Genomic DNA, 528,042 nt, shown 5'->3' on the forward strand with positions numbered 1-528,042 from the left:
GCAGGACCACCAAAGAAATCCACCATTCCCCACTAGACCCACTAAGCAGGAGCTCTGTGACTCTGGGGAAAGATATTGGGGAAAAGGCAAAAAAGAGTTTCAAAAATTAAGAGTTGAGCTCAGGAGGAAGTCTACCCATGAGCCTCTGGGAGTACCACACCCAGGGATCTCTCTATGGAGCTCTCAGGCATCCCCAAGGTCTAAGTGTTAAAGCCTTCCCTACCTGCAGTCTGCTGCCGGCTTCTAGTGTAGTGAAGGAAGGTGGTACCCAGTGAGACCAGGAACCACAGCTTGTGATTAAGGGAGAAACCACAAGAGCTATAGCGCCGCCTGCTGGGAAATAGAAGATTTACAGTAGCCGGCCTGGTTAATTTTAAGATTTAAAAGCTTAAAATTTGGCCACAAGAGGGAAGCCTGCATACCTTCACAAAGACAATGGAAAAACTCAGATAGTAACACCATAGAACATAATAACCCATCTGAAGGTAACAAGAAAAGTTAAGGAGATATCTCCTACTTCAAATGCAAAGGCAGCAACACATAACTACAAGGATAATGAAAAATCAAGGGAATATAGCTTTACAAAGAAAAATGGTAATTCTCCAGCAGCCAAGCTCAAAACCATGAATATTGCAATCTAATTGATTAAAGAATTCAAAAGAGTTATTTTTAAGAAATTCATACCAAAAAACTCAAAAAGAAAATTCAATGACATCATCAATCAAATATATGAACAAAATAAGCTCTTTACCAAGAAGAAATTATAAAAAAGAACCAAACAAATTCTGGAGCTGAAGAATTCTGTGAATGAGTTGAAGAAAGCAGTAGAGAGCATCGGTTGCATGGCAGACCAGATGGAGAAAAGGAAAAAAGTGATTTGGAGGACAGGAATTTTGAAATAACACAGAAAAGACAGAACAAAGACTTTAAAAGAGCAAAGAAAGCCTATGTGAGCATGGAATTCCATCAAAAGACAAATATTAGAATAATCAGGATTCCAGAAGGAGAAAAAAAAAGATTTCTTTTTTTAAAGAAATTTCTTTTTTAAAGAAATTAAAAATTTATTTAAAGAAATAATAGCTGAGAACCTTCCTAAACCTGGAGAAAGACTTGGACATACAGGTCCACAAAGCTAATAGATCACCCTATCATCTCACTGCAGAGAGACTTTCTCCAAGCCACATATTGAAACTATCAGAAATAATGATATTAACTAGACTTATTGTGATGATCTTTTCACAATAGAGTTTACTCTTGAACAATATGAGGGTTATGGGCACCAACTCTCCATGCAGTTGAAAATCTGTGTATAATTTATAATCAGCCCCCCATATATGCAGAGGATTCAATCAACCATGGATCATGTAGTTCTGTAATATTTACTATTGAAAAAAATCCACATGCAGTATCTATTGATATTGATTTCTAACAATTCCACAGTGATAAGAGAACAGACTCTGAATAATTTCAATACCTTTAGACCATGAAATTTTTGCATGTTGTTTTATGTCCCTGGATACGTTCCAGTGTATCCTGGTTTTATAGCCTGTGGGAACTTGAATAGAATTCATATCCTGCTATTGTGTGAAAATTGTGTAAATCTTAATTATGTTGAACTGGCTTATAGTGTTTTTTATGTCTACTGTATCCCATTTTTCTGTCTATTCATTCTATTAATTTTTGAGAGTTTGATGTTGAAACTCCAACTAAAAATCCTAATTTATCTACTTAAAAAATAATTGTAATATATAGTGGGACTATATGTAGCTTTGTTCTATATTTTTCAAATCTCCTATAAATGTGTTATCATACTTTCACAATTTAAAAAATAAAGAAGAAATAAATCCACATTTAAGTGCATCTGTGCAGTTCAGGTGCTTCTCAGACAGCTCAGTGGTAAAGAATCCACCTGCCTATGCAGAAGACGTAAGAGACGTGGGTTTAGTCCTTGAGTGGGGAAGATCCCCTGGAGAAGGAAATGGCAACCCACTCTGGTATTCTTGCCTGGAAAATTCCATGGACAGAGGATCCTGACAGGCTACAGTCCATGGGATTGCAAAGAGTCAGACACGACAGAGCAGCTGAGCTTGCACACACGTACAATTCAAACCCATGTTGTTCAATGGTCAGCTGTATATACAAATATCAAATTACGTTGTACACATAAAACTAATATAAATTTCTGTCAATTATATCTCAGTTTTTTTAATGTTAAAGAAAAAATCTTAAAGGCAGCAGGAAAAAAATGAAAAGGAACCCCCCAGCCGCTGCCATTAGGCTATCAGTGGATTTCACAGCAGAAACTACAGCCAAGAGAGGGTAGAATAACGTTTGCAAAGTGTTGAAGAGAAAAATTTTCAGCCAAAGATACTTTATCTGGTAAATTTATCCTTCACATACAAAGGAGGAATAAAGGCTTTCCCAGACAAACTAAAGCTGAGGGAGTCCATCATCACTAAACCTGCCTTGCAAGGAATACTAACAGGAGTTCTTCAAGCTGAAATGAAAACATACTACTCAGTGACATGAACACACAAATGTACACAACACACTAAGGTGAAAAGTATACAGTCAGACTTAGAAAACCAGTTCTTCAAAATAGCATGGTGTGTTAAGCACTGAACTATAGTTAAAAAGTTAAAAGAAAGCATAGTAAACAATAACTATGCTGTGCTTGTGCTTAGTTGTGTCTAATTCTTTGCAACCCCGTGGACTGTAGCTCACCAGGCTCCTCTGTCCATGGGAATTCTCCAGGCAAGAATACTGGAGTGGGTTGCCATACCCTCCCCCAGGGGATCCTCCCAACCCAGGGATGGAAACCAGGTCTTCCACATTGCAGGCAGATTCTTTACCATCTGAGCCATCAGGGAAGCCCCCCCAAAATAACTATAGCTACTATAAATTGTTAACAAATATACATATTTTAAAGGAGGTAGATTATGACATTAATAATGTAAAAGAGAGAATGCAATGTAAAAGACTGCAGTCTTTGCAGGCAATCAGAGGTAAGTTGCTGAGAGTCAAAAATGAACTGTTATCTATAAGATGTTTTATGGAAGTCTCATGGTAACCACAAAGCAAAACCTAGAGTAGACCCATGAAAGACAGTCAAAAGAGAAACAGAGCATATCACTACAGAAAATAACCTATTTTAAAAGGTAGGCAGAAACAGAGGGGGGGGGAATGGACTGCAAAATACCCAGGAAACAAATGAATAAGATGGCATTAGTAAATCCTTACATATCAGTAATTACTCTAAATGTAAATGGACTGAATTCACCATTAAGAGGCAAAGTGTAGCTGAATGGATTAAAAACAAGATCCAGCTATTTGCAGCCTACAAGAGACTCACTTCAGCTTTAAGGACACACATAGACTCAAAGTAAAGAAATGTAAAAAGATATTCCATGGAAATAGAACCGAAAAGAAAATGGAAGTAGTCATACTTGTATCAAACAAAATAAACTTTAAGCCAAAACTGATAACAAGAGACGAAGGAAGTCATGATGCATAATTGAGGTAAATTCATTAAGAAGCTATAACAATCAGAAATATGTATACATCCAGCATCAGAGCACTGAAATATATTAACCAAATACCAAGAGACCTGAAAAGAGAAACAGACAATAATACTACTAATATATTATGGGACTTGAATGCCTTGCTTTAAACAATGGGTAGATATCCAGAGTGATGATCATCAAGAGTGAAAACCAAAAAGGAAACAATGGATTTGAACCATACTTTAGACCAAGTGCAGAGAAGGAAATGGCAACCCACTCCAGTGTTCTTGCCTGGAGAATCCCAGGGACGGCGGAGCCTGGTGGGCTTCCGTCTGTGGGGTCGCACAGAGTTGGACATGACTTAAGTGACTTAGCAGCAGTTAGACCAAGTGGGCCTAACAGACTTCTATGGAACATTCTATCAAACAACAGCAGAATACACATTCTTCTTAAGTGCATATGGAACATTCTCAAGGTTAAATCATATGATTGAACACAAAACAATTCTTAAAATTTAAGATGATTTTGATTATAGCAAATGCTCTGTATAAACACTGTGATAGGAAACTAAAAAGCAACAACATGAGGAGGTGGAAAATCTACAAATATGTAGAAACTAAACAGCATATTCTTGGGTCAAAGAAGAAATCAAAAGGGAAATCAAAGAATATATTGAAATAAGTGAAAATGGAAACACTACATACTAAAACCTTTTCTTAGGGAATTTTAGAGTGATAGACACATGTAATAAGAAATTATAAAGATCACAAATAAGCAACCTAGATTTACGCCTCAAGAAACTAGGGAAAAAATAACAAAATTAAACCCAAAGTTAACAAAAGGAAGAAAATAAGAGAGATCACAGTGAAAAACTGAAACGGAGATCATAAAAACAATAAAAAGAGATTAATGAAACTGACTTGGATTTTAAAAGATAAACAAAAATCAGTAAAACTTCAGCAAATCTAAAGAAAAATTGAAAGACATCTCATAAAAAGGAAATGAAAAAGGAGAAAATACAACTGACACTACAGAAATACATAGGATCATGAGAAACTACCAGAAGCAAATTATATGCAACAAATTAGATACCCTAGAAGAAATGGATAACTTCTTAGACTCATACAACTTACCAAGTCTGAATCAAGAAGAAATATTGAATAGAAAATCCAAACAGACTAATAACAAGTAAACCTATTGAATCAGTAGTGAGAAAACTTCAAAAAAGAAAACCACAAGACCAGATGGCTTCACTAGCAAATTCTGAAAAATGTTTAAAGAAGAATTAGCACCAATCCTTCTCAAATGCTGCCTGAAAAATTGAAGAGGAAGGAAGAAAAAAAGTCATCCTACAAGGTTTTTCCCGTGGTCATGTATGGATGTGCGAGTTGGACTGTGAAGAAAGCTGATCGCCAAAGAATTGATGCTTTTGAACTGTGGTGCTGGAGAAGACTCTTGAGAGTCCTTTGGACTGCAAGGAGATCCAACCAGTCCATTCTAGAGGAGATCAATCCTGGGTGTTCATTGGAAGGACTGATGCTAAAGCTGAAACTCCAATACTTTGCCCACCTCATGCGACGAGTTGACTCACTGGAAAAGACTCTGATGCTAGGAGGGATTGGGGGTGGGAGGAGACAGGGACGACAGAGAATGAGATGGCTGGATGGCATCACCGACTTGATGGACATGAGTTTGAGTGAACTCCGGGAGTTGGTGATGGACAGGGAGGCCTGGCATGCTGTGATTCATGGGGTCGCAAAGAGTTGGACACGACTGAGCGACTGAACTGAACTGAACTGAACAAGGCCAGCATTATCATAGCAAAGCCATATAAAGACTTACAGTAAAATAAAACTATAGGCCAATATCCCTAATGAATATGTTAGAGCAATCAGGTGAGACAAGGAAATAAAAGAAATAAAATTGTTGTTTATAGATAATATGATCTTATATATATATATATACTCAGTTGACCCTTGAGCAACATGGCAGTTAGGAACACCAACCCTCCCTGCAGTTGAAAAATCTAATTTTACAGGTGGTCATCTAAATCCACAGTTCCAATCCTCAGTTTTAACCAACTATGGATCATGTAGTATTGTAGTAGATGTGTGTTGTTGTTTTATTGTTGTTCAGTCACTAAGTCATGTCTGAATCTTTGTGACCCCCATAGACTGTAGCCTACCAGGCTCCTCTGTCCATGGGATTTCCCAGGCAAGAATACTGGAGAAGAATACATGGAGAAGATCCTTCTCCATGGGATCTTCCTGACCCAGGGACTGAACCCATGTCTCCTGCATTGACAAGCAGATTCTTTACACTGAGCCAGTAGGGAATCACTAGTTTAAAAGAGGAAAAATCTACATGTAAGTGGACCCATGCAATTCAAACTTGTATTTTCCAAGGATCTAGTATCGAAAATCCCAACTAAATCTCAACTAAAGACTGTTGAATTTAATCAATGAATTCAGTGAAGTTGCAGGATATAAAATCAATGCACAGAAACCAATTCCACTTCTAAACACTAATGGCAAAACATCTGGAAAAGAAGTAAAGAGAACTATCCCACTCATGATAGCATCAAAAACAATAAAATACTTAAGAATAAATTTATCCAAGAACATGAAAATTTTGTACAATACTGCAAGACTTCATTGAAAGAAATCAAAGAAGACGTAAACAAATGGAAAGACATCCTGTGTTCATGGATTGGAAATTAATATTGTTAAAAATTCCATGCTACTCAAAGCCATCTATAGATTAAATGTAATTCCTATCAAAATTCCATTTAAATTGAAATTTCTATTCCACGGAAATAGAAAAAAAGTTCTAAATATTATATGGAACTACAGAAGACCCCAAATAGCCAAAGCAATCATAATAGAGAAAAACATAATTGGAGACATCACACTTCCTGACCACTAGCTATACCACAAAGCTAAGGTAATTAAAGCAGTATGATATTGGCATAAAAATAGACATATATACAAAACAGAATAGAGAGCCTAATACTAAACTTTTCCATATATAGTCAACTAATATTTAATTAGAGAGCCAAGAACATCAAATGGGGAAATGATTATCTCGTCAACAAATGATGTTGGGAAAACTGGATAACCACATACAGAAGAGTTAAATTGGACCTTGACCGTACACACGTCACAAAATTAAATTGAGATGGGTCAAATAATGAAATATTAAAACTTAATACCATAAAATTCATAGAAGAAAACCTAGGGAGGAAGTTCCTCAACGTTGCTCCTGGCAAGGATTTTTTTGGATATGACACCAAAAGCACAAACAACAAAAGAAAAACTCAGCAAATGGGGCTACGTCAGATTTCTCTTCCAGTTTCTGCACTGGAAGAGAAGCAATCAACAAAATGAAAAGGCAGCCTGTGAAATGGGAGAAAATGTTTGTAAACCATGTATCAGCTATGGGTTAATATCCAAAACACATAAACAGTTCATACGACTCTATAACAAAAAAGAAATCCAACTTAAAAGTGGGCAGAGAATCTGATTAGACATTTTTCCAAAGAGGACATACAGATGGTCAACAGATACATGAACAAGTGGCAATTGTCACTAATCGCAAAGTGCAAATCAAATCCACAATGAGATATCATCTCCCACCTATGAGAATGGCTTATATCAGGAAGACAAGAGACAACAAGTGTGTTCAAGGATGTAGAGAAAGGGAACCCTGTACACTATTGGTGGGATTATAAACTGGTTCAGCCACTATGGATACCAATATGTAGTTCCTCAACAAAGTAAAAATAGAACTATCATATGATTCAGCAACCCCACTTCTAGGCATATATCCAAAGGAAATGAAAACAGGTTATCAAAGAGATATATATGCTCTGCCTTGCTTCAGTTCAGTTCAGTTCAGTTCAGTCGCTCAGTCGTGTCCGACTCTCCGCGACCCCGTGAATCACAGCACGCCAGGCCTCCCTGTCCATCACCAACTCCTGGAGTTCACTCAAACTCATGTCCACAGAGTCGGTGATGCCATCCAGCCATCTCATTCTCTGTCGTCCCCTTCTCCTCCCTCCCCCAACCTTTCCCAGCATCAGAGTCTTTTCCAGTGAGTCAACTTGTCGCATGAGGTGGCCAAAGTATTGCAGTTTCAGCTTTAGCATCAGTCCCTCCAATGAACACCCAGGATTGATCTCCTTTAGAATGGACTGGTTGGATCTCCTTGCAGTCCAAGGGACTCTCAAGAGTCTTCTCCAACACCACAGTTCAAAAGCATCAATTCTTCGGCGATCAGCTTTCTTCACAGTCCAACTCTCACATCCATACATGACCACGGGAAAAACCATAGCCTTGACTAGACGGACCTATCAAGGTTGGTCATAACTTTCCTTCCAAGCTTACTGCAGCATTGTTTTCAGTATCTAAGATATGGAAACAACGTAAGTGGTCGTCAGTGAATAAATGTATAAAGGAAATATAGTATGTTATATACAATGGAGTACTAGTCAGTCATGAGTAAAGAGGAAATCTTGCCATTTACAGCAACACAGACTCTGAAGATATTATGCTGAGTGAGATTAAGTCTGAGGAATGCAAATACTGGATGATAATCTCTTCTATGTGAAATCTTTAGAAAAACTAACTCAAAAAAAGAGCAAGTAGAATGGTGGTTACCAGAGGCTGGCTGGTGGGGGAAGGATGAGAGAGATATTATTTAAGGATACATACTTAAAACCAGTAGATAAATAAGTCCTGGAGATCTAATACACAGTATAGTGATTATAGACAACAAAACTTTAATATAAAAAAGATCTTAATTATTCCCACCACAAGAAGAAATGATAACTATGTGAAATAACAGAGGTGTTAGCTAATGATACAATGGCCCTCATATTTCAGTATGAATGTATCAGATCAATATGTTTCATGCCTTAAACTTACACAATGTCCTGTTTCACTTATATCTCATTTTTTCATTAAGGAAAAATTAATGTCAAAAGTACCAATTCTGATAAATAATATTCAGTTCTTACCATTTAAATCCTTATTTGGAATGTAATACTCTTTTGTGGGGTACTGCTGTTACGGAAAAATAGCTTTAAATGTTGGAACCAACATCTATAACAACTCTAAAACTAAAAGTAGGGAAAGGTGGTAATTAGAATAGTTGAGGAAAGGAAGGAAGGTACACTGTAGAAAAAAAATAAAAGAAAAAAAATCTGTTTTACATGTTAGAGTTTCACTAAAAGTACATCAGATGCCAGAGAATGTATGGTTAACCTTGAGAATCGTATTCATTTCTTTGTTTCCTTCTTGGGATTTTAACTAATTAAAAATTTATAAAAATTTACAAACAAATAGTATTTTCTGAGTTGCTACTTATTTATGAACTAAATTGACTCTTATTTTACAGAAAATAAAATGGTGTATTGTAAGAATGGGTTAGCATAAGAACGGCCATCTTAGAGGCCGGAAAAACCATTTTTACTGAGTATGTGACTTGAGGGAAGAAGAACTAGATAAAACCTGGGAGACAAGTTAATCTTAAATACCAAGAATGTGGGCCACTTCAACACTGAAAATTAGGTAAACAGGTCTGATAAACTTATCTCCTTAAGACCCCAGGAGAGAGATATGCACAGCTGTGTGTGTGTGTAAAGAAAATTCCTGTGAGTTAGGTAATTCAGAAATATCATGATTTGAAAATGCTATATAACCCGTTGGCTCTGAATGCTCGGGGTCCTTGTTGAAACCCGCTGCGTCGGGCGGACACTTGGACCCCAGCTAGCTGGAAATAAACCTCGCTGTGTGTCTTGCATTATGGTGAGTGTCCTCTGTTCCTTTGAGGGAAGGGCGACTCCGGATTCTAACAGTATAAAAACAGGTTAACGGATGGAGTGAAAAGGTAAGTGAAAAGACTGCCAAGAAAGAAAAAATAGATCTTCAAGCTTTTGCATTTACTTTTCTACAATCTCTTTTATTTCTCACTGATTGGTTTGCTAATTGTATTAGTCTAGTTTTTTAATGAGCTGATATTCTTAGTTGTACACAATCTAAAGAAATAGGTACATTATTTTGTCAGTGTGGCAAATTTCAAATTTTACTAAATGGTAATAATATGTGCATTGTCTCTGCTATAATGTGTTAGTCTTAATACTCACCTCTTTCTTCTAGGTAAATTCACCTTGTAAATTACTGTACCAGTGTTTCCTGGAACACTGAAAAGAATTTTTCTATTTCTAATTCCTCAACTAATTCTTTTTAATCACTTCGAGTTTTATGGTGTCACTTCTTTTTTTTTTCTGTTTATGTTGATTGATTGATATGACCAGGCATTTTTTTCCCTTTAGCATAATCACAAATTTCTTTAATTCTTATCCCTTTTTTTCATAAGGAGGAAAGGTTAATATCAATAAAATAGATGATGCTCTTAAGAACATGGGATTTCCACTTGATAAGGAAGACATTGAGGAACTATGCAGTCACCTGCCAATTGATGATAAGCACTTCAAGTACCCAGTGCCCTGTAAAAATTTTTTTTATTTCTCTGTAGAAATATCTGAAGTATACTTATTAATTTCTTAGAAAAAGCCAGAAGCCTATAGAGAGCAAATCCTAAAAAACAAAGATATATTGTTTAAAAAAAAAAGTTTATTTATTTGGCTGTGCTGGGTCTTAGTTGTAGCAGGCAGGATCTTTAGTTGTGGCATGCAGGATCTAGTCCTGACCAGGGATGGAACCTTGGACCCCCTGCATTGGGAGCTCAGAGTCTCAGTCACTAGACCACCAGGGAAGTCCCAGCAGTGCTGTTTTTAAAACAAGAGGCTAATCATGTTGTTTCTCCTGCCTAAATTTCTCCAGGAAATGTCTTTGAACTGTAAGAGAAATAAGATCAGCGGATCTAATGTAAAACATGGTAACTGTAGTTGATAACAGAGTGTTGCTTAATTGAAATTTGTTAAGAGAATAGAATTAAAAGTTCTCACCAAAAACATATAGATAGATAGATAGTTAATAGGTGGATAGATTATATAGTGAGAGAGATTAATTAACTAGATGGGGGCAACTTTTCACAATGTATATATATATAAAATAATCACAGTGTACAGTTTTAATATCTTACAATTTGGTCAGCTATAAAGCTGAAACAGAAAACAAGACAAAACTAGGAAAGAATTTTTTTTCTCTCCCAGTCTAATGAGTGAGGAATACAAAAAGTAAAAGGTGAATAAATGGAATAAATGTGTTCATCATACTTAGAGTCTTTTTTTCCCCAAGCTTATGCTTATATAGGGCTTCCCAGGTGGCACTAGTGGTAAAGAACTCGTCTGCCAATGTAGGAGACGTAAGAGACATGGGTTCAGTCCCTGGGTTGGAAAGATCCCCTGGAGGAGGTCATGGCAACTCACTCCGGTATTCTTACTGGGAAAACGCCACAGACAAAGGAGCCTTGCGGGCTACAGTCCATAGGAATGTGAAGAGTCAAATAAAATGTCTAACTAGAAGGAAAAAAAACTCTCGGCAACTGCAAAATTCTTACATTTTACTCCACAGTTTAAGAATTTTATATAATTGGGACCTGTATTAGTCTGCTCAGGCTGCCATAACAAAATACCATAGTCTGTGTGACTTAAGAGAAATTTATTTTCTCTAAGTTCTGGATGCAGGGAAATCCAAGATCACTGCGTTATTTGATTTGGTTTCTGGTGAAGGTTTTCTTCCTAGCTTGCAGACAGCTGCCTTCTCACTGTGTCTTCACACGTCAGGGTGGAGAGAAAAAAAAAATCTTCCTCTTATAAGGCCACAGTCCTGTTGGATTAGGGCTTCACCCTTACAACCTTATTTAACCTTAATTACCTCCTAAAGACTTTATTTCCAAATACAGTCACATTGGGGAATAGGGCTTCAACATATGAAATTAAGGGGACATGATTTAGGTCATAGCAGGATTATATCTAAATTTTGTTTTATTTTATAGTTGAAAGAAAAGTTAAACTGGATAGACTTCTAGATGAAGTACAAGAATTTCTAGGTGAGTAAGAAGAAATAATAAGGAATAATTTTTAAAATCTCAATACTTAACAAAAGAAGTTATTTTTAAAGTATTTTCTGTTAGCCTGTCCATGACATATTAATCCTGCTACTGTGTCTATTTTAATTGGTAATGTGTACATAACTGAAAAGACAGCTTTATAAGCTAAACGTTATTCATTATTATAATTAATTGTTACCTACTTCTTATTTTAAAGGCTACAGTATAATACCTCAGTAATAAACCCTTTATGCTTTGGTATTTCTCAATAATATTATTATTTTCCTGCTGTTCTAAAAGCAAAATGGCAAGGCAAATTGTACATGTAGGCAATATGACCACTGAGAAGAAGCTCATAATTCAGGCAAAAATAAAACAATAGAGCAAATATTACATGCTGGCAAAATTATTTGCACCAGAAAATTTAATGAGCTGTTACATAAATACTGATTTTCTGTGTGCTGTGTTTGTTACTTGTTCCCAACATTGAAGAACTCCATTTTACCATATTTCTGAATCCCCCTTCTAATTCTAAGTAATTAAATAATACTTAATATTTCTATTGCTTTTTATCCTATATTTGTGGATGATGCTACACAGTTGATATTAGTAGTAATAGTGTTAGTAGTATTGGTATTATTTGTATTTTTATTACCATTATTAGTATTTAAAGTTTGACCTTTTATCATTGTTTTATTTTTTAAGGGGAGGTACTTGACCATAACGATATGGGAAATCTTCTGAAAAACATAGGGTTAAGAGACCAACTGAAGGAGAATTCTGTGTTGAGGAAAAGTTTGCCACTCGATGGTGAGCATTTAATTTACCAATGAAGTATTCATCCATTCAGTGAAAGTGAATTGGTTGCCATTAGGTACTAGACATTATAATAGGCTCTGAGTCACAGAGATAAATAAAGCAAAGTCCAGCTCCTAAAAGCACTCAAGGTAGAGACAGCACATACTCCCCCCCTCCAAAAAAAAAGAAAAGAAACAAATAGTATACACAATGGTAAGTGCTCTATCTATGTTCATAAGTATGCTCTATCTATGTTCATAAGTATGTACTGCTGTGGAAGTACAAAGGAAATTTTGAGCAAATTGGAGACTCTTCACAGTGTGTATATCAATTCAAACAGCGCTGAAAGGTTTGACAGTAGAAGGTAACAAAATCTAAAAGTGTTGAAAAGAACAAAGAGGCACAATCAACCATGTAAAATCCCATGTTGATATAGTATAGAAAAAACAGTGTATTCACATTATGTGGAGAAATACTTTGTTAATTTGGCTAACTCAAATCAATAATTCAAATATAATCCATCTGTACAATGATGATGGGAAAGATAAAATGATGGATGTGAAAATATGAAAATGCTTTAAAATATTTAAAATATACAATGAAGATGTTAGTTATTAGATTTTTAATTAATGAGATGCAAATCAAAACTACAGAGAGGTACCACCTGACACGGGTCAGAATGACCATCATTAAAAGTCTACAAATAACAAATGCTGGAGGTGATATAAAGAAAAGGGAACCTTCCTACACTGTTGGTGGGAATGTCAGTTGGTGCAGCTACTGTAGAAAACACTATGGAGGTTCCTTAAAAAACTAAAAATAGAATTTTGCTATATGATCCTGCAATCCTGCTCCTGGGCATATATCCAGAAAAGATGAAGACTTTAATTTGAAAAGATACAGGCACCACAATGTTCATAGCAGCACTATTTATTACAATAGCCAGGACATGGAAGCAGGCTAAATGTCCATTGACAGATGAATGGATAAAGACGATGTAGTGTATATATATATATATATATATATACACACACACACACATATATATATACAATAGAATATTATTCAACCATAAAAAAGAATGAAATAATGCCATTTGCAGCAACGTGAATGGAACTAGAGATTATCATACTGAGTAAAGTAAGTCAGAGGACCAATCATATCACTTATATAGAGAATATTTTAAAATTATGCAAATGAACACATTTACAAAGCAGAAATAGACTCACAGACATAGAGAGCAAACTTGTGGTTACCAAGGGGAAAGGGAGAGGAAAGGATAAATTGGAAATTTTGGATTAAGAGATACACACTACTATATATAAAATATATAAACAGCAAGGACCTACTGTATAGCACAGGGAACTATATTTAATATATTGTAATAACAATGGCAAGCCACTCCAGTACTATTGCCTAGAAAACCCCATGGATGGAGGAGCCTGGTAGGCTGCAGTCCATGGGGTTGCTAAGGGTCAGACACGACTGAGCAACTTCACTTTCAGTTTTCACTTTCACACATTGGAGAAGGAAATGGCAACCCACTCCAGTGTTCTTGCCTGGAGAATCCCAGGGACGGGGGAGCCTGGTGGGCTTCCGTCTATGGGGTCACACAGTCGGACACGACTGAAGTGACTTAGCAGCAGCAGCAGCAATAACCTATAAAGGAAAAAAATCTGGAAAGAATATATAAGTATATATGTATGCAAACTGAATCACTTTGCTGTACACCTGAAACATTATAAAGCAATTATACATAAATTTGAAAAATAATAAAATAAAATATTTTGCTGAAATAAGTATAAAAAAGAGTGAAATTAAGAGAATTTTCAGGAAAATAATAAAGGAAAATCTCAACATAACAGCTGTGGATCGAGACTAGAGAGAGTATAAAATAGATAACTAAAGAGAACCTACAGAATAGTTCAGGGATCTCTACTCAGTGCTTTGTGATGACCTAAATTGGAAGGAGGAAATCCAAAAAAGAGAAGATACATGTATATGTATAGTTGATTCACTTTGCTGCACAATGGAAACTAACACAACATGGTAAAGCAGGTATACTCCAGTAAAAATTAATTTTTAAAAAAGATGAGAGAAATGATGTTTGATTTAGAGCAGAAGAATATTGTCTCCAAAAAAAGTGATAGTCTAGGGACTGGTAGAATATCTAACATTATTTTAACATATTGAGAGGAGAGTTTTCAGTTCTGTTTGAGAGTTAGAATTAATTAACCTCATAGACACATTGGAAACTAAGCAAAATAAGACATTGTTACTAATGAACTTATTTGAAGGGTATATCTCTAATTTTCTTGAAGAGATCTCTAGTCTTTCCCATTCTATTGTTTTCCTCTATTTCTTTGCATTGATCGCTGAGGAAGGCTTTCTTATCTCTCCTTGCTATTCTTTGGAACTCTGCATTCAAATGGATATATCTGTCCTTTTCCCCTTGCTTTTCGCTTCCCTTCTTTTCACAGCTATTTGTAAGCCCTCCTCAGACAGTCATTTTGCTTTTTTGCATTTCTTTTTCTTGGGGATGGTCTTGATTCCTGTCTCCTGTACAATGTCACGAACCTCCATCCATAGTTCATCAGGCACTCTGCCTGTCAGATCTAATCCCTTAAATCTATTTCTCACTTCCACTGTATAGTCATAAGGGATTTGATTTAGGTCATAACTGAATGGTCTAGTGGTTTTCTCCACTTTCTTCAACTTCAGTCTGAATTTGGCAATAAGGAGTTCATGATCTGAGCCACAGTCAGCTCCTGGACCAACCTAGACAGCATATTAAAAAGCAGAGTCATTATTTTGCCAACAAAAGTCTGTCTAGTCAAGGCTATGGTTTTTCCAGTGGTCATGTATGGATGTGAGAGTTGGACTATAAAGAAAGTTGAGTGCCAAAGAATTGATGGTTTTGAACTGTGGTGTTGGAGAAGACTCTTGAGAGTCCCTTGGACTGCAAGGAGATCCAACCAGTCCATCCTAAAGGTGATCAGTCCTGGGTGTTCATTGGAAGAACTGATGTTGAAGCTGAAACCCCAATGCTTTGGCCACCTGATGCGAAGAGCTGACTCACTGGATAAGACCCTGATGCTGGGGAAGATTGAGGGCAGGAGGAAAAGGGGATGACAGAGGGTGAGATGGTTGGATGGCATCCCCGACTCAATGGACATGGGTTTGGGTGAACTCCGGGAGTTGGTGATGGACAGGGAGGTTGGCATGCTGCAGTTCATGTGGTCGCAGAGTCGGACACGAATGAATGACTGAACTGAACTGATTATGTGTTCAGGTTGGGACTTCCTTTATCTCCTCTATTCTAACCTGTATGAGCCCTTCTAATATAAGGTCTTTAATCTCTCTCTGATCCTGGAAATTTTAATTCATTACTTCTTCAAATAATTTCTCTTTGCTATTATTTTCTCTTCTTTCGGAATGCCCATTACCCAAAGATTAGCAATCTTACTTCTATACTCATATCTTGTAACTTTCATTTTCTACCTTTTTATCCTTCCTTCCTACCTTCTGAGGGTTCCTCAATCTGGTTGGTCAGCCCACTAATTAATTTTTCAGCTCTTTTCATTGTACTCTATCTCATCTACTATAGTTCTGTATTTAAATGTTTTATACCTAATCTTTTATAACTAGTATTTCCATTTTTATACTTTCTTATTCTTATTATGTTATCTAATATCTTCTTTCCTTAAGTATATTTGCCACACTTACTTTAAATTCCTGGTCCTTTTATTCCAATAATTCTGATTCAAATGGTATATGTTATCCAATTTGTTTTCTTTTGAAGTAGTTGTACATCTCAGATGGCTACTTACTTTGGTCGCTTAAGTTCTTTCTCTCTTGCAGTGTCATTACGTGTTTGGAAATGCACCTTCAGTAAGGGTCTAAGGTTAGGCTCCAGTCTGTATCAGCCTCTGTTGGTTTTAAAGAGAAGGGAATGGATGAACCCCAGGGCAGAGAGACCCAGACATTGTTGATCATATTCCCAAGTTGACACTTTCAAGCAGCACCTCTGGTCAGAGTTGCACCTTTAAACTCAGAAAGAAACAAAATTAAAGGAAAGTCTATCTAGATTGCAATCCATCAGCCCTCAGGGTTGAGAAGAGGTTGATTAAATATCTGAAGGCAGATTGTCCATCTTCACCTGTTTACATTAGATCCTCTCTCCTCAAATCTATAAGTCTATGTACTGCCCTAATAGTACCGTCTAGATCCCTCACCTGCAGTCAAGGCTTTTCCTGCTGCTTTCTGTGGTGAAAGGGATAGACAGTGATAACTTAAGAATCATAATAAAGGCAAGGACAGACATTTTTAATGTTTCACCCATTGATCTTTTAACTGTCACCTCTAGTAGGCCTTCCAATGTAGGTTGTAAAACCACACACACATACCAGTACAGTTTTCCATTTTCCAAGAGATTTTGCTGTGACTTTTCATTTAGTTCCTAAAATCCAGTTTTCACTCTTATTTCAGTTTTTTCCAGAGCTGGTTTCTAGAGAGGGAGTCAAATAAATATCCATGCTAGTTTCCCATCTAAAACAGAAATCAATCTTTGAATTTCTGTAAAATATGAAGCCTGTGATGATAACAGATGACATTTCACTAAGGGATTTCTTTGCAGAAGAGTTTATTCTCATTGGCTTGTCATTGAAAATATCTAAAACAATATCCATTTGATGTCACATGAAAATATGGAGAAATGTTCAATACTACCATTCAAAGACAACCTGTCATCATCAGTTGTTTTAGCTCAGGAATCAGCTACTATTCATTCATTCATGAGTCTCACAATATCTGATGCTATCCTTGGGAACATTAATATGCTTGAGCTTAAGCAGAGGAGTAGAAAAGGAAAAATTAGATGAAAAAAGAAAGCAAGATATGAGAAAGTTGTGGCAAGGTACCACTAATAATTGTTTCATTTGTCAAAAAAAAAGTGAGTCTATTTACTGTCTTAAGAGTTTTCCCCCATTTGTTTCTTTGTTGGCACATAAATAGAAAAAAATGAGTAAAATTATAAGAATGTTCTTTTTTAAATTGCTGGGATTTTGAATTATTTCACCTGATTTCATCAATTACTGTATTGTTCCTTACGTTCCAGCTGCTGGAAAGCTGTACAAACATAAGCTGCTAGATGGCATAAAGTCTATCAAAGGTGAGCGAAAACGCAGATAAAATTGAGACTCCTCACATTTTGCACTTGCTTTTTAAAAAAATCACATTTATTTTTTGGTGGCGACAAATTTGTCAGTCTAACATGTTCATTTATTAAGTGTTTTTGTCTCATTGTTTACTGCTTTGAACATAACTAGCTTTGAAGAAATTATTTTTGTTTCTATCATTGCATTTCAAGTTCTATTTTCTGAATATAACTATAAAGGGTGTTTCTTACCAGAATTCACCAGCCTTGCCTAATTTTTTAGTTTCTTCCTTATAAATGTTGCATAAGAACTATAATCAAATCCTCTGGACAAAAATAAGGAATAAGTTCTGTTCTTGATTCTTAATTAACTTTATTGTTTCTTTGATTTTTCAATCTCTAATGCATGGATATGTCAAGCACTTTTCACTTTGTCATTATTGTTTGTTTTTCTCATTCCCATTTTGTTTTTACCTAAGGAGTGGATCTTAATGTTAATAAGCTGGACTCCTTCATGGAAAATATGGGCTTTAAGATTGAAGAAGAAGAACATAAAGACCTGCTAAACAACTTGCCTGTGGATGGTGAGCTGCTTCTGGTGAAATTTTTGATTCATATGTGAGAATTGCTGAGAGTATATTTAAAGTTGTGCAGATATACTAAAAAACATGAAATAAGGGCCAAGTCCTCAAGAATGCATTGATTTGTGCAGTGGACCTTATTGAGTACCTAATATACATAAGTTATTCAGTTCAGTTCAGTTCAGTCGCTCAGTCGTGTCCAACTCTTTGCGACCCCATGAATCACAGCACGCCAGGCCTCCCTGTCCATCACCAACCCCCGGAGTTCACTCAAACTCATGTCCATCGAGTCGGTGATGCCATCCAGCCATCTCATTCTCTGTCGTCCCCGTCTCCTCCCACCCTCAATCCCTCCCAGCATCAGACTCTTTTCCAGTGAGTCAACTTGTCGCATGAGGTGGCCAAAAATACAAAAATGAAGGATGATATACATAAGCTATTAGAAACATAAAAGTGACAGTGTCCTCTAAAAGTTCACAGTCCAGTAAAAAGGCTTGCATGTTAACAAGTCCTCATAATGGCTATGTGGTTGTGTTATAATCATAAAAGTGTTTTCATTAAGATTCTAAAGGAGGGAAAAGCTAAGTTTGCCAAGAAAAGGATCAAAGAAAACTTTATCAGGTGTGTAGGAATTCTTCATTTAAAAAAATCCTGGATGAGGAAAGCAGTGCATGAAAAAGCATAAAATCATGCAAAATCACATGGTTAGGGAACTAGCAAGAATTTCTCTATGGCTAGGATATGGGGTCGCACAGAGTCGGACACGACTGAAGCGATTTAGCAGCAGCAGCAGCAGCAGCAGGATATACACTTCATGTCATAAAGTTGGAGAAAACAAGCTGAAAAAGAAGGCTGCCAAGACTAGAACTTTAAACCAGGCATTAGAGTTTTAGCCTTCTTTCTGTTGTTATTTTGTAGTTTGTGCCTTTTCTAGGCATTTGCCCATTTCATCTAAATTGTCTAATTTGTTGACAGGAAGTTATTCATAGTATTGCTTTATAATCCTGTTAGTTTCTGTAAAGTTAGTGTTGGTCTCCTGATTTTGATCTGTCTTATCTCTTTTTATTTGGTTAGTCTAGCTAAGAGTTTGACAATTTTATTGATCTTTCCAAAGAGCCAACATCAATTTTCCCTACTGATTTTCTGCTTTCCATGTTATTGATTTCACTTCTAATCTCTATTATTTCCTTCTTTCAGTTTATATTGGATTTAGTTTGCTCTTTGTTTTCTAGATTCTTAAAATGAAAATTTAGGTTATTGATTTCAGATTTTTCTTTTTTTCTAACATAATTGTTTTCAACTGTAATCCAAAAATTTTGATACAGTTTCATTTTCATTCAACTAGAAATACTTTCTAATTTCCTATTGTGATTTCTTTTCTGATCCATGGGTTATCTTAAAATGTGTTTTTAATTTCCAAATATTTGTGTATTTCTTAAATTTCCTTCTCCTATTGATTTTGAATTAATTCCACTGTAGTCAGAGAACATACTTCCTGTGATCTCAGAACTTAATGAGATTTTTTTTATGACCTAGCATAATGGTGTATCCTGGAGGATGTTTTATGGTTGATAATATTGTTTGTCTTCTTTATACTACTGTTTTTCTATTTAGCCATTTCTGTTCTAGCCATTATCAAAAATTTGGGTTTTTTTTTTAACTTTATTTTTATTTATTTATTTTTTTAATTTATTTTATTGGAGGCAAATTACCTTACATTAATATATTGGTTGGTTTTGCCATACATTGACATGAATCTGCCCCGGGTGTACATGTGTTCCCTTTCTTGAACCCCCCTCCCACATCCCTCTTCCCCATATCCTCCCTCCAGGTCATCCCCATGCACCAGCCCCAAGCATCCTGTATCATGCGTTGAACCTGGACTGGTCACTTATGATAATATACATGCTACAATACCGTTCTCCCCAATCATCCCACCTTCACCCAAAAATTTGATATTGAACTCTCGAAGTATTATACTTTACTTATCTGTTTCTCCCTTCAATTTTAGCCTTCATCCTATAGGCAGTAGTGTATCTAGAATATTTCACTTTGGGAAATTGGTGATGATGGCAACATAAAGGGCACTATTGGAAAGAAAGACTCAAATTTAAAACATATTGCTTTGTTCCAACAAGAGATGATAAGGGCCTGGGCGAGTGAAGTGAACTTAGTGATAGATTAGTCATCAAGGACTGATTTGGGAAACATTTTAGAATTAAAATGAATAGGGCTTAAGTGACTGATTACATGTGAGTTATGAAAAAGAAGAAAAATTTTAGAGTCTTCCCTGGAGGTCCAGTGGTCAAGACTCTACACTTCTAATGCAAGGGCCATGGGTTCTATCCCTGGGCAGGAACAAAGATCCCACATACCATGTGGCCAAAACTAATAATAAAGTTTAGCTTTAAAACATTTTTTTAGGAAGCAGACATCTCCTTGTGACTAAATCATAAGTTGTATCATAGCCAATTTGAGAATTCAGGAAAGATTCAGGTTATAATATCAAAAGAATAGTTTCAGTTTTACACATTTTGAATTTGAGATATCTATAGGACTTTGAACTAGAAATATGTATAAAGATGTTTGGAAATGAATACTCTAATAATTTATCTTACTTGACTTTCCCTAGGAAGTTAGCTGTCCACAGATTTAGCAAAGTTTAGCATTGTGCCATAGCACTGTAAAGATTATTAGCAGACCAAAAGGAGAAGCAAAATAAATAAATAAATGGAGGGAATATTTGATAAGGAAAGTTTGAAAGTAAGCAAATAGACTAAGGAGGAAAGTAGTCTTAAGAAAAAGACAGGGGGAAATTTAGCTAGGATGAATTCTGAACTACCAGAAACAAGTTCAAAATGAAGAAATAATTCCAAAATAATTTTCCTTTATAACTGTCACACCTAGCATATGTTAGACATTTAAACTATAACCCCTAATAGTGAGGCCCACAAGTATCCACTAGGAAAAGTTTGCAAGATAACAAACCCCTTCAAGAAAAACAGTAAAAACCTGGGCTTTATCCCACTGGCCCTACTGATTATATGGCATTATGGAAAGAATTTTAAATTTGGAATAAGACACAGACTTAAATCTCAGCTCTGTCTGTGCAAGATTGTTCAAATTAATCCCTCTGAGTCTTAGTTTCTTAAAAAAAGAAGAATGTAATAGTTACCTTTCCTAAATGTTGTAAGTTTCTAAGATAGGGCCTAACACATAGTAAGCATTTAATAGTAGAGTTTGTTACTAGTAATTTTAGTGACCCATATATATTCATGTCGACACAATGCCACTTAACTATGCCTTTGCTCTGGCCAGAGAAATGTAAATTTTCCACAGGATAATTTTTTCTCTATTACTGGAAATATATAGTTTCCCAGTATTTTTGACCTGCCTATAAAAGGATGTAGATATATTTTATTATCATATTTTCCAGGTATTTTAAACGTTACTAGAATGCCACAACAGTGATTTTGGTCATGGACGTATCAGCCAACTCCTGGAGTACCAATTCTGAGGTCAATGAGCCCATGGGAAATAACATTAGAGACCTGTTTCAAGCTATTCATGAGTCTTCTGTAGGAGTAATTGAAATACATGAGAACAGACAGATTCCTGTGAGATACTGATCATCCATCAGGCTGTTCCTTCTAAATACCCCATTTAAAAGGAAAATGCAAATAAAGATTTTTAAACTGCTTATTAAAGTTTAGTCAGGTTGATCAAAGCTCTTTTTTTAAAAAAATACTGAGTATGGATAGTGCCTGAATACAGCTAAGTGTTACCTGTGGATTGATCAAAAAAATAAGTTGTTTCGGTTTGTTTTATTTTGGCCATGTTGCATCACATGCAGGATCTTAGTTCCCCAACCAGGTATCAAACCCATGCAGTGGAAGCGTGGAGTCTTAACCACTGGGCTGCCAGGGAAGTCCCCAAAAATAGATATTTTCAATGCTCGAAGTCAGATCTTTCCTACTTGAGCATTTGCCCCTTTTAAGATGCTTATCAACCATATCATCAATTAAAAAGAATTTTTCCAGATCTGAAAGTAGAGAGGGTTTCTTTTTAAATGTCAGTCCACCATTCTACCATGTAGAGTTTGTCTTAATAGAATAAAAGAGAAGTTGGAAGTGTGAGTTAAGTATCCTCTTTATAATTAAGAGGTTTGTCTTTCCACACTTTCCATTTGGAATGAAAATAGGATAAAACTCTAAAGTAAACTATAACATTTGCTGAATTTCATGTTTTTCTTCAGCATATAACTTATATCTGTCTTCCATTTCGCTCTTTTATTCTCTTTATGCAAAAATTCTGTCTTCTCTTACAGATGAGGGGAAAGTAGATGTGAGTGTGGTAATGGATGAAGGAAACTTTTTTACAGGTAGGTTAGATTTTTATTAACTCATTGTTAAGCATCTACTATATTCCAAGTATGGATACATAAAAACCAACCTTCCAGGAGCTTATGTAGTTGGGGCAAGGAAAAAACTATAAATCAATGCAATAAAATGTTATAGGTGATTTTTTTTTTAATCTGTACAAAGCAAAGGAAGAGCAGAATGGTCACTTGAACCTGAGGAGGAGAAACTGGTGAATGCTTTAATAGTATGGGCAATAGTCAGCTGATCCTTGAAAGGTGAGTCAGTTTTGCCAGACAGAGTGGGATGGGCAAAACTTGTGGCTGTTACCTTATGTGGCAAAACACCATATATGTGGAAATGTGATTAAGGATGATCTGGAGATGGAGAAAATATCCTTGATTATCCAGCTTACCCTAAATGTAATCATAAATACCCTTAGAAGAAGGAAGCAAAGTGAAATTTGATGAAGGCAAAAAAGTAGAAAGCAATGCAGCAATGGAAGCCAGATGCGATACTGCTGACTTTAAAGATGGAAGAGGGGTCATGAACCAAGGAAAGTAAGTGGCCTCTAGACATGGAAAATGCAAGGGAATGGATTCTCTCTGTAGGGCCTCCTGAAGGAGCCAGCCTTGCTGATACCTTGATGTTACCCCAGTGGGACTGACTCAGACCTCTGACCCCCAGAACTGCACAAGAAACAAATCCATGTTGTTTTAGATCACCAAGATTTTGATAATTTGTAACAAATAGCAACATCGGGAAACTAATATAGGAGACAAATTATGGAGGACCTTGGATACCAAATAAAGGAGTGTGAATTTCATTCTGTGCTGAGTGGGAAGTCATTCTAGGGTTTTAAACAGGGGACTATGTGATTAGGTTTGCAAATTAGAAAGATTACTCAAGCTGCAGTATAAATGATGGATGGAGAGTTGTGTGCTTGAATAGAGTCAGGGAGACTAGTTATGAAGCAGGTTGTAACTGTTCAGGCAAAAGACAATAAAGGGCAGAACTAAACCATTATTTATGAGCTTTGAAAGAAAGGGCATATGTAAGAGATGTTACAGATGTAGAATCTATAGGATTTGGCTATTCATGAGCTATGGAAATAGAGCAGAAGGATGGAGTGAATGATGACTCCTTAGTTTCTGAGTTGGGTAGTTGGATAGGTGATAACGACATTTACCAAAATAAAGACTTCAGCAAAACAGACTTAGGAACAAAGATATAGTCTTCATTTTGTTCATATTGAATTTGGGGTTCCTGTGAGACATCTATGGGAAATTGAATGCTAAGCGGTTGAATATGTGGGTAAGAATCTGAAACCACCTCTTTTCTCTGAGTCAGTCAGACCTCAAGTCAGGAAGAGAATCTGTGTAAATGTGCAGTTAAATTCAGAGGAATTTACCTCAAAGCTTCAGTTTTCTCCATAAAGTGGAAAACGAAATCATCTACTGAAAAAAAAAAGGCACAGTAATGGGGTAGGGAACTTCAAAAAAAGTATTGCTGATTTTGGGCTTTCCAGGTGGCACTAGAACCCACCTGCCAGTGAAGGAGACATAAGAAATGCGGGTTTGATCCCTGGGTTGGGAAGATCCCCTGGAGAAGGAAATGGCAACCCACTCCAGTATTCTTGCCTGGAGAATCCCATGGACAGAGGAACCTGGCAGGCTACATTCCATAGAGTTGCAGAGTCAGACTCAACTGAAATGACTTAGCATGCATGGACGTTGCTGGTTTCAGATTACTTTGGTAGAAAATAGGAACTAGAGAAATATATGAAAGCACTGCAGAGAAGTGCCAAGAGTCAAACAAGGTCAGTTATCATAAATAAGTAACTTTTCCCATGATTATGGTATTCTTCAGGTATACCAAGTTAGGAGTTTCTCAAGGCTGATGTGCCAAAAGAATGAAAGCATAAGATGTGAAAGGCGTAGTCAAGAGAGTGGTTAAGTGGTCGAGTATGGGCAGATAGGAAGGAAGTGAAAATGGAAATTATGAACTTAGAGAAAAGTGATTATAACGTGTGGTAGGAGTAAGGAAGCAAATGAAGTGGGCAAATATGAAGTTCTGAATTTAAGATTTTAAAAAGCACTTCCAGGTGATAACAAAGTCAAGGGTATGTCCATGTCAGTTAACTGGTATAGAATTTATGAGATAAGTTTGAGGATAAGGAGGTCAGAGATCTGGAGAATAAGTTGTTGAATGAGCCCTCCAAATAAAGACTGGAATTCACTGTAATGATACCAGGAGTTTGAGTGCAGAGAAAGACCATGAGTAATAGGTTATAAGCTCCTGACATGACCAAGAAATCAATTAAGTGACAATAAAAAAAAGTGTTTCATAAATCTCAAAAGAGGAAAGGTTTGAGCATAGTTGGAAAGCAGCAACTGGAATCCAGGAGAATGCCAAGCCCTAAGGCAATGGGATATAGAATAATGAGCAGTTTTCTCTAAATAAAAAATTAAATAATAATAATAATATAAAAGTCTATTAGGAAAAGGTGAAATTAACTTAAGAAAGAAGGTAAGAGTCTGCAAAGAGTTTGATGATATAGAGAAATTGAAATTTAATGACATATGAGTCCAAAAGGGCACTATAGGAAGGATTGAAAAGAAAACTAGCAATGGGAAGAAAAATTAGAATGGTAAAACAGAATATAGAGAGGGTAGCCACTCCATCTTGCCTGGAAAATCCCATGGATGGAGGAGCCTGGTAGGCTGCAGTCCATGGGGTCGCTACGAGTCGGACATGACTGGGCGACTTCACTTTCCCTTTTCACTTTCACACATTGGAGAAGGAAATGGCAACCCACTCCAGTGTTCTTGCCTGGAGAATCCCAGGGACGGGGGAGCCTGATGGGCTGTGGTCTATGGGGTCACACAGAGTCGGACACGACTGAAGTGACTTAGCAGCAGCAGCAGCAGACATTTTTGAGATACTTACCTTTTGAGAAAGGAAATGATACAAATAAAAGATATGGTTAGAATAATAACCTTGAGGGAGAAGGTGGTTCATATCTATCAAAAGCTTGATGAAGTTAGCAGACTGAGGAAACCAAAATTGAAAAAGACACATGTATCCCATTGTTCATTGCACTACTTACAATAGCTAGAACATGAAAGCAACCTAAATGTCCATCAACAGATGAATGGATAAAGAAGTTGTGGTACATATACACAATGCAATATTACTCAGCCATAAAAAAGGAATACATTTGAGTCAGTTCTAATGAGGTGGATGAACCTAGAGCTTATTATACAGAGTGAAGTAAATCAGAAAGAGAAAGATAAGTATCATATACTAACGCATATATATGGAATCTAGAAAGATGATACTGAAGAATTTATTTGCAGGGCAGCAATGGAGAAACAGACATAGAGAACAGACTTATGGACCTGGGAGAAGGGAGAAGACGGTGAGATGTATGGAGAGAGTAAACTTTTATTACCATATGTAAAATAGATAGCCATCAGGAATTTTCTGTATATCTCAGGAAACTCAAACAGGGGCTCTGTATCAACCTAGAGGGGTGGTATGGAGAGGGAGAAGGGAGGGAGGTTTAGGAGGGAGGGGATATGTATACACCTACGACTGATTCATGTTCAGGTTTGACAGAAAACAACAAAATTCTGTAAAGCAATTATCCTTCAATTAAAAAATAAATAATTTTTTTAAAAATGAAAGAAGGCCCTGGAGAAAAGCCCAGTATAGTTCCATGACACATGATCAAAAAGATTGCAAAACCATGATTTTAATGCATGCACAAAATTTTATTTTAATAGCAGTTATTTCCTTATTGATATATTCTCTCACTCTACCTATTTACTAATGAATGTTTCCATCTACTGACTCACAGCCTAACTTTGATCACCTTTGTTTAGCCAAAACGCTCTAAGATCATGTCTTAGCAGTAGTTTGCATTCTTGCCAGGTTTGCGTCATTGCTAAATTGACAAAGACAATATAGGGATTTTTTTTTAAATAAAGAATCATCATTCTTCAAATTGTCAATCATTACCATGTTTTACTTTTTAAAGGTGAGAAAGTTGATCCTAGTAACCTGGAAAATTTTCTGGAAAATATGGGGATAGAGCTCACAGAAGATAAAGGCATGGAACTACTGAACAATCTTCCAGTTGATGGTGAGCATTAAAAATATCACAGTGGGGAAAAAAAACACAGTGACCTTCAAGGAAACTTGAGACTATGGACTTACATGATTCAGTTCAGTTCAGTTCAGTCGCTCAGTCGTGTCCGACTCTCCGCGACCCCATGAATCACAGCACGCCAGGCCTCCCTGTCCATCACCAACTCCCGGAGTTCACTCAAACTCATGTCCAAAGAGTCGGTGATGCCATCCAGCCATCTCATTCTCCGTCGTCCCCTTCTCCTCCCGCCCCCAACCTTTCCCAGCATCAGAGTCTTTTCCAGTGAGTCAACTCGTCGCATGAGGTGGCCAAAGTATTGCAGTTTCAGCTTTAGCATCAGTCCCTCCAATGAACATCCAGGATTGATCTCCTCTAGAATGGACTGGTTGGATCTCCTTGCAGTATAAGGGACTCTCAAGAGTCTTCTCCAACACCACAGTTCAAAAGCATCGATTCTTCGGCGGTCAGCCTTCTTCACAGTCCAACTCTCACATCCATACATGACCACGGGAAAAACCATTGCCTTGACTAGACGGACCTTGGTTGGCAAAGTAATGTCTCTGCTTTTTAATATACTATCAAGGTTGGTCATAACTTTCCTTCCAAGGAGCAAGCGTCTTTTAATTTCATGGCTGCAGTCAGCATCTGCAGTGATTTTGGAGCCCAAAAAAACAAAGTCTGACACTGTTTCCACTGTTTTTCCATCTATTTCCCATGAAGTGATGGGACCAGATGCCATGATCTTTGTTTTCTGAATGTTGAGCTTCAAGCCAACCTTTTCACTCTCCTCTTTCACTTTCATCAAGAGGCTTTTGAGTTCCTCTTCACTTTCTGCCATAAGAGTAGTGTCATCTGCATATCTGAGGTTATTGATATTTCTCCCAGCAATCTTGATTCCAGCTTGTGCTTCTTCCAGCCCAGCGTTCCTCATGATGTACTCTGCATATAAGTTAAATAAGCAAGGTGACAATATACAACCTTGACGTACACCTTTTCCTATTTGGAACCAGTCTGTTGTTCCATGTCCAGTTCTAACTGTTGCTTCCTGACCTGCATACAGGTTTCTCAAGAGGCAGGTCAGGTGGTCTGGGATTCCCATCTCTTTCAGAATGTTCCACAGTTTATTGTGATCGACACAGTCAAAGGCTTTGGCATAGTCAATAAAGCAGAAATAGATGTTTTTCTGAAACTCTCTTGCTTACATGATTAATACGTGCTATTTACAGAATGTCTCATGCCCTCCCCACCAAAATGATTTTACCAAATTGAGAGCTGTTTCCATTCCTGAGTTTTATTCTCTTAAGTGAAATAATAAAAATGTCTAGAATAAAACATGCAAGTCTTTGTATTCCTAAAATTATGCATGTTTTATTCTATTTTAAAATATCTACACTGCTATCTGAGCCTTGGATTTTTCCCTTTCTTGCAGCCAAAAGAAGGGTGTGTATGAACAGGTTGATGAAAGAATTGCTGTTTATTGAAGGTGAGTGAGAAGTATGATGAAAAGGCAATTAAAACTGAGGATGTTGAGCTTTGTTCTTATTTTCAAAAACTCTATTTTACATATTTCAGATTATTAATCCTGCTGTCCCAGTTATTAATTCAGTATTTATTCTTTATATGTCTTAGGTACTGTACATTCACCAAAATTGTTTACCTACAGTAAACCCAAAAGCTTTGGTTCCCAAATAAAATTGTATATCAGAGTAATTGGGGAAGAGGGAAGGATTTAGCATTCAGATTACTGGGCCTCTTTCAGTCATATTGATATTGCCTTTCCAGAGATAGTACCTAGAAATGTGTGTTATTAAATGTATAGGATTATGATAGAGTAAATCCATGGACAGGATGGATGGATGGATAGTTCTCCATTAATTTAGCAAGTTTCAAATCCTACTGTACAGACATGTTTATAAAGGTTAATTTTAGTCTTTGTCATGACTTATCATATACCTTATGACTTATCATATTGAAGGAAATGGCAACCCACTCCAGTACTCTTGCCTGGAAAATTCCATGGCTGGAGGAGCCTGGTAGGCTACAGTCCATGGAGTTGCAAAGAGTCGGACACAACTGAGTGACTTGACTTTCTTTCTTTCTATAGTTCCTTTTGGAGAAGGAAATGGCAACCCACTCCAGTGTTCTTGCCTGGAGAATCCCATGGATGGAGGGGCCTGGTGGGCTGCAGTCTATGGAGTTGCAAAGAGTCAGACACGACTAATCAACTAACACACACACACACACACATCAGATACCTCGAACCCCTCAGTTTCTTCTCTTAAAAGTTTTCCAAAAAAAAAAAGTTTTCCAAATCCCAGAGATCAAGGTTTAGGAATTTCTGACTTAGATACCAAGACCATGTTTACTTCAGCCATCTTGTTCTTTTCTCTTTATTCTCTAAGTATTGATGCCTCAGTATGAGCTAAAATAATCTACTCTTTACATTACTAGAAATATTTCTCATATCCATCCCTTTCTTTCCTAAGGGACAAAGGTATCTTCAGATAAAGTGGACAATGCCTTAAAAACGTGGGAACTGATCTCACAGAGGAAGAAATCAAGGAACTAAAGGACCACCTGCCAGCTGATGGTGAGAGTTTTGATATCAATATACCCCTTAGCAAAACTTTGGATATGAGGCCAGTGTCAGGGCTGGAATGATTGAAGAGAGACGAAGAGTGAGGTCTTCAGCAGAGCTGAAGCCAAGTAACTATCACTCGGGGAAGATCACCAAGAAGGCTGCCCAATATAGATGACAAGTATCACTCTCCATAGGGAATGCCAAGGTCTAACAAAAATACTCAAGTCTTTAATCTTTGGGTTGTTGTGGGTTTTTTTAAAAATGTGGAGGATTTATTGAACTAGAGATTTTGTAGATTTCAGAGAACTAGTGTCAAAATTTCAATCCTTGAGTCCCTACTGTTAATCCAGCATCAAATAGCAGTGTGCAACACTTACATAGTCCTGACATGTGCAAGGCACTGTTCTAAGCAGTTTACTATATCATTTAATCTTCCAAACTACTCTATAAGTTTCATTTTAATGCTTAATTTATATATCAGGAAACTAAGGCACAGAGAAAATAAGTAGCTTGCCTAGAGTCAGAGAGCTAGTGGTAGACAGGCAATCTGGCTCCAGAAACTGTCTTTCAACCACTCTGCTAATATTGCCACGAACTACAGAATTAATGATCTTAAGAAGATTTATAGTGAAGTTACCATTTGGCATTAAATTTGGCACGTATTAGACTGTGGTGGCCCTTCCCTGGTGGCTCAAATGGTAAAGCGTCTGTCTACAACGCGGGAGACCCGGGTTTGATCCCTGGCTTGGGAAGATCCCCTGGAGAAGGAAATGGCAATCCACTCCAGTACTATTGCCTGGAAAATCCCATGGACAGAGGAGCCTGGTAGGCTACAGTCCATGGGGTCGCAAAGAGTCGGACACAACTGAGCGACTTCACTTCACTTCACTTCAGACTGTGCTGTTGGAGAAGACTCTTGAGAGTCCCTTGGACTGCAAGGAGATCCAAGTAGTCCATCCTAAAGGAGATCAGTCCTGGGTGTTCATTGGAAGGCCTGATGTTGAAGCTGAAACTCCAATACTTTGGCCACCTGATGCAAAGAGCTGACTCAATTGAAAAGACCCTGATGCTGGGAAAGATTGAGGGCAGGAGGAGAAGGGGACAACAGAGGATGAGATGGTTGGATGGCATCACCGACTCAATGGACGTGGGTTTGGGTGGACTCCGCGAGTTGGTGATGGACAGGGACGCCTGGCGTGCTGTGGTTCATGGGGTCGCAAAGAGTCGGACACGACTGAGTGACTGAACTGAACTGAACTGAGAGTTTTCTTGTACTAGTAGAGCTGAGAAAAATTAATCAGGAAATTTTGAGGGGCACTTGCCCCATTGAGGAAGTAGTAAAAATGGAAGATTGACCCAAGTCAATGAATATGGGTTTTTCCAAATAAGTGGTACCTTCATTCTTTTTTCTTTTTTAAAATTGAATGGAATTAAAAAATAATTCTTTAATGCTTTACAATTTTCAAAAGTTTTGCATAAATGATTTTATATAATCTCACAATAACCCTTTTCCTCCCATCCTTACTTCCCTTTCCCCAGTACCTTTCATTATTTCAGTCCATAAACTTTAATAGAATGCCTAAGATGTGTCAGGCACTGTTCTAGGCTCTTGGGGCCTTTGACTTAATAAGAAGCAGGCAGTTTTTCCAAAAATGATTTTATCTCTGCTTTTTTAAACCCTTTCAGTTCAGTTCAGTCACTCAGTTGTGTCTGACTCTTTGCGACCCCATGGACTGCAGCATGCCAGGTTTCCCAGTCCATCACCAACTCCCAGAGCTTGCTAAAACTCATGTCCATTAAGTTGATGATGCCATCTAACCATCTTATCCTCTATTGTCCCCTTCTCTTCCGGCCTTCAGTCTTTCCCAGCATCAGAGGATCTCTAAACACTTTCAGAACTCTTTTAATCTACCAGTGCAGTAAATGTAGATGTTTTTGGTTACCCTGTTTTCTTAATATCCTGAAACATGATAAAAGATACCACCACAGTGATTTAAAGTGTAGACTTATTAATCTCAGTCTGGTGGACTGCCTTGTAGATCTGTGGAATCACCTGAGATAGAATGGTAAACAGTCTGAGGGGCCCAGCAAGTCTCAATGGAGTGAATTAGAGGCACACAAAGTAAAGGAAATGATGGCATCTGTCTTCTATAGGAAGAAAGTTTAATCCCAAAAGATTCTTCTTTATTTTATTTAAAATAATTATAATAGTGCTCATATTAATAACAAGAAAATACTATAAAGGATAGCAATAAAAGATTATCATAATTTAAAATACATTTTAAAAAAGAACAAGCAAGGATAAATTTCACATCTAAGAACCTGGAATATATACTATTTTTAAGATAATTCATTTTATGTAACATGCTTGCATTTTGCTAGAACTTTATTATTCAGGAAACATTTGTGGGGGCTTCCCTGGTGGCTCAGATGTTAAAACATCTGTCTTCAATGTGGGAGACCTGGGTTTGATCCCTGGGTTGGGAAAATTCCCTGGAGAAGGCACTGGCAACCCACTCCAGTACTCTTGCCTGGAAAATCCCATGGACGGAGGAGCCTGGTAGGCTATAGCCCATGGGGTCGTAAAGAGTCGGACATGATTGAGGGACTTCACTTTCACTTTCACCCACTCCAGTATTTTGCCTGGAGAATTCCATGGACAGAGGATTCTGGGAAAGATCGAGGGCAAGAGGGGAAGTGGGCAACAGAGGGTGAGATGGCTGGATGGCATCACCGACTCAATGGACATAAATTTCAGCAAACTCTGGGAGATAGTGAAGGACAGAGCAGCCTGGTGTGCTACAGTCCAAGGGGTCGCAAAGAGTTGGACATGACTGAGTGAACAACAACAAAGCATTTATGGAACATCACTCTTGAACAAACCATTAAACTGGTATCTCACCCTTGGGGGAACTTAAAATCTGAGGAATATTAAAAATAATACAAGAATGCAAACACATTTGAGCAGTGATGAATTGGCACCCATACATGACCACTGGAAAAACCATAGCCTTGACTACACAGATCTTTGTTGGCAAAATAATGTCTCTACTTTTTAACATGCTCTCTAGGTTGGTCATAATTTTCCTTCCAAGGAGTAAGCATCTTTTAATTTCATGGCTGCAGTCACCATCTGCAGTGATTTTGGAGCCCAGAAATCCTTGCAAATGGCTTCCCCCGTCATGTAGTCCCCAACTCTACTGAAATAGCTCTCAGAATCAGAAATAATCAATGACTTCCTTTGCCAGTTCCACTTATTCTAACTTCCTAATGTAGAAACCGTCCAGGGCTTATTTTTCAGTCTTCTCAGTTTTAATTCCTTTCCTCCCTCAACCATACTTGACCATTACTTGAGCTATCAACTCTCTAGGCTGCTACTGCTAAGTTGTTTCAGTCGTGTCCAACTCTGTGTGACCCCGTAGATGGCAGCCCACCAGGCTCCCCCGTCCCTGGGATACTCCAGGCAAGAACACTGGAGTGGGTTGCCATTTCCTTCTCCAATGCATGAAAGTGAAAAGTGAAAGTGAAGTCACTCAGTCGTGTCCGACTCTCAGCAACCCCATGGACTGCAGCCTACCAGGCTCCTCTGTCCATGGGATTTTCCAGGCAAGAGTACTGGAGTGGGGTGCCATTGCCTTCTCCACTCTCCAGGCTAGCAGTTCTCAAATCATAATCCAGGAACACTTCTGTCTTTCAGGGGGTCCATGAGATCACAACTATTTTTAAAGTAACAATAAAACACTATTTGCCTTTATCAAAGAGTCTGACACAATTGAGCAACTAACACTTTCACTTTCTTTTCACTTTTCCCACTAAATTTTTTAGGAAACTGATTTCTATTTTTCATTTTCAATTGATATATTTTTTTCACTAAAAAGTACGTTACCGTATTCAGAATTTTTTAAGAATATAAAGAGGTTCTGAGACCAAAATATCTGAGAACCTTTGCTGTCTGGGTTATTTGTTGTCAATACTGTTGTAGTGTTTCCAGCTGACTGCTACATCTTTCTTCCTTTGTATCTTATCAAGACCTTAGACTTCTTTTTCAGGAGAAGAGTAAACTTTTTCTTAAATATCCGATGCGCACAGTTGAGTTAATCAAATTCGTCAGTATAGCACAGTATCACCGTTGTTCCATGAAAGGAACTTTGTGTTCTATTACAGTAAGTTCCCTATGTATGAACGAGTTCCATTCTGAAAGCATGTTTATAAGCCCAATTTGTTTGTAAGTCCTACAAAGTTAGCCTAGGTGCCCAGCTAACACAATTGGCTATATGGTATTGTACTGTAATAGGTTTATAATACTTTTCACATAAAAAATATATAGAAAACAAGCAAACACAAAAAATAAAGAAAACATTTTTAATCTTATATACACTATCTGGAAAAGTACAGTACAGTACCAGCTATATCATAATTGTTTTATGCTTGCTTCCAGACATGCTGGATTTGAAATAAAGATACTCTACTACTGTACTCTATACAGTAAAGTACACAAAAACACAACCACTTGTAGAGGATATATGCATGTGACAATATACGCCAGACCCGTGAACTAACTTACATAATTGGACATTTGTACGCATATTCAAATCTTTGAAGGTTTGTATGTAAGGGACTTACTGTATTTTTCCTGTTACCTCCTATTTCCATTTCTATTTCTTTTCCCCCATCATAAGTCCATTCTCTATTATTTCTAATATTTATCCTTCCAACCCAAAACCTTTCCTCAGGTTTATTTAGACATATGCATATCCCTTTAAAAATTCAATATGTGTGTGGTATTTATTTAGGTGGTATTGTGTTATAAAACTATTTCTTTTTATCACTCAACATTTTTAATATCTTTATTGAGATATGGTTCACATAATATACACCTCATTCACTAAAAGTGCACAATTCAGTGGTTTTTAATATTCACAGATATGTGCAGCTATCACCACAATTATTCTCAAACTTCTTCATCACCTCAAAAAGAATCACTGTACCCTTTAGCTTTCATCCCCTATCCTTCCATCCCTAAGCAATCATTAATCTACATTCTCTGTCTATAGATTTGCTTTTCTGGACATTTCATGTAAATGAAATCATATAATATGTGGTCTTTTGTGACTGACTTCTTTTGCTTAGCATATTTTCAAAATTCATGCATGTTGTAGCATTTATCAGTACTTTATTCATTTTAATGGCCGAATAATATTCTACTGTATGGATGTGTCTCATTTCATTTATCCACTCATCTGTTGATAGACATTTGGATTATTTCCACCTTTTAGGTATTATGAACAATGTTGCTATAAACATTTGTGTGCAACTTTTGGTGTGGATGTGTTTCATTTCTCTTGGGTATATACCTAGGAGTGAAACTGCTGGGTCATAAGATAACTGTACATTTAACCATTTGAGGGACAGACTGTTTTCCAAAGTGGCTGCATCATTTTGCATTCCGACCAGAAATGTAAAAAGGTTCTGATTCCTCCACTCCCAAATCAATACTTGTTACTATCTGACTTTTTTATTCTAGCCATCGTAGTGGATGTGAATCAGCACTATGTTTTTGAGGGACTTCCCTGTTGGTCCAGTGGTAAAGAATCCACCTTGCAATGAATGGGACATGGGTTCAATCCCTGGTTGGGGAACTAAGATCCCACATGTGGCAGAGCAACTAAGCCTGTGCGCCACAACTACTGAGCCCGTGAGCCACAACTAGAGAGTCTGTGGGCTGAAATGCAAAATCCCTCATGACGCAATGAAGAACCAATGCAGACAAATAATTTTTATAAAAATTTTTAATAACTTTTTGAGACTTACCCATGTTTCTATAAATCAGTCTAGATTTCTGGCTGTTGCAAAATATCCCTTCAATACAATTTCTGTAATTTACCTACTCACTTCCTCAGTAATGAACACCAAATTTGGCAACACTTAATTTTTTTTGTTTTTCACTACTTCTGCTAACTATACGGTTTTACCTTTCACATTTAGATCTTTAATTCACCTATATACCACCTCTGCATATGGTAAGACACGGATTCAACTTGGGGTTTTTCCCCACATAGCACACAATTTTTCCAATGCTGAACCAATTTGTATTGCTATCGTGTATAGAGGAAACCCAGAAATTCTCCTATATCTAGGGACTCTTGGGTAGGTTAGGGGAAGGACACTTATTTCTCCTACTAATCAATAGTTCTGACTTGCTACTTTGAATTCTCCGCTTTGCATTCCTTCTACTATGCTCTTGTCTTTTTTTCATTCCGTTATTCCAGTTCAGTTCAGTTCAGTCGCTCAGTCGTGTCCGACTCTCCGCGACCCCATGAATCACAGCACGCCAGGCCTCCCTGTCCATCACCAACTCCCGGAGTTCACTCAAACTCATGTCCACAGAGTCGGTGATGCCATCCAGCCATCTCATTCTCTGTCGTCCCCTTCTCCTCCTGCCCCCAACCTTTCCCAGCATCAGAGTCTTTCCAGTGAGTCAACTCGTCGCATGAGGTGGCCAAAGTATTGCAGTTTCAGCTTTTGCATCAGTCCTTCCAATGAACATCCAGGATTGATCTCCTTTAGAATGGTCTGGTTGGATCTCCTTGCAGTATAAGGGACTCTCAAGAGTCTTCTCCAACACCACAGTTCAAAAGCATCGATTCTTCGACGATCAGCTTTCTTTACAGTCCAACTCTGACATCCATACATGACCACGGGAAAAACCATTGCCTTGACTAGACGGACCTTGGTTGGCAAAGTAATGTCTCTGCTTTTTAATATACTATCAAGGTTGGTCATAACTTTCCTTCCAAGGAGCAAGCGTCTTTTAATTTCATGGCTGCAATCAGTATCTGCAGTGATTTTGGAGCCCAAAAAAATAAAGTCTGACACTGTTTCCACTATTTTTCCATCTATTTCCCATGAAGTGATGGGACCAGATGCCATGATCTTTGTTTTCTGAATGTTGAGCTTCAAGCCAACCTTTTCACTCTCCTCTTTCACTTTCATCAAGAGGCTTTTGAGTTCCTCTTCACTTTCTGCCATAAGGGTAGTGTCATCTGCATATCTGAGGTTATTGATATTTCTCCCACCAATCTTGATTCCATCTTGTGCTTCTTCCAGCCCAGCATTCCTCATGATGTACTCTGCATATAAGTTAAATAAGCAAGGTGACAATATACAACCTTGACGTACACCTTTTCCTATTTGGAACCAGTCTGTTGTTCCATGTCCAGTTCTAACTGTTGCTTCCTGACCTTCATACAGATTTCTCAAGAGGCAGGTCAGGTGGTCTGGGATTCCCATCTCTTTCAGAATGTTCCACAGTTTATTGTGATCGACACAGTCAAAGGCTTTGGCATAGTCAATGAAGCAAAAATAGATGTTTTTCTGAAACTCTCTTGCTTTCTCCATGATCCAGCGGATGTTGGCAATTTGATCTCTGGTGCCTCTGCCTTTTCTAAAACCTGCTTGAACATCTGGGAGTTCACGGTTTACATACTGCTGAAGCCTGGCTTGGAGAATTTTGAGCATGACTTTACTAGCGTGTGAGATGAGTGCAATTGTGCGGTAGTTTATTCCACTGGATGCTAATTCTATCATTTCTCAACTCAAGGCTGGGTTGGTAGCTTATTTTACTGAAACTGCTTAAAATTAAATAATAGGTCCTTATTCTCATAGATTCTGCTACCATTCCTGCTTTAGGGGAATTTTCACTTTTGTTTCTGTTCCTTAAGTTCTCACCTCCCATTTTGTTGCTGAGGAGGGAAGACTGAAAATATATTCAGAATTTTGGAGAGAGGAAGAGAGAAAGAGATATATGCTGTTAGTCTTGAAACAAGAGTGTGTAATATTTTATGGACACAAAAATTCCTTGTCAGAATTCTTGACAGTGCCATTAAGGGTTTCTTTTTACCCCTTCTTATACGGGATGACATCATGAAAGAAACATTCAGTCCTACTTGTCTCACAGCTGCTCTTCTTCTAGCTTATTTTTAGTCTTTTCTCATGCAAGTGCTATTCTGTCCTAGATACAATATTTAAATCTCCAGATTTTTCATGCATTTGCATTAACTTCTCAGGTATCAATCACTGTTTCCTGTTTTTCTGGTCCTGTTCCCCTCCACATTTCCATCAGTGTCCTCCACTAGTCAGACTGATTCCCCCTTAGTGCTCTTTCTTAGGTCAAACTTATACTATCTCCCAACGAATTGTTAAGTTGTTAAAGGAAGGTATCTTATGTGCTAGGCTCTATGCCAAGTACTAAAGACACAAAGATGAATGAATCAAAGCCTTTGTCCTCAAAGAGCTTATGGTCCAATGTAACAGACAGGCACATAAAATGATTTTGATTTAATGTAATAAATGTATGCAGAAGTTTCTAAAGGGGCATTTAGTCAGGACTGGGGTTTCCTGGAGAAGACCTTAAATAAGGTTGAACAAGTGTGAGAAGATCATTCAAGTCAGAGAAGCATACGCTGTATCCTTGGGAGTAACAAACACACTATCATCTCAAATGGGTTGATTCTCAAGAAATACCTGTGAGAAAAAAAACAGAACAAGTCCTTCTCTCCCTATTCCAACTCTTAGCATTTGCCAACATAGTCTCTTCATACCTTTTTTTTTTTTTGTCATCGATCTGAGTCTGAAAAACATGCTGCCAGACTCAAGCCCTGGTTCTTTCTGTAATACCCCTTTTCCCATGTATCACCTTTGAAGTTTAATACCTTGAAACACAGAAAAGAAGAACTGCATTAAGGAAGTCGAGATAGTTCTCTCATTGATCTATACTTTTTCCCATCATACTCACTTGAGAGATTATCCAATTCCAAGGCAAAGCAGTATCTCTAGTTCTTCTAACTCATGGAAGAAGTTCCAACCTGCCATGTTGTTTTAATCATTTTATAACTTTTATCTGCTTTAATAAATTTTACATGGCTTCTTCTATATCTGATTCAAAATCTTTTACAGAACATGGGAAGGTTAAAGTGCATTCAGTGATGGGGGGCCTGAAGAAGATTAAACGTGAGTAGAAATTTTTTATTAATAATTGATAATCTGATGCTGTGCATTTATTTTCATGTGCTTTCTTGGTTATAAAACTAATACATAATATGTATGCCTATGGCTGATTCATGCTGAGGTTTGACAGAAAACAACAAAATTCTGTTAACCAATTATTCTTCAATTAAAAGTAAATAAATTACAAAAACTAATACATATAATAGAAAATTTCTATGTTCACAAAATGAAAGAATGAAAAATATTTGAATAATCCTTAATTCTATCACCAGTGATAATCTATAATCTCACCACCCCAAATTTTTTCCTTATACATACACAACTTTCGTGCATTTAGCTTTAAAGTCTCACTTTCAATATACTTTACCATTTTCTTATTAATATTAAAATCTTACCTATTGATGGGTATGTTTAATGGCCTAAAATTTCTTCTTGGATGCCTCTGGAATGTAATACATAATCTCAGTACTTTTAATTTGCAGGCCTTTTATCACATTTATGTCTAAAATAATTTTCCGAGTGCCACAATACTATGTTCTATATTTACATAAAAAAAAATAAATGGAAAGTTTGAAAATTATACTGTGAAACTGATCAGTAGAGGCAAGTAAAACTTGTCTTCTGCCCTCTTTTCCTCAACACACACACAACCTCAATCTGAACTTCATTATTAAGTAATTTTAGTTTGCTCTATGCACCAGCATTTTTCAATGAGTATGATTTTAAAAAATTGAATTGTCTCTGAAAAACTTATTGTGTTTCAAAAAGAAGGATTGAAAAGTAACTTAAGGTACTTTATGTAAGTGTCTATAAAATGGATCTTAGAGAAAATAATTTTAAATTCTGGGTACCCACATTTAAACTTTCCAAGTGAGGGCTGTTGTATTTTACTATTTGTAAAAGAAAAAAAAAAGCATCTCTTTGAATAAGTCCACTTTATCTCATCTATTGCTGCTTCTGTAGCTGGTGCCAAAAACTTTCAGAAATGTCTACTTGGTAGCCTTTAACCATGCATTGAAAATCATGCTGCAGAATTTAGGGATACTGCAAGCACCCCTCCATGGCCATGTATAAGATCAGAATTCATTAATAAGCATTTACTGAGTACCCAAGCAACTGTAAAAATGAAAGTTCAAAAATTAAAAAGAGACAAGCAAAGTTACTGCTTTCAGCAAGGCTCAGTTTTTGAGTACACAATATATGCTCAATAAGTGCTTACTGACTAACTAATAGAGGTTCTAGTCTCCTTCTTTCAAATAATTAAACACTCACTAATCCAAGCAGTTGTATCACAATTATTCTAGAGCTAACCCTCCCAATCCAGGCCACTCAGAAGAAACAGTTATGTGAGTCATAAGTGAGCCACCCAAATCAGAATCAATTGTTTAAAAAGACATTTACAAAGCTGAGACAGCACAGTTTTACGGTGGTGTCTGCTTACCTTTCCATCGCTCTTCTTCTTCCTCTTTCACTTCTTCTTTTTTTCTTTTTGAATTATAAATGTATGATAATGCATTTACAGGAGACTTGGAAAATACAGAACAGTTACATATAGTTCCACCATTTATTACAGTTATTTTTTTAAGTAGATATTAAGATTTTTAGTTGGAGTTTCAATATCAAACTCTCAAAAATTAATAGAAAAAGTAGAAGGATATAGTAGACCTGAAAAACACTATCAACCAATTCAGCATAATTAAGATTTATACAATTTTCACAAAACATCAGGATACAAATTCTTCTCAAGTTCCCATAGACTATAAACCAGGAGACACTGGAACATATCAATGGACATAAAACAAGGTGCAAAAATTTTCCATTTCTTTTTCCCTATTTTTTTAACTTTTCCATATTTCTATTAATAAATTATTTTTCTTTCACTCATACTTCCCTGATTTTCTTAGTGGTGTTGCATTTTTGTTTTTTTTTTCCTTTCCAGACTCTATCAAACATACACATTTCACATGCTCACCCTGCTCACACACTTGCTTTTGTCATTACAAAAGCCCCATTCCACTTGCTGTCACCAAAGTATGTTTTATTCTGTGAAGTCTATAGTGCATTCAAGAAAATCTAGACATTTAAAAGTGTATTTCAATATTTTTAGAAATTTCAAACAGTAGTGTCTGTTCCACAAGCTCACCAAATAATATTCAATATCCCCTTATTAAGTTTTCTGTATGAAAGTGAAAGTGTTATTCAGTCATATGAAACTTTGTGACCCCATGGAAGACTGTAGCCTTCCAGGCTCGTCTCTCCATGGAATTACCTAGGCAAGAATACTGGAGTAGGTAGCCATTTCCTTTTCCAGGGGATCTTCCCGAGCCAGGGATCAAACCCCGGTCTCCTGCACTGCAGGAGGATTCTTTACCATCTGAGCCACCAAAGAAGCTCAAGATTTCTGTATAGGTATAGGTGTTGAGGAAATACATCTTATTTCTGAATACTGTATTGACGTTTTTGAGCATTCGAACATGTACTACTATGATTTAAGTTTTCACCCTAAAATTTCAGATGACTAGACAGTTACTTTAATTTAGACAATAACATTTTTCACATTAAAAATCTTCCCTGCTAATTCCTACTTCACCATTGCTATTTTTCTAAGTCATAAAGGTAGATTTCAGTTACGTAGGCACAAACATCAGAGAAGGCAATGGCAAGCCACTCCAGTACTCTTGCCTAGAAAATCCCATGGATGGAGGAGCCTGGTAGGCTGCAGTCCGTGGGGTCACTAAGGGTCGGACACGACTGAGCAACTTCACTTTCCCTTTTCATTTTCACACATTGGAGAAGGAAATGGCAACCCACTCCAGTGTTCTTGCCTGGAGAATCCCAGGGACGGGGGAGCCTGGTGGGCTTCCGTCTATGGGGTCACACAGAGTCGGACACGACTGAAGTGACTTAGCAGCAGCAGCAGCAGCAGCAGCAGCAGCAGGCACAAACATGAAAATGACATGTCTACATGAACAACTTCAAGACCTGCTAATATTTATGTCATCTGATAATGAACATTCAAAATTCCATTCTGACCTTCAGTGGTGCTTGGGTTGTGGGGTTCTACGTGAGAATTTTTTTAATCACACTTATTAGGAAGATAGAGAAATTTTACTATATATTTAGAAAAAAATAGTGTAGAAAAATAAAGTCTGCTTCTTGTCATGAACAGATACCTTCCAAGTCACATTCCCAGTCAGAGTTGTGGTGCTCCATGCAGTACCCAAGAATGGTGTAAGATATCTCTAAGCAAACTAATGTCTAGGCAGGGAGAAGAGCCTGAGAAGAATGAGAGAATGGGGTAGGGGAGAGGGGAGGGGGAAGAAATGATAAGCTTTTCTTAATTCTACAAATTATGTTTTTTGTGGCAACCTACTCCAGTATTCTTGCCTAGGAAATCCCATGGACAGAGAAGCCTCATGGTCTACAGTCCATGGGATCACAGAGTCGGACATGACTGAGCGACCAACACACACACACACACACACACATATTTGTATTACTATCTTCCCTCCCATAAAGAAAATATATCTATTTTATTTGTACTCCATTCTGCATGATACATTACCCTGTACAACCTTCACAGCTTAAAGTTACCACAGAATTTTCCATGTTTCCATAACCTGCCCCTGTCTTTTCTTGGTATTATTACAGTACATTATTGACATTATCTAGCCAAATTAGACCAAACCTAAGTAACTGAGCTCTTTTTTTCCTGAGAGTTAATCTCCTCACATTAAGAAAACCAAACTGCCCCACATTTTGAGAGGAAAAAGACTTGAATCAGTACTTTTAAGGTATTTGATGGTTATTTTTCTGGGCATGGGATGGAATACACTGAGGGAAGGAAATTCTATGGTTAATATTGTGACATATATTGTACCCACACATTCCACAGAAGTATTCACTAAAAAGAAATATCTATATAAGTAAAAGGTATATAGATTAGTCAAGGGTTCATAACCAAAGCACTAATGAAAATGAAATGCATAGCAGATCATTTCTCTTGAGTAAAAAACAGGTTTCCAAAGTTACTTCACTTCTTTACATCCTAAGAGATGATAAATGAATAGTCTTGACCTCAATGCTGACTCTATGATGCTTTTCAGAAAAATTTGGTTTTGGAGTTTGATACATTAAAGCAGGAAAGAAAGCAATTTTAATTAAGATGTATATCAGATACAACTGACAGTTTCTTCAGCTTCTCTCTCATCTAAGGAAAAATTAATATAAAATTACATCTTCCTATTCTACTTTTTGTTCACTTCAGAAATTTGTATAATTTTGTCTCTGAATCTTGTCTTTAATCAAAAGGAATGGGGTCTCTACAGAAACTGATGAAAATCACAGATGATACCAAAGGTGAGTGAAACATAATGGCATCAGACAAAGGGATTATAAAGATGGAGTTTAATATTTTGGCTTATATTTCTTACTCCGTGGTTATTTTCCTTAATTATTTTGTCAATTACTACCCTCTGTCTACTTGTTGACAGGTAACTGAACACCTTTGTTTCCCCAGTTGTTTTTCTGAGTTCCTTTTGCCTTTTTATTGGGTTGGTCAAAAATTTCATTTGGGTTTTTCCATTTTCTTAAGGAAATGGGCAACCCAATGGTACATGCTGCAATGCATCTCATATGATAGTAGGTATTTCATATTGTTTTCTAACAGTTTCAACTCTGATGAATTGTTATCATCTCTAATTACATTGTAACCTCTTTGATGCAATTTACAGTACAGTTATACAAAGCAGATATTCCTAACTCTGCCACTAAAGAAATTAATTCAACTCATTGGGCTCTAGTGTCCTTGTCTATAAATTGAAAAAAGTAAATTAGATGAATGATCTATCAGTTCTCTTTCAGCTTTAAAATTCTAGGACTAACTTTTGTGGTTGACAGGTCTTCACTGTCAAGAGAGTGACAACCCACAGAATAGGAGAAAATATTTGTAAATGATATATCTGTTAAAGGCCTAATATTTAAAACATACAAAGAAACCTTGTTAGCTCAACCAGAAAAAGACCAATAACCCAATTTTAATAATGGGCAAAGTAAATTTCTATTTTGATAAATCAGTTCAGTTCAGTCGCTCAGTCGTGTCCGACTCTCCGCGACCCCATGAATCACAGCACGCCAGGCCTCCCTGTCCATCACCAACTCCCGGAGTACACTCAAACTCATGTCCACAGAGTCGGTGATGCCATCCAGCCATCTCATTCTCCGTCGTCCCCTTCTCCTCCCGCCCCCAACCTTTCCCAGCATCAGAGTCTTTTCCAGTGAGTCAACTCGTCGCATGAGGTGGCCAAAGTATTGGAGTTTCATAGAAATTTATTTAAAGAAGATATAAAAATGACTAATAAGCACATAAAAAGATGTTCAACATCATTAGTCTTTAGAGAAATGAAAATCAAAACCATGAAAGACTACTTTACACCCATTAGGATGATTATAATTTTTAAAAGACAGTAACAAGTGTTGATAAGAATGTGGAAAAATTGGAATCCTCATGCATTGCTGATGGGAATGTAAAATGATACAGCTACTGTGGAAAAGTTTTGCAGTCCCCAAGATGTGAAACCATATGACCAAGCAATTTCATTCTTAGCAATATGCCAAAGAGAAATGAAAACATATGTCCAAATATCCATCAAATCATGAATGGATAAACAAAATGTGGCATACACATAAATGGAATATTAATCAGCCATAAAAAGGAATGAAGTACTGATACATGCCACAGTATATATTCACTTTGAAAGCGTTATGCTTATAGAAAGAAGATAGACTCCAAAGGCCACACATTTCATAATGCCACTTACATATAGGTAAATTTCCAGAATAGGTCAATCTATGCAGTCAAAAGACAGATTAGTGGTTGCCAGGAGACAATCACTGTGGGAGGAGAGAATAGGGAGTGGCTGTTAGTGGGTACAGGTTTTCTTTTTGGCTGATGGAACTGCTCTGGAATTAGATAGTGCTAGTGGTGATTCACGGAGAAGGTGATGGCACCCCACTCCAGTATTCTTGCCTGGAAAATCCCATGGACGGAGGAGCCTGGTAGGCTACAGTGCATGGGGTCACGAAGAGTCGGACACGACTGAGCGAATTCACTTTCACTTTTCACTTTCATGCATTGGAGAAGGAAATGGCACCCCACTCCAGTATTCTTGCCTGGAAAATCCCATGGACGGAGGAGCCTGGTAGGCTACAGTGCATGGGGTCACGAAGAGTCGGACACGACTGAGCGAATTCACTTTCACTTTTCACTTTCATGCATTGGAGAAGGAAATGGCAACCCACTCCAGTGTTCTTGCCTGGAGAATCCCAGGGATGGGGGAGCCTGGTGGGCTTCTGTCTGTGGGGTCGCACAGAGTCGGACACGACTGAAGCGACTTAGCAGCAGCAACAGCAGCAGCAGTGGTGATTCATGGGGTTGCAGAGTCGGCCACAACTGAGCGACTGAACTGAACTGAACTGAATGGTTGTACAACTTTGTAAATATACTAAAACCCACAAAATTGTACACTTTCAAAAGTGTGAATTTTATGGTATGTGAATTATAGTTTACTTTCTTTTGTAATTCCAGGACTGACCCAAAAACATACTTGCTAAAAAACAAAACAAAACAAAACCCACAAGTACTCAAAATCCATGCCTGTTTGCTTGTCAGGCTCTGTAAGTAGAAATAATAAACAATGGGCTGGCCCCAAACCTAAGTCCTAACCCCAAAGCACCTTCCTTCTATACAGTGCCTCGAGCTGTGGAACCCAGCTTATGTCCTGGGACCATCAACCCTACAGATAAATATCATACCAGTCCTCCAGTTGCAAACTATGGAAGATACACCCACCAGTAAATTAAGCAAAATCAGCCCTTCATCCCATTTGGTTCTAAATAGATGACTATTGATGTAACTAAATTATAATACATGTCTACTCCCCAGAATGGTTTAGTTCCTTATGTATTCCGCCTTATTAATTTCAATGATTACTGTCACCACAGTCACTCACAGTTACAGAAATCTGAATTTGAATGAAACTGTCCCACTTCCCTGTCAGCTACTTTAGGATAGGCATGCCATCTCTTTTATTGTTTTTTGAGGTATGGATGGTTTACAATATTATATTAGTTTCAAGTGCACAACACAGTGAACCAAAATTTCATAGATTATACTCCATTTATAGTTATTATAAAGTATTTGCTATATTCCCTGTGTTGTGCAATGTATCCTTATTTATTTTATACATAGCAGCTTGTACCTCTTAATCCCCTACCCAGACATCCCATTTTATAAGTCTTTTTATTCTCTGTACCTGCAGTTAGCAGGTGTCTGCTGAAGTGATGAAGGGATGTGGGTATCCATTCACGTAACATCAGTAAGAGTCTAGCATGTGCCAAGTATTAGTCCAGGTGCTTGGGACACTGCTCTTTCATTACTGTAACTTACTGCTTATGACTTATAGTCACTGCTCTTGTGGATCTCACTTTCTAGTGAAGAGATGTACACAATAAACAAATAATAGTATGACTGAGATTCCAGAGAAAATAAAGCAAAGAAAATGAGTATAGGAGATACTGTAAAAGGAGGAAGGTAATCAAGAAAGACCTCACTGATAAAGAGCATTTAAACAAAAAGCTAAGGAGATTGGGGAGCAGAAATCTGGAGCAAGAGCACTCCATGCAGAAGGAAGAGCAAGTGCAAAAGTGCTCATGCAACAGCATGCTCGGAATACTTGAGAAAGAGCAAAGAGGCCATTGTGGCTGGAACAGAGTGAGCAAGGGCAGTTAGGAGGAGATGAGGTCTTGAAGGGAACGGGACCACCACGTTCAGCCACACAGGCTATGCACTGAACAGTTTCAGGATTGTGCAGTGAGATGTCCCTTGTTGGGGGAAAGGGGTGATACAGGTGTGGGCAGTAGCCCTGAAGGCTATTCTAAAGGTTCCATTTTTGTTAATACCCTGAAACTGAGGACTTGAACAGAGACATCACATGATCTGACTTAGTTTTTAGAAGATTGTCCTGGTTCCTGTGTGTAGAACAAACTTGGCAGGGGTGGATGCAGCAAGAGCAGAAGCAGGTAGACCAGTTAGGAGGTCTTTGCAGTAATCCAGAGCAGGAAGTAGAGGTTGAGGTGGTAAGTGATGGTAAGTTATAGTAATGAAAGCAGGGTCCTGGAGAAAGATGTGAACACCACTGTGTCACAGCAGCATTATTCATGACAGCTGAAAGATGAAAGCAACCCAAATGTCCATCAACAGATAAATAAATAAAAGTGTGATATATATAATGGAATATTATACATGTGCGTGCACGCTAAGTCTCTTCAGTCATGTCCAACTCTTTGCAACCCTATGGACTGTAGCCCGCCAGGTTCCTCTGTCTATGGGATTCTCCAGGCAGGAATACTGCAGTGGGTTGCCATGTCCTCCTCCAGGGGATCTTCCCAACCAAAGGATCAAATCTGAGTCTCTTACATCTCCTGCACTGAAGGTGGGTTCTTTTTTCTTTTTTTTTAATTTTTGTTTCTATTGGAGGCTAATTATTTTACAATATTATATTGGTTGGTTTTGTCATACATTGACGTGAATCCGCCCTGGGTGTACATGAGTTCCCCCTCCCGAACCTCCCTCCCACCTCCCTCCTCCCCTTCTACTAGCACTGCCTGGGAAGCCCCATGGTTTAGTCACTAAGTTGTGTCCGACTCTTGCGGACCCATGGACTGTAGCCCACCAGGCTCTTCTGTCCATGGGATTTTCCAGGCAAGAATACTAGAGTGGATTGCCATTTCCTTCTCCAGAGGGAAGCCCCATAATGAAATATTATTCATCCTTAAAAGGAAGGAAGTTCCGATATACTGTACAACATAGATGTACCTTGAGGATATTATGCTAGGTGAAATAAGCCAGTCACAAATACTGTATGATTCCACTTATGAGATTTCTAGAGTAGTCAAATTCATAGAAACAGAAAGTACAATGGTGGTCATTATCTTCATTTTAAATCTTGGTAGCCCTTAACATAGTCGGCCCTAGTTAAATATTTGTTTAATTTATAAATTGAACCTTGTCTTTCTTTCCCTCTGTATGCCTAGCCAGAATGAAAGGCAATGTACCAAGTTTGGAAAGACTAGGGAAAAGTCAGATTATGCATATAATAAATGAATCCCCAAGAGCAGGAAAAGAAAATCTCTAGAATTGTAGCCAACAAGTGAAGCCTGAAACAACTTGAGGGGCTCAAGCTAAGCCTTTGGAAGAGGTATCTGTGCTTAGCCATTGTGAAAACTAGGGACACTCCCAACTTCTCTGCTTAGGTGATTTAAATGCCAAGACCTGTTAGATCTTGAATACTAAAGTTAAAACAATTATAATACTTTCTTTAATTGTTCTTTTAAAATCACTCTTTTCAATAATACCATAGACTACAAATCTATGAGAGTTTGATTTTGTCCTTCTTTCTGGATATAAACAATTAATGAAATGGTTCTTAATCAGAATTCAACCAAAACAATGGGTGAAAATTTTTTACTTGAACAACTTTCAATTCACCAGTGTTTAGTGTGAAAATATGTTAATACAGAATTAAAAACAACAACAACAACTCCTCCTTCCCTGAAATCCCACCAGTGTCAAAATATTCTGACTCTGTTACATACCCACACATACCATATGGGTGCTGAATGAACCACATTGAATTGAAATCACAGTTTCAATTCAATGAAACTGAATTGAATTGAGTTCTAAAGCTGGAAGGAGCTTTTGGGTCATTCTCACCTGGGCCTGAGCCTGAGAAGTGAATGAGGTCACAGTTGTGTGATGGAACAAACCCTTTATTGGATTCTTGATCTGATTGAAGCCCACAAGTTATAGGTAGCACCACTTAGAAGTAGGTAAATATCCAGATTTTATAGGAATCTATGAAGAGTCCTTTTTTTTTAAAGTCTATCATCTCAGTGAGAGATTGAAGGTAGTTTTTTAAAGTAATGGTTATTTTGAGCCATGAGGATGATTTCACAGCACCTTTCAACTGCCTAAATTGTCAAGCCTCTCCAGAGTTCCCAGCTCTGTGGTAGGTTTCCAGATTTTGAGCACATGTAGTTGAGTTATTTAGAAACAACAGTTTTCTAGAGAATGAGATAAAAACTTCGGAAAATTGAACTCTAATCAAACATTAGAGACTTTTTCTTCATGGTTTAATAGTATATGATAGTCTACTATTCCTAAGTCAGAACTCTATATTAAAAAGAGAAAAAGATCAACAATAAAAGGCAGAAACCCTGCCAACCCAGCTTCTGGTCCACAGGTCCTGATTTTTAAGCTATGGAGAAGTAGAAAGGAAGGACTAGGAAGGCCATAGTGCTTTGAAAGTCCATTCAGGAGGGTCTAGGGTAGCAAAACAGTATTATATCCCACACCTATTCTTACTTTTAACGAAGACCAATGGGTTTGTAAGAACTGACTGGGTAGCGCTGGACCAGAAGCAACCTCTGGGGAAAGCTACTTACAACCAGGTAGCTATCCAAGACACAAACAATTAACAAATTGCAAATGCTATAATGTCTTGAGATGAAAAATAAATGTTTTCTTTAAATATTTTTTTCTAAATATTTCCAGGATGCTTTTATAGGATCAGAATAATACTAATATATTCAGGGGTCTTCCCTAATAGTGCAGATGGTAAAGAATCCACCTGCAATGCAGGAGACCCCGGTTTGATTCCTGGGTCAGGAAGATCCGCTGGAGAAGGGCTAGGGTACCCACTCCAGTATTCTTGGGCTTCCCTTGTGTCAGCTGGTAAAGAATACACCTGCAATGTGGAAGACCTGGGTTCGATCCCTAGGTTGGGAAGATCCCCTGGAGAAGGGAATGGCTACCCACTCCAGTATTCTGGCCTGGAGAATTCCGTGGACTGTATAGTCCATGGGGTCACAAAGAGTCGGACACGACTGAACGACTTTCACTTCACTATGAAGGAGAAGCAATGGCAAGAAATTTTGCTTAGAGATTTTGGGATACTAAAGGGGCCCATCCACATGGCCTTCCAACTCCCTTCATGCACATATCTCTAACTTTCATCTGCACATATTATCATTCTTTGAGGCCCAGGACTTCAAACTCCAGGTCCTGAGCTGGGAAAGTTGTAAAAGTATATAAAGAAATTAATCTGTGATTTGATCCTTAATGTATCTTCTGAATTCCAGACAGAGATACTGGCTACATGGCAGTTTCTGAAATTAAAGCAAAATTTAAACTGAATCCTTTAACAAAAGTACCCAACTTCCACAGTAGGAGGTAAGTTATGAATTCATTAAGGTGATCCCACCTCATGCGCCGAGTTGACTCACTGGAAAAGACTCTGATGATGGGAGGGATTGGGTGTGGGAGGAGACAGGGACGACAGAGAATGAGATGGCTGGATGGCATCACCGACTCAATGGACATGAGTTTGAGTGAACTCCGGGAGTTGGTGTTGGACAGGGAGGCCTGGTGTGCTGTGATTCATGGGGTCGCAAAGAGTTGGACACGACTGAGCGACTGAACTGAACTGATATATTAAGATAAAGAATTATTAAGATGATGGATGTATTAAATATATAAAGGCTATAATGAAACAAGTGAGAAACCTCCTCAGGGATGCATTCTGTGATAGTTAATTATAAAACAAAACATCTGAATTGAAAATAAATATTTTTTATGAAAAGAAATATATATATATCCTTTTGACTAGAGAAACAATGAAGCAGAATTCCTTAGTGGTCCAGTGGTTAGGACTCGGTACTCTCACTGCTGAGGGCCCCGGTTTGATCTCTGGTCAGGGAACTGAGATCCCACAAGCTGTGTGGTTCAGCAAAAAAAAAGAGAAACAAAGAGTTCTCCCAAACAAGAGGCTATTTTTGTGTGCAGGGACAGAATACTCCAGAGGGCTAGAGGTTGCCAGTTACACATTAAGACATATTAAGTATCAATTTAAAGGAGAACAAATTTAGAGGATAATAAACTCCTAAGCGTCTGAATACAGAAAAAGAGTATGTAGCTCAAAAATGGCCAGTAAAATGAAATCTGGTAAATTAATTCTGACTAACCTTGGGCTAAAGTTGGGATGGGAACTTCCCTGATGGTCCACTGGTTAAGACTCTGAGGGGGTTCAATCTCTGATCAGGGAATTAAGATCCCAAATGCCAAGTGGCTCAAAATATAAAAAATAAAGTGAAATTAAAAAAAAAAAATTGGGAAGGGAGGTTTGCCTGTGACGTTAACAATAGCTTTTTCTCAATCTGATAACTACAAATTCCAATAAACAGTAACCACTAATGACTGAAAGTAAAAGCCTGGTGCAAATTTTATCAGATCGTAAGTCGAGAAGCCTCTCTCCTCTCTCACAATTACCCATTTACCTTGTCATTTTGAGAGTATTTCTTCTAATGTCCTTAACTGTGCCTTTGCTACAGGAATGTATTACTGACTTTCTTTATTGGGACACAGGTAAGACAACCTTGTGTCTGTGTATGCATGCACACACACACACACACACGCTTATTTGTGAACAACTCTTTGTGACCCCATGAACTGTAGTCTGGCTGTCCATGGAATTTTCCAGGCAAGAATACTGGAGTAGGTTGCCATTTCCTTCTCCAGGTTATCTTTCCAATTCAGGGATTGAACCCGAGTCTCTTGAATCTCCTGCATTGGCAGTCAGGTTCTTTACCACATGAACGACCAGGGAAGCCCCCAAGACCTTACAGCAGCCTGATCCCTTGATCTCATTGTTCCTTTACCCTTCATTGCAAACTGCCTTTTGAAGAGTGACTTCCTTGTCACTGAAAGTAGTCAAGCAAAGATTAGATAATATCACATGTAGAGGGAATTCCTACATGAGATGAGAAGCTATACTGGGTTCAACCCAAATCTGTTTTTTGAACCTTTGAAACACTGTAAAATAAAATAATTTTTTAATTAAAAAAAAAAACAATTTCTCATGTTTGAGCCAAGATAAGGTTTGGGATTCTGCCAAGAGTATGTTTTTTTTTAATGTAATTAATTAAGGGTTGGGGGCAGGAGGAGAAGGGGATGACAGAGAATGAGATGGCTGGATGGCATCACTGACTCGATGGACATGAGTTTGAGTGAACTCCGGGAGTTGGTGATGGACAGGGAGGTCTGGCGTGCTGTGATTCATGGGGTCACAGAGAGTCGGACAGGACTGAGTGACTGAACTGAACTGAACTGAACTGAACTGAATAAAGACTTCACAGAACCATTCAACTTCATCTTCTTCAGTGTTACTGGTAGGGATATAGACTTGGATTACCGTGATATTGAATGGTTTGCCTTGGAAATGAACAGAGATCATTCTGTGGTTTTTGAGACTGCATCCAAGTACTGCATTTCAGACTCTTTTGTTGACCATGATGACTACTCCATTTCTTCTAAGGAATTCCTGCCCACAGTAGTAGATATAATGATCTATACATCATTTGGCCTTGGAATACAGAATGAAGCAGGGCAAAGGCTAATAGAGTTGTGCCAAGAGAACACACCGGTCATAGCGAACACCCTCTTCCAACAGCACAAGAGAAGACTCTACACATGGACATCACCAGATGATCAACACCGAAATCAGATTGATTATATTCTTTGCAGCCAAAGATGGAGAAGCTCTTTACAGTCAGCAAAAACAAGACCAAGAGCTGACTGTGGCTCAGGTCATGAACTCCTTATTGCCAGATTCAGAGTTAAATTGAAGAAAGTGGGGAAAACCCCTAGACCATTCAGGTATGACTTAAATCAAATCCCTTATGATTATACAGTGGAAATAAGAAATAGATTTAAGGGACTAGATCTGATAGAGTGCCTGATGAACTATGGACAGAGGTTCGTGACATTATACAGGAGACAGGGATCAAGACCATCCCCAAGAAAAAGAAATGCAAAAAAGCAAAATGGCTCTTTGAAGAGGCCTTACAAATAGCAGTGAAAAGAAGAGAAATGAATAGCAAGGAAGAAAAGGAAAGATATACCCATTTGAAGGCAGAGTTCCAAAGAATAGCAAGGAGAGATAAGAAAGCCTTCCTCAGCGATCAGTGCAAAGAAATAGAGGAAAACAATAGAATAGGAAAGAGTAGAGATCGCTTCAAGAAAATTAGAAATACCAAGGGAACATTTCATGCAAAGATGGGCTCAATAAAGGAAAGAAATGGTATGAACCTAACAGAAGCAGAAGATATTAACAAGAGGTGGTACGCAGAAGAACTGTACAAAAAAGATCTTCACGACCCAGATAATCATGATGGTGTGATCACTCACCTAGAGTCAGACATCCTGGAATGTGAAGTCAAGTGGGCCTTAGAGAGCATCACTATGAACAAAGCTAGTGGAGGTGATGGAATTCCAGTTAAGCTAGTTCAAATCCTGAAAGACAATGCTGTGAAAGTGCTGCATTCAATATGTCAGCAAATTTAAAAAACTCGGCAGTGGCCACAGGACTGGAAAATGTCAGTTTTCATTCCAGTCCCAAAGAAAGGCAATGCCAAAGAATGCTCAAACTGCCACACAATTGCACTCATCTCACACACTAGTAAAGTCATGCTCAAAATTCTCCCAAGTCAGATTTCAGCAATACATGAACATGAACTTCCAGATGTTCAAACTGGTTTTAGAAAAGGCAGAGGAACCAGAGCTCAAATTGCCAACATCTGCTGGATCATCAAAAAAGCAAGAGAGTTCCAGAAAAAAACATTATTTCTGCTTTATTGACTAAGCCAAAGCCTTTGACTGTGTGGATCACAATAAACTTTGGAAAATTCTGAAAGAGCTGGGAATACCAGACCATCTGACCTGCCTCTTGAGAAATCTGTATGCAGGTCAGGAAGCAACAGTTAGAACTGGACATGGAACAACAGACTGGTTCCAAATAGGAAAAGGAGTACATCAAGGCTGTATATTGTCACCCTGCTTATTTAACTTATATGCAGAGTACATCATGAGAAACGCTGGGCTGAAGGAAGCACAAGCTGGAATCAAGATTGGTGGGAGAAATATCAATAACCTCAGATATGCAGATGACACTACCCTTATGGGAGAAAGTGAAGAAGAACTAAAGAGCCTCTTGATGAAAGTGAAAGAGGAGAGTGAAAAAGCTGGCTTAAACCTCAACAATCAGAATACTAAGATCATGGCATCTGGTCTCATTACGTCATGGCAGATAGATTGGGAAACAGTGGAAACAGTGGCTGACTTTGTCTTGGGGGGGCTCCAAAATCACTGCAGATGGTGACTGAAGCCATGAAATTAAAAGATACTTGCTCCTTGGAAGGAAAGTTATGACCAACCTAGACAGCATATTAAAAAGCAGAGACATTACTTTGTCAACAAAGGTCTGTCTAGTCAAGACTATGGTTTTTCCAGTGGTCATGTATGGATGTGAGAGTTGAACTATAAAGAAAGCTGAGCGCCGAAGAATTGATGCTTTTGAACTGTGGTGTTGGAAAAGGCTCTTAAGAGTCCCTTGGACTGCAAGGAGATCCAACCAGTCCATTCTAAAGGAGATCAGTCCTGGGTGTTCATTGGAAGGACTGATGCTGAAGCTGAAACTCCAATATTTTGGCCACCTGATGCGAAGAGCTGACTCATTTGAAAAGACCCTGATGTTGGGAAAAATTGAAGGCAGGAGGAGAAGGGGATGACAGAGGATGAGATGGTTAGATGGTATCACCGACTCAATGGACATGAGTTTGGGTAAACTCTGGGAGTTGGTGATGGACAGGGAGTCCTGGCGTGCTGCGGTTCATGGGATCACAAAGAGTCAGACATGACTGAGCAACTGAACTGAACTGAACTGAAAGAAGACATGAGATGATTCCCTTTAGGAGGGTCTGACAAGCCACTCCAGTGGTCTTGCCTGGAAAATTTCAAGGATAGAGGAGCCTGGTGGCCCTCTGGAGTCACAAAGAGTCAGACACCACTAAATGACGGAGCACAATAAGACTTGCATTGCCTGGCCTAATTTCCTCTTGCTTCTTGAGAACTTCATATTTCTCCATGTACTGCATCATTTATATCATGCAAAAGTAATCTGTTTATATTTAGAATTATAAACAATGAATATAAAATAACCTGAGTAAAGGTATCGAGTCAGTAATAAAAAGCAAACACCAGAAGAAATCAATGTTAGTAAAAGCTGAGAAAATAAGACTAATTAGATCAAATTCCATGTCAAAAATGTTGAGATTGGTGTATTTTGGACCTTATCACCTTCTTTTTCCCCAGGTCCCTCTTTAAAAATGAGCTGACGAATTAACTAGATACTGTAGAGGATACTAAATTCATAAACCATAATTTTTTAATCTAACTTCCATGTTGATATTTCTTCTAGTTTTAATTTTTAAATTTATTATTGTAAAGCACAAAAAGTAAGAGATTACATATTTCTTAAAACCTTTAATTCTACTAGTATCAAAACTAAATGTTGGGAGGGAATATATGTATACTTATGGTAGATTCACATAGTTGTTCAGCAGAAACTAACATAATGTTGTAAAGCAATTATCCTCCAATTAAAAATATATTTTTAAAAAATACAAAAATTTTTAAAACTAGATGTATTTTAAATAAAATATATCCATAAAATTGTGTTTATTATAAATTTATTATTAAATGACCATATTATTAAAAATGTAATTTTGCATGATACATTTTTATGTTTCTAAAATAATAATACATCACTGCAGACATATATAAAATATCCCCAAACTATTAATCTCCTTTTTTTCAGATCTTATTTTATGAGGAAACAAAAGGTCATCCAGGGTTCCAAACTTTCCAGAACTGTTCTCTCTTGATGAGAGATGTTAATAGATACAGTTGACATGAGACACTGAGCAGCTAGGGGAGGTGGGAGATCGGCAGAAATCAATATACTGCTATCTCCCCATATGCTGGTAAAAATACAGTTTGGCAAAGTTGTAGAATAAACATGAAAGCAAAAGTTTTGCTATAAGTATATTCATCATAATACGATTATTTAAACATTAAAAATTTGAAACAACTTATATTTCTAACAATAGGAATCATTTAAGGCTTATATTCTTCAGCACTGGAGTCAAATAAACCTGGATTTGAATCCCAGGGCTTCCATTTATTATCTTTCTGACTCAGGACAAGTTATTTAATCATTCTGAGCCTCGCTTTCCTCTTGTAAAATGGAAGAAATAAAAAATTATAAGGGGTTAGGGTGATGGGCAAGTCTAGGGCAGAAGAGGACCTCCATGACCAATATCACTACCCATCCTGTAGCTATTGGCAATTGACAGTAACAGGTCCCTTAGGTAGTGTGACTCGATATATTTTGATACTTACATCCACTCCAGTCAGCAAAAACTGATGAATGGAACTAATATTTGCTGGTTTCAATACACATCTCTTTCCTCAGGGATAAAGATTTACCAGGACTTCTGCCATGTCAATTACAGCACAAAGAAGGGAAGTTGAGCCCTTCACAAATGCGAGGTAATGAGAACCATGCTCTAATTTGTATGAAACAGCTAGTTAGTATAAACATCTAACCAGTATAAACAACTATGAAACAAGTTGTTTCATAGGGGTATGCTGCTGCTGCTGCTGCTCGGAGAAGGCAATGGCAAGCCACTCCAGTACTCTTGCCTAGAAAATCCCATGGATGGAGGAGCCTGGTAGGCTGCAGTCCGTGGGGTCGCTAAGGGTCGGACACGACTGAGAGACTTCATTTTCACTTTTCACTTTCATGCCTTGGAGAAGGAAATGGCAACCCACTCCAGTGTTCTTGCCTGGAGAATCCCAGGGACGGGGGAGCCTGGTGGGCTTCTGTCTGTGGGGTGGCACAGAGTCGGACACGACTCTGTGTGACCCATAGACGGCAGCCACCAGGCTCCACCGTCCATGGGATTTTCCAGCAAGAGTACTGGAGTGGAGTGCCATTGCCTTCTCCACATAGGGGTATAGATGAACAATTCTAAAACTATTGTACATGTATACATAGGTTGAATATGTAACTGAATAGCAGATGGTGGGATCCAGGTTTCTCTCTGTTGGAGTGAGAGGTTTCAGATAAACAAGGGGAGAAGGCTAAGGTGAAACAGTGGAACTGGATTAGAGTGAGATGTCAGTATAAACTCATGTTTAGCTTAATATGGATGCACATGGTTAGATCAAGAAATAATTAGAGATATGTGTATGTACATGGGTTAGTATAAGTGCATATACTTGCTAGCTCTGTTTGCTGAGAAGACAGAAGCACTGACACCTCCATAGCCACAAGCATACCTAGCACCCAGATCTTGATTTCCAGTGTCATCTCCTGTCAAAGAACCAAAGTTCCTTGGACAAATGGCTGGTTTGAGGGCTTGGACGGAGAATATACAAGATGAACATGGAATATCTTGCAGTGCCAGAAAGTTAGGAGATGCTCAAAATACAAAAGAACAGGAGCATGTCAAAGGGATACAGAAACCAACCTTGAAGAGCTCACAACAGCCAGAGCTGGAACAATTTGAGCAATAAAAATGAATAGTATTGGATTATAACTCAAAGCATAAAAAAAAATTGATGTCCCTAATATATGGGGAAACAGTGGAAACAGTTTCAGACTATTTTTCTGGGCTCCAAAATCACTGCAGATGGTGATTGCAGCCATGAAATTAAAAAACGCTTACTCCTTGGGAGGAAAGTTATGACCAACCTAGATAGCATATTAAAAAGGAGAGACATTACTTTGCCAACAAAGGTCTGCCTAGTCAAGGCTATGGTTTTTCCAGTGGTCATGTATGGACGTGAGGGTTGGATTGTGAAGAAAGCTGATCGCCGAAGAATTGATGCTTTTGAACTGTGGTGTTGGAAATGACTCTTGAGAGTCCCTTGGACTGCAAGGAGATCCAACCCGTCCATCCTAAAGGAAATCAGTCCTGAATATTCATTGAAAGGACTGATGCTAAAGCTGAAACTCCAATACTTTGGCCACCTCATGCAAAGAGTTGACTCATTGGTAAAGATCCTTATGCTGGGAGGGATTAGGGGCAGTAGGAGAAGGGGACGACAGAGGATGAGATGGCTGGATGGTATCACCGACTCAATGCACATGAGTTTGAGTGAACTCCGGGAGTTGGTGATGGACAGGGAGGCCTGGCATGGTGCAATTCATGGGGTCTCAAAGAGTCGGACACGACTGAGCTACTGAACTGAACTGAACTGAATGACAAAATAAATGATTGAGTTTTTTAAATGAAGAAGATACCAATCTCTCTTACAAAAGAAATCTAAATAATGTATTAATAGATACTACCTCTTCCAGGAGGTGGAGCTTAATTCCCCATTCCCCTGGGCCCTCTGTCCCTTTAACCTGGACTACCCTTAGCGACTTGCTTCCAAAGAGTAGAGTATGAAAAAGAAAGGAAAGAAATTTACACTGGAAGAACCTGACAAACATTACCTCATCAATGATAAGCCATGTTGATAGCCTTGACATAATGATGAGAACACCACTTCACTTCTATGGTTTTCCTTCCCCAAACCCATAATCTCAGGCTAACCATGAGAAAAACAGCAGAAAAACCCAAATTGAAGGACTTCCACAAAACACCTGAATAACACTCCTCAAAACTGGCAAGAGTGTCAGAAAAAAAAAAGGAAAGACTGATAAACTGTTACAGAGAAGAAGCCAAAAAAACATGACCACTAAATGTAATAATGTAATGTGGACAGGATCCTGGAACAGGAGAATAGTGGAGGGAAGAACCAGTAAAATCCAAATAATGTGCGCAGTTTAGTTACTAGTATTACACCAGTGTTGGCTTCATGATGTGACAAATTTACTACAGTAATGTTAGATGTTAATGATACAGGAATCGACAGGAACTCTCTGTGCTCACTTTACATCTAGAACCAATCTGAAATAAAATCGAAAATAAAATTTTAAACATAACCACACATAACATCACCTCTCTGACCTCTCCTACTCCTTTTCTCTTGCTCACTCTGCTCCAGCCACACTAGCATCCTTGCTGTTCCTGGAATGTGCTGGGCCCATTCCCCTAGGATCTTTGCTCCAGCTCTTCCCTCTGCCTAGTCTGCTCTTCCCTTCCTCTAGATACCCATTCTCTCACCTTTCAAGTCTTTGCTCAAATCTTACCTTTTAATAAAAGCAACCTATCCTTCAATCCCTAGAAATCCCAAACCCCCAACCCTGTGTTACTTTTTTTTCCCATAGCACTTCCCACCTTCTAACACGCTCTCTAACTTACCTATTTATTACATTTGTATAAGGGCAGAATCTTTGTTTAGTGCACTAATGTATCCTAGGCACTTAGAGCAGCACCTGGCACATAGAAGGCATGTAGTAAGTATTTATTGATTAAGCTTCATGAATGCCTACTACATGCCAGAAATACTGGGAGAAAAAAAAAGAAACATATCAGAGATAGTTCCAGCCCTTGAGAAGCCTACCTTATATCAAAGGAGGAAGATGTTAATTTTTCACATAACTATAGAGCAGTAATTTCCATAGAATTAATCACTCTTGTACATAGAGGCACTAAAACTTGAATGCAATATGAAATCTTTCATTCTGGTGCCACTTAGGAACTACCTTGTTCTGGATTGGCTTAGACAGTAAAACGTCTGTCTACAATGCTAGAGACCTGGGTTTGAGCCCTGGGTTGGGAAGATCCCCTAGAGAAGGAAATGGCAATCCACTCCAGTACTATTGCCTGGAAAATCCCATGGACAGAGGAACCTGGTAGGCTACAGTCTATGGGGTCGCAAAGAGTCGGACACGACTGAGCAACTTCACTTTACTAATTTTGGGCTTTCCTGGTGGGTCAGACGGTATAAAGTCCGCCAGCAAGGCTGGAGACCTGAGTTTGATCCCTGGGTTGGGAAGATTGCCTGAAGAGGGCAGTGGCAATCCCCTCCAGTACTCTTGCCTGGAGAATTCCATGGACAGAGGAGCCTGGCGAGCTACAGTCCATGGGGTCTCAAAGAGTCAAACAGGACAGAACAACTAACACTTTACTAATTTTAGAAAATATATACCTAATTTTGACTCCAGTTAATGCCTTGAGTATTTCTTTGAAAGCACTTTGAGTCTGTACAGAACATTCAGACCTCACAGTTCTATGTAAGTCAGAAGTCAGATGGGCTCTCCTGGTTCCTCTTTGCTGGGGTCTTACAAGGCCAAAATGAAGGTGTTGGCCAGCCTGGCTTTTTATATGGAGGCTCTGGAGGAGCATCCACTTAGCGGCTTGTTCAGGTTTTTGGCAGAATGCAGTTCCTTGCAGTCATGCAGCTCAGGTCCCAACTTCCTTGCTGGCTGATACCCAGGAGTCTCTCTCAGTCCCTTAAGTCTACCTGAATTCCACATCACCTGCCCTCTCCATCTTCAAACCAGCAACAACCTGTCAAATTCAGCTGCTTTGAATCTCTCACTTCTGCCACATCTGTCTTGCTTCATATCCTGGATAGATAATCCAGGATAATCTACAGTAATTACATCTGCAAAATCCCTTCTATCATGTAAAGTAATACATTCACAGGGTCCAGGAATTAGGTTGTGAACATTTTTCAAAAGCCATTTTTGCCTACGTTTTGCTTTTTCACCAAGTAGTTTAATCTAGTTCAAATCTCATGGAAGGACACTGTTTTTTATAAGAAATGCCTGTTAAGTACACAGATTTCTCTAAATGTGTTTTCAGAACATGACCTCCAATCAACACTGTTGTTTGTCCCAATTCCATTAGATTATGTGTTTATTCTTAAATAACTGTCCTGCTGCTGCTGCTGCTGCTGCTAAGTCACTTCAGTTGTGTCCGACTCTGTGTGACCCCATAGATGGAAGCCCACCAGGCTCCCCCATCCCTGGGATTCTGCAGGCAAGAACACTGGAGTGGGTTGCCATTTCCTTCTCCAATGTGTGAGAGTGAAAAGTGAAAGTGAAGTCACTCAGTCGTTTCCGACCCTTAGCGACCCCATGGACTGCAGCCTACCAGGCTCCTCCATCCATGGGATTTTCTAGGCAACAGTACTGGAGTGGGGTGCCATTGCCTTCTCCAATAACTGTCCTAACTTAATTCTATTTCCCCAGCTTTCCAGGATGCCTACAATTTCTTTAACAAGGATAAAACTGGCTGTATTGATTTACATGGAATAATGTGCACTTTAGCTAAGTTGGGAATGAATCTAATGAAGCACGATGTCTATAATGAATTAAGATGTGCTGATATTGATCGTGAGTACTTTGACTTGTCATTTTTATAGAAGATTTTTATAAATACATTTTTTCTCAAACTATATAAACATGAGAAGTAAGCCTCATTTATTTGCCAAAAGTACATATATGTGTTTCTCTTTAGAGTTATCAGTGAGGTATGTGTACAAGTTATGAAATTGAATTAAAGCTACAAAATGGGCTAGTTTTTGAAAAAGCCTGTGTGGAAACCAAAAGTGACTGTTGTATTTAATATCAAATTCAGATTACCTCTCATAGTATACATTTTGGAGAGTACCTTGAAATAACAGAAAGACATTGACAATTTCAAAAATAACCTGTTACTGTTACTCAAAAAGTGGACTCACCTCTTACTGAGTGTTGAGCCAAAAGACACAACCAAGCCTAAGAGCAGAAGAAGGGAGGATTCATTACTTGCAATAAGTAAAAAGAACACTGAGGATATTTCCCAAGCAATTTCTCCCCAACTGCAATACTGGAGAGGTTTTTAAGCTAAGGTTGCATACCTATTCATGGAGGGGCTTGAGCAAAGGAGAATGCAGCATAGAATTGGGGCAAAGGTCAAAGAGAGCCTAGGCTCTAGTTGATGGAGGTCATGATGGTCAGCAAAGATCAGCATCTACCATCCTGAGGTTCTAGGTAGTCTGTTGGTTTAGAGCTCGAGGGGGTTTGGATCCTGCAAAACAGCTCAAGAATGTGCTTCGGGCTAATCTTCACCTTAGAAACTGAACTGGGAGTCTTTACAACTGATACATTATCTCCTGGTAATACCTGTTTGTTCTTATATTCTTCATTCCTTTAAAAAAATTAACTATGTAACTCATCTGGTAAAGAATTGCTGCAATGCAGGAGACTTGGGTTCTATCCCTGGGTTGGGAATAACCCCTGGAGAATGGAAAGGCTACCCACTCCAGTATTCTGACCTGGAGAATTCCATGGACTGAATGGTCCATGGAGTCACAAAGAATCAGACATGACTGACTTTCACTCACTTCACTAGAGTATAGCATATTCTTCTACAAGGACAAGCACTGTGGCCAGATTTAGATGACAAAATGGCTTAGGCCTAAAGTGACTTCTCTTATATCAAGATACTTAGGTCTGGTTTCCTTCCCAGAATCCTCTACCATATCTGCCTGCATTACCAAGGATATCCAAGCCCTTTGTTTCTGTTTGAATCATAATGGTACAAATCTTCCTTCCATCACTAGAGCCACCTATATTGAATCTTAAATGCCACAGCACTTTTACTGATATTTTTTAAAGCATGTAAGTAGTGTTTTCTTTGAATACTAGTGATTAGTAGCCCAAGCTGGTATGTTGTGTGGAATAAGTATTCAGCACAGTACCTTTTCCCACCACACCCCACTCATCTGCCAGTGTCCCACTCAATCAGCAGCACCCTTCATGGGATTCAGTAACCATTTAATTAAAGTGTCACTTGTTTCCACTAACTCTGCCCAAATTTTTATCCTTTCATTGAAACACACTCTAATAGCACTTGTTATCCTTTAATTTTAGAGGAAAGGGGTACAATTCAGGAATAGCCTAATAATAAAATATAGAGATGGATGTGAAATGGGAAGGTGAATATAGCCTTGTTCTGATCCTTGGATCTCTGTTGCAGAGGATGGGAAGGTGAACTTCTCAGACTTTTTAAAGGTGCTAACAGATAAGAACCGCTTCCTTAAGGCTGTGGGTAAGTATGTTGCTGAATAGATGGCAGTGGGGTAGTTGCAATTCACTGCATAGTAAATATTGTTCCTTTAGACCTCCAGTCAGGCAGGTGTAGTCTGGGATGTGATTTCCTTTTGTACTGCTTCTCTTAAAACAAATTTTGCTAAGGAAATTGATACAGTTTTAGAATTTTAACTTAAATCCATCAAGTCCTTCTGCAGGAGACACTGCTTTTTGGACTTAAGTGAGAACAGTCAAGCAGTGGTGTAGAAAATTTTGGTCACCTTTTATATTTATATACCACTCCAGTATTCTTGCCTGGAGAATTCCACGGACAGAGGAGCCTGGCAGGCTATGGTCCATGGACTTGCAGAAATGGACACGACTGAGCAACCAACACTTTATATTACTTTAATTCTTTACCAAATGCATGTGCTATTTTGGGAAGTACTCTTACAAAAGAAAAATGTATACATCTAGCACTCTAAATGTTTGGGGCTTCCCCAGTGGCTCAGGCAGTAAAGAATCTGCCTGCAATGCAGGAGACCTGGGATCGACCCCTGAGTTGGGAAGACCCCCTGGAGGAGGAAATGGCAACCCACTCCAGTATTCTTGCCTGGAGAATTCCATGGACAAAGGAGCCTGATGGGCTACAGTCCATGCGCTAAGCGACCAACACTTTCACTTCATATATTTTTAGAAAAATGCTGTCTCTTTCATGCATATTTGGGTATAGATAGTTCACTGTTCCTGAAAAAATCTTCCTCACCCCAATAAACCTCTGCCCTCAGTGTGAGAGCAGGAGAGTCTGCTGGAGGTTCCAGAACATGTTCTCACACAAGGTTTAAACAACTTGGAAATACACTCAAATTATTGCTATTAGTTCTCTTATGGTTTGTTTACGAGTTTAACAAGCTGCCTTGGGAAATCTGACCTTATTCATATCATGTTTTCCAGATAAATACATTCCAAATTCCAGATACTGTCTACAGTTTTAAAAAAGACATCCTTTCATAAGCTATGAACTGTCTTAGTATAAACAGAAGTTACTGTTTCAAGTATCACTATGGTAACAAGGGTTTGCCTGCACACCAGAGTTATGTTTATCAACAGTTCCTTTTCATAGACAAACAGAACAATAGTCCTTAACACATAATTCATGTTTATGTTAAATGTATTCCTACATTTACTTAAAAGTCACTGAACTAAAAATATTTCATTTTAAATCCCATGATTATTTTGTCTGTTCAGTAATCAAAATGACCTTCCTGCGAAACAGAACAGACTTTGAATGTTTGTTTATAATTCTTTAGTTTTTGACTTGGTTTTAATGTTGTGTGTACAGTAAAATGACTGTCACTTTAACACTTTTTATGATAATTTTTTTTCAGAAGGCATTTTGAATCTTTTTTTTTTTCCCCTCCGTAGTTCCAGAAAAGGAGACCTGTTTAGATTTAGCTGGCAACCCAGGGATCCTGTTGTTTGAAATCCTATCAAAGCTCATAGAGACTTCAGCCTTACCCAAAAAGGCAATATCGGAAATAGTAAGGTAGGTGGCAAAGGAACAAAAATGACCTCAGCAACACTTAGGAGGATTTTTACAAGGCAACTGCCTCTCCCTGACATCCTAACATCTCCACAGACCTGCCCCAAAACAAGGATACGGTGTACAGGCAGCTAGCTACTCATGTGCCAAAACATGAGACCTCACAGCACTGCCTAGTTCTGAAACTGCAAGGCTGATTCAGACCATCTCAGGACCCCACTGAGAGCCTAAGATAGCCCAGAAAGTTCAGCTTTGGAAGTTCCCTGGTGGCCTGGTGATTAAGATTCTAGGCTTTCAGTGCGGTGACCCAGGTTAAATCCCTGATAAGGGAACTGAGTTCTTGCAAGCCCAGCAACATGACCAAAAAAAAAAAAAAGTTCAGCTTCTCCTACTCTGGGCTAGAAAATTGCAGAGGAATAAGACTGTTCTGGAATGATTTGGGGTGAGCTTGGAAACTGAGTTTGAATATAAGATACTCCCATTCACACTGGATCTCTCAGGAGCTCTGAAAAAGTCCTTTGGGACAAAGGACAGCAATGTCATACCTCCCAAAGTAGTATTTGGACTGGAGCAGAGCCAAAATTAGACTTTAGAATAGGGTAAGGAAACATTCTCATACCCAAATGTGTTTATTCCAGCAAATGTCACTGAAGATACATTTCCTCAATATGGTTCCATCATGGTATTGCAAAAATTAAATGTTGCCATTATCAGTCTTTTCAAAGCATTCTACTTTGAAAAACATTATTCTTTCAAAGCATTCTACTATCCCACTTAAAGAGATTTAAAAATACAGAATACCACCAACAATGTAAAATATCCTCTGCTCCTCAACAGGTAATCTCTTTATACTGTCCCACACCTCGATCAGATGTAGAACAGAGGGTACGCACCATTCTACACTTCATTCCAAGTCAAATACAGTTTTATTAAATCCCTGATATTGGTACACAAATGTATCACATTCTTAACCTCTCAGCCTCAGTTTCCTCATCTGTAGAATGAGAATAATAATACCTGTAACACAATTATAGGGCAATTGTAAGGACATCTGGTAATGCAGGTACAGTGCTTAGCAAATATAAGACCTCGATGAATGTTAACTATTATCATTATGTGTTATGTATATGGGCTTCCCTGGTGGCTCAGAAGGTAAAGAGTTTACCTGCAGTGCAGAAGACCTGGGTTGGATACCTGGGTTGGGAAAATCCCCTGGAGAAAGCAATGGCTACCCACTCCAGTATTCTTGCCTGAATTTCATGGACAGAAGAGCCTGGCAGGCTACATTTCGTGGAGTTGCAAGAGTCGGACATGACTATGCGACTAACACTTTCACTTTCAACTATGTATATAAGCATAGAATATACATATTATCTAGTTTAATCCTCACATACATGGCAACGAAGATCCCACATGCTGCAACTAAGACCCAGCACAGCCAAATTGAAAAAACAGAAGAGAATCAGGATAGTAAGGAATCGAGAAACCAAGGTCACAGAGAAATTCCAGGATAGGTTTTACACCAGTATTAAATACTAAAGTGAGGCCAGGTAAAATGAGAACTGAATGGATGGAATTAGCTTTGGTGGTTTAAGAAATCATAAGTGAACTTCAGTTCCAAAAGGATGATGGGAAGGAAGCCAAGTTTTAGAGGGTTAAAAAATAGCAGTCACATTAAATAAACTAGAATAAGTGCATGTTTTAACTTTTTCTCCCTTCTGAAATTGCACTAAAATTATAGTAAAAGCATTTTAGAAGGCATAAAAACAGGAAGAAGAGCTGAAAAATGATATCAACATAATTGGAAGCTGAACAGGAAATGAATGACTGTTTACAGGCTAGTGAGATCAGAAGAAGCTGACACTTGAATGGCTTCAGTAGAGAAGGTCAAGAAGCAAGCCAGTTCTCACTGCAGAACACTTGAAACACTCAGGAATTGAGACACTAGGAACCTCTAAAGGCAGCAGAGGTGTAGGGAGCCCAAAATAGAAACACTAGTTTAAAGTAGCATTGAGAAGCAGGTTGACCCTTAGATTCCTCTCTCTCATCCCACACAACCAGGTAACTGCTTGGCAGTTAACTCTCTGAAGAGGTTGGACCAAAAGATTGTTTGGGCTCAGGGAGATCAGACATAACTGAGGATGAGGGTATCAGTGAAAACAGGATTATATGAAAGTCCACTTACTGAATGGTGAGACTCTACCAACCACCTTCCCCTTCCCTAAATCCCATTAACAGCTAGACTTTTATACCAGATAAAATATTAGAGGACCACAGAGAGAAAAAACCCAGACAACCAAAATTAAAAGACCCTTAATGAAACAACGCTCCAACCAGTTCAGTTCAGTTCAGTCGCTCAGTCGTGTCCGACTCTCCGCGACCCCATGAATCACAGAACGCCAGGCCTCCCTGTCCATCACCAACTCCCGGAGTTCACTCAAACTCACGTCCACAGAGTCAGTGATGCCATCCAGCCATCTCATTCTCTGTCATCCCCTTCTCCTCCCGCCCCCAACCTTTCCCAGCATCAGAGTCTTTTCCAGTGAGTCAACCTGACAGTTAATTTCCTACTAAATAAGACCCACCACACCAAAGAGCCTCCAGTTGGCCTTAAAGAATATTTATTCTCACTCTTAAGTAGGAATAGACATACAAAGATCAAGAGATAGTTAAGGAAAACCTGTGTTAGTGAAGAAAGATTGAAATAGGAAAAAAGGAAGGAAAGCAAGAAGGGAAGAAGGGAAGAAAGGAAACAGTTGTAAACATAACCTGATATATAATTATCAGACAAAGATTAGAGTTTCAAGGAAGGGAAAGTGTAGACTAGAAGAGCAGTTTTCAAACTTGGGCATGCATCAAGATTATGTGGAGCACTTGTCAAACCACATCACTGGACTCCAGGGTTTCTGATTCAGGAGGTTTATGTGAGGCCCAATAATTTATATTTCTAGGAAGTTCCCAGTGCTGCTGCTGCTGGTTTGAGGACCACACAAGAGCCATCAAGTCTGTAGGGATTCCTTTGAAAGAAAAGAAAGATGAGTCTTAAAGAACCTGGTAGGAATTAAACTACACTGAAAGAAACAAACATTATTCTATATTCAGAGGCAAGTGAGAACATTGTGGATGGATGGATTCAAGACGAGGAGAGGAAGTACAAGTGGCTCAACATCTAAAAAACAAACAACCCTGCACTTCCCTGGTGGCTCAGTGGTAAAGAAACCACCTGTCAATGCAGGAGACACAGGTTTTATCCCTGATCCAGGAAGATCCCATATGCCACAGAGCAGCTAAGCCCAACAGAGCAGCTAAGCCCACGCACCACAGCTGTTGAGCCTGTGTTGTAGAGCCCGGAAGCAGCAACTACTGAGCCCATCTGCTGCAATTACTGAAGCCCACACATCCTAGAGCCTGTGCTCAGCAACAAGAGAAGCCACCACAAGAAGAAGCCTGTGTACCACAACAAGAGTAGCCCCTGTTTTCCTCAACTAGAGAAAAGCTTGTGCAGCAATGAAGACCCAGCACAACCAAAAATAAATAAATTTTTAAAAAATCAACCCAATCAAAAAATAAGCAGGAGACCTAAATAGAAATTTCTCCAAAGAAGGCATACAGATGGCCAAGAAGCACATGAGAAGATGCTCAACACTGTTAATCATTCAGTTCAGTTCAGTCACTCAGTTGTGTCTGACTCTTTGTGACCCCATGAACCACAGCACACCAGGCCTCCCTGTCCATCACCAACTCCCAGAGTCCACCCAAACCCATGTCCATTGAGTCGGTGATGCCATCCAACCATCTCATCCTCTGTCGTCCCCTTCTCCTCCTGCCCTCAATCTTTCCCAGCATAAGGGTCTTGTCAAATGAGACAGCTCTTCTCATCAGGTGGCCAAAGTATTGGAGTTTCAGCTTCAACATCAGTCCCTCCAATGAACACCCAGGACTGATCTTTAGGATGGACTGGTTGGATCTCCTTGCAGTCCAAGGGACTCTCAGGAGTCTTCTCCAACACCGCAGTTCAAAAGCATCAATTCTTTGGCACTCAGTCTTGTTTATAGTCCAACTCTCACATCCATACATGACCACTGGAAAAACCATAGCTTTGACTAGACAGACATTGTTGACAAAGTAATGTCTCTGCTTTTTATTATGCTATCTAGGTTGGTCAAAACTTTCCTTCCAAGGAGTAAGCATCTTTTAATTTCATGCCTGCAGTCACCATCTGCAGTGATTTTGGAGCCCAGAAAAATAAAGTCAGCCACTGTGTCCACTGTTTCCCCATCTATTTGCCATGAAGTGATGGGACCGGATGCCATGATCTTTGTTTTCTGAATATTGAGCTTTAAGCCAACTTTTTCACTCTCCTCCTTTACTTTCATAAAGAGGCTCTTTAATTCTTCCTCACTTTCTGCCATAAGGCTGGTGTCATCTGCATATCTGAGGTTATTGATATTTCTCCCGGCAATCTTGATTCCAGCTTGTGCTTCCTCCAGCCCAGCGTTTCTCATGATGTACTCTGCATATAAGTTAAATAAGCAGGGTGACAATATACAGCCTTGACGTACTCCTTTTCCTATTTGGAACCAGTCTGTTGTTCCATGTCCAGTTCTAACTGTTGCTTCCTGACCTGCATACAGGTTTCTCAAGAGACAGGTCAGATGGTCTGGTATTCCCATCTCTTTCAGAATTTTCCACAGTTTATTGAGAAATGCAAATCAAAACTACAATGAGATATCACCTCACATCAGTCAGAATGACCATCATCAAAAAGTCTACAAACAATAAATACTGGAGAGAGTGTGGAGAAAAGGGAACCCTACTAAACTGCTGGTGGTACTATAAATTGGTCACAGCCACTATGGAAAACAATATTCAGGTTCCTTAAGAAACTAAAACTAGAGCTACCATATGACCCAGCAATCCTACTCCTGGGCATATATCAGAGAAAAACCTGGTTTGAAAGGATATATCCAACATTCATTGCAGCACTGTATACATGGATGCAACCAAAATGTCCACTGATAGATGAATGGATAAAGAAGATGTGGTACATAAATACAATGGAATATTATTCAGCTGTTAAAAAGAATGAAATAATGACATTTGCAGCAACATGGATAAACTTGGAGATTATCATACTAAGTAAGCCAGACAGAGAAAGACAAATATGATATTGCTTATATGTTCAGTTCAGTTCAGTCGCTCAGTCGTGTCCGACTCTTTGCAACCCCATGAAGCACAGCACACCAGGCTTCCCTGTCCATCACCAACTCCCGGAGTTCACTCAAACTCATGTCCATTGAGTCAGTGATGCCATCCAGCCATCTCATTCTCTGTCGTCCCCTTCTCCTCCCACCCCCAATCCTTCCCAGCATCAGAGTCTTTTCCAGTGAGTCAACTCGTCGCATGAGGTGGCCAAAGTATTGGAGTTAAATGACACAAATGAACTTATTTACAAAACAGAAACAGACTTGCAAACTTAGAGAATGAGCTTATGGTTTCTGGAGGGAAGAACAGGGGAAAGGAATAGTTAGGTAATTTGGGATGGAGATGTACACACTGCTACATTTAAAATGGATAACCAACAAGGGCCTGCTGTATAGCTCATAGAACTCTGTTCAATGTTATATGGCAGCCTGGGAGGGGAGTTTGGAGGAGAATGAATATGTGTGTATGTATGGATGAGTGCCTTCGCTGTTCACATGAAATTATCACAACATTGTTAATCGGCTATACCCTACTACAAAATAAAAAGTTTAAAATAGTAACCAACAAGGACCTACAGGGAACTCTGCTCAATACTCTGTAATATCCTAAATGGGTAAATAATATGAAAAAGAATAAATACATGTATACGGATAACTGAACCACTCTGTGGTACACTTGTAACTAACACAACATTGTTAAGCAACTATACTCCAATATAAAATACATTTTTTTAAAAAAAAGTTAGGGAAGGAAGTATCTGATTACAAACCAGACTCCAATCAGAACACGATCAGCACATCTCCTACCCAACCACTGCTGCAGCTCCAATATTTAGAACAAGTTCTTTCCCTCTTCCTGAGAGGAAAAGAAAGGTTGCCCATCACCATCCCAGAGAGAAGTGAAGCCTCCTGATGCTGTGGTAGAAAGAAACCTGTGAAGTAGTGAGAAGCAAGGTCCTGTATCTTGTTCTCTGGGACATTCCTCCACTCAGCACACTGAGATCTTCCACTTTGGTACTGAAGCCCCCACTGCAGCAGAGTGGTGAGAAACACATTTTTCTACCTAAGCAGTGACCGACCAGATCCCTACCTCAGCTGCTAAGAGGAGTCTCTGTCTCAGCAGCAAGAAGGAATCTGACCTGTCACTGAGATTCCAAACACCTTTGGGAATGTTTGTGCTGTGAATTAGAGTCCTTTATCATATGTAGCCTGTGGTACATAAAGAATTTGTAACCTAAAATGCACATTAACATATCTCCTAAATACATTCATACACATGACTGCACGTACATGTACACACACACACACACAGATTATAAAGAATTACAGTAGTGATTTACTGTGGACATCTGTGGATAATAAGATTACTGGTAACATTTTCTTTATACTTTTCTAACTCCTCCAGATTCTCTGCAATGAGAATTTCTTTTAATTTAAAAAATGTTGCATTTTAAAACCCAACATAAAATTACTATATTATACACCTGTAGCATATGATATTGTACAGAAGCTGCACTTCAATTTTAAAAACAAACCACAAAATAATATAGTAGTAAGCATGCCTAATGTTTATAGTCAAGTTGATACTACTTAAGGGTTTGTCAGAGATCAAAATTGCTAGGTGTTTTTCTAGACAAGACTGGGAAGTCTTGGAGCAGAGGAAGGAAGCCAGAGCCCAGGGATTGCATATATAAAGTAACCAAGTGGTCTGTGGAAAATGTCAGTAGATATTCTATAAATGTCACATGCTGCTGCTAAGTCACATCAGTTGTGTCCAACTCTGTGCAACCCCATAGACGGCAGCCCACCAGGCTCCCCCGTCCCTGGGATTCTCCAGGCAAGAACACTGGAGTGGGTTGCCATTTCCTTCTCCAGTGCATGAAAGTGAAAAGTGAAAGTGAAGTCGCTCAGTCATGTCCAACTCTTCGCGACCCCATGGACTGCAGCCCACCAGGCTCCTCCACCCATGGGATTCTCCAGGCAAGAATACTGGAGTGGGTTGCCTTCTCCGAATAAATGTCATATAAATGATATTAAATGACTAGACAAATTAAACTTAAACATATTCGGCATATATAACTTGCAAATTGACTTCTTTTTCTTTCTGTCCAACAGTCAGGCACTTTTTAACCATCTCTGAATTACCTTTATTTCCTAGCTATTTCCGAAGAAAATTCCGGGAAACCACCTCAGGAATGGTGTGGAGCCCCGATACTATGGGTTATGGAAAAAGGAGATTTAAGCCAGACATATGCACACCTCCAAGCTCAAGCACAGCTGCCTTCGCTAATGCTGCTCGGATTGCAATAATGAAAGAAAAAGATTTATTTAAACTTCTTGACGAGCTCAAGAGTAAGAGTCATTTGTCTTCTCCCCACCGTTGTAAAGGATGTATGTGTATATTACTTGTCAGAAATAAACACTAGATGCCAAGTGCTTTAAGAGTAGGGCCACAGCCTATTCTGAATGACTGGGCTGTCACACAGATATCATTTGAAACAAATGTACATTTTACCTGAAACCCTAGACACCTGGATGAAGCTGAAAGTCTGTGGATGGGTGGAGTGGTGGGAGCAGGAGAATGAAGAAGGGGTGACAGGGCCACTGAGGAGATGAATAGGCAAAGAGCAAATTAGGCACAACATTTATGTCTTCTATGGGAATTTCTTACATTTTTTCGTGATACCAGTTTTTATCTTTTCAGAATGCAATCCTCCTTCAGATAGCCCGTATTCAAAAATACCCATCTTTCCACTGTTTCCTAATGTGGATGGAGTGGTAATGGGAAAGCCATTCAAAGACATACAGAAATTAGAAATGCTGAAGAGAAAGGAGCCTCTGAATTTCTTTGAGAACTATTTTTTCCATAAAAAAGACTGGAAAACACAGGTGAGATTTGGATTATGTCATATCCATTTAATGTCATATCCATTTAATATTCAGGTTTTTAAGTTCTAACTTAATAGAACTAGTAATGTGCTTACTAATGACAAATATTTTCAGTCACGATATTTCAAACCAGACTCCATAGCCATGTTCCTAAATTTAAAGTCCAGATATAAATATTTCAAGGCTTCCCTCATAACTCAGTGGTAAAGAATCTACCTGCCAGTACAGAAGACACATGTTTGATCCATGGGTCAGGAAGATTCCCTGTAAAAGGAAATGGCAACCCACTCCAGTATTCTTGCCTGGGAATAGTCTATGGGATCACAAGAGTTGGACATGACTTAGTGACTAAACAACAACAATAAATATTTCATTTAAACAAATCATTAAAATTGCTGAAAATGTATAATACTATAATTCTAATCTAGTCTATTATAACATCTAATCTAATGTACTATAATGTTGTTTAGAAACCAAGGAATGAAACTTTCAAGTTTCAGGGACTTCCCTAGCAGTCCAGTGAAGACAACATGCTTCTGCTGCAAAGGTCATGGGTTCAATCCCTGGTTGGGGAACTAAGATTCTGCATGTTGTGTGGCACAGTCAAAAAATAAATAATTTAAAAATTCTACATGGGAAAAAAGTCACATTTGCAACTCATAATACAAAGAGCTACCTTCTCTAATACATCAGAGAGCTTCAAAATGATTAGAAAAAACTAACCTATATAAAAATGAGCAAAAGATACGAGCAGACAGTTCTCAGAAACATAAAAAGGTACTCATCTCACTCTTCATAAAACATCCAAATTAAAACTACCCTGAGACATTATCTTTCCATATTAGATTGCCCAAGACCAAAAAGCTGAAAAACACATGGGACATAAGAGAGATAAAAGAGAGAAAAGCATACACATTTTATTAAATTTTACATATACCTGGGAAAATGAAAACCCAAAGAAGCAATTAGAATTAAACATTTATATACTGAAATAAAAAAAGAAGTACTGGTTTGGAGAGTATCAGACAATAAGGACTAAAATACTACACCATGCTAACATGGAAGATGAGGAGGGTGGTGCTCAGAATGAAAGCTAAGTTCTTTTTATTGTTTGGGGAGAGGCTTATGATATTGATTAAATCTATAATTTGTTGCATTAATTGTAAATGTTAAAAAATATGAAGATAATCAGTAAAAACTAAAATAAATATTGCTAAACCATAGAGGAATTAAAAAAAAATAAGAAAAAAGAGAGAACATGAGAAAATAGAAATTATGAAACAAAATAGGCAGAAAAATCCAAATATATCAGTAACACAAGAAACGATTAAAGACACCAGTTTAAAAAAAAATAATAAGGGGAAGGGAGGGAGGAAGGAAGAAAAAATTATTTTCAAGTTTAAAAGAAAGGGTGCTGATTTATCTTTTTCTAAAGTAGTTTTAAGATATATATCCTTATACCTAAATTATGACACAGAAACTTGAAAATAAAGGGACAGAAGAAGATATATCAGGCAAATACAAATCAAAATAAGCTGTTATCCATATATTAGAGGGGGGGAAATTTAAGGAAAATATAAAGATAAAGATGCTATTTAATGGTTTTTAATAATCAGGAGAATCTTAAAAATAAAACAGACACAAATTCACAGATACAGAAAACAAACTGTTTACCAGGAGGGAGAAGGATGAGGACAGGAGCAAAATAGGTAAAGGAGGTTAAGAGGTACAAACCACTAGATATAAAATGAGTTACAGGATGTAGTGTACAATACAGGGAGTATAGCTAATACTTTATGATAACTTTGTATGGGGTGTAATCTGTTAAATGTTGAATTACTGTTTGTACATTTAAAACTAATGTAGAAAGTCAACTATACTTCAATTTAAAAAAAATTTCGATCATCAGGAAGATAAAACCATTCTGAATCTGTATGTACCTAACAAATTGACAGATAAGGTGATATTTAACAGAATAATAAGGATTAGCTTTAGACTTTTTAAGGCATTACACATGGTAAAAATAAATATTAAATGAATAAGCAAATCCATAATCACAGTGGAAGATTTTTATCATGTCTTTTCAGAAACTGATAATGCAAAGGAGCAGTGGGGAGTGATGATCAAATCCTCTCATAAAAATTTAACTGTTTTTGTAACAGGAAGAGAAACATGAAACTTAGCTTGATGGAGAATTGGAGTCTATAAAAATCTGTTTCAGGATGTAAGAGATGAGCACTTTTGTAGCCAGGAGGAAGAACCCATAGAACTCTGGTTCTCAATCTTGGTTGCACAACAGAATCACCAGGGAGAGCCTTTACAGTCCTGCTGCCCTGGCCACAACTCTGTCTAGTTAAATCAGATCTCTGGGAATGGGGCCCTGGCCTCAGAATTTTTTAAAGTTCCACTATGCAGCCAAAACTGAAAACCACTGCTTAAAGAGAAACTGAAGATGTTTGAAGAGAGGCAAGACTGGCTACATGACTGGCTGGGCCCAGTGCAAAATGAAAATGTAGGGCCCCTTGTCCAAAAATAGTTAAAAATTTAAAAACAGCAATGTAAAACATTAAACCAAACTCGGGGCCCTTCTAAATACAAGGCCCTGTGTAATTACACAGGTCATACACCCATAAAACCAGAGCTGAAAAGAAGTAAATTGAAGGGAGGTGAATAAATAAAGATACACAAAGAGACCTTGAAAATTAGGAAAAACTTTCACATATAAGAGGGAAGGAGGAAAAAATGAGTTAAAGGATGGAGAAATGCAAAGGTGGAAAGAAAAGCAAAAAGAATTCATGTTAGATAGACTTGAAGAGACAAGATCATTAGCTAAGGGAGCTTAAAGGTTTGGCTTTCCCAGCAGCCTCTGTGAGAGCTGTAAGAGCTGCAAATGAAGAAAAGTAATGTCAAGCAGTACTGAGGACCTGGATGAGCCTGGGTCATACACATTTTTAAAGAAAGCAACCTGCATATTTATATGATTTCCATCAACACTGTTCAGCAGCCCAGGAACAGGGAAAAACAGATGGCTGGTTCCCTGTGAGAATTTTGGAAGTAGTACAGGTTGTGCTCTGTGGAGGACACAGTCATTTTCAATGCTTTGGAAGTTTGAGCAAGAATGGAGTTGGTGCCTCTCTACTCCCTACATCCACCCCTAACATAAACCATCCTCTGGTCTATACTTGTCTTATGACTGCTGCTGCTGCTAAGTCACCTCAGTCCTGTCCAACTCTGTGTGACCCCACAGACTAGGCTTCACTATTAAGAAAGAAAGTTTGCTTGATGCCCATTTACACATGGCATTATACCAGGTGCCCTGAAACAACTGACAAGTGGTGTAGAAATAATCTTATAAATCACATACATACCCTTTCATAATACAGTATATTTCTGTGTACTTTGTCTTTGTTATGCAATTCAACTAAAATATGTTACTAACCTTCTTTTTTAAACGTTTATAAAGGCAGCAAATATAAAACCCGTTGACCCTACCTCAGGCTGCCCAACTGATATCCTCGCCATTGATCAAATACTCAAGAGAAAGCAGAACTGGACAGTGGCTGATGCAGCTGCTATTAAACCACATGTGAGTATTCACTGTTGAATGCCTTCCCAGAAACCATTGACAAAAATGTTTTCCACTTCATTACTACAACCATAGAACTTCCCTGGTGGCTCAGTGGTAAAGAATCTGCCTGTTATACAGGAGACACAGGAGACACCAGTTTTATCCTTGGGTCAGGAAGATCCCCTGGAGGAGGAGATGGCAACCCACTCCAGTATTCTTGCCTAGAAAATCTCATGGACAGAGGAGCCTGGCAGTGGGCGTGGACCCATGGACATGGGGTTGCAGTGGGTTGGAAATGACTAAGCACATACACCCTACAACCATAAAACCAAGAGTTTTTCTTCTGTTCTCTGTCTTTAAGACCAGATCATTTCTCGTTTAGAGTTGTACCCAGCATCATTTCTGGGGCATTCATTTGTTTCATGCTGGAGACAGCAACTAGTTAAGGTAGTAAAGTATTCAGAGAGGGAATTGTTATGAGTGACTAAATCTTTATTATGGCAGCTAAAAGAATAATAGTAATAGTAGTTTAATGATGCTTCCTAGGTGCCAGGCAGTGTGCTCTATAAGTACTCTACAAGTACTTTATAGGTACTAATTCATTTACTTACCACAACAAAACTTTGAGTTAGGCACTGTTACTCCTTGTCATTTTACCGATATGCACAGAGAGGTTACATGGTTTGCCCAAAGGCAGGCAACTAGAAAGTAATAGAACCAGAATTATAAGCATGGGTAACTTGGATTCTGAAGAGTCCACACTTTAACCACAACTCTGTGCTGCATGTCTGCTTTTGTGCCCTCTCTTCTTAGCAACTTTTGTCTCCCAGAAACAAACTGTGGTGTATTTATTTTATGCCAGCTGCCTTCTGCATTTGACACTAATGATCAAGCTCTCCGAGACACATTCTACTTCCTTAGCCTTTACAGTGGGGCTTCTCTGGTGGCTCAGATGGTAAAGAATTCGGAGAAGGAAATGGCTACCCTTTCCTAGTATTCTTGCCTGGAGAGTTCCATGGACAGAGAAGCTTGGTGGGCTACAGTCCAAGAGGTTGCAAAGAGTCAGACACAACTCACCAACTAACACTTTCACTTTCTTAGCCTTTACGATACTACATCTTCAATTCTGTTTATTTCTGTGTCTTTCCTCTCTCTTCTTTTTCCTGAGGTTCACTCTTTTTTTCTATAGTTGAAGTACAGTTGATTTACAGTGTTTGAGGTATACATCAAAGTGATTCAGTTATACATACACATATAAATATAAATATATTCTTTTTCAGATTCTTTTTCATTATAGGTTATTATAAGATATTGATTATAGCTCCCTGTGCTATAAAATTCAGTTCAGTTCAGTCGCTCAGTCGTGTCCGACTCTTTGCGACCCCATGAATCACAGCACGCCAGGCCTTCCTGTCCATCACCAACTCCTGGAGTTCATTCAGATTCATGTCCATCGAGTCGGTGATGCCATCCAGCCATCTCATTCTCTGTTATCCCCTTGTCCTCCTGCCCCCAATCCCTCCCAGCATCAGAGTCTTTTCCAGTGTGTCAACTCTTCGCATGAGGTGGCCAAAGTATTGGAGTTTCAGCTTCAGCATCAGTCCTTCCAATGAACACCCAGGACTGATCTCCTTTAGAATGGACTAGTTGGATCTCCTTGCAGTATAAGGGACTCTCAAGAGTCTTCTCCAGCACCATAGTTCAAAAGCATCTATTCTTTGGCGATCAGCTTTCTTCACAGTCCAATTCTCACATCCATACATAACCACTGGGAAAACCATAGCTTTGACTAGATGGACCTTGGTTGGCAAAGTAATGTCTCTGCTTTTTAATATGCTATCTAGGCTGGTCATAACATTCCTTCCAAGGAGTAAGCGTCTTTTAATTTCATGGCTGCAGTCAGCATCCGCAGTGATTTTGGAGCCCCAAAAAATAAAGTCTGACACTGTTTCCCCATCTATTTCCCATGAAGTGATGGGACCAGATGCCATGATCTTAGTTTTCTGAATGTTGAGCTTCAAGCCAACTTTTTCACTCTCCTCTTTCACTTTCACAAAGAGGCTTTTTAGTTCCTCTTCACTTTCTGCCATAAGGGTGGTGTCATCTGCATATCTGAGGTTATTGATATTTCTCCCGGCAATCTTGATTCCAGCTTGTGCTTCTTCCAGCCCAGCATTCCTCCTGATGTATTCTGCATATAAGTTAAATAAGCAGGGTGACAATACACAACCTTGACGTACTCCTTTTCCTATTTGGAACCAGGCTGTTGTTCCATGTCCAGTTCTAACTGTTGCTTCCTGACCTGCATACAGGCTTCTCAAGAGGCAGGTGAAGTGGTGTGGTATTCCCATCTCTTACAGAATTTTCCACAGTTTATTGTAATCCACACAGTCAATCCATAGTTGATAAAGCAGAAATAGATGTTTTTCTGGAAGTCTCTTGCTTTTTCTGTGATCCAGTGGATGTTGGCAATTTGATCTCTGGTTCCTCTGCCTTTTCTAAAACCAGCTTGAACATCTGGAAGTTCACTGTTCACGTATTGCTGAAGCCTGGCTTGGGGAATTTTGAGCATTGCTGTGCTAGCGTGTGAGATGAGTACAATTGTGCAGTAGTTTGAGCATTCTTTGGCATTGCCTTTCTTTGGGATTGGAATGAAAACTGACATTTTCCAGTCCTGTGGCCACTGCCGAGTTTTCCAAATTTGCTGACACATTGAGTGCAGCACTTGCACAACATCGTCTTTCAGGATTTGAACTAGCTCCACTGGAATTCCATCACCTCCACTAGCTTTGTTCATAGTAATGCTTCCTAAGGCCCACTTGACTTCACATTCCAGGATGTGTGGCTCTAGGTGAGTGATCACACCATCATGATTATCTAGGTCGTGAAGATCTTTTTTGTACAGTTCTTCTGTGTACCACCTCTTCTTAATATCTTCTGCTTCTGTTAGGTCCATACCATTTCTATCCTTTATTGAGCTCATCTTTGCATGAAATGTTCCCTTGGTATCTCTAATTTTCTTGAAGAGATCTCTAGTCTTTCCCATTCTATTGTTTTCCTCTGTTTCTTTGCATTGATTGCTGAGGAAGGCTTTCTTATCTCTCCTTGCTATTCTTTGAAACTGCATTCAAATGGGTATATGTTTCCTTTTCTCCTTTGCTTTTCACTTCTCTTTTCACAGCTATTTTAAGGCCTCCTCAGACAGCCATTTTGCTTTTTGACATTTCTTTTTCTTGGGGATGGTCTTGATCCCTGTCTCCTGTACAATGTCACAAACCTCTGTCCATAGTTCATCAGGCAGTCTATCTATCAGATCTCATCCCTTAAATCTATTTCTCACTTCCACTATATAATCATAAGGGGTTTGATTTAGGTCATACCTGAATGGTGCAGTGGTTTTCCCCACTTTCTTCAATTTAAATCTGAATTTGGCAACCATCCTTAAGTTATGCTTTTTCCTCACTCCCCACATCTAATCACCAAATCTGGCTACTCCCATTTTCCCAAAGATTTTTCAAATCTGTCCCCTTCATTCCATAGTATTGCTATTGCCTAAAGTGAAGCCTTCGTTAGGCTTCACCTGGACAACAACTTCCAACCTGCTATCCCTTCCTCACAGCTCCACCCGTTCTCCACACAGCTGCTGTGGAGAATGGGTCCTAAGAGTATCTAACCTGTCACTGTCCTGCTTAAGAAATGAATGCTTCCCTCTCGGCAATGGCAGCGTATTTCAACTGTATTTTCTGCTCCACACAACTGAGGGTCTCATCACACTTCCCACAGAAAAGTGTCTCACTACAGCATGACTTTTCCTGACAAAAGGGCTCTCCCCAGCCTCACTGAGAACAAGTCTTAGGGCTTGATTATGGCAACAACACCTGACTTGCCTCTCCTCAAAGTTAACTCTTTAGTGATACCCTAGGGCCTGGACTCCCCTACCAGCTCTGGGATGAATTGCCTTGGAGCATTTGTTATGCTATCTCCTCTCCCTGGAATACTTTCCCATGGCCACTTACTCCCTAGATTTAACGAAATCCTTGTGGACCTCCGGGCTTCCCTGGTGGCTCAGACAGTAAAGAATCAGCCTGCAATGCTGGAGACCTGGGTTCGATCTCTGGATTGGGGAGATCTCCTAGAGAAGGGAACAGCTACCCACTCGAGTTCTGGCCTGGAGAATTCCATGGACAGAGGAGCCTGGAGGGCTACAGTCCATGGGGTCTCAAAGAGTCGAACACAACTGAGCTATTTTCATTTCATTTTTCTTGTGGACCTCCTTAGCTCAGCATCTTCTCCCTCCCTGCCCTAGGCTGGACAGAGTGCCATCCTTGGCACTTCTGTTGAACTAAGAGCCCATCTCCATCCCACATTTCCTCCTTGTTTTAGTCTACCGTGTTTTAAAATTCTTATAAAATTTCTTAATATCTCACTACTCCTAAGTAATACATTTCCATTGTCCATCAACTCCTAACTCATGTGTCCTCAAGAGGCACTACCTAATATATAAATTCAGTGACTTTCAAGTAACTTGAAAAAATAACCTTTGGGGTATCTAGAATTGCAGTCCAGAAACCAAAGATATTTTGAGGTAACTACTACAAACTACTGCTCTCTCATTATAGGTAAAGAGAGCTACAGACACCTATAACCTGGGAATTGCCCTTGAGCACAGGAAACAAATGCTAAACCTCTGGCGGAAGATTCGTGGAGATTTGATTGGAATAGAGAATAAAAATGAGTCCTTTTATGACACCTTTTCTACTTATACATGGTCCTGGAATGTCTGCCAAGAATTACTTTCCCCGAAGGACCTAAAGTTATACGATGCCCAGGTGAACAGAAATGCCTTCCACAACTCTGTATTCTCGTCCTCTTCAGATATCAGTGAATGTGACACAGACACAGGAAGAAAAAGAAAACGGAAAGGCTTCAAGGGCTTTCGACAATGAAATTTCTACGTTTTCTAAACAGCTCATCGCAAACTACTTTTTCACAGATATCAAAATTATTCTTGCTTTGGTCTAATACATCCTTAGCAGCTAGAAATGTTGACATCTTTTGAATTCTGACCAGTAAAAAAGTTTAAGTCATAGTATGGTTTCCCTTTCCTAATTCTTAACTGGTAAATAGATGCCTTGGGAGAAGGCAACGGCATGCCACTCCAGTACTCTTGCCTGGGAAATCCCATGGACGGAGAAGCCTGGTAGGCTGCAGTCCATGGGGTCTCGAAGAGTGGGACACGACTGAGCGACTTCACTTTCACTTTTCACTTTCATTCATTGGAGAAGGAAATGGCAACCCATTCCAGTGTTCTTGCCTGGAGAATCCCAGGGACGGGGGAGCCTGGTGGGCTGCCATCTATGGGGTCGCAGAGTTGGACGCTACTGAAGCGACTTAGCAGCAGCAGCAGGTGCCTTGGGGGTGATTTCTCTAGCAACCAGCTGCACTCTGCTGCCCCCACCTGGGGCACCTAAAAGCTGCCTGGGCCTCAGCAGGAGGGATAAAAGCAAAGATGGTATTTAACACAGGGCTGCCCTCTGACCTCCTATAAGCCCGCTCAGCAATAAGCATATGAGTTTATGTGACTTAAGTGGCATTCTTTTTATCTTTTATTGTTTGTGAAAGAGTCCAGAAGCAGCAGATGACAATGACCTTTCAGTTTCAGGGAATAATTTGGCAATCCCCCAGGGAACCTTGATTAGATCTGGGTTTTCCTAAGGATCCTAATCCTGATCCCCTGGATTACTCTGAAAAAACATCTGATATCACACCCTCTTTCTTGGTGAGAGGTTGCAATTTTTTTTTGTGGAAAAATATAAATATCATAACATGTATTATCTTAACATATTTAAGTGTATGTAATCCATTACTTTTTCTCTTTTAGAAAAAGGAAAATACATGTTCCACACTGATGGAGACAGTGGCTTATAATGTAAAACTATAACATGCCAGGAAAAAGTAATGAAGATAGTGAAGGCTCCCAAAACTGTTCAATGAAATAGATCTGAAGTAATTTTGTGTTACCTTGAATATTCAAAACTGTCTAAAAATATTTGCCATTCTTTATAATTTTTACAATTGGGGCAGAAATAAATAACATTTTCTATTCAAAAAACAAAATTTACAGTTTGACAAGAGTTGTTTGTTTGTTTGTTTTTGGTATGACTGTGTGAGTATAACAGGAAAACCTAAAAGAGATTTCATTTGGATGCCAAAATATTAGAATTCCTGGGATATTTCCTTGGGTCAATGGGCTAACAGGACAGAATATTTTTAAGTAGATCTGTCCTGGAAAATCTAGGATACATCCTATTAAAATTATTCTTAACAGAAATACATTCTATTAAATTATCACACACTGTTGCCAACAGCGTAAGTTGGCATCTCTCTGATGGAATGCAGTATAGCAACAGGTGCTCAGCCAGTTCACCGGTTATTTCCTTAGTTGCATGCTGTGTGCTGGATCCTGCTCTCAGACCTAGATATGTAACCGTGAACAGACAGATAAAATGCTCTGACCAGAGACTGAGGGCAGAGAAGGGGGCGACAGAGGATGAGATGGTTAGAGAGCATCACCAAATCAATGGATGTGAGTCTGAGCAACTCCAGGAGACAGCAAAGGACAGGAAAGCCTGGCATGCTGCAGTCCATGGGGTCACAAAGAGTCAGACATGACTTAGTAACTGAACAACACAGAGCTTCGTAACAGAGCTAATTATAACCATTGACTCAGCACTTCCACTTCTAGAAATTAATCCTAAAGAAATAATAATGAATGTACAATATGAGTTAGTTATAAGGATTTTTCTTTGGTGAATTTTTAGTAGTAAGAAACAAAGTAGCCTAATTGTCCAATACATCATGGTATAACTATACAAACCAATACCAGGGTCATTAAAATGATGTTGTAAAAGATACTTCAAATGAATAATATTCACAATTCAAAGCAGACTATAGCTCATAAAAGGAATGAAAGAACTTTATGCTGCTGCTGCTGCTAAGTCACTTCAGTCGTGTCCGACTCTGTGTGACCCCATAGATGGAAGCCCACCAGGCTCCCCCGTCCCTGGGATTCTCCAGGCAAGAACACTGGAGTGGGTTGCCATTTCCTTCTCCAATGTATGGAGTTGTTCTAAAACTTAATTATGATTGAACCCAGGTCTCCGGCATTGTAGGCAGACTCTACCGTGTTAGCCATCAGGGAAGCCCCTAACTATGATGGTGTTGCACAAATACATATTTTTATGAAAACTCATCAACCTGTACATTTTTAATGGATGAATTTAATTGTATGTCAGTTTTACCTAGGTGAAACTGATGGCATCACCAACTAAGCAGATGTGAGTTTGAGGAACTCCGGGAGCTGGTGATGGACAGGGAAGCCTAGCGTGCTGTGATTCATGGGGTCTCAAAGAGTCGGACACGACTGAGCAACTGAACGGAACTGAAACTGTAAAAAGGCAGGGAGGGGCACAAAGTAGTTTGTTCTAAAACTATTTAACTTAAAAATTATTTTTATAAACAAGAAACACTGGAAGGATATAAAATCAAAGTGTCTAATGGGCTAAACTAAGGGTGGGGTATGATATTTTCTTCTTTTGCCTTATCTATATCTTCTAAATGTTCTACAGTAATCATATATTTATTTGCAATAAGGAAAAAAATAACAAACGCTGTTTTAAATTTAACATTGTTAAACTAACTTATTCAATATATAGGACTGCTACAAAGGCTGTTCAGGGTCGATGAAACGTTAAGGGAACAAATTAGGACAGTAGGATCCCTTCACCAGTCTTCAGTTCCAGAGCACATGCTTACACAGCCCAGAACCTTCCACTGATTGGAACTGAAAAGCCTGAAACAATTAACTACCTCAGTCCAGGGTTAACACTCAAGGCCATAATCCAGAATGAAATTTTTCAATCTTTCCCTGCTTTGAACCCCTGCCACCCACTGAGCTGGGAGAATTCTCATTACTCACCAGCAGAGGGACCCTTAGCTCCTCTGAAAGGTAGTTCTTGCTGACTCGACAGTCTGATACCACGAAGGACGCACAGACATCTTCCAAATTCCTTCTGAAATATTATTGTAGGTGCTTCAAAAGATGGAGAAAAATGAGTTTTACAGGCCAACGAAAAATAATTGTATAAAAGTTAAGATTAGGATACTTTATCACATCTTATTTAAAAGCCCAACTTGCTTGACACTTTAAATGACTCTCAGTTCAGTCCAGTTCAGTCACTCAGTCGTGTCCGACTCTCTGCAATCCCATGAATCACAGCATGCCAGGCCTCCCTGTCCATCACCAACTCCCAGAGTTCACTCAAACTCATGTCCATTGAGTTGGTGATGCCATCCAGCCATCTCATTCTCTGTCGTCCCTGTCTCCTCCCACCCCCAATCCCTCCCAGCATCAGAGTCTTTTCCAGTGACTCAACTCGTCGCATGAGGTGGCCACAGTATTGGAGTTTCAGCTTTAGCATCAGTCCTTCCAATGAACACCCAGGACTGATCTCCTTTAGAATGGACTGGTTGGATCTCCTTGAAGTCCAAGGAACTCTCAAGAGTCTTCTCCAGCACCACAGTTCAAAAGCATCAATTCTTTGGCGATCAGCTTTCTTCACAGTCCAACTCTCACATCCATACATGACCACTGGAAAAACCATAGCCTTGACTAGACGGACCTTTGTTGGCAAAGTAATGTCTCTGCTTTTTAAGATGCTATCTAGGTTGGTCATAACTTTCCTTCCAAGGAGTAAGCGTCTTTTAATTTCATGGCTGCCATCAGCATCTGCAGTGATTTTGGAGCCCAGAAAAACAAAGTCTGACACTGTTTCCACTGTTTCCCCATCTATTTCCCATGAAGTGATAGGACCAGATGCCATGATCTTTGTTTTCTGAATGTTGAGCTTCCAGCCAACCTTTTCACTCTCCTCTTTCACTTTCACAAAGAGGCTTTTTAGTTCCTCTTCACTGTCATCTGCATATCTGAGGTTATTGATATTTCTCCTGGCAATCTTGATTCCAGCTTATGCTTCTTCCAGCCGAGCGTTCCTCATGATGTACTCTGCATATAAGTTAAATAAGCAGGGTGACAATATACAACCTTGACGTACTCCTTTTCCTATTTGGAACCAGGCTGTTGTTCCATGTCCAGTTCTAACTGTTGCTTCCTGGCCTGCATACAGGTTTCTCAAGAGGCAGGTCAGATGGTCTGGTATTCCCATCTCTTTCAGAATTTTCCAGTTTATTGTGATCCACGCAGTCAAAGGCTTTGGCATAGTCAATGAAGCAGAAATAGATGTTTTTCTGGAACTCTCTTGCTTTCTCCATGATCCAGCAGATGTTGGCAATTTGATCTCTGGTGCCTCTGCCTTTTCTAAAACCTACTTGAACATCTGGAAGTTCACGGTTCACATATTGTTGAAGCCTGTCTTGGAGAATTTTGAGCATGACTTTACTAGCGTGTGAGATGATTGCAATTGTGCGGTAGTTGGAGCATTCTTTGGCATTACCTTTCTTTGGGATTGGAATGAAGACTGACCTTTTCCAATCCTGTGGCCACTGCTGAATTTTCCAAATTTGCTGGCATATTGAGTGCAACACTTTCACAGCATCATCTTCCAGGATTTGAAATAGCTCAATTGGAATTCCATCACCTCCACTAGCTTTGTTCGTAGTGATGCTCTCTAAGGCCCACTTGACTTCACATTCCAAGATGTCTGGCTCCAGGTGAGTGATCACGCCATCATGATTATCTTGGAACTAATATAGCAAGTAACTTCAAGTGAAGACAGTGAGCTATCTGGAAGAAAATATGCAATAGGACTGTTGATTGGCACCACAAATCTTTCGGTGTGGGGAGAGAGAAAAAAAAGAAACCTGTAGAAGACAGAACAAGATATCAAGAATAAATATGAACCAACCACCTTATCTACAAACAACTGACCTTGAGAAAAGATAAAAATTCTTGTACTTGCTTTTTGGAAAGGAGCTTTTGTTCAAAATGTTTCAAAAGACCATGAGAATGGCAAAACAATATTGTTTTCAAATAAACTACAAGTTCTTTACTATCTTATCTTTTTTATTCACTCCTGTATGTTTCTTTGTGATTTAGGGTTTGTTTCCATTTTTTTGGTGGGAAAGTTATAGAATCATCACTCCCTTTAGTTTTGCCTATGGCAAGACTTGGGTTTCCCTGGTGGCTCAGTTGGTAAAGAATCCTCCTGCAATACAGACTCAGGTTCAATCGTGCGTGGGGAAGATCCCCTGGAAAAGGGAATGGCTACCCACTCCTGTGACTGTGAAGAAAGCTGATTGCCGAAGAATTGATGCTTTTGAACTGTGGTGCTGGAGAAGACTCTTGAGAGTCCCTTGGACTGCAGGGAGATCCAACCAGTCCATTCTAAAAGAGATCAATCCTGGGTGTTCATTGGAAGGATTTATGCTAAAGCTGAAACTCCAATACTTTGGCCACCTCATGCAACGAGTTGACTCACTGGAAAAGAGTTTGATGCTAGGAGGGATTGGGGGTAGGAGGAGACGGGAACGGCAGAGAATGAGATGGTTGGATGGCACCACCGACTCGATGGACATGAGTTTGAGTGAACTCCGGGAGTTGGTGATGGACAGGGAGGCCTGGCATGCTGTGGTTCATAGGGCCGCAAAGAGTTGGACACAACTAAGCAACTGAACTGAACCCACTCCAGTATTCTTGCCTGGAAAATCCCACTGACAGAGGAGCCTGGTGGGCTACAGCCCATGTGGTCGCAAAAGAGGAGACACAACTTAGCAACTAAACCACCACCACCACCATGGAAAGATTCAGCAATAAGCTTTCACTGGTTCAGTTCAGTACCAGTGTGTTAAACCTAGAACTATATTACTTAAATAACTAATCCCTTCTCTTCTTCCAAATGGTAGTCATCCCTCTTCTGGAAATCTTCCCAATTAACTTTATCTTATATTGACAGCATCCTTTCTTCCTTTGTAAGTTTGTAGCAATTATCGAAAGAAATGTAAGGCTGAAAATATTAATATAACTATATATGTATAGTATTACAATTCTGATTGCGCAAATAAGCTTTCATATGGATAATTCAAAACGTTAGGTGGTGGGGTTATACTTTTAAACTTGTCCTTGGATATTCGATTTGACGGTTAAACTTCGTGTTCTCGAAATTCATTTCATATCCTTCTCCAGAAAAACAGTGTGGGGATACACACAACACACACTTTTTTCTTTCCTTTTTCACACTGTGAAAAGCTCGAAAACTACTTTCACAGCATCATCTTCCAGGATTTGAAATAGCTCAATTGGAATTCCATCACCTCCACTAGCTTTGTTTGTAGTGATGCTCTCTAAGGCCCACTTGACTTCACATTCCAAGATGTCTGGCCTATTTCTTCACCTGCTTGCTATTTTTCTCAATTATTTTGGCCATTGCTCTACAGTAAAGCTAGGTAATTATTTAATTATTAAAGTGATTCAAAATTTGTCCTGTCTTAAAACTTAAGAGAAACTGGGAACCTGTTAGAGCATCCTAGAATTAAAAGGAGACTCAAGTGGAACGTCTACCACTTTCTCGCCCGCCTGTTGAAGGACTAAAGACTCTGGGGCGAAAACCCGAGGAGTCTCCTTCCCAAACAGCTCCGTCCCACCAGGCAGAGCCCGAGCGCCGCCGCGACGGGGAACTTCACTGCTGCCCCACCCGGCCTCCGCGTTTTCCCGCCCAGACCCCGCGATTTCCGAAAGGGGTGTGGCCTGCAGAGCGTTCGCGCGTGAGGGAAAAGTAGGTGTTTCCGGTTCCGGTGTCATGGACGGCTCTTTCCCCGAAGGCGATCCTGCTGTGGTCTGCGGGAAGAGGCAGCAGTTCGGGAGCCGGTTTCTGAGCGACCCGGCTCGCGTCTTTCACCACAATGCCTGGTAAGTGCCCTACCTTTCGCCCGGCCTGCGGTTAGCCCTCAGTCCCAGCGCCGCAGAGCACTCTGAGAAGGCCCTGACCGCCGACCAGAGTCCTGCGGGCCTACTCTTGGCACACTTCTCCCATGGAAGAGGCGCTGCGGGGCCAGCGACTCCCTACCCGCGGCGAAAACTTGAGGCGCCTAAGCTGCCCATTTAATTTTCCCAGGGACAACGTGGAGTGGTCGGAGGAGCAGGCCGCGGAAGCAGAGAGGAAAGTCCGGGAGAACAGCACTCAGCGGGTGTGCCAGGAGAAGCAAGGTGCGCCCGGGTGGACCCTCAGTGGTATTGACAGCCTGCGTACTGCTGGACGTGCTCTCCGGAGAGGCCAGAGAACCGAGGCCCCGAGAGTGTTTTTTACTGGTCTGAGACAGAACTCTGGGATAGAACGAGAAGGGGAGGGGTTGGGCAAGGCTGGGAAAGGGCTGTGCCTTGACATCTTGTTAGGGCATAAAAGGTGTTTTGGTTTTGCTTTTTTGTTTGGAAGAGGATAACTGTATCTCGATAGCATTTTCTAGTGACTTAAGTCTTTAATTATGTTGACTAGACCCGTATCAATATGACTGACCTGTGGCAACCTAATTGTCTTAGAGGATATACTTTCTACATAATTACATTTTGCCCGAGGAAATGTTGCCATTACAGCTGGATTCAAGTGGTCAGATTCTAAATAATGGGGGGTGGGGCGGGTGGGAGGCCGCTGGCTAATGAATCATGAGTTATGTGTCTTTTCCTTGTGTGGTGGCTATGATGTGGTAAGGCTTCTGCAAAGGAAAGATGGATGAATCAGTGGAAATAAGTCTGGCCAAAGAAAAAGAGGCCTCTTATGAAGAGGTGGATGATTTCACTGAAAAATACCCCTAGTTAGTAAAACTAGGACTGGTTGGGCCTCTGTTCTAAGTGACAGTTGAAGGTGGCACTAGAAATTGCAGAGTAGTACCCACAGAAATAGTTCTGAACAAGTAGAAGAGTCCAGTTATGAAATATTAACCTTACATAGTTTGACAAAGACTACATCAAAGCAAATTAAGGTTGAGAGGGATTTTGAAAATCATATAGTCCAATATCCTCTTTTTACAGTTAAAGAAACTTGGACTTCAAGACATTAAGTGCCTTGCCCAGAGGTAAGCAGTTTAGTTAGTAGTGGTGGAATTGAGATCCAATTTCTTAGGTTTTTATTCTTATACTACACTAGTATTGGCAAAGAGCAGAAAGCTAAAATCTAGTTATAAGCCAGGGTTATCTCAAAAATAAAAAATAAAACTGAAATCTAGGACTGCCTTGATTACCTTGAACAACACAGGTTTCTTTTAAATAGTCCATACTTTAGTCTATCCTGTCCTCTATCATCAGATCTCTTCTCATCGGAACACTTTTCCTCTTGTCATCATTTTCTGTTTCCATGCTTAGTAAAGAAGATACAGTTTTAGAAAGGGAAATAATTGCTCTTAAATACGAAAGAGCTGTTCTGTACGGCCCTGAGAGATAGTAGGACCTTTTGACCAGAAATGATTAGACAGGTTTTTTGCTTAATATTAGGATTTTCTAATAGTTAAAAGCCATCTAAAGATGTGGGAGGAGAATTGATAGGTAGTAAGTTTTCTGGCAGAAGTTGAACTCTCTGGAAGGACAAGATACAGAGCAAATTCAAGTGTGATAGGACCAAATGACCACCAGCTCTGAGACTGGGGCTCTACTTGAGTATAACTTTTCATATAAAATTTGGTGAAACAGAGTGATAATTTATATTGTATACAAATAAAATTGAGAGATGGTTCTTAAAATTCTTTCTTTAATATTTACAGTTGATTATGAGATCAATGCCAACAAATATTGGAACAACTTCTACAAAATCCATGAAAACGGGTTTTTCAAGGATAGACATTGGCTTTTTACTGAATTCCCAGAGCTGGCACCTAGCCAGAATCACTTGAAGAATTTGCTCTTAGAGAATGAGAGGAGTAAAGTATATGAATACTATAGAAGCGGTGAGGACGGATCTGATTTAATAATAGAACAGCAGCACAGTTGTTCTGTTAGCCTTGGAGATAAGACACAGCCACCTCTTATGGAAGAGAGTGTAACTCAGAAACTCCATCACCTGGAAATCTGTGCTAATGAGTTTCCTGGATCCTCAGCCACCTACCGAATACTCGAGGTAACTTCCCTTTATTGTCCTGGCAGTGGGGTTAGCGAGGCTGTCTTATGCACAGAGGGTGACCATAGGTTGAGCCCCAAAGTAACTTCTGATGATGAAGTTTTCTAAACTTACCTCTTTTATGTTGGCCTGGAATCACCTGCATTTTTGAGCTATTGAAATGTCCTAGATGCAGACTGGATGCCTTGGTCATGACAAAGATAGATCACCTGAGTTGCTACCTGGGAACATTATATTCTATGCAAACGTTGTAGTGGCCTGCTATACCTGCCATCTAGTAGAGAGTCCCAGGTTAAAAGACTAACTTCTGTTCTGATACAGTTATGAGACAGAGAGGTTAGTTAGGATGGTGCCTGCTTTTCAGGTGTGGGAGATTTCTTGTCTTCTCAGTCTGGATGTGTGGTAGAGGCTCGGCTAGACCTGAAAAAGAAAAATGTGCACTGTAAAGTCAATATTCACAAAAGTGACTACACACTCCACCAGAAGCTGATTAGTTTTGGGACTGAGTCCTCTGGTATGACTTTGTGTTGGTCCCTGATCCTCCCCAAGCAGATTGGGACTTCTGCCTCATAGTTATTACTGGGGTTAATTGAGATAATGTATATATAATGGCTGAGGATAGTGTCTGACACATAGTAAGCTCTTAGTAAATGATGCTGTTTCCATTACTACCACATCCAGCACTGAATTTAGGACAGTGTTGCTGTGGTTCCCCTCATGACTTTTTCAATCCAGTCTACTAGAAACGTTTTTCCAGTAATGGTATAGTGGAACTCAGTAAGAAAATACTCTGTTTACAGGACCATTTGCCCAAACTCAAAAAGTAAAAGCAGCCTGTGCTCTTTTTCCCAGACCAGGTCCCATCCTGCTAATAAAAGCGCGTATTCTCGTTTACTGTGGCTACCTCTTTAAGGGTTCCTGAGGTCACGGGCAGGGAATGTCATGATTACTCTAGCTCTGGTCACTACACCTTTCCTAATACAGTAAGACAAATTGTCTATTGCTGATTATTTACGTCAGGGAATTAATTTTTGGGGAATTCTGTGATTAATAGTTCATTTGTGATTTCTGTCTATAGGTTGGTTGTGGTGTGGGAAACACAGTCTTCCCAATTCTACAAACTAACAAGTAAGGTTTGTTGTAAAGTTTAACAGCGTGTCAGCAAAGAAAAAAGTGATGCATTGTTGTTTCTTGGAACTCTTACTATATTCGAATGGTAACAGCAATTATTGGGAACTTTGGGTTACAGGAGATTAGATGTCTACATTATCCATTTATGGATTGTTTTGACTTAATTGACTTATAAGTTATCTTTGTCATCAGGGAAAGTAGTGAGTGTTAAACCTGTTACTTTGTTAACATGGGGTGCCTTTGATATTTTAACTCTGCTGCATAGTATAGAGGATAGACATAATCCAGTTTGTAATCTAATTCCTCTGCTGTGGTTTTTTTCCTGCCCATTTCAGTGACCCAAGGCTCTTTGTTTACTGTTGTGATTTTTCTTCCACAGCTGTAGAACTGGTCCAGGTAAGTCCAATGCTCCTATCAGTAATTTTCACTGACTTAAGGGGAAAAGGGCCTCATAAAAATCAAGGTCTCTTAACTATTTGCTTATTGTGCTGTGGTCTGAAATAGCCTGGAGTAGAGGAATTGGCCAAACGTGATGATGGAACCTGCTGCTTTCCTGCTGTGGAACTTTGGGCAGGTCTCTTGACCTTCCTAAAGTCATGTTTTAAGGATTGAAGTGAAATGATTGTTTCATTTAGGATTGAGTAGCAAGTTACAGAAACTTATAGACAAATGCAGCTAGTTAAAGGGAATGTCATAGATCTCAAGGGCATATGGTGTAGCCAGGACTAAAACTCAGCCCTGACAAAGTGTTAGGTACCAAAGGCACACTGATGAGATGCTGCCACCCGCTTCTTCTGTCACAGCGCCTCCCTCAGAGTCATGGTGTTTTCCCTCTCATTGCCCATTTGCCTTTTGCTTGCTTTTTTCCTTTGCAGCCCCGTTTTCTCTGATAGCTTTTTCCTGGTTTTATACATGGCCCAACATACTTGCCCCTCTCAGTCCCTTACAAGTCTCCCCTTTTCGGGTATTCCCAGAACCTCACCTGAATGACAGTGTCTTGATTCCAGAGTCCCCAGAAAGTCTGATTGACTCAGCTCAACTGACCGTCTACTTGCCCTGTTAATTAGCTGTGACGAGTTAGGAACATGGAGAAGGCAATGGCAACCCACTCCAGTACTCTTGCCTGGAAAATCCCAAGGAGGGAGGAGCCTGGTGGGCTGCTGTCTGTGGGGTCGCACAGAGTCGGACTGAAGCGACTTAGCAGCAGCTGCTGGAACAAAATCACATTTTTGGAGAAGAGAGATGTAGATAGGGAAGTTACCCTAAAATGTGTGTTACAATCATGTCTGATGCTCCTAACATAGGAGCTCAGGGATTGGTAATATTTCTGGTTGGCTTTTTTTTATTGTCTTGCCACTCGACTTGGGGAGTCTAAGTTTCACGACCAGGGATCAAACCTGGGTCCCTGGTAGTAGAAGTGCTGAGTTCTAACCACCGGACCACCAGGAAATTTCTAATTCTGAAACTATTCCTAAGGGCCTATACCAGATGAATAGTGAGACTTTTTAAAATTAGTTTAATGATAGTAAATTGTAGGTTAAATCTTCCACATCTGGAGAGAGAGATTTTCCTGGAGAATTCTATGATCTGTATAATATGCTATAGTGGGAGTTGCTTTAAATCATGCTTTTTCAGTATGTTTTGTTTTCCTACTTATGAGATTTCTCTTTGCCCTTTTGGTCACTTACCTTCCTCATTTTTTTCCAGTCCTCAGATCTCCTCCCCTCCCTTCCTCCCCTCCCCTCCCATCCTCCCATCCTCCCCTCACTTCCCTCCTCCCAGAATAAAGACTAGAAGTAAAGGAGTCAGGAATGTACCATTTTAAACATATAAGTTAGATTCCACAGGCTCCTAGAGTTGTTCCTGGTTCTTACCTAAGAGTAACAATGTTTGCTGTAATGGCAGGAGCTATCTCCCTCAGTGGGAAGCAGCACGGATTATGTTTAAAGCAAGATGATTTTTTCTTGAGGCTATATGAACATTTTCTAACCTCTCTTCCATCTTTCTGCAGACAAATTCAGCATATGACCCTTCTCGGTGTTTTGCCTTTGTTCATGATCTGTGTGATGAAGATAAGAGTTACCCAATGCCTGAGAATAGTCTTGATGTCATCATCCTTATATTTGTTCTCTCAGCAATCATTCCAGACAAGTAAGTTTTAAGTCCCTTAACCAGTAACATAGCAAAAACAAAGCTTTGATTGGGGACCTTGATCTCAGAGTTGGAACCTTAATAAAAAGGATTTTATTAATGTTCTGATAGACAGGAAGAAGCTATTTCATTCTAAGCGACAGAGGCTTGTCAACCACTTTTCTAAGTTTGTCTTGGAGTCCACGTTGGACCCCAAGTGGACTCCAAGCATCTAAACCTCTGCCTGTTGACTGCAGTGGTCGGTTTTTATAATAATGGTTTAACATCTCCAAAGAGTGAGGGAGTCATCTTAGTGGGTATGTGGAGAAATTTCCTGTTGATGATCACATAGCATGATATCTTAGAACTGTGAATGCCACAGCTATTCAAGAGCATCCCATTATTGGCTTTTTAAATGCTTTAAATAAACCAGGCTTATTAACAGCACAAAATATATAGTGAAACTTAACTCAAGTGTTCTCTGATATTTAAGTTCTTTGGAAAACTTCTCTAGTAAGGAGAATTCCATAAAATCAAGATTAAAGGAAAGTGGATTGGTTTACCTTAAAAGATACCATTAAAGGCTCCTGGACATAGGCAGCCAGGCATCCCAATGAAGCTGAAATACTGTCTCAAGGAAGCGGCATCAGTCGGGATGCTATGGGGGTGGTGTGTGATTGACTTTCTCTAGCCCACATTTCCTCTAGGATAGCACTGTGTCACCTGACAGGAATATTGTGAGTGTGAAATAAGGGCGGTGGAAGACAGCCTAAACAGCCTGACATGGTTTTAAACATTAATTGCAGAAGCTTACATGCTGTAAACTTTATATTCATTTATTTATATATTGCCTATACTGGGTCTTTGTTGCTGCTCACACTTTTCTCTAGTTTCACAGAATAGGGACTACTCTGTAGTTGAAGTATAAGTGAAGTGAAGTCACTCAGTCCTGTCCGACTCTGCAACCCCATGGACTGTAACCTATCAGGCTTCTCTGTCCATGTGATTTTCCAGGCAAGAGTACTGGAGTGGGTTGCCATTTCCTTCTCCAGTATACGGGCTTCTGATTGCAGTGACTTCCCTTGTTGCAGAGCATGGGTTCCAGAGCACAGGCTTAATAGTTGAGGCGTGTGGGCTTGGATGCTTCGCAGCATGTGGGATCTTCCCGAACCAGGGATCAAACCCATGTCTTTTGCACTGGCAGGCGGATTCTTTACTGCTGAGCCACCAAGGAAGCCACTGAGTTTTAAACTGACATGGACGGAAACAAAACATTAAAATTAAAAACATTATTCAAAAAAAAATTCAGTATTTAGACTTTCATGTGGTTTTTGTAAGTTCAAAGCATTTATACTTCTTCAGTAGTTAAAGCTGAAACCTGCACTGAGACTCTATATATGGAAAATGCAGTCGGAAGTGTAGAGCACTCTGCCCAGAGTACTTATTTGCATACAGATTGTGTCACCTTGTAAAGTTCTTGTGATTCGGTTTTCATCTAACAGATGAAAAGAGACAGGCTGCATTCAGAGATCTTGGGCCTGGTGGGCAGGTAGGTGGGTCAACTAACAGTCCCCTCACTGGGTAGTCAGGGGTCCTCTCAGAGATCCATGGGAGCCCAGTGTGGGGATGGCTTCCCCCTGAGGAGTGGGAAGTGAGCCAGGCAGAGAGCATGTAACTTCCCCCATGGAGGATCCCTGCTGAAGGAGCAGGCTTCTTCATACTGAAGGCAGTGGATAGAAGCCATGGTTGTAAGCAAACAGCAGAAAGTACATCAGAGGTTTGGGCGTGAGCTCAGGTTATAACTGAAACAAGAGCATAGGAGCTAAGATTTCAGTGCTGATGTGTCAGTGTTAGGAAGTCCACTGGCTTTTCCAAATACACTACAGAAAAAAGGGACCTGTTCTTTTTTGTGGGGGGTTGTGGGGGTGTTAGGAGGGGACTCTGTTCTTAAAGAGATCTGATCTTCGTTCCTTGCTGCCCTTCAGGATGCAGAATGCTATCAACAGGCTGAGCATGCTTCTGAAGCCTGGGGGGATAATGCTTCTGCGAGATTATGGCCGCTACGACATGGCTCAGCTTCGGTTTAAAAAAGGTATTTTTTCCCACTATGATCAAAACAGTGGCTTTGCCATCAGAATAGTGTCACAAATTAGTGGAATAAAATAGAGACTCTCGAATTATATATAGCTCCATACAGAGAGCCATTTAATACATGATAAGAGTGGTATATTTTAAGTGTGATATGGCAAAAGGTGCCATTAAAAAGTTAAAAGACAAATAATGACAGATTGAGGACAAATATTTCAGTTAATAGAACAGTAAAGACTTAATATCTATGCTGTTCAAATAGGGCTGCTGGCAAATTGATAAGGGAAAAGATCAGTGACCCACCCGGAAAACAGATGAAAAGTATTTGAGAGTTGGTTTACTGAAGAGCGTATCCAAATGGCCAAAAACAAAACTTCAAGAAAATGGAAACAGCAATGAGATACCTATTGCTGGCTGACTCAAAGAGAGCGATGTTCCTCCATGAAAGGCAGAAATAGGAATAGTTGTGGCCTTTTTTTAAAAGCATCTTGGTGTTATCTATTCAATCTAACAATCCTTTGGGGATTTATTCAGGAAGGAGCACATAGTATGTGTGTAATAAGCAAAACCTTGGAAACAAAGTGACTGCCTCTGCATAGGGTAATGTGTGTTATCACATGGGGTGGACCCCATACCACTGGTCTCGTGGGGGGTGGACTTGGCTGTGTGACCAAGTGAGAAAAGCATTGTGCGGGTTGGTATTTTACACTTAATCCTGTGTTTAATAGTAGCTGCTGCTGCTGCTAAGTCACTTCAGTCATGTCTGACTATGCGACCCCATAGACGGCAGCCCACCAGGCTCCCCCATCCCTGGGATTCTCCAGGCAAGAATACTGGAGTGGGTTGCCATTTCCTTCTCCAAGGCATGAAAGTGGAAAGTGAAAGTGAAGTCATTCAGTCATGTCTGACTCTTAGCAACCCCATGGACTGCAGCCTACTTCTGCAGGCTGCAGAGCTGCTCTGCAGGCTCCTCTGTCTATGGGATTTTCCAGGCAAGAGTACTGGAGTGGGTTGCCATTGCCTTCTCCGTAACAGTAGCTGGGGAAAAATAAATAAGATTACTTTGACATTCAAAAGGTGTAGAAGGATTGATTACACATCAGGTTGTTAAACTGAGAAGGTCAGGGGGATTAGCAGCAGAAGGGGAAGTGTGTCCTTGATAAAAACAGTATATGGGATCCTATTTATGAGTGTGCATGTGGACACTGTGGAGAGACATGCAAAAGGACAGTCACTGAAATGGGAATAGTGGCTGTCTCAGATTTTCTTAACTATATTCCTTGAATTTTTCTACATGTTTTTATAGGGGCAGAAAGCCACTTAAAAGTTGCTTTTGTTTGTAAACAAAGTGTATGTGTTATTTATTTAATGGGGGAGGAAGGGAGAAAAAAGCTATTTTCATCCTGAAGCAGAACTGTAAAATAGGGGGCTGAGAATTACATGTGTTCACTGACAATGAAGTTTGATTATTCCCCTGGAGCTGCTCTTCTCCAAAGCATCATTCCTTTGTAGGAGAGAGACTGCAGATTCCTGCAAAGTACAAGAGTAGCCTAGAAAAGGATGTGTTCTCTGCCCAATAAATTGATATCTTGATGCACATTTAATTGGCCATGAACATCACAGAAGTGCTTTAAAGTTTCTCTGGTCTTTACCACATCACTCTGCAGGTCAGTGTCTGTCTGAAAATTTCTATGTGAGAGGCGATGGCACCAGAGTGTACTTCTTCACACAAGGTATGACACGAAAGCACTTGTCTTTGTGCTGACAGCCCCCCCAGGACTAACTTCCATATTCCTCCGTAGGACTAACTTCCATATTCCTCCGTGTGCTTTCAGAAGTGGTGTCATCTGGCCCCTTCTACCTTTTGCAGCCTCTTCCCTGCCCTTCCCCGCCTCTTAGCCTACCCCAGCCACCTGGAACTACTCAGTGTTCTCCCAGTAGGCTCAGCTTATATGAGCCTTTCGTCCCTGCCTTGTTCTTCTGCTGCCTGCTCTTCCTCTCCATCACTTTGTCCAAAACAGGACACATGCTCATTTTGCAAGACTGCACTGTAGCTGTTTGAGCTTCGAAGCTGAGTTGTACCTTAGGTACACCTGAGTTTAAGTGAACCCATTGCTCCCTGGGTTCCAGGTGTAACTCAGAGCTGCTTTCCTCTGCTGCTTGTCCTGCTGCCAGTTTCACCTCCACCAGTGCCATGTGAATACTTTGTCCCTGGGCCATCTGTCAGGTCACATACTTTTCTGAGCCTTTAGTGAGTGATGAAACCTCTCCCCTTAAACAAAAAGAAATGGCTTTAACATAACATGTCAATTTTTGCATATGATTGTAAGATGTACAGAGAACCCTAGAAAAGTCTTTCCCATTAGCTGACTCTTAGAAAGGCTTTCCCAGTGTGTTCCAGGCCACCTTTCACACTTGGTTTGCCTTCCTTTGCCTAAACGAGGACTCGCTTCTACCAAGCCACTACTGCGATTGTAGCTACGCCCTACTGCCCAAACCACTTAAAGTCCATGAGGAAGGACAGCAGTCTCACAGACTACCATTTAGCATGGGGAGTGGTAGACATGGTGGTTTTTCTTCAGAGGAAAATATATAAACATCTCTTTCCAAACTAGATGAGCTGGACACACTTTTCACTACTGCTGGACTGGAAAAGGTTCAGAACCTGGTGGATCGCCGGTTGCAAGTGAATCGAGGAAAACAACTGACAATGTACCGAGTTTGGATTCAGTGCAAGTATCGCAAGCCTCTCACCGGCTGAGAGGCAGGCACCACCTGCCCCTGACTCACAGGCTCATTGGGCTTTTTAAAAAAAAATTCACAAATGGTGTCTTGTTGTTATTGAACCATTCAAGAATTCAAAACAGATTTGAACCTGGGAAGAATTATTTTATAACAAGATTCTAACTGTTTGCTTCATATTTGTGAAGCCCTGTGATACACTTTTCTCAAGTGGAGAAAGATCTCAATCTTTCTTGCCATTTTGTAACTTAATAATAATTGAAATGTTATTCATGGGAATCAGGAATTTATATCCATGTGAAAGTATTATATGATAAAGTGAATGAGTTGCATTAAATTACCTGAGGATTCAGATATGTGGACTAAACAGTTGATGCATGGAAAGATGAATAAAAGTCTCACTTAGTGATCATCAAGGAAGCAAGCTGGGAAGAATTGCCTGTCTGTGGATGTTTTCCTGACTCAGAAAAACAGCATCAATATAGGGTGTCCCTGTTAAGTATTTGGTTGTGGTCTCTGCTTAACCTTAGTTCCTTGGAATTTTAACTACTGTTCTCCCCTACCCTCTGCCCCCATTTTAAATAACCTGTGTCTAAAAACATTAAAAAGATCTTCACTTTTAGCGAATTGTCTTTTGTGTGTGTGTGCACTCTTAAATTTTTGATGCAAAAGAAATTGGGAGAATTTTAGGCATTTCACTTCTGAATGTGATCCTTCCATCCCTGTTACTTTTATAATGTGATTGCTGCCCTCCCCCACCCCCTTGATTTATTTTTTTCTTCTTTTTTAAAGAAAGTATTTATTTATTTGGCTACTCTGGATCTTAGTTGTGGCACACAGGATCTTTCATCTTCATTGCGGCATGTAGAATCTTTTTTAGTTGCAACACATGGGATCTAGTTCCCTGACTAGGGATCAAACCCAGGCCCTCTTCAGTGGAAGCACAGTCTTAACCACCAGACCACCAGGGAATTCTGCCCTGAATCATTTTTAAAAGTTGCAGGATGATGTCCCAACACTACTGTGTATCTTATGTAATATTTTATAATGTGTAGTTCCTGTAACTGAAGATATTCTCTTATATCACCAAACATATCCATCAGAAGTAGAAATTAACATGGAAACATTGCCAGCCTCAGATAACCAAGTTTTCCCAATGGTCCCAATATATCCTTTATCATCAAAAAAGAAAAAAGCCGTTGTGTTGCATTATGTCTCAGTTTCCTTCAGCCTGGAACAATCCTTGAAGTTTGTTTTCATGACCTTGACATTTGAAGATTAAAGCCTTGCAGAGTGCCCTCAAATTAGGTTTGTTGACGCCTTCCTCTTGGTTTGGTTTTAGTTACATATTGTTGGCAGGAATATCAGAAGTGTTGCTGTTGCGGTATGTGATTTTTGAAGTATCTTAAATTGTTGATGTTAATTAACTTCAGTCAGTTAATTGAGGTGGTGTTTGCTGGGTTTCTCCTCTGAAAAGTTCCTAAAGAAGTATTTTGTAAGGTAGTGCTTTGAGACTAAATATCCCATTCCTCTTGAAACTTTTCCCCATTGTTCAAGCATCTGTTGCTGTTTCTTGGCTAAATTACTATCATGATGGTAGCCAGGTAGTGTGTTTGAATCCCACATCCTTCGTACACTTACTGATTGGCATTCTGCATAAGGAAGGCTTCCTTTTCTCTATGCATTTACTTATGGATTCATGGGTTTCTCTTTTACTCAGTGCTTATTATACATTGCTATCATTTTGATACTTTGTGATTTTTATGCTCATTATCCCAGATTTAGCCACTGGGAGCCCCTTCATGTGCTTCTGTGACCCTTTGTCATGTGCAGAAAGGAGGCAAAGACTCCATTTTTTAAGGTGCAGAGCACAAGACAAGAGCTGGGAAGATGGAATAAAAACTGTTTCTGTTGTAAATGCTTCAGAGATGCCGAAGGGAATCATTTAGTAAATCTATTCTTCATTTCAAAGGATGAATGAACTACCATTCCAGCACTTCAAGCACAAGTTGTTCCAGGCTCATTGTGTACCTTCTCTGTCTCAGTCTGAACCACCCATGTCCCCCAAGGAGTTTTAGTTTCATTTAGAAGAGCAGGGTGTTTAGAAACCAAGCTAAGGGTGCTCATTGCTATTGGGTGCCTGTTCCCTGGCCCCCTCAGTGGATGAAGCATAGGGATATATGTATATATACATACTTGAATCTGTATTTCTCTACTTAAACATGTATTGAAAACCATCAGTTCAGACGAATACCTTTGATTCCAGTCCAACACCACAGGATTTATTCTAGTTTTTATTTTGTCTCTGTACTTGTTCCTTTTTCAACAATTACCAATGCCCATAATCCTAAACATAATGGGCTAATCCCCTCACATATAACCATTTTTTATATGTCACCTACACCCAGCCAGCCAAGGGAGTGCCTCCAACAAGGTCGTCATCCACATGGCAGTGACAGGACTCTCCGTGGAGGAGATTTTCTGCCACAGTGCTGACTGGCATCAACATCACGATGACAAGCTGGTGTTGGCAGGTGCTGTGATTGAGAAATTTGCTCCAATGAAGAGTGAAACAAGATGAGCAAGGACCACTTAGGGAAGGTTTTTTAAGGTGTGTTGGAAATAGCGAAAGAATTAGCATATCTGTGTGCCAAGAAGTGAAACAATTTGGTGGAGTTTAAGAAGTTTCAACTAGTTATAAAAAGGCTTTTATTTATTGTGGTCTGCACACTTCAATAAAGGCAACTTTTCTCACAAGAGAAAAATTATAGTTTGGAGACACTTAATTTGGTACACCTGATCATTGGCTTTTTTAATTTTTCTGGCTCAGATGGTAAAGAATCCACCTGCAACACAGGAGACCCGGGTTTGATCCCTGGGTCAGGAAGATCCCCTGCAGAAGGGAATGGCTACTCACTCCAGTATTCTTGCCTGGAAAATTCCATGGACAGAAGGAACCTTGCAGGCTACAGTCCATGGGGTTGCAAAGAGTCAGACATGACTGAGTGACTATTTCCTTTCCTTTTAAAATAATTCTGTTATTTTATTTTTGGCTGTGCTGGGTCTTCATTCCTGTGTGGGCTCTTTCTCTAGTACCGGCAGGCAGGGGCTATTCTCTAGTTGTGGTGCGCAGGCTTATTGTGATGGCTTCTCTCGTGGAGCACGGGCTCTAGGGTGCAAGGGCTTCAGTAGTTGTGGCACCTGAGCTCTAAAGCATAGGCTCAGTAGTTGTGGTGCAAAGGCTTAGTTACTCCATGGCATGTGGAGTCTTCCCGGATCAGTGATCAAACGTGTGTCTTGCGTTGGTAGGCAGACTCGTTACCACCAAGCCACCAGGGAAGCCCAGAAACAGTTTTTATTATCTTATCCCAGTACCTGCCTGTGTTTTGGGTTTAGGTATATAAAAGTTGAGCCTTTATCTTTCCTTCCTACCACCCCACCTCCTGAATCTCTTTACCACTTAGCCATATGCCAGGCTCTCTTTTTATCTGTCAAGCTAACTTGAACTCTGTAAGGGACTTTGCATAATTTTTCAGCCTTGGAATCACTAATGAGGGGCAGCAGACAATTAAACATGGTCAGGGTAGATTAAAGTATGACCTTAGTGCCACTCAGAAAAACACAGGCTGCCTGGGCTTTCAGTCTGACTCTCTTGACCCTCTTCAGTCAAGAAAAGTGCTGTGTTGGCTGGGAAGGTAGCTTCACATGTGAAACTGCTCAGGAAGTTGTGTGGTTTAGATTCAAGTCTAGCAGAGTAGTGTTTCTGAAACTCACTGATCTTCCTAAGTGATGTTAATTTGGCTGAGGAGACAGATTCAACATTGTTTAAAAAATGAGGGACAGTTTGATTTGAGATGGGTGCGCCAGAGCTGTCAGAGAGGAGCTGTGTTCCTGACGGCATTGCCCAGGGTCAGGTTGTGACACTATTCCCTGGAGACCTTGGGTTCTTATGGCTCAGAACTGATTCATCTCCTGGTTGTGCATGCTTCATCTTGAACCTGGCCTCTGCTGATGCTGTCAAACCTATTGCTTTGCAATGGGTCCACTACCTGCCTTCATGTGAGTTCATGCTCTCCTGGGCTCTGGCTGGGAAATTAGGACCTTGGAAACTTAGCAGGAAAAGGAAAATCTGATGTGCTAGGATATACTACTTCCCTCTAATTGATTCCTGTCTTTGATTAAAGGTGTTACTTTTGTAGTGGGAGTGCTTATATCTGTGACTTAAAAGATGAACTCAGGACTAACAGCTTCTTTTCACTCTTTCACAAAGGCCTGTTCTTTGCTTTGTGGCTGCAGCTGCTATTTTCAGAGCCGAGCTGCATCGATGCGTTGCACCTTTTTTATGCTTCTTAATTCGGTGATTTGGGAACCTGGGTTGAGGGGTGGGAGGGGTGCTGGTGATAAATTTCGTCAGTGAAATAGTTGAAATGGTGCGTGACGGCTACCTCTCTTTATTCCAATGAATTTCTAGGTTCAAGATTGGGTATGGATTGTCTCTTGACTGTAGTCAGTGGGGTGTACTGCATGTCCAAGTTAGGGGACCAACAGCCACAGTCAGATTCCACCCTCTGGGGGCGCCCCCTGAGACACAGTAGCCAGTAACCTTGACCAAGGGCACAAACTTGGCCTCTTCACCTTGAGAGAAACCCCAGATTGCATACCTAGAGAATCCCCATGGACAAAGAAGCCTGATAGGCTACAGCCAATGGGGTTGTCAAGAGTCAGACACGACTGAGAAAGCACATAACATTCATTCCCCACCTTCCTTTCTCTGAGTTTGGATTTCTTCATTAAACCTTAAATATCACCTCCCTTCTCCACCAAAAATGAAAGAAAGAAAAAAAATATATATCCTTAGAAGGAACCATACTTGAAACCTTTAAGACAGCAATAGCTTGTTAGAGAAATGCCTCCACAGGGAGGAGCAGGACTGAAGAAAAGCCCTCTGATGCACTGTGCTGCCAGTGAACCCCCCACGCCCTCCTCAGCTTTGCTTCCCTTTACTCAACATTTATTGGGTGATTAAGACTGACACTCATTGGAGCCCACTAAATGATGAATTTCTTGGGGGAGCTTTGTATTCTCAACACTTAGCCAAGTGGCAGACACCTGACCCACAGTCGTGCAGAGATACGTGAAGACTGAATAAATAGCTTCTTCCTGCCATGCCCTCATTCCCCTCAACAGACATGCATCGACACCCAGTTTGTATTTAACTTCAGAAGACTAGTGTACAGGGCATTGATGGCAAGCACCAGCAGCTCAAGCTGGCTTAGGGAGAAAACAAGGTAGAAGGACATGGGGTGTTTCATGGACCCCCAGGCAGAAAGGTAGAGGAGCCTAGGGAGCCCTAGGAAGTGTGTACTCCCCAGAACCCTCCAGTCTGGCTAAGGACCTCCCCTGCTGTTTGGTCTACTTGTAGGAGGTGACTATAACCCAACTCCTAATGCTGATGTCTCTGTGTTCCAAGTGTATCTCCATGTGTGTGTGTGCATATAGTTGCCAGAATGGGATTACAGACCAAGCAGAGTCCCTAAAAGGCTTCCACAGAACACCATTTTTGTGACGTGGGCACCACCATTATTTACTTGATCTTTTAAAATTACTTACAGTTTTAAACTTATTTTTAAAGGACACTTTATATCACTATGATAAATGTAAAATAAGTATCATTCATCATGAGCAAAAGTCTTTTTAAAAAATAAATACAATGAAAACAAAAGAATAGTATAAGTTCTATCTGGATCTGATTGCTGGTGAAAGGCCCTGAGCCCCAGGCCTCGAAACCGCACAGTGAACACAGCAGAGTCACAGCTCTCTCCGAGCTCATGTTTGGATGGGGTGATCCCAACAATAGAAACCCATAAAACATGAATCAGGTGGGCATGTACCAGGAAGAGTCAAACAGAGTAGGAAAGATACAGAGGTGGCGGGGAGCGAGAGAAAGGGCCCTCTGAGGTGGGGTGGGCAGGAGGAGGTGACATCCTTCGTGGGATGTGTGAGGGCAGAGCCTTCAAGACCAAAGGGACAGCCACTGCATCTCCATCCCTCAATGTGAGCAACACTGCATCACAGAGAGAAGCTTCCGGGACCATTGCTCACTCTTGTAATAAATGTATCTGCCTTCAGCACATTTTAATAAGAGTATTACCCAAACTGACTAAGCAACAAGTAAGAATGATTACTTGTCTCCTTCAGAACCCTCAGGTCCAGGATCTGGATTCTTTCTTCTCGGTTCATTTAGGGACTATTAAAATTATGCAGGCAGCCCAACTCACAACAGTCTGGTACATAAATGAGGATTATTGATCTGTGATCTGAGGCATGACTGACAAGCCAAGGGGATCTCCCCAGGAAAGGAAGCTGCTGCTTGAAAAGTGAAGATCAGAAGTTGATTGTTAAAAATACACTAGAAAACGGGGCGAAAAAAAAGAATACACCAGAGTCTAGGAGTCAGTGCTACGAAGAGAAGCTCCCGTCCAGCCGTGGTGCTGTCCACACCGGTGAGGCAACAATGGAGCAGATCTGTAGTAACACTACCTAGCATCTGTTTAAACCTTAATACTCTTTAAAAAGGCTTTTCATATGTTTAATCCTCACAGCACCCCTGTGAAGTATCAGTATAATCATCGCCTTTTTACAGATGAGGAAATCTGAAGTTCAAGGAGAATAAACGGTTTACCAAGGTCAGACAGACAACTAGTGTTAATCATTAAGGTAATTAGCCTAAGATTAAGGAGGTGAGGTTTGATATAAATGATATTTGACATAATATAGGGGTTTAAACATTCTTGGCTCCAACCAACTGTGCCTACCTGGGAACATGCCACACCTGCTCAGGGGTTAATCCTGTCCCCTGCCATGTGGGGAGCATGAGGAAGAGAGAGGCACCGTCCAAACCGCTCCCCCCCATGCCCCATCCCCACCAAGCCTTCCAGGGGAAAGGAGAACACTACAACTGTCAGAAGTGTAATTATCAATACAGCTCTTAAAAGTCCATGAAATCAGCTACATTATGTTAGTTGTGCAGCACTGTACAATTTGCAACTTTTTCATCAAAATAGAAAAATTTTAATCTACCACATTTACTCTGTGTCCTGGGGCCCTGCCAGCAAGGCTTGGCCTGGGGTGAAGGGAATAGTGGAATTCCTGGCCTCATCTTCCTAAGGCTGTCTGCTGGGCTGGGGCCAGTGTCATAGGCTGTGTACTGTGGAGTGGCAACGTGCCAGCTGCTCAGAAGGGCCCACGCCAAGTTTGATGCTCTGCTGTTGCCATCTTGAAATTCTTAACAATTTTTTAACAAGGGCCCCAGTCCTGCTGCTGCTTCTGTCTTCCTGCTTCTTCCTCCCTGTTCCTCCTTCCTCAGTAAAAAGGGGTCTTCTCTTTTCTTTTTTGGCCACACTGAGAGGCACGCAGAACTATCCCAACCCAGGCCCCCTGCAGTGGAAGCATGGAGTCTTAACCACTGGACCACCAGGGAAGGGTCTTCTCTTGATTTATTTTTTCCCTTCCCATGTTGTTAGGTGTCCTTGGTAGCCCTGGGTTGGGTCTTCTCACCCAGGGAGGACCCCTGCCCACCGTGGCTTTTTCTGCCTTTCCGAGCCCCTCTCTTCCCTCCCATCAGTTGGGCCTTTCCAGACACGCCCAGCCTGGACACCTCAGACTCCCTTCTCCTGGAAGGACTCCACACACGCTCCATCTTCTCATGACTGCTGCCTTCTTCTCATTCAGGGCTCAGCTCCAGCGTTCCTCTCTGAGGTTCCTTTCCCACCAGCGACCTTGCCCTGTATCACTGCTACTCCCTAGAGCCCTCCACTGCCCTCACTTACACCACATTATGAGGCTTTATCATATTCATGACACCTGGAACCATTATTTATTTATTGTCTGCCTCCTGCCTCTAGACTGTAAGCTCCTTGGTTCAAGAGACTTTGTCTGCTTTGTTCACAGTGGTATCCTCAGTACCTGCAGCGGTGTCCTGCACATAGGTGGTGCTCAGTATTTACTGGTTGGATGAGTACTCAGAATGTCACCCAGGTGCCGGGTACCCATAGAGATCAGGCATCAAAGCAAAGAAAGTCAAGTTTCAGCATCTAATCTGGCAAGAAATAGTGGAGGGCTCCTCTGACAGTCCAGTGGTTGGGACCATGGGCTTCCACTGGGTTCGATCCCTGGTCAGGGAACTCCACAGGCTGTGCAGTGCACCCAGAAAAAGAAGTAGTGGGACTGGAGGTGGAAGTCCATGCTGGTAGCCCAGGGACTGTGGACGGTTCCCCATAAATGTTTCTCAGGAGCCAAGTACACCTGGAAGAGGGCAGGGGCAAGAACCCACAAAACAGCAAAGCAGCCAGTTCCCCGAGGAGGAGGCCCACTCAGGGTGGTTTCATGATAACAGAGGCTACAACTGAGTGAACGAGCTGCTCCACTCTGAATCTTTAAATGCCACCAGTGTCTAGGTTACAAGCTAAGGATCTCACTTGAGCCTTGAATGCCTCCTAACATCTCTTTCCCCTAGAAGACCCTCAGGCACCACAAACTCAGTTTGTCCAAAGCACAGACCAGGGTTGAAATCCTGGGTTCATGGTTTCATTTGTTCTCTGCATCATCTTGGCTCCGTTACTGGGTTCTCAGTTTCCCGTCCATCAGGCGAGGTCCCCCTGTCCATCACCAACTCCTGGAGTTTACCCAAACTCATGTCCATCAAGTCAGTGATGCCATCCAACCATCTCATCCAGTGTCGTCCCCTTTTCCTCCTCCTGCCTTCAATCTTTCCTAGCATCAGGGTCTTTTCCAATGAGTCAGTTCTTTGCATCAGGTGGCCAAAGTATTGGAGTTTCAGCTTTAGCATCAGTCCTTCCAGCGAATATTCAGGACTGATTTCCTTTCGGATGGACTAGTTGGATCTCCTTGCAGTCCAAGAGTCTTCTCCAACACCACAGTTCAAAAGCATCAATTCTTTGGCGCTCAGCTTTCTTTATAGTCCAACTCTCACATCCATACATGACCACTGGAAAAACCATAGCTTTGACTAGATGGACCTTTGTTGGCAAAGTAATGTCTCTGCTTTTTAATATGCTGTCTACGTTGGTCATAACTTTTCATAGGACTGACTGGTTTGACTTCCATGCTGTCCAAGGGACTCTCAAGGGTCTTCTCCAGCACCACAATTCAAAAGCATCAATTCTTCAGCTCTGCCATGGGCAATGTTGAGACCCAGGGTAAGGGTGTAGCAGCCAGAGGCAGGAACCTGGAGAAACAAAAGCCCTGAGGCGGGGAATCTTAGGTATTTAAAGAGCTAAAGGGAGGTGGGGATAGGGTCACCAAAAAGAATGGTGGAGGAAGTTGGAAAGAGGACTAGACCATCAAGGGCCTCATAAACCCTGCTGAGATAGGATGTTTTCTTATTACATGAGAAGGTGTGGGAGAGTTTTAGGAGAGGGAGTGGTCTCACCTGAATTACAATTTTAAAAAATTAGTGTTTACTTCTGCTGGAAAATATGCTGTGGGGTGGGACAATCAGAAGGAGCAGTTTGGAGGATCCAGGGTGATGCAGGCAGCTAGTTGAGTTCAGTTCAGTCGCTCAGTCATGTCCGACACTTTATGACCACATAAATTGCAGCATTCCAGGCCTCCTTGTCCATCACCAACTCCCGGAGTTCACTCAAACTCATGTCCATTGAGTCGGTGATGCCATCAAGCCATCTCATTCTCTGTCATCCCCTTCTCCTCCTGCCCCCAATCCCTCCCAGCATCAGAGTCTTTTCCAATGAGTCAACTCGTCGCATGAGGTGGCCAAAGTATTGGAGTTTCAGGTTCAGCATCAGTCCTTCCAGTGAACACCCAGGACTGATCTCCTTTAGGATGGACTGGTTGGATCTCCTTGCAGTCCAGGGGACTCTCAAGAGTCTTCTCCAACATCACAGTTCAAAAGCATCAATTCTTCAGCGATCAGCTTTCTTCACAGTCCAACTCACATCCATACATGACCACTGGAAAAACCATAGCCTTGACTAGACGGATCTTTGTTGGCAAAGTAATGTCTCTGCTTTTGAATATGCTATCTAGGTTGGTCATAACTTTCCTTCCAAGGAGTAAGCGTCTTTTAATTTCATGGCTGCAATTACCATCTGCAGTGATTTTGGAGCCCCCAAAAATAAAATCTGACACTATTTCCACTGTTTCCCCATCTATTTCCCATGAAGTGATGGGACCAGATGTCATGTTCTTAGTTTTCTGAATGTTGGGCTTCAAGCCAAGTTTTTCACTCTCCTCTTTCGCTTTCATCAAGAGGCTCTTTAGTTCCTCTTCACTTTCTGCCATAAGGGTGGTGTCATCTGCATATCTGAGGTTATTGATATTTCTCCTGGCAATCTTGATTCCAGCTTGTGCTTCTTCCAGCCGAGCGTTCCTCATGATGTACTCTGCATATAAGTTAAATAAGCAGGGTGACAATATACAGCCTTGACGTATTCCTTTTCCTATTTGGAACCAGTCTGTTGTTCCGTGTCCAGTTCTAACTGTTGCTTCCTGACCTTGTATATAGGTTTCTCAAGAGGCAGGTCAGGTGGTCTGGTATTCCCATCTCTGAGAATTTTCCACAGTTTATTGTGATCCACACAGTCAAAGACTTCGGCATAATCAATAAAGCAGAAATAGATGTTTTTCTGGAACTCTCTTGCTTTTTCTGTGATCCAGCAGATGTTGGCAATTTGATCTCTGGTTCTTCTGCCTTTTCTAAAACCAGCTTGAACATCTGGAAGTTCACGGTTCACATATTGCTGAAGCCTGGCTTGGAGAATTTTGAGCATGACTTTACTAGCGTGTGAGATGAGTGCAGTTGTGCGGTAGTTTGAGCATTCTTTGGCATTGCCTTTCTTTGGGATTGGAATGAAGACTGACCTTTTCCAGTCCTGTGGCCACTGCCGAGTTTTCCAAATTTGTTGGCATATTGAGTGCAGCACTTTCATAGCATCATCTTTCAGGATTTGAAATACAGATCTATTTGAAATGACAAATAGATGGGGAAACAGTGGACACAGTGGCTGACTTTATTTTTCTGGGCTCCAAAATCACTGCAGATGGTGATTGCAGCCATGGAATTAAAAGACACTTGCTCCTTGGAAGGAAAGTTATGACCAACCTAGACAGCATATTAAAAAGCCAGAGACATTACTTTGCCAACAAAGGTCCGTCTAGTCAAGGCTATGGTTTTTCCAGTAGTCATGTATGAATGTGAGAGTTGGACTATAAAGAAAGCTGAGTGCCAAAGAATTGATGCTTTTGAACTGTGGTTTTGGAGAAAACTCTTGAGAATCCCTTGGACTGCAAGGAGATCCAACCAGTCCATCCTAAAGGAGATCAGTCCTGGGTGTTCATTGGAAGGACTGATGTTGAAGCTGAAACTCCAGTACTTTGGCTACCTGATGCGAAGAGCTGACTCTTTGGAAAGACCCTGATGCTGGGAGGGATTGGGGGCAGGAGGAGAAGGAAATGACAGAGGATGAGATGGTTGGATGGCATTACCAACAATGGACATGGATTTGGGTGGACTCTGGGAGTTGGTGATGGACAGGGACGCCTGGCGTGCTGCAGTTCATGGGGTCACAAAGAGCTGGACATGACTGAGTGACTGAACTGAACTGAACTGAAGGTTTATCATTGCTTCTTCCAAGGAGCAATAAATGTCTTTTAATTTCATGGCTGCAGTCACCATCTGCAGTGATTTTTGGGGCTCAAGAAAATAAAATCTGTCATTGTTTCCATTGTTTCTCCATCTATTTGTCTTAAAGTGATGGGACTGGATGCGATGATCTTAGTTTTTTGAATGTCACATTTTAAACCAGCTTTTTCACTCTCCTCTTTCACTTTCACTAAGAGGTGCTTTAGTTCCTCTTTGCTTTTTACCATAAAGGTGGTGTCATCTGCATATCTGAGGTTATTGCTATTTCTCCTGGCAATCTTGATTCCAGCTTGTGCTTCATCCAGCCTGGCATTTCTCATGGTGTACTCTGCATATAAGTTAAATAAACACCTTGAGCAGAGGTTAGGAGGATGCTGTTATTGAATGAGAAAGAAGACCTCCTTAAGACCTCTGTTTGGATGTGTTAAGTTGGTATGTTGATGGCATGTCACAGGGGAGATGCTGAGAAGAAAGTAGAGGAGTACCTGGAATTGGGCTTTCCCTGGTGGCTCAGGTGGTAAAGAATCTTTGTGCAATACAGGGACCTGGTTTTGATCCCTGGGTTGGGACGATTCCCTAAAGAAGAAAATGGCAACCCACTCCAGTGTTCTTGCCTGGGAAATCCCATGGATAGAGAAACCTGGTGGGCTACAGTCCATGGGGTCACAAAGAGTCAGACCCAACTGAGCTACTAACATACATACATGGAGCTGGATTCGGGGAATGTCAGAGCTTCGATGCTGGAAGTATGGATGGCATCAGCATGCAGCTGGCATTAAAGCCACCAGCCTAGATTAGACAACCTGGAAACTGAAGAGGAAGGGCCCAGAACAAAGGCCTGGGTTCCTCCAACATTCATAGGACTGGTGGAAGGGAAGGATCAAGGAAGGAGGGGGCAAACTGAATGTGTGGTGAGGCAGAAGTCCAGCAGAGACTGCCGTGAGTGACCCCCGGCCAAGGCCAGAGAAGGTCTTTTAGGTTTGGTGAAGAAGTCACCCTGACTGTGGACAGTCTGAGTGGAGTGGTGGAAATGGAAGTTAAATTTGGGCGGGCCTCTGGATTAAAAATTAGCTATGGAGGACCTTCTGAAGAAGGCAATGGCAGCCCACTCCAGTACTCTTGCCTGGAAAATCCCATGGACGGAGAAGCCTGGTAGGCTGCAGTCCATGGGGTTGCTAAGAGTCAGACACGACTGAGTGACTTCACTTTCACTTTTCCTTTTCATGCACTGGAGAAGGAAATGGCAACCCACTCCAGTGTTCTTGCCTGGAGAATTCCAGGGATGGGGGAGCCTGGTGGGCTGCCATCTATGGGGTCGCACAGAGTCAGACACAACTGAAGCAACTTAACAGCAGCAGCAGCATGGAGGACCTTTGGGGGTCAAATGAGGAAATATGAAATGGACTTTATATTAGATTATTGTATCAGCATTCAATTTCTTAGATGTGATAATGGTCTGCAGTTATGATACAGGAGGGAAGAGGGCAGGGCACAACCTTTAAAAGAATGACCAACCATTGAGGATACAACAAAAACTTGTTAGACCTGTTTAGGTCCAAGATGGTGGAAAATTCGACTTCCAGTGGACCTTGAGCCTTATTATACTGTCACTGTGATATGTTGTTGTTCAGTCTCTCAGTCGTGTCCAACTCTTTGCGACTCCATGGACTGCAGCACACCAGGCTTCCCTGTCCTTCACCATCTCCCGGAGCTTGCTCAAACTCATGCCTATTGAGTCAGTGATGCCATCCAACCATCTCGTCCTCTGTTGTCCCCATATATTAGCATCCACATGGCACACTTAGACTTCCTGGGTGGTCCAGTGGTTAGGACTCTTCACTTTCAGTGCCATGGCCAGGGTTGAATCACTGGTCAGGGAACTAAGATCTCGCAAGCCAAGCAGCATGACAAAAAACAACCCTACCCCATATTTTGGGTCACTCTCGCCTTTTGAGGTAGATGGCATTCTGTCTGTGGAAGGTGTTATCTTGAAATATCCTCTTACCTGTGACTCTGCCTCTTGCTGAATTACTTTCACACTAAGACATTAAGAACCTAAGCTTCATTAAATCCTGAGACCAGATGTGCAATCTCAGTTAAAAGACAGTGGGTTCAAGTCCCAGTCTGAGTTTTGTCTGGGTTGGAGTCCCATCTGTGTTGTGCAGTTTCAGTTATGTAAGAGAGGTCTGATTCTTAGGAGATACACGTTTTAGTGTTTATTGTAATATTTAGGGTTGAAGGAGCAAAATGCTTGCAACTTTCAAGTGGTTCAACAATAACAACAAAATATACATGTATATTGGAGAAGGAGATGGAAACCCACTCCAGTGTTCTTGCCTAGAGAATTCCATGGACAGAGAAGCCTGGCAGTCTACAGTCCATGGGGTCACAAAGAGTCAGACATGACTGAGTGACTAACACATATATGTATATATATGTATTACGTTTTATATGTATTATATGTATTGTTTGTATGTTATATATGGGCTTCCCAGGTAGCTCTAGTGGTAAAGAACTCACCTGCCAATGCAGGACACATAAGAGACTCAGCTTCAATCCCTGGGTCGGGAAGATTCCCCTGGAGGAGGGCATGGCAACCCACTCATTATTCTTGCCTGGAGAATCCCATGCACAGAGGAGCCTGGCGGGCTACTGTCCACAGGGTCACAAAGTCAGACATGACTGAAGTGACTTAGCACACACACCCGCATGTTATATATAGGTATGTGTATAGGTATATTACTTATTAGAAAGAGATAGCATATGTGGCAGAATGATAATTGGAAAGTCTAGGTGAGGGGTAGTTCAATAGTTTTTCAACTTTTCTGTAGGTTTAAATTTTTACTTAAAAAAATTAATGAGCTGGCAGGGCTGTGTTCCAACCTTGTTTGTTGTTTGACCTGAGGCATACAGCACTGGTGCCTGCAGGCTGTGGGGTGGGGCCAGGTCTTGATGCCTCCAGGAGAGCTCATGCTCATGTACAGTGTTCCCAGTACATTTGCCATCAGTCTCCTTGTCCCCACAATGAGCCCCGGTTGCCCCCTACACACACCCACAACCCCTGCTCGCCCCCTCAGGAGACCCTCCATGACCCAAAGATTTTGAAGAGCTGGACGATCCAAGTAGCAGGTCATTTTCTCTCAAATAATCTCTTTGGTTTCGGATATGAAGTTCAGCCACAGTGGGAATCTCATGACCAGACACTATCTGACCATCAGAATTTGGGATCTCAACAAGGAAAACCGCCCCATTGAGACTTACCTGGTTCACAACAGTAAGCTGTGCTCCGCCTTGGAAAACTACTGCATTTTTTTGTTGCGTGTGTGTGCAGTGGGTCAGACAGTCTCATCATGACAGCTACTACAACAACAACTTGAGAATATTTGACAGAAACACCAACCGCGATGTTATGCTTAAGGCCTCAAGGGAAAACAGCAAACCCCAAGTATCCTAAAAATCAAGCCCAGGAGGCAAGCAGAGAAGAGGCATCAGTGTCAACTTTAGCAAAAAGTTCCCGAACTTTAGCACAAAAAGATCTTGCTTACAGCTCAGCATCTTTCAGAAAATATTGTAGCAGCGACAAATAACCTATATGTATTCCAGTTATTACTTAATAATCTCACATACTGAGTACTCGTTAAACATGTTCCTAAATGTTTCTTTGGATGTTCATTTGATGAATCAGCCTTATCTTACCTCTGCTGGAAACAATTGGGAAAGAATTCAGTGGAGTTCAGCTTTTCCGAATCCCCAGCTCTAAGAAACTGTCAAACCCAACAGGTTCTGGGACATTTCTGTTTAGAATTGAGAACTGCCAGCTAACAGTAATTATTCCATAGCTGACTTGAATTTCTGATGCTTTTATTGCCCCATTTTCTCTGGTGGATCCAGTGTTTTGTTTCTAGGTGTCTGCAGAGATAAAAATGAGATCATAGTGTTTAAAGAGAAAAAATATGTTTTTTTGAATTAAGCGATTCCATTTGATTGGAAAATTTCAATAAAAAATAAATATCATTTACTCTTAAAAAAAAAAAAGTGAGCAGCAGGTGAAGAGGAAGTGGAAACAGCCAAGTTGTCAAGGGGAGTTGTCCAGGTAATGGCACCTGTAGAGAATAGTGAGGTCAAGAGGGGGTTTTACACCAAAATGTGTAAAATGAGGGCCAGCAGAGTTGTCGACAGGAATGCTCCAGTGGAAAGGGAGAAATTGATGATATAAGATGGGGGTGGAGGTTTGGGGTACAGTCCTTGGGTGGGTAGCCCCAAGCTTGGAGGGGACACTGCTGAGGTGCTGTGCCAGGCCCTGGGGTCAGCGGCAGGGGGCATCCTTTTCTGCAGGAAATAGGGTCTGAGGCTCTCAGCTGACCAGAATTAGGAGGGGCAAGTAGTTGTTTCAAGAAGATTGGGGCACAGAGCCAAGAAAAAATGGACACATTTGTTGTTTTGTGTTTAAGATCTGAAGGGAGATTATTCATCAGCTTAGCGAAAGGGCCAACAGAGGAAAGAGGTTAAGTCCGTACACCTCTGCTGCTCAGCTTTTCTATCTATAACATGAGGGGAACTGAACCAGGGGCTCGCAAAGGATGCTGCAAACTCCTGTTCATACAAGGTCCCTTATGACCCCTGATTGGCTGCTTTTACTGAGTAGCACGTGTTTGGCTGGGTTAAGGATTCAAGATGGCTAGTAAAAATTGGACACTTGCCTAAGAGGTTTCTAATTGAGGGTAAAAGCCAAGAGGCAAGAGAGACACTTGAAGACTACTTAAGGCTTGAGGGCACCCCGGGGGAACAAGGGGGTGGCCCAGAGGTCACTGGGGCTCTGAGATGCCTTGACAACGTGTGGGTAGACGCAGTACGAGGTCCCTTGGAGAGTAAATTCTGCTGTCTCCGGGCTCTCATGGAAGCTGGCATTGCACAGCGTGAAATGAAACAGCACATTAATGTGATTAACACTGAATAAACCTCCGTGTGTGAGCAAATATAGCATGAAGTGGGTTTAGGAATTTTAAAATACCTATTATTAAAGACAGCCTGCAGGGCTGCAGTGGCATCCGATGACAAGCCAGAGGCTGCTACCAGCATCTAATGTTCCCATAGTCCTTTCCTTCGGCAAAGTGCATTTTCAAGCTTCTGTGCCAGGCTCTTCCCTGATCCTCCCAGGGGGTTATCACCACTACCCATTTTATGGATGAAGAAACAAATGCATTGTCAGCAGTAGGTCTCTCAGACCATGGAAAGCAGAGACCATGGAGATCATCAGCAGCTCCCCACGGCTGGCAGAGCGTTGGGAAGGGAAGGAGCCTCCAGCACCTGAGAGCCGGCCCAGCAAACCGTGAGCTCTGTGCTGGGACCTGCACGTCTGGCTGGCGGCTGAGCATCAGGCTCTGGGCTGCAAGCCTTGTGCAGATGGTCTCACTTAGCCCTGATGACAACCCTTGGCAGTGGGTATTATTAACCCCAAGAGGAAAGTGAGGGCACACAGGTTAAATAACTTGCCAAAGGTCACCCGGCAGAATTAGGGTTCAAGTTCTGATTTGTCTGAAGTGAGTGCTCTTAACTGCCAAACTGGATGCTGTCTTCCAGGGGGGCACAGTGTGGACTTCGGGAATTCTCAAGGCCCCTGTGCTGGAGAGTGGTTAGCACAGAGCTGAGCTCAGGTAATAGGACAGCACCAATGTCACTGACTATTGACTGAGGGGCTGACAGTCTGAACGGTTGTACGAGTAGAGATGTAAATTACTGTCTTGTGGGGTCTTCCTCTTCCAATTGACGATTTCCCCAAAGCTTATGAATGCTTAATCTAATCAAGGTAAAAAGGCATCAGAGAATCGCAAGGCCTTTCCTTTATTAACTGTCAAGTCCAATCTGTAGGCTGTTTACGTGCCAAGGTCAGAGATCAGACTTTAGCTGCTCACCTTTCATTCATCTGGCAAAGCCCGGAACATAAAGATGATGCGAAACTAAAACTGATTGGCAGGCAGATGTAACGAGGTGGCTGGGACAGGGAATATCTGAAGGAGTCCTAAGCCACTTGGGTCAGTCCTGCTCCCCAGGGGTGCTAACTCCACAGGCTCCAGGTGACTGGCCGTAGCTCAGAGCTTTCCACATCACAGTCTAGATGAGTGGCACATGTCTGGACTGTGGACACAGTTCACAGAGCCAGGCAAGATGGGGAGGGAAGGAGTCCTTTCTGCCTGTTAGTTTGGAAAGGAGATAGTGAAGCACAAAAGTTAGGTATGGAAGGTCTTGAAACCACACGCATCCAAGGAATTCCTGTGTCAGCTTCCACTGGAGAGGCCTGGGAATTGGGAAGCATTGTTACACCTGCAGCTTTTGGCCAGCCCTGGTCTAAGTGGCTCCCTGTCTCTGGTGAGTTCCTGCTGGGGCCTCCTCTGTGCCCATCAGCAAGGAGAGGTGCGGAAGCACACATTAGTCCATGCCTGACTCTCTACTTGCAGTGTCCTCAGGATAAAAACCGGGAGGAAGGCACCAAGTTCCAAAAGAGGGTACTGGACCCAGGAATTGTTGCTCATGCCACTCAAGATGGGGAGAGGTCTCAAATATTATTTGTTCTTTTGAAAATATATTTATTTGCTTATTTATTTAGCTGTGTGGGGTCTTAGCTGTGGCAAGTGGAATCTTTCGTTATGATGTGTCAACTTCTCATAGTTGATGGGCCCTGGCTCAGTAGTTGCAGTGGGGGCTTAATTACCCCAAGGCATGTTAGTTCACTGACCAGAGATCAAACCTTTATCCCCTGCATTCTTAACCACTGGATCATGGAGTGAAAGTAAAGTTGCTCAGTTGTGTCCAACCCTTTGCGACCCTGTGGACTGTAGCCCGCCAGACTCCAGTGGGATTTTCCAGGCAAGAATACTGGAGTGGGTTGCCATTTCCTTCTCCAAGGGATCTTCTCAACCCAGGGATCGAACCTGAGTCTCCCTCATTGCAGGCAGACTCTTTACTGTCTGAGCCACCAGGCAAGTTGGATCATGGAGGGAGTCCCTCAAATATTACTCATTTTTATCAGGACCAAACTGGGTTTTGCATCATCTGAGAAAAAGCCCTGACTACAGGTCATTTTAAAAGATTTATTAATCTCCGCAATTCAGTAATAGTGGTTTTCCATAGCAGTCAGCTGTCTGGGTTTAACCCCCCAACACTCACACATCACAAAGCAAAAAAATAACAAAATTAAACAAATCAAATCCCCAGGCCTCGTTTTATTTCCAGTCCAGGTTCAAGGTCTAGTCTGAGCAGCAAATGCCTCCTCTCCTGGTCTGTTTCTGGACAGGCAAGGGGGCAAAGTCCCTCTTCCTCTTCTCCATGACAGGGCCAGGCCTGGGTTCTACAAAGCTCCAGAGAGAAGTTCCCACCGATGGGCAGGGCTGGGCCAGGGCTCCAGTGTCCATGACCTCCCTCGAGTTCTGTCAGTGAATGATGAGCAATTGCTACCGTTGGGCACTGGGATAGGAAGATGATTAACACAGGATCCCAGAGACCCACACACAAACCACTAACCATAGTAAAAGCCAATAAACGCTCTCTTTGTAGTAGGAATAAAACGTTTCAGGTGCACAGAGAAAGAAGAGAGAAGGAAAAGCTTTGGTGGTTCTCAAAAGGGTTCCCAGATCAGCAACCTCAGTGTCACCCAGTAGTTGTTAGAAATGCAAATATAAGCCCCAGCCCAGACCCACAGAGTCAGAAATGCTAGGAGTAGGGTCCAGCAAGGTGTGTTGCAAGATACCCCCTAGGTGATCCTGGAGTGAGCTGCAATTGGAGAGTCATGCAGGGGCTGGCAAACTGTTTTTGCAAATAAAGTTTGACTGGATCATGGCCACTGTCGTTCATTCTGTGTCATCAGTGAGGATCTTCCTGCTGTGCTGGCAGGGTGAGACTCGCGACAGAGCCAACAAGGGCCGCGACGTCCAAGGGCCTCTGGCAACCACGCTTCAGTCAGCTCAGTGCTGGAACTCAGCTCTAGTTTGAAGACTTCCTGAAAACACTAAACAGTCTATTTTAAGTGTGAGGAATGTATATTACTCACCACAGTTAGAAAGGTAGGTTTTTAAAAAATCAAATGAGGAAGAGAAGAAATCATAATTCTAGGGGAGCCCCCAGTTAGACTCCCTGTCCCACTCAGTGCTGTGCTAGATGCTTTAGGAAGCCTAACTACCCCTCTAGGATGGGCATCATTTCCTCCTCCCTTTAAAAAAAAGTCTTTATTTATTTTTCACTATGCTGAGTCTTTATTGCAGTGTGGACTTTTCTCTACCTGCAGTGCATGGGCTTCTCATTGCAGTGGCTTCTCTTGTTGCAGAGCATGGGCTCTAGGGTGCCCAGGCTTCAATTGTTGCGGCACATGGGCTCAGGAGTTGTGGTGTCTGGGCTCTGGAGCAAAGGCTCAGGAGTTGTGGTACACAGGCTCAGGTGCTCCGCGGCAGGTGGGATCTTCCCCGATTGGAGATCAAATCCGTGTCAAAGGCACTGGCAGTGGATTCTTTACCACTGAGCCACCTGGGAGGTCCCATCATACCCCCTTTAATAGATGAGAAAGGGGAGCTGGGAAGGTGAAGTAAACAGCTCAAACTCACGGAGCCCAGGAGAGGAGAGCTTGGACTGGCCCCTGGGTCAGCTTAGCTCCCTGGTCAGGCTCTCTGCCTCACACTTGTTGTTGCTGTTAAGTCGCTTCAGTCGTGTCCGACTCTGTGCGACCCCACAGACGGCAGCCCACCAGGATCCACCGTCCCTGGGATTCTCCAGGCAAGAACACTGGAGTGGGTTGCCATTTCCTTCTCCAACGCATGAAAGTGAAAAGTGAAATTGAAGTCATTCAGTCGGGTCTGACCCTTAGCAACACCATGGACTACAGCCTACCAGGCTCCTCCATCCATGGGATTTTCCAGGCAAGAGTACTTGAGTGGGGTGCCATTGCCTTCTCCAGCCTCACACCTACCACCTCTCTTTTCCCAGTTATAAGATGGAAACTCCCTCAGTGGGCAATGGGGGCCCTTCACAGGAACATGTTAACGTAACAGGCACAACTTTCATACTTTTTCCAGGCTGGAGAACTAGACCCAGGGCTACTTCCTGGGGGTTCCAATCCTGTGGGGAGCACAGCAAGGGGAGGGCAGGAGCTGTAGAGTCCACAAGGGCCCAGGACCAGCTCTCACCTGTTCTAACTGAACAGGGCAGGTGAGACCATGCAAGTGCTGAATGAATGCCAGGTGGGATGCAGCCTCTGGGCAGGGTGACCCCCAAAGGTCTTCCAGCACTGCCCCTGCCGCACAGTCCTTAACAGTCCTTCTGTTAAGCTCCTGGATCATCAGGGTGGGGGTGTGTATAAAGGGCACCCCAAGGAAGGACTTGGTAATTAAGATGAGTCTTGTATCTGTGAGAGGATAAAAGAACCTATCAGGGTATTGCCTGCTCTGATACAGGAGTGGAGCGGATCAGCTGGTCAGTGAGATGTCAAGTTCCTAATCAGATTGGGGAACCTGTTACAATGTGATGTCTTCACTAGTGACTGAAAGAGCAAAAGTAAAATCTTGCCCTACTACCACTGAAGAAACGCAGGAGCTAAAACACCACCATCTGTGTGGCTCAAACAGTGACCAAGCAAGTCTGTCCCCTGCCCACACACACAGTATCTATTTTGGTTTCCAAATATTTTGTTAGAACAGGAAAGCAAAAAACATTCTTGACAAACAAAAGAGCTTGGTATGTCAGGCAAAGGTGATGAAGGCAAGAATTTTGGGAAGACTAGTGACTAACTGCTTTCTCTAATCAAATCAGTGTGGTTCAATTATTTTAAACGAGCATCATCAGAGTGTCTTCTGCATGCCAGGCACTACACTAATCTTTCTGTTTCTTTTAAAGTAGCATTTTTTCATATCTTTTCTCTATCATGCATTGCATTAAGATCAGAGCTATTTACTTATTTAGTTCTTTTTCTTTTTTGGGGGGCCTCAATGAGCCACTTGTGAGATCTTATTTACCTGATCAGGGATCAAACCTGGGCCCTCAGCAGTGAAAGTGTGGAGTTAGTCCTAACCACTGTACCACCAGGGAATTCCCCACACTAATCTTTCTGAACCTCGGTTACCTCATCCCATCCTCACCTCAACTCTGAGGGGCGGGTCATGTGAGCAACCCCATTTTATGGGGTGAGGGAGGGGCTCAGGCAGGACACTTGGCTGACCCTCACTAGCACGCATGGCAGAGCCGAGTTTTGAACCCAGGGCTTGTGACTCTGCATCTTGTATTCCTTTGACAGCATCACATTTACTCTGCAAGTAAAAACTAAATCTGGACAGAGCACAGGGAGACCGGGAAAAGACAGTACCCAGAGACTGTGGATGGCTTCACACTGAGATAGCATTTATTCAGGCACTGGTTCTTGGAGCTGATGGAACCACACTCCCACTAATCCATTGATAAGGGCTACTGGGCCGCTGTGTAAATAGGCATTGTCGCAACAGGCCGTGTGCCGGGCCAGCTGTACCAAAACCCTGTTTCTTTGTTGCCTAAACTATTGTTTCGGGGGAAAGTTGCCTCAAGAGAATAATTTCATTTTGCATTTACAAATGGCACTTTTTTTCCCTTCAAATTTAGAAGACTTTAGAGTGTTAACTGACTTAATCCTTAGAGCAACCCTGGGAGGAGAACAGGTGTTAGTTCCCAGTTTGATAGAGGAGAAAGTTGAAGTAATTTTCCAAAAGTCTTACGCTAATGAATACTAAAGTAGAGTTTTTAAATATGAGGCCTCACCAGGATACCTGCAAAACCAGAGAACACCACTTGGGAGACTCCAGATGATGGACGAAATCAACTACCAAGGTACCTATGAAGCTGCAGGGTTGGCTAAAAATGGGTGATCCAAATTTCTAAGGAAATGTAAGCCTAAATATAAATTGTAAGTCTATATATAAATTGTGGTTGCAGGAGAGGTGAGTCCAAGAGAAAGAAATTAAGAAAGCAGGGTTTTGATGTAATTTCATGAGAGGGGACAGACCGAGCATCCTGTCCTTTTAGAAGACACACTATTTCGAGGAATTGAGAACAGCAACTGTCTTCAGCTGGCATTCAGGGTTGTGTACTGGTCTCAGCATTTTGATGACTTTCTTTGGGAACTGGATTAACTCTGGGGCCAGGGGACCTGAAGACCTGAGAACCAGATTCTGGGTGATGATGAGTTTGATAAGAGTCTTGCCTAAGTGACTAAAACCCAAGTCTTCACTTCCAGACTCGGTGGAAACTAACAGCTAGGTAGGAAAGTTGTGGAATACAATATGGGTAAGAAGCAAGAAACCAGAACAAGGTGACAGGAATTTAAGTGTTAGCGGAAGCAAACTCAAGGAGCAGGTGGAACTTGGAGTTGGACAGGAAGGGCAGAATTGAGTGCCCTGACCCAGCCATACGCCGCAGAGCAGGGGGCATAGGGCAGAGGGCACAGGTCCTGGAGGCAAACCAGCTTTCAGAGAATTCTCTCACCTCCTCTCCATTTCCTCCTCCTCCTTTGTACGGTGGGGCTCCCTCAAGGTGGAAAGGGTTAAAAGTGATCATGAACATGCTTTCATTCCAGTGCCTGCCCCAGAAATGCTCAATAAATGCTTTGCTATAATCCCTGCCCTTTGGGATCAAGCATTAGACACAGGCTCAAGACACTGAATCTCACTACAGCATAAAAGCGCCTGTTTTACTGAAACTCTGGTGAGATTGTGGCCTGTGTGCGTGCCGGCTCAGCAGCAGGCATCTTCTCACCCTGTCGTAAAAGGCCCATAAGGCCCAGAGAGATGCTGCAGCTCTGCCTGACAAGTGGTCCTGTTGCCAACACGCCAGTTCTGGCCCGGCGCCACTTTCACTCACTGTTCTCTCTGCCTGGAAGGCTCTTCCCTCAGACGGTGACAAGGTTTGTACCTTCATTTCATTTAGGCCCCTGCTCAGACGTCAGGTGGTCAGAGAACAGCCGTCCCTGACCTGCCTCCCTCCGTGACGTAGCATCTCCGCCACCGCTGGGGTCCAGCCCTTGGTCCTCGTCCCTGCTCCCTATTTCTCCTGGCACTCCGTGCCTCTGACATACAATTTTGCCTTACTGTCCATTTCTCTCAGTGGCATGTGCCTAAGGGCGAGGATTTAGTTTTGGGCTTTTTAAAAATTTGTTTTTCTTTTCTTCCAGTTTTATGGAGATATAGTTGACATACAGCACTATAGGCTTAAGATATACAGCACGATGACTTAGGCACGTCACTGAAGTGACCACCACAGTAAGTTTAGTGAACAGCCACCATCTCATATAGACAGAAAATTAAAGAAATAGGAAAAAAAAAAAGTTGTTTTCCTTGTGATGAGATAGTCTTTCTTTTCAAACTGTCCTCACTTCTTTCTACTGACAAACCTAGCCTGGAGGCTTTTCTCACTCTATCATGGAAAGGCAGTTACTGGCCAGCTTCATATCACTATCACACAGACACAGAAGATAACGCACAGTCCATGCGATGTAACGTGGCCACACCTGCTAGGTGTCTGGTGGAAAGTGTTCCAGGTGGATGGAGGGAAAGGGCAAAGGCCTTGAGGTGGGAGCAGGCTGGTGAGGCTGGAGTGGAAGTGCTGGGGATAAGGGTGTAAGAGAGGATGATTCCAGGGTTTTTGAAGTAATGAAAGAATGGAATTAACATTTGCTAATATGAGTTAAATGGGCTTCCCTGGTAGCTCAGTGGTAAAGAACCCGCCTGCAGTGTAGGAGACACGGATCTAATCTCTGAGTCAGGAAGATCCCCTGGAGAAGGAAATGGCAACCCACTCCAGCATTCTTGCCTGGGAAATCCCATGGACAGAAGACTGGCAGGTTACATATTCTATGGCACCACAAAGCACTGGATACGATTTGTCAACTAAACAATAGCATGAGTTAGGTAGGGAGAGAGGCAGGTTTCGCCTGTAAGTTTTATGATGATTTCAAGTTGGAAGCACCTGGCAGGGATCCAGCAGTAACCCAGGTGCTCTATATATATTATCTCCATGGCGCAGATAAGGAAATCGAGGCTCCAAAAGTCAGGTGTCCTTGGGTATCAGAAGACCTTTTACATACTTCTCACGTATGCAGAAGTGTTGAGATTTGAATCCAAGCTGCTTTTCCAAGGGTTTGTCACTGAAGAAGGAGCTGAGAAAGGATTTGCCTGAAGGTGGAGAAGTCAACACTGTTTTGGATAAGGTGAGCTCAGACCCCCTTTCCAAATACTGGAACTTTCACCAGGACACCGAAGTTCCTTCTGTAGCTGGACTGGTGAGCTTAGGGCCAATAAGGGGAAGCACCACATCACAAGCGTGTTTGGCTGCAGTCCCTTTGGCCTCAGACAAGTGGATAGCAAATCCATTTCCATGTCTATTCGGCTGTCACATGATGCCAAAACGATGGAATGAAATGTGGAAGATTCGATTGGGGTTATTATCCTGGGTTACACTCCAGTTTTTTTCATATTTTAAAAGATTTGCTCACGTACATACAAAGTCTTCACGTAAGGCATTTACTACTAATATAACCGACATGCCTTTGAGAGCCCTGATCTCCCCACTGTGGTCTTGCAGACCAGCAGCAGCAGCAGCACCTGAAGGTTAATGGAAAAGCAGACTCTTCGGTCCTGTCCCAGACACACTTTAGCAAGATGCCCAAGGGATTCGTGAAGTGAAAGTGTTAGTCACTCAGTCGTGTTCAACTCTTTGCGACCCAGTGGACTGTAGCCCACCAGGCTCCTCTGTCCATGGAATTCTCCAGGCAAGAATACTGGAGTGGGTAGCCATTCCCTTCTCCAGGGGATCTTCCCAACCCAGGGATTAAACCTGCATCTCCTGCATTGCAGGCAGATTCTTTACCATCTAATCCATCAGGGAAGCCCAGAGGGATACATCTGCTCCGTCTAATCTGAGAAGCCCTGGCCTAGAGCAGGAGCTGACAAACTTTTTCTGGAAAGGACCAGATAGTAAATGTTTTAGGCTTTGCCTGCCTGTCACTACTACTCAGTTCTGCCATTTGTAGCACAAATTCAGCCACAGTTCAGTTCAGTTCAGTCGCTCAGTCCTGTCCGACTCTTTACGACCCCATGACTCACAGCACGCCAGGCCTCTCTGTCCATCACCAACTCCCAGAGTTCACTCAAACTCATGTCCATCGAGTCGGTGATGCCATCCAGCATCTCATTCTCTGTCATCCCCTTCTCCTCCTGCCCCCAATCCCTCCCAGCATCAGAGTCTTTTCCAGTGAGTCAACTCTTCGTATGAGGTGGCCACAGTATTGGAGTTTCAGCTTCAGCATCAGTCCTTCCAATGAACACCCAGGATTGATCTCCTTTAGGATGGACAGGTTGGATCTCCTTGCAGTCTAAGGACTCTCAAGTCTTCTCCAACACCACAGTTCAAAAGCATCAATTCTTCGGCGCTCAGCTTTCTTCACAGTCCAATTCACATCCATACATGACCACTGGAAAAACCATAGCCTTGACTAGACGGACCTTTGTTGGCAAAGCAATGTCTCTGCTTTTGAATATGCTATCTAGGTTGGTCATAACTTTCCTTCCAAGGAGTAAGCATCTTTTAATTTCATGACTGCAATCAGCATCTGCAGTGATTTTGGAGCCCCCCAAAATAAAGTCTGACACTGTTTCCACTGTTTCCCCATCTATTTCCCATGAAGTGATGGGACCAGCCACTGATAGTATGTAAAGAAATTAGTGTGGCTGTGGGTTTTTTTTTTTTTAATTTTACTTCTTGATGTGGACCATTTTTAAGGTCTTTATTGAATTTGTTACAATATTGCTTCTGTTTTATGTTTTAGTCTTTTGGTGGGATCTTAGTTCCGCGACCAGCTATTGAACCTGTACCCCCTACAGTGGAAAGCAAAGTCCTAACTACTGGACTGCCAGGAAAGTCCCAGTGTGGCTGTGTTCTAAATGAAACTTTATTTATGGACACCAAATTAGATTTTATATCATTTTCAAGTCGTGAAATACTATTCTTCTTTTGATTTTTTTTCAACCATTAAAAAGAAATGGACAAAGTGATGGTTTTTCCAGTAGTTATGTACAAACATGAGACTTGGCTCATAAAGAAGGCTAAGTATTGAAGAACTGATGCTTTTGAACTGTGGTCCTGCAGAAGACTGAGAGTCCCTTGGACTGCAAGGAAATCAAACCAGTCAATCCTAAAGGAAATCAGCCCTGAATATTCATTGGAAGGACTGATGCTGAAGCTGAAGCTCCAGTACTTTGGCTACCTGATACAAAGAGCCAGCTCACTGGAAAAGAGCCTGATGCTGGGAAAGACTGAGAAGAGGGCGGCAGAGGATGAGACGGTGGGACGGCATCACCATCACGGACGCAATGGACCTGCGTTTGCGCAGACTCTGGGAGACAGGGAAGGACGGGGAGCCTGGCGCTGCAGACTGAGCCACTGAGCAACAGCTAAAAAGAAAACTCAACCTCCCCTCCACCAAAAAAACCCACTTCATTCTTGTCATTCAGGGGCCATACAAAAACCACACACATCTTCTGAGTTGCCTTTCTGGGCTGACTATGCCCAAGTCTCCTGCCACTAGCTGAGTGATCCCCTTCTTTCTTCTCTGTGGACTCAGGGCTGAGGTCCCCTTTCCCTCTCAACTTGTGTCAGTGTGTCTGAAGTTTGCTTACTTAAGCCTAATATGAAAAGTCAATGGAAGGAGGATTGATAAAATATCTTTTGCTAGTGTCTACATACGCAGGGTGCCTGCTGTTGTTTCCTATCTTGAGGTTTTCTGAGAAAAACCAAAATGGAGGATTCAGTAGCTCAGAGGAGGGGGCTTGTTACACTTAAGGGGCTTGTTACACTTAAGTGGGCATTCATTCTTGTTACAGTTGCTGGGAAGGAGGAACACACAATGCAGGGAAGACAAGTATTAAAAAGTAACATTTGGGGAGGGAGTTGAAGGAGGAAATTAGAGAAGGGAGGTGCTCTCTAGGAGAATAAGAACATTGTTCCAGCATTACTGGGCTGTGGGGAAGACAGCATGACTTGATAAATAAACTGTGTCAAGGAGTCTTGCCCAGGAAGAGCTTCTGAAGCAAGTTGGGCAGGAGGAGGGTATGAAAACCAAAGATAGGGGAGAGACTGGCAGACAGTCCTGTGAAGGTTGAGACATGAGACGTGAATTTCCTTCATCCATAGAGCACTTGCCTGGCCACCAGATGCTTTTCCATTTTGTTAGAAATGGGGAGTCTGGAGGAAATAGCACAGACCAAATGTCTACTGTATGTCAGGCACAGTTAGAAGACATTTCCCATCACTATTTCAACTTTTTTTTAAAAAATATTTTCCTTATTTATTTGGCTGCATTGGGTCTCAGTTGTGGCATGTGAACTCTTAGTTGTGGCATGTGGGATCTAGTTCTCTGACCAGGGATCGAACCTGGGCCCCTTGCATTGGTAGTAGAGTCTCAGCCACTGGACCACCAGGCTAGTCCCACTATTTCAACTGTCATTAAAGCCACCCATGGGATTAGGTGTGCAGGCCACAGTTTTCAGATGAAGAAGCTGAGAGGTGAAGAGATGGGGTTTGAACCTAGTTCTGTGCGACCACCACTACCCTGACGTTCTACATGGCCCTGCCCACCAGAATTTCTGGTGGAAAAACCACCTTCACAAAATCCCTTATTTCTTCACACCATTAGAAACCCTCAAGGGTAGAGGAAAAAGAACATAAACAGACCAGGTGACTTTTATATTTTTGTCTACTAGGCCCTCCCCTCCCCCCAACAAATGTAGTGCTTTCTTTACAGAGACATTTTTCCTGTTATCAAGTCCTTTTTCTGTTATGAAGAAAACAGCCCCATGAACGACTCAGTACATTGGCAGCCTGATTTCTGAAGTTAAACTGTGTGCTGCCAAAACAATCTAATGACAAATGTAGACATCCTCGGTAGAAACATGAGGTTTGAGGACCACTTATTCAGGGATTATTCTGTCAGGCATACACATCATCTCATTTTGTCCTCCAGCAGCCCTGTGGTGGGTTTTTTTTTTGTTGTTGTTTTTAAAATTTTCTCTCCCTTCCATGGAGTTGATTCAATTAGAACCAAAGAGTTGTATTTTTCAATAATTGTGTGCAGGCTCAACTGTGTCCAACTCTTTGTAAAGACCACATGGACTATCATCCGTCAGGCTCTCCTGGCCTTGGAATTTTCCAGGCAAGAATATTGGAGTTGCCATTTTCTCCTCCAGGGCTTGTGAAGTTTTAACACCATTTGATGGGTAAGGAAACTGAGGCGTAGAGAAGTTAATTATCTTGCCTAAGGCAACACAGCTGCTAAGAGGCAGGGCCAAGATGAAAACCAGGGCCCTGGACCAAGAGTTTGTCCTCTTAGCCATCATATTGCAGGCTCCTTTTAGAAAAGGGGCAAGTGAGGGTCCCCTGCTTGGTAAAACATGCCAGTCTTTTCACTGAAGATGGTGGATATTATGAAGCATTTAAGAAGATTGTGGACATTCATTAGTGTGGTACAGGTGAAAGGGCAAAGAAGGGCTAAAACTAGTTTTCTCCAGTGTCTTTCTCAAAGTATCTCCCATGAGTATCAGAAACCACCAACCAATCAAAAAATTACCAGGGTGGTGGTTCAAAAAATCAAATTAGAAACCAGTGGATACCCCAATCCCCCTCCTGGAGATTGTCTTGTGTGTATTATACATTTTAGGTTCTAAGAAGTACTGAAATAAAGGATTCCACTTAACTTTAACCTAGAATCCTGAGGACTAATGTACATCCAGTTCCTTTAAAGCATTTAACCTGTTGAGACCTGCAGAGCACAGCTTGGGGAACGCCAGCTCCCTTGTCCCTTCTGTAACTATGAACATAGACCTGGAGGACTTGTCATATGCTACCATGAAGGCAGGATCAATGGGAATATCTAGATGAATCCATGTTTGAGCCTTCTGATATCAACTGGGCTTTGCATGGGGAGTGTCACCATTTGCCAGCCTTTGACAAGCTGAGTTTCACAAAGGTGCTCTGTGAGCCAACACACTTTAAACAAGTGGGTTCATGAACCCAAGGTTAAATTACATCGTGAGAACCACTGGACCACAACAAAATCATCCATCTATTCTTTTTTCTGATTGTTAGTATCTGATATTTTCACTTGTATGCTTATGTGTGTTAGTTGTTCAGTCGTGTCCAACTCTCTGTGACCCCAGGGACTGTAGCCCGCCAGGCTCCTCTGTCCATGGAATGTTCCAGGCAAGGATACTGGCGTGGGTTGCATTTCCTTCTCCAGGGGATCTTCCTGACCCAGGGATCGAACCCAGGTCTCCTGCATTGCAGGCATATGTTTTACCATCTGAGCTACTAGGGAAGCCTAGTAGTTTAGAAGCATATAAGAGGGTATCAGAGGATGAGATAGCTGGATGGCATCACTGATGCCATGTTCATGAATGTGGGCAAACTTGATGGAGATGGTGAGTGACAGGCTTGGCATGCTGTAGTCCATGGGGTTGCAAAGAGTTGGACAGGTCTGGGCGACTAAAGAACAAACAGAAGCACACCATTTTTGTGGGAAGCAAATTCATGAAATTCCTATGATCAGTTCCTCTGGGATGAGTGTTAGATGTGGAGTGGGCCATGAACACGCCTATGATAGTGTCAGTTTTCTGACATGCAGGGAAAAACACACTAGGCAAAGTGAAACAAAATCTCATCTTTTCCTGAATTTCAATGACTAGTTTTATTTTTATTTTTTCATAGTTACCTCAAAAAATGGAATCATAGCCCTTTAGACCTGGAAAGGACTCTGGGAATCCTCTGGTTCAAACTCCTTCACAGATGAGTTTGGCGAAACTTGAAAGGTTAGGTAATGGGCCCAAGCAGTTTGTGGAGGAGCTGCCTGGAGCTCAGCTCCAACTCTGTCCAGTGTTCTTTCTCTTAAACTCTTCTCTTTTGAGATGTTCCAGTGTCATTTTAAGGAGTTACTTTTTTGACCATTCACTGTAAGGACAGAACTCGTCTCATGTGCTTTTCTTTTCTGAGTTGTAGAGGAACATAGTCTTGTTCTCCTGCTCCCCTGATAGTCCTTTCCGTCCGTTCAGTTGCTCAGTCGTGTCCGACTCTTTGCGACCCCGTGGACTGTAGCCTACCAGGCTTCTCCATCCATGGGATTCTCCAGGCAAGAATACTGGAGTGGGTTACCGTTTCCTTCTCCAGGGGATCTTCCCGACCTAGGGATCGAACCCGGGTCTCCCGCATTGGAGGCAGATGCTTTAACCTCTGAGCCACCAGGGAAGCCCGCCCTTTTTCCTACCCTCTGCCTGGAACTCGCTCTCCCCTTCCTCTTCAAACACTGTTCTCTATCGAAATGAAATATGTGTGTGCAAGGCCCAACCTGGCTGGGATTTGAAGCAAGGTGACTCTTGGCTGAATGGATTTTTTCTACAGTGCTTGAATGTGCCCAAGGGTTTAGAAGGCTGGACAACTAACAATAAGTAAACTGCCATCCTTTGCCCTTTCAGCAGGTCTGTGTTCCATGAATATAGGAAGAATTAAGAGTAAGGAAGAAAGAAAGGCAGAAACATCACCTGAAGTACTTGCCTACCCCCAGAAAAGTTCAAGGCTCTTGCTCATTTTACGAATTTTCCCCAAGCCACTCGTTGTCACACATCTTCAGACGTCTGATCAAGGAAGCATCAGAGGAAAATAAAAAGTTGGGTATCTGCGTAGAAGTCCTGGCTCAGATGTCGGTGGAGAATGTGATTTTTTTCTCTGGTGGTGGGCCGTCAGAATGGGAACCTTCTGTGTAGGAAGCCGCCTAGCTGAAAGCTACTGCACCCTTGCCTATTTCCCATTCCTTGGTAGACACTGAGGGGCAGGCCTGTTTTCCCCATTCTAGCACTTATTCTTAGAGCCCCCTAAGTACCCAGGAGAGCCTTGTTTTTAATCAAAGGTTGAAATGGAACCTCCCCCAGGGCGCACCGAGAGAGTCCCTTTGGGGCAGCACCCCTCCCGCACCCCCTCCCCCCCGCCTTCCGAAGGGCAGCACTGTGGTAGGGGTGGGGGCTCAGCCTTGATCCCAGAGCACCACTTGACCCTAAAGACGCCCTGCCAACCAGGTACGTGGCGGTGAAGCTCTGTCCGCTTTCCACGGCGCAAACGTGGATTTGGGGAGCAGGACGGTGAGTTTGGAGTGTGGCGGGGCGTGGGACCTAGCCAACACGGGGGGACACAGCCAACTCACTAACTGGGCGTCTCCGGGGAAGTTCGGGCGGGGTTCGTCGTCTCACGGCTTTCTCCCTCTAAAATCCATCCCAGGCAGAGCAACCCCACTTCTCACCCAAACTCGTGGAGATCAGGGATTAGGAGGGCGCGGGGTTCGGCGAGGCGGATCCGGGAAGCGCCCGGCCCAGGCAGCGAGGCCCCTCCAGCGTTGGTCCGCGACCCAGGGCGCCGGCCCAACCGCTCGGCTGGGGCCGGTCCCGCGGGGCTGGGGCCGATTTTACGAAGACGGGAGCGGGGGCTCCGGGACTCCGGCCCAGCCGGGTCAGACCTCCCCTCGCGTCGCGGTGCGTCCGTCGGCGCCGCCCGTCAGCCCGCCCTCAGCCGCCCGGCGAGGCGGCGGCCTCCTCCGCCGGCGCGGGGTCCCCTGGTTAACCCCTGCCCGGCAGGCCGGCCGCTGATTGGAGGAGGCGGGGCGCCGGGGCAGCGGGGACCCCCCCACCTTCCTCGTCCCCTCCCCCTCCTCCCCCACTGTCGGCACTTCCCCCACCCCCCCAGGACCCCCCCGCCTCCCAACCGTGCAAATCTCGCGAGGAAACACGCGGTTTCACTAGTGTGTTTACACCGATCACTACTAATCCGGACCGAACCGATCCGGATTAAGGGGCCGGAGGCGGGTCCTGGGCTCCAGCGGTTCCGACCCCCCCGCCTTCCGCGCCGCACCCGAGTGGCCCCTATCCGAGCGGGCCCCCACCTCCCGGCCGAGCCTGGGCCCTTCTGCGTCTCCCTTGGCCTTTGTCCGGCGCCAGGAGACCGGTCCCGCGCCCCCCGCGGCCGCCCGGGCCCGGGCCCGCGTCAGGCGCCTGGCTCTGTACGCGAGCCCGGGGATCTGCGGCCTCCGAGGCCCCCCTCCCCCGCCCGCCCTCTCGTGGAGCCCGGCGCCGGCGGCGGCTGCCCGGGCGGGGGGTTGCGGCGCTCAGGAGAGGCCCCGGCTCCGCCCCGGGCCTGCCCAGGGGGAGAGCAGAGCGGTCCGCGGCCGGGTCGGGTCGGGGCCCCTCCCGGGAGGAGCGTGGAGCGGCGGCGGCGGCAGCGGCGGCGGCAGGTGAGAGGCTGAGCCCCGGGCGGGGGAGGGCGCCGGGCCTGAGGTATTAACCGTCCGGGCGACCCCCTCGGCTGAGGAGGCTGCGGCCCGGGCCCACCCGGGGGCCGGCGCCGGGCCGCAGCTCCCCGGCGCTGAGGCGGGAGGGGCTTCCCGAGAGCTGCGGGTCGCCGAGGGGCCGGGTCGAAGATGGGAGAGGCCCAGGCGGCCCCGGCCTGGGAGTGGGGCTTGCGGCCGGCGGGGAGAGGGGGTCACCCGGGCAGCTGGAGGCCCCGGCAGCCTCCCGGGCGCCCCCGAGAGCTGGCCCGCCCTCCCTCCGTGACAGGTGGGCCTGGAGTTGGGGAAAGTTTGGAGCCGGCGGGAGACGAGGGGCGCCGGGACCAGGCCCCATCGGTCCTGCTTTCCGGCTGTGGGTTACAGGGAGGATCCCAGCCCAAGGCCCTGCTGTAATGAGACTGAGTGGATCTTTCCTTAACATGAGTTGACATTAAATGGAATAACCGCTGGGGCGTCATTTTCCGGGCCAGGCCTGGGGATGGAGGTTTAGGAAACGTGCCGAGACCCTGGGGCTTGAAGGGAGGCTGCAACCTCTGCCATTCCGGCCTCGATTAGGGCAGGGCGAGACTCGAGGAAGGCCACTTAGGGAAACACTCTCTCAATCTCTCTTTTTTTCTTTTTCTCTTTTCTTTTCTAAGATACCTTTCTACCCTTCTGAGAATTTCCTAATTCCCTCTCTAACCTGCACTTGTCTGTGTGGGTGAAACTTTAATTTGCCACCCTTTAATTCCTCTTTGCCCCAGGCTCTCAATCCAGGAAGGGAAATGAAACTGGAGGCTTTGTAGGGGCTGTTACTGAAAATTGTGGAGTTGTTAGATTGCAGAGGGGCATGTTTAATTCATGTTTTCAGTGAACTTTTAAATCATGCCAATAATTCCAATAGCTATTTAGTAATATGTTCAAAGGGGTTGTAGGTAATGGTATATGTACCTTTTCTACTTTTAATATATGGGCGATTTCCAGTGCATTCTGCAAGAGTTGATTTCTTGCAAACGATGGAGGTATTTGCTGAGAGTAGCCTGTGCATTAATTGGTCGTGGAAGGAGTTTAAAAATGGTGTCCTCTTGCCCCTCCCTGCTTGGAAGGAGTGCTAAAAGCAGATGTCTGGAGCAACCTACTGCTCCAGGGAGTGGCAGAGAAAGATTTTGTAAAGGGGTGGTTATGGAGCCATCCTAATTTCCTGAGTGGATGCAGGTTGATGGTTTTACCATGGGTTCTCTATTAAAATGAAGTAATTAATTCCTTTTTTCATGCTCAGAGAAAGGCATAATATAATAGCGTTATTTTAAGGTATTAGTAGCTTCTGATTCATGCTGAATTATTTTGAAGTTATTATTAATGATTCATATTTTTAGTTTAAGAACTAGTTCTTGTGTGTTTGGGAAGGAAATATCCTTAAGTACTTACCTAATTCAAAGGTTGATAGAAGAAATTTTCTTTTTTTGTAAGCTAGGCTTTGCTCAGCTTTTACAGAGATTATATGAAAGGTTTGAGGGGGGTTTTTTGCTGTTAAAGTCAAATCAGAACTAGTTAAGAATAAGTGACCCTCAGAAGAAGACTTTTGAGCCACTTTGTAACTTTAAATGTAATTACTATTTGATATAGTGCTTTGTGGTTTATTACTTGTATGCTATATTTACTTGAGGTTTACCTGTATGTGAATATTCTGCGAAATAGTTACTATGCATTTTGTTGTATCCAAGAATTGGTTCTTCATGTTTTAGCTTTTGCGGTCTCACAACCTATTTTTTCTTTCTCAGTAGAAATGATGGAAGAATTGCATAGCCTGGACCCCCGACGGCAGGAATTATTAGAGGCCAGGTTTACTGGAGTTGGTGTTAGTAAGGTGAGTAAAATGATGATAATGAACACTGCTCATAGCCAACTTTAAACACATTTAAAAACAAAGAGCAAACTGGATGGATCATACAGATACATTGACGGGGAGAAGATCTGGCTCACAGTTCCAGAGAACTTTTAAATCCTATCAGTTGTTCCACTCATTTAACAGGACACTTGAAGGTACTCTGTGTGGAAATATATGCTTCCTTTTACCCTCTAATGTGGGAGAGGTTTCCCATGGGTCTACTGCAAGGATACTAACAGGATGTGTCTCGATTCTATGCCATATTTTGTCAAAACTCCTCAGTCACTCAGATAAAAACTGCTAATGAAAAGGTATTGGCATAGCTTCATTGCGCTGGGCTTTGGTATGGTTACGTGTAGAGTTTTGAAAAACGTGCCCCTGCTATGTCACCTCTCCAGATCTGCAGGTTAGCAGATTCCTCATGACTGTACCCCAGACTCCTTTTCCTTTCCTCGTATTTTCCCTTCTTGTTCACTGTTTTTGTTCCAGTAGCATAAGATCAGGCCCCATTCATGGGCAGTATTATGGCTTCCTGTGCTTCTTTATGAAACTGCTGCCTCACCCCTCTACTCTGATAGGAGGACTTTAGAACAAAGTATAAAACCTATTTATGATTTTAGTACAATATGTAAGATATATTTGTGATGTTTTATTTAAAAGCTTCACCAATCTAAGATGTTGTTTTACTTGGACCTGAGACTAGAGAATTTTTCATCTTTGACTTCTTCCTGTACTTTCCAAGAAATATTATTTCTCATGGCAACTTGGATCTTAGTCTCATGCTTTGGTCAGTAGCTTCTTAAAGGAGAAGGTGTTTGTCAAAGTTTAGTTAGAAAAACTGCTTTGATGAGTGTCATAATTTTGGTGGGCTGGAAAAACTTGATAGTTTTTGTTCATTCAGTAGATATTGAATACCTGCTGCGTACTAGGCATCGTGCAGGATGTTAGGGATGACACTTCCGTATAGTGCTTCCAAGCCCTTACTGTAGAGGGGAGCGTGGAATAGATAGAGGATAACTGGATTGGGAGCTGTATTAGACCTGTGGTGAGGTACTATAGGAACACAGGATTTGTTACACATTTTGTAATTCTTGGTTTCTTGGCCTCTTTAAGTAACTGACTTTTGTGGCACTTTAGAGTTGCTGTGCTCGTGACTGTCGTTATATGTTAGTTACATGACTGAATTCTCTTATCTAGGTGAAGTAGCTTCAACTGTACTTGAGTAGTATATTTGAGTGTTAAATTGATCTCTGATTCAGTTGATTGCCTAATAATGACTTTTGCTGGTAATTCAGTAAAAGTCTTGTATCCAAATCTGTCTCTTCAAATGCTCACCCACTGTGTAAGAGTAAGTTTGTATTCAAATTGTATACGGTTTAAATTAATTGGGCTTTGTTAGAATGCTTTTCTTTCCTTCTGGTTTTAGGTTCCTGGTAGCTGTATCCAAGTATATACTTCCCATGAGGTAGAGCATAAGTTATGGGAATGAGTAACATCGTGAATTCTGCTGCTCAGGCCCAGCTAAAATCATGTAACTGAGGTGTCAAAAAACAATCTGTTTAACAGGAGTTCATTTTTATCCAAATGTTTTTGTATCGTTAATTGTGTTATTTTGAAGTTTCCCGTCATGATAAGTATATTGATTACAATAAATCTGTTACTCTTGGACCACTAGGAGAGTTTTTACCCGTAGCAAAGAAACTTGGGGGGAAAAAAGCAAGTAATTATCCTGTAGCTTTGTGTAGTTAGGAAGAGAAAAAAGAAAATCTCCATTTTGTAGGGCTTCTTATGCATGCAAGCCATTGTTTCTCTCAGACCGCTTATTTGAAATAGGAGCGGGGAGGGGGCCATGGTACTGGGAAAAAAGGTGCTTTTGGATAGACGCTTCCTTCTAGCTTGGAATTCCTCATTATGGGTCATCATTTCTCAGTGAGGATGTCGCTGTGTTGATGACAGCTTTCAGTTTTGCAGAGATCATGAGTGCTTTCAGCCCTTGGAAGTGGGAGAGCAGAGTGGCTTTGCTGTGACAGTGCCATCTAGTGGGACTGGTGCAGCCGCATGGCTGTCTCTTGAGTTTCTCCTAACTATTCGTAACATTTTCAGTACTTTTTGATGTCCATAGAAGGAAGAAAGTTGGTGCCACTGTGGATTCTTTCCTAGTGGACAGGATGTTTTAAGTAGCTGCAGTCTTTGAACTTCCTGGTGATTGTAGATCTTCTGTCATGTTGCCTTGAGTGTTTTGCACCTGCAAATTAGATATACAAAACTTAGGCTAGAAGAAAATGGCCATGCCGCCACATTTATTGCTTGCAGTATTTAAGTTGCTCTTTGCTTATATTTAGGTTATTTGCAAATTAAATTTTTCTTTCATTGCATTTATGCACATTAATTTTATGTTTAATATTTATAGTAACTGGTAAAACAGAAGCATTTGTTACGCACTTTGGGATGTGCCATGTGGTTTTGTTTAAGAGACTGATGCTTTCTGTCATCAGTGAGTGGGTAATAGAGGGAAGGAACCTGACGTGCACTGTGAAGCTGTAATTGACTTTCCTCCTCTACTCTAGCTGCCACTTTTTAGGACGACCTGTAACCGTTCTCTTAGCATTTTTGAGATGATAGGTTAATTGGGTAATGAACGTACTTCTTCATGTCTTATTGACTTGGCATGTGAACGCTGCTTCTTTTTTTTTAAGATCTCTTCCTTTAAGTACGAGATAATCCACTTCCAGTAATGTGAAACTGACTGTACCTTGTATTTGTATGTTTTCAATGAGAACTTAGTGCAGTTTATATTCCCTACTCTCTCCCCTTTAGACTACTTAAATACAGGTAGTCTCATCTCTGTGATTCTGGAGACTGTAATGTAGGTGGAATTCTGCTCTTGCATGTAATATTTATCTGTACCTAGTTGAATTTTAATGCTAATATAGTAACAAATACTTCCATAGTATTTTCTGTGTGCCAGATACTGTCCCAAGTACAAGAAAAGCAATAAATGAATTTAGATCTTTCATAACAGGGATACTAGTCTTAATAAACATTCCTTCTCTTTTTATAAGACATGCTAACTGATGCCCAGTGCATTGCTCCCACCAGTTGATTTATAGACTTACCAAGGACCACTTTATGACAACTTGCACTTGTGTTATAATTATATGGCTCAATACAAAATTGTGATAACCATTGACATACAATGAAAGAATTGTTGATTCTGTGAAAACTAAGTTATCTACCTTGGAAAGACTGAATATAAAATGAGGCAATAAGGAGATAACTGTAAAAATTTATTAAAATAATTTTTTCTTTAACCTGGAAGAATTCTTCATTTAGATACTTGGCAAGTATCTTAAAAGTTCTTGCTTCACGTTTAAAGAAATCGAAACTGGAAATAGTAGATGATGCATTATGGGTGTGGTTTGTGTAAGACAGTGTGAAACTACAGTCGGTAGATCTGTAACTCAACAGGCCTATAGGCAACAGAATAAATGTTTCTATACTTTAAGTTCAAAGAAAACATTTGTAACTATAACTTACTTCTTTGATTAATGTCCTTGGTTTCAGTTGTATTGAATAAAAAGTGTGTTGGTGTTGAAGAGAAGAGTGAAATGAGAACCATGAAAAGTGGGACTCCCTCTTTTGGCACAATAAACTCATTTCCTATCTTTTATAAATGTGTGTGATACATGATCATTTTAAATAATCACATCTGACTTCTGAAAAGAGCTTGAACCATTTGATAACCTTTCTCCTGTCATGTAGTAAATTGTATCAATTAGAAGGTGTCAGTTATGGATACCTAGTGTTAGCTATTTCACATGCCAGTGCAGGAAATTTTTAAAAATATGTTTAAGTGTTTACATTTAGTACATAGTTAGATGGTCAGTAAGCATAAATGCTGAAAAATAGTTTACGTTTATACCAGTTTTAAGAGTAACTATCCTTAAATTTATTATTATGTTTGCCTTTATGTTCTCTTCTTTTCGTTTACAAATCTTCCTCAACTTATGTCCTGATAAACCCATTGTAAGTTGAAAATACACTTAACATACCTAACCTATCATAGCTTAGCCTGCTGCTGCTGCTGCGTCACTTCAGTCGTGTCCGACTCTGTGCGACCCCATAGACAGAAGCCCACCAGGGTCCCCCGTCTCTGGGATTCTCCTGGCAAGAACACTGGAGTGGGTTGCCCTTTTCTTCTCCTAGCCTACCTTAAACATGCTCACAACACTTAAACATTAATTTATGGTTGGGCAAACTCATCTAACACAGAGCCTGTTTTATAATAAAGTGTTTAATATCTCATGTCATTTATTGAATTTTGTTCCGAAAGTGAAAAGCAGAATGATTGGGTACAGAACGGTTGAAAGTGTATTGGTTCTCTTACCCTCATGATGGCATGGCTGACTGGTAGCTGGGCTGCCCTCACCACTGGGCAGCGTGAGAGAGGATTGTGTCACATATGACTAGCCCAGGAAAAGATGAACATTCAAGATTTGAAGTATAGTTCCCACTGCACGTGTATCTTTTTTGCACCATCATAAAATTGAAAAATCGTTAAATGGAACGATCGTAAGGCAGGGACCATCTGTACTTTAAAATTTATTGAATTCTACCTTTATTTCACACGTAGTCAAGTGTCAGCTCTTTTCTCTTCTTTCTCCAGCATTTGTCTGCCCAATGCTACTGCCTTAATCCAGACCTTCCTCATTGATAACTGTAACTGTATCTCCCACCTCATTCATCTTTTTGTAAACTGCTACCAGTTATATTTCTAAAAATACCAGTAATGTTGTTTTACTCCCTTATGTTAAAGGCTTCACATTATCTACTGGATGGAGTTAAAACTCCTGACTTTTTAACTTCATGGATTGCTGTCTCCTCCCCCACTGCTGTGTGCTGCTGGCTCAAACCATGACTGGTCTCCTGACCTGTAGTGCTGTCTCCTAGACTGCTCCTTTTCACTCGTCACATGAACTTTTAGTTTACTCTTAAGAGCATAATTCAGGTATCCCTTCTGTAGAGCTTTTCTGGATAGCCTCACCAATTCTAGTTGTATTATCTTATTAGCACCTGATGACCTGTCTTTATTGTAACACATTTGTTCTCCCTGTTAGTCCCCTTGAAAACATGGATGTTGCCTTTATTTCTGACTGTTCAAATGCTCAGCACATTGTATATACTGAATAAATCTTTGTCGAATTGGGAAACAGTTGAATTAAAAATAGTTGTCATCCAAATAGGCATGTTTCTTGTTTTAATGTAGTTTCCAGACTCTTGGCTGGAATTGCATTTAATGTAATGACATATTTGTATTGTTTAGTCACTCAGTCATGTCCAACTTTTTGCGACCTCGTGGACTGTATGTAGCCCACAAGGCTCCTCTGTCCGTGGGATTTTCCATGCAAGAATACTGCAGTGAGTTGCCATTTCCTACTGCAGGGGATCTTCTTGACTCAGGGATCGAACTCTTATCTTCTGCAAGTCTCCTACATTGCAAGCAGATTCTTTATGGCTGAGCCACTGGGGAAGTATTTGGGCTTAAATTTTTCTTAGGTTTCTTTCAAAATCTCTCTTACGATTCTTCTACTTTCTGTTGAAATTTTTTTCGTTTATTATCTACAATAAAAGATAAAGTTCTCATTCTGTTTCCCCCATCTTCAAAATTTTGCCAGCTATTTGTTTTTTAACATTTCATTTTTCCTCTCTTCTAGTTTGAAAATTATGTACTCTTTTATTAGTTACCACAGAAATTACAGTATGGATCCTTTATATCAAGGATTGATGTTAATCAATACCTCTGCCCTCCTTTTTGTCAGTATAAGGGCCTTGGACCTTTAACTTCATTATTCCTCGCCACTTCACATGCTGCTGTTCTATATTTAATTGTATATGTATGTATATTTAATTAGTAGACTTTATTTTACAGAAAATTGAGCAGTTAGTACAGAGTTGTCATATACTACTATCCCATCTCTCCAGTTTCCCCATTATTAACATGTTACATTAATGTGGTAGACTTGTTACAGTTGATCAATGAGTATTGATACCTTTATTATTAAGGAAAGTCCTTAGTTTAACATTAGGATTTACTCTTTGTGTTGTATAGTTCTATGGGTTTTGATAAATGAGAGTCATGTGTTAACCATTTGTATATATATGTTTTTAAGAACACACAGATTTTTATTGGATCTGTTTTATGGTTATGTTCATTTAGCCTAACCTACATGTTTACCTGTGTTGTGTTTACCACCCTCTTTGTTGTTCGTTCCTTTTCATGTCTCTGACCTTCCATCTGGAATGCTTTTTCTTTGGAATTTCTCTGGTGTGGGTCTACCGGTAATTATCTTCCCGTTGTGTCTGCTTTAAAGTGTTTATTTGGGGTGTTGTTCTTGGATTGCGATGATTTTGCTCGGTTTAGGATTCTAGGTTGGCTTACTGTGTTCTTTCAATACATTGTTTACTGTTGTCCACTGATTTCCTTGACCTCATTTTACTTTTATTATCATTGCCATTCTGTTGCACGTAATCTGTCTTTTCTTTGCCTGTTTTCGAGATTTTCTCTTTGTCTTTGATTTTTTGCACTACAATGTAGAGATGAGAGATCTGTCTAGATTGGGTTATTTACACCTGAATATTTTGGAGGAACCTGAACATACACATAAAATAAGTAGATTTTAGTTTTTAGAGCAGTTTTAGGCTCACAACAAAATGGAGTGGAAGGTATGGAGACTTCCCAGATACTCCTGCCTCTGCACATTTTGACAAGTGATGAACCTGCATTGACAACGCGTTACCATCCAAAGCCCATAGCGCACATTAGGGTTCACTCTTGGTGGTATATAGTCTGTGGATTTGGTCAAATATATAATGATGTGTGTTTATTATAGTATCATACAAAGTTTTACTGGCGTAAAATCCTCCGTGCTCCAACTGTCCATCCCTGCCTCCTCCCCTAGCCCACTGCTGATCTTTTTACTGTCCCCATAGTTTTCTCTTTCCTGGAATGTCATATAGTTGAAATAGTTGGAATCATACAATATGTAGCCTTTTCAGATTGGCTTCTTTCACTTAGTAATATTCATTTGAGTTTTCTCTGTGTCTTTTCATGGTGTGTAAGCTTGCTTTTTTTTTTTTTTTAAAGCCCTGAGTAGTATTTCACTATCTGGCTGATGTTGTTCAGTTGCTAAGTCGTATCCAACTCTTTCTGACCCCATGGACTGCAGCATGCCCCTAGTTTAAAGATTTATTTACTTGTATGTCTGTGTCAGGTCTTAATTTTGGCATGCAGGATTGTCCTTGTGTCATGTGGATCTCATTGCAGCGCACGGATTCGGTAGTTGTGGCGCTCAGGCTTTTGCTCTGAGGCACATGGGATCTTAGTTCCCTAACCAGGGATTGAATCTGCATGCCTGCATTGCAAGATAGATTCTTAACCACTGGACCACTAGGGAAGTCCCTGTGCCACATCTTATTTGTCCATTCACCTACTAAAGGATGTCTTGGTTGCTTCCAAGTTTTAGCGTTACGGATAAAGCTGCTGTAAACATCTGTATGCATATTTCTGTGAGTGGTTGAATTATTTTGATTTATTCTGCTTGGAATTTATTGGATGTCTTAAATCTGTGGGTTGCTGGTTTTCATCAGTTTTAGAATTCTCAGCCATTGTCTTTGCATATATTACCTCTGCCTTACTCTCTTTTTCTTGCACTCTATTTAAACATATGTTAGGCTTTCTTACTTTATTTTCTCTGTCTTTTACCCTGTCTTCTGTATTGCTGGTCTTTTATTTCCCAGGGCTGAATACTGAGTAGGTTCATTCTGAAATTTCCATCCACTTTTTTATTTCTTCTTATACCTTCCCCTTATTTGTTTTCTGTTTAAATTTGATCTACATGCTGCTAGCCATTGAGTTTTGTTGAGGGCTGGTTTATTTTTATGTGGCTCTTATCCTCAAAGGATAGCTCTGGGCTCCTTGTTTAAAGTAGAAGGTAAATTTCCCAGAATCACCTCATTGGGCAGGTCCTGGGCTTTGTGGTTTCCTTTACTGAACTTCACTCTCTTTAAAATTGTAGTAAATGAGTTCTTTTTGTTGAGTTGCTAAGTCACGTCCACCTCTTTGCACACCAGGCTCCTCTGTCCTCCAGTGTTTCCTGGAATTTGCTCAGATTCATGTCCATTGAGTTGCTGATGCTGTCTAACCATCTCATCCTCTGCTGCCTCCTTCTCCTTTTGCCTTCAGTCATTCCTAGCATTAGGGTCTTTTCCAGTGAGTCGGCTCTTCGTATCAGGTGACCAAAGTATTGGAGCTTCAGCATCAGTCCTTCCAATGAATTTTCAGGGTTGATTTCCTTTAGGATTGACTGGTTTGATCTTTTAATCCAAGGGACTCTCAAAAGTCTTCCTCAATACCTGTTTGAAAGCATCGGTTCTTCAGTGCTCCGCCTTCTTTATGGTTCAGCTCTTAACATTTGTACACAACTACTGGAAAAATCATAGCTTTGACTATATGAATCTTTATCAGCAAAGTGATATTTCTGCTTTTTAATATGCTGTCTAGGTTTGTCATAGCTTTCCTTCCAAGAAGCAAGTGTCTTAATTTCATGGCTGCAATCACCATCTGCAGTGATTTTGGAGCCCAAGAAGATAAAATCTGTCACTGCTTCCACTTTTTGCCTCTCTGTTAATATTTGCCATGAAGTGATGGGACTGGATGCCATGATCTTAGTTTTTTAAATGTTGAGTTTCAAGGCAGCTTTTTCACTCTCCTCTGTCACCCTCATCAAGAGGCTCTTTAGTTCCTCTTTACTTTCTGCCATCAGAATGGTTCTAAAAGCTGTGGTAGGTCTTACTAGAACCAGTCAGCTTCAACTTATTTGGCATCAGTAGTTGGGGCATAGAGTTCGTTTGCTGTGATGTTGAATGATTTGCCTTGGAAATGAACTGAGATCATTCTCTTACTTTTGAGGTTGCACCAAGTATGCTGTATTTCAGACTCTTTTCTTGACTATGAGGGCTACTCCATTTCATCTAAGGGATTGTTGCCCATGTAGTAGGTATAATGGTCATCTGAATTAAATTTACCCATTCCTGTCCATTTTAGTTCCCTGATTCCTAAGCTGTTGATATTATCTTGCCATCTCCTGCTTGACCACATCCAATTTACCTTGATTCATGGACCTAACATTCCATTTCCTGTGCAATATTGTTCTATACAGCATCGGACTTGACTTTCACCACCAGACACATCCACCACCAGAGCATCATTTCCACTGTGTCCCAGCCACTTCATTCTTTACGGAGCTATTGGTAATTGCCCTCCACTCTTCCCCAGTAGCCTACTGGACACCTTCTGACCTGGAGGGCTCATCTTCCAGTGTCATATCTTTTTGCCTTTTCATACTGTTCATGGAGTTCTCCAGGCAAGAATACTGGAGTGGGTTGGTATTTCCTTCTCCAGTGTGGACCACATTTTGTCAGAACACTTGACTGTGACCCATCTGTCTTGGGTGGCCCCGTATGACATGACTATAGCTTCATTGACTTATGCAAGCCCCTTTGCCATGACAAGGCTGTGATCCTGAAGGGAGTAGTAAACATGTGCATAAAAAAATTTACTATTCTAACTATTTTTGAGTGTATAGTACATTCACTTTGTTTTGCAACCATCATTATGATCCCTGTCAAGAATTTCTTCATCTTGCAAAAATGAAACTATACTATATTAAACTATATTGTTTAATGAAACAGTAATTCCACATTTATGCCTGGCAACAATCACTCTACTTTCTGTTTACATGAATGTGACTGCTCTAGAAATCTCATATAAGTGGACTCATGCAGTATTTGTCTTTTTTGTAACTGGCTTTGTTCATTTAGCATAATATTCCTCAAGATTCATCCATGTTGTAGCGTCAGAATTTCCTTCCCTTTTAAGGCTGAGAAATATTACACATACCATGTTTTATTCATCCGTGTGTCTGTCATTAGTCACTCTGGTTGCTTCTACCTTTTGGCTACTGTGAATAATGCTGCTGTGAACATGGATGTACAAACACTGTTTGAGTTCCTGCGTTTGCTTATTTTAAGTGTATGTATAGAAGAGGAATGATTGGATCTTAATTAAACTCTTTGCTGAAACTTGACCTCCTCTCATCCTATATTGTTGACAAAGTACCGTCAGAAAATTGTGGTTGTTTTTCTTTTAGTCTACCCTTAGCAAAAGCCTTAGAAGTCTTAAAAATTTTGTTAGCTTCTACAGAGGGACTGGTAATAATACTCAAATTGCAGTTAGTTTTTGCAAATAGTATTATTGGCCCAGGAAGTTGAAGAACTAAGTAACTTGGTGAATTACATAGGATAGCGTTTTATTTTAACCAAACCATAGTTAAATTTTAAAATAACAGCAAGCAGCTATCCAGATTTGCTGTACTCAAATTTTTATAAAAATAGATAACTTTATTTATTTAAATATTTATAAGGCTGCACCGGGTCTTAGTTGCGGCATGCGAACTTTTAGATGTGGCATGTGGGATCCAGTTCCCTGACCAGGGATCAAAGCCAGGCCCTCTGCATTGGGAGCACAGAATCTTAGCCACTGGACCATCTTCTCTATTAGAATTTAACAGCATGTGCACGCTCAGTCACTCAGTCATGTCTGACTCTTTGTGACACCATGGATAAAGCCCATCAGACTCCTCTGTCTGTGGGATTATCCCAGCAAAAATACTGGAGTGGGTTTGCCATTTCCTCTTCCAGGGAATCTTCCCAACCCAGGGATTTTGTTTGGCTACTGCATTGGCAGATGGATTCTTTACCACTGAGCCACTTGGGAAGCCCATTTTAACCAGTTTTGTCCTATGAAGACTGTTAATGTTGCTTATATAAAGATAACAAGGTGATGGTATCTGTTCTAACAGTTGTGACCTGTGTGACTGATAACTTTGCTTTTATAAAGAGTAAATATGTGACTTTCATGGAGAAGGAAATGGGAACCCACTCCACTATTCTTGCCTGAAAAATCCCATGGACAGAGGAGTCTGGCAGGATACAGTCCATGGGGTCACACAGAGTCAGACCTGACTTCGAGATATTGCAAGGTAGCAAATGAAGGGGCTTCTCTTGTTCCCAGTTTGTATTGTGTTCAGTTGATGACAAAACTTCCAGGAGCACACAGAAGGCCCACTATCATTTGCTCTTCAGCAGGTTTTCTCAGCATACCAGTGGACACCAACTGCAGCCCAGGGCACCCAGTAAACTTCTCTGCCACCAGCAACCAAGCCATAGTCTCTCCAATATGTCTGAATCTCAGCCTTTGGGAAGGCAGTACCCCAGATGTGGTTTCAGTCTCCTGACTAGACCCAGGCTGATACATAGTATCAACTATTTCCCTTCTTGCATCCTTTCTTGAGAAGCTTCTAGAAGATACAGTCCATAAACACCAAACAGAAAATCATAAAAGAGAAAGGCAGCATATTAAGGAAGCAGATGATCCAACAAAGGAGAAAAGTCAAGAAAATTTTCAGGACAAGGCTTAGGGAGCCAACAGCCCAGAGTGTTGTAGAGGGACAGAATGCCTGAGAGGATCTATGTCTCCAGAGAGGGGAAATGGAGCCTGATACATCACCTGGTGTATTTGAAATAAGCATTAATTCCAGGAAATGGTACCCTTTTTGGTTTAGTGGTCAAAACAATGCAAATATTACTGTAACGTATAATGTTCATTTATAAGAAATTTTTATTTATTTTAAATTTAAATTAATTAAAAATAAGATATATAAGTAAATTAAATAAAAAAATTGATTTAAATTCTGTTAAAAAAAAAAGTAAACGTGACACTTTCATCACATAGACTGTTGCCAGAGTTGGTGTTGATTTAATTCCTGTTTTTGTCTCCAGAGGAAAACTAAGGATTAATTGTGAAATAAAAATATAATCTGAAAGCCCAGCTAATCTCAGGAGATGATGCCTCTAGTTCAGGATGTGTTTTGTTATATTAATTAACTTTAGCAGGCAAATTTAATGTCCAAATGTGGCAGAAACCACTAACATTAAACCAAAACTCACTTTTCCAGTTTCCATTATAGAATTAAGGCACAAAGTATTCCATCAGCTTCTTCTGAAAAGCTGTTTGACCTGCTGTGTGATAATCTGGATGAGGTGAAGGGAAAGGGACATAATAGCTATATTGAAATTTTAGTGCCCCATTTTTCAGCAGTTGAGTTCCGCCAACTCTTTATGTATTTACTGTTCGTTTGTTTGTTTTGAGTTCAGCTGACTCTTGGTAAGTCTGTACTGTGTGTAGATGTTACAGAGGATTTTTAAAAAATCAGCCAGATGTACTGCATACACTTGGGGCGCTTATATAATAAGGCAGGAATGGATCCATGTGTCTATGGCACACAGCTGATGGTGGCTATAGAGACATGAAGGTATTATGAGCCTAAAAGAAGGGGCACAAGTACATCTGTATATTCACTCCCTCCATTAAAAACAGTATGGTGATATGAAGGCATTATGAGCCTAAAAGAAGAGAGCTTAGTAAATAATTTGCTCAGGGGTCAGATTGTGTGTGGAAGGATGAAAGTTTTAGTTTTGCAGTGAGATCACTGTAGCTAAACAACCTAAAAAAATTCTGATAAAATATTATGAATAAGTTGCAGAATGATAGTATAGAATACCTTGGTTTTAAAGCTTAGCAAAATTGCTTAGGATCCAAGGCAGAGTTGTTTTTTTTTAAGAGTTGATTTTGATTAGGTGATGTATTTGTATAGTACAATATTCAGAAGATTTTAAAGGTACACAGTGAAACATCTCTGCTACCCTTTTCCTTTTTTTTCTGGTCACACCCTGCCGCATGGGTGATCTTAGTTCCCCAACCAGGGATAGAACCTGTGCCTGCAGTGGAAGAGGGAGTCTTAGCCACTGGACCACCAGGGAAGTCCCTGCTATGCTTTTCCTATATCCATTTGGTTTTCTTCATTGGAGACAACTGTTAGCAGTTTCTGGTATTTTATTTATGTGTGTGTATATATATACATGATGATATATCATCCATGTGTGTGCATGTGCAAGTATGTATGTATATTCACCCCCTCCTTTTTTAAAAAAAATACAAAGATGAGTATGTTATATATATTGTGTATTTTCCTTTTTCTGTTTAAAATATTTTAGAAATTGTTTTAGTACATATAGAACTTCCTTCTCTTTTTTCAAGGCTGTTTAATACTCCATTGTATAGCTGAACCATAATTTAACCCTTTTCTTGTCTATGGACACTTAGATGAAAAACAGTGTTTTACTGACATAAGCAGTGCTTCAATGAATAGCTTTGTACAGAATGTCATTTCACATGTGTTTACTGGATAAGTCCCTAGAAGTAGAATTATTGGGTCAAAGGATATGAGCATGTGTAATTTGTGTAGTTATAGCCACAGTCCTCTCCATAGAGAATAGGAATATAACTATATTCCTCCATCAATGAATGAAGACATTTGTTCCCCGTAGTTAAGTATGTTCAGTTCAGTTCAGTCGCTCAGTCATGTCCGACTCTTTGCGACCCCATGAATCACAGCACACCAGGCCTCCCTGTCCATCACCAACTCCCGGAATTCACTCAGACTCATGTCCATCGAGTCGGTGATGCCATCCAGCCATCTCATTCTCTGTCGTCCCCTTCTCCTCCCGCCCCCAATCCCTCCCAGCATCAGAGTCTTTTCCAGTGAGTCAACTCGTCGCATGAGGTGGCCAAAGTATTGGAGTTTCAGCTTCAGCATCAGTCCTTCCAATGAACAGCCAGGACTGATCTCCTTTAAGATGGACTGGTTGGATCTCCTTGCAGTCCAAGGGACTCTCAAGAGTCTTCTCCAACACCACAGTTCAAAAGCATCAATTCTTCGGCACTCAGCTTTCTTCACAGTCCAACTCTCACATCCATACATGACCACTGGAAAAACCATAGCTTTGACTGGACGGACCTTGGTTGGCAAAGGAATATCTCTGCTTTTTAATATGCTATCTAGGTTGGTCATAACTTTCCTTCCAAGGAGTAAGCGTCTTTTAATTTCATGGCTGCAGTCAGCATCCGCAGTGATTTTGGAGCCCCCAAAAATAAAGTCTGACACTGTTTCCACTGTTTCCCCATCTATTTCCCATGAAGTGATGGGACCAGATGTTAAGGGAGTTATTTAAAGGACTATGTGCACAGATGCTAGGGTTTTTGAACCTTGTAAAATAATAGGTAAAAATTTGTTTATATGTGTTTATGGCTGTGTCTTTTTCCCAGAAGACAGGTCCACATTTTTTGCTGCATTCTTAAAAAGTTCAGTGATTCGAAATAGGGTTAAAAAGCATTATCTGGCAGTTAGTTGTTTCAAATTAGAACACGTTGCTTACTATGATATTTCTCTTTTATGGAAATATTTGAGGAGAAGCATGTATGTAATCATTAGAGATGTTGTTTAGAAAGTTACTGTGTAGGAGAATGGTCTAAATCCAATTCCCAATCTTTTATTATTCTTCGTTTCACTTCCTGGGAGGCCATGTTATAAAAAGCCTGTTTTCTATTAAACTGAATTTATTAAGCAATACCTTATTTCCCCAATTTTGTTAATTAGAGCTTTAGAACAGTATGAGGTCAGTTTTACTACATAGAATTAATCTTTTCATCTATACTGAGTTGATGAAATTTTAACTAAAGTCCAATCAATTTGACATTTTAAATAGGCTCTGTAGGTGAACAGTAGTTTGGGACCCCCATTATTATCTTGGGACTTAACTAAGAAACAGATCTCTACTGTATATCAGATAGCTTCCAAGGGTCTTTTGAGTTCTGTGCGTCAACAGTACATATTCAGAGATTTTGCTGAGGACCAGTATTAAGTTCTGCCACAAACTTTGTTACAAGTAAACACTCACCATAAAAGATTCCTTGGAGCTTTCATATTATGGGATAATGGAGTTAATTTGCAATTATAGTATACATATTATTGAAAGTCACAATTCTGTATGTCCTGGAGAAAAAACAGGAGGTCTCCATATGAATTAGAGAGTTAAAAGGTTTAATTTAGAAATAGTTGGTGACGTTATGTAAAATCCTTTTTATTGATACTATATTGTTATTTGGTGGCTTGTTTTAAAAGAGGATTTTTCTAGGGGTGATTTAAAATATTTCATATAGGGGAAAGTATGGTGAACCTATATATCATGCTAGACACTGGAGCAAGAGTTAAAAGGTCTTGCCTGTTAGTAGCACTCAATTAGGAAACTTTTTTTTTAATTGTTACGTATTCTGGAATAAAACCTGAGAAGCTATTTGTCATATAGAATTATTTGTTGTAGATACCTTATTTTAACTAGTTCTTCAAAGTTTTCTTTATTTCTGAAATAGAAATTTAGAACAAAACTTTTATTATGGGTTGTCCTTACAGAACTTTTTATAATGATATTTGCTATAAATGGGAATTTGCTTTTACTAACAAATATTTGACAGTGAATTCGTTGGTTTTTTTAAAATTTTTTTATTGAAGTGTGGTTGAATTTCAGTGTGTTAATTTCAGAAGTATAGCAAAATGAATCAGTTATATTAATACATATACATATATCCTCTGTGTTTTAGATTCTTTCCCCATAGACTATTTGGAAGTTGACTATGATAATAAGAAAGAAAATAACTAAGAAAATAACAAAACAGATAATAGCTAATGATAAAATAGATGAAATGAAATACTTGAAACCAATATGTTTCACAGTTCTAAAGAAAGATGGGGAAGAGGAAAAGAAACAAAAGCTAGGAATAAAAGTAACATAGTACATTTTAACTCAAATATACGATAATTAAATATAAATGGTCTAGCACTTCAATTAAGAGTGCCAGGTTAGATCACTGTGATCTAACCAGTTAGATCTATGTTATCCAACTATGTGCTGTCTACAAGAAACCCACCTTATTTGTAACCTGTATCTTTATATTTAAAAGGATGGAAAAAGATACTGTATAAACAGTAAATATAAAAATACTGGAGTGCTTATATTGTATTAGACAAAGGAGACTTCAGAACAAGGAAAATATTACAAGGGGTAAATGGCATTTCATAATGAAAAAAGGATCAATTCATTGAGAAAACTCAGCAGTTGTGAATGTTATGCATCCAATAACAGAGTGAAGCAAAAACTGACAGTTGAAAGGAGCAGTGGGCAAATCCACAGTTTTAGTTGGCAATTGCAGTATTCTCAATAATTGATAGACTAGCAGGCAAGAAAAAAATCAAGTAGGGTATACAAGGTTTAGACAACAGTATGAGTGAACTGTACTTTATTGACATTTACAGAACACTGTACCCACATACTTTTTTTTTTCAGTTTTATTTATTTTTTACTTTACAGTATTGTATTGGTTTTGCCCTACATTGACATGAATCCGCCATGTTCACACATGTACACACACATACTTTTCAAGCGCACAGGGAAGATTTACCAAATCAGACTGTGTCCTGGGATATAAAACTTATTTCAACGCATTTAAAAGGATTACAGTTATCTAGAGAGTACTCTGTCTACAATGAAATTAAAAAGATACCTGGAAAATCTCCCAAGTATTTGGAAGTTAAGTAACATACTTCGAAATAAACTTTAAAGAAGAATTCACAAGGGAAACTAGAAAATCTTTGACCTGATTGAAAATGAAACTCAGTCTATCAAAACTTGTGGTATGCAGCTAAAGCAGTGCATTAGGAGGAAACATATAACTGCTTAAGAAATATCTAAAATCAGTGACCCAAGCTTCCCCCTTAAGAAGTTAGAAAAAGAACAAGCTAAGTAGGAGAGAAATAAAGAGTTGAAATAAATGAAATAGAAAGCAACTCTGAATAACCCTATGTCCATTAAAAAAAATACTGGGTTTGTAATTAAAAGCATTTCCACAAAGAGAAGTCCAGGCCCATGTGACTTGATTGGTGAATTCTATCAAACATTTAAGGCAGAAATAATAACAGAATTTTCACAGATTTTAGAAAACACGTCACTAGCATTACCTTGATACCAAACCAGGCAAAAATGTTACGAAAAAAGAAAACTATAGCTCAGTATCCCTCATGAATATATATGTAAAACTCTAACAAAATATTAGTAAATTGAATCTAGCTCTTTACGTGTTTTATCCTGTATGATACATCATGACCAATTGGGCTTAACCCCAGTTGCAAGGTAGATTGAACATTAAAAGCCAGTGTTATCTACCATATTAATGAAAAAAGGCAAAAAGCTAAATAATCTTATAATAGGTGCATAAAAAGCACTTGAAAAAAGTTTAGCACTAATTTGTGATAAAAGCTCTCAGGTGGCTATGAATAGAAGGGAACTTTGTCAATCTGATAAAAGGTGTCTATTAAAAACCTACATTGAACCTCACACTTAAATGGTGGAAGATTGAGTGCTTTCAACCCAATGTCCAGAACAAGTCAATTCACAACTTCTTTATAGCATGTTCTGAAGGTCCTAGCCAGATGCAGTAAGGCAAATAAGAGGAATAAGCTTATAGATTGGAAAGGAAAAGGAAAATTATGTTTATTTTTAGATGTCTTACAGATGACATGATTATGCATGTAGAATGTTCTGAGTAACTGATTTAAAAAAAAACAGAGTTTAACTAGACTACAAGTTGAATTTATGCAACACATCACTTGTGTTTCTTTACACTTGCAATGTATAATTGTCAATTGAAATTTGAAAAGCAATACAATTTGCAGTAGCATCAAATAGTATAAATACAGAAATGTTCCCTAAGAACAGAATAGTGAGAATATTTCTTAGAGATCCTTGTAATAGAAATTGTTTTGTATTACCATTTCATTAAGGTACAAAGGACTAAAGAACATTCATTTGTTTATAAGAATATCTTCATTAAATACCTTTTATGTGGAGAAGGAAATGGCTGCCCACTCCAGTATTCTTGCCTGGGAAATCCCATGGACAGAGGAGCTTGGTGGACTATAGTCCATGTGGTTTCAAAGAGTTGGATAAGACTTAGCAACTAAACAGCAGCAACAGCATTTTATAGTTATTTTTTCACACCTAGTGTTTTTTAAAACATGTTTTATTATTAAAATAAAAAACTTTGTATAAAAGCATAACAGAATAAATAAATACCTATTATGTAATAGTAAAGAACAGGGGAGCCTGGTGTGCTGCAGTCCATGGGGTTGCAAAGAGTTGGATTCGATTTAGTGACTGAACGACAACAAATATAATAGATACTGTGCTAGGGACATTGTGTGTGTGTGTTCATTAGCTCAGTTGTGTCTGACCCTGAGGCCCATGAACTGTAGCCTGTCAGGCTCCTCTGTCTATGGAGTTTTCCAGGCAAGAATACTGGAGTGGTTTACCGTTTCCTTCTCCAGGGGATCTTCCAGACCCAGGGATCGAATCACACATCTTGCGTCTCCTGCATTGGCAGACAGGTTCTTTACCACTAGCGCCACCTAGGAAGTCCTGGGATATAGTACAGTAGTGAATAAAAGATCTCTTCACTTATGGAGATTATAATCTAGTGGAGACTGAAGGGAGAAATAGATTTAGGGTGCTGAGTTACTAGCATTGGTTTAGCATTTTTTGTTTAGATCATGTTCAAAACCTTTTGCCTTTTAGTTAGAACTTCAATATTGTGACTTGATGAATAATCAGGCCTCTATGGGGGCAAACTATTTTGTTGTAATAGGGTAGTTAAAACTTGTTGGTTTTTGGTTGGTTAAAGTTCAGTATTAAGGATGGTCCATTCGTATCTTCCCATACTCCCTTTGAGCACCAACTTTATTTCAGACACTATTTTACCCACCTTTCCTATATACACTATTATTTAATCCTTACAATATCTCTAAGGTGGGTGGTTTTTCCTTTTTTATCACAGATGAGAAGACCAGAGCTCATAGAGCTTAAGTGATTTGCCTAGTTCCATACAGGGATTCAGTGATTCAGTCCCATACCGGCCTGATTTTAAACTGTTGATATCAGCTATTCTTAGTCATTTTTCTATTGGTCATACCACCATCCCATTCTTTCCCATTCAGGAAATGAAAGTAAGTGAGATTAATTTTTATAGTGCTAAGTTTGAGTCTTTTCTATGTTTTACTTCAAAAGTAAATCAGAAGAAAAAACAAACTAGTAAGTGATAAAGATTTTGGTACTCTTCACAGATGATATCAAGATGCCAATTTTATATTGACTTTAATATACTTTAATGGAAGGCACAGTCCACTTAAATTTTGATGTTTAATTCTGAGCCATGGCTGTGTGCCTTGGAAAATAATGTGTTTTAGGGATGTAAGTAACAGTAACCTAGCTAAATCTTTTACATGGGTTTTACCAAAGGTTAGTACTGTGATTTTTGGAATTGAAAGGTGAGCAGGTGAGATTCCCAGGCCTTGGTGGGAAACCTCCAACTGTCTTTCCCCAATCAAATAGGTGGAAATTTGAAGCAGCTAAGATCTGTGTGTGTAGGAGGTAGGGCGCTTGATTATATAAACTTAAAATTACTCTCTTAAATTCTAGCCCTTGATAGGGCATAAAGGGCATTAGTGATGTCTGCCTGGCCTTTTTTTTTTGGCCATGCCATGCAGGATTTTAGTTCCCTGGCCAGGGATTGAACCTGTGCCCCCTGCAGTGGAAGCTCAGAGTCCTAACCAGTAGACTACCAGGGAGTTCCCTGCCTGGCTTTCTACACATGAGTGAACTGAAGATCAGGTAATTCCCTGGTGGTCCAGTGGTCAGGACTCCAAGCTTCCACTGCAGGGGTACAGGTTCAGTCCCTGGTTGGGGAACTAAAATCCCACAAGCCGTGTGTAGCACGGCCAAGAATAAATAAACTGAAGATCTGATAGAGCACTGACTTGCTATGATTGTGCCACAATCAGTAAATGACAGAACTGGGATTTAGATTTCTGCCTCCTATCATTATACCAATATATTGGGCTCTGCAGTAAGAATTTTGTTATACTGTTTCCTGTAGGCAAGGATTTGTTTCTTATCAATTAATTAATGATCTCTTCAAAACAGTAAAAGTCAGGAACCTTATATTTATTGCTCATCAGACTTTCTTTAGAGTTACGTACCTCTTGGATATTTTAATTCCAGATTATGCTGATATTTTTATTTTTGTTCTTAAGATGATTTCTTATGTGTTATCTCTACTGTAAATGTGCCCCATGATTTTGTTCAGAGTTTCCTTTTTCTATCTAAATATCTGTAAGTATTGAATTTGTAGTTTTTAGTCAAAAAAGAAGAGTTGTTTTTTTTTTTAACGTAAGGAGTAAGGTTAAAAGCTAAATTATAAGCTTTATAATAAGCTATATAGTCCATATACTGTTGCTTGTATGTATGTGGAAATTATATTTCTTTCCCTTAGGATTAGTTTTTTTTTAATGAGTAATTTTCAGAACACATGCATACTTTTATAATAGAACTATAATTGTTAGGAGAAGCTTGGATATGTATCCACCTAGTTTTTAAAAATACTATACTTATTCACTTGTGTGCATATGTACCTGTAGAAAGCATACCGTATTGATTTTTATGACTTTTACAAAAGTTGACTCATACTATCATTATTGTTCTGAACTTATTTTTCACACAGCAGATAATTTTGAGATCCTCCATAAAGATGTTGTTATATATAGACCTAGTTTAGATCACTATTTAAATAATCATCCTATAAATACGTTTTAGAATGGTCTTTTGTCACTTACCTAAAGAAATATTATATGAGATAAGAGATTTGGAACTTAGAGGAAGAAAACGGTACCCTGATCCTTTCCATAGATGATCAGGAAGCTCTGGAGGGCAGGATTATGTTTGTTGCTCTCCTGTATCCAATAACAGTGTATACAATAGCAGTGCAGTCCCATATTTGTAAGTAATTCCTGTATTGAGCAAGAGTATGCTGGATTTTTTTAAACAGCTTTATCGAGATATAATTCTCACAACAGACAATTTACCCGATTACGATATGCAATTCAGTGACTCCAGGTGTATTTATAGAAATGTGAAACCATTACCACTGTCAGTTTTTGAACATTTTCATTACCTCAAAAAACAAAAACCCTTACCCCTTAGCTTTCACCCTCAAAATTCACCCCCTTCTCTCAGTGCTTATTGTTTAGTTGCTAAGTTGGTTTAACTCTTTGCAACCCCATGGACTGTATGTAGCCTGCCAGGCTCCTCTGTCCATGGGATTTCCCAGACAAGAATACTGGAGTGGGTTGCCATTTCCTTCTCTAGGGGATCTTCCCTACCCAGAGTTCGAACCCACGTCTCCTGCATTGCAGGTGGGTTCTTTATCACTGAGACACCTGGGAAGCCCCCTTTCAGTGGCAGGCAACCATTAATTTACTTTTTGTCTCGATTATATTTCACCAGTTCTGAACATTTAGTATAAATGGAATCATATAGTATATGGTCCTTTGTGATTGGCTTCTTTCACTTGGCATCATGTTTATAAGGTTCATTCCTGTATCTGAACTTCATTTCTTTTTATTGCCAAATAATATTCCATTGTATGGATATACTTCATTTTGTCTATTCATTCTTTCAGTTGATGGACGTTTGGGTTATTTCCATTTTTTGGCTGTTATGAATAGTGTGCCCTGAACGTTCATGTACATGTTTTTGTATGTGCATATGTTTTCATTTCTCTTGGTTATATTCCTTGGAGTGAAATTGCTGGATCTTATGTTTAAGAGATAGTCCATTAAGGGATTAATATAAGACTTAAGAATCTATTTTTTTTAAGTCATTAGTTTAACCATTAGAGGAACTGCCAGACTGTTTTCCAAAGTGGCTGTGCCTTTTTACCTCTCCACCTGCAGTGTGTGAGGGTTAAACTTTCTCCATATCCTTGTCTGTCTTGTTGGTTATATGTACCAGACTTCCATAGGAAGGTTGTCCAGGAGAAAAGACAGTTAAAGGATTTTTAAATTGTTTTTATGGTTGTATTTGCTTGTCTGAAAATGGATGTTAATAAATTACATGGTTAAAATTTTGCCATTTATTTAGGACTGAAATGCTCCTGAAAATCGTTAATATTAGTTAAGGGTTTTCCTGACAGTGTACTGTAATGTTTTATTTGCTTGTCAAAACACAGTTATTCATTTAAAATCACCCCACTGATTTGACTGTGCTGTGGTGTGAAAAGGTGGTTCTACTAGTAACTAAGAAAGGTGTGGTTTTAATTGTTTATTAGGTCTACTCTGTAATGGAGTATCCTTTAATTACCTCAGATAGTTTGACCCTATAGTCAGCTGTGCTCTTTTATACTTACACTTTTATCTGCTGTTCTCAATCCCTTTTAAGATGCCAATTTAGTTCAAGGAGGAAATGAAGACTTTAGAAACTCAACAAATGTTGACATTTAAACTTTTACAAGAGTGAAAGATTAACCTTCGGCCCCTATTTCTACAAGGTTCATATAGGCTTCATTCATCTGCTAAAGATTGGTTGTCAGCATTTGTATTTTAACCTCAGTTTTCATAAGTTTACAACTTATCCACAAGGCTTTCTTTAGGCTTGAAACTGAAGTATTTTTAATCCCCCCACCAAAAGTTCATTTAGGTATATTAGAAGTGTGTTTTACTTTGTTTTTTGGGAGCCTTGCTTCTTTTAAATGAGAAACTTGACTCTTGTCTATTTTTTAAACTGTCCATTTGATGTTTTGCTTAAAAAGATCATTAGCAGGATACAGGATAATCAAAGGTAATCAAAGGGTCACAAAGAGTCAGACATAACTTAGCGACTGAACAACAACAGGATAATCAGCTTAAATGTTAGCATAGAAAATAGGGCTTTCACTGAGGTATGTTAACTTATCATACATTGTTTTAAAAATTCTTTTTTTCCCTTTGCTGCTGCTGCTGCTAAGTCACTTCAGTCGTGTCCGACTCTGTGTGACCCCATAGACGGAAGCCCACCAGGCTCCCCTGTCCCTGGGATTCTCCAGGCGAGAACACTGGAGTGGGTTGCCATTTCCTTCTCCAATATGTGAAAGTGAAAAGTGAAAGTGAAGTCGCTCAGTCGTGTCCGACCCTTAGCGACCCCACGGACTGCAGCCTACCAGGCTCCTCCATCCATGGGATTTTCTAGGCAAGAGTACTGGAGTGGCTTGCCATTGCCTTCTCCCTTTATCCTTATGTAAAAACACAAACTTGTGTCAAAGACTGACTTTCAGTAGATTGAAGATGAGGAACTAATAAATCCAGAGTTGGAAAATTAGAAAACAGAAGGAGAAATGGAGAAAGTAAATGGGATATGCCAAAAGAGAGTGAGGACTTAGAAAGAAAAAACTGGAAGTGGATGCTGCTGTTAGTTTTATGATGTCATTCAGTCGCTAAATCCTGTCCGACTCTTTGTGACCCCATGACTGCAGCATATCAGGCTTCCCTGTCTTTCGCTATCTCCCAGAGTTTGCTCAAACTCGTGTCCATTGAGTCACTGATGCCATCCAACCCTCTCATCCTCTGTCCCCCTCTTCCTGCCCTCAATCTTTTCCACCATCAGGATCTTTACCAATGAATTGGCTCTTCACATTAGGTGGCCAAAGTATTGGAGCTTCAGCCTCAGCGTTAGTCCTTCCAGTGAGTATTCAGGGTTGATTTCTTTTAGGATTTACTGGTTTGATCTTGTTGTCCAGGGACTCTCAAGAGTCTTTGCCAGCAGCACCATGTTGCAAAAGCTTCAGTCCTTTGGTGCTCAGCCTTCTTTATGGTCCAACACTCACATCTGTACATGACTACTGGAAAAACCATAGTTTTGACTATACAGACCTTTGTTGTCAGAGTTATATCTCTGCTTTTTAATATGGTGTCTAGGTTTCTCATAGCTTTCCTTCTAAGGAGCAAGCACTTTTAATTTCGTGGCTGCAGTCGCTGTCCACAGTGATTTTGAAGCCTAAGAAAATAAAATCTGTCACTGTTTCCATTTTTTTTCTCTATCTGTTTGCCATGAAGCGATGGGACCAAATACCATGATCTTCGTTTAATTGAATGTTGAGTTTTAAGCCAGCTTTTTCACTCTCCTCTGTCACCCCCTTCAAGAAGCTCTTTATAAAGTTCCTCTTCCCTTTCTACCATTAGAGTGGTATCATCTACATATCTGAGGTTGTTAATATTTCTTCCGGCAATCCTGATTCCACCTTGTGATTCATCCAGCCTGGCATTTCTCATGATATACTCTGCGTATAAGTTAAATAAACAGGGTGACAGTATACAAAGTGACATACTCCTTTCCCAATTTTGAACCAGTCCCTTATTCCATGTCTGGTTCTAACTGTTGCTTCTTGACCTGCATAGAGGTTTCTAAGAAGACAGATTAGGTGGTCTGGTATTCTCATCTCTTTAAGAATTTTCCAGTTTCTTGTTGTGATCCACACAGTAAAAGTCTTGACGTGTAGTCAATAAAGTAGAAGTAGATGCTTTTCTGGAATTTCTTTGCTTTCTCTGTGACCCAACAAATGTGGGCAATTTGATCTCTGTTTCCTCTGCCTTTTCTGAATCCAGCTTGTACATCTGGAAATTCTCGGTTTACATACTGTTGAAGCCTTTACATACTGTTGAAGCCTAGCTTGAAGGATTTTGAGCATTACCTTAGTAGCATGTGAAATGAGCATAATTGTGTAGTAGTTTGAACATTTTTTGGCATTGCCTTTCTTTGAAATTGAAATGAAGACTGACCTTTTCCATTCCTGTGGCTACTGCTGGCATAATGAGTGCAGCGTTTTAACAGCATCATCTTTTCGGATTTGAAATAGCTCAGCTGGAATTCTGTCACCTCTACTAGCTTTGTTCGTAGTAATGGTTCCTAAGGCCCACTTGACTTTACACTCCAGGATGTTGACTCTAGGTGAGTGACTACACCATTGTGGTTATCTGCTCAGCCGCGTCCAACTCTTTGAGACCCCATGGACTATACAGTCCATGGAATTATCCAGGCCAGAATACTGGGGTGGGTATTTGATTCACTTCTCCAGGGGATCTTCCCAACCTAGGGATGGAACCCAGGTCTCCCACATTACAGACAGATTCTGATTCTTTACCAGATGAGCCATGAAGGGAGCCCTTATCCAGGTCATTGAGACCTTTTTTGTATAATTGTTGTGGGTATTCTTGACATCTCTTCTACTTCTGTTAGGTCCTTGCCACTTCCATTCTTTATCATGCCCATCTTTGTATGAAATGTTCCCTTGGTATCTCCAGTTTTCTTAAAGAGATCTCTAGTCTTTCCCATTCTACTGTTTTCTTTATTTCTTTGCATTGTTCACTTAAGAAAGCTTTTTTGTCTCTCCTTGCTGTACTCTGGAACTCTGCATTCAGATTGGTATTATCTTTTCCTTTCTCCTTTACCTTTTGCTTCTCTTCTTTTCTCAGCTGTTGGTAAGGACTCCTCAGAAAACTTTTTCCTTCTTGCATTTCTTTTCCTTGGAAATGGTTTTGATCACTGCGTCCTGTATGATGTTATGAATCTCCATCCATAGTTCTTCAGCTGCTCTATCAGATCTAATCCCTTGAATCTATTTGTCACCTTCACTATATAATCATAAAGGATTTGATTTAGGTCATATGTGAATGGCCTAGTGGTTTTCCCTCCTTTCTTCAGTTTAAGCCTGAATTTTGCAATAAGGAGCTCATGATCTGAGTCACAGTCAGCTTCAGGTCTTGTTTTTGCTGACTATAAAGAGCTTCTCCATCTTCAGCTGCAAAGAATATAATCAGTCTGATTTTGGTATTGACCATCTGGTGATGTCCATGTGTAGTCATCTTTGTGTTGTTGGAAAGAGGGTGTTTGCTATCACCAGTGTGTTCTCTTGGCAAAACGTTTTTAGCATTTGCCCTGCTTCATTTTGTACTCCAAAGCCAAACTTACCTGTTACTCCAGGTATCTCTTGACTTCCTACTTTTGCCTTCTAGTCCCCTATGAGGAAAAGGGCATCTTTTTGTTTGGTGTTAAGGTCTTCTAGGTCTTCACAGAACCATTTAACTTCTGCTTCTTCAGCACTAGTGATTGGGGTATAGACTTGAATCACTGTGATATTGAATGGTTTGCCTTGGAAATGAACAGAGATCATTTTGTTGTTTTTGAGATTGCACCCAAGTACTGCGTTTTGGACTCTCTTGTTGCTTATGAAGTTACAAGTTACATGATATTAATATTAAAATCCTAGTGAAAGTAGTTAATTTTCATCCAAGATAGTAGATATTAATATTGACAAAAATAAGATGTAAAAATCAGAATAGACTCCTATAACCAAGAAAAAATCACGGTGATTACAAAATTATTTCCTCCTCCTCCTCTTCCTCCTACTCCTTTGAAGCAATGCAAAAGAAACCACTCCCTAGTTAGTGGTGGTCTGTCCTAACCTTTTAAGAAATAAATAATTCTCGTGTTAAATAATGACATAGGTATAAATAAACTCTGATAACAAAACCTGACACATGAAGAAGTCAAAATATAACCTAATCTTATTTATGAATATATGTATATATATTTAAGTTCAAGTAAAAATATTTGCAAATGGCCAATTATTTTGTTTCAGGGAGTTTATCCGAAGAATGTCTGACAAGTTAAGTATTTTTAAAATATATCACTGAATGTGGAGATGACTCTATACCAGTATATCTAGAGTACAGCTGTATGACAGTAGCACAGTATACGAATATTTCTGCAGTACAGCTGAAGACAGTAGTACATGTTTTGAAGCCAGGTTGCTTAGGTCCAGATCCTGGCACTGCTTTTTGGCAGCTGGGTGACCGTGGGAAGTTTACTAAACTTCTCTTATAGTTTTCTTATCTAATAATAAGACTGCTAATAGCTATCGTATAAGTTTGTCATCGGTTTCCTAGGGCTGCTGTAACATAAACTGAGTGGCTTCAACAACAGAAATTTATTTTCTCACAAATGCTGGAGGCTAGAAGTTCAAGATCAAGGTGTCAATAGGATTGATTCCTTTGAGGCTTTCTCTCCTTGGCTTGCATATGGCCCCCTTCTCATTGTGTCTTTATATGGTCTTTCTTCTGTGCATGCCTGTCTGGTGTTTCTTTGTCCTAATTTCCACTTTGTATAAGGACATCAGTCATTTTGGATTAGTATCCACCCTACTGACACATTTTAACTTAATTACTTCTTCAAAAGTCATGTCTCCAAATATATTCTGAGGTTTTGCGGTTCGGACTTGAGTATATAAATTTAAGGAGGACACAGTTGAGCCCGTAACAGGTTTCTCAGAGGATTAAATGCACTAATATAAAGTATCTGACCATGGAGCAGGCTCTGCCTAAGTATTGTTTACCATCGTTGCTTAACCACAGCAAGTAGTTATATAATACATATAAATAATAAAAATAATCATACATTATTACAGATTCAAAGAAAGTTGCAAAAAATAATGAACAAGGAGGTTCCATAAACTCCTTTTCTTCCTTCGTATGAACAACTTATGTAATTATAGTACAATATTAAAACCAAGAAGTTGACATTGGTGAAATCCACAGAGGTTATTCAGATTTCATGTTATACATGCATCATTTGTGTCTGTGTGTGTACAGGTACTTCTGTGAAACTTTATTGCTTGTGTAGCTTACTGTATCCACCATCCCAGTCAAGATGCAGAACTGCCCCATCTCAGAACTCTCTCCAACTACTCCTTTGTAGCCACCCCCATTCCTTCCCTTGAAACCCTAATTCCTGACATCCATTCATCTGCCTTTCATCTCTATAAATACTATAATTTCAAGAATTGTATGTGTTTTTAATATATTTATATATATATATATCATATAGTATATAACTTTTTGAGATTAGCCTTTTTCACTTGGCATAATTTCCTTGGAGCCCATCAAAGTTGTTGCATATATAAATAGTTCATCCCTCTTTATTGTTGAGTAGTACTCCGTGGTGTGGATATATCACAATGTAAAGGCTATTTGATATATTTCTAGTTTTTTGGTTTTTACCAGTAAAAGCCACTGTGAACATGAGTGTACAGGTTTTTGCGTGAACATTTTCTGGAGCTAATATGTCTATTTCATAAGATTTGTTTCTTCATCTTATTGGTGGGATCTCTTGCTGAGTAAAAGTTTTTAATTTTGGTAAGCTTCCATTTGTTAATGTTTCCTTTTATGGATCAAGCTTTTGGTGTAAGACCTCTTCACCTAGTCCTGGGTTCTGATGACTTTCTCCCTTTTCTCTCCCCCTACATGTTTTCTGTGGGTCTGTTTTTCACTTGTGAGAATCAAATGTGCTAATATAGAATACTCAGCCCATAGAAGTACACATGTGTTAGTTATTGCAATAGCAAATAAACATTTTTTTGTAAATAAGAATTATATCATTTTTTAAGATTCCATTTAATGAGAGAGATCATATGATATTTATTTTTCTCTGTCTCACTGACTTCACTTGATAATCTCTAGGTCATCCATGTCCTGCAAGTGGCATTATTTCATCTTTTTGTGGCTGGGTAGTATTCCATTGTATATAAATAACACATCATCTTTATCCATTAAACTGTCAGCGGACATTTAGGTTACTTCCACATCTTGGTTATTGTAAATAGTGCTGCAGTGAACATTGGGGTGCATGTATCATTTCAAATTATGGTTTTTCTCCTGGTGTGTGCCCAGGAATGGGATTTCTTGATTATATAGTAGGTCTATTTTTAGTTTTTCAAGGCATCTCTATACTGTTCTCTATAGTGGTGTACCAGTTTACAGTCCCATCAACAGTGTAGGAGAGTTCCCTTTTTTCCACACCCTCTCCAGCATTTATTGTTCGTTGACTTTTTGATGATAGACATTCTAACTGTTGTGAAGTGATACCTCATTATAGTTTTGATTTGCATGTCTATGATTGAGCATCTTTTAATGTGCTTTTTCGGCCATCTGTATGTCTTTTTTTGAAAAATGTTTAATGTTGACTGTGCTGGGTCGTTGTTGCTGGCCTCAGGTTTTCTCTAGTTGAAACTGGCAGGGACTACTCTCCAGTTGCAGTGCACAGGCTTCTCATTGCAGTGGCTTCTCTTGTTATAGAGCATGGGCTCCAGGGCATGCTGGCTTCAGTAGTCATGGTGCACAGACTTAGTTGCCCCATGGCACATGGAATCTTCCTGGACCAAGGATCAAACCTGTGTTCTTTGTATTGGCAGGTGGATTTTTAACCACTGGACTATCAGGGAAGTCTTATGTGTCTTCTTTGGAGAAATGTCTGTTTAGATCTTCTGCCCATTTTTTAATTGCGTTGTCTTTTTTTTTTTTTGACATACAGCTGCATGTTGGTCAGTTGCTTTGTTTGCAAATATTTTCTTCCATTCTGTAAGTTGTCTTCATTTTCTTTATGGTTTCTTTTGCTGTGCAGAAGCTTTCAAGTTTAATTAGGTCCCATTTGTTTGTTTTTATTTTTATTTTCATTATTCTCGGAGGTGAATCAAGAAAGATATTGCTGCAATTTATGTCAAAGAGTATTCTGCCTATGTTTTCCTCTAAGAGGTTTATGGTGTCCAGCCTTACATTTAAGTCTTCGATCCATTTCGAGTTTATTTTTGTTTATGGTGTTGGTGATGTTCTGATTTCACTTTTCACATGTAGCTGTTCAGTTTTCCCAGTACCATTTATTGAAGAGACTGTCTTTCTCCATTGTATATTTTTGTTGCCTCCTTTGTTGTAGATTATTTGACCATAGGTGCATGAGTTTATTTCTGGGCTTTCTATCCTGTTTTGTTGATCTATTTTTCTGTCTTTGTGCCAATGCCATGCTTTTTTTTAGCCACACAACATGGCATGGGAGATCTTAGTTCCCTGACCAGGGATCAAACCTGTAGCCCCTGCATTGCAAGTGCAGAGTCTTAACTACTGGACTACCAGGGAAGTTCAGTACCATACTGCTTTGATTACTGTAGCTTTGTAGTATAGTCTGAAGTCAAGGAGTCTGATTCTTCAAGCTCCATTTTTCTTTCTCATGATTTCTTTAACTGTTTGGAGTCTTTTGTGTTTCCATATAAATTTTAGATTTCTTTAGTTCTAGTTCTGTGAAAAATTCTATTGGTAATTTGATAGGGATTTCTTTGAATTTGTAGATGCCTTGGGTCATGTATTCGTTTTGACAATATTGATTCTCCAATCCAAGAGCATGGTATAACTTTCGTCTATGTCTGTCTTTACGCCAGTCCCATACTGTTTTGATTACTGTAGCTTTGTAATAAGTGGATTTGGGACACCTCCAACTTTATCTTTTAAAAGACTGTTTGGTTCTTTGCAGTCTTATTACAGTTTTTAATGGTAAAGCACTAGAGAAGTTACTTTGAAAAAGGACACAACAGTGATTTTTTTAAAATATAATTTCATTTTATTATTTATTTATATTTGACTGCGCTGGGTCTTCATTGCTGCGAGGACTTTTCTCTAGTTGCAGTGTGCGGGGGCTACTTTCTAGTTGTGGTGCATGGGCTTCTTGTTGCATTGTCTTCTCTTGTGGAACACAGGCTCTAAGTCATGCGGGCTTCAATAGTTGCAGCACGTGGGGTCAGTAGTTGCGGCTCCCAGGCTCTAGAGTATAGGCTCTTGTGCACAGGCTTAGTTGCTCTTCAGCTTGTGAGATCTTCCTGGATCAGGGATCAAACCTGTGTCTCCTGCATTGGCGGGTGGATTCTTTACCATTGTGCCACCAGGGAAGCCCAATAGTGTTCTTTATGGTGATTATTTATGTTGTTTTATTCAAAGCAGTAAAATGAGAAACAAGAGGTGTAAATTGTGGAAAAGTGAAAGTGAAGTCTCTCAGTCATCTCCGACTCTTTGCAACCTCATGAACTGTGACTACCAGGCTTCTCCATCCATGGGATTTTCCAGGCAAGAATACTGGAGTGGGTAGCTGTTCCCTTCTCCAAGGGATCGTCACGACCCAGGGATCAAACCCAGGTCTCCCGCATTGCATGCAGACACTTTACCCTCTGAGCCACCAGGAATACATAAATTTATTATTTATAACTACTATGATTTATATTTGAACAGGCAAGTCAAGAGGAACAAACAGGTGATTAGGATGAATAACAACTCAGTAATTGGTTAAATGAAATATATGAAAAGTATATAATTCCTGAATGTCAGCAGTATGAGGAAAATAGGAAAAATTGAATCCTAGTTATTCTAACTTGGGAGATGAAGATGTCACAGTGGTGAATGAGAGTTAAACTTTAGTAACCCGTAAGCTTTTATGTCTTTGGGGTTAATTTTTCCCTGGGGATAATAATTGAGGCCAGAGGCTTGAACTGGAACTGTCTAAAGCTGGGGATTGGGAAGGGGCACACTTGTCTATGAATTAGGACTAATAAAACTGTCCACCAATCCAGGACATAGGATGGAAGAGAACTGCTTAACTTTGGCTTGTGGCTGTTAAAAGCCACAAGAAATGGAAACTCCAGCTTTGTGTGGAAATCCTGGGCCGGAAAACTAATGTAATAATATATTTGGAACTAGTGAATGTTGTAGGGCATTAGCAGAGGTGACCATTAAAATTCCCTTGGGATTGATTGCTCCTTAACCCCTGAAACGTGGAGGATGCCCCCAAAGCTGTTTATATACTCATACAAAACTCATAAAGCACCTTAGTAAAAAGATCCAACAAATGAGAGAGTTTACAATTGAGGGGCAGATACTAATAGACTGGAACTTAATTATTCAGTATATAGTTTATATTCAATTTCTGCCTTTGTCCCAATAATGTCCTTTATTTGGTTTTGCTTTTGCTTTGTTTTACGATCCACGGTCAAATCAAGGATCATACATTGAATTTTGTCATGCCTTTTTATCCTTCTCTAGTTCATTTTTTTTCTGCCTTTTTTATTGGGTTTTTAACGATAGCTGCGTTTTTGAAAAATAACATTGTTTGCCTAAAAGCCTTTGGTTAGCTCTCTTACTAGACAGTAAGCTGTTTTAGAACAGGGGATGTGTGTCATTTATCCCTGCTAATTAAATTTAATCTAATGATTTTATAATAATTTAGGATGCTGTGCTTCAGAAAAGGACAGGGATAGGGAGGATTAAATGATTCTTAATCCTGTTTTTCTTTTGGTTAGCCACACATACTCCAGGAACCACAAGGATCTTTGTGCCTATTGCTTTGATATTTCAAACACTACAGTGTATACCACTGTTATGTACACTTTACAGTTCATATCATAATTGCTAAAAAAAAAAATAGGTTCTTCAATTCTCTTTTGCCTTTATTCAACCCATTTGCCATTGCCTTTTGGAAGTGAGAGATAGTTGGTGGGTAAAATATGTTAATAGTATATTATTTTATTATCGCAGAAGAATTGATGCTTTTGAACTGTGGTGCTGGAGAAGACTCTTGAGTCCCTTAGGACTGCAAGGAGATCTAACAAGTCCATTCTAAAGGAGATCAATCCTGGGTGTTCATTGGAAGGACTGATGCTAAAGCTGAAACTCCAATACTTTGGCCACCTCATGTGAAGAGTTGACTCACTAGAAAAGACTCTGATGCTGGGAGGGATTGGGGGCGGGAGGAGAAGGGGACGACAGAGAATGAGATGGCTGGATGACATCACTGACTCAATGGACATGAGGTTGAGTGAACTCCGGGAGTTGGTGATGGACAGGGAGGCCTGGTGTGCTGTGATTCATGGGGTTGCAAAGAGTCGGACATGACTGAGCGACTGAACTGAACTGAAGGGAGGTAAAATACTTCTTGACAGTTACAATAAAGATAATTCATAGAATATTTTTAACATTTAAGCATAGATTCTATTTAAATTATTATAGAATTCTTACTTAAGTAAAGCTTTTTTTAAACATCGTGAAACTATTATATCATTAAAGGAATAAGTCCTTTATTGATTTATGTCACTGGGAATTCTTGATTTTATTTTATTTCTTCTTCCTAGTTTCCCTTTATATTTTTCCTTTGCAGTTTTACAAGCATCTCAGTATGAAGCTCTCTGATATATTGTGTTGATTACAATTTAAAAATAGTACTTTAAGGATACAGTGAAAAGAATACCCTGAAATGAATGTAAATTGACTCTAAGCCTAGTAACTTATTTTTTTAAATAGCCTTATTGAGATGTTATTTATATGCCATATAGTTCACCCATTTAAATTGCACAATTCATTGGTTTTTAGTATATTTAGAGATACGTACAACCGTCAACACAGTCAGCTTTAGAATATTTTTATCACCTCAAAAAGAAATCCTGTACCCTTTAGCTAGCACCCTCCGTCCCTCAACCCTTCCCCTAAGCAGCTATGCTTTACTTTCTGTCTTAGATTTCTCTGTTCTGAGTTTTCACGTAAGTAGAATCATTTGATATGTGGTCTGTTGTTACTGGCTTCTTTAACTCAGCAAAATGTTTTCAGGGTTCATTTATACTGTAGCAAGTATCAGTTCTTGGTTCCTTTTTATGGTCAAATAATATTCCATTGTATGGATATATCATATTTCATGTATCCATTTATTAGTTGATGGATATCTGGATTGTTTTCAAACCTTTTGAGTTTTGTGAGTAATGCTGCTGTGAAAATTCGTGTCCAAGTTTGTGGGTGTACATGTTTTTATTTCTCTTCAATATGTTTCTAGGCGTAGCATTCTGGGTCATATGTAACTCTGTGTAATTGAGTAACTGCCCAACTGCTTTTGAAAGCAGCTGCACCATTTTATGTTCCTACCAGCAGTGTTTGTGGGTTCCAGTTTCTCCACATTCTTGCCAGCACTTCTTATTGTCTTTGTGAATCTATCCATCCTGGTAGGTGTGAAGTGGTACCACATTTTGGTTTTGATTTTTGTTTCCCCATTTGCTAATGATGTTGAGCTTCTCTTCATGTGCTTATTGGTCATTTGTATCTCATCTTTGGAGAAATGTCTGTTTAGACCTTTTGCCCATTTTATATTGGATTATCTGTCTTTATTTCTGAACTATAAGAGTTCTTTATGTAGCATGCTGCTGCTGCTGCTAAGTCACTTCAGTTGTGTCCGACTCTGTGTGACCCCATAGACGGAAGCCCACCAGGCTCCCCCGTCCCTGGGATTCTCCAGGCAAGAACACTGGAGTGGGTTGCCATTTCCTTCTCCAATGTGTGAAAGTGAAAAGTGAAAGTGAAGTCACTCGGTCATGTCTGACTCATAGCGACCCCACGGACTGCAGCCTACCAGGCTCCTCCATCCATGGGATTTTCTAGGCAAGAGTACTGGAGTGGCCTGCCATTGCCTTCTCCATTATATAGCATACCAGTACATTTTTAAATATATGATTTGCAAATATCTTCCATTTTGTAGGTTGTCTTTGTTGATAGTGTCCTTTCAACCACGTGTGCTCAGTCCCTTCAGTCGTGTCCAACTCTTTGTGACCCTGTGGACTATAATCCACCAGGCTCCTCTGTCCATGGAATTCTCCAGGCAAGAATACTGGAGTGAGCCTGCCATGCCCTCCTCCGGGGGAATCTTCCTGACCCAGGGACCAAACCCACATCTCATTATGTTCTCAGCATTGGCAGGCGGGTTCTTTACCACTAGTGCCACCTGGGAAGCCCCACAAACATTTTTAATTTTGAAAAAGTCTAATTTATCTTTTTTTTTCTTTTGTTGTAGGCACTTTAAATGTCATATCTAAGAATTCTTTGCCCAGTTTGAGGTTGTGAAGATTTACCCCTTTCATCTAAGAATTGTATGGTTTTAGCTATTGGTTTAAGTTCTTGAACCATTTTGAGTTAATTTTTATATGGTGTGAAGTAGGAGTTTATCTTCATTGTTTTGCCTGTGGCCATCGAGTTGTCTCAGCACCCTATGTTATAAAGGCTCTTCTTTCCTCTATTGAATGGTGTTGGCTCCTTTGTCAATAATCATTTGACCAGTCAGTTCAGTTCAGTTGCTCAGTCGTGTCCAACTCTTTGTGACCCCATGAATCACAGCACACCAGGCCTCCCTGTCTATCACCAACTCCCGGAGTTCACTCAAACTCATGTCCATCGAGTCGGTGATGCCATCCAGCCATCTCATTCTCTGTCGTCCCCTTCTCCTCCCGCCCCCAATCCCTCCCAGCATCAGAGTCTTTTCTAGTGAGTCAACTCTTCGCATGAGGTGGCCAAAGTATTGGAGTTTTAGCTTCAGCATCAGTCCTTCCAAGGAACACCCAGGATTGATCTCCTTTAGAATGGACTTGTTGGATCTCCTTGCAGTCCTAAGGGACTCTCAAGAGTCTTCTCCAGCACCACAGTTCAAAAGCATCAATTCTTCGGCGATCAGCTTTCTTCACAGTCCAACTCTCACAACCATACATGACCACGGGAAAAACCATAGCCTTGACTAGACGGACCTTTGTTGGCAAAGTAATGTCTCTGCTTTTTAATATGCTATCTAGGTTGGTCATAACTTTCCTTCCAAGGAGTAAGCGTCTTTTAATTTCATGGCTGCAGTCAGCATCCTCAGTGATTTTGGAGCCCCAAAAAATAAAGTCTGACACTGTTTCCACTGTTTCCCCATCTATTTCCTTCTCCCTGGTGGGACCTTATTCCTTGGTTCTGTCTTGCTAACTAACTGACCTACAGTCTAGGCTGTATCTTCATTACACAAATGTTTTCCCACTTGCCTTTTGCCACAGTCGCCATTGAATATCTGTAAGATTTAAACTTGTCCACACTCTGTTGAGAATGAAGTCAGGTCCTTTCGAAGAGATTTGGTAGTATACGTTCCAACGTTTTACCCCTGGCAAAATATCTAAGCCAGGATTCTGGTGTTGGGGGTGGGGACAATGAGTAACACTTTTCTGTGAGTGACATTCAGCCTCTAGGAACTGAATACTAGGAGCGGAGGTATAGATGGGGTGCACACAGCAGCTTGTCTCTCGTACGTGGAACCACTACCTTATGAGCTGTTGGAGTCCCAGTATTTTCAGTGTACCAAGCTAAGGCAGAGCCTCCCTTCCACAAGTCAGTATTAGGCAGAAGGAAGCCTACTGTCTTTGATGTACTTGGCTGGGACTTAGCTTCAATGACAGAGTGCTGGGGACGAAATGAGAAGCCTGAAGTCCTGCTCCTCAAGAAGAAAGCCTTGACTGAGAGCTGGGGGAAGGAGGGGGCCTGTGCTCTTGGCTGCAGCAGTCTGGAACCCTGCTGAGATGGGAGGGTGGGATATAGGAAGAAAAGCGTAATCTTAGTTCAGGTACCACAGACTTTGACCTTGCAGGCTAAATTTTTCGTAGATTTTATTGAATGGTTGTTTCTTCATTAGCTCTTTGCTCTTAGGGACCATTGTCAGAGGCTTTGAGTGGTGGTTTTAAAAAATAATTTTCATCAGTTTCTCTGAGCAGGAGGCTAGCAGAGATCCTCACACTGTTAGGGTTAGAGGTCAGTCTTTTGTAACTGCTTTTTGAGCTGGCAGTCTTTTTAAAGCATGATTCGAAAAAGTGTTTCCTTCATTATGGTCTCTGACCACTCCCTCATGAGGAACCCTTGACATACCCTTAACATCTCAACTTCCAGATATCGACTGTAAGATACAAGAATCACGAGAATCGTTTTTCCCTTGCTTATTTTCCTTAAAGAATGAACTTGCTCCATGTGGAAGTACTCTAGAAGGGGAAAGTTTGCACAGGAGTTCAGAATTTGTAAAGGAAATGAAAATAACATTAGGTAGAGAATTTTAACATGAGTGCCCTCTACTGTATGATGGATGGAGTTCTTTTCAAGTTGGCTCAGAGGTGTTGCAGTTAATCTTGGTTTCTTTGACTTGACGTAGATATCAATCACATGGCTTCTTCCTCATTTTTGCTGTCATCTTAGTTTCTTTTGATTCCTTTTTGTTTTTTTCCTTTCAGGGGCCACTCAATAGTGAGTCTTCCAACCAGAGCTTGTGCAGCGTGGGGTCCTTGAGTGATAAAGAAGTAGAGGTAAGAAGCCATATCCATTGCAAGACTTCTCATATTCCCACACTTTAGATCTGGGTTAAACCATAGCACTGCAGACTTGGGGTCCCATTAGGGTCTGTGTGAATGACTCCCCTTAGAGTTGTGTGCTCTTTGTGTCTGCACAGTTGTCATGTGGCCCTGATGGTTTTTTATTACTATAATCATAATAATCAATAAAAGGTAGAAATTTGCAGTTGTAGCTGACTTAGTCTAGGTGTCCTTGAATTTTAGCACTTCTTAGTACTTCAGCAGAGTGAGTGAGTGTGGCCTGAAAGACTTCAGTAACAAAATTTGAAGTTTTTTGCTTTTTAAAGGCAAATAACCTAGCTGAACATGTAACCGCTTACTTTGCACTTAGGTAAGACTGAATAGAATAGTAAGTTGACTGATAATGCAGATATTTCCTTTTGGAAAAAAATTTTAGATTTAAGTTCTTTTAAAGTAGAAATATTGGGATTCCCTGGTGGTCCAGTGGTTAGGACTCAGTGCTTTCACTGCTGGGGTCAAGATTTTTAATCCCTGGTCAGGAAACTACTGTCCCACAAGTTGCATGGTGTGGCCTCAAAAAGAAAAAATATTGTAACAGCAGCTATTTGAGAGCCTACTATATGCTAGATGCTTGTACTACATTTGTGCTTTATAAAATAGTTCATTTAAGCTTTTGCAGCAACCCTGATTTACAGATAAGTAAATTAAAGCTCTGACATTTTAAGCAGTTGGCCAAAAATTGTATAAATGGTTTGATTCCAGATCTTATATTCTTTCCATGACCCTGCTGTAAGAGTAGGACACTCATTTAGGACTTGTGAGCCAGTTAATTATCCTTATAAATTTGATATTTTTTATGTACACTCTAATTTTCATAACGTGAAAAATTTAACAAAATGCTAATTGTGATGTATATGGTATTTAACAGACTCCTGAGAAAAAACAGAATGACCAGCGAAACCGGAAAAGGAAAGCTGAACCATATGAAACTAGCCAAGGTAGTAATAATTTAACACCAGTAAAAATATAAATTCTTATGTACTTAGGTATAAAACTTCCAGCTCACACTTATTAGTGTGCATACAGGGATTCCTAACAGTGGAGATTTGCATTCCTTAAGGGAATATCAGGCTGTTTATGATAGACTTGCCATTTGATACACACTTGACAAAACAGTGTCAGTTCTGTGGGGACTCTAGTTTTCCCTGTTGTAAGTTAATAGTCTTCTCACTATGGATTTGTCTTCAGACTAAGCATTTATTGTACAGAAAAGAGATTGCATAGCAGTTTTAACTGTGTCTTGCACTAGATCAGTGGTTTGTTAATGGTTTCATTTACATGGCTGTCCTTTTACCTACCCTTCTTCCATGTCAGTTATTCAATTGAATAATTGACGCCCAGTGGAATAAATCTGTAAGTATGTGGTCATAATGCCAGATTTCTTTAAATAATTAAAGAAAAAATAAATGAAATGGAAGAGCTTCCAAGAAACGAAAGGCCCCCTCCCCTCATTTTGTATCTTTTAATCTGCAAATCATTTTTTACTTTTGTGGGAGAAAATTTTTCCAAAGTAACAAGGTCACATAAAGTTACTTGTGAAATAGAATAAACCATTTAGTTCTGATGAATTTGTTTTGAATTTTTTATCCTCTTAGTTGGGGGTGTAGTTTATAGTTTAGTTTTATTTTGATTCATAGTTGTGGCATAATCTTTGTTAGTGTACTTGTAAAAGAAAGAGTGAATCTTAAAGGAAAGCAAGCTGTGAAAAGGTCTTTCTTTCACTGCTTATTTCAGTGTTTTATTTTGTGGTGGAAACTGTCTTCTGTTCTTAGGAAACAGGTATTTTGGCTCATTTGTTAAAAGTAAAGTTGACATTTGAATTGGTAACAGCATAGGCAGTCATTGAATACATAATACACTTTAGCAAATGATGGTTTACTTGTGTTACTGGAAAAACTATACTTACTTTGGTTTTATTTTCAGGGAAAGGCACTCCTAGGGGACATAAAATTAGTGATTACTTTGAGGTAAGTTAAATTTTTGGAAAAAGAAATCTATAGTGACTTTTTTTGGAAAAAAAAGAACCTAAACCTTTCATTCATTTAAAGCTTTAGAAAGGAATATATTGCCTTTACTGTGCTCTCCTCCCCTTCCTCCCCACCTTCATCAATCTGATGTTGCCCCATCTCTATAAGAGGAAACAACTACTGACTTCCTGAATTTAAATTTGTTCATGATGTGTCTTGTCTGTGATGATATAAAAATTCACAAATGAGGTGATTGTTCTCTTGGCCAGACTAGGTTTTGTGTCTTACAAAGGTTGAAGTGGAATGACTCAGACTCTTCTTTTGTCCTCTACCTGTAGTCCAGTGGAACCTGTAGTAAGCTCACTGACCCATCCTTAGTGGTTACTGAAGGGGACACTAACATACACTGTATTCCTGCTTCATGTATTTTGAGACAAGAAGGGAAAATATTCTTCTCTTATGTCTTTTCTAAATCATGTGTACCTTCAGGTTTCTAGCCATGTTTTCCTTATATCTTGGTACAGTTCTGCTGGAGCTTCTCATTAAAAATCTCATTGGAAAGATAGCAGAATTTGACTTACATGGCATTTTCTATCTAGAATAAAATGTGTAGACTTAAAGGGACCATGTATAATTAAGACCTGTTTGTGTATTAATCTTTTACTCTCCTTATCTGAAGCATAGTACTGTTGTGAATTATTCATATCCATTTTTCCCTGTTGGCCAGTTTGCTGGGGGAAGCGGGCCAGGAACCAGCCCTGGCAGAAGTGTTCCACCAGTTGCACGATCCTCACCGCAACATTCCTTATCCAATCCCTTACCGGTAAGCATTCACCTGGAGAAATGTGACACCTGTTGTAGGAGACCAAGAAGCCCAGGAACACTCAAGCAAAGTTTCTCTTCCATTAATTACCCAAGGGGAGTGAAGTCTTAAGGAGAAACGTTCATAGCATTACCTGTGAATCTCTTAACTTAGGTTCAAATCTGTATCAGTCAGTTTACATTTTATAAGAACTGATCCTGTTCTCCCAGTATAAATCGATTACTTCTAGGCCTGTAGCTCATTGTTCTATCAAGAAAGGGGTTTCCCGTCCAAACATTAGGTTTTTATCCTGGCCAGACTTACATACTCCTGTAGTTAAATTCCTTTCAAAAAATTTTGGTCAGCTCCTGGTATTTGAATTAATTTTATGGCTTGCTCAATGATGTAGTAGAGAAGCTAATGCTGCACAGATTTGGGATAGGTTTGTTTTCTGCCTGTGAGTGAGGTCTGAAACTCTATAAAAACTTCACAGCAAGTTAGTGGTTCTCAGGCTGGGGTAGTTTATCCCATCAGGGGACATTTGGCACTGTTGAAGTGATTTTTGGTCAGAACTAGAGGGTGGGTAGAATGATGCCATAGGCAGCTACTGGGCAGAGGCCAGGGATGCTGGTGTACATCCTGCCATGCATGGAACGGGCACCCACAACAAAGAATGATCCAGTCCAGAATGGTACTAGTGCCAAAGTTGAGAATCCCTGAACCAGCTCAGGTAGGATTTTATGTCAGTTCACTCAAGTGCCTTTGGCTGATTTGTTGATACCGTACGAGAACCCTGTACATAAGAGTGTATTATGTCCCTTTATGCCTCAGGTATTGCTGTGGGATCTTAGGGAAAAGGGAGACCAGGAGTTTTCATCCTAGGTCTCTGTTTCAGAAAGTTGCTTTTCTCTGCCTCAGCAGACTTGATTGATACTGCTTCTTTTCTTAAGTGATTTAGTCTCTGTATTGTTAAACTATTTAAAAATGTCCTTCTTTCCCTTGTCTCTCTCATGAAAACATGTGTTCATTAGGGTGATTATAATTAGTAAAGCACTTAGGAAAATGTATTCGACTTGAAATTTTTTCTATTACTTTGTCATCATTGCCATATTTAAAAATATTATGAATGTTCAATGTGTAGATCTGTTTGGTTAGGTTGAGGTTTGTTAGCTAACTTTTGAGGAGACCTAGATCTGTATTTTTATTGTAAACAACCATTTACAAGTTTTAAAATGTTAAATGGGATTGTGGAATTATCTATTTGGGACAAATATGATTTGTAGAATTTTGTTGTCTTACCACTCTTTTCTTCCTGAAAAAGGTTTTTTTTCATTTGGTTTTCAGTAATGTGACCACCATCTATCATGTGTCCATTTCAGTCAGGTCTTAAATGAAGACAAGAGAGAGGTACTCAAGTGATCCACAGACAGTCCTGCCACCTCTGTGAATGGTGGCTGGGTCTCATTATCGTGCAAATCTAAGTATGTCTTGGTTGGTAAAATAGAAACCAACCTTAATTTCCTTTTTCCATTGCATTTTATCCTCCTATCTTAGATTCTGTGCTTCATCATTATAATCACTGATTTGTGTATACCCTTCAATTCCCTTTCCCCACTCTCTCCATCATACTTGCCTGAAAAAAACTCAGTCCTGATTAAATCTAATTTTCCACCTTTCCCTTGCCTGTATCTAAGCGGTTCAGCCTGGTTAGAGGAAAGCACATATACCCATGCTGACTGATCTCACTTTAAGTTCGTGATCACCAACCTCATGAGCCTCTGAGTTGCTGCCAGTCCTATTATATTTCCATAGTTAATTCATTCTCCTAGATGAATAATCCATATTTTTGTCATTTCCTGCAATCTTCCAGCAGCAATTCCTTCCCCTCTACTCTCTCAACTGATGACTTTATTTTTTTATTTTACTAAGAAAATAGAAGCAATCAAAAGAGAACTTTCCCATGTGCCTCTGCCAGATCTACCAAGTTACTTGTGTCCTTATCCATATCTGCCTTTTAGGATGCATGAACTGGCCAGCCCTTTACTTGGGCATCGATTTCCCTGAAAATTACATATGCACCTCTCCTTGACATTTCTGCTTCTATAAGTAAATGAGTCGCTTAAAAAACATCTGTAAGACTTCCCTGGTGGTCCAGTGGTTGGGAATCTGCCTGCCAGTGCAGGGAACATGGGTTCGATCCCTAGTCTGGAAAGATTCCACGTGCCACAGAGCAACTAAGGTCGTGCGCCACAACTACTGAGCCTGTGCACCCTAGAGCCCGTACTCTGCAAGAAGAGAAGCCAGCTCAATGAGAAGCTTGTACACAGCAATGAAGACCCAGAGCAGCCAAAAATAAATAGAAAAATAAATAATTTTTTAAAAAATCCACAGAGGAACTCTTGCTCACTAGCACAACAACAAATTGCTCTTTTTGCAGTCTACCCTGTCCCTGTAGATAAGTTTACTGTGTCCAGTTTTTCAGATCATAACTTCATGCCCCATATCTCACCCATCAAAATCCTATTTTCTTTTTAAAAAAACGCCCGAATCCACCCTCTTTTCTATTCATTTGGTTATCTGCATCAGTCTCCAAAGTAGTCTCCTTGTTTCTGCATGTGTCTCACCTATTTTCAATACAGTAAGTAGCCAGAATGATTCTGTGAAAAATTTAAGTCAGATCCTGTTCAGAACTGGCCAGGGGCTTGTCCAGACTGTTCTAGGCTTACATGGTCTAGAAGCTCCTACATAATCTTTGCTCTCCACATCCACCTGACTCCATCTGCTCCCCTTCGCCCTCATGCCACTCAAGCCTCACTGGCCTCCTGGAAGTTCTGTGAACACTCTGAAGCACTCTTTACTTTGCGCCTTTGTACCTGCTATTTCCTCTTCCAAGAATGGCGTGATGAGCAAGTCCTTCATCAGACTGTTGCTCAAAAATGACCTTGTCAAGAGAGGTCTCTCCTGGCCAACTTCTTTGAATAACAGTCCCTCTCACTCTGTCCCTAACCCTGCTTTAATTCTTAGTTATTACTATCTGGCATATGTATTTAAAATTTGATATACTATATTTAAATTTTTATTGATTCATATTTATACATATTAAAGAGTATACATGTACATCTACAGCTAGCTGTACTAGCACAGGAAACAAAATACCAGCCTTTCCAGAAAGTCCCTTATGTTCCCTTTCATTTATTAGTCCCCTCCCTGCCATTGGGGATAGCTACTGTCCTGACTTCTAATAGTAGCATAGATGAGGATTTTTTGTTTTATACAGTGTATAAAAGAAATCATACAGTATATAATATACTCTGGTGTCTAGTTTCTTTCATTCAACATTACTGTGTGAAAGTCATCCATGTTGTGTGTTGTAGATCATTCACTGTCGTCATTGTGTGGCATAATTTTAATATTTAATTTACATATCTTAATTTTTAACTATACAGTTAGTTTGTTGCCCATCATCTTCCACCAGAATGTTAATCCCAAGAGAACTGGACCTTTGTTTTATTTACTACTGTTTCCATCTCTTACAGTGTTTGTTACATAAAGGTGTAATCGTTTTAACTATTTCCCTCATTCCTTGGCATAGAAGAGAGATCTTGTTCAGTTCTTAGTCTCTAACACCCAAAACAGTGTTGGGTACACAGTGGGAACTCAAGACTGTTTTTTGAAAGAGAAGAATAGAAGAACAGATAAAGAATTATTTTAGCTTTTTCCCTTCTAAGTGATTCTTCTATATTTTTTGTTAAATGCAAAAAAACGTACACAAACCCTGAGCCTTTGAGTTCAGGAGTTGGTAAACTACAGCCTACAACTGGCAGGCTAAGAATGATTTTTAGATTTTTTGAGTTGTAGAGACAAAGAAGAATATGTCACAGAGTTATGTTGCCTGGAAAGCCTAAAATATTTCCGTCTGGTCCTTCACAAAAAATGTTTCCAGGCAGTCATTATGAAGTTAACTCCATTAATCATTACTTAGGTCAGAAAGTAAAATATTCCCAGTGTCCTGGAAACCTTCCCTGATCACAACTCCTTCCCAATACTCTAGAAACAACCACTGTTCTAATTTTTGTGATTATCGTTTGCTTTTCTTTACAGTGTTGTCATTATGACAGTTTTGTTAATCATGGCATTTAATCACCGAGTTTAAATCTTCTGTATTCTGACTTTTGGCTGTTTGTTCTGTCAATTACTAAGAGAGGTATATTCATGACTGTCATGATTATGGGTGTACTTTGTTTCTTCTTGTATTTATATTTTTGCTTTATGTATTACTAAGTGATTCTCTTTATTTTTCCTGATACTTTTTACTATTAATGCAGTTTATCTGATATTAGTATATTCAAACCACTGTATAATATAAATATTTGTTTTTATATTGTCAGATTTTCATTATTATGTTTTCAGTATATCTGACAAATACATAGTTGAATTTTTTTTCTTTATTCAGTCTAAAATCTTTTTTAAGGGAATTACCTAGTGGTCTAGTGGTTAGGAGTCAGCACTTCCACTGCTGGGGCCTAGGTTCAATCCCTGGTTGGGGAATTAAGATCCTGCAAGCTGTGTGGCATGGTAAAAAAAAAAATCTTTTTTAAACTTCAGTGTTTATTCTGTTTACACTAATAAGCATCATTATATTGGTTTTAAATATTCCGGCTTTTAATGGTATCTGCTGTTGCCTATTTCTTGCCTGTTCTATGTTACTGTTTCCTTCAGTTCTTGTTTTCATTTGGATTAAAAAATGATTTCATACTTTTCTCCTCCACTAGTTGGTAGGTCCTGTGTGGTAACTTGAAGTTACCACAGGTATCTTTAATATGCCAAAGTTTGATGTTAACAGAAGCCTAGTTACATGATAACTTTGATTCCGTTTCTGTGCTACTGACTTGGTGGTGGTGGTGTAGGTTTATATTTTGCCTTTAAAAAAAATATATATATATATATATATCTCACAGAACATTATTGTGCTGTCAGTGTTCATTTAGATTTATCCATGTACTTACTTACCTCTTTCTTTGTACTTCTTCCCTTTTTACATAGTACAACTTCCACTTTAGGGAAGAAGTGGGAGTGGAAGAGTGGACGACTTCTGCCTTCCATAGTCCTTTAGTACAGTATTTATCTGCTGGGGGTTAACTCTCTAGGTTTTTGTTTGCTGAAATAACTTTATTTTGCCCTTATTGTTGAAAGATATTTATGCTGTGTATGTATCTAGATTGTGTTTTGTTTTTTTTTCCCCACACAGTTAAGTGTATCGTTACCATTTTTAATAGTTTTCATTTCCATTCCGTCACTCAGTCGTGTCCGACTCTTTGCGACCCCGTGGGCTGTAGCCTACCAGGCTTCTCCGTCCATGGGATTCTCCAGGCAAGAATACTGGAGTGGGTTACCGTTTCCTTCTCCAGGGGATCTTCCCGACCCAGGGATCGAACCCGGGTCTCCCGCATTGGAGGCAGACGCTTTAACCTCTGAGCCACCAGGGAAGCCCGGTTACTGGTTATTAAGAAACTGCTCTACTTCCCCTACCCACACCTTCCCTTCTCCCCCCAACCCCCAGGCTACTTTTACTTTGTGGTGTTCTGCAGTTTTACTGTGAGACATCCTTTTCTCTTCCATGTAATTTGTTGGGCTTCTGGTATTTGTGGGTTGCTGTCTTGTACCATTTCTGAATAGTTATTTGCCATCGTCTCTGTCTCAGTCCTGTTCTCTTTTTCATTCTCCTATAAAATTTCAGTGAACCATATGTTAGTCTGTCTCACTTTATCACCATGCCCCTTCATTTCTTTTTCTGTTTTCTTTTGGTCTCTGTATGCTCCATTCTGGATAGTTTCTTGCCTTTCAATTCTCAAATTCTCTGTTTTGGTGTATCTCATTTACTGTGTTGGATTCTTAATTTTTGTTATTTTATGTTCCCTGCAGATATAATCAAACTGTCTTTTATTTTATTTCTTTAATCTAGTAGACATAGTTGTTTTATAATCTGTCTGTTAATTTTTGTATTTGAAGTTTTAAAAAAATCTGTTTCTGCTGTATATTATTTTTCCTAGTTGTTGCTCAGGTCTTTCTTTCTTTTATGCTTTGGTTTTTTTTTGTCTGTGTGCTGCTTATTGTACTTGAAAAATTATTTGTGAAATTTCTTTGAGGTCTAAGATGAAGATATGTTTCTCCAGGGAGAATTTTTATTTGCTTCCCCTAAGTGTCTAGACCAGTCTACAAACTACTCAATTCATGGCTTGCTTTGTTTGTTTGATTTGCTAGTTTGTTTCTTTCAACCAGCCAAGCAGTATTGATTTGGATTGTATTAACATTTCTCAGGGGAGCCTGCACCCCCTGCATGGCCAAGGCAACTGTTGCAGCTCCCTGAGGGCGAGAGAACTATTTCTTCTGGCTTACATTTTCCCTGAGGTTTTAACCCTTTGAAAGTACGGCTTAAAGTGGGAAGGGTTTCATATTGAGCGTCCTATGCTGGATGGGCTTTGGCCTATGATTATTCACTTGGCAACATGGTGCCCAGGGATTGGAAAGTCAAGATCTTAGGGTGTTCATAGGGCAAATGTGACTTTGATGCTTCTTTTACTACCTGTTTTGTGTTCCTTATTTCCATTAGGTTTTGCCATGACAGATCCCTACTATTTTGTCAGCTTTTCAATGCTTTTAATATCTTTTTTAAAAAACATTTTGACCTGTCTTTATAGTTGTTTTCTAAGGGAATGTTGGTACAAACATCCCAACCTGCTATATTTTAAAGATCTTTTAAGCCCTTGGCAAATAATTATTGAATGTATGATAGAATGATTTGTTTTAATATTGTAGCTTCAATGATACAGTGTGCCAGGTAGTGAGATTATTGTTGTGAAGTATTACAGGTATTCTGGAGCCTGCATTTAAATTTATTGGGTGGGGTAGGAGTGTTGTTTTTAAGGAGGTGTGGCTTTTACTCATAGATTAAAAAAAAAAATCTATAAATTCTTTTTTCCAGATCACTTTGATTAGTCTGTTTTACTTGTATTTTCTAAAGTGAAAATGTTAGTTTTCCCTGATAAAGGGATACATGCTGATTATGAAAGTCCAGTAATTCAGAAGTGGTAAAATATAAAGTCCTTTCCACAAGAGCTATTATTATTAAAGAGTTTAGTGGGCATATATGTATACATGTATGTTCATATAGCAGATTCCCTCATTTCCATTGTATAAATTTATTTAGACAATAGACTTAAATATTTTGTATTCTCTAAGTAATGCTGTAATGAATATCCTTGTGTATACATCTGTGCTTATGCATTTGTTTCCTTTGAATAAATTTCCAAAGGTTAGTTCCCAAGGCAAAGAATATGCACACTTTAAAATGTCGTCACATGAATGGATAAAGAAGATGTGGTGTGTGTACACACATACACACACGCACACTGGAATATTACTCAGCCATTAAAAAGGATGAAACAGTGCCATTTGCAGCAACATGAATGGACCTAGAGATTATCATACCAAATGAAGCAAGCCAGACAAAGACAAACATCATATAATATCACTTATGTTGGAATCTTTAAAAATGATACAAATAAACTTATTTATAAAATAGAAATAGACCCACAGACATAGAAAACAAACTTATGGTTATAAAGGGGAAAGGGTGGATGTATAAATTAGGAATTTGGAATTAATATATTAATATACACACTGCTGCTGCTCCTAAATCACTTCAGTCGTGTCCGACTCTGTGTGACCCCATAGATGGAAGCCCACCAGGCTCCCCCGTCCCTGGGATTCTCCAGGCAAGAACACTGGAGTGGGTTGCCATTTCCTTCTCCAATGTATGAAAGTGAAAAGTGAAAGTGAAATTGCTCAGCCGTGTCCGACCCTCAGTGACCCCACGGACTGCGGCCAACCAGGCTCCTCCATCCATGGGATTTTCTAGGCAAGAGTACTGGAGTGGCTTGATAACCAACAAGGACTTACTGTATAGAACAGGAAACTGTATTCATATTTTATAATAACTTATAAGGGAAAAGAATCTGAGAAAGAAAACATGTGTTCAGTTACATATATATAACTGAATCACTTTTCTGTATACCTGAAACTAACATAGCATTATAAACCAACTATGCATCAATTTAAAATAAAATTAAATAAAATGAAATATCATCACATAATTGCTAGCAGGTCATTACCAGTTTGAGAGTCCCAATTTCTTCCTATCTGAATTTCTTCCAATACTGAATTTTACATTATAGTCTTTGCCAGTGAGAAAAATACCTTGTTTTAAGTTGCATTTCTTCATCAGTGATATTAAATATCTTTTCATATGTTTAGTGGCCTTTTGGATTTCTCTTTTAATGCTTGTTCAGTTCCTTTGCCTATTTATTCGAGCATTTGCTTTGTCTTGCTGATGGATAGGAGCATATTATTAATAAGATTGTTAGCTCATTGTCACTTATAGTGTAAATATTTTCTGCCTCTTTATAATTTGTTTTTTAACTTCTTTATGTCCACTTTCACCATTCAGAAGTCAAAAAATTAAAAGTAATCAAATTTATCATTGTTTTTCTCTTCATGACTTAATACTAGTTTTGTCTTATTCTTAGATGTTTGTATATGGTTTGTGTTTTTAATGTCATGTTTAAAAAGCCCTTACCACTGGAAAGTCATAATATCATTTGTTTATATTTTCTTTTAATTTTTATGTATACTGTAAGGAAGTAATGTACTTTTCCTTTTTTTCTAATACCTATGTACATATCCTATCATCTTTGTAATAAAATTACCACTAATTAGAAATGCAGTATAATCACAAATTATACATCCATTTTATATGGGTCTTTTTCTGATTCTTCCATGCCACTGATTAGTGTGCTTGTTCCTTTACCAGTATTATGCTTATTTGGTGAGTGTTGCTTTGTTGTTGTTGTTTAGTCACTAAGTCATGTCCGACTCTTTGCAGCCGCATTGGACTGGAGCCCACTGGGCTCTCCTATGTCCATGGGGTTTCCCAAGCAGAATATTGGAGTGTGTTGTCATTTCCTTCTCTAGGGGATCATCCCAAGCCAGGGTTGTCTCCTGCACTGGCAGGTGGATTCTTAAACACTGAGCCACCAAAGAGGCCAGTGTTGCTGTGTATTAAGTTTTAATAGCTGGCCAGGTTTCCCTGGTACCCTTTATCAAAAATTACATGGCTAATTTTGATTATTTTTCCAAGTGGACCTCAGAACTAAAATGTGAAAATCCACAGAAAGTCTTCCCAAAGAGCAGAGGAGAATGTAGATGATCGATTGCTATACTACCACGACACCCTTTCTTGCAAAAATAGAGACAAAAAGCCCTAAGCACTGGCTTTTAGAGAAATTTGACATATATAAAATTTGAACTCAGGAGCATAGTATTTTGCCATTTAATGTTGGTCGTCTTTTGTATTTGTCAATGAACTATAGTTTTTGTTTTACGTGTAATCTGCTTATTGTTTCCTTCTAAGTATTTTACAGATAATTTTGAATCTGCTTTTTCTCTGATGCTACTTGTTCTGATTATAATCAGTTGTTGATACATGGGGAAGTTATTGATTTTTGTATACTTATTTTATATTTGGCCATCTTACTGAACTCTTATTTGTTGTTTTTCAGTTGATTTGTTTGGTTTCCTTTGTGAATAGTTATATCATCCAAAATTGACACTTTCTAATGTTTGATATTTTCCAATGTTTATACCTCATATTGTTTTCCTTATCACTTTGACTAAAAATTTTATGATAATGTTGAATGACTGTGATATTAATGTGTTAACCCCTGTCTAATTCCTAATTTTAATGAAGGTATCTCAAGTATAGCACCATTAATTATAGTTATGTTTATTTCTGAAAAAATACTCTGTTGAATTATAGATGGATACTTACACTTTTTTTTTTAAAGTATTGCCCAACAATGTGCAAATCTTTTTGCATCTAAAGGAAAGAATCTTGATTCTCTGTCCTCCCCCACCAACATTAATGTAGTGAATTACATTAGTAGATAGAATAATGAACTATCCTTACATTTCTGGAATAAGCCATACATAATTGTGGTATATTATTCTTTTGTTTGTATTTATTTTATATTTTGTATATGGGTGTAATATGGTAATAGAATAGAGAGTGAAGTAAGTAGGGGCCAAATGCCTTAATCTTTATTAACCTAGAGGTTAGAAATAGCATTCCCTTGTAGAATTGAATGTATAATGAAGTTGTTTGTTCCACTCTACAAAGTAACCTGCAAATTCAGAGTTCTGTAAATACAGAACCATTAAAATGACTAACTCAGGTTTATAGATAGGTCATAATCCAGTGATAATGTTACTATACTCTTCATGTTTATTCTCAGAGGGTTTTTTTTTTTTAATCCTTCTTATATCTGATAACTGTGTTTTAATCTGCTGCATGTTTTGGCAGTATCAGATGTTTTCTTTGTCATGTAATTTGTGTGTTTTCTTTCATGTTTTCCAGCGGCGAGTAGAACAGCCTCTCTATGGTTTAGATGGCAGTGCTGCAAAGGAGGTGTCAGAGGAACAGTCTGCCCTGCCAACACTTATGTCAGTGATGCTGGCAAAACCTCGGCTCGACACAGAGCAGCTGGCACAGAGGGGAGCTGGCCTCTGCTTCACTTTTGTCTCAGTGAGTACTGAGGCTGTGTTTATGCACATCCTTGTTTTCCTGGAGCTCCAAGATGGAGTTTGAGTAAGGATTTTGGTAGAGAGATGATGATTTGTAACTCTGTGTTACCTCTAAAGGTGTGTGCTTGTGCTCAGCCCTGCTTGGCTCACGGTGCTGAGAGAGACTGCTTTATCAAAGTCTGAGTGTACTGTGGGCTGGAAAACAACCTTAGGTTGACAAAGAACAGAAAATACAGATTAAATTCCATTACAATTAAAAATAAAATCTCTAGACTTCAACCATCACTTATTTGAAGTAATATTCAAGTTAATAGAATATTAGTGTGGGGACAGGCATGCTTACTAGTCATTTTCCCCTCTATGGTATCTGGACAGCCTGCATGCTTGCTTTCTCTCGTTTCTTCAGAGTATTAGCACAGTTGCTTTTCCAAGACTATTTGGCGACCTGTTTGTTCCTTTCAGCTTACTTCTTTTCTTCTTCCTTGAAGAACAGGAATTTGATTGTTATAAATGTTTGACCCCATTATTTATTTGCCAAATTATAATGCAGTTTGACTTAAAAGTTGTTGCTTTTCTTGGTTTCTTTACCCTGCCAAGTACCTGTTTGTTTCAGTGATGCAGTAAAGCAACAGAAAGCCCCATCGCCCTATCCCTCCATTTTTAGGGGCCTCCTTCAGAGCTAACATTACCATTGATCAACATTTCTTTTTCTCTTACTGGTTCATTTTCTCCAGTAATCTGTTTCTTCCTTATTTGCTCCATGGTTTCTGAGCAAATTAATCTCTATAATCTCTGGGATTAACCCATGTGTGATTGTATTAAGAAAGGCCGTGAATTGGTAGGTGTCTTAAGGAAAGGAGATAAAAATAATAAAATAATTAGATAGGGATCATTGTGTATTCTTTGAATCCCTTCTGCCCGCCCTTCCTTCTCTCAGTCTTTCCTTCCTCAGCTTAAAACAGTACCCATGTTTTACCTCACAGTTCTTTAAGTTTGGGGGTAAGTTGTTGCTGAGCAATCGAGAACTAATACATGTGGCTTTATCTTTAATCTCTCCTTTTTCCTCATATTCTACCTCTGATATATCAGAAAACATACTTACATCTAGAATCTGACCATCTCTCACCATGTCCACTGCCACCATGATGGCTCAGCATCTCTCTGCTTTGGAATACTTTCTTCCAGAGGAGTAATATGATAATCACATCTGAAGGAGGAACATGGAAATAGTATAAAAACCAAAGGCCTAGAAGTTTTGGTATAGTTCTATTTCTCTTTGCTTCTCTGCAGTTCCAACTGGGATATAAACTTAGTGAGATAAAAAGGAGAAAAGCAAAAAAGTTAGCATTAATATATAACAAATGTTGGTTAATAGAGACAAGCAGTTTCCTTTATAAAAAAAAATAAAAGGCAAAGGCTATGAACAGGCGGTTTTAACAGGGGAAAAAAGGACAAATGTCTAACAATGTGAAAAATTGGTTAACTTCAGCCATAGAGAAATGCAAAATAAAATAACGTATCAAATTGACAAGGACTAGTAAATTTGGTGATTCTTGGTGCAGGTAGTGGTTTAGCTACACATACAGTGCTATATGTGTGTATAAATTGGTACAGTCATTTGGACAGGTTGGTAGTGTATCTCAGTGTTAAGTTTACATATCCTTGGGTCCAGAAATTCCATTCCCATGAACTACACAAAGATGTTTATTGTATTGTTTATAAATTGAAAAAATCTGGAAGCAGAGTCCCTCTACAGTGTTTCAGAGGAACTTATAACAAGAATACCTGTTATCTCCATGTTGCTTAGTCCGGCAATCAGTTCTCAGAACTTATTCAGTATAATTCATTAGCTGCAGTTGATCAGTCCCTTCTTCTCTAAGCACATGATCTTTTCTTTGCTTCTGCCTTTTTGATTCTTCATTTCCTGGATCTCCAAATATTGGAGTGCCCCAGGGCTCAGTCTTCAGTCCTCTTATATACCATCTTTCAGTAAGGAGAATCTCGTTTAGTTTCTTACTTTCAGTTATCACCTATACTCAGAAGACTTCCAAATTTACATCTCTAGCCCAGAGCCCTTCCCTGAATTCCAGACCTACGTAGTCAGTTGTCTGTGTCTAATAGGCATATCAAATTTAACACGACCGAAGCTGAATTCTTCACTTTGTTCCCCTATTCCAAACCCCATTTGTTCCACATCTCAGTAATTTTCAGCTCTCAGCTTACAGTTGTTCAAAAATCCTGGAGTCATTCTAGTCTTATCTCTTTGTTTTATATCCTAATTCTGAATCCGTCAGCAAGTCTACTGATTTTACCTTCAAAATATGTTCAGAATCCTGCCACTTCCCCTGCCCTTAACGATGACCACTCAAATCTCGTCTCCCACTGAGATCATGGTGGCGGCCTCCTAACTGCACTGTTAGCATCTGCCTTTGTTCTCAGTAGATCAGAGTGGTCCCATTGGAACTTAAGTCCAGGCATGCCACTCCCCTGCTCACAAGTGTTTATAATGGCACATAACGCCTTTCATGGCCTGTTTCCCGCCACTTTGACATCTGTTACTACTGTCTCCCTCCCTCACCAAGTTCCATCCTCACTGGCTACCTTTCTTCTTCAAATACTACCTGGTGTCTCTCACCTCAGGGACTTTATCTTAACATTCTTCCTCTAGATATCACCTTGCCTTGTCCCCTTGTTTCTCTCTAGTCTCTGCTTAAATCGACAGCCTATTAGAAAGGCTGTAGTGTGTAAGATAGCACTCCTTCCTGCTCCCCCCAAACATTATGTAGCTGCTGTGCCCTAATTTTTCTTCTTAGCCTTATCACCAGCTTACCTGCTGTAGTTTACTTTGTCTCACTCCTCAGCCCCATCCTACCTCCCCTCCGCTGAAGTGTAAGCTGCATCAGGTCAAGGACTTCACTTTGTTCACTTCTGCACCGCCAATGCTGGACCAGGATCTGCTCTCATATGCACGCAGTTTAATTATATGTTGTATGAATTAATGAAAGCATCTTTCATATAAGGACTAGTTAAATATAATATAGTATGTATATACAATGGATGCTCAATGGATGTTGACCAATGGATGTTGCTCAATGGATACTGGCCAATGAAGTGAGATAGACTTTTATGTAGTTTGTAGACTTTTTTTGGCCGTGGGATCCCTTGCATTTCCATATGAATTTTAGGATCAGCTTTTCAATTTCTGTAAACCAGACCAGATGGAATTTATAGTAATTATGCTGACTCTGCAGATTAATTTGGGGGAATATTGCATTCATTAAAAAAATCTGAGGTATATGTACTAGCAATGAAAGACCTATAGATCAGTATTGATAAGTAAAAATAGGTGGCAGAATATTATGAGTCTGATCCTTTGAATGTTTGACCCCATGGACGTCATGGCATTCTCTAGGCCAGAATACTGGAGTGGGTAGCCTTTCCCTTCTCCAGGGGTTCTTCCCAACCTAGGGATTGAATCCAGGTCTCCCACATTGCAGGTGGATTCTTTACCAGCTGAGCCACAAGGGAAGCCCGTTTAAAATCATAGTGCTACATAATTTTATGTATTTCAGCATAGGAAATTTAGTTTTCAACATTATAAACATATAATTTTCTAAATTGTAAAAGTAGTATATGTGCATGACCTACAAATAATTGAAGTGATGGAGAAGAGTAAAATTCTTTCCTTTGTAGTCATGAGATAACCATTGTTAAGAGTTTGTTTTAGATTTTGTACTGAATACCATTTTAACTTCATTTATTTATTTATTTTTATCTAATAATAATTTATTTATTTATTTTTTAAGCCTTTTTTCCCTTTTTTTAATTTATTTTAATTGGAGGCTAATTACTTTACATTATTGTATTGGTTTTGCTATACATTGACATGAATCTGCCCCGGATGTACATATGTTCCCCATCTTGAACCCCACTCCCACCTCCCTCCCCACATTTTAACTTCAAATTATCTTTTATGTAATCAACATTCCCCATTGTGAGACATGTTTAACATATCCAGCTTCCTTTTTCATCTTTCAGCTTTTTAGTTATTGTTACATTATTTGTGATATTTAGTTTAACTATAATTGAATTGTTTCTGCTTTATAAATTATTCTAAAAATTGAAAACATTTAAGGAGCATTTACAATATTATGGTTGTTTCATTATTGTGCACCGTAAAACCGAGTGATTTTATTGGATTCACTGAGAAGGAAACAGTCCTAGTCACTGAATTAGTTTTGATTGAATGAGACAGTTATAGTTGTCAAGGTCTAAAAGGTTTTTTTTTAATATATATATGATGTCTGTTATTTCCTCAAAAGCTACATCTTTTAACATTATATAAGATGTTCTTAAATGCTTTAATTTTTTAAATGTAGTTTGCAGATTTTTTGCTGTGGGATCCCTTGCATTTCCATATGAATTTTAGGATTAGCTTTTCAGTTTCTATGAACAGACCAGATGAAATTTATAACAGTTGTGCTGACTCTGCAGACTAATTTGGGGGAGTATTGACTTCATAAAAATATTGTTTTCCAGTCCATGAATATGAGATATCTTTCCATTTATTTAGGTATCTTTAATTTCTTTTTATTAGTAATAAAATTTGGAATTTTTGGTGTGCAAATTTTGCCCTTGTTTTGTTAAAATTATTTCTAAGAGTTTATTTTTCATGTTATTGCAAATGTTTTTCAGAGATGGCCTTTTTTGGTATTGAAAAAGTTCACTTCTATTCTGAGTTCACTGAGTTCATCATGAAAGGGTATTCGATGCTTTCTCTAAATCTGTTGAGATGATCATATGGTATCTTTTTGTTCTTGACGTCTATCGACTATTTGTCTTGTCCTTGTCATGTCATAGCCTTTTTTTAGTCTTCAGTTCAGTTCAGTCGCTCAGTCGTGTCCGACTTTTTAGTCTTAAAAAGCTTTTACCTCAGAGAAGCTTTATTTTACTATTCTTGGATTTTTCTTTGCCTCTGCTCTTTTTCTCCTAAAAGCCTGTTAGATAGTTTTGAAGCCTCTTTCTGTTCATGTTTCTTAACTTTTCCTTCATGCTACTTGACTTTGTTTCTTTCTCTGAGAGGTTTTCTTGACATTGTCTTTCAGATTTTCTGTGTTCAGCTCTGTGCATTTTGTTACTTAGCTCATCTATTCACTTTTTAGAATATTAATACTCTTGTCACATTTATTCATGTTCTTTACTCCTTTTTCATTTTTATAGATGTAGTATGCTTTTAACCCTCTCTGAACATATTTTATTTTTAAAGTTGTTTTTATTGAATTCTCTGTTTTCTCTTGGATCAGGTTTTTTTTTTTCATGTTGCATCTTCACTTTGTGCTGTTGGTTTTCTTGAAAAATGTATTTTGCTTTAGTTGAATGCAGTACTATTAGGGTGATTTAGCACAGGTTATTGGCATGGATTTTTCCCTGCAGTGGCATTGTACCGCTTCCCAAATAGCCCTCCATTGGTGTGTGTGTGTGTGTGTGTGTGAGTGTTATCCCTGTGTAAGCATCTGGTCAGCTCTCGGCAGAAAAACTGGCTCCTTTACAAACATGGAAATAAGGAGGGAGTTGTTTTGCTAGGTAACTCTAACTCTTAGCGGTGTATTCCACGTATTCCTCCATTCTGTCAGTTGTAGGGGGCAGGGATACTGTACTTTCTTTGCTGTTTTCTTTAGGACACAATATTCACAGCAGAAGCCCCTTCCCCTGGACTCACCCATTTTCCATTTTAAATATTTACATGTTTGTTTTTTTTAATTTAAGAGACGAATTCTTGTGCTTTACCCTTGATTCAGAAGCAGTAGTATCCATGGCCCTCACTATGCAAGGGAGAGATCAAGAGGGGACCTTGTTGGACTATATAGGTTTTAAATGTCTAATAATTGTTCCATGGGTCACTCCTGGTAAAGGTAAATCTCAGTGTGGAGCTTTGGAGGAGTTCCCTCGAAAAGAATCAGCCTGTTTTACTGCTGGTGTTTTCAGCTGTGAATTTCTTTTACTTTCTCTTATCAGTCTGATCCCAAATACTTTTGAATGTTTCTTAAAATTTAAAGTTTTTAAAAATTTCTGATTCTTAATGCTTTGTTTCTTAATCCTTAATCCTTTGTTTCTTAATGCTATTAGGATTTCATGTAGAAAGAAAATCGTCCGAGTATCAGTAGGACTTTGGGAAATCTAGCCTGTAATTTTGAATTAGAAGCCAGTACTGCTTCTCTAATTGGAACGAAGAACATGGAAGTCTGGGAAGGATGTTTTGCCGGGTTTGGGTTGGACTAAATTTACAACTACAATGGTCTGCTTAGCAGGGCCATCAGCTTCTCATTTCTTGAGAACATGATCCTGTAATTGTGGACTCAGGAGACTAAGCTCTCTTTGTTTTCCAGTGTTGCATTTCTAGTGTTTAACACAGGACCAGGCACAGAGGTTCATAATTAATACCGAATGAATGATAAGAATGAGTTTTCATGGATTCATTTGTCACAGTAGGTCCTTATATTTTTGTAGTTCTCCTATTTTTTGTAAGTATTATTTTCATTTTCCGGAGGATTTGCTACCTCCTTACTTCTGTCCCACTGATTCAGTTAACTTTCTGCAGTTTTACTTCTTATCATGGGGCTATTTATATGTACATTTTTACAGAGAGCTTTAATTTGGAAATATCTCCTTGAATGACATTCTGGCACCCTTTGTTTGCTGAAAGAAAAGTTAGAAATGAGCACATGTTAAAAAAGGAAAAAGCATTAAAAAGAATAAAAAACCCATATACCAAAATCTAGTTCATAGAAAGAGCCTTTTAACCTGTCATGTGATTCTTGTTGGTGTTTACTATAAAAGCAGCTCAGTCATCTTTATTTAGAAATGGATTTTAAAAGGGTCGGATTTTAAAAGCAATCTAATGATAACTGAAGGTTGTATCACAGTGCAGTATAGTATGTGAGTTTTACAGTCATAACCCTTCATCAATAAGACCTTTAAAAGCAATCTAATGATAACTGAAGGTTGTATCACAGTGCAGTATAGTATGTGAGTTTTACAGTCATAACCCTTCATCAATAAGACGTGGTTAGGTTTGCCACATTGTAGGAAGAGGAGGGAACATTATCAGTTATCACAGTGGAAACAGTGTCAGACTTTATTTTTTTGGGCTCCAAAATCACTGCGGATGCTGATTGCAGCCATGAAATTAAAAGATGCTTACTCCTTGGAAGGAAAGTGATGACCAACCTAGATAGCATATTAAAAAGCAGAGACATTACTTTGCCAACAAAGGTCCGTCTAGTGAAGGCTATGGTTTTTCCCGTGGTCATGTATGGATGTGAGAGTTGGACTGTGAAGAAAGCTGATCACCAAAGAATTGATGCTTTTGAACTGTGGTGTTGGAGAAGACTCTTGAGAGTCCCTTGGACTGCAAGAAGATCCAACCAGTCCATTCTAAAGGAGATCAATCCTGGGTGTTCATTGGAAGGACTGATGCTAAAGCTGAAACTCCAATACTTTGGCCACCTCATGCGAGAAGTTGACTCATGGGAAAAGACTCTGATGCTGGGAGGGACTGGGGGCAGGAGGAGAAGGGGACGACAGAGAATGAGATGGCTGGATGGCATCACCGACTCGATGGACATGAGTTTAAGTGAACTCCGGGAGTTGGTGATAGACAGGGAGGCCTGGCGTGCTGTGATTCATGGGGTCGCAAATAGTCAGACACGACTGAGCGACTGAACTGATCTGAACTGAAGCCTGACTTTAATCCCTGCTCTGACATACAGGCTGTGTTCATTGTTTTATCTCTTTGAGACTGGCTCCTCATTTTTTACTTTTTGATCCCCACAACAGTTCTTTCTCTTCCCCTTGGGTTCCTGTAAGGAATTTGAGAACCTGGAATGACCCTATCGTCTCTTCTCTTTGACTGCTTATTTCCTTCAAATGTTAACTCTGGTATTATTTTATCAAGGAATTCACCCTCATTTCATTAGGTTAGGTACCTTGTTGTATATGCTTATAGCACATATCCTTAATTGCAATTTTGTATTTATTATATGATTGTTTAACAGTTTCTGTCAATAAGTATTTATCCAGTGCTAATACATCTTTTCTTGGTTTATGAGTTTTATAAGGCAGAGTGATGACTGGGCCTTTAGGTTTTGTTTCTGTTTTTCTTGGCCATTGTGTCCCAAGCACCTAACATGATACTTAGATGAGGATGTTCTCAGTGAGTACTTGATGAATGAATAAATAAAAATGGAGATGATATTATCACCTACCTTACAAGACCGTTGTGAGCCTTCAGTTTAGTTGCGTGTGAAGTGCTTAGCTTGCTTGTGGCCTGTTTACAGCAGTACCCATAATGGCTGACGTGAGACGGTCAGTGTACTATGTTCATAGAGATCGGTTATTGTGGATGCAGATAGTCCTCAATTCATATTCCCCCACTGACTAGCTCTGTGACCCCATGTAGGTGCTTAATATCGCAGATTTGCATTTTCTTTATCTATAAATGGAAATAGCAGCACCTCCTTATAGAGTTCTGTAAGGTAATCAAAGTCTATGCCCTGACCAGTAATGCTGAAGAAGCTGAGGTTGAATGGTTCCATGAAGACCTACAAGACCTTTTAGAACTAACACCCAAAAGAGATGTCCTTTTCATTATAGGGGACTGGAATGCAAAAGTAGGAAGTCAAGAAACACCTGGAGTAAAAGGCAGATTTGACCTTGGAGTACAGAATGAAGCAGGGCAAAGGTTAATACAGTTTTGCCAAGAAAATGCACTGGTCATAGCAAATGCCCTCTTCCAACAACACGAGACTACACATGGACATCACCAGGTGGTCAATACTGAAATCAGATTGATTATATTCTTTGCATTCAAAGATGAAGAAGCTCTATACAATCAGCAAAAACAAGACCGGGAGCTGACTGTGGCTCAGATCATGAATTCCTTTTTGCCAAATTCAGACTTAAATTGAAGAAAGTATGGAAAACCACTAGACTATTCAGATATGACCTAAATCAAATCCTTTACGAATACACAGTGGAAGTGAGAAATAGATTTAAGGGACTAGACAGAGTGCCTGAAGAACTATGGACATTGTTCATATGGACAATGTTCATGACCTTGTACAGGAGACAGGGATCAAGACCATCCCCAAGAAAAAGAAATGCAAAAAGCAAAATGGCTTTATGAGAAGGCCTTACAAATAGCTGTGAAAAGAGACGCGAAAAGCAAAGGAGAAAAAGAAAGATATACCCATTTGAATACAGAGTTCCTAAGAATAGCAAGGAGAGATAAGAAAGCCTTCCTCAGTGGTCAGTGCAAAGAAATAGAGGAAAACAATAGAATGGGAAAGACTAGAGATCTCTTCAAGAAAATTAAAAATACCAAGGGAACATTTTATGCAAAGATGGGCTCAGTAAAGGACAAAAATGGTATAGACCTAACAGAAGCAGAAGATATTAAGAAGAGGTGGCAAGAATACACAGAGGAACTATACAAAAGAGATCTTCACTACCCAGATAATCACAATGGTGTGATCACTCACCTAGAACCAGATATCCTGGAATGCGAAGTCAAGTGGGCCTTAGGCAGCATCACTATGAACAAAGTTCATGGAGGTGATAGAATTCCAGTTGAGCTATTTCAAATCCTAGAAGATGATGCTATGAAAGTGCTGTACTTCATATGTCAGCAAATTTGAAAAACTCAGCAGTGGCCACAGAACTGGAAAAGTTCAGTTTTCATTCCAATCCCAAAGAAAGGCAGTGCCAAAGAATGCTCAAACTACTGCACAATTACACTCATCTCACGCTAGTAAAGTCATACTCAAAATTCTCCAAGCCAGGCTTTAATAGTACGTGAACCGTGAACTTCCAGATGTTCAGGCTGGTTTTAGAAAAGGCAGAGGAACCAAGGATCAAATTGCCAACATCTGCTGGATCATCAAAAAAAGCAAGAGAGTTCCAGGAAAACATCTATTTCTGTTTTATTGACTATGCCAAAGCCTTTGTCTGTATGGACCACTGCAAACTGGAAAATTCTTAAAGGGATGGGAATACCACACCACCTGACATGCCTCTTGAGAAATCTGTATGCTGGTCAGGAAGTAACAGTTAGAACTGGACATGGAACAAGAGACTGGTTCCAAATAGGAAAAGGAGTACATCAAGGCTATATATTGTCACCCTGCTTATTTAACTTATATGCAGAGTACATCATGAGAAATGCTGGGCTGGATGAAGCACAAGCTGGAATCAAGATTGCCAGGAGAAATATCAATAACCTCAGATATGCAGATGACACCTCCCTTATGGCAGAAAGTGAAGAGGAACTAAAAAGCCTCTTGTTGAAAGTGAAAGAGGAGAGTGAAAAAGTTGACTTAAAGCTCAACATTCAGAAAACTAAGATCATGGCATCTGGTCCCATCACTTCATGGCAAATAGATGGGGAAACAGTGGCTGACTTTATTTTTTGGGGCTCCAAAATCACTGTAGATGGTGACTGGAGCCATGAAATTAGGACACTTGCTCCTTGGAAGGAAAGTTATGACCAACCTAGACAGCATATTAAAAAGCAGAGACATTACTTTACCAATAAAGGTTCATCTAGTCAAGGTTATATGTTTTCCAGTAGTCATGTATGGATGTGAGAGTTGGACCATAAAGAAAGCTGAGCACTGAAGAATTTATGCTTTTGAACTGTGGTGTTGGAGAAGACTCTTGAGAGTCCCTTGGACTGCAAGGAGATCCAACCAGTCCATCCTAAAGGAGATCAGTCCCAGTGAGTGTTGGACTGATGTTGAAGCTGCAGCTCAAATACTTTGGCCACCTGATGCGAAGAGTTGACTCATTAGAAAAGACTCTGATGCTGGGAAAGATTGAGGGCAGGAGGAGAAGGGGACGACAGAGGATGAGATGGTTGGATGGCATCACTGACTCAATGGACATGAGTCTGGGTAAACTCTGGGAGTTGGTGAAGGACAGGGAGGTCTGGCGTGCTGCTGTTCATGGGGCCACAAAGAGTTGGACACGACTGAGCCACTGACCTGAAGGACTGCTTGTGATCATGGCAGTAGTTGCTCAGTAGGTGGTGGTTATACATTGTTTTAATGTTAACAAATAAAGAAATAATTAAAGGAATAATTAGGAGGTACCAGATGAAATTTACATTATGTGGAAACACTATTCTCTTATGAGATGATATTTCCATTAGCCCATAATCCCCAGAATATCCAGTATTTTGTAATTATGTCTATGATAGGTTGTACTATGTTGAGTGCAATTTTGTTTTTAACAGGACTATTGGAGTAAAGGTTTTCCTTGACTTATGATGATACTAGGTCCGGATAAACACGTCATGAGTTGAAAATATCTTTCGTAAATCAAAATGTATTTAATATACCTCACCTACTGAATATATCATAGCTCAACCTTGCTTACCTTGTATGTGCTCAGAACATGTACATTAGCCTGCAATCACCTAACACGAAGTCTGTTTTATAATACAGTGGTGAATCTCATGTAATTTATTGAATACTGAAAGTAAAAATCAATATGGTTGTCTGGGTGTATGGCTTTCAGTGTATCTGGTTGTTTGCCTTCAAGACTCTGTGGCTGACTGGAGCTGTGGCCTGCTGCTGCTGCCTGGCATCATGAGAGAGTACTGTGTCACATGTTACTAACCCAGGAAAAGGTCAAAATTCAAAATTTGAGGTGCCATTTCTACTGAATGTATTGCTTTCGCACCATAGTAGAGTTGAAAACTTGTTAAGTGGAACCATTGTTAAGTTGGTGACCATCTGTATAATGATTGCATATTCTTGAACAGTTGAATTATATTAAGTCCACAGTTGAATTATATTAAGTTCTAAACCTTCTAAATTTGAAAGTGCCTTAGAATGCCCCATCATTTATGTGTAAAATGTCACAGTAAACAAGTGACAATATTGTAAATCAGCCAGAATTTTTGGCCCACTGTGTGTTCCTGTGTGAAGTTTGAGGGTCTTGGATGTCCTTCTGAATAGAAGTTACCAGTCCTTTCATGAGTGTCCGCTGTGCTTGAGTGCTTTCACCAGGCTGTCCTGCGGAAGCACGTTTACAGTTGACTCTTAAGACATGTGGGTTTGGACTGACTGCTCAGGTCCACTTTGATGTGGAATTTTTTTAATAGATCCATACTATGTGTTAAACCATTCGAGACTGGTTTAATCAGCAGATTCAGAACTGTGGATCCAGAGGGCCACCTGTAAAGTTACCTGTGGATTTTTGACTGCATGGTGGGCAGAGGAGGGTGGGTTGTTAGCGCCCTTAACCCATGTGTTGTTCAAGCATCAACTGTACAGTGAAAGGGATATTTACATACTTAATTTCCATATTTTAAAAATTCATTTGTAAGCATTTGGTGTTTTAAACTATTTACAGTGAAATGGTGTAAGCCACCATGTCAAGCCCTTACTTTTCATTTGAATTGTGTATACTTTCATCTTGGCTCCATGGCCCTGAGTCTTGGCTTTCATCAGGAGGCATTTGTTTTATGTCACTGTTTGTATCCATATAAATGCTCATGGAGAAAGATGGAAAACTTCTTGTGATTGGTGGTACACCTTTATTCCAGGCTCAGCAAAACAGTCCCTCATCTACGGGATCTGGCAACACAGAGCATTCCTGCAGCTCCCAAAAACAGATCTCCATCCAGCACAGACAGACCCAGGTAGGTCAGTGGTTGATAAACAGGGAGGGAAAGAAGTGCTTCGGAGTAAATACTAACACTACACGTAAAATCTGGGTCTTCTCTCTCCCTTTGTTTCTCTGACTTCATCTCATTTATTTGTGTGTGTTGTATTCAGAACTTGCATTATGAATATTTCAAGTCTTTTGGAAGGTGCTTTTAACTTTTTGAGGTGTTTCTTTGCCTTTCTGTTGTATTCAGAAAGATTATAGACAGAAATGATTATATTGCAGCGCGGTGTTAAGGAAAAAGCACTTGTTTTGGAGAACTCAGGACCCCGATTCAGGTGCTAGCTCTGCAACTTATGCTTTATCTTTTTGGGGCCTCAGTTTTCTTCAGTTCAAATTATCTATAAAATGTGGTTGATTATCATCATCTTAGTGTCTACAAAACACTTGTTGGCACAGTACTTACAGTAGGCGTCAGTGAATCTTTTTTATTGAAATATAGTTGATTTAGAATATTGTGTTCATTTTACATGCATAGCAAAGTGATTGGTTATACATATATATATGTATGTGTCTATATTCTTTTTTTTTCTGATTCTTTTTCCATTATGGTTTATTGCAAACTATTGAATATAGTTCTGTGTGATACACAGTAAACCCTTGTTGTTTTAAACTTCTTTAACATGTGGCACACCAACATAATTCTTCTTTAAACAGTCTTCAGAAACTCCTTAATCTAGGGAATGTTGTGAATATTCAAAGATAATATCTGCAAAAAGGATAGTGGATATATCCTCTATTTTGTTGTGTTGAGCTCACCAAATATTATACCTTGTTTTCTTGAAGCCTGTTGGTACCTTGTTGCCTTCAAGACAGGATGCCTGGCAATCTAGGAGAATTTCTTAAGTCACAAGAGCTAAATAGCCCTCAGGAGCAGATTTTAATTTTATTTGAATTAAACTTTTGAATAGTTGAACAGACTTAAGTAGTTGAGCATTCATCTCTCTTCTTCTGGTTGCTCTGTTTCCACTAGGTGGCATGTTTGTTCTTTAGAGATTTGGGTCCTTTCTCCTCTGATGACCTTTTCTATTCAAAGTTAGTTTCATTTCTAGAGGGTATGTTTCTGTACTGTTGAGTGTACAGTATTTTTAGAATTCATATATTCCAGAGTTAATGTATTTTTGAAGGGCAAGTATAGCAGAAGGTAATGCTTAAAGAATGAGATGAGAAAGGCAGATTTAATTTCTTGAGCCATGTGATTCCAGGCTAGTTGTGTCATCAAGTGCTTTTTTTCAGAAAAGTAATGAGAAAAATGTGATGACGTGTAATATTTTGAGACTAATCCTAAGTTTGTTTTCTGCTTATCTCTGTAGTCTGACCTCACAATAGAAAAAATATCTGCACTAGAAAACAGTAAGAATTCTGACTTAGAGAAGAAGGAAGGAAGAATAGATGATTTATTAAGAGTAAGTATTAAAATGTTATAAGAGATTTTATAACAAGCACTGATTATCTATATTTATGTGTGTGAATTATGTGCATCTCATAGAGATAATTACTGTAACCAAATGATAAAGTTAAAATGTAGACATTTGGATATTTTCCTTTAATCTGAGGGAATCTGAGTAGGTAACGAGGATCAAACTGTATTCCAGACAGTATCTTTACATTGGACATCTTCACTGTAGAATTTATTAGTATTTAAATATATACTAGAGGAATATATCTGTGGAGAGTTGAAGCTGTGAGAATATGTATAGAGTGTTGTTTTCCCTTTTCGGGGAAATTTTTTTTAATGTCTTTGAATTTTTAAAAATTTTATTGATTGTTTTTATTGGAATATAATTGCTATGTTGTATTAGTTTCTACTGAACAACGAAGTGCATCAGCTATATGCATTCATATACCCCTTCCCTCTTGGACCCCCCCACCCCCTCCCCACCCTCCTGGTCATCGCAGAGCACCGAGCTGAGCTTCCTGTGCTTTACAGCAGCTCCCCATAGCAGTCTGTTTTGTTCATGGTAGTGTATGTGTGTCAGCCCCAGCCTCCCAGTGTGTCTCACCCTCCCGTTCTCCTCCTCACCCGCACGCCCCACCCCCACCCACATAGCTCGGTCTCCATGTCTGTGTCTCTGTTCTGCTCTGGAAATAGGTTCATCTCTACCATTTTTCTAGATTCCACATATATGTGTATTTGAATTTTAAAAACTATTTCACAAGTACTTTTCAGTCATTTTGCATTTTATATCTTTTATAACCTATTCATCTAAAGTGTTTTGTGCTTACAAGAGAAACTTTAAAAGTAGCTATATAGAGTTAGAAACATACCTCTAGAAAATATACAATGATTTTTTTTTTTTAATTTTAATTTTGTTGGAGTATAGTTGATTTACATTGTTATGTTTCATATGTATAGCAAAATAATTCAGTTATACATATATTCATTCTTTTTAAGATTCTTTTCTCGTATAGATTATCACAGAATATTGAGTAGAGTTCCTTGTACTGTACAGTAATACCATGATATTTTCTGAAATAATTTTTTAATATACAGTTTGGCATATTGACTGACCCTTAAAAAAATTTTTTTAAGGTTTATTGTTTTCTTATTGTAAAAAGCAATAACATAATCTTTATAATAAATTTAGAGAATAGTAAAAAAAAAAAATGACACCCATAATTCCATTAACTGTGATTAAAACATTTGGTATATTTACTATAGTAATTTTTTATCTATTTATAGCATATATAAAATTTTTTTAAGAAATTGTTTATTTTTATTTTTTGGCGACATCACATGTTGTACAGGATCGCAGTTCCCCAGTCAGGGATTCCCATGTATGAAGGCATGAAGTCTTAACTGTTGGACTGCCAGCGAAGTCCCTGTAGCATGTACATAAATGCATCTATACATAAATACTACCAATTTGTAAATAAAATTGGCTAACATTTTAATCTCCAATGTTTTTATTATTCTCAAGCTGATGTTCCCTTTCCTATTCGGAAACATTTTTCCTTAGGCCTGGTGGTTTTCTTTCTTAGTTTGCTTTTCTCCATCCTTCAGTGAAAAGAGCCATGTTTAAACTCAGTACCTATTTTCCATCTTTCATTGTTAGCATGTATACTTGCTTGGTGTTGCTGTTAGCATCTCTTCTTTTCACTTGGGTGCTCGTTAAATTGCCAAGGTTTATAATTAGATATTGTGTGTTTATAGAAATCCTAGTCATCTAATCTAAACCAAAAAAATAAGATTTTTGTCCAGGGTAACTCTGCTGAGCTAAAAAAGGATCATGGGCTTGTCTTCTTCCTTCATCATCTGATTTTCTTAAGATTGAGAAGATGGAGTATGTGAAAAACTGACCCTAACTTAGGATTCTTTTGGGGGGTTTTAAAAAAATGATTTTATTTCCCAGGAAGCAGTATGTTCTCTTCACCACTCCCGTCTTTCTAATCCTTTGTTTTCTGAAGATTGTAGTCTTTCTTTGGATTTAGAACAGTGCCAATGGAATGGTTATGTCAAAAAAGAAGACACAAAGGAGAGATGCCATTTTTTTCAAATTGATGAGAGCTTGTGTTTCTGATTCGGAGGGACAGGGGAATGACCCCTACTCTTTATGTCTCCTTTCAGACAGGCATGTAGCATTGAGTTTTTCCATTTTAGTTAGATGTTTGGGCAAGGCTGCATCAGGAGCTGCTGCTACTGCTGCTGCTGCTAAGTCACGTCAGTTGTGTCCGACTCTGTGCGACCCCATAGACAGCAGCCCACCAGGCTCCCCCGTCCCTGGGATTCTCCAGGCAAGAACACTGGAGTGGGTTGCCATTTCCTTCTCCAATGTGTGAAAGTGAAAAGTGAAAGTGAAGTCGCTCAGTCGTGTCCGACTCTTAGCGACCCCATGGACTGTGGCCCACCAGGCTCCTCCATCCATGGGATTTTCCAGGCAAGAGTACTGGAGTGGGGTGCCTCAGGTGCTATTTTAAACCTGAACACAAAATCATTAGTGTTGGAAACCACAAAAATTTAGAGTTCTTACAATTTAAAATAAACTGCCAGAGATTGATTACAGGTTTTAAGGGATATTCACCTTCCAAAAGTAGATTGAACTTCATATATACACATTACATGATCTTTGGCTTGCAGATTTTTAAAGTATGAATTAGTCATATTTAACCAAATGTCCTTGTACTTGGCCTTTGGTAATGTGGTCCATAGAACTCACAAACTCTCTTAGAAGAGCTAATAGGAAGAAATTATAAGGAAAGTAGATACTTGGAGATGGAAACTGTTGCACAATGGTCACTTTAAAATGAACTTCAAAGTCTCAAAAATTGAGTATGCTATAGTATTGTTCATTTGCCAAAAGAGTAGATATCTTTTGTTTAACACAAGAGTAAACTCAGGAGTTGCAAGTCAAAATTGACCTGGGGTTAGCGGTTCTTCGCTTCTCTGTTATTGTAGGAGTCTTGAATTTTCAAAGTATTTAGCCCACCCTTCTGACCACAGCTAAATCAACTGTGTATTTACATTCTGGTTTTCTTGAACCAAGACCTTGTATTCAGCTTGTTTGTTTGTTCTATCTTATGTGGGTATGGGTGTGCCTAGCCTCTCTGGTAAGAAACATTTATGTAAATCCATGTCTCTTCTTTGGAAAGCAGAACAGAAGAGCAACAATTGAACATAAAGAACATTATGTGTTGTTTTTTTGGTAGTGCTTATTCACCCTTTGTAAGTATTTAATTTATAAATGCTTAAAAGTGCTATTTATATGAATTCTAAACATCTCGTTCATGATAGATTTTTTTTCTTTTATTTTGTGACATTATTAGCATGTGTGGGGTACTGGATTTATCTGTAACTGGTTTTGGGGAGGAGTAAAGTATGACCAGTAGAAAGACGTCCTACTTCTAGTAACAGAATTCATCTTTAATAAATGATAAGTTTATTAAAAGAAAATCAAGGAACAAGGTATTTACCTTGTTTTTTTAAAGACATAGTTACTCTTACCTTTTAAAATTTCAATTTGCTTATAATTTAACAAAAGAAATGCTTTTCTTCCCTAGAAACTGCTTTTGTATTAGTCTGTCTTCCTTGAAGCTAATTAAAAAAATTTTTTTCCATTGAAGGCTAACTGTGATTTGAGACGGCAGATTGATGAACAGCAAAAGATGTTAGAGAAATACAAAGAACGATTAAATCGATGTGTGACAATGAGCAAGAAACTCCTTATAGAAAAGGTAAGTGATTAGTAGTGGCCTCAACTCTGTATCCCAAGATGCTTAGGGTGTGCCATTGTTTTGACTTCTAACTTTTTACCTGAAATGAAAGTATTGCAAAGTAGGAAAGGACTGACCACAGCTTAGTTCTCTGTCTTATGTGGGCATGGGTGTGCCTGGCTTCTTTGGTAACAAACATTTATGTAAATCCATGTCTCTTCTTTGGAAAGAAGAGCAAAAAGCTAGCAAAGGGCTTTTGGGTTTAGGAAAGGGCTACTGGGGTTGCCGTAGTGTTAAAAACCCCACCTGCCAAATGCCAATGCAGAAGACTCAAGAGATTTGATTCCTGGATTGGGAAGATCCCCTGGAGTAGGAAATGGCAACCTACTTCAGTATTCTTGCCTGGAAAATTCCATGGGCAGAGGAGCCTGGCGGGCAATAGTCTATGGGGCTGCGAAGAGGCAGACACGACTGAGTGACTGAGCACACAGCACATCCTATTACTAATACAGACATTTAGCAATAGTTTTATGTCCATTTCAGATATGGTATTTAGAGTAACTTATGTATATAATAATGTGATAATCAAGTATTTTGTATTTTAAAAAACCAGTTGGCAATTACTTGTATATGATTATTTAATTGGCTGATGCCTCCTTTATTATATTGGTAGTAACTGATTAGTTGCAGTTTGCCTTTAATAATAACTTCTTATAATTATTATAATAAATATTTAAATAATTATTTATTATATAATATAAATAATGTCTTAAAATTTGTAAAACGTATCTCCAGTACTTATTTATCTTACAATGAAAGTTTTAAGATGTCAGTACTTCCTAATGAAATGATTATAAGCTAGAGGTTTGAGACAGACTAGTGGTTTGTTTTTTTGCTGAAATCTTTGAAATGCTATTAAAGGGACAGGGAACACTGATAAACAGTGAAATGAATTATTTTATTTATGTCAAAGATACTGAGAACTTTGCTTCATCTCCTTATTAATTTTATAGAAGGTAAATTCCACATTTATAACAGAAATGTATATGTTAGTATATGTTAATGTAGAATGTTTATGGGTTATATAAAATGTTTATAGCTTTAGGGTACTTCCTGAAATCAGTGTAGATTTAGCCAGTTGTCCTAAACTTTGAGCAATATAGTACAAAAAATAAACATAGTCCTGCATCTGAGTTCTCATAGGAAAATACAATTATTTTCTATTTGTCCTTTTCCCCTAAGTCAAAACAAGAGAAGATGGCATGTAGAGATAAAAGCATGCAAGATCGCTTGAGACTGGGCCACTTTACCACTGTCCGACACGGGGCTTCGTTTACTGAACAGTGGACAGATGGTTATGCTTTCCAGAACCTTATTAAGTAAGTGAATTGTGATGATAAGGTTGAGAATTGAAAAGTTGGTTTGGATTTTTAAATTTTTTTGTTAATTGTAGTCACTAATATCTTAGCAGTGGTAGTCTTCAGTTTTGTCTCCACATGTATAAAGAATTGTAAGGAATGAGATAAAGTCCTGAGAAAATGGCAAATAATCAGAGGAATAAAAAACAAATTCTATATTAAAGCTTAAAAAAATCAGAATTGCAAAAACTAAGGAAGAAAAAGCTAAGACTTGACTTGATATCATTTTAATTATGTAATAAGTTTTCATGAGGAGTCTGCCCACTCCTGGCATTTATTCTGGGTCCACAGAAGATTGAAATAGGCAAAGACCCAAGGAAGGATTTCCTGAGTTTGGTATAAAACAAAACCTTGGAAGAATGTATAGGACATGTTCCTGGGGCTCTTTAAGGGGAGAGTATCCTGTCAACAGAGATAGTCACCTTCTTGAAGGTGAGCACTGAGCCAGCAGTCAGCCCCACTGCCTGTGCCTGTCAGCAACTTGGAATCTTGAGCCCTCCTTCACTTTATTATAACTTTAGTTTAAAACATTCAAATATTTACTCCAAGGAGGGAATTAACATTTAAAATCCTAAAATTCCAACTGCATAAATAGCTAATCAGCTCAGGACTTTAAAAAAGAAATCTTAAAAGTTGCGATACCTTTTGGTGTATCTTACTTATTTTGATTTCGTAGATCATTTCCATTTGAGACTGGGTTGTGGTGGGTGGCACATTGTATTTTTAATTGTGGGCTCTCACACTTCTGGTCTTTAGTTTACTGTAAGTTCAAGGGTTCCATAGACTGCCTGTCCTACCTTTTTTTTCTTGGTGAAATAACATATTGGGCATTGACTAGAGAGGATAGAACTACTTTTGAATACTAATGAAACATAAATAACAAATTTGTCTGAAAGAAAAGTACAGATACTGATATTATTAATACTATTTTGTTAATAGGAATTCCTTGGCAGTCTTGTGGTTAGGACTCAGTGCTTTCACTGCCAGAGCCCAGGTTTGATCCCTGGTTGGGGAACGAAGATCCTGTAAGCCGCCCCATGTGGCATGGCCAAACTAAAACAAACAAACAAACTTTGTGGAAACCTACCTCTGGATTATAGTCTGTGCTTTATGTGTGATACATGTGGTATCCACGCCGAGCTCTCTGTGCTCAGGTGATAGCTTAGGTTAACGAGTTGCACTGGGGCAGTATAAACAGCTGCTGCATAGAGGCATGAGGTCTATTCCTCAACACCCTCACCGTGATGAGCAAATTGCCCTGAAAGTGGCTCTCCATCCAATTTTGTCAGAATGGGACAGCAGATAAAACATATCCCCCATGATTGGCCAAAGTCACTTAATGCTCGCACTGAGTCCCAGATACGATAATGACTCCTACTAGTCCATGACAATGGTTACTCCTCAGATGGCAGTTTTTAAAACATCTAAAGACTTGAACTTGAGTGGTTAGTGGATTTGTTTAGAGATATACAATGTAATTGCTTTTAAGACGTGATTGTAGTTTTTGCTGATAGCAGCAAGTATTTATCTTTTTACTCTATAAGCAGCCTGTTGCCCAAAAGGTTCTCGAAATTGTATATAGTTAGAGTACAAAAAGATGACTTTGCTGTGGAGCCATCAGACCAGAGAATTTGGTATTATCTACATGAGATCCCTAACCAGAGTTGTTTCTCCAAAGTGGATAGTATTTTTTTGATGATTTTAAGTAATATAAATTGTAGACTATCCCTCTCTCCTCTTGGGAAGCTGTTTTTGGCTGATACCTTTTTTAATTTGCTTGTTTGTTTTTTGGCCACACTGCACAGCTTTGGGATCTTAGTTCCTTGATTAAGAACTGAACCTCAGCAGTAAAAGTGCTGAGTCTTAACCACTGGACCACCAGGAAAGTCCCCTGGCTGATATCTATTAATTTTAGGTATTTTAATAAAATCTTCTAAAGTTGTGCTTTAATAAACCAATTTCCTTTCTTAATTTTAATGCAGAATTGAAGTTCTTTAGTTGTAGAAGGCTGTAGCTGATATCCTTACAAATGATAATTATATGTGTATAAGAGGCTCCATGACACATAATTTGGTGGGTAAGGTACCTGAACACCAGGTTGCAGTACTAGTTTTTATAGAAAGAGCAAACCTTTTGACATTAAAAATTTAATCAAGTGATCAAATATAGTCTCAACAGGAGCCTCAACACAGTTTTTTTATTCTCAGTTTGTACCTTGTCTCTATTTTGAGTGGTCTTTATTAAGATCCTAAAACAGATATGCAGTCTAATAAAAAGATCATAACAGATTTGTAATGATTTTTGACCAGGTTAGTCAGTTTTCCTAAAAGGTATTTTTGAACCTGTTGAAAAAGTAACATATTTTATAGTTCTGAGAAGTTAGTTACAATAAATACTGTTGTTATTCAGTATGTAACTTTTTTATTTAAACAAGTCTTGAAGTCTCAAATAGTCAATGGCAAGGCAATAAAAAAATTATTATTAAGATTTTCTTTATATTGACATAAACAACATTAAAGTAAATATGGGGATTCGACCTGTATACAAAACTGTGTCTGTTTAAGATGTGGATCATCAGAGGGAGTAAATGAAATTTTACAGCACCATTGTCCTAGTCCACGAATATATTCTGGTGTATAAGGAATTATAGAATTCCATTTTAAAGTGATTTCATGTGAACCATCTGATTCTTGGCTTATGACCCATAATAAGTGATAAAGCTTTTCTTGTTTTAATTTTTTTATTGAAGTATAGATGATTTACAGTATTCCAGATATTCAACAAAGTGATTCAGTTATAGTTTTATATATATGCATTTGCTTTCAGATTCTTTTCCATTGTGGGTTATTGCAGGATATTTACTATAATTCCCAGTGCTATACTGTAGGTTCTTGTTGTTTATCTATTTTATATATTGTAGTCTGTACCAGTTAACCTCAAATTCCAAATTTATCCCCCCATCCTTCCCCTTTACTAGCCATAAGTTTGTTTTCTATGTCTTTGAGTCTATTTCTGTTTCATAAATAAGTTCATTTGTATCATTTTATTAAAAAATTCAATATATAAGTGATATCATATGATATTTAGAGAGACAACTCTGTTGATTTTATAAGTATCAGTTCTCCCTTGGGTGGTATATACCAGTTTCCAGTAGACACAAAACATGAAATCCTGGGACTCTTTAAAAATTCTTACCTGGGATATTCAGGTACTATCTGTAGATCACCACTAAAATTACTTTGGTCAAAATAATATCTGCAAATAAAGTGCATTTGTTTTTTTAACATCTGTTCTAGTTATGATACAGTTTTGCTATGGAGGGTACATAGAATCGTTTCCTGGGCTTCCCTGGTGGCTCAGAAGGTAAAGAATCTGCCTGCAATGCAGGAGACTTGGGTTCGATTCCCTGGAGAAGATAATGGCTTCCCACTCCAGTATTCTTCTGTGGAGAATTCCATGGACAGAGGACCCTGGCGGACTGCAGTCCATGGGGTGGTCAGATATGCAGATGACACCACCCTTATGGCAGAAAGTGAAGAGGAACTAAAAAGCCTCTTGATGAAAGTGAAAGAGGAAAGTGAAAAGGTTGGCTTAAAGCTCAACATTCAGAAAACTAAGATAATGGCATCTGGTCCCATCACTTCATGGGAAATAGATGGAGAAACAGTGGAAACAGTGTCAGACTTTATTTTTTTGGGCTCCAAAATCACTGCAGGTGCTGATTGCAGCCATGAAATTAAAAGACGCTTACTCCTTGGAAGGAAAGTGATGACCAACCTAGATAGCATATTAAAAAGCAGAGACATTACTTTGCCAACCAAGGTCCGTCTAGTCAAGGCTATGGTTTTCCCAGTGGTCATGTATGGAAGTGAGAGTTGGACTGTGAAGAAAGCTGAGCATCGAAGAATTGATGCTTTTGAACTGTGGTGTTGGAGAAGACTCTTGAGAGTCCCTTGGACTGCAAGGAGATCCAACCAGTCCATTCTAAGGGAGATCAGTCCTGGGTGTTCATTGGAAGGACTGATGCTGAAGCTGAAACTCCAATACTTTGGCCACCTCGTGCGAAGAGTTGACTCACTGGAAAAGACTCTGATGCTGGGAGGGATTGGGGGCAGGAGGAGAAGGGGACGACAGAGAATGAGATGGCTGGATGGCATCACCGACTCGATGGATGTGAGTTTGAGTGAACTCCAGGAGTTGGTGATGGACAGGGAGGCCTGGTGTGCTGTGATTCATGGGGTCGCAAAGAGTCAGACATGACTGAGCGACTGAACTGAACTGAGCAACTAACACTTTCATTTTCATAATCATTTCCTAGGGCTACCATCACTAAATACCATAAACTGGGTGGTTTAAAACAACATAAATTTAATTCTCTCACAGTTTAGAAAGTCAGAAACTTTAAATCATGGTGTTGGCAGGGCCGCTCCTTCTGTGGCCTTTAGGGAGGATCCTTGTTTAGTATTTAGTGGCTTGCAGCAGCATAGCTCCGTCTGCCTCCAGCTTCATATGGTGTTCCCCTGCATGTCTTTTTTTCTCAGGAGGACACCAGTCAAATTGGGTTAAGGGCCCACCCTACTCCAGTATGACCTTATTTTAACTAATTAAATCTTCAGTGACCCTATTTCCAAAGGTTATAATCTGAGGTATTGGGGATTAGCACTTTAACACGTCTTTTTTGGGTGGCACAGTTCAACTGATCATGGTACCTAAGACTAATTGTCTTGTTATTATAACTGACAAATAATGGCTTGCTGCTTATTTATTTGGCTTTGCTGGTTCTTCATTGTGGCATGTGGAATCTGTTGTAGTTCCCTGACCAGGGATTTAACCCAAGCCTCCTGCATTGGGAGCTCAGAGTCTTAGCCACTAGGTTACCAGGAAAGTCTTAATTATTACTTTTTAGAGTTACTTAGAGTTGAGTAACATAAATTTATCGGGTCATCAATACTTTTGTAAAAGATAGTATAAATATTCTTTCTGTGGGTGGTAAAGCATGAGCATTAAAATTGATGAAATGGAAGAAACATTTAACAGTCAGGTCTATAAAAGGCACTGTGGAGAGAACAAGATGGCAGAGGAGTAGGTGGACGTGGAGTTCATCTGTCTCCATGGATATATCAGGAATACACCTTCAGACACAGAAGTGCATGCAGAACACCAGATGAGAGTGGACAGGAGTACCTGACCAGAGGAAAAGAATATAGAGGACCACTCAAAACTTGGTAGGACGAAGGAACTAGGGGTGAAAACAAGTGTTAGCAGGACCTGCCCTCAGCTGGTGGGGGAACTGAAGCAGGAATCTGATCCCCACATTGGGGCAGTTGTCTGAGTCAGAGGAAAAACATTTATGGCTGAGAGTGAAACAGCTGATCTGTGACAGCATAAATGGAATGAGAATCAGACAGTCCTTGCCACAGCCATACATATCCCAGACAAGGACATGGGTCCCCTGGAAGGCGCAGCAGCTGGGAGCTGGAGTTTTGGGGTTGTGGAGCAATCCCAGGGTGAGGGCTGCTGTTGACTGTGGAGAGACGGATTTGAGGGGATATGGGGAGGAGATTGTAGTGGGAAATGCATATGGAGGAGAGCCATGCAGCCATGGAAGCAAGGTGATGCTGCTGAGTCACGTGTAGTGGATGGAGCCGTCTCCATAGCCTCTCTCCCCACAGGCCAGCATCAGCAGCTGAACAATAGAGAGGCTGGCCCGTCAAACCCTGACACACTGAACTACAGACCTGGACCCCACCCAGGGTGCCCCTTTAAGTGGTTGACACGCTGATCTACAGAGTAGGACCCCAGCCAGGCGGCCCCTCTCAGTGCCTGACGCGCTGAACAACAGAGAAGGACCCCAGGCAAGGGAGCCCTCTTAGTGCCTGAACCGGAGGAGCTATGGAGAAAGACTGGCCAAAGAGACCTTCTGATCACCAGCTACAAGAGGTTAAAAAAAAGACTCTGATAGGGCCATTACTCCTGGGGCAGAGGCAGTCCATGTCTCTGCACACTTTGCACTTCTAGGTGCAAGCCAAGCAGCTGTGCCACATTCACACTCAACTGTCACTGGGGCAGAGCCACCACAGGCAAAAAAAATCTTGTATCTATGCATGCAGGGTCAGTTCGGTCATGTCCAACGCTTTGTGACTCTGTAGACTATGGCCTGCCAGGCTTCTATGTCAGGATGGTGGGGTTCTTCAGGAAAGAATACTGGAGCATATTGGCCAATACTGGTTGCTATACCCTTCTAGAGCACTGTATTTCCTGCTGCTCTAGCTTCCAACTCCCCTGAGTACCTGGTGCTGCCAAAACACCTGTGACCCAAGCAGCTGCACCACCTCCACACCTGGCCCTCACTGAGGGAAACCCAAGTCCTCCAGGGCAGCCTCAGGGGCAAACCCCAGTGGATGACCCACATGCAGAAGTGGAAATAAAACCACCATTGAAACCCAGGGGCAGTGTGGCTAAGGAGGAAGACCCAAAAGCTTCCTACCAGCTGTACAAACTGCAGATTAAATCCACACGATCAACTAGGCAGACTCTGTCTATGGAATATATAAAATTATATATATTATATTATTATATAATATATATAATAATATGGAATATATAAAATCATATATATTATATATAAAAATGTATATTGAGAGCTCCCACAAAAGAAAACACACTAGCTCTGAAAGCTGTGGACATGGGAGACAAAAACACCCAGGAGTAGGACCAGATTAGAATCTGAACTGCCCCCACAACTGGTCCAGAGATCAGCACAGTGTTGGAGGACATCCTAGAGAGGTGAGGTGGACTGTGACTCCCAGCGAGGGAAAGGACCCTGACAGCAGTGACTCAAGAAAAATATTTATTATTCTTATCTTTCGACTTGTTCTGTAGATTCTTTTTGAATTTTTTTTCTTTTTGTTTCCTTTTTTACCCCCCTCTGTTGTAGTTGTTGATTTTATTGGTATTAGGAAATCTAATTAAACTTTTGAAGTTCCTCAGACACATTTTTTATTGTTATTATAAACCTCTGCCTCTGCATTGGGCTTTTGCAGTTCTGTGGAGTTTTCCTTTTTTTAATTTATTCTTCCTGTTTTTTTTTTTTAATTTTATTTTCTCTTTTTTATAATTTTAATTTTTAAAAACTGTTATATTTTTTCTACATTTATTCCTTTGCCTTTCCAACTGTTCTTTTCCCCTTGCAGTTAATCTTTAATGTATAATAATCTTCTTTATCTACCTCTATTTAACTTTGCATATCTATTCTTTCTTTCTTTTCTTTCTTCCCTTTCCTCTCAACATATTTGTTCGTTTAGTTTTAATTGCTTTATTCCCCACTTGGCACCTTGCTTTAGTTTTGTTTTCCAGTTTGTGCTTTAGTTAGTTTTGTTCTTAACTGGTAAATATAATTTTTGATTTCCTTTGTTTGCTGGGTCAGTCTACTGTTCTTTATTTTTGTTGGACTGTTTTGACTTTGCTTGTGGGTATATATGTATATTCCATTATTTTAATTATTATTTGCCTGATTTTGTAACTGCCATTTGTCTGTGGTTCATCTTTGGTTTCTCGTTTTGGATATTTATTTTAATCTCACTTAATGCCATAACAAACTACTTGTGGAATCTTCATTCCTGACCAGAGATCAAGCCGAGCCTTTGGAGTGGGAGCACTGACTCCAAGACCCTAGACTACTTGAGAACTAACAGTAGGGAGTATCAGATAGTGAGAACTCACACAAAGGAAACCACTTGAATACAAGACCTGAATACAAACCAGATCATCAGCAGACAGGATTACCACTTCACTCAGCCTTGCCAGTCAGAGGAAAAACAAACAAACAAACAAAAACTCAGCACAAATCTCACCACAAACCACTGGACCAGCCTTAGGAGGGCAGAACCCAAAAGGAAGAAAGAATTCAACCTTGAAACCTGGGAAAAAGGAGACCTCAAACACAATAAGTTAAAAAAAAATAATGAAAAGGCAGAGAAATACTACACAAATGAAGGAACAAACTAGAAACACAGAAGTCCAAATAAAGGAAGAGGAAATAGGGAAACTACCTGAAAAAGAATTCAGAATAATGATAGTAAAGATGTTCAAAAACCTTGAAAACAAAATGGAGAAAATGTAAGAATCAATTAAAAAAGACCTAGAAGAATTAAAGAATAAACATACAAAGACAACACAATTACTGAAATTAAAAGTACTCTAGATGGAATCAATAGCAGAATATCTGAAGCAAAAGAACAAATCATTGAGCTGGAAGATAAAATGGTGGAAATAGCTTCTGAGGAGCAGAATAAAGTAAAAAGAATGAAGAGAACTGAGGATAGTCTCAGAGCCCTCTGGGACAATATCAAACCATCAACATTCGAGTTATAGGGGTCCCAGAAGAAGGAAAAAAGAAAGGGTATGAGAAAATTTTTGAAGAGATTATAGTTGAAAATTTCCCCAACATGGAAAAGGAAATAGTCACTCAAGTCCAAGAGACACAAAGAGTCCCACACAGGATAAACCCAAGGAGAAACATGCCAAGACACTTACTAATCAAAGTAACAAGAGTAAACACAATATTAAAAGCAGCAACAGAGAAGCAACAAGTAAAATACAAGGGAGACCCCATGTGCTTAACAGCTGATCTTTCAGCAGAAACTCTGCAGGCCAGAAGGGTATGGCAGGATATATTTACAGTACTAAAAGGGAAAAATCTACAACCAAGATTACTGCACCTCGCAAGGATCTCATTCAAAACTGATGGAGAAATAAAAAGCATTTCAGACAAGCAAAAGTTAAGAGAATTCAGTACCACCAAACCTGCTTTTCAACAAATGTTAAAGGGACTTGTATAGTTAAGAAATACAAGAAAAGAAAAAGATCGAGAAAATTAATGCCAAATAATTGAGAAAATGGCAACAGGAACATATAATCAATAATTACTTTAAATGTAAATGGATTAAATGCTCCAACCAAAAGACACAGACTGGCTCTATGGATACAAAAACAAGACCCATATATATACTGTCTACAGGAAACCCCCATATGTGTCTAAAGACACATAGAGACTGAAAGTGAGAGGATGGAAAAATATATTCCATGCAAATGGGAAGGAAAAGGAAGCTGGAGTAGCAATCCTCATATCAGACAAAATAGACCTTAAAATAAAGAAGATTACAAGAGAAAAGGAAGGACACTACATCATGATCAAGGGATCAATCCAAGAGGAAGACATGTAACAATTGTAAATATCTATGCACCCAACATAGGAGCACCTCAATACATAAGAGAAACACTAACAGACATAAAAGGAGAAGTTGACAGTAACACAATAATAGTAGGAGACTTTAACAACCAACTCACACCAAAGGACGGATCATTAAAACAGAAAATTATTAAGGAAACACAAGTCTTAAATGATACATTAGATAGATGGATCTCATTGATATCTTCAGGATATTCCATCCAAATGCAGAAGAATACACCTTCTTCTCAAGTGCACATGAAACATTCTCCAGGATAGACCACATCTTGGGTCACAAATCAAATCTCAGTAAATTTAAGAAAATTGAAATCGTATCAAGTATCTTCTCCAACCACAGCACTATGAGATTAGATATCAATTACAAGAAAAACGCTTTAAGAAACAGAAATACATGGAGATTAAACAACACATTTCTAAATAGCCAACAGATTACTGAAGAAGTCAGAAGGGAAATCAGAAAATATCTAGAAACAAATGACAATAAAAATACAACAACTCAAAACCTATGGGATGCAGGAAAATCAGTTCTAAGAGGGAAATTTATAGCAATACAATCCTACCTCAAGAAACAAGAAAAATAGATAACCTAACTTTCCCTTGATTTTTCCAGTGGTCATGTATGGATGTGAGAGTTGGACTGTGAAGAAAGTTGAGCACCGAAGAATTGATGCTTTTGAACTGTGGTGTTGGAGTAGACTCTTGAGAGTCCCTTGGACTGCAAGGAGGTCCAACTAGTCTGTTCTAAAGGAGATCAATCCTGGGTGTTCATTGGAAGGACTGATGCTAAAGCTGAAACCCCAATACTTTGGCCATCTCAGGCGAAGAGTTGACTCACTGGAAAAGACTCTGATGCTGGGAGGGATTGGGGGCAGGAGGAGAAGGGGACGACAGAGAATGAGATGGCTGGATGGCATCACCGACTCGATGGACGTGAGTTTGAGTGAACTCCAGGAGTTGGTGATGGACAGGGAGGCCTGGCGTGCTGTGATTCATTGGGTTGCAAAGAGGCGGACAAGACTGAGCAACTGAACTGAACTTTACACCTAAATCAACAGGAAAAAGAACAACAACAACAGAAAAAAAACAAAATTAATAGAAGGAAAGAATCATAAAGATCCAAGCAGAAATAAATGAAAAAGAAATGAAAGACACAATAGTAAAGACTAATAAAACTAATAGCTGGTTCTTTGAGAACCAGTCTGGCCTTTAGCCAGACTCATCAAGACAAAAAGAAGAATCAAATCAACAAAATTAGAAATGAAAAAGGAGAAGTTACAACAGACAATGCAGAAATACAAAGGATTATAAGAGACTATTTGAACAACTATATGGAAATACAATAGATAACCTGGAAGAAATGGACAGATTCTTAGAAAAGTTCAATCTTCCAAGACTGAATCGGTAAGAAACAGAAATTATGAACAACCCAGTTATAAGCAGTGAAATTGAAGCTGGGATCAAAAATTTCCGAAAACACAAAAGCCCAGAACCAGATGGCTTCACAGGAGAATTCTGTCAAACATTTAGAGAAGAGCTAATGCCTATCCTTCTAAAACTCTTTCAAAAAATTGCAGAAGAAGGAATACTTCCAAACTCATTCTATGAGGCCACCATCACCCTGATACCAAAACCAGACAAAGACAACACAAAAAAGGAAAACAATAAGCTAATATCATTGATGAACATAGATGCAAAAGTCCTCAACAAAATTCTAACAAACAAAATTCAGCACATCACACAGCTCATACACCATGAACAAGTTGGGTTTATTCCAGGGATGCAAGGATTCTTCAGTATACGCAAATCAATCAGTGTGATACACCATATTAACAAATTGAAAGGTAAAAACCATATGATCATCTCAATAGATGCAGAAAAAGCCTTTGACAAAATTCAGCACCCATTAATGATCAAAGCTCTTCAAAGAATGGGCATAGAAGGAACCTACCTCAACATAGTAAAGGCCATATATGATAAACCTAGAGCAAGCATTATTCTCAGTGGTGAAAAGCTGAAAGCATTCCCCCTACGATCAGGAACAAGACAGGGGTGCCCACTTTCACCACTATTATTCAATATAGTTCTGGAAGTCCTAGATACAGCAATCAGAGAAGAAAATGAAAAGGAATCCAGATCAGAAAAGAAGAAGTAAAGCTCTCATCATTTGTAGATGACATGATATTGTATGTAGAAAACCCTAAAGATAGTATTAGAAACTTACTAGAGCATGGCAACCCACTCCAGTGTTCTTGCCTGGAGAATCCCAGGGACGGGGGAGCCTGGTGGGCTGCCGTCTATGGGGTCGCACAGAGTCAGACACGACTGAAGCGACTTAGCAGCAGCAGTAGCAGAGCTAATCGGTGAATTTAGCAAAGTTGCAGGATACAAAATCAATATGCAGAAATCACTTGCATTTCTATATACTAACAATGAAAAATCAGAAAGAGAAATTAAGGAATCAATCCCATTCACCATTGCAACAAAAAGAATTAAATATCTGAGACAAAAGAACTGTACACAGAAAATTATACGACACTAATGAAAGAAATCAAAGATGACATAAACAGATGGAGAGATATTTCATGCTCCAGCGTAGTAATTATCAACATTGTGAAAATTACTATACTACCAAATGCAATCTACAGATTCTATGCAATCCCTATCAAATTACCAATGGCATTTTTCACAGAATTGGAACAAAAAATTTCACAATTCATGTGGAAGCACAAAAGACCCCGAATAGCTGAGTACAATAGCTAGAATATGGAAGCCACCTAGAAGTCCATCAATAGATGAATGGGTAAGGAAGTTGTGGTACATATACACAGTGAAATATTACTCAGCCTTAAAAGGAACACCTTTGAGTCAGTTCTGATGAGGTGGGTGAACCTAGAACCTATTATACAGAGTGATGTAAGTCAGAAAAAGATAAATATCGTATTCTAGTATAGAAAATTGGTACTGAAGAATTTATGTACAGGGCATCAGTGGAGAAACAGATATAGAAAATAGACTTATGGGCATGGGGAGAGGGGAGGAGAGGGTAAGATGTATGGGAAGAGTAACACAGAAACTTACATCACCATATGTAAAATAGATAGTCAATGGTAATTTGCTGTATGGCTCAGGAAACTCAAACAGGGGCTCGGTATCAATCCAGAGGGGTGAGATGGGGCAGGAGATGGGCGAGAGGTTCAAAAAGCAGGGGATATATGTACCTATGGCTGATTTCATGTTGAGGTTTGACAGAAAATAACAAAATTCTGTGAAGCAATTATCCTTTGATTAACAAAAAAATGAAACACTGTCATATGTGTTGGAGATATAAGGGTTAATAAGATAGTTCTTGTTCTAAACGAAGTTACAGTTTGACATAATCAGACTTTATATTCCCAAAATAAACCTGAATGAAATGTCACTAATAGACTACTTTAGATGACTTTTATACGTATAAATGACTAAACAGTTTCAACAACAAGAATTAATGTAGGAATCCGTATTACATACAATAGTTGATCTTTGGTATATCAATTTTCATGTCTAATCAGGCTCTTTTATTCTCAGAATGTACAGTTGAAGATGGTCTCATGGTGTTTTGGCACCAGAGAACCCTTTGTTTATGATTAGTATATAATGGCTATGGGGCTCCTTTCTTTGTGAATCTGGAAATCAAATGTGTAGATTCTCCCTGAAAACAATAGCAAATAAGTTTTATTTATATTTAATAAGGGTAATTGTTAAAATAACCTTCCAAAGCAGTTAGTCTCCAGTAGATAAAATGCTGTGGTAGTCCACTGGTACTCTATGGATTATAATTAAACTGTATATTGTATGGTTACCTTCAGAGAGTTCAGAGTTCTTTGAACTCATGGTCCCCGAAGGGGTGGAAATGAGCTTAAAGATATTTTACCAATTTTTTTGACTGGGAAACTCATATTCAGAGAAGATAATGTTTTTCTCAAGGACATTCATTGAGTGAGAAGGAAGATTGTGATTTTACCTAAGGATTCTGTGTCTAATCCTTTCAAGCCATGAATTATTCATAAACATACATTTTTGGAGGGAAAGACATATCTCTAATAGTTAAAAGATTTTTTTAGGCAAGCAGACAATGCTTGAATTAAAATTCCTACTGTCCCATTAGATGTCCATCAGCAGACGAATGGATAAGGAAATTGTGGTATATATACACAATGGAGTATTACTCGGCCATTAAAAAGAATACATCTGAATCAGTTCTAATGAGGTGGATGAAACTGGAGCCTATTATACCGAGTGAAGGAAGTCAGAGAAACACCAATATAGTATACTAACACATATATATGGAGTTTAGAAAGATGAGAACGATAACCCTACGTGCAAGAGAGCAAAAGGGACACAGATGTATAGAACAGTCTTTTGGACTCTGTGGGAGAAGGTGAGGGTGGGATGATCTGAGAGAATAGCATTGAAACATGTATATTATCATATATGAAACAGATCCCCAGTCCAGGTTTGATGCATGAGACAGGGTGCTCAGGGCTGGAGCACTGGGATGACCCAGAGGGATGGGATGGGGAGGGAGGTGGGTGGAGGGTTCAGCATGGGGAACACATGTAAACCCATGGCTGATTCATATCAATGTATGGCAAAGACCACGACGATATTGTAATTAGCCTCCAACTAAAATAAATAAATTTAAAAATAAATAAATTGACATCTGTAAGTCTTGAAGCCAAGAAAATGGTATTATCAAAAGAATGGATATTTCTTTGCAGTACTCTGATTAGGTTAACCTTGCTTACTTACAGTGTTGCCCTTTTAGATGTGGCAGCATAAGTTGTATTATGGTGGTCTGCTCTGGGGTATAGTCTTGTTTTTCTGGTTGCCATTCTTTTAAGAAAGGTATCCTGAATCTGGAAATAGTGTAGAAACTGACAGCTAGCATTCAGAGAAGACTCCATTTGAGAATATAGGTTTAAAAAGTTAGATTCTATTGTTCTACAGAAGTGAAATTTGGATCAAGAAAAGGGGATGGGGGGATAAAAGCATAGTAGAAAGAGAAGAGGACAGGAGCCAGCCTCTGACTGTCAACTATGATGAGTGATTTAAAGATTTTAGTCTGTTAAGTGGTTAATCTCAAATCTTGGTAAGCTTTTATATACCTGGTCTATAAACCTTAGTATCTGTCAGGTAGCAGGATTCATGAGAGAAAGTGGAGTACTTACGTTGATATTTGTATTGACTTTTAGTTTATAAGCTAGTTTATTTTTAAAAATTAGACATTATTAGGAAATACTCTAATAAAAATGGTGTTAAATATCCTGAGTCTTTTATATATCTTTTATTAATTCATTTTGTGTACTATTTCCTGAGGAGTTTTTACTTGTTGAAAGGCTTCTTTTTGCTTTCTCTAAATGCTCATCCTTGTTCTTAAAAAACTTAGTTTGGGTTTCTACCATATTAGTGTTTGGGAATGACTTGGGAGTGGTAATGGCTCACTTGATTAGAATAAATGATAGATTGAGAAGGAAAACATTTTTTACTTTAACATTCCTCAAATTTGGTATCTTTTTAGATAGATTTTGAAGAAACTATAATCCAATTAAAAAATAAAAAGTCACTTGGAACCCTTTTTTTTTAACATAGACAGTTATTTAGTGGGTTCATTAACAGGAGTTGTTTTCTTAACTGTTAAAAAGCAATAAGAAAAAAAAAGGAGTCAAGAAAAAAAAGCAATCAAAGTTTTTCCTTTTGAGTTGGAAAATTAGGTCACAATAGAAATTTGATAGTTTCTTCCTGCCCACTTTTCTGCTCTGAGAATTATTGTAATTAGTATATTAAAAGTACAGATTCATTACCAGAAACGGCTCTATCACCAGATATTTTGTTCTTCAAGCCTGAAGTTAAAATCAAATCTCTCCTTAGGTTTATTTTTCTGAAGTCTATTGAATATGCAGGTGACAAGAGTATTTATATTTATTCCTTATCCATTTTCAAACAGTTTTGACCTTCCTCTCTGCAACATCTTTTGTATCTCTAGGCAACAGGAAAGGATAAATTCACAGAGGGAAGAGATAGAAAGACAACGAAAGATGTTAGCAAAGCGGAAACCTCCTGCCATGGGACAGGCCCCTCCAGCCACCAATGAGCAGAAACAGCGGAAAAGCAAGACCAATGGAGCTGAGAATGAAACGTATGTGCTTTATTAATGCGAACTGAGATACCATATTCTCCCCTGAGATACAAACCTCCTGTCGAATGCCACTGGAAAAAGTGATAAATTGTGGAGATTTCTAGAGCTTAATCTTTCTTTTTAGTTACATTAATAGATTTGCTCAACTCATATAAAAGTTGTACACAATTAACTCATTTTCTTAGTTCTAATATAAGAACTTTCGAATGAGAGAGAAAAAAAATGTTATTTAACTTGATGTCATGATCTTTGGCCACTCTTAAACAAATGTGATGTCATTAGATATTCAAAAATGATAAAATTGAGTATGTGTGCTTCCAGGTTGTGGTATGTTGGTATCACCTTAAGGGAATTATCTGGCTCTATTTCAGACTGAAGAACGCACAAGTGAAGAATGCCATTTAGTAGTCTGAAGAACACTAGTTACCACTCACAAATTTAGATGTAACCTAAGAAAAAATAGGTATTATTTTAGGAAAAGAACATTTTCCCAGTAAACCAAATCTTGACATTTCCAGTTGTTGTTTATTATTATTATTATTTTTTTCTGTTCTGGGAACCTAAGGAAAACACCAATATCTTCAGTTGCAGTATAGTCCTCTTTTTCACTGCTAGTCAACAAGTATTCCTTAGTTATCACGAATAGGAGCAGTAGAATATTCAGAGTACAGATGCCTTCTTTCTTCACTGCCGCCCCATATCAGATTTCCCTAATTGACTTTTGAATTCTTGACCACTAAGAGAATCTTCCGCTAGGACAGACAGTGGCAAACTTTTTCTCCATTGGGCCAGATAGTAAACACTTCAGGCTTTGCACACTGGAGAGTCTCTGTTGCCACTACTCAACTCTACTGTTATAGCTTGAAAGCATTCATAGGCAGCACATAAGTGAATGGATGTGGCTATTTCCAGACTAGATTACGAGCTGAATGGCCCACAGGTTGCAGTTTGCCAACTAGGCAGGACTGCTGAACAGTTAGAATTGGCATGGGAAATAAAACCAGCAAATTACTTACCTATTTAAAAAATTTCTTATTCATGCTAATCACAGCTATCTTTAAGAGGCTTTCCAATTAAAAGGGAAGAAGAAATCTATAAATGTGTAGAAAATCTCTACAGAATTGATGGTAGCCATAAAGTCAGTTTCTGAATTAGATGTTTGAATGTTTGAAATATAAAACATATTTTTCATAGAAACATTCATTGGTATTATAATCAGTATTTCCCTAGTGGCCACATTGGTTTTTCAAGGGAAAAAGAAATTTCTTAAAGCTGTCATTGTGGGGTTTAATTGTAGCTACAAATGAGAGCTAATGATACCGTGTAATTTATTGACTAATATGTCTTTTGCCTTTAGTGTTTTCATGTTAGTTCACAAAAACATATTAACCCACAATCCATTTCAGATATAAAAATACTTACTACCATTGTTAAAAGTTCATGGCATCCCAGAAGTGTATCTTTCTTCATTCCAGTGAGAAAGCTGGCTTAACACCAGTCCTCACCCAATGCATACCTGATGTCTTAGGGAGCCTTTTCCTTGACATTCATTTAGTAAGTCTGTGTTAAATGCTTATTATAGGTTCGGCCCTGTTCTGGACACCAGGGTGCAGAGCTGAAGGAGACAGCCCAGCCTTAGGACTCACAGTTTATTTAGGGAAAATGAACAGATGAATAAACTGATAGTTACTTTAAGTATCGTGATAAAGGTATGCACAGTGATTAAGTTTGGAAAACATCTTCACTAGATTCTAAGCAATATCCCCTTTCAAAAAGTCCAAGTGGGAGATTTTCCTGCTGAACCAGTGACTAAGACTCCATGCTCCCAATGCAAGGGACCCGGGTTTGATCCCTGATCAGGGAACTAGATCCCACATGTTACAACTAAGAGTTCTCATGCCACAACTAAAGATCCCAAATGCTGCAACTAAGACCTGGAGCAGCCAAATAAATAAAAATATTTTTAAAAAAAAGTCCAAGTAGCAACCCAGTTTTGAAGAATTCTGTAGACAAAAGTTGTACACATTACTCTGATTATTGTCTTCTTTCATAACTCCTACATTTATTTTGTGAAGGAACTCTCCTTCCAGTATTATTTGAAAATTATTTCATGCCAATGAATAAAACCATTGGCTTAGAAGTAGTAAAGTGGGCACAGGTTGTGTGTTTGTTTTTTTTTTTTTTCTGCCATAGAATAATAATTAGAATTCGGTCTAAGCCAATAGAGTGTAAGTAAGCAGTTACCATCTGGAGTCCTGAGTAAAATCCAAGATGGAAGGCCTTTGGTCTAATCTTTAATAATTAAAGTATCCATGGCTCATTCCCTTGGCCAGAAGCCAAAAATATTCCTCTTGTATTGGAATGGGTTTTATTATCCTTTCCTGGTACTTAACGTGTTTTAGGTAGAGAGAATTCTAAGCTATGATTTTTTTCATTTCTCCCTTTTTTACTGGTATGATATGGGATAATAGATGTAAATATTTCTGCAACTATGAAAAGATAGGTGTGTGAACCTTAATGGGAGTATTTCTTGTTATTTTTATCTTCTTTTAGTCAGACCTCAGCGACTTTATTTTGTAGCTCTTCCTGGTTGATAGGATAGCTGTTTCTTCTTTCTCCTGCTATTTAGAATATATCTAAACAGTGACATCTAAAACTTTGAAGTATATGTGTGTGCTTCTAGAATGTGAAGAGGGTGAAGATGGAGGAGTAAGCTATCACTTCTTACATGCTCATTCTTGAGATATGAGGATGCGATCAGGGTAGGTAGAACATGAAATGATTACCCATGAAGTCAGCCCTTTGAGAACTGTGTTGAGTAGTATTTCACAAAGTATAGATTCCTTTCATAGTCTCATTGTAATAGTCACAACAGCTTTTTTAGATCAGTATCATTGCTTGCTGTGTTTTTAGGAAATTGAGGTTAAAGTTGCTTGCCCAGGGTCACATGGTCAGAATTGTGAACCCTAGTCTTCAGACTCCAGATCCTAGACTCTGTCCTCTAGGTTCTTCTCCTTGTATCAAAGTCTTAACAGTTATCAAAAATAACCAGATATGTTGGCTTATTAATATCCCCCTTAAAAAACTTTTAGACATATAATTTGGCTGCCTCTTCCAATGGATTTTCATCTGAATAAGGTATATGACCAAACTCATTTCATAAGTAATGTAAAAATAGAGGCCATTTATTTTTCTCATTTTTTTAAAAAAATAAATTAGACTTCCAGTTTTGAAGTCCTTTGTTCACATCACATCTGGTAAATCACAGAAGTTTTCTCTTGTCAAAGAACTGCAAGATAATATATACTGTATAGTATTCTTTGGCATTTCTCTTTAAATAGTCACATTATGATTTCAAATAATTTACTGAAATTTCTGTCATTATTTTCCAGGTTAACATTAGCAGAATACCATGAACAAGAAGAAATCTTCAAACTCAGATTAGGTCATCTTAAAAAGGTAAGTATAATGAGAAACTGTGTCTGAAGAAATGCAATTTTTAGTTTACATTTGGTGTTGAAGTTGTTTGGTCATTTGGGCAAATAATAGCTTCACATACCTGTGGAAATCATTAATAGTTACTTTGTGTCAAACCTGTATTCTAACGGTGGAGTTCGTGTCTTTCAACTTGCAAGTCAGCTCCAAGCCCCCAGTGAGAGTGCCTTTTCCACCAGTGATATGCAGATACTTCATTCTGTATACCTCATAGGGCCCCACAAGTGATTCTCTTTTTAGTAAAAAATAAATATAAAGTAAGAGCAGATGATTCTGAAATTGAAGTTATTGTGATGTTGTAAATCACATAGCAGCTCTTACCTTTTACCTAAACTGGCTAAGGAAAGAAGGTGGTGCACCAACCATATTGTAACACAAAGGCATCCTCATAGAATTTGTTGTTGACAGTATTTACAGAGGTATCTTTGATGTAGATCACTCGTCTCTTAAATTCAGCAGCGTGTGCTTTTTGGTGGGTGCTGCTTATCAGGAAGTTGATCAAAAAGTATTTAATAGATTGCTCTTAAGGTGTGCTTGTCGTCTCTCCCTGCCCTTCTCAGATCTTGTTAAATCAGTGGAATTTAAAAGCACTAAGTAGAATCGCAGTTATAGAACAGAACCAGCTAGAGAACCTGATTTTAAAAACCTGGTTTAAAAACCTGATTGTGTTCTTTAAAAAAAGAAAAAAAGATTGCATGCCTGTATGTATACATACAAAACATTTCTGGAGACTTACACAAGAAACTTAACAGTGATCGTATCTGGGGAGTGGCCATGGAGAGGGTGGAAACTTTTCACTTTTCCTGCTGTTCTTCTCTGTATGGTTTGAGTTTTATTTATTATTTTGCTGTGGGATCATTATTAAGATTAAAATTCCAGTTCTTAAAGAAAATCTTTTTCAATGCAAGACATCTCAGCTTTTCATAAGAGGGATGTCTGCTTTTGTTTTTGAATGAGAGTCTAAAATGGTAAAGATTCCTATGTTCTAAGCTGTTTCTTTCCTTTTCACTTTAGGAGGAAGCAGAGATCCAGGCAGAGCTGGAAAGGCTAGAAAGAGTTAGAAATCTACATATCAGGGAACTAAAAAGGATACATAATGAAGATAATTCACAGTAAGCAACTTGGGGGTATGTTGGGTTGGAGATTGCTGAATACTTTCTGACATGAATTGTCCAGAATGATATTTTTGCTTATTATAAATTTGGTGAACCATTCCATGGTATATTTAACTCTGTTGTAGGTGTAATAGTACGTTTTATGAACAAAATTATGATTTGCATTGATTTCAGTTCAGTCGCTCAGTCATGTCCGACTCTCTGCGACCCCATGAATCACAGCACGCCAGGCCTCCCTGTCTATCACCAACTCCCGGAGTTCCCTCAAACTCATGTTCACAGAGTCGGTGATGCTATCCGGCCATCTCATTCTCTGTCATCCCCTTCTCTTCCTGCCCCCAACCTTTCCCAGCATCAGAGTCTTTTCCAGTGAGTCAACTCGTCGCATGAGGTGGCCAAAGTATTGCAGTTTCAGCTTCAGCATCAGTCCTTTCAGTGAACACCCAGGATTGATCTCCTTTAGAATGGACTGGTTGGATCTCCTTGCAGTCCAAGGGACTCTCAAGAGTCTTCTCCAGCACCACAGTTCAAAAGCATCAGTTCTTCGGCGATCAGCTTTCTTCACAGATGCTGATTGCAGCCATGAAATTAAAAGATGCTTACTCCTTGGAAGGAAAGTTATGACCAACCTAGATAGTATATTAAAAAGCAGAGACATTACTTTGCCAACAAAGGTCCGTCTAGTCAAGGCTATGGTTTTTCCTGTGGTCATGTATGGATGTGAGAGTTGGACTGTAAAGAAAGCTGATCACCGAAGAATTGATGCTTTTGAACTGTGGTGCTGGAGAAGACTCTTGAGAGTCTATATTAGATTTGTATATTAAGTATATATTTATACATACAGCATTTATACACACATAGAGGTCATTAAAGCAATGTAACTTTGCAGTTGCAAATGGTTTAAGTACACTGTGTACTCAGATTTACCCTCCTAGCCTTACTGAAGAGGGGGGAAGGATTAGGGTGACAGTGGGGTGGGGTGGAAAGACTATTGGGTTGAAAGTGACACTCGGTTTCTGAATGACCTTTATATGTCTTCAAAGTGTTGAGATTTTTAAGAAAGACTCAAGTTCAGTACATTAATTGTAGATAAATGCTCATCTTTGTAAGTAATTTAAGGAATTAAAACTGTGAAAAGTAGATTGTAAGTGGCAAGTGGCTTCTAACGATAATCCTTTTTTTATTCCCCCCACATTTTTCTAATTCTGAAACATGGAGGTTGTGGCATAGCTACAGCTTGTATATTTTTGTTTGGCCAGAGTGAGCCATGGACTTTGCTTTCTATAACTGGCAGCAACAGTAGCTACCATTACTGTGCACTTTCTGTGTCAGGCATAGTGCTAAGGGTCCCTGCGTTCTGTCATTTAATTGTCACAGTAGCCCATTGCAGTAGGTCATCTTCAATACATAGATCTGGAAAGTGGCTTAGAGAAATTAACTTGTCTAGGGACTAGGGTGACCAAACAAAGAGTTGAGATGTGGCTCTGACTCCACAGCAGAACACCATGCAGTGATGTCACCTCTCTCCACAGGCGTGCCCCTGTCTCAAAATCAAAGTACTTTCAGGATTATTAGTAGAGCTGATGAGGAACTAGGTAGAAATACCTAAAAGTTACTTTTGCCAGAATCTCTCATTTCTTTACTTATTGCTAGAAAATGATACAGATGGAATCCTATATGGGGAAAACAGTTATATCATGAAGATGTAAAGAGAGAAAATGAATGCACATAGAACATGTGACTCACTTTATAATGAGATCTGTTTTTAAGGCCACGTAAACTATCTTGGGTTGTATGTTTTTGAATGGAGAGGACGTGTGGTTCTTGAGTGGTTTGCAGGACCCTGGTAGCAGTTTGGAAATCCCTGGTCCAGTGTACAGCCCTGCACCCCCCTGCTTTATGGCAGGGCAGAAAGAGAGGGAAGTCAACAAGGGTCACTAGTCTAATTGTGTCTGTGCTGCAGTTGGCACTTGGGTCTCACAACTCCACAGCTAATGTTGTTCATCATAGTTACGCCTTCTCTTTGAACCATAGAGTTTTTCCTATGCTCAGAATTAGCTATATTGTGATGATTGCCAAACTGTTGGCAGCATCTGTAATTGTATGTATAACACGTCAGACATTCTGGAAATTTCACAAACATGGAAAATTGTGTAATCCTTGACCTCAGGATGCTGTTTTGTATTCTGTTTCCACAGATTTAAAGATCATCCAACGCTAAATGACAGATATTTGTTGTTACATCTTTTGGGTAGAGGAGGTTTCAGTGAAGTTTACAAGGTAAGTATGAGGAACTGGGTATAGAGACTGAGAATTAAGTTATTGGTTATTATAAACTTAGAAAACATTTAAAATGGTGATAGAATTGTGACTGATATCTACCGGCCCAAATTCCAAACTGTTAAGAACCTGTGTATTGAAATGATCCCTTGGAGAAGGAGATGGCAACCCACTCCAGTATTCTTGCCTGGGAATCCCATGGACAGGTGGGCTATGGTCCACGCGGTTGCAAAAGAGTCGGACACAACTTAGAGTCTAAACAGCAACAATCTTTGGGAGAACTGCTTCTAGTAAACTTGTGACTAAGCAGGAATCAATATTTTACCCTGTTTATCAAGTTTGAAGATTAATTATAGATTAAAAAAAATAGAGAAAACAGCACCATTTCCTGGTAATGGAATAGTGGTGATTTTTACTCTAGTTTTGTACTTTCTGCCTCATCTGTATTTGTTAGAGATGAGTGCTACTTGTATTCTAATAAGATTTATATATATATATAATGTTTAAAATAGATGTACTTAAAAATGAATTCTTTGAAAACCTGGTTTTTACTTTTAAAGTGTTGGCATCTTCCACATCAGAGTGTTTAGTAACCCTGGTTTTGCTGAAGGATTGTCCTGGCTTAGAGTGCTTCAGTTGGCCCAGCAAAGTCCAGGCTACTGTGCCCCCCAATTGATTTTCTGTGAATGAGAAATTCCACCTGTTTTAAATATACCTGTAGATATATAACACGCTCACCTGCCACAACCTCCTTAAATTTCTCTGTTTCTGGCACCTGGCATTTAAATGCCCAATTAGTTTGTCTTTACTGTATGACCCTAGTAATTCCCTCTTTTCTAAGTTGTAACCTATAGTGTTAATGATTTATGTTATGCCCATATAAATTTTTATATAGAAAATCTTTTGAGTAAAATACTTCTTATTTCAGATAAAAGCATTAGTTTTTCTTTTTTTTCTCTTTTTTAATGTTAATTTTTTATTGTGGTAATGTATACATGATACCTACCATTTTAACCATTTTTAAGTATACAGTTCAGTGGCATTACATATACAGTGTTGTGAAAGTATCATCACTTCCCATTTCCAGAATTATGATGGTATTTCTAGTGTACTGCTGGGTTTAATTTTCTAGTATTTTGCTCATATTTTTAATCTGTGATCATAAGTGGTATTGGCTTACAGTGTTTTTTATGTGCAGGCAGCATTGTCTAGCTTTGATGTCATAGTTATTCCAGAAGGAGTTGTGAAATTTCTTTTTTTCATGTTCTGGAATGCTTTGCATTACATGCTGGCTACGTGGAAGTTGTTAGTGCTAACTCATAAAATCAGCTGGGTAGTTGTCATTTTAGAGGAAAATAGCCTTTTCAGTTTCTTTTACAAATATTGACCTATTCAGACTTTCTTCCCTTTCTTAAGTCAGTTTTGATAATTCATTTTTCCTGGAAAATCATCCTATTTCATCTTGATTTCCATACTTTATAAGTTATTTCTCTTATGAAATGTTTATTTTCTGTATCTCTTGACTAATAGGCCAGAGGTTAGTTAGTGCTTCTTGTTTCCTCTGGAGATTAACTTTTTATTTTTGTTGATCAGATCTACTATTTGATTTGTTTTGTTTTCATTGACTTTTGCTTTCAAATCTTCCTTCTATTTAGTTTTCATTCTTGAGTCATATACTTAGTTTATTATTTATTTGGGATAATTTTTAAAATTGTGATAAAAAACACATAGCATAAAAATTACTAACTTAACCTTTTTTAGGTGTTCAGTTGTTGCTGTTCAGTCACTCAGTCATGTCCAGCTCTTTGTGACCCCATGGGTTGCAGCATGCCAGGCTTCCTTTTCCTTCACTATCTCTGGGAGTTTGCTCAAACTCCTGTCCATTGAGTTGCTGATGCTCATCCTTCGTTGTCCTCTTCTTCTCCTGCCTTCAGTCTTTTCTAGCATCAGGGTCTTTTCCAATGACTCAGCTCTTTGCGTCAGGTGGCCAGAGTATTGGAGCTTCAGCATCAGTCCTTCCAGTGAATATTCAGGGTTGATTTCCTTTAGGATTGACTAGTTTGGATTCCTTGCTGTCCATGGGGCTCTCAAGAGTCTTCTCAGTTCAGTAGTGTTATATATTTTCATGTTGTTCTGAAATAGATCTTCAGAACTTTTTCATCTTGCAGAATAGGAGCTCTACTCACTAATCATCAGCTGTCCTTTTCCTTTTCTCCAGCTGCCAGTAACCACAATTCTACTTTATATTTTTATTAATTTGATTATTTTTTGGTAGCTCATGTGAGGAATCACATAGTGTTTGTCTTTTTGTGACTGGTTTATTTCATTTACCATAATGTTCTCAAAGTTTATCCGTGTTGAAGAATGTGACAAGATTTTCTTCTTTTTTTAAACTTGGATAACCCTGGATTGCATATGTATACTTCATTTTCTTTATCCATTCATCATTTGTCAGTTGACTTTGCGTTGCTTCCTTCTCTTATCTGTTGTGAATAGTGCTGCTTTGAGTACGCATGTGGAAATATCTATTTGCCACCTTGCTTTCAGTTCTTCTGTCTGTGTACCCAGGAGTGGGACTATTTCTTTTTTAAAATCATCAAAATTGGTTCTTGGTGCTTTACTTGTTAGTGATTTCTTCATATTTTTTCCTATTCAAACATTTTAACACTTCTGAAATCTAAATGCTTCTTAAAACAATATGTACATTATTGTATTCTTTGCTGTTTTCCATATAGCCCTTCTTAGATTATTGGTGAATCACAGTGTCTTGAACTCAGAAATAGGTTTTGATAATAGGAAAAAATGACACTTGTAGTTCATTGGTGCTCTTACAAATTGCTGCTGCTGCTAAGTCACTTCAGTCGTGTCCGACTCTGTGTGACCCCATAGACGGAAGCCCACCAGGCTCCCCCGTCCCTGGGATTCTCCAGGCAAGAATACTGGAGTGGGTTGCCATTTCCTTCTCCAGCTCTTACAAATTAGGTGATGTTTAATGTGGCTTTTAATGGCTTGAAATGGTTCCCTCCTATAAAACCATGATGGATACATGCATACAGGTGGACTTTAAATTTGGTATATATTAGAAGTTTCTTTTATAAGCAGGCCTCTCTTGTATCCTGTGCTTTCCTAGAGGTAGCTTGTCTTTTAAAAGATCTGTAGAACAGTAATCATCACTTTTCATGGATATCCTCTGCCTATTGTCTTCATCTATTCATGTTTGTGGAAACTGGCAGATAGGTGGTAATAGCATTGGAATTGAAACAGTAAGTTTTTAATTTGGACTTTAAAGCCAAATTCATTCTAAAAATTCCTCAAAAAATTGTATTGGGGAAATCTGTTGTAAAATGCTACTTACTTTTTCAAATTGAGATGTACACCAGGCATCCTCGAAAATCTGTTACCTTTTTTTACCCCATAATCTAGCACCACTGAGCTGATCTGGAACTTGGGACAACAGTGGTGGCCTTTGGGGAAAGCATGTCCCTTTTTTTGGACGGTGCTAGATAAGTGACTAGCTTCTGACATTGTTGAGGTCCAAAATTACTTTTTATTTATCCAGTATGTAGGGGTGCGACTAAACAAACTTAGCAAAGAGATGTGTCCTGTTTCTTAAGGAAGCAGATAGTCTATGTCCCTAGCATTTCAAAAGTGGCAGGACCTCTGAACCTAAAAGTGCTCTAAAAATAAAGCCTATTTAAAAATATTTACAAAAAGGAAAAAAAAAAAGTGGCAGGACTTACTGTTGAAGAATGTCAGGTCCCAGAACCAGCTGAGGGACAAGAACCAAGAGGGGAGAAAGGTCCCAAATAGGGTAGATGATATCCAGAAGGAGAGTTGTTTAGAAGTGACTGTTAAGTCATGGGCTGTCTGTTTGTAGCATATGCTAGGTTTTATTTTCTAAACCCCTTGGTGCCAGTGTGTCTGGAGACTTCTCGATTGTCTCATCACAAGTTTCAAGAAAGATGATTACAACTCTGGAGGAAGTGTGCTGTCCACTGCCCTTGTTATTTAATAATGCATTTTGGACTTTTGAGAATGTTATTCTGTTAAACAGAAACTTCTGGTCAGTTGCCTGTAATTCTTGTTAGCATTATCCACAATATAATTTATTCCTTTTCTTTATAGGCATTTGATCTAACAGAACAAAGATACGTAGCTGTGAAAATTCACCAGTTAAATAAAAACTGGAGAGATGAGAAAAAGGAGAATTACCACAAGTAAGTGATACTAGATCTGATTTTTCAAAATTTAGTATTAATAGCTGTAGTTTGGCACTGTGTTAAGAGCTTTACATGCATTGCTATTGTTTCATTTAATCCTCTTAACTGTCCTTGGAGAGTAAATAAACCTTCCATCTTACTGATAAGGAAATTGATACTTACAGAATTGAGTAACAGCTAAGAAATGGCTGAGCCTGTATTTAAATCCAGACTTCCCTTAATCCAGGCCCATGTGTTTAACCGTCCCCTTCCATTGTGCCTCTAAAAGTAGCTATAATAAACAAGTAAAGCCTCATAAATTATTGTTGCTTGTCTGTAGAAAATGTGAGAGCGTTCTTTAGTGGTCTAGGGACCCTGGGGAGCATGCATGGGGCTCATCTCATCATGGGGAGACCATGCGGCACCTGATGCCCCTCAGTATTTGGTCCCCAGTGCTGGCCCCTCCTCCCCCATCACAGGCTTCCTGTCTCAGAGGTCTTGTCTTCAGTGTCCCACTTGCTGTGCTTGCACCTTTCTAGATGCCATCGTGCAGGATGGGAGGGTGACTCTTTAGAATGAACAGTTTTAACATGTGCAGGTATGAATGTTTTTCTTCCACTAACATCAGCCCTTGCCTGTCTCTGCCCTGAGCTTCAGAACATTGACGTTACAGCTCACTTGCTTTGGAGGCCACTCAGACTTTGCTGTTAGGATCTCCCCTGGCCATAATATTGTTTCTTTTTATAGGAACAAGTACTATGTTAGACATATCCTACCCCTGAAAGGAGAGACAGCCCCTTTTGATATAAAGCAGTCTACCTCCATTCTATAAAAGCACTTCTGTTTTCTCTTATAAATAGTACTCTGGAGGGAAAAAGGCAGAAGACTTTGGACTTTGAAGAGCCTTTTAGGTGGCTTCTAAATCTCAGTGGAAAAATAAAACATTTCTACATCATTAACGCATTCTTGAGGCTTGGAGCAAGGCAACTCCTGCCTTATGGCTACTGTTCATCAGGGACCCAGGAACTCTTGCTGCTCAGTGCAGGTTGGCAGTGGTGCTCAGCGCTGGAAGAGAGAAGGTTCCTGTGGTTTTAGGAAAGAGAGCGCTTAGCAGAGGTGGGAAAAATGATGCTGTATGCTCTGTGCATGGCACTCTGCCTGTGTCCGTGTGTGACAGGCGGCTGCAGTACAGATGTTTCTGAGGAGCAGTTACATTATTACAAGTACATTCCAGGCACTCGACAGGCAGGGACAAATGGCATCCGGCTGCGATTGCCAGGGAGCACTTAAGAGAAGATACCCACATGTTCTGACCAGTTAGGAAAATGGTGAGAAATGTCCTCATCATATTGAGACTCAAAGAGTACCTTAGGGTATAGGAACAGTACCTGCATCTCTTTCACAGTGTCCTTCGGCTATCCTTGGAGCCTGTTCTGCAGCTTGTGTGCGCTGCTGACTCTAAACCAGCTGACTCTACAAGGGATGGACCTTGGTGAACCTTGAGGAGATAGTTCCTCTGCAGAGATTTATACAGACTTTGCCTTGTCTCCGTGTCCAGCTTTCAGGCTGAGTTTAAAGAGAACTCAGGGGTCGAAGACTGTGGTGACTGCCCATGGGGGTTGTGCTCACTGTAGCCTTTTGAAGCAGTGAGGGATGGACACCAGGACCTCCTTGACACACTTGGCAAGCTGTTTGAGCCCTGGTGGGTGTGGATGGGGTCTCCTTTCCCATTTGTCTGCCAGATGGAGTCGCAGAGCAGGTGAAGCGGGTGGTAGTCTCGTGTCTGAGCTCTTAGAGGTTCAGCTCCAGCTCACTGTGCTGCCTTCCTATTCTTTGCTTCCTCACCAAAGCAGGAATTACGGCTCCTGAGCACCTTCTGTGGAACCATCTGGGCAGGAGCCATTTCCCAGTTGATAGACACACAGGTGGAGGGGCGGGTGGTGCAAAATTTTTGTGACCTCCATTCATCCTTGTGGGAAAATTCTTATAGCACTTTCACCTTTCTTGGAAAGATTTTGCTTGCTAAGTGATAATAAATCATACAGAGGAATTTTAGGCTATAAATAATAGTGAATTAGCAATATGGTATTAACCCCCTTGAACTGAAATTAAGGAGACATATCAGGCACTGAACAGATTTTAGAGAGTGCTTCAAAAATTCAGTGTGAAACTGAAAAGGAGTAAGATCTTCTGCTTGCTTTTTCCTTCATGGGGATGACTTCCAAGCCCCATCTGGAATCAGAACATGTATTTGGGTGAAAAAGAAAGAAAAATTCAAAGAAAATAAAAGACTGTTGTATTGTTTTATTTTGAGTTCTATTTTGCACCCCCTTTCCTCTCCTTTCTCTACAAAGTAATAGAAGTAACTGATTGTTTTGCTTTTGCATTATTAAGCATTAATAGGCATTACTTGATTTCTTTAACCTCCCAAAATAGATATTAAGAAATTTATGGTAGGAAAAATTTCATATAAAACTATCCGCAGAAATAACTGTATCTGTAGAAATAACTGTATCTGTAGAAATAACTGTATCTGTACTCTTGTATGATACTCTTTTCTAATTTTCTGGGATATAATTACTGAAAGTAATATCTACTTAGAGTAGAAGACTAAATGGATCAGTTTCCTATTTGTTTCCTTATTTATAGTGCATTAGCCCCTTTGATGTATAGTTGAAATTTGAATATACAAAGGATGTAAGAATATAAGGAGAACCTCTGCCTTGCCTGGTGAACTATAGCAAATGGCCTTAGAGCCCGAGGTGATGTTGAGGGGGGTCCTTTCATGACACACAGAAAGTTTCCTTAGGTGGCAAGGACTTGTGACACTTTCTTTAACTTATAATTTTTTCTTCCTTTATTTTCCTCAGTTTTTTGTACCTCCATGGAGAAATTGGTCTCTACTTTGAAATGCACAAAATCAAAAAGTTAAAAGGGCAGAGAATGATAGATTTCTAGTGTGTGAGAATAAGAAATGACTTAACAGTAATCTGTTTAGACCATATGTTTCTGAACTTGTTTTTTTTAGAAACAGTACCACCTTTATTTTACCAAATGAAATGAGGTATTATATGATTTCTTTTTTATGGTCCATGCTATGAGGCATGTGGGATCTTAGTTCCCCACCAGGGATCAAACCTGCTTACCCTGCTTTGGAAGTGTGGTGCTGCTCTGACTCAGTGCTGACCAGTGTTTCTTTTCAGAAAGACATAAAGATACTGATGAGGACTTCCCTGCCAATGCAGGGGACATGTGTTTGATCCCTGATCCCAGAAGATTACACATGCCGCAGGGCAGCTAATAAGCCTGTGCATCAAAACTACTAAATCCACGTTCTAGAGTCCATGCTCTGCAACAAGAGAAGCCACCGCAACTAGAGTAGCCCCGACTCACCACAGCTAGAGAAAGCCTGTGCACAGCAACAAAGACTCAGTGCAGCCAGAAATTCTTTAAAAACTTAAAAAAAAAAATGCTGATGAAATGAAGCATCAGAAGAAGCAAAACTGCCCCAAATGGCCACTTGAAAAATAAACCTAATCAAACAATGTTTTCTTTGGGGAAGAATATTTAATCACTTTTAGATTCCCATTCTTCCCCTCGCTCTTCCCCTAGTTGTTCCTCAGTTTTCTTCGATGAGTACTTTCTGTGTTTTTGACATGAGTACATTTCAGAAAACATCACTTTTTGGGGATTTTATTTTATCATACTTGGAATGTTTTCCTTTTTACAACAAAAACAAACTAAATGGTGCTAGGTTACTTAAAATATAATATCCTAAAATATATATATATAATAATATCCTATTACTCTTTTTAAGTAAGAACTAAATTTTATTCTTTAAATTTTAGTATATGAATATGTCAGATTACATAGTAAATTTTTCTTCCTTATCTTACTAAAAAACTCTTATTCTAAGAAAACTAAGGTTCCCATAGTTTCACACTTTTTGTCAAATTAGCATTTTCTTAGAAAGTAATGCTGATAGTCCTTTAAATTCTTTTTTGTAAAGAATAGGATTGAAAAACAAATCCAATGCATTTGTAATTGCCTTATCTTACCAGCAGTCCTTTTACTCAGTGAGTTTACATGCCCAAATTGATCCCTGTGATGGAACCCCAGGGTATAAACATTTGGGGATAGAAAGTATCAGCTTCAGAGAAAAGAAAACAAGTGCTAAATTATCATTTTTAAACCTCTGCTGTTTGGGTATCAATATAAAAGAGTTAAGGTTATCACAGAATGAACTTGCAAAGGATCAAAGTTAGTGCCTACTGATTTCCCAACAGCTTGGCAGAGACCTGTGGAGAGAGCAGGGTGGAGAAAGACTCGGCCTAGGTGGACTTGAATGGAGTGAACGTGCAGCAACAGTGGGGACGCGTGAGAGAGAATTAGGGGGTCCTGGAGGAGTTCCGAAAGACAGGACAGAATACAAGATGTTAAATGTGTCCCTTTAAACAAGATACTGAATGTTTCCCTTTTGTTCACAGGCATGCATGTAGGGAATACCGGATTCACAAAGAACTGGATCATCCCAGAATAGTTAAGCTGTATGATTACTTTTCACTGGACACTGACTCGTAAGTACTATGCCGTTTCTAGCTTAGCAGAGAATATTATTTTCTTGCAGTGTGTTGATGACTCATGGAATGGACTTTAAATCTGGGTCCAGAAAATACTGTCTTAGGGGCCCAAATGTATTTATGGGCAAATGATTGTATTTGAATTCAGATTGGGGCCAGCAAGACATACATTTCTTGGCCACAGGATGGGTGCAGTTGCGTGCTGGTCAGTGTTACAGCCAGTGTGGAGGGGAGAGGCATAGGGCTGATGTGTACTGTTTGCCAGTTTCTGTGGAATGAGACTCTGAGCATGTCCAGTTTTTTTAAAAAAAGGGGGGGCAGCTTTATTGAGATAGGTTTATATACCATATGGTTCACTCATTTAAAAGTTCACAGTATTCACAGGTATATTGCAGCCATGACTGTAGTCAGTTTTGGAACATTTTCTCCACCTCAGAAAGAATTCCTGTGCCTTATTCTATCATCCCCCTTTTCCTCTACTCCATTCCTGCTGTAAGCAACCGCCTATCTGCTTTTTGTGTCTATAGATCAGCTATTCTGGGACTTTTATAGAATAGATCATATAGTGAGTGAACTTTTGTGGCTGTCCTTTCACTTAGCCTGGTGTTCTTTTCACGTTCTTCTTGTGTCATTTATCAGTACTTCGTTCTGTTTTATGACTAAATATATTCTACTATATGGAAATGCTACCTTTTGTTTATTCATTTATCCTGCTGCTGCTGCTGCTAAGTCACTTCAGTCGTGTCCGACTCTGTGTGACCCCATAGACGGACGCCCACCAGGCTCCCCCATCCCTGGGATTCTCCAGGCAAGAACACTGGAGTGGGTTGCCATTTCCTTCTCTAGTGTGTGAAAGTGAAGTCGCTCAGTTGTGTCTGACCCTTAGCAACCCCATGGACTGCAGCCCACCAGGCTCCCCAGTGGCTTAAAAACTAGCTCACAAGATTTCTGAGAATTTAACTCTCAGCTCTCAGAAATTGGTACAAATTGGTGCTGGCATACCACAGACAAGCAGCAGTCAAGTGAGGCTGATGAACACTGATGGGCCTTTTGAAGTTCTAGTAGTATGACTTCATCATAGAATTAGAATGAAACGTGGCAGAGCCTAATGCTACATCTGAGAATATAGGTTGGTTCAGAGGCTTCTAGGGATTTCAGTCCAGCCTTCTCACTTTGTAGGTGGAGAGTTGAGGACCAGAGAAGTTACATGACTTGTCTGAGATCTTTAATAAACGTAGACATTGTATTTATTTACTTGGTATAGGTAAGCTGTTAATCTCTTGGTGTATCCAGGAGTTTAGAAATAATTCAGCATTTGGAAACATCTTCTCTGTTGGAGTCTGAACTGAATCAGGAAAGCATGCTTAGGCCTGGCCCGCAGGGGTTTCCTTCCGCCTCCCAGGGTGTTCGGCCTCTTCCAGATGGCAGCTGTCTCAGAGCTTGCTGTGCGAGAGCCCATCCACATTTAGAAATGGCCCCAAAGGGAGACCATAATTCCCTTTGGAAGCATCCACTCAGGGATTTCCCCTTTCCAGTCAAGTGGAGTCAGCACAGTGCTGTGTGTGGTGTGGAGTGGGGTTCAGAAAAACAGCGAGTTAAAAAGCAGGTTTCCACAGGGTGGCTTTATTGTTTTGCTTTCAGTAAGTTCCTTGAATACTAGGAAGGACACACATACTCCCCAAATATAAGCAAAATAATCATTTCAAAAATAAATATAATGACTTGGATTATCTGCTGTTTTGACTTGTATACACACTTTTAACTAATCTGAGAAATTGAGTTGATTTTACACTACTCTTGAGTTGTTTACTTTCTTTTTCCTGTTGTGTGTATGGTGAATTTTCCCTCAAAATAAGTCAAATCATTGTTTTAGAAAGTTTTCTGAGAGTTGAGTATTAAAAATGAAATTTTATTTTCAGTTTGCATTGGGTCCAAAATAAATTCACTAAGCCTGAGAGTCCATGCCTCAGATTTCAGTATATTAGATCAGAGAAATCGATACATTTTAGGCCTGTTTTCTCAAATAGAATGCTAGCATGTTGGGACATGCTATGTATTGTAAGAAGCATGAGCTGTTGGTCAGTTTGGGGGTCCCTTGGGACTTGGAAAATTCTGAAAGAGATGGGAATACCAGACGACCTGACCTGCCTCTTGAGAAACCTATATGCAGGTCAGGAAGCAACAGTTACAAATGGACATGGAACAACAAACTGGTTCCAGATAGGAAAAGGAGTACGTCAAGGCTGTATATTGTCACCCTGCTTATTTAACTTATATGCAGAGTACATCATGAGGAACGCTGGACTGGGAGAAGCACAAGCTGGAATCAAGATTGCTGGGAGAAATATCAATAACCTCAGATATGCAGATGACACCAGCTTATGGCAGAAAGTGAAGAGGAACTAAAAAAGCCTCTTGATGAAAGTGAAAGAGGAGAGTGAAAAGGTTGGCTTGAAGCTCAACATTCAGAAAACAAAGATCATGGCATCTGGTCCCATCACTTCATGGGAAATAGATGGGGAAACAGTGAAAACAGTGTCAGACTTTATTTTTTTGGGCTCCAAAATCACTGTGGATGCTGATTGCAGCCATGAAATTAAAAGATGCTTACTCCTTGGAAGGAAAGTGATGACCAACCTAGATAGCATATTCAAAAGCAGAGACATTACTTTGCCAACAAAGGTCCGTCTAGTCAAGGCTATGGTTTTTCCAGTGGTCATGTATGGAAGTGAGAGTTGGACTGTGAAGAAAGCTGAGCACCGAAGAATTGATGCTTTTGAACTGTGGTGTTGGAGAAGACTCTTGAGAGTCCCTTGGACTGCAAGGAGGTCCAACCAGTCCATTCTAAAGGAGATCAATCCTGGATGTTCATTGGAAGGACTGATGCTGAAGCTGAAACTGCAATACTTTGGCCACCTCATGCGACGAGTTGACTCATTGGAAAAGACTCTGATGCTGGGAAAGGTTGGGGGCGGGAGGAGAAGGGGACGACGGAGAATGAGATGGCTGGATGGCATCGCCGACTCTGTGGACATGAGTTTGAGTGTACTCCGGGAGTTGGTGATGGACAGGGAGGCCTGGGGTGCTGTGATTCATGGGGTCGCAAAGAGTCAGACACGACTGAGCAGCTGAACTGAACTTGGGAGTGTGTGTGTCCACAGTTTGTTGCTTTGCTTCCTGAAGGTCTTCAGTGGCCCATAGGCCCTGAGTGTGAGTCCTGTGTCTGTTTGATCTTAGATGAGTTGGCCCTTGCAGGCTGTGTTCACCAGGCTCCTTTGTCATTTGTTGTTCAATGAGATTCATTCAATGGGAAGACAGAAGTGGTGGTGGGTGGAGACTCATCCCTGCATGGTTCCAGGTTCCCTTGGTGACCCTGTTCTGATTGTACCATCTCCACCCTCTGGCCTTAGGGTGCTAACGACTTCCTGCTGTAGATGATTTCTAGGGTGCTCACTGGCCACTTTGTCTTCTCAGCTCTTCCATCATCTGTGTGATTAGTTCTCTGAATTAAAGCCTCTCCATTTTAAATACTCTAGTAATTTTTATTTGTCAGTAAGACCCTGAGTGATTTAGCCACATTGTTACAGCTTGCTGTTGCTGCTGCTAAGTCACTTCAGTCGTGTCCGACTCTGTGTGACCCCATAGACGGCAGCCCACCAGGCTCCCCCGTCCCTGGGATTCTCCAGACAAGAACACTGGAGTGGGTTGCCATTTCCTCCTCCAGTGTGTGAAAGTGAAAAGTGAAAGTGAAGTCGCTCAGTCGCGTCCGACTCTTCACGACCCCATGGACTGCAGCCTACCTGGCTCCTCCATCCATGGGATTTTCCAGGCAAGAGTACTGGAGTGGGCTGCCATTGCCTTACAGCTTAGAACAGTTTAAAAGGTATTCATCTCTCAGGAAGCCTTACTTCAGTTTATGACTGCCTTGGAGGACAGACACATGACCCTTCATACCATGAATGCTGTGTAGTTTTAGATTTGGATCTGTGTGACATACTGGTATAGGTGAAAGAAAAAACTCATACTATATAATGATACATTTTTTAGAACTACAGATACTGTCCTTTAAAAAGCTCTTTTATACCTTGTGTATTTAGCAAAGAAAGATCATAGTATATGCAGTCTGCTAGGAGCAGTAGTGTGCAGTTAGCCCTGGGGACCTGGGAAGACCCTAGATTCTTCCTTACTGTCAGCACCCAGGGTCATATAAAATGTTTGCAGTGAGGATTGTGTATTTGATCATAACATACTTGTTTAGAAATGGAGCATCCTGTGGATAGTAGAGTAAGTGTCTAGCTTAAATACATGACAGTTCCTGTCAGTATTCCTAAAGTCTGATTCACGAAGCGGTGTGCCCTGGGTGAACTTTAGCAGAGCAGGTTCCAACGTGAAGGGTGCAGACACTCTTCACTAAGAGTTGGCAGTTTACTTCCTGTAAACTACTAATACTGAATAAAGAATAGAAGAATATTTTAAAGAGCAAAGAAGAAGGAAGTGAGAGGCTATCTACCTCAGCGGTCCCTAACCTTTTTGGCACCAGGGACCGATCATGTATGTGGAAGACAGTTTTTCCACAGATGGGGCGGGGGGTGGGGGATGACTTTGGAATGATTCAAGCTCATTACAGTTATTATGCAGTTTATTTCTATTATTATCACAGCAGCTCCACCTCAGATCATCAGCATTAGATCCCAGAGGTTGGGGACCCCTGAATTACCTGATGGTTTCACTGGGGCTTGTGTAGTTAGACTTAATCTGCTTGCTTTTATCCTACGATCAAGTATTGGTTTATTTGTCTTTAGGTTTTGTACAGTACTAGAATACTGTGAGGGAAATGATCTGGACTTCTACCTGAAACAGCACAAATTAATGTCGGAGAAAGAAGCCCGATCCATTATCATGCAGATTGTGAATGCTTTAAAGTACTTAAATGAAATAAAACCTCCTATCATACACTATGACCTCAAACCAGGTATGTCTAATTTTTAGGAGACAGTATTGGTGGTATTTCTTTGGTCTTTAAGTAACTTTCAATTTTATAGTTATGGGATTTGGTGGGGGCCAAAAAGGCCTAATAGAATCTGACTCTAAATTGCCTGGGTAGGTGTGGGAATAAGAGAGTCCTGGCCACACATCACGGGGTTTAGAAGGTTGGGTCGTATTCAGTGCTCTGGAGAAACAATGCCCTTGTCTTTAGAGCCAGGGCAGTTCATGATGTCAGTCCAATTAAGAAAGAACTCCTCTGGCAAGCTTGGTTTTGTTTTTTCCCATTACTCACACTATACAGCAATCCTTCTACCCCAAGTCTCTTTGATAAGTGCCCTCACATTAGCAAATTATTTTCCACATATGTACCCCATTTCATTAAATTCTGAGCAGAGTTTTCCATCTTTTTGTATGGTTACTATCTAATTTTGATAGTTGTTGGCAGGGGAGAGAGCGGTTTGACTTCTGTCTGTTGTCATCCTCAGCTGTTGCTTAGAAGTCTGCCTGTGTGCTCTTTAGACAGCTCTGTCCAGCTGAGCTTAGGTGTTGGGAAGAGTCCACTTTACCTTCTGGTGGGGATAGTTAACTTTGCCATCTTCTTCTGATAGTTACATGTTAAATCTCACTATTCTAATGACTAAAGTGAAAGTGAAAGTTGCTCAGTTGTGTCTGACTCTTTGCGACCCCATGGACCATACAGTCCATGGAATTCTTCAGGAGTGGGTAGCCTTTCCCTTCTCCAGGGGATCTTCCCAACTCAGGAATCGAACACAGGTCTCCCTTATTGCAGGCAGATTCTTTACCAGCTAAGTCACAAGGCAAGCCCCTTTAATGACTAAATAAATGATTAAAAAATTCATTACAAGGAAGTGATTTTTAAAAAGATGGCTACTGTGTGATTGGGTTTTCTTTTACTGAATCCATTACATTTTCCTGCCCCAGGAGCTGTAGGTGGCACTGTGGCACTAACTTAGATTCCCCTGTATGTTTTCTTTGATTCCACACCACCCTCCCCAAACTACTGTTCCAAACAGGGTGGTTTAGAGATCCTTACTGAAAGTTCAGATGAAAGTTTCCCACTATTTTTGACCAACCATCCCAATGATATTTTACTTGGGCTAGTTAATTATTTCTTTCCACTGCTCATAGTGCTGGTTTTGGCACATTAAGCAGGTGATTCTTGGAAAAGAGAAATTTGCAGCCAGACACTTACGACTCTCCTCTAGCATCCAGAGTCCAGATTGTTTCATTCCAGAGATTTAAATGTTTGCTATTATGTGTAAGAATTGGAGTCCAGTTGTCCTCTTCTTGTCTGTTATGTCCTCTTCTTGGCTTTTCCTAGTAAGTCTCTTTTTTATTCATTAAGATTTTTATCTTTTTAGGTAATATTCTTTTAGTAAATGGTACAGCATGTGGAGAGATAAAAATCACAGATTTTGGTCTTTCCAAGATAATGGATGATGATAGCTACAATTCAGTGGACGGCATGGAGCTAACATCGCAAGGTGCTGGTACTTACTGGTAGGTACCTGAGAGATCTGTCCAGTTGGCTGGAGATGTGACTGTGCTATGCTGACGTGTTGGTGATTGTTCATTAGACTACATTCTGTCTGCTTAGGCAGAAATGCTGTATACCATGGTAGACTTTCCTCTCCAAATATTTGCTGTCTTGTCAGCAGTTTGACTCTTTGTATTTACATGAATTTGTCTTAATTTTTCCTTTTATTCTTAAAAACCATTGAGAGAGGGATTATGCGTGACCAGGCATTTTGAGTTGTGTGTTTGCTCCAAAGGTCAGGCCCTACCGAGTACATGGAGAATGAGGTTACTCGTGTGTATATAAAGAATGGCCCTCACTTCCTTTCAGAATTTCAAATGCAGGTCTCTCTCTTCCTGAGTTGATGGGATGAGGAAATTTTTTCTATAGTTGCCTGAAGATGGTGGACTGAAGAACCCAGGAGTTACGAAGATTAGGATGTAAAATAAGCACAGCATCCCTTGAAATCTAAACAGGAAAAAGTGAGCATGGTTTGCCAAGAATTGTATCCATTTCTGGCAGCCATGTTCCAAAAGGTTTTGAGCCACATTTCTTTCCATCTGTCGTCACTTGTCCACCCCCAGCCTCTCTACCCAGCTGGCTCTGCCTGCCTGTCTGTGCCCTGTCATACTCTGTCTCGTACTCCTTTTGACAGTTAGCACCATAAAAGATACCTGTGGCTCAGGCATTTGACTTTGTGATTGTAAAGGTGTTAACAGAGCTTACTTTTCACTTCTGAGGTGGTAACACAAAGCCACACATTGGAATGTTTGATTCTGAACATGGAGAAGCCTCCTGTAGCATTAAGGGAGGAGAAATGCATGCAGTTAAATTCCAAGGTCAGTTGGCCAGATCACTGATGTTTGAGACTTGAGGGCCCTGGCCCTTAGCCAGTTAGTGACTGTCTGGGAATGAGGGTGTTGAGGGGAAGCAGACAGAGAAGAGGGGGACATCAGCCCTGTTCTCATCACCCCCACCACATTGAAGAATTGATCATATCCTGCTTAAAGCACCATGTACATACAATTTCAACTTTCCCTTGTTCCTTATTGTTTGTGGAGATGGTACCTATAGTGAAAATCAGTCCCTAAATTAAAACTTTGAGATTCTAGGTTTAAAATAGAAGCTACACTTACAGTGTGTATTCACTTGGTGGTTTTTGTGGGTTCCTGTCAGTAAATGGTACAAAAATATCTGCTGTTGGAAATTCTGGAAGCAGGTCTATACGTCTGCTTTATAAATTCACCAGAACTTGGATTTGAGTTCTTTCATTTGATAGCTTGTACTTTTTTAAAGGTGAAGATTTTTCACATTTAAATTAGTTATCTCATTGCTGCCTGTTGCTGTATTTGCTAAGCTATAAAATTCAGTAGTTTGGCATTTACATAAAAGTATATAATGTTTGGGATTTGCTTCAAAGGAATCTGGGGGAGATTAAGAGGAGTGTACATGAACAAAGATTTGCCATGTTGACAGTTACTAAAGCTGGATGATGTTTACTTGGGGGTTCATTTTATGATGTTTTTCTACTTTGTATTTGAAGACTTTTTTTTTTTTTTTCATGGTAAGAGTAAGGTAGAAAAGAAGCTACTGAGAAAATTAAATTGTTGGAGTTTCTGTGAAGGTTTAAAAAGTAAAAATTCTCCATATTGGTGTTTTTAATCAGCATCTTCAGTGTCATCCTCATATTATGTCCCAGAAAGATACAGATAGAATGTGAGGACATAATAAATTTTAAGTGATCATTTGCAGCATTTGGTTGTTCCAGAATTCTTCTACATGGAATACTGCTTTTAAACAAGTAACCTGTAGACTAGGCCTTGAGAATCATTTTTCTCCACGAGGATTTTATCATGATGGCATATGCAATTATGTTTGTTTTTTAAACACAATTTAGTGCAATATCTTAGAACTCTCTTCTATTCTCCCTCCCAAAGTCCTTGATAGGGACTTAGAATGATTATTATGTGGGTGAAAAACTAGTCTGTTTCTTCATTTACAGATAGGGAAACTGAGACCTAGAAAGTGATATGCTAAACTTACACTATTAAGGGACAGTGTCTTCTGTATTCTCATTATTTGACCAAATTATTACTTTGCATTTGGATAAGTCCGGCAACCTCCGTTTTTCCTCACCACAAACAAGAACTGACTTCTTCCCCACCACTTCCACAAAAAAGTTATAAGGACATTAAAAGATCATTTTAGAATCAAGATTTTGTTATTTATCCAAGCTCATATTTAAATTATGAATAATAAAGAATCCAGAGCCGTGAAAACCTGGGATTCAGGGAGGTTTTAGTGGCATTTGGATGAGAGGTTCTTTTTATCGATTCTTTCATCTATATTTTTATTTCTTTACCTTTCTCTCCCCCTGCTCCCCTTGTGAGTTTTCTGTCTATATTTTCATTTTTCCATGTGTGTTTTGGCTAGACACTTTGATTGTGAAATAATAATCTAGGTCAATGGTCTTAATAATTTTGAAATGACTATTAAAAGAAATAGTGTAAAACTATACTTCTTTAAAAAAAAAAAAAAGCCCATCATCTGAACATTTTCTGCCTCTCAACTCTTATGATCCCCTTTCAGCTGTACATTTAGGTTTTTATACCAGAAGCACAGTAGGGTTTAAAATAGTTTTTCACAAAATTGATTTTGCCAGCATGAAATCTGCAGAGGTCGATCTGTTATCTTCAGAATTCTGCCTTCCAGCTGTGCCATGGCTAAGACTCCAGGCAGTGAGGAGAGGCATATTATTTGGTTTCCTAAATGCTAAGAGGCACTTACCTTCCACACCATACAATTTGGTGTGGTTGGCTGTCCAGCTAGTCTTTTTAGAGGTCAGGAGTGGGTGGGGAGGGAAGGAATTCAGATGAGGATTGAGTTGGGCTAACAGCTAGAAGTTTATTTGGCTTTTAGGCACTATTTGTTAGTCTTCCATAAGCCCCTGATCATCCTTAAAGTAGGAAATATAAAATGTCCCTTCATAATTTGAACTTTACTGTCACCATTGATTATAATTGTAGTCAGTCTAGATTTCCAGAAGAGGCTACCTTAAGAAAACACTTAGTAGCCACTCCCCTCAGAGCTTTATACTGGATCCTGAATTCATTTGGATTTTTAGAAGAGTTATTTATTTTAGAGACTGTTTCTTCTTCTGTCAGCATGAAAGGAAGTCACACCACTTGTATTTCAATGTTTGTTGCTACAGCTATCATAAAAGGAAATGCACTTCTGTGTTCCCCCCTCCTTTTAAACACTTGCTGAATGACATTTTACACTAGGCACAGGCCTGGAAAAGAATGCTGGGGTGGGTAAAGTAGGAACTAGGGAGAATATTTACCTCTCTCAGTAAATAAGAAATAGGACATGACCACCTCCTTAACTTAGAGTGTCTTTATCAGCTGGGTCTAAGTTGGCTTTCAGATGTTAAGATTCAGATATTTTTATTTTCATCAAAGTCCTTAGTTTGCCTTTTTGTACATATCTTAGATTTATACAGTTGTTTTTCTAAGAATTTTTATTTCCCTTTTGTCCAGGTATTTACCACCAGAGTGTTTTGTGGTTGGGAAAGAACCACCAAAGATCTCAAATAAAGTTGACGTCTGGTCAGTGGGTGTGATCTTCTACCAGTGTCTTTATGGGAGGAAGGTAATGGAGACGGCTGGACGTGGTGGCTTCTGTGGTGCATGTACACAGTGGCACTGTGTAAATTAGTCCCTTGGGATTAATCATTGGATTATACAGAATGGAATCCTGAAAGCTGTGGTTTGAAGAAAATACAGACTTAATTATAGAAGCTTTATGCATATAAGCAGAAATTTTCAGTTCCAGAGCATCTACTGAATTCTGCTAGGCTGTTGAAGACATCCTTTTTTTGCCATTCACAGTTAGATCTAGAGAGCCCGTGCGCCACAACGAGAGAGCCCATATGCCACAAGTAGAGAGTCTCAGTGCAGCCAAATAAATAAATATTTTATATATATACACATATACACACAATCTTCCCAAGAGCCATTCTTAAGGGTCACGAGAACTGAAACTTGAAATACCTGCAAGGCTTCTTATTCCCAGCCACCCCATTAGCATAAAGTATGCTTTGTATTTCTATACTGGGGAACTGGTGCCAGAAAGTACTTATTTTCTGTTACTTCTAATAAAGATAATATTAAGTGAAAAGCTAGGTAGTAAACTACACATAATGAATTTTCACATATTTTCCGTGTGAGCATAATATCTTGTAAATGTATATCATGGGATCCAGTTGTATATTTATATTCCTATTTCTGCTACCAGTGCATTTGTATGTTTCAATGTTCCCCATTGGGCTGTGGGTATAAACCATTTGGGAGTTCTGCAACTCACTTAGATTCCTAATACTTTGATTACAATCCCCAGACCAAACTCTTAATTCAGATTTCAGCTTAGTCTTTAACTTTGCTTTGGTCTTTGGTTCTTTATTGTACCTATCTAGCATTCAGAAACTATTCAGAACTAATGGGGTTAATTATTATTTATACTCTGATATTATAGAAGTGCTGCTGATAATGGTGGCAGAGGTTATCTAGCAAGAACTGTGATCTCAGTAGAAACACTATAGAGATGACACTAGGTGTGAACTTCTTTCTTAGGAGTTTATTAGAAAATAGCGATTTGTGGCACAGATGAAGCCACTCACTGAGTAGCCCCAGCTCTTCTCCCCGCCCCCCCACTATGTCCTGATCCCTCTCCTCTTTCCCTTCCTTCCCATCTTTTTATCTGCGTCTTGGCACACATACATATTACTTACCACTTTGGGCAAAAGAGGTTGCTGGTTCTTGTTCTGAATCTTCCTTTGCTGTAAGCAAAGCTTAACAGAGGCACTGTACTATAGCAAATGCTACTTCTGGTCCCAGCTCTGCATTAACGTAGATGTTGGAACTTGAGCAAGTTACTTCAAATCCACGCCTTTCCATCCTTTATCTATAAAATGAGAGAATTAGAGGAGATCATCTCTTAAGTTCCTTCCAGCAATTCTTGTGGAAATATCTGTTTACCTTTCCCTTCTCTTTGCTTTTGAATTGTGTTTTCTTTAATTTTAACCAGAGGCCTACCTTTGTTTTTTTATATGATAGCCTTTTGGCCATAATCAGTCCCAGCAAGACATTCTACAAGAAAATACTATCCTCAAAGCTACTGAAGTGCAGTTCCCGCCAAAGCCAGTAGTAACACCTGAAGCAAAGGTAAGTTTTGACCCATTGGCCAGCAGAAATGTCTGCTTTGCTTTCTCTATTATTTCTCTGGGTAATTTCTCCAACCTCTGTCTTCTTCTCCCCGTCTCTTCCCACAACAAATATGTATTAGGTACCTAGTATTAGACAACTTCCCAGGTGGCACAGTGGTAAAGAATGTGCCTGCCAATGCAGGAGACGTGAGTTCAGTCCCTGAGTGGGGAAGATTCCCTGGAGTAGGAAATGGTAACCCATTCCAGTATTCTTGCCTGGAAAATTCCATGGACAGAGGAGCCTGGCAGGCCACAGTCCATGGGGTGACAAAGAGCTGGACACGACTGAGCGACTAACCACAAGTGGAAGTACTCCACACTGTTCTGGGTGGTGGAAAGCACCGTGACTGTATAGCAGTGAACTGCATAGACAAGGTCTCCACCCTCATAAAGTGTATGTTTTACTAGGTGAGATAGATGGTAACTAAAAATGAATACCCTTCAGATAGTGATAAATATTAGAAAGAGGAGAAATCAGACTAACGGAAAGGGAGAGGTGGGAACCTCCTTTTTTGATGTCATGGTAGAGAGGTCTCCATGATGAAGTGACTTTTTTAAACAGTATTGACAGATGTAAAGGTGGGAGCCATGTGTAGATTTGGGAGAATATTCTGAACCGAGAGAAGAGAATGAAGCTCAGATGTGAGTGTGAGCTTAGCTAGTCCCCAGAGCAGGCAGAGCAGAGGAGAGCGGAGAGAGGCAGCAGGATGGATTTAAGCTTATGGGAGGCAGTTGAAGGTTTTTGTCCGGCCAGCCATGTAATCTGATTGCTCTTTCAAAAGCCTACCCTGGCAGCTGTGTAGAAGGAAGATTCAAGGCAAAAGGAGTGTATTTGAGTTGGTATCCAAGCCAAGAAAACCTTCCAGCTCCAGATATCTCACTAAGGAAGCTTCATTTTTAAAGGTCAAGGACCACTATGTTCATTTCTATGAATTTGTTATCTTCCAAATGCTTTAATAAAGCAACTGCCTATAGATGTCTTTGCTTTTGAAAAACCAGGAATTTTATCAATTAAACATGGAAAAATAGAAAATCAGTAATTCATTTTATGCTTTTAGATAGATTAAAGTCGACTTTACTTTTTAGAGCAGTTTTAGACTCATAGCAAAACTGAGTGGAAGGTAAACATTTCCATACACTCCCTGCTGCTGCACCCCTCTCCCCTTGCCCTGGCACACTCCCCCAGGGCACAGCCTCCTCCACCAGAATGTCAGCAACCTGCACCAGAACGGTGGACCTACATCTAGGCATCATCATCACCCTAATGCAAAGTATAGACTTTCGATGATACTCTTTTAGAAATAAAAAAACTGATTCAACTGTTTAAATAATTGTATTTAAGGTTTTATTAAATAGAGCTGTCTGGTTAAAAAATAGGAAAAGACAGATAATGTATGTAAGGGCCTCTGCCAATGCAGGGGACACGGGTTCAATACCTAGTCCGGGAAGATCCTACATGCTGTGGGGCAGCTAAGCCTGTGTGTCACAACTACTGAGCTCACGTGCCTAGAGCCTGTGCTCTGCAACAAGAGAAGACTCTGCCGTGAGAAGCCTGTGCACCACAACTAAAGAGCAGTCCCTGCTCGCTGCAACTAAAGAAAGCCCTTGCACAGCAGTGAAGATCAAGTATTACCATAAATAAACAAATAAAATAAAAAATAATTGTAGAAACTGAAGCTGTGTAGCTCTTCATACCCAGCACAAAGGAAACATCCATGTTGGTAGTAAATTAGGAATCCAAATCAAATCCCACTCACAGTAAGCTTGTATATTTGCAGAACTCTTGGGGAGACAAGTCCTGGTCAGATTTTCCTTCACTTAGATGTGTGCCTGATCAAACATCTGCTGCTGTTGCTGTCACTTCAGTCGTGTCACTTCCATCTAAGTGAAGGAAAATCTGACCAGGACTTGTCTGAACGCCTTTTCAAGGGAGAATAAGTTACACCAGGAAAGTACTTACCAGCGTGTGACACACGGCAGTGTTAGTGGCGTTTCATCACCTTTCATGTGGTGATAGTTTGTCACTACGGTTTTCACTTCCTCAGGAAGTTCACATGAGACCAGATGCAGAACTATGAAGTCGGGCCGTGCCCATGCACACCAGCCAAGGCAGAGAGAGATTTTTCTTTTGGTCTTTGTGCTCTGGGGACAGAGATCCCTAGAGGTTATGCCGCGTTCCCCCTCAGGAATGGCTCAGGCACCTGTGCTGGAGAAGGAGTCAGTGGCCACAGAGCAGCGCTGCATCTGGCACCTCTTTTCTGGGTCTGCCTGGTGGTTTCCAGGCAAGTCCCTAAGCCCCTTCTCTTTTGGAGACTTTTGCTTTGGGCCCTGGCAGCTGCTACAGAACCTCCTGGGTTCCCTCTTGGGGTGCCAAGATTATGTGCTTCAGGCTTCTTCAAGAAACTTTCCTTTCAGGCGTTTATTCGACGATGCTTGGCCTACCGAAAGGAGGACCGCATCGACGTCCAGCAGCTGGCCTGTGACCCCTACTTGCTTCCTCACATCCGAAAGTCGGTCTCCACGAGTAGCCCTGCTGGAGCTGCTATCGCGTCAACCTCGGGGGCATCCAATAACAGTTCTTCGAATTGAGACCCACTCCCAGCCACAGACTGTTTGACACGCAGAGTGGACAAATGGCGTTCAGCAGCGGGTTTGGAACATAGCGAATCCAAATGGATCTCATGAAACCTGTACCAGGTGCTTTTATTTTCTTGCTTTTTTCCCATCCATAGAGCATGACAGCATCGATTCTCACTGAGGAGAAACCTCGGGCAGCTCTGGCCAGGCCTCGTAGGAAAAGGCCCCGCCCAAGGTTCCGGCGTCAACGGCCACTGCGTGTGGCTGCTCTGAGTGAGGAAAAAATTAAAAAGAAAAACTGGTTCCATGTACTGTGAACTTGAAAACATGCAGACTCAGGGGGGTCCCTGATGCAGTGCTTCAGATGAAGAATGTGGACTTGAAAATACAGACTGGGCTAGTCCAGTGTCTATATTTAAACTTGTTCTTTTCTTTTAATAAAGTTTAGGTAACATCTCCTGAAAAGCTTGTAGCACAAAGGCTCGGCTGGGGATGGTGTTTGACTTCGGAGGAAAAAAGTTGCTATTGCCCGTTAAAGGCACTAGAGTTAGTGTTTTATCCCTAAATAATTTCAATTTTTAAAAACATGCGGCTTCCCTCCCCCCTTTTTTATTTTTGAAAGAATACATTTGGTCATAAAGTGAAACCCGTATTAGCAAGTACGTGGCAATGTTCATTCCAATCAGATGCAGCTTTCTCCTCCGTCTGGTCTCCTGTTTGCAATTGCTTCCCTCATCTCAGTAGGGAAAAAATTGAGTGGGAGTACTGAGATGTGTGGGGTTTTGCCATTGGACAAAGAATGAGGTTAGAACTCTGCAGCTTGGAGTCTCTCTAGGTTTTCAACTATTTCTTCACAATTTGAACACTTGACGGTTGTCCCTTTTAATTTATTTGAAGTGCTATTTTTTTAAATAAAGGTTCATCTGTCCATGCAGTCCTCTTGGATTCTCTGAATGTAGTAACCATTGAAACTGTTCCAAAGGTAGGCAGAACACAGGCTGGGGAGCCAGTGCTCCAGGGAGCAGGAGTTCCCACCCACAGACCCCGTGCACTTGCTGAATGGTGTACATTTCTTGTTAACAATGACATTAAAACTTGATCAGCACATAAGTTTTCCTCTGTTAGATCTTTTGACAGGAAACAACCTCCAACCACCTGAATTATGTGGGTATGTGCTGGTGTGTGTGTCTGTGTGTGCACACATGCACACATACAGACACACACACACTTTGTCTAACTCACTTTAATAGATTCATTGAGTTGAAGTTAAAAAATAATCTCAAAGGAAATAGGTATTTCAAATATGAACATTCTTTTGGAACTTTTGTTTTTTCTTAATGTGGTTGTTTCTGAGATGGATGATCAGCTGAAGATGGAGCTCAAATGGGAGCTGCGTGGCCCCACCATGCCCTTGAAACAGCAGAACAATCGACAGTAGAGGGGGGAAGGAGGCCAGAGTCTGAACATGTGGTAGCCAGCTTGGAATGTTATTGACATATGTGGCAAGAGGGCTCAGCCAGAAATATTTAAAGATGCAGCACTCAGGCATGCGAGTTGCCTGGGCAAGGGGCGGGCTGGGGGGGGGGTGGCGGCAGTCAGGAAGTGTAGAGAGCACTCAAATGACTCACAACTAGTATTTCTTTTACATGTGAAAAATGTCAGTAGTGACACATTCTCCAGGACCTTTATGGACCTGCCCCATTCCCCAGTGTCAGGTGATCTTAAGGGACGATGGAGTGTTCCAGATTAGAGAGAGGTTCGTGGGCAGGTGTTGTCCTGTGGATCTCTGAAGGGAAGGAAGTCAGCTCCTGAGTGCTTTTTGCCCCCCAGCTTTCCAAAGCAATCTTACTGCAATATATATATTTACACATGTGTGTATAGTATCTTTTTCTTCTTTAACCATTACTTTCAAGCTGCTAAGCAGAGTACCCGTGGGGTCTCAGAGGTTGAGCACAGCACTGTAAGGATAGTGTCTATATTGGTGAAGAGGTGGATGAAGTTGAGACGATGTTTAAACTTACTCAAGACAATTAAGTTGTTTCTCTTTTCTTCTCTCTCATCCAGTGATCTTGAAGGGTTGTGTTTTTAATTTCTAACTTTCTTCATGTTGAAGGAATGCTACATCTTTAAGCCTTCCCTCTAATTTCCTGCCTCCTTTCCCCCAGGTTCTTACGAGCCAAGGTATAGGACTGTATTTGGTGATCTGTCTTTTCTGCCCTCATCCTGAAGAAGGGATGCCCTCTCTTCATGCTCTTATTGAACCGAGGGCTTGGGTGGAACTGCCTGGGCTTAGTTGAGTCTGGGCATGGCCTCTTTCCACTGCATGGATAAGCCCCAGGGATCGGGCAGCATGGTGACCTTTTCTAGACTTGTAAGTAGCCAGTGAAATCACTAAGTGGAGTTCTTCCATGACATATTTTGTTAATATGGGTTTCATTTTATCCAAGGATAATCCCTTATTGCCACAATGTTGATTTCCTTTAAACAATGACCAAAAAAAAAAAATGTGTATTAATTTGTAATTAAACCCAGCCAGACTGTTTTGGCCTTTCCCAATTTGGGGGGTGGGGAGGATATTAAAAAAAGTTTTAAGAAGTGACTTTCCTAGCCTCTTGATTTTACTCTAGTCCTCCAGCTTCAATCAGGGCCCTCACCACCTAGGGTATAGCTCGAGGACTCCTGGCAGCTGGCAGAGTCCCAGTGGATGTCACAGTTGTGATGGGAATGTGTGGGTTCATGTGACATCTGTCACCCTGATGTGCCAACAGCTAGAGTTGTGGGTGGGAATACCCACAGTGAACAGAACGGGGAAAGCCCGGCCATGACCGTGAACTCATAATTCAGGGCTGGAGACACTGGGCACAGGAAGACATGAAATGCAGAGGTCAAAGAGAAGGAACTGGGCTCTCCATCTTCCATCATGGCACAGGCAGCTTTAAATGGAGTCTCACCAGTCAGAAACGTACGATCCCCACTTGTGTGGCTGGCCTGGACGGGTTTGCTGTCTTTTTGTAGAGGGCTTGTTTTTTGCTTGCCTTCTAGTCCAGGAAGGACAGGTTTTCCTCCAGTTGTGAAGATTAGCAGTCAAGGAGCTCTTGAGTTTCTTAATTTAGAAAATAACTCCCTTTAAACATAGTTATCTCCTAGAATCCTAGAGCTAGAAGCAAGCTTTGGCCTAGCTCCTTGCCCCTAAGAACGCAAAGTTTACAACTAACTTGACTCACCTTTGGTAGTCTTTTGCTTTTTGAGAATCTTTCCTTCTCTCTAGCAAGCATCATTCCTGTCACTCATAATTAAAATCCACCTGGGGTAAGTGGGGGAGAGACAGGATGCACAAACTAGCTATTCTGTTTTAGTTTCTGAAGGCAGAAGTTAAGAGCCTCACCTAGAGATTAAGAGCCTGGGTTTTAGAATTAGGTCTGGTTCAAGCCCCACCTCCACTGGCTTCAAGAATTTCTCCTTGCATGGTTAGAGTAAGGAGTAGAAGTTAGGTATTTAAAGTCCCTGGCACACAAGGAGGGAATCAAAACGTGTGATTTAAAAAAGATCACAAGATTTAGTGAGACCAAGAAAGCTGGTTGAGGCTCAGAGCCTTTCTACTCTCCAGGTTGTCAGGAGGTTTTGCCTAGGGTTAGGATGCAGACCTTTGGGAACCTTCCTCTCAGTCTTGAGATTCACTGTCAACCTCTGTCCTGCAACCAACTTCCTGTCCAGCAGTCTTCCTTTACCCTGCATTGAAAGATTGCTCTGGGAGGAGGCCGCCTTCTTGCAGGCCAGTGTGGCTCCTAGGCCAGCAGCAGCAGTATCACCTGGGAACCTGTTAGGAATGTACATTCTTAGCCACCCTCTCCTCTTATCTGTCTCCCAGATGGCATGAGCACTGAAGGTCACAAGCCCAGCTGACCTTCTCATCCACCCCAGCCAGGGGGCAGTTGGAGGGTGGCTCTCACGGCTTGTCTAAACTCACCCAGCTGGAAGACAGAGATGGCTTTGTTTTACTTTTTGTGTTGGGGATAAAACATCTGCTTTAAGCTCCAGGCTGTCCCGGGACCAAACATCATACTGCTAATCATACTTCTATAACCTTCTACAGGTGCCTTGCTACCTAACAGTGTTCTCAAGAGTCATTCATTCCTTCTGACAAAGCTTCTTACCTTTGGCCTTCTCTTTAAAAATGTGTGTGTGTGTGTGTCCTTCTTGTGAATTAGTTTGTCACATTTTTCTCTTTACCTGAGGTTTCAGGGCTGCTGGATGATTAAGATCTGGGTCTGCTTGTGAGTCTAGCCTGGCAGTCGGGAGCTGGGCCAAGGGGAGTAGGGCTGAGCTACGGTGCCTTGGAAGGGACTTGGGGAGGAGCGAGCTGCAGAGGGGTCGTGGGGAGAGGACAGGGGCTCTGTGGGTGGTTTGGGGGAACCTGCCAGAGGCTGGCAAAGCAGGCAGGCCCAGGATATGGTGGGGCAAGGAATAAAGAGACCTATTGTGCTGGGGAAGCTCGCAGGGCTGGAGACAGGCTGGAGTCAGCAGAGCGGGTGTGTATGGTGTTGGGCAGGAGACCCCATGGTGTGAAGGGGTCAAAGAGCTCCAAGCCGGCTGACTCAGCCCCACCCATCCCTGGCCACCAGGCAGGCCTCCTGGGTGTGGTGGGAAGTGCCTGGCAGAAAACTGCGGGAACCTCAACCTCCTCGGCCTCCGGGCACAGTCTGCAACTGCAGTGGCATCCGGTGCTGTCCCAGCCTTTTCACCCTGACGGCAACTTGGGGTGGGGGTACCAAGGGCAGGGTCCACAGAGGGAAGGGGCTCTCTTGCTTCTGCTTGGCAGAGATGTTCCTCAGCTGTGTGGCTTCCCAGCCTAGGGTGGGCAAGGTAGAAGCATGTCGCTAATTGTGTACGAGGAAACCAAAGCCCAGATAGATTGGTGACTGCTAGGAAGTAGAGGGGACTTCCCAGGTGAAGAACCCGCTGCCAGTGCTGGAGATGCAGGAGACATGGGTTTGATCCCTGAGTCAGGAAGATACCCTAGAGGATGGCATGCCTGGTGAGCTACAGTCCATGGCATTGCAAAGAGCTGGGCACGGTTGAGCGCTGAGCAGTAGGTAGAGGATTGAAGGGCAGGGACTGCCGGCTTGAAATTTTTAAGAGGCGGTTTCTCTGAGTGCCATCCTTGGGCAGAGTGCACCAGAGGTGAAGGCTGCACCCGGGCTCCCAGCCAGAGGCATATGTTGCTCTAATTTTGGGCTCCCCCCACCCCGCCCGCTGCCTCCTTTACTGGGACCTCCTGCTCCCTCAGGGCCAGCCCTTAGAATGGAGACTCAGCTGGCCTGGGCATCAGCCCTGCCCTCTGCCGTCCTGAGCTAGAACTGAAGTTAGGTGGGAAGATGGGACCATGGTTTCACAGAAGATTCCTGCCTCAGATTCCCAAGCCCTCTCCTCGTGTCATCTCACTTTATGGATGAAGGAGTGAAAAATCCTGTCTCACTCCCCCTCTCCCTTCTTTGCTTGCTTGCACACGTGCATGTGTATGTGTGTGTGTGTCAGATGCAGGTCTTTTGTCTGGGAGTGAGCAGGACTAGGCAGGGACAGCCAGGGAGCCTGTGTAGCTGGTTCCAGGTCTTCAACAGCAGTGTTTTCCAAAATTTTTTCATGGCGGCATCTCAACCCAATGCACATTTCCGAGACTAGAATTTTTAGCTCATGTGCAGTGCACTGATATTTACTCTTTTACTTCATCTTAAAAATGTTGGTCACTGGGACTTCCCTGCTGGTCCAGTGGTTAAGACTCCGTGCTTCCAATGCCAGGGGCACGGGTTCAATCCCAAGCTGGGGAACTGAAATCCCACATGCCCCCATGGTGCAGTTAAAGTGTTGGTCATCAGCCACTGGTGCCCCCATCCACTTCTTGCTGCATCACTGGGGGCTGTGGAAGGTCTGGCGAGCCTCTTGAAACTGGAATGCAGACAGTGAGCCAGCTGGATGCAGCCGCCTGCATTTGGGGCTCGATTCCACCAGGGGAGGCTCTGTCTCCGGCCAGGGTCCTTGAGGGTCACACATGACTGTGGGCAGGAACTGGGCCCAGCCCTGCACTCAGAGGGTCAAGTTCTGAGACTAGAGAAAACCTAATGCTGCCTGTCCTTCATGAGTTAGGAATTGGGAGTCAGGACCTCCCTCTTGAAATTTCAAGTGACCTCTTGAACAGAGGGATGTAGAAGCTGCCAGTCCGACCAGAGCTGTGGACCAGAGCAGGCCTTGACTCCTGGCTTGCCCAGCCCTCAGTGCAAGGACAGGCTAAGAGGACCCTGTAGAGCAGACAGGGTGAGGTTACATCACTCCCTGCCTGCCCTGGCCCCAGCTGGGTGGGGCAGCAGAAGGAAGGTTCTGGGACCTGCATCCCACCCAATTGCAGCTGGTTCTGCCCCTCAGCTCTGTTGCCCTGTTTGCCTCGGGTCAGCCTCTGCCCCTCTCTCTACCGCCATTGGCCAGCTTGTTTCTGACCTGCTAGAGCCCAAGTAGAAATAGGAACCAGTGAAGATCCCCTACTCTGAGCTTGCTCTGGGGCCCTGCTGATAGCTGTGGGCATCACTCTGGTGACTCCTCCAACTGGGAGACCACATCCAAACTCTGGACGCACACTGGACACACAGGGAGAAGGTCTGCACGTCCTGCTTCCTGGAAGAAAGAGTCCTGAAGTAACTATCTCCTGTTCCCTGGGGATGACAAAGCTTCCCTTCAAAGGAAGTCTTCTTATCCCCTCCTTGGGCTGAAAGTGAGTGGATACAAACCCAGGCGTCCTTCGGGGAGTGGGGAGCCCTGTTGGGTGTCCTCCAACAAGAAGAGAGTAAGGGAGAGAACCTGGGGAAGGTGGGCAGACTTGTTTTTGTTTTATTTTTGGCCATGATGGGTAGACCAGTCAGGAGAAGACAGCCAGCCATCAAATTCCCCAGTAATGTTGCTGTGGGAGAAATAGTTACCTCAGGTTAACTGTTGCAAGATCACACAATCTGGAAGAGGTAGAGCCAACCTTTGAAACTTGGGTCCATCTGAACCCCAAGCCTGCCTCTTCTTTCCATCTCAGGTCCTCAGTGCTGTGGACAAGTGGGGGACTGCAAGGGCAGACTGCCTGAGTGGAGAGTCAAGGGCAGGAGTCCAGAGAGAGGGCGGAGGGGATGGGATCCACCCAGACCAGCCCATGCATGGGCAGACTTTTCCCCTGGCTAAGAAACGTGTGGGTGCCCCTTGGGATTCATACCCTCTTGTCTAGTCGCCACAGGTAAGGACTGACCTCGTCTTTTCCTTACTTAACATTCTCTGGTCCTACCTGGCCGTCCAGTTGCACTCTCCCCGCCCCGTATTCCTCTTCCCTAAGCTTTCGTTGCAGGCCCGACTGCCAGAGAGTCCACAGGCTCTGCTCTCCTCAGCACCCTCTGGCTGGAGAGGCTACTGAGCTCCAGAGCCAGGGAGGAGGAGACTGATGCGAGAGGAGCCCTAAGCACGGTGAGTAATGATACGAAAACTTGCACATCAAGGGGCCCCTGAGACTCAGAAGGGAGGTGACCTGCTGGAGGGCACATGGATAGTGGATGGCTGAGCTGGAATTCCAGTTCAGCTCTGTCCCTGTCTCGTCTTCCACTACTTACGGACATGCATTCATTAGCCAGCAGAAGCAGAGAGCTGCTTCTACCTGGTTTGCTTTACACTTCCGAACACCATTTTTGTGTAGTTGAACATGGAGATGCTGAGAGCAGGAGGGGAGGTTGTATTGTTAGCTCAGGCAAAGGAAAACACCCAGTGTTGCAGTGCTCATAAAACTGACCTGTGCAGATCTTATGGTCGGGAGGGTAGGGTGGAGAGGCCAGCAGAGCGCAGGGAAGGAAGTATGGGAGACACCTGATATCCACACGACAAAGGATGACGGGAACTTGTGTTCCCTGAACATCTTTATCCAGGGGCTGTGCCTCCCTATGTGCAAAATATTTCATTCTCACGACAAGATAGAATTGTTGCTGTGTTTACAAATAGGGATTGTAACCTCAGCGAGAACTTCAGTAACTCACTGCATGTCACAAAAGGTGAGTGGGAAGTCGAGATTCTAACTCGGGTCTCCCTGGAGTCTGTGCATCTTCCTCTAAACTGGTTCTGATGAAATCAGCAGACCCACAGCACCTTTGCTGGCTCACAGTGTCAGAAGGAGAGCCACTTCTCAGTATAGACTCCATGACAGTGAATATCTTGGCAAAAATCCCCTGGACCGGCCAAGTCCCCAGCACCTAGCCTGATATCTGACACAGAGTAGGCCTTCAATAAATGGCTGTTTGAGCTTTAACAGGAACGGAGAAGGCAGCAGGCACAGAGGACACTGACCCTTCTTTGGAAGTAGATGAGGTTCTGATGAGGGGCTCCCCAGGAAAACCCCAACCTCCTCGCAACACCCAGCACTCCTGCAGACTGTGACCACCTTCTGCTGACAGCTGACCCTGCACATGGTCTTTAAGCAGCAGGAGACTGGGCTGCACTCTCCACAGGGAGAATTGCCCAGATGTCACCGGCTCCCTGCCCTGCAAGCTCAAGATCTAAGACAGTTGGTGGCCGCGGATGTGACCTGGACATTCCGCAGACTACAACGCATAACCCCTGGCCCACTGGATAGAGCGGGAGGCCTCACCGTTGGCAGAGACTAGGGCTTTAGACACTGAAACAAACAGCTGTCCCTGCTAGTGGAGCGCACTTCCCTGCTCCTCAGCCGTTTCGTGGCAGCTTCTCTGCCTGGAATGTGGCAAAAATTGTGTCATCTTCCCCACTGAACAAAACCTCCTCTAGGATCGTGACTCTGCTCCTCTTTGTTCCCCCAGAAGCTAGCCCAGCGCTAGCCACCAGGGCTTTGAAAGCCTGAACGAAGAAACGAGAGCATCACCTGTGGACTGGGTGCTCAGGGCACTATGCTGACGAGTGGTGTACATTCTGGACTCACATGACTCACTTTCAGCTTGTCAGTTTCTGCCCTGCTGATGGGAGGAATGCCCAAACCGCTTGAGCTGGTGGAGAAGGGATATCCAACCCTGTTTCAGAACCTGGAGGGCATCCTGGGAGCCCTGCCTGAGTTCCCTTCCAGAGGCCATGGGACTCCCTGGTGAGAACTGTGGCTGGCACATCTAGGGATAGGCAAGTAGATAGAAGCCTATGAGACAACCTTGAGGAGGCATCCTGTGTTTTGGCTGCTCAGTCAGGAACAGAGAGAGGGCAGCTTAGCCGAAGCTGGCGGATCCTGAACCTCCTTGAAAATGATGTAGAAAGGGGAGGTCAAGCGAATGATCTCTGAGGCAGCTCAGTGTGGTCAGAACTCTGGGATCCCAGTGAAGGAAGTCACCAGCAGGAACTTAGCTCTGTCAAGCAGCTAGCTGCCCTCCTTGCAGCGATGGGGAAAAATTTACCCAAAGCAAGGGTAGTAAAAAAGGAGAAAACAACATTGAATTTGTTATTTCCAAAAACAGCACTGAGGTGGACAGCACAGGAAACAATAAAATTTATATCACCGTTTCATAGTGTTTTTATTTGATTACTCGTGGTGGCAGAACGTGAATCTTCTTTGCATTAGGGTCTAAATGTCTCCGTCCAGCTCTGAGCCCAGACTTCCCAAGTAACTTTCCTAAGGTCGCTCAGGAAAGGAGAGATGGACGTGGGCCCGGACTCTCTAACCCCTCTTAGTCCAGTGCTCTGCGCTGCGGTGACCTGTTGCATAATACGGAATAACTGTGGCTTGTCTTCTCTTTTATGAAATTTCCATTTGATCCTCTGAGATCCGCCAGCAGTCCGGTTGTTGGTGAGAGGATGCCGTCTTCTGGGACGTCCAGGGACAGATTTTCCCTGGCTTTCTGGATACAGCCCCCATCTAGCAAAATCACGACACCCTTCTGCGACAGGGACGCTGACGGGGTTCACGCAAATGCTAAAACAAGACTTGCAAACGTCGTTGCTCCGCACCAGGCGCGGGGGCCCTGCCTCCCCCTCCCCCATCTTCGCCCGGGTGGCTGAGCCCTGGGCTCCGCCCCTTCCCCAGCCGGCCGGGGGAGGGGTCCCGCTCCGCGTGGAGGTAGCGGCCGCTGGAGACGTTGGCAGAAGGAGGCGGGACGCAGGGGGCGCCAGCGGCCCGGGTCTGGCCGCCTGGGTCAGCCGCGCGCCCCCGCCCCGCCACGCGGTGAAGTTTGCGGAAAGTTTTGCACAGCCAGCCGGGGAGTTGTGACGCAGCGTCTGGGGCTCCAAGCCCGGACCGAGAAGAGAGGGAAGGCGAGGCGGGGAGAGAGGGAAGCGGAGAGCGAGAGAAAGAGTGCACGCCGGGGTCCTCGACCCCGCGGATCCTCCTCTCCCGCTTCCCCTGCTCCCTCCCGGGCCCCGGGCCCCGGGCCCCGCGCCCGCCCGCTCTTCCTCCCCTTCCCCTCCCACGCTGCCCGCTTCCCTTCCCCGCTGCCCCTCCAACCCTCCTCCCCGGGTCTGCGCCCCTCCCTCCGCCCTCCCTCCGCCCGGCCTGCCTCCTTCCCTCCTCCTCCTCCCCTCCTCTCCCCGGGAGGCATCATTTCGTCCCGACCCGGAGGAAGACGCGAGCCCCTCGCGGGCGGTCACCGCAGCCCGGCGCCCCTGCAGCCACCGCGCGCCGCGCCCGCGCTCCCTCGGGCCCCGCATCCCCCGAGCGCCACGCCGCGGGCATGGGGCCCGGCCGGCCAGCCCTCGCGCCCTGGCCTCATCACCTGCTGCGCTGCGCCTTGCTCTTCGGGGGTCTGCACCTCGGCCGCCCCGCCGCCGCCGCCGCCCTCCCGGGTAAGGCGCTTCCAACTTGGTCAACTTTGGGGGCCGGGCGCGGGGAGCGGGCCTCTCTCGACTTTTCCCTCCTTTTTTTTTTAACCCCCCTTTGCAGGACGTGTATGCGTGTGTGTGCGTGTGTGTGTGACTGGGTTTTAAAAACTCGGCTCCGCTTTTCTGGAAGCGGGGCGGGGAGGGCGGGAGGACAGGGGTGGGGGAGGACCTGAGTGGAACCAGATGTGGCGGGCGGCGGGGGAGGGGAGCCGGGGGTCTCGAGCCGCCTCGGAGGAAGAGGGCGGGCCCCGGGAGGACCCCCGCGCCCGCCCTCTAGGACCACCCGGCGCCTGCCCTGCGCTGGGCCCGGGGACCTGCAGGGCGCGTCCGGGGAAACCAGCGGAGACTCCAGGCCGGGCTCCTTGCTTTGCTTCGGAACCAAAGCGTTATTGTTGTTTTTGAATTATTCGTGAGGGCTTGGTTGCCCTTCCAGGCACCTCGGGGGTGTTGGTATTTTCTTTTCCACACTTGGTCTTCAAAGGACAGCCCGTGGCAGGCGGCATCCGCATCAATTGAACGGAGCTCTGTGGGGCAGTTCTATGTCATCAGAAGGTTGTAGCAGGCTTCGGCAAGGGTGTGTGTGTTTGTGTGTGTGTAGTGAAGAGAGTGTTGTGTGGGCGGCTCTGACCCAACTGGCACCCCTCCAGAGTGGACAGATCTTGGACGGCCAAAGAGCTGCTAACGATGCACAAACCCGACCAGCAGAAAACAAAATCCCAAAGCTGTGTCTTCTCTTACTGCTGCTTTTCAAAGGGTGGCAGTGAAGTGTGGGGACAGACAGACCCCCTCAGCGGTAATCCCAGGGGGAAAGGGGAAGATCTGCTTACGGGGGGCGGGGGAAGGGGTGGTAGGCAGGAGTCAGAGCTGGAACTGCCCCGGGAGTGTGGTTATTACAGCCCAGGTGCTGGGCCTTTGAAAAAGGCTTGGTCTTGTTTTATATTTAATTTGAGGATGAGGCTGAGTGAAAGGGGACAGTCTGTGCAGCGTGTGTAGTTTTGTGCAAAGCCCAGATAGCCCCCTGGAGGATCCGGGACCTCTAGCCATGGCCAGTGCTTGCTGAGTTTGCCTGCGCGCCCGTAGGGGACTGAGACACGTATTTACCCAGATTGTGCCCAGCCACTGCGTGAAGTGGGGGCTGGGGTGACGCATATTCATCCCGAGCAGACCCCGCCTGCTGAATTCCAGACCCACCTGGAACTGACTGTCAGACAAACAGAATCCAGGCAGTAATTCCCCACCCACTACAGGTCAAGGCACCCAAGCTGCCCCCTGCCTTGCTGCTCTCCTGTCTGCAATTTCGCCCCCTGTGAAGGCAGGCCCAGTGGGAGGGGTGGAGGAGCCATTCCCAGAGCCCCAGAGCACATTGTAAAGCCAGGCAGGCCCTGGGAGGGTTGTGGCCAGAGTGCTGACTCGGCCTTTTCCCCTGTGGCGCCTTTGACAGAGTGAGCTAGAAATGCCTGGGGAGAGGCTGGGTCAGGGGGACCGCCTGGAGTGGCCCTCTGCCTCTGGGTCTCCTCCTGGCCCCCCTTTGCCCTTCCTTGGGCTGTGTCCGTGGGTTTGTAGCCCCCATAGCCTTGGAGGGGCCTGTCCCCGGCGGCACTGCGTTGGTCACTCTCGAAGAAGATTAGGTGTGAGCAGGGGTGGATGGAGGCGACATGGGGTGGGGATGGCCTGGTCCCCAGAGCAGCAGTTGAGCAAGACATTGCAGGTCTTTCCCTGCTGTATTCCCTCTGCCCAGAATACTCCTCTTCCAGCAAATTCCTTCTTCATCCCTCTCTACCTGACGAATTAGGTGGTCCCTGGGAAGAATTTACCAGCACCAGGATCCGAATGGCCCCAGGAAATGCTTGTGGGAGATAGGATTTGGTTTGGCAGGCCAGCGCTGCTGGGGTGATACTTACCCTGGGGGCGGGGTGCTTCCTGACCACCAGGAGGGGAGAGGGTGGGACACCGCAGAGCCCCTTGGTGTGGGATGGCAGAATCCATCTTTTCTCCACCATCCCCTGTGGAGTACCCAGAGGAGTACCCACACAGCTTGTGGCTGGAAGACTGTCTGTTAATTGCAGTACTGATGCATTTTTGTAGCTTTTACTGCTCAGTGCCGAGCCAAATACTTGCGGAGGAAGAAAGGTACAGAGGAGTTTAAGTTGCATCCTCAGAGAAAGAAAATTTTGTTGGTGGCAGAAGAAACTGTGTGAGGCAAGGGGTCACCAAGGCCCCCAAGAGGGAGGCAGGGAGGGGAGCAGAGCAGGGAGACTGGGAAGGCAGGCTGGGCTGTGCTGGAGAGGCTGTGGAAGCTGGCCGGGCTGGGGTGGAGAGATCCTGAGTAGGGTGGGGGAGAAGCTCGACTGAAGAGGAAACTGGCCAGGTTTCCAAGAGGCCAGAGAGGGGGAGCGACTTGCTGGCTGGCGGTGGGGAGCCCTGGAGAACCCCTGGGAGTCTCTGAGCAGGGGAATGAGGTGCGGTTTAGAAAGAGGGCTGCTGGGAGCCCCGGGGATCAGGTATCCAGGTGGAGGAGCAAGGAGACCTTGGGAAATCTTTCTATGGGGACAGACTCTGCTGTCTAAAGGACAGGGAGGGAGGCATTCCTTTGGAAAGGCATCAGGTACTTGCTACTGCCAGAGTCAGCCAGACAGATCGCCTGCACTTCCGGCCCAGGTCCTGGTGAGTCATGGAGTTCAGAGCCTTCTTACTGCCCCCATCCGCCCATCCACCTACAAAAGTCAGTTTTCCTTGTTTCCCAGACCACTCGCCTTCTGTGAGCTGCCAGGGCTGAGACAGTGCCCAGCTGAGCAGTGGTTAGTGCTGAGATCCGGCCCTCCCCTGGGGTGATGTGAACAAGGTGAGGGCATAGGCAGAGGAGGAAGAGGCGGCCAGGGTCTTGGTCCCCATTGCACACAGTAGAGAAATCTCAGCTTTCTGAGGCTTGCCGGGTGCGGGCGATTTGGGCCAATGAGAGGATTTCAGAAGCCCCATGAAGTTCTCAGAAGAGCATTCACTTGGATTCACCACTAACTTCAGCATTGAATAGGAGCCCCATTGTGCCCTTCAGCAAGGTGAAGTGGTATTGCAGTGGCTACCAGTCTTCAAGCATTGGGCGCTGTGCTGCACGCGTGCTGTTCGGGCAAGGGTTCCTCCTGGTCTCATAACTTCTCACACGTTGGCTGTCAGCAGCTGAAAGATGTTAGGTTGTTTTCACAAGACCCGACCTCCACCTGCTAGAACGTGGTGAAAGTGAGATTCGAACCCAGGTGTGGCTACTCAGCCTGAGCACTTCAGTGCCAGACCTTGCTGAGAATCTGTTAACACTGTGAAATATGTATGTTAGGAAAGGTTGGAAAATTCTGTGGTAGAGGGTACCCGCCCAGAGCTCCAAGTCCTCTGGAATGTCCTCTCCACATGTCCTCCAGAGGGGAGTCCCGGGAAAGGGTGGTGGGTCTCCTCTGTTACCCCCCAGCTGTCTGGGCGCTGGTCTCTTCCCCCCCGACTGGGGGGCCCCAGACATAGGACCTAGCCCCCCTCAGCATCCTCAGGGGGTCTGAGGTGCCTGCCCCCGAGGGACTGAAGGGGTCCGGTGGAGCAAGAGCCCCACTACCCCAAGGTCAGGGGTTCATATTCAGCCAGTCTGTCAGAGGATGTGTATGTACTGAGCCTGGGTGGTACTGCAAGCAGGAATGACCTCCACCTGTTCTTGTGAGCCCACCTCCCCTGCACCGCCAGAGGGGGTCCCTGGGCTTGGAGGGCCTGGGCATTGCAACAGGAAGTGTCCTTCCTGTTTAGTCCGTTATGAGATGGGGGGGCTGCCACTTTCCCATAACTGGATCCTATAAATCTGGGTGGGGTGGGCCCATCAAGTGGTGACGCAGCTCTTGGACCTCACCCTGGGCCCTGCAGATCCCAGTCACTCCTCAGCAGGAGCTGTGTCGTCAACAGGCAGGGAAGGCTGCGCAGTGGCATCAGCCAGCTCCAGCTCCTCAGAGGACAGGCTGGGCTGGGCCCCCGCCCGCGGCCCCGCGTGCAACTCCAGTGGCTGCCCTTCCCCGTCTTTGGACCCTCTGTCCCGTCTTCTGAGCCCCTTGACCGTGTATACCCCTCCCATCCTGCCTGGCTGGGCCCATGCTTTCTGCCTCTCCTCAGCGCTGCCCTCCCCCAACTTGAGTTCCCCACCCCAAAATAAAAAGCCCTGGTTGTGTTGCTAGATGGTGGCTAGGAACCCTCAGCTTCTTCTCAGCCCCCCACGCATTCCCCCTGCTCTCCTCCTTCCTTCCTGAACCTTCGCCCCCGCCTCATCCCCTGCCACCTTCAGGCCTTTGCACACACCCTTCCCTCTGCCTGGCATGCCCGCCCCCTCTTCCGTCCTGACTGCCACTGCCCTTCCTTCAAGACTAAGGATTCTCAGAAGGACCCCGAGAGGTCCTGGTCACTGCCTCTTGGGCTTACCTGGGCTAAGGAGATAAGCTGACAGAGGGCAAACACAAGGATAAATGCCAGAACGGAGGGGTGGCCTTTTTTTCTTGGAGGTCATCTCTAGAAGGACACGGTGAGAAGCTGCTGTAGTGGGCTTGGAGCTCCTACAGGGAAAAACAGGAAGCCCATTGCCCAGCCTCTCCCGACATCCTCAGAAAGTGTGTGGAATGGGGGGCAGACACGGCTCACCCCAAGGTAGTCTGAGGCCAGAGGAGGGAGGCTGGGAGCCCCCGCCCCTGCTTCCTCTTAGATGTAAATCAGCACAGCTGTGTGAACTCGGACAGAGGCTCCCATGTCTTCATCTGTAAAAATAATAGTCCCTCATAGGGGTGTCGTAAGAAATTACATAGTAGATGTATGAAATACATAGAACAATGCTGGACAGTCACGTCTTAGCAAGTAATATTAAATTAGTGCTATTTTTTTATTATGGGAAGAGAAAACATGAAAAAACACAATCCTCAACAAAGTTCTAAGTGACTGCAACCTCTTTTTTAATCAAAGTAGGTCTCTGATTATCCATTACTGCTTGGTGACACTTTGCTAACTGCTGTTAAGTGCCTCAAAGTAACCATACTTTTTCTGAGAGTAAATTTAAATCCTAAAGAAAAATAAATACCCATCCTCAGTTGCCTTTACCCCTTAAGCCCCTCAATTTACTCCCCTCCTGCTTCTTCTCTTTATAATGAAGCTTCTTCAGCTAAACTTCCCTTGGAGCCGAGTTCCTGGGACTCTGCCCTTTCAGCCAACGGCCATTCCATCTCATCTAGCCTTCCTCCTGAGAAGTTGCCTCCCAGGGGTTTTAGTAATTAGGCTTCCTAATGACTAAATCCCGAGCCCCTGCGCTGGCCTCACCTTGCAGCATGCGTGCTGCTGATAGCCTGTTTTATAATACATGCTGTGTGGGAAATGGCCAGCCATACAGGGGTAAAGTTTAAAAGATCTGAGGTTCTTCCTCACTTCCCTTTACCCGCAGCCGAACAGTAGTCAGTGTCAGGAGTTGGGGTGATCTTCCCTTTTTTATGCAAATTCACACATACAAATACTACTTTTGCACAAACAGGACCACGTTTTATGCTGTACAGTACATTTTATTTTGTAATATTCGTGGCGTTTCCATGGCAGACTTCAGAGCTCTGTCATTCTTAACGGTGCTCAGTAGTCCGTTGGAAGGATGTACTGTCTTTTTTGGACTTTTTGCTGCTTCCCTGTTGATGGGCACTGTTTGGAAGTTCTCTCTCGCTCTGGCCTCTGCAATGCGGTTAGCATCCGCGGTCTCTGCCTCCTGGTTTCCAACCTCAGTCCAGAGTCCACATCTTTGCCAGACTTATGATTCAAAAGGGCCGCTTTTATCGCCAGTCTCAACTTTCTGAACTGAGAATTTGAGGCCTTCCACGGTCAGGTGGTAGCCTTTCTCTTCAAACCTTTGAGCAAGTCGCGTTCGGATGCCCTGAGTCCGCCTGTGAAGCCCCGGCTTCTTTTTCTGCCGCCAGGAGGGCGTGGCTCCGCAGGTGTGGCTCCGGGTCCAGCTCTGGCCCGCAGCTTCAGCCTTCTGGAAGGAGCGTTTCTCCCGTCTCCTTTCGCGATTCATCGCTGCCGCCCGCCAGGTGGAGACTCTTCCCCCTTCTTCGCCCACTGGAAGCACCTCCGGGACAAGGCTTTGTCAATCCGGCACAGCTTCCAACCTTGGACACGGTATCCTTTAGTAAATATTAATTGAATCAAACAAAGCGGACAGGTGTTCCAAAGAGCTCCCTGCACAGGTTTTGTTGAGTGTAATTGACATATAACATTGTATTAAATTTACGGTGTACACGTAATGACTTGATGTTTGTGTATATTGCAAAAAGGGGCTTCCCAGGTGGTGCAGTGATAAAGAATCCGCTTGCTAATACAAGAGACTCAGAGATGTGGGTTCCCCTGGGTGGAGAAGATCTCCTGGAGTAGGAAATGGCAACCCCCTCCGGTATTCTTGCCTGGAAATTTCCGTGGACAGAGGAGCCTGGCTGGGCTACAGTCCATGGGATTGCAAAGAGTCGGACACACTGAGCAACTAAGTACACACATATTGGAAAATTATCTCCATATAAGTTTAGTTATCATACTGTCCATCACCTCACATGATTGTAAATTTATTCCTGTGATGAGAATTTTGTTTGTAGTAGTAGAAAGGCAATGAAGAAAGTTGCCCTTCCAGAGTTTTAGGTGATGTCACAATCATGAGAAACATATGGCATTGAATTAAACAGAAAAAAAGTCCAGTGGACTGGAGTAAATTTCCAACATAGTCCTAGACTGTTACAAGAACTAATGTGAGACATGCCAGAAACAACACTGATATGAAAAGAAATCTGTACTTGTAAATGGTATGGGACAACTGGATTATAAGTTTAAAATTTTAGCTTCAATTTCTAGCTGATTGCAACTAAGAAAATTCAGCTGGCAAGTTTGTCATGTAGAAAGTGCAAAGATCACTAGGAATTAGCTTTCAAAAATACCTAATTAAGCTAGTGAAAACAGAAAACCTAATCATGGCAGATCTGTGAGGAAACTCATCTGTATGACTGGGGCATGTAAATTAGTTCAGTTTTTCTGGATTCAGTCTTTCAGACAAGATGTAAGAAACCAGATAAGACTTCATATCCTTTGACCTCATAATTCCGCTTGGGGAATTTGTAAGTCATTAACCTCAAAAAGGAAAAAAAAAATGTTCATAGAAGTACTATTTGTAGTAGCAAAACAAATTGGAAACCATCTAGAGGCCCAACAGCAAAAGCATAGCTAATCAAACCAAGATATCTTAACACAGTGGACAACTTATGTAGTCTAAACAACAAATATAGAATTAATGCCAGTATGTGGAAATATATCTAAGAAGGAAACTTCTCATGACCACAGAACAAGCTTAAAAATAATTCATAACTGTACTGGTAGTAGTTAAGTGAAGATGCATGCCTGGTCCCTGACAAGCAGTTTCTCACTCATTTGGTTAACTGTTCTGTTTTTGTTTTCCTGAGCACTGACAGTGTGCTCTGTGTAGTATTTGATGCTGAAGACACCATGGTGAACAAACCAGGCATGGCTCCTGCCTGAAGCTTACATTTTAAGATCAACACCCCACCCCCAGTGTAGAGCAACATTCCAGAAGCAAATGTGCACTGATTTCATTTTAGGTGCAATTTTAAGTTTGTTAGAAGAAAGATGGAAGCAATAGACTGCTCAGAAATCTCAGACACAGGGTCAGGAACCTGTCTGACCACAAAGACAACAGCCCCGAGTCAGACCAGCCTGGGCAAGTAGGAATTCAACAGGAAATGGCCTTGTGGTCAGTCCTGGTCCCCAAGGAAAGGATTTCCTAACTTCACAGATGCTTAACCTCATTTCTGAGGATCTGAGGAGATAAGAGTGATTTAGAAGCACTGCTTTACAGTAGCCAAAACAAAAACAAAAATGCACCTTGGAAAAAATATGGATAATTATAGAGCATAAACACACAATGAAATATAATGCAGTAGTGAACTGACAGACCTCAATACATGCATCAATGTGAGTGATTCTTAGAGACAAACTGTTGAGTGGGAAAAAAAAAAGCTCAGAGGGCTACATTGGTATTCCACTCGGTCTCAAACGACTAGAAGAGTTGGGGAAATGCAGTGAGCATTCGTATACTCTCCACCTGGAAGCACCAATGGTTAATGTTTGGCCACTTTCGTTTACCTCACTGTGTGTGTGTATGTGTGTGTGCTGAAGCTTTGCGTTAGTTGTAGACATGACATTTCACTTCAGTATTTCACCGTGTATCAACTAAAAACAAAGACATTCTATAAAACCATAATCACATCCAAGAAAGAAAACAGAGAAACACTTTTCTTGTTTTTTCTAGTATGCAGTTTATGTTTGAATTTCTCCAGTTGTCCCCATGATACCAGCTGTTATTTAAGTCCAGGACTCAATTTGATGTCGTGTCTCTCAGTCTCTTTTAATCTAAAATAGTTGGTCTTTATTTCTTTTATGACATTGCGTATTTATTTATGTGGCCATGCCAGGCCTTAGTTGTGGCACGTGGGACCTTCAATCTTCATTGTGGCATGTGGGATCTAGTTCCTCGACCAGGGATCAAACCCAGGCCCCTTCATTGGAAGTTTGGAGTCTTAGCCACTGGACCGCTAGGGAAGTTGCTATGACATTCCATTTTTGATGACTTCAGGCCAGTCATTTGATAGAATGTTAGCAGTCATTTTATCTGATTGTTTAATCATTAAATTCATGCTAAACATTTTTGGGAGGAAAACCACAGGTGTGGGACACAAATGTGTTCTTTCCATTGTGTCACGTTAAGTTAGTTTGTTCCCTTATTGGTGATGCTGACTTTGATCAGTTGGTTCAGGTGGTGTCTACCAGATTTCTCCACTAAAAAGGTACCTTTTCTCCTTTTATTTAGTAGATAATCTAAGAAACTAAACGATATTCTTTCAAAAGCAAAATTGCTCCTAGCAGCACTACTCATAACTGCCCCAAACTGAAAACTACCCAAATGCCCATCAACAATGGAATGGTTAAGTTGTGGTGGTGCCACACAGTTCAGTAGTATACAGTAATGAGAATGAACAACCTACAACACCTGTGACAGTGTGGGTGAAGCTCACAAAACTGTTGAACCAGATGCAAGGCATTCAAGCCATATCATCCCATGTATGTGAAGTACAAAAAAGACGGTAACGCTGACCTCTGCTGCTGCTGCTTGAAGTCAGACAGCGGTTACCCCTAGTGGAAGAAGTTGTAACCAGAGGGTGTCCCAGATAACATTTAGAAGAAAAACGGGAGCTATCTGGAAAATTTATGGCAAGAAACTCATATAAACCAATGAGAAAAACACAGGAACCTCCACTAGTTTTTTTTTCTAATTATTATTGAATTTATTTATTCTGGCTATATTGGGTCTTCATTGCGGAGCATGGGCTCTAGAGTGATGCAAGGGCTTAGTTGCCCCTTAGTATGTGGGACTTTAGTTCCTGGACCAGGGATTGAACCCATGTCTCCTGCATTGGCAGGTGGATTCTTAGCTACTGGATCACCAGGGAAGTTCCTCCACTAGTTTTAAGGCATTTAAGATGAGCCAATAAAGGCTGGGAACAGAGTTCACAAAGAAGAAATATTGATGTCCAATATGCTTTGGAAAATGTTTTAAATCAGTAGCAATAAAAAAAGATAAACCTTTCTCAGAGTACCAACAGAGCACCAACAAAGAGTGATGTAACAATACGTTCATTATAATATTATTTATAATTGAGGAAAATCTGCTTACAAATTAAAGATCAGTAATAACTAGAGAATGAGTAAATGAAATGTATGCTGTCATGGAGTAGCATACAGCCATTAAAATGGTTTTTACAAAATTAAAAAACACATTACAGTCCTTTTTCTAAAATGTTAAGTGCAAAACAAGACTCAGAAGCATTTGTTTGGGAGTGTGTGTGTGTGTGTATTATATATCAATAAATGAACATAACTTGTATTTGAAGTAAGTAGGCAAGATAAAATTGGTAAAGATCACACGAAAATTTAGCAGAAGTTATTTGTGTCACATTCTTCTCACATTCAGTTCAGTCACTCAGTTGTGTCCAACTCTTTGTGACCCCATGATCCGCAGCACACCAGGCCTCCCTGTTCATCACCAACTCCCGGAGTCCACCCAAACCCATGTCCATTGAGTTGGTGATGCCATCCAGCCATCTCATCCTCTGTCATCCCCTTCTCCTCCTGCCCTCAATCTTTCCTAGCATCAGGGTCTTTTCAAATGAGTCAGCTCTTCACATTAGGTTGCCAGGACTGATCTCCTTTAGGATGTACTGGTTGGATCTACTTTTAGTCCAAAGGACTCTCCAACACCACAGTTCAAAAGCGTCAATTCTTCGGGGCTCACCTTTCTTTATGGTCCAACTCTCACATCCATACATGACCACTGGAAAAACCATAGCCTTGGCTAGACGGACCTTTGTTGACAAAGTAATGTCTCTGCTTTTTAATATGCTGTCTAGGTTGGTCATCTGTGTATTTATATTTATAATTTATTTATTTATTTTATTTACTTTATTTTTGGTTGCGCTGGGTGTTGGTTTCTGTGCACTGGCTTTCTCTAGTTGTGGTTCCTGAACTTGCCATTATGGTGGCTTCTCTTGTTGCAGAGCACAGGCTCTAGAAACGCTGGCTTCAGTAGTTGTGGCTTGTGGACCCTAGAGCTGGGGCTCAGTAGTTGTGCTGCATGGGCTTAGTTGCTCTGGAGCAGGTGGAATCCTTCCAGATCAGGGACCAAACTTGTGTCCCCTGCATTGACGGGCAGATAATTATCCACTTGGGAAGTCCTCTCTTATGTACTGATTATTTGACAGAAGTGATTTTTTTTTTCTTTTAGCATGCCTATAATTGGCAGCAATGGGGTGGTGAAGGACAGCTTTCTCCTTGCCCTACCAGAAGATTCCAGTCGCACCCATGCCCATTCCCAACTTCTAACAGGGCCACACCCACAGCACGTGACTCCACGGGGCCAATCAGAATCTCCTTAGAGGGGGCAATCTCCCAGTGCTAAGGGAGCCTTGAGAGTCCCTTGGTCTGCAAGGAGATCCAACCAGTCCATCCTAAAGGAGATCAGTCCTGAATATTCATTGGAAGGACTGATGTTGAAGCTGAAACTCCAATACTTTGGTCACCTGATACGAAGAGCTGACTCGTTTGAAAAGACCCTGATGCTGGGAAAGATTGAAGGCGGAAGGAGAAGGGGAAGACAGAGGATGAGATGGTTGGATGGCATCACTGACTCAATGGACATGAGTTTGAGTAAGCTCCGGGAGTTGGTGATGGACAGGGAGGCCTGGCATGCTGTGGTCCACGGGGTCGCAGAGTCAGAGGCAACTGAGCAACTGAACTGAACTGAAGGAAGCCTTGTTGGGTGGGTCCAGCACAGAGGGGACCACCTGGCTGCAGAAGGGAAGAGTGGACACTGAGTGTGGGGTGGGTGGCCCCAGGGACTGAGACCCAACTGGCTGGCTGGGACCTTGGTTAGTTTTCCCAAGCCACTCCCCACCTGCCCCTCTTGGTTTTTTCTTTCTTTTTTTTTTTTAAATGATGAGTTGGATCTGGGCTTCACCTACTGGCCGGCAAGGAGGCTGGTGTAGGAGAGTCACCCTCTGAGCTGGGTTCCTGAAGGTGCGCTCAGGACGCTCAGGAGCAAGAGCTGGACGATGGGTGAGGCACCGGCCTCGAGCTGTTTCCATTAACAGACCCTCAGATGCGAACCCCTTGTTGTTGGCGCTCATCAACTGAGTGTTTGCACAAGGGACAACCAGAGAAAAGGCAAACTCAGTAATACATGTAGTGGGTATGAGATTGGAGTGCGTATCAGATAAGTGCCAGTCAGGGGGCAGGCTTTTGGAAGGCTTCCTCCTTTTTGAAATGTTTATGACGTTTCTATACAACATTGTGTAACAAATGAAGGGAAACAGAAACCAGGTTAATACTTACTGAGCACGTCTAATCTGCCAGGGTCGGAATTAGGCAATTGCACATGCACCATATTTTTTAATCCTCACATTCCTCCATTTCATGGATCAGGGAATTGAGCCAGCAAGGCCGTGAGCCAGGATCACGCATCTCGTGAGTGGCAGAGCAGGGGACGCCGTCTATGTCTGTCTGGTTTCCTGCGTGGTCTTGTTTTATTTTTGTAAACAAGTAAGTGTGCGTTATAATATAATGGACATTAGGCAAGACAGGGAGAGAACTTTGCAATACTTCCATAGACTCATGAACTCCTCTCTCTCACCCTGTTCCTCCCACCCAATTTCTTATTTTGTGTTTTCCATGCTTTGCTCTTAAAGTTTTTCATTTTTGGTGTGCTATATAAATACAGGAAAGTGAACACCATAAATGTTCAGCTCAGTGAATTTTCAGAGACTGAACATACCCATGTAGCCAAGGATTGGATCCAGCAAATAAATAACATTACCAGTATTATCAGGGCTTTCAAATGCTTTTACACATTTTTCTGTAACTTCATTAGATGTGTATATTTCTTCTCCATGAACTGCCTGTTCAGACACATTCTTTATCATCTCATCTCTTCAGGTCTTAGGGGCTTAAAATGACTGGGTCTCTATATTTTTCTCATTGGCTTATATGAACTTGCTATGTTTGTTAGAAATACCTTACCCCTTTGGTTGTTCATTTAAAATTTTTATTCTGGGGGGAATTCTCTGGTGGTCCAGTGGTTAGGGCTCCAGGCTTTCGCTGCCAAGGGCCTGAGTTCAATCCCTGGTCCGGTAAATGGAGTCCCACAAGCCATGTAGTACATACAGTGCATGTATATATGTGTGTGTGTGTGTGTATCCTTTTTACCCCCCCCACACACACACACACACTTGTGGTTTTTTTTTTTTTTTTTAGTAAAGTTTACAAAACCCTTGGGGGTGAGACTGGATTCTCTTCTTCATCGGAAGGCTCACCCTCTTAGGCACCCACACCTTTCTGTTGCCCTCACCCTCACTCCCTCAAGACCCTCAGCAGCTCATCTGAACTTGTGGGCAGCTTCAGTTAGCAAACTTGAATAAGGCTGCAGAAGGACAATGTTACATATATTTTTTTTAGGATCAGAATACATTTTGGGGATTGTAAACAAGTAGTACATAATTCAGAAGTTGAAAAAATTATCAAAAAAGACAGGTTACCTAAAATTTTACAACTAAGTTCAGTTCAGTTCAGTCGCTCAGTCGTGTCCGACTCTCCGCGACCCCATGAATCACAGCACGCCAGGCCTCCCTGTCCATCACCAACTCCCGGAGTACACTAAGAAACAGCCACTATTAACAGGTTAGAGACTACGCTGCCAAACTGTCTCCTCGCCTCTCCTTCCCTCTCTCTGTATAAAACTTGACACAAAGGTTTTAGTGTTGGCTTGTAACATTCTTTCATATGCCAGTGTGTTGCCAGTGTGTCCTCAGTGTATTTCCACCCAATACGTCCATTGGCTGTGTAAGATTCCATTGTACAGATGTACCATAACTAGCCCATGTTAGACATTCAGGTCATGTCTCTTTTTAATTTCCACACATGTAAATTGTAGAAAATACAAAGAGAAGAAAACAAAAATCACCAGCGATCCCGTACGTCATTAATAACCACTGTTAACACTTAGGCGTGTACAGTGGGCCTCAGAATCACCTGGGAGTCTTATTTACAATACAGATATTCCTTCTTTCTGAGCTTCTAATTCAGTAGGTCGGCTGTAGGGCTGGGGCTTTCCAGGTGGTGCTAGCGGTAAAGAACCTGCCTGCCAAAACCGAAGAGACTTGGGTTCGATCCCTGGGTCCAGAAGGTCCCCTGGAGGACGGCACAGCAATCCACTTCAGTATTCTTGCCTGGAGAATCCCATGAGCAGAGGAGCCTGGTGGGCTACGATACATAGGATTGCAGAGAGTCAGCAGTGAAGCGACTTAGCGTGCATGCACGCTGTAGGGCTGGGCACTTGCTCTGTAAACAAGCACCCCTGGAGATTTGGACTCCCAAGTTTAATAAAAAGCATGCACAAAGGTCTTTTCAGACTTTACTTGATTTAAAAGTAAATAGAAACAAGGTCATATTATATATCCAGTTTTTAAAAATCAGTTCCAGTGTGAGCATCTACTCATGTCAGAATACTCCTACAAGCTGATTAATGTTGTCTGCATAGTTTCCCATTGCGTGAATGTATTTCATTTGACTCTGTCAATGCCGTATTGTTGGACATTAATTTTCACCCACTCATTGTTATCAGTAATGCTGTGTAGCAAAATCTTTGCATAGATTCTTTTTTTAAATGTATTTCTTTTTAATTGGAGGATGATTGCTTTACAGTGTTGTGTTGGTTTCTGCCACACATCACCATGAGTCGGCTGTAGGTGTACACCTGTCCCCTCCCTCTGGGTTGAGCTCCCTGCATCATACAGCAAATTCCCACCGACTGTCTAATTTACATATGCTAATGTGTATGTTTCAGTGCTACTAGTCTCTCAGTTCCTCCCACCGTCTCCTTCCCCTGCTGTGTCCACACGTCTGTTCTCTGTGTCTGCATCCCGACTCCTGTCCTGCAGATAGATTCATCAGTGCATTTTTCTAGATTACGTATATATGCATCAGTATACAGTATTTGTTTTCCTCTTTCTGACTTACTTCACTTTGTTTAATATGCTCTAGTTTCATCCACCTCACTAGAACTGACTCAAATTCACTTTTTATGGCTGAGTAATATTCCACTGTATATATGTACCACAATTTCTTAATCCATTCATCTGTTGATGGACATCTAGGTGACTTTCAAGTCCTCGCTATTGTAAATAGTGTTTGTGAACATGGGGGTGCATGTTGTCTTTTAGAATTGTGATTTTCAGTAGTGGCACTGTTGGGTCAGATGGTGGGTTTTTTCCTAGTTTTTAAAGAAATTTCCATACTGTTCTCCATAGTGGTTGTATCAGTTTACATTCCCACCAATAGTGCCTGAGGGTTCACTTTTCTTCACATCCCCTCCAGCATTTATAATTTGTAGATTTTTTGATGATGGCCATTCTCACAGGTGCCGATGACACCACCCTTATGACAGAAAACAAAGAGGAACTAAAGAGCTTCTTGATGAAAGTGAAAAAGCTGGTTTAAAACTCAGCATTCAAAAAGCTAAGATCATGGCATCCAGTTCCATCACTTCATGGCAAATAGAAGGGGAAACAATGGAAACAGTGACAGACTTTATTTTCTCCAAAATCACTGCAGATGGTGACTGCAGCCATGAAATTAAAAGACGCTTGCTCCTTGGAAGAAAAGCTATGACCAACCTAGACAGCGTATTGAAAAGCAGAGACATATTACTTTGCCAACAAAGGTCTGTCTAGTCAAAGCTATGGTTTTTCCAGTGGTCATGTATGGATGATGAGAGTGTTGGACCAAAAAGAAGGCTGAGCACTGAAGAACTGATGCTTTCAAACTGTGGTGTCTGAGAAGACTCTTGAGAATCCCTTGGACTTCAAGGAGAATAAACCAGTCAATCCTAAAGGAAATCAATCCTGAATATTCATTGGAAGGACTGATGCTGAAGCTGAAGCTCGAATACTTTGGCCACTTGATTCGAAGAGCTGACTCACTGGGAAAAAACCCTCTGATGCCGGGAAAGATTGAGGGCAGGAGGAGAAGGGGCCGGCAGGATGAGATGGTTGGATGGCATCACTGACTCAATGGACATGAGTTTGAGCAAATTTTGCGAGATGGTGAAGGGCAGGGATGCCTGGCGTGCTACAGTCCATGAAGTTGCAGAGTCGGACACGACTGAGTGACTGAACAACAATAATTCTGACTGGTATGAGGTAATACCTCATTGTAGTTTTGATTTGCATTTTTCTAATAACAAATGCTGTCGAACACTTTTTCACATGTTTATTAGCCATCCATATTTGCATAGATCCTTAATTATTTAAGTTAAATTCCTAAGAAGTGAACTCTGGGTCAAAGGTCTGTATTTTTGAAGACTTTGGACACATGGGGCCAAATTCATATCCAGAAGTGTTGCCTCCAGGGCTACTGCCACCATGAGCTCATTTGTGGGGAACAGCGAGGTGCATCGGTTATTCTGTCCCTCATCTCAGCGAGTCCTGCCAGCCGTCCAGTGGGCTGCAGCAGCATAGCCCCTGGCACATTCCAGGTGCTCAGTACTTGTTCTGTGCAGTAAACAGGAGTCTGGACACTGAAAGATGAAGAGGTCGCGTGACTAGTTCAGGAGCAGGAATTCAAACCCAGTGATGACCCTGGAGGCTGAGCTCTCTTAACCATGCTGTTGATTTTTAATTAATATCAGAGAGGGAGGAAACATGATGGTTGTGGGAGGAGTACTCTTAAAAATATGGTCCTAAAAATATACCCACAGAATCAGAAAAAGGGAGTGAAAGGCTGGGGAGGGAGACGGATTTAGAGGGCCCTCACAGACATTCCTCTGTTGATCAAGTCTGTTGTGTCATTGGAGGCCTGGGTGCTTCACAGTGGTGGTCACGTGTGTATATATGGTGGTCTTGTGTATGTGTATGACCCTTTGCATGTATATTGCCCTTCCAGGGCAAAGCAAGTCAAACTCCCCAAACACTGAGCACCGAGTCGGGTTCTGTGGGAAATGCAAAGAGGTTTGGTTCCTTCAAAGATCTTAAGGTGTCCACTGTCTCTCTTCCCTCAGTTTTATTTACTTTAGAAACATAATAATAATATAATAGAAAGTTATGCATGATCCCAGCCCCCTGGCAATGTAGAAAAATACTTCTTTTGCCATCAGGCCTCAATTCCAAGGTTCACAATAACATGTTTCCTTGCACTTTCAGAGCTGTGTAGAGACACTCCTAGGACACTTTGCACCTTTCCATGAGAAAAGAGGTCGGGGGAAAGTGTTCGGTGAGTGTTGACTGCCATGCGCGCTGTTACCCTGATCAGGTGAAACGGTACTGTCACACAGCGGATAGTTTCGTGTTTCCCGTATTGTCTTCTGTTCATTGTCCGCACATGATCTTTTTAAAATTATTATTACTTACTTGCTTTCGGCTGCCCTGGCTCCTTTGCTGCACTCGGGCTGTCCCTAGTTGCAGTGAGTGGGGGCTGCTCTCCAGTTGCGGTGCACGGGCTTCGCATTGCAGTGGCTTCTTGTCCTGGTGCACAGGCTCCAGGGCACATGGGCATCAGTACTTGTGGCACATGGGCTTAGTTGCCCTGCAGCATGTGGGATCTTCCCGGACCGGGGATCAAACCGGTGTCCCCTGCATTGGCAGGCAGATTCTTAACCACTGGACCACTAAGGATGTCCGAGATCTTCTTTTAAAGGAGGATGTAAATTCAGAGGATGTTAAAACTTTGCCTGTGGGACACAGGGCAGCTTACCTTTCCACTTCCCCTAGTCACCTCATTCAACACACATGTATTGAGCACCTATTCTATGCCCTGAACCCAGGGGATGGATGGATAAGACACAGCTCCTGCTCTGCAGGAGCCATTTAGTGGGGAATAGAGACCCGGAAAGAATCATGTCAGTGTCTGCATATATCTCTCCCTGGAGGTCTCCCCAGGAGCCTATGGAGAGGCAGGGAAGGTGTTTTTGAATTCAGTCCACAGGTAAGAAAACTGAGTCCCCTCAGGTCATTTACATTGTAATGGCAGAATCAGAGCCAGAACTAGATTCTCAGTCTGTGCTGCCCCAACCCTTTCCTCTCATTCTTTTTTAAAAAATTATTTATTTATTTATTCATTTATTTGGCTGTGCTGGGTCTTTGTTACCGCATGGGGGATCTTTAGTTGATCTTTAGTTGAGGCATGTGGGATCTAGTTCCCTGACCAGGAATGGAACCTGGGCCCCCTGCATTGCGGGGCTCAGAGTCTTAGCCACTGGACCACCAGGGAAGACCCTCTCCCCCATCCTTGGAGCCCCACCGCCATGTGACTGCCTGAGTCCCAGCGAGGGTCCCGTGCAGACTCTGTCCGCTGCTACGCCAAGTAGTGGGGGCCCTGCGCCACCTCCTTCTACACTGCCTTCCAGCTGCGCGTTTTGTGACCTCGTTTTCCCTTTGCCTCTGCATTTGGACTCGATTTCTGCAGCACCAGAATGAGGTGGGGAGAGGAGCCTGCCCCATGCTGCTGCGACCTCCCCAGAAACCCCCGCTCTTCCCCATCGCATGGTTCACAGGCTCTTCTCCTTGCATCTCCCTTGCAGGTGCACCCGAGGAGGGTCCCCAAAACTCAGAGGTCAGAAACGAATAATGGTTGCCAGGGACCCACCCATGGGAACTTGGGGAGGACTCTGCATCTGGACAGTGGATTTATTTTTCTTTTAATTCTTCTGATGAGCAGCTTAAGCATTCAAGTCCTTGGCTTTATTTATTCTTATCATTTCCTCTTATCCAGATTGCAGCATCTGCTGAGGCCTGATTCCCAGGCTCTCTGCTGTGAAACAAACAGATTTTGGAGCTCATGGCCCCCACCGGGGCAGAGGCTCCTCAATGTCAAAAAACAGTAATGGCCTTCCATTTAAGGGCTAAAGGTACTGAATATCTTTATGCATCCTCTTGCTTAATCTTCCCCGAAACTCATGGGATGGGTGATATTGGTGTCTTCCCCACAGTGAGGCTTACAGCTGGCCCCAGTAGGGACTGGTACCTGGGTGGGTCCAGATTCCAGAGTCACCCTCCTAAGCCCTTCTCCAGGCTTCTGGAGGCGGTGTGGGGAAGGAAGCTTCCATGGGTCTGTCGCTGTAGAAGTCAGTGAGTGTTTACTCTTTGGCATACAGTTTTAGGGAGATCCTGAAGGTTCCCAAGCAAAAACGATTCTGAGTTCATTTAACTTCTGTGTTGGGAAGCTGGAGCTGGTATGTTCCTTAAGGATAAGTGGCTTAGAGGAGGCACAAGCCACCCACGTGGATTGGGGTTGGTTGGCAGGTATTTCCTCATCCACTGAACTCCCACTGTGGGGAAGTGAAAACCCTGGGGTTGCTGGGGTTGAAGGGACAATTTCAGTAAACCAACACAGAGGAAGAAAAAACCAACAATTTGCTGCTTTTTGATCCCAGAAACAGGGTGAGGGGCAGGGGGTTGGTAGCCCAGTGGGCCAAGGGAAAGGCAGCCCTCAGACTCAGGGGTCAAGACAGCAGGTAGGAGGCACCTAGTACCTACAAGGTGGTTTGGGCGGAGGTCACAGTTTTTTCAAGGGCTCAACTCTAAGTGGTTATTTTAAAAAGCGCCCCCTGGAACTTCCCTGGTTGTCCAGTGGTTAAGACTTCCCTGCTGCCAATGCAAAGGGCACAGGTTTGATCCCTGGTCAGGGAACTAGATGCCACATGCTTTGTGGTGTGGCACAGCCACAAGATAGAAAAATAAAAAAGGTACCCCTCAAAAGCAACGCAGGAACTTACAGTGGGAATCCCAAACACAGGCCCTTATCTAAATGTCCAGACTCTAGGTGTGAGCAGGCTTGTCACGCTGTAAAAGGCTGAGGCAGCTTGTCAAAAGGGTTGTTTTTCTCATCACAGCTTTTTAAAACAGAGTGCCATGGCTTGCTTTGAGAACCAAACAAGTCCTCCTTGAATACTGCCATGTCAGAAAATCACAGGACTGCCAGTGAGTAGAGCAAAAGCTTGTCATGAAACGTGTCATGATTTCTCAGAATCATATCGTGGTGTGTTTCAGACACATCTCGGTAAAGGAATGCTGCCTGTCGCAGGGACATTGTGGTTGCGGGGCAGTGGAGCCTAATTTAGAGGGACCCCCCCCTCCCAACACATTTCTTTTTTCCAGTTTTGAAATTGGCACAGCCCTCTGGTCATTTTTAATAGAGACCAGAATATACTGAAGAATGTTTCTCCACTCTCCTTAAAACAGTGGTTCAAAAGTGCTAACATGTGGCCATCCCCATTCCACTTCAGTGTTGGGGTGGAGGTGCACAAAGTGGGGGGCTGTGGCAAACCAGTGAGCCCCCTCTCAGATGGGCAGGAACCCCAGAATCTGCAACTGGCTCCCTGCAGGTACACTGGCTCGACATGGACGGGCCTCCCAGTGCTCCTGAGAGATGCTGAAGATTCAGATTTTTGTGTGAAATCTCTCCCGTTTTCAGTGTTGGCTGGCTCACTTTGCTTTCACATACGCTGAAGGCTCTGTGTGATTTGCCTGTGGGTTATCAGTTTAAAGTACCTGGAGTAGCCGTTTGGCGCTCAGCTCTGGAACTGACTGGTCTCCCTGGTCTCCCATCTCTGGTCTGCCCCTTACTAGCTGTGCTATCAGGAGGATTGATCTCTGAGGTCTTTAATACCTCAGTTTTCTTATCTGTCAAATGGAGATAAGAATTTTACCTACTTCTGAGCAGTGCTGTGAGGATTAAGGAGAAAGCCTGGGAAGCCAGTGCCTGGTACCTAGCAAGTACATGGTAAACAGTCACTTATGTCATTATTTGTGGTCTCTCTCCGTAAGTGCTGGATGACCACATGTCGTCGTTTGCTAGGGACAGCCATGACTCAAGCTTGTTGTCATGCTATAATGATTACTGCCTCCCCTTTTCATTCTCAATATGAGACAGTTAATTGTATGGTCAACTTATATAAGCAAATACTGGCTGATGCTCTTCAAGGCTTGCATAAGGTTTCATCTCAATGGAAATGTCATAGTTCCAATTGTTTGAATGTTCTCGGACAAATCACTTAACCTTTCTGTGTTTCTGTTTCCACATTCTAAGGGATTGACACGATGACTACCAAGACTTTCTGGTTCATATTCCTTCTGTCATTTGGCAAACATTTACCATGAGGCCAGACTATTGCCAGGCAAGTGCCCAAGACATGGAGAGGCCGGGATACAAGCTGGGCCCCCAAGGGGCACTTAGCCAATGACAAAGTTATTGGGTTGTGTGAGTGGGGGTGGGGATCCTACCTCTTTTTTCTAAATTTGAAAAACTTCAGTTCAGTTCATTTCAGTCGCTCAGTCGTGTCCGACTCTCTGCGAAAAACTTAGCAAGAAATTATTCATAAAATATTTCTTGTGAATCCAAAGTTTATATTTGATATCTCAGTTTCTTGCAAACAAATAATTACATTTCGGTTTAATTCTCCACACGTTTCTTTTATTGTTGTTTGAAAAAATAATTTCACTATGGAAAATGCAGAAAGGCCTAAAGGAGATTCTTTCTTTCTGTGGACTCTGCAGTAAGCAGTTACTGTGCTTGCATGGGCAGCCCTGTCCAACTCTTTGGGACCCCATGGACTGTAGCCCACTAGGCTCCTCTGTTCATGGAATTTTCCAGACAAGAATACTGGAGTGGGTTGCCCTTTTCTTCTCCAGGGACTCTTCTCCAGCCCCTCACCCCACCCCCCCACCCCAGGTATGTGTCTGTATCTTCTGCATTCATTGGCAGGGGGCAGGTGGATTCTTTACCACTGCACCGCCCTGCGTGGGGTGGGGGGAGTTCTAAAATTTTACCCTTAAGTTACTGCCGGCACCCCCACACTTCTGCAGCCACTTTGTCGAAAGTTAAAACAATTTGTGTTTTTTTTCTGGCCAGCTGTGGCTTGAGGGATCTTAGTTTGCAGACCAGGGATTGATTTCACCCTAACACCGGCCCTAACCCCGCTATATTAGCACGGAGTCCTGACCACTGGACTGCCAGGGAATTCCAAAACTAAGTTTTTAAAAAGTTGCTCTCTCTCAATCTGTCAGGATGTCTCCTTATTAGCTTATTCCTCCTCAGCCAACCAGGTAGGAAGCGTCTGATCTGGTCCTGCGGCTGGGGCTCACGCTCCTGTCCGTGATTTTATAAAATAATCTGCTGACGACTCCCACAAGTGTGGCCCCTCAGGGGTCATCGGGCCTGCGTCCACGAGTAGGTGGGCACTGCTGTCCGGGCTGTGATCGCGGAGAGGGGCCGGAGATTGCTGGGCCTCGGCTGGAGACGCCCTCGCCCACGCGCGCTCCGTCCAGGCGCAAATGCGCAGCTGGGCCCGGCTCCAGACCCGGGTCCTGAATCCTGCCCTTCGCTGGCTGGTTAGTGAGGTTGGATTGTGCTGGCCCAGAAAGCCACTTCCTGCCGCGACCGGAGCCGGCCGTTGTTGTCAAAGTTGCCCCCCGGGGGAGGAAGTGGCTTTGGCCTGTTTATTTTGGCTGCGGTCAAGCAGACGGCGCCGCCGGGGGCCGCAGCGGCCCCGGGCTTCGCAGAGCTGGGCAGGGGAGCCGGGCGGACCTCGGAGCCGTGGCGGGGCGGGGATGGGGCGCCGGCATGGGTGGGGGGTGCACCACGGAGGGCGGACGCACGGCCTAGGTGGGGGTGCACTGCGGGGCGGGAGGGCGCCTCGCGGAGCCCGGGTTTAGGGAAGGAGCGGTGCAGCGGCCGGAGATCCGGAACTCCGAGGGCGGGCAGGTCCCAGCATCTCAGGTCCTGGAGGCGGGTGTGAGGGAAGACGGGGTCCAGGTGGCCCACCCCTGGGATGCTCTGATGAGGAAGAGACGTGGGGACCGGGCAGGGGAGCCAGACCCCGGGAGCTGCCCGTGAGCAGAGGGTGCCCGGTCCTCGCAAGAAGTTATGAGCGAAATTAGGCTCGGCAGCCCCCGCCCCTCCTAGCCTTCCCGCAAGACAGGGCCTGGGAAAGGATAAGCCGAAGAGATCCTGATGCTTCAGGCGGAGAAGACAAAACCCAGCAGGGAATGAGATCAAACATCTCTAAATCGCCGGGGGTGGGGGGCGGGTGGAGGTGGGGTAGGGGATGGGGAGGTTAGGGCGGGTGAGGATCTGCGTCCCAGAGAACCCGGGGTGAGGGGGCCAGCCCCACTCAGCTGGCGCCGCGCCTGGGGTGGGGGCACCCAGGCAGAGCCGTGGGAGGGTGAAAGTTGCCTTTACAAAATTCACCTGAATTCCCATCCCCTCTTCACTGTGCGCAGTTCTGGTGCATTTATTAGGTGACAAACCCAGCTATTAACCCATCCTCTGCCAGAGTCCGCTTTAACATCTTAGTGGAACACAGTGTGGCCCTTCAGAGTGGCTCAGCCGTAAGGAATCTGCCTGCGGTGCAGGAACCGTGGGTGCTGGGGGTTCAATCCCTGGGTGGGGAGGATCTCCTGGAGGAGGGAATGGCAACCCACTGCAGTATTCTTTCCTGGAGAATCCCATGGACAGAGGAGCTTGATGGGCTACAGTCCATGGGGTCGCATAGAGTTGGACACAACTAAAGCAACCGAGCACACATGCAAAGCAGTGTATCACACTGTGGAACACAGACATTTGAAGGGAAGAGAAGAGCGTGTTTAGAAATGAATGATAGAGGAAGCTCCCCTTGGGTGGAGGGACTGAGAGAGAGACATTGCATGACACTGCGCTCATGCGAGCGCGCGTGCACGCCCACACACACACACACACACACACACACAGGGGTGCGTGTCAGCAGAGCCTGGGGTGGGGTGGGAGTGCTGCTGTATGTGTTTAGTTTTGTCACAGGCTCTGTAAGCAGTGGAAGTGGAGGAGCTGGGTGGGAGGACGGAGAGTGTGAAAAGCCTGGAGGGTGGACGGTCCATTGGGAGAAGTCCACACTAATCCCAGGATTTTGGTGGGGCTGTTGCACCATTGGGCAGGGTACTGGGCCTCAAAGTCACATGACTCTCCTACCCTCCACAGAAGGAATGCCTTGCCTCCCACCACCCTCAGGTCCAGTGTACGAGCCAGGACATGGACATGGCCTCTAGTAGAGGGTGGCACAGGGTGGGGTGCCCGGGTCCCCAGGGCTGGCCCCTCAGCAGGGCGGGGCAAGCAGCTTGTGCTGACTCAGACATTTTCAGGCCTGGCCTCAGGGCCCAGCGGCTCATTGAAAACAGCTGCTCCTTTTGGCCGCTGGCCCCGTGGGCGGGCAGCCCCTGGCTCTCCCTGGGATGACCCCTGGCCTTTGCGTGGCCTGGGGAGGGGTACCGATGGGGGAGAGAGGGGGTGAGGCTCAGTGCCTGGAAGCGCCTCCTGCCATGCCCTCTGAAACCAAATCTGGTCAACTTCCCCCAGCCCGCCACCTGATCCCTGGTCCCCAGCTCTCTAGGAGCTTAGCCAGGCTGGTCGCTGGGTCCCCAGTCTTTACTCCTCCATGCCCCAACTTGGAACCTTCTCCGTGTCCTTGTCTCTGCTTGTGCCTTTGAGGGTTTTGTTTGACATGCCTCTCATTCAATAGATATTTCTGGAGAGCCTGCTGCGTGCCAGGCCTTGTGCTAGAATGAACTTTCCCTCTGCTTCCTTCAGCATGATGTCTTCAGCTTGTAATGGGGAGCAGCTGTCTTATCCGAGGTCAGACCTCTGGCTGCGTCCACTGCTGGGCTGAGTCCCGGAGGCTGTTGGGACAGCTGGGAGGCTTGCTCCTGAGAGAGAGACAGTGTGAGCCTCTGCGCTTGGCCTCAAGAGCAGCCAATTGTGTATACTTTGCAGCAGACGGGAAAGGACAGGAAGCCACAGTGACCCTCACCCAGGAGGGAGGAGATGGAGTTACTCAATGTAGGGCAAGTAGCTTTGAAACCCAGTTACCTCTGAGCACAGGAGTAAACTTCCAGGGTGATGCCCTGGATGTCTGAGAAGCAGAGAACTCCGCACCAGAAAGATTCCATCAGTTACCTGGGAAAATCATTTCTATCCACTTTAACTGATGCTTTTGAACTGTGGTGCTGGAGAAGACTCTTGAGTGTCCCCTGGACAGCATGGAGATCAAACCAGTAAATCCTAAAGGAAATCAACCATGAATATTCATTGCAAGGACTGATCCTGAAGCTCCCATACTTTGGCCAGCTGATTCGAAGAGCTGACTCATTGGAAAAGACCCTGATGCTGGGGAAGATTGAAGGCAGGAGGAGAAGGAGATGACAGAGGATGAGATGGTTGAATGGCATCACCAACTCAATGGACAAGAGTTTGAACAAACTCCAGGAGATAGTGAAGGACAGGGAAGACCAGCATGCTGTAGTTCATGGGGTTGCAGAGAGTCAAACACGACTTAGCAACCAAACAACAGGAACAACCCAAACCATGCAGTGTGAATTAGACCTGATGGTTTTGCACGTGTTGTTATATAGCCTGTAACTTTTTCATGACTTGGTTTGTGAGTTCTGCCTTTCCAAGTTCACTGTAAACATCTTGAGGGCAGAAGCCATATCCTTAATTTCCCTGTAGTACCTCGTTTGAAAGTGAAAGTGAAGTCCCTCAGTTGTGTCCGACTCTTTGCAACCCCACGGACTGACTGTAGCCTACCAGGCTCCTCCATCCATGGGATTTTCCAGGCAAGAATACTGGAGTGGGTTGGCATTTCCTTCTCCAGGGGAACTTTCTGACCCAGGGACTGAACCCGAGTCTCCCGCATTATAGGCACACGCTTTACCTGAGCCACCACAGAAGTCCCAGTACCTCGTTTAGTGCTTCACAAAAACTTATCACAAATGAGAAAACCTCTGGGGGAGCCACCAGAAAGGTGGTCAGGAGGATGGGGTGGGTCCAGCCTCCAAGCACCTCCTGTGACGTGGCCCATGCAGCCACTAGCCCAAACAGTCCATCACTGGTCTGACGGTCAGAGGGGACCTTGGCACCAGGCCGCCAGGGGAGTCAGGAGCATGGACTGGTGTTCCAGACTGGGAGAAAGGCTCTGGCTCCAGGACCTAGGGCTGTGTGTTTATCAGGATTCTTTGGTTACAAGGACAAAATCCTGATGCAAACCAGCTCAGCAAAAAAAAAAAAAAGAAAAGAGAAGTGTAGCTGCAAATGATCCTGAATGATGCATGAGCAGAGGAATCGCTGTAAGAACTCAGGGACGGGCTGGACATTCTGCTCCCTGGGCACTCGCTCCCCCTTCTTCCATCTCAGCTTTGTGTCTCTTCCCATAGTATCCCTTCCTTGCCTGCAGCAGAAAGGTCTTTTCCTCGTGGTAGGAAACGTGGCTGTTGGCAGCCCAAGTTTGGAGAGGGGACTTCAGTGTTCCGGGAGGGGCTCTGGTCAGCCCTGTTTAAATGCCAATCACTGTGGCCTGGGAATGGGCGTGATTATTTGCCAGTCGTGAGCCTCGTGGGCTTCCCTGGTAACTCAGCTGGTAAAGAATCCGCCTGCAATGCAGGAGACCCCAGTTTGACTCCTGGGTCAGGAAGATCCCTTGGAGAAGGGATAGGCTGCCCACTCCAGTATTCTTGGGCTTCCCTGGTAGTTCAGACAGTAAAGAATCCTCCTGCTATGCAGGAGACTTGGGTTCAATCCCTGGGTCAGGAAGATCCTCTGGAGGAGGTCATGGCAACCCACTCCAGTATTCTTGCCTTGGAAAATCCCCATGGACAGGGGAGCCCAGCAGACTACAGTCCATGGGGTCGCAAAGAGTCGGACACGACTGAAGCGACTTAGCACAATGAGCCTGGTGCCCACTCAGCCAGAGATACAGGAAAATTCTTTATAAATAAGAAGGGGAAGAGGACGGGAAGTTTCCTGGGCAGACAAAACAAAGACCAGAGACTGTGGGCGGCTCCACGAGGTCAGGGATTCTGTTACTCTCTCCATAACTTCCACTCAGAGCCCGGCCCCTACCAGCCTGTATGGCGACAGAGGCTGGGTTGTATCTGTGTGGCTCAGCCCTGCACCCTCAGTGCCTGGCACCCTGCCTGGCACCCGTGAGATTCTCAGGGAATATTTGTTGAACAAATAAATCCATGACGTGCAGTTGCGCTCAATGCATGGTTACCTGCCTGGCTTAACTCATTTGTTCCCTGCCTGAACAAGTGCACTGTGACCCACACCTGGGTGACTGGTGTGGTGGTGTTGGTGTGACCATCCAGAGACAGGGGGTCGTCCTTGTCCTCTCTGAGGACCCTGCAAGGTCCCAGTGAGGGCCACTTCCACTCCCTGCACAGCCATGTGAAGGTCTCAGGTGAGAGGGCTGGGTAAGGGTGGAGGGGGCCTTCTTGGGATGGGGGAGCCTTCTCATGAGGGGGGCGCATCAGGTCTTCACTTTGAGCTCTTCCTGCCACCTCCCAAAATGCCTGGTTTCCTTCCCATCCCTTGTGCATCTTTAGCTCTGCCAAGCCTGGGCCTCATCTCTGCTTCCATTGGCCCCTGGAGAAACAGCTTTCTTTCTGGGAGGACCCAGATCCACCCCTCAACTCTGGGTGGAAAATACTCTCCCCAGAGGCCCCCAGCCCCCTCCTTGGCAAAGCCCCAGGGTTCCACTGCTGAGAATTCCCCTCGGCCTCCCCACTGCTCCCAAACTCCTTTTCCTTTTCTCATTTGCTGCCAAGGCAGTTCTGTGACCCGAATCCCTCACCTTCTGCCTCCTCCGGATCCTCAGTGACTTCAGAGTCCAAAGGCCCAGCTCCCTCTGCTGCCCCCCGACACCTGGACTTGAAGGACTTGTTTGCCCTTGTCTCCTGCTGTGTCCAGACCCACTGTCCCTACCTGGGACGGTGCTGTGTGTCTCCTCGTGTTCCTGGCATTGCCTGGGACATATGCAGGGAGAGATGGATCACTGAACCTAGGATCTTGGATGGCAGAGGGAGGAGGGACTTGCAGCGGTGACCCGGGTGACAGGGGAGAAAGCTGAGGCCTTGACAGGTGCTTTGCTTGGGTGTCCTGCTCTCTTCCCCTCTGGGCCTCAGTTTCCTCATCTGTCCAGTGGTGGGAAGGTGGTGTCTCCTGACTACTTGGGCCTATTTTGGACCCTTCACTTGCCCCTTGTTACAACTGCATGCCTGCTGGAGTTGATGTACCATACCTGGGTTTTCTGGTTGGGGAGGAAGGGAGGACACTGGCCTCTGGGCTGCAATAGGCTCCTGTGATGTTTTGGGCTGTGTGTCCAGCCCCATCTCAAAAGCAAGTACTGCTTTCTCCCTTTTCCGGTCCTGGTCCCTTTCCCTCCCCCTGCCAGTGGTTACTTTCTGTTGCTGACTGTCCTTGCTGGAGTGGAGTTTCTGAGAAACAAATGCCCAATTCAGTCAAACGCTTGGGCAGGCCTGGATGGAGTCCTGGGCCAGTTTGTGGTTCTTGGAGAGGAGCTGGAAGGGAAGGAGCAGGTTAGGGCCGGGGGCAACAGGGAAGGCTTCGCTGTGGTCACGCTTGTTGGTCCTTCAAGGAGTCACCTGTGTCTTGCCCAAAGAGGACCCCCATCCTGGTGTCATCAAAGAATAGAGTGACCAGTGTCCCTCCCCACCAGCCTTCCCACTCTGGAGTTTCTTAATTTCTTTTTTTAATTCTAGCATATCTTTAAAAAAAAAAAGTTTTATTATTTATTTATTTGGCTGCACCAGGCCTTAGTTGCATCTCGCAGGATCTTTGATCTTCGTTACAGCGTGAGAAATCTTAGTTACGGCAAGTTGGGTCTAGTTCACTGACCAGGGATCAAACCTGGGCCCCTTGCAATGGGAACTTGGAGTTTTAGCCACTAGACCGCCAGGGAAGCCGCCCACTGTGGCGTTTCAACATGCAGTGACAGGAGCTGTGGGTGCTCTGTTTTAGTGAAATTGATTTGGCAGCTGGGATGAGGAGCAGAAAGTTAGATTGGTTGTGATTGTTATCTAGGCATGGAATTCATTCTTCATTTGTTCATTTGTTATTTTATTAAGCAGTACCGTCTGTTGGTTGGAGTTACAGGTACTGAGGATACAGTGTGAAGATAAAGTCTTGAAAACTTCTGAACAAGAGGGGAGACAGAAAATAAACAAAGCCATGTTAGTTCATGAGCTCTGGTTCTGAAAATGGAAGGTTAGCTTTTATCAGTCTGGTTCTCTGGCGGAAAGCCCTTATCGGTTAATGATAAAACATAAAATACAGTGGTTCAGGAGCAGTCAAAACCAGGCAGAGGCCAAGGAGGAAACAGTCCTTGAGAGAAAAAATGAAGTGAGTGGTTCATTTTAAGCAGCCTTTTGGCTTCCCTGGTGGCTCAGACGGTAAGGAATCTGCCTGCAATGCAGAAGACCAGGGTTCAGTCCCTGGGTGGGTAAGATCCCCTGGAGAAGAGAATGGCTGCCTGCTCCAGTATTCTTGCCTGGAAAATTCCATGGACAGAGGAGCCTGGCAAGCTATAGTTCATGGAGTCTCAAAGAGTTGGATATGACTGAGCTACTAACACTTTTCACTTTTTCACTTTCCTCCTGAGAACACTGCCCAGTTTGAAGAGCTCCAACAGAACGGGGCAGATTTACTGGTCAGAGTGTGGGGCTACCAGAAAAGCTAAAAATCGAGAGGGAAAATCCTAGAAAGGCAAGAGATGTCCTCATTCGAATTCTCCTCAAATATTTGGCAGCTCAAAACTGCATGGGCAGAGGGACGCTTTAGGGAACCCAGCAAGAAACAGCAGTGGGGAAGAAGAGATTTCAGTTGCTGCCTGATGCTGAGAAAACAAGAGTTTGGAATTCAAGTTCCACTGAGTTAGAGGAGCTTGGTAATTGCCCAAGGTTTTCTTTTGAAATGCTAGAAGGGCCTCACCTTGTGATTAAACCCAAGGTTAAGGGCCACACCTTAAGACTAAACTAAAATCCCGAACAGCCCCACCCTAGCAAAACCAAGCCCCTGCAGAATCAGGATGATCTACCACTAATTTAACTGCCTGCCACAACAAAACTCCACATTCTTTTAAGGAAGGTTATGCGTCCAGACTCCCTATAACGTGTCATCCCCAATATGCAAGAATAACAAAGAAACAGGCTCCTGGTAACATTATCCACTATGTCCAGTATGTAATAAAAGTTATTATACATGCAAACAGCAGGAATAATCAACAGAAAAAGTAATCAGCAGACCCAGACTCACAGATAGCCCAGATGTTGGAAAAATGTCAGATAACAATAAATGCTGGGGAGATAATTATGCTAGAGAGTAACTGTGACTACTTTAGATATGGAAGTCAGAGAGGGCCTCTCTAAAGATGTGCCTTTTTAAATACCAATCTCAGGCCAATTAAATCAGTCTCTGGTGTGGTACCTGGGCACCTGCAATTTTTATTTTTTGCTGCACAGTGTAGCATGCAGGAGCATGTGGGATCTTAGTTCCCCGACCAGGGATTGAACCCATGTCCTATGCATTGGGAATGCAGGGTCTTAACCAGTGGACCACCAGGGAAGTCCCCAGGATGTGACTTTTTTTTCTAAAGTGCGAAATGCCAGAGAAGGAAACAGTGCAAAGGCCCTGAAGCAGGAAAGAGTCAGGCCTGTTCAAGGAAGGGCAAGGAGGTGACTTGAGCAAGGGGCAGTAGTGTGATCTGAGATTAGACTGGTTGGCAGGACCAGAACATGTGGGATCTGATGGCTCATAGCAAGGAGTTTGAATTTCATTTATAGAATGATGAATCGCCTTTGAAGGCGGGAGAGAGACTAACATGGCATATTGCTTTTTCTTTTGCTATGAGAGAATCTGTCATTTCAAATATTTAACAGCCAATTACATTTCATTTGTTTCAGCTGTGTATGCATGTCTTTTGCTCATTTTCTATTATATTGGTGCCATTTTACTCCTAATTTATTATATATATATTTTTTTGTAGAAGCTGTTTTCATTTTAGGGAATAAACTATTTGCCTCTAGTAAGTTACATGTATTTTTGTCACTTGAATTCTGATTGTTTTTAATGGCATTTTTCGTGCCATGAAAAAAATCATGTTACTGAACTTACAACTGTTTTCTTTATGACTTTCAACACGCCGATATTGTTATTATTTTTTAAAATATTTGACTGCTCCAGGGCATAGTTGCAGCATGTGGCACCTAGTTCCCTGACCAGAGATTGAACCTGGGCCCCCTGTGTCGCGAGCACGGAACACTCCAATATTATTTAAAAAAAAATTTTTTTTTTTTTTTTTAGAACTTATTGATCTTTAAAAGATCATGCTGCTTGGCCATGATGAATGGCTTATACAGGGAGGATAAGGCCTGCATGATGGAACAGAAAGGTCTTGGGGTTTGGACTCACAAGACTGGGGGCCTGATTTCAGTCTCAAGACTCTGGTCAAACTGTTATACTACCCACAGTCAAACTCTTTGCCTATAGTATGGAATCATCAGGAACGTTTATGGTGCTCTTACTATGTGCTGGACCCTGTTCCAACACTTGACATATATTATCTCATTTAACCTTTACAATAGTTTCATGAGGTGGAAACTAAACAATACACCCAACTCACATATTAAATGGCATAGCGGGGATCTGAACCCTGGCAGTCAGACTCATGCTTTCGAGGCATGAAAATTGTCCTGAAGAGCCAGTGGCTAGTGGATGCAGAAGTGCTTTGGAGCCCGGGATGTCCTGAGTGTGTGTGGTGTTGTGCTCCGTGGCAGCTAGGCCACAAAACGTGATGTCGCAGAGACCTGGGTTTGCTTCCTGGCTGTGTGATACCATGACTGGCTCACACTGTGGCTCACATGCATGTCAGCTTCTTCCTTTCCCTCTCCCTTTCTCTCTCTCAAAACCTTAAAGATACAATAAAAGCTTTGAGATATAATTCACATCTCATAAAACTCACCATTTAAAATATGCATTTAATTGGGTTTTAGTATGTTCACAGAATTGTGCAACTATCATGACAATCTAATTTTATTTTTTAAATGATTGGGTTTATTTATTTATTTGCGCTGAGTCTTAGTTGAGCAAGAGGGATCTTCAGTCTTCCTTGTGGAATGCAAACTCTTAGTTGCAGCATGTGGGATCTAGTTCCCTTGACCAGGGATCAAACCTGGGCCCCCTGCACTGGGAGCGCAGTCTTAGCCACTGGACCACCAGGGAAGTCCCATGACAATTTGATTTTAGAACATTTTCATTCCCCCTAAAGAAACCCTGTGCTTTTTCTTGGCCACTCCCCATTCCCATTACCCAACCTAGCCCCAGGGAACCACTGATCTACCTCCTATCAGCTTAAGTTTTGATTTCTTCATCAGTGTTTGGCGGGGGGCAGGTTGGATTTCAGTGTCTTTCATAGAGTGTTTAGTGAGGTGATGGGTGAGAAGATGTGAGACTGGGGAAGGCAGAGAGCTAAGCGCTGTCTAAAATCTCAGGAGTGAGATGGTTATGGGATGTGAATGGTTGGGTTTGCTGGGGGCAGGCACGGCGAGTGGTTTGGGAAGATTCTAAATGAGAGGAAAAGATGGAGCCAGTGAATGTGAGGAGCAGGGGCACAGAGTGAGACAAAGCAGTTTCAGGCTGGAGAACTTCGGTGGAAAAACAACGCCATGTCACAGAGGTTGGGATAAAGACTGCAGTGTGGTGTCTGATGTAAACCCCTTCCCCTTCCTCCTAAGATCTTCATAAAAGGAAACAGTCCCCAACTCGCCCTGTGGAGTTTGGTTTGCTTTGGGGGAGACAGGACGGAAGGCTGAGTCCTCCTCCAGGTGCTGTGGGACCAGGGCAGAGGCTGGCCATGTGGGCTCTGCCTTGACTGGGCACAGAGGGGCCCGCCGTGCCTCTCAGCACCTCATGCAAAGGGCCGGTCTGTGAGGATGGAGTGATTTAGCATAGGAGAGAAGACCCATAACCCAGTACCAGCATCAGTGTCTGCAGGCAGCCTGGCCAGCAGCAGCAGCCAGGAGACCCCTGTGACGGCCTCGTGTCCTACTTTCCCTTCCAGAGCCCAACGTTTTCGTCATCTTCAGCCATGGACTGCAGGGCTGCCTGGAGGCCCAGGGTGGGCAAGTCCGAGTCTCTCCTGCCTGCAATGCCAGCCTTCCTGCCCAGCGCTGGAAGTGGGTCTCTCGAAACCGGCTCTTCAACCTGGGCACCATGCAGTGCCTGGGCACAGGCTGGCCGGGCACCAACACCACCGCCTCCCTGGGCATGTACGAGTGTGACCGCGAGGCACTGAGTCTTCGCTGGAACTGTCGCACCCTGGGAGACCAGCTGTCCCTGCTCCTGGGGGGCCGTTCCGGCAACACGTCCAAGGCTGGCACCCCCGAGCGCGGTGACCAGACCCGCAGCGGCCAGTGGCGCATCTATGGGAGCGACGAGGACCTGTGTGCGCGGCCCTACTACGGTGAGAGGCTGCCCCTGGTGTCGGGGGCCTGGAGCCACGAGGGACACACACGGGGGACGAAACCTTGGCCTCCACAGGCCTCGGGCAGTCAGCTCTTTCATCGTCATGGGAAGCATTTGGGGATCATGGAGAAAATGAACTTCAGGGCATTTCCGTTCTGTTCCGTTGCTCAGTCATGTCCGACTCTATGCGACCCCATGGACTGTAGCCTACCAGGCTTCTCCGTCCATGGGATTCTCCAGGCAAGAATACTGGAGTGGGTTACCGTTTCCTTCTCCAGGGGATCTTCCCAACCCAGGGATCGAACCCGGGTCTCCCGCATTGGAGGCAAACGCTTTAACCTCTGAGCCACCAGGGAAGCCCCTCAGGGCATTTAATTTGCCTTAAAAAAATGACAAAACCTGATACACTGTTGTAAAGACCTCGGTCAGTTCAAAAGTGTATAATGTGCAACTAAAAGAGAGGCCCACTCTTCAAGGGAGACCCCAGGGTCACTGTCCACAGGTGTCTCCATCCCCCTTTTGCAGGGGTGAATGGGGACCAGAGTCACCCAGTGAGGGGCCTTTCCTGGTGGGCAGCTCCATCCTGGGGGCCCTTTCCCGGGATACCAGCTAGAATGCCAAGATGGAACTTGGCATGTGAGGCAGCTGGATTTTGGACAGGTGTTAGGTGCCGTAGGGGACCCTCTTTCCCAGCCCGATGGGATGAGCGGCAGGACCTCTCGCAGGCTCCTGGGCTGACCTGAGGACAGAGGCAGCCTTCCGGCCACTGTCTGGCATTGCTCTCCCTCTCTCTGCTGAGCCCTGCCCACCAGGGCCCCCGGGGCTGTTGGGGAGTTTCCCTGAGGGATGAGCGGGCTGGGCAGCCTCTGAGGTCCAGATGCCAAGGGCCTGGCTCCCCTCTCCTGCAGAGGTCTACACCATCCAGGGCAACTCCCACGGGAAGCCGTGCACCATCCCCTTCAAGTACGACAACCAGTGGTTCCACGGCTGCACCAGCACCGGCCGCGAGGATGGGCACCTGTGGTGCGCCACCACCCAGGACTACGGCAAGGACGAGCGCTGGGGCTTCTGCCCCATCAAGGGTGAGGGCCATGGGCGGGGTGGCAGGAGGGCGGCCCTGCGGTGGGGGGTGCGGCGGGTGTGGGTGGCAGAACTTTCCGGACTCAAGCGAGAAGTGCGCCCACCCCCCACCTCTGTAGGGTCTCTGCATATTCCTTGAGGGACCTCCCCTTGGGCCCCGCAGAGCGGGCCGGGGCGGGACCCACACCTGGCTGTCATGGTGGCAGGTAATGACTGCGAGACCTTCTGGGACAAGGACCAGCTGACCGACAGCTGCTACCAGTTCAACTTCCAGTCCACGCTGTCCTGGAGGGAGGCCTGGGCCAGCTGCGAGCAGCAGGGGGCGGACCTGCTGAGCATCACGGAGATCCACGAGCAGACCTACATCAACGGTGAGGCGGGGGCGGGGGGCAGTGGGCAGGACCCCAAGACCCGTCCCCACCTTTGATGGGGGCCCTGAGCCCTTTCTTCTGCTGCAGGAGGGCAGGATGCAGTTGGTGGGGAAGCGAGTGGAGGACTGGGGTTGGGATGACCCCCCCTCACTGTCGCCCTCTTGTGGTCAGGGCTCCTCACTGGCTACAGCTCCACACTGTGGATTGGCCTTAACGACCTGGACACCAGTGGAGGCTGGCAGTGGTCAGACAACTCGCCTCTCAAGTACCTCAACTGGGAGAGTGGTGAGGCGCCGGGTTTGTGGTGCAGGGAGGCCTGGGGATCCCACAGGCACTTGGTCTCCTAGGGACTCCTTCCCTGGTACCCTACTCCAGACCAGCAGATTTCTACCCACTCCGGATTGGCTGCCAATGGTCCGTGCAGTGCGTTGTCTGAATTAGGAATGATGCCCTTTCCTGGGGGCACTGGGCCTGGGAGGTGGACTGGATTTCATCCCCATGCACCCTTTCAGCTACGGGCACCGGGGCCCTCAGCAGGCCAGCAGCCTGGCCGGGGAGGGTGGGCACGGTTGGTCCAGGCAGAGGCTGGAGGACCACGTGAGCCCCGGGGAGGAGGCAAGAGAGCCGAAGCGCAGTGCTGGGCATCTGAGCAGGCTCAGGCTTCTGGGGAAGCGCGAGGCTCAGGGGAGGGCTCCTGGGCCAGGGGGTGAGTTCCTCTCCCCTGGGGCGCTGGCGCCCTACGCTCCCCACAGATCAGCCGGACAACCCGAGCGAGGAGAACTGCGGGGTGATCCGCACCGAGTCATCCGGCGGCTGGCAGAACCGCGACTGCAGCATGGCGCTGCCCTACGTCTGCAAGAAGAAGCCCAACGCGACGGCCGCCGAGCCCCCGCCTCCCGGTGAGTGGGGTGGACATGGGTGGTGCAGGGCTCCTCAGGTTGCAGCAACTGCCCACCCACCCTCACAGCACAGGGGGCTCTGATCCTCCCTCTTCTTAAATGGTTCTGCTGAAACCTGAACAAATTGAACTGTGCTGTTCATTCATCCTGGGACGTTTGTTGGGAACTGCTTCGCATCCCATCGTGTCCTCCGGGTGGCCACAGTCTGCTGCAGGTGATGGGCATGTCAACACACAAACGGAACATCCCGAGTTATTATAAAAAGAATATATATTAGAGGGCTTTGAGAGGAAGTTGATCAAGCACCTGAGAGCCAAGGAGGGTTTCCAGGAAGTGATGTTGGATTTGGGCCTTTCAAGTGAAGTATAAGTTTAAAAAGTCATAAAGAGGTGTGGGGGAAGGGCATGACTGGCAGAGGGAAGGGCAGGTGCAAAGGCATGGAGGCCTTGAAGGTCACAGCAGCTCTAAGGTCGGTGAGGATTGCACCCTGAGGGTTAGAGTACAGATGGACACTGCTTAAAAGTGTGGTCCCCGTCCCAGCTGCCACCACGAAGGCCATGGTGCCGCACATCACCCAGGCCAGCATCACAGTTGAAGGAGAGCAGATAGGCTCCATCAGATGGGTCATCGGCATGTTCCTGGGTATTTCCCTGGAAGATACACAAAAGGAACTGGAGCATGTGGTCCGGAAGATCTTAAACCTTCATGTGTTTGAGGATGAAAGTGGGAAACACTGGTTGAAGAGCGTGATGGACAAGCAGTACGATGTGCTGTGCGTCAGCGAGTCCTCCCTGCAGCGCGTCCTCAAGGGCAATGAGCCTGACTTGCACCTGGCCATGCCCGCAGGGCAGGCTGAGGCCTTTTATATGGGCTTCCTGGAGCCGCTGTGCAAGGCAGAGAGGCCAGAGCTTGCCATCAAAGATGGCAAGTTCAGTGCCTACCTGCAGGTCCACATTCAGAGTGATGGGCCTGGGACCATAGCACTGGAATCTCCGGCCCCTGCGCTATTGCCTCTGATCCAGAACGCCTGTCAAAGCTTGATAAGCAACAACAGAGGACAGAAAATGCCAGCGCCAAAGGGCCTTCCGAATCAAGCAAGAAGAGAAGTGCTCCCCGCAAGGAAGACCACAAAGCCGGCAGCAAGGCCGAGGGAACGTGTCCGTAGGTGGGCTGGGCGCAGTGCATTATCACTGAGCAGAACTGGATCCTGAAAAATTCATGAAAGATGCTAGACACCTACACTACTTTAAGAATTTGGAACCAAATCCTGTAAAGGAAGATGGAAATAAAAAACTGGGAACCTACAAAAACAAAACAAAAAACCACCAGGGAGTGCTACCGTTTTCTGCTGCTGCTGTGACTTAACAGAGGAAATGGGTGCTGCCAGCGTGGACAAGGCACCCCACCCACAGGGCAGCAAGGGACACACCCAAGGGTCCCCTCAGGGAGCCACGCTGGTTCCCCTGATTCTCCGCTTGCTTTTGGAACAGGCTGGCCCAACGTCACTTGTCATTGAATCCTCCTTTCACACTCTGGTGTATTTCTAGGTGTCTGTGATGGGTCCCAAATGCATTCACACTGTCCATGTTTTTCCAGAACATTCGTCCATAATAATACATTATGTGAGAACTTAAAAAAAAAAAATAAGTGTGGTCCCTGGACCAACAGCACCTTCCCAAGTGATGTTATAAGTGCTTATTAGAAATGCAGACTCTCAGGTGCCTCTCCCTTCCTCCCCCCCAATTAATTGAACTAGAACCTATATTTCACAAGATCTTAGGTGACTGGTGTGGAGTTTGAGAAGTACTGGCTTAGAGGGCACAAGGACACGAACAGTTCAGAAAGGCAGGTTGCAGCCAGTCCCTGAAGGATTTTGGCTTCCGGGTGAAATTTAGGTGGGGCCAGGTAGGCTGTGGGAGCCTTTGCAGGCTTTTAAGTCAGGGAGTGTCTTGCTCACATTTGTGATTCACCAAGGTAGCTCTAGGGGCAGGGCACCGCATTGGGGTGTAGCCTTCGTCCAGCAGCTTAGTCTCAGAGGTGCCGATTGAGGGTAAACTCATATCCCCTGCAGGGTTGCTGAAAGGCTAGAGACCTGGCCTGGCTCAGAGTAGAATCTCCATGGGCTGGAGGGGCTCCTGCAGGAGTCCGGTCCCCATGGGGTGAAGAGAGGATTTACATAAAGAAAATACAGCAAGACAAAACAAAAATTCACAAAACACAGAAAGTGAAGAGCTTACAGAGCAGACTTTTGCTTCTGACCCTTAAAGTGTTGCCAAAGGTTGATTCAGGGCCATTGACCACTGTTCTCTCCCCTCATCCCCTAGGGGATCAGGAGCAAAGGTTTAAAACATTGCTGCCCATATTGAGGGCACCTCACCTCCCCCTGGGGGTGGACACGGGGGAGCCTGGGGCAGGCGAAGAAAGGAGCGTCACGGGGCTGGTGTGGGCAGGCCTTGCCCATGTGGTCCCCTTCGGGCCTGGCCCCTCACCAGGTCCTCTGTACCCTGGATCTGCCCAGCGTGGCTACTGTGGGGAGCCCTCCCCTGGGGCCTCACGGACCTGCAAATATGTCTCTAGCCTTGGATTTCCTCTTTCATCCCGGCCAACATCTCTCTGCATGAGCTATATTTTCTTTTTTCCTTTTGGCTGCACTGCATGGCATGTGGATCTTGGTTTTCCAGTCTGGGATGGAACCCGCACCCCCTGCAGTGGAGGCACAGGATCTTAACCACTGGACCGTCAGGGAAGTCCCAAGGTGTTATTTTCTAAGCAGTTTCTTGGGTGGGTCCTGCCTTCCAGCACTCATCACTTGAAGCATGTCATTTCAGAGGCAGGCGCCATCGGGCCCTGAAGCATCCACGTTTCCTGAGCTTCCTCCCTCCCACTAAACTCTTCTGTCCAGGTGGCAGCCTCGGGTCTTAGCTCAGCTGTTGACAAGAGATGATTGACAGGTCTTGAGCCATGGAGGGAGCCTGCTTAGGTTCTCATCCCTCCCCACTTTGCCGGGTCTGCCAGAGACAGTATGTCCGGTCCTTGGAGCATCTCCCAGGGTGGAGTGGATCCCAGTGGGACGATGCTTCAAGTGGGTACATGCTTTCTTGCCCAGCCAGGCAGAATCCTGCCCGAGCCTGACATTGTAGGTGGTTTGATGAAGTCCTGTTTTCTCTTGCCAAGGCCCAAGTGAGAGCTTGTTTGCATCAGGTGCCCTGGGACCCCAAGCCCTGGAGGGTGAACTTGAAATACACGGAGATGGGGGTGAGGAGGGGCCTAAGACTGGTCGGTTTTTCAACCCTAGGGTTCAGGGAGAGGAAAAGGGGTGGAGGAGGGAATGAGAGGAAAAATTTCAACCAGCAGATGCCTGCCGGGCAGCAGTGACTTCATGAGCTGCTGACTTGGGAGGGGGGTGCGTTTCCCCACCTGCTTCATCCTGGACTGATGGGTCCCTGCTCCATAGGTGTTCTTTTCTTTCTTTGTTTTTTTAAATATTTATTTATTTGGGTGTGCCAGATCTTAGTTGTGACAGGTGGGACCTTCAATCTTTGTTGTGGCATGTGGTTTTTTTAGTTGCAGCACGCAGGATCTTTAGTTGTGGCATGCAAACTCTTAGTTGTGGCATGTGAGATCTAGTTTCCTGACCAGGGAATGAACCCAGATGCCTCTGCATTGGGAGCATGGAGTCTCAGCCACCAGACAATCAGGGAAGTCCCCATAGATGTCCCTTGAGACAGTGTCGGCGGTGTCATTTATTCAGTGAGGTGGACATGAGCTAAGCTGGAATCTTACAGCAGGAAGCCCCATTTTACAGAGGAGGAAACTGAGGCTCCCGGGCAGTTCTGTCCTGAGTCCCCATCCATCTTTCCCTCTGAAAGCCCCAGCTGGAGCGGCCATCCTATCTTGAGCGGAATCTGCCACCACCTCCCGGGGCTCCAGCTGCCCTGAGGGTTTTGTCTTTTCAACATCCTTCGGTGTTCAGACCTGTCTTGGTGGGAAGAGTGGATCTAAGGCACATTTGGGGAGGAGGTGGACTTCAAGGCCCTGTCTGCATTGACACCCAGCGGGTCCGAGCCCATGCTGGGCGACTCGGCCCCTGAGCAGCGGCCTCTTTGGTCTTCACAGATGTGTGGGCCAACGTGAAGGTGGAGTGTGAGCCCAGCTGGCAGCCCTTCCAGGGCCACTGCTACCGCCTGCAGGCTGAGAAGCGCAGCTGGCAGGAGTCCAAGAAGATGTGTCTGCGGGGCGGGGGCGACTTGCTCAGCATCCACAGCATGGCGGAGCTGGAGTTCATCACCAAGCAGATCAAGCAGGGTGAGGGGCTGCCTCCCCCATGCCCCTCTGGGGCTCAGGCACTGTCCTTGCCTCCCCTGCCAGTGGAGAAGGCCGATCTCCTGATGTCCCCTCTCCCCTGCCGCAACCCCTTCCCCAGAGGTGGAGGAGCTGTGGATTGGTCTCAACGACCTGAAACTGCAGATGAACTTTGAGTGGTCCGACGGGAGCCTCGTGAGCTTCACCCACTGGCACCCATTTGAGCCCAACAACTTCCGGGACAGCTTGGAGGACTGTGTCACCATCTGGGGGCCGGTAAGAACCCTCTCTCCTTCTCACAGGGCCCCCCAGACCCAGCTTCCCAGTGCCACCGCAGCTGATGATGTCCCGTTATTGGGTCCTGCTGGTGACCCCACCCCCTTGCCTCTGGGAAGTCCCCCCTCCCCATCTTGTCTCCTTCCCTTCCGCTTGGAGAGATTGCCAGGGTTTGAATCTCCTCTCCACCTCCAACTAGCTGGGTCATCTTGGGCAGGTTACTTAACCTCTGTGTGCCTCGGTTTCCTTAGCCTCAGTTTTCCCAGCTGTCAGTGGAACTCTAAAGGTGCCAACCTCAGAGGCTCTTCATGAGGATTAAAGGAGTTAAATGAAACCTTTGGATGTTTGTCGCCTGGCGATGATCTTGGTTTCCTGCGGGCGGCACTTCCCCGCCAGCAGGTGGCGTCAGAACCCACATTATGTGGACAAGCTCCCCAGGCAGGGCAGCTCCCTGCCAGCCCCACCCCAGCACAGGGTCCTGCCCTCTCAAGAAATGGTGGTGTTGTGACTGTTTGCCATGGCTGTGGCTCAGACAGTGTGGGTGGATGAAGGAATTGATAGGGTTTCAAACAGAGTTAAGTCTGTTCCTTAAAAGACAAAACTGTGGGACAGACTACCTAGCTCAGAGACAGAGAGGACATTCTGCCTTGAGATACAGCCAGCAGTCAGGGACTCTAGAAGCATCTGGCTTAGAGGATGCTGTTTAAAAATTTATGAACAATTAGGAAATGGCTACCTACTCCAGTATCCTTGCCTGAGAAATCCCATGGACAGAGGAGCCTGGCGAGCTATAGTCCATGCGGTCGCAAAAAGTTGGATACAATTGAGAACGTGTGCTTTTATTGAGCATCTGCTAAATACTGCGCGTTTTCCTGGGGGCTGAGACATACAAACACCTCTGCCCTCTGAATGGCAGACAAAAACTGCTGGCTGGGTGCACTGAACACAGAAGCATTCAGGCTGTTAGGAGGGGCTGAACTAAGTTCCTCTTCGGCTCCATCAACAAGGGGAGGGTCTGGGCACACAGCCTCTGCTTGCCCTGGATCTGTAAGTACTGACTGGACACGTTGCCAAACTGGGAATCTCATCTGTCTTACTAACGGTCTTAGCCAGTTTGTCCTTGGTGAGCTAATTTAAAAGAGCACCTTTTCCGTTTTGACAGTGCTTGTCAAAGTTTGGAGGCATCTGCCCAGCCACTCTGTGTGCTTGCATCAGCCTAGTGAGGCTTGTAGCACTAATCCTGCACGTCCCCCATTTTTCACCATGGAGCACAGAGAGGTCAAGCTTATGCTCAGAATCACACAGCAAGTCAGAGGCAGGGCCAGGTTTGGGGGAGATAGCCTGACACTGCCCCTCACCCTGTGTCCCTAGGAAGGTCGCTGGAACGACAGTCCCTGTAACCAGTCCCTGCCGTCCATTTGCAAGAAGGCGGGCCAGCTGAGCCAGGGGGCTGCCGAGGAGGACCACGGCTGCCGGAAGGTGAGGGTGCTTCTGGAGCTGCCCTGGATGGGGCCAGCCGGAGGGGCTCCCGGGGGCAGGAGGGCAGGAGGAATCCACAGCCTCCTGTGGCACCCTCCCTTTTTTCTGCCCTCCAAACTGCTCCATCCAGAAGAAGTGATATAGGATGAGGAGGGGTGGGGGCAGAAAGCTGTTGGGAGGAAGCGGAGCTCCCCACCCCACCCCAGCCCTGAGCCGCCTCTCCATGGAAAGCCGCAGAGAACTCGGAGGTGGGGGTAGGCGGGCCCCCCACTCCCACCCCCAAGTCTGGTCCAGTCATCACCTGCGTGGAGGCTGCTGGGGACCACCTAGGTCTCCTCGGTGTACCCTCCCTCCACCCCAGCCCCCGCTTTCCCACCCGTCTTTGCTGGCACGCACTCCGGCCGTGGACACAGTGTGTGCTTGTCTTTCTCCTGGGGGTGGGGGTGGGGGGAACCAGGCCATTCTGGGTCACCCTCCCTGTGCTCCAGCCCTAAGGAGAGGAGGGATTAGGACTGAGTGGGGGGAATGAATGAGTTGGGGAGACAGAGTATGCGTGAGGGTGAGGGCGAGTGATTGATCTGTTTCCCTCCTTCAGCCCTGCGCCTACCCGCCACCGCCCCTGCCCCGACTAGCAGGGCTGTGAGCAGTGTGGACCTTGTGGGCAGGCTGCTCATAAAGGCCACTTTGTGGTGTGTGGGCCCCTGGCGGCTCCCTCTGCGGAAGCCAGCCCCTCACTGCCAGGCTGGCTCCTCACTCTGTTTTCCTTTGGATCAAGCCCCCTTATCACACCCACCCATCTGCACCTCAAACTCTCCCCTAAGGGGAGAGCAGGAAATGCCCTCAGGCATGAGCTCCAGTTGGGAGGAAGGGAGAGCATACGGGGCTGGGCTGAAGGGTGTGGCGGCCAGCGTGGTCAGGGGCTGGCCAGGGCTCTGACCAGGCTGGGTGAGGCAGAGGGGCTATTACTAACTGTCCCGCGCCAGGGCTGGCCTGGAATGGGTAGGGGGTTGTTGAGCTGCCATGGTTAACACCCCAGGAGAGCCAGGGGTCTTAGCACAGTCCTGCTGGAATATGAGGATCTGTGCCTCTCCCCCAACACACACATATACATACACGTGTAATCACACCCATATGAAAGTGAAGAGAAAGTATTAGTTGCTCAGTCATGTCCAACACTTTGTGACCCATGGACTGTAGCCCATCAGGCTCCTCTGTCCATGGAATTCTCCAGGCAAGAATACTGGAGTGGGTTACCATTCTCTTCACCAGGGGATCTTCCCAACCTAGGAATTGATTCCAGGTCTTCTGCATTGCAGGCAGATTCTTTATTGTCTGAGCCACCAGGGAAGCCCCCAAACACACACATATACATACACACATAAACACACATATCCACACATACACAATACAAATACACACACACAGACACACGGACTTCCCTGATGGCCCAGTGGTCAAGAATCTGCCATTGCAAGAGATATGGGTTCGATCCCTGGGTTGGGAAGATCCCCTGGACTGGGAAATGGTAACCTACTCCAGTATTCTTGCCTGGAAAATCCCATGGAGAGAGGAGCCTGGCAGGCTACAGTCCATAGGGTCGCAAAGAGGGCCTGACTCAGAGACTAAACATCAATGACACACACGCACATAAACACACATACTCACATATACATAAATACAACCAAACACTTTGACCTACACACACATAAACACACATATACACACACCAGCTTGTTCTGAACTGGCTCCTGCCCAGGGGCCTGCCCCCTCCCACCGCCTCACCTCTCTCCCAGGCTCCAGCCCCCACCCCCCAGGTATCCCACTCGAAGGCCTGCTGGAGGCGAAGACCCTGGTAGGCACCTGGGGTCATTTTAGGAGAAGCAGGGCTCTGGCGGGGATGGACGCAGTCTCTGTGGCGTGGGTTCAGGCTTGGGCTCCACCTGTACAGTCTGTACAAAATCAAGCCATGTAATGTCTCAGAGCCTCAGATCCTCGTCTGCAAGGCAGGGGCGGAGAGGCCCTCAGGGCGACCCCAGGGGCCACGGATTGGTGGGGTAAAGCCTCCCTGGTCTCCTGGGGCAGGTGGGGGGCAGGTAGGGAGCCAGCCGTGAAGTGAAGGAAAGGCGTTCTACTGCATCTTTGCGGCCCCTCGCTGAGGGCTTGTTCTCCGCCCCCACTGCCCTCAGGCGGGCGCCGCCTCCATGACTCCAGCTTCTCCAGGCCCCTGAGGATCAACCAGCCCCCTCCACTTGCTGGCCACTCTCCCAGCTTTTCAGCTCTCATTTCCCAGCCAGCTGGCAATTTTCCCAATACGTCTCTTGGTTCAAATACCCGAGAGAGGAGTCCAGAGGGCCACTCATCTTTCTTAGCCAGGCCACAGGCCGGGTGACTGGCTGCCTCCCTTGGGCCATGCTTCCACTCAGAACCTGGCAGCTGTGGGTGATGGTAGGCGGGGCAGCGTGGCATGGCATGGTGCAGACACGGCACAGGAAGAGCCGGCTCTGGTGTCAAACCAGCCCCTCAGTCCTGTGCTCAAGCCTGCAGAAAATTCAGTGGTGCCACTGTTGGCATCTCCACCCCAGGATTTATGGGTGAGAGAGAAGAAGCCCTCCCCCAGACACCCCCTTTTCTGCCTACTCTCTTGAGCCAGGGTTGGACGTGGCACAGCCCCTCTTGCTACTGGCTGGGAGAGGACCAGGTGACCTACAGTGAGGCCCGGCGCCTGTGCACTGACCACGGCTCTCAGCTGGTCACAATCACCAACAGGTTTGAGAGGGGGACCAGCCCACCCCACGCCCTGGTCGAGTGCGGTCCCTCCACCAGAAGGGCCAGCATCCTGCCGTCAAGTGCAGAGGGACTTGAGCATTGAGTCCCTTTGAGCTTCAACTGTCTCCAGGACCTTTTTCTAATATTATCATAAGAGTGATTCTTGTTTATTAAGCGACCCCAGCATGGGGCAGTTCCTGGGCGGGGGCAGAAACAGGCCTCTGTGTGGGCTGGATGCCCCAAACAGGCCTTGAAAAGTGAAAGTTAGTCGCACAGTCTTTGCTATCCCGTGGACTGTAGCGCGCCAGGCTCCTCTGTGCTTGGAATTCTCCAGGCAAGAGTTGGCTTGTGTCTGAGTTTTCTCTCAGCAAGGCGTAGAGATGCAGACAGCAGCGGGGGTCAGCTGTGTCAGCTGTAACTTCCCCAGGTATCCCCACTTCCCTGAGCAAGTTTCCGATCGGGTGTAGCACCCAGGCTCCCTGAGCAGGGTGTCTGACCTGAGGCCCCGGGAGCTGTGGGAGTTGAGCTGCCTGCCTTGACCAGCCTCTCTCCCCCAGGTTTGAGCAGGCCTTTGTCAGCAGCCTCATCTACAACTGGGATGGCGAGTACTTCTGGACGGCCCTGCAGGACCTCAACTTCACTGGCTCCTTCCGCTGGCTCAGCGGGGACGAGGTCATGTACACCCACTGGAACCGGGACCAGCCTGGTGAGCCCCTCGCTCAGCCCCCTTCTTGGCGGTGCCTTGGTGAAGCTGGGAGGGCCACGGTGGACCACCCCTGCCACGACTGAGACTCAGGGCTTCGTAAGAGACAACATTCATAGAGTGTGGTGATACGATTAGAAGGATGGGCTCCAGAGCTGAAATGCCTGGCTCAGGTCCTGACTCTGCAGTTTATTAGTTGCCCATCTTTGAGCCTCAGTTTCCTCATCTGTCCAATGGGGATAATGGTACTTTCCTCACAGGGTTGACGTGAGGCTTGAATGGGTTAATATATGTAAAGCCCTTGGGATAGTGGGCATAGGACAAGTGCTTGCTATTATGCCATTTCACATTTATTATCTTAAAAAAAATTTTTTTTATAAATCTTTTATTTTTTTATTTTTTTGGCTGTGCTGGGTCTTCATTGTGGGCTCAGTGGTTGCAGTACACAGGCTTCTCTAGTAGCCCGACCGCATGTGGAATCTTAGTTCCCCAGTTCAGTTCAGTTCAGTTCAGTCGCTCAGTCGTGTCCGACTCTCGGGACTGAACCCACATCCCTTGGAAGGCAGATTCTTAACCGCGAGTCCCCTGTTATCTTTTTTAAGCCCTTTCAAAGATGGAGTAGATGATGAAACAGGCTCAGAGAGGTTAAGCAACTTTCTCACAGGAGCCAACATAGAGTGAGGCTTCCGCCTCATTTCCTTCCTGCTCTCCAGCCCCGCCACCCCCAACCCCACAGCACATGTCCCTGCAGAGATGGCCAAGCTGGCTCCCTGGGCGGGGGCCATGGAGCTGCCCCTCGGGGACGTGAGGGAGGGCTCAGTGTGTGGGTCCCCCCTCCCTCCTCCAGGGTACAGCCGTGGGGGCTGCGTGGCCCTGGCCACGGGCAGCGCCATGGGGCTGTGGGAGGTGAAGAACTGCACGTCGTTCCGGGCTCGCTACATCTGCCGCCAGAGCCTGGGCACGCCCGTGACGCCTGAGCTGCCCGGGCCAGACCCCACACCCAGCCTTACTGGCGCCTGTCCCCAGGGCTGGGGCTCAGATCCCAAACTCCGGCACTGCTATAAGGTAGGCAGCCTGTGGGCCTCGGGGTAGGGGGAGAGAAACGAGAGCAAAGAGAGCATCCCAGGTGGGGTGGGTGGTCCTGGTGGGACCCAGCCATGATCCAAGCAGGTGGGCCCTGGAGAAACTCTTCCCCTTAGGTCCTTTCTGTTGAAACTCTTGTCAGCATCCTCTGAGGCCTGGTGTGTAGCAGATGCTCAGTAAACAGTTGAGGAATTGAAAAACCCACAGAGACCATCAGTTTTAGAGATGCTCAGATGTTGGGGCCAGGCTGGCAGCTCTTTAGAATTGCCCCGGGAGCCTGATTTATATGTGACCCCTTATATGTGGAATCTAAAATTCACATATGACAGAGATGAACCTATCTATGACACAGAAACGAAATCAGAGATGTAGAGAAGAGACTGGTTGTTGCCGTGGGAAGAGGGTTGGGAGAGAAATGGAGTAAGAGGTTTGGGTTAGCAGATACATGCTTTTATATATATAATAGGTAAAGAACAAGATCCTACTGTATAGCACAGAGAACTATATTCAATATTCTATGATAAATCATAATGGAAAAGAATATTAAAAAAGAATCTATATATGTTTATGGGCTTCCCAGGTAACACTAGTGGTAAAGAACCCGCCTGCCACTGCAGGAAACATAATGAGACTCGAGTTCAATCCCTGGGTCAGGAAGATCCCCTGGAGGAGGGCATGGTAACCCACTCCAATATTCTTGCCTGGAGAATCCCATGGACAGAGGAACCTGGTGGGCTACAGTCCATAGGGTTGCAAAGAATAGGACATGACTAAAGTGACTTAGCACACACACACATATATATTTATAACTGAATCACATTGCTGTACAGCAGTAATTAACATAACATTGTAAATCAATGTTTTAAACCGAAGTACCGGAGTACTTCAGTTTAAAAAAATTTAAAAATCTTCCAGGCTGTCACTATAGAGATGGGGATTCAGTGGGCTGTGGCGGGGCCTGATAATCTGTGTTTTTAAACCTGGCTGGGTTTGGGAGCCACTGAGGCAGTCCAGAGTCTTTTATTATAGAAAGATGCCGAAGTCCAGGGAACAGAGGGACTTGCCCACAGCAAACTGTGGCTCTGCTGGGATAAGAGCCCTGATTGCCTCACTGGTCATTGGGACCATCTCTGGGAGATGCCTGTGCCAGTTTTCCTCCCCCAGGGCTCCCTCTCTGATGAGCAGGGCTGTCTTAACTAGCCTCAATACCCTGTCCAGTGAAGCCCCAACCCCCTCTCCACACAAGTCATGGGAGGGCAGGTGTCCCGTGGGGCGGTGGGCCAGAGGGACAGCTTGGACTCTGCCTCTGCAGGTGTTCAGCTCGGAGCGGCTGCAGGACAAGAAGACCTGGGTCCAGGCCCAGGGGGCCTGCCAGGAGCTGGGGGCCCAGCTGCTGAGCCTGGCAAGCTATGAAGAGGAGCACTTTGTGGCCAATATGCTCAACAAGATCTTCGGGTACTGAGCTTAAGGCGGTGGCCCACATGCACATGTGTGGGGCTCTTGATTTTGCTGGACACAGGGAAGTGGGCAGGGTGAAGGTGACCCCAGAGAGGTCTGTCCAGGGCTCAGAATGACCTGTGTGTCTGCGTGTTGCTCATTTGAGCCAACAGCACCCTCTCGGACTCTCAGATTACACAAACCTAACCCTAACCCTTAGGGGCTTCAGCAGTAAAGAATCCACCTGCAGTGCAGTAGACACAAGAGACGCAGGTTCAATCCCTGGATTGGAAAGATTCTCCTGGAGAAGGGAATGGCAGCTCACTCCAGTATTCTTGCCTGGGAAATCCCAAGGACAGAGGAGCCTGGTGGACTATAGTCCATGGGATCACAAAGAATCAGACGCAACTGACTGAGCACACATACAACCCTAATCCTTACCATCTTTCCTTCTCCATGGCAAAATCTCCTATAAGCTTATCCAAGTGAGTGCCCCCATCCTGTAACCCTATGCCATCCCATAATAACTCACACTTCTCAATAAACAGCTTTTCCTGAGAGACAGGACGAGAAAGGCTGCAAAAGTGAGCATTCACCCATGGGGGTCCCCCCAGCACCCCGGCTCTGGCCTGTGGGTTCCTATGACACACAACCCCATCATCCCGTAGCCTCGGGAAACATCCAAAGGGATCCCGGTTTCCTGAGATCTCAATTCCAGGGATGTCTCCTCCCAGCAAACAGCACAATGACATTATTTGACTGGTGATTACTATAGCCCATGTTGCTCGCTTCTCGCTGTGTGCCAGAGGCTGCACTAAACATTGAACCCACATTCAATGCTCTCCTCAACCCTACAAAATAGACATTATCCCTTGTGGGCTGATCAAGAGGTTGGGTTATTTGCCCACGGTCACAGAACTAGCTGGTCCAGGGATGACCCAGGACTGGAATCGAGGTGTATTTGAGTCCATGGCCCCAGGTCTATGCACTGCCCCTGTCTACTTCCTAAAGTGAAAGTCTGCAAACTTGCTGGAGGGGCACACCCTACCCAAAGGGCAGCAGTGGAAGAGGCCAGGCTACCTGCCCTCAGTGAGCGGGGTGCCCGGCCCAGGTGGCCCAGTTCTCGCTGGGGAGAAGACATTTTAGGGTTAGTGTTTTCAGTGTGAACCCCAGATGGAGAGGCTCCAGGCCCCCGGGACTGCCCGAGTCACAACTGCTAGGATTCCCCTACAACTCTCACCCTCCCCATGCCTTCTGTCTCCACCCCCGGGTTGTGCTGAAGTGAATCAGAGCCCGAGATCCACGAGCAGCACTGGTTCTGGATAGGACTGAACCGTCGAGACCCCGGAGCCGGGCAGAGCTGGCGCTGGAGCGATGGACTTGGGGTGAGGGGGCCTGGAGGAGGCGGGGCAGGTGGACGGGGTGTGGGCGTGGCCTTTTGGAGTGGGCGTGGCCTTTAGAAGGTACACGAGATTCAGTAGAGGCAGGGCCTATGGCAAGGGCCGGCTGGTGAAGGAGAGGGTGGTGGGGGTGCCCAGCCCAGGTTGGGGGGAGGGTCCCAGCTTATGCCAGGCCTCTCGTTGGTCTGCTCTGGGGGTGGAGGCAGCCTGTGCTTGGTGCCTGAGGCCCCTCTCCCCCTCTGACGTCACCAGTTCTCTTACCACAATTTCGACCGGAGCCGGCACGACGATGATGACATCCGCAGCTGCACGGTGCTCGACCTGGCCTCCCTGCAGTGGGTGGCTATGCAGTGCGAGACGCAACTGGACTGGATCTGCAAGATCCCTCGAGGTTGGTGGGGCGGGCGGCGCTGCTGGACCGGGTAAGGGATGATGGGCGGCAGGGCCCGGGGTCCAAGGAAGGATCTCCCTTCTCTGCAGCGTGTCTGTCCCTGTTGTCCTCGTAGGCACGGACGTGCGGGAGCCTGACATCAGCCCGCAAGGTGAGACTTTCTGTCCAGCCCGCTCCCCGTGGTGGCCGGCCAGGGCAGGGCTTGACCAGGACAGAAGGAAAGGGGTTAAGGGTTTGAGCCGAGGGAAAAGGGGATTGGGGCACATTACTGGTCCAGGTCAGGTGGGCTCGCAGGCCCGCCTGCCCTGGCTGCCCTGAACCCTCCTAGTCCTCCGTGGGTGGGGGGCAGGCAGCCGCAGCCTGGACTCCACCCACATGCTGCCCGCGCAGGCCGGCGGGAATGGCTGCGTTTCCAGGAGGCTGAGTATAAGTTCTTCGAGCATCACTCCACGTGGGCGCAGGCGCAGCGCATCTGCACGTGGTTCCAGGCTGAATTGGTCTCAGTGCACAGCCAGGCCGAGCTGGACTTCCTGGGGCACAACCTGCAGAAGGTGGGCATGCCAGCAAGCAGGGAGGGCAGCCCGGGAGCCAGGGAGAAGGCCCTGCCAATCCTCACCTGCCTGCCCGGCTTCCCCAGTTCTCTCGGGGCCAGGAGCAGCACTGGTGGATCGGCCTGCACACCTCAGAGAGCGACGGGCGCTTCAGGTGGGAGCCCTGACCGGGCAGTGGGTGTGACTGGGCAGTGCGGTGCATGCGTGGATGGCTAGCAGGAACCCAGGCTGGAAATAATATGAGAGGCAGCATCGCACACAAGAGACAAATTTGGGTTTGAATCCAGTTCTGCCCCTTGCGGGCTGTGTGGCCTTAAGTAAGTGACTTAACCTTTCTGGGCCTCTCTTGGTTTTCTCAGCAGAAAATGAAACAATGAGGCCTGCCTGGTAGGGTTGTCCTTGGGATTAAAAATAAGGTGTCTGAATCCTTGGTGCTGCATCCAGCACATTGTTCACTCGCTCAGCCCTGTCTGACTCTTCGGGACCCCATGGACTGTAGCCCGCCAGGCTCCTCGGTCCATGGGATTTCCCAGGCAAGAAGACCAGAGTGGGTGCCAGGGGATCTTCCCCACCCAGGAATTGAAGCCGTGTCTCCTGCATTGGCAGGTGGACTCTTTACCACAGAGCCACCTGGGAAGCACATTATTGGGCACTAAATAACAGCAGTTCATATCATGCTGGGGTCACTCATGACAAAGGGCCACTGAAGACGTGGGCAAGAACACATGATGTCCAGAGGGGTCTCTTCATGTTCAGGGCTCACCTACCAGGCCTGAGGCACAGAAAGACCAGGAGGGGCACGTGAGTGTCTGGTCACAGCGCTGCCACTGGCCTGCTGCACTGAGCTCAGGAGTCTCACTCCTCAGTCTATGGCCCTGAGCCCCTAGACTTGGGCCCTGGTCTCTGCCCCTTCGATTCTGCGTTCAGGGGAAGTCTAACCTTGTGCCCCGTTCTGGGATCACTCCTACTTGTGCCATTGCAGGTGGACAGATGGTTCCATTATAAACTTCATCTCCTGGGCCCCTGGCAAACCTCGGCCCATCGGCAAGGACAAGAAATGCGTGTACATGATGGCCAGCCGAGGTGAGGGCAGAGAGGGTGCAGAAGCCGAGGGGAGGGTTGGTGTTCAGGGCAGTGAGGTGAGCCCGGGCAGGGGCCCTCGGTCTCTTCTCATCCTCTCTGTTCGCCCAACCCAAGAAGGACAGGATTCAGAGACGGGAGGGCCGGTGCCTGTCCAGCAGCCGCAGAGGACTTGAGTTCAGAGCGGGACACAGGACCCGAGCCCCAGCCCCGCCTCCTCTCAGGGCATGAGGCTGGGTGCTGGCAGTCCGGCCCTGCACTCAGGGTGACTGCTCTTCATGTTTCACAGAGGACTGGGGGGACCAGAGGTGCACGACAGCCTTGCCTTACATCTGCAAACGCCGCAACAGCACCAGAGAGCAGCAGCCCCCAGACCCGCAGCCCACAGGGGGCTGCCCCTCTGGCTGGAGCCAGTTCCTCAACAAGGTAGGGGGCAGGGAGGGGGCGCCCGAGGGGAAGGCTGAGCTTCAGGAGTCCTGGCCCTCTGGCAACATCAGAGTCATGGCCTCTGGCCTGAACCCACCACCCTCTCCCCTGCTCAGCCCCAGGACCAGGGCTAGACTCCTTGGACACTAACTCAGCGTAGTGAAACTTTCCAGTTCATCAAGTAAAAAGGTTGCCCATATAGTTTGGTGAGTTTTCTAGATCCTTGGTCACAAAACATCTTGATAATGAACTCCTATTAAAACAAAATGTTGAACATACAAAATATATATGTGTGCCTTACACATGTGTGCAAAAGTAAATATATGTATTTAATTCCATATTGGGACTTCCCTGGTGGCTCACGCGGTAAAAGCGCCTGAGGACGGGAAGATCTCCTGGAGAAGGAAATGGCAGTCCACTCCAGTATTCTTGCCTGGAAAATCCCATGGACGGAGAAGCCTGATAGGCTACAGTCCATGGGGTCGCAAAGAGTCGGACATGACTGAGCGACTTCGCTTTCACTTACCATATTAATGTGACTGATGTCATATATAATAAAATATGCACAAGAACAAAACAGTCTAAAGACTGAGCTTAAGATTTTAAAACAGTATTTTTAAGTTTTCAAAATTTTTCCTTTTAGTGGTATGAAAAACATTTTGTGCTCACTCTTCAATTTATCAATTATAATAATTATTACCATTATTTTAAATAATTTTGATAAGAGCAAAGTGATCACATACACTTCATTATTTTTATTTATTAATTTTAATTTCTTTCTTTATTTTTGGCTGCACTGGGTCCTCCTCTGCAGGACCTTTGCAGGCTTTCTCTAGTTGTGGTGAGTCGGGGCTATTCTTCATTGTGGTACATGGGCTTAGATGCTCTGTGGCATGTGGGATTCTCCCTGAGCAGGGATAGAACCTGTGTCCCCTGCATTGGCAGGCAGATTCTTAACCACTGGACCACCAGGGAAGTCCCTATACTTTATTATTTTAAAAAATCTAGGTCTGACACTGATTCAGATTTCACAGGTCTTGTTTGGAGTTCAAATTATTTTAGAACATGGATTGAATGGTTGATGTAGATGAAAAGATTGCCTTACAAAGAAAAATAGATGAAGAAAGTTCATCCATCATTGGCTGGGCTTTCTAAGTCCTTCTGCCAGTTAAATGCCAATTAAATTTTTCAGTCCTTCTGCCGATTTTTGTTTAAAAACTGGCTCATCAATTTTTGCATTTAAATGAATCTGCCTTATAAACTACTCAGAAGAACTGATTGAGAGGGTTTAAAAAAAGTCTCTGGAAGATTTTTTAAAAAAACAACATTTAGAAGATTCTCTTTCCAACTATTTTGAGTGTACAGCTAGGAAAGTTTGAGGCAATCAAAAGAATCAGGATGGATGTGCATCTAAACATGTTTTCAAAATGTTCCTTCTAGAGTGTGAGTTTCTTTCCAAGAGTGGTTAGTGACCCATGGGCTGATTCATCCAACCTGATTAGACCTTCATTGTTTTTATCTAGTGGCTGAAAGAGCTTATCCCAGGAAGGAAAGTGTGCTATTTCCTTGTGGTTTTCCCTGGCATCCTTAATATGAGCCTTGAATCATGCCTTCTTTGCTGGACACTATAAGACTGCTTAACCGAGTTGTGAGGATTAGATTAGTTAACATTAGATAACATAATCCATAAATCTTTGTCATAGACTGGAGTGCAGCCAGCTCATAGTGTCATGGAGCTCTCACTGTCTTCAGATTATTCAAGCAAATAATACACCTTTTTTGCCTTAAAGAAAGCAAAAAGAGTAAGATGTATTATTCATATTTTGGAAAAAAAAAAACTCATCTATACTCTCCAGAGATAACTACTATCAATATTTGTTACTCCACTTCCTGACTTTTTCCATGTAATTGAGATCATACTAAATAGCACAATTTTGTAGCCAACTTTTTTTTCCTCAGCATTGTATTTTGAGTATTTCTCCATGTCACTGAATTGCTCCAAAAGCTTATTCTTATGGCTTCTTCCACCTAATCTAAAACAATATATTTCATATATGTAACCGGTCCCTTTCTTAATTTGTCAGCATCATTGTAATGATACCAATAATTCTGTTGAAAGCCTTTGAAGTATATGAAGCCGAGAACCAGACAGACCTTGTCCCCAGGCATGGCCCAGGGGTTGCGTCATAGGTAGTGGAGCATTTGGTAGCCCAGAGAAATCTTCTCACTTTAAAATTCCCCAGGTGTGGGCAAGTGTATGTGAATCTGCCTTGCCAAGTCGGGAGGGTATCAGAGCCTTGGTCAAGGAGACCCAGATGTCCTGGTTCTCCTGTTTTTCTTTCCCAGCCCCCAAAGCCTCCCCAGGGCCTGGCGCTGAGGGGTCAGAGTTTCTGGGTATGGGGGCCAGGGAGGTGGAGCTGGATGTCATGCCTCCCCCTCCACCCCACAGTGTTTCAGAATCCAAGGCCAGGACCCCCAGGACCGGGTGAAGTGGTCAGAGGCACAGTTCTCCTGTGAACAGCAAGAGGCCCAACTGGTCACCATTGCAAACCCCTTAGAGCAAGGTAGGGCCAGCCCAGGGGGAGGCCCCAGAATCCTCTAATACCGTCCCCCTAGACGCCTAGAGCAGAGTGAGGAGGGGGCTGCTGCCCTGTGGCTCATCACGCTCTCTTCTGGGGGATTGTAGCGTTCATCACAGCCAGCCTGCCCAATGTGACCTTTGACCTTTGGACTGGCCTTCATGCCTCGCAGAGGGACTTCCAGTGGGTGGAGCAGGAGCCTCTGCAGTACGCCAACTGGGCCCCCGGGGAGCCCTCTGGCCCTAGCCCTGCTCCCAGCGGCAACATACCGGTGAGGAAGCCCCTGCCCCATGCTCTCCTCTGCACCCGCTAGCCTACCCTGGCCCACAGCACTTGTCTTCACGCCTGGGGATCCCCTTGCAGCCTTTTTGCTCATAGTACAGACTTTCAGGGGTAGTGGCACAAGGCAGGCAGTTCCTGGGGCTCCCCTGAGTGGCTCCTTCCCCCCAGACCAGCTGTGCGGTGGTCCTGCATAGCCCCTCAACCCACTTCACTGGCCGCTGGGACGACCGGAGCTGTTCAGAGGAGACCCACGGCTTCATCTGCCAGAAGGCCACGGGTAGGTATCACCCGGGAGTCTGGAAACCTCAGCCCAGGGCTAGATGCTGTGGGCCGAGCCAGGAGGAATGAGGCATGGTCTCTGATCTCAGGGGACCACTCTGCTTGGGAAGCAGATGGGCAGAAAGGCCAGGCACCAATTGGAGGGACGGGCAGTGAGCACCCGGGGGTTGCAGGAGGAAGGTTTGGGGTTTGGAGGGCTGCCCAGGAAGAACTAAGACATTGGGCATGCATTGTGGCAGGGACCCCGTGGTTCAACATCTGAGGCTTCTACAGCTCTGAGCAGGGATCCCTCTGCCCTGGGTTCCTGGTCAGGCTGGAGGTTGCTCATCCCTTTCCTAGTAAGAACTTACTATTAATAACCACAGTGACTGAAGGTTACTGCGCCCAGAGGAGAGTTGGTCTCTGCCTGCTGTCCCCCCTCGGCCTCATGCCTGGGGATGGGGTGAGGGGAGCAGAGCCCGGCCTGAGTCCTGCCCCCTTCCCTGTAGACCCCTCCCTGAGCCCATCCCCAGCAGCGTCGCCCCCTGTCCCCGGCGCTGAGCTCTCCTACCTCAACGGCACCTTCCGGCTGCTGCAGAAGCCGCTGCGCTGGCACGACGCCCTGTTGCTGTGTGAGAGCCGAAATGCCAGCCTGGCCCACGTGCTCGACCCCTACACCCAGGCCTTCCTCACTCAGGCCGCCCGAGGGCTGCGCACGCCACTCTGGATTGGGCTGGCCAGTGAGGAGGTGGGCACCGGGCTGGGCCCCCCTCCCCCCAGCTCCCTCCCTGTCTCCTCCTAACCCCCTGCCTTCCGTGGCCACCCCCTCTACCCGGCCCTGGCTGGTCCCCTCGCTCCCGTCCTGATGGCCCCCTGTGCCCAGGGCTCCCGGCGGTACTCTTGGGTCTCGGAGGAGCCGCTGAGCTACGTGAGCTGGCAGGACGGGGAGCCCCAGCTCCCGGGGGGCTGCGCCTACGTGGACACGGATGGCGCCTGGCGCACCACCGGCTGTGACACCAAGTTGCAGGGGGCTGTGTGTGGAGTTCACGGCGGTGAGTGCCCACCCGCCGGGGCGGAGGCTGGGCCAGGGAGAAGCCGACCCCGGGAGGACCCTGGGCCACTTCCGCAATCCTGCATTTCCGCCCTCGCAGGGCCCCCTCCTCCGCGACGAATAAGCTACCACGGGAGCTGTCCCCAGGGGCTGGCGGACTCGGCGTGGATCCCCTTCCGAGAGCACTGCTACTCCTTCCACATGGAGCTGCTGCTGGGCCACAAGGAGGCGCTGCAGCGCTGCCAGCGAGGTGGGCTGGGCGGCGAGCGCCCCCACCTGGGCGTTCCGCGGGGCGCGCCCTCTCGGGGACGCGGAGACCCCACGAATGTGGTCCCCGTGCCGCCCTCTGCTTGTCGGCTGCACTCACCTCTCAGGGCCCCTCCCGATCCAGTCCACACAGACCACCCGGGACGGGACACGGATGTAAATGTAGCCCCCGTTACACGCACGTGTCCAAGCCAGGGCAGAGGGCGGGGCCGCTCCGGGGGCTCTGCTACCCACCAGGAGACTCGCCCGCCCTGACGTTGGCCTCCTTTGTGTCCAGCGGGCGGCGCGGTCCTGTCCATTGTGGACGAGATGGAGAACGTGTTTGTCTGGGAGCATCTGCAGAGCTCTGAGGGCCAGAGTCGGGGCGCCTGGCTGGGCATGAACTTCAACCCCAAAGGTGGGTCCCCTGGGTTTAGGGTCAGGGGCAGGCCCTCCACTGGGGCTTGGCCGGTGGTGAGGGGTGGGGGAGTGGGGGGTGAGGGCCTGTGGGAGGGGGGTGAGGATCTGTGGGATGTGGGGGTTTTCTAGAACAGGCCTCTTCTCTCCCATCTGCTTGTGCTCCATGTCGCTGCCCGCCCCATTCCCAACAACGCCCCCCCAATGCCACCTTTCCCACAGGGGGCACCCTGGTCTGGCAGGACAACACAGCTGTGAACTACTCCAACTGGGGGTCCCCGGGCCTGGGCCCCAGCATGCTGAGCCACAACAGCTGCTACTGGATCCAGAGCAGCAGCGGGCTGTGGCGCCCGGGCGCCTGCACCAACATCACCATGGGCGTCGTCTGCAAGCTCCCCCGAGGTGCGGGAGACATCTAGTGCTGGGGGGCGGGGGGCCCCCAGACCACTGCTCATTCTACAGGCCACACAGTGGATGAGAGGGAATTAACAGGCCTGGGGCCGCCGGGACCCTCCTCTGGGATCAGTTGTTCTGTACCAAGGACTGGCCCTTCCTGCAAATTGCCAGAGTAGACAGCAAACCTGTCATTTTGTCGTGGTTAAAGGCAGGGATATGGGACTCGAGCCCAGGCCAAACGGTTTGCCAACTCTGACCTTGGGTAAATCACTTAAGCTCTCTGGCCTCAGTTTACTCATATGTAAAACGGAGGTAATAAAAGTTCCTATGGGCTTCAAAGGTGGCTCAATGGTAAAGAATCTGCCTGCCAACCCAGGAGATGCGGGTTCAGTCCCTGAGTTGGGAAGATCCCCTGCAGGAGGAAATGGCAACCGCCCCCCCCCCCAAGTATTCTTGTCTGGGAAATCCCATGGCCAGAGGAGCCTGACAGGCTAGAGTCCAAGGGGTTGCAGAAGAGTCGGACACGACTCTGCAGCTAAACAACAGCAACAATAATAAGAGTACCTATGAGAGAAGTAAATGAGTCAGTGGTCTGGTACTGCAGACAGTGTTCTTGCATATTTGCTTATTATTACTATATTGTTGTTACCACTGTTGTTAACTGGTCCTTCCTCCCCTACAGCTGAGGCGAGCAGCTTCTCCCCATCAGGTGAGTGGCAGGCAGGACTAGCCCTCTCTGGGTCCTGGTCATTCTGGGCAGCGGGTGGGCGTGGCAGGGCTTCTGACCAAGGGTTCTTCTGGCCACAGCAGCCCTCCCGGAGAACCCTGCGGCCCTGGTGGTGGTGCTGATGGCGGTGCTCCTGCTCCTGGCCCTGCTGACCGCCGCCCTGATTCTCTACCGGCGGCGACAGAGCGTTGAGCGTGGGGCCTTTGAGGGTGCCCGCTACAGCCGCAGCTCCTCTGGCCCCAGCGAGGCCACCGAGAAGAATATCCTGGTGTCCGACATGGAAATGAACGAGCAGCAGGAGTAGAGCTGAGGGTGTGGGCGGGGCTGGGAGAGCTGGGCCCCCCACCAGCTGCGGTCCAGTCGGCCGATGTGGGGGCGGTGGCGCCCTGGGAAGCCGCTGTGGGGAGCTGGGGCTGGCAGGGCCTGGGCTGGTGGGGTCCCTCCCTCCCATGAGGGCTGGGCTGAGGCCTGGCTGAGTGCAGCATGGCGTTTCCTTTTGGGGGGGCCCTAAGGTCTTGTCACCCGGGCCTGTACCCCCATGGTCACCGGAGGCAGGACAGGAGCCTCTTTCTGCCTCTTTCTCCCTGCCCCCACCTCCCAGGCCTGTGCCCCAACCCTGGGACCCCCTCTTCTCGCTGCAGAGTCTGAGGAGCCTCCCTGAGCCCTCAGCCGGCCTCTGTTGCTTCTCGCCTACCCTGGCAGCTCAGCTCCTCACCCCACATCCTCCCTGCCCCCCCGCCCTGCATCCCGCCTGCCCTCCCAGCCCTTCTTTCTGAGCCAGGGCCCTGGGGGTCTGGGGAACCCTCTCTTGCTGTTGGTGGGGGTCACAGGGGGGCTGAGAATTTGTCACTCGTGTGCCTGCTGGGGTGGCCACAGGGCATGGCGGGAGGGTTCTGGGCTGGGACTGAGGACCGGAGCATCACTGTGGTATCAGCTGGGCTGGAGACAGGACCAGGGAGAGACACCCTGACCTCCTGGGGATGGCTGGGCTGGGCTGGGGTGTCATCTCCTGCCAGTCAGGGGAGGGCTCTGTCCCTATAAAGTCCCCTGTGGGGACCAAAGTAAGTTCCCTAAGGTTTCCAGGTCCTGGCTGTAGTTTGGAGAGAGAGAAGGTGGTTGACCAGGGTCAGTGGGAGCTGGGGTGCACCCTCTAAGGGGGGCCCAGAGGAGCAGTGCTTGAACCCCCTGGAGTGGCCCCTGTGTTGGGGAGATGACCCACCCAGAGCCTTTCCAAGAGGCCGGAACCCCAGTTAGAATCACCGGTCCTGGTGCCATGGCCCAGGGCAATGTGAACACAGACTCCAAGACATGGTCCTTTTTAGTAGTTCTTAATTTTTTTTAATGTGCCATTATTGTTTTAAAAGAAAAAGATAAAAGCAAGCAAATAAAACACGTTTCAGAGCTTGAGAGAGAAGGGTCCCCACTTTGTCTTGTTGGGAGTCTTGTCCTTCAAACCGCTTCAAAGATACATGTTATTTTGGGGTGGGGGGCTTGCATCTGTTTTGTTTCTGTCTCCGGGCTGCAGGCCTCAGCCTGTGCTCTCTCTGCTCCTGGGGATACGTGTGAGAGTAAGCATTCAGGAGCCAAAGGACAGTGATGTGAGCTTGGGCAACTTGACTCCCCTTTCAAAGTGTAAAATGGGAGAACAGGATGCACCTCCCGGGCTCCTTTAAGGAGCTTGAGGATTAAGTGAGATCACCAGGGCAAAGCAATCTGCACAGGGTCTTGGCGCTCCAGCTGTAATTGTCCCATAAACGTCAGTTGGGCTGTGGCTTCCAGGCCAGCGTGTGAGGTGCCCCTGCCAGACCAGGGTGGGGGCCCCACACCACCATGCTTCCAAGGCAGACCTGCATTTGAGCTGCAAGAAAGTGAGTACACATTTGTCCCTGGGTAGTGTGGGCTCTGAAACCACCCTGAGGCAGGGGAGTGGATCACAGAACCTCTCCCCTCACCATCACCTCCATTCAGGATGTTTGAACTGTAGTTAGAGCCACAAACAGAGAAGGCCTTGCCAGCCAAGGATGGGCAACTGTGCCAGGTGGCGCTGGGTGCAGTGAGAAGGCCTGAAGCAGGCTGAGGGGCGGGGAGCTGGTTTGGGCTGGGTAGTTGGGGTGGGTCTCTCCAGTGGCAGTGAGGCTGGAACCTGAAGGAGGTGGGTGGGAGGTGGGGCAAGCATCTGCCAGGCCAGGTCCTGGGCTGGGGAATGCCAAGGGGAGGGGTCCAGGTCCTGCCTTGGGGGTCCCTGGTGCTTCAGATGACCAGTGGGGAGGCCAGGCTGGCTGGAGCGTGGCGGGGCCTGGTTGCCCGAGGCCTTGAAGGCAGGACTAGAAAGCCTGAATGTGGATGTCAGGTCCAGCAGAAGGTCAGTAGGAACGGCTAGTCTGACCCTTGCAGCCGGTGCTTTGGATCGTTCTGTCTGCGGCAACTGGCGAGGTTGTGTGCGCATGCGTTTTTGGCCTTGGTGATTTTTAAACGGAAGTTTCTTGTTTTCTAAATCGGTAATCCTGTCATGTGGTTCAAAGCCTAAGCCCATATGATAGGAAAAGATACGCACTGAGAAGTCCAAAGCGTCTGGCCTGCACAGTGGGGTAGACGAGGTGCCATATCTGAGTCTGGGAGCTCTTTTTCGGAGTCTTGGAAACCCAAGGCGCTCTTCCTACTCTCCTCTGTAGCAGCAGCAGGAAACAGAGGGGCCCGCTCACTTCAGGGAGGGAGCCCCAATCCTGTGGGTGGGTGGGGGCGTCCTTAATGATTAATCCACTTCAGCCTGAAGTGATTAGCCCTCCACAGTGGGGAACAGCTCCCTTTGTGAGTTGAGTGCCCGGCCATTAGCCACAACTCACAGATGGCTAGGCCAGGCTGAGCCTAAGCCCCTTGGGGAGTTGGCTGCTGACCCTTGGCCTGAGAGATAGGAAGAGCCTGGGGTGAAGGCGGGGTCACAGGCTCCCAGGTGGGGTTTGGGGGTGGGAGGAGAAGCTGAAGGAGTGAGGATCCAAATGCCCCAGGGCTACCTGGGGCCAGTGGCTGCTGTGTGTCCCGAGGTTTAAGTCAGCAGTCCCCAACCTTTTTGACACCAGGGACAGGTTTCATGGAAGACAGTTTTTTCAAGGACCGGGAGGGAGCGGGGGGATGGTTTTTGGATAACTGAGTGCCTTACGTTTATTGTGCACTTTATTTCTAATCTAATGCTGCCGCTGATCTGACAGGAGATACCAGTCCATGGCCCGGAGGTTGGGGACCCCTGGTTTAAATCACTCCAGAAATACTTGTTCCACACTCTTCTCTCCTTTCCTCAGCTGGCTTTAGTCCTTGCCAGAGCCCTGAATCCCCACCCAGAAGCATTTCGGATAGCTTCACGTGCACCTGGGGGCTTCCCATAGACCTTGTTCTGCTTGGGGGCTCCTGCCTGCCTAGGGGAGGGCTGGGGGACTCCGGGTAGCTCTCTGTGGGCAGGAGGAAGGCTTGGGACTGGGGTCATCTGCCTCTGGCCCCCAGCCAATGCTGGTTCTGGTAGGGTGCATGGCAGAAACTCCTTTCTTTCTGCTCATTTCCATGCAATAGGCCTTCAGCCTCTCTACATTCCATCTATGATGCCCTGAGACCCAGCCCCTGGTGCCTGGACAAAGGGCACTGAATCCAGGCTCCAAGCCCAACCGCACTGGTGGGGTGAGAACCAGCTCAGCTCTGGCCACCTGGCCTCCGGGACGGCTCACTGAATCCATGAATGAATGGGCTGCTCTCCAGAGAGTGGTGTCAGGCCTTCTCACAACCTCTTCTTGTCAAATCAGAGATGGCTTGCTCCCAGGTGTCCTGGCGGAGCTGGCCTGGCCCAGCGGGCAGCACTGCGAGGCCGCAGGGGTGAGGAGCCGGCCAGCCACACCACATGGTTCTCCTGGAACAGAGCTGGCCGAGCCCTGCCAAGCTGCCTGGAGCACTAGGGCGAGAGTCTGTGGCAGGGACAAGGTCAAGAACTGCATCTGGAGGGAGAGGCAATTCCTGAGAAAGGCGGGCAGTAAGGGGGGGTGGTAAGGGAAAGGAGGTGGAGGGAACGTGGAGGGGCCTTGAGCGAGACTGGCGTGAGATGAAAGTGCTCGGATGTTCAGGCCTCTATCTCAGGGGTCAGGGCAGCCAGGAGGACCAGTGAAGGCTGACTTTAGTCTCTACTCCCCACAGAATCGGCCCCGTTGGATCTGCAGATGGCAATCCTTGTCCAGCAAAGCAGCCAGGGAGGCCAGCCCTGGAGAAAGGAAAGGCACAAAGCAGCATGCAGGCATTTCCCCCTTGAAATGGATTTGTTGCTCGCAGTCAATGCAGAAAATGGACTAGCTTCTGATAGTAGAACTGTAGCCATTTCAGGGAAACCCTGGTCAGTTCAGGTTTTCTAGTCGGCTTTTATTTTTTCTTTCCTGCCTGGCATCTCTTAAGTTCTGAGGTCCTGTGGTGTGTCTGGGGATCTGGCCCTCCTCGGTCATTGCACACTCCTGCCGGTTTATGCAGGGAGGCCCATCTGTTATCTCTCTCTGGGACCTGAGAAACTTTTGGATGGTGTCTTTTCCTACTCTGGAGCTGCAGGGAACTCGGGGACATTGCTTCAGACAGGCCATTCCTCCATAATGATGGTAATGATCAAGGTACTTATTGTTTACTAGGTCTGGCCCTGTTCTGCTTACCATGAATAAACTCATCTTATCCTCTCAACATAGCATCAGCTGGTTGCGACTGTGCCCCGTGACAGATGAGGACACAGAGGCACCGAGAGGGGAAGGACTTGGCTGATCACTTCTCCACCCTCCCTGCTCTGTGAAAAGGTTGGGGGATGGGACACAGAAGGGAACCCACCCCCACCCCCCATTCTCACAGTCAGATCGGAGGCTCAGGAGCTCTGTCTCAACCTGAGACATCTGTGCTGAGTTTCAGAAGCCTGTTTTGAGTGTAAGGGTTCAAAGTGACCCCTCTCCTTTCCTTTTTCTCTGGCCTCCATTCCTGAGGCAGCAGGGGAGGGACACCTGATTAGCCTGGGCTGGGCTTGGACATGGCACACAATGCACAGAATTGCATAGGATGGGGACTTCCCTGGTGGTCTAGTGGTGAAGACTCTGTGGGGCCCGGGTTTGATCTCTGTTTGGGGAACTAAGATCCTGCACGCAGCACTCTGCGGCCAAAAAAGAGAATGTGTAGAAATGAAATGGGGGCTTGGTTCACGTATGAGATGTTTGCACTATTATGGATATTTTATTTTATTATTTTTTAAAATGGGAGTACAGTTGCTTTACAATGTTGTTAGTTTCCACTGTGTAGCAAACTGAATCAGCTATTTGTATACATATATCCTGTACTCCTTGGATTTCCTTCCCATTTATGTCACGACAGAGCACTGAGTAGAGGTCCCTGCGCTATGTACAGTCAGTTGTCATTAGTTTTCTATTTTGTACATAGTAGTGTATATAAATCACTGAGGATGGTGACTGCAGCCTCGAAATTAAAAGACACTTGCTCCTTGGAAGAAAAACTATGACAAATTAGACAACATGTTAAAAAACAGAGACATCTCTTTGCTGACAAAGGTCCATATAGTCAAAGCCATGGTTTTTCCAGTAGTTATGTACAGCTGTGAGAGTTGGACCATAAAGAAGACTGAGCACTGAAGAAGTGATGCTTTCGAATTGTGGTGCTTCATTGGAAGGACTGATGCTGAAGCTGAAGCTCCAATACTATGGCCACCTGATGTGAAGAGCCAGCTCATTGGAAAAGACCCTGATGCTGGGAATGACTGAAGGCAGGAGGAGAAGGGGGAGACAGAGGATGAGATGGTTGGATGGACATGAGTTTGGGCAAACTCCGGGAGCCAGTGAAGGACAGGGAAGCCTGACATGCTGCAGTGTCCTCTGCATTGGCAGGCAGATTCTTAACCGCTGGTCCTCCAGTGAAGTCCAGAGATTAGCATTTGAATCAATAAACAGTAAAGAAGATCACTGTCCCCAGGGTGGGTGGGCATTGTCCAATCCATTGAGGGCCTGAATAGAATGAAAAGGGAGAGAAAGGACAGATTTTCTGTTGAGCTAGGACACCCATCTCCTGCTCTCAGGCATCAGCACTTCTGGTTCTCAGGCCTTCAGACGCCAATCAGGGTTCACACTCTTGCCGTCCCCCGCCTCCCCACCATGTTCCCAGGCCCAAATTTGAGTTGGAACCGCATCACTGGCTTCCCTAGGTCTGCCGATGGCAGATGGTGGGACTTCTCAGCCTCCATAATTCTGTGAGCCAATCCCTCATACTAAATCTTTCTATATATCCTATTAGCTCTTTTTCTCTAGAGAACCCTAGTGCATATTCCTCCCCATGTAACATGGGGTTACTCGTATCTGCTTCATAGACGTATTGTGAGGATTAAAGATAAAACGCTTACCCTCAGGCCCAGCTCCTAGGAAGTGCTCTGTAAGTGCGACCTGTGGGCTCCTGTTACCTCAGTGTGATGTTTTCTACACATATCCTGCTGCCCTGGTGAGAACTGAGCTCCAAGGAAGTGGGCACTGTGCATTTTTTCCCCTGTGTCTTCACAACCTGCACATGGTTGAAAAAAGTGAAAGTTGAGTCGGATTCCGTGACTCCATTGGCTGTAGCCCGTCAGACTCCTCTGTCCATGGAATTCTCTGGACAACAATACTGGAGTGGGTAGCCATTCCCTTCTCCAGGGCCTCTTCCCAACCCAAGGGTCTAACCCAGGTCTCCTGCAAGGTGGATTCTTTACCCTGTGAGCCACCAGGGAAGCACAAGTTGATAGTTGGTAAAAGCTGTCTAAAGAGCCAAAGGCATAGAAAGTCCCTATGTCCTGTCCAATATGCCTCAGCCTCGGGTAGGTTCTGCCAATATTTAGCCAGTTATAGAGGAGGGAAATAGCCCTTTTCATCATTCTTTTTTTTTAAAGTATTTTTGAAAATTTATTTATATGGCTGTACTGGGTCTTAGTTGTAGCACCCAGTATTTTTTTTTTTAGTTGCAGCATGGGGGATTTACTTCTCTGGCCAGATCAAACCTGGGCCGCCTGTATTGGGAGTATGGAATCTTAACCGCTGGACCACCAGGGAAGTCCCCATCATTGTCTTTTTTTTTTTTTTTTTAATCACAAATAATGCATTTAATTGTTTCGCTACTTGCAGTACTCCTGGGTGAGCAAGATCCACTGGAGAAGGGAGAGGCTACCCACTCCAGTATTCTTGGGCTTCCCTTGTGGCTCAGCTGGTAAAGAATCTGCCTGCAATGCAGGAGACCTGGGTTCGATCCCTGGGTTGGGATGATCTCTTGGAGAAGGGAAAGTCTACCCACTCCAGTGTTCGGCCTGGAGAATCCCATGGGGTGTCCATGGGGTCACAAAGAGTCAGACACGACTGAGTGACTTTCACTTTCACTTCACACTTTCAGTGCTCACGTGACAGAAGCCTCCCTGGTGCCTCTGAGGGTAAAGAATCTGCCTGCAATGCAGGAGACCCGGGTTTGATCCCTGAGTCAGGAAGATCCTTTAAAGAAGGAAATGGCAACCCACTCCAGTATTCTCGCCTGGAGAATTCCATGGACAGAGGAGCCTAGCGGGCTGCAGCAAAGAGCTGGATAACTGAGTGATTAACACACACATAACAGAAACTGACAAATCCATTTTGTTGTTTAGTCACTAAGTCGTGTCCGATTCTTTGACGCCCCATGGACTGCAGCCTGCCAGGCTCCTCTGTCCATGGGATTTCTGAGGAAAGAATACTGGGCCCATCGTTGTCTTTTAATAAATGAGACTTGGTACTTTGGCATCTTGGGCCGTGAGAAGCCCCATCGCAGACCCCGGGGCTGCAGTGACGATGAATTGATGGTGCAGGTCTGTTGTGTTGCACCTCTCACCACCCAGACCTCACAGGAGGCACTCTTGATTTTTGTCTGTAAATCCTTCACATAGTTTACCCAAACCCAACACCGGCGGATGTAAACCTGTAACGGTCTCAGGGTAGCTGCCTCAAACCCTGCTACATCTTACTGAGGGTTTGGCCTGCCAGAATATTTACCCAGCCACCTCAAATTCCACTAAGTTCTCTATAAACCTCATTTTAAAATATGCATTGTCCCTTAGATATTTCTCAGTACTGGCTCTTGGACAAATCTTCAGCTGACCTTACAATTCAGTTAAAAATAAAGACCCGTTCTCTCATAGAATGATCAGGGCTTGGAGCTCCACTGGTGAGTGGAGCAACTTGAGGTTATAGGAATTTTATGTACGTCATGGAGATATTTTCAACCTGAGTGGCTCTTCTAGGGACTATGCACATTTAAAGATGTCCCTTTGTTTGGTTCCCAGATCGAGGCGGCCTAGTGGAATCTTGTTTGCAGTCCTTGAGTCACTTTGCCTAACTGTGGAAAATATCAGAGGAGCGCGACAAGATTTTGACGTCTAGCTTTTCCTAAACCCTCCTGACACTGTAACTTATTTGGGGGACCCCTTGGCAGCAACATCTTCAGTGGTCACTCGTTTTCTGAGGAGGGCAGGTCTTAAAGGTGTTTTGAGAAGCACTTCTTCCTCTTTTACGTTTTCGTCTCTCTTACCTTCTGTCCCTTCTTCCATTGTTTAGAAAGTCTGTTGAGACATACTTTACAATTATACCACAGAGTTCGCCTATATTAAGTGCAATAAGCTTTAGTAAATGCATCCAATTGTGTGAACATAACCACAGACCAGCTTTCAGAAGCCCCTTATCACCCTGCAAAGTCCCCTCGAGCTTGTGTGCAGTCCATCTCCACTCCCTTCCCCAACCCCCAGCAGCCACTGCTCTGTTTCTGTAGTTTGCCTGTCTAGAAATTGCATGTAAATAGGATCATACAGCATGTGGTCTTTTGTGACTGGCTTCTTTCACTTGCTGTAATGTTTTTGCAGGCGTCAGTGGTTTATTTCCTCCATCTTTATTTTTTGACTTGGCTTTGTCTCTCTCATATACACACACCTACCTCTTCTTTTCTTACTAAATTCTCTGCCTTTTTTTCCATCCTAAGTCTTGATCTGGCCTTTGGTTGATAAGGTGCAATTAGGAGAGAAGTGTGGAGTAAATGTACCAAACCCTCCTACGCGGGTACCTACAGGGGCAGCTGGCCAGCCTGGGGGCCCAGGCTGTGTCATCCCTCATGGCAGTGATGGTGGGGGGCAAGGAGAGGTAAGACATGGGGAGAGTGGGGGGTGTGGGAGGTGCAGTCCTCCAAGTTTCAGGTCCTGAGCCTTTGTCCAAGGGGGCTGGAATGAGCACAAGACACAGCTGGGTGAATAATCAGTTTACTGATTCCACTCAGGGTGGAGTGAGACCTGAAGGGACGCCCTCCGCAGAGGGACCCCAGGCCATGGGGCCCACTAAGGCCAATGGGTCCCCTTGGACTTCTGGGTGGAGGGGCAACAGCCGGGCAGCTGGCAGGGGCTCAGCAAACCCAGGTCTGGGACTGAGCGGGTCGCTGTTGCTGTCTGTGGATGCTCGAGCCAGACCCCAAGAAGAGAGTGGCAGAAGGTGAAAAAGATAACTGGGAACATTGGTTTCGGTTTCAGTGGTGAGGAGGAGGAAGGGCGGCCAGGAGGAGAGGCTTCTGCCCGGCCAGCTCCAGGGTCAGCTCCCTTGCTAGGCAACTTGGCGGTTGCCTTCACAAATGCTGCTGTCACTCCCATCTCCCAGCTCAGAACCTGCAAAGCAAGAGGACGCTCAGGCTGCAAAGGAGGATGGCATCGTTGCCCTTCCTGCTCGGCTCCCCCAAGCCCCTGCCCCAGCACCAGTGACCAGACACACATACACAACAGACACACATCACACACACACACACACCACACATACATGCTACAGTGCCTGGAACAGTGTGAGGAACAGAGACCCGCAGTCTTTCAGGGATCAAATGGGCTGGATACAGAGGGTCATGTGATGGGAGGGCGGGGCACAGAGGCAGCCAGAAGCAGTGGAGTCAGAGTGGAGGAGGCCGGGTGGGGTGCTTTCTTTATTCTTGGGGAAGATTCTCATTCTCAATATTTCTTTTTTCATTGGCTGGAGTGAGCGCTCCCTATTTGGAAGCAAATTCCGACTGATGAAGGGCAAGAGAACAAGAGTAATTGCCTCCCTCCATCCCTACCTGGACCCTCTTAGCTTCTTCCTCCACCACAACGCAGCCCCACTCCAAGAGCTGCCCACCTTCTTTCACCTTCCTCTTTCCCCCAGATCTAGTTGCCTTGACATGTACATTTTGGGTAGGGGGCAGGTGCTGTGGCCCAGCCTTGGCTGAAGGCCTTCATGGCCGCTCCTGTCCACACCTGTATTGATGGCTGCTGGAGGCATGAGTCCCCTCCCTGGACTTGGCTGTGGTGACCATTACTCATGCCAGCCAAGAAGCAGCTGTCAGGCGGGCTGTGTGACAATTTGTTAGACCCAGGCACACCCGCCCAGGGCCTCTCCCCAGCAGCCCTTACCTCGGTGCCACCTGTGGCGTTTTGTGTGCAGCCTCGCTTCCCAGGCACCCAGGACAGGGTGCCCAGTGAGAAGGTTGGCTTGGGTCACAGAGAGGCTGGCATCTTTGTGTCACCTGCTGTGCCCTGAAGTTTTGCCTTTTCCCTCGCTGTTTACCTGCATGGGGCTAGGGCGGCGGGTCACAGCTGTGACTCAGCTGTGACAACCCATCTTCACGGAGCGCTGCCAACCAGGTGAGTCCTGCCAGGCTGCCGGGGACCAGGGAAGCCATGGCCCCAGGGGGAGGGCGCGAGGCGTGTGGATCCGCCTTTGGCTGCCCTGGCTCTTGTCCTGATCAGAGCTCGGGCGGGAAGCCAGGCCCCGGCGGCGTCTGACCAGCGTGCCAAGACGGCCCCTCTGCGCGGGGCTGCCCCTGCCGGCGCCTGGGGTGAGCGCAGGGCTGGGACCGGCGGAGAGGGCCTAGACCGGTTTCCAGCGGGGAAATCTGAGGCCGCACATTAGGACTCTACCGGGAGGGGGTGGATCCTAGAGCTAGTCCCAGCTTCCTGAAGAGAGGTGGGTAGTGACACGGTGCGGGGCTGGGGGCGGGAACCATCGGCTTCGGAGCAACACAGGGGGCAGGGTTCCCTCGGCGGAGACTCCTTTTTAAGCACCACCCCGGGGCGCTCTTCTCCCTTCCTCCAGAGAGGTCACCCAAGCCGGGGGCCCCAGGCCTGGAGCCGCGGGCCCCCTTCCGCATCCCTCCATCCTGCTCCGGGCCGCCTCCCGCGGCGGGGCGGCAGCGGGCCCCGCTGGGCACCAGGGGTCGCCCCTGCCCGGCCAGACCCGCCCGGGCGCGCCCGCCGCAGCAGCTTTCCCCGCGCCGGGAAGAGCGCGGGCGCCTGCGGGGCCGGGGCTGGAGAGGGGCGCGGCCGGGCGCGGCGCCGAGACCCAGCCCGGAGCCTCGGGCCCCCGACCTTCCTGGCCGGCGCGCGGGGGCCCTCTCTGGACGGAGCCGGGGCTCTCGGCCAAGGCCGGGCGCAGACGGGGCGCGCGCCCGCGCACAAAGGTCTTTCCTAGCCCTCACCGTTCCCGGCCTGCCCTCCCTCCCCAGCGGCCTGAGGGGGAGCAGCTGCTGGGGTCGGCCCGGGCGACGACGCCAGGGGACCGGCCGCCCACCCGGGTGGCCCCGGGACCTTGCGAGGGCGCGAGGGGGCGCTGGGCCCTCACCCGGCTCGGCTGGACCCCAGCGGCGCCGCCCGGGGACTGGGATCCTACGAGTTCCTTTTGTGATCGGAGAGCCGGGTAGAGCCCTCCCCACTCTGAAAATGATCTGCCGGGCTTTCGGGACTGCGTGCCCTGAATACCAGATTGGGTGCTCTAGGGTCGTTATCTGGGCCCCACCCTGTGGAGTTTTGAGCTGGTTCAGCCTCTACGGGCGGGTCGGTTGCAGGGGGCGGGGTGTGGGTCCCCAAAGCATTACCATAACCACTGTTTCAGGGTGACCAGGGGCCCACCCCAGTGCCTGAATCGGTGTCTCTGGGAGGGGCCCAGGAATCTATAATTTTCTAAGTTCCCCAGGTGATTCTGATGGCAAAGCCTGAGTGGAAATAGCTGTTTTAAACCTTTTAAGTCAGGCAGTTGTGACATTTCTCTCCAGAACAGCCTCTGGGGATGGAACTGTCACCTCTGGCATCCCCTTCCTTAGTTCACTGTAACGTTTATCCTCCTAGCTGATGGGAAAGTTCTTCCCACATCTGACCACCAGCCTGCCTGCTTTAATTGAGCACGTTTTCTTTAGTCGGGTTTTCTATGGGATAATAAGCCTGCTTTGGAGATAGCTGGCCTGGCTCCTTGACCCTTTCCCGACACTTGTTTTCCTTGTTCAACTTCTGAATCCAGCAGGCTCACTGGCTTGGGCCGAAGAGTGAGAAAATCCAGTAACTCCAATACTAACTTGTGAATGATGGTGGTCCCTTTATGTAATGGCTACACAGCACCCTTCCGGGGTTTAGAACCAAGAGGCTCCTCCAAGTGCTGGATGCTGCAGAATCCCGGTAGAGGGAAAGGGAAAAAACCTGCAGCGGGTCATCCTACGTCCAAGGAAGATTGATCCTCCCTTTGCCCGCCTTTGCTCTCGCTTTCAGCATGAGTTCAAACTCTTATCTCCTCTGCATCCTTCACACTTGGACTGCCTTGCTGACTGCTGCAGCTAGGGTTTCCCCAGCTTTGTGGGGTTATTTTTGCCTCTGGGGGCAGGGGGTGGTTGTTACTTCCTTCCACAGGATTAGGTTCAACACAGCCACAGAAAGACAGCAAATTGCCAAACACCCTCAACATGGCAGGACTGATCCCCACACCTACTTTCATTTTCTTCCGGTCTGGGTTGTGGGTAGTTTCTTGACAACTATGGGAAAAAAGATAATGAAAAATGAACCGTTTTTTTCCAAAGCAATTGTGAACAGATGTCTAATCCCCTAGTCGCAGGAATATTCTAGGAATCCCTGACATCACCTTAAAGGAGCAGAGAAGAAGGCGTGGAGGTGCGAGGGCAGTGTTGATATTCAGCACCTGTGGGGCGTAGGTGCCTCCTAAAGACAGCGTCAGCAATAGTGCAGGTCACCTTCACCTGTTTGGGGTTTCTAAATTTGGCAGTGTGAACAGACATGCGTCCTCTCAGCAATTGATCTGAGCAGCAGAACCCCATCCTGACGGTCCAGAGTCACATTTCCAGGCAGTGGGGGTGAAAGCCATGCTAATTGGCCACTTGCCTCACCACTGGCTTTTAAACAATCGGTTGTATTCTCCACCCGGCAGGAAGCAGCAGGCCCATCAAGGCTCTGGGCTCCCTCTTTGTTCTGACTTTATGGCATTTTATGTCACAATGAGAAACACTGTGTACTCCGTGGGAGGCCATTGTGCCAGGCAGCAAGGATGTGGGCTCTGGGGCAGGGGGGCTTGTGCCCTTCCCCCCCCCAGGGGGAGGAGGGCCTTTGTGACAGGCTAGGGGACAAAACAAGGGGTACTGGACACTGTTACTGGGGCAACTGCCTGGCCAGTGTAGCCCCTGGGTCCCTCTCCCCAGAAGGCTGGGGGGAAGGGCAGAAGGTTGGAATTTCTTCTAGAGGAGCAGGCCTGGTTACCTGGTAAATTATACACTGGACTGTGCTCGCAACGGCCTCTGTTCCCCAGGCTGCCAGGACGAACTCATCCTGCCTTTAGATTCTGTGCCTGGGGATGGTGGCTAGCTAATGAGGCCACCAGGGGGCGCCAACTTGGTGAGTAGGCAAGCTTTCCCAATAGTTGGCCAAGCCTGGGCCTTGCATAATTTTGGGTAGATTTGGTCTTCTGAGTCAAGGGTTTTCCGTTTTGTAGAAATGGTGTGAATGGGGAGAGCCTAGGGAAAATCCATGGAGCCTTACACACGGATAGGCCACCCTCCCCTCCCCCTCCAGGTGAAGTGTGAAAGTAGCACCCCTGTGGCAGAAGACAGGTGGGCACTTGTGCCAGGAGGGCATCGTGGAAGCCGTGGGGTCCCGTCTGCGCTCTGCCTTTTAGCACACACACACACACAGGGATCCTTTCTATTCCACCTAGTTTGGCAAATTAGGCACTTGAGAGGTGTAAGGAAGCTGCCATGGGCAGGGAGAGCAATTTCGGGTACAGGGTCATTTCTTTGAGGGGGGATGGAGGTGGCACAGACAAAACCCACAACCAGGAGGGAGGCCCAGGTTAGGGAACCCCGGAGGGTGCAGTCCCTGAATACTGGAGTACCCCACATGGGCGCTGAAAGGGAGAAGGCGGAGGGAAGGCATGTCCGCTTAGCTTCACCCTGCAGAACAGTCCTGTGTCCCCATGAGATTAAAGGGTGAGCCAAGTAGGTCACTGAGGCTGGTGGGGCCCCATGTTCTCTGGAGATGCTCCCACTGTGAACAGCTGCAGAGAGAAAAGGCCAGTTTCCTGCTAGGCATCTGCAGAGCATAACAGTCACTGCTCCCTTCAGCCCACACCTCACTCTGGGCCCACTTAAATCTGGCCCTCCACCTCCAGTGCTCCCCTCGTGGGCCTCCTCACCCTGACACAGTGCAGCAGCCGCCCAGCTGGGCTCATCCCCCTTCAGCCCACCCTCCACATGGCCGCTCCTGTTCCCTCTCAGAAACATAGCTCTCCTGACCTGTCACCCCCAAGGCTAGAGAGCCTGCCATGGCCTCCCAGAGCTGCACCCAACCCTGTCACATCCTGCTTGCTTCTGGCCAGCTCTGGCCACACTCACTGCCTTGACTTCCCCAGACACGCAGGTCTTTTCCTTCCTGAGCCTTTGTGTTCACTTCTGCGTGGATGCCCTTCCCTCCCCACCAGCCCTGGTCCAAGATTCAGCTCCAGCATCACGTCCTCAGCTGATCGGAAGACAGGAGCAATAACAGAAGCAACTTTGCCACCAGGCTTCCAAAGCAGTGGGAAGACGGATGGCAGAGTATAAGCTAACTGGACTCAGAGCAAAGCCCTCTGAAACGTTGGCTTGTGTCCCTCCTGCCTGGAGGGTCTGTCCTGGAGAAGGTATGGAAGAAGCCGGGGTTGGGGGGTGGCAAGAACAGTGGCCCGCTCCTGTCCTTTAACTCTGCCTTTTTCCACATCCGGCTCCATCTCCTGAAATAACACAGGCTTTTTTTTTTAATACTCTTGGTTACCCATCTGTCTCTTTAGACTCTGAATCCCTTTTAGGCAAAGTGTGTCTTGATCATCTTTATATTTCCCAGGATCTAGTTTAGAACCCAAGGGTTTCACCGATGGCTCAGTGGTTAGAGAATCCACCTGCAATGTAGGAGACATGGGTTAAACCCCTGAGTCAGGAAGATCCCCTGGAGGAGGAAATGGCAACTCACTCGAGTATTCATGCCTGGAAAATCCCATGGACAGAGGAGCCTGGGGGTCTACAGTCCATAGGGTCATGAACAGTTGGATGTGACTGAGCAGACCGAGCACTGTTTAGAACCTAGCACATGGTAGGCATGCAGAAAACCTCTGAATACTTAAATATACCTTGAACTTGAAAGTGTTCCTTTACCTAGAATACCTTTTTCTCTCCATAAATTTATATTATCATTTTCTCCAAAACATAACTCAATACGTACCTCTTGAAGAAGCACATATTGTTCACTTTTTCATTGCTTGAGCATTAGGAGGTTACTGAGTACCTAGTATGTGCCAGGCATTTTCAAGGCACTGGAGGACCACAGTGTACAAAAGAGATAAGTGTTCCTTGTTCCAATTTGCCAATGACCATATCCGTCCCCTGACCCACTCCTGCAACCCTTAGCAGACCACATCCTTTTGTGGCAGTAATATAGCAAGTTTGTAACCACTCAATGCTCCTGGCATCCATAGTGTCTGGGACTTGGTCAGCAGTCAAACATTGCGTGTCCAGCTTCAGGAAAAGGACAGATGTAGAAGGTTTGACTTTGCCTTAAAAAGGCTCACAGCCTCACTGGGGAGCCAAATTATTTGTTTATAAGATCACTGACAACCCCAGGAAGCCACTATCAGGGAAGATCTTGGTTTTTTTTTTTTATTTCACAGCCTCTGGGAATTCACTGGATCTGTTAGTTCTCTTGATCAAGGGCTGCTGCTGCTAAGTTGCTTCAGTCATGTCCAACTCTGTGAGACCCCATAGACAGCCCACCAGGCTCCGCCGTCCCTGGGATTCTCCAGGCAAGAACACTGGAGTGGGTTGCCATTTCCTTCTCCAATGCATGAAAATGAAAAGTGAAAGTGAAGTCGCTCAGTTGTGTCCGACTCTTCACGACCCCATTGCCTTCTCCAGATCAAGGGCTGCTTTTTGATTATTTCCTGGTTTTCCCTATATGTGAGTCTCACCTTCCCACTTGATTATTAACTCCTCAGAGAAAGGGACAGCATGTCTGATAGCCACTTTCCCAGGTCCCCATCTCAGCACCTGATATGGGCATAAATGCAGGTGTGAATGAGTGATTGCCACCATTGACAGGCCTTCATCACTGTGTCTCATTGAGACACAACCAGGAGCCTGTTGAGAATGGCTTTTCAGGTTCTGGTCAGTAAAGAAGAGGGAAGGAGGCATCCTTTCCCATCACAGTGCCTCGCACTTGCTAAACGTCACCCTTACGATCTTCTGCAAGAAAATACTGAGACTCAAATCCAGAAGGGAGTCAATTGGACAAAAGCCACTTGTTATGGCAACCCACTCCAGTATTCTTGCCTGGAGAATCTCATGGACAGAGGAGCCTGGAAGGCCACAGTCCACGGGGTCACAAAGAGTCAGACATGACTGAGCAACTGAGCATATTCACACACCTGGTTTCCTATTTCCATTCGGGTACCTCTTAACTGGTTCTTATGACTGGTTACTGCTTGGTGGTTTATATGGGTGAGAACTACTGGGCTGGCCAAAAAGTTTGTTTGGGTCTTTCTGCAAGATGGTACAAAAACTTCAAAGAACTTTTTGGCCCACCCAATATTTCGGGGGAATCTCAAATTACAAGTAAGCGTGTGATGAGAGAAGGGTTGCCCTGTCCTTCCTGCTTCCTGCCCTGCTGGCTCCTGGCTTGCTCCCCACATCACCTGCTCCTTCTCTGGGATAGTTTTACCAGAACGTTCTCTAGAGTCAATGCTTTAAGGGTGTGGGTTTTTCATCCAGTGGGTTGTACTGTCTATTGTCTTCATGTCTGCGGGTTACAGTCCCAGAGGCTAATGTCTCTTGCCTTTGTTTGTTGATGGTGTGGCCATCTGTAACCTATATCGAACCCTGGGTGCTTTGAAGTTCAATGTGCAATAAAAAGTTCATTAAAAAAGATGTGGAATCGTGAAAATAAGGTTACAGAAATGTTAACAAAGGATCATTTCCTGCTTCCTGTTATACTTAAAAAAATGTATTTCTCTAAGGAATTTATGTCACCATTAAAACTACGGAACAGTGAAAGGAAGGACAGGCCTGGGTCAGAGAGAGGGTGAGATGCCTGGGGAGATATCTTGGCGAAGACCCAGCCTGTTGTCTTAATTGAGAGCTTAGGGTCTAAGGGAAGAATGGAAGCCAGAAAGATACGGAGACAGAGCTCAAATTCTTATGACTAATGGTTTGAACCCAACATTTCTAGTGGCGTGTGTGTGTGCTCAGTCGTGTCTGACTCTGCAATCCCATGGACTGTAGCCCACCAAGCTCCTCTGTCCATGAGATTTCCCAGGCAAGAATACTAGAGTGGATTGCCATTTCCTCCTCCTAGGGGATCTTTCTGAACCAGGGATCAAACCCATGTCTCCTGCATTGGCAGGTGGATTCTCTGCCACTGAGCCAGCAGGGAAGCCCATTTCTAGCGGGGATGGCTCCAAATGGATTGCCACGGCCTCCAGTGGCACAGGGACTGGGGCTGTGTAGGGAGCACTGTCGGGTTTCAACTCCAGACAGTGACTGGTGCTGGCAGGTGCCTCTTGTCCACTTGAGGTAGAAAAGTAGAGACAGCGAGACATGGAGAGCCAAGATGGTGAAGAGAAGGAGTGCGTGGGACACGTAGCAGAGCATCACTACAGCTGCCTCATGGCTCCACTGGTGGCTTGTCCACTGCTACACTGGCTTGCTTTCCAGTGGTGACCTTTTTCTTTTTTGCACAGTATGTGGGATCTTAGTTCCTCGACCAGGGGTCCAACCTGTATCCCCTGCATTGAAAGCACGGAGTCTTAATCACTGGACCACCAGGGATGTCCCTTCTGAACCTGTGAACTCTGTGAACCTGTGAATTCAGTCCCTTCTGAATCTGTGGCGACCTTCTGTAGTGAGAAGGTCAAATTTTGAGCCTCAGGGGGTGTCCTGGGAGTCCCAAACACTAAAAGCATATCAATGCCTGGCATGGCCTTCAGGTAAGGAAGGTGCCCCTGTCCTGCCAGTGCGCTTCCCTGGCCTGGGCACTGGGGGGCATTTAAACAGGAGGGCAGTCCCTTGGGGCTCAGGGTTCCAACTTGATAACGGCCAAGGGTATTTGTACATTTCAGAGGTTGCCCTGTTCTCCCGCATTTTGATCTGAGCAGTGGATCGAGGCTTCTTCCCTGACACCACGCAGTCACCTAGAGGGCCCTGGTTCTTTTACTAAAGGAAGGGCAGCCCACAGATGATCATTTCTGATAAATACGCTGTCACTTCTCTAATGACAGATGGGACCCCATCAGCACCTTTGTTTCTTGGCATATACACACACACAGATGCTGGGATAACATACCCTGGGAGCCAAAGCAAAATAAACAGCTCCCTTGGCTGGGGGCAGGGAAGGTTCCTGTTTCTCATGGACCCTCCTTGCTTGGGCAGTGGACATCCACGTGTGATGCACGCCCAGCCCCCGCAGCCTTGCTGGCCTCTATTTTGGGGGCCAAATATCCCTAGAGACCCACTTGCTTATATAACCGTTAATGACCATTTAATTACCACTGATATTTAATAGGAAACAATTACGTGACTTGGTGGCTCAGATGGTAAAGAATCTGCCTGCAATGCAAGGGACCCAAGTTCGATCCCTGGGTCAGGAAGATCCCCTGGAAGAGGGAATGGTTATTCATGCTGGTATTTTCGCCTGGGGAATCCCATTGACAGAGAAGCCTGGTGGGCTACAGTCCCTGGGGTTGCAAACAGTCAGACATGACTAAGCAACTAACACTCACACTTGACTGTCACTTTTCAGCCAGAGGGCCACTGTGCCTACACCTGGCAGCCATTAGTCTCGGTGCCAACGATGACAGTGTCATATCTCACCAGCTGAACACAGACACACATCTACTAAAGCACACTGCGAGGTCAGCGACACTGCTGCTGGCTGTCCAGGCAGGGCCCCACTCACCCTCTCTCTTGTGACCCGATTGTAGTTGAGTCTCATGAGTTCTGCAAACCTCTGTTCATAGAGATGAAGCAGCAGCACCAGGTACAGGCCTGAATTCATCAGCTCATTTTGTACCTACAGGTGGACAAGGAAGCCTTTAAGTTCATCTATAAAATATTCATGGTCTCAATCACAGGGTGGAGGATACTAGGCCCAGAAGGGACAAGAAATAGGAACGGGAGCCCAAGCCCCAAGGCAAGGCCTGCTCTGGAGGGGGACTGGAGAACAGAGCAGAAGGGGATCCGGGGTGGAGGCAGGATAGCCATCCTGGAATCCTTGACTGCCTAGTGGAGGATGCCTGAAGAAGCTCCTGGCCTGGTCCTGGGCTGTGGAACACTCACTGAGTAGTTACCTGCCATGGCCTTGAGCTGAATATTGGGAGAACACAGGGCCAAAGGCCTCAGCTCCCTGCTGGGACCCCATTCTGTGATGTGGGAGAGAGTTTGCCTCATTCATAGACGACTCCAGTATCAGTGGGATGTGTCAAGAGCCACAGAGGAGTGGTGATTGGGAAGAAAGAGGCTGGTGGCATATGACCTGGGAGACAGTGTCTCTGGTGGTCCTAAAAGGATGGGAGGGACTTTGGTAGGTGGCTCTGAGGGGCATTCAGGGCCTTTCAGATAGAGGCACTGAATGGCAGCACACACATGAGGGGGTGGAGTGTTTGCTGGGCAAAATTCTCCACTCACTAGTATAGCTGGAGTATATGGGGAAGGTGTTGGTTTTGAATTTTTAAAAAAATCTTGGCATTGGCTGGGGAGATGGTAAGGTGGGACCATATTAGGCAGAATGGAGGCAATTGGACGTCATGTTATGTGTACACGTGTAGCTGCTGGCCGCTGAGAAGAGGAGTCACCAGGATGAGACTGTGTGACTCAGGAAGGCAGAAGGTCTGTTGGAGAATCTGGGACACAGGTGCCATGGCGGGAACATTTGATGTTCCTAGATCCCTCATTTGCTCAGGGAAAGGGCCTCAGGCCTTAGTTCTCTAAGTTTCTCCCTTCACAACTAGGCTTAGTGATGGTCACACCTAGGGGCTACCTGACTCCCTACCCTCCCCGGCTGCCCTATTGTCATCTAAGCCCCAGAGAGCATGTGCCCGGTGTGGCCTCAGATGGTGCTTGAACCTCAAGGCCTCTATGCATGCTCTTTCTCACGGGGTCTGTTGGCTTGTTTTTGTGCATCTGTTTCTTTTGAAAATCTTTATTTAGCTGTGCAGGGTCTCAATTGCAGCACTCGGAATCTTTGATCTTTAGTTAGGGCATGCGGGATCTTTAGCTGCAGCATGCAAACTCTTAGTTGCAGGAAGTGGGATCTAGTTCCCTAGCAGGGATCGGAGCCGGACCCCCTGCACTGGGAGCATGGGGTCTCAGCCTCTGCACCACCAGGGAAGTCCCTTTGTGTCTCTGCTGTGAAATCTCCTCTGCCACTTTCCACCTTTCCAAGGCTGTGTCCATGACTTCCTTTACAGCCGTCATAAGTTGCCTCCTTACAGAAGTCTCACTGATGAAACTAATTTGTTCCAGGCATTCCTCCCTGAGTCCTAAGCCTTCGTCTTTGCTGTGTATGCCCTGTCGTGCACTGGCTAATGGCTTTGCTGTTTCTCGGTGGGTGGGTGGTGGTGTATTTTTCTCACTGGTGGTGACAACACTGGGAGGTTCCTCTAAGTGACGCCTCTGTCCTCGGCTCCTTTGGCGGTCTGTCTTGCAGAGCCTCGCGCTGTGGACCTGCCTCGACCTTCAATAAATTCTCAGATTTGTGATGACTCCTTCCCGTCTGCTGCTTTATTCCCCCATCTGTCCTCGGGTCAGATCTCCAGGGTGGGAGGATCGGGCATGGGCCAGACGATGCTCAGGAAACCCCAGGGGACTAGAAGCCCCGGCAGAGGGCACGGCCCTTGACATCACCCTTGGGAAAGGTCGAAACCGTGACTGCTTTCCCAGGAGAACTGAAGCTCGGCCTTGACACAGTAGCATCTTAGCACCTCCTCCTTCCTTTCCCCCGGAGGCCCGAGGGGCTTCACAGGCCCGGCGTCCTGTTCCCATCCCGTGGAGGGCAGTTCAGGAAGCCGGCACAGAGCACACCCCTTCCAGGATGGACCGGCTGCCAGAAAAGGTGCTCAAGCTGAGCAAAGATCCTTGTGCTCTTCCCTTCTGCATCGGGGCCAGCTCTGAATCTTGATGACCACTGGCCTCAAGGTCACTGCTTGAGCCCCTCCACCACCCTACAGACCTGCCTTCAAAGACTCCAGCCAACAGTCCTTAGTGGTTAGCCTATTTTTAGCCTTTCTCTTCTGACCTTGGCCTAGAACAGGCAGAGAGGAGATGGCTCATTTCTCTTTTTTCTGTGTTAAAGGCCTCCTTCTACCTTCCCCAGGAGTTGGTGCTTCCTTTGCCATCTGTCTCAGGAGCCACCACCTCTGGGAAGCCTTCCCGGATTACCTACCACACAGACCAAGCCTTGTCCCTCTTTGACTTTTCCAGATGGGGGGCCTCCCATGAGCTGTCGATGGCTCTCTCCTGAGTGCTTGCTTCACCAGGAAGACTTTCTGCTCCCAGACACTCCGATGCATAATGGCAAATCAATCAGCTAGAAAATGGCTTGGAACTATCAGGTTTGTCAAAGCGTGCAGGGAAATCATTTACTTTTTATGACTCCATAAGACCCGGAGGCATGCAGATGGGAAAATATCCACTAATGTTTTCTGCAGATCATTTGAAAAGTCACTTCCAGCAGATTGTGTCTATTCTCTGGTCTGTGGGAGGGAACCTGTCACTCGGTGCCATAAATCTCACTGGCCCAGCTCCTTTATGTGTGCCCTTTGCAGAGCCTGTGATGCTGGACAAAAGGGGCCGGGTGAGCCAATCGGTGCAGACATTTCATAGTCAGCTTGGAGTCATCCTTTTTACCCTAAGCCACAAGTGGGAGGCGTTTGTTATCAGAGAGTTCCATCCGTCGTGTTTGGTCGCTAAGGGCAGGATGAGCTAATTTTTGGAGCATTATTTATTGGAGTTGCTCCCGACCTGACCCTCCTTGGCCTATGTGCATCACACTTTGCTGCCCACGGGCAACAGCAGAGATGGGGGTGGGGAGGCACATGAAGCAGTGGGCAGGAGCTCAGGGGGGCACTCCGCCCACCTACCAGATGTTTTTCTTCCTTTTCTCCGGCCCTTTTATTTTGTTCAAATCCATTTCGGTAGAGAGATTTGTTATGGATGGAAATTCTCAATGTAATCTGCTCAAAGAAAGAAAGTCTGGCTAAGAGTTCTAGCAAGTCTTCAAATATGTTCCAAGGATGCTCCCAGGTGTGAGGGGGGTTAGGTGGCTACGTGTGTCCAGGGACATCTGTCAATGGCCGAGAGGGAGCACGGTCAGGCCTGTGCTTCCAAGCAATGACAGCCAGAGGCCCGCTGAGCCCCTCCTGTGTGGCAGGGGCTAGGATGGCAGGGGCACTTCTTCACACAGGGAGCCTGGGACCCCAGAATGGGCAGCCTGGGACCACCATGCCCTGTGATGTTGGGCAAAGACTTTTAACTGTGCATGGACAAGGGGACTCCATTTATCAACGGGGAGAATTGTAGCCTCTGCTCTGCCTTGTTTCCTCAATGCGTTATGACAAAATGAGCTAATATGAGTGGACATGGTATTTCGCAAAACAGAAAACATCCTCCAAGAGACAAGAACTAAAGCTAGGATTCGGGGCAAGGACCACATGTGCCTTGCCTGCTCCTTTGCTCTTAGTGCCCGGCCCATGCCTGGAATATGATTGCTCAATAAATACATGCATGAATCAAAGAATGAGGGGGAAAGTGTATAATTTTGGGTTCAGTTCAGTTCAGTTGCTCAGTCATGTCTGACTCTTTGCGACCCCATGAATCACAGCACGCCAGGCCTCCCTGTCCATCACCAACTCCCGGAGTTCACTCAAACTCATGTCCATCAAGTCAGTGATGCCATCCAGCCATCTCATTCTCTGTCGTCCCCATCTCCTCCTGCCCACAATCCCTCCCAGCATCAGAGTCTTTTCCAGTGAGTCAACTCATCGCATGAGGTGGCCAAAGCATTGGAGTTTCAGCTTTAGCATCAGTCCTTCCGATGAACACCCAGGATTGATCTCTTTTAGTGATGACTTTTGATTCTAGTGGTCCCAACTTTAATACATGTCAGAATTATTGAAAGGCTTTTTAAATGCAGTTCCTAGACACCCCCTTTTCCCAAATGCTGATTCAATAGGTCTGGGTGGGGCCCAAGAACGTACATTTCTAACAAATTCCCAGATGATGCTGTGGGCCCTGGTTTGGCAACCACCCATCTTTGAGAGCCCCTGCTCTCAGTTAAGGATCAACAGTTGGTAGCCACTAAACAGATGCTAAAGCTGAAACTCCAATACTTTGGCCACCTCATGCGACGAGTTGACTCACTGGAAAAGAGTCTGATGCTGGGAGGGATCGCGGGCAGGAGGAGATGGGGACGACAAAGAATGAGATGGCTGGATGGCATCACCGACTTGATGGACATGAGTTTGAGTGAACTCCAGGAGTTGGTGATGGACAGGGAGGCCTGGCGTGCTGTGATTCATGGGGTCGCAAAGAGTCGGACACAACTGAGTGACTGAACTGAACTGACACAGAATCTGGCCTGTGGATGTGCTCTGGTTGAAAGGAAGGAGGGTAGGAAAGAAGGATGTGACCACCTGCTGCTGGAGGGAGTATTCACTGCCTTGCACAGTTGCCACTGCGGTCAATGGATGGCACTTGGGAGATTCTGAGCAGCTGTTAACCTGCCTGGTCTCTATGGCATTTGAGTGTACAATCTCTGACCTCAGCTTTTCTTAAACTTCTTTTCTCCTGGTCCATTATGGAAGCTAGACTGTTCCTTGGAGCTCTACCTGTTGCCATCCAGGAGCTCTTCCTTCCGCTCAGAAACCCAATCAACCAACCCATCAATCAATCGTGAGTCCCACCTCCAGGTTCAAGAGCGTGCGCACGCTCACATACACATATGACGATGCGGAGTTGCTTCACGCAACACTGCAGGGAGGTGGGCAGTGGGTGTGGAATGACTGCTGGGCTTAATTTTCAGGCATCTTTGAGTGAGGGTGGAAGGAAGTTGATGCCAGCCCCGGTAGGCCGATAAATGGACTGCCTGATGCCCACAGCCCAAGGTGCTTAGTTCAGGTCCTGGTCGCCCCTCCCCACCCCCAGCTGCTTTAGCTTCATGGGGCCACTCCCCAGACAACCTAGAGGAGTTCCTAATCTAACCACCTGGAGCCTGGTAACAAGCCCTGACCCTATGGGGGACCACCCAATGTCCAAAAAACGGAGGGAAAATCAGATTTCAGTGCCCTGTTAGAGGTCACGGTTAGCACTCCTGCTGGCCTTACTCAGGTGCATTGAACTAAACCAGGGAAACACACACTAATCCAAGCCCCTCAAAGAATATTGACAGTGCTGGCTGGGCACCTACTGGGCAAGTCCCCAGTCTGTGGTCAGATGCTAAGTGAGGTATCTTAGAGGGCTTTGTCCTCAAAAGCCTGTGTGTGGAGGGCTGACTCTTTTTCCTCCCTGGTCTTTTCTTGGCTGTGCTGGGTCTTAGTTGGGGCACACGGGGCCTCTGATCTTCACTGAAGCATGTGAGATCTAGTTTCCTGACCAGGGATCAAAGCTGGGATCCCCTGCATTGAGAGCGCCGAGTCTTAGCTACTGGACCACCAGGGAGGTCCCTCCCCACTGTCTTTGTGCTAAATGACAGTTACTCCCATCTTCATCCATGGAGAATTTCTGAACTTGTGGAAGTCACGCTTCCCGAGTGCCTCCAGTTTAACTTGGACTGTTAGCAAACAGACACTATTAAATTCACCACCAGCCACTGGAACAGTCGGAACCGCCATAAAAGTGTGAGCCCTCAGCTGCTTTCCATCCGCAGATAAATATTGCACGTTGGTTCTTGGGACCTTTGTTCTCCCACCAGGGTGGGTCTGTCAATCTAGTTTCTCCCTGTGATTATAATGAAGGGCATTTTCGAAAGGCTTTGATGGCCTGTCAAGTTCTCCTCAAAACTAATTTAAACTCTTTCCTGCTTCCACGTTGTGCAATTAGTGTGCTGGATATTTTCCTTCTTCCCCTCAGCTCCGTTTTTCACCCTGCTCTGCAGCTGAGAGGCTGATCTCTATGGATTGTGTTTACTTGGCCACCTTGTCCTCTGGCTCCCCATTGTGTTCAGCCAATGGGAGGCCCTGGGAGGAGGAGACCAGAGAGCAGAAGAAGAGAGGCTGGGGTGGTTATCCCCCGGTTCCCTCTCTGCGGGGCGGTGGGATGGCCATGGCAGCTTTCCCCTACTCGCAGGCTGGTGGTGACTCTCTCCTGGAGCCATAACCCAGGATTTAAAAAGGTAACTATAGGACTGCCCAAACTCAGGGGAACCATTTTGACCCTGTTGTGCTTTTTGCACAAAAAAGGTCTGGATATAGGCTAGGGCTTCCCTGGTGGCTCAGCAGTAAAGAATCTACCTGCAGTCCAGGAGACACAGGAGATGCGGGTTATCAGGTTCAATTCCCGGGTCGGGAAGATCTGGAGGAGGGCACGGCAACCCGCTCCAGTATTCCTGCCTGGAGAATCCTATGGACAGAGGAGCCTGGTCCATGGGCTCCATTGGCCAGTGGGCTATGGTCCATAGGGTCTGAGAGAATCAGACACAACTGAAGCGACTTGGCACGCACACATTGACAGGCCAATGATCTGAAAGCCAAAGTGACTCCTCTGAAGAGTGACATTTCAGTTGCTAACAATGATTTTATGGCTTTTACATTATGTCCTTTATAGTTGTGGTTATTAACCATTTTTTTTCCTAATTGCATGATGAGGGAGGTCAGTCTTGAATTATAATAGTAATGATGGGCTATTTTCATTTCATAGATAAATATCTATTGACAGCTTATTGTTTGCCAGGCATCATCCAGATCAGCACTACCCAATAGAAATACAATGTCAGTCACCAATGCAAACAACACCGTAACCCTAACCTGAAAATTTCTAGGAGCCACAATAAAGAAGTATAGAAAGAAACTGGTGAAATTATTAATAATTTTAATAATGTATTTTATTTGTTCTGATATGTTTTAAGTATCATTTAGACTGTAATATGGGATTCCCTGGTGGCTCAGTTGGTAAAGAATCTGCCTGCAATGTGGGAGACTTGCGTTCGATCCCTGGGTCAGGAAGATCCCCTGGGGAAGAGAAGGGCAACCCATTCAAGCATTCTTGCCTGGAGAATCCCATGGACAGAGGAACCTGGCAGGGTACAGTCTATGGTGTTGCAAAGAGTCAGACACAAATGAGCAACTAACTATTATTTTAAACTATAATATAAAGTTATTTATGTGATATTTTACTCTTAGTTTTGGACTGAGCCTTTGAAATTTTGTGTATAATACAGCACACCTGGACTGGAAGTAACCACTTGTTTGTGAGCTAGCCATGCCTTGTGGCTTCCATGTTGGGCAGCATAGCTCTAAACAGAAGTGTTTGCCTGAGACTTGGGCAACAAACTATTATTCTGGGCATAAATCACCTTTCCCACCTAAAGTTAACTCTTTCACAGTATTAGAATTGCAATCCAATGCCCCAGGAGAGTTAATTCACGAGGTGTTTTGTTTTTTTTTTAAACACACAATAGGGAAATTCCCCAGTTGTCCAGTGCTTAGAACTAATTGCTTTCACTGCTGAGGACACAGGTTCAATCCCTGGTTGGGTACAGCCAAATTAAAAAAAAAAAAAAAGCACAGAGTAAACAGGTGCTTACATGTTTTTAAACTCTGAGCAAAGTTGTTCCTCATTACCCCCCAAGATTATTTGACATATAAATTGGGGATTATTTCTCCAAGACCCTGATTTTTTTTTCTCTTGTGGCTATTCAACTTCAGTTGTTTCAGCAAATTTGGGTGTGGAGCTTGCCAGACTTTTCCTATTTCTGTGTGTCTAGTCAGCTACTGCAGCTGACAGTAGTGGGACCTCAGCAGTGGGATTAAGTCTTCTAATCCTCCAGTGGTCCAATTTGGGAACAGACTTTCTCAGAGAAGCGAGCTGAACTGGGAGCCTTGCACAGGACTTCCACTACTATTCCTGGTATCAGAGAAAGAGTTCCTTCCTGCCTTATACCTCTACACATATGGACCCAGCATGGGTAGGAGGTTCTCTTACCCGGGACTGCTGGTGCTTCTGGTAGAACTCAGTCACATTGAAATCATCCAGGTTGACCAGTAGGCTTTGCTTACACATCTCACAAGTCTTTACAGCGCCAAGATCTGCTCCTTAAAATGAAAGAATTTTGTTACATGTAACCCTTTTGGTGTTGACATTTTGAGAGTGAATTTGTATGTGTTACGAATTCTGAGTTTCGGTGGCCTTCTTTTAAAGTGGGTCATCTTCTGTAGAAAATGACCTTGAACCTGAGAGCTGAAATTTCCTTTGTCATTGTTTTCATTATTATGCAAGCTTCCCATGAGTGAAATCCCTGTGACTTTTAAATAACAGGTCTTGCTCTCTGTTTAAATATAAACACATTGGTTCATAAAATTGGAATTACTACATGGAGGCAGAGAGTCTGTAACACAAGTGTTTGCCAGAAGAGTGAACATTGGGTCTATGTTATTGATGTTTTTCTCATAGATCTAACTCAAGTCCAAGCAAATAAATTAGGACCAAATTGATGGCAGAAGCTATCCTCGATCTATGGCTTAAAAATCTGCCTTTACTTCTGTCCATGTGACTCCCCGATTGAGAAAAGTGAGGGACCTCAGGCCCATGTGTGGGCTGTGGTATAGCAATATCTGGGTCAAACACTTGAGCCTGAGTTCAGCCTCATCTGGGAAAAGAAACAGGAGAAGCCTTCCTTTGTTCCTGGTATGTTGTTGTTGATTTTTTGTTTTGTTTTTTAATATATTTACTTATTTGACTGTGTCAGGTCTTAGTTGTGGCATGTGGGACCTTTAGTTGTGACATGAGAATTCTTAGCTGTGGCACACGGGATCTAGTTCCCTGACCAGGGATTGAACCTGGGCCCCCTTGCATTGGGAGTACGGAGTCTTAGCCACTGGACCAGCAGGGAAGTCCTCCTGTTTAGTTTTGTTTTTTAATATGAATTCTAGATCAGCACATTCCCCTCCCCCACATTTATCCTATTCCTCAGTGCAAAGTGGAAGATGCAGATCTATGGTGGTTTTGTCTAAGCAAACATGATGCCATCTGTCCTTTCCCCTGGTGTAGGTGCTGCATTTTGATTCATGATGTACCAGTGTTTGTCTTATGCTTTAGAAAACAGAGGACTGGGAATTCCCTGGTGGTCCAGTGGTTAGGACTCTATGCTTCCAATGCAGAGGGCCCAGGTTTGATCCCTGGTTGGAAAACTAAGGTCCCACAAGCCACCAGGCACGGCCAAAAAAAAAAAAAGAATACAGAAGACTAATCAGTTACTTGAATTTATTTGGTAAAGATAGGGTTTGTACAACCCAGTTCTACTTTTCCCCAGTGGGGATACAAAGAGGTAGTAAATAATAGAGCCTTTCAAAAAACAAGGATGAACACTGATCCCTCATCTGCATTTTGTTGATTTTTTTTTTTTTTTAGCAGCATTTTGTAATACTTAAGGCTATGGATCATCCCATGTGTCCTCCAGGCTAATCCTGCCTAGCACACCAGGCCAGAATTGGCATTTACAAGCATTTAGCAGCACTTTCATCACACATCGCATGAGTAATTTTTTCTGTTCTAGATGTTTAATTGGCCCAAATTTCTAGCAAGATAAAGCATCACACGACAGGGTCATTAGCTGCTGAGATCCACTTGTTCTTTACTCTCTGAAGGGCTAGGTTCTCTGCTCACTGTGCAAAGATGCATTTAAGCAACTCGGGCTACGGTTGCTACTATTCTCCTGCAGATGTGGAGAAAGGGCCTTGGGGAGAGAAGAGTTAACCGGTTCATCCCAAGTGTTCATTCCCTGATTAAATAGTGTGCTGTGCTTGGTGAGGGGGCCTGGCCACAACCCATGGGGACAGGGTCAAGTTCTGGGTCTCCTGGGTCATCTAGCACAATGATGACCAAGGAGGAGAGCGTGGAGGAGAGAAACAGCCTCTGGCTCTGGGGTAAAAAGTTTGCAGAGATGGGGACTCTGAAAGACATAGCAGGCCTTTTCAAAGTAATCTCTTCTTTGTATTGGCATCCATTTGTTGTTGTTGTTCAAGTTGCTCTTGTTCATAAATATTTTAAAGAAACCTCCTGTTCTCTGCCAAGAAAACTACAACCGACCTACTGACGTGGCTATATTTAGGTTATAACCTCCCCAGGGTGTTGAGAACGGGGACTTCACACCCAGTTACTAGCTCTGTTAAAGACAGAGCTGCCGAAACGAGCACAATGGGAATCTCTTTATCTAATGTGGGGCTGGAAAAATTAGATTGGTACGCTTTTCCTTCCCCTGTTCCAGAAAGGCAGCTTGGCTCAGTTTCTGGGTGTCAAACCACTCCACACCTCCCACCCTCTCTCACAAGTGAAAGGAAGTAGGTCTTGCTGGGGGTCTACCAGCTGTCCTGACTGCTGGGTACTTGCTGAGATCCAACCATGGGTCTGTTTGTAGTTCCCTCCTTCCTCAAGCAGGAGTAGAATTTAATAGCACATTGCAGGATTCATCCCTGAGCCTTGAAAAAAAAAAACAAAAACAAAACCCAACTCATTTCCCTCCCATTATTTGAAAGCAGCGTTTAGTCCCGATCCTGTCTGTCATGGGCCTGCCAGCAAGAGCCCTGGGCCGGTGCCCGCCTTTTCCCTGTTGTAGGGGCTCGCGGGTCCCACACGGCGGTGCCTCGTGTTAATTACATATCACGGCACGTGCGTCCTTCCACCTTCCCCACCTACCTGATGTTATTTTTACTTTCAGCCATTTTTTCAGGCACTCCTGATGAACAAACTGCAGGCTTCCCACACAGCCACACGGCTCCAGGAGAGGGTTGGTGGGGGAACCCCTGGCTATCTGACAGATGCGACACAAGTCTCCCTCCTCCTCGGAATCCTCCTCCAGGAGACTAAAAGGAATACAAGCACTCGTCACCAGGAGTCTGCACGTCGGCAGTTTCCACAAATACTAGTTCCCAGAGTGTCCTTGGGGCCGGGGAAGAGGGGGTGGGGGAGGCAGAGGGAGCCTGGAGGGAGGAAGGTTGAGGGAGCACAATCTCCACCTCTGCACCTTCCTGGGGCTCACCCACTGCTCCTTTCAACCCTGCCACATGGTTACTGATAATAAGTGCATGGATTCTTGTCAGGCTTCTTTGCAGTTACTGATGGGTGCGAGCTCACCAGGAGAACCCAGCGCTCCTATCACACAGCTCGAGATTGGGAAAGGACTCCAGAGGGAAACTAAGCCAGAGGCTAGGAGCCCCTTTCCACATGTAGGCCACTGTGGGGTTTACCTGGTGTGGTGTGTTAGTGAGTGTTGGGGGAGCTGTGGTCAGCAGGCCTGGGTTTGAGGCTTTCTTGAGTTTGATGACATGCTGCTTAAGCTTCCCAGGTCTCTGTTTCCTCAAGTGTAAAGCCAAGAGGATAAATCTGACAACTGCTACCTACTTATTATGGTGGTAGGGCAGCCTGGGTGCAGGTGATGGTGATAAAGTGCATCTGGAGCCTGTCGAGCATTGGCAGGTGCAGACCACTCAGTAGATGCTGGTTGGGATGAATGATGAACCAGTGAACTTGGACCTGAGCTCCCCAGTACCCTTGCCAGTGAATTATGCCGACATTCCAGAATATAATCTGCTGGTATGTGATGAAGATGGAATTAATGAAAGTGTGTAAGCAAACATATTTGTATCTCATAAACAGTAAGTCAGGAATAGCTGGTAGATATTTCTGTAGGGAGGCTTTTAAGAAGTCTAAGGCTATTTTTTTGTTCTTTAGAATCTTCATGGTCCTGGGGACTGTCCAGTCAAGGAAAGGAAAATTGGCTGGAGACTAAAATCAACAGAGAGGAAGAAATAGCCATTGCTCTGGATATAGGAGAGTATGCTCAGTTTCTTAAGAGAATTTTCTCCCCAAGAAAGGAAAGTTCAATGAAAAGGAACAGAATTACACTTTGTCGTGACAGTCACCAACAAAAGAAGAAATATGTCATGTTTATCAAAAAAAGACTCCCCCAGATAATCTATAGAGTCAATGCAATTCCAATGAAAATCCCAACAAGCTGATGCTTAAATGTTTGTATAGTGAAAGATTCTTATGGAACAAAATGTAGAGGGAGGCTTTGCTCTGATAAATTTATAAAGCTGCAGCCATTGAGATGATGTTCTTTAGGGAAAAACAAAAAGGCCAATAGGACAGAACAGAGAGCCCTGAGACAAACTTACACACTTATGTTATATGACAGATGGGGCTCTGCAGGAGGAAGAACCTGGGTATTCACAATGCATACTTCACACCACACATTAAATGTCACACTTAAGTCCAAAATTCATTTCACATTAAGTCCTAAGTATGCAAAGCAAAACTGTAGAGATTGGAAAAGAGTAGGAAGAATGTCGCAGTGACCCCAGGTTACAAAGGATTTCTTAATTAAGACAGCAAGATACAAATCACAGTCCATACAGAAAATGGATACAATTGACTACATTAAAATTAAGAATTTATTTTAGTTAAGAAAACATCAAGAAAGAGGAGATACCAACTATCAATACAAATTGAGAAAAGATATGTCCAAAATACAACTGTCAAAGGATCAGATTAGTTGCCAGAATATATAAAGGGTTCTTTCCATATATATATATATGTGAAGGATTCTTAACATAAAAGAAAAATATTCTAAAAGAAAAATGGGCAAAAGACATAGGTAAGCATTTTATAAAAGAAGAAAGACAAATGGCTGTTTAACATTTAAAAGAGTCAAGAAGGACTTCCCTGGTGGTCCAGTAGTTGACTCATCTTGCAGGAGGCACAGGTTCAATCCCTGGTTGGGAAGATCCCCTGGAGGAAGAAATGGCAAGCCACTCTAGTATTACTGTCTGGAGAATCCAATGGACAGAGGAGCCTGGCAGGCTTCATTCCCTGGAGTTGCAAAGAGTCAGACACGACTGAAGCGACTTGGCACGCACTGTGTTAAGTGTAACTATCATTGAGACAGTACACATTGTCCACATCACTGTACACATCGTTGAGACAGTATGTTAACTTGCACAGTGGAAGCTGCGCTTCCCACCAGCCAAGCAAGTCCACTCTTACATATATATCCCAGAGGACCCTTCACATGTATGCCAGGCGACATTTACAAGACTGATCATGCAGCACCATACACAAAACAGTAGAGGACGCCAGCGTCCATTGCTGCTGCTGCTGCTAAGTCGCTTCAGTCGTGTCCGACTCTGTGCGACCCCATAGACGGCAGCCCACTGGGCTCCCCCATCCCTGGGATTCTTCAGGCAAGAACACTGGAGTGGGTTGCCATTTCCTTCTCCAATGTGTGAAAGTGAAGTCGCTCAGTCGTGTCCGACTCTTCGCGACCCCATGGACTGCAGCCTACCAGGCTTCTCCATCCATGGGATTTTCCAGGCAAGAGTACTGGAGTGGATTGCCATTGCCTTCTCCATTGACTTGTGGTATATTCCTATGATGAAGTAGTCTGTAGTGGTGAAAGCAAATGCATTAAAGCCAGAAAATACCAACCTGGATGCATCTGCCTAATGACATAAGTGGGAAAAGCAAGTCACAGAAGAACAGCTATTCCATTTCTATGGAGTTCAAAAATAATAGTAACATTTCTAAAGAATTCAAAAATATACACAGTGTGTTGTTTAGGAGTGCATATACTCATATGGTGAAGCCATAAGGCAAAAAACTTCCACCAGCAACAAGATAAAAAGCAATGGAATTATAAATTCAATGCAAGAATGGTTTCCAGAAGCAGAGTCAGATATGACTGAGCACCTAACACACACATACACAGGGTGTTAGGAGGGAGGAGATGAAGGGAGGATATGAGGAGGTAGGGTGGGTGAGGGGCTTACAAGCTCCAGTGAGTTTCTGTCTGCTGGAAGGTGGTCATACAGATGCCTAGGCTTTGTTCTAATTCTCTAGGTATGTGCAAATGCTATATACTTATTTGTATGTAACTAAACTGAACCGAGAGTCAGGCACGACTGAGTGACTTCACTTTTCACTTTCACACATTGGAGAAGGAAATGGCAACCCACTCCAGTGTTCTTGCCTGGAGAATCCCAGGGGTGGGTGAGCCTAGTGGGCTGCCATCTATGGGGTCGCACAGAGTCAGACATGACTGAAGCGACTTAGCAGCAGCAGCAGCAAACTGAACCGAAGTTAATCGGTTCTATGAAGACCTACAAGACCTTTTAGAACTAACACCCAAAAAAGATGTCCTTTTCATTATAGGGGACTGGAATGCAAAAGTAGGAAGTCAAGAAACACCTGGAGTAACTGGCAAATTTGGCCTTGGAGCACGGAATGAAGCAGGGCAAAGGCTAATAGAGTTTTGTCAAGAGAATGCACTGGTCATAGCAAACACCCTCTTCCAACAACACAAGAGAAGACTCTACACATGGAAATCACCAGATGGTCAACACCGAAATCAGATTGATTATATTCTTTGCAACCAAAGATGGAGAAGCTGTATACAGTTAGCAAAAACAAGACCAGGAGCTGACTGTGGCTCAGATCATGAACTCCTTATTGCGAAGTTCAGACTTAAATTGAAGAAAGTAGGGAAAACCACTAGACCATTCAGATATGACCTCAATCAAATCCCTTATGATTATACAGTGGAAGTGAGAAATAGATTTAAGGGACTAGATCTGATTGATAGAGTGCCTGATGAACTCTGGACGGAGGTTCGTGACATTGTACAGGAGACAGGGACCAAGACCATCCCCATGGAAAAGAAATGCAAAAAAGCAAAATGGCTGTCTGAGGAGGCCTTACAAATAGCTGTGAAAAGAAGAGAAGCGAAAAGCAAAGGAGAAAAGGAAAGATATAAGCATCTGAATGCAGAGTTCCAAAGAATAGCAAGGAGAGATAAGAAAGACTTCCTCAGTGATCAATGCAAAGAAATAGAGGAAAACAACAGAATAGGAAAAACAAGAGACCTCTTCAAGAAAATTAGAGATTCCAAGGGAACATTTCATGCAAAGATGGGCTCGATAAAGGACAGAAATGGTATGGACCTAACAGAAGCAGAAGATATTAAGAAGAGGTGGCAAGAATACACAGAAGAACTGTACAAAAAAGATCTTCACGACCAAGATAGTCACGATAACGTGATCACTGACCTAGAGCCAGACATCTTGGAATGTGAAGTCAAGTGGGCCTTAGAAAGCATCACTACGAACAAAGCTAGTGGAGGTGATGGAATTCTAGTTGAGCTATTTCAAGTCTTGAAAGATGATGCTGTGAAAGTGCTGCACTCAATATGCCAGCAGATTTGGAAAACTCAGCAGTGGCCACAGGACTGGAAGAGGTCAGTCTTCATTCCAATCCCAAAGAAAGGGAATGCCAAAGAGTGCTCAAACTACCGGACAATTGCCCTCATCTCACACGCTAGCAAAGTCATGCTCAAAATTCTCCAAGCCAGGCTTCAGCAATATGTAAACCGTGAACTCCCAGATGTTCAAGCAGGTTTTAGAAAAGGCAGAGGCACCAGAGATCAAATTGCCAACATCCGCTGGATCATGGAGAAAGCAAGAGAGTTTCAGAAAAACATCTATTTCTGCTTCATTGACTATGCCAAAGCCTTTGACTGTGTGGATCACAATAAACTGTGGAACATTCTGAAAGAGATGGGAATCCCAGACCACCTGACCTGCCTCTTGAGAAACCTGTATGCAGGTCAGGAAGCAACAGTTAGAACTGGACATGGAACAACAGACTGGTTCCAAATAGGAAAAGGTGTACATCAAGGTTGTATATTGTAACCTTGCTTATTTAACTTATATGCAGAGTACATCATGAGGAATGCTGGGCTGGAAGAAGCACAAGCTGGAATTGAGATTGCTGGGAGAAATATCAATAACCTCAGATATGCAAATGACACTACCCTTATGGCAGAAAGTGAAGAGGAACTCAAAAGCCTCTTAATGAAAGTGAAAGAGGAGAGTGAAAAGGTTGGTTTGAAGCTCAACATTCAGAAAACAAAGATCATGGCATCTGGTCCCATCACTTCATGGGAAATAGATGGAAAAACAGTGGAAACAGTGTCAGACTTTATTTTTTGGGGCTCCAAAATCACTGCAGATACTGATTGCACCCATGAAATTAAAAGATGCTTGCTCCTTGGAAGGAAAGTTATGACCAACCTTGATAGTATATTAAAAAGCAGAGACATTACTTTGCCAACCAAGGTCCGTCTAGTCAAGGCTATGGTTTTTCCCGTGGTCATGTATGGATGTGAGAGTTGGACTGTGAAGAAGGCTGATCGCCGAAGAATCGATGTTTTTGAACTGTGGTGTTGGAGAAGACTCTTGAGAGTCCCTTATACTGCAAGGAGATCCAACCAGTCCATTCTAAAGGAGATCAATCCTGGATGTTCATTGGAGGGACTGATGCTAAAGCTGAAACTGCAATACTTTGGCCACCTCATGCGAAGAGTTGACTCACTGGAAAAGACTCTGATGCTGGGAAAGGTTGGGGGCAGGAGGAGAAGGAGACGACGGAGAATGAGATGGCTGGATGGCATCACCGACTCTGTGGACATGAGTTTGAGTGTACTCCGGGAGTTGGTGATGGACAGGGAGGCCTGGCGTGCTGTGATTCATGGGGTCGCGGAGAGTCGGACACGACTGAGCGACTGAACTGAACTGAACTGAAACTGAACTGGACTAGTCAAGGGAAAAGTTTAAAGAGTGTAAGTGGCATTGAGAAATGGGCTTGAAATCTTAAGGCATATTATAAAATATGACCATGTTTACTAAAAACTGCATTTATATGCAAAGACCAAAGACTGGAAACAAAGTTTTTCACAATGCTTTTCTCTGGATGATAGGGTTATTGGTGATTTTTCTTTTAAGTTTGTATTGTTAATATTTTCCAAAATGAATGTTTTTCAAATAATTAGAATGGCATAAGGTTTATTATATACAGAAAAAGAGAGTGTCTGATAAACACACTACACAAATAATAGCTGTTTAATGCATTACTACACCTAGATGTAGATGCATTTTTAACAGAAGTCATTTTTCACCCAAAGGCATTGCTTCGGGATGATGGAAGTCCAGACCCCTGACAAGTGGGTTTAAAAATGTGTTTGGGGGTAGGTGAGGATGGGTTGGTGCTGAGATATTTTGAACCTTAAGCCTGGGTCAGTCTTTTGGTAGTTTGATATGCAAAAAAAAAAAAAGTGCCACTAACAAGGAAGTTAACTTCATCCCTGCAGTTGGAGAATAGCTATAGGAGTGTGTGTGCATTCTAAGTCTTAAGTCTTATCTTTTCCTCCTTTTTTGCATTCAAATTCACTGCCATGGAATTTTCTCACTTGCAAATGAATATTAATAAGTTAATGGCCCAGTGAGCCATACTAACACACAAGAAAGAGGGCTTGCCTTCAAAGAACCACTTTCCAGATCAGTAAGCCAACATCAGGGCATGGGAACCCCTAAGAGGAGTGAAATGGTCGAATCCTGACATGATGCTTAATGATGGCTTTAAAAAGTATCACATTTCATAGTTGTGAAATATCCCCAAATCATCTCACAAGAAAGGAGAGATCAAAGAAAAGAACAATTCAAAAAATATCTGATTTCTCTCTTTCTCATGCATGAGAAACAGCACAGAAAATGGAAGCAATGGTCACCCCAGCGTAGCCCTTCAGAGAACTGAGGTAACTGTGGTAACTGTTTGAGACTGGCCTTGTAGTTTGGAAGATTCAAATTCTAGAACTGTTGGTTGGATTTGCCCAGAGTCCCATGGGGGAGAGCTGGTCAACTTCAAGTGCTGAGTGGCTCCTTCTCTGGGGAGATAGCAACCTTTTCGTAAAAATCTCTAATTGCTGGGGGTGGGGGGATGGGTAAGGGCAAGCCATATGTAACAGTCAAAATCCCTTGGGACTTCCCTGGCTGTCCAGTGGTTAGGACTTGGTGCTTCCACTGCAGGCCCATGGCATGGGTTCAATCCCCGGTCAGGAAAGTAAGTTACTGCAAGATATGCAATGCAGCCGAAAGACCTTCTATCTGGCAAACTTGCCTTTCTAACAGTTATAGCATGCAAGGAAAAAAAAACACTTTGGGAATACTGAAGACATTGGGCTGGAACACGGAATGTTTCTTTGTAAAGACATATATTTTAAAAGCAACAAAATAGACAATTTTCTTGAAAGAAGCAATCATTAAAATGTCAAGGAAGGACTTACCTATGATTTAAAATCCCATGAGTGACTGAACTGAACTGAACTGAACTGAACTGAACCTTTTTAGGAAAGCATTGCTTTTTGCCATTAGAGAAATGGAATTTTAAAAATATAGATGCATATTCATACATTTATGAAAACCCCTCACCTTTCTTGTATTTTCTTGAGTTTCTCAGGATCCATCTTCATTTGAGGGGCTCCCTTTGCATTGGTGAAGCCAGAGAACTCCATTCTGCTCCCATTCTCATTTTGGTTTGGGAACTCAGACACTGCAAAGAACGTAAAAGGTACATTTTCTTGCAGAGACCGTGCCACAGGCAAGTGACCTTGTACATTCATTCCTGATGGGGAGGAGCTGGAAGGCTCCATCAAGGACAAGTTGCCCTGAGGATTCAGCAAGAGATCGTCTGTATATAAAGGAGCCTCCTGAGACAGGCTTGTTGAAGTAACATCTGCTCCCCTGACATCAAGTTCATGTGCACTCTCTGCTGGAAGGTAACTGCAATTTTCAGCACCAGCAAGTAGATTCCTGTTTCTAATTGGGGACAGTGGTTGACGACCGTTAAACCTGGAACTTCCCTCCGAGTCTGAACTGGGAACTAAAGATGATGGGGGCAGGCCTGCCAGAGTATCATCTCTCAGAGTGAAATGTGTGACTGATCCAGGCACGTTATGGGACAAATTCACTGATGATCTTGGCGCCGTTGGTCTACCAGCAAGGAAAGAATCAAGAAGGTTACTAGACTCACTTAAATAGGCTTGCCAGTCTCTTTCATAAGCATGGGTTCCAGGCCTCTCTTCCATAGAGATACCATCACAGGATACATTTTCAGCATTGATGTCATCCTCCAGGCTAGGTTCGGACTGGGTATCCCGTGAATGAGAGGCCTTTCTCTCACTGGTGCTGCTGTCTTTCCCTTTAATAGATCCCCCATCAGACAGCCCAGGGTCTTGGGACGTACTTTGACCGACAGAAGATTGCTCTGTCACTGGCTCCATTGCATTGCTAATTCTTAAGGAGCCATGGCTGGCCTCACTTCTCCTTATAGAATTTGCTCTGCAGTGTGCAGGATTTTCTTCAGAATTTTTATTTTTGGCCTGAGTGGCCAGTGTCCCAAGGAATCTACTTCTCTTATGACTGGAAGGAGAACGGGGCGGATGCATGCCAGCCATCAAAAGTTCTTCCTCCACGTGTGTTTCCTCTTCTGTGTCATCATTTTCTCCTCCAGGGTTTGAGGATAAAATGGAATAGAAGTCTTCGTCTCTGAACCGAAACATGGTTCTTCTCGGCCCTCCCAGGGTGCTGACTGCAAGTGGCAGCCCCAAGGACTCGTTCAGCTCTTGGGGACTGTGTGTTCCTTGGAAGGCCTGGGGTAGGGCTGAGCGTGGCTCGCTCTGGGAGAACGCGCCTGGATCTCCTCTTCTGGCTCGTTCAGTGGGGGTGTTTTCCCTCACCATTGTTACTTGTGAGGATGGGACCAAGCTTCTTCTCTCTCGAGCTGGCCTCTTCAGCTTGGTGTCACTTGCCCATGTTGGATGTTCGTGTTGAACTATTGCATCTGCATTGAGAAAAGACAAGCTTAAACATTTTACTGTAGGTGCTGGTGGATGCAAGACCTCTTAATACCGAGTGCGAGGGTCCTATAAGGCAACCGACAAGCCCTGGAGAGGAAAACGGGCATGGTTAAAGGGGCTGGAGACACTGAAAGTGTACAGCAGAGTCCGCCTCAGTTTAAAAGTAAAGTGTGAGTCACTCAGTTGCGTCTGACTCTTTGCGATCCCGTGGACTGTAGCCCAGCAGGCTCCTCTGTCCATGGCCTCAGTTTACCACCTACAAATTCTGTTTTACATACTTGTGGAGCTCAGGTTGGTCCTGGGGCAGCGGAGTGACCCTGAGGATACAGATCTTTTCTGCAGAAGCTCTTGGAAGACTGTCCAGCCCCCACATCAGTCAGGGCTGATGATGAGTAAAACCTCTCATTCAATATGAATATGATTTTCATATTCATACCTGTATTTATTGAGAAGGAAAACCAGCACTCCAGGAAAGACTATTATTACAGAAACTACCAGCGCTGTCCCATCCCAATTCATTCAACATACATCTACACTCCTGCTTCACACGCGGCTTCACAGAACCTTAAGAAATGCAAGGTCCACTGAGGTAGATTGGAGGAAGGCTCCAGAAACTGGGGCCCCATTAAATTGATGATTGTGGTTACATTTACTATTCCGTGCAGATAAAAATCATAACTCTCTCATGAAATCACAATCTCCCCCTTTGTCACTAGCCCCTAATCAGTTTGTGACCTCTGGCTATGATAGAATTCCTCTCCATTGTCCCCTGAATCTAAAGTATGGGGAGATGTAGAAAGAGGAGAGAGGGTGAAATCCTCTGAGGGTGAAATGGTTTGCTCAAAATTTACCTTGTAAAATTAATGAATAAGCACAGCTTGTTGAGGGCAGCATGCTAACTGTGCTATATACATTAGGAAGTCACAGAACTTGCCGAGATCCTATTTCCAGTAAGTGATGGAGTGAACATTTGAATTCAGGTCTGCCTGATGCTACAGTTTATCTCCATAACCACTACCCTGTGTTGCTCCTGAAGAAACAATTTCCTTGTGAAAATAACAATCTACTTCATTCATCACGTGTGAACTGCTGAGCGTTTTTACCCTCGTAGTGAGGATAGAACACTGGACCTACTTCGATTCCACTCCCCTGTGTTCCCTCCTGCCATCAGCCCTCCTTCCACCCCACCCTCCCCTCCCCCATTCCCCTCCCTGCTGTCTTGCAGGGTCTGGTGAGGCGCTGCTGTCCTTATCCTTCAGTTTCTAAAGCAATTCACCCTGTAGGGTGGCCAGGACTCCACAGCTTTGGGAAGGCCTGTGTGGTAACAGCTCAGGCAGGCAGGATGCAAATCCTCTGAGTGTCCAGCTTAGCTAAAGGCCAAGTCCATTAAAGCCAGCTTGCTTTAATGGAGGCGTCTCCCAGGGAGCACCAGTCCTGGTCCCTCTGTAAGCCCCTTTTTACTGTGAACCGCACGGGACACTCAGGGACGCAGTGAGAATCTTTACTCATTGGCTCTTCTGGAAATCAGTTAAGCTTTCCTATCAGGCTCCTCCTGGGTTTTATAAACCCCAGTAAGAGACGAAGCAGTGATTCTAGGATGCTCTGGGTATGTGGCTGTGGATATAAAGAAGTGGAGCTGTGTGTCCACCCAGGCTGGGCTGATGGCTTTTTAAAGAACAAATACTTCTGTGTAGTGATCTGAATTCTCCTGATATGTTGTGCTCATGTTCAGTCATGTCTGACTCTTCATGACCCCTGGACTATAGCACCCCAGGCTCCTCTGTCCATGGGATTTCCTAGGCAAGAATATTGGAATGGGTTGCCATTTCCACCTCCAGGGGATCTTCCCAACCCAGGGATCGAACTCACATCTCTTGTGTCTCTTGCATAAGCAGGCAGATTCTTTACCACTATGCCACCGTATGTGTAAATATATATATATATATATTACATGTACACACTGCTATTTTTATTTATTTTTGGCTGCACTGGGTCTTCACTGCTGCATGTGGCAATGCTCTGGGCTGGCCTTCTCTAGATGTGGCAAGCAGCGGCCACTCTCTAGTTGCAGTACGCAGGATTCTCATTGTGGTGGCTTCTCTTGTTGCAGAGCACAGGCTCTAGGGCGTGTGGGCTCAGTAGTTGTGGCACATGGGCTTAGTTGCTCAGTGCCATACGGAATCTTTCTAGACCAGGAATCAAACCTATGTCCCCTGTGTTGGCAAGCAGATTCTTATCCACTGTCCCACCAGGCAAGGACTTGTGTGTTTGTGTGTTTTTTTTTTGTATATATATATATATATATATTTTTTTTTTTTTTGAGAAAAAGGTAATATGGAGGATTCAGAAGTATAGTCTTCATTTGGTTACTTTTCATTTTGAATGTGACTGGAGAAGGAAATGGCAACCCACGCCACTATTCTTGCCTGGATAATCCCATGGACAAAGGAGCCTGGTGGGGGCTACAGTCCATGGGGTAGCAAAGAGTCAGACATGGACTGAAGTGACTGAGCACAAGGGCCTCAGAGATTAGCTAGCAAGTGCTGAGACCTGAATCTTCTGGTTGTTCCATGAACACACAGAGCTGCTCCTCTGCCCTGAGTCTGTTTAGTTCAGGCTCTGGGAGACACCCCCCCAGCCCCCCGCCCCCAACAGGCTATCAGCTAGCTAGCTAGCTAGCTAGCTAGACAACAAGAATCAGCTTGAGTGGCTTCTGAAACCCAGAAACTGGAAACAGCAGGAGCCACAGCTTATTTCACAGAAGCCACTGACACTGGCCTCTGGGGCAGGAGGAGTCGCAGGCTAACTGCTGCCCTGCAGCGCGTGCAGATTCCAGAAACACCAGGGAGTGTGTCTCTACCCTTCCTCACCATCCCAGCTGCCTTCCTCTTTAAAAATTCAGTCCCTGTGTGTTTCCCCTAAAGGTGGCAGACTGTGCTATTCTATGTTTATGCTATTTTAACCCTTTTTCTTGTGTCTATCAAATAGGGATAGCTCCAGGCCTCGGATGACTCCTAGACTGCGTATGTTCAGGGATGTAGTCTTCGCAGATCAGGCCTTGCAGATGCTGCTGAGGCCTCTCTGAGGCCCTGCACGGGCTCCAGCTGTGAGCAGAATGCCTGCTGTTTCTGGGAGCCCAACTAGGTGCGACTGAATGTTGTAGGTGCAATGAGATGAAACTAGAAAAAAGCATCTCTCTGCCCAAACGCTATGGCTTTGTTCTAGACTTCTACGTGTGCTTGGCCAACAGTTTCATCTGTTTTGACAGCCATAAACTTTTAACTGTTTTCCTCTGGTTAATAAAAGTAGCTGATGTTTATTGTAGAAAACTTGGGAGACACACAAGAGGATGATGAAGAAGTAAAAATCACCAAGTATCCGAAACTCAGAAGAACATGGCTGCTGTTCTGTAATTCAGAGGTGGGTTGCAAACTCAAGACCCTGGGCTTTTATTTTGCAGTTGTCTGTTAGAACACTGAGTTACTGGCTTTCAGGTGGGGTGTGTCTGGTTGACTGCAGGCATCCTAGCCCTTGTTAGGTACTTCTCCTGCCCTACCTGCCTGTTCCCTGAAGATATTTGAATTTACAACCCAGGGCCTGCTTATCTAGAAATACTGTTTTTAAAAACAAAATTGGGTATTTGGGTATATACAATTTTATGTCCTGCTTTCTTTCCCTAAACATTTTTATCGTGAGCATTATCTCCTGCCATTAATTATTCTTTAAGAACATGATAATGATTCTACTCTAAGGGTCCATTATACAAATATATACCCCCCTCCCCAGATTTTATTAACCACCTGTATTATTTCTTCTGTGAAATTGTCTGCAGTGCCTCTTCCCCAGTTTTCCTATTAGGTATTCATGTTTTCCTTATTGATTTGTAAACACTTTCAATATATTAGCTCTCTGTCACTTTTGCTTTGGATCTCTTGCTGACACAACTCAAACATCTGGTTCCTACTCCAACTTATGCAAACTACTTTATTGTATTTATTCATTTATTTTTTTGCAAACTACTTTGGAATGTGAAAAAAAAAGGACTAGAGGCAAGATAAGGAGTCGGGGTATCATTGAAGATCAGGACAAATTCTCAGTGAATCTCAGGATAATGGAAGATATCTTCTGGGCACATGTGGAGGATTAGATGAGCCTCGTGGGTAAAGGAATGTTTGATGCATGGAGAACCTCACCTTCCAAACAGCAGTCTAGAGTTCACTGAGAACTGTGGGGGAGTTGGCAGGAGAAACTAGCGGTAGATGCTGCCGCTAAGTCACTTCAGTCGTGTCCAACTCTGTGTGACCCCATAGACGGTAGCCCACCAGGCTCCCCCGTCCCAGTGCCCGCTATATTCAAGTGCTGCTGAGAATAGCACTTCCTTTCATTATTCTAGCAAGGCAATGAGGTAGATTTCATTATCCTTATTTTAAAACATGGGCGCTGTAACCCAGACTGGCTTCTTGACCACCCCAGGCTGCACCACTGGGAGGAAGGAGGGCTGGAATTAGAAGTGAGGTCTGCCCTTCCTGCCAGGAGGCATTAGATCACTGGGGGCCTGTGGACATTGAGTTGTTACAGAATCACATGTGCTCTAATCGCCCCGAACTTCAAGCCATCCGAGTACATGTTCTATATTTACTTGTGTCCACCACATTACATATCATACTTTTAAGTAAAGGCTCCTGCGTTCAGTGGGTGGTGAGGAAATGTGATGCTCAGTGGCTCCCCCAAGGGGACGAAACAGGTGCTTGGCTGGCAAGGTGAGCTGTCAAGTGTCCCTTTCCTTGATGCTCAAGGGGGCTCCTTAGGACCTATTCCTCCTTTCCTTTGCCACCGCAGGAGAGGACAGCGTGGTAAGCAGAGCAGCATGGCTTGGCCTTGGGATGAATGCTCAGGACCAAAAGAGGAGGTGTCGGCCAAACCAGTGTTTTGAAATAAAGCCTCTATGTTATTTCTTACATGCTGAAGACTCTTGAGAGTCCCTTGGACTGCAAGGAGATCCAACCAGTCCATTCTAAAGGAGATCAGTCCTGGGTGTTCATTGGAAGGACTGATGCTAAAGCTGAAACTCCAATACTTTGGCCACCTCATGCAAAGAGTTGACTCGCTGGAAAAGACTCTGATGCTTGGAAAGACTGGGGGCGGGAGGAGAAGGGGACGACAGAGAATGAGATGGCTGGATGGCATCACTGACTCGATGGACATGAGTTTGGGTGAACTCCGGGAGTTGGTGATGGACAGGGAGGCCTGGCGTGCTGTGATTCATGGGGTTGCAAGGAGTTGGACACGACTGAACAATTGAACTGAACTGAACTGAAGATCTTGACACCTTGGGTCAGAAGGGAGAAAATCTCTGGGGGAGGTGAGTTGTCTGCCATCCACAGACCTCTATCCTCCCCTCCTGGGAGGTGGGTGGGGAACTGTGATGGGGTGAGACATCCTCAGAGCTGGAAACTGCTTCTCTACCTTCCCCTTCCCCCACCCACCCCCATACCTACCACCCACCACCAAAATACCCTCTCCAGAAGCCTAACGGCGGGCATCCACTCAAAACCTTGCATGGTCTCGCTTATGGAGTAATGGCAGAGAAAATGAAAACTCTCCCGTCCCTGCCTTTTCCTGCCAGCCTCCCTCAGAGAAGGAAACTGGATCCAATAGTTTGTTTTTAAAATCTTTGAAGTGTTTCATCGTAAGGGACACTGTCTTCACATAAAAAGCACGCGGAATTCACCATGTAACAGAGCAAATCAGTCTCTGAGGTCAGAGATGTATGAGCATCCTTACCTAGTCCCCTGAGGGCAGGTACCTTCCCAGGCCGCTGCAGTTTCTGTCTGCTTCTGTCCCCAGACAATCGTGGGCTCTGCATCTCTGGGCTGACTGTCAGTCTCCCCAGGTTTGGCCTCTTCTTCCTTGATAAAATCTGTGGTGCCTGGGCTGCTGAAAAGTGCAAAATCTTTTCAATAATTTTTTATAGGAAAATATCTTCTTAGAAAGACTACTCAGAGGGCCTGTGGTGGGGAAGGCAGTTAAGGGAACAAACAAACAAACAAAAAAAACAGGAGGCGAGGGAGAATCTGGATTTGAAACCTGGTTCTATGACCTTGTAACCACGTGGGCTTGGACAGATCACTTCCGGGAGCCTCCAGTTTTCCCCGTCTATGACATGGGAATAATAATACCTACTTCACAAGGCTGTGTTCACCATTAATTAGCACCCCCTGACACCTGCCATGTGGAGTCTGAAGGGGGTTCTTCCTTTTGCTAAGAAGTTTCTAGCTTCCAGTTCATAGATATTGGGATGGGCCTGCTGGTAAAACCATCAAGAGCCTTTACCTCTGGGACACATAAAGCCCGGCTCTCCATGTCCTCATCCAAACTTGAATCACAGTCTGTTCTGCACCTACATATTCATATCCTCAGGTTGTTTATTAGAAACTAATATGGCCTTCCAGAAAGATTCCAAGCATCTGGGGACCTTTTTTTTTTTTGGTCTGTGTGTTACCGACCACTGGGTGGGGTTGATACATTCCTGGGAAGACAGTAACTGAAGTGCCAATTTGAATTGAGTTCCCAGTAATATATATTTTTAAAGTCACATGTTGAATTAGGTTGCTAATTGGTATGAATAATCTCAAGTTTCCTCTTCACATGTATTAAGTCTCAGTGCACGTGAGCTTGGGGAAAGGGTTTCGTTGTTTTCCACGCACCTCTACAAGTTCTCAAGTTCACAGGCAGTGAGATTGTGAATTTCTAGATGAAATGCTTCCAGGAAAATTTGCTTGGCTCATCTCCTCTTGGACAGTTCAGAACTTTTACAAATAGCCAGCAGCCAAGGTGGGGGCGGGTAGAGCTGGGGAGGGTCTCTGAGTTGTATGTGAGAGAACAGCCTTCCTTGGCACATGAAGATGGCTGGATTTATGTCCCACAGTGTAAGCTGTGGTTATGTGGATCTTTTAAAATCAGATTGAGGAAAGGAATGGAAGTTCTCCTTGGCTGCCCGTGAAGCCTGGTTTAAAACAATGATTAGCTACAACTTACTTTCACTGACAGGCCCTCGTTGGGGAACTTGCTAGAAGGGGGAGCTGCTGGTGGTATGGGTTCCAGCTTAGGGCACATTGGTGAAGCCCAGAGAGATTGTGGGCATGACTGGAAAGGGAATTCCCCAGAAAATGAGAAGACATTCTTTGGAGGATATAGGATGGTGATTAGACAGGATCTCTCTGACTGAGTTGGGAGAGAGGAGGGCGAAAGAGAGGGATGGAGGGCTTAACAGTAGAGGATCCTGCCCCTACCCCAGGAGCTGCCTTCCTCTGGCCCATAGGCTTCTCCCCACCACTTGAGGCCTTATTCTTCTGCAGCTCTTAGAAGTCATCAACTGCCCCCTGCTGAGCACCTGATAGATGGATGCGGCAGGGCGGGGAAGCAGCAGGACCATTCTTTACTGAAGAGGAAACGGGGAGGACCAGGGAGGGGGAAGGCTTGGGGCACAGGCCAAGTCCAGTGGATATTCAGGACCTGGTTCAGAGGTCCTTTTTATGAAGATTTTACTTTGATTTCCCGCCGAATATTCAGATTTCCTTCACACCCCAGGCAGCAGCCCTCCTACTCCCTTACCCCACCCACACCCCTACATCCCCTGTCTCCCAGAGGGCCTTTTTTCTCCAGCCTGCACTAGCTTGCTCCAGCCAGCAGGTCCCTGGAGGTCTGTTTCCTGTTTTACGAGTCTGCTTTGGCCAGAATTTTCAGGGTCCTTAGAGCCTCTAGTATTTAAATATTCCAAGATTGGCTCAGGATTGTGTCTTTTCTCTCCAACTAGACTGTAAGCTCCTTAAGGATGAGGACCCTGTCTTAGCCTGCCTGTATGTTTCCTCAAACTCTCTTGCAGGACAAGTAATAATCATTTAGTATGGTTTATAGGGCTTGAGAAGATGCATTCAGCTGAAAACTATGGGGAATTCCAAACGTAGAACTATTTTTTTCCTTGTGCTGAACACCCAAGATAACTTAAGATAACAGATTAGTCTGTTTTGTTCAAAAAAGTACTTTCTTCAAAGCATCAGATTGCTTAAGTGATTTCCAGAATGATTTCCATAACCATGTCTCCTCTAATTGAGTTCTCAGCAAACTAAAGTAATAAAACTGAAAAACCTAGAGATTGTTTGACCAGCTCTGGCAGTGAAGAAAACACTGCTGGTAGTGAAGCCAGATTTCTCTGACTCTGGGCAGTTTGTACCTCAGTATCTGCAACTGTAAAACAGGAATATTCACATCCTGTTGAGTTATAGTGAAGTTTAGCAATAATGTAGGTAAATGGTCTAACTCAGTGTTTGGTGCTTATTAGCTGCTAAAAATGGTAACTGCTGCTTCTGCCATAAACAGTGATAATAATACTACCAGTAATAATTGGAAATCTGAAGTCACTCCCCTGAGAGAACCAAATTTGACCAGAAATGTGTTATTATGCAGGCTTTATAGGTTGAGAATAACTCATTCAGCACCCTTTATTCCTGTGTAATTCTTGCTCTCTTCTTTAATCCTATTATAAAATTCAAAAGACAAATAGCAACTCTTTTTATTATAATTTGTTCAGTAAATGCCTTTTCTGTGTAATAATCCAAGGGCTCACAAAGATGAGTAAGACATTTTGGCCTAAAGTTTATAATCTAACTTGGCTGCACCACTGACTTCTTCCCTGTGATACCCTTTAAGTCCTATGGAAAGCAAAGTCTTATGAAATATTCCTTCTTTTCCATCTGCATCTGCAGTTACAAATGAAGTGACCTAAGCTGCCTGCAGTGCAGGAGATCTGAGTTCGATCTGCAGGCCGGGAAGATCCCTGGAGAAGGGACTGGCTACCCACTCCAGTATTCTTGCCTGGAAAATTCCATGGACAGAGGAGCCTGGCAGGCCACAGTCCATGGGATCACAAAGAGTTGGACAGCCTAGCAGCATACAAAGTGCCTAGTTTGTATGTATCAATGCATGAATTCCAGTTCCTAATCACCTTACTCACATCCAAAGTGAACAAAACCTCAGGCCATGGGGGCCTTCCTAAGATGATCTTCACAAGAGCATGCTACATATATTAATTTTTAGGAAGACTAAATTATACTGACACTAAAAGGTGAAATATAACTTCCTCTCCAGGTAGTAAAACAGAACCTTTGCCATACAGAGGATGGAGCAAGTTGTGTTCAGAAGTTTTGTTGCCAGGCAATGTATCAACCTGAAGTTTGTCAGTGAATTTTGGGAAGACTGTGGCTTGCTTTGGACACCATGAAACCCATTCCTTCCAGTATCTGGGCAAAGTGATGCCTCCAGTAACAAAGAAATCAAACAGCTGTTTACACAGAAGGTGTCTGCCTCAATTGTCTTGACATTGCTGGGACACCAATTGTTGACTGAATAGTTCTTAATTTGACCAGCAAAACAAAAAAAAAAGTAGAAATCTTATATTTATACAAGACCCTGACAACTGGAGATTAGTTCGAGATAGTGGAGAAGAAGGGTGTGCACTCACCTCCTCCTATGAAAGCACTGAAATCACAACCAACTATTGAACAATCATTGACCGGAAGATGCTGGAACACACCAAAAAAGGATACACCACGTCCAAAGTCAGAGGAGAAGCCACAATGAGATGGTAGGAGGGGCGCAATCATGATAAAATCAAGTCCCAAACCCACTGGATGGGCGACCCAAAAACTGATGAACACTTGTATCACAGAAGTTCTCCCACAGTTGTGAAGGTTCTGAGCCCCATGTCAGGCTTTCCAGCCTGGGGATCTGGCAAAGGGACTAGGAATCCCCAGGGAATCTCTCTGTAACAGTTAGCAGGATTTGATTGCAGGACTTCCACAGGGCCAGGGGAAACACACACAAAATTTTGTGTACACTAAGCCTCAGAGAAGCAGCAGTGTGACCCCACAGGAGACTGAACCATACCTACCTGCTAGTGTTGGAGGGTCTTCTGCAGTGGCGTGGGTTGGCAGTGGCTCACCATAGGGACAAAGGCACTGGCCACAGCAGTCATAGGAAGTACCCTTTGGCATGAGCCGTCCTGCAGATTACCATTAGCTCTACCATATAGCCTGGAGATTCCAGGGATGGGTTGCCTCCGATCAAAAAACTAACAGGGAGGGAACACAGACCTACCCATCAGCGGACAAGCAGATTAAAGTTTTACTGCGCACAGCCCAGCCCTCCAGAGCAAGACTCAGTTCTACACACCACCAGTTCCTCATATCAGTGAAGCTTGCACAAGCCTCTTAGGTAGCCTCATCTACCAGAAGCAAGAAGAACTATAAACCTGCAGCCTCCAGAATGAAAATCACAGAAATGGAAAGGCAGAAGATTATGTCCCAGATGAAGGAACAAGATAAAACCCCAGAAAAACAATAAAGTGGAGATAGGCAACCTTCCAGAAAAAGAACTCAGAACAATGATAATAAAGATGATCTGGGATCTTGGGAAAAATAATGGAGTCAAATATTGAGAAGATGCAAGAAACATTTAATAAAGACCTGGAAGAACTAAAGAAGAAACAAATAGATGAACAATACACTAGAAGGACTCAATAGCAGGATAACTGAGGGAAAGACAGAATGGTGGAAGTCAATACTGCAGAACAGAATAAAGAAAAAAGACTGAAATGAAGACAGCCTGAGAGACCTCTGGGATAGCATTAAAAACACCAACATTTTCATTATAGGGGCCCTAGAAGGACAAGAGCAACCCACTCCAGTACTCTTGCCTGGAAAATCCCATGGGCGGAGGAGCCTGGTAGGCTGCAGTCCATGGGGTCGCTAAGAGTCGGACATGACTGAGCAACTTCACTTTCACTTTTCACTTTCATGCATTGGAGAAGGAAATGGCAACCCACTCCAGTGTTCTTGCCTGGAGAATCCCAGGGACGGGGGAGCCTGGTGGGCTGCCATCTATGGGGTCACACAGAGTTGGACACGACTGAAGCGACTTAGCAGAAGGACAAGAGAGAGAGGATCTGAGAAAATATTTGAAGATATAATAGCTGAAAACGTCACTAACATGAGAAAGGAAATAGAACTTCAATCAAGTCCAGGAAACTCAGTCCCAGGCAGGATAAACTGAAGCAGGAACACACTGAAACACATAACTAATCAAATTGACAAAAATTAAAGACAAGATGTTAAAAGTAACAAGGGAAAATGATAAATAACATACAAGGGTTAACCCAGAAGGTTAACAGCTGATTTCTCAGCAGAAACTCTGTAAGCTAGAAGGGAATGGCATGATATATTTAAAGCAATGAAACACAAGAAACTACAACCAAGAATGCTCTACCCAGTGAGGCGCTCATTCAGATTTGATGGAGAAATCAAAAGCTTTAAAAGTTAATTTAGCACCTTCAAGTCAACTTTACAACAAATGCTGAAGAAACTTCTTTAGGCAGGAAACACAAGAGAAGGAAAAGACCTACAAAAACAACCCCCTCCCCCAACCAAGGACCCTGACGACTGAGAACCGAGTCCATTTAGTGGTCCATGTTAATTCCATGCACCTGATCATGCGATCAGTTGACTCACTGGAAAAGACTCTGATGCTGGGAAGGATTGGGGGCAGGAGGAGAAGGGGACGACAGAGAATAAGATGGCTGGATTGCATCACCGACTCAATGGACATGAGTTTGAGTGAACTCCGGGAGTTGGTGATGGACAGGGAGGCCTGGCGTGCTGTGATTCATGGGGTCGCGGAGAGTCGGACACAACTGAGAGACTGAACTGAACTGATCATCCTTTAATTCCTCACATCACTGTATACACAGAAACAGTTCTGGATGACCAAGTCAAAAAGAAAGGTAGAGAGAGAACTAGAATTCCTGAACCTGTACCCCTCCCCACACTATCTCTACTTTAATGCCCAGTGCCTAGGATTGGGCCTGAGAGATGCCTTTTGAAAAGGTTTTATTGCTTCTTTTGGATCATGGGCAGAATTACAGCTTAACTGCAAGAGCTGATGTTGCCCTGGTGGAATAGGCAGCCTCTGTACAGTCACAAATAATAGGCCGTGTCTGTTTGCTGGTCTGAGTGTGCTGGGAAATGTGTGTTGTCTCACATCCCCAGAGGAGATCTTAATGAAAGCTTAATTATGGACCATAAATGTGTTTTATTTAGGGACCCAGGAGGTGGGATTTTTTTGATTTGGAGAGATGTAGGGCCTAATAAGTAGTCAGGAAAGAAAACATAAACAGTGACTGAGCCCTTTCATTTGTCCCTCCCTGGGGTGGTCCTGAACCGGCTCTCACATCCAGCGTGGACATCCCCCACCCAGTCCTGTCCCTGGTGCCTCCCGCTCAGGGCCAGCTCAGCTTGCATGGTCATACCTCCAGGCCTACGATCGGACACGGAGGGGCCTGCTGGGTTTCTGGTGCTTATGATCCAAACGGTGCCAGAAACACAGGCGTGAAGAAATCAAATGAGTCTCGAGAGAGAGTGAGATAGGGAGGATGGGGTTTTATTGGTCGCTCACTCCTTTAAGTGCTGGGAGAAGGTTGAGTGAAGTGGCCGCAGCTGTCTGGTCTTCCTGTGCCCCCGACGCATCACACCGGCCAGCCATGGGCCCCCCTCTTGTCCACCTGCCCTCCGGAAGCTTGAGGTTCCCCTGAGGTTCCCCCTTCTCTTCGGCTCCACTGTGCTGTGCACCCCGCCCTGCCGAGGGCCACTTACCACATGAGGTAAATTTTACTGGGCCGCCGGGGGCTGGGCAGGCACAGCACAGGGGTCTCGATGGGCCTGGGGCTAGAGATGGGGAAGTAGCACAGGGCGGCTGGAGACTTGGGCACGGGGCCCGGGGAGAAAGGAGAGGGGCTCAGGAAGCGGGGAAAGGGGGCTGGAGGGAGGTGTGGTGGGGTGTCCGGGCCTGCCACTGGGGAGGCGGGTGGCACGAGCGGCAGGAGGAGGCAGCAGTAATTGGTATTGGGCTGCGGGACAGGGGAGAAAGCAAAGACGGAGCAGTAAGGGGAATATTCAACACAGAACAGCGGGTGCTCACTGCTGTCACCTGCACAAAAGAAAAAGAGCAGTCAGGAGGTAACACTTGCCTGGGGGAAAGGACATGCAAAAGGCTGAGAATGAATCAAAACTCAAAAATCGTTCCTGAGGGGTGGATGGCAACTTCGAGTGCCCGGCTCCTGCCCAGGAGGTGCCTGGCTTGGGTCTCAGAGTCGCTGAAGAATTAAGCAGGGCAGTGATATCACCATCACCCCCCTTTCCGGCCAGTGGTCTCCGGCGTCCCCGACAGATGCAGGAAAGTTCTTCCCCACTAAGTTCCCATGTGGAAGCTCACGGGCCTTTCTCCTCTCCCACAGCCAGTCTAATTAGCTGTTCTGGCAGCAACATATGGTGGTCCGCGGGGTCTCACTTAGGTAAGCCTCTCTCCCCCGACCTTCCAGCTGCCCACCCTGGTTGGGAGGTTGTGGTCATGCCCTAATCTGGCCTTTCTGTTGCAGAGGGGAGGCTTGGGGGAAAAGGGAAAGAAGCAGAGAGATCCTGGTGGGCTCATGGGCAGGGAGAGGGAGCAAGCAGGAAGAAGCAGGTGGACAGGAGGGAGGGGTCCAAGTGAAGTTAATGATTTGTTTGCTAACCTCACACTCAATCTGCCATCCTTGCTGGAGGCAGAATATGGGCGCCTGATGGAGTCACCATCCAGAGAGACCCCCCTCAGGCAGGACATATCTCTCTGCTCTGGCGCTCACCATCTAGGTCACCTTGGATTGACGGCTTACCGCCTCAGAACCTGTTTCTTTGCCTGCAAAATGAGAGAGGTGTTCTCTCTAAACCTGTTCCTGCCAGGGTGGTCCTGAGGCCACAGCAGTGTGGCTGTCACCTGGCAGCTGCCTAGAAATACAGACTTGCTGCCCACTCAAACCTACCGAATCATAACCGGCTGTTTATTGAGGTTCCCAGGTATTTCTGGAGAATTTTAAAGTTTGAGAAGCAAGGCTACGAGACAGTGGCCCAAACTTATGATGAGAATCACCTGTAGAGCTTTTTAAAAAACCAGCTTTGCGTCCCCATCATTGGAGAGACATGCTCTGAGTCCGGACAGGCCTCAGGTGTGTGTGTTTTATTAAGGACCTCCCTGGGGATTCTTAGCAACAGAGGAGTTTGGGAAATGCTGCGGTTGAACTCGGTTCCAAAGCTAAGACACCATAGTTGGCGCCATTACCTATAATGGAGGGCTTTAATCCTTAAACACTTGAAAGTGCTGTAGGAGCTTACCCACCCATTTCCAAAGGCCTCTCTTGGCTCCTGGAGTGGCTCCTACTTCTTGGAACCTTTCTCTGTAGTTGTCTTTCCCTTCCTTCCTGTCTTGCACCATCTCTCTCGTTACTCCGTCTGCTCTCTCAGGGAAGACGCGCTTGTGGTTTCAGCCACGTCTTACTCATTGCAGGCCCTTGGCTTCCTCCTGGTGGCCAGGAGTTCTCTGCTGAGCAGCAGACCTGGATAACCAGGTGCTTCCTGGCATCTCCTGGCCTGACCAGGATGTTCCTGAAGACAACAGCTACAGAATAAGCCTTGCCTTCTCCTTGATTTCTCAGCCTTAGCAAAGGCAGCCGCCGTTGGCCTAGTTTTCTGGGCCAGAAATCCAAGATTTCTCTGATTCCTCCTTTTTCCTTTTCCCCATTCCTGACCCTCACCAAATTCTGCCAGGTTTACTTCTGAAACATCCCTCCAGGCCAGACCCTCTCCCTCTGCTTTTGCTCCAGGTCAAGCCCTTTTCAGGTCTCTCTGGGTCCACTGCAGCTGTGGGTAGTCTGGTCTTTTGGCTTCTGTCTGCCCTCACCCTCCTTGCCGACACCCTTCCCTGGTCACGGTCAGCTGCTAGCAATGCTGATCTGAGAGAGTCCTTTCCCTGCTTAGTCTGCTGCTCCATCACCTCCAGCATGACATTCAGGGCCCTCGGGAGCCGGGTCCTTACTTACCTGGAGGGCACCAACTTTACACTTCCTAACTTGTAGCCTGATCCTGACCCAGAGCTTCTCAAACTCAACCTGTGCACACAAATCTCCCAGAGAGCCTGTTACATGTGGGTTCTGAGTCAGTAAGGCTGGGCTGGGGTGTTTGCATTTTTAACAAGTTCTCAGGTGATGCCTCTGTTCCTTGTCTGGAGATACTGTGAGCCCCGAGACTCGCTGTAGTTCCTCCACGTCTGTCTGTCTGTCCTCTCTCCTTCCTCTTCCTCGTCCTCTCTTCCATACCTTTGTGTCTTCAGCACCTCCCGCTGGGTGCACCTTTCCTGCTTTAATCTCCCATGTTCATTCACTCGGTCCTGTCTGCCTCTTTGCGACCCCATGAACTGTAGGTTGCCAGGCTCCTCTGTCTATGGAATTTTCCAGGCAAGAATACTGGAGTGGGTTTCCCTTTCCTCCTCCCAGGGGGTCTTCCTGACCCAGGGATTGAGCCTGTGTCTTCTGCACTGGCAGGCGGGTTCTTTACCCCTAGCCACCTGGGAAGCCACCTTCCTCCTCTGCTGCTGCTGCTAAGTCATTTCAGTCGTGTCCGACTCTATGTGACCCCAAAGACGGAAGCCCACCAGGCTCCCCCGTCCCTGGGATTCTCCAGGCAAGAACACTGGAGTGGGTTGCCATTTCCTTCTCCAATGCAAGAAAGTGAAAAGTGAAAGTGAAGTCGCTCAGTTGTGTCCGACTCTTAGTGACCCCATGGATTGCAGCCCACCAGGCTCCTCCGTCCATGGGATTTTCCAGGCAAGAGTCCTTCCTCCTCTGGCCCTGGCTGAATCCCCTCCTTCAGGACTTTTTGCCTCGCGGGCCCCTCCCAACACATCCCTCGAACTTGGCCAGGGTGTCTTGGTGTCCCGCCCTCCCACTAGGCTTTGAGTCCCTGGAAGGCAGGTCCTGTGCATTTGGTTCTTGTATCCCCAGTATCTACGCGGTGCCTGGCAGATAAGCAGGCAGTATGTGAATAGCGAAGTGCTTAATGAATGCGTGATGGACAGGAAGACCAAGGCCCCTTGTGCCATGCACTCTGAGATGGTGCGGGCAAGCTGAACGTGTTGCTAATATCCCATAGGTCCTGGGGGTACAGATGGACGACTTTATTGATAATCAAAGAGTTAAACATTAAAAAAAATCAAGTTATGACCTGTCACATCTCAAACTAAAATATCTTTGCTTAAGCTATTCTCTTACAGAGATGCTAACCCAGGAGCGGCCTATGGTGTTGGGAGCAGGCTTCATAAGTAGAGGGGGTCTTTGGGATTAACCTTTACCTACCCTTTACCTTGGAGAAGGCAATGGCAACCCACTCCAGTACTCTTGCCTGGACAATCCCATGGACGGAGGAGCCGTCTATGGGGTCGCTAAGAGTCGGACACGACTGTGTCTTCACTTTCACTTTCCACTTTCATGCACTGGAGAAGGAAATGGCAACCCACTCCAGTGTTCTTGCCTGGAGATTCCCAGGGATGGGGGAGCCTGGTGGGCTGCGGTCTATGGGGTCGCACAGAGTCGGACACGACTGAAGTGACTTAGCAGCAGCAGCAGCAGCAACCTTTACCTAAAGCCCAGTCTATACCCAGAATTTTAGTTCTCACATCTACCTTGTGGTGTCGGTAACAACTCCATTTTACTGATGAGAAAACTGAGTTTGGAGAAGCCGCCAGTTTATAGGGTGAAGTAGACCAGAAACCTGAACCAGAACTTCAAATTCCAGGCTCTGTGATACCTGCGTCCCTCATTTAGGAGCATTACCATACATGGACTGAGAATTAGGATTCAGTCTATAAATATAGGAGCATTTGCTTATGTCAGTTGTTTTCTAACTTGGGCAGACAGCTTGGAAAGTTGTTGGACGCCACTGGACTTGCCTGGAAACCCATTCATCTTGGCCTCTCAGAGGGAATCTTCAACAGAACTGACTTGCCAGGTAAGTTATGAAGATTTGGAATTTGCCCTCAAATTTCTCTTCCTGTCTGCTCTTCAAGTGAATATTTCCCAATCCAAAAGAGACCACCGTTGTCTTAGAGGTGTACCTTTTAAAATAGTTTACTGCTTTTTCTTAGTTTTAGTCTCCATCATAAGCCCACTGTTAGGCTGACTAGGTCTTGCTACTCCTACAAATCTGTATCTGGTAATGACTAACACTGAACTCAAAAAGAATTGAGGAGAATATCAGAACATTTGGCTCTGTTTTAAAGGGCAAGATTTTGGAAGCCGGCTCACCGGACTCCATCCAGATCACTCTCCCTGGCACATAACGAAAGGGACTCTGCTGGGGCTCCAGGTGAGAGGAGAGGGCAGGCGAGGGTTTTTACTTCCTGTGAGCCTGGCACTGGGGGTCAGGAGCATCTTAGGACTCTGGGTGTCAGACCCCCACAGCACAATGGCCTTTGGATGGCTCTCCATGTCCTGGAAAGGAGAGGCGGCTCCTGTCCAAGTCAGGACGGGGCTGGGAAGTGTTTTGGGAACAGGCAGGAGTCCAGGAGCCGGTGGCCCGCACAGCTCCATGCACTCAATGGGCCTGCTGTCTGCTCTGCTTCCCACTGGTTCATACAGGTCGATGGAAGGACTCAGATCCTGGGTACAGACTGGGCCTTTAGCAAAGGTTAATCCCCAAGCCTCCTCCCTCTGCTTCTGAAAGAAAAATATGTTAACTGGGCCAGGCTTATTGCTCACTCCATCCATGTTCACCTTGGTCGTGAAACAGGATTTCTGAATCAATTGCCCGTCAGACCCAGCTGAGTCTTGACTCGCTGCCTGAGTTTTTCATGTCTTTTTGGAGGGAAAGCAAATCTCTGGCTTGGTGAATGCTTTCTGATTGTTCATCTTTTTCCATTTGGTGTTTTGCTCTGAAAATTCAGGGTATAGTAAAAGTGCCTGTGCCTGTGTTTGTGTCAGGTGTTTAAAAATACAACTCTGATTTTTGGTAAGGAAAAGAAGACTGAGGAGCGGGGAGGAGTTAACATAAAGACAGAAAACAAAATTTTCTAGTCCATTCTCCTTATTGAATAAAGCTCTTGTGTGCAAGGTAGCTTAGTGAATTGAAGTGAAAGTGAAAGTCACTCAGTCGTGTTTGACTCTTTGTGACCCCATGGACTATACAGTCCATGGAATTCTCCAGGCCAGAATATTGGAATGGGTAACCTTTCCCTTCTCCAGGGATTGAACCCAGGTCTCCCGCATTGCAGGTGGATTCTTTACCAGCTGAGCCACAAGGGAAGCCCAAGAATACTGGAGTGGGTAGCCTATCCCTTCTCTAGGGGATCTTCTCGACCCAGGAATCAAACCAGGGTCTCCTGCATTGCAGGCAGATTCTTTACCAACTGAGCTATCATACATGAGCTATCATATATGAGCTATGGTGCTGGAGGCTGTTTTAATGGTTGAGCCTCACAGCTATGCTAGCAGGTAGGATCTGTTCTGACTCCCAGGCTCTGCCATTTACAGATGAGGAAACTGAGGCACAGAGAAGTTACTTCTCAAAGGGACACAGCAAATGAGAAACAGGGCCCAGATGATAATCCACGCATTTTGTTGCTAAAGCACTTGCCCACAACTGCACAGAGATAGGGGACAAGGAGAATCATAAGCCAACTCATTTAGAAACAGTTCCATGGAATATATGAATTAATTTAAAATGCATGAATTCCTCCTAACAGAGTGTGAAGTACAATGAAAATCTGAGACCTTCTTGGTTATAAATCTATTAGTAGCAGGTACTGGTGGTTCTCTTGTAAAGAGCCATTTTAGGGGTTCCAGATGATAATTCACATATAAGGATTATAATGGAATATCACTACATAGGTTTGCATGTAAGTCAAGCCACATTCCCCAGCTGAATTATTTTACCCAGGAAAAGTGTGGCATAACACAGTATGGAATGTTAGCCTATTGAGCAAAGGAATTCCACTGTACTAATGGAATTAGTTTTGCGTAGAACTCAGGTCTGACATGGCAAGTTTTGGTAACTCACTGCAATCTTTGGGTGGCCCCCAAAATGCTTTAGAAAATTATTTCCCTACAGAGGTGAAGGAAAGCAGGAGCCTGTGAATTTTCCCACTGAATTGGATGGATGTGTCTTAGATACTTTAGGTCCCCACACCTCTTTTTCTACCACAGCAGGGTATTTATCAGAATTTTCTGAGTTGTCACCACCACTGCACTCAACTTTGCCTGAATAAACTCAGCTTAAGTTATTGCCTTGTCCATGGGCTCTCATTTCACTGCACTGATAAAGGAATTCTGTGGGTGAGACTACACATGTAAAACGAATGGATCCCAACACACCAAGACTCTACCTTTAGATCACCCGATTAACCCAATCTGCTATAGAACTGAGTTGGCTTCTGCATAACTAACATCAATCAGCGGGGTTTTTATGCTCACTGGATGGCTGGGCCACAGTGGTTCTGCTCATGGTTGCATAGAGCTTGGACACAGTCTAGAGCTATAATGTGGTAATAAAGTTGGTGTTTTAAAATTTACTTGTTATTATTTTTAAGCTGGTGGATTTTTTTTTTAAATCAAGGTGGTTTTTAAAGGCTTTTACTCCAAGTGTTGCATACTTAGTCGTTCAATAGTGTCTAACTCTTTGCAACCCTTTGGACTGTAGCCCTCCAGGCTCTGCTGTCTGTGGGATTTTTCAGGCAAGAATATTGGATTGGGTTGCCCTTTCTTTCTCCAGGGGATCTTCTGATCCAAGGATTGAACCCATGTCTCCTCCATGGCAGGCAGATTCTTTACCTGCTGAGCCTTTGGGGAAGTGACATCTCTTATTTGGTGAAATAATTATCCTTCTGCCAACTTGGCTCTCTTGCCTATACCTTGGTGCTTTCCAATCTAGTAATTCCTCAAATTTGAGGTTTTATAGAATGGAAAGTGAGTTAATTTTCCTTTCCTGTCAGTGTTGTAAGTTCAATATGGAGTTCGCTCAGTTGGAAGAACATCTGTGTTAATCAGACAAACTAAACGTGGAATGGGCCTGAACTGGCCATTTGAATGATTTATCTCTGCAAAGGACAAAACACAACATGCAGATGGCTACCCAGTTTTAGCAAGAAGGCTAAAAATTATAACGAGTGACTACAGTTCCATTATTTAAACTTAAATTCAATTTTTTAAAAGACATCCTCAGTTCGATCCATGACAGCGTGTATTTGAAATATTTGAGGAGTAATCTTATCTGCCCTATTTCATTCTTAAACAGTTGAATTAAAAACCTAAGTCCTACTAAAAACACTTCAAAATGTGCAGTTGTTAAGAAGAAAAATGAGGTCACTTCTAAGCATGAGATAGGTTTTCCATTCTCAGAGAAGGAGATGTGGGCAAATTTTAATGATGGAGCCTAAGACAGTCATGCTGTTGCTGCTGCTGCCAAGTCGCGTCAGTCGTTCCGACTCTGTGCAACCCCATAGACAGCAGCCCACCAGGCTCCCCCGTCCCTGGGATTCTCCAGGCAAGAACACTGGAGTGGGTTGCCATTTCCCTCTCCAATGCATGAAAGTGAAAAGGGAAAGTGAAGTTGCTCAATCATCAGCGACCCCATGGACTGCAGCCTACCAAGCTCCTCTGTCCATGGGATTTTGCAGGCAAGAGTACTGCAGTGGGTTGCCATTGCCTTCTCCGAATGATATGCTAGTGATGGGGAAAGACTTGGTGTATGGCGGCCAGAAAAACATGTAGGTCCCCCACCTCCAAAACACACAAAAAGTTGGAAATATGCGTAGTCAGTCACTCAATTTGTCCGACTCCCTGCAGCCCCATGGACTGTAGCCCACCAAGCCCTTCTGTCCTTGGGATTCTCCAGGCAAGAACACTGGAGTGGGTTGCCATTTCCTTCTCCAATGCAAGAAAGTGAAAGTGAAGTCGCTCAGTCGTGTCCAACTCTTCCTGACCTAGGCAAGAATATCAGTGAGCATGTGACCAAACTTCCACACACTTACATTACAATGGAGAAGCCTGCTCACACATCGATTTTCAGCCAATGGAAAGGTAGGAATTAAGATGCTCTGGGCTAAGACGACCAATATCCATGGTTACAGCATCAAGAGCAGTTAATAGTGTCCACTGCTACTGGTGGGTCTCTCCCCATCACCCTCAGCCAGAACTAGAATTTGCTTGCCCCAGGCAGTGGTGAATCCAGAGGAGTTGGTGAAGAGACTCTTAATTGGGTGGGGTGTTAAGCCATATTTATCCTTCCTTCACCCATTCATTGTACCTTTTGCTTTAAAAGCACCAAAGGTGAAAGAAAATTTGGCTAATTAAATAGGAAAAGGAGTTGGGGCTTTGCCTGAAAGGACATAATTTCAGAAGTCAATATTTTCCCCCAACTTCATTAAAGCTATAAAATATGCCTAGTTAATCTGAGAGCTGCCATTGTCTAAAAATGCATCCAGACTTAACTGGATGGGTGGTTGCAGAACAGGAGCTATTTAGGATTAGAAAGTCATTGTGCTTTTAAACAAATTGCATGCTATTTACAAATTCTTGGGCAGTTAATCTGGATTGTTTCCATTCCATTGCAAGCAGAAGCCGGGCCTTTCTGCCTGGCTATCCCAACTTCCACGTCAGTTCCCCAGAGGAATCAAGTTTGTCCTACAGATGCTGGCTCTAATGGAGATGAGCCTGAGGGACTCTAAACTTCTGGCTGCATTTATCCCCTCTCTGGATACTATTAAGTCGCTCCTGCCTGAAGCAGAGGATGGGTCTTTGCTTCAAAGGCAGCTAAAGAGTGAATTATTTACCAAATTGCACAAAAGGGAGGATTTATCAAGGCTCCCTTTTTTTCCCCCAGAGAGGACAACCACAGAACTAGAAGACTTTATTACTCTCTTTCTCGGCAGTAAATTATGCCATTCAGATGCATTTGAAAGCTTCCCTTCATGCTCTGGATTGAGTCATAAAACTTGATACCTGGGGCCAAATGCCTTTATCCTCCCAGAAGGGTGACGAAGGTGAAAGGGCAGCCATTCTAAGCCAGTGCCACACAAAGGCAGTGAGTGGGCAGAATGCGTGGGCAGTGGAGACCCTTACTTGGCCTACTTCACACCTCTTCAACCTGATGTTCTCCGAAAAGAATCTGATCACTAGCGGAAGATCATCAAACCCTCCAAAACCTGAATGAGGCACATGAAAAACACTGGATTGTCATCAGCCCACCCATCTGATTGTAGTCTTCAGTGTGGTGCTAGACTTTAAAAAGCTTGTGAATTTCAAAACAAAACAGAAAAGCGTCACTCACCTTTTAGATTTTGTGAATTTCGATAAACCCGCCATTCACCTTTTAGATTTTGTGAATTTCAATAAACCTGCCGCTCACCTGGAGGGGGTTTGCTGGGGCCCGCTTTCTCTGATTTCTTGGGAGTCATGGTACTTTTATGTTTCTGCTTGACTGAGGTTTGGTCAATTGCCGGAAGTCTAGAATCGGTCTTACAAGCAGAACTCATGGCAGATAATCTTGGTTTGGCTTGAACATCCTCATCACCAGAACTCTACCGAAAATGAAAGGTTAGATCTGAGTATCAGTGATCAATAGGTCCTCTTTGCTGGGCAGAGGAAAAAGAGACAAGTCAAACGCAGCAACCTCTCAGCAGAGACATCGGAGTGTCCTGCCAGCTCAATGTGCCCTTTTCGCCTGTCAGATTTTCATGGACTGGGCGTAGCAATTTAGAAATAATAGCTAAGTTAATGAGTCTATTTGGTAGGACATTATGAAAAGAATGAATTTCTGACCCTTAAGTAATTGGATGACCAATAAACAGCTCATGTTAAAAGCTGCATATGAAAGCATCCATGCATTTAAACTTCTTGACATTTGTTATTTGAACTACTCCAGGGTGGGTGAGGAAGAACCATCCCTTATTATGTTAATCATATAGTTGACAATGAAAAGGAAATTTAGAGACGTGTGTTGGGACTGAATAAAGGAGAGCTCAGTTTAATGCTCTGAATTATCGGGTGCAACATAAGACAGATTAATCTTTTAAGAAAGTCCCTACTTGTTAGTCTTCTGTAAAGAAGTCAGTATAAATCTATGTATGGACAAATCATGACTCATGTAGTGTCAGAATAGCTTAACACAGCCTTACAGACGCAATGAAATCTGCCTGCAGTGCAGGAGACCTGGGTTTGATCCCTGGGTTGGGAAGATCCTCTGGAGAAGGGAATGCCTCCCACTCCAGTATTCTTGCCTGAGAATTCCATGGACAGAGAAGCCTGGTGGGCTATAGTCCAAGGGGTGGCGAAAGAATTGGACATGACTGAGCAATTATCATACTTTGCCACACTTAGAGTACAAACAACATACATAATTAGGAGAAACTTGGTCTTGAAGGTGATTTAAGTCCTGCCTTACAGTCTAAGGTCCTGGTGTTCATATGATTTGTGAGGTGATATGCTCCATGGCAAATAACACCAAAGGACTGCCTCCCCTCCTCCCAGGGAAAGGGTCACTAAATATGCCTGCATTGCTCAATGGTCTGTACTGGCAAGTTCTCTGAAAATGTATCCCTCTGTCGACACAGAGTGCTAGACCAATGCCCCCCACGCCTCTTTGGTGGTGGTGATCTGTATTGATCTTGCTCCCTGTTCTCGTAGACTGTTGTGGCATTTTCATCTCAAGCCACCTGACTCAGGAAAATACTCAGCTTTGAATTATTGGGTGCAGCGTAAGACAAACTCCACTCTCAAAAAAGTCCCCTACCTGTCCATCTTCTCTAGGGAAGTCAGTACAAATCTACAGGTGAACAGATCATTCTTCTCTAGATTATAAATCATGTTTGTAACTTAGAGCCTGGCGACAGCCTTCCAACAAATAATTATTGTTTCTCGCTGCATTTTCAGAAAACAGACCACCCTCAGATAAAGGGACGAGAAGAAGGAAAGGACATAATGAGTTGTTTGTTCTCCCTTTTCCCTTGTGAATCTGGAATTTAATAGAAATCCTTGATAATGATTCTGAAATGTCAAAGATGAAACATGAGGTCATTGCTGGGCATGAGATAGGCTTCCCATTCTCAGAGAAGGAAATGCGGGCAAATTTTAATGATGGTGCCTAAGACAGTCATAGGCAAGAAGAACATCAGTGAGCATGTGACCAAACTTCCACACACTTACATTACTGAATGGAGAAGTCTGCTCACACATCGATTTTCAGCCAATGGAAAGGTAGGAAAGATGCTCTGGGCTAAGACAACCAATATCCATGGTTACAGCATCAAGAGCAGTTAATAGTGTCCACTGCTACTGGTGGGTCTCTCCCCATCACCCTCAGCCAGAACTAGAATTTTTGCTTGCCCCAGGTGGTGGTGAATCCAGAGGAGTTGGTGAAGAGACTATTAATTGGGTGGGGTGTTAAGCCATGTTTATCCTTCCTTCACCCATTCATTTGTACCTCTTGCTTTAACAGCACCAAACATGAAAGAAAGTTTGGCCAATTAAACCATGCCTAAAAGAGCTGGACACAACTTAGCAACAAACAACAACAAAATTATGTTTGGAATCATGCACTTGCCTTTCAAATACATCTTTCTCTGGTTCCTGGTTCTATCAACCTGACTTCCTGTTGTGAATCCCTCTTTTTTTTTTTTTAACTTTTAATTTTATATTGGAATATAGCTGACAGTTTCAGGTGGACAGCAAAGGAACTCAGTCATACATATTACGAGTATGATAATCACTCTTGGGTCCAGAAACTACAGCTGAAAGGGAGTGTTTTGTCATCTGGAAACTAAAACCACAGTGGAAAGAACTAGAATACTTATAAATGCACTGCTGGGTCTTTTCCTGCTTACTTCATTGACTAATCTGAAGCCAATCACGTCAACATTTTGTGTCTTCATTTGTGTCTTGTCATGCACTCAGCCATCCTCATGCATCCTCTCTCCTGAAAGCCCATTATATTATCCGAGGAGGATGAGCCTTGGGTGAAAGAAGTTGTAGAAACTCATTCTGGCAATAAGATGTAATATTAATATATAAGACTCTATAGCCCAGCATCCCAGGAGTGAATCCTCACAGTCATACATAGTGACTGTGTGACATAGGGTTAGTTTTAGTTAGTTCATCTCTTTGCCTCTCAGGTTTTTTCATCTGTGAACAATTGTGCCTTCCTTTTGGTGGGTCTGTGAGGATGAAATGAGTTAAGATATGTTTATTGCACTTAGAACACTGCCAGGCACTGAGGAACTGCCATGTATGTGTTGACTTCTGCAAATAGCCATTCATGTTAAGCCGTTTAAACAATAAACTAGCTAACTGCTAGTTTATTGAACATTAACTGAACATTAACTGCTTGCTGTTGAAACCAAAACCATAAGCCCCTCTGAGAAATTCTAATGGGTTTTCATGTATTTCAAAGAGCAATGGACAGCAAGGTGGGGCAAGTCCTACACCAGACTCTTGATTTCTTCCAAAGGCTGTATAATTTATGATTGCGACATAAGTAGCCAGTTGACATTTATCTAGCCTTAAGAAAAATATGATACAATTTCTCTTTCAGACAGTACAGCTCTAACGGAAAATATTTAACATTTAAAGATTATCAGACGATAATCATTAAATTATACTGATTTAAAGCTGATTTTAAAACAGTGTCTCCTCCTCTTGCAATTTTAAAGAGCAGTTACAATTTTCATTTCTTCTCCCTTATGTTCCTATGTTGAAATGTCACATGGAGGTGGAGGCAACAGCACATTGCTATTCCTTTAAGAGGAAGAAAACTAGCTCTGTCTTTCAAAATCAAAGCCTGAAACATGAAACAAAAACAAACAAACAAAACTGAAAAGCCCAGACTACATAATACATGTGTAAACATTAAATTCTCTCTTGGTAATTTGAAAAGAGTCCTAAGAAAGCCATATTAACTAAATAAACTATTGTTGAAATTAATATGTATATATGGTATTATGATTTTTGTGATTAACATTTTTAAAAGATTCCCCAGCTTGCTCTTTGGGCATCGTCCATAATAAAGTTGAGATATTACCTTACTCAGAGCTAGAATCTCTCAAAAGTTCAGAAAGGGGCTTCCCTGGTGGTCCAGTGGCTAAGACTCCATGCTCCCAATGCAGGGGGCCTCGGTTCAATCCCTGGTCAGAGAACTAGATCTCACATGCTGCAACTAAGACCCATCACAGCCAAATAAATAAGTAATATAAAAAATTTTAAATCAATCCAATTGAGAATGCTTTATTTCAAAGGTAACTTTGAGTTCAGAGAAAAACTCATACAGGAAAAAGAAGGAATTTACCTTAGGGTATGTAAATGGCACTGGGCACTGAAATAGGACTTTGAAAGATTATAATGGTTCTGGTTAGATCTTCTGGAAGGTGGAGACCCAGGAATTGGGAAGTGGGACACATTTTCTCAGGGATGTGAGAGCAACTAGATCTTTAAACAAGGACCTGCTGATGTTGAGTCTGAAATGGCAAGGGGACACTGAACAGAGATGATCAGAAGGGCAAGGAGACAGAAGCAGTCAGGAACAGAAAAGATCAAGTCATTTTCCAGCTCTTGCCTGATGGCTCATTTCCAAGACCTAAGGAGCTCGTTCTCAACTGGTATGCCACCTCCCCTCCCTCCCGTTGCTGAATTCTGATTGATGTGTGCAAATCCCATTGTAGCCACGTGCCATGTGATGGATAGAAGGCTGCCCTGAGTGGATCTTATGACCTAGTGTAGAGATCAGGACATGACTTGCTGTGAATAAGAAAACAGGCAAAGAGCCGTGTCAGGCTGCTGCCAGAGAAATCCCGTGTGCTTGTTACCTTTGAAATAAAGCATTCTCATGAGATTGTGAAAGAGAAGGATCAAGGTCGTGAAACACGACACTCAAACAGTAATGACACAAGAAGGGTGGCCAGGGAACTGTGGGTGCAAACGTGTGTCTTCTGAGTATTTTCCCCAAAGTTCACATTCCTGCTGTGCCTCAAACACAAAAACTGCCTTTGGAAATTGAGGGCAGCTTGTACAAATATAGCACTGGCCAAGAAGTTCATTCCGGTTTTTCTATTATGTCATATGGGAAACCCCAAATGAACTTTTTGGCCAACCCAATAGCATTCTGGACAGGATGGATACCTTTATGAATTCAAGAAATATAAAGTTAGCAGGTTCTATGCAGTCTCATAAAGCTGGCTAAATGTTTTCTCTTCTAGGGGGAAAAAAACAACTGTCAGGGCAGCAATCTCTGGGTTGGGAAGATCCCCTGGAGAAGGGAATAGCAACCCACTCCAGTATTCTTGCCTGGAAAATCCGATGGAGAGCCCCACTGGGCTACAGTCCATGGGGTCAAAAGAGTCGGACACTAATTAACAGCTAAATCACCACCAAGGGCAGGAAAGTGCTTCCCATGTGCAGGACGATGTTGAAATTGCTTACCAAGATTGTAAACTTGAACAACAGTAAAGAATGGATTGGTAATTTTGGGGGGTGGGATTTGGACTCGGGTACCATTCACCTAAATCCCACTGCTTCTTCACGCCGTTTGTGTCTCCCACCTGAAGACATGGCTGCCAGGTGGGGTTGGACGACACCAGGCTCAGCAGGAGAAGCTTTTGGGAGTTAGCTGGGCTGTCACATGCATGAATTTCCTGAGCTGTTGTCTCTACCAATGACGGCTATAGAGAATGTGCTCCTGTCTTCCAGCTTTTCTCTGATTCTCATGCTAGCAAGTTGGAATGATCCCGTCTGAGACACTGGCCTGAGAGCAACAGTGGCCTCAGGGGTTAACGTCTTCATAATCTTTGATCACCTTTGGGGCTGCTCTCTGAAGGAGAGGCATTGTGAGACTTTAGTAGAACCTGCTTCTTGTTTACGAGACATCCCCCTGGGGAAGGACCTCTGGGTGAAAGCTTTGCAAGCTACTGAAATGGCAAACGTGACCTGTTTTATGACACTTGCTGTTGCTGCTGCTAAGTCACTTCAGTCGTGTCCGACTCTGTGCGACCCCATAGACGGCAGTCCACCAGGCTCCGCCGTCCCTGGGATTCCCCAGGCAAGAACACTGGAGTGGGTTGCCATTTCCTTCTCCAGTGCATGAAAGTGAAAAGTGAAGTCGGTCAGTCGTGTCCAACCCTCAGTGACCCCATGGGCTGCAGCCTTCCAGGCTCCTCCATCCATGGGATTTTCAGGCAAGAGTACTGGAGTGGGGTGCCATTGCCATCTCCAATGACACTTGCTAGTATTTCTTAAACCCAACTGAATCCCTCATGTGCTTCAGAAATCCTGGTTGGTTTACATGGGTGGTAACCATACATTTTCATGCTTTGGGGACAAGTGAATGTAGTGTTCTCTGAGATGGAGTTCTGTGTGGTGGGCAGTGAGTGAGGAAGTGGCATGGGGCCAGGAAATTGTTGGATTCAAAAAATGTGAACACCCCAGTATAGTGTCCTGTAGCACACTGAGACCGCCCTCTGTGAGAGCAGCATCTGAAGAACATGAAAGATGGCCCTTAAGTGGAGGTCATCCATGAAAAGACCTCCTACTTGAAACAATAAGTCATAAAACACTTAATTGAAAAGCATCATGTGTACCTACTGTGTCTTCAGCCCTCACATACAAATAAGGTGCTTACAGTGTGTGCGTGCTCAGTCGTGTCCAGCTCTTTGCAACTCCATAGACCGCCAGGCTCTTCAGCGCATGGGATTTCCCAGGCAAGAATACTGGAGTAGGTTGCCATTTCCTCCTCCAGGGATCTTCCCAACCCAGGGATTGAACCTGCATCTCTTCCGTCTCTTGCATTGGCAGGTGGATTCTCTGCCACTGCTCCATCTGGGAAGCCCGTCCTTGCAATGGGAGAGGCGCAATACTAGCCATACTAGCAAAACTATGTTTAGTTAAGTGATAAATTGGGTGGTACCAGTTCTAAATTTCAAAGGCATTCATAGCAAAAAAAGAAAAAAAGAAAACGAGACGTTAAGGGATGCTTCATGGAGGAGGTGGTATTTTCTAGGTGGTATTTGCTATGAAAGGCTGATAGGAACTGGCTTTGGCTGGAGTCAGCACAGGAGCCACGGTGTGGATGGAGTGACCCACGTGGTGTGATTCTCAGTGAGGCACGTGGCCAGAACAGAGGGCGTGGGGAAGAGAGGTAAGAGATATAGCTGGCTGGCACAGTCCCCCACACATCGTGGGGGTCTCTGAGATTCAAGCAAAGGATGGAGAATCAATGCATCAGAGAATAGGGTCCAACTGAAGGTTTCTGAGTTGAAAGCTGTCATTTCAATGTGGTATTTGTGGTATTTAAGATTAGCTTGTATGTTTCTTTCAGGGAGAAAAAAATGAAGCATCCAGCCAATTTGCCAGTGAAATGATGTTTTTGTAGCTTCAATGGCTTATTTTCATAAAGTGTAAGTCTTTTCTTTATTGCAAGAAAAATGCATGTTCATAATGGAAAACTAAAGACAAAGAGAGAAATTTTAAAGCATTCAAAGCTCCATTAACCTTGGAATAAAAACTGCAAATCGCTTGGTCTGTGTTGTTTCAGACCCCTTTTTAATGACAGTTGGAGTCTGCTAGCTTTCCACTGAAATCCCTGCTGAAGTGATAAGAGCTGCAGCTGGGATGTGGCTGCCCACCTCGGACTCAATGACTCAGTTTCCCCTGCAACAGGGTGTTGCCCCGGGAGGAAAGTCTCCCTAATAGGGTGGGAGTGGAAGTGATGTGTGCAGCCTGCTTCAGAGATCATCTCTGGACCTGCACCCCAGCTGGAAAGGCAACAGCTTTGAAAGTCATGTGTTCAACAGAAACATCACAGGCCTGAATCCCTGTGAGTCCTAGTGGAGGAGAGATGCCTTCTGATCTGGTTCAGCCAACCTGGGCCATCATAGGTGCAAGAGATAAACCTCTGTCTTGATTGAGTTATCACATTTTTGGTCCCTTTGTTATAGCAGCTAACATTACCCTACACATATGTTTATGCATCTGCATAAATGTTTCTTTTCACAGAAATAGAATTGAACCATACTTTATATTGTCACTTAACAATACCTTGCTTCCATAGATACCTTTCTACATTTTTTTCAACCTTATTTTTAAAAATTTCAAATCTATGGAGAAGTTGAAAGAATAATAGAAATAACATCCATTACCTTTCACCTTGCCAATTTGCTTTCTCTCTTTCTCTCTCTCTATATATAATTAATATATATATTCTTTTTCTAAACAATTTAAAAGTGACTGAACTTCATGATACTCTTATCCCTAAATACTTCAACATGCATCTCCTATCAAAATCGCCATTCTCCTACAAAGTCACAATACTATTATCCTACCCAAGAGAATTTAATAGTTTCATAACATCACCTAATATGTAAAGCATATTCAAACCAAACTGTCACCAAAATGTTTGTTTCGATCTACCATCCAATGAAGATACACCAATTGCACACACTTATGTCTCTTTAGTTCTCAGCCCTTTTTGCCTTTTCATGATTTTTACTGTTTGAGAAGTCTCAGCCTCATAGAAGTTTGTGTGCTTTGGATTTGTAAGCTTTCTCATAATAACATTCGGGTTAATCATTTTGGGTAAGAATATTCCATAGGTGGTGGTATCCATCTTTATAATATCACCTCAGCACTAAACAATGCTATTTGGTCTCTAGGGTAAGGAGATGACTGCTAGATTTCTCCAATATAAAAGTGCATTTTTCTCTTTTGTAATTAGTAGGTGGCAAGAATACACAGAAGAACTGTACAAAAAAGATCTTCACGACCAAGATAATCACTATGGCGTGATCACTGACCTAGAGCCAGACATCTTGGAATGTGAAGTCAAGTGGGCCTTAGAGAGCATCACTACGAACAAAGCTAGTGGAGGTGATGGAATTCCAGTTGAGCTGTTTCAAATCCTGAAAGATGATGCTGTGAAAGTGCTGCATTCAGTATGCCAACAAATTTGGAAAACTCAGCAGTGGCCACAGGACTGGAAAAGGTCAGTCTTCGTTCCAATCCCAAAGAAAGGCAATGCCAAAGAATGCTCAAACTACTGCACAATTGCATTCATCACACATGCTAGTAAAGTCATGCTCAAAATTCTCCAAGCCAGGCTTCAGCAATATGTGAACCGTGAACTTCAGATGCTCAAGCAGGTTTTAGAAAAGGCAGAGGCACCAGAGATCAAATTGCCAACATCTGCTGGATCATGGAGAAAGCAAGAGAGTTTCAGAAAAACATCTATTTCTGCTTCATTGACTATGCCAAAGCCTTTGACTGTGTGGATCACAATAAACTGTGGAACATTCTTAAAAAGATGGGAATACCAGACCACCTGACCTGCCTCTTGAGAAACCTGTATGCAGGTCAGGAAGCAACAGTTAGAACTGGACATGGAACAACAGACTGGTTCCAAATAGGAAAAGGAGTACGTCAAGGTTGTATATTGTCACCCTGCTTATTTAACTTATATGCAGAGTACATCATGAGGAACGCTGGGCTGGAAGAAGCACAAGCTGGAATCAAGATTGCCTGGAGAAACATCAATAAGCTCAGATATGCAGATGACACCACCCTTATGGCAGAAAGTGAAGAGGAACTCAAAAGCCTCTTGATGAAAGTGAAAGAGGGGAGTGAAAAGGTTGGCTTGAAGCTCAACATTCAGAAAACAAAGATCATGGCTTCTGGTCCCATCACTTCATGGGAAATAGATGGGGAAACAGTTTAAACAGTGTCAGACTTTATTTTTTGGGGCTCCAAAATCACTGCAGATGCTGATTGCAGTCAGGAAATTAAAAGATGCTTACTCCTTGGAAGGAAAGTTATAATCAGAAAGTTATAATATTAAAAATCAGAGACATTACTTTGCCAACAAAGGTCCGTCTAGTCAAGGCAATGGTTTTTCCAGTGGTCATGTATGGATGTGAGAGTTGGACTGTGAAGAAAGCTGATTGCCGAAGAATTGATGCTTTGGAACTGTGGTGTTGGAGAAGGCTCTTGAGAGTCCCTTGGACTGCAAGGAGATCCAACCAGTCCATTCTAAAGGAGATCAATCCTGGGTGTTCTTTGGAAGGACTGATGCTAAAGCTGAAACTGCAATACTTTGGCCACCTCATGCGACGAGTTGACTCACTGGAAAAGACTCTGATGCTGGGAAAGGTTGGGGGCGGGAGGAGAAGGGGACGACCGAGAATGAGATGGCTGGATGGCATCGCCGACTCTGTGGACATGAGTTTGAGTGAACTCCGGAATTTGGTGATGGACAGGGAGGCCTGGCGTGCTGTGATTCATGGGGTCGCGGAGAGTCGGACACGACTGAGTGACTGAACTGAACTGAATACAAATGTTACTCTAACAAACCCACTAAGTAAAGTTTATTCTTTTTAACAGTTCTCTTTGTCTTTACAATATATTCACATTGTATGGCTCTGTCATAATTATTTCTGTTGGTCATTTAGGTTGCTTCCAACTTTATCTATGGTAAATGATGCTACAATGAATATTCTTATGTATTTATGCACATCGTCAGTTATTTCTTTATTCCTGAAGTGGGAATTTATACTGTTAGATTAACAGTATCACAAAGATTTACAAATTTTTGTTCCCAAATTGTCCTCCAGAAATGCTGTATTAATTTACATTTCCAGATGTACATGCCAGATTCTACAAATATTCTCCAACAACATATTAATTTTTAGAAAGAATCTTTGTCATCTTGGGAAAATACTGTAATTTGTAACTTGTATGTAATTTTAATTATTAAATAGGTTCATTTATTTAGCTCGTCTGTTTAGACTCTATATTCCCCTATTTCTAAAAAGGGTCTGAAATAACTTAAAAGCTTAACTGAAAAGAGTAAAAAAAAAATGGGAAAAGGCAAAACTAATTTATGGTGAAAACACACAGAATAGTGGTTGCCTCTGAGATGGACGGGGCAGGAATTGACTGGGAAGGGGCATGGGATAATGGAAACTCAGTGGGGGTTCAGGTTATATAGTTACAAGCATTTATCAAAACTCATGAAATACTACTCTTAAAATTTGTATAAGTCACTGCAGGTAACTTTTACCTCTAAAATTTAAAAAATGGGAAAAAATAGAATAAATCAAATCACAAAAACTGTAAGCAAATATTCAACTTTAGCTAATGATGTATGTGTGTTAGTTGCTCAGTTGTGTCTGACTCTTTGTGACCCCATGGACTGTAGCCCACCAGTCTCCTCTATCCATGGAACTTTCCAGGCAAGAATACTGGAGTGGTTGCCATTCCCTTCTCCAGAATGATGTATTGGGTTGGCCAAAAAGTTCGTTTGGGTTTTTCCATAACATCTTATGCTGAAGTTTTTTTCAGGGGGAATTAGGTAGAGTACTGATGTTTGCAACTTACTTTGAAATGCACCAAAATACAGGATGGCTCAATGGATGGATAAGGGGCTAGATACGTGATAAAGCAAGTACAGCAAAGTGTCAACACTGTAGTATCTAGGTGGTGGGGATGTGGCTATTCACAGTACAGTTCTGTCAGCTTTTCCGCATGTTTAGAAGCTCTTGGTAGAATGCTGGAGGGAAACGGAGCAGCACTATAGATGTAGAAGTACAGGTGTTTTCAGGGCTGCTGGGATAAATGAGGTGCTTTTGGGGAATGCTGCTGGTCTTCTATTGTATGGTTCATCATAGACATTCATTTCTTCAGATTAAAAGATCTTGGCCAGGACTTCTTTGGTGGTCCGGTGGTTAAGAATCCAAGGCAGGGGACACAGGCTCGATCCTTGGTCTGGGAAGATCCCACAGGCCACAGGGCAACTAAGCCCGCACCCTGCAACTACGGAAGCCCATGAGCCACAACTAGAGAACATGTATGCCACAATGAAGGATCCCTCATGACGCTACAAAGATCAGTAAGTTAGACCCGACACAGCCAAATAAATAAATAAATATTAAAAAACAATCTTTCTCTTCATGATATCATCAGGTAACAATGAGAGATCAATGATCAGCTCAGTAAAGTCAATGTAAAGAAATGTCTTATCTTACACTTGGTGCTTTAGGATGAGCATACAGTTACACTAGCAGGGACCCTCCAATGGAAAAGGCAACATAGCTACTTATGTTGGGAATATGAGAATAAGGAGTCAAAGACTGCCCTTACAGAGCTGACAGGGACTTCCCTGGTGGTCCAGTGGTTATGACTCTACATTTCTATGGCGGGGGCATGAATTCGATCCCTGGTTAGTGAACTAAGATCTCACATGCTGTGTGGTGCAGCCAGGAGTTAAAAAAAGAATGAAGGGCCAGGCTGGGAACTTTAGCACTGGGCCTGTTGTGGGCAGCCAGAGTGAAGTGGGTTATATTGTGACTAGGAAGTGCATCTTATTTTATGCATTTGAAACTATTATTGTGAGAAGAAGATGCAAAGAAGTCATCGTTATTGCCTAAGAAGCCTGTGACACAAAACCAGGATTAACTCCCAGGTGTCGAGTGAGAAGAGAAGCAAGCCTGGAGGAATCCCAGAACTGGAGAAGGGAGGAGCGGGAGAAGCCAGGAGAGAATCGGAGACTGTGGCTTCATAGAAGCTCAGGGACACAGCATTTCAAGGAGTATGGAGTGGCCAGGTGACTCAGAGCTGCCGAGAGGTCGAGCACAGTGAGGACCACAGGGGAACTTCTGCACCACAGACGCGGAAGGCATCTGACCAAGAGCCATTTCTGTGAACGACGTGCATGGCAGCCAGGTTGGAGTGGGTTGTGTTGTGAGTAAGAGGTGGGGAAACGGAGTCAATCAGAGTAAATGATTCTTCTAAGGACCTTGACTGTGAGGGAGAAGAAATAAGCGGAGGGGATGTGGACTCAAGGAAGGTCTGTTCTGTTGTTTTCTTAAAGTTTTAGACAGGAGAACTTAGTGTTAGCTGCTCAGTTGTAGTCTGACTCTTTGTGACCCCCTGGACTGTAACCCTTTGTTCATGGGATTTCCCAGGCAAGGATATTGGAGTGGGTTGCCATTTCCTCCTCCAGAGGATCTTCCTGACCCAGGGATCCAACCCAGGCAGATTCTTTCCCATCTGACCCACCAGGGAAGGCCTGAGAGCTTAGGTCATGATTAAACACAGATGGGAAGGCTCTGGTACAGGGTTGAGAGGTGCAGGAATGGAAGGGACCATGGATGGAGTGAGGAGGGTCCTGAGGGGAGAGCTAGGAGGCGGGCTCCTGAGCAGAGGTGGAGAGGTTGATGCCTGAATGGTGATGAGAGGAGGGTGGTGCAGTTTGCAGTGGCCTGGGGACCGACCCAGAGACATGGATGAGCAGGATTTTGCCAGAGAAGTATGGAAACAAAACAAAGGGCAAGGTAATGTTAAGAGGATCAAACATAGAACACAGTCTGCTTGGGAAGAGAAATTTAGCCCAGAAGGGGCAATAAGAGGACAAAGGGAGAGGAACCAGTGAATCAGAGGTTCCCCATGGGAAGAAGTGTCACAGTAGAAGCGGTCGAGCAGAAAAGCAGGAAGGCTGGTGGTGATCAGTAATTTTTAGAGATGGAGAACTTTTATCTGATGATGCCGACTAGGATGTGGCGTTGGGGAGGGTAGCAGAGAGGAATGGAGGGGGATCTTTAAGATGCTTGGGGAACCGAGAAGGCAGGGTGTGGCTGGATCACCCAGGTAGATGCTGAACTCATCTAGGCCAGGGGTCCCCAACCTCTGGACCACAGACCAGTACCTCCTGTCAGATCAGCGGTGGCATCAGGTTAGAAATAAAGTGCACAATAAATGTAATGCGCTTGAATCATCCCCAAACCATCCCCTGCCCCCTGGTCTGTGGAAAAATGAAACCAGTCCCTGGTGCCAAAAAGGTTGGGAACTGCTGATCCACGCTTGTGACCAGAGTTCAGGAGATGGGGTAGACAGGAAGGGAGCCACGGCCGGTCCTCACTGAAGAGGGGAGGGTGGCCAGGAGACAACGAGGATGACGGCAGGAGGGAATGGTGGAATAAAGCAGCACAAGCCCCAGTGGACAGCGTGTCCAACAGAGCCAGGGGAGCGGTGGTCTGAGAGCAGCATCAGGGAGAAAGAAGGGTGCCCTCCTCCGTCCTGATCCTGAGGAAGGGCTGTGGGGGGGATGTGAACAACACCACCCCCTCCCCCAGGGGGTGCTCTAATGCACATTTCCTGTGCTGTGGGGAGACTGGCCAGCTTACCTGCTCCCCATTCCGCCTGTAACCTCTGCCCTACCTTGGCTCCCCACCCCCCATCCCAGCTCGCCAGTACCTGCCCGTGTCTTAATAGCCAACTGAAAATCAGCATCTCCGGGAAGGTTTCCCAGGTTTCCCTTGCCTTCTTATCGCAGTCATCAGATACTATCTTGACCTGCAGGCATTCGTGTGATGTCTTATTTTACCAACACTATGAACTAGCCGAGGGCGGGAGCGAGGCACAGTTTATTCATCACTATCACCCCATACCACCCAACACAGTGTCTTGGACACCAGTGATTTATAATTCTGTAAAAAGAAAGCACTGTAACAGTTAAACAAAAGGAGGTTTTAGGATGAAATGCTGTAATTACAAATTATACTTAATGCAAGTATGCCTCCGAATAATCACATCTCGTAACTGAAAAATTTTTAAATTTTGATATCTGAATTTTAATAGGTTTTTAACAAGTTTTTTGTTTTAAAAAGCAGTTGGAATCTTTTTTTTTTTAAGTAGGGGATTTTAATAAGAGGTTGCAAATGGAAACACACAGCACTACATAAAATGTGAAAAGAGCCACTTTATTATAATCTTCGCTCATGCAATTTCTGAGCTGCTCAGTCCAATTAACACGGGGAACTCTAGGGGTCAGAGGTCAGCAAGGCTCAGCAATGTGGATTTCACTGAGCGGGGATAACCAGTTGGTGTTTGTCTGACCTGGCCATGTGGTAGAGTCGTCCTGTGGAAGGATTGACTCTAGGCTATCCTGCTTATCTGTTGAAAAGGCAGGACGATGCTCTAGAAGCAGCTGCAATTTAAACTGACAGTTGCCCCATTTTCCTGCCATGCCCTATTTTAAGATCACCTAGTGGAGCTCAGGCAAGGCACAGAAACAAAGAAGAAATGAGGCCCTGCTGGTTTTGCCCGGATGCAGTTATTCATCTGCACCATTGCTGCTTTGAAAGGTCTGTGGGCCCTGGGTGTGTCCACAGAGGGGCCTGCACTCCAGGTCTTCCAATTATTCTGTAATCTGATCACAACCTTTGCATGAAATGTTCCCTTGGTAGCTCTAATTTTCTTGAAGAGATCTCTAGTCTTTCCCATTCTGTTGTTTACCTCTATTTCTTTGCATTGATCACTGAGGAAGGCTTTCTCTATCTCTCCTTGCTATTCTTTGGAACTAGGTGGCAAGAATACACAGAAGAACTATATAAAAAAGATTTTCATGATCCAGATAACCATGATGGTGTGATCACTCACCTAGAGCCAGACACCCTGGAGTGCGAAGTCAAGTGGGCTTTAGGAAGCATCACTATGAACAAAGCTAGTGGAGGTGATAGAATTCCAATTGAGCTTTTTCAAATCCTAAAAGATGATGCTGTGAAAGTGCTGCATTCAATATGCCAGCAAATTTGGAAAACTCAGCCACAGGACTGGGAAAGTTCAATTTTCATTCAAATCCCAAAGAAAGGCAATGCCAAAGAATGTTCAAACTACTGCACAATTACACTCATCTCACACACTAGCAAAGTAAGGCTCAAAATTCTCCAAGCCAGGCTTCAACAGTGTGTGAACTGTGAACTTCCAGATGTTTAAGCTGGATTTAGAAAAGGCAAGGAACTGGAAATCAAATTGCCAACATCTATTGGATCATCAAAAAAGCAAGAGAGTTCCAAAAAATGTCTATTTCTGCTTTATTGACTATGCCAAAGCCTTTGACTATGTGGATCACAATAAACTGTGGAAAATTCTTAGAGACGGGAATAGCAGACCTGCCTCTTGAGAAACCTGTATGCAGGTCAAGAAGCAACAGTTAGAACTGGACATGGAACAACTGACTGGTTCCAAATCGGGAAAGCAGAATATCAAGGCTGTATATTGTCACCCTGCTTATTTAGCTTATATGCAGAGTACATCATGCGAAGTGCCAGGCTGAATGAAGCACAAGCTGGAATCAAGATGGTCGGGAGAAATATCAGTAACCTCAGATGTGCAGATGACACCACCGTTATGGCAGAAAGCGAAGAAGAACTAAAGAATCTCTTGATGAAAGTGAAAGAGGAGAGTGAAAAAGTTGGCTTAAAACTCATCATTCAGAAAATGAAGATCATGGCATCCAGTCCCATCACTTCATGGCAAATAGATGGGGAAACAATGGAAACAGTGATGGACTTTATTTTTTGGGCTCCGAAATCACTGCAGATGGTGACTGCAGCCATGAAATTAAGAGATGCTTGCTCTTTGGGAGAAAAGTTATGACCAACCTAGAAACTTATTAAAAAGCAGAGACATTACTTTGTCAACAAAGGTCCGTCTAGTCAAGGCTATGGTTTTTCCAGTGGTCATGTATGGATGTGAGAGTTAGACTATGAAGAAAGCTGAGAGCCGAAGAATTGATGCTTTTGAGTTGTGGTGTTGGAGAAGACTTGAGAGTCCCTTGGACTGCAAGGAGATCCAACCAATCCATCCTAAAGGAAATCAGTCCTGAATATTTATTGGAAGGACTGATGCTAAAGCTGAAACTCCAATACCTTGGCTACCTGATGAGAAAAACTGACTCATTGGAAAAGACCCTGATGCTGGGAAAGATTGAGGGCAGGAGGAGAAAGGGACGACAGAGGATGAGATGGTTGGATGGCATCACTGACTCGATGGACATGAGTTTGAGTAAGCTTCGGGAGTTAGTGATGGACAGGGAAGCCTGGCATGCTACAGTCTATTGGGTTGCAAAGAGTCAGAGACGACTGAGTGATTGAACTGAACTGAACTGATCACAAAGAAAACCTCTGGCTCAGCCTGGTGAGCTACCTGGTGGAACGTTCAATCACACCAAGATGACCTCTTATAAAATACAAGTGAGTCCTGGGTCAACTTTGGGCTGTTCAGAGTTTCCTCTGTCCATGGAGAACTGCTTATGTCTTCTGTGTATTTGTGTGTGTGTGTGTGTGTGTGAGTAGGAAAGAAAGATGCTTTCATCTGAAAAGCCAGCAGTCTGAGGCAATGATGGACTCATGTCCAGAGGTCAACTCCAAAGATTCTGCTCAGTCGTGAGTTGGTTTTTTTTTTAACTTTTTAATCTTGTATTGGAATATAGCCGATTAACAGCGTTATGATAGTTTCAGATCCACAGCAAAGGGACTCAGCCATACATATACTAGTATCCATTCTCCCCCAAGGGGCTTCCCAGGTGGCTCAGCAGTAAAGAATCTGCCTGCCAGTGTGGGAGATTTGGGTTTCATCCCTGGATTGGGAAGACCCCCTAGAGAAGGGCACTCTAGTACTCTTGCCTGGATAAGCCCATGGACAGAGGAGCCTGGTGGGCTACAGTCCTTGGGGTCACAAAGAGTCAGACACGACTGAGCACACAGAGCAGCAGCAGCACACTCTCCCCCAAGCCTCCCTCCCATCCTGGCTGCCCCATAACACCAAGAAGACTTCCCTGTTCTGTGCAGTAGGAGAGAGCTTCTCATGTCTCCGTGTTCTTGCCCACCTGGGATAAAAGGAACCCACCAAGAGCTTTAAAGCTGCCACCTGTCCCTTGGCGGAGTGGTGAGCCAGGAAAAGAACGCTCTCTGTAGCTGGTTAGTCTGGTCATCAGCAGTGAGGTTGTTTCCAGATGGCTGATGGCAGTTTCTATCTTCAGAGCCATACTGGCCCTTGTTCACTGCCTGTCTCACCAAACCACCCTCCTCTGGATGATTTCAAGCCAGGATGGGGAGTGCTCACCACCTTGGTAACAGTACCCGCTTTCTTCTCTTGTTCAGGGGAGGAGTCCTGCTCCGGCTGTTATGGCTGCATCACTATGATTTCAACATGAGCATATTCCTAAAATGGTCCTGTGACTGTCAGTCTTCAAGCATTCATGGAGTGCTTAGCATGTGGTAGGCACTGGAAATGGAGTAACCACTCGGGCCTGCTCCTGAGTGACCCCCAGCCTAAGGAGGGGACAGACACGTGTCCTAAGGTGGGCTTGAGCTTGGAGCGTGGTATGGGGACACAGTGAAGGAATGAAAACAAAACCACTGGACCCCCCAGTAGCTGCTCGGAAGCTCTTCCCAAAGGAGGTGCCTGCAGAGTTGAGGGTCAGGCCACCAATGGCCTTGAGGGCCATCAAACACTTTGCTAAGGTGTTTGAACTTGATCCCAAGACAGTGGGGAACCACTAGAGAACTTTTTAAAAATATATTTATTTATTTGGCTGCACCAGGTCTTAGTAGTGGCACAGGGACCTTTAGTTGTGGAATGTAGGACCTAGTTCCCTGACCAGGGATGGAACCTGGGCCCCTGAATTGGGAGCTCAGAGTCGTAGCCACTGGACCACCAGGGAAGTCCCTACTAAAGAACTTTTAATAGTGGAGCGATACAATCTAATTTGCTTTTAGAAGGATCATTCTTACTGGCCTAGGACACTGGCCAGAAGGGTTGAGGTGAAGGTGAAATGACCAGGAAAATGGCTCCTACAATAATCCAGGCAAAAAGAAAAAAAGAAGACAGAGCTGTGTAAAGGGAGGCGCTGGTGGACAGATCTCAAGACAGAGGGAGGTAAGACAGTCCAGCTCTGGTGTCCGACAGCTGTCAAATGTAAGAAGGAGAGGGAGGAGGAGTCTGAGGATCTCCAGAATTCTGGGCAGAAAGAAGTTCAGGCAAAACAAACTCAAGTGAAGATTCTCACAGGTGTGCGCCCGGCAAACTGTGGGCTGCACATTCCATCTCCCTGACGTCCATGTCGGGTTCGAGATGCGGGGCGGAGGTTTGTTGTCACTCAGGGGCACCTTGAGGGCGCAGAATCTGTGCTAGAGTCAAGGGGGCGGCGGAGACAACACCTGGCCAGGTGTTAGGGATGACTCACAGCCTCCCAGCGTGAGGGGGGTTGTGTGTGTGTGTGTTTGTCCCGCCTCAGCCACACATAGCCCCCAGGGCCAGAAGGATGGGAGGCCCAGCCCATGGGGAGTCTGGCAACACACAAGTAGAAGTTAGAGAAAATCAAAAGAATGAGTCACAGAACACATATGCCATGTGCTAAGCTGGCTGCTTCCGTGACACCACCAAGGGTGTTGGTAGGTTGACACTGACAGATTAATGGGAGAACAAACAACTCCCTGAGAGTCGTTTGAAAGAGGAGAGGCTCAAGGTTTTCACAGGCAGGAGAGGCTGAAGAGAAAGGTAGTGAAAGGAGGCATGCAAATATACCCAGGTCGCAGGAAAACCCAAATGCAAAGCAAGCCAGCCGACCCATCATCAGAGAGCAAACGTTTGCAAGGAGCTGTCATGGGCAAAGCACTGTAGTTTGGATTATGCAGGGCCGATATCTGGGAAACAAAACCCCTTCCTGGCCCATGAGATCTTGTCTTGTCTTTTGGACTTGACTGTAATCTGGAGCACTTTCCTAGTGGTTCAGTGGTAAAGAAGCCGCCTGCAATGCAGGAGACGCAGGTTCGAACCTTGTATTAGGAAGATCCCCTGGAGAAGGAAACGGGAACCCACTCCAGTGTTTTTGCCTGGAAATCCCACAGACAGAGGAGCCGGGTAGGCTATAGTCCATGGGGTCAGACACAATTTAGCAACTAAACAACAACATAATCTGGAGCAGTGCTGTTCCATAGGATTTCTGCAACGATGTTAATATCCTATATGGCAGCCCTGGACCACAAGTGGCTACTGAGCCTGGAACTGCATTTACAATTTTATTTTAATTAATTTATACAGTCTCACGTGGTTTATGTCCACTGTATTAAACAGCACAGTTTTATGTTTTTCCTGCCTTCATGTATGAACACACATTCTGACTTTTTAAGCCACTGCAGATTACTCAGAGGCTTTACTTTTCGTTTCAACCTCTCAAGTTTGTGTGGATGATCATGAACAAAACAATGAAAAATGTTTGTGTTGGGGAGCCGCCTCCACACTTGAGTTTACCTTGCCTTCTGGAAGGTTCAGGTGATCTTGCGGAGGTAAACATCCCGCTGAGCCAGGCCTGGGGCAGAGCCAGCTGCTGCTGGTGCCAGGTTCACTGCCTCCTTCCAATGTCACGTTGGGTCCTTGTGACGTGGGATCTAGACATCGAGCTGCTCAGTTGCTGATGGTGGGAGGACGATAATCCTATTCCTGTTAGCAAAGAGTGCTCTTGAAAAACTGAGGGCTGGTCACCTTCTTTGCCGAAACTGTAAATACTGAATTGTGTGCCTCCTCAATCCTTGACATCTGTGCTTTTGGAAATTCCCATCTGGTATGGATGCAGGGTCTTGGAAGACGAGAAGGGTCCATGATGACTTTCTTCATTGAAGGTTCCTGTCCCCCAATAAGTTTCACCATTTTCTGTGGGGAAGTTGGGGCTCCTGACCCTTCTCTGTGAAGTCTTGAGAGGGCAAAATATCCTGGTGTCCCTGTCATCACAGCAGGCTCCTTTGGGCCATCAGTGTCCCGGGGACACTGTTTCCTGTTTATACTGAGAGACTGCTTTGCTTTTTATATTCTTTTTTTTTTTTTTTTGATGTGAATCATTTTAAAAGTCTTTATTGAATTTGTTACAATATTGTTTCTGTTTTACGGCTTGGCTTTTTGGTGGCAAGAAATGTGGAATCTTAGCTCCGCTCCCAGGGACTGAACCTACACCCCATGCATTGGAAACACAGTCTTAACCACTGGACCACCACAGAAGTCCCTGCTTTGCCTTTTAATCTACTAAATCATCCAAGGTCCCTTTGGTTCTGCGGAGCTGCTGTTTATTTCCCCGTTAAATTCTAATTTGATTAAACAGCTCAGAAGGTTGTAGGTAACTTTGCAAAGGGTCTAAAATTAAGTTGTTACATTAGGTTGGCTTTTAGACATGTGGCCTGGGACCAGGCTGAGGGGAAAGAAGGCACTCTAGAAGCCTTAGGAGCTGCTCCTCCATAGACAAGTGTTGGAGCATCGTTTGCAGAAATAGCTGGACACCAAGGCAATTTATAATGAATCTAATGTTCGTATGACACTTGAGAGGCTCCCTCATTCCTACAGTGATCCCATGAGATAATAGTATAATAATAAGAATCTCCTTGATGGGAAATTGAAGTACTTAGAAGTAAAGTGCTTTGTCTGAATTTGCGCTGTAACGAGGGGCAGAGCTGGCCCTCGATGGTAAGTGTTCTTTGTACTGTGTCACGTCACTAACTTAAATGTATTTAGGAGGAGCCACTTTATTTATTTTTTTTTTTGGCAATTTTTAAAAATTGAAGTGTAATTGATTTACAATGTTGCATTAATTTCGGCTGCACAGCAAAGCGATTCAGTTATACACATACAGACATTCTCTTTTATATTCTTTTCCGTTATGGTTTATCACAGTATATTGAATATAGTTTGCTGTTTTATACAGCAGGACCTTGTTGTTTATCCATTCTATTTATAATGGCTTACATCTGCTAATCCCAACCTTCCACTCCATCCCTCCCCCAAACCTCTTCCCATTGGCAACCACAAGTCTGTTCTTTATGTACGTGAGTCTGTTTCTGTTTCATAGGTAAATTCATTTGTGTCATATTTTAGGTTCCACATGTAAACGATATCATATGGCATTTGTCTTTCTCTTTCTGACAATTTATTTAGTATGATAGTCTCTAATTGTACCCATGTTGCTGCAAATGGCATTATTTTATTCTCTTAATGGCTGAGTAGTATTCCATCGTATATCTGTACCACATCATTTTTATCCATTCATTTGTCGATGGATATGTAGGTTATTTCCATAGCGTGGCTATTGTGAATAGTGCTGCTATGAGCATAGGCGTGCATGTGTATTTTTGAATTACAATTTTGTCTGGATAAATGCCCAGGACTGGGACTGCTGGATCATATGGTTATTCTATTTTTAGTTTTCTTGGGAACCTAAATACTGTTTTCCGTAGTGGCTACACCAACTTCCATTCCCACCAACAGTGTAGAAGGTTTCCCTTTTCCAGAAGGTGCTGCTTTAAAGACCACCTCAGCACAGGCTTGGCGATGATTGCTTTATCTTGGATTTAGATTGAACACCTTCTCTGCATAACCAGTGGTTAAAGCCTCAGGAGTAAGGAGGTTGGGCCATAAGGGAAGGGCTACCACGTTAGCTGTGTATTTGGGGATCTGCCCACACCCCAGGCAGGTGCTTGGAAATGATTTCTTGATACTGGAGTTATTACTTAATGGCAAATACCTCACTTATTCCAGAAGCATCAGCATTGTGATGGCCTGAGCTGGGTTAAGGAATGATCGAGTAATGGAAATTGTAATACAAGTGTCAAAATGAGGTGGTGGCATGCCTTACCTCATGATTGTACAGTTGGAAAAATTTCCATGGATTAAGCCATCCACTCTCACACAACCCACTGAATCGGGGAATGAACTTACCTTCTCCAATCAGAGGTGGAACCTCCCCTCAAGTTTTCAGCCATAGCCACCGACACAAAGATATTACTCAGGGGAGTGTTTTCCTAAGGAAGAGGCTTGGATTGGGCTTCGCTATTTCATTGGACTATGTCTTTCTCCTGGCCCTTTCTTTGCTTTTCTTCTCTTTTAAAAATATTTGTTACACTCTTTTTCTTTTTAAAATCTATTTGTTATATTCTTTAAAAATTATTTATTTCTTTATTTATGGCTGTGCTGGGTCTTCGTTGCTCCTCGGGCTTTTCTCCAGTTGCAGCAAGTGGGGGCCACTCTTCGTTGCAGTGTACGGGCTTCTCGTTGTGGTGGCTTCTCTTCTTGCAGATAACAGGCTCTAGGCATGTGTACTACTAGCTGCCGCTCCGGGGGCTCTAGAGCTCAGGCTCAATAGCTGTGGTGCATGGGCTTAGTTGCTTTGCAGCATGTGGAATCTTCCCGGATGAGGGATTGAACCGCATCTCCTGCATTGGCAGGCAGATTCTTTACCACTGAGCCATCAGGGAAGCCAGCTTCATCTGTATTTACAGCCGCTCCCCCTGGGCTTGCATGACCTCCTGAGCTCCGCCTCCTGTCAGATCAGCAGTGACATTAGACTCTCATGGGAGTGTGAACCCTACAGTGAAATGCACATGCGGGTGCATACATAGGTTGTGTGGAGAAGGAAATGGCAACCCACTCCAGTATTCTTGCCTGGAGAATCCCAGGGACAGAGCAGCCTGGTGGACTGCTGTCCATAGGGACGCACAGAGTTGGACATGATGGAAGCGACTTAGCATACATGCATGCATTGGAGAGGGAAATGGCAACCCACTCCAGTATTCTTGCCTGGAGAATCCCAGGGACAGAGGAGCCTGGTGGGCTGCTGTCCATAGGGTCGCACAGAGTTGGACACGACTGAAGCAACTTAGCAGCAGCAGCAGGAGGTTGTAAGCTCCTGATCAGAATCTAATGCCTGATGGTCTGAGGTGGAGCTGAGGTGGTGATGCTAGCTAGTGCTGGGGAAAGGCTGCAAATACAGATTATTATTAGCAGAGAGGTTTGACTGCACAGAGGCCATAGTAAATCCCACTGATTCTGCATTATGGTGAGTTGTATAATTATTTCATTATACATCATAATGTAATAATAATAGAAATAAAGTACATAATAAATGTAATATGCTTGACTCATCCCCCCGAACCATTCCTTTCTCCCGAGTCCTTGGAAAAATTGTCTTCCACAAAACTGGTCCCTGGTGCCAAAAAGGTTGGGGACTGCTAACGGAAGGGTTCTCTGGCTTCACGTGTACCAGGCAGAAGTCAAAAGATGGAGTGAGGAGTGATCAGCATTAAAAGCACACAAGCCAGATGGCTGTTGAGAAGGATGCCTTGAGTTACATCTCCCCTCACCTTGCCCTGCCTGCACTCTTGTATCCAGAGGCAAACCCCTCCAGGATCCCCGAAGGAATGGCTGTAATACAGGGAGTGAAGCAGAGGTGAAATTCACTGTGGAAAACTCGAATTTTGTCACTCTTTTTTTTTAACCTTGTACATCAACCCTTTAATTTTCCTTTAACTAAATACTACTTTGTAGGATAAAATGTTCCCACATTTATTGCCAATCCAATGTGTTGTGATTACTGACTTAGAGAATCTATTTTGGTACTTAAGTCCTTATGTGTGTGCGTGCTCAGTCGTGTCCAACTCTTTGTGACCCCACGGACTGTAGTCTGCCAGGCTCCTCTGTCTGTGGAATTCTCCAGGCAAGAAATACTGGCATGGGTTGCTATTTCCTTCTTCACATAAGTCCTTAGGTTATTAATAAACAGGGTTATGACTGCCCTCATTATTTATAATATGGATAAATTCAATAAAAATGGATATAATTTTATAGGTTTGTAAGAAATATTAATTGGGTTAACCACTATTATTTTTCTGCTCTTAAAAAAATACTTTTTATTTTGTATTGGGGTATAGCCAATTAACAAACAATGTGATAGTTTCAGATGAACAGCGAAGGGACCGTTATACACATTGTTATACATATACATGTATCCATTCCCTTCCAAGTTCAGTTTAATTCAGTTGCTCACTCATGTCCAAATCTTTGCGACCCCATGAACTGCAGCATGCCAGACTTCCCTGTCCATCACCAACTCCCGGAGTCCACCCGAACCCATGTCCATCGAGTCAGTGATGCCATCCAATCCTCTTATCCTCTGTCATCCCCTTCTCCTCCTGCCTTCAATCTTTCCCAGCATTAGGGTCTTTTCAAATGAGTCAGCTCTTCACATCAGGTGGCCAAAGTATTGGAGTTTCAGCTTCAGCATCAGTCCTTCCAATGAACACCCAGGACTGATCTCCTTTAGGATGGACTGCTTGAATCTCCTCGCAGTCCAAGGGACTCTCAAGAGTCTTCTCCAACACCACAGTTCAAAAGCATCAATTCTTCGGTGCTCAGCTTTCTTTATGGTTCAACTCTCACAACCATATATGACTACTAGAAAAACCACAGCTTTGACTAGACGGACCTTTGTTGGTAAAGTAATGTCTCTGCTTTTTAATATGCCGTCTAGGTTGGTCATAACTTTCCTTCTAAGGAGTAAGCGTCTTTTAATTTCATGGCTGCAATCACCATCTGGAGTGATTTTGGAGCCCAGAAAAATAAAGTCAGCCACTTGTTTCCCCATCTATTTCCCATGAAGTGATGGGACTGGATGCCATGATCTTAGTTTTCTGAATGTTGAGCGTTAAGCCAACTTTTTCACTCTCCTCTTTTACTTTTATCACTTTAGTTCTTCTTCACTTTCTGCCATAAGGGTGATGTCATCTGCATATCTGAGGTTATTGATATTTCTCCTGGCAATCTTGATTCCAGCTTGTGCTTCCTTCAGCCTAGCGTTCCTCATGATGTACTCTGCATATAAGTTAAATAAGTAGGGTGACAATATACAGCTTTGACATACTCCTTTTCCTATTTGGAACCAGTCTGTTGTTCCACGTTCATTTCTAAACTCCCCTCCTATTCAGGCTGCCACACAATGTTGAGCAGAATTCCATGTGCTTTACAGTAGGTCCTTGCTGATTATCCATTTTAAATGTAGCAGTGTTTTGTCACTCTTCCTGATAGAGAAGGTACAGCCTGGAAGGCACTTGGTACAACAGTGAAAACTGAAAATGTCACGTTGTGTCTGACTCTTGGCAACCCCATGGACTATTGCCCATCAGGCTCCTCTGTCCATGAAATTCTCCAAGCAAGAATACTGCTGCAGTGGGTAGCCATTGCCTTCTCCAGGAGATCCTCCCAACCCAGGGATAGAACCTGGGTCTCCTGGAATGCAGGCAGATTCTTTACTGTCTGAGCCATCAGGGCAGTCCTAGCACTTGTAGAATCAATACCCAAGCCCTTGGGACAGCATCATCTGGAAAAAATTGGGACTATTCAGTCATGTTTTGAGTTCTCTGACATACTGAGGTGCCGTGACACAAAGCCAAAATGAAAATTCCTATCCTTGGGCTTTAGAAATTGCCAGTTTTATGTATTTCACCACATATTTTTGTCTTTATTTCATAATTACTTTTATATGTACAACTGTGTCCTTTTTTAGATGCGGTCTGAGTATTTTGCAATGCTGTCTTAAAGCAGCAGTCCCCAATCTTTTTGGCACCAGGGACCAGTTTCGTGGAAGACAATTTTTCCACAAATCGGGGGTGGGGGGATGGTTTCAGGATGATTCAAGCACATTACATTTATTGTGCACTGATTTCTATTATTATTACATCAACTCCACCTCAGATCATCAGGAACTAGATCCCGGAGGTTGGGAATGCCTGCCTTAAAGAATGAGTAATTTTTACAGCATGAAACTTCAAGTCCTAGAATATCCCAAATGCATGAGTGTTGCCGTGCAAAATGGCCAAGACTCTGCACGTGAGACTTTGCATGAAAATAGAAGAAGAACCCAGCTGCCTATTTGTTTAGTAATTCCAGTCTAGGAAGATTGCTACATGCTACTGTTTGACTGAAATTACGTTACTTTTTTTTTCATCTGTCCTTGATTTTTGTTTCTAAGTGCAAAACTGGGAGAATTTATCTTAATGCTAAAAATGTGTTGTTCTAGCCAAACTAGATTTAAGTTTTGGATTAATCTCACTCCATAAGTTTAATCAGCAGCAGGCATTTTATTTAGTCCTTGACTAATAGGAAAAGATGGGCTTCCCCCGTGGCTCAGTGGAAAAGAATGGGCCTGCCAATGCAGGAGACGTGGGTTTGATCCCAGGTCGGGAAGATCCCCTGGAGTAGGAAATGGCAACCTACACCAGCATTCTTGCCTGGGAAATCCCTTGGACAGAGGAGCCTGGTGGGCTACCGTCCATGGGGTCACGAAAGAGTCAGACACAACTTAACGACTAAACAATAACAACAAACAGGAAAAGATGCAGGCAGCGTGTTCTCAGAGCTGCCAACGTTGTGAGGTAGTTTCCTTCACCTTCAGGCTTTAGGTGGAACGTTTTATTGTGCAATTTTATGTTCCTTAATAGGGAGTATAGGTCTCTCCCAGGGATATATCCATAATCATCAATCACTGATGTTTTTAAGGTGTCCTTTGAACATTAAATAACTGCTATGTGACTGTCCTAGATTAGAGAAGAAATCCCAACAAGAACTTGATTGATATCAGGTATCCAGGATCTATCTCAGGGATCCACACCACTGATAGAAAAGAGAGTCCATCCTCCAGAGTATATTTTAGGCATAAAATATTAAATAAGAATTCATAAAAGGCATATTACTCATCTTAAATCAATTCTCCATACTAACAACCAGTATTGAATGCAGCCTGCGGTATTCAGTGCTTACATAGGATAAGTAAAACCTTACACAGATAAGACCTTAAACATGAAAAATGATCATACAGCTCAGAGGTTCAGAGCCATCCTCTCAGGGGTCAGACTGCCTGGAAAGGAATCTGTGTGTGTGTTTGTGTGTGTATGTTAGTCGCTCAGTTGTGTCTGACTATTTGTGACCCTATAGACTAGCTCATCAGGCTCCATGGAATTCTCCAGGCAAAGATAGTGGAGTGGGTTGCCATTTCCTTTTCCAGGGGAAGAAAGATCTTCCTGACCTGAAGATATGGGGGATCTTCCTGACCCAGGGGTCAGACCCACATTGCGGGTGGATTCTTTAGTGTTTGAGCCACCAGGGCATACTGGCTGTGAAATCTTAGGTAAACTTTCTTAATTTTTCTAAGGCTTAATTTTCTCATCTATAAACTGCAAAGAGATTTATGAGAATTAAATAAATGAATAGGTAAAAAGCTCCTAGCATGGTACTGGCACACTGTAATCACTCAAGTGATGGTAACTATTACTACTGTTGTTATCATTTTCATATTGATATTATGTTGGAGTAGTCTAGTGGCTAAGTCATGTCCGACTCTTTGCAACCCCATGGACTATAGCCCACCAGGCTCCTCTGTCTATGTGATTTTCCAGGCAAGAATACTGGAGTGGGTTGACATTTCCTTCTCCAGGGGATCGTCCCCACCTAGGGATTGGACCTGGGTCTCCTGCTTTGCAGGCAGATTCCTGATCTTACTTTTTAAATTTTATTTATTTATATTTATTTTTGGCTGCACTGGGTCTTCGTTGCAGCACACAGGCTTCTCACTGTGGTGGGTTCTTTTGTGGAGCATAAGCTCTAGGTGCTCAGGCTCCAGTAGTTGCAGCACGAGGGCTGGGAGTTCTGGCACACAGGTTTCATTGCCCTGAGGCATGTGGAGTCTTTCCACACCAGGGATCGAACCCACGTCCCCTGCTTTGGCAAGTGGATTCTTTACCACTGGACTACCAGGGAAGTTCCTATATTGGTCTTATTATTTATTAGTATCATCCAGACAAAAATATTTGAACAATTTCTAGTTATTACATGATGCAATTATTACTGCATTTTACTCTATTTGAAATAAAATCTATACTAAGCAATGCAATGGATAAGATCATAAGCCTGCATATATATATATATATATATGTCTCTATATAGACAGATCAAGTAGGCATAGATATAGGTATATAGATATATATTGTGATACTGCACTTTAGAAGGCCCAGTGCTTCCAACTCTTAAATGGCCGCAGCATTTCTGATTTGGATGCTACCTCTCCACTGGACCCTTTATATATAGGAAAGAAGAATGAGACTCAACAGGGTAAAGAGGGTCAGTCACACAGCAGAGGAGGAGCAGGCATGGTGGGGGTGGTACCCAGGAGGAGAGCTTCTGCCACTGTCTCTCCCTGCCCTACCCTTTGAAGTTCTTAAACATCACACACACAGACACACACAGACACACACACACCCTCTGCAGCAAAAAAAGTGTCTCCCAGAGTCCTAAGTACCTGTTTGGAAGATGACCCGCTTGAAAACCGGGATCTCTCAAAATTTGTCTCTTGCCCCCAGAATTGATCTCGTTTCTTCTCATTTGGGTCTTTTTTGTATTCCTGTCGTCTTAGACAAGCCTGCAGAGTAACAACAAAAATGTTTCTTTGGCTTAGGTCTACAACTAGCTCTGATAACTTTATGCTTGGAATTCCTATTATGAGGGACATGCAATACAGACGTCCATCTCTCAGTGTTCACCAATACCTCTTATCAGGCGTAAAGACACCCAAGCATCATTTCTTCCTCTCTTTGCCCCAAATGCCAGGTCAAGAATATTAGCTGCTGCCTTAATAAATTCAAACAACAGAGGCATTTTGTCAAGTACTTACCCCAAAACTGCCTTTTAGAGATAGGAAGTACCTAGTACACTGTATTTTTACTTCTCTTTCTGTTCTCAGCCTCCCTTTTTTAAAAACTGAAGTACGGTTAATTTACAATGTTGTGTTAGTTTCAGGTATATAGCAAAGTGATTCAGGTACACACACACACACACACACATATATTCTTTAGATTCTTTTCCATTATAGGTTATTACAAGATATTGAATATGGTTCCCTGTGCTATACAACAGGTCCTTACTTATTTTATATACAGCAGTGTATATCTGTTAATCCCCAAACGCCTAATTTATCCCTCCCTTTGTTCTTATTCTCTTCATTCTCCTCATGCTCACCTCCATTACTCTGTATCCCCTTGGGTCAGATTCCAAGCTACAGGGTAAGAATTCTGTAGATTCCCAGCTACAGGACAAGAATTTTCACACATGAGAGCTTTAGCACATGCTGTTCCTTCCACTTGGAATACCTTTCGCAGCACACTGTCTTGGCAAACCCTGCTTATCTGCTAAGAACCAGCTCATAGGGCATCTCATCCCTGTCATTTCTACCCTGACCCAGGGTATATTCTTCCCCAAGCCCTATTAATTGCTCCTGTATATATACGTGACTTGAATTATGCAACTTTTCCACTATTGTATTTAGTTGTTTAATTTTTGGAGCCTGTTTCTCCTGATGATCAGCAGGAAATCCTGAGGATAAAGACCATGTATTTTCTTTTGAATCCCTCAGCATCCAGCATTTAATGTTAGCTAAATTCCCTTTCTGTTTTGGAGGGAACTATCTGTTCCCAAATGCAAAAATACATAAATAAAACAACCAAAGAATTGTTCAATTTTTTAAAGCAAAATTTAGTACCAAAATATTTCTCTTCCAGTATTAGGACCGAACAAAACCCAAGGCTATTGTGTTCTATGGGCATGTCAATGGATTTTTTGTGTTTTTTTGAGGTACAGTTGATGTACAATGCTGTCAGTTTCAGGTGTACAAAGTAATTCAGGTATATGAATCACTTTTTCCAGATTCTTTTCCCATATAGGTCATTACAAAATACTGCATATAGTTCCCTGTATATAGTAGGTACTTGCTGATTATCTACTTCATATGTAGTAGTGTGTATATATTAATTTCAAACTCCTAATTTATCCCTCCTCCGCTTCCCCTTTGGTAGCCATAAGTTTGTTTTCTATGTCTGTGGGTCTGTTTCTGTTTTGTATATAAGTTCATTTGTGTCATTTTCTTTAAAGATTCTATACATGAGCGATATTCATATGATATTTATCTTTATCTGGCTTTTAAATTTTTATTTATTTTTGCATAGTACTTTTGGTGTCTCTAAGGACACTTTTCATAACACAAGGTAACAAAGGCTCTCTCCTATTTTTTTCCTAAAAGTTTTAGAGTTTTAAATATAGATCTATAATCCATTTGGAATTAACTTTATATATGATATGAAGGGCTTCCTGGTGGCTCAGTTGGTAAAGAATCTGCTTTCAGCCCAGGAGACCTAGATTCAATCCCTGGGTCTGGAAGTTCCCCTGGAGAAGAAAATGGCACCCCACTCCACTATTCTTGCCTGGAAAATCCTATGGACAGAGGAACCTGGCGGGCTACAGTCCATGGGGTTGCAAGAGTGAGACACAACTTAGTGACTAAACCACCACCACGATATGAAATATGCATGCTAAGTGACTTCAGTCGTATCTGACTCTTTTCGATCCTATGGACTGTAGCCCACTAGGCTTTTCTATCCATGGGATTCTCCAGGCAAGAATACTAGAGTGGGTTGCTGTGCCCTTCTCCAGGGGACCTTCTCAACCCAGGGATGGAACCCGCATCTCCTGCATTGGCAGGTGGGTTCTTTACCACTAGTGCCACCTGGGAAGCCCTACATGAAGTATGGACCCTGATTTATTTCTCTTCTCTTCTCATCTCTTCCTCCGTCCCTTCCTCCCTTTGCATATGGTTTCCCTTCCAATGGTTTCATCATCACTTTTGAAAAATAACTTTACTTATTTGTTTATTTTTGGTTGTGCTGGGTCTTCATTGCTGTGCTGGCTTTCTCTAGTTGCAGCGAGCGGGGGACACTCTCTAGCAGTGGTGTGCAGGCTTCTCATTGCGGGGGCTTCTATTGTTGCAGAGCATGGGCTCTAGGGCTCAAGGGTTCCTGGGCTCTAGGGCAAAGGCCCAACAGTTGTGGTGCACCGTCTTAGCTGCTCCATGGCACGTGGGGTCTTCCCCGATCAGGGATCAAACCCATGGCCCCTGTACTGGCAGGTGGATTCTTTACTACTGAACTGCCAGGGAAGCCCTCAACTGACATTTTAAATACTGAAAAATAGCAAAACTTCTTGCAGAATTTCTATAGGTCAAATAACTGAACTCACCTTTGTCCTGCCAGAGCCAAATTATCCACTGCTACAGGAAAGAAATGCAGCATAAAGACAGACAATCTTATTTCTAAACCAGGCCTGACATCTCCCTTTTCCTGCCTGGATTAAGAAAGGAAAGATTCCTTCCACATCTTTCCCCCTCTGTTAGAAAATGCATCTCCTTCCTTGAAGGACTTGCCAGAATTTCATGGCCAAGGGGAAAGCCAATATTCTGCCACAAGTTTAACAGTAGAAATGGCCTGATATTAAGAAAACATTTACCACTTGGACTTGGGAACACAGAGCCAGTTACACCGTGCTTTAAAACTGATTGGCAGGTGAAGCACTGGTCTCAGGGCTCATCTACAGTGGCCAGGTGGTACCTGCAACAAGGTGAATCCTGGATACTTAGGAGAAAGGTGTCATTTTATCCCAACTCGCTTGGAAAGGGAGAACACTCCTAAATAGTGGACTTTTCCCCCTTGTTGTTCAGTCTCCAAGTTGTGTCCAACTGTTTGTGACCCCATGAACTGCAGCACGCCAGGCTTCCCCGTCCTGCACTATCTCTAAGAGTTTGCTCAAACTCTTGGATGGTGATACCATTCAACCATTTCATCCTCTGTCGCTCCTTCTCCTCCTGCCCTCAATCTTTCCCAGCATCAAGGTCTCTTCCAATGAGTTGGCTTTTTGCATCATGTGGCCAAAGTACTGGAACTTCAGCATCAGTTCCTTTCAGTGAATATTCAGAGTTGATTTCCTTTAGGATTGACTGATTTGATCTCCTTGTTGTCCAAGGGACTCTCAAGAGTTTTCTCCAGTACCATAGTTGAAAAGCATCAATTCTTCAGCACTCAGCCTTCTTTATGGTCCAACTCTCATATCTATACATGACTACTGGAAAAACCATAGCTTTGACTATATGGACCTTTATCAGCAAAGTGATGTCTCTGCTTTTTAATATGCTGTCTAGGTTTGTCATAGCTTTTCTTCTAAGGAGCAAGCATCTTTTAATTGCATGGATGCAGGCACCATCCATGGAGCCCAAGAGTATAAAATCTGTCACTGTTTCCACTATTTCCCCTCCTATTTGCCATGAAGTGATGGGACTGGGTGCCGTGATCTTAGTTTTCTGAATGTTGTGTTTTAAGTCAGCCTTTTCACTCTCCTCTTTCACCCTCATCAAGAGGCTCTGTAGTTCTTCTTTACTTTCTGCCATTCAGTTCAGTTCAGTTCAGTCACTCAGTCGTGTCCGACTCTCTGCGACCCCATGAATCACAGCACGCCAGGCCTCCCTGTCCATCACCAACTCCCGGAGTTCACTCAAACTCGTGTCCATCGAGTCAGTGATGCCATCCAGCCATCTCATTCTCTGTTGTCCCCTTCTCCTTCTGCCCCCAATCCTTCCCAGCATCAGAGTCTTTTCCAGTGAGTCAACTCATCGCATGAGGTGGCCAAAGTATTGGAGTTTCAGCTTTAGCATCAGTCCTTCCAATGAACACCCAGGACTGATCTCCTTTAGAATGGACTGGTTGGATCTTCTTGCAGTCCAAGGGACTCTCAAGAGTCTTCTCCAACACCACAGTTCAAAAGCATCAATTCTTCGGCGATCAGCTTTCTTCACAGTCCAACTCTCACATCCATACATGACCACGGGAAAAACCATAGCCTTGACTAGACGGACCTTGGTTGGCAAAGTAATGTCTCTGCTTTTTAATATGCTATCTAGGTTGGTCACAACTTTCCTTCCAAGGAATAAGCGTCTTTTAATTTCATGGCTGCAATCAGCATCTGCAGTGATTTTGGAGCCCCCCCCAAAAAAGTCTGACACTGTTTCCACTGTTTCCCCATCTATTTCCCATGAAGTGATGGGACCGGATGCCATGATCTTTGTTTTCTGAATGTTGAGCTTCAAGCCAACCTTTTCACTCTCCTCTTTCACTTTCATCAAGGGGCTTTTGAGTTCCTCTTCACTTTCTGCCATAAGGGTGGTGTCATCTGCATATCTGAGGTTATTGATGTTTCTCCGGGCAATCTTGATTCCAGCTTGTGCTTCTTCCAGCCCAGCGTTCCTCATGATGTACTCTGCATATAAGTTAAACAAGCAGGGTGACAATATACAATCTTGACGTACTCCTTTTCCTATTTGGAACCAGTCTGTTGTTCCATGTCCAGTTCTAACTGTTGCTTCCTGACCTGCATACAGGTTTCTCAAGAGGCAGGTCAGATGGTCTGGTATTCCCATCTCCTCAGAATTTTCCACAGTTTATTGTGATCCACACATTTTCTGCTTATCTGAGGTTGTTGATATTTCTCTCAGAAATCTTGATTCAGCCCTTGGTTTGTTATTTTCAAAAATGATGCCATATATTCAATAGATAGCAAACTTTTTAAATAATTCTGGACAGTGTTTGTTTTAATAAATAATTTAAGTAAGAACACCGCCCCCGCCAATACTGAATAGTAACTATAATAAGTTAAACAGACACCAAATGATAGAATAAACTAAGCTAAAACTAAAAAGAGTCAGCTGGAGAGTTCAGTAAAGTCCAACTTTACTGGGCCTCTTTTCCCCTATTTCTTTACGATGAGTTCAGAGTGGAACTCCTGTTGGGGGCAGGGGAGCCCCAGCCTGTAGTATTGTTTCCTGGAGCCTCAGAGGTCTCTGTTTCCCTAACCAACTTGCATTAGAGGCTGGGGAAGGATATGCTGATGGGCTGAAAGTGGAGGAGCCCGTATTAGCAACTTCATGCAGGACCGAGGCAGATTTTGTGGGATGAACAGAATTCTTGTGGGCTGAGTATTTTTTGAAACTTCTCTCCAAGAATGCATGCGACTTAAATATTTCTTTACTAAAAGGGGAGGAGGAATAGAATGATTTGCAATGTTGGAAACAAAAGTTTTCCCCTCTTGTTCTCCCCCCACCCCTTCTCTCATAGAGGAGCAGGAGAAGAAACCAGTGGCAAGGTAGGTACTTTCTAATTTTAATCTTGAAACAGCCAAGCAATCTTTCCATGTAAATCAAACATTAGTCCTCTCCAAGTTACAGTTTTGCTGAGAAGGGGACATGGGGACAGAGCTAAGTTCGGACTTCCAGTCCTAGAAACAGCAAGAATCTAGCCATACCCCTCAGCCCTACCCAGGGACCAGTTTTCTTGTTATTTGTACATGTGAATGATTTTTTGTTGTTTTCTGATGTTGATGTGGTTTCTGCTTGGCGGGTCCTGAAGGGATAGGGGCTGAGGAGTGTGAAATCCCCAGGATGGGGAGAAGGAACAGATTTGTAATTCGTCGTCACCAGGGGCTGTCCTTACCCTGGGACTTTATTTCTCTTTCAGTTTCATGTGTCTGGAGCTAGAGTGCTATAAATAAGTTTCTGTTCTTGTGACGAGAACTGGCTGAGTCTTGAAATGGAGGCTCCAGGTAACTCCTTGTTTCTCCTTTCTGGGGAGAATCAGGGCTTCTTCCTTCACTTGTCTTTTGGTGTCACACCCCCTGGACCCCCAAACCCATCCTTCTGACTGTAACACGTGCTGTCAGGTTGCCTTCTGTGCAGAAGCTACCATTGTGGGGCGGGAAAACAAACGTGCCTATGTGCCTGCGGGGGATGACGCGGGTTCTGTGATTCACTGTAACTCAGCGTGGGTGAACACGACAGGACCCAGCTCTGCCACTTTCTAGCGCTGTGACCTTGGGCAAGCTAACTCCATAGATTATTGCTTCTCTCATCTTTGGGATGGAGGTGTCTCTGTGCTGCAAGACTGCAGGGAGAGCCTAAGGGACTGCTGGTAAGATGTTTAGCAGAGTGATTGGCTCGCTGTAGCATTCAGAAAAACTCAGCATCATCACCATCTACCACCACCACCACCACCATCATCATCACCACGACCATCTTCATCATAGTCCTGATCAACCTCTAATTGTTTCCAATCCCACATCTGGGTGTACTCCTTTTTCTAAAGTCTGCTCTTGCCAAATAATGTGACTCCAATCTTGGCTGTGGAAGAAGAAAGACTCTTCTTGCAGGCCTGATGTTCATCCTTGTTTATCTGCCCCAGAAGTAGAGGTCTGCTTGCTAAGCCCACCCATCACCTCAGCATCCAACTGAGGAGCTCCCATTCCCAGTCATGTAGGCTACCTCTGTAAACCATTTTCTTCAGAATTACAGCTTTCTGAAGCCACAGGGATGCTCAAAGTTTCTTTTGTCCCTTTTATTACCAGCCCCATTCTTCTAGTCATCATCTGGGCTCCTGGTACCTTAAGAAGCCACGCAGGTGAAGCTCTTCCAACTTCACGGTTCTGGTCTAAAAAGCATTGTAATTATGACCCAACTCTACACCTTCATCAGCAAGGTTATTGTCACTCAAACCCCACAAGCATTTTGAGAAGCAGGACTTGGTTCAGCGTTCAGTTGCTTTTAATTGTTCTTATGATCCATCACGGGCTACCCTGGTGGCTCAGTGGTAAAGAATCCGCCTGCCAATGCAGGAGACTCTGGTTTGATCCCTGGGTTGGAAAGGTGCCCTGGAGAAGGGGATGGCTACCCACTTCAGTATTCTTGCCTGGAGAATCCCATGGCCAGAAGAGTCTGGTGGGCTACAGTCCATGGGGTCGCAGAGTCAGACACAACTGAGTGGCTCAATAACAACAGTGATCCAACATGCCTAACTCAGGCATGCCTAACTGTGGCTTTTAATTATCACTGGGGACATTATCAAAGTTCATCAGTTTTAAGAGGTTGAGAAATCAAAGGTGTAAAAAACAGTTTGATATGCTATTCCCCTCAAGTGAGTTTTTTTGTTTGTTATATGAAGAGTAGAGAAATGCACATGTCACATATCCCTCCCCGTGACTCCTGCAGGAGAAAAAGTTGAATTATCTCTGTTCCCTCAACCCCCTGAGTGAATAGTCCCCAGACTCGTGCCACCTGGTGCAGTGACCCATCACATCCTTAAACAAGTTTATATCATCATATTAGGTTTTGATCTGTACTTGAAAGAATCCGAATAAAAAATAAGCAACATGAAGTGAAACCCATTTGAACACATTTGATAGAGTCTAGAAAATCATCCTGAAATGCCAGGCGTAATCTTTCTTTCTAGCTTTCAGTGGACATTAATGGCTAAATTTTGCCACAAGCTACATAAACACATTTGACCAAAAGAAGGGGAAATAAAAAGCTAAACAGCATGAACACCCTTGAAGAAATAGAGCCAAATTCTGAGATGGCATATAATTACATACTAGCTACCAGATTCTGAAATAGCATGTAATATGCCAAATAGATGTTTATTTCCTCTTGGTTTTTCAAAAGGGTCCCACCCAGCCACTGAGAGGAACAGCATCAGAATAACTCAGGGTGGGTTTAACCTTCCTCTCCTGCCACTAACAGACAGACCTGTAAAGGCACTGCTAATTTGGTGCATACCAGCCTGAAGAGTATTTTAGGCAGTTGCAGGAATAGTGTGTATAGCAGGTTTCTAAGGACTTCAATTTGAGCCAGTTCATTAAAGGCAAGTCCAGCACAGGAAGGCTATGAGGCAAAGGTCTGTGATTTGGGAGTCACATCTGGTTATTAGGCCTTACACTATTGTAAACTCTGAAATGGGGAGTCCCTTGCACGTCACTGGGCTGCGAGTAAAAGCTGGGGTTTCCGCAAGTAACTGGCCAAGCTCATTGATGCCCCAGGGTTTCAGTATTTACCCAGTGCAAAGTCTATCTTAGTAAATTATCTAAATACACAGGTTGTATATGGACCAAGTTATTGAGGGGGGTCATTAAAGTCGTGCAACTGATTTTTTTTTTTTTCGATGTGGACCATTTTTAAAGTCTTTATTGAACTTGTGCAGTATTGCTTCTGTTTTATGTGGGTTTTTTTGAGGTTTTTTCTTTGACTGCAAGACATGTGGGATCTTAGCTCCTCGACCAAGGATTGAAACCGCAGCCCCTCCGTTGGAAGGCAAAGTCTCGATCACTGGACCAGCAGGGAAGTCCCATGCAACTGATTCTTAAATCCCTACTTTAAATCTTTTCTGGAAGAAGGCGAGGGACAGAGTCGATAATATAACTCATCACTATTTCCATCAAAGTAGTTTCTGTGGGTTGCTGTATACTTAATTCACCAATCCTCAGAACATATTAAGGACAACCAAATTTATTTTTGTAGACCTTGTGGTGAGTGGTTTTGAAAATGCTCAATGAAGGTGGATTTGACTTTGAGGATTAGTTACAAGTCAGCTGGACCTGTGTCTGATAAACATTGTTGGTGGTCAAGTTCGCTAATGCTGGCTTTCATCAATGACAAGGCATTTGATTCAACACAGGAAAGTGACTCTGTCCTTCCCTGAAGAAGTTGTGGTCCAGTTTGATAGAAAGACATACAAAAGACAATTCCAATACAATTTCATCAGCAATGAAAAAGAGGTATGAAAAGGGTGCTTTGGTATTGGAGTGACAGAAATGTTCTAAAACCAGATGATAGTGATGACAACTAACTTGGGAAATTTAAACTTAAAACAGGTGAATTTTATGATATGTAAATTACACTTCAATAAGGTTTTGTTTTGTTTTGAAGAGGGTGCTATGGGAGTACAGAGGGTCCCTCTAGTTCAACTAAGTTAAAACTATGGTCTTCACCACTCTTGCTGAGAGAATAAGGACCAGAGAAGGGAGGTTAGAGAAGTGGTGGAGGATTGGGCTGTTCTTGGGTCTGGGACCTGCCTCTGTGTGAGGGTAAAATGATGGAATTGCATACTCAATTCTCATTTTCCATAAATTTCAATCTGAAAGGTGGCAAGGCTGCAGGCAGGGAGACCGGTTATGAGGATATTTTAATAAACTTGGGGATAAACCATGGAGGTTGGAACCAGGGCAACAGCCGCAGGATGAGAAGGGAGACACAAGTTCATGAGCTTTTAGGTAAACTCAGCAGGACTTGGTAACTGGCAGGGGGCGCGGGTGGGGATTGTGAGTGGTGACAAAGAGGAAGGAGTCAGGGAAGACTTGGGCCTCCATTTTCAGAGAGTGGGTACACGAGGATGATCGGGGATGGACCATGCTAATTTCACCATGGACATGCTGAATTCGGTGTGCCTTTCCAACTCCTAGATGGAACCATCCATCAAGCAGGTGTGTATGGGATTCTGACACTTTGAGAAGACTTGGGATTACAGGTCACGAGTGTATGTTATTGCCATTGTTTAGTCGCTAAGTCATGTCTGACCCTTTTTGCAACCCCCATGGACTGTAGCCCCCCAGGCTCCTCTGTCCATGGGATTTCCCAGGCAAGAATACTAGAGTGGGTTGCCATTTCCTTCTCCAGGAGGATTTCCCGACCCAGGGATCGACCCCATGTCTCCTGCATTGGCAGGCAGGTTCTTTACCACTGAGCCACCTGGGAAGCCCCATCAATGTATGAGTGATAGTTAAAAAAATTAGGAAGGGATGAGATGGGCCACAGAAATTGTGAATTAGGAGAAAACTGGGCTGATAGAAACCTTGGGGAAATAACACATGATGGGTAGAGAGAGGAATGTGAGTGAAACGGGAGGAAAACCAGGAGAACGTGATGTCAGGAAGCCAGAGAAGTAATGTTTCAAGAAAGAAAGAGTAACGGCCCCAAATGCAGAGAAAGCTTCAGAAAACAAAGACTTATAAGTTATCCACTGATTTTCACTACTGACCTTAGGAGATGGCCAGGCTAACAGGCCAGTAGGTAAAGGGATGCACCCGAGGGAGCAGGGAGTGGAGACAAAAGTCTAGCTGGCTGTTTGGGGACATATGGAGACTAGAAAGTGCCAGGGTTGTGTCTGGAAAAGGACACATGGTCCACAGACAGCTTTGTTCTTTTGTTCTCACTGTGAGAGACAGTTGAACATGTTTGTGGGCTGAGACAGTAAGAAGAGGAGGAATTCCAAGGATGCAGATAAGAGGTCCACGGATGGAGAGAGGCTGGGAACACAGGGGCGTGGACCAAGCTCTCAGGTCCGGCCCCAGCAGTGGGAGTGTCCTTCACCCCTCGAGCCTTGAGGCTAGACAGGCGTGCATCCTGGGGTGGAAGGGGAAGAACTGAGTGGTGTCCCACCTGTCTCAAGTTCTTTGGTTTCATGTGTGTGTAAAACAGGGAGAGATGGTCTTTGTTGAAAGTACAGGGATGGAAGTTTTGAAAAAATAAAGTTTAAACCATGATAATGGAGGGAACTGATGGACAACGAAAATATTGGAGTTATCCTTCATCCCTCTTTCCCTCACTCTTCCTCCCTGTCTAGACTCTCAGCAAGATGTCTGTGTGGCTGCTGTTGATATTTCCTGGGTCAGGCTGCTTCTCACCACCCCCACTGTCAGCATGCTGGTCTGGCCTAAATTTTTATCAGTTTCCTTGCGAGTTTCTCCGCAGCTTCTCTCACCCTTCTCAGTCCTTTCCCCACACAACAGCCAGAGTGATCTTTTTTTTTCCCCTAAATTCATTTATTCCTGGCTGCTCTGGGTCTTCATGGCTGCGCACAAGCTTTCTCTAGTTGTGGCGGGTGGGGAGCTACTCTCTAGTTGTGGTGAGCAGGCTTTTCGTTGCGGTGGATTCTTTTGTTGTGAAGCACAGACTCTAGGCATGTGGGCTCAGTTGCCGTGGCTCTCGGGCTCCAGAACGCAAGCCTGACGGTCCTGGTGCACGGGCTCGGTTACCCTGAGGCATGCGGGATCCTCCCACACCAGGGATGAAACTGGTGTCTCCTGCATTGCAAGGCAGATTCGTAACCACTGGACCATCAGGGAAGCCCCTGAAGTGATCTTTTTAAAAAGGCAAATCAGATCCTACCACTCTCCTGCTTTAAATTGTTCAATAATTCTCACTGGGATAAGAATAAATCAAAGCTTGCCAAAGACCAAGCTTTGTCCTGAGAGACTCGATGTGATCTGGTCCTATCGACCTCTTCCACACCGTCCCTTAGTGTTTCAGCCAAGCTGACCTTCTTTTGTTTGCACATTAGTTCCCGCCACAGGGCCTTTGCACCTGCTTCCTTGCTGTTCAGGATGCTCTGACCAGCTCTTTCCTATCATTTTACCTCCAGGATCAAATGTTATTTTCTTAAAGAAGATGCCTTGCCTGTGTAAAAGAGCATCGCCCCACCCCCTTTACCTCTGTTTTACTGGCCTCATTATCTTACATATTAATTTACTTGTGTGTGTAGTTTGTTTCTCAGTCATAGAATAAGAACTTGGGGAGAGAAGGGACTTTGTTCAGAACATTGTTCACTTGCTCAGTCGTGTCCAACTCTTTTCTGCCCCATGGACTGTAGCCAGCCATGTTCCTCTGTCCACAGGATTTCCCAGGCAAGAATACTGGAGTGGGTTGCCATTTTCTTCTCCAGGGGATCTTCCCAACCCAGGGATCGAATCCAAGTCTCCTGCATTAGCACGTGGACTCTTTACCACTTAAGCCGCTAGGGAAGCCCCGTTCAGGACACAGTAGGCACTTAATAATTATTATTATTTATAAAGACAGTGTTGAAAGTGTCCTTATTAACAAGCACAGTGATGAAAGCCCAAATGAGATTAGAAAATAAAGCTGCAAGTGACTTCAAGCCACATGGTTGTGCGGTTTTCTTCAGGAGAGACCATCAAATAATAAGATTGATTTTCTTACGTGCCTGTTCGGGAGACAGTTTCAAGCAAGTATTTCCAAACCTGGGCTCTGTGGCAGAGGCATCTTAGTGGAAAGCAGAGGGCCTCCCAGTGTGACCAGTTCGGATGTTTACGTTCTTATTATCTTACAGAAATCCCCTCAATTCTACAGCCTTGGAGGTGGATTGACAAGTGTAGGAGGCAAATTGCTGACTTCATTTCCAGGCCCAGAGCCGAGCTGTGTTATACAGGTGAAATCAGGTTACTGAGATTGGTCTGGTTTCCTTGGTGACACGGGAGGTTTGGTTATATTTGAAAGTGCTAAGAAGGAGGAAAACCTGATAATGACAGGTCTATGTTTTCCTTCGGGAAGGAGCACTTTTTGATCCTCAGCTGAAGCTAAGGATGTGCCTCCTTGATTGTTGAGGGGTGACCTCCGGCCAGTGGGCTGAGTGACACTATCTAACTGCTCCCAGAATCCCACAAGGCAGTCTGGCAGGTTTGTCCCACGCCAGCTCTAGGTAATTACATCATGGCTTCTCAGGCTCCCTGTCTGTTTTGTTTTTGCATGTAAACACTGTAACTAGGGTGACGAAGAGTTAGCTTGTTGTAGAATGTGTTAACCACCTTTCTTCTGGCTGCAGGACAGCGGAAGGGTGTGTTGTTTGATAAATGGTAGGGTGACCCGGTTAACTCCTTAATGTCTTTTTTTTCTTGATGGTTGGTTTATCCAATTTAAGCCCTGATGTCATTTGTTGATAAGGTTTGTGTGCCAAGCCCTGGGCTAAATACTTGAAAAATGTTATTTCATTTCCATGATGATGTAATGGGGGGGGCGGGCACTATTATCCCCATTGTACAGATGAGGAAACAGACTCTGAGAGGTTAAGTAGCTTTTCATTGGTCACACAGCTGTTAAGTGTGGGTTTCTGAGATTTTTTTTTTTTTTTTACAGATTTTTGTTGTTGTTGTTATGGACCATTTTTAAAGTCTTTACTGAATTTGTTACAATATTGCTTCTGTTTTTTTAAAAATATATTTTTAATTAGAGGATAATTGCTTTACAATATTGTGCTGGTTTCTGCTGTACAACAACCTGAATCAGCCATAAGTATACATATATCGCTCCCCCCTACTGCCCTCTTGAACCTCCCTCCTACCTCCTCATCCCCATTTCTCTAGGCTGCCCCAGAGAACCAGGTTGAGCTCCCTGTGATCTACAGGCAACTTCCCACCAGCTATCTATTTCACACATGGTAGGTAATGTGTATGTTTCACTGCTACTCTCTCAATTCGTCCCACCTTCTCCATCCCCGCCTGTGTCCACAAGCCTGTTCTCCATGTCTGCGCTCATTGCTGCCCTGCAAATAGGTTCATCAGTACCACTGTGCTAGGTTCCACATATATGCATTAATATACTGCTTCTGTTTTACATTTTGTTTTTTTTTTGGGGGGGTCTTTGAAGCATGTGGGATCTTAGTTCCCAGAGCAGGGATCAAACCTGCACCCCCTGCATTGGAAGGCGAAGTCTTAACCACTGGACCGCCAGGGAAGTCCCAAGTGTGGGGTTTGGATTTTGGAAACCTGTTACTGCTTCTCATAGACCAGTACTGTTTCCCCGATTCTCTCCTCATACTGTTGGTGGAAGAGAAGTCTCATCTCCTGCTATTACCTGGTATTCTGAGTTCACCTTGTGTTGCATGTCCCGCAGATATTGAACATCACTGACGAACTTCTGCCTGTCCTTTGCTTCATGTAACATGATTCTTAATCCCCGACCTGCGTATAGAAGATGAATAAATGTGCTGTGATATAACCCTTTGTTGTTTTGCCATTTGGGGACTTCTCTTAGTATAATTGATTTTATTCTCTTATTAATCTCATATCCATTGTTGGAAGGGCACAGATGCTCCTTTCAGACTCAAAGGACTCTTTGTCTGGGTGTCGATGCCCTTACAGCCCTCTTGTTCCAGACATAAATAATGTAGCCACTTTCGTCAGCTGGCTTCAGCCAGCCTGTCCCGGTTACTCAGAGAGAGTTAGACTGGCAGAAGCAGTTCGACCACATGACAAAAAAGAACCTAGCTCGATTAGCAATGACTGAAGCTCTGAGCCCCGTGGTCACATAAACTCATGGACTCTACAATGATCACACCCCTATTCCAATTCAGGCACTCCTCTGGGCATGGGGGTCAGGTGGTCTGCAAGATGACATGGCCCTGGGCTTTGTGTTTCTCAATCTAGGGTGGAAGCCAGCACTGAATTTCGTAGTCCCCCAACCCCTTCAGACTCCACATGGCTTTCTCACAAACTGCTCCTCCTCCCAAGTTTTCGGAAGGGAATGTTGGCATCAACCAGCTGGCTGCCCAAGCAAGTAACCTGGGTGGCTTCCTTCACCCTACCCTCTCTTGGCTCAACCATATGAAAACCAAGTCCTGATGGTTTTCATCCCTGAGTATCCCTGGGATCCATCATGATTAGACCACAGGCACTAGTGTGAGACACTCTGGGTTCAAACCCCAAGTCTTGGAACACTGACAGTGGACCCTGATGCTGATAAGTGCAATGGAACAGAAACACGGGGTCTCTGAGAAATTGTCATTGGGGGAGGGGGAAGCAAGGTTTTCCTTAGGGAAGGACACTGGGTTTACTAAGGAGTGAGCTGGGCTGGAAATGGGACAGAAAGGATCTGGGACAGAAAGGACAAAAAGTACAGAGGCTTCAGGGCAGGAAGGGGACGGCGAAGCTGGAACACAGGGAGGCCAGGACAGCCATGGAAGGGCTGTGGGCCCAGCTCACAAGGGGCCTTGGAGGTTGGATTCAAAGAGTCATAAAAAGCCACTGGAAGGTTCCAATCGGGAGAGGACATGATCAGATCTGCATTTTTAAAGTTCCCTTCAGGGGATTCCCTGGTGGTTTGGGGGTTAGGACTCCATGTTCTCACTGCCAGGGGCCCGGATTCAATCCCTGGTCGGGGAACTAAGTAAGATCCTACAAGCTGTAGCTAAAACCAAAACAAAGCAAAAGGTCCCTCCAGCTGGAGGATAGAGACTGGATGGAGGGTGGGGGAGGAGGTAGAGGAAGAATGGAAGTGGACAGGACACTGGGGACATGTTAGAGGAAACCAGACAAGCTGGTGCCCAGACTTGGGTCTCAACTGGAGGGAAAGAGGAAGAGGAGGAGGAGCTCATAGCTGCTGTTTATGGAGCCTCTGGAAGTGCTAAGTAGTGTTTGACACATTTAAACATACCAACTCATGCAATCTTCACGATTGTGGCAAAAATTATATCTCTTTTGCAGATGAGGAAACTGAGGCACAAGGGGATTAAGTAACTTGTCTAAGGTTACAGAACTGGTAAGCCCAAGAGTTGGGGTTTGAACCCAGGGAGTCTCGTGCCAGTGCCCACGCTCTAATCATGATGGGTTCAAGCGACACTGAGGAGGGAAAAAATCATCAGGTCTTGGTGATAATAAAAATGACACGATAATGAAAAGGATGGAGGTATAAAGGCAGCAGGCTGCCCAGGTTACTAGCTCGGGCAGCCAGCTGGTCGATGCCAACGTTCCCTTCAGAAAACTTGGCATGAGGAGCAGGTTTGTGAGAAAATAATGCAGATTTTGAAGGGGCCGGGGACAGCAAATGGAGATGTCGAGTAAGCAGTTAGATATACTGCTCTGGAGCTGATTAGAGAAGTGAAGACTGGGGCATTGCTGGCATTTTGGTAACAGCTGAAGTGGAAGGCAGGATGGGAACTTAAAGGAGAATGATCACCCAGGATCATTCTGAGGACCACTGGATTTTAAGAACAGGAAAGGCAGCAGAAGAGAAACTCCGGAAAGAAGCCAGAGAGGCAGGAGGAAAACCGAGAATCAGGTGGGTGCAGTTTCATAGATGCTGAGAAGTGCGTGTTTCAAGGAGGAGGTTATTAATAACCTCGGAGAGAGCATTTTAGTGGAGTGATGGGGCTGAAGACAGATTGCACTGAGTTGCGTAAATGTGAGGTAAGGAAGTGCAGACGATGCTTTCAAGAAGTTGGACTCTGACTGGTGTGGTCTAAATTTATGACAAAAGCATTGAATTAATGGCATAGTTCATAGTGAGTCTACTGGCTTTCATTCATAAGGTCACCAGGGGTCCCACACTATTTCTGCTTATTGACCAGTGAAGCTCTTTTACTTATTTCTACATATCTTTTTTTTTTTTTTAACTGAAATGTAATTGACATAAGGGCTTCCTTTGTGGCTCAGTGGTAAGGAACCTGCCTGCCAATGCAGGAGACACACACAGGTTTGATCCCTGGGTTAGGAAGATCCCCTGGAGAAGAAAGTACTGTCCACTCCAGTATTCTTGCCTGGGAAATCCCATGGACAGAGGAGCCTGACATAACTTAGCAACTAAGCAACTACATAATTGACATATAACATCATTTTAGTTTCAGGAGTACATTGGTATTTGTATGTATTGTAAAAGGAACATCACCATGAGTCTAGTTAATATCTGTCAGCCCACATCATTACAATTATTTTTTGTTCTTGTGATGGGAACTTCTAAGATCTATTCTGTTAGCAATGTTCACATATACTAAGTTACTAACTATAGTTACTATGTTGTACATTGCATCCTTCAGTTCAGTTGCTCAGTCATGTCCGACTCTTTGCGACCCCATGAATCGCAGCATGCCAGGCCTCCCTGTGCATCACCAACTCCCAGAGTTCACTCAACCTCATGTCCATCGAGTTGGTGATGCCATCCAGCCATCTCATCCTCAGTCGTCCCCGTCTCCTCCTGCCCCCAATCCCTCCCAGCATCCTTAGTACTTATTTATTTAATAACAGATAGTTTGTACTCTTTGGCTCCTTCGCCATTTCACTCTCTTCCTACTCCATGCCTCTGGCAGCCACCAGTCTGTACTCTGTATGCTCTGTATCCATGAGTTTGGTGGTTTCATTTTTCAGTTTCCACATATGAGACAGATCATGGTATTTTGTCTCTCTCTGACTTATTTCACTTAGCCCTCAAGGTCAATCATGTAGTCACAAATGCCAAGGTTTCCTCCTTTTATATAGATGAATAATATTCCATTATGTGTGTGTGTGTGTGAGAGAGAGTGTGAGTCTGTGAGTATGTGCATGCTCAGTCATGTCCAACTCTTTGTGACCCCAAGGACAAGCTCCGCCAGGCCCCTCTGTCCCTGGAATTTTCCAGGCAAAAATCCTGGAGTGTGTTGCCATTTTCTTCTCCAGGGGATCTTTACAGATACACCACATTTTCTTTATCCATTCATCCATTGATAAGACATTTCAGTTGCTTCCATGTCTAGGTTATTATAAATAATGCTGCAATAAACATAGGGGTGCATATATCTTTTTGAGTTAGTGTTTTCATTTTCTTTGGATTAAATACCCAGGAGTGAAATTGCTATGTCAAATGAAGTTCTATTTTTAATTTTTTGGAGGGACCTCCGTACTATTTTCCATAATGGCTGCACCAATTTACATTCCCACGAACAGCGCACATGGGTTTCTTTTTCTCCTCATCCTCGTCAACACTTGTCATCAACACTTGTTGTTTCTTTTCTTTTTGATAGAAGCCATTCAAACACATGTGAAGTGATATCTCATTGTGGTTTTGATTTGCCTTTCCCTGATGATTAGTGATGTTCAAACACCTTTTCATGCACCTGTTGGCCACCTGTATGTCTTCTTTGGGAAAAAGTCCATTCAGATCAGCTCATTTAAAAAATCAGGTTGTTTGTTTATCTCCTATTGAATTGTATGAATTCTTTATATACTTTGTATATTAACCCCCTTATTAGATATATGATTTGCAAATATTTTCTCCCATTCTGTGGGTTTGCTTTCTCATTTTGTTGATGGTTTTCTTTGCTGTGCAGAAGTCTTTTAGTTTGATGGAGGCCCATTTGTTGATTTTTGCTTTTGTTGCCACATTTAAAAAATCAATTGCAAGGACCATTATTGAAGAATTTACTATCTTACTTCTTTTAGGAGTTTTATGGTTTGGGGTCTTATGTTCAAGTTTTTAATCCATTTTGAGTTGATTTTTGTGTATGGTGTAAGACAGTGGTCCAGTTTCATTCTTTTGCATGTGACTGTCCAGTTTTCCCAATACTGTTTATTGAAAAGGCTATCTTTTCCCCACTGTATATTCTTGGTTCCTTTGTCATAAATTAATTGACCACACATGCATGGGTTTATTTCAGATTCTCTATTCTGTTCCATTCATCTATATGTCTATTTTTCTTCCAATATTATATTGTTTTCATTACTGTAGCACTGTAATATAGTTTGTAATCAAGACAAGTGATGCCTCCAGTTTGGTTCTTCTTTCCTACTTGTGTTTTTTAATGACAGCCATGTGACAGATGCTGCTATAGGCTCTGGGGAAACAGCAAGACAAGACAGACAACATTCTTGACCTCAAGTGTCTATATTCCATGGCTTTCCTTCCTTGTTTGGTTTATTTTTCCAGTTGTGCAGATACTGGCAGAATCAGGTTGCCTCTGATTCAGACCCAGTGTCTGGTCTGGTCTCTATGAAATCTTGCAAGATTTATCACTGAGTCCCAAACAACATCATCGAGGAACTTGTGTTGGCCCCTTGGGGCATATTTTCTCTAATTTATAGCAAGTTGATCTTTGTGAGTCAGAATCCAAAACTACAATCTGATAGGTAGTTCCACAGATGACACACAAAGCCTAAATTTTGTCTCTGAGAATTTTAATAGTCATTTATGGAAGTCTAATTTAAGAGACCACTTTGAACTTTTCATATGAATTTGTACCTGGGTAGAATAAACTTATGTTCCCACGCTTTTCAGAAAACAATGGTGTTAAAACTGGCAGAAAGATGAATCCCTGCTGCTACTGATGGAAAGAAAAGCCTGTCTGAATATTAATCAGGCAGAGAACATAAGGACTCACAATGAAAATATGGTCACTAAAAGAGTGCATCCCAGAATCCACTTGGATGATACATTTTGGTTACAAAATTAACCTGGAAAAGCCAGCTAATCTCTTCTGGCTTTAATGCCATGTTATTTTAAGGAGGTTTCTCAGTCAAGAGACATGAAATAATTTTGTCTAAAGAGGTGGGAAATAGCATTATCTGAATTACTCCATGCTAGGTTACCTCTCGGAGAAGGCAATGGCAAGCCACTCCAGTACCCTTGCCTAAAAAATCCCATGGATGGAGGAGCCTGGTAGGTTGCAGTCCGTGGGGTCGCTAATGGTCGGACACGACTGAGCGACTACACTTTCACTTTTCACTTTCACACATTGGAGAAGGAAATGGCAACCCACTCCAGTGTTCTTGCCTGGAGAATCCCAGGGACGGGGGAGCCTGGTGGACTTCATCTATGGGGTCACACAGAGTCGGACATGACTGAAGTGACTTAGCAGCAGCAGCAGCAGGTTACCTCTGACTTCACAATCACCTACCAAATAATGGACTTTAAAATTCCCTACAAGTCTCTTTGTCCTCCCATAAACTCTCTATGTCTGGATTCTACTATAAAATCAATATTTAGAAGCATCACGGTGCCACATTTAATCTCTTACTTAAATGCATCAATACTTTGTGAGATTAAACAAATACTCTAGGCCCCAAAGAAACAGATTATTAGAGATAGATCAAGGAGATGATGGGTAGGTCACCACAGTTTAGGTGAACATCCTCCACATTTCTGAAGTGGCACTTGAACTTCATACTGGACTGTGGGTTCGAAAAACTGACCAGGAGGAACCAGAAATGGAAATCACTATATGGAAATAAATCCACATGAGATCATGCTTCATGTGTTGATCTCAGCTTTGTGGGCCTACTCAACCAGATGGCCATTTGAAGCCCCAATTTTTTTCTTAGCAAATACAGGCAGGTGGAGGGGAGGAGAGTGATAATAAAATGTGGGCAGGGTGCATGTTTCTAAAACAGCATTCTGTATTCTCTGCTGTTTCTCACCTTTGAACTGCTTCTCAATTCACTATCCACTAATGGTTATGCACACTTTTGTTTTAAGTCTCTGATGATAATGTGCCAGTTTTGGACTTTAGAAATCCACAGGAGAAGCCATATTAAGTCAGGAGAGGGAGAAGGAAATGAGAAGAGAGGAGGAGGCATGTGGGAGAGGAAGTCCTGCTTGGCTGAAAGCGAGAGTGAACAATTCTTCTTGGCCTCAAAATTCTACACGTCTGTGAAATTTCAGGGAGGAATATTCTAAGAACTTTGTGACATATGCCTTCCTCTCTAGTGTCAATTTCCCGTGAATTCAGACTTAATTTCCCTGACTAAGGAGAAACAAAGTCTGACTGCAGAATATATTTCTTCCAGTGCTCTAAAAAACATCACATGTGCTGTCTTTCTGTTCTATGGTCACGTTTCAAAAAAAGGAATTGATGGGAAGGGAGTTCTTTTTACTGTTAATAATAATCAAGCCATTTCACTGTTTTCTTATGATGTTCTCATGTTATAAGTGTCATCAAAATGAATATGTTATTGGTTCACTTACAAAGAAAAATGTCAATGTAAGCCCCCTCTTTCAACTCAAGTTTCCTCTGAACCGAAACCTAAAAGGCTGTATTTGTATTTATACTTGACCATCAGGTTTACGGGCTTCCCTGGTGGCTCAGATAGTAAAGAATCTGCCTGGAATGCGGGAGACCTGGGTTCAATCACTGAGATGGGAGGATCCCCTGGAGGAGGGCATGGCAACCCACTCCAGTATTCTTGCCTGAAGAATCCTCATGGACAGAGGAGCCTGGCGGGCTACAGTCTATGGGGTCGCAAAGAGTTGGACAGGACTGAGTGACTAAGCACAGCACATCAGGTTTATAAATCCCCCACCTTTCCATAACTCGGTGCTGGGAAGAAAGATTGTAGAGGCTTTATTCATCTTCTTTACACAATTAATTTGTAATAACAAAGATTACAAAATTTGTTAAAATTTAACTTTCAAAAATCTTAAAAATTCGAAAAATCTGTAAAAAAAAAACCAATAAAATCTTAACTTACAAAAATATTTTGAGTTTAGGCGACAAATATGAGTGATTCAGGCTCACTCTTCCTAACACTCCACTACTGAGAGAATAATACTATGACCGAAGAAAAAGATGGGGAATTGAGAGGGGCGAGGGTAGATGGTTTGACTCTTCCATCCAATTTGCCTAGCAGATCAGGGGGCGGGGTTGGGGCGCAGTACTATAAATGGCTTATGAGAAAAGTTCTTTGGCGTTGACTTCCCTGTATTAATCAAACTGTGGAAGAGCCGGACTGTCATACACTGACCATCAAGCCCAGAAAAGAGAGGCTCAACATGTAATTGGGAAACGCTGGGGCTGGGCAGGGATGTCACAGGCTGGACCAGCAATTCAATGCTCTCAACAATACCAATAATTTCGCACTGAGGAGCCGGAAGGGCCGTGAACCGTATACCTCTCTTGTAGTCTGTGGGGAAGTTATGTGGATGCAAGGGGGCCTTCCAGAGTGCAAATACATGACCCCCAAACCTTATCTGAGGCAGAACAATGCGGGGAGTGTGGCCAGCTGGGAGGGAGTGACCAAGTCCTCAGGATTTAGGCTGGATTCCGCAGCCCCCACCTCAACCCTGTCCCAGAACCGGAGTCGTCTCAAGGAAAAGTGGTCTTCCATCTCTCTCCCCCACATCCTCGGCGGACCAGGGGCCGCGCGGTGGCGGGGCGGCCTGACCGGGCCGGGCAGGCCGTTACCTTGCGGGTCAGTCCTCTCCCCCTGCAAGGGGCTAAAGCTGCCGAGGGGCGGGGCAGGCGGGCCGGTCCAGGGCGGAGGAGCCGCCCATCAATCGCGCGGGGCCGTCCCGGTGCTTCTCTTCCTCCTCGCTCTTCTCTCCCCACCTCTACCGGTCCCTCTTCCTCCTCCTCCCTGGAGGCAGCTTTTAGCTGCGGCGGCCGGGCTGGCTAGGGGCGGAGGCGGTGGGGGCGACTGCCTAGCGTCCTCCCGTTTCCTTGGCAACCCGGCCCCCTCCCTCCGCTCGCGGCCGTGGGGGCGGGGCGGGGCGGGGCTGCGGCCGAGGAGGTCCTGACCCGGACTTGGGCGCCCGGCCGGTTGCCGTGGGAACTAGACGGGATGCTATACGGAAGGCCAACCGGCGATGGCGGCAAGCGAAGAAGAGGTGCTGAAGAAGGAGTCGGATTGGCTTTGTCTTGATGTCCAAAGCCCAGACCTAGACATTGAAGCCTTCGCTCCTGCCTGGATTAGTGCTGAAGAAAGAGATTAGAAAACCAGAGGGGAAAGTATTTTTAATCGAATAAAATAATATTAAAGGCAACACATCGGTAGAGGGAAAGACAGTGCAGCCCTGCAGTCTGAGCTGTGCAGGGGATCTCTGAAATGTCTGCGCCAACGTAAAAAGGAAGAACTAAATGATTAAGGGGGTCACCCCATCAGTGGTAAATCGGAGACAGGAATCCAGTTTTCTCTTGGTTATCAGTAATCTTGGCTGCTTTTCCCAAGGTAGGAGGCTCTTAGAGGTTTAGACTAGTGCCCACAGATTTGCAAAGAAGGCACCGGAACCTGTGCTAGATACACCCTCTGCCAGGTTTATTTCTGTCTGTGGTTTTCATAGGCGAAGATGACTCTCTTCCATTTATTGTGCATATTTAGACACTTGTTAACTTGCCAACTAATGTCAAGTTCTGGCATTTTTGATTGGGTAGAGAATAGGGAAAAGAGAGAATAGAAATACTTGGACTTTTCATCAGTGCTCAGAATCCTCAGGTGTCCGCGGTTTGGGTGTCTTCTCAGGAATCCCCCAAATCCAGTTGACCCCCATGTCTCCTGCAGCACCACACGCCCTTCTTTCTTTTCTTATCACGACCACCCTAGTTTTGGTCTCTGTGACCTTTTAACTAATTTTCCCAGGTGGCTCAGTGGTAAAGAATCCACCTGCCAATGCAAGAGACGTTGGAGATGTGGGTTCAATCCCTGGGTCAGGAAGATCCCCTGGAGAAGGAAATGGTAACCCACTCCAGTATTCTTGCCTGAAAAATGCCACGGACAGAGAGCCTGGAGGGCTATAGTTCATGTGGTAGTAAAGAGTCAGACACGACTGAACACCTGAGTACCACGCACACACAACCTTTTAACTGGATTATTAGACGGGCCTCCTAACTACACCCTGCATCCCTGTCTTCCACACCCTATGCCCACCATTTCCATTGTTCTAAAACCAGCACAGATCCAGTGTCATTGAGCCACACATTAGGAAGCTCTCAAAATACCTTACTCCCTGGGGAACGAAATCCCTTCCCCAGGGCTTCAGTTCAGTTCAATAGCTCATATCCGACTCTTTGCGGCCCCATGAAACACAGCACGCCAGGCCTCCCTATCCATCACCAACTCCCGGAGTTCACTCAAACTCATGCCCATCGAGTCGGTGATGCCATCCAGCCATCTCATTCTCTGTTGTCCCCGTCTCCTCTCACCCCCAATCCCTCCCAGCATCAGACTCTTTTCCAGTGAGTCAACTCGTCGCATGAGGTGGCCAAAGTATTGCAGTTTCAGCTTTAGCATCAGTCCTTCCAATGAACACCCAGGATTGATCTCCTTTAGAATGGACTGGTTGGATCTCCTTGCAGTCCAAGGGACTCTCAAGAGTCTTCTCCAGCACCACAGTTCAAAAGCATCAATTCTTCGGCGATCAGCTTTCTTCACAGTCCAACTCTCACATCCATACATGACCACTGGAAAAACCGTAGCCTTGACTAGACAGAACTTGGTTGGCAAAGTAATGTCTCTGCTTTTTAATATGCTATCTAGGTTGGTCATAACTTTCCTTCCAAGGAGTAAGTGTCTTTTAATTTCCTGGCTACAATCAGCATCTGCAGTGATTTTGGAGCCCAAAAAAAATAAAGCCTGACACGGTTTCCACTGTTTCCCCATCTATTTCCCATGAAGTGATGGGACCAAATGCCATGATCTTTGTTTTCTGAATGTTGAGCTTCAAGCCAACCTTTTCACTCTTCTCTTTCACTTTCATCAAGAGGCTTTTGAGTTCCTCTTCACTTTCTGCCATAAGGGTGGTGTTATCTGCATATCTGAGGTTATTGATATTTCTCCCGGCAATCTTGATTCCATCTTGTGCTTCTTCCAGCCCAGCGTTCCTCATGATGTACTCTGCATATAAATTAAATAAGCAGGGTGACAATATACAACCTTGACGTACTCCTTTCCCTATTTGGAACCAGTCTGTTGTTCCATGTCCAGTTCTAACTGTTGCTTCCTGACCTATATACAGGTTTCTCAAGAGGCAGGTCAGGTGGTCTGGTATTCCCATCTCTTTCAGACCAAGGTAAGAGAAACCCAAATAAGACGGTAGGTATTGGAAGGGGGCATTAGAGGGCAGACACACTGAGATCATAATCACAAAAAACTAGTTGATCTGATCATATGGACCACAGCCCTGTCTAACTCAATGAAACTAAGCCATGCCGTGTGGGGCCACCCAAGACAGAGGGGTCGTGGTGGAGAGGTCTGACAAAATGTGGTCCACTGGAGAAGGGAATGGCAAACCACTTCAGTATACTTGCCTTGAGAACCCCATGAACAGAACAGTAACAGAACAGTATCCCCAGGGCTTACTTTCTTGCTTTTCTTCATTCAGCACTTCTTCAGTCATACTTCTGCCAGATGCAACTGTGTGTTACACACTGAACATTACTCCCTGCCTTCATACCAACTCCTAAGGCACATCCTGAGCCTGGCAGAGCCCAGATCAAATGTATTGAGTTGGCCAAAAAAATGTTTGGGTTTTCCGTACTCTTATGAAAAATTCGAATGAAATATTTGGCCAACCCAATACTTATGTGAAGTCTTTATTTTGGGCACTTTGTCATCCAGCCTTCATTGGTTCTTCAGCAATCCCTAATACCTGTCTATCTCTTGTGGCGTTGTTGTTCAGTTGCTCAGTTGTGTCCAACTCTTTGGGACCCAGTGGATTGCAGCACACCAGACCTTCCTGTCCTTCACCATCTCCCAGAGCTTGCTCAAACACATGTCCATTGAGTTGGTGATGCCATCTCATCCTCTGTCATCCCCTTCTCCTCCTGCCTTCAATCTTTCCCAACATCAGAGTCTTTTTCAATGAGTCAGCTCTTCACGTTAGGTGGCCAAAGTACTGGAACTTCAGCTTCAGCATCAGTCTTTCCAGTGAATATTCAGTGTTGATTTTTTTAGTATTGACTGGTTTGTTCTTGCTGTCCAAGGGACTCTCAAGAGTCCTCTCCAACACCACAGTTCAAAACCATCAATTTTTCTGCGCTCAGCCTCCTTTATGGTCCAGCTCTCACATACATACCTGACTAGCTGGAAAAACCATAACTCATAGCTTTGACTATACAGACCTCTGTCAGCAAAGTAATATCTCTGCTTTTTAACATGCTGTCTAGGTTGGTCATAGCTTTTCTTCCAAGGAGCAAGCATCTTTTAATTTCATGGTTGCAGTCACCATCTGCAGTGATTTTGGAGCCCAAGAAAATAAAGTCTCTAACTGTTTCCCCATTTACTTGCCATGAAGTGATGGGACCAGATGCCATGATCTTAGTGTTCTGAATGTTGAGTTTTAAGCCAGATTTTTCACTCTCCTCTTTCACCTTCATTAAGAGGCTCTTTATTTCTTCTTCTCTTGCTTTTTATTTATTTTTAAAAATTTATTAATTTTTTTATTGAAGGATAATTGCTTTACAGAATTATGCTGTTTTCTGTCAAACCTCAAATGAATCAGCCATAGGTATATGTATATCCCCTCCCTTTTTAGTCTCCCTTCCATCTCCCTCCCAATCCCACCCCTCTAGGTTGATACAGAGCTCCTGTTTGAGTTTCCTGAGCTATACAGCAAATTCCTGCTGGCTATTTTACATATGGTAATGTAAGTTTCCATATTACTCTGTCCATACATCTCACCTCTCCTCCCCTCTCCCCCATGTCTGTAAGTCTATTTTCTCTATCTGTTTCTCCACTGTTGCCCTATAAATAAATTCTTCAGAACCATTTTTCTAGATTCTGTATATATGCATTAGAATATGATATTTATCTTTCTCTTTCTGACTTACTTCACTCTATAATAGGTTCTAGGTTCATCCACCTCCTTAGAACTGACTCAAATGCATTCCTTTTTATGGCTGAGTAATATTTCCTTGTGTATATGTACCACAACCTCTTTATCCACTCATCTGTCGATGGACATCAGGTTGTTTCCATGTTCTGCTGTTGTTGCTGCTGCTGCTTCTGCTGCTAAGTCACGTCAGTCGTGTCCGACTCTGTGCGACCCCATAGACGGCAGCCCACCAGGCTCCCCCGTCCCTGGGATTCTCCAGGCAAGAATACTGGAGTGGGTTGCCATTTCTTTCTCCATGTTCTAGCTATTGTAAATAGTGCTGCAATGAACAATGGGATACTTGTGTCTCTTTCAATTTTGGTTTCCTCAGGGTATATGCCTAGGAGTGGGATTGCTGGGTCATATGGTGGTTTTATTCCTAGTTTTTTAAGGAATCTCCATACCATCTTCCATAGTGGCTAAATCAATTTACATTCCCACTCCTCTCTTTCTGCCATAAAGATGGTGTCATCTGCATATCTGAGTTTATTGATATTTCTCCCAGCAGTTTTGATTCCAGCTGTGCTTCATCCAGGCTGGTATTTTGCATGATGTATGCTGCATATAAGTTGTAGGGTATAATGTAAATAAATAGGGTGACAATATAGAGCCTTGATGTACTCCTTTCCCAATGTGGACCCAGTCCATTGTTCCATGTCCAGTTCTATTTTTGCTTCTTGACCTGCATACAGGTTTCTCAGGAGGCAGGTAAGGTGGTCTGGTATTCCCATCTCTTGATGAATTTCCATAGTTTGTAGTGATCCACACAGTCAAAGGCTTTAGCGTAGCCAATGAAGCAGAAGTAGTTTTTCTGGAATTTCAGTAGCCCAACCCACATTCTGTTCTTGTTGTCAGCTAGCCATCAAGTAATCCTTAGTAAAGTATTAACTGATAATTGAAGCATTAACTGAGAAGTACTAACCTATGACCTCTCCCCACAGTTTGTGCTTTTTGAAAGGAGGTGCTTAAAGATGCAAAAATCTTTAAGACACACTGGAATGAAACTGTAATAGTGAAATGATGGGTAGACAGTTTGTTCTGTTGGAGCTAGGACATTCCCCTCAAATAAAAATGATTATAATGATTAACAATGGAGGAAGTTGAAATCCAGATGAGATAGTCAAAGAGAGGTGACCTGCCTTAGGATACATGGCAATTGGCTCAAAAGCAGGGCTTCCCATTCCTGATTTCCTGATGATACCTACTAGTAAGAGAAGTACCATGGTAAATATCAGACCCACATTTTTCTTCCAGTTCAACATCTGTATAAAACAGTAGTTTCTATCTCAAAAGATTTCTATGGTGATTTGAGAGACAAGACAAGTGAAACACTTAACATCTTACTTGATATACAGTAAGCACTCAATTGGGCTTCCCCAGTGGCTCAGGAGGTAAAGAATCTGCCCGCAATGCAGGAGACACAGAAGACATGGGTTCGATCCCTGGATTGGGAAGATTCCCTCAGAGGAGGAAATGGCAACCCACTCCAGTATTCTTACCTGGGAAATCCCATGGCCAGAGGAGCCTCGAGGGCTATAGTCTATGGGGTCGCAAAGAGTTGGGTATGACTGAGCACGAGCATGCACTTAAGCACTCAGTAATCAGTAGCTTTATTTTTTGAGGCATATTTTAAGATTTTATTTAATGCATATGCATGTCAGCCATACACTTTTGAAGATTTGTAAATCTTCAAAAGGTTTGGAGATGTCACTTCAGGTCTGTTTTAAACTCTTCTCCATTTCAAGTGTTTCTGAAAATTAAGTTCTATGAAAAGGATCATGGTGCCTTTGAAAGAGGGCAAGAGTTCCACAGGTCAGCTTGTAAAAACTTTTATCAAGCAACTCCTGTTATAGTGTTTAATGAGTAAACTTGAGCTTTGTTGTTGATGTTCAGTCACTAAGTCATGTCCGACTCTCTGCAACCCCATGAACTGCAGCATGCCAGGCTTCCCTGTCCTTCACTATCTCCCTGAGTTTGCTCATGTAAATTACCAATAAGACTAGTTCTAGCCTTAAAGAGCAAAATGCAAAGAAAGTGAGATGTTAAATTGAGGAAGAAGCACAATTCCTGGTTGGGGAAAGGATCCTACTCTTCATTGTTCTTTGCATGGTGTCCCTGACGGATGATAAATGAAGGGAAAAAACCAACTTAAGTAGATAGTAGATTCAAATGGCTGAGATATTTGGTGTTTGCAAATAAGCATCAAGAAGTTCTTTAGATTAATTTAAGTGTTCTGCAAAGGGCAACTTCAAGTATAAAATTTCAGAAGTAGACTGTGTATTAGGTTTTAGAAATCAACTTTTTTGAGGGAAATATTGAACTCAGGGCAAAGAGTAAGCTGTCTAGTGGTGTAGCCCGCTTTCTAAGCCCCCGGAGGGTTAGGTGCCTCATGGAGACCTGGCCCAGCTACTTACTTGATCTGGAACAACCCATGCTCTCTGTTCACCTAGTATTCCCTCTTTCTAAGAGCGAGTCTAACTAGGTCACTTTGTCACCGTTTAATCAGGAGCTCCCCTGATGGACACAGTGCTTCATGCCAAGTAGCCCTACAAGGAGATGGGCTCCCTCATAAACAATATGGTCATTTTTTACCTTGGTTCTCACTGTGACTCATGGGCTTCTGTTTTTCATTGGTTGAGGCCACCCAGGTGATGTTGCCTTCATTCAATGCATAGAAGGTTGTTTACAGATAGAATCTCTAGGAGGGGCTTTTCTGAGAAGGGGACTATGGGCACAGTAGTCTTTTAAAGCTTCATGGGTTCTCTTCCAGAACGCCTCTGGGCAGGGGATTCATCTGATTAATTAAAAAATGTTTGTTGTTGCTCTTCAGTTCCTAAGTCATATCCAACTCTGCAACCCCATGGACTGCAGTATGCCAGGCTTCCCTGTCCTTCACCATCTCCCAGAGTTTGCTTGGACTCATGCATGTTGAGTCGGTGATGCCATCCAACCATCTCATCCTCTGTTGTCTCCTTCTCCTGCCTTCAATCTTTCCCAGCATCACGGTCTTTTCAAACGAGTCAGTTATTCGCATCAGGTGGCCAAAGTATTGGAGTGTCAGCTTCAGCATCAGTCCTTCCAATGAATATTCAGGGTTGATTTCCTTTAGGTTTGACTGGTTTGATCTCTTTGCTGTCCAAGGGACTCTCAAGAGTCTTCTCCAGCTCCACAATTCAAAAGAATCAATTCTTTGGCGCTATGTATGATTTACAATGTTGTGTTAATTTCAAGTGCACAACAAAGTGCTTCAGTTATATATATATATATTTCAGGTTCTTTTCCATTATAGGGTATTATAAGTTATGGGTATAGTTCCCTGTGCTATACAGTAGATCTTTGTTGTTTACATGTTTTACATATAGTAGTGTATAGATGTTAATTCCAAACTTCTAATTTATCTCTCCCCCTCTCCCCATTATGCCCTTGGTAGCCATAAGTTTGTTTCATCTGATTAATTTTTAAAACTGGCTAGTGGATTATTGAATATGCCATGGATTATTGTGACTTTCTGCATTCATCCCATAGAGATATTTGGCCAGACTGTGGATATGGAATGTTACCATCTCTTGATGTCACTCATTAAAAGCAGTCCTTTATCATTGTCATTAAGATGGCTAGAGAACTTGGTAGGTTGTTTTGAGGTGTATCCTCTGGGCTATGTATACATTTAAAGTATTTTTAACTTATTATTTATTTATTCGGCTGTGCTGGGTCTTAGTTGCAGCATGCAGTTTCTTTAGTTGTGGTGGGATCTAGTTCCCCAACCAGGAATTAAACTCAGTCCCCTGCACTGGGAACACAGAGTCTTAGCTACTGGACCATCAGGGAAGACCTGGGGCTTGGAATACATTTTGGTGGAAGTCACTGAAGATCCAGGATTGAATTCCTTGGGTTCATAAGATCAGAAATGTCATTTTAGTTAATTCGGGGCTGATCTTTATAGGAACTGTGCTGTGTGCTATGCTTAGTTGCTCAGTCATGTCCGACTCTGCGACACCATGGACTGTAGCCCACGAGGCTCCTCTGTCCTTTGGGATTCTCCAGGCAAGAATACTGGAGTGGGTTGCCATGCCTCCTCCAGGGGATCGTCCCCACCCAGAGATCAAACCCAGGTCTCCCGCATTTCAGGCAGATTCTTTACCATTTGAGCCACCAGGGAAGAATTATTTGAAACTAATTCCTAATAATTCTACTCAGTGGAGACTAAACAAACTCCACCTGACTGAGCTGATATTTTAGCCCAGAGACTAAAGCTGGCTGCTGACCATCCATGGTCTCATGCCCAAGGTCCTCCCTCTTGGTGGAAAGGCATCCCTGGGAGATCAAATTAAAGATCTGAAGGTGTGTTTGGTGAAGACTGAATTAGATCAGAGGGAACTGAGTGTTCTTCAGGGATATCTCTAGCAGTTGAGGAGGCCCTGTGGAATAACCTTCCTTCCCTCCAGAGAGGTTTCAGTCTGGATAACTGATTTGGATTGTTCAAAGCTTTGGGAGGATTTTTACCCCATCCTTGTTTCAGTTAACTGCCTTTTTGCTCAACTTTTGGGAACCATTTCTCTTCCACTTACACCACTGACAGCATGGCTTGGAGTTGACAAGTCCTGGGTGGGCTTTGCTGTATGATATGTGGTAAATAGGGCTTTCCTGGTGGCTCAGCAGTGAAGGATCTGCCTGCCAATTCAGGAGGCACGGGTTCGATCCCTGGGTCAGGACGATCCCCTGGAGAAGAATTGGCAACCCACTCCAATATTCTTGCCTGGAGAATTCTATAGACAGAGGAGCCTGGACTGGCTATAGTCCATGGAGTAACAAAAGAGTCAGACACGACTTAGTGACTGAACAAAAAGATGTAGTAAACAACTTTTATTCCTCTTCACACTTTGAGATCCGCATAGTTACAATGGGAATAGCCTGAGCCTCCTTACTAGCTTGGTGTTAGGATTAATGAAAAGTCAAGTGCAAAGTTTCTGGTCTTGAACCTGTCACATGATAATTCTTCAACAAATGGTAGCTGTCATGATTATTTGCATAATGTAAATTTAATTCTCCTTGCTGAGGATACATCAAGGTACATACATCACGCATGAGTTTATAAAACATCTCTAAAATAGTTATTTCTTGAAAATGTTCACCTTATGTTGCTAATATCGTGATGGTTAAGTTTAGATTGATTTTTTTTTTAATTTTGAATTTCAGGGAGTGACATTTTATGACCTCATACCTAATTGTGAGGGTGTATCCAGTTTGAGGCTTACAGTCGTCCATGCTCTATCTGAAATTTAGTAATACTTATTGGGCTCTCATAGGTCAAATTTTTGAGATCTAATTCTCTTGCAGGATAAAGTAGACTCTACTGGAGATTGGCAAACTCTACAATTAATTTTAAAAAAGCATGTCCTTTGGAGGAATCCCTTAGAATTTCCCTCATTTCTAATTGTAGTGGGTCTGTTGTACTGTTTTACAAAGAAAGGGCAGACTCATTAAAGTTTGTTGGGATAGTTCTCAAAAGTTCAAACAGGCTTTGATTTCTTTATCCATTTTGGAAGCTTCAGACTTTTCAAAAACCCTTCATTATGGCAGTTGATGTAGTTGATGTGATTATAAGAACTTTGAGAACAGAAAACATACTGCTTTTCTGAATTTCTGAGAAATTATTGCCAAAGGAAAGAATTTGACTTCTGTCCAGAAAGAATATCTGATTTGTTTGGATTTGGGATAAACTCAAGCTGTATATGTTTGGCCAAGAGTTTAATTTGTGGACCGATCACCAAGCTCTAAGCAAGATTCAGGTTTCAGAAAGCTATGACAACATCAGGGATCTCACATGATTATTAAACATGCTCTGGATAGATGACTATTCAGGCCAAACACAACAGCAAAAAATCCTTCTCATCAACAGGGCACTGAGCAACTCCTGGACCTTCAAGAAGTGGATGTTACTTGGTGATGTTTTGTTTGGATAGCAGGAGAGGGAGGGAACAGAGCAGCACAGAAGACAGCTTCCTAGAGGAGCAGGGGTAGCGCTGATTTGGGGGAGCCCCCTTTCTAACCATGTGTTTCCTGATCCTGGCAGTCATGGAGATTTTGCCCTCTGCACTCACAAGGAAGTATCTGGGGATCCCTCAAGGACTATGCCATGGGCTTCAAGGTGACTCAGTGGTAAAGAATCCACCTGTCAATGCAGGAAACATAGGTTCAATCCCTGGGTCTGGAAGCTCCCCTGGAGAAGGAAACGGCAACCCTCTCCAGCATTCTTGCCTGGGAAATCGCATGGTCAGTGGAGCTTGGCGGGCTATGGTCCATGGGGTCACAAAAGAGTCGGACATGACTGAGTGGCTAAACAGAAACAACAAGAGAGGACCATGCCACATACAGGGGCGCTCATCCCTGACATGGAATCCGTTCCTTCCTTCCTTCGCTGGGTCTCAGTTGTGGCATGTGTGCATGCTAAGTCCCTTCAGTCGTGTCCTACCTTGTGCAACCCTATGGACTGTAGCCCTCAGGACTCCTCTGTCCATGGGATTTCCCAGGCAAGAATACTGAAGTGAGTTGCCATTTCTTCCTCTGTTGGGAAGATGTGGGGGATCTTCCCAATCCAGGGATCGAACCCATGTCTCTTACATCTCCCACATTGGCAGGTGGGTTCCTTACCACTAGCACCACCTGGGAAGCCCCTTACTTGTGGAATGTGAGATCTATTAATAGTTCCCTGACTAGGGATCAAATCTGGGTCCTCTACATTGGGAGTCTTAGCCACTAGATCACCAGGGTAGCCCCTGACGTGGAATGTTTCTAATGTCTGCACCTCTCTTCAGGAAGCTTTTATTTTTAAAATTTTTGTTTAAGTTTTTTTTGCTATGCTGCCGGGCTTATAGGATCTTTGTTCCCAAACCAGGGATTGAACCCAGGGCCATGCAGTGAAAGCACCAGGTCCTAACCACTGGACAGCCAGGGAATTCCTAGTACTCTTTCTTTTATGATTTGCTTTCTGTTTTTCTAATTGGGGCTTCCTTGGTGGTTCAGAAGGTAAAGAATCTGCCTGTACTGCAGGAGACCCAGGTTTGATCCCTGGGTCAGGAAGATCCCCTGGAGAAGGGAATTTCTACCCACTCCAGTATTCTTGCCTGGAGAACTTCATGGACAGAGGAGCTTTGAGGGCTACAGTCCATGGGGTCGCAAAGAGTCGGACACGACTGAGTGACTCACACAGCACAGCACAAGCATCAGATCAGTGGCTAACTAGTTTTTCTCTTTTTAACCCTTTGTGACCCCTCATTGCCTTTGCCCCCTCTAAGGACTGATGCTCTCTCCTCCAACTTGGGGGAGGCCCTCTCAGGGTGTCACAGGCAGCAGGAACAGCTTCATGGCCTAGATAGTCCCTAGGTGGAGACAATAGGGAGGAGGAAGAGACACTTAAAATCAAGATGGGAGACTGCTGCTGGTGTTCAAAGCTGTGCATCCCAAACCAGTGAATCTAGAACATTCTGTCAATTCACTTAACAAATCTTTGACTGATAGGTGTCAGGGACAATTTACATGTAGACAAATCAATAAATACATGCTGACAAATGGTAATTAGTGCCAGGACAGGAATAGGGTGCAATGACAGAGGATATTGTGGTGGTGAAGGGAAGAGTGGGAACCTATTTAGACAAAGTAGTCAAAGATGGTCTCTGTGGGTGAGATCTGAAGGATGAAGAGGGGCCAGCTCTTAGAGGGTGGCAAAGGGGCGCAGGTGAGACAAACAACGTTGGGAGAGTCTTGGGGTAAAAGAGAGCTTGTGGGATTCAAGGAGCTGAGAGGAATCCAGCAGACTGGAAAACTGTTGTGAGGGAAGGCTGGCGAGGTTGCAAGATTTGGTGGTAGATTTTATTCCAAGTACAGTGGAACGCCATGGGTGGGAACTTTCTGGTGGTGCAGTGGTTAAGACTCTGTGCTCTCAGTACAGGGGGCCTGGGTTCGATCCTTGGGCAGGGAACTAGATCCCACGTGCTGCAACTAAGACCCAGAACAGCCAAACAACAGAAAGCCACGGGTGGTTTTAAAGCATGTTGTGTGTGCGTGTGTGTGTGCACGTGTCATATCACATGGAGACCTGTGAGGAGGTTCCTCACTAGAACTGGGAGATGGGACCACTTGATCCCTAGTCCAGCCATTAAGGAAACTTCAAAACGTCACTCAAGTACGTGCCTGGCAAGCGGCACAAGATAAGATGATTAGAGATGGATAATCAAAGCCCTGTCTCCTGCTTCCAGGACATCGACAAGACCAGAGGTCCCATATTGCGTTGCATATCCCGGCTTTTAACGTCCAGCCTCTCATCGCGGTGTGTTTCATTGCACGGTCCCTGAGCGATGCCCTTCTGTCCCACACTGGGTCCCGCTCCTTTTCCTCCCTGTCTCGCTGTCCTCTTCCTCTCCTTCCTCAGCACCCCCTGCCCTCCTATCCCATCCCCCCCACTTCTCCCCCTGCCTTTCTCATGAAGAGTCAGAGTAACTTGCCAAACCACAGCTCTTAGATTCCTATTTTCCCCCAAACATTTCCTGGCTGATCATCTCAGTCCCTGGTTCTCGCCTCTCTGTCCAGGCTGGAGCCTTCTCTGGTTCCCCGTCACCTCTCCCCTCTCTCAGTCAGCCCAGCCCCGAGGTCACTCAGTTTTAAACATGTCAACAGGAAGAAGCGCTCATGCTCTCACCCGGTAAAAAGAACGTGTGAAGAGATGAGCCGTGGTGACATCAGTCCACGGGCACCAAGGCCACGGAAGGCAGCTCTTGAAAACCAGACGGGACAGAAGGTATCACTGGGCGGCCTCCCTTCTTGGCTCACAGCACCCTGAGTCAGGATAATGAGAGAACATTCTTAAAATATGACTTAACCACGCTTGGTCCTCAAACAAATTCCTGATTGTGTGTGGAATACACTCTACCAGCAAGCCTGAGCACAGACTTGTGGGGCGGGCTTGTCAGCACGCTTCTCGGGGTTGCTACCTTTACAAAGCCATCTTCTGACCCAGTTAGTGTGTGTTCCGTTTTTAAAACTTAAAAGAAAAAAGCCAGAGACACAGTGAGGTTTTTTATGGCTGCATTTTCAGAGTTTTGTATTGTGGTGACTGGGTTTCTGTCTTAGGGGATTGGGAGGTGGGTGCCCTTGACATTACACATTAGCAGGAAGACACTATGGAAAAGTCTTTCAGAGACAGAAAAAAAACAAAGAAAATAAGATATTATCCACTTCCAAAATCAAGCAGAGGGAGAGAGAATTCCCAACTGGGGTACAGTTTGTCCTTTAATTCACTTATACCTGGAGTATGTGTGTGTGTGTGTGTGTGTGTGTGTGTGTGTGTGTATTTAACACAGGCGGCTTATCTGAGTGGATTTTAAGAAATTAATTTAACTGAAAAATAATTAAATTACAAAGAGAGGAAAAAGCGTTTGGTTGGCATCGTACGGGGTCAGAGGCCGTTGCTAATGCAATATTTCATCAATTGGCTCATTGCTATTCTTGCATTGATGTGATTTCATTTCTCAAATAGCTCTTATCGTGGCAGGCTTGCATTTGGGATACATTGTACAGATGCCTTATAATCATTTCAGTGTGTTTACTTAAAATTTTAAAAGCAATTAAGCAATTTAAAATATATTCGTGTGCGTGTTTGTGTGTGTGTGTGTACACACATCCACAGAGAGATTTTATAAATGTTCAGGCTAGGGTTCTAAGTGAACACTGGGGCAAGTGTTACATTTATACACTGTAGGGCCCTTCATGCATTTCAAAGAGCTTCATGCAGGCGAATGTTAAGCTTGTTTCATACCCATTGAATCTACCATTATCTTCCTTAATACACTGAAGAAGCCAGAGAACAAAGAGTCTCCCTGTGTCCCTTATCCAAGGCCACACAACTGTTACTGGAACCGTGAGCTTCCTGAGTGCCAGTCACTTGCTTGCTGCACATCACAAGGGCTGGAAAATGGTGATGAGTCAGTTTGTTAAAAAGTATAATAATCTACTGGGGAGGGGGTGAAAGAGGGGAGGGTTTTGAGATACTCTGCTTTTTATTTTGATACAAAATAGATACTCTGCTTTTTATTTATTTTGATGCAAAACAAGCTATAATAATGGTTTTTCTCATTAAAAAACAACCACCTGTTAAGATTGGGTATGAAACAGTAACTTGCGTCCACGGGAAAGGGCCAAGCAACCTTCTGGCAGCATCTGAATAGATACGTGTGTATCTAGGCGGTGGTATCTTCATGCCCTGACCTGTCCCACACCTCTGCCCCTTCATCTTTGTTGCAGAATGTTATGTCCAGAGTTGAGAAAAACAGTTTGATGCAGGGGTTTGGAACCGAGTTCCACCAGCAGGATGATAGACCCTCCTGGGATCCTCCCACCTCGGGAGGCAGGGAGGTGCAATCATGTATTCATTCATCAAACGCTTATTACGCACTTAAGTGCCAAGTCCTGGGGACATAGAGGAATAAGATGCAGTCTTTGTGCTTGTGGGGGAGGAAGGAAGGTAAACAAGGATGGAGCAAGCCCTACAATAGAGGAGGGTGTGGGCCTGGGAGACCGGGAAGGGGAGATGGAAAGAGGGAAGGTTCTCACGGTGAGGAACCAAGTGCCTCCAAGCCTTGCTGGAGGCCCCACTCAGTACTGCTTGCCGGTGCGTCAGTTCCCCTCGGATGGAAGCATTTCTCACAGTGCCAGGCGCAGGCTCCATCTGAGCCAGATGACGTTGGCCGTCAGCTCTCCCCGCCTTCCGTCTCTGTCTGTTTCCTCCCTCCCCCACTTGCTTTTTGCTCCCAGTCTTATCAAATTCTACTCAGGGCAGCCACATGTGGTCCATCATTTACGGAATCAAACCAATCTGCAAAGTATTCACATTAAGGTATGAATGACTAATATGGAGGACACCTGGGAACACCTGCATTTGCCAGGCTTCAAAGCCTTGCGCTTTGGCTGGCTATGGAAAAACCATTTTCCTCAGCATGCTGGAGTGCCACAGGCACCTCTGAATTCACATAGTCTGGATATTTGCCTACTCTTTCCGCACTTAGAGCTGGTCTTGTTTCCATTCAGTCTTGTGTTTTTCCCTCCCGGCCCTCTATTGTGGCTGCGTGATAAGGCAAGGGTGGGGGCCCGATTACTACTAATCTGAGATGTTTTGGCTGGAAATCCCACAAGGCTGCAGAAACAACGGCTCTGAAACGTTTGAGACACCAGTGATGGAAAACAAAGTGGCTCTAAGTAGGACCTTCAGATGCTGCCCCCTCCAAATACACTCAGTCATTTAGTTCATTCTTCTTTCTTTCTTTTTAAAATTATTTTATTTGGCTGTGCTGGGTCTTGGTTGCAGCACTTAGAACCTCTTAGTTTCGGCATATGGGATCTAGTCCCCTGACCAGGGCTGGAACCCAGGCCCCCTCAGGGGGAGTGTAGAGTCTTAGTCACTGGACCACCAGGGAAGTCCCTAGTTCATTCTTTACCATTTGCATTTTTCCAGCTTCAGGACAGAGCTGGCATAAGTGCGTGCACAAATGAGGAAAACATTGTGGGCTGGTAAATATAGTGAAATTATATTCTTAATGTTGGGCGGGAGGAAGGAGGATGTGACCAGTAACCGCTACATCATTCTCCCTCGAAGTTTTCCACTAGGATTCTCCCAAGGGCCCTACTTGACTGTACAAAAATGTCCTATGGCCATAGAGTACTGCTTTTGATTTTGTGCATCCCCATCCAGATGAAGTTGTGTAGTTTCAGTCAATTCTATTAAAAATTGTCCCCTTGTCAGCTCTGTACTCTGTGACAACCTAGAGGGGTGGGAGGGTCAGGGGGTGAGAGGGAGGTTCAAGGAAGGGGTGTATGTATACTTAAAGCTGATTCATATTGTTGTACAGCAGAAACCAACACAACAATGTAAAGCAATTATCCTCCAATTAAATCATCTCCTTGTAGGAGCCTGGGCAGTAAAGACTAGGCATCAGATGTTTTTCAAACTCCAACTTAGTTCATTCTGAGGCGCTATCTTCTTTTAAACACTAGAAACTTCAAGAGAAGTTTCAGAAAGTGGACACGTCTCATTGGAACTGTCTAATAGCAATGAAATGGGAGAAAGCCTAAGTAATTTAAAATTCTCTAGTTAACCATATTTAGAAAGGTAAAAGCAAACAGGGAAATTTAATTTTAATAATATATATACATATATATACATATATATATATATATATAATTTGCCTTGCCCTACAGCATGTGGGATATCAGTTCCCCCATCAGGAATTGAGCCCACACCCCCTGCAAGGGAGGCTTGGAATCTTAACCACTGGACTGCCAAGGAAGTCCCTACTAATATATATTTTAAAACTCACTATATTAAAATATTATTTCAACATGGGATTAACATAAAAATTATTAATGAGATATTTTACTTTTTAGGTAGTAAAGTTACATCATATATTTTTCAATTCCAGTGCATCTCCACTGGGACTCATCACATTCTAGGTGTTTGTGCATAGGGTGTGGCTGGCAGTTACCTTTCAAATACTGTGACACTCTTGGTATCTTTTCCTTTTACTGAAGTACTGTTGATTGACAGTGTTGCATTAGTTTCGGGTGTATAGCAAAGTAATTCAGATCTATAGCTATCTATCCATCTGTATATTTTTCAGATTCTTTTCCATTATAGGTTATTACAAGATACTGAAAAAAGTTCCCTGTGCTATACACCATCCTTGTTGGTTATCTCTTTTATATATAGTAGTGTGTATCTGTTAATCTCAAATTCCTAAGTTATCTCTTCCCACCACCCTCCCACCCCAATTTCCCCTTTGGTAACCATAAATTTGTTTTCTATGTCTGTGAGACTGTTTTTGTTTGTTTAAGGGAGTGGGTATCAGAACTGGGGCTTCTAGTCTGGGCCTCTTTTAGTGATTTATTGAAAAAAATATTTTTAAAGTGTGAAATGTATAGCCTTTACCAGCAATCTGAAATAAAGGAGAAATAAACAGAGCAAATGGCTATTCTCCTGGCATCCACTCCTGATGTGAAGTGTGCCCGACTCGGTGACCCCATGGACTGCACCCCACCAGGCTCCTCTGTCCATGGGATTTTCCAGGCAAGAACACTGGAGTGGGTGGCCATTTCCTTCTCCAGGGGATCTTCCCGACTCAGGAATCAAACCCTGGTCTCCTGCACTGCAGGCAGATTCTTTACCACTAAGCCACCAGGGAAGCCCTCTCATCTGGGGCAATGGCCCTAAATGCCTTTCATTTTAGGTTCAGTCAGGATCTGGAAAGTTTACACTGAATATTGGGTTTTACTAGAAAGGATAGGGAGAAGAAGCTAACACCTGAGTCTGATCCAGCTCATCCTCATTGACTCACAGCTAGGGCTAGTGGTTCATCCAGAGGTTTTCATAGTCAGACTACCAAGCAGGAAGTGCGCGTGTGCAAAGTGGGCTTCGGGGAGGGGTTGAGGGGGCTTGAGCTGGGACAGGGGTTGGGCGGAATGCTTGGGCTTCTGTGTGGAGAACAGCCAAGGCCTGTCTCCTGTTCCTCTGCACCCAGGGCACAGCAACAGAGGTCCTGTGTTGCCAGAATCGCTGATGGTCCGGTTACTCCAGAAGACAGAAATGTAGGTCTGCGTTTGTTTCTGTTCTCGTGAAATACCCTGATATGTGAATGCTGGCAAACAATCCAATTTTTAGAAAAACACAGGGTCAAGTAAAGCCCACTCATGAGGTTTCTTCTACCTAAAAGTGTTCCACGCGCAAACTTTTAGTTAAATCTGACTTCTTCATGCACAATATTGAGTTGCGTGGGTTTCCAAAATGGTGATCTCATGCCTTCGTGTTTGCTTTTTGCCCTGACTCAGTGAAGCTGATGAAAGCAGGCAGCAGTACCAGAAGGGAAAAACGGTAGAAAAGTCATCCTGTTACTGAAAGTGGGGTCTGGCTGCTCACCACCCTGAAGTTAAGATAGAGGCCAGGCTGGTGGAAAAGAAAGGTTGCTTTATTTCTGAGGCCGGCAAGGGGTGGGGGAGTGAGATGGGCGGTGGTGGTGACTCCTGGAGGCAGAGGGAGGGGGCTATACGTAGATACAGCAGCGGGTCAGCTCTGACAGTTATCTTGAAATTGGTCATGCAGTGGTCTGATGAGCGTCATCGTGATTGTTTTAAGTACAATTAGTCTTCAGTTCCAGGGATGTTTTCTTCCCATTTCCTTGAGGTCAGTTCTCAGAATGTTCATGGCAGCCTCTGTCATGGCTACAGTCTGGTCATCATGTAGTTAACTTCTTCCACCTGGTTGGGTTTCAGTATCTATAATACGGCTCAAAGGACCAGGCTCAGCATATTATCCATAGCCCTTGAGGAGGAACTGAGGGTACCTGACTTTGCTTAAAGACTAAGCTATTATCTTGTCCTCTTTGACTGCTTTCGTTTACTTCTGTATTTTCTGATATCTCTGATTAAACTTATTCTCTGGCTAAAGTTTTTCTGGCTTCCCAGGTGGCTCAGCAGTAAAGAATCTTCCTACCAGTGCAGGAGATTTGGGTTCAATCCCTGGGTTGAGAAGATCCCCTGAAGAAGGAAATGGCAACCCACTCCAGTATTCTTGCCTGGAGAATTCTGTGGATAGAGGAGCCTGGTGGGCTACAGCCCATGGGGTTGCAGAGAACCGGATATGAGTGGGCGCACATCCATTGCATATATGTCAACGTTATTTTCTCAATTCATCCCACCTTCTCCTTCCCACTTACCCTCACCCCAGGTCAAGAAATCTGTTCCTGAGTTTCTTTTAAAATGTTACTCATTTTCTCACTGTCCACATTATTCTTCCGGGCTTGGCACCTGTGTTGTGACATGTCATGCATTTTCAGTATAAAATTGAAAATGAAGATCATTACATGCCTAAGTTCTGGCACTATTTATTTTTAACTGCTTTTTTTTAACCTATAACAAATCAAGCTATTATTAGCATTGCCATGGCTAGGCTAGTGGTTCTATATAGGGGTATATAAGGAAAAAAAAATGTTTTCATTTACTGTGAAATGAAATGGAAATTTCCCTCGAAGTCCTGGGCAACCTCTTTTTTTAAATATATAATCTCTTTTTAAAATCTGATTTTATTTATTTTTTAATTGAAGGATGATTGTTTTATAGAATTTCATTTTCTGCCAAATATCAACATGAATCAGAAATAGGCATACATATGTCCCCGCCCGCTTGAACCTCCCTCCTCACCCCACCTCCCCAGGTTGTTACAGAGCCCCTGTTTGAGTTCCCTGAGACCAACAGCAAATTCTGGGGCAACCTCTTAGCCAATGAAATGATAATCCAAATAAAAATTAGAATGACTCTTACCCACATTCTTTATTTCAAGAAAAAAGCATCCTGGTGGGGTCATCAGTGCGACTTCGAGAGCCCTTGATTTCAAATAATCTAAGGTATTAATAACACATAAAGCCTTTTCGTTAACAAGGTAAGAATTGATGCTAAATTACCCTTTCACCCAAAGTACATTGTAAAAATAAGTGTAAGTTGTTTGTGAAGCATATTGGAGATGAACGTAAAATATGCATGGCATTTGTGTCTTGGCTATTCTCCCTACACATAACCTTGAATTTCACCATGTTTTTTTTTTTTTTAATGTAAAAGACTTAAAATTAGAATCTGTACTTGTGAGTACCTGTTTCAGGTATATTTCTGTGAACAGTTTCCCCTGTCCTCCAATAAACAGAGATGGGTAACTGTTTCTGACAAAAGCTGTAGGGAACAAGATTAAACAAGAATTAGAGCAATTATATTTTCTTATCTAAAACCTTCAAGTCTTTGGAAAACTGCTTGGTTTCTATTTTGAGTCACGCTGCCCACATATCTTAATGACAGAATTTTTGCATAGTTTTGCTCTTCCTCTTTTTCTCTCTGTTTGGGTGTATTTATTATTTCATATGTGATGATGCAAAGCTCATTAAAAGGTCCATTTATATTCTTATCTGCATGGGGATCTAGCCATTTCTCTCTTACTGTTTATAGAACCCACACTGTAATATTCAGATTTGCTGGCAATGGGCCCTTTCTAACACCGTATATATTCCATTCCCCTCTGTGACTCTATTTATGGGAGCTCCTGTGATTTATCCAAGACTAATAAAGACAGTGTAAAAGGATGGTCTGTGGGTTTATCCATCCGTAGAATTTTAGCACTTTCAGAAGGAGGTTTGTCTTATGTTCTTTCTTCCCCCCAATTTAATTAAAACAACAACCAAAAAAAGCGTCCGTCCAAGTGAGTGACAGTTGGCAGATCCACATTATTCAGCTGGAGGGACTCCAGCGTTTCTGATGCTTGGAGATGGACAAGTAATTACCTCCTGTCTGTGACTATTTTCTACCAGGCTAAGCCCAATGTTTATTGTAAACTATCTGCCATTAAAAGCTGTAATAGCAAGCCTTATGTTCCCACACCATAAATTTGACTGCACTGTTTTTTTATTTACCTTCGTGTTTTATTACATTCTTTGAAATGTTTCATTCTAAAGAAAGATAACAGAAGAATGAAAATTGAACAAATTCCAAATTCACGCTTGAAAAAGAGATATGCTTAGCATACATGTATATATATACATATTTTTGCATATGCCTGGACAGCCCTGATGGCCACTTTCTGGATATTGGCAGCTTCCATGTAACTATTAGATGCAGTTGCTATTAGTCCATCACTTGTTCAATGGTCTAGAAAACAGCCTAAAAATTCAAGTTTAACCAGACCATATAGGCCCAGGGCATCAGGTCCCAAACTTTTTATTCTCAGGACCCCTTTATACTCTTAAACTGTTTTTGAAGAGCCCAATGAAGTTTTGTTTGTATAGATTATATCTATCAATGTTTATTGTATAAGAAATGTGAACGGAGACCATTTAAACATATTTTTTAATAAGGATATATATTTGTTTTAAAATAACTTAAAAATCTGTTACATGTAACATTCATAACATTTCAAAAGAAAATTGCTATTTTCTTTAAAAAATAGTGCAAAAAGAGGTATTGTTTTTAGATTTTGTGTGATTTAATAGGAAAAAGACTCATATCTGCTACTTCATTCAACTTGTTGTGATATTAATATGTTGCTTTGGTTAAAGTATGTGAAAAAAATCTGGCCCTACTCATATAGGTAGTTGGAAGAGAGTATTTTAACAGCCTTTTCAAATAATTGTGAATATTCTTCTTTGACTACCAAACCCAGACTCCACAGGTAGTAGCTTCTTAAAGCTTAGTTGCAATGAGGAATTGGAAATCCTATTAGTGGACATTTATTTTTTTAAAAATGAACAGACTTTTAGAGCAGTTTTAGCTTTACAAAAAATTGAGCAAGTTATACAGAGTTCCCATAAACTTTCCCCCTCTCAGTTTCTTCTGTTATTTATATCTTACATTAGTGTGGTATGTTTGTTAAAATTGATGAATCGGGGAACTTCCCTGGCTGTCCAGTGATTAAGACTTCACCTTCCAACATAGGGGTGTGATCCCTGATCGGGGAGCAAGGCTCCTATGTGCCTCAAGTCTAAAAAACCAAAACGTAAAACAGAAACAATATTGAAACAAATTCAGTAAAGACTTTAATAATAGTCCACATACTTTGGCCACCTGAAGTAATGGGCCAACTCATTGGAAAAGATCCTGATGCAAAAGATTGAGGGCAGAAGGAGAAGGGGGTAACAGAGGATGAGATGGTTGGATGGTATCACCAACATGAGTTTGAGCAAACTCTGGGAGATAGTGAAGGACAGGGAAGCGTGGTGTGCTACAGTCTATGGAGTTGAAAAGAGCTGGACGTGACTTTACCACTGAAAAACAACATAAAAAAATTGATGAGCCAATATTGGTACGTTATAATTAGCTAAAGTCCATGGCTTACAGTAGAGTTCACTCTTTGTGGCATATAGTTCTATGGGTTTTGATAAATGCATGTCATGTGCCCGCCATGACAGTGTCATACAAAGTAGTTTCACTGACCTAAAAACCATGTTCTCCAACTACTTATCCCTTGTCTTCTACCCCCAGACTCTGGTAATCATTGATCTATTTATGGCCTCTATATTATCACCTTTTCCAGAATATCTTACAGTTGGAGTCATACCATATATACCCCTTTCAGACTGGCTTCTTTCACTGAAGCAATATGCATTTGATATTCCTTTATGCCTCTTCATGCCTTGATAGCTCATTTCTTTTTGTAGCTGGGTAAAGTTCCATTGATCAGTGTATTACAGTTTGTTACCCATTCAGCTTTTGAGGACATCTTGGGTGCTTTCAGTTTTGGGAAATTATAACAAAGCTACTATAAACATCTGTGTGTGAGTTTTTGCAACTCAATTTGAGTAGATGCTGAGGAATGTGATCGCTGGGTGCTCTGGTGGTTGTGGTTAGTTGCTAAGTCATGTCCGACTCTTGTGACCCCATCGACTATAGCCTGCCGGGCTGCTCTGTCCATGAGATTTCCCAAGCAAGAAAACTGGAGTGGGTTGCCATTTCCTTCTCCAGGGGATCTTCCCAACCCAGGGATCAAACCCAGCTCTCTTGCATTACAGGCAAGCTCCTACGTTGCAGGCAGATTCTTTACCCAATGAGCCACCAGGTTTCTCTGTTAAGCTTTGTCAGAAACTGCCAGACTATCTTTCAAAGTGGTTATACCATTTTGCGTTCCTAGCAGCAGTGAATGAGTTTTCCTATTATTCTACATCCCTGCCAGCATTAGGTATTATCAGTTGTTGTCTTTTTTTTTTTTTAATTTTAGCCATCTAATAGGTGAGAGTTGGACTGTGAAGAAAGCTGATCGCCGAAGCATTGATGCTTTTGAACTGTGGTGCTGGAGAAGACTCTTGAGAGTCCCTTGGACTGCAAGGAGATCCAACCAGTCCATTCTAAAGGAGATCAATCCTGGGTGTTCATTGGAAGGACTGATGCTAAAGCTGAAACTGCAATACTTTGGCCACCTCATGCGACGAGTTGACTCACTGGAAAAGAGTCTGATGCTAGGAGGGATTGGGGGTGGGAGGAGATGGGGATGACAGAGAATGAGATGGCTGGATGGCATCACCGATGGACATGAGTTTGAGTGAACTCCGGGAGTTGGTGATGGACAGGGAGGCCTGGTGTGCTGTGATTCATGGGGTCGCAGAGAGTCGGACACGACTGAGCGACTGAACTGAACTGAACTGAATAGGTAGAATCTCATTGTTTTGCTTTGTTGATGGCATCTGATGCTTAGCATCTTTCCATTGCTCTCTCTGTATTTTCTTTGAGTTGTCTGTTGAGATCTTTTACTCATTTTTTTAAATTGAGTTGTTTATTATTGTTGAGTTTTAAGAGTTCTTTGTATATTTTGGATACTACTCTTTAATCAAATATGCATTTTGTAAATATTTTCTCCCAGTCACTTGTCTTTCTGTTCTCTAAAATCAATGGACCTTTCATACTGGTACAGTTTGGTGCCACTGCCTTGATTTGTACTAAGACACCAGCAATTTCACCCTCTATTGTTTAAGGTCAGTGCAAATTTCAACACAGGGAAAAGGCAAGTAGCATCTTAATAATCTCTGTAATTATAAAGATAGTTTTAATTTTGTGAGCACCCCAGGAAGGGTGTCACAGATCCCCGGGGCCCATGGACCACATTTTGAGAGCCACTGGCCTACAGCAAACAAGTACAACCCATACTATTTAGTTCAAGCTTTGGAAAGACCAAATAGAAATCTGTTTCCCAAATGTGAAATGTTAACTTCATTTTCTGCAAAAATGATTTAGAAGGCACAAAAGAAATATTATGCACTGAAGTCAGTGTTCTAATTCATTGGGCAGAGTCAATTTTGTTTAGATTTTTTTTTTCCCCAATGGCTCTTGGCAGGATATCATTCTTATTTTTCAAGAAATATACTGTGTGTATGTATAAATGTATTACCTAAAGTCTGTGAGCCAATGGATGTCTCTCTAATAACCAAAAAACTGACAGATGATGCCCAGTAATGGGCTTATAATGTATTTGTATACATAGACAGTATATGGTGTCCTCAACTTTTTCCTTTCTTTTTTCACTCCTCTGCTCATGTATAAGCATAGAAATGGGGAAAGAACTCTAGTTTTGTAACCAGCAGACCTGTATTTGAATCCTGGCTACGTAATCTTATTTAACTTCTCTGAGTCTTTTGTTCTCCATCTGTAAAAGGGAAATGATATCACTGCCAAGACTGTGAAAATTATATTGAGTTGGCCAAAAAGTTTATTCAGGTTTTTCCATTACATGAAACCCCAAACCAACTCTTTGGCCAACCCAATATAAGACAGTATATATAAAGCCTCTAGAACCTCAGAGGTATCACTCAAATAACCAACATCATCATCAAAAGTCATCCCTTCCATTTTTAACAGATTCACAGTCTATGATTTTCTGGCTCAGATAATTATGGCTTAGTGTGAGTTTTCTGGAGAAAATACTAATGAGACTTAGTGTATCTCTCCAGGAATACTGTTTTCACAGGGACCAAAACCAGAGAAATAAATCCACTGTTGGCAACCCCCAGCAGGGGGACTAAATATGGGAATGAACATGAGAAGCAGCCAGAATAGATGGAACCAGAGGAGGTGTGATGAGGTTCAGTTCAGTTCAGTTCAGTCGCTCAGTTGTGTCCGACTCTCCGCGACCCCATGAACCACAGCACGCCAGGCCTCCCTGTCCATCACCAACTCCCGGAGTTCACTCAGACTCAAGTCCACAGAGTCGGTGACGCCATCCAGCCATCTCATCCTCGGTTGTCCCCTTCTCCTCCCGCCCCCAACCCTTCCCAGCATCAGAGTCTTTTCCAGTGAGTCAACTCGTCGCATGAGGTGGCCAAAGTATTGCAGTCTCAGCTTTAGCATCAGTCCTTCCAATGAACAACCAGGATTGATCTCTTTAGGATGGACTGGTTGGATGTCCTTGCAGTCCAAGGGACTCTCAAGAGTCTTCTCCAGCACCACAGTTCAAAAGCATCAATTCTTCGGCGATCAGCTTTCTTCACAGTCCAACTCTCACATCCATACATGACCAAGGGAAAAACCATAGCCTTGACTAGACGGACCTTGGTTGGCAAAGTAATGTCTCTGCTTTTTAATATATTATTAAGGAGGTGGCTGAGCCCTATTCCAAAGGCAAAGGTCTAGTAGTGGTCAAGAGTTAAGGATAGCACAGGGAGCTCAGCTCAGTGCTCTGTAGTAACCTAGAGGGGTGGAATGGGAGGGTAGGAAGGAGGTTTAAGAGGGCATATATGTATATTTGTGGCTGATCTATGAATGTTGTTCAGCAGAAACTAACACAACATTGTAAAACAGTCATATTCCAAAAAATAAGTTAAGGGTGGGACTTCCCTGGGGGTCCAGTGGTTAAGAATCCACCTTGCAATGCAGGGGACAAAGATTTGATCCCTCGTCTGGGAGATAAGATCCCACATACTGCTGGGCAACTAAGGCCTCAGGCTGCAACTAATAAGCCCGCAAGGCACAGCAAAGATTGTGCATAATGCAACTAGACACAACTAAGCAAACAAATCATGTGTGTGTGTATGTGTGTGTGCTCAGTCGTGTCCGACTGTTTGCGACCTTATGGACTGTAGCCCACCAAGCTCCTCTGTCCATGGAATTTTCCAGACAAGAATACTGGAGTGGGTTGCTGTTACCTTCTCCAGAGGATCTTCTTGACCCAAGGACTGAACCCATGTCTCTTGTATCTGCTACATTGGCAGACAGATTCTTTACCACTAGCACCACCTGGGGAACCCCAAATTAAGTTAGGGGTGAAGGCAAATCATGGGGTGTGTTCTAGAAACAGTGGAAGGGAAATATCAGTAGTGAGCCATCAGGGGCATGCCATGGGGATATACCTGCCCACACAGAATTCCCATGGGTAAGGTTTATTGCATCTTCCTTCGTCCACAAACACCTCAGTGCTGCTTCTGGCAAGCATGACAGATCAAGAAACGGCTGAACAAGGAAATATTTTTAGGACAGAGGAGACCTTGACACCCTGGAAATTCAGTCTGGGTTCTGAAGCTCTGCTTCCTGTGCTTTGAATCCTGGTTCCTCTGTCTGCTCTTGTGTGACTGAGGGCAATCATATAAGGCAGTCCTGCTTCCATCTTCTCATCTGTAAAAATGGAGTAGGTGTTGTTATTAGGACATTGCTTCATGTGAAGCATCCAGAACAGCACCTGACATGAGGTAATGGCTCAACACACCCCAGCTTTTGTCACTTGTCTGCCATCCATGCTGCTCACTCCTCTGACCAGCACGGGGTACAGCTGTGTGAAATTTCTGTGTGTTTATCTGTGGGCTCCCCTGGTGGCTCAGCAGGAAAGAACCCGCCTGCCAATGCAGGAGACGCGGGTTCGATGCCTGGGTTGGGAAGATCCCCTGGCAATCCACTCCAGTATTCGTGCCTGGGAAATATGGACAAAGGAGCCTGGCAGGCAGTCCCCAGCCTTTTTGGCACCAGGACCAGTTTCATGGAAGACAATTTCTCCATGGACCAGGGCTGGGGTGGGTAGATGGTTTCAGGATGACTCAAGCACATTACATTTATAGTGTCTTTTAGTTCTATTCTAATGTCTCTGTTGATCTGACAGGAGGTACCAGCCCTTGGCCCAGAGGATGCTATTGGTGGTGTGACGCATTTCACTCAGGCTCCCATCTCTGTTTCCAAGTTCATGCAGGGCTAGTGTACCAGTAAATATACCCACAGCATGATGTTATTTATGGGGACTCCAGACCCTCCACCAATGACTGCAGCTTCAGGCCATTGAGTTTTAAAAGCTTTTCACTCTGAGTGATTTTTATTGTGTTACTCTTTTCAGATACAAAGTGTGGTCATTGTAGGAAACTTAGAACGTAAGGAAATGTAAATCACCCATAATCCCATTGGGAGTTAACATTGGGATTTTTTTTTAAATTACTTTTTATTGAGTAGAGTTAACTTTCCAATGTTGTTTTGGTATCTGCTATACAGCAAAGTGAATCAGCTATATATTTACATATATCCCCTCCTTTTTGGACTTCCTTCCCATTTATGTTGGGATTTTGTTTGATGAGTTTCCTTCTAATCATGTTTGCACCCAAATGGAGAAAGCTAAGTTCTCTCAATCATAAAGTGCAAATACTGATGGAGAAGGTATAAATCAAGTCTTTATCAATTAATCAGCTAGTTTAAAAACTGAAGTATAATGGCTTTGCAGTGTTGTGTTAGTTTCTGATGTATGATGGAGGAAGTCAGCTGTATGGATACATATATCCCCTCCCTCTTGGACCTTCCTCCCACTTCGCCTGAGAAGTGCATTTTCAGTCAAATCAGTTTTAACTGTTGAGGTTTTTAAGTGATAAGAATCTCTGATGCATTTAAGTCCACACAGTTCAGTCACGATGCAGTTATTCATTCAATAAACATTTATTACTTACCTGCTATGTGGCTTGGCACTACAGAGCCCTGTAATAGAGAAATGAAAAACAAGCAAACAGCCAACTAAACAGACGACTCCATTGTTTATTGCAGTGTTGTTTTTAGTAGGAAAAAATGACATTTATTACCAATGCTAAATGTTCATCAGTAAGTTAATGGCACAGCCTTCCAATAGAGTTATAAAAAGATTAACGTAACAGGGAAGGTGGAGTATTACTTCTCCCTGTTCTTTCCGCTAAGTAAACCTGAAAACCCTGGACATTATATAGAAAATGAAAGAAGACTCTGAAATGTGGAGAAAAGGCAGAGTGGCTAGGGATGTCAGGACCTGAGGAACAGCATGGCAGTCTCTTGGAATTTTTTGCCTCATATACCTCAAACCTACAGCTGAAGAAGCCTGCGACCTGGAAATGCCAACAGGAGCAGACAAGAAAACCCAAACAATAGCCTGCTGTCTCTTCCCAAAGGACTGGAAAAGGAACAGCCTAGGAAGACAGAAGACTTTTCAACAATGCTATGGGCTGTATTCAGATGTTGAAACCCTAACCCCCAATGTGTTCATATTTGGAGATGAGGTCTTTGGCAGATAATTAGGGTTAGATGAAGTCATGAAGGTGGGGCCCTTGTGATGGGATTAGTGGTTTTATAAAAAGTGTGAGTGAGAGATCACTTGCTTTCTGGACAGAGTAAGAGACGGCAACACAGGGAGAGAGCCCTCATGAGATATTGACCTTGTTGTCCTTTGACCTTAGACTTTCAGCCTCCAGAACTGTGGGAAAATAAATTTTTGTTAAGTCACCCAGGCTCTGGTATATCTTTTGTTATAACAGCCCAAACCCAAGGGCTTCCCAGGTGGCGCTGGTGGTAAAGAACCCACATGCCAATGCAGGAGATGTCAGAGATGCAGGTTCAATCCCTGGGTTGAGAAGATCCCGTGGAGGAGGGCATGGCAACCCACTCTAGTAGTCTTGCCTGGAAAATCCCCATGGACAGAGAAGCCTGGTGGGCTACAGTGCATAGAGTCAGACACGACTGAAGTGACTTAGAACCCAAGCAGATTAAAACAGTTTGGTACTGAGAAGTGGGATGCTGCTGTAACAACTACTTGTATTTGCAGAAGCAGCTTTGGAACTGGGTCATGGGTAAAGCCTGGAGAAGGGCATGGCAACCCACTCCAGTACGCTAGCCTGGAGAATCCCATGGACAGAGGGGCCTGGTGGGCTACAGTCCATAGGGTCGTATGGAGTTGGACATGACTGAAGTGACTTTGCATGCATGCATGCATGCAATGGGTAAAGGCTGGAAGAGTTTTGAGGTGCATGCTATAAATATAGATGTTAAGAGTTATTTTGGTGTGGGACTCCCCTGGATGTCCAGTGGTTAGGACTCTGCACTCTCACTGCTGAGGGCTCAGGTTCGATCCCTAGTCAGTGAACTAAAATCCCACAACCACATGGTGTGGCCTAAAAACAACAACAAAAGAAGTGATTTTGGTGAGATCTTCGACAGAAGTGAGAAACAGGAGTTTGAACATTGGAGGAAAGGTGATCCTCATTATAATTTGGCAAAGAACTTAGTTTTTGGAAAGGTAGAATTGTGAATGATAAAATTAGATACTTTGCTGAGATTTCCAGAAGAAGAAACCACTGAAGAGAAGTTTGGTTCCTCCTGAATACTTCAAGTAAAACGTGGGAGAGGAGAGATGAATTGAAGAAGGAATTAAGAAAAAGGAACCAGAACTTGAAGATTCAGAAAATTTTCAACCTATCCATATTGATAAAAAAAAATGAGACAGAAGACTTCACAGGTGGTCAAGTGGTTAAGAGTCCACCTTCCAATACAGGGGACACAGATTCAATTCCTGTTTGGGGAATTAAAATCCCACAGGCTGCAGGGCAACTAAACCCATGCACCACAACTAGAGAGCCCATACATGGAAATGAAGGAAGGCCAGAAATACAGATGGGATTCTACCAGCAAAGACCCAGCCAATTTGAATTAAAGGGGACATAAAGAAAAGAGGTGAAATAAAGGAAGCTGCAGAAGTGGAATCGCTCTCTTGGGGAATCCAGGAGGCAGAGCATGGAACCAAAGAAGATTATTCTCAAGCTTTAAAATCCAGTGGAATTTGCCTTGCTAGGTTTTAGCTTTGCTTGAGACCCATCACCCTTTCCTTCTTTCCTGTTTCTCTCCTTTGGAATGGAAATAATCTATCCCAAGCCTTTGAGCATCTACAAAATACCTACATCAGTTAAGATTATACTTGATGGGGAAAGACTGAAGCTTTTCCTCCAAGACTGAGGCCAGCCAAGGAGGTCCACTGTTGCCATTCTTATTGAACATAGTGCTGGAAGGTCAAATCAGTATAAAAAAGAACATGAAATATATATAAGTTGAGAAGGAAGGAATACAAAGTTTCCTATTTGCAGATGACATGACCACATAAAAAATCCCAAAGAATCTGCCTCCCCCACCCAACAAAAAACAACTAAACCAGCCAAACAAAACCCTTGTGGAACTAAGTGAGCTCAAGGGTGTGTAATATAAGATCAAAATCCAAAAATCAATTATATTTCTGTATACTACCAATGAACGTGTGGATACAAAAATTAAAAATACTATACTATAAACAATCATTCCAAAAAATGCCTAGGTATAAATTTAACAAAATAAGAATAGGACTTGTATGTTGTAAATTCTACAATATGAGGAAAGATATCAAAGAATATCTAAATAAATGGAGAGAGATTCCTTTTTCATGAATTGGAAGACTCAACATAGTAAAGATATCAATTCTGCCCAGATGGATATATAAATTTAATTCCTATCAAAATTCCAGCAAGACTTTTTATAGATGTCAACAAGAATTTTCTAAGCTTCATAGGGAAAATCAAAACAAAAAGCTAAAACAATTTTGAAAAAGAATAAACTGGAAGTAATCAGTCTACTGGGCTCCCTTGGTGGCTCAGTGGTAAAGAATCCACCTGCCAATTCAAGAGACGAGGATTGGGTCCCTGGGTTGAGCAGATCCCCTGGGGAAGGAAGTGGCAAACCACTGCAGTATTCTTTCCTGGGAGATCCCATGGACAGAGGAGCCTGATGGGCTACAGTCCATGGGGTCACAAAAGAGCTGGACATGACTTAGTGACTAAACAACAAATCAGTCTACTAGATTTCAAGACTTACTCTATAGCTGCAGTCATTAGGGCTGCATAGTATTGGCAAAGAGACATTTTAGACATATTAATGGAACAAAAAAGAAAATCTAGAAACAGGCTCACACGAATATGCCCAAATGATTTTTGACAAATATGTAAAACCAATTCAAAGGAGGCAAACCTCAAAAAAATGGTGCTGAAGCAATTAGATATCTTTAGGCAAAAACAAAAAAAACTCATTTGCTACAAAAAAGAAAACTCAAAAAGGGTCATAAACTTAACTATGAAATGTAAAACTGTAAGACAATTAGAAAAAAAATAGAAAATCTTTGCAGCCTAGGGCTAGGAAAAGTCTAAGACCTGACACCAAAAAAAAAAAATAAATAATGTCCATAAAAAGAAAAACTGATCAATGAGACTTCATCAAATTGAAATTTTTGTTCTGCAAAAGATTCTGTGAAGACAAAAAAATAGCTCTGGACATGTTTCTCCAGAGGAAATATTTGCAAGCCACATATATGATACCCAGAATATCTAGAATATATAAAGAATTTTCAAAACTCAGCAATAAAATAGGCAAAAATCCAATTAGAAGATAGCCAAAAGGCATGAAGAGGCTATTAAAGATGGCAAAAAGCATATGAAAAGATGTTCAATATTATTTGTCGCTGCTCAGTCGCCTAACCATGTCTGACTCTGTGCAACTCCATGGACTGCAACATGCCTGGCCTCTCTGTCCCTCATCATCTCCCAAAATTTGCAAGTTAATGTCCATTGCGTCAGTGATGCCATCCAGCCATCTCATCCTCTGATGCCCTCTTCTCCTTCTGCCCTCATTTTTTCCCCAGCATCAGGGACTTTTCCAAAGAGTCGACTGTTCACATCAGGTGACCAAAATACTAGAGCTTCAGCATCAGTCCTTCCAATGAGTATTTAGGGTTGATTTCCCTGAAGATTGACTGGTTTGATCTCCTTGCTGTCTAAGGGACTCTCAGGAGTCTTCCCCAGCACCACAGTTCGAAGGCATCAAATCTTTGGCGCTCTGCCTTCTTTATGGTCCAGCTCTCACAACCGTACGTGACCACTGGGAAGACCATAGCCCTAATTATATGGACCTTTGTCAGCAGAGCAATATCTCTGCTTTTCAACACACTGTTTAGGTTTGTCATTGCTTTCCTACATGGCTGCAGTCACCATCCACAGTGATTTTAGAGCCCAAGAAGAGGAAACCTGTCACTACTTCCAACTTTTCCCCTTCTTTTTGCCATGAAGTAATGGGACCAGTCAAAGGCTTTGGCATAGTCAATAAAGCAGAAATAGATGTTTTTCGGTGATCCAGCAGATGTTGGCAATTTAATCTCTGGCTCCTCTGCCTTTTCTAAAACCAGCTTGAACATCTGGAAGTTCACGGTTCACGTATTGCTGAAGCCTGGCTTGGAGAATTTTGAGCATGACTTTACTAGCATGTGAGATGAGTGCAATTGTGCAGTAGTTTGAGCATTCTTTGGCGTTGCCTTTCTTTGGGATTGGAATGAAAACTGACCTTTTCTGTCCTGTGGCCACTGCTGAATTTTCCAAATTTGCTGGCGTATTGAGTGCAGCACTTTCACAGCATCATCTTTCAGGATTTGAAATAGCTCAACTGGAATTCCATCACCTCCAGTAGCTTTGTTCATAATGATGCTTTCTAAGGCCCACTTGACTTCACATTCCAGGATGTCTGGCTCTAGGTGCATGATCACACCATCATGATTATCTGGGTCATGAAGATCTTTTTTGTACAGTTCTTCTGTGTATTCTTGCCACCTCTTCTTAATATCTTCTGCTTCTGTTAGGTCCATACCATTTCTATCCTTTATCGAGCCCATCTTTGCATGAAATGTTCCCTTGGTATCTCTAATGTTCTTGCAGAGATCTCCAGTCGTTCCCATTCTGTTTTCCTCTTTTTCTTTGCATTGATCACTGAGGAAGGCTTTCTTATCTCTCTTTGCTATTCTTTGGAACTCTGCATTCAGATGCTTATATCTTTCCTTTTCTCCTTCGCTTTTTGCTTCTCTTCTTTTCACAGATATTTTTAAGGCCTCCTCAGACAGCCATTTTGCTTTTTTGCATTTCTTTTCCATGGGATGGTCTTGATCCCTGTCTCCTGTACAATGGCATGAACCTCCATCCATAGTTCATCAGGCACTCTGTCTATCAGATCTAGTCCCTTAAATCTATTTCTCACTTCCACTGTGTAATCATAAGGGATTTGATTTAGGTCATACCTGAATGGTCTAGTGGTTTTCCCTGCTTTCTTCAATTTAAATCTGAATTTGGCAATAAGGAGTTCATGATCTGAGCCACAGTCAGCTCCTGGCCTTGTTTTTGCTGACTGTATAGATCTTTGGTTGCAAAGAATCAATCTGATTTCGGTGTTGACCATCTGATGATGTCCATGTGTAGAGTCTTCTCTTGTGTTGTTGGAAGAGGGTGTTTGCTATGACCAGTGCGTTCTCTTGGCAAAACTCTATTAGTCTTTGCTCTGCTTCATTCCATATTCCAAGGCCAAATTTGCCTGTTATTCCAGGTGTTTCTTGACTTCCTACTTTTGCATTCCAGTCCCCTATAATGAAAAGGACATCTTTTATGGGTGTTAGTTCTAAGAGGTCTTGTAGGTATTGATAGGACCATTCAACTTAAGCCTCTTCATAATTACTGGTTGGGGCATAGGCTTGGATCACCATGATATTGAATGGTTTGCCTTGGAAATGAACAGAGATCATTCTGCCGTTTTGAGATTGCATCCAAGTACTGCATTTCGGACTCTTTTGTTGACCACGATGGCTACTCCATTTCTTCTAAGGGATTCCTGCCCACAGTAGTAGATATAATGGTCATCTGAGTTAAATTCACCCATTCCAGTCCATTTTAGTTCGCTGATTCCTAGAATGTCAACGTTCACTCTTGCCATCTCCTGTTTGACCACTTCCAATTTGCCTTGATTCATGGACCTAACATTCCAGGTTCCTATGCAATAATATTGCTCTTTACAGCATTGGACCTTGCTTCTATCACCAGTCACATCCATAACTGGGTATTGTTTATGCTTTGGCTCCATCCCTTCATTCTTTCTGGAGTTATTTCTCCACTGATCTCCTGTAGCATATTGGGCACCTAGCGACCTGGGGAATTCCTCTTTCAGTATCCTATTATTTTGGCTTTTCATTTTGTTCATGGGGTTCTCAAGGCAAGAATACTGAAGTGGTTTGCCATTCCCTTCTCCAGTAGACCACATTCTGTCAGACCTCTCCACCATGACTCGTCTGTCTTGGGTGGGCCCACATGGCATGGCTTAGTTTCATTGAGTTAGACAAGGCTGTGATCTGTGTGATCAAATTGGCTACTTTTCTGTGATTATGGTTTCAGTGTGTCTGCCCTCTGATGCCCTCTCGTAACACCTAGCATCTTACTTGGGTTTCTCTTACCTTGGACGTGGGATATCTCTTCACGGCTGCTCCAGCAAAGCGCAGCTGCTGCTCCTTACCTTGGAGGAGGTAACCCTTCCTGACCTTGAACATGGAGTAGCTCCTCTCGGCCCTCCCATGCCCGCGCAGCTGCCGCACCTTGGATGTGGGGTTGCTCCTCTCGGCCGCCACCCCTGACCACCCTCTTCTGAAAAAGATGGGAATACCAGACCACCTGACCTGCCTCTTGAGAAACCTGTATGCAGGTCAGGAAGCAACAGTTAGAACTAGACATGGAACAACAGACTGGTTCCACATAGGAAATGGAGTACGTCAAGGTTGTATATTGTCACCCTGCTTATTTAGCTTATATGCAGAGTACATCATGAGAAATGCAGGGCTGGATGAAGCACAAGCTGGAATCAAGATTGCCAGGAGAAATATTAATAACCTCAGATATGCAGATGACACCACCCTTATGGCAGAAAGTGAAGCAAAACTAAAGAGCCTCTTGATGAAAGTGAAAGAGGAGAGTGAAAAAGTTGACTTAAAGCTCAACATTCAGAAAATTAAGATCATGGCATCTGGTCCCATCACTTCATGGCAAATAGATGGGGAAACAGTGGAAACAGTGTCAGACTTTATTTTTTGGGGCTCCAAAATCACCGCAGATGCTGATTGCAGCCATGAAATTAAAAGACGCTTACTCCTTGGAAGGAAGATTATGACCAACCTAGATAGTATATTAAAAATCAGAGACATTAGTTGCCAACAAAGGTCCGTCTAATCAAGGCCATGGTTTTTCCAGTGGTCATGTATGGATGTGAGGGTTGGACTGTGAAGAAAGCTGAGCACCAAAGAATTGATGCTTTTGAACTGTGGTGTTGGAGAAGATTCTTGAGAGTCCCTTGGACTGCAAGGAGATCCAACCAGTCCATGCTAAAGGAGATCAGTCCTGGGTGTTCATTGGAAGAACTGATGCTGAGGCTGAAACTCCAATACTTTGGCCACCTCATGGGAAGAGTTGACTCATTGGAAAAGACCCTGATGCTGGGAGGGATTGGGGGCAGGAGGAGAAGGGGACGACAGAGGATGAGATGGCTGGATGGCATCACTGACTTGATGCACATGAGTTTAGGTGAACTCCGGGAGTTGGTGATGGACAGGGAGGCCTGGCGTGCTGTGATTCATGAGGTCTCAAAGAGTCGGACATGACTGAGCAACTCAACTGAACTGAATGGGCCAGATGCTATGATCTTAGGTTTTTTAATATTTAGTTTTAAGCCAGCTCTTTCACTCTCCTCCTTCTCCCTCATCAAGAGGCTCTTTAGTTCTTCTTTGCTTTTGCCATTAGAGTGATATCATCCACGTATCTGAGGTTGTTTATGTTTTTCCCACTTGTCTTGATTCCAGCTTATAACTCATCCAGCCTGGCATTTCTCGTGATGTGCTCAGTGTATAGGTTAAATAGACAGGGTGACAGCAGACAGCCCTGTTGTACTCCTTTCTCAGTTTTGAACCAGTCAGCTGTTCCACACAGGGTTCTAACTGTTGCTTCTTGACCTGCCTACAGGTTTCTCTTCCTTCCAAGACAGGTAAGATGATGTCTGGTATTCCTATCTCTTTAAGAGCTTTCCACAGTTTGCTATGATCCACACAGTAAAGGCTTTAGCACAGTCAATGAAACGGAAGTGGATGTTTTTCTGGTATTCGCTTGCTTTCTCTATGATTCACCGGATGTTGGTAATTTAATCTCTGGTTCCTCTACTTTTTCTAAACCCAGCTTGGATGTCTGGAAGTTCTTGGTTCATATAATGCTGAAGCCTAGCATGCAATATTTTAAGTATGATCTTACTAGCATGAGAGATGAGTGCAATTGTCTGATGGTTTGAACATTCTGTAGTACTACCTTCTTGGGAACTGGGATGAGGATTGACCTTTTCCAGTCCTGTGACCACTGCTGGGTCTTCCAAATTTGCTGACATATTGAGTGCAGCACTTTGACAGCATCATCCTTTAGGGTTTTGAGTAGCTCTACTGAAATTCCATTGCATCCACTAGCTTTATTGACAGCAGTGCTTCCTAAGGCTCACTTTACCTCACACCCCAGAATGGCTCTGGGTGACAGATCACACCATCATAGCTATCTGGCTCATTAAGATCTTTTCTGTACAATTCTTCTGTGTGTTCTTTCCATCTCTTCTGAGTTGACTAGGTCTCACCTGTTCTGTCCTTTATTGTGCTCATCTTTGGGCGAAATTCTCCCTTGATATTTCCAATTTTCCTGAAGAGATCTCTAGTTTTTCCCCTTCTGTTATTTTCCTCTAGTTTTATGCACTGTTCATTGAAGAAGGCCTTCTTGTCTCTCCTTGCTATTCTTTGGAACTATGCGTTTAGTTGGATGTACCTTCCCCTTTCTCCCTTGCTTTTCGCTTCTCTTTCTTCAGCTGTTTGTAAAGCCTCTTCAGATAACCACTTTGCCGCCTTTTCTTTTTCTTTGGAAAGGTTTTGTTCGCTGCCTCCTGTACAATATTTTGGACCTCTGTCCCTAGTTCTTCAGGCATACTGTTTACTGTATTTAATCCCTTGAATCTATTCGTCACGTTAAGTCGTACCTGGCTGACCTAGTGGTTTTCCCCCACTTTGTTTAGTTTAAGCCTGAATTTTGCTATGAGAAGCTGATGATCTGAGCTCCAGGTCTTGTTTTTGCTGACTGTATACAGCTTCTCCATCTTCAGTACAAAGAATGTAATCAATTTGATTTCAGTATTGACCATTTGGTGATGTCCATGTGTAAAGTCATCTCTTGTGTTGTTGAAAATGGGTGTTTGCTATGACCAGTGTGTTCTCTTGGCAGAATTCAGTTAGCCTTTGCCCAACTTAATTTTGTTCTCGAAGACCAAACTTGCCTGTTACTCCAGGTATCTCTTGACTTCCTACTTTTGCATTCCAATCCCCAGTAATGAATAGAACATCTTTTACTGGTGTTAGTTCTAGGAGGTCTTCTAGGTCTTCATAGAACTGATCAACTTCAGCTTCTTTGGCATTGGTAGTAGGGGCATAGACTTGAATTTCTGTGATGTTGAATGGCTTGTCTTGAAAACAAATTGAGATCATTCTGCCATTTTTGACAGAAACTACCGCACAATTGCACTCATCTCACACGCTAGTAAAGTGATGCTCAAAATTCTCCAAGCCAGGCTTCAGCAATATGTGAACCGTGAACTCCCAGATGTTCAAGCAGGTTTTAGAAAAGGCAGAGGCACCAGAGATCAAATTGCCAACATCCGCTGGATCATGGAGAAAGCAAGAGAGTTCCAGAAGAGCATCTATTTCTGCTTCATTGACTATGCCAAAGCCTTTGACTGTGTGGATCACAATAAACTGTGGAAAATTCTGGAAGAGATGGGAATACCAGACCACCTGACCTGCCTCTTGAGAAACCTGTATGCAGGTCAGGAAGCAACAGTCAGAACTGTACATGGAACAACAGACTGGTTCCAAATAGGAAAAGGAGTACATCAAGGCTGTATATTGTCACCTTGCTTATTTAACTTATATGCAGAGTACATCATGAGGAACGCTGGGCTGGAAGAAGCACAAGCTGGAATCAAGATTGCTGGGAGAAATTTCAATAATCTCAGATATGCAGATGACACTACCCTTATGGCAGAAAGTGAAGAGGAACTCAAAAGCTTCTTGATGAAAGTGAAAGAGGAGAGTGAAAAGGTTGGCTTGAAGCTCAACATTCAGAAAACAAAGATCATGGCATCTGGGCCCATCACTTCATAGGAAATAGATGGAAAAACAGTGGAAACAGTGTCAGACTTTATTTTTTTGGGCTCCAAAATCACTGCAGATGCTGATTTCAGCCATGAAATTAAAAGACGCTTACTCCTTGGAAGGAAAGTTATGACCAATCTTGATAATATATTAAAAAGCAGAGACATTACTTTGCCAACAAAGGTCCGTCTAGTCAAGGCTATGGTTTCTCCCGTGGTCATGTATGGATGTGAGAGTTGGACTGTAAAGAAAGCTGATCGCCGAAGAATTGATGCTTTTGAACTGGTGCTGGAGAAGACTCTTGAGAGTCCCTTGTACCGCAAGGAGATCCAACCAGTCCATTCTAAGGGAGATCGATCCTAGGTGTTCATTGGAAGAACTGATGCTAAAGCTGAAACTGCAATACTTTGGCCACCTCATGCGACGAGTTGACTCACTGGAAAAGACTCTGATGCTGGGAAAGGTTGGGGGCAGGAGGAGAAGGGGACGACCGAGAATGAGATGGCTGGATGGCATCACCAACTCTGTGGACATGAGTTTGAGTGAACTCCGGGAGTTGGTGATGGTCGGGGAGACCTGGCGTGCTGTGATTCATGGGGTCACGGAGAGTCGGACACGACTGAGCGACTGAACTGAACCCAAGTACTGCATTTTGGACTCTTGTTGATTATGAGGGCTACTCCATTTCTTCTACATGACCCTTGCCCACAGTAGTAGATATAATGGTCTCCTGAATTAAATTCGCCCATTCCTGTCCATGTCCATTTTAGTTCACTGATTCCTAGGATGTTGAAGTTTATTCTTACCATCTCCTGCTAGACCATGTCCAATTTACCTTGATTCATGGACCTAGCATTCCAGGTTCCTATGCAATACTGTTCTCTGCGGCATTGGATTTTACTTTTATCACCAGACACATCCACAACTGAGCATCATTTCTGTTTTGGCCCAGCTGCTTCATTCTTTCTGAGGTTATTATTAGTTGTCTTCTACTCTTCCCCATTAGCATATTGGAAACCTTCCGACCTGGGGGACATCTTTCAGTTTCATATCTTTTTGTCTTTTTATACAGTTTATGAGGTTCTCACGGCAAGTATACTGGGGTGGTTTGCCACTCCCTCCTCCCTATTTGCCATTTCAGTTCAGTTCAGTTCAGTCACTCAGTCGTGTCCGACTCTCCGCGACCCCATGAACCATAGCACGCCAGGCCTCCCTGTCCATCACCAACTCCCGGAGTTCATTCAAACTCATGTCCATCGAGTCGGTGATGCCATCCAGCCATCTCATTCTCTGTCGTCCCCTTCTCCTCCCACCCCCAATCCTTCCCAGCATCAGAGTCTTTTCCAATGAGTCAACTCATTGCATGAGGTGGCCAAAGTATTGGAGTTTCAGCTTTAGCATCAGTCCTTCCAATGAACACCCAGGATTGATCTCCTTTAGAATGGACTGGTTGGATCTCCTTGCAGTCCAAATTGATACCACAATGAGATACTGCTACTTACCTGTCAGAAAAGCTAAAACAAGAAATAACTACAATATCAAATGCCAGCAGTGATGCAGAGAAACTGGCTCACTCATATATTGCTGGCATGAAGGTGGAATGGTACAGCCACTCTGGAAGACAGTTCGACAATGTCTTAAACACATAATGACCAGGCAACCCAGAAATTACAATCTTGGACATTTGTTTCAGAAAAATGAAAACATATATTTAGTTCATATAAAAATCTATACACAAATGTTAATTGCAGTTTTATCCATAGTAGCCCCAGACTAGAAACAGCCTAGATATCTTTAAACAGGTCAGTGGTTAAATGGTGGTCGATCCAAAATACTATTCAACAATGTAAAGGAATGAATTATTCATACAACAACCTTTCCATGACTCTTCAGAGAATTATGCCAAATGAATAAAGGCAATCCCAAGAGGTTATATACTGTGTGATTCCATTTATAAGACACTCTTTGGTTGGTTGGTTTGGGTTTTTTTTTTTTAACAATTTATTTCTAATTTGAGGATAATTGCTTTACAATATTGTGTTAGTTTCTGCCATATATCAACATGGATCAGCCATAGGTATACATATGTTCCCTCCCTCTTGAACCTCCCTCCCTCCCTCACCCCATCCCACCATTCAACGTTGTTACAGAGCACTGGGTTTGAGCTCCCTGCATGCATGACACTCTGCTGCTGCTGCTGCTAAGTCACTTCAGTCGTGTCCGACTCTGTGTGACCCCATAGATGGCAGCCCACCAGGCTCCCCAGTCCCTGGGATTCTCCAGGCAAGAACACTGGAGTGGGTTGCCACCTCCTTCTCCAATGTGTGAAAGTGAAGTGAAAGTGAAGTTGCTCAGTCATGTCTGACTCATAGCAACCCCATGGACTGCAGCCCACCAGGCTGCTCCATCCATGGGATTTTCTAGGCAAGAGTACTGGAGTGGCTTACCATTGCCTTCTCCGCATGACACTCTAGACATGATAAAATTATAGAAATAGATTAGTGTTTGCCAGGGGTTAGGAGTACGTCAAGGCTGTATATTGTCGCCCTGCTTATTTAACTTATATGCAGAGTACATCATGTGAAATGCTGGACTGGATGAAGCACAAGCTGGAATCAAGATTGCCAGGAGAAATATCAATACCCTCAGGTACACAGATGAAACCCCCGTTAAGGCAGAAAGCAAGGAGGAACTAAAGAACCTCTTGATGAAAGTGAAAAAAGAGAGTGAAAAAGCTGGCTTAAAACTCAACATTCAAAAAATGAAGATCATGGCATCTGGTCCCATCACTTCATGGCAAATAGACAGGGAAACAATGGAAACAGAGACTTTATTTTTCTGGGCTCCAAAATCACTGCAAATGGTGACTGCAGTCATAAAATTAAAAGACGCTTGCTCCTTGGAAGAAAAGCTATGACCAACCTAGACAGCATATTAAAAAGCAGAGACATTACTTTGCTGACAAAAGTCTGTCTTGTCAAAGCTATGGTTTCTCCAGTAGTCATGTATGGATGTGAGAGTTGGACTATAAAGAAAGCTGAGCTCCATAGAATTGATGCTTTTGAACTGTGGTGTTGGAGAAAACTCTTGAGAGTCCCTTGGATGCAAGGAGATCAAACCAGTCCATCCTAAAGGAAATCAGTCCTGAGTGTTCATTGGAAGGACTGATGCTGAAGTTGAAACTCCAATACTTTGGCCACCTGATGCAAAGAACTAACTGGAAAAGACCCTGATGCTGGGAAAGATTGAAGGTGGGAGGAGAAGGGGACAACAGAGGATGAGATGGTTGGACGGCATCACCAACTTAATGGACGTGAGTTTGAACAAGCTCCCAGGAGTTGGTGATGGACAGGGAAGCCTGGCATGCTGCAGTCCATGGGGCTGCAAAGAGTCTGGCACGACTGAGCAACTGAACTGAACTGAAGAGTTAAGGAGTGGATGGGGTGGAAGAGAAGTGGGTGTACTTATAAAAAGGCAGCCTGGGAACTCTTGGTGGAGAAGGAAATGTTCTGAATCGTGATTGTATCAGCGTCAATATTCTGGTTGATAGTCCTACAGTTTCATGAGACTTACCATTGGGGGAAACTTGGTAAAGGATATACAGGACTTCTCTGAGTTATTTCTTAAAACTGCAGGTGAATCTGCAATGATCTCAAAATTAGACATTTAATTAAGAGTCAGGTAATATTTTTGTCACTTGAGATATGACAAGTGTCCTATCCAAGTCCATCAAACCCTACTTGAAGCCCCCTCAGAATGACTGTTCAACTGCTCATCTTCAGTGATTTTCTCTGTCTAGAACATTCCATTCAATGCTTCCTGCAACCCTATGACGTTCCATCATCCCCAGCTCTCTGATGAGGAAGCTGAGGTCAGTGCGGTCCCCTGACACACCCCAGACCACACATGTACAGACCCAGTATTCTCAGACTCTAAAGCCCATGCTGTAAAGCACCCTCAAGATCCAGAAGATCACATTTTAATTCAAGTGGGGAAAAGGGTGGAGAAGAGAAATACAATGCCTCAGGCTTTCAGAGAACTCAGATCAGATAGGAGCAAGTCCAATTATAGGTCTCCACCCACCCATCCTACTTTGATGGCCCTGCCCAAAAGCCATTCCCTCGAGGAGACCTTTCTGGAATTTCCAACCCAGGGACATCTTGCCCCCTCCTCTGAGACTCCCAGAACCCCTGGTTCAGTGCCTTCCCCATGGCTTCCCAGTCAGCCTCAAGGAGATGTGTCTATTGGAGATGACAAATTTCTGTATCTGTGGAAAACACGCATCTTATGTGGCAATGCTAGAGTCCAGAGGAACCAGGTATAGCCCAGGGGAGTGGGCACAGCAAGGTGAATCCTCCCAGATAGAAGCTTAAGACTGTGGGTCCAGGACCTTCATGGTAGTCCAGTTGCTAAGACTCCACACTCTCAATACAGGGCGCTCAGGTTCAAACCCTGGTTAGGGAACTAGAATTCCACATGCCACAACTAAGAGTTCGCATGCTGCAACTCAGGCCTAGCATAGCCAAATACATAAATATTAAAAAAAAAAAAAAAGACTGTGGATCCCCAGAACTATGGTTTCTCATCCCCAGAGCTCAAGAGTGGAGGGTAGGAAGAGGAGAGTAGAGAGGTTTTTAGGGGGAAACTACATACTCGAATCACCTGGAGGGAAGGTGGGTTTAAAAATACTGACCTAGCCTCATATCTTAGAGATATGGAATTCAGCTTATCTATAACAATTGTACCCCTGTGCTTCCAACATCGTGGATGGTGGGGGCTAGTCCACAGGCTCTGAGTCTACTATCTAGTAGCTCCCATACCCAGCCCTGTATGAAATCATGGCTACATTACCATCAACAAAGTCATTGCTTAGAGGGGCTTCCCTGGTGGTCCAGTGGCTAAGACTTGGTGCTTCCACTGCAGGGGATGCAGTTTCGATCCCTGGTCAGGGAACTAAGATCCCACATGCCGAGCAGTGTGGCCAAAAAAAGTCGTTGCCTAGAGATACATACTGAAGGATTTAGAGATGGGACATCTTGCAAAGAGCAATGAATTCCTTGCTAACAGAATTGGTTTCTATCTTGAAGGCAAAGGGCCTCTAGTGGAAGAAGTCAAGTAGAGGTGGCTTAAAGATCAGATTTGTAATCTTGGAAGACCATTGGGATTTATCCCAGTTAAGACAAATCCTTGTCCTTTATGGCAAAAGAAAGTCCTGAATCACAGATTGCATTCTGTTGTCACATCTCTTTCGCTACTCTAAATCTGAAATGCTTCCTCAGTGCTTTCATTGTCTCTCGTGAACTTGACTTTTTTGAAGGATCTGTTACTGTTGCAGGATGTCTCCAGAGCTGGGTTTGTCTGATGGTTCATTGTGATGATATTCACATTACATTTTGACATACCCCAGAAGTAATGCTGTGTCCTTCTTAGTGCCTGATATCAGATGATGTGCACGTTAACTGTGCTGCTAATTTAGATCACCCGGTTAGGGTGGTGTCTGTCAAGAATTTTCATTAGAAAGTTCTTAGTTTTCCTTTTGTAATTTGTAAATTCCCTCTCTCTTTTGGAGAGAGATTTTGAGACAATTGTAAATAAGCTGTCATTTCTCAAGTGTCTACCCTTTAGTAGAGGTTAATGATTCTTGCTTGCATCAGTTATTACTATGATGGTTGCCAAGTGGCAGTTTTCTGCTTTCATCATTGTTCCATACTTACTGGTTAATTTTCTTCTGTAAGGCAGAAATTTCGCTTCTCCTCCATTTATTTATTTAAATATATATACACACACAGGATCATGTATTCTTATTTAATGAATCCCTTGACTTTTTTTTTAAACAACTCTCAAGAACACTTTTTTGTTGTTGTTTTGTCTATTTTTGTCTCCTTTCCACCTTTTGGTGGTTTTTCCTATTGAAATACTGTTGATTTACAATATTGTGTTAGTTTCAGGTATACAGTTATACACACACATATATTCTTTTTCAGATTCTTTTCTAAGTTATTATGAAATATTGATTATAGTTCCCTGTGCTATATAGTAGGTCCTTGTTGGTTATCTGTTTTATATATAGTAGTGTAATATATGCTAATCCCAAATGCCTAATTTACCCCTCCCCATCTTTCCCCTTTGGTAACCACAAATTTGTTTTCTATGTCTTTGGGTCTATTTTTGTTTTCAGTTCAGTTCAGTCACTCAATCGTATCTGACTCTTTGCGACTCCATGAACCACAGCATGCCAGGCCTCCCTGTCCGTCACCAACTCCTGCAGTCCACCCAAACCCATGTCCATTGAGTCGGTTTTGCCATCCAACCATCTCATCCTCTGTCATCCCCTTCTCCTCCTGCCCTCATTGTTGTTTTATATACAAGTTAATTTGAATCTTTTTTTTTCAGATTCCACATATAAGCAATAGCATATGATATTTGTCTTTCTCATCTGACTTACTTCACTTAGTACTATTATCTCTGGGTCCATCCATGTTGCCGCAAATGGCAATATTTCATTATTTTTCTATGGCTGAGTAATATTCCTTTGTGTGTGTGTGTATGTGTGTGTATACTACATCTTCCTTATCCATTAATCTGTCTGTGGACTTTAGGCTGCTTCCATGTCTTGGCTCTTGCAAACAGTGCTGCAATGAACATTGGGGTGCATGTATCTTTGTCAATTATGGTTTTCTCTGGATATATGCCCAGGAATGGGATTGTAGGATCATATGGTAGCTCTGTTTTTAGTTTTTTAAGGAATCTCCATACTGCTCATCATAGTGTCTGCACCAATTTACATTCCTACCAACAGTGTAGGAGTGAATCCCTTGACTTTTAGGCCTTCTGCATCATGTTTTAGGTATTTCTCTTGTAAACAGCACATGGCTAGACTTTTTTTTTCCCCACACTGACTTTATAACCTTTAAGCAGTGAGTTTTATTCCTTTATATGAGTTGTGAAAATAGTATACATGAATTTATTTCTGTAAAAAAAGATGTAGATCTACACATACTAATGTAGAAAAATGTCTAAAATGTTTTTAGGAAAAAAGCAAGTTGCAGAAAAGTATGTACAGTTTGAGACCATCTGTTGGGGGAAAACATATTTGTATATATATTTCCATAGTTATGAACATTTCTGGAAGGTTATACAAAAAGGCAGTTAACATTGGTTACTTCTAAGTAGCTGGACTGGATGTGGGGCATGCGGTCTATTCATAGTTCAATATATTAGTTAAATTTTAGCTTTGTGATCAGGTGTTCTTTTCTTTCTTTCTTTTTTTTTTTAAAATATTTATCTGGCTGCTCCAGCTCTTAGCTGCAGATCTTCACTGTGGCATACAGGATCTTGTGTGTGTGTGTGTGTGTTTTAGGTTGCAGCATGTGGAATCTTTTAGTTGTGGCATGTGGGATCTAGCTCCATGACAAAGGATCAAACCCAAGCCTCCTGCACTGGGGGGTGTCTTAGCCACTGGACCACCAGGTAAGTCCTTTTTCTTTCCTTTTTTTTAAAAAAACTTTATTTGTTTATTGGATGCGCCATATGGCATGTGGGATCTTAATTCCCTGCTGCTGCTGCTGCTAAGTCGCTTCAGTTGTGTCCGACTCTGTGCGACCCCATAGACGGCAGCCCACCAGGCTCCCCCGTCCCTGGGATTCTCCAGGCAAGAACACTGGAGAGGGGTGCCGTTGCCTTCTCCACTTAATTCCCTGACCAGGGATCAAACCTGTGGCCCCTTCAAGGGAAGTGCTGGACCACTTAACCACTGGACCATCAGGGAAGTCCCTTTTCTAATTAAAAGGCCCCCTGCTTGCCCACTAGAAGCTCACGACATGGGACAGTGACTGAGCAACACTTCACTGTGTATTTTGGAGGCAGTTAGAGGAAAGCCCTGGTTGGGTACTGTAAGAGCCAGTCCAGATGAGGGGCAGGGGAGGCCCCTGCAGAAGACAACATCTGAATGCAGTTCTGCAGTGGGGCGTCTTGGCTTCATGGAAAGATTGTAGGCACTGGGATCAAGCAGGCCTGGTCCGAGTTCCTGTTTAGCTAATCATAGCTGCACGCCTTTCACCAAATTCTGCAGGTCCCAGGGGACCACTGGGAGGATTAGAAATCATAAAATGTGCATCCAACACCGAAATAGTGCCCATGTCAACATTTCGTGTACTTTTGAAGAACGCATAGGTGTTAAGCATGGGAAAAGCGTGCTCAAGAGGGAAAGGCCATCATTCAAAGGGATAGCATGTGGTTTACCAGGCCCAAGCTTTCGGTGCTGGCCTGGGGGAGTGGGGGGTGACATGGGGACAGCTTAGGAAGAGCCTTAAATTCTATGCTAAGGAATCTGATTTGTATTTTGAAGAGGGGGGCATCTATCGAAGGATTTTCTTTTGGCTGCACTGGGTCTTAGTTGTCATATGTGGGATCTCTTAGTTGCAGCACGTGGGATCTAGTTTCCTGATTAGGGATGGAACCTGGACCCCTTGCATTGGAAGCGTGAAGTCTTAGCCCCTGGACCACCAGGGAAGTTCCTATTGAAGGATTTTAAGTGGAGATGGTTCTAAGACCAGATTTGTAATTTCAAAAGGTCATTGGCAACAGATTGAAGGGAGAGGGGCTGAAAGTCCATTGAGGTTGCTGCAGTAATCCAGAAGGTAGATGGAGACATGAACAAAAGTACTTGGCTATGAGGGAGGTGGACTCATGAAGACTTTATCACCTATTGGATGTGAGAGTGGAGAAGAAGGAAGAAGTCCAAATAACTTTGTCTTAAGCATGGTCTATGTGGGGGCGCATGCAGGTAGACAGGTGGAAGAGTAGATCTGGAGGAAAGAAGAGTCTAGCTTTAGGCATATTGAGTTTAAGGTGTCTCTGGTACCTGGAGACACTGGATATGTGAGGCCAGAACTCAGAAGGGAAAGTCTGTGCTGGAGTTAAAGCCTACTCTGTTAGTACAAGAGAGGATGGATGGCCAGAAAGGCAATGATTATTCTGAGTATGGATCAAGCATAACGGGGTAATGACTTGGTCACAATTACTTGGTCTTAAGGTTATTATTATTTTTTAACTGTACTTAAAAAAATATTTTTTGGCTGTGCTGGGTCTCAGTTGTGGCATGCAAACCCTTGGTCGTGGCATGTGGGATATAGTTCCCTGACCAGGGATCAGACCTGGGCCCTCTGCATTGGGAATGCAGAGTCTTAGCCACTGGATCACCAGGGAAGTCCTGGTCTTAAGGTTTTAAATAGAGGTTGATTAAAAGTGTCAGTATCAACAACTATCAAGGCCTAAGGGAGTATTAGAGGCTTAATGATGACACCAGGAGGCTGGTGCTATTAAAATAACCAAATAATATTAGATGTCACCAGCAAAAGCCTCAATTGTTTGTGCTTCCAAGGGGAGCTATTAATACGACAAGTGTTGAAACACCTTTAGCAAGTGATAGACTTCACCTGAATCTGACAATTACGTTATTTCTTCAGATTAGAGATCTAAAGATATGGATTGGAGAGTAACTGATAAAGCCTATTAAATTAGATGAATCCTAAGGAAAACATTTGAAAGCCTATGTCCAAAACTTTGGGTGTGGTTCACTGTGGTTAATCAGACCAGTCAATCCTAAAGGAAATCAACTCTGAATATTCACTGAAAGGACTGATGCTGAACCTCCAATGTTTTGGCCACCTAATGCGAAGAGCCGACTCATTGGAAAAGACCCTCATGCTGGGAAAGATTGAGGGAAGGAGGAGAAGTGGGTGACAGAGGATGAGATAGTTGGATGGCATTACCAACTCAATGGACATGAATTTGAGCAAACTCTGGGAGATAGTGAAGGACAGGGAAGCCTGGCATGCTGCAGTCCATGGAGTTACGAAGAGTTAGACATGCCTTAGTGACTGAACAACACTGTGATTCATAGCAATATCCATATGAGTATAACTAGGAAAGAATCAGAGTTGCATTAAATACAAATGAGAATTCCAGAATATTGGCTTCACAGCAGGCACCCTATGTAAATAATAGGGTAACCTAAGGTTGTTGCTGTGAGGGAGGCCTCCCATGGATGTTTTCAACCTGGATCCCTAGATGAGTGTCTTCACAGTTGACAGAGTCCTATGGATGGTTTGCAGAGTATTATGTGAATGTGTGTAAGTGTACATTTTCTGGGAAGAAAGGCCTCCAAACCACTATTATAGAAATTAATCCTTTTCTTTCTCTGACATCCCTCTTCTTTTATTGATTTCCTATTATTTTCTTTTTTGTCCATGCCTGGGGCTTAACAGACCACAAAAGGAATCTGCTTATCCCACGGTCTGTCTAGCCCGGTTCATCCACATATGGTTGAAATGACTGCTGACTCTTGGTCTAGAACAGCTATTTCAAGCATCCCACCTTATTTTCTATAAAAATATATACTAGATTTGTTTTATCTAACAAAATCTTGCATGGAGACCAGTTTAGAAAACTGATTTAAAAAAAAAAAAGCTCTGTATGTACCCAAGTAGGGAAGTCTGGTCCCACCCACCAGGCCTTCCCATAGATATATATTTGAGGTATATTTTAAAACCACCGGTGTTATGGAATCTAGAAAAAATGGTATCCGTTCCATTCGTTCCATTCAGTCGTTCAGTCGTGTCCGACTCTTTGCGACCCCATGGACTGTAGCCTACCAGGCTTCTCCGTCCATGGGATTCTCCAGGCAAGAATACTGGAGTGGGTTACCATTTCCTTCTCCAGGGGATCTTCCCGACCCGGGGATCGAACCCAGGTCTCCCACATTGGAGGCAGACGCTTTAACCTCTGAGCCACCAGGGAAGCCCCCAAAATGGTATAGATGTACCTATTTGCAGGGCAGGAATAGAGATGCAGACAGAGAAGGAACCTGTGGACACAGTGGGGAAAGGGGAGGGTGGGATGAATTAGGAGAGAAGCACTGACACACACACACACACACCACCATGTGTCAAACAGATAGTTAGTGGGAAGCTGCTGTGTAACACAGGGAGCTCAGCTTGGTGCTCTGTGATGATCTAGAGGGTGGGATGGGGCAGTGGGAGGGAGGGGATATACATATATTTATAGCTATTCACTTTGTTGTACAGCAGAAACTGACACAACATTGTACAACAATTATACGCCAATAAAAAATAAAACCACCAGGGTAAATCAGGGTATTGGGGTGGAGATCAACTCCATCAGAGTCCCTATAGGGAAGCAGCATCACCCATGGTGCCAAGAAGCCCAAGATAAGACTATTTCTGATCTGCTAGGCTTAAAAGATTATCCCAATGGGATGGCTCTTAAGGATGGAAAGGAAGCCAGCCCTGTCCTGTCCTGGTTAGTTGAGCTGTTGAGGGTAATGTGAGTGAAACTGATGTTGCAAGCCTGATATCTTCATCAGTTCAATCAGCTCGATTTCATGCCTACAAGGCACACCTCAGGTTGCAGCTAAATTTCTCTGCAGAGAGTAGGATATTTGTAAGAGCCTTTGAGTAGGAGAGTTTAGAGGGCTACATGCAAATCCATCTTTAATCTGGAGAAAAACAAAACCACTTAACTCTTCTACTCCCCTGGACTTTGATGCCCACATTGTAGACCTAGCTCCTGTGCTTCCCCATCCAGTTTTTAAAATTTTTTTCTGTCTTTATTTATTTATTCATTTTTGACTGTGTTGGGTCTTTGTTGCTGTGCACAGGCTTTCACTAGTTGTGACAAGCCAGGGCTACTATCTAGTTTCAGTGCTTGGGCTTCTCATTGCAGTGGCTTCTCTTGTTGCAGAGCACAGGCTCTATGTAGGGCGTGCGGGCTCAGTAGTTGCAGCACAGGGGCTTAATTGCCCTTCAGTACGCAGGATCTTCCTAAGGATTGAACCCACATCCTCTGTATTGGCAGGCAGATTCTCTACCACTGGACCACTAGGGAAGTCCCCACGTCCAGTTCTTTGATGGAGCCCATTACACCTTGACCACGGTTTTCTATCTGGGCTCAACTCTGAAGTTGCCTGCATTTAATGCTTTTATCCCCCTCCCTCCTCTAGCCAGATTTTTTTTTTTCAAGATATATTTATTTGGTTGTGTCTTAGTTGCAACAGGTGAATTCCTTAGTTGCGGCATACAAACTCTTAGTTGGAGCATATGGCATCTCGTTCCCTGACCAGGGATCGAACCTGGGCCCCCTGCATTGAGAGCACAGAGTCTTAACCACTGTGCCACCAGGGATTTTATCCCTTGCCCAACTTGCCCTCGTTCCCTGACACAGCCTCTCTCCGTTTCCTCCCTGTAGGAGCAGAAAAGGCAGAGAGAATCACCTGGAGAGGCCATCGCTTTATTCCAGTGATGACACCACTGCCCAGTGATTTCTTTGTAACTCTTCTCTTAAAGCCTGTGTCATGTTATTTTAAATATCTTCAATGACTATATTTCAGGGATTGATGTATCAAATGGCCAGACGCTATTCAAGTTCACGCACCATAGCAAAGACTGGGACTGCTCTTTGGGTCACCAAAGTTATAAGATTTTCTTTTTCTTTCATAATTTGCAATCTGGGCTCCAAAAGATATTCCACTAGACTCTAATTGTGAGCACAGGGGCTGTGTTTGTTCTGCTCATCACTTTATGCTCAGCTTGGAAGACTGTAGGTGCTTAAATAATATTTGCTGAGTGAATGAGTAGGACTTCCAAAACTGTCCGGAGCAGAAGCAGCATCCTTTGAACAAGTACATGATCTCTCGTGACATCAGCCATCCTCGGACCCCACTGGCTGAGCACAGAAATCCTGGCTCGTGTGTTCTCCCCTTATTCCCTCTGCTCACGTGGAGATGTACTGCCGACGAGTTGTGAGCCCAGAAAGTCAGTAACAATTAAATCAGGAATGTAAAGCTTGGGATCGTCTACATGTTGAAGCCACGTGTGCAGATGTTGTTCCCAAGGGAACCGCAGCCGAGGCTGCTGGTCAGTACCACGTGTCTAAGCCTTTCCATGATAAATCGTTATTACCAGAAATCTTTACAGAATGTTTTCAAGTACAGCTCAGTGCTTTAGATAGATTTGTTTTTCTCTTCATGTGGTGGAATCACATCTGGACATTAGTTAGATGTATTTCATCTAAAAATAGCATTTATCCAATTTACTGTCACTTGAGGAGAGAAACCTCTTTTTTTTCCTTCATTCTGTTTAAAGGCAGACTCCACTGATAATTCTCTGCAGACTAACATGGCTCGCTGCCATTTCATAGAGTTAAAAATAATAAAGGTATCAGGTTGTGTGTGTGTGAGTGGATAAATGGAAGTACAACAAAGTAATAAGTTTTATAGATGGAAAAAATATGGCCACTGCCTTCTTATGGCCCTTCTCTTCATTTTTTTTTTTTTTTTCTTTAAAGTCATCACTGATCTTCCTGGTTATATGGTTAAGCCCTAAACTCAGCAGCGGGATGAACTACATCAGACTCTCCTGAGTAATTACACCGGGGCCACAGGACATGACTTGAGGGATTTTTGTCTTAGACTGTCTTCTTCTTATCAGTGATCATTTCGTCTCATCAATCAACCATTTGGGATTTAGAAAGAAAGGTGGAGAGAAATGAGAAAGGAGTCCAGAAGAAGAGATGAAGGAAAAAAAGAGTAGCAGGGGTTCAAGCACAAAGCTCCTGGAGCCCTCTGGAACACTTTGCACATATTTGAAGGCAGAAACTGGGATTAAATGTGACTAAAGAAAAATCCACACGCTGCTCCTTCCACCTAAGGTGCTGACCTCAAGTAAATTAGAGTAGGTTCGGGAAGAAACTGTAAGGAAGGAAACACTGACTAGTCAGTCCCAATTTCACCGCTGTCAAGGCCACTGGTGGTTCTGGAAGCATATATCTTCAGGGACAGTTCTTGGACCTTCTTGCCGTGTGACACTTGTCCTGTCTCCCTAAAGAGAACTCTGGCTGTTCTGCTATTTCTCTAAGGACACACTCTCATTCCCCACTCCACCCCCCTTTTACCAATGAAATCATTATTGTCATCAGTGTGATAGGATGATTTCTGTTTTTTTCTTTCTTTTATTCTGATGTGAACCATTTTTTGAAGTCTTCATTGAATTTGTTACGGGACTTCCCTGATGGCTCAGTAGTAAAGAATCCGCCTGCCAATGCAAGAGACGTGGGTTCGATCCCTGGGTCGGGAAGATCCCCTGGAGAAGGAAATGGCAACCCGCTCCAGTATTCTTGCCTCGGAAATCCCATGGACAGAGGAACCTGGTGGGCTATAGTCCACCTGGTAGCAAAAGAATCTGACCCAACTTAGCAACTAAACAACACCTGAATTTGTTACAGTGTTGCTTCTGTTTTATGTTTTGGGTTTTTGGCCATGAAGCATATGGGATCTTAGCCTCATGGGATTGAACCTGCACCCCCCTGCCTTGGAAGGTGAAGTCTTAACCACTGGACTGTCAGGGAAGTCCCTGTGTTCCTTTTCAGTGCACCTTCCAGCCAGAGTTCATGGGTCTGACTGGTCACTGTTTTGAGGTGCTGTCCTTTGCCTGTCAGAGTGGCTTCCCTGGCCCTCTGTCAGGAGGCCCCGAGTTTGGAGTTTCTCTCCATGCAGCAGGGAAGGGTTTGACTGACTCTGTCCACATTCTCTACTTTTCTCATTTGTGACCTCCCCTGGGTGGAGGTGTGAAATGGGAGGTGTTAGCACCACAGCCTGAGCTGTGGACTTGAGCCACACTAGCTGAGCTAAGTGGCAATTCAATCCAGGACCTTGACATTGTTGGTACCGTGCAAGCCTGCAAATGATTTGCCCACTGGGACAGGCTTAAACACATCTGCTCGATTTTCTTCCAATGCATGAACACAGGGGCCTTCTAATTCCTAAGCATATCCAGCCTATAAAAACTTCTGCAGCAGCAACCCTGAGATTGGAACTGTTGAGCCGTTTTCATTTCGTGAAGTATTTTTATAGATTTTTTTGCTTCAGATACATCTTGGCATAAATGAAACAACAGGCTTAACATTTTAAGAGGAGAGTCTCATTTGCCTTCAGTTAGTTGCAACCTTCATTTCTCAGCTATAAAAATTTAACAGATATGTGAGTATCACGGGTGGAATGAAATTAATTTTTACCACCCACAATAGTTCATTAGTGAAATAAGGAAAGTATTTAATGGATTTGTGCTTGGTGCACCTAAAATTATTTCACCATAATGAAAGGTCTTGAAAGACTAAGAAAAAGTATGATGACAATTAAATTGCCTATCTGAACAGTATTACTGTAGAGAAGGAAAACAGACTCTTAAAATAGCTCATTGTAGAGTTGAAAAAGATGGAGAAATCCATAAAGGAAGCATAAAGATGTTGCAAATGGAAGGAGAATCTTAAAAAAAAAAAACAACCCAACACGATTCTTGTTCTTTCTTTGCACAAAGTCCCAGATTTTTAGGATCTTCCATTTCATTTTCTGAGTGGGGGTGTGACTAGTTAGATTCCTAAGCAAGCTCTATTTTTCTGTTTTAAAAGGTAAGCCTTCATTCTTCCCAAATGCACAAAAAAACATTAAAAAAAACCCCAAACCAAATGTACAGTAAAACTTCGTATTTTTCATGTTTGGAAACCTACTAATTAACAACTTGACACTCCTGGGACTTCCTTGCTGGTACAGAAGCTAAGACTCTGAGTTCCCAATGCAGGGGGCTGGAGTTCGATCCCTGGTCAGGGAACTAGATCCTACATATTGCAACTAAGATCCGGTGCAGCCAAATAAATAAATATTAAAAAAAAAAAAAGAATTTGACACTTCTGATGGGAAAAAGGCCAACAGGGCAGAAAGATAATGAGAGGGAGTATTTAATAAACAAACTTGCCTTCAGCCCTTGAATAGTGTCCCCTTCTATATAATGTCAGAGGTGGAAGGGATCTTAGCAGCCATTTAGTCCAACATCCTTTTTTACCAATAAAGAAATGAAAGCATAGAGAAGGCAAGCAATTTGCTCAAGGGCACATAGCGATCAAACAAGTAGAGAATCCAGTTCATTGCCTTCTATCACAATAGATTGCTTGCTAGCACTTCAGCACAAATCCGTTATTATACCCATTGAAAGAAAGTGAGAGTTGCTCAGTTGTGTACGACTCTGTGACCATACAGTCCATGGAGTTCTCCAGGCCAGAATACTAGAGTGGGTAGCCATTCCCTTCTCCAGGAGATCTTCCCAAGCCAGGGATCAAATCCTCCTGCATTGCAGGTGGATTCTTTACCAGCTAAGCCCACAGGGAAGCCCTATTATACTATTAGTTTTTATTTATGCATTTAATTGAAAGAAATAAAATTCCTTTGAAATGTCCTCTAATGCAGACTTCACAGATCCTGGTTTTTTTTTAAAAAAATTGTATAATTCCTTTACAATGTGTTAGTTTCTGCTGTAAAACAAAGTGAATCAGCTGTAATTACACATATACCCCCTCCTTCCCACCTTGGAGCCCATTTTAATACTAAGTCCTTTATGCTCCATGCCAAGATCAGATGAATGGAGTCAGAAGGTTTTCCTGCAAATCCTGTCCCAAGCCAGTGGGTAATATGCATCCTTTGGTTTGTTAGGTCAAAGAATGGTGACCTTCCTCAGACTTTGGGAGTCCTTTTGGTTCCATGAAGCTTGTCTGTCTGCATCTTATCTCCCTCTGCTCCTCTTAAAAAGAAAAAAACTTAAAAGTTTGTTTATTTGGTTGCACTGGGTCTTGTAGCATGAAAGATCTTCCATCTTCATTGTGGGTTGCGTGATTTTTTTTTGTTGTGGCATGCAGAATCTTTAGCTGCAGCATGTGGGATCCAATTCCCTGACAAGGGATCAAACCTGAGTTCCCTGCGTTAGGAGCATGGAGTCTTGGCCACTGGACCACCAGGGAAGTCCCCTTCTGCTCATCTTGACTCTAGAAAAAAAGCAAGGAACAAACCCCAGATTTCTTCCTCGCTGTCTGATAACATTGCACCAAAGCCACAGTTTTACCTTTCTTATCATCTGAACTTAAAAAATAATTTTAATGACAGATAGGTGTCTTCTGGAAGGTCAAGAGAAGGGTAGATGTGTGTCTTGTCATTTTGTTTTAATAATTCAGTGCTTAACTGTACTGGGCATTTGATGTGTAAAGGCCAAGACTGAAAAAAAAAAAAGATATGAGGGTCCCCATACTCAAAGAATTGTTAATCTGGGGAAACTAAAATAAAAAACTAGAAATTATAGGTGGGTTGAAAGTGAAAAAGTGAAGGTGTTGGTCGCTAAGTCGTGTCTGACTCTGCGATCACATGGACAGTAGCCCACCAGGCTCCTCTGTCCATGGGATTCTCCAGGCAAAAATATTGGAGTGGGTCACCATTCCCTTCTCCAGGGGATCTTCCTGACCAGCGGATCAAATCCGCGTCTCTTGCTTTGGCAAGCAGATTCTTTACTGTCTGAGCCAGCAGAGTGGGTTACCGATAATAAAATAACCACTACAGCTGGCCCTGGCTAACTTCATAGAACGAATCGCATTAGTCTCTTCTTTCTGCCCATCTGTGGAGTCTCCCTTCCCTCATCACCCAGAGGGAGAGAGGGGCTAACAGGATTGGAAGTAGGGCAAGGCAAGTGAGGCGCTTGCCTTGGGCACACCATTTAAGGGGGCACCAAAAATCCAGCTAAGTCAAGATTTTAAATAGTGCATTAAAATCCAAACTAATGCAAAAACCCCATGAACAAAATATCAATATTTCAATAGAGGACAAGTTCTACCGATTTTTCCTTTTTTGCCTCAGGCTCTAGTATAGTTTAGCATGACATTTGGAGTTAATATCCAGAAATAAAGCAGAATGTGTATATGTGAGAGAGAGAAGAAAGAGGGGGAGAGAGAGATGAATCATAAAGTCAGAAGAAATCTTAATGCCCCAGATTTAGTTCTGTCAAGTTTATAGGTGAGGAAACTGAGAAGCTAAAGGTTCACCTTAAGCCAATCACAGATATTTATTATTTAAACTTTTCACTTTGTATTGGGGTCTAGCCGATTAAGAATGTTGTAATAGTTTCAGGTGAACAGCGAAGGGAACTCAGCCATACATACACATGTATCCATTCTCCCTCAAACTTCCTTCCCATCTAGGCTGCTACATAACATTGAGCAGAGTTAGTTCCCTCTTCTGTACAGTAGGTCCTTGTTGGCTATCCATTTTAAATCTATCAGTGTTTACATGTCCATCCCAAACCCTCTAATTATCCCTCCCTCGCATCATTCCCCCTGGCAACTGTAAGTTCCTTCTCCAAGTCTGTGAGTCTCTTTCTGTTTTGTAAGTTCATTTGTATCATTTCTTTTTAGATTCCACCTAGAAAGGATGTTATACAATATTTCTCCTTCTCTGTCTGACTTTACTCAATATAACAATCTCTGCTGCTGCTGCTGCTAAGTCACTTCAGTCGTGTCCGACTCTGTGTGACCCCATAGATGGAAGCCCACCAGGCTCCCCCATCCCTGGGATTCTCCAGGCAAGAACACTGGAGTGGGTTGCCATTTCCTTCTCCAGTGTGTGAAAGTGAAAAGTGAAAGTGAAGTCGCTCAGTCGTGTCCGACTCTTAGCGACCCCATGGACGGAGCGACCCCACGGACTGCAGCCTACCAGGCTCCTCCATCCATGGGATTTTCTAGGCAATAGTACTGGAGTGGCTTGCCATTGCCTTCTCCGATAGGTCCATTCATATTGCTGCAAATGGCATTATTTCATTCTTTTTAATGGCTGAATAATATTCCATTGGATATGTGTACCACATCTTCTTTATCCATTCCACTGTTAATGGACTTAGGTTGCTTCCATATCTTGGCTATTGGAAACAATGCTGCAATGAACACTGGGCTGCATGTATCCTTGTGGATCATGTTTTTCTCCACATATAAATACCTAGGAGTGGGATTGCAGGATCATATGGTAGCTCTATTTTTAGTTTTTTAAGGAACCTCTGTACTGTTCTCCATAGCGGCTGTGCCAGGTTACCTTCCCACCAACAGGGTAGGAGGGTTCCCTTCTCTCCACATCTCTCCAGCATTTATTGTTTGAATCAAAGATATCTTTTTAAAAATTATTTTTAATTGCAATGTGGTTTACAATGTTGTATTAGTTGCAGGTGTATAGCAGAGTGAATCAGTTATACATATACATACTCATTTTTTTTTTTTTTAGATTCTTTTCACATATAACAGATACCTTTAAAAACACCAAAGTTTGGGACTCTTAACCATCAGTACTGTGAATATTCTTCCCTGGTGGCTCAGAGGTTAAAGCGTCTGCCTCCAATGCGGGAGACCCAGGTTCAATCCCTGGGTCGGGAAGATCCCCTGGGGAAGGAAACGGTAACCCACTCCATTATTCTTGCCTGGAGAATCCCATGGATGGAGAAGCCTGGTAGGTTACAGTCCACGGGGTTGCAAAGAGTTGGACATGACTGAGCGACGGAACGGAACGGATACTTACACAGTAATGGTTTCCAAAGCAGAGGAAATTTGGCTCCCCTCAAAGGAGGCAAGCTCAATAAGTTGGTCAAATCAGGGCATTTTAATGGGCTACAGACATAGAACTTTTAAAGTAACTAAAGGTCCCAGAGCACATGCACAGTCTCTTTGTATCCTTTGTATGTAAGGATTCCAGGAAAATAAGGCACGGCCTGAAGACCCAGCCACTGCCTGAGTTTGGATGGCAGTGCTTGCAAGGGGTTGAGGGATAGGAGGGGTCTTGGTTTCAGGCTCAACTGATATTCCCCGTGCCCTGGCTAGGAGACCCACCTGACTTTGGCCACTGGGGCAAGTACTCTTGCCCATGTACCCCTGCCTCCTTCTTTGTCTTTGCTCAAAGGGGACTTTGCTGGCTTGGGTTTTCCTCACATTGGCATGTGTTGACCTTCAGGATTGGATATGTGCTTTGCTTCTGATTCAGCAAAAGTATCCTTTTGCTGCACTTTGTCCTCAGTGAGTAGAGGTTCCCTGGTGACCTTGCAGGAAGGGGTGGATGGTGGAGGGAAGGGAGGTTTGGGTGTCCCAGGGCCTTGGCCCAATTCTGGACCAGTGATACGGTCCTCAAGCTACAAATAACCATCAACATCCCATTTTGACAAGACTTAGAATACAGTCCAGTTACATGGTGATGATGAAAATTCCTGTTCCCTCCTTGCTCCTTCCCCATCCAAGTTCCCAGGGAAACACTCTATCCTATGCACACATGAGGATTCTGACAGCAAGAGTTTGAAAAACTGATCAACTTGTCCTGGGTTGCTTGGGACTTTCCCACTTTTAGCATCAAATACGCCAAAGTCCCAGGTGACCCCTCAGTCCCAGGCAAACCAGCACAGTTTCAATGGTCAGCTTCAGTGACCTGCAGCCAGTGGTCACTGGGCCACATGGTGATCTCAAGAGTCATTAGAGAGCTAGAGCATTTGGCCTTTTTTTAAATAGGATGGAACCCCAAGTGAGTGGAGTAAAGGGGCAGCTGAACTTGCTTTTCAAGTTTGGGCATGGGAACTCTAGTAAAACTCGTCCTTCAGCCTCTGATAAGAATCAGCTGCTTTTGGCCAGGATCAGTGCTGAGTGCTACACTTCCAAAGCAGTGAGAGTTTATTACTACCCTCATGGAACTTGGGCTGCGGGCCAGAGGTGTCTTGTGAGGACTCTTGGGTAATCGGCAAGCACTGACGCCAGCAGTACGTTTGATCCCTTATCACCATCAGAATCAGGACAGAGGAAACGAAGGCAGGAGCTGCAGGACCCAAATCTCCAGGGACAGGCTTTCCAGCAGGATACACCCTCCTGTACGGTCAACCTCAAAGCATCTCCACAGGCACCAGGCTCAGCCTGACCTTGGCCAAGCCTCTCTCCAGGGCTGATGGAGCTGTGTGAGCCCCTCAGCACCTGAGTGGTATGTAGCAGTCTCACACCTGGATGTTTCAGAGGCAGCTGAGGACAGGAAGGCAAAAGAAGGAATGAAGGCAGGACCATCAGAGTTACTGTTTCCTCTTTGGTACATCTGTGCCCTCAAACACTCTCCCTCCAGTCTGATCACAAAGCATGGAGAACTCTTATGGTTTGACTCAGAAATGTGAAGTCCCAAATGAAACCAAATATGACAGCAGAGTAAGTGTCTGTGTAGCAAAAGAGGTGAGGGTGCCAAGCAGATCAGGAAGATTTTCAATGTTCAGGGTCTCCCCTGCGGCATGTTCAAGGCATCAGTTAACTCAGGATATCTTAAAGCCATCACCTAACCTCCAGTGATAACTTCCATCACACTGGAATACACAAAGCCTGCAGAGGTTTCAAAGAGATCCCATGCTATGGGACGAGAGAGTATGGTTATGAAATGAATATCAGAAAAGCATGGGTAAGAATTAGAAAGATTGGGAGGAGTAACAGGTGAGGGGTGGACGAAGGCTCTGATCAGGGAGCTGGAAGAGGTTTAAAGAACCTGTGTTGAAGCAGATAACGGTTTTGTCTTCTTTAAAAAAAAAAAATTCATTGGAGTAGAGTTGATTTTCAATGTTGTGCTGTTTCTGGTGTACCACAAAGTACGTCAGTTATACATATACATATATTCACTCTTTTTAAGATTCTTTTCCCATGTAGGTCATTACAGAGTATTGAGTAGAGATCCTTGTGCGATACAGTAAGTTCTTTTAGATATCTATTGTATATATAGTAGTATGTATATGTAGTAGTATGTATATATCAATCCCAATCTCCCAGTTTATCCTCCACTCTCTTACCCCCTGCCCTGGTAACTGTAAGTTTGTTTTCTACACTTGTGATTCTATTTCTGTTTTGTAAATATGTTCATTTGTACCATTTTCTGCTGCTGCTGCTGCTGCTAAGTCGCTTCAGTCGTGTCCGACTCTGTGCGACCCTATAGACGGCAGCCCAGCAGGCTCCTCCGACCCTGGGATCCTCCAGGCAAGAACACTGGAGTGGGTTGCCATTTCCTTCTCCAATGCATGAAAGTGAAAAGTGAAAGTGAAAAGTGAAAGTGAAGTTGCCCAGTCATGTCCAACTCTTCGCGATTCCACATATAAGTGATATCATATGATATTTGTCTTTGTCTGACTTAACTTCACTCTCTATGACAATTTCTAGGTCCATCCGTGTTGCTGCAAAGGGCACTATTTCATTCTTTTTAATGGTTATTATTCCACCTGTGTACCATATCTTCTTAATCCTTTCCTCTGTCAATGGACATTTAGGTTGTTTCCATGTCTTGGTGCTGCTAAGTCACTTCAGTCATGTCCAACTCCGTGCGACCCCATAGACAGCAGCCCACCAGGCTCCCCTGTCCCTGGGATTCTCCAACCAAGATTACTGGAGTAGGTTGCCATTTCCTTCTCCAATGCATGAAAGTGAAAAGTGAAAGTGAAGTCACTCAGTTGTGTCCGACTCTTCGCGACCCCACGGACTGTAACCTACCAGGCTCCTCCATCCATGTCTTGGCTATGGTAAACAGTGCTACAATCACATTGGAGTGCATGTATCTTTTCAAATTATGGTTTTCTCTGGATGTATGCCCAGGAATGGGATTGCTGGAGCATATAGTAGCTCTATTTTTAGTTTTTTAAGGAATCTCTATACTGTTCTTCATAGTGACTGTACTATTTACATTCCCAACAACAATGTAGAAGGGTTACTTTTCCACACTCTCTTGAATTTATCGTTTGTAGACTTTTTGATGATAGCCATTCTGAGTGCTATGTGGTGATAACCTCATTGTACTTTTGTTTTGCATTTCTAATAATTAGTCTTGATGAACATCTTTTCATGTGCTTTTTGGCCATCCATATGTCTTTTTTGGAGAAATGTCTATTTAGATGTTTTGCCCATTTTTTAATGAATTTTTAAAAAAATATTTATTTGACTACATCAGGTCTTAGTTGTGACATGTGAGATCTTTTTGTGGCACACGGACTTTCCAATTGTGGCGCACGAGCTTGGTTGCCCCAAGGCATGTGGGATCTTAGTTCCCAGACCAGGAATGGAACCCAAGTCCCCTTCACTGCAAGGTGGATTCTTAACCACTGGACCATCAGGGACGCCCCCCACCCATTTCCTTTTTCTTTTTTAACTGAGCTGCTGGAGCTGTTTGTATATTTTGGAGATTTATCCCTTGTTGGTCACTTCATTTGCAAATATTTTCTCCCATTTTATGGGCTGTCTTTTTGTTTTGTTTATGGCGTCCATTTTGTAAAACAAATGCCATTGATATTTTTTGACAGGGATTGCACTGAATCTGTATATTGTTTTGGGCAGTCTTGTTATTTTCACCATATTGATTCTTCCCATCTAAGAGCATGGTATATCTCTCAGTTTGTATCGTCTTTGATTTCTTTCATCAATATCTTATAGGCTTATTCCTAGGCATTTTATTCTTTTTGATGTGATGGAAAATGGGACTGTTTCCTTAATTTCTCTTTCTGATCTTTCATTGTTAGTGTATAGAAATGCAAGAGATTTCTGTGTATTGATTTTGTATTCTGCAACTTTACCATATTCATTGATGAGCTCTAGTAGTTTTCTGGTAGCATCTTTAGGATTTTCTACACATAGTATCATGTCATCTGCAAACAGTGACAGTTTTACTTCTTTTCCAATTTAGATTCCTTTTATTTCTTTTTCTTCTTGGATTGCCATGGCTAGAACTTCCACTCGTTCTTAGCCAAAAGGCCAAGAAGCGATGGCTAGAACTTCCAAAACTATGTTGAATAAAAGTAGTGAGAGTAGATATCCTTGTCTGTTCCTCATCTTAGAGGAAATGCTTTCAAGTTTTCACTGCTGAGAATGATGTTTGCTGTGGATTTGTTGTATATGGCCCTTATTGTGTTGAACCTTATAGGTTCCCTCTATACCCACTTTCTATAGAGTTTTTACCATAAATGGGTGTTGAATTTTGTCGAAAGCTTTTTCTGCATCTATTGAGATGATCATATGGTTTTTATTCTTCAGTTTGTTAATGTGGTGTATCAAATTGATTGATTTATTATATTGAAGAATCATCGCATCCCTAGGATAAATTCCACTGGACCATGATATATGATGCTTTAAATGTATTGTTGGATTCTGTTTGCTAGTCTTTTGTTAAGGATCTTTGTGTCTATGTTCATCAGTGATATTTACCTGTAATCTTCTTTTTTTGTGATATCTTTGGTTTTGGTACCCGGATGATGGTGGCCTTGTAGAATGAACTTGGGAGTGTTCTTGCCTCTGCAGTTTTTTGGAAGAGTTTCAGAAGGATAGGTATTAACTCTAAATGCTTAATAGAATTCCCCTGTGAAGCTGTCTGGTACTGGATTTTTGTTTGTTGGAAGTTTTTTAATCACAGATTCAGTTTCAGTACTTGTGATTGACCTGTTTTTATTTTCTATTTCCTCCTGGTTCAGTTTTGGAAGGTAATAGCTTTCTAAGAATTCGTGCATTTCTTCTAGCTTGTCCATTTTATTGGCATATACTTGCTTGAAGTAGTCTCTTATGATCTTTTGTATCTGTGGTGTCAGTTGTAACTTCTTTTTCTTTTCTAATTTTATGGATTTGAGTCCTCTCCCTTTTATTCTTGATCAGTCTGGATAAAGATTTATCAATTTTGTCTTTTCAAAGAATCAGCTTTTGGTTTCTTTGACATTTTCTATTGTCTTCTTCATCTCTTTAATTTACTTCTGCTCTGATCTTTATGATTTCTTTCCTTCTACTAACTTTGCATTTTGTTTGTTTGTCTTTCTATAGCTGCTTAGGTATAGAGCTAGATTGTTTGAGATTTTTCTTGTTTCCCAATATAAGATGATATTGCTATAAACTTCCCTCTTAGAACTACTTTTGCTGTGTCCCAGAGGTTTTGGGTTGGCATTTTTTTTTTTTTTTTGTCATTTGTCTCTAGGTATTTTTTTAAATTTCCTTTTTGCTGTCTTCAGTGACTCATTGATCGTTTAGTAACATATTGTTTCAGTTCAGTTCAGCCGCTCAGTCGTGTTCGACTCTTTGTGACCCCATGAATCACAGCACGCCAGGCCTCCCTATCCATCACCAACTCCGGGAGTTCACTCAAACTCATGTCCATCGAGTCGGTGATGCCATCCAGCCATCTCATTCTCTGTCGTCCCCTTCTCCTCCTGCCCCCAATCCCTCCCAACATCAGAGTCTTTTCCAATGAGTCAACTCTTCACATGAGGTGGCCAAAGTATTGGAGCTTCAGCTTTAGTATCAGTCCTTCCAATGTGTTTAGTCTCCATGAAAAGTGAAAGTGTTAGTCACTCAGTCATGTCCTACTCTTTGCGACCCCATGGACTGTAGCCCATCAGGCTCCTCTGTCCATTGAATTCTCCAGGCAAGAATACTGGAGTGGGTAGCCAGTCCCTTCTCCAGGGGATCTTCCTGACCCAGGGATTGAACCCAGGTCTTCTACACTGTAGGTGGATTCTTTACCATATGAACAACCAGAGAAGCCTCCATGTTTTGTGGGGTTTTTTCCCCCTGTAATTGATTTCTAATCTCATAGCACTGTGGTCAGAAAAGATGCTTGCTATGATTTCAATTTTCTTTAACTTACTGAGGCTTGATTTGTGCCCCAAGATGTGATTCTGGAGAATGTTTCATATGTATTCGAGAAGAAAAGTGTATCCTGCTGCTTTCAGATGGAATGTTTTATCAATATCAATTAAGTCTATCTGGTCTAATCTGTCAACTAACACTTGTGTTTCCTTATTAATTTTCTGTCTGGATGATCTGTCCATTGGTGGAAGTAAGGTGTTAAAGTCTCCCACTATTATTGTGTTACTGTCCATTTCCCCTTTTAAGATGTTAGCATTTGGCTTAACCAAATGTCGCTTTGGTTAGCATTTGAGGTACTCCTTTATTGGGTGCATATATATTTGTAATTGTTATATCTTCTTCTTGGATTGATCCATTGATTATGCAGTGTCCTTCCTTGTCTCTTGTAACAGTCTTTGTTTTAAAGTATATATTGTCCAATATGAGTATTGCTATTCCAGCTTTCTTTAGGTTTCCATTTGCACAGAATACCTTTTTCTATTCCCTCACTTTCGGTCTGTATGTGTTCCTAATCTGAATTGGGTCCCTTATAGACAGCATATATATGGGGTCTTGTTTTTGTATTCATTCAGCCAATCTGTGTTTTTGGTTGGAAGATTTAATCCATTTACATTTAAGGTAGTTATTGATATATATGTTCCTATTGACATTTTCTTCATTGCTCTGGGCTTGTTTTTGTAGGTCTTATTTCTTCCCTTCCTCTTTTTTTCTTTTCTCTTGTGGTTTGATGACCATCCTTACTGCTGTGTTTCAGTAGCTTTTCCTTTTTTGTGTGAGTATCTCTTGTAGTTTTTTGGTTTGCGTTTCCTATAAGGTTTTAATATAGCAATAACCAGGCTTCCCTGGTGGCTCAGATCATAAAGAATCTGCCTGCAATGTGGGAGACCCAGGTTCATTCCTTGGGTTGGGAAGATCCCCTGGAGAAGGGAAAAGCAGCTCCAGTATTCTTGCCTGGAGAACCCCATGGAGTCTGGCAGGCTATAGTTCATGGGGTTGAAAACAGTCAGACACAGCTGAGCAACTAACACTTTCTACACACACAAAGGTTAAGTTGCTGGTCTCAATTTCAAACACAGTTCCCATTTTCTGTACTTGTACTCTTCTCCTCCCACCCCCCACCTCTAGATCATCACAGAGCAATGAGATTAACTCCCTGTGCTATACAGCAGCTTCCCACCGGCTAGCTATTTTACACATGGTAGTGTATGAATGTCATTGTTACTCTCTCATTTCATCCCACCTTCCCCTTCCCACCCTGTGTTCACAAGTCCACTCTCTATGACTGCATCTCTATTCCTGCCCTGCTAATAGGTTCATCTGTGTCATTTTTCTAGATTATATATATATATGCATGCATTAATATACCATATGTTTTTCATTATCTGACTTTGTGTGACAGGCACTAGGTCCTTTACATCACTATAGGTGACCCGATTTTGTTTCTTTTTATGGCTGAGTAGTATTCCATTATATATATGTACCACATCTTCTTTATCCATCCATCCATCAACAGACATTTAGGTTGCTTCTATGTCCTGGCTATTGTCTGCTCCTTTCAATGAAGGCAACTTTCTTTATAATTAGTCCATAAAAATCAGAATATAAACCATGTAAATCAGAATGACCAGTGAGGATAAATGAGGTCTTCGTAGTATATTTGCAGTACTGGAAAGGCTGGTTCTACATTAGGGACAGCTGATCTTTACCCCACACCTAGAAGGAAGGGTTTATTATTACTTGCAGCAAGAAAGGAGAATACTGGGGATGTTTCCCAAAGCAGTGTCTCTTCAAGTAGTGAATTGGGGAAAGTCTTAACTGTGGGTACATGCATATTACTGAAGGGGCTTGAATGGTAGGCAGAGTCCAAGATTTAGTTGATTGAAGGGGACAGGCTGGCCTTTAGTGCCAGGGTGCTGCTGACTGCTGGCCGAAGCATTTGTTGATGACATTTCTTCACTCCTCAGTTAATGCGTATCTTCCTTTTTGTTTTGGTTCCTATTATTTAATTCCCCAGCTTCTTTTTCTTTCTGTCTTCCTGTATTAAAGGGACTAAGTGCCCACATGCCCATCCCCTTCTAGGGGCCTTTCACATTGCACACAGCCCTGCCTTTCCTTTCCCCACCACCTCACTCCCTCCCACTTCCTGAAGCTGCTGCCGGTCCCCATCCTCTTTGAGGCATGATTGCTCAGCTTTTTCTCGGTGTCCATGAGATTATATAGCCATCACCCTCTTACTTGAACTTGTTTAAGTAGGTTTCTGTTCTTGCAGTCAAAGGTGTATCTTGAGCCCTTATCTCTTCCTTCCTCTGTTGTAGGTACACCTGCCAGTGGTACCCTGAGGAGTTGCTCAGCCTCCCTGGTGTCCTCCAGGACATGAAAGACCACCAGGCCTGTGTGCTTGGAAGCATCAGAGTATTTAGAGATTGGCAGATGGTTGGTTGAATTTTTTACCTTTTGGGGGAACAGTTCAGCACCTTGTGGACAAGGCTCTTAGGCTCCATTTAAGCACCTTGTTAAGACCATTGGATGAATGTTGTGCAAAACAAGGATCCACATGGATACGGCCACTGAGGCCTGCCTAGGCGGTAGGCTTAGCTGGATAGAAAGTGGTCAGGGATTTCTTTACTTAAGAATGAAAAACACAAAATTGGGAAGGAAAGTGGACTTCATCTCCCTAAATGGAATGACAGTAGAACAGAAAAACCTTTTTCTATCTCCAGAAGGGAATTGTGGCAGGAGAATAGGAGCTTTACGGGGAATTACTGGTATTATCAAAGGCTTTTCAAAATAGACTTGAAATGAATAGCTGTGCGCTCGTTTTATTACTGCCTTGTGAGTTTACATTTTGTTTTTGTACGGTGTTTTTCTCCCCCTTATGAGACGGTTGCTAGGGCTTGTGAGCAAATAACCTTTATTGTGTTGAATTTGGGACTGAACATAATTATCTCATAATTTGGGTTCAGAGTGCCATTTTTGACAGTTGTATTATGAGCTTTTAGAGGAAAATTGAGGCCACATGCGGTAAGCTGCTTCCTATTCAGTTGCCCTTCAAGTTATGGTGTCTCAGCTTTCCCTTCCCCCACTACTCCGCACCAGTGCAGCCTTGGGACCAGATGCTGCCGGAGGCAAATCATCTGATCCAGGGTGGGTGCTGCCAAGCTCCAGCACCATCTCTGAAAAGACCCTGGTCCCCCGTCAGTGCCTTTTCCCAGATGACTCTGTGGACATGCATCTCCAGGGATGCTTCTACCAGGAAAGTTGTGAGTCAACAGAAGTTTCGTAAATTGCATCAATGTTCCTAGCAACCTCCTTGACCATATCAGAGATGCTTCATCTTCATTTCTGACTTGTGGGCAGCACTTTTCCCCTAATCTGTCCTACAGCATTTCTATAAAGGAGGGTAATGCACTGTGAACAAACTCTTAAATGTACCAGGAGAGCACACTACCTACAGAAATCCTTAAATAAAAATCTTTTTTTTCCTGTTCCTTCCTATTGCCTAGCAGAAATTTGGGTTCACCTAGAAGCAGGTCTCGAGAAAAGAGTTTAAGGGCAGACGGTTTATTAGAGAAGTCATGCCAGGAAACATCAGTTGTTGTTGCTGTTCATTCGCTCTGTTGGGTTCGATTCTTTCTGACTGCATGCCAGGTTTCCCTGTCCTTCACTGTTTCCCAGAGTTTGCTCAGATTCGTGTCCATTGAGTCGGCCAACACCAGTAGGAGAGGGGGAGTTGATACAGGCAAGGGAAGGAAGTCAATACAAGGTGACTCTTGGAGCTGGTTACTACTTAGGCAAGGTAGTGGGGCTCGATCCTTCCGTGGGTCTCTAGGAAACAGTGTAAAGACACGTCTCAGATCTGTGCCACGGGAGGGTGAGGAACCTACGGTTATTTATATTTGGGCTCCTTCAGTCACTGGTGGAGGGCTGCTTCTGGGGGAGAGGGTGGATGATATTTAATCATTTCCTAGCACTCTACCTTCTACCCAGGCAGAGCTGTCGAAATCCAAGACAGCTCTTGGACGGTAAATGCTGGCAAATGGAAGCCAAGCCAAATGTAAGTGGCTGTGGGCAGGACACCAGCGCATCTGCTACATTCAGCTTCTCCGTCATGCCTGGGAGTTACTACACCCACTCTTCTTCATCGTTAAGTGTCTTCTAGCCGAATTCTCTGCAAATCAGAAAAAGGTTCTTAAAGACTTATTATTAGGAAAGTGAAGTTTTCTTTCAAAATATTTTCTTTATATAGAAACACTAGGAAATGAAACCAGTGGCCACAACCAAGGCTTAATATCAAGCCTTTTCAAAATGCTCCATCCATCACTTGCAGTGGATGGAGGATATAGAAGCAAGTATAGACAGCCTTTATAGTCCAGATTGTTTTTATTCCACCATCAGTGGATTTCCATGATTAGCAAAGACTTGCTTCTTAGATGCTTTTCTTAAAAAATTTTTTTTTCTTTTATTGGGGTATAGTTGCTTTACAATGTTGTATTAGTTTCTGCTGTACAGCAAAGTGAATCAGCTATATATATATATATATATATCTCCACTCTTTTTTTTGGATTTCCTTCTCATTAAGGTCACCACAGAACATTGAGTAGAGTTCCCTATCCTATATTCAGTTGTTGCTTAGTTGCTAAGTCATGTCCAACTCTTTTGCAACCCCATGGACTATGGCCCACCAGGCTCCTCAGTCCATGGGATTTCCCCAGTAAGAATACTGGAGTGGGCTGCCATTTCCTTCTCCAGGGGATCTTCTTGACCCAGGGATTGAACCTGTGTCTCCTGCCTTGGCAGGCAGATCGTTTACTGCTGAGCCACCAGGGAAGCTGTGCTATACAGTAGGTTCTCATTAATTATCTATGTTATACAAAGTAATGTATTCATGTCAATCCCAATCTCCCAGTTCATCCCACCCCTTTCCCCTCCTTGGTATCCATAGGTTTGTTTTCTACGTATCTTAGACGCTTTTTGAAAGTGTGTGCATATCTCTGGGTACCTCATGAACCATGGTGTGGTAGGCAGACGTCCAAGAGAGGTATGGATTGCTGTCCTTTTGTTTGCAAGTACCAGCTCCAAACACTGACAACTGAAAAGAGTGATTAAACCCAGGCATCCTAGTTTCTGTATCTTGGAGGCCTTGGATCCTCACGTTCCCAGTGAGTCCTGCTTTGTCTTTATCCCAAATGGCTCTCTGGCAGCTGAACAAATCATGCCTTGGGTGGTTTCCTACTATTTTGAGGGTTGAAGACTCTAAGTTCCTAACATAGCATCAGATGGGGATCTTGGTGCTGAGAATTAAGCTCATGGAGTCTCTATTGCACAGAGATACTACAAATGAGTGGAGCTGAGCTTCCCTCAAGAGGCATACTGATGGACTGGCATCTTGGCAAAATGGACTCCAGGTCAGTTCTGCATCAGATCTGCCTAAGTGGCAGCCTGTATCAGATCCAGGGATCATTTCTACCCTGACTCCTCATTCTAGTCCCTGATGTGTAATTTGTGAGGTTTCAGAGCTAGAAAAAAACTTTAAAGATCATCCAGCCAACCTGTCTATTTTGCTGATAAGGACCCTGCATTCCAGCGTGGTTGAGTCACTAAACCCAAAGTCAAACAGGGAGTCAAGAGCTGGGCTGAAGGGAGAGAAAGCCAGTCTCTTCTCCCTTCCCATGCAGTCAATAAAGCAGCAGAATTTCTCAGTGGATTCAGGAGAAGTAGTTTGGTGCCACATTTATTTCTGGTATACCTGCTCAGGACAGTGCAAGGCTGTCTGGGAACCTGAAGACTGAGACTCTCAGGGCTCTCACACTGGCTGCTCGAGCTCTTTGCTTCCCAGCTCTCTTCCCCTGCACTTCCGCTCCGAATTCATTCTCCATCCTATTTCACTTCTTTTGTTTGTTTTTGGTGCCAAAACCCAGGAACTATTTTCTCTCTCTTCTTATAACTCATGTCCATCATTCCAACTCCCTAATTCCCTTCCTCCACCATTTCTCTGTTCCCACTCTACCAGGTTCTTTCTCTTCTCCACTACTATATTTCTCTTTCGCATATTTATCTATCACTTCTCTTAGCTACCCTTTCCTAGGCTCCCTGGCTCTCCCCCTCTGCCATCTTGGATCCTGGAAGCATACTCGGTTATGGTGGTAGGCAGCTTCTGTGATAGCCAATGATCCCCAACTGGTCTCCCTGCCCTCATGGAATCTCTTTCCTCTTGGTACAGGATGGACCTTGTATTAAATAACTCAGTTCTAATGAATAAAATATGACCAAAATGATGGGACATCATTTGTAAGCTCAGGTTTAAAGAGGCTGTGGCTTTCATCTTTGACTATGAGGAAGCTGGTTGCCATGTTGTAAACTATCCTACTGAGAGGCCCACGGAACAAGGAACTGAAATCTCCAGCTAACAGCCAGCAAGGATCTCAGGTCGGCTTACCATCACATGAGTGATCCTCCTCTTGTGGAGCCTGGAGACAACTGCAGCCCCTCTGATAGCTTGATGGGAGCCTGTGAGAGACCCCCAAGTCTGAGGCCTCCACTTGAGATGCTCTTGGATTCCTGACCCACAGAAACTGTAAATAAATTTAAAAAAATTTTAAAGTATTGTTGATTTACAATATTGAAATCTCTATACCCCTTTGAACTATAGCCCGCCAGGCTCCTCTGTCCATGGGATTTTCCAGGCAAGAAAACTGGAGTGGGTTGCCATGCCCTCCCTCCAAGGGTTCTTCCTGATCCGGGAATCGAACCCATGTCTCTTACGTCTCCTGTACTGGCAGGTGAGTTCTTTACCATTAGCACCACTTGGGAAGCCCCTTTGGGTTATTACAAAATATTGAGTAGAGTTCCCTATGATACACAGTACGTCCTTGTTGATTATCTATTTTAATAATAGTGAAGTGTTTGTTTTCAGCTGCTAAGTTTGGGGGGCAATTGGTTATGCTGCAAACGGAAAATGCACAGTTGTCCTTTACAGACCTCCCCTCAGAAATGTTTGTGCTCTCTGAGCAAATTGCTGTGCTAGTTGGGCCTCAGTCTCCCTGTCTGTGAAGCTTGAGGCTTAGAGTCTAGTGTCCCAAGTCTCCTGTCCATGAGGCTGTGTAACCTGTGAGGTTGCAACAAGCCCTGTCTCTTCTACTGTTCAGCATAGGAAGCCTGGTTAAACCTGCACATCTTTGTACGTTAAGCTCCACATCTTTTTATTTGCCTCAAATTTTTCATCCTGTTATCTGTGGTCTGTTTCTAATTTCTGACAGAATCGCAGTGGCCCATTGTGTGCCTCGCTCTGCCTGACACACCAGTTGCATTTTGGAGTCACGGCTATTGTCTTTTTCACCGCTAATCTCTTGTTTTGCAAAATCCCAATAGAACCTGTGAATAGAGAGAGTTGCCCTGGTGCCCGATCCAGGCACTGTGTGGCCCCCAAACAGGGTTGGATGATAGACAGACAGCCTGTCTGCCACCCGAGGCATCTTTTCTTGCTCCCCAGATTGCAGACTCCCTTCCAACGCTAGCAAAGACTGGAACATATTAAATAAGAGCAGAGCTGAAATTGGATGGAATGTCTCAGCCACTTAGATTCAGATCTCTCTTTCTGAGGAGCACGTGAGAAGGGGCTGGATGCGTGAATAACGTAGAAGAAGATGTCTTCCATACCTGTCTCATACCATTCAAGCCTTAAGCAATGGTAACATAGTTTTTCTTAAACACGGCCTATAACCCAGGATCCATCACTTATATATGGTGTCCATGGCAACCAGGCAATGGTATGGGACCCCTTCTCACTGGGGAATTCCTTTTATGGCTCATTTCCGAAACCAGCATGGCCAGTACACGAGTCTGCAGTTTCCCAGTTGCTTAGCAACCAGCTCCTATGCTCTAGTCACTAGGAACAGCAGACAGTTAAAAAACTGTTTGTCATCAGAATCATATGTTACATTCTCTCTACTTTGTCTCTTTAGAATCAAATAATTAGTGTGTGATAAGGATGCAGGAAAGGGCACCCACTCCCTGTGGTTAATGCCTCCACTGCTTCTGGCGGGCTGCTGCAGGCAGAGGGAGGGAGGAAAATGTTAGCACGCTTTCGGCTGGTAATTAAGCAGCGCAAGCCATCTGCACATTGAAAGCTCTACATTTTTCACATCTCGTGGGGGCATCGAGTAAGTACAGGGCCAGCAATCTGTGTACTGCGTTCCCTCCCCCAAAGCAAAAAAGCCAGGCTCCACCCACAGGTGTTCACTGGACCACCGCTCCTTGACTGACATTCCTGGGAGGGGTGAGTTGGTTTGTTGGGTTTTTGGTAGAAAGGCAAGGAGGCCATGTGGCCCCCTTGAGTGACAGCCTTGGTTTTCAACCAGGGGTGATTTTGCCCCCTCTCTCTTTCAGGGGACATTTGGCAAGGTCTGCAGACATTTTTGGTTGTCAGAACTGGTGAGGGAGGGGGATGTTATTGCTAACTAGCGGGTAGAGACCAGGGATGTTGCTAACCATTCTATGATATTTAGCAAAGGACAGCCCCCAACAAAAAAGTAGTAGCCTACCCACAATGCCAGTGTGCCGAGGTTGAGAAACCTCAACATTTAGAGAAATCAGAAGATCCATCTGCCTTGTTAAAAACCAACATGATAGCCGACCAGATAAGACAACTTGTCAAAATGTTGAAAAGGTAAAGATGGGACTAATGAAAATCCATTCCAGGGATTTTGAATTGTCTAATGAAAATAGACAATTCCAGGGACTTCTCTGGTGGTTCAGTGGTTAAGACTTCACCTTCCAATGTAGGGGGCAAGGGTTCGATCCCTGGCCGGGGAGCTAAGACCCCACATGCCTCATGGCCACAAAACCAAAACAAAACAGAAGCAATATTATAACAAATTCCTTAAAGACTTTTGAAAAATAGACAATTCCAACTGGAATTTCTGTATGCACGGAACTTCTCTGCCCCTACCAGCACTCACTTGGCACGTGTAGAGCAAAGTCCCCCTGGAGTTTGTGGCAATGGAGGAACCTCTGAGGTTACCTCCCTGTAGGAAAGAGAGAGAGAAGGGACGCAGCTTTGGCATTAGATTGGGTTTCACATAACGAGTCCCTTGACTATGCACTGGGGGCTCTTAGTAAAAGACCTAAGACAACTGTCTTCTCAACTCCAAAATGGGTTTTGTGAGAACTACATGTCAGAACACATGAAATGCCTGACCCCTATTTTATTTCCCTTTGTGTCTCAGCCCCAGGATCCCAATTGTTCTTTCCTATACTTTGAAATTTTGAGGAATATGAACAAATGTGCTGATCTTAGAATGACCGAGGTCATTTTATTTAGCAATGAGTCAAGGACAAAAGCATCATTTGGAGGATTGTTGGCTGGTTGTGTGTGTGTGCACGCACATGCGTGCTCAGTCATGTCCAAGTCTATGACCCCATGGGCTGTAGCCCACCAGGCTTCTTTGTCCATGGGGATTTTCCAGGCAAGAATAGAGGAGTGGGTTGCCATTTCCTTCTCCAAGGGATTGTCCCAACTCAACACAGGATCAAACCTGTGTCTCTTGCTTTGGCAGGCAGATTCTTTACCACTGCACCACCTGGGAAGTCCGATGTTACCCATAAGAGTGTTACATTGCTTCCATTTTACTGGTTCTGTGACCCTGAAGAGTTATTTAACCTATATGAGCAATTTCCTGTCTATGAAATGGGGATAATTATTACCTCTTGTGTTATTGTAAAGATTAAAGATCATGTATCCAATACTTTGGCCACCTCATGCGAAGTGTTGACTCATTGGAAAAGACTCTGATGCTGGGAGGGATTGGGGGCAGGAGGAGAAGGGGACAACAGAGGATGAGATGGCTGGATGGCATCACCGACTTGATGGACATGAGGTTGAGTGAACTCCAGGAATTGGTGATGGACAGGGAGGCCTGGCGTGCTGCGATTCATGGGGTCGCAAAGAGTCAGACACGACTGAGCGACTGAACTGAACTGAAAGATCATGTATAAAGTGCTTAGCTTGGTATCCAATAAAAGGTAGGCACTTGTTAATATGACAATATACATATCATGCAGGCACCTTAATTTTTTTAGGTGATATTAGCATGTGTAATTCTAACCCAAGACCTTTCCCACTGATGCTGAGAATAATGCTAATGCTGTGTGTTAGGAAGACACAGCTGGCCTCTCGATTTCATCTCTGACAATCAGATTTCACTCGTCATATATGGTATTTCCAATGGGCACAGTATTATGTAAGCAGTTTGGAGGCTATTTCTATTTTCAGTCTGTGCTACCTCTTTGTGGGGGGTAATGAATGCCATACATTTAGTAACCATTTTTTTACTTGCTTAAAATCGTGAGACTGTCTCAGGACAATTCCTAGTTCTAATAAGTGTATTTTGGTCTGTGTTCCTATTACCTGCACCTTTAGTAATCTTCTAGAGTGTAGCACATCCTCTGTCACCCTCCACCCTGGCCTGAAACAGAAGCCTGTCCAGTCCCTGCGCCACTTGAAATGCCTTGTCGCCTTTCTCGAAATGCATCAACCCGAGCTACACATTCCTTACAAAGGTAATATTTTCTGTGTTTTTGTTCCTTATTCTTCCTAATAATTTCACAAAACACGTGGGCCTCTGTGGGCCCAGAGGCTTTGCTGCACACTCTTGCAATGAATCCCAAGTCCTTTTTCTGGGTCATGACAGCTGGATCGTAGTGGCAGTGTCATCTTCTATAGTTGGTACTCTCCCTCCCTGTCAGGCCCTTATTCTCAGCAAGTTTGTCTGCTAAGGTTTTGCCCACTCAACCAGCCTCATTTAATCTCACCCCTGTTGGCTTCTTGTTCAACACCCAACAGAGACAGTCTCAAGTCTCTAAACACTTAGAAATCCCACTGCTTATTCTAGATGGTTGAGTGATCCCACCTAATTTTGCCCAATCGATTCAAGGAGTACATCTCTCACATGTCACTGCTAAGACTTTTCTCTTCCATGGGGGGATAGTCAAATGATAAATTTAGAGGTTACTTGCTCATCTTTTCCAAGCAGAATGATAGAATCTTACCTGGAAGCTGAAACAACCAGGAATGGCAGAAGGATATTTCTCAGGCATGCATGAGCCCAGCTCCCCAGAATGCAGCAAACAGGAGCCTCATTTCTGAACAAGTGACAGAAGCCAGATCCACAGTCACCCCATGGCTGTGAATGGGGAAAGCTTGAGGTTTCCCAGGAGGACCAGAAGCACTCAAAATATGTGGCGATCAGAGCAGTGGCTAAGAAAGAGTCCAGGCAGGTTGGGGGCATCAGTCAGCTGAGTGCTGGCACCACATTTGGGATCCAGGATGATAGGAGACTTAAAACAGGGTACTATCAGAGCTCTGAAACAAGGCAAAGTTTTATCAGGGGATGAATCTGAGTTCCAGGAATGAGAGTAGTACAACTGAACTGAGCTAAAGACAGAGGCTGAAAACAATAAAGCACAAGGGTTAACAGAGAGGGAGGGAAGGGGTTGATGGCTTCTTTGGGGGTCAAAAATCTTCTCTGTATTCCTGTAACACTAGTACAGGCTCCTAGAAGATCATTCAGTTGATCAGTTAGCAGGTAATGTTGACTATGTGCTCTGTAGGCATCATTCTTTGCATTAAGTTCCAGCAGAATGCTAACCTCATGAGGTGCCCAAGAAAAACATTCTACAATCACTAAGTCTGGGATTTTTGCAAACTGCAAGTGCCTCTTGGAAATCTACAGTGTATATAAGCATTTTAGAAGCTCAGACTTCTATGTTATAGAAAGCTGTGTGTTTTATTCAATGTTTCTCCAACAGTTGACAACAGGATTCTTTTGTTACATGAAAATGATGAGCATCCTGTGGACATACTGTGAGAGACACTGTTCTAGAGAATTCCTAACCTGGTGTTCCCAGGCCCTTCACAACCCGGGCCCACCCTTGTTTCCCAACTTTACCTTCCTTTATTTTCCTACATTCCAACCACATTGAACTCTTTCCCCTTGTACCCGCTCCTGTTTCACATTTCCTTCTTTACTGTTACAGCAAGTGATTCATCATCTACCCCCAAAAAAGGAAAAAATGCAGAGCCTTTCTCACTTCAGCACACCCCCCGCACCATTTCTAGTTATCCTTTAAGGATCAACTCAAAAGAGACACTCTGCCCCAGCCTCCCCGTTTCTATAAATGATCCAGTTTCTCCTCTGATCCTTTGTGTCACTGTATCTGTTACTTTTAGAGCACTCAGTACTTTTTGATTTGTATGGCCATTTATACATTTCTTATTAGAAGACAATCCATGACTGATTCATTTTTATATTCCTAGCCAAGAATACAGCTCACTTGTAGGATTGTTCAAGGGAACAGAAAGTAAGAAGCTATGAACAGCAACAACAAATGATGTCCAAGGCAGAAGTAAGTTTCTCAGTGCTCAGGCTAGAGATGGCAGCTCCTCTGGCTCACCTGTTGTCAACTCATACTCACCTTTGTGAACAGACTCATCTATCATCATGTGATGCCCCTGGGGCCCAGATCACCTCCCCCCGCAACCACCACCACCAGAATTCTTTTCAGCACAGTGCTCTGGAGAGTCATAATCAATAGGTCAGGGTTGGCATGACAGAGGAAATCTAATTATCATCACTGATTTGGACTTTTCCATGAAGTGAAAGTTAGAATTTAGCAGGCTGAACATTGGAGGTGTTAAGAATTTGGATCAAGGACTGTCCATAACAGAAAAGAGCAATTAGTGAAACTATTCATTATACTTTCATGTTCATGTCTAGTCTCAAGGCTAATTATTTGTATAATTAACATGTTACCAAATGCAAATAATTGATGAGCCTGATCTCTTAGAATGGAACACAAGTCTTGTGAAATGTAAATAGCTGTGAATTACTAACAGTTTCCTTTACATAGCCTAATAGGGCAACGCCTGTAAAATTAAACCATTTTAGTGTAATCCCATGTATACTAAAAGGCTGACAAATTAAAACAATACGATGTGTGCTTAAAGGCATTGAAAAAGCACAGGTTTTTAAATTCTCACTCTACTACTGTCTAGCTGTGACCTTGGGCAAGTTACTTAATCTCCGTTTACTCATGTTATTTATAAATCTCAGTTTCCGCATTTATGAAATGGGTGTAACAGTGGCCCCTAGTTCACAGGATTGTTGAGAATTAAATGAGGGTTGACTCATTTGTAAAGAGTGCACAATAAATGTGAGCCATTGTTTTCATTATTATACTTCATGTTGCTTGGATTTTATACAGAAATAAATATTAGAGGGATACATGTATATGTGTAGCTGAGTCCCTTCACTGTTCACTTGAAACTATCACAACATTGTTAATTGGCTATACTGCAATACAAAATAAAAAATTCAAAACAAAAAAAATTCGAGGGAAAGGGAATGTATACAGATGTCCCTGCTACGACACCATCTATGTGTTCCTGTAAAGTTCCTATGGTCTACAGCATAGCCCATTGAAAAGAACTGGACTGCCTGGGATAAGAAAAAAAAAAAAAAAAAGGTTGGGAAGACCACTCAAAAAACGGATACAATTTTGTAACCCAAGCACTAACAAAAACAATGTCAGTACTAACAAAATATTAGCCCCACTAAACCTTAGCTTTGGCCACCTCATATGTCGAGTTGACTCACTGGAAGAGTCTGATGCTAGGAAGGATTGGGGGTGGGAGGAGATGGGGACGACAGAGAATGAGATGGCTGGATGGCATCACTGACTCGATGGACATGAGTTTGAGTGAACTCCGGGAGTTGGTGATGGACAGGGAGGCCTGGCGTGCTGTGATTCATGGGGTTGCAAAGAGTCAGACACAACTGAACGACTGAACTGAACTGAAACCTTAGCTTGAACATTGAACACTGCATTCCTTGAACTCAGGGACTGCTGGTGCTTCTTTTGAGATAAAAGTCCTGGAGAACATTCATTTCTAAGAGGGATCAGTTTAATCAAAATTAAACATGTGATCTAAGGAGTAGTGTTGTAGTTTAAAGGGAAATGTCTTCACAGATTCATCATCAGTACCCTGAACTTCTCTGAAAAGCACAACATGATGATAACAGGGATTCTTAAAGTCACTGAATCAGTTACCTTCTGCAGCTAAAAAAAATTCAGCTTTTCTTTAAGACTTCCATAGAGTGCTAAGGTTTTATTTTAAAGAGGTAGTTACTATAAGAAAGAGTGCCTCTGTGTGTCTGGTTGCTTCAAAATATTAACATGCTAAGAAAAATAATTGCATAGGAAACAACATGACTTCCATGTTATATCAATTCCCTATTTTCCTGTGGCAGGTAAGGTAATCCACATGTGAAACACATGTTGTAGCAATACAGTTTGCATTGCCTGTCTCCTACCAGTTGCTGTGATAGGAGCTAAATATAATCATATGACTTAATCTGCACATTAAGGTGGTTGGTATCCTTATCTCTGATAAGGCTCAAGGACATTAACTTGCCTGAGATCACAAATTCTTAAGTAGCAAAGCCAGAACTCCTCTTTGGAATCGAACTGATTACCAAACTCACATTCTTTATGACATTATACCCTTAAGAGTGGATGGAACAGGAAAGCAGACAGATACCCCTGGCTGTGGTGATGAGTAAAAGCCTGATTCCTAACCACAAGTCACTAACATTTAATCTCATTTAATTCTCACAACACCCCTCCTACTTAGCTATTCTTATCACCACTTTATAGATAAGAAAACTGAAGCTCAGAGGAGTTACGATTGGCTGATAGCCAAGCCAGGATTCAAAATTAGTCCTACCCAGTTCCTAAACTGGGGTGTCTCTCCCTATGTCCTATATATGTCTTTATGTTTAAAGACAGCATTCCTGAATATCTTAGTGTGTCCGCCTGCTAGTTTTTTAAAAAGCTGAGTTATACATCCCCATTCTCCCATTCTCTCAGCCAGTGAATTTCACTGTGCACGCATGTGCACACACATACAACTGGAAATTCTCACAGGTGCAATTTATCAAGCATGTTTCATAGCACAACCATGAAATACTAGCCTCTTTCAGTGTTTTTTATTTTTCTCTTTGTGCTATTTAAATTTGCCTTTTAAACAGCCCAGAAGAAAACCTATAACTAGAAAACTGTTACCCACTTATGATTCAAGAAAAGCAATTTGTTAAGCAGAACATCATTTATTGATTCTGTTCATGTGTTTTTATTTTGTAATTCTTAAAAATAAAAAATAAACTACTATTGCCTTCTTGGTTAAAGGAGTGACAGTGTATTTGATCAACAAATTAACAAATATAAGATTTCTTTGCCATAATAATGCTGTTCTTCGTGTGGAAATGTGATGCCAATCTATTGATTGGAAAGCTAAGTGAAATTAGGAAAACCATGCATCAATGAAATGAGAAGTTCGAAGAAATGGAAACCATCAAACCCCAAATAATCCTAAAGCTGAAAAATACAACGACTGAAGAATTTAATAGAGTTTCAAAAGCAGACTCAATTCTGCAGAAGAAAGAATCAGTGACCTAGAAGACGGGACACTTGAAAGGTGAAAAAATGAAAGAGTGAAAAAAGCCTATAGAACCTGTGGGATATAATCAGTGGAAGCAATATTTGCATTGTGAGAATTCCAGAAAGACAAGAGAAAAATGAACAAAGTATGTTTAAGGCAATAATGGCTGGACTTCCAGTGGTTGAGAATCCACCTGCCAATGCGGAGGATCCCTGATCTGGGAATGCTGCAGAGAAACCAAGCCCATGTGCCACAACTACTGAGCTTGTGTTCTAGAGTGTGTGAGCCACTGTTAAAGTCTGCATGCTGCAAGTACTGAAGTCCTCACACCTAGAGCCTGTGCTCCACAACAAGAGGAGCCACCACAATGAGAAACCCGCATGACACAAAGAGTAGCCCCCACTCACTGAAACTAGAGAAAGCCCACACAGCAACAAAGACCCAACACAGCCAAAAATATATATTTTTTTAATTTTTAAAAGTTTTAATAATGGCTGAAAACTTCCCAAACCTGGGAAAAGAAATGGACATCTAGATCCATGAGGCCCAAAGGACCTCAAATAAGTTGACCTTAAACAGGGTTACACCAGGATACATCATCATTAAATTGTCAAAAGTCAAAGAAAGAATTTTGAATGCAGCAAAAGAAAAGAGAAGGTATCTCACAAGTTTATCAGTAGATTTCTCAACAGAAACTCTTTAGGCCAGAAGAGAATGGAATGATAAATGAAAAATATTCTGAATGTCTTTTGATAGCAGTATGCTTTGATTTATTATTTTGTGTAACTTCTACAGGTTTCTCCCTCGTGGGTATCATGAGGCTTTTATAAAATAAGCTAAAATACCCTATTTTAAAGTGATAACTTCAATAGAATTCTCAGACTTTACACTTTTCATTCTTCAACCCCACCATCTTTTAGATTATGTTGTTGGTTTATGTACAGTTTATAGTGACAGAAAAAAAAATAAAACCGTCAACCAAGAATTCTATACCAGGCAAAGTTGTCCTTGAGAAATGCAGGAGAAATAAAGCCTTTCCCAAACAAACAAAAGGTGAGGGAGTTCATCATTAGACCAGCCTTACCAGAAATGCTAAAGGGAGTTCTTTGAGTGGAAATAAAAGGATGCCACTTAACATCAAAAAAATATAAGAAGGTAATGTAAAACTCACTGCTATTGGTAAATATATAGTCGAAGTTAGATTCTGTAATATGGTAACAGTAGTGTGTAATTCACTTACAACTCTAGTTTAACAGTTAAAAAATGCTGCCACTTCCTCTGATCACACCGGTCCCAGTGGGTTGGTGCCCTGCCTGATGCCACTCCACCCCCACCCACCTGGGCAGGTGAGTGGACTCTGGGGCAGCCTCAGCAGCAGATGCTGGTGGGAGGCCCCCACACAGAGGTGGGGGTCAAACCACAGCTGAGCCTCAGAGGCTGTGCAAGAAGAGCTGAGAGATCTCCTTGCATCTGTAGGACCCATAGATTTACACCCCTGCTGTTGGCTTTGTAGTCAGTGCCTGGGGAACATCCAAATGGGGGATGGGTCTGGCTTTAGCAGATGTGGGCTTTGTGAGCAGGTACACATAGGGATTGGACCAGGCCAGAATCTGAGCTTCCTCTGTAACTCCCACAGCAGGTCCAGGTGCATGATTACTGCAGTCCAGGGACCTGACTTCAGTGAATCTGCACAGGTGGCCTGGTGAAAACGATGCCTGAGAGACATCAGGGCCAACTGCCAGCATACTCACGGTTAAGGTGGGGCTGAGAGCAGTTCCAGTGACAGTGTAATTTGTGAGCACAATGGATGAAAAGTGACACAGCAGCACACACTCACAGGTGAACAGCCCAAGAAGAGGAGAACTCAGTGACTTCACTCTCAGTGAGAGTGCTCCAGTTCTGCCTACCTCACACTGCAATCAGCAACACAGCTCAGAAACAGATCTGGGCCCTCTATTCCAACAACTAGGGACCAAACCCTACCCCTGACAGGGCAGTAACAACCACAGAACAAGAGGGCAGCCCAATTCAATATGCAGTGCAGACTCAAGTCACTGCGACATCAGTCATACCTCATATCACAGGATAATGGCCAGTATACATTCAGAAGAGAGGTGGAAGACATTTATAGTTTTGCATCAAAAAGTATTAAAGTCACACATGCTACACAGGGAAGTTCCCACATAAAAATAGCCCTCCAAGACAGTCTTGAGGGTCAGGCATTGGGAGGAAGAACTCCCAGAGCATTTGGCTTTGAAGGCCAGTGGAGACTGAGTGCAGGAGCTCCACATGGCTGGGAGAAACAGAGGTTCCACTTTTGGAGGGTGTATTCAAGTCCCTGTGTGTAGTGGGACCCAGTGCAAAGCAGTACCTCCATAGGAACTGGGGCTAGACCTAACTAGGGGTCTTGAAGGATCTTCTTTAGAGGCAGAGGTTGACTAGCTCACCTTGAGATCAAGGACACCAGTGGCAGAGATCCTAAGGAATATTGATTAGCATTAGCTCTCCAAATGGTCCCAATTTTGGCACCAAGACCAGGCCTCACCAACCACCTACAGGTTCCAGAGCTAGAATGCCTCAGGCCAAACAATGAGCAAGACAGGAACACAGCCCCACCCATTAGCAGACAGGCTGCCTTAAGTCATACTGAGCTCACAACTTTGTTAAAACACACCATATGACACAGCCCTGCCCACCAAAGGGATAAGACCCAGCTCCACCCACTAGAGGGCAGGCACCAGTTCCTTCCACCAGGAAGCCCCCATAAGCCCCTGGACCAACCTCATCCACCATAGGGCAGACACCAGGCATAGCAATAATTATGATCCTCAGGCTGCAGACAGGTGACCACAAGCATAGAAAGTTAGATAAAATGAAATGACAGAGAAATATGTTGCAAACAAGTAAGGTAAAAATCCACAAGAATAACTAAATCCAAGAGGAGATAGGCAATCTATCTGAAAAAGAATTCAGAGTAATGGTAGTAAAGATGATTTTAAAAATCTCAGAAAAAGAATAGAGGCACAACTTCCCTAGTGGCTCAGTTGGTAAAGAATTTGTCTGTAATGCAGGAGACCACTTGCCAATGCAGGTTCAGTCCCTGGGTCAGGAAGATCCCCCAGAGAAGGAAATGGTGACCCACTCCAGTATTCTTGCCTGGGAAATCTCATGGACAGAGGAGCCTGATGGGTTACAGTCCATGGGGTCACAAGAGTTGGACCCAACTTAGTGACAAAACCATCACCACAGATAAAGAAGGTACAAGAAATGTTTAACAAGGAGCCAGAATATTTAGAACAAACGGAAATGAACAATAAAATAACTGAAATGAAAAATACACTGGCAGGAATCAAAAGCAAAATCACCACAGATGATGACTGCAGCCATGAAATTAAAAGGTGTTTTCTCCTTAGAAGGAAAACTATGACAAACCTAGGCAGCATATAAAAAAGCAGAGACATCACTTTGCTGACAAAGGTCCATATAGTCAAAGCTGCTTTATATAGTAGTCATGTATGGATGTGAGAGTTGGACCATAAAGAAGGCTGAGTGCCAAAGAATTGATGCTTTTGAATTGTGGTGCTGGGGAGTCACCTTGAGAGTCCCTTGGACTACAAGGAGATAAAACCAGTGAATCCTAAAAGAAATCAACCCTGAAGATTCACTGGACGATTGATGCTGAAGCTCCAATACTTTGGCCACCCGATGTGAAGAACTGACTCATTAGAAAAGACCCTGATGCTGGGAAAGGCTGAAGGCAAGGGGAGAAAGAGGTGGCAGAGAGTGAGATGGTTAGATATTATCATTAACTCAATGGACATGACTGAGCAAACTCTAGGAGACAGTGAAGGACAGGGAAACCTAGTGTACGGTAGTCCATGGGGTGGCAAAGAGTCGGACATGTCTTAGTGACTGAACAACAACAAATATACTAGTGACACAGGACTGCTGCTGCTGCTAAGTTGCTTCAGTCATGTCCGACTCTGTGCGACCCCATAGACGGCAGCCCACCAGACTCCACCATCCCTGGGATTCTCCAGGCAAGAGTACTGGAGTGGGTTGCCATTTCCTTCTCCAACGCATGAAAGTGAAAAGTGAAAGTGAAGTCGCTCAGTCTTGTCCGACTCTTTGCGATCCTATAGACTGCAGCCTACCAGGCTCTTCCATCCATGAGATTTTCCAGGCAAGAGTACTGGAGTGGGTTGCCATTGCCTTCTCTGGACACAGGACTAGAAGAAGAAATTAAGGAAATCCCATTCACCATTGTGTGAAAAAGAATAAAATACCTAGGACTAAACCTACTCAAGGAGGCAGAAGACCTGTATTCAGAAAACTATAAAATACTGATGAAAGAAATCAAAGATGACACAAGCAGATGGAGAGAGATACCATGTTCTTGGATTGGAAGAATCTATATGGTGAAAATGAAAATATTACCCAAAGCAATATACAGATTTAATTAAATCCCTATCAAATTACCAATGGCATTTTTCAAAGAATTAGAACAAAAAAAATTACAGTTGGTATGGAAACACAAAAGGCCCTGAAGAGCCACAGCAATCTGCGAAATGAAAATGGAACTGGAGGAATTAGGTCCCTCACTTCAGACTACATATACCACAAAAGATACAGTAATCAAGGCAGTATGGTTCTGAGACACACACAAAAAGAAATATGGATTGATGGAACAAGATAGAAAGACCAGAGATAAACTCATGTACCTAATCTATGACAAAGGAGGCAAGAGTATACAATGGTGAAAAGACAGTCTCTTTAAAAAGTGTTGCTGGGAAAACTGAACAGCTGCATGAAAAAGAATGAAATTACAACACTCCCTAACAGCATACAAACAATAAAAATCCTCAAAATGGATTTAGAGACCTAAATGTAACCCTATAAAACTCTTAAGAGGAAAAATAGGCAGAACATTTTTTGACATAAATCACAGCAAGACCTTTTTTGACCTGCCTCCTAGAATAGTGAAAATAGAAACAAAAATAAACAAATGGGACCTAACTAAACTTAAAACCTTTTTCACAGCATCAGTTCAGTTCAGTTGCTCAGTCGTGTCCGACTCTTTGCGACCCCATGAATCACAGCACGCCAGGCCTCCCTGTCCATCACCAACTCCCGGAGTTCACTCAAACTCATGTCCATCAAGTCGGTGATGCCATCCAGCATAGGAAACCATAAAAAAGAGGAAAAGGCAACCCTCAGAATGAGTAAAAATATTTGTAAATGAAGTGACTGACAAGGGATTAATCTCCAAAATACACAAACAGCTCATGCTGATCTATATAAAAAAATCCAATCAAAAAATGGGTGAAAGACCAAAATAGATATTTCTCCAAAGATGACATACAGATGCCCAAAAAGTACATGAAAAGATGCTCAATATCACTAATTATTAGAGAAATGAAAATCTACAAAACTACAAAGAGGTACTACCTCACACCAGTCAGAATGGCCATCATCAAAAAAATCTACAAACAATAAATGCTGGAGACAGTGTGGAGAAAACTGTTAGTGGGAATATTGGTATAGCCTCTGTGGAGGCTCCTTAAAACCTAAAAATAAAGTTACCATATGATCCAGCAATCACACTCCTGAACGTGTATCTAGAGAAAACCATAATTTGAAAAGACACATGAACCCCAATGTTCACTGCAGCACTATTTACAATAGCCAAAACATGAAATCAAACTAAAAGTCCATTGACAGATGAATGGATAAAGAAGGTATGGTACATGTATACAATGGAATATTACTTAGCCATAAAAAAACAAAATAATGCCATTCGCAGCTACATGGATAGACCTAGAGATGGTGTTACTGGGTTAAGTACATGAGAGAAAGACAAATATCACATGATATCACTTCTATGTGGAAACTAAAAAATGGAACAAATGAACCTATTTATAAGACAGATGTAGAAAACAATCTTATGGTTACCAGAGAGAAAAGGTGAAGTGATGGGGAGAGATAAATTGGAAAATTGGGATTGGAATATACACACTGCTATATATAAAATATATAACTAATAAGGACATATAGTATAGCACACAGAACTCAATTCAATACTTTGTAATGACCTATATGAGAAAAGAATCTAGAAAAGTGGATATATTTATATGTAGAATTGATTCATTTTTCTGAACAGAAATTAACACACTATTGTAAACCATCTATACTCCAATTTTTTTTTAAAGATAAGTTAAAGAATAGTAAATAAATAAATAACTTCAATAACCTACAATAATCTCTTATTGGTTTCACAATATAAAAAATATGTAAAGTATACCATCACAACCTAAAATGTGAGGGGGAAGAAAAGGACAAGTAAAAGTTTTGAAATGCTATTGAAGTTATCACTTTAAAATAGGGTGTTCAGTTCAGTCGCTCAGTCGTGTCCAACTCTTTGTGACCCCATGAATCACAGCACGCCAGGCCTCCCTGTCCATCACCAACTCCCGGAGTTCACTCAAACTCATGTCCATCGAGTCGGTGATGCCATCCAGCCATCTCATTCTCTGTCGTCCCCGTCTCCTCCCACCCCCAATCCCTCCTAGCATCAGAGTCTTTTCCAGTGAGTCAACTTGTCGCATGAGGTGGCCAAAGTATTGGAATTTCAGCTTTAGCATCAGTCCTTTTAATGAACACCCAGGACTGATCTCCTGTAGAATGGACTGGTTGGATCTCCTTGCAGTCCAAGGGACTCTCAAGAGTCTTCTCCAACACCACAGTTCAAAAGCATCAATTCTTCGGCGATCAGCTTTCTTCACAGTCCAACTCTCACATCCATACGTGACCACTGGAAAAACCATAGCCTTGACTAGATGGACCTTGGTTGGCAAAGTAATGTCTCTGCTTTTTAATATGCTATCTAGGTTGGTCATAAATTTCCTTCGAAGGAGTAAGTGTCTTTTAATTTCCTGGCTACAATCAGCATCTGCAGTAATTTTGGAGCCCAAAAAAATAGTCTGTTTCCACTGTTTCCCCATCTATTTCCCATGAAGTGATGGGACCAGAAGCCATGATCTTTGTTTTCTGAATGTTGAGCTTCAAGCCAAACTTTTCACTCTCCTCTTTCACTTTCATCAAGAAGCTTTTGAGCTCCTCTTCACTTTCTGCCATAAGGGTAGTGTCATCTGCATATCTGAGGTTATTGATATTTCTCCCAGCAGTCTTGATTCCAGCTTGTGCTTCTTCCAGCCCAGCGTTCCTCATGATGTACTCTGCATATAAGTTAAATAAGCAAGGTGACAATATACAACCTTGACGTACTCCTTTTCCTATTTGGAACCAGTCTGTTGTTCCATGTCCAGTTCTAACTGTTGCTTCCTGACCTGCATACAGGTTTCTCAAGAGGCAGGTCAGGTGGTCTGGTATTCTCATCTCTTTCAGAATGTTCCACAGTTTATAAAGATTATGCTGTGAAAGTGATGCACTCAATATGCCAGCAAATTTGGAAAACTCAGCAGTGGCCACAGGACTGGAAAAGGTCAGTCTTCATTCCAATCCCAAAGAAAGGCAATGCCAAAGAATGCTCAAACTACCGCACAATTGCACTCATCTCACACGCTGGTAAAGTCATGCTCAAAATTCTCCAAGCCAGGCTTCAGCAATACATGAACCGTGAAATTCCAGATGTTCAAGCTGGTTTTAGGAAAGGCAGAGGAACCAGAGATCAAGTTGCCAACATCCGCTGGATCATGGAGAAAGCAAGAGAGTTCCAGAAAAACATCTATTTCTGCTTCATTGACTATGCCAAAGCCTTTGACTGTGTGGATCACAAGAAACTGATACATGATACTGATACAAAAAGATATGAAAATACAGTCACAAACAGCAGAAAAAGAAGAAATAACATATCTACAAAAGCCAGAACATATTAACAAAATGTCAATCATAAGTACTGACCTATCAATAATTACTTTACTTGTAAATGGATTAAATTCTCCCATCAAGAGATACAGAATGGCTGAATAAATATAAAAACAAGACCAATGATATACTGCCTATATGAGAGTCACTTTAGCCTTAAAGCACACGGACTGAAAGTAAAGGGATGGAAAAAGGTATTTCAAGCTAAAGGTTAAAAAAAATAGAGCTAGTTATCAGAGTTACCAGACAAAGGTATAGAGGTAGCTATCAGATACTTAGACAAAACAGATTCAAACTAAAAATGGTAAAGAGAGACAAAGGTCATTAATGATAAAGGGATCAACACACCAAGAAGATGTAACAATTATAAATATTTGTGTGCCCACATGAAAGCACCTAAATATATAAAGGAGAAATTAAAATATCTAATAGGAAAAATAAACAGCAACATAATAGTAGTTGCAGATTTACCCCACTCTCAGCAATGGATAGATCATCCACACAGAGACTCAATAGGAAATAGTGGATATGAACAACACAATAGAGCAAACGGACCTGACAGACATACAGAACACCACTGACAACAGCAGAATACAAATTCTTCTCAGCCACACATCTAATACCTTCTAGGTTAGACCATGTACTAGGCCACAAAACAAGTCCTAAAAATTTAAGATTGAAATCAGTCTAAGTATTAATATTTCTGACTATAATGATGTGCAACTAGAAATAGATAACAGAAGGAAAATTGGAAAACTCACAAATACATGGAAATTAAACATTCTCCTCAGCAACCAATGCATCAAAGCATCAATTAAAAGGGAAATACTGTAGATTTCAGTTATAATTGGTCTTCCCAGGAATTGCTACAGGTAAAGAATCCACTTGCCAATGCAGAAGATGTAAGAGAGGCAGGTTCAATCTCTGGGTCAGGAAGATCCCCTGTAGAAAGGCATGGCAACCCACTCCAGTAGTGTTGCCTAGAGAATTCCATGGACAGAGGACCCTGGACGGCTACAGTCCATAGGGTCTCAAGATTTGGAATCTTTTAAAAAGGGCAGGGGGAGAAACATTCCCAAACTCATTTTACATAGCCAGCATTACCCTGATAACAAAGTCAGAAAAGGACAAAAGGGAAAAAACTACTGGCCATTATCCTGATAAAAACAGATACAAAAATTCTCAATGAAGTTTTAGCAAATGAAATTCAGTAGCATTCTTAAAGGGACCATTCACCATGATCAAGCATAAATCACCCCTGGGATACAAGGATGGTTCAACATTGCAAATCAATGTAATACCTCATATTAATAGAATTAAAGAGAAAAACATAATAACCTCAAATGCAAGAAAAAACAGATGAAATTCAACATCCATTCATGATAAAAACTCTTAACAAATTAGGTTTAGAAGGAATGTATCTCAACAATAATAAAGGCCATATATAGCTATCATCATACTCAGGGTGTTTTGTTAAACTGCTCATACTCCCAAAAGCCATCTATAGGTTAAATGTAATCCTTACCAAGAGTCCAATAGCATTTTTTAATTTTAATTTAAGAAAAAGAGATCAGATTTGTGCTCTCATGAACTGTAGTCCACCAGGCTCCTCTGTCTGTGGGAATTCTTAGGCAAGAATACTGGAGTGGGTTGACATTTCCTTCCCCAGGGGATCTTCTTGACCCGGGGATTGAACTTACATCTCCTGCATTGACAGGAGGATTCTTTACCACTGAAGCCACCAGGGAAACCCCCAAAAGGTGCATACTTACAGTTAAAAATAAATTCTGGGATGTAATGTACAGCATTGTAACTATAGTTAACAAAACTATACTGTATATTTGCTAAGAGTAGATTTTGAAAGTTTTCATCACAAGTGAAAAAACCTTGTAACTATGTGGTGCTGAATGTTAACTAAAATTGTGGTAATCATTTCTCAACAGATACATAAATCAAGTTATTATATTATACCCCTAAAATCGATACAACATTATATGTTAATTATATCTCAATGAAGTAAAAAACTTTTTTCTTTCAGTGTTGGTTTGAAATTGAAGATACCAGCATGAACAGAATGAACTTAGATTGTATGTGTTTGCGTGTGTGTCCACTTGCTGTGAAAGCCTAGAAACAATATCACACCAGTATCAATCAGCACATTAAGAATTAAGATCTTGATTTCAGAATTCTGAGAGCAATCACTGGAGAAAAGACTACTTCCAGGTCTGAAATGAGAAAAGTATAAGATGAGCCTAGAAGATCTTGTTGCACTGGAGAGGACTTGAAGATGCTCCTAGTTGCCAAATATGAGAAAATATGAGCATCATAATAATGATAGTGATAGATTATAACCTGCTTAGCAAAATAGGGTCTATGAGCCCATATTGACAAAATATAAATGAAAAAATAAATGTGGGAGAGGAGAAAGCTCTTCTTTATAGTAGCAAGGCAATAAGAATATAGAGGAAATGATGAAGTTGGGTAGTTATCAATGGATGATAAAATCTGTGGGTAAATTTTTTTATGTGGAATAGCCTATTTACATAGTCTCAAAGTAGTCCCCAAAATACTACTAATCACAAAGTGAAAAAGAATAACTTTATAGTAGAGGAATTGAGCAAACATTATTTAACCTACAGATCAAATTTAACATCACCAACATTGGGAAAAACCTCTACTCTGTGGCATGATGTTTTCAACTTATTTTCAGTTTGCTCAGAAACATTTCAGTTCAGTTCAGTTCAGTCGCTCAGTCGTGTCCGACTCTTTGCGACCCCATGAATCACAGCACGCCAGGCCTCCCTGTCCATCACCAACTCCCGGAGCTCACTCAAACTCATGTCCACAGAGTCAGTGATGCCATCCAGCCATCTCATTCTCTGTCGTCCCCTTCTCCTCCCGCCCCCAACCTTTCCCAGCATCAGAGTCTTTTCCACTGAGTCAACTCGTCTCATGAGGTGGCCAAAGTATTGCAGTTTCAGCTTTAGCATCAGTCCTTCCAATGAACACCCAGGATTGATCTCCTCTAGAATGGACTGGTTGGATCTCCTTGCAGTATAAGGGACTCTCAAGAGTCTTCTCCAACACCACAGTTCAAAAGCATCGATTCTTCGGCAATCAGCTTTCTTCACAGTCCAACTCTCACATCCATACATGACCACAGGAAAAACCATAGCCTTGACTAGACGGACCTTGGTTGGCAAAGTAATGTCTCTGCTTTTTAATATACTATCAAGGTTGATCATAACTTTCCTTCCAAGGAGCAAGCGTCTTTTAATTTCATGGCTGCAATCAGCATCTGCAGTGATTTTGGAGCCCAAAAAAATAAAGTCTGATACTGTTTCCACTGTTTTTCCATCTATTTCCCATGAAGTGATGGGCCCAGATGCCATGATCTTTGTTTTCTGAATGTTGAGCTTCAAGCCAACCTTTTCACTCTCCTCTTTCACTTTCATCAAGAGGCTTTTGAGTTCCTCTTCACTTTCTGCCATAAGCCAGCAGATTTGGAAAACTCAGCAGTGGCCACGGGACTGGAAGAGGTCAGTCTTCGTTCCAATCCCAAAGAAAGGCAATGCCAAAGAATGCTCAAACTACTGCACAATTGCACTCATCTCACACACTAGTAAAGTCATGCTCAAAATTCTGCAAGCCAGGCTTCAGCAGTATGTGAACCGTGAACTCCCAGATGTTCAAGCAGGTTTTAGAAAAGGCAGAGGCACCAGAGATCAAATTGCCAACATCCGCTGGATCATGGAGAAAGCAAGAGAGTTCCAGAAAAACATCTATTTCTGCTTCATTGACTATGCCAAAGCCTTTGACTGTGTCGATCACAATAAACTGTGGAACATTCTGAAAGAGATGGGAATCCCAGACCACCTGACCTGCCTCTTGAGAAACCTGTATGCAGGTCAGGAAGCAACAGTCAGAACTGTACATGGAACAACAGACTGGTTCCACATAGGAAAAGGAGTACGTCAAGGTTGTATATTGTCACCTTGCTTATTTAACTTATACGCAGAAACATTTATGCACACATATTTACAGAATGATAAAAGCAAATGAGACAAACTAATTAGCAGACAGAGGGGTATAAGGGCTTTCCTTGAACTATTCTTTCTTGCTACTTAAGATTGAGGGTTTTGCTTGCAACTTAAGATTGGGGGCTTCCCTGGTAGCTCAGACAGTAATGAATCTGCCTGCAATGCAGGAGACCCAGGTTCAATCCCTGGGTTGGGAAGATCCCCTGGAGAAGGAAATGGCAATCCACTCCAGTATTCTTGCTTGGAGAAAACCACCGACAGAGGACCCTGGTGGGCTATAATCTACGGTCACAGAGTCAGACACAACTGAGTGACTTTCAAGACTGAAGTTATATCAAAATAAAAAGTTGTCCAAAAATGTTGGAAAAGATGCGAGGAGACAATTTTCCATGGGTTGTCTGTGTTTTCTTTTCCTATCTTGTGAGCAGGTACACTGACAGCTTTTGTCCTAGCCTAACTTTTCACAGATGTTTGTATAGTTTAAGAGCCTTAGAAGAAAGAGATTGTATCCCCTACTGGAACCAAGGGGCTTCCCTGGTGGCTCAGAGGTTAAAGCATCTGCCTCCAATGCGGGAGACCTGGGTTCGATCCCTGGGTCGGGAAGATCCCCTGGAGAAGGAAACGGTAACCCACTCCAGTATTCTTGCCTGGAGAATCCCACAGACTGAGAAGCCTGGTAGGCTACAGTCCACGGGGTCGCAAAGAGTCGGACACGACTGAGCGACGGAACGGAACTGGAACAAAGGTCAAGTTTATTTACTGTCAAATATAATAATATAATGTCTCCCTACAGGGCAAAGTTTGAGCAGGATTATTTGCAGTCTATTTAAAAATTCAGATCACCTGAACTTAAGGTTCCTCAGCCTTGAGGCATATCTACTGTGTGCAGAGAATTCACCTAGAGCCCTCTATATTGCTCTTTGAGACTATGAGGGCAAGAGGAACCAATGGAATCATGAAGCTTATACTGCTAGATGTTCCATGAGTAATAAAGTCCTTTGTCTCTGGCCTTAGAGTCTGACATCATCTGCCTGAAACCAGGAAACCATGACAGGCTAACTTCTTAATTTGCATGTAGGGGGAAATCTCAGAACCATCATAGTTCTTGGCCATAAAACAAAAGCAGTGAAAATGAGAACTGTCAACCAATTTGCCAAATGTTGATATGTATTGTTCTCTATGGTGCTGTGTGATTTAACAGACACCTAAAGGAAGGCATGGGCTTCCCAGGTGGCTCAGTGGTAAAGAATCTGCCTGTCAATGCAGGAGACACAGGTTTGATCCCTGGGTTGTGAAGATCCCCTGGAGAAGGAAATAGCATCCCACTCCAGTATTCTTGCCTGAGAAATCCCAGGGACAGAGGAGCCTGACAGGGTGTGGTCCATTGGGGAGCAAAAGATTCAAACATGACTTAGTGAGTGAACAAAAAAAAGGAAGGTATGGGAAACTATATGTAAATGTATATATATATATATATAGGGGGGAGTGTGGCTAGAGAGGACTCTGGAAGAAGCAGAGAACCACTATCAATCAACAGAGAAGGGAGGAGGGAACAAACAGGGCAGAAAACAGTCATCAGGGAGCAATGATTAAGATCAGAATTCTGAGATTTACAGTAATAGAAGCGAGTAGTGAAAATTCATTTTGGGGGGAATCTGGGGGGTTGTTTGCTTATTTCTCATCACCTGTGTACACATAAAATAAGAGACTGGAGTAAATGTCTCCATTTGAGTTTTTAAGCTAATGGAGGCAAGAGAAAGTGACTATTTCTTTATTTTGCCCCTACTAGCATATAACTCCATGACTAACCCCATAAATAGCCTTTAATTGATCGATTCTGTAAGATATAGCCCTGTTTTTGTGCTGGTAGTAGTGGCAGAAAACGAGTTTTCATGAATCTCCTTATTAGTTTTAAAAAATGCCTTTAAGTCATTATAAAAAATTAGTAAATGTTTATCATTAAAGAGAAAATATAAGAAAAATTAGATCACCCTCTTTATACAATCCAGAGAAAAATCACTGTTAATATTTAGCTTATTTTCACTTTGTACAAAGTTTAAATTCTACTGTCTATAACTTTCTATCTTGTTTAACCTAATATTATATTAAACTATATTTATATCATTAAATTTTATTTGAAAGCATTACTCTAATGGCTGCATAAGATTACATCTAATGAATCTACCATCATATATCTGTAATTGTTTTTCTGGGTTTTGTCATTTATACTGTTTTTAATTTTTTGCTTTTATGGGATAAATTCTGATTACTTGTTTAGGATTAATTTCCATCAGTGGGATTACTGGATGAACTCATTGTCAACTAGCTTTCTAGAAAAATTCTGCTACTTTGCCATTCCATATAGAAACTTTCTGGTATGTATATATTGCCTAGTGAAATCAACCAAATTTAAGTAAAAACATGTGCTTTAATTTACATCTATTATTAATGGTTTAAAGTTTGGAATGTAATTATTAACCAAAACAGTATGCTATTGGCATAAACACAGACACATAGATCAATGGAGCAGAATAGAGGGCCCAGATATAAACTCATGCATATATGCTCTATATATTTATGACAAAGGAGCCAAGAATATGGAAAAAGGAGAGTCTCTTCAATAGATGCTGTTGTGAAAACTGGACAGCCATGCACAAATAATGAAACTGGGCCCCTATCTTATACAAAAGGATTAACTCAAAATGGATTAAAGACTTGAATGAAAGACCTGAAACCATAAAACTCTTAGAAGAAAACACTGGCAGTAAGCTCCTTGAATTGGTCTTGGTGATGAAATTTTTTTAGATTTGGCAACAAAAGCAAAAAAATAAAACCAAAAATCAAGTGGGACTACATCAAACTAAAAAGTTCCTACACTGCAAAGAAACCCATCAACAAAATGAAAAGGTAACATACCAAATGGGAGAAAATATTTGCTAGTCATATATCTTATAGGAGATTAATATCCAAAATGTATAAAGAACTCATACAATTCAATAGCAAACAACCTGATTTTAAAAATGAGCAGAAGATCTGAACAGACCTTTTTCCATAAAAGACATACAGATGGCCACAAAGTACATTTCTATGTGTTTCAGGTATATTTCAGGTGTTCAAAATTGCTAATCATCAAGGAAATGCAAATCAAAACCAAAATGAGATATCATTTCACCCTTGTTAGAATGACTTGCTACCAAGTCTTGTCACCCTTGTTGCCAAAAAAATAAAAGAAATGACAGATATCAGTGAAGATTTGGAGAAAAGAGAACCCTTGCACACTGTTGGTGGAAATATAAATTGGTTTAGCCCCTATGGAAAAGGATATAGAGGTTCCTCACAAAATTAAACATAGAAATACTATATGATCCAGAAATTTCACTTCTCAGTATTTATCCAAAGAAAATGAAATCACTAGCTGGAAAGGATACATTCACCCTCTTCCACCATATTCACTGCAGCATTATTTACAGTAGTCAGGATATGGAAGCATCATAAGTGTCCATTGATGGATGAGTGGATAAAGAAAATGTTACAGGAGGAGGGCATGGCAACCCACTCCAGTGTTCTTGCCTGGAGAATCCCATGAACAGAAAAGCCTGGCAGGCTACAGTCCACAGGGTCACAAAGAGTTGGACATGACTAAAGCAACTGAGCACGAATTCGTGCTCAGTTGCTTCAGTCATATATATATATATATATGGTGGAATATTACTTGGCTAAAAAAAAGAAAAAAATTATCATTTGCAACATGGATGGACCTTGAGGGCATTATGATAAATGAAATAAGTCAGACAGAGAAAGACAAGTACTATATGATCTCACTTATACTCAGGATTTTAAAAAAAAGTCAACTCATAAATATAAAGAGGAAATCGGTGGTTGCCAGATGTAGAAGGTGGGAATGGGTGGAATGGGTGAAGGAGGCCAGAAGGTTTAAACTTCCAGTTATAAAATAATACTGAGGATTTAATGTATAGCAGGGGTTATGCTTCTGAAAATCACTACATTAGGAGTCATATAATCTATTTCATTGATCTAGTTATACATTCTTATGCTTTATTAAGCTCCTCCTTATTAGGATAGCAATTCTAGTTATATTAAATGGGCATGTTAATTTGTAAGGTATTTACATTTCCTTCATATTTAATTTAATATCTTTATATGTCTTCCAGTAATATTGTATGTTTTTCTTCATATAGGTTATAACTTGAAATTTTATCCTACTAGGTCTTCATTTATTTTTGCCAGAATCCAAGTTTCACTCACTGTTGCCTTTTACTCATTCTCCCATCTAGCTAGGCTCAGTGATTTCAGTAATTTCAGTAATTTAATATAAGGCAGCATAGTATAACCGCCTGTTCTCAAACTTTAGTGTGCATCAAATCATCTGAAGAGCTTGTTAAAACACAGATGTTCTGATTTAATAGTTCTAGAATTGGGTCCAAGAATTTGCATTTCTAACAAGTCCTCAGGTGATGCTAATGCTGCTGGTCCAGAGATTACACTTTGAGAACTACTGTTTAGACCAATGCTTCTCAAAGCATTTGTATGCTTTAACGTGCATACAAGTTTTCCAAATACCTTGTTAAATGGAAATTGGTTCTGATTTAGTAGATCTTCAACAGGACTGTGTGACTCTGCACTTCTAACAAGCTCCCAGATATTCTCCTTCTGCTGGTTCATATATATTTTGGGTGTCAAGGAAATAGAATTAAGAGTGTGGACTTTGAATTCCGGCAGAACTGAGCTATTGTTGGTGGTGGGGTTTTTTGCCACATGGTATGTGGGACCTTAGTTCCCTGAACCGGGATGAAACTTGTGGCCTCTGCATTGGAAGCAGAGTCTGAACCACTGGACCATCAGGGAAGTCCAAAGATTTTTTTTTTCCAGAACTGAGTTTGAATGCTGGTCTATATGTACTAATTGATGACCTTAAAAAGAAGTTCTTTTTCTTCAGTTGCACATTCTTGTCCAACTCTTTGCGACCCCATGGAAGGCAGCACGCCAGGCCTCCCTGTCTATCATCAACTCCCAGAGTTTACTCAAACTCATGTCCACTGAGTCAGTGATGCCATCCAGCCATCTCATCCTTTGTTGTCCCCTTCTCCTCCTGCCTTCAATCTTTCCCAGCATCAGGGTCTTTTCAAATGAGCCAGTTCTTCCCATCAGGTGGTCAAAGTATTGGAGTTTCAGCTTCAGCATCAGCCCTTCCAATGAATATTCAGGACTGATTTCCTTTATGATGGACTGGTTGGATCTCCTTGCAGTCCAAGGGACTCTCAAGAGTCTTCTCCAACACCACAGTTCAAAAGCATCAATTCTTCAGTGCTCAGCTTTCTTTATAGTCCAACTCTCACATTGATACATGACTACTGGAAAAACCATAGCTTTGACTAGATGGACCTTTGTTGGCAAAGATCCTTTGCTTTTAATATGCTGTCTAGGTTTGTCATTGGAGAAGGAAATGGAAACCCACTCCAGTATTCTTGCCTGGAGAATCCCAGGGATGGGGGAGCCTTGTGGGCTGCCATCCATGGGGTCACACAGAGTCGGACACGACTGAAGTGACTTAGCAGTAGCAGATTTATCATAGCTTTTCTTCCAAGGAGCAAGTGTCATTTGATTTCATGGCTGCAGTCACAATCTGCCCTGATTTTGGAGCCCCCCCCTCAAATAAAGTCTCTTACTATTTCCACTGTTTCTACATCTATTTGCCATGAAGTGATGGGACCAGATGCCATGATCTTAGTTTTCTGAATGTTGAGCTTTAAGCCAACTTTTTCACTCTCCTCTTTCACTTTCATCAAGAGGTTCTTTAGTTCTTCTTTGCTTTCTGCCATAAGGGTGGTGTCATCTGCATATCTGAGGTTATTGATATTTCTCCTGGCAATCTTGATTCCAGCTTGTGCTTCACCAAGCTCAGTGTTTCTCATGATGTGCCCTGCATATAAGTTAAATAAGCAGGGTGACAATATACAGCCTTGATGTACTCCTTTTCCTATTTGAAACCAGTCTGTTGCTCCATGTCCAGTTCTAACTGTTGCTTCTTGATCTGCATACAGATTTCTCAAGAGGCAGGTCAGGTGGTCTGGTATTGCCATCTCTTTAAGAATTTTCCACAGTTTGTTGTGGTTCACACAGTCAGAGGCTTTGGCATATTCAATAAAGCAGAAGCAGATGTTTTTCTGGAACTCTCTTGCTTTTTTGATGATCCAACAGATGTTGGCAATTTGATCTCTGGTTCCTCTGCCTTTTCTAAATCCAGCTTGAATATCTGGAAGTTCACAGTTCACATACTGTTGAAGCCTGGCTTGGAGAATTTTGAGCATTACTTTACTAGCATGTGAGATGAATGCAATTGTCTGGTAGTTTGAACATTTGGCATTGCCTTTCTTTGGGACTGGAATGAAAACTGACCTTTTGCAGTCCTGTGGCCACTACTGAGTTTTCCAAATTTGCTGGCATATTGAGTGCAGCACTTTTACGGCATCATCTTTTAAGATTTGAAATAGCTCAACTGGAATTCCATCACCTCCACTAACTTTGTAGTGATGCTTCCTAAGGCTCACTTGACTTCACATTCCAGGATATCTGGCTCTAGGTGAGTGATCAAACCATCGTGATTATCTGGGTCGTGAAGATCTTTTTTGTATAGTTCTTCTTCGTATTCTTGCCACCTCTTCTTAATATCTTCTGCTTCTGTTAGGTCCATACCATTTCTGTCCTTTATTGAGCCCATCTTTGCATGAAATGTTTTCTTGATATCTTTAATTTTCTTGAAGAGATCTCTAGACTTTCCCATTCTATTGTTTTCCTCTATTCTTTGCACTTATCACTGAGGAAGGTATTTTTATCTCTCCTTGCTATTCTTTGGAACTCTGCATTCAAATGGGTATTTCTTTCCTTTTTTCCTTTGCCTTTCACTTCTCTTCTATTCACAGCTATCTGTAAGTCCTCTTCAGACAACCATTTTGCCTTTTTGAATTTCTTTTCCTTGGGGATAGTCTAGATCCCTGCCTCCTGTACAATGTCACGAACCTCCATCCGTAGTTATTCAGGCAGTCTGTCTATCAGATCTAATCCTTTGAATCTATTTGTCACTTCTACTGCATAATCGAAAGGGATTTGATTTAGGCCATATCTGAATGGTCTAGTGGTTTTCCCTTTCTTCAATTTAAGTCTGAATTTGGCAATAAGGAGTTCATGATCTGAGCCACAATCAGCTCTTGGTCTTGTTTTTGCTGACTGTATAGAGCTTCTCCATCTTTGGCTGCAAAGAATATAATCAACCTGATTTCGGTATTGACCATCTAGTGATGTCCATGCGTAGTTTTTTGTTTTTTTTAGTAAAATGTTGTTGTTGTTCAGTTGCTAAGTTGTGTCCTACTCTTTGTGACCTCATGGACTGCAGCATGCCAAGCTCCTCTGTCCTCCACTATCTCTGAGTTTGCTCAAATTCATTAGTAAAATACTTTATATTAAATCAAGAACAATAAAATTATTTTATGAAATAATACTACCTGGCACATAATAAGTACTTAATACAAAGTTGTTCTCTGTCTCATATCTCAGAAATATATCTGCCCTACTGAATTTTCTGTACCAGAGTCAAACCAAAGTCCCAGGGCTTTTGTTTACAGATTAATCACAGACACCTTCACTTGAATCTCTAAGCTAGTATTACTCTGTGTTCTCTAGATGTTCTTAGTATTCTGAGATGAAACTTGGGAAACAATTCCATAGTTCATTTTACTCATTCATGATGCACACGAACACATTTAAAAATTCTGCACTGAAGCAATCTGTATAATTTAAAGATATTATGTTTTTTGGTTGTAGAATTTCTATTTTTCTGTTGAGATTTCATATCTTTTCATTCATTGTGAGCTTATTTTCTCTTATAATCATTGAACTTAGTTGTAATGGCCACTTAACATTTTTTATTTAATTTATTGGAGCATAGTTTTTAATGGAGTATTTATTTTTTTATATTTAGCTGTGCTGGGTCTTCATTGCTGCATGCAGGCTTTCTCCAGTTGCCACGAGTAGGGGCTACTCTCTAGTTGCGGTGTGTGGGCTTCTCGTTGCAGTGACTTTTGTTATGGAGCACAGGCTCCAGGTTGTGCGGGCTTCAGTAGTTGTGGCACACAGGCTTAGTTGCCCTGTGGCATGTGGGATCTTCCCAGATCAGGGATGGAGACAGCATCTCCCACATTGCAAGGCAGCTTGGAGTATAGTTGATTTACAGTGTTGTGTTATTAATATTTCCAGGTGTACAGCAAAGTGAATCAGTTACACATAAACATATATCTACTCTTTTTTTTTTTTTTTTAGCTTCTTTCCCCATATAGGCCTACTTTAAAATTTCTGTCTGCAATCCCATTATCTGGGTCATCTAGAGGGTTGGTCTCTGTTGATTATCTTTTCTCTTGAGTAGGAATCACATTTCTTTGTGTGCTGAATTTTGGATTGTATCCTGGACATTGAGAATAATACACTGTAGAAATCCTGAATTCTATTACGTTCCTTTAAAAAGTTTTCAGTTTGTTTGTTTGTTTGTTTGGTAGAAAGATAATGTGGCTGAACTCAAATTACAAACTCTTTTCTGAGAAGGGAATCAACTGAAATCTCAGTATACTTCTTTTAGGGTTGTTTGGAGTCTGTACCATACATGCGCGGTACAAATATCTGACAGATTTGAGCAGAATTTATACATAGAATGTGGGCCTTCCCCTTTCTGGTTCTTTTTTGGAAATTCCTTCCATTTTCTAGCTGCTGTGGTCACCCAAACTGTGTCTTCTAGTTCTTCAACTCAGTAATACTGAGTTTCTATTTGAGTTTTAGCCAGTCTGCTTGGGGCAGCTCTCAGTAGGCACCAGGTTTACATGAAGGCAAACAGCTGTAAAAATGGGAAGTTCATCCCATGCCATTCCCTTGTTCATAGTGTTGGCC

The 528,042-nt window shown here is 43.3% G+C and overlaps 6 protein-coding genes, 1 non-coding gene and 2 pseudogenes across 18 annotated transcripts; 7 read left to right on the top strand and 2 right to left on the bottom strand.

The window, feature by feature from the left end:
- The first annotated feature begins 9,889 nt into the window (after positions 1-9,889).
- LOC148774763 (uncharacterized) lies at positions 9,890-28,020 on the top strand. The gene is made up of 9 exons (XM_088829194.1): positions 9,890-10,013; positions 11,466-11,519; positions 12,225-12,329; positions 17,434-17,487; positions 17,952-18,056; positions 22,381-22,434; positions 22,598-22,689; positions 26,454-26,558; positions 27,994-28,020. The coding sequence occupies exons 1-7, from the start codon at positions 9,926-9,928 to the stop codon at positions 22,645-22,647; spliced, it is 510 nt and encodes a 169-aa protein (XP_088685320.1). The 5' UTR covers positions 9,890-9,925; the 3' UTR covers positions 22,648-22,689; positions 26,454-26,558; positions 27,994-28,020.
- A 1,037-nt stretch (positions 28,021-29,057) lies between these two features.
- On the top strand, positions 29,058-81,359 carry EFCAB3 (EF-hand calcium binding domain 3). 4 transcript variants are annotated; one of them, XM_088829190.1, is made up of 13 exons: positions 29,115-29,154; positions 38,101-38,154; positions 42,463-42,510; positions 49,351-49,441; positions 55,578-55,654; positions 60,258-60,401; positions 62,029-62,100; positions 63,507-63,627; positions 70,987-71,180; positions 71,533-71,717; positions 75,181-75,303; positions 79,905-80,114; positions 81,167-81,359. In XM_088829190.1, the coding sequence occupies exons 2-13, from the start codon at positions 38,130-38,132 to the stop codon at positions 81,224-81,226; spliced, it is 1,350 nt and encodes a 449-aa protein (XP_088685316.1). In that variant the 5' UTR covers positions 29,115-29,154; positions 38,101-38,129; the 3' UTR covers positions 81,227-81,359. The 4 variants fall into 4 exon arrangements, with proteins under 4 accessions (XP_088685317.1, XP_088685316.1, XP_088685318.1 ...); XM_088829191.1 differs by having other exon boundaries at positions 29,058-29,154; positions 79,905-81,359; XM_088829192.1 differs by lacking the exon at positions 29,115-29,154 and adding an exon at positions 33,610-33,747 and having other exon boundaries at positions 79,905-81,359.
- A 5,690-nt stretch (positions 81,360-87,049) lies between these two features.
- METTL2A (methyltransferase 2A, tRNA N3-cytidine) lies at positions 87,050-98,115 on the top strand. The gene is made up of 9 exons (XM_055408142.2): positions 87,050-87,208; positions 87,414-87,505; positions 89,050-89,402; positions 90,481-90,530; positions 90,869-90,929; positions 92,545-92,684; positions 94,649-94,755; positions 96,419-96,484; positions 97,367-98,115. The coding sequence occupies exons 1-9, from the start codon at positions 87,099-87,101 to the stop codon at positions 97,510-97,512; spliced, it is 1,125 nt and encodes a 374-aa protein (XP_055264117.2). The 5' UTR covers positions 87,050-87,098; the 3' UTR covers positions 97,513-98,115.
- Positions 98,116-99,939: 1,824 nt separating this feature from the next.
- Positions 99,940-112,858, top strand: LOC129538547 (serine/threonine-protein phosphatase 2A 55 kDa regulatory subunit B beta isoform pseudogene; annotated as a pseudogene).
- A 17,143-nt stretch (positions 112,859-130,001) lies between these two features.
- Positions 130,002-248,496, top strand: TLK2 (tousled like kinase 2). Of its 8 annotated transcripts, none has more exons than XM_055408152.2 (22): positions 130,002-130,495; positions 132,310-132,395; positions 169,267-169,338; positions 170,273-170,342; positions 171,328-171,371; positions 172,099-172,194; positions 182,645-182,812; positions 195,419-195,514; positions 196,854-196,946; positions 200,602-200,712; positions 201,934-202,070; positions 217,382-217,534; positions 220,927-220,993; positions 222,044-222,141; positions 224,343-224,424; positions 228,550-228,641; positions 233,111-233,200; positions 238,006-238,175; positions 239,572-239,710; positions 243,266-243,377; positions 244,841-244,948; positions 247,405-248,496. In XM_055408152.2, exons 2-22 carry the CDS (start codon positions 132,315-132,317, stop codon positions 247,576-247,578), a joined length of 2,253 nt encoding a protein of 750 aa, XP_055264127.1. In that variant the 5' UTR covers positions 130,002-130,495; positions 132,310-132,314; the 3' UTR covers positions 247,579-248,496. The 8 variants fall into 8 exon arrangements, with proteins under 8 accessions (XP_055264127.1, XP_055264126.1, XP_055264130.1 ...); XM_055408151.2 differs by having other exon boundaries at positions 132,313-132,395; XM_055408145.2 differs by lacking the exon at positions 130,002-130,495 and adding an exon at positions 130,667-130,817.
- Positions 248,497-257,567: 9,071 nt separating this feature from the next.
- On the top strand, positions 257,568-317,675 carry MRC2 (mannose receptor C-type 2). Of its 2 annotated transcripts, none has more exons than XM_055408157.2 (30): positions 257,568-258,369; positions 290,984-291,385; positions 292,296-292,469; positions 292,674-292,838; positions 293,010-293,123; positions 293,591-293,737; positions 297,854-298,042; positions 298,161-298,315; positions 299,687-299,794; positions 302,445-302,560; positions 303,118-303,266; positions 304,111-304,328; positions 305,659-305,801; positions 307,066-307,168; positions 307,436-307,574; positions 307,690-307,725; positions 307,965-308,125; positions 308,212-308,279; positions 309,108-309,208; positions 309,495-309,631; positions 312,081-312,195; positions 312,318-312,481; positions 312,661-312,769; positions 313,260-313,498; positions 313,634-313,802; positions 313,902-314,051; positions 314,346-314,465; positions 314,687-314,866; positions 315,543-315,569; positions 315,671-317,675. In XM_055408157.2, the coding sequence occupies exons 1-30, from the start codon at positions 258,258-258,260 to the stop codon at positions 315,889-315,891; spliced, it is 4,431 nt and encodes a 1,476-aa protein (XP_055264132.2). In that variant the 5' UTR covers positions 257,568-258,257; the 3' UTR covers positions 315,892-317,675. The 2 variants fall into 2 exon arrangements, with proteins under 2 accessions (XP_055264132.2, XP_055264131.2); XM_055408156.2 differs by having other exon boundaries at positions 257,569-258,369; positions 315,668-317,674.
- LOC148774765 (D-aminoacyl-tRNA deacylase 1 pseudogene) lies at positions 294,295-295,032 on the top strand (annotated as a pseudogene).
- Positions 317,676-325,219: 7,544 nt separating the features above from the next.
- Positions 325,220-419,891, bottom strand: MARCHF10 (membrane associated ring-CH-type finger 10). The gene is made up of 10 exons (XM_055398787.2): positions 419,802-419,891; positions 405,765-405,884; positions 377,196-377,367; positions 360,664-360,816; positions 353,453-354,863; positions 345,831-345,997; positions 343,122-343,231; positions 334,885-334,998; positions 328,394-328,436; positions 325,220-325,281 (listed from the first exon to the last, which is right to left on the bottom strand). Exons 1-10 carry the CDS (start codon positions 419,889-419,891, stop codon positions 325,220-325,222), a joined length of 2,442 nt encoding a protein of 813 aa, XP_055254762.2.
- A 58,370-nt stretch (positions 419,892-478,261) lies between these two features.
- On the bottom strand, positions 478,262-478,334 carry TRNAE-CUC (transfer RNA glutamic acid (anticodon CUC)). The gene has a single exon. It is a non-coding gene; the product is annotated as a tRNA-Glu (tRNA).
- Positions 478,335-528,042: the final 49,708 nt, after the last annotated feature.

This window comes from Moschus berezovskii, chromosome 20, assembly GCF_049115385.1.
Source record: "Moschus berezovskii isolate FMDL1 chromosome 20, NW_MosBer_1.0, whole genome shotgun sequence".
Taxonomy (NCBI): domain Eukaryota; kingdom Metazoa; phylum Chordata; class Mammalia; order Artiodactyla; family Moschidae; genus Moschus; species Moschus berezovskii.

Excerpts from the sequence above, each read along its gene's own strand:
- LOC148774763 (XM_088829194.1), top strand. The coding sequence starts at position 9,926 with ATGGGATTTCCACTTGATAAGGAAGACATTGAGGAACTATGCAGTCAC. Across the intron at positions 18,057-22,380 it reads AAACAACTTGCCTGTGGATG|ATGAGGGGAAAGTAGATGTG; the intron begins GTGAGCTGCTTC and ends CTTCTCTTACAG. Across the intron at positions 22,435-22,597 it reads TGAAGGAAACTTTTTTACAG|CAAAGGAAGAGCAGAATGGT; the intron begins GTAGGTTAGATT and ends ATCTGTACAAAG.
- EFCAB3 (XM_088829191.1), top strand. The coding sequence starts at position 38,130 with ATGGGGGGCCTGAAGAAGATTAAAC. Across the intron at positions 49,442-55,577 it reads CCCAACTTCCACAGTAGGAG|GGATAAAGATTTACCAGGAC; the intron begins GTAAGTTATGAA and ends CTCTTTCCTCAG. Across the intron at positions 62,101-63,506 it reads CCGCTTCCTTAAGGCTGTGG|TTCCAGAAAAGGAGACCTGT; the intron begins GTAAGTATGTTG and ends TCCCCTCCGTAG.
- METTL2A (XM_055408142.2), top strand. The coding sequence starts at position 87,099 with ATGGACGGCTCTTTCCCCGAAGGCGATCCTGCTGTGGTCTGCGGGAAG. Across the intron at positions 94,756-96,418 it reads TCAGCTTCGGTTTAAAAAAG|GTCAGTGTCTGTCTGAAAAT; the intron begins GTATTTTTTCCC and ends ATCACTCTGCAG. Across the intron at positions 96,485-97,366 it reads AGTGTACTTCTTCACACAAG|ATGAGCTGGACACACTTTTC; the intron begins GTATGACACGAA and ends TTTCCAAACTAG.
- TLK2 (XM_055408145.2), top strand. The coding sequence starts at position 130,682 with ATGGGAGAGGCCCAGGCGGCCCCGGCCTGGGAGTGGGGCTTGCGGCCG. Across the intron at positions 196,947-200,601 it reads GAATAGATGATTTATTAAGA|GCTAACTGTGATTTGAGACG; the intron begins GTAAGTATTAAA and ends TTTCCATTGAAG. Across the intron at positions 222,142-224,342 it reads CATAATGAAGATAATTCACA|ATTTAAAGATCATCCAACGC; the intron begins GTAAGCAACTTG and ends CTGTTTCCACAG.
- MRC2 (XM_055408156.2), top strand. The coding sequence starts at position 258,258 with ATGGGGCCCGGCCGGCCAGCCCTCGCGCCCTGGCCTCATCACCTGCTG. Across the intron at positions 308,126-308,211 it reads TGGGGCACAACCTGCAGAAG|TTCTCTCGGGGCCAGGAGCA; the intron begins GTGGGCATGCCA and ends CGGCTTCCCCAG. Across the intron at positions 315,570-315,667 it reads GAGCAGCTTCTCCCCATCAG|CAGCCCTCCCGGAGAACCCT; the intron begins GTGAGTGGCAGG and ends TTCTGGCCACAG.
- MARCHF10 (XM_055398787.2), bottom strand. The coding sequence starts at position 419,891 with ATGTTACATGAAGCAAAGGACAGGCAGAAGTTCGTCAGTGATGTTCAA. Across the intron at positions 354,864-360,663 it reads ACCTGCCCTCAGGGGACTAG|ATGCAATAGTTCAACACGAA; the intron begins GTAAGGATGCTC and ends TTCTCAATGCAG. Across the intron at positions 343,232-345,830 it reads GAAAGTAAAAATAACATCAG|GAGCAGATCTTGGCGCTGTA; the intron begins GTAGGTGGGGAA and ends TTTCATTTTAAG.